This window comes from Oenanthe melanoleuca, chromosome 1 (genome assembly GCF_029582105.1).
Source record: "Oenanthe melanoleuca isolate GR-GAL-2019-014 chromosome 1, OMel1.0, whole genome shotgun sequence".
In the NCBI taxonomy this organism is placed as follows: Eukaryota; Metazoa; Chordata; class Aves; order Passeriformes; family Muscicapidae; genus Oenanthe; species Oenanthe melanoleuca.
The window spans coordinates 12964790-13541505 of NC_079333.1; the positions used below are offsets into that span (position 1 = coordinate 12964790).

General features: G+C 35.8%; 1 protein-coding gene across 1 annotated transcript; it reads left to right on the forward strand.

The window, feature by feature from the left end:
* The first annotated feature begins 3239 nt into the window (after positions 1 to 3239).
* Positions 3240 to 261527, forward strand: NCAM2 (neural cell adhesion molecule 2). The gene is made up of 18 exons (XM_056500737.1): positions 3240 to 3486; positions 133164 to 133238; positions 134194 to 134400; positions 136615 to 136758; positions 139188 to 139325; positions 143635 to 143752; positions 148659 to 148819; positions 156686 to 156831; positions 171634 to 171784; positions 184841 to 185028; positions 185707 to 185803; positions 195308 to 195481; positions 216669 to 216788; positions 218737 to 218858; positions 226213 to 226393; positions 247897 to 248101; positions 250425 to 250544; positions 255206 to 261527. Exons 1-18 carry the CDS (start codon positions 3435 to 3437, stop codon positions 255315 to 255317), a joined length of 2511 nt encoding a protein of 836 aa, XP_056356712.1. The 5' UTR covers positions 3240 to 3434; the 3' UTR covers positions 255318 to 261527.
* Positions 261528 to 576716: the final 315189 nt, after the last annotated feature.

The following is a 576716-nucleotide window of genomic DNA, read 5'->3' on the forward strand; positions in this document are numbered from 1 at the left end:
ATTCTGAGTGTGATACCCCAAAAGATCTAAGGGACCAATCAAACACGCAACATTAGGTAATACTTCCCCTTCTTTTCCCCTGAGATTTTTCTGGCAAGACTTTCCAGTCACTGGAGTTGCATTTTAATTGCTTTGAGAACCTATCAAAGTCGTCTTTCCTTTCCTTTGAAATTGCCCCAGCAAAATGATCATTATACTTATTGTTGCTGCTCCTCTTAGCAGTTCACATGGGATACAGTTCACATGTTTGTTTCTGCTCTTGATTTTAAAACTTACATAGCATGAAGACATGTTTGTTTTCTGCCAGCATAATTGTTGTACATGTGATATTATCCAGAAATCACGTTTTCTAATGCCCTACATGAAGCACAGCCACTAAACTCCATGTCAGCCTTCCCCCAGTAAACAGCACACTCTAAGGAATAATGCTACTATAAACCAAAGCACAGGAAATAATACAGGTCTGGCACTACTGGTACCAATTAATGTTTTACAAGCACTTTGAAATTCTCATCTTTTGGTTCATTTAATGTATGGTCATGAGCACCAGGAGTCATATAGATTCTGATGGCAGAAAATTTGAGCTTTATTTCTGCATGTCTCCAATCCCCGTTTGCCTGACCTCAGCATGATTTGCTGTTGTGGTTCACTGTGAAACAGTTTTTTTGCAGATCTTTATTTTCTAACTAATGAGCTGTTCCATAAGCAGCAGAAACAATGAAACCCTGCACACTCACATGCTTTGTCTTTTCCTCTCCTCCTCTCTCTGTCCACAGTGGAGGAGGAACCTAAATATACCTTAACATAACTTTTAGGTGGGATATGTGACAGAGTACATTGAGCTACATGCTTACTGATGGGCAAACCAGCTGCTGCCTCTTGCTCCAGTGAGGCCTCTGTATTTCACAGTGGTAGTACAAGAATATGATTGAGATTTATACTCATCTTTTGTTGTTTTACTCCATTGCTTCAGGGCAGTGAAAAACATGCTCCTCTTTCTCTTGGAAAGCTGGACTGAAAACAGATTTCTCCAAATACTGTACCAATGTGTAGTGGACAGCCTACATGGTGTTCTCTGGTAGTTCTGCAGACAAGTAACTAGGCAGAGCTCTCAGGACAAGGAAACCTGTTTGGAAGAGGAGCATCCTCAAGTAATTTCAAAGGAGCAAGAAATAGTCACTCAGATCCTAGACTGGAGAAATTCTCATGATATCGATAATTGAAAATAAGCAAACTTGGGATATCAGCATTCTTTTGGGTGAGAAACCTCTTCTGTGTTGTGTTGTGGTGGGGCATGTGTACATTTCATTCCTTGAACCTGTGCAGATCAAGGTGCTTCTGACCCTTAACTAAAGTAGACTATAACAGACGTTCAGGTATGTGTACAAGTTATTTGGTTTTATTTATTAGAACTCCTTTTATTTTCTATAATTATTCCATTTCTGCTGGATGGAAATGCTCCAAAACATTAAAGATAAATTTGATAAACCTGGCATCCTACCTACTTAATAGTGAGTGTTTCTTGCTTTTTGCCAAGCAAGTTTTATTTTTATTTTTAAGGTTTTTATCTAATGTTGGTTTTAATTACCTTTCAATATTAATTTATTAATGATGCCTATTTCTGTAGATGGGTACTAGAGCTAATGGAACCTTCTTACCTGGGAAAATGTCCCCAAAAATTTCCTCTGCTGTGCTTTCCTGAACCTGCACTAAAGGCTGCTGCCAAAAGTTCCTGCAATTAACCATCTCTCACGACATTAATGAGCAGAGCACCTCCTAAATATAAATTCCATTCTGACCTGTAAGGCTTTGCTGAGGCTACCATATTTTGGATTTCCAAAACTGTATGAGGAACATCAGTTCAAATCCACTTAAATATATATGAATCTGTTCCTTTTATACTATATTACAAAATCTTTAGCTGAAGAGCAGGACCATGAGGTGTGGAGCTGAGCGATATGGTTCTGATTTACATGGTATAGATCAACCAGCCAATGGCACAAAGCCCTCACATGCCCCTCTACCAGCATTTTTGTTCACATTCCATAGTGTCCTAAAGCCATCCTCTGGGGAAAGAATTTGGACTTTATCCCCTATCTTGCCCTTCCCAGAAAAATATTTCTTGTTCCTGTATTTTAGAATTTTGTAGTCTATTGTGCGGCAGGAGCCAAGCTGAAGATACTGATCATGTCATTCATATTAGTTTGCTGCAAAGGGACTTCTTGTCTCCTTCCTCCTCCCCAAATCCTCTTGAAAAGGGCAAAGGAACAGTTGGGAAAAAATATTAGGGATGTGTTAATTTGGATTAATCCTTTATTATCCACTATCACCGCTTCACATTAATATAAATCTACTTCTATCTCCTTCCATATATCATACAGGTGGTAAGGTGACAAATTTATGGAAGCTGCTTTGGAGCCTATAGCTTAATTAACCCCCTCAAAAAGAATTACCTCTTCAAAGTCAAGCTGGACAAAAACCCACCCCTTGATGCAGGTTGCGGGTTTTTTCCCCTTACAAAGCAAGATCCTCAGCCAGACAGCACCAAGGCATCCAAACGGTAAGCAATTTATTTTTTATCGGTTTTATTTCACGCAGCCCTGAATAGCAGAGCTATGTTTCCCCGCTGACTAATAACAGAAGTCCAACCAAGTGAATTCCTAGACAGCTGAATGAACATAAACCCGACGGGATTAGTTACGGACGCGCCCGTTCGCAGGCTGGCGGCGGTGCCGCTTCCCGCGGGCGGAGCGGGGGACCCGCCGAGCCCCCGCAGCCCCGGGGCAAAGAAAGAGCCCGCCAGGGCCCCGGCAGCCCCGGGGAGCATCCCCGCCCGCGGGCAGCCGCAGCGCCGCTCCCGCGCTCTCCCGGGATGCCGGGGGCTTCCCGGTGGGATTCGTGGGATTCTCCGCCAAGCCGCCGCCTCTCCGCTTCAGGCTGGGTCCCCTCCGTCAGCGGCGGGGGGCGCGGGCGGCGAGCGGGGCGAGACGCACGGGGGATAAAGGGAAGGGATGCAGGGTGGGATGCAGGGCGGGATGCAGGGCGGGATGCTCGGTGGGATGCTCGGTGGGATGCAGGGCGGGATGCAGGGCGGGATGCAGGGTGGGATGCAGGGTGGGATGCTCGGTGGGATGCTCCGGTGCTGCCGCCACCTCTGAGAGCGGCGGAGGAATCTGCGGCTGGCGCTGTGGCGGCGCGAGCGCGGCGGAGGGATCGCGGGCCGCCGAGCGCCGCCCCCTGCGCGCGGCGCGGCCCCGCCGATATAGCGCGGCGCGGGAGGCGCGGCCGGCACTCGGCGAGCGGCGCTCCGCGGGTGCGGGGCTGCGCGCACGGGCGGCGACAGCGACAGCGACAGCGGCGACAGCGGCAGGGCTTGCCTGGGCTGGCCGAGCATCCTCCAACTTGGAACTGTCCACCGGCGAGAGCTCCTGAACATGAGCCTCCTGCCTCTCTACCTGCTCGGATTGCTCCTCAGTAGCGGGCAAGGTAGGAGCGCGGCCGCCTTTTTCCTTTTTTTTTTTTTTTTTTTTTTTAATTTTTTTTTTTTTAATTTTTTAATTTTAAATATTTTTCTTACCTATGCTGTCTGCTCGCTCAAATTAACGGAAAGGAAACGGAGAAAAAAAATTGATAAGAATTAAAGCAATGCATTACCCTGGAACCAAATTAAGAAGGACCTAAAACTTGCTTCATCGCCCACCTTTTTTTTTTTTTCTTTTTTTTTTTTTTTTTTTTTTTTTTCCTTTTTAGTTTTTAAGAGGTGTCGTTTATGAGGAGAAAAAAGAAAGCTGGACAGTGCTAAGTGCACTTACCTGTTTTGCATAGGGTTTTGTCCCTTTTTTATTAATTTTTTTTTATTTGCGCCTTATATATATGTGAGAGAGATGAAGCGATTACACAAAATCTGCCGAGCACTGGTCTTTAAAATCCGCGTCTGCCCGCGGGGAAGGCAGTGCGGGCTTCGTTCTGAGGAGCAGGGAGAAGTGCTGGCGGTACAATCCGTGAGAAACCTGACCTGAAGTCTGCCTGTCGGGGTTTCTACTCTCCGGAAAACATTCCCCGCTCTGCCGGGACACCGAGCCCGGCTCGGGGGAGGCGCGGAGGGGAGGGCGCTGCCGGGGCCGCGGGGCTGCGTGCGGGTGCCTACTCCTAGTGCCAGGGAATAGCCTGGTGCCTACTCCTAGTGCCAGGGAATAGCGTGGTGCCTACTCCTAGTGCCAGGGAATAGCCTGGTGCCTACTCCTAGTGCCAGGGAATAGCGTGGTGCCTATTCCTAGTGCCAGGGAATAGCACCGCGGGGGCAGGGGTGTGCAGAACGACGGGGGGAGCCGGGCACGCTTCGTCCTTTGCATATGTATGTGCACATCTATTTATTTATTTATTTATATACATACATGCTTCGGGAAACGCGGACTCGGGGGTTGTGGTGCTGCCACGGGTTCGGTTTGTTTCTGGGGCTGACATATCAATATAGCTATTCATTTATTTGTCTGCGGATGTCCCCAGCGTGGTTACTTAAGGATTTGTGCTCCTGGAAGAGACTGTGCAGGAAGAGCCGCTGGATCAGGGATAACCTGGATGAGGGATGTTTGGAAACTCTTCGGACAAGTTCCCGGCGTCCGGCCGGGGCGCTGAGCCGCGCGGGGCTGGCCCTGCCCCCGCTGCCGCTGCCCCCTGCCCTGTGCCAGGCTTCGTTCCCCGCACCTGAGGGGCTGGGCGGCGGCCGCGGTTCCTGGGGAGGCTTTAGGGGAGGAATAAACCCCACCCAGCCCGAACGCCCCAGCGGGGCGGCAGCGGCAGCGGCGGGGGCCGGCCCCGGGCCGCGCTGCCGCCGCCGGGCACCAGGGGGCGGCCGAGATCCACGGCGGCGCGGGCAGCGCGCGGGACGGGGCGGCCTCGCCCCTCAGCTGCGGGGGCAAGGGCCGGGTGTGCGGGCCCGGTGCCCTGTGCGGGGCCGGGATGGGCCGGGCCCGGTGTCCTGTGCGGGGCCGGGATGAGCAAGGTGTGCCAGCCCCGGTCTCTGTCCTGTGAGGGGCTCGGTGTGCCAGCCCCGGTGTCCTGTGAGGGGCTGGGATGAACCGGGTGTGCCACCCTCGGTGCCCTGTGCGGGGCCGGGTGTGCCGGGCCCGGTGTCCTGTGAGGGGCTGGCAAGGGCCGGGTGTGCCACCCACGGTGTCCTGTACACGGCTGGATGTGCCACCCACGGTGTCCTGTGCAGGGTCAGCGAGATTTGTTGCGCTTAAGAAAGGAATGATGGGGTCAGTCATGATGCCTTGAGGTACCAAGAACCGCAGCTGCCAAGGGCTCCTTCCATGCATCTGTGGCTAAACCTCTCGTCATCCAGCGTTTTCTTTCGGCGACAATTAGCAAAAAGGCGCTCTGTTTCTATAGCAGAAGCTTCCCTGCTTTTGCCGCCTCGGTCTCCCGGGGAGCGGCGGTTCGGGAGCGCTCCGGGGGATTTTCGGTGCAGCCGGCGCTGGGATGGCAGAGGAGAACGGGAAATCTTCCTTCAGGCTTTGCATTGATCTACCTGGGTGTAATAATGTGCGTCGAGATGTGGAATGCGCCTCCTCCGACGGAGGAAGGGTAGAAAGCGACTTTGTGAAGTGTGATTTCTGCAGCGTAGGAGGATTGTATAGTTTAGGTATCGTACTATCACAGATGTCAGGAGATAAATAATGGAGTGAAATTACAGATACTATTAAGCCGAGTTATAAAAATTATAGGATACATATGAGAGGGGGATGGAAAGAAGAGGAGGAAAGCTGAATAAACCTAATATTGATAGCAAGTTATTTCTCTCAATTTAAAGAAACAGCTTCATTTTATTCCTTTTAATAAAGGAAGGGACTTGCATTGGTAGAGGAAGAGTAATTTTTTAAACTGAGTGTAGAAATAGCAGAAATGTGCAGCCTCAATCCACAGTAGGGCATAGTAAATGGGAATGGTAGAACATTTTTTGACACCACCTTGAAGTAATCTTGAGAATTACTTGAAATGAATCAAATAATTTGAGAGGTTATTCCAAAATGTCTGGAGATTTATCTCTTTTTCTCTCTCACCTTTTTTTTTTTTTTTTTTTTTTTTTTGGTGGGAATGCAATGGTGGGTAACATCAAATTACGTCATCAAGTTTGTGGTGCTTGTGAGGGTTGCTTTTCTGTTTTTTTTTTTTTTAAGAAAAGCATTATTATGTGAGTATTAAATGATTATGACTTTTTAGATAGTTTGGATGGCTAAGAAAAAGTCAGTAACTACATTTGGATCATTTGCTTTGGAAATGTTGCAAGTCCCAGGTTCAGGATTTCTATTTTGAAGGATATAGCTGCAGTAGATTTTATGAAGAATGACTGAAGCCTTTTCTTTGAGAAGTGCTGGTGTTTAAGATTGGAGAGAGAGGGAACTGTGCTGTATTTGTTCTGTTCCAGAAAATCCAAGCAGTTTGAGAACAAGTAGCAGACAGTCATCCCCTCCCCCAACCCCTTATGTTAAGAGCTTATGAATGTCATAATTATCTACCAGGGCCAAATATTCCCTCTCCTAATTTCATCACAAGGGAGGAGTTTAACTGGCAGTGTTATTATGCTAAAACAAAAGGATTTTTTTCTGAACCTTTCAAAGCTGTCCAGACAATTTATCCAGCTTGAATTAGCTTTGCTTTAATAAAAATCGAAAGAAAATGAAACAAAACACACACACACAGACTCCCCACCATACCACAAACCAAAAAAGAGCATACTGCACTCTGTAAATCTGCCTTTTAAGATATGTAGTTATAAAGAAGTTGGTTTTTACAGGAGTCTGAGGACACTGACTTGAAGTGGATGCAATGGACATCTTCCCAGATTGAAAAATCCTGGTTTTTTTACCACTCTGTGTAGTACACTTTTCTTTAGGTTAGCAATTTTTTTGTAGTTGCAGTAGAAAATGTTTTGCTTGTAGAATGCAGTCTATTTTGTGCTGGAGATTCATAGGAGTCAGTACATTGTGCTTCAAGTTTCTTCTTTTCACTGTTTTGATACGAAGTTTCTTTTTTTTCCTGAAGAGTTTCTCTTTACAAGTGCTTTAAAGGGACTGCTTGTTAATGAGGAACATCCGCCTAGGCAGATGCCAGCATGTGTGTCTTATTCTCCACTAGTCTAGAACACTGCTGCTTTTTGAATAGTGAACCCATGACATTTGGAATTTTTGAAATCAGTGATTTTGCTTACTGGATTAAGTGGAACTACTGTTTTATTCTGATTGTACACTGAAATCTGAAGTAGACTCTGAGACTTTAACCAGACATTGTTTTCTACTACCAGCTGATTTGTACAACTGCATTAAGGTTAAAATACAGCTATTATCTTCTAGTTTTCACCCTTCTAAAGCAAACAAAAATCTGACAAAATAATGTTTGATTTTTTTTCTATTTTAGGCTACGTTCTCCTCTTCAGGTAAATATGAGATTCAAAATATTTGCCTAAAAGTAAACCTGAACTGATGAGGAATTCTGAAACATCAATTTAAAAATAAGTAGATGAGAAATATGTAGAGAGCTTAATTTCATGCACTCCCATACAAATAGAATTAGAGATACTTTTATCATTTGTAGTAGCTCTAACTCATGAAACATATAAAGGATAAAATCATGGACATAGACTTTAAAGTCTTGTCTAAGGGGTTGAATAGCATCATTTGGACTTTTCCTCTTACAGCACAACACACTTATTTAGATAACTCATTATTTTTATCTATGGAAATGCTGCTGGATTGTTAAGATTAATTTATGTATTATTTGGCTTTCATGGCCACCTTCTTCAACAAATATTTTGAGAACAAATGCAGTATTTGTTTGCCCTTTCACTGACCTTTTCTTTGAGACACCTTTTGCAAGTGGTTCATGTTTTCTTACTGATTTTCTTTCAATTTACTCCAGTAATCCCAGAGTTACATTCAGCACATGCCATTTGAGTCCAGTACAATTGAGTCAAGTTAATATGACATTTGAGGAAGCACATGTTCTAACTTAACTGTAATTTGTGTCTGTGAGTTGAAAATCTATTATTGAAAGAGTAGGATGTGAACTTCTCCAGGTAAAGAGTCTGGATAATGGTTGGTATTCAGATTTTAAACAGTTTATATCAACTAATTCATACCATTTTGTTTGCTTGTTTGTTTGTTTGATTTTTGTGGGCATTTTGTTGTGTTTTTTTTTTGTTTTTTTTTCCTAGCATACACATTTGCCTTAAGAAATAAGAGCAGTATAACTGAGGAAGTTTATACTGAAGTTCTACAAGTCATTTGAATCTCATTTTCAATGTCTCTTTAAATTCAGAAATAGGAGAGATTGGAGGAAGGGCTTACTGATAACCTGAAGTGTTCAAATCTGGAGGCTTGTTGGAGTCTTATGGACTAGATCCAGGTCTACTGTGACTTATATATTATCATCAGATTTTACTTTGACCTAAGCAATTCATCATGACCTAATTTTGACCTAGTGTTGTGGTTTCCCCTTGGTGTATTTAAATGCTTCTAAGTTAAGGTATTTGATGAGAATATTCAATTTTTGGTAACTAGTTTAAAACTCAGAATAATTTTTAGTATTAAATAGGACATTCAGAGCACTACTTGCTGTTGCCTCAAGAATTTGAGGATGTCCAGCTTCAGTGGTGTAATTCTGAATTCTTTAACAAAATATTTTTACTGCTTTTTTAGCTCAATTCCTCTTAAAACTGTTTGAATAGATTTGTATATTTTTAAAGGATATCAGGAAGCTAAAGAGTTAACTTAAGAAAGCAAGATAGTCTTCAGATGCCTTATGTTATGCCATAGAATCTTTAATGAGGTGCCTTCGAAAATAAGGGTACCAAGGTTCTTATTTTGTTACATGCCTGAATTTTTGCATTATTTGTTATATGTTGACTGATGATATCATTAATTGGAGAAGACATTTTCTGTTGTTTTTTTTTTTATTTTTTTCCTGTAGATGAGCAGAGAATCTACCTTTTAATTTATTGAATAGAAGGAAGGAAAACAGGGAGTCATTTATCTGGTTACAGCTATTTGTGGTGACACCTTGCAATATTAAAATCCTTGCGTACAGGAAAAGAAATCCATGTAAGTGTTAATAAAAGTTGTGTGGAAAGGACACAAAGAGCACCAACACTGTTAGAAGCCCTTCACAAGACTGACAAGCCTTTGAGTGTCCTGCATTTGAGTGGCTCCATGGAAGCACTAAACCAGAGGCTCGCTCTTAGCAGGAATCCATTGATTCTAAGTGGGTTCACTGGAGTATGTGAAAGCGTCTCTTGAAATGGCAGGAGGTAACCAGCTTTTATTTTTGAAATAGCATGAGATAGGCAACACTGTCCATTTATGCTGGTGTTATGATTGAGGAAATCATGATTAACAGAACATTTCTCTCTCTGCATTTGTGCATTAGCAACTGGATTATTAATGAGTGCATGGGAGTAATCGCCTGAACTGCAAGTCTAATGATCTACTGCAGAATGAGATATTTATGGCTTAGTTCTTAGATATTGGGATTTGGGAGGCACTGGAACAGGATTCACACAGAAGTTGTGGATGCCTCATCCCTGGGATTGTTCTAGTCCAGGCTGGGTGGAGCTCTGAGCAACCTGGTCTAGTGGGAAGTGTCCCTGCCCATGACAGTGGGGTTGGAACAAGATGGTCTTTAAAATCACTTCCAATCTGAACCATTCTATGAATGTAGCCAAACTCTACTAATTCTACTCATAGGAGAATGTCCATTGAGTTGTTTGTGTTTGCACCAGAGATAAGGACCTATTCTTTAAAAGCTTTTATTTTGCTGTCTCAAGTTGATTAATCTGGGATGAAAGGAGACAGTAAAGTCTCCTTTAAGAACAATGCTAAAAAGTTGCAGCCAAACACCTGCTGAAATATTTTACCTGCTTCCTGCCTCTTCTGGAAAAGAAAAAATGAAGTTGTTTGGTTTCACCTGCTCTTTAATATGATGCATAAAGATCATTGCAAATAGGATGAAGAGAACAAGTCTTTCAGAAACCTGTTTGGCAAGCCTGGAGATCTACTAACCAAAGGTATAATTTGTTACCACTTTCCATGGCCCAAGCATAATCTTGTCTGAAATATCCAGTTTCTGGATGGATAACATCCAGATAAAATTGGGAAGCAGCATGTAGTACTACTGAGATTTTGTCAGCCTCTTTAGTAGTCCTGCCTCTCATTACTGAAATAAATTTCCTCTTAACTATACAAGTTCCTTCAAGAACTAGCTTTCCATAAAAAGCATAGATCTTTGATATGTTAATTTATGTTCATTAAAGATGTAGTGGCTCTCAGTAAAAAAAAAAAAAAAAAGAGAGAGGGAAGTACAAGTGGCTTATTTTCATTTTTTTCCGAGTTAAATTTTTCCTCCTCACAAAATTTATATTGTGACTTTAGAAGGCTGCACTGGTTTTCATTTAATGTTCTAATTACCTGAGTAGTATTGCTCAACAGCTGACAAAAGTTGATGCATTACCTCATAATTGAGCAATAGGCAGAACTGTAGCATATGAATGACTTATAAGGATACAAATGAAACATTTCTTTTCAAGATGATGTTTCCATTAGTTAATGCTAAACTGTTTGCATTGAAGTTGTAGTTTAAGGAACAATACCAGCTATGATCCAAGGTTCATGCTTGGAAATCACACAGGAGGTCCTGACCACTTTGCCCAAGAGGTGATATTTGGAGCATAGTATGAATTCAGATTAAAAACACTTATTGCCAGCAATTTTCTTGCTACTAAAAGATGATGTACTAGATTCAGTCAAGCTGCAAGTAATTTCAAACCCATTAACTTTGAAGACCTTTGTATTGCAGCTGAATTTGGCTTGCATGAACTCAGGTCCATGGTTAAAATAATACAATATTTAAAACCAGAAACACATAAAGATGTGATACAGATAGATATAAATAGGAAGGAATTGCCTCTTATTACGAAAAGTTTATTTAACTGATGATAAAGGGATTTTTTTATTGTAAAAGAAAATATGTTATCAAAGTGCAATGGTATTGTGATAATATTATGGCAGTGTTATTTTAATTAGTCAAAGCAAAATAAACTACAGATCCAGTGTAGTTAATTTATGAGGAAGAGGATAGCAAATGAGGGTATATTAAATGTACTGGAGACCAGTTGTCTGGAGTATCATAATGCAGCATTTTTTAAAGAAGTCCTTGAACATACCATTCTCATAAACTAATACACTGACTGGATCAGAAAAAGACTGATATACTCCAGTGACCTCAGAGACTCAAAGCAGGAGTCATAAAAGAGCAGGTAAGTACAGAACAGGAAGAGTGTGATTCTGTCAGTGCACCTCCAATGTTCAGGGATATGTCAGGTTATATCTGTGTGATCTTCCTTAATGATCTTGGCAGATCTTTGTTGCTTGAATTTGTTCTTAAATCTGCCAGTACTTTGATCTGCTTGGTACAGTGTGTCAACAACTTACACAAGAGAAAAAGAACTCTGAAAAAATAATGTTCAGTCCTTTAGTTGTGATGTTGTAAGTAGTGGAACTGTACCAGTTCCTTACTTGACTGTTCTGTGGCATTCATAATTGCATGTAACAGAGAAGCTGCCCATCTCTTATGTGATGGACTCAGAGCTACATGTTACATTCATTGGCTTTCCAGTAAATTACTTTTTTTTTTTTTTTTTTTTTAATTTCTTGGGAGCCAGTTCCCTAATTTTTTTAAAAGCATTTTATTTTCCTACTCTTTTGGTAGTAGTTATTTCAATTTAACAAATGGTAATGTGAGTTACTTGAATTTTAAGCTGATCTGCATCAGGCCAATTGTAAAAAAGCTTCCTTGTTTTAAGTATTTCTTTTGTACTACAATCAGTATTACAAGTTGTGCCTTACAAGGGGGTGAGGGTCTAGCAGTAATCCTGGTAAAATAAATGCTGAGAGAGATTTGATTGCTAGAAAGTTGATTCCTAGGGATGAGAATATGGAAATAGCAGAGGTACTTTAAAAGAAACCTTGATACATGAGTAAATGGATAAAAAATTGATTGAAAATTGATTGAAAAAAATAAAAAAACAAAAACAAAACAAACAAACCAAAACAAGCCCTTCAGAATGAAAATTAATTTCTGACCAAAAAAGCAGTGACTCAAGCATACAAAGAGGAGGGAAGAAGTATTGTTAGTCTTAAGTTGGTTCAGAATCCTAGAATGTCCTGAGTTAGAAGGGACTCACTGGGATCGTGGTTTCCAACTCCTGGTCCTGAGCAGGATATCCCAGGAATCCACCATGTGCTACAGAGCACTATCCAAATGCTCCTTGAGCTCTGTCAGGTTTGATGCTGTGGCCACTTCCCCAGGGAGCCTGTTCCAGTGTCCAAGCACCCTCTGGGTGAAGAACCTCTTTCTGATACCAACCTAAACATCCCCTGACACAGCTCCAGCATTTCCCTCAGGTTCTGTCACTGTCACCACAGAGCAGGGATCAGTGCCTGCCCCTCCTCTGCCCCTCACAAGGAAGTTGTAACTGCAGTGAAGTCTTCCCTCAGTCTCCTCCAGGCTGAACAGACCAAGTGACCTCAGCCACTCCTCATACAGCTTCCCCTCCAATCCCTTCACTATCCTTATTGCTCTCTATTGGATGTTGTCTAATATAATACAATTCCTATGCTGAGGTAGCCAAAAGTGCATACAGCACTTAAAGTGAGTCTGCACCAGTTATTACATAGTGCAGCCTTAAATTCTTTGCATTTATTAGTTTGGGGTTTTTTTTATTTTATTTTAGCAATAATACGGAATTGCAAAGACAACATTGCACAACATTTAAACGTGTTTTTTGCTAGTCACCTGAATGATCTGATATAAGAAATCTCTGTTTTGCAGTAGAATCTTTGGTCTTGCTGCTTTCTGTTTGATTTTTTGTTCCTGAATTCTAATTTTTTAAATCTTGTCTTATTCATCTTGGAATTTAGGATGAATTACATCCAGCTGGGCATTGCTGTCTGTAATAAATAATTCAGCAGTTCATGTATTCCTGTACTTCCTCTGTTGGGGAGCAATACCCAAAATCTGAATCAAACAAAAGCTTATGCTGACTTCTCCCAGTGGAGACTTTCTGTAGTATAATATGAATGCCACATCTCCAGACTTTTATTTTCTTTTATTTTAGGAAAATGGAGCTATGTGAGATGAGGTCTGCTAATAGAACTGTGCACACCCTGCAGCCATGGAACTCCCACTGAAGTCGTGTTTCAGGGGTTGTACTGATTGCACTTTTCAGGGTCTGATTGAAGCTCTCAGGAGTTGTATAAATTCCGTATAAGTATGTGGGAATTTTGTTTCAGTGAAGAATAGAAAAATCAAGCTCTAACTTCATGTATATTTAAGTAGTGGGCATGTATAAGTAGTGCTGAAAAAGTGTGGGGCTGATCCAAGAGCACAGAATAAAGCACAGAATAACTGGAAAATAAAGGGGTGTTCTGGTGTGCCAGGTTCTATTCAAGAGGTAAAGTGCAAGAGATGAAAACAGTGTTTTTCTCTGTGCTTTTTAAAAACAAATACAAAGATACATTGTAAATATAGTAAATTACTTGTTGCATTATCTCCCTCTGGGAACATATGCAAAAATTGCAATTAATCATCGCGGCCACTGCTGCGGCCCAGGCTACAACTGTGTTGAGCATTTTACCATTCAGTATGCAAATTCATCATTAAATTCAACACTTGGTTTTACTTGAGTTTTTGAGAGCTTTGATTTACTTGTTTGTTTTGGTCTGTGGCTTTGTGACACTGGTCAAAATTGTTCTTTAGATGTTCAGTATTCAGGTCATGCCTTCAGGTTTGTAAGTGCCACTGTCTGAGTGCTCAGATGTTCCACGGACTTGTGCCAGTTTATGGCAATTCCACACATTGGGCTCAACAACTTGTAGCATTTACTCAAAATTATCTTTTCCAGCACCTGCGCATTGCTTATCCGTGGATTAGAATTGTCTTTGGATTATACAGCCTGTGTATGTATAATTTTTATGTTGCTGGGTTTGAGAACCCTCTCAGAGGTGGTGTTTTCTATAAAGTTCTCCTAAACTTGTGGTAGACTTACTTTGATTTTACCACTCTTGGAAGAAAATTTATAGAATTGTTTTTATTGTCATGATAGTGATTTTCAATTCTGTGAGTGCATAATACAGTTCTGAGTGCACGGTTTTTGTATGTGCTGCTAATAAATAAAAATTAATTAAAAAAATAATAAAATTAATTTTAATATTATATTCAAGTTTTTTTATCATTTGCAAACATTAGTTTAAATCAAAAGATTCTTATATGTTCTAAAATCTCAGGAATTACCCATTTCACTCTGTGCAGCCCTTTGTGCCACACTGACAGCCTTTTTTTTTCTTTTCTTGTGGTCCTAGGTACATGAATGAACACTTTATCTGCTGCATAAAAGAGCAAATATGGCTGGGGAAACTAATAAATAATAAAAATAGTGATGAAAATAAATAGACTTCTCTGTGAATAATATATTTTGCATTTTTAATTACATACTATATGATTTAGGAAAAAAATAAACAAGCACAGCTAAGCAAACCCAGAAACTGTCCTTTCTAAGGGAAAAGCCCTTCTACTGTTAGATGGAGTTCTGATTTCTGTTCCTCAATGCTCATTTTAAAACAGTACAGATGACTGCAGCCAGTGAGTATACCAGAAAGTTAAAAGAAAGGCTTTGTCATCATGTAAATATTATAAAAGCTTTTCTAAAGAAACATTACTTTTTTTTTTAGTGTGATTAGTGAATGTTGCTATTGCTTTGTTGCACCTTAAATATGTTTGTGACTATTTTCCAGACTGTAAAGTTCATTGAGGAGTGTTCTCAAAGGTTTTTAGATACTCTTTAGTATTTAGACATGTAAGTCAATGCAAGGTAGCACTGCAGCCAAAACATTTATCTTCAAAACTACAGCAACTCTATTTCCTGTGACCTACAGGTATTAAATAAGAAACATCCCTATCTGTCTTCCTGCAGAAAATCCTGTAGAAAAATTTCTGCAGTGATGGTCAGTTTTTACCTATGAAAATGACTGAATTATCTAATTACTTTTATGGATGTTTGACCAAAAAAAGTGCTCTAACGGGGGAGAGGGGAAACTCAATCAGTAAGGAAAGAGGAACCCTGATTCATGTACTCCAACAAGAGATGTTTCTTGGTCAGTGGTGGGGGTTTTCTGTTGATTTGTTGTTTTGTTTGTTTGGGTTTTTTCGGTGTTGTTTTTTACTGGCTTTTTTTTGTTGTTGTTTTTGATTTTGGTTTGTTTTTTTTTTTAGGGATAGGGCTACTAAAACAGTGTTCTGTTTTCATAGTCCAGAGGTGTTTTTATAGAATCATAAGATTGTTAAGGTTGTCATGGACTATCAAATATCAACCCAGAATCACCACCACGTTCACCACTAAACAGTGTCCTCTGCCATAGTCACCCATTTTTTGAATGCTTCCAGAGATGGTGACTCCATCACTTTCCTGGAAAGTCTGTTTCAGTGCTTTGGCAACCCTTTCCATGGATATTTTTTCATAATAAAAGCCTCTCATAAAGTTTCACATAGCATTCAAAAGACTGGAAGACAATCCCTGCTCTTAAAAGTCTGTTACCTGATGTTTTTCTGAAATTCAATCCTAAAAATAGCTGCATGTGTCTATGACAAAGAATTACTAAAACAGCTTTTCTAAGCAGCTGTTAGGAAGAAAAAGAACAACTGCACAGTGAAGCAAAAGCTACTTTTCACAGTAAACATTTTATACAGAAAAAATTATATTCTCCATCTGAGTTCAATTGTTCTATAGATACCTCTGTGTAAAGTTTAATTCCTACCTGAATAAATATTTGCTTGTTTTGATTGGGTTTTGGGTTTTTCTTGGGATGATGTTTTGGAGCAGGTTTTATTTTTTTTTTTTTTTTGCCTTTACATTAAAAAATATTTTTTCTGCTGCCTTACAAGAATTAAAATATAAGTGAAGTCACGCCCCTATGTTTTTTTTTCCCTTAATTGATGTGAAATGAATCTTAAAGAAACTTGAGAAAAGTCGGAGTCCATCATGAATCCAGAATTGAGCCAGCTATTTTAATTTCATTTCAATGCTTCAACAGTCACCCTGCTTTTATTTTATGATGTGATACAGAGTCCAAACTGACATGAAAATAGGTGCTGATTGTAAATTGTTTTTACTGTTGTTCTTTGGTGCTATTCATGTTGATTCCAGGAACTCTGTCTTAAATGGGCCTAAGCTGAGGCTGGAATGTTTGGTGGGCTTGATTTGGCATTTCCTTAGAATCCTGAGTATCCTAAGAACTATGCCTCAGAAATCTTTATTTAAATCTGCAGATTAGTGAGGGGAATGCTTGGTGGTTCTTTCAGAAGTCAGGGAATCAAAATGGAAATGTGCTTTTTGGTGGGAAAATACATTGGCAGGGGGGAGGGAGTGGAATACAAACAAAAAAAAACCCAAAAAACCAAACAGCATGAAACCAAATAAACACTTTACTGTGGTTGAAAATAACCTGTAAGACATGTATATTAATGTTTATGTTCACCTTTCACTATTGACAGTGCTTCAGAAATTACTTTTCTGTGGTTTTGAAATAAGAGCTGTCTGCACGTATCTCTTTGAAGAATTACACAGAATAAACAAACCGTTTTACTTCCATGGCCAACCAGGCTGTTTTGGTGTTCTAAGCTGGTTGTGAATGCTGGACTAGTAATGCTTCAGATGCATGAAATTGGCTGAGAAAGATGTTGCCAGTATTGATATATTCAGAGCCTGATCAAGCTTTTCTCTTCTTTCCTGCCAACTCCTTTTGCTAAAATTGCCAGGCTGGATATCTGTAGTTGTGGTTTTGTATCTTTTGGGAGTGAAGGTGCACCTGTTTTTGTCTTCCTGAGTTTTGTTTCCATTTAAACACAGGTGACTTGGTGTTGATCCATACACATATTGAAATACTAATGCAAAATTAATGACTGATAATATTAGTTTAAAATATAGAAATAGCTAAATAATTCTATGTATTTGATCATGTGATAATGTTCTAAAAAAGCAATACTGTTACTCAGGCAGATGTTTTGAGTGAGTAGTTTACAAGGTAGCAAATGCTGGTGCAACTCTGTGTAGTTTCTTTAATCCCACAGTAGAAATGGGGAGGGCTCTGGAATGTAGATTGGAATGCATGTTCCCTGATCCCTTAAAGCAACTGAGAGAACAGAGTAATTAGAGGGGCAAAATTTATGTATCCCTTTCACTGTTTGTACACACAAGAGGTTATCTATTGCTGCAAATTGGATTGGCTGTATAAACAGCAGGATAATTTATTTAGAGTTAGGTCTAAAAGACTTGGAAAAGAACAGTGGAAGAACAAGAAGGGGATTGTAAGGAGAAGGGAGGTACCGAGAATGCAGCTGTACTTTCGTACAAGTAACTGATGCAATTCATATATTGACGTATTTCATTGCAGCAGAATTTGTGTTTTAACAATTGGCAACATAGAGAGCTGGGGACACAACATACCAGTAAAGGCTTTCAACCTCTATGTTAGGGCTGTTGAAAATGCATATTTTATATCTTAAACCAATCATATTTCATAAATTTGTAAAATCAATTGCCACCTCCTTCTGCTGATCTATGAATATTCATCCTTGCACTTCTTCCCCAGACAACTTGGGAAAATGACGATGTGCCTTTGAAATGGGTATATAGTTGTTTCTTCAAAGTCAATAACATAACTTCTATGTAACTATTCTGGTGCTTGGATGCTGTTCAATGTACATTCACTTAGTTACTGAAAGGGATGTCTTGGGCAGCTTCCTTGCTTGCAGCCGTGGTGATGGCATGAGAGCACACACACGTGCCCCTGAACTGCTTCTGCAGAGGTCTGGGATGCACTGCTCCCCTCCTGGTTTCTGCAGGGTTAAAATAAGACCCCTTTCTGTCTTTCTGTAGGGATTACTCAGATGAACAAAAGTATAATTTTCACTAACACAAACAAGATAAATTATGATTAAAATTGATAACATGTATCACTGGAGTAACTCATCAGAATGGCAGTGCAACTTGCTGAGAAACACAAGGATTTCTGTATGTGTGTACAGAATAGTTTAAATTTCTCTATTCAGTTGGATCTTTAGTAAATATTTTTCAGTTTCTCTTATCTTTAATAAGCATTTAAATACTTCTTGAAAATTATGTATCTTAGTAAAACATATCCCTTTTATTATTTTAATGAAAATGTGGGGGTTGTTATCGTGTTTCAATAGGCTCCTTGAGAATCCAGTAATAATTTTATTAGAGGTTAGTTCGTTGCATTTAATATGTTCCTTGATTTTTTAAATCTTGATTGTTGATTTTTACAGAGCAATTCTGTCACTTTGGTAAACAAGATGTTTTATTTAATCTCCAGTCTTTAATGCAGTCTTCTGAAAGACAGACCTTTTTGAGTGCAGAGTTCGTTCTCATGTTGCTGGTGCATGTTTCTGACCAGAATGCAAAGTAGCTTGAATCCATACATTCTTTTTTTCCTGTACTGGGATAGCTGCCAAATCTGTGTCAGCGATTAACTTCTGAATGTGTCAGCTGTAACAAATACAGTTCATTGTTTCTTGACTAGTTAACAGCTAGTTTAAAAGGCAGAAACAGCCTCAAATGAAAGGGAAGTACTGCACGTTTTGTATCTAAAATCCTCAAGCTCTTAAAACCACTGAAAAAAAAAAAAAAAAGAAAATTAAGAACCAGTTCTAGGAGGGATTTTTAGGTAGCTAAAAATATTTAACTAATTCTTAAAGTCAAAATATGCCAGATAACTGGATAGTGGAGTTATCTGACAAAATTATGGTCAGTTATAGGTAATTATCAATAGAGTTATATCATTAAATATCTGAGCTTCTGCTTCACCCATGTGTAAAACAAAACACCAAAACCCCTTTTCCTTTTTCTCTCTCCCCCACCTCCCTCCAAAAAAATCTTATCAGAAATCTCTCTTGAACTGTTAGAATAATATTTGAGATACTAGTTAGAAAAAAGATATCACAATAAAAGAAAAATAAATTAAGAAACTTTTTCAGAGAACCTGAGAGTATGGGAATTATCTAAAATGAAGTGCAAAATCAGTTTAGAGAAGTACAATAATAATATTCTTCTTCCTCACATGCATGTTCTAATTATTAATGTTTGGGATTTCTTAAGTTTACAGTCTGTTTGCACAAAGTTACAATAATGTAATATTCATGTTTATTGTTTTTGGCAAATTTTCCTCTGCAAGTGAAATGGGAATGGTTTGCTATATCTTTAACTAGTTTTTTAGTCTTCAGGTATACCTCTTCTTTTCCAAACTTTAAATCAGTCATCCCAGCAGAAATGGTTTACTATTCAAATGGCAATTTTAGTACAGCTATGACTTTTTTTTTTTCTTTCATTTTCTCTTAAAGGTGTGTTTTTTGTCTATTCTGTCTTGCTGAGCTCAGCTTGAAGATACTGGCAATAAATGAAGACAAAAAGGGTGGTTGTAACAGGTGTCGTATCCAATTCCTTGCATAAGAGGACAGATTCTTTTTTTTTTTTTTTTTTCTTACAGTGGTGGTAGGTGATAAAGCTTTGCTGAGATGTAAAATTATTTCCTTTTACTAGTTCATTTGAGCACTATCATTTTTAGATTGCAGCAAGTGAAAGGTTTGAGTGTCCTATCAGGCAGAGCAGAGAAGAGGAAGCCGTGCAATGGCATGTCAGTAATTTACCAACAGGAGGAAATCTGCACTGTTATACATCTATAAAAGCCCAGCCAAACAAAACCACTCTGGAAAGCACAAATTGGGGTCATACTGAACAGGTGGTTTGAGTAAGTGATTGGCAGCAAGCTAGACTGCTAGGTGAAGTTTTAAAAGTAAGGAAAGGTGTGGAAGGTTCTACCATTTCTTAAATTCTATAAAATAAGTTGTGTATGTTAAGAGAGTGAAGTAGGGAGGGAGATGGTCTTTGCATAGCTAGGAATTACTTTTCATATGTATTTGTGGAGTGAAATGTTACCTCTCAACACACTGCCAGTGATGCAGCCTATGCAGGGGGCATAATGTGCAGATTGTGAATCCCAGACCCTCAGCAATCCTTCCTCCTGCTCTGTGCCACCCCCACACCCATTCCCAGAGTTTCCTTCTTATGCAGGAGTGCTGCTCCCTTTCAAAGGACTTCAGGCAGTGCTTCCCCCTATGCACGAGTCAGAATGTTTTGTCTTTGTAATGCATAATTGTCTGTATCTGTACAACAGTGGTTGTGACTCACTAGCAGGATTTGTTTGTCAAATCCTCCCCTTAACTTAGTGTGCATGGTAGAAAATGGAAGTGGTATTCTGTCTCTTTCCTTCCACCCCCTCCTTTCTCTTCTCTCTTCTGGTGGGAGACCTGTAAGCCTTAGGGAAAAAAGCCAATTTCAGATGCCTAAATTAAAAAAAAAATAAAAAATCATCTACTAATTCCCATTTGATATGCAAACCATCTTTAACTCAAGTTATACACTTACAGCTCTTTCTGAAATCTCAACCACTCCCACCATAATTTCCTACTGTTGCTTTTAGTAACTCTTGCTGGTGATGTTAGAACATATTCTGAGTTCATCCTATGCATCCTTGAATCCAAGATCTTTTCAATTCACTGTCGTAGTGCCAAGTTCTGTAAGGAGGGGAAGGATGTATTAAAAAGGGCAAAGAAAAGCTGATGGCAATGGGTAATGATAGGAAGATTTTTGAATTGCAAGTGGAAGCCAAAATTAATGAGAAAGTAATTTCCATCTCATGATCTTAAATGAAACTGAAGATTCACTGGCAAATTCTTTTTTTGTGTAAAAAGTAAAAGATGTCTGGCCAGTATGGATTTGCTGCTCTTGCACAAGTAGTGTACAAGGCTGTATATGTAAATATAACCTATAGTCTCATATGTCTGAAAAATATAAGTAATTTTGTTTAGTTGCACTCTTTTCCCATATTTCAATGAAATATCTTCTTTTTATATTGTTTTAAATTCATTTTTAGGAATAAGTATTCATGCAAGATAAGAAAGGGTATCAGGACATTTGAGCAAATGGGTTTGTTTACTCCAGAGTGGAGAGGGATATATTTGGAGTCTTTAACAATTCAAGAGTGGTAAATGGAAGGAAAGAGAATTATTCTTTAGTTCAAGTATATACTTGGTGTAGGAAAAAATGAGTTTGAGCTGACTAAACATCTTTAGTCTGAAAATGTAATTAGTCTGTCCATTAGAGTGAAGAAAACTGGAATAACCTTCAAAAATATTTGTATAAAATTAAGTGATTTTAATGGGGTAAATTGATTTGAGGTTGATGTTGTAATGCTGTGCCTACAGGACACTAGGATCTTTAACTTAATAAAAAAAAAAAACAGGCAAACAGTGCTTTTGGGAATTAAGCCTTGAAATTTATACATTAAGTCTGTATTTGGTAAATTAAGAAGTACATTGAAATTAACTATTTAATATTTAAAATAATCCATTCTAAATATTAGCATTGCTCAGGAAATTTTCTAGAATTTCAGGTTTGTAAAATCTGTGCAAGGATTTATCAAGGATTATTTTTATGTGCAATGAGAATAATCTCAGTTTTCACATATTTCATGTTCTTATTATGGATTTGTGATAATTAAGTCCAAAATTTGAGATGGAAAAATAGGTAGCATTTCATAAGTTCTTTGAAATAGGACTGTAGAGTCATATTTGCTCTTGTACAGCAAAACAAATGGTTTCTTAATGCTTTGACTTCACAAAATAAGCAGTAATTCTCAAACAGTGGAAGAAAATAGGAATTATAGCCATTAGAAAAACAGAAGCATAACTTTTTTATGGAACTGACACAGACAATTCTGCATAAGTTTGAAGAAAAATCTGGTACTTAGACAAGTCATAGCCAAGTAAGTTTTGCCAAATTGTTACTGGAAACATGAAATAATCAGTATTTGTACTCTCTGCAGAGGAGACCTTAAATAGTGAGTCATCTTGAAGAGAAGAATTTTACTTGTTACTTTTGTATGTTTTTAAATAATTAATGATAAGACAAATTTATGCCTTTTTCCTATGGTTATGTCATTCATTTCTTCAATGTAGCTGTTTTTTTTCTGGCCTTTCCAGACAGCAAAGAAGGCTGGATACCCTTAGGAGAGGCAAATGTTCTCCTAAATGTGCTCTATTTATGGTTTCAATCAGTGCTGTAGAAGCAACTTGGCCTAAGAAAAAACAGAGAATCATAGTGCCAGCAAATAACTTACATTCAACGTGTCTAAGTCTAGTTCCACACATTCCTGGAAAAGAAAGGACAAATGGAAAGAGTGTGGAATGTTTCATATCCTCTCTTATGAAACAGTAGTATCCTTGGCAGGATAGACTTACAAAGTTTGTAACTTAACAGACAGTTAAGTTTTTCTTTTTTCTTTTTCTTTTATTTGTAGATACTCTGCCATGTAAATTGAAGTTGCTTAGGCCGTAGTTTAAAATTACATCACTCTGTCATTTAGGTTTTAAGTTCTACCATAAAAAAAAAAATCATAAAACATTTTTCCAATTGGATACATCTGATGAATATCAATGTAATCAATGGGGGAAAGAAATTTATGACATGACTAATGTTCAGCTCATATGATTTCAAAGGGCATCAAAATATGCATGTATATGTCAAAGTACGTAATTTATTTGTGGTTATAGTTTGTGGATGACAATGTTTTCCTGTAATTTATTTCCAATTATGTTAAATCCTGTTTACCATCTAATAATTAATAGAATGTGTTTTCTTTGATCATAAACTTTGATGCTTTTATTCCATCAGACGACATGGGTGACATTTGCAGTACACAAACTCACACAGGTTTAGAGTATGCTAGTTTCTTCCTGCTGCCATGTAACTGCTCTTGCAACTCCCTTAACATATTATTCTACTATATAATGCAGCCTGATTGTTCTGGAGTTTTTGGAAACACCTGGTTTCTATTTCTGGTCCATGTTCAAATGCTCTTCCAGTCTCACATTAAATCATTAAATGGCATCATAACTCCAATTTAATATGGCCTTAGATGATACATCTCATAAATGATTCCATATTATAATACAGTCTTTAGCTTTTTGCAAGACACTAACCACAGGATTTCCACCTGTATTCCCTAAATAGGTTTGGCTAAATGTAATTCAGTGAAAGACTTGTAATTTAGAAAATAAAGCATTGCTTTGAAAAACATCTCTGAAACAATCTTCACTTTTCTACTTTATTCTTCATTTTATGACAAATATATACCTTGTGTCAGAGAAATATAAATAAATCAACTTAAAGTACTTGTGCTATGTTTTTTCTTTGTTTGCAATGTCTTAATTCTATGTTTTTTAAAAAAAGTAATGAAGTATAATTAAAAAGACTTATCTGTCATGATATCAATATATTTTATACTTTGCTCTCCAACTAGAGAGGAAATTCTATGCCACAAATTAAATCAAAACCAAAAGAAAAGTATGGATGCTTTCGCATACATACTATGAGAAAGTAAAAGAATTTAAAGCAGGGGTTTCTAAGGCAATTACATATGAAGATAACACTATTAATTTTTTAAGTACTGAAGAACTAAACCAAATCAAAAGTTTTGTGAAGAATAGGGAAGGACATTCTAGATCTGTCAATCTATATCTACTTTACGTCTTTTGTAATAGTAAATATGTAGATCCACAGACAGACACACAAAATAAACAGGTCGTTTTGCCAGGGGAAACTATCTCCATCTTTGTTTTGAGATGCAATTTGTAGTAAAGCTAAGTTGGAGGTTTGGTTCTTGCAATTTTATTTTGACACGCAGCCAATTATGAACTTCTCCGCCAGTTTAGTTCCATGTAGTCTTCCTCATGCAGGTCTCCTCGTGTCTGCCCTTGGAAGGGAGTGAAGCTTACATGGAAGACTTGGTTTAGGAACTGCAGTGTTTTTGGCTGGAGATGGCCTGGGGGTGAAATGAGGGATGATACAGTGCCTTCCTTGTTCTCAGCCTTCTTTTCTCCATTATCTGCACCCAGCAAGGAGTTAAGGGTGAAAGAATGCTAGTTCTTCCTGTTAGACAAAGCAGGGTAGGGGTTATGAGTGGATTGCACTGCTAGTGTAGAAGATGAACAGAGCAGGATGACTCTACTACAGTGTCTAAATACTGTATTTGCTTACAACTGCTTTGTAAAGCTGTTTGTATTTCCCTTAAAGTACATATTGCATTGTGAAGAAACACAGTGCAAGTGGCATGACAGATCCAAAAGGAAATAATGTGCTGTTCCCATAATCTGTCTCTGTGAAGAGAGCAGCCGTGCATTGTCTTTGGCAATCACATTTTTACTGCTATCACTTAAAACATACATTTGTCTGGTGTCTGTTGGATGTATTCAAGAAGCAGCAGTTCTATGTAACTGATCTCCTGACCCAATTGCCTCAAAATACTTTGTCTTCTTTGTTTTTAAAAGTTATTAATGTGCACACACTGGTGAAAGAGTGTAAGGCTGCAGGATTGTATTTGAACTGGTTCTCTGGTTGGATGACTGCTGCTGAACCTTTTTAATGAATTTCTGTATGAATTTCTGAATTTTTAAAGATCAAATCTCTGAGGATTTGTCAGAATATTTTTTATCAAGTTTTGGCCTCTCTATATGTTAATGTTAGTGGTAGATGCAAAGTATATGTCCCAGTTCAGTAGTTAATTTGGAGATTTTTTTCTTCTTTTTCTTGATTGATTAATCTACAGTAACAATTTTATATTATGAAGTTCCTCCCACTGTCTCTGTACATAAACAGGTTTCTTATTAAATTATCTCCACCTGGTGGCAGCATGTCATAACTAGCAAGGGAGTAACAAGCTGAACTGCAGCATTTTTTAATTTAACAGAAACATAACATCAAAGCTAGTTAAATCAGATGAGTCATTTATTGCTTAAGAAACCCTGTAAATATGCATGAAATATCTTATAGCTGAATGTGGTGTCTCGTATGTAATTGGATCTCTGACTGATAAGTATCCCATGCCTTCAAAATGCACGTTGATTGCCATGAGTTCTGTTGGCACAATTGTATTAATGTCGGCATTGCTTCCCTTAAGAAGAACAATGCAGGTATTTTGATGGGGAATGCCAACATTCAAGAGTGTTTAGCATATCTATTCTGCTCATTCTTGTAGTTATAAAATATGGATTAGGCTGTGCAGCGTTTGCATAATATGTTTCCTTGGAGGATGTTTTTGTAGTCTGTTGCAAAGAAATGCTCTTTGCTGAAGTGCTGAATTGCCAGTTTTCCCCAGTGAAGAAAGGAAACAGTTGCAGAACAATAAGCACATTATCAACAGTATCTTATGAAAGGTCTTGAGGTAAATTCTTAAGAATAGTTTTTAATGTCACAATTGTCCAAACAAGGTTTACATATGAAGTACCCTGCAAGCCATTCCACATGATTTGGAATATGGAAGAATTTTTAAAGAAAAGCATAATTACTTGTTTATCCACAACTGAGTGGTCCTTTATGTTATACAAATAAGGTAAAAAAATTGCCTAATGTAAGGAAGCTACAGCATGCCTGGATGGTGTAAGGTGATTTGACCAGCTTAAATCTTTGTATCATTATGGCAGAATCCATGCACTGTTCTCAGATCTTTACTTGATATGTGCTTGTCTGTATGTAATGATTTTTAAAAGATAAAATACAGCTGATATAATCCTTCCAGGTGAGACTGCAGAATTTACCTTTGCTAAAGTCCTCTTAGGCTTAATGGGCCACAGAAATTTTTATCTATAGGTACTAAATGGAAAAAAAACAAGGAACATGAGGAATTATTGCATTACTTCTGTTCCTTGAGTCTTAAAACTCTTCAAAGTCTTAAAAAGCTTCTGCTCACCCTGGTTTTCTGTTTTGTGAGGTGCATAAAGTAGGAATTCAGGGAAGAAAGAGGAAGGGCAAAGAATCCCAAACAAGCAAATTATATTTACATAGCTGAACTACCAATCTCTCTTATATGCTATAAATATAGAAATATTAAAATTAGTTGTCATACTGCATTAATCTAATAAAATTGGCTGAGGCAAAGTTTCTATTGTGTTGGGGTTTTTTCTTTGTATAATTAACTTTAGTTTGGAAAAAGGTTTCATTTTTTCTTCTATCCATCAAGGAGTTTCAAGGCTGAAGAGATGTTTCTGAATTTGATAACAAATTTCTGGTTATTACTTAAGAGCGATAAAGCTCTAATTCACATAAGAAAGAGATTAGATGCTAATTTAATCTTCATTCTTGGTTTATTTTTTAGCATATTTCGCCTTGCAGCTGTTAAGCTGACCAGCTCTGATGAGATCAGGTAGTATAAACTGTAGGGTAACAAATATGAAAAACTATCATTAAAGGAAGTAGTATTTAGGCAGTGAATATTTTCTTGTTTTACTCATTGAAAAAAGCTAATAGTGATTTTTTTGTATAATTTAAAAAAATTGCAATCTTGTAATATTGATAAAATGAAAAACATTGAAGGTTTGGGGAAAGGTCTAATTTGCATTACAGAACTCTAGGTGGAAATTTGAGTCCAAACTAGGTACTAAGATGTTTTCATACTGTTTCAGAGATTTAGACCACAAGTTGCTGATATTTTCTCAGAAGATTATGCCATTTGTAGGTTTGGTGATTTTTGTTGTCCTTCTGGGAACGCTGAGAAAGCTTCTCCCATTGCTCCTTGCTCTTGTCCCTCACCTTGGGACACAGCCTGATGAAACTGCCTCCTCTCTTATTGTGCATTAGCAGGAATAAGGACCCAGGACAAGGGAAGTGTAAAACTCCTGTTGGGGAAAACAGGATGTCAAGCCCCTGTCTGATAAAAGCTGTGCCAGTTTAGATGCTCTTGGAAATTTTATCCCCATTGGCATTTCTTTAACCAGACACAAATGGTGCAGTTTAGGTGGCATTGCATGCCTTCAGTGTCTACAGCAAGCACAAATGGTTTGGTGTTTGAAATGTTTATGTGTGTGAATTCACAGTTCTGAGACATACCAAGACTTCTTTGGATTTAATTTGGCTGCTTGCAATGTTGAGGATAGAAAACCAAGGAGTTTTTGAAAGGACAGTCATCAAAATAGACTCAATAATAGACTCAGTGAGATAGTTGAAGTTTTTGGTAATGTAAGGCAAATAATTATTAGGTAAGTACTTAAAAAAAAAAATAAAAAGAAAAAGGTAGCAAATAATTACATATTCTCTAGTACTTATGGCTTATTCCTTCTTGAAAATTGACCAGACATGCGTTCTATCAGTTATTACATCTGAAATAGTTAAATAAAGAGTATTTAAATTCCTTTCTTTACTATAGGTGCAAATACTTCAAATAGTTTGCATTTGAGAGCCTGTGAAGTACTTATGAAACATGAAAAGAAAAAAAAAAAAGACCCTTCTGGAACCCACTTGGGAATTTTGTTATGTAATGCTTCAGCAGCTGTGTGCTTTAATCCTTTTGGCCACTTCTTTCTCTTTTGACTCTAATATCTGCTATAAATTGCACTGAACTCTGTGCTCTTTTCTTAGCAATTTTGTTACTGTTTAGAGTCAAAGTGACTTTTTCAAAATCTGTTTATACTGATTTGTTCTTGAAGTAGCTTATTTTTTTTTTTTCCTCTTTCAACTGTTTTAATCTGAACTAATCTGGGAAAAAGGGGCAGGTCTCTGAAAGCAAGGAATTTTTTATGGTAAGAACAAAAAGTATAATCAAACAACTGTATTGCTTGAATTGCTTCTCCTGTACAGGGAATTTGCATTCTACTGAGTTGGTAATTAAACTTTATTGTATAAACTCACTTTTAAGCCCTAAAAACACTTATTTAGAATGAACATCTAAATAAGTGTTTTTAGGGCTTAAAAGTGAGTAGTAGTAGGCTTAAAAGTAGGCTGTGAACAGATGAATACTCTTTGTAGAGGTCTATTTGGAATGAAATTTAATAAATTTCCTTTGATGTGACATGAAATTTCGTTTCTCCACATCGCCATTCATTTCAATATTGAAGAAATTCAAAGAATCCAAACAGCTGAGTGTTTATAAAGTGATATATCTTCACCTATGCACTTGCTGCTACCTGCAGAAAGAGCTGTATAATCAAATTTTGTTCAAGATATGTTAGGGTGGTCTATCTTTGGTTTAGGAGTTGTAAGATATCACTATGTCCTGTTGATATTTAAGGAATTAGTTATACTTGTACAGTAATTAAAGCTGATTCATAAGCTGGTACTAGCAAAGAAAACACAAAATATAGGTGTGGGAACCAACTCTTCTTTTTTTTTCTCTTTTATATTTCTTACCATGACATATCCTGTCTGGCAGTCTTTGTATGCATTCCAGTATTTAATAATTTCTTAGAGACCAAAATCTTTATGCATAAATGTAATGTTTTTAGAATAATTATGGTTATATAACCCAAATTAAAAATATATTGCATTGTTCATAACTTTCCCTCGCCTCTAAGTCAAAACAGGACAAAGAGTTAAAATTTTACATTTACTCTGTCAGTAAACAAATGGAAAACTAGGACTGCTGGTTTACTGCTGAGGTTGCAGGACATTTTCATCTGGGGGACAGAATCCATACTATGTCAGAAAGACAGATAAACTCTTAAATACTCAATTGCTTTTCTGGTGGCTCTCAGTCTTGGAGTTTATCCAACTGTATTTCATGGTGTGTCTCTATCTAGTGCTGGCACTTGGGTTCTTTGAGTTGGAACAAAGTTTTCTTTACTCCCTGTAGTAATACCTCTCTTAGTGTGAAGCACTAGGGGTTTTGTTTCTAATGTTATATTCTTAAAAAAGATGTATTTTCTTTTTTGGTCAGATTTAAGAATATATCCAATTTTGAAATTTAGCAGCTGCTGTATTTTAGAGAAGTAAGTATGTACCCTTAATATGACTGAAATTTCGACTGCCTAAGCCACTGTGCACTTCTGGAAAAGTCAGAAGCTGTTGCTTTTCTAACAAAAGTCACTGACATGCAAATTCTCAATTTAAATGGATATTTTGGGGATTACTCTGAATACCTAAGACTCATGTTTGTGTTCTGTATTCATTTTGAATTCCTCTCTGTATTGCTTACATATTTGAAGCTGCTGTTTGACTTTGTGCCTCTCTTGCTTCTGTGTACCAATTACTGTCATATTTGTGATGTTGTAAAACTAAGAATGGCTTAAAATTAAAGCTGCAGCTCAGTGTGCACCATTTTATCACTGAAATTCTATGTAGTCTTGTGGGGTATGGACTGTAGATTTAGAGGGTTTTGTTTGGGGTTTTTTTTTTGGCTTTTTAAGGTACATACAGGAGTTCTACATTGCAGTGATATGAAGGTGTTAGAAATGTTTGGATTCTTTATTCCAACATGAGTAATTTCAAAGTGTGATACTGGGAAGATTATGGTATGTACATATTTGATGTTTACAAGTACTTCTTTCATCATATGATCATACCTACATCCAGTAAGTAAAGCATATGCTGCTTTATACATCTGTGATCAAACTGAGGTGGTTACACTCTTGTTCACTCAGCAAAAAAGCTAAATTTCTGAGTTCCAGCTCTCTGTAAATTTTAACTACATGCAGAGAAAGAAGAATTCTTATTTTTTCTAATGGCAGGAAGTCATTTAACTTGTTTGCGTGATCAGTTTGAGGCTGAAAAATATCCATATACCCATTTCTATTTTGGAAATGGGCAGTGATCAGTTCAATATTTGAATAAGAGCTTTCTTCAATGTACTCAAAATGTTTTAATCTTCCATCAGTCACAATAATGGAAAAATAGTCAAAGCAGAAATAATGGAAAAAGGTCTGAGAGTACAAAGTATGATAGTTTGTTGTATCTGGATAGATTATAGGGCATATAGCTAAAAGATATTTCTAGAGTCAGCAGAATCCTTTTCAGCACAGACAAGTTTTTTTAGTATGTCAGAAATGTGAGGTTCAGCTGTTTAGAAAAGGAAAAACATTAAATCTCTACCTAAATGGTACTCAAATCCCCAGAGTTAAATAAATTTTCTTTTGAAATGTAACTTTTTGTTAACTTTTTCTTATGGGTTGAGTGTTTTTTTTGTTTTGTTTTTTGGTTTGGTTTGTTTGTTTTTTAATGACAAATATTTCCTTACCATCATAGAACATACCACTGATTTTTATCATAAACTGTAGTAATAATAAATTTTAAAATACTCAGTTCGAAGATTCCACATATGGATGCTACTGGTTGCATCCGTAGAAGTGTTAGGACTATGCAGTGATGGTTCTTTAATATTTTTTTCATTACATAAAATTGGGTATGTATGTGGCTAAACAAAATAATTATGAGAAGGACTGAAAAAATGCATGTATCACTGTATTGCATTTTTACAGTTCCTGTTTAATTGTAAAACATGCTTGCAGGTTTTGGATGGATGTCCATATATACAGAGGTTTACATAATTCTTAAATGTTTTTATTTAGTAAGGTGAATTCTGTAATGGTAGCCAAAATAAATGCAATTTCTGAGAGTTCAAATTTCTGATTTATCAGACTGAATTCAGCAGATCAAACAAGCCATATGTGTTTTAAGGCAAACCCATTTGATGCCACATCAAATAAATGCCAATAGGGAATTGACACAAAAGGGAACACACCTCTAAAAGATCTAGTGTGAAAAGTGAGCTGCTGAATTAAGGTGTTATAAGGAAATTATATTAATTTACCATAATTTTACTGAAAATTATGTTTTGAGTAGTAGCATGGATTATGAGTGTTTTGATTGAAGTGTCTGTAAAAGCCGATCACAGAATTCCAGAATGGTTTGGGTTGGAAGAGACCTTAAAGATCATCTCATTCCAACCCCTCTGCTGTGGGCAGGGATGGCTTCCACTTGATCAGGTTGCTCAAGAGACCCATCCAAGCTGGCCTTGAACATTTCCAGGGATGGGGCTGCCACAGCTTTTTGGGCAACCTGTGGCAGTGCCTCACCACTCACACAGTAAAGAATTTTTTTTCCTTATCTCCTAATCTAATTTAATCTAATCTAATCTAATCTAATCTAATCTAATCTAATCTAATCTAATCTAATCTAATCTAATCTCTCTGTCAGTTTGAAGCCATTCTGCCTTGTTCTGTCACTCCATGCTCTGTAAACAGTCTCTCTCCATCTTTCCTGTTGGCTCCCTTCAGGCACTGAAAGGCCACAATTAGGTCACCCCAGAGCCTTCTCTGTTCCAGGCTGAGCAATCCCAGCTCTCCAGCCTTTCCTCCCAGCAGAGCTGCTCCATCCCTCTGCTCCCCTCGGTGCCTGCTCTGGGCTGGCTCCAACAGGTCCCTGTCCTTGCTGTGCTGAGCCCAGAGCTGGATGCAGCCCTGCAGGTGGGGTCTCAGCAGAGGGGCAGAGGGGCAGAATCCCCTCCCTCAAGATGCTTATGAGACTTAATTGGGATTTTTATTTTATTTTATTTTATTTTATTTTATTTTATTTTATTTTATTCAGTGACTGAAGAAGGATCTGGAAAGGACAGAGCCTGTATGGTAGATTGTTATAGTTATGAACACTAGGCAGAACAGCAGTCTAATGAGAAGCTATGAGAAGCACTTAAATCCTAGAACTGAAAATAGTGATTTGTATAAGAAGAATGTTGCTTGTTGCTTTCTTTTAAATCTTGGGCTATAGAGTTTCCTCCAGCTATGTTTTTGTAGTGTTTAATAAAAACATGAAAAAAGTTAAATCCAAAGAGTATTGAAAACTTGCTTACACTGCTAAAATTCAAGGCTATCTTATGAAATTTGTTTACTCTTTTTTTTTTTTTTTTTTTTTTTTTAACTGATGGGATGGCCCAGAGTAGTCTTCCTTCTTTATCTTTGCATATATTTTTGTGTGCTTTGGTGGGATGGAGAAGTACCTGCCAGAGGAGCTCCCTGCCTGTGCTGCTCTAAAGGCAGCCATGCTTCCCATCCCTCCATGCAATAGGAGGCTCAAATATAGAAGTACAAGTTTACTGTCCTTTAAATTAATAAAATCTTTTAATTTTATTGTTTCTTTAGTATAATTAGTTAATAGAGCAACATCACAATGGTTTATGCTGGATAACATGTTGTAGCTGAGACAAATGTGAATAAAAATAAACTCAGGAAATTTTTAATACCTGAGGTAATTTACACACCATAAGGATGTTTCCATATCTCCAGAGCAAGTATTTAGTTCTAAAATTTATGCAGTATTTTTGTAGAACTTTTTATGATTGGAATGTTACAGCTTTTCTTTTGGATCCTGTTATCCCCACAGAGATTAAAATGTAAGAAATATAGTGTGCTCCCTTAAGGTTTCTGTTTGATGGTTTTATTTTCTTGTGTGACCAATATATTCACAGGTATGCTGAACTTTTAGTTTAGCCCTTTTCAAATTAAAAACTTTGTGATGAACTCAGCAGAAGACTTCCTTGACATTCACAGATCCATAGTAAATAATTTAATTTTTTATTGGATACTTTCTCAGCAAAAAAGTGAAGTTCCATCAAAAGATGTGATTTCAGTGACAGAAATACAGTCTTTGGATTGACTGTTCCTGAAATGTAATTTTGTGTATCAAGCAAATGTCAAAGGAAATAAAAGTTACATTCAGTCTAGACTTAACTTTTGACAGTAGTTTCAGAATAAATCTTTGAGATGAGTTACAAATTCTCACTCTACCTAATGCTGAAATCGAAGAAGCATGTTCATTAATAAATCTTTTCTTTTTTCCACATTGCTGTAGAAAATCAAATGTAATAATATGATCTTAAAATGTATGTAACAGGCTTTTCACTTCTTTTATTTTCTTCTGTGGGGAGCTGTCTCAAAATGTAAATATAGGACTTATGTAATGAAATGTCATGTTAACCTTTATGCATGATCTCAGCAGGATCAGATTTGCTGACTTACAGAATAATAAGTATATTTTTAAAATTTGTCTGATGCAGGAGAAAGTTTACTTTTGATAACCTGACTTTATGATTATTTATTGCACTCAGAAAGGATAACTATAACAAGTTTTTTTTTTAATTTCATCTAAATCCATGCACTACTGCATGTCCAGTGTTATGAAATATTTAAAATATTTTTTATAAAAAATTAAATTAAGGTCTCTAACTTGAGATTAGCCATCTGTATTTTGCCTATTGAATTTAAATTTTCATATTTATAATTAGCCCATTAAAGAATCATGCAAATGAAAATAATTACTTCTTTCTAAATAAAAATAGAAAATGCAGATGGAACAAACTGAAATTGCACAATTGGCATTATTAAAGAAGCAGACCTTGATTAGAAATGAGTATAAGGGTATGCAAAGCAGTTTGAAATGGGATATCCTAATTCTATTTGTATTCTAATTCCTAGCTACTGTCATCTTCTCTCTTTTTCCCATGATAAACTATTTGAATCTGTCATTTTTTGAATGTGATATGTCTTTAGCACTTAGCTCCATTCATTTGGAAAACTGATTAGAAAATTTTAAATATTGAAGTTCTTCACCCAGGTGTTCAGAGCTTGTAGTCACCTCAGGGTGTCCCCTGCCCATGTCAGTGACCCCCTTGTGAATAAGTATCACAGAGAAGTGGCTTTGGAAATAGATGAGCCTCAGCAATCTCTGCCATGTCAAAGATACCTCAGTCCATATTTCTGATGCATTCTGGTTTTTTTTAATGTCACAAAGATATTGTGATTGATTAAATATTTATTACAGAGATTTAAAAAAAATTGACTTTATGAAGTGTCTGTATTTTGGCTGAAATAGAGTTATTTTTTTCTTTGTAGCTGGTAGAGTGCTGTGTTTTGCATTCAGTGTGAGAATGAGGTTGATAACACACTGATTGTTTTGTTTGTTGCTAAATAGTGCTTACCTTAAGTCAAGGATTTTCAGTGTCTGATGCTCTGCTAGTATTATTTTTATGATGATAATTACTTTGTTTCAGTTATTAAACTGATTTTTTTATCAACCCTTATCTTTTAGTTTTGTTTTCCTTGTTCTCCTCCCTATTCCACTGGGATGGAGGGGCAAGTGAGTGAGTGAGTGAGTGCAGGGTATGTCATTGTTGGCTGGGGTTAAACCATAATGGTCCTTTTTGACCTCCAGCATGGGGATCAAAGGGTTGGGGTAATGCCAGATCTGAACACAGCATGTTAGAACAAATTTTTTTGTGAGCATTCTTTGTGTAGGTTTGGTAGTTGTCACAATGTTGATTTATTTGCTATCAGAGTTGTGCTTGTTCTCAGGGTTAAGGCTTGCTGTGTGTGTTCCCTGTGGTGATGTTTATCCTCCATGGGGCCTCAGCTAAGGGTTATCATTTTGTACTTTTGTAGTAGAAAAAAAGGTGATGTGAAGGGCTTATGATATGATAGCATTGTTGGGCATAAAACTATTCTGGTACATGTATTCAGTACACCAGTCACCTCAGTATATCAGGAGTCACCTACTGAGAGCTATTAATAATAACACCTTTTGCCTTTTCTCTTTGGAGAGTCAACCCATGGGGGAGATATGCCCCTTTTGGTCCCCAGGCTGACTAAAATAGCTTTTGAGAATTTTAAAGGTTTTTGAATATCTTTGAAACAAACCTAGTCCTTCTGCTAGGAGCTAGCACATTACTGCACATGGTTCAGTTTTTTTAAAGGTTAATCAGCTAATTAAGATCTGCACTGTGGCTGGATGTTTATCAGTAGCAGGATCTTTCAGATGGTATGGGGAAGTACCTAGGACAGTGGGTGCTTCCAATGTTTTGGAACTTTGCACCTGAATAAGTCCAGAATTTGGAATAACTAGCAGAATGTTTAGAAAAAAGTGAATCTGCCAATTTCATATACATGCACAAATCTCTGCAACATGCTGGGGTATAGCCCAGGCCTGCTGAGCCTTGCTCAGTGCTACTCAGTACCCTCCAAAGGGAGAGAAGATCTCTGGAGCTGTTCCAGCCCCCACGGCAGCCCCTGGAGCTGAGCCACAGAACCAGCATGTTCTGCTGTCATTGTCCCTATATACAAGTGGAAATGAGAAAAAACATCATCTTGTTTAGTAAGGGAGAACAAGGAGGGCAAAGAAGGAATGGGAGGAAGAGACAGAACAGGGGCTGAGCACCACTCCTTGACCTTGGGTGAGCTGCAGAATATAAAGATTTCAGCTATCATCCCAGTGAACGTGTTACCACCTGGCTGCTCTGATGCTCGGATGTTTGGGCTAGCAGTTTGGAATTAGAGGGTAGAGAAGACAAACAGCTGGGATCACTTTCTAGGGAAGCAGGCATTGACAAAGTAATTGGAGAAGTGACTCAAGTCCTTAACCTCTGGAGGTGGTCCTATCAATCACGAGGGAAAGGTTTCCCTCCAAGGAAGATATTACATGTTCCCCAGGAAAATGGTCTGGACAGAGAAAAGTATCCAATAACTAAGGGAATTAGCCTTCTGAGAGATGACTTATGGCCTGAAAAACACAGCCACAGATCCAGCTGAAGTCCAATCCTTGTGGCAGAAATGTGTATGGCACACCCCATGTCACACACCAACCCATGGGCTACATTAGTCTGGAGAGACAGTGCTGCAGCATCACTGGATGAACGTTCACCTGCTTGAGGAATGTGAATGTATGACAGTATTTCTTCCTCCCTCATCTCATCTGTAGAGAAGCTGTGATAAACTGTCCTGTGAGTTCCAGCAATTCAGAGGAAATATGGCCAACTCCCCACCTGTATGGGCTCACACCTCAGTGATTGACTGCAGGCATCCTTTGGCTCAGAAGATGATGCCCCAGGGTGCCCTGTGGTTTTACTTGTGGGACCACTGACAGGATGTGAGGAATGGAGATGGAAAGCCTACCTCTGGAAACCCTAGAGACACAAGTACATGAATTACATGGAAAAACAGATGGGGGATCTTTGTGGAAAGCTCCTGCTCCAGTGGGCAGTTCCTCAGGCAATGTGGAAAGATTGATTTTACTTCTGATTCTTCAGAGAGAAGTTTTAATCCACTTTTACAAGAAGTAAGTGGAGAATCCTGTGATATCAGTATTAGAGGGTCCCTGCCTGGTGGAGGAGAGGGACAGCCAGATTTACTGGACTGTGTGGATCCCATGGCCTGGAATGTTGGACCCACAGCATAAGGCTCTTGTCAGTACTGGGCACAGGGAGCCCTAATGCCATCGAGCTGTGGAGGGGCATAACCCAGCTGCATTTCTGGAGTGACAGGGAGCCCAACAGCAGACTCTGCTGGAGATTAAAATCAGCCTGACCACACATGAATGGCTGAAACACCCTGCTGTGACTGCCCAGAGACTGTGTATTCTTGGCAGAGACTGCCTCAGGAGAGGGTGCTTCAGGTCCCAAAAAGGCATAATTGATTTTTTTTTTAATTGCTGCCTTGGAGATGGAGGAAATTTAGCAGCTGTCTACCTCGCCTGGTCTCAGAGGACCCTTCTCTTGTGGGTTGTTGAGGGTTAAGAGCAGCTTGTGTCAGTCATTATCACAATGGTGCACAAGCACCAATATCAAGACTCCCTGATTCCCACCCATCTGCTGATTCCTTGACTCCTTGGGAATCAATTCCTTGGAGTGATCAGCAGTTATTTCATTTTATATTTATAAGGTTTGCTGACAGTTAGTATGAAATATATGTTTCTGGTTTATCACTGACATAGCTTCAAGCATTTTCAAAAGTTTACACATGTAACATATAAATGTAATAATAAGGAAAAAAATGTCAACCTGACTTTTGAAAATTTGGGATCACTTGTTCACATTAGGATTTGCAACTTCTTTAATTTAAATGCCAAAAATCCAGTTTCAAGGGATGTTACTCACAGTAGTGAATTTTCGTGTGCTAGTAGCTATTTTAAAAAGTAAGAATAATGTTGAAGAGATTTTGGGACTTCTCTTATAGAAGCAAAGCTGTCAACCCTTAAAAAAAGAACACACCTAACAACAAAAACCAAAAACACCACCCAAAAAATCCTCTTCTAATGAAAAAACAAACCAAGCTGAACTAAACAAAACTACCCAACAGCAATACAATGCATGTAAAATCTTAGGGAAAAAATGGAGGAAAGCATTATAGAATCACTGAGTCAGGTTGGAAGGGACCACAGTGTGTCATCTGGTCCCACTGCCCTGCTCAGACAGGGTCATCCCAGAGCACATGGCACAGGATTGTGTTCAGATGGTTCTGGAACATCTCCAGTGAGGGAGACTCCACACCCCCTCTGGGTGATCTGTTCCAGTGCTTGGTCACTGCACAGTAAAAAATTTCTTTCTCGTATTCAGGTGGAACTTCCTGTTAATTGAGGTGCCTCTTGTCTTTTTTTCTGTATTAGGGAGAAGTTCAATGAATATATATGTGTTTATCTGAAAATCTGTCTTTTTTTTTTTTTTTTTTTTTTTTTTTATCTATATATACAGTAGCAGACTTGGATTTTAATTGTGATATTTAGACTAGTTTGCAGCAGAATGCTATTATTTTAGACTGAATTATCTCATGACTGGAGTTTCCTAAAGGATAGAAAATTCATGGGAGAACTCCCCCTGTAATGAAGATGATAAATTTACTTAACTGAAAATATATTCATATTGAAGTGTCTGTCATTACAAATAGTATATAACTGATCTTAAATCTATCAAAACATCTATTTGGAAAGACACATGAACTAGATGATTCAGTATACCTAGGCATGAGTGCAAAATAAATTTGCCTTCACTTATTTAGCAGTGTTGAATTCCTTTGTCTTTTCTGATCTCTTGAAGGAACCAAACCTTATCTTTACACGTCAAATGGAGTTCTTGAGGAAATTTTCTGATTGAAGATAAACATGAATTTATTTCTTCAGTGCTTAGTGACAAGCTGAGCATTACCTTGTTTTAGGTTTTGATTACAAATACTGAATTTCATGACCTGAGCACCTACCTAGGCAGTGGTTTTACTGGCCAAGCCAGTTGGAAACTTGTGCAACTAAGATATGTTACTTGAAGGGTGGCAAAGCCAAGAAATTTACTCCTGATTTGTTTCTGGCAGAGGGAGGCTATAGAAAGTATGTATTGATTTTATTAAGAACATTCTTTGAATTTTATAATGGTATAAATATTATGAATCTAATGGATTTTGTATGGTAGCTGCTGAATTGGATGGAATGAGGGTTCATGGTCTGTCAGTTTTGCAGTCTCCCATGCAACTCTATGACACTGTAATATTTATTTTTAAGGCCAGGCAGTTGATTATCTCCTAAGAGGTCTAGTACAGCTCCTTGCCTTGTGACAATAACAAAGGGAAAATACACGTTATTATGTAAGAACTCCTCATTTCAAAGATAAAAAATGCAAATACATGAAGTTCCTGGGATGTAAGTGACCCTGATATTTCATTGATGCTGGACAAAATGACCTCCAGGGATCACTTCCAATTGAAACTAGGCTGTGATTTGCAAGGAAAAATGTGTTTAGTAACAGTAGTATACCCTCCCTCCCTCAGACCCTTAAAAAAAGATTAAAATCATGTTAATAACTAGACAAAAAAAAAAACCAAAACACCCAAGCATTTCAAAAGAATCTACTTTCTCTTCAGTGAATGCTCACATTTTAATGTATTTATCAACTTTCTGTGTTAAAGTTAATATATTGGGGTGATATTGTAGTTCTGCCTAGCAGCTGCTTCTGGTGCCTTGAGGAAATGGTCTTGCATACACTAACACATTGCTAGAGGGAGTGGAGATGTTTCATTTTTACTCTGTCGATCACTGAGTCTGGAGTACACAGGATGACATAGGAAGACAAGAAAGTTATTTTCCATTTTCCTTTCAGCTCACTAGCCTTTATTAAAAATAACAGTAGCAATAAAAAATAGTTGTCATGAAAGAAGGCATTTGTATAGAATTCCCTGAGCAAGTACTGTAATAGGTGCAATTTGATTGCACAATCCTGAGTTGAATGTGATTGACCCCGTGTATTCTCAGACCGTGGAAAGATTTAAAACCAGAACAGATAATTAGAGTCAAGTTATGATCTTTATTTAGGTTATGTTATAGCACCTTTCATTCATATAATGTATAATGTAATGTGTGCAATTCCTGAAGTCTTGAAAGTATTCAAGCCTTTGGTCTGCACTGCATCCTTGGAGACTAACAAAGGCATAAACCCCTGATGTAATGCTAAAAAGTGCAGCTGGGAAGCTGTTTGGTATTGGTGGACATAGAGGTGTTAAGAAAAGATCTCTTGCTTTTGTTCTGTTCTAGAGATGAAATTGCAAGAGGTGAGAAGGGGAGAAGCAAAAGATTAAGGGCAGCTTTTGATGCACCCGACAATACCGGCAGATGCTCTTAATGCCTCTGTCTTTTCATCTTCACAGAAACTGCAGACTTCATAGGTCAGAAACAGAAAAGAAAGAATGGGGGGGTTGATGGAAGTGAGGCTGATATCCAGTGGTTGTTATTCTGCTGTTCAGTTGGTGCTGACTCCTGTTTGCTTCACTCAAGTCAGGATGTACTGCACAATTCCTGTCCTTATAGCAAGATCTTCTGCAGGCAGAAAAACTGGCACAATAGGTATCTGTTCTGTTCCTGAAGTCTGCAATTTGCCTGGCTATAAAAGGGTCCAGTTTTCTGAAATTTCTCTTAGTTTATTTACATTCAGCAGTGCTTCTTGTTTAAGATAGAATGGCTTCAAGAGAACTTTATCACTGTGGTTTTGTTTGGACAGAGAATTTAAAATCTAATGACCAGCACATAGTATATAATAAGAGGTTAGCTAGTTCATTAATTATAAAATGAATTTAAAAATATTTATTCTTTCAACTGTATCTGTTAATCTTTTTAGCTTCTTAGGTAGCATAGCATCAATATTTATAGGGACAAGCATGTGCATAAGACACACATGCACAATATATTTACATATCCAACATTCCTTAAATTATACAGGTATTGGCATCTCTTAAACATACCCAACAGCAATTCCTGTATGAATAGTCTTGCACTAAACAATCTCTTTCCTATTTCTCTTTCCAGTAGACATTGCATTAGTTGTACCATTTATTGAAATAGCCCCAATAGAGGTATACATATTGTGTTGGTGTGCTCTAATGATATACATTTGAAAAATAAAGGTTATTTTTTAAAGAACAAAAAAAAAAAAAAAAAAATAGTTGTGGAACCAGAGTAATGGAAAGAGGCTCTCATCATCTCCCTTATTTTCCTCCATTTTGATTTGTTTTGAATTGTTTACAATCACTAAGAACAAGGTAAGAAAACCTTGTGAATAGTGTAGTATTCACAAATCCTTTATGTTATTTGAAAGAAAACACAAGCTAAATCATAAATCATCATGCATCAAATTGCAAGGAAGCACACATTTGTGATCAGCAGCATGTTTGAGAAATGAGGGCTAAAATAAGGGTAGTTTTTTCATAGATTTTTATTCACAGAGGGTAAAAATTAAACTAAATCTGTGAATAGAGGGACAACTAATAATTACAGTATTCTAAAGCATAGTATTTTGTGGAAAGAACTTCTAAATGCAGTTAAATATATGAAGATGAAGTTTGTTTTGAAAATATAGTGTGCATATTGTGAATTTAGAATAATTTGTAATATTTGGTAATATGAGTAATAAACCAAAAATGAGTCATAAGTCTGGAAATAAATGTTTTGATGGCCTTGTGGAATAGGCTGCCAAAATAAATAACGAAATGTAAAACTTTAAAATCATAAGCTAATTTGAGAGTTTTTGTATTCATTCTAAAATCTGGACTCACTAAAAAGCTGGGTTTTATTTCCAAATATTACATCATAATGAAATTTTGCATCATCTTTGCATAATAATTTTTGAAATCATAATACTAGGTTGAAAAGGTCACTCTTTTCTCAAGTCTTAGTGAATTTTTGATAATGGTAGTGATTTAAAGTAGTTCTAACTTGTAGAACTAATCTGAATGGCCACTCTAGAAACTCCCCCATGCATTGACAGCTTCCTTTTAGAATTCCTATTGGAGTGGAATAAATTACAAAATGCCTATCATCTTTTTCTTTTTTTTGAAGAAACTGACTCTCAGTTATTTTAATTTCTCTCTTGCAAATTTTTTAAAATACAGTGCAAGTATCCTAAAAAAGTTTAAAGAACTTAATTTATCAATTTTAAATTCTTTAACTGTATGTAGACTTTCAGATCCTCTAAACAAGAGCTGAGATAAGATCCACTGACTGATATAAGTAAAAATTAGGCAATCTGCTGAAAAGAGTATTTTGCTTTGGAATCATCTGATTGATGAGTCTCTAAATACTTTTTTCATATGTTAGACTGTTGCAGTCCTGTGGATCTTTCCAGTATCCCAGTAGTTATTGAAAGGTGATACTATCTCTAAGGAGAACTCCTTAACCACTTTTTGTAATTCTCCTTATTGTGAGTAATGTGATGATAAAACAGCTGCTATAAAACAAATAACTAAATAGTACTGTTTAAAAAAAAACATGTTACCACTATGGTTATCATGATTTTACTCACTATCTCTTCTGACATTTTTCCCCCATGATAATTTTATGAACACTTCTGTGGGATTATTGATAGTTTTATTGCAGTGAATAACTATTTGATATTTTGGGATTCATTAAATAATTTTTAATTAAATCACTCTCAGCAGAATAAAATCGCATGAAACTAAAGTATTCTTTATTTTCTGTGACTGACAACAGAATTTTGCAGTTAAATCCTGACTCTGAGCAAGTGCTCCTCAGCAATGACAAACACATCCCTTTGTTTCAGCACAAATCCAACACACAGCCCCCTCTAATCCAATGTGAAGGAAATTAATTCTGTCTCAGCCAGCATTGGAATATACAGATATAACCAAAATACTAACAGAAGGTGTGGGGAATATTTACGTAGTTCCTCCCTCTGTGAGGTGAAAGGTGTTGTTATTAGTGGTAACTAAGTGGTTATGAGTGTATCTTAATGAAATCTCATCACCATGAACTGTGCTTCTAAGTTGGCTCTTGTCCAAGGACCTTTTCCCAGACTCTGGGAAGAACATACTCTTTTGCTTTGCTACATATTGTGCTATTACTTCATCTAGCACATTAGGTTTGAAATTCAGTGCAATGTCAGGGTACTGTGCAATGTTATAGTTTTAAATATTTTTAAAGTATCTTTCTGATGAATTAAGTAGGGATAGTGCCAGATATTTAAAATCATATGTATGTTTAAATTATTTAGTAAGCAGTGGCATAGAGTCCTAAAAGCCAGCAGATGCCATTGGCCATTACAAGGGAGAATGAATTACTCTTTTGTATCTCATCACGCCATGTCATTTGCAAATTCTTCCAGGAATCTCTAGTGAATGCTGTCTTGTCCTCACAAATTCTCTGGGACAATTTAATGGTTGATTTCTTCAATAGCTTATTTTAAAACTTTTATTTCAGAGTCATGCAATGACATGTAGCCTGAGCAATAAGATTAATAAGATTGTAGCATAGGGATCTTCCCAGATTGTATGTATGAAACTCCTTTTTTTTTTTTTTTTTTTTTTTTTTTTTTTTTTTTTTTTTTTTTTTCCTGCTGTAGTCTCTTCTCAGTGTTCCTTTTCTGCCAAGGTTCTGCGTTCAAATTCTCTCTGTAGTCTTGACTTCTTAGCAAAAGGGATATAATTTAAACTTTTTGTCTCTTGTGCTTTCATGCTTACCTTTCTGGAAGCTTTCATTTCCCGCTTTTTTTTTCCTTTTCTGCCCTCCTGTCACCTTTCTTTTTTTCTCCCTTTTATTCCTGTTTTTCCTACTCTATGTGGACAAAACCTATGTATTTTGAGGATTTCTTACTTGGCTTCAGAAAATCTGAAGCCTATGATTCAGTCATTCTCATCCAGATCTTCATGGAAACCATGGGGGAGCAGAAAAAAATCAGTTAAAGCAACAGCTCCAGTTGCCATGTGTGGCCATAGAGTTGCATCATTTTTCACTTATTGTGTTTTTGTCATTGCTCTTTTTGAACAGTATGTGTGAAAGACTTAATTGTTTTTGGAAAGATTTGTCTTGGTAGTCATGTTCCCTTTCACTTTGCTGGTAGTTGAATTCATTTGTATTTAAAACTTGAAATAAATTCTGCCCTTTCTTCTTTTTTGGGATGGCATACATATTCACCTATGAAGCTTCTAGTGAAAATAGGTGAAAAATGACAGATTTAGACTATATCATTGCAGCATCTGCATCACTGTGTAATCACAGAATCATTTAGCTGGGGAAGATTTAAAAGGTTGAGTCCAGCATTTGACAGGTCACCACCTTGTGTAATAAACGTGTGCTAAGTTCCATGTCCAGTCATTTCTTGAACAGCTCCAGGAATGGTGATTCCACCACTGTTGGGATGCCTGTTCTAAAGTTTGACAACCCTTTCCATGAGGAAATTCTTCATGATGTCCAACCTAAATCTCCCCTGGTGCATCCTGAGGCCATATCCACTTGCCTGGGAGAAGAGGCTGATCCCCACCTGGATGTCAGGGAGTTGTAAAGATTGAGAAGGTCCCTTCTGAGCCTCTTTTTCTCCAGCTGAGCCCACCCAGCTCAGCTGCTCCTCACCAGACTTGTGCTCCAGACCCTTCCCCAGTGCTGGGCACACTTCCATGCCTTTCCTGTCACAAGAGCCCAGAACTGGATGCAGGATTTGAGCTGTGGCCTCACCATGCTCAGCACAGGAGGACAGTCACTGCCCTGGTCCTGCTGCCACACCATGGCTGATAAAAACCAGGATTCCTTTGGGTACCTTGCCCACCTGGGTTTGTGTTCAGCTGCTGCTGACCAACAGCCCTTGTGAGGTTTGAAGTAGTTTTGAGGAGAGGATGGGAGAGCAATGCTTTTATCAGTATTTGGAGGCTCTGAGTTTTCTGAGGGTTTTTTTTATGTCCTTGCATAAGGTTTAAGTAGGAGAATGTTTTGTCTAACAACTATTAGTCATATACTTCTTGCTGAGAGTGATAACAAAGTGTATATATATAATATACATGTGTTAATTTAAAACAATGGATAACTTTTACTTTATAATGTCAGAAATAGTTTTTATGTAATCAAAGCCCTCATAGTTGGGATGAGTAGTTTGAATAATTTTTGGTAAAGTTTTTATAGTTGCTATTGTTTCATATTCATCTGGAATAGCAATAATTACTTTATTCCCCAATGAAAAGCAGTTGGTGTGTGCATGGTTTTCTATTTGGTGATTGAATCTACCACAGTGTTTCTGACTGTTCTGACTTGATACTTATCCTTTAAAAAATATATTTATCTATTCTGACACTTCTATACAGTAGATTTCAAAAAAGCCCTCTTAAAATAATAATCTAAACTGTTTGCATTGGATGAGAGTTCAGAAAGCATAAAACTTAATTATCTAGTGGGATAGATTATCAGCTCTTGTTTCAGAAAAAATAGGATCATCTTGATTAAGTGGAGAACTCCAAGTAATATTTTGGGAACATGAAGAATATAAGTCATCTTTATAAGACTACAAGGGTGGGATATCTGAAGTTGTTTAAGATGCTCTGTTTGGGCAACAGAATCACACTGAGGTTAGGATGTCTGTATATGTATAAAACCTAAACAATTCTCTAACACTGTAAAAAATGGCAGTACCTATTATAAATGACCTGAGTTGGAAGGGACCTTGCAGATCATCCAGTCCCATCCAGTCCTGCCTCTCACCCACTAGCACCCCCAAATCCTTCTCCCAGGGCTGCTCTCAGCTAGAATGGGTGTGGAGAAATGGAAAAGGGGAATGTAACACTGGATTTCTACAAGTAACAGAACAGACCAAAACTGAACTGACACACAATCTATAAACATCTAAATGCAGTGACAAAGTGGTTTAACTGAATAGCAAGCACAATACAGTGTGCTTGTCTTAGATTTGAAAGTAGTGGTGTCCTTGTTAGCTGAACAAATGTGAAAATCATATTTATGTGACCTAATTTACAATGGATTGCTTGGCAAGAACATAGATTGTATTGCTGTGCACACAGTGGATTGCAGTTTGAAGGTCTGACCTTTTTCAAAGACTTTTGCAATAAGGCATAGGAGGATATTACGTACAGCTAAACCATTTTCATCCTCACTCACAAGGATGCAATAAAATTACTGTTTTCCTCATGGATTTATGACAATATAGTGCCAGAATACTTTCAAACATCTAATCTCATCTCAACACTGCACGAGAGCAGCAGGAAGACATGAAGAATGCATAAGGAATGGAAGAAAGTGTTGTGTCTTATAATGCTGAAATAGGGAGGAATCAAGTTCCTGCAATGAGTAATGAGATGGCAGCCCCTCGTTTTCTAGTTTAGAGGAATTCAGATCCTGTGAATTCCTTTACCTGTGCAAACTTGCAGGATATGATGAGTGAGGGGGAGGTAGGATGAAGAAACCCTTTGTTGCCTTTTTTCATCTTCAGGAACATTTTTTTTATTCTTTTCTTTACACTTTTAACATATTCTAGTGGTCTAATTAATTTGTTTAAAGACACATGACGGTCACCTCACCTTTTTCTATTTTTCATATTTATTCAGATGGAAATTTAAGACAGATCTGAACTGCCCTCCTACTCAAGGAATGATTACTCATGCTGATTGGAAAATAAATAAGTTAATATGAATAAGTTAATTTTGGATACACAGTACACAACATTAGGAAACCTTATACATATAAAATAGTTTTAGTCCAGACAAAGGAGAATTCACAGCACAGAGTGGTTATTTTGATTCTTACTGATAGATAAAAATTATATAGAAATAGGATCTATTTTCTATTAAATCTTTTAAAATGAGATTAGATATGATGCTAAAATGTGTATTTATACATACTCATGACTATTAATGAGTAAAAGACATTAAAAGCCTTTTATTTTTATAATTGTTAGATAAAATATCTGGTAATTTATTCACTCACGAGGAAGACATCCAGATTTTTACAGTTGCTTTTCAGGGTTAATCCTTCACTTTTATTTGACCCACAGTTTATTTTATACCAGTTAAATTGTTCTATGCAAATATGCATAGAATATTTGCAAATATGCAAACTGCTCTTTGAAAACATTTTAAACATTGATTATTTCCTTTTAATCTTGGAACATATCAAAATAAAATAATTTTACTATTAACTCTGATTTAACACTGTATTAGTTTTAGATACCTAATGTTACCATAAAATGTCATCTGTCATTTCCAAACTGTAAAATATAGTATACTTAATTTATAATCTATTTATCTATGCATAGATAAAATCTCAAAGTATATTGTCAGAGGTTTTGTGCTGTGAAAGGCTCTCATTAGTTTATTTATACTTTTTCAGTCTCCCAAGCAATAGCTTCTCTCTATACTAAATTTACAACTAAACTCAAAGATGCTTCTGTATTTCAAATTAAGACTCAAATTATCACTCAAATAAACCCTATCCAAATCTATATTTCCTCTCCTCTTTGGAAGTCTGAGTGGCAAAGATTATTTTAGATTCCTACTTTCTGCAGAAAAACTGATCATGAGGAAGAACTGAAAGCAAATGTTATTTTATAATATTTTTCATCTAACTTAACTTGGTTTTGGCATTATCTGGGATTTTTTTTTTAGGTTATTTGTAATGCTAAGCTTCTGCTGCTTGCTGTGACTAACCCTCAACATGGAATATCCATGTGATGAGTGATATTTAAGAATAATCCCAGATTTTCATGATGCTTTTTCCTTATTGAGAGATATATAATGGTGTTTAATTACACCCTAGCAGTACTCTAGTATAGATTTGATTTATATTTTCTCAGGATTACTTTTATGAAAATGTCATTCATGAGCCTTTGAAGAATTCTGTTAGGGCATTTTTCAGTGAAACACTGAAAAACACCAGAGAACTGGTGAAAATTACCAACCAGCAATAATAAAAGTATCCACATGTGTATAAATTACACAGTAGGGTTATGATCTTCTTAAAAATTCTTCCACATTTGTGTTGGGAACCTCATCTGGGGATGAGAACATTTTATGATTAGTAGTATTTGTTGCTAATTAAAGACCTCCATTTTGTGTTCCTATAAGCCACAGCATGGAAAAGCTGCACTTGGAATTATATATGAGTGTACTGTCATGTATCCTATAGTGGCATTATTCACTCTTTTAAAACATACTATCTCATGGTTATTAAATTTTTTTTTTTTTTTTTTTTTTTTGCTGTTGGGAAGACATTAAACTAGTAAATGTTTATAGTTTTAAGTGTGAACGTGTGAAGATTTTAAAGATCCTTTTTTCCTTTGTAGAACTTTCTTCTAGGTCTTCAGCTTTTATTACAGGCTTTGTTCTGTAAGGGGTATCTTGAAAAAAATAATGCTTTAAAAGAAATATTAGCTGTATGTGCAGAGTTTTTGTTTAGCTCAAAACCTTTTCAAAGGCAATTTCAAAGAGGAAAGATTTTAAAAATTAGACTTCAAGAAGATTTCTGAAGATCAAAAGTAGCATGTTATAAGAATGTGTTCAGTGTGAGTGGCAAGGTTTTGCATGCAGAATGGGCCCTGTGGGGGTACAAGAAAGTCAAATCCCCAAGTTCAATCTGCTTTTTGACACTAGTTAATGAGTAATCTCCCTGTCTTTTTCTAAACAAGCTTTTGCATTTTTTAACAGCAAAAATGTTGCCCAGAGAGGCTTTGGTTTCCATTTGGATATGTTAAAAATCTTACTGAACATGATCCTGAGCAACCTGCTCTGCCTGACCCTCATCTGAGCAGGGGTTGGACTCTGGTCCTTCCTCTCTCAGCTGGTCTCAGATTCTGTTCTGTGATGTGCACCTGTGGTCCAGCACTGGGAATGACATTTTCTGACATGCACACTAAAATTTGCATCAATATATTCTGAGTCCATCTTTTTTGCTTCATTTTTTGTGTTTTCCTTTTGTGACCAGTTTCTTTGTGCTTTGAGTGCACCCCAAGTGATTCAGCAAGACCAAATTCTGCATGAAAATTGTATAAAACTTTTCTCCATAAGACAGAAAAGGGGCAGAATGTTAGAAAGTGGGAGGGGTGACATTTCCACTCAAACTTTGGGATGCTCAGTTTTTGCTGCAGTTGCAGGATTAGGGCTTTTATGGGGGTTTTTTGGGTGTTTTTTGATTATTTGCATTTAGTTGGGGGGGTAGGAAGGGTGGTTGCTTGTTTGGGTTTTTGTTTGTTGTTTTGTGGATTTTTTTTCTTTTCCCCCACCATATAGTGCTGACTATTACAGCACACAGCTTTACATTAATCTATTATGAAGCAAGCCCATAAAAGGGTCAAGGCCTATTCATTGTGAATGGAACTTTTGCTTTCTTTATTGAGGCAGATATAAAGTAAAATTTACTTAAAGTTATGGTGTAGCATGACAATTAGATATTAAAACACCTAATCTTTCCTCTTATCTATTTTCTAATATTTTTCTGTTTATTTAACCATGTGTAGAAATTGCATCAAATGAGCATTTGGCAAGATAACAAAGTGGGAGATATTCCCAAACTCACCATTTTAACTTTTTTTTTGCTGTGCCCTCATTATTAGTTGCCTCTTTAATCAAATATGTATTCTTTGATAGCACTTAATGGTGCCTTTGGTCATTCCAGTACATGTAACTCAAAGGGAGTATCAAGTGTAAGTGTACACCTAAGTATACACATATATATATATATATATTTTTATATATATATAAATTCTAAGTCAACACAAGGACCATGACTTAAAGTAACAAAGCACAGAAAGGCTGAATCTCTTTCATTTCACCATAGAGAAAAGCTTATGTGACCTTTGTAAATCTCCAAGATGCATAGTCACTCTTCAGTTTCTTTCATGAGAATGTTATCTTAGCTTTTGGTGATAAAAACATCTTGTCAGTACTTGAACTTGCCCACTCATTGATATTCTTCAGCACTGCAGTTACCCTGGAGCAGTATCTTTTATAGAAACTTATGGTATGGTCAGGCATTAAGTATTTCAAATAATGATTTAATCTGTGAGGGGTCAAAACCATTTGGTATCTTCTGCAGGGTCTGGTTTTGTGAGAGCTCTAATCTGTCAGATGCTACATGAGAGCCCTTTTAAGAAAACTCCAAGCATCTGTAAACAAAAAGCAAATTAACTACAGGGAGTGTATTATAGATTAGATGCTTCTGTAATACCATCAGATAGAGATTTGTGACATTTAGTCTAATAAAAGGTCATGCACTGAATCATTTCCTTGTGATCATTCTTACTGCTTGCTGGTTTTTTTTTTTGTGTGTGTGTGTTTTGGGGTTTTTTGGTTTGTTTTTTGTTTTTTTTTTTTGGGGGGTGGGGGCGTTGGTTTATTTCATGTTATGTGGTTTGTTTTCCCCTTCTCAGTTCATGCTTTAGTTCTGCTTCTAAGGTGAATATGAACTTCCTTTTTCTACTGCAACGTTTTCTTCTATCCAATCTCAAGATTTCAACCCGGAGGCTAAGCAGCAGAGATTTTCTTGACCTAAGAAGTTTCATTCTTTTAAAAAGTTTAGTTCTGATTGCACATGAGGAAAAAGGAATGTACTAACGCAAAACTGAAAATCTGTGTTTTCTAGTGTGATTATTTAGTGATGCAGACATTAACAAAAAAAACCAAAAAAAACAAAAAAAAAAAAACAAAAAAAAAAAAAACAAAAAAAATGAAAGACATTGATTTGGCAAACCAAATTTACTCTTAACTCTACATATGTCTGTTGTATTTGTATTATGAATCCATTTTCCTATTTAAAATCTCTGTGAAACTTTCAAACTCACTTTTTTTGTCTTCACTCAATATTTTATTTTGTATGACTAATATTTTTTTGCCTTAATTTATCTTATGTGAGTACTCAAATATTATCTGATTGATTTGTTTTATAGCGTCTCCAACCTTCACAAAATTTGTGATACAATTGCAGCATTAGGAGGAAAAAAAATAAAAATTCATTTCTGTGTTGTGAATCAAAGAGAAGCTGTATGTCCAAGATTGATTGATTGTATCTCATGGATACACTTGGTTTGTTCTTTCCATCTTGCAGAGAAGGAAAACAGATGATGTGATGTTGACACTATCAGAGCTGGCAGTGATGTACATAAAGTAGATTCCCCACCTCACCTTCAGCTTCCAGGTGCAGACTTCTCCAAAGTCTCTTTGGGTGTGAGTGTTGCAGTGTGTCTGTCACTTGGAGCTAGTAGCTGCTACCAGGTTTTCCCTGGAGTACATCACTGAATGTATTGCCCAGCTGCTAAGTTTAGTGAGAAGCACATTCTTCTGATTTCATGTCATTATTACTTAAATCTATTTTCACTTAGGCTCTAAAACTTAAAGAAGAAATTATCTGGAGCAATCTTATACACAATAATATTATTACATATAATCCTAATACTTATTAATAATACTCATTACAAATACTTTGTTTTTAAAGTCACTCTTATGAAGACCAGGGCTTAATTAGCTAGGCATATTGTTGAGCAAGGGGGTTTGAAATCTCTCAAAGGTGCTATGGAAATCTAATTGTAGCTATGCATCTTTCACTTCTCACACAACTCCCTACTTAGAAGCCTGTTCCTTTTTCATGGTTGTTGGTCTGGTGCTGAATCTACTATGAAAACTGAAGTCAAATGCTGTTTGAAAATCTAAGCAAGCAATATTCACTGAATTTTCTTTATTTTTCATTAAGATATTGTTTTCAAAGAACTTCAGAAGATTATTTAAACATGATCTCCTCTGTCTGAATCCATACTTGCTGTCATTAATCAAACTGCATTTCACTGTGTTTTTTTTTAACCACATTGCTAAAGGTGATTTCTAAAGTTATTCTTATGTGACAAAAGTTTTGCATCCTTATGTCTTAGCAATTTCTTTTCTTTCTTTCTTTGTTTCTCTTTCCTTCTTTCCTTCTTTCCTTCTTTCCTTCTTTCCTTCTTTCCTTCTTTCCTTCTTTCTTTCCTTCTTTCCTTCTTTCTTTCCTTCTTTCTTTCCTTCTTTCCTTCTTTCCTTCCTTCTTTCCTTCCTTTCTCTCTCTTTCTCTCTCTCTGTCTTTCCTAAATATATTAATGGTGGTGAGTTCAGAGGGGTTATCTCTTTGACACATAGTCATTTTTCTGTATATCTTTAGATCATAAAGACATTTTCTTGCGTGATCACTTGTGCACAGTTACTGGCTGTACCACTGGAACACTTTTTGTCATTGAAAGGGTTCTGGATGTAAGTTGGATCAAAACATCTGTAACTGGTTCTGAACAAATGTATATAGCTCATGGACAACTCATACATCATTCTAGAGCACTTTTCTTATCCAGGGGTGAAAATGCTTCCTTTATATTCCAGTTTATTTAGCATTCATCTGTAACTCAGTAGGAGAAAAGCAAAACACCCTCAAGCCTTTGTGAGCACTACTCGAATAATTGCCAATTATTTGTATAAAAAAGTAAATATTTTTGTAAATGAGCGTTATGTAAATCCGTAATGTTCTGGTATGATTTTGGGTTATATTTTGATATCAGTTTATTTAAACTGCAAACCTATCTAGATAGTTGTATTTTCAACTTGCTTATGGGAGGCTGAGCCTAAGAAAATAATACAGTGAACAATTAATACATAAAGTATGAGATTGTAAGAGATACTTTTTTTCCTTAGTGTCTTCAGTACTTTATAGAAGAGATCTATTAGAAACAGGTGATTTGAGAGACAAAAATCTCTAGAATTAATTTTTACCATCTTACTACTTAAAATAATCAAGTATTTTAGTGCAATATATAAAGGCAATTAGTCAGAATCATTATCATCACACCATGTAGTTTCAAAATTATACTGCTGTAGGAGATAAAATATTGTTATAGATCAATACTTATTTACTTATAAACAAGGCATATACATCAACACAAAGATTAAAAATCATTATTTTCTCTTTCATCTGTACTTCTTGATTACTCACTGCAAATTGTTTTTAACCTCCAGACCTATTATTGCACCCTGCTATGGAAATTTACCCTACTTTTTTATTTTGTTACTTCTGGTTCCATTATCAAAACCTCTTCTGCCTCTTCTTTCATTAAGGCTTTCATTTGGTTTTGATTTTTTTGTCTAAGATGATATCTTCCAAAAAATAAGTTGATTTGGACTTTATCACATAGTCTTGATTTTTGTAATTTTAAAATGCAAGCTTTTTGAGCCAGTCTGTGTGTACACTTCTGTAAGGAAACTATGAGAACTCTTGCTCACTGGCATCCAGTGAAAAGTGTACACACAGGTTTCTGAGTCCTTCATTGACTGCTAAGTTCTATCCCAACAAGTCTGAAAGAAATACTGTTAAATTTTGGTTGCCCTTTTCCACAAATTCTACATTTGTTGTTGTGTCTCATTGTAATCCCATAATTATCTAGCTGTAATATTTTGTTAGGTGAGAGAATGTTCCTTTCTGAGTACCTCGTGATTTTGTCCTAGCTGGAGAGCATGCCACATTTCTGTGTGTTGACTGATCTGGGAATGAGAACAAAAGTGCCTCTTTTTCCTTGGGAATAACTTAGGCTTTCTTGTCCTGCTCTGACATCTCAGCCCTGTGTGAATGAGGAGGGTGGGAAAGGGCAGAGGCAAGTTTATTTTCTTGCTGCTTTGGAGCTCCTGGCTGGAGTGATTTCTGTACAGCAGGCTGGCACACGCATTTTTAGAGCAGATTTGGGGAAATGTGGCTCCTGAATATGGCAATATTTTCATTCTAGATCATTAAATTGCCATGGAATGTACAATAAATATCTCTTGAATGTCTTTGAAGTCTGAATTTCTTAGGAGTTTTCACTTCTTTTGTGTATTTAGGAATGTCTCTGTACTACTGTCCACTGGGGCTGTTGCATACAGCTTCCATTACTGCTGATGGCAACTCAATGCATAAATTCTCATTAATGAGCATGAGGATATATTTCTTTCCATTATTTTAGCAGGCGTCAGTGAAACTTCTTTAAGAAATGTGTTCAAGAAAATTGAGTCCTAGTAATTTAACAAATGAGCATAAGCTTTAATAAATTACATTTAAGATGTTAACATCAAAGTTAACATTCTTGCTGCAAATGTAGAGCCTTTAATTTCTTTTTTCGCCTAGTAAATTGCTGTTCAACTCAGCTTTAATTTATAATAAAAGAATAGTTTTAACTTTATAGCCTTAAGACATCCACAGAGAGAATAAATTTACCTCTCTTTTGTTCAGCACTAACTGCATTAGTTTTGTTAGTGCTTCCCCTTGGATCCAGCTGGGAGAAGGAATAAGGTGACAGTGGGTTGCACAAAGGCTTGACCTTACCCTTACAAGGTTAAACTGGGGAACATCCTCAGTCATGAAAGATGGCAATATTTGGTTTCATAGTTTTCATTCCCCTTTAGGCAAGCCTTTCTCTACTGTCTGTACAGGCAGCCTAAGAGGATTAACCATCTTATTTTCACTTCTTTGCTTTTCAAGCTGTGCTTAATCACCAGAACTTCAGGAAGAATATATAGGTGACATTAGCTGACTTTTGTATAATTTTCTCTGACATTTGAGGGAGCAAAATATGGAAATTCAGGATGTTGAATATGAAAAACAGTATTTTAAATGCTAATAAAATTAAAATGAACTGAAGGTAAAATTTTCTAGGAATATGGATTTTTAAAAGCTCTTTTACACAGTAGGAGGCATTTGCTTTGGATAGTCCATAAAGCAGAAAAATGAGCACACATCTCTCTTTTTTTTTTTTTTTTAATTTCTTCAAAATTCTTATTTCTTCAAAAATTAGATTGAAAGTATAGAAGATATATGATTTTTATATGGCTGTCTTAAGTATGTGGTAGAACAGTATTTCTGTAGAAGCTGCTTTGCATAGTACTGTGATCTCTGAAGACTTATGAGTAAGTAGTCATAGCTGTTCATTCAAATGCAGCAATTGATTATTAAATTTAAAACTATTAAAATCAGGCTCTAGTGACTATTTTTTTACCACAAATGGTATTATGTTATAAAACTCTGCTGTCAGCAAGAAATTCTTGCCATCAGGCAAAAGCAATATTTAATGAGAGAACTAGAAGTAAGTGGTAAGTATTATTATCTTCTTCATTCTAACTTATAGTCTATATGTTTTATACATGCTTTCACCAGAAATATTTTTTTTTGTGATTATACCTGCCTTTATTCAGTAAAAAGTATTTTAGTACAAAAGGAACATTGCACTTAACATCATTAAGGAACATTGGCATAATAATGTCGTCTTCTAATACTGTTGGTGTAGAGAAACAAATGAGGCTGCTGCTTTCTTTACTTTTTAAAAATACTACTGAAGTAGAAAAAGTTTCCTGAATGCTTTGAATGTTCTGAAGTGTTTTGAAAAATAATTTTTGCAAATTTTGCAAAAGGACTTTGAAAGAATGTTTGTTCATTATTAAAGAGCTGATATTACTGCATCTAATTCAGAAATAATGTATAAAATTTCTTAAGGTAGAAGTTATTTGTCTCATGAATTTGTAAATAATTGGATTTCCTTTAGTAAAACCTGTTAAGGTCAATTTTCTTATCCTCAAAGGAGGATGAGAAACAATACAATAGTAAGTTATTAAAGGTTGAGTTTGCTCACTTGTGGTCATCTAAAGTGAGCAATCTCAAAGGATTTGTTTTTCCATAACTTTACATAACTTTTTTCCATAACATTACATGCTTGTAATTTTCTGAACGTGTCTTTAAGTGTATCCAACTGAATATCCAGTAGCTGCACACACAACATTTTATGGTCTTAACTGTTTTTAGTGCTAAAACCAATGTGAGCTGTATACAGATTTTTTTTTTTTTCTTATTTGGAGTCTGAGACTGAAATTATCTAAAGGACATGAACGTGAATTATATAAAATGAGAATAGACCTTGATATTTCCTGAAACTTTAGTGGATGTGCATTTAAGTCAATCTGGTGTTTTGCATTTGTGTTGGCCTAGGAGATCTAGCCTTTTTTTTTACACTAGCTTGTGCAGATTTATATTCTAGTGATAGATCCAGACCAAGAAGGTTTTGCAACTAGAAGAGTGTTTCACGACAAAAAGGGATCTAGATAATTTGAAGATGTGTTAAGATTTGCAATTGTTTTGAAATGGGTAGCAATGCTCTAAGGAAGTGACTCTGGGCCTTAGATTTTGTTTTAAGTTCAAAAAGTAACACTAGAATATTTGTTTTTACCTCTAAGTCGTTGTAGAAGTGGGACAGTGGATGAGAGGGGAAGGACAATATCCATGCTCTGGTTACCAGGACTGAAATAAAACTTCATGAACTTCAACAAAACACTTCCTGCTCAGTGAGCATCAGTAGAAAAACAAGTGCCAAATCAGATCTACCCAAGCTTGAAGGGTTTTTAGGAGGAGATAATGGTAAAATCCAATTAAGAGGGAAATAGAAGAATCTGAAGAACTCTATGAGCTTAAACTTGTACACAGCAGATGAGAATTATGATTATGCCATATTCCCTGAACTGAAGTTTATGGAGAGAACCTTTACTGAACAGCTTCTCTTTGGCTGCTAAAGATGGTGTTTGTGTGGAAAGGGAAGATTATTGAGGTTTAGGACATTTTTACTGTGGCCTAGTTCAAAATGTCTTTGCATAAAATGCTGTCTTGTCAGGTTGTCTAACTTTATACAAGTTTTGTGACTGGAAACTGACAGAAAACAAAGGAGGGGGCATTGGACCAAGGGCTTTTCTTAGGCCACAAGTAAGAAACAGGAGTGATGATAACTGGCATAATCTCTTTATTATTATCAAGCAAACAGGTTTTTATGGTTGTCTTTAAAATTAGTATGTCCCTTTTGATTTTAGAGGTTCACAACCATTTTTCTTAAGGTTTTAATGGGTCACAGTTTTTTAGTAGAAAAGTAATGTTCATCTGGGAAATCTTTTTGATGCACTCTTCCTGTGTAACATAATGGGCATAATGAGCCAGCCTTTAATGTAAAACTTTTAAGGTATTTTACTACATAAACTGCATCTCAGGACTAAGAGCTTCATCTTCATAAAATTAATCAATAGAATAAAAGTATTTCAAATACACTTATCACCTAGTTTCATCTGAAAAACAGAAACATATTTTTAAATTAATGGAAGCTGTATGAAAAAATGACAATACTAGCATAGAAAAAAAGAACATATGGGTACTAGTTTTTCATGTGTCTGTGCACTTGCATTGCTTTTTGCTGGTTTGTGTTGTCTCTTTGTCCAATACTAATTTAATAAATTTTAGACATATTTAAAAATAACCATGTTTTGGTACTGTGAAATGATACTGAAATAAAATGGCCTGGAATACATGCAGGGATGGGTAATCCACAACTCTGAGCAGTCTGTTCCAGTGACTCACCATAGTCTGAGGAAAGCACTTCTTCCTCACTCTAATCCAAATTACTTCTCTTTTAGTTTGAAACTAACATGTCCTTGTTAGGTGAATCTAGAGAGGGTGAAACTCCTCTGCAAATTTCAGTGTCCTGACAGATCTTAATGGAGTAAATTTATCCCTCCCTCCATGATGTGGTTACAGCTATGCTGAAGCCAACTCATGGTAATTATTGGTTAATACTAGTCATTAAAATAGGATTCAGAAAACCATTTTACTTAGTAAGACCATTGAATTTCAGTTCAACTTTTGAACCATATTGTTCAAAATTTAAGATTCAACAGCCCACATATGGACTTGAATATCCTTATGACAAACATGAGGATGTGTTTCCCAGTTCTCTGTTGGTTATGGCACAGGGATTGTTTAATTATTTTGTCCACTTTTCTTTTCTTTTTTCAAATATTTTGGAGTTAAAATCAGGATGCACCCAGCTGCCATGGTGGAGAAAGGTAAGGGAGAAAACCATTACAAATACTGGACTTGTTATAATTTCTTAGATCAAGAACATCTTTAGTGTCACACAGACTGGAATTCAAGATGTATGTGGAAAGAAGTAGGGCATCACCCCACTCTCCCACCCCCTTTCCCTACCAAAAAAGGTTACTTTAATTCCTCTCTTCACCAATTCTGCATTCATATGAGACTAGAAAACCTGTGTAAAGCTGATGCTGTAGCTGAGATGTTGTATGTCATTATAACTTCATGGTCTGTGGTGGTGTACAAATCAGAGGGGAAAATCAGATTAAAGGAGTAGAGGCTAATAGAGCTCAGTAAAAACTGCAGGGCTGTAATATCCTTTCCTAAGACCTCTCCTGTCTGGATGGGCTGGATGTAGGAGAGCTATTTCTTGTGAGGATGGCCAACAGTAGAACTGGGGGACGAGCAGTGCTATTTCCATCTTCAGTGTTTTTGAAGATTTGTCCAGATAAAATCCTGAGCAATTTGGTTTGTGGTCATAATTGATCCTCCTTGAATCAGGAACCTGGAACAGAGATACCCTAAGGTCCCTTTATACCTAGATTATTCTGTTATTCACTGATCATTGTCAGTAATCATCCTCCACCCTGGAACTCAGAATAGTTTTTATTATAAGGCAGAAGTTGAATTTTAGATGTGGTTGCAAATCACATATGGGCAAAATGTCCTCCTTCACTTAAAGGTTGAATAAAGAGAAAAGCTACTTCAGAATCACTTGAATAAAAAAATGTAAAGGAACACAAACAAGAAATTTTCCTCTTGAAATGAGGCCTCTTCCAAATGTTCTGCAAAATTGCAAGCATACACCATCCAATTTGTTACCTGTATATTTCTGCTATATGTACTTAAAAGTCAGTGGAACTTTAATCCCTAAGAAAAAAAACAAATTCATAATTCTGTTTTATTCCACTAGAACAATTCTTGTTTATCTAAAGGGAATAGAATTGTTTTGTAGCATAGCTGTATTTTTAATGAGAAAACTTGATTAAAATCCTGAGTAAATTTAATACTTGAACTTACTCAGGAGTCAAAGGGAAAAAATTGTCTTTCTTTTGTCATGCACCAAACTAGGATTACAAAAAGCTGGCAGAGAAAATTTTCAGTTACACTTTCAAATTAATTCTAAATGTTAACAGAATGTTGGTTTTCTTCCAATGTGAAATGGGGTTTAACTTTTACTTACTTTAACAAAAACTAGAACAGTAACTATGGCAATACTATGGTTGATTTTCCAAAGGGAGTGATTGTAAGCACAATGTTTTTTGTGAAGCATATGAATTCCTAGATTTCAGCACAATTACTTACTTTCATGAATAAAGACAAAAGAATAAAGCAAATGTAATCCAGAAAAAAAATAATAAATATAAATAATAAAAATACCAGAAAAAATAATGTGATATCTTCAGATACGTTCTGAGGTACCCCAGAATATTTTCAAACTTCAAACTCCTTTCTTAGATATTCAGGTTTATTAACCTCTTTTTAAGAATTACTGTCTTAAAAATTACATGATCAGAGTTTTTCTAGCATTGGCAATGATTTCTGTTGATATTGTTATATTAACAGATGAAATTTATGTATTTATTTAATACATATTTGGGAAAAATAAAACCAACATTTCTTTACCAGTTGGCAGAGTTGTTAAAATTTCTCCTAAAAATAGGTTTTCCAAGTTTCCCTCATCATTCATGATTCATTTGCTTTGAAATACCTTGAGTTTCTGAGCTGTTATTTTATCTTTTTAATACCAGTATGGAAATTTTCCAGAATTAAAAGCTCTCCCCTCGCTGTTCCTCCTCTCCAATATGCATATTCTTTAATTTCTTTTTACCTGACAAGTTTTCCATGTGGTAATTATTCTGTTCTGAAACATATTTTTATAAATGAGTGCTGAAATGCCTTTCAGTAAAAAACTTAAATTAAAATCATGTTGAAAAGAGATAGACTTCTGACAATGGTTTCAGAGTTCTTTTTGGCCTGTAAAACCCGTGGCTGTGAGAAGGGCATTTGGGGGTCTGGAACATAATGTGCAAACCCTTATTCTGTAGATTTTAGGTCACTTCTTCCTCCAATAGATCTTTGTATGTCCCATGTTAGCAGCTACCAGCTACATTCAGTTTGTAATTGAGTTTTTCTGTCTAGCAGATTAAAAACTTTATGTGGATCAGTGCATATTTTTTTTCTATTTCTGTATCAGATGAAAAGCTCCTGTATTACTATTACTCTCCCTGAGTAAAATATTTCTTCTAAGGTTTTTTTAGGAATAAGTTTATAATTTTCCTCTTTAGATGCTTCTGGTCAAAAGGATTACTACCTTGACTTTGACAAATGGGCTGGTACTTTACCTCATGTGTAAGACATAGCTGACATAAAATTCTGACTAACAGAAAATTTTGCAATAATGACATCAAAGTAGCAAGCATGAAGCAATCAGAGATGCTCTGATGCTTCCCTGATATACTGGCTAGCTTTAATTATTGACTGAATTTTAATGAGGAAGCCCTTGCCATTGATCTGTGCAGTGACAAAGCCTGAAAACTCATAGGTGTAAAAGAACTAAGCATGATGATCTAATGGTTCTTGCTTACTTTGTCTGAAGACATTTATAATTCAAATTCTGAATTCCAGTACTGCATTGTTTTCTGAGCCTTAAATATACATGTCCTTGTACTCTTTCATTTTGATTAGCAAATTGTTTCTGGGAAAAGATGGTAACAAATTAATTTTTTGTTTGTAGATGAGCTTGAACCAGGTTTTAATTTCCCAAGTCCATCTTGTTCACTTTAAGCCTGAATGTGAACTCTGGCAATTGGGAAGACTGGTGGTCAAAATGGAATTCATTTGGGGTTTCATCAGTTTTTAAATCTACTGAAATCGTAATTAACTTTAAATTTTTTAACAGCTATGCCATTCAAAGATTAAATTATTAATTAATGTTTATAGACAGTAATTTAGATTGTGCTATTAAGCATCTCAGTGTCCATACTACTGTTTCTAACAAATTCCATATGTTTGCATGATCTGCTTTACTTTCTTTAAATTCACATGTACATGACTTAATTCAGGAACCTCAGGTAATTGTTCCTTAAGAATTCTCTGATGATGATTTTAGACTGCATTGCAAACTTTCAAATCACTCTTGTTATCAATCACTATTCTGCCTTCGATGCAGCTATCTCTAAACTCTGCCATGGTTCTTTGAAACCATCTAGGTTTAACCTACTATTTTCACCCCTAGTTGTGCTGAGTATCTTGTGTGATTATCAGAGATAGCCATATGAAAGAGTTTGCCTCTGACCATGTCTTCCTCTGCAGTTGTCAGTAATCTGATCAGCTGCCAGAGCGAGTCCATAATTTCTATACTTACTGTCACAGATGGATGTTTCTCAGCTTGCAATACATTTAAGGCTGACAAATCCAATACCAAGTGTGGAGATTGAGGGACACAGACCATGCTATGCAAGCAAAGCCAGTTTATTACACTTATCACCAGCATTTATAGTCCTCTAACTTCTGTACAAAATTTTCCACTCAGACCCCTTTGCCCCGTTGCCTTAGCAACACAATCTTTTTGGTTATCAAGCCCTATTAAATTTTTTTTTTTGCACCAGCAATGTTCTTGTTACATCTTCCCTCATCAGAGTGGTCACAGTGACCAGACATGATGTTTTCACTTTTGTTCTTGCCTTGAGTTCATCTCTCCCACATCTTCCACAGTACCAGGGCTGGAGATTTGTGGTGCTACCCAGCTCAGCTTCTGTAGCTCTCTGATCTTCCACCACCAAGATTTGTGTCGTGCTTAATAATAAAATTATGAAACCTTGCCAATTCATCATGTGACTCCTCAAGCACATTCCATGACTGCAGCCAGTGTCTTTAGACAGAAGCTGAACATCCACTGAAAATGATACAGTGAAAATTCGGCAGTACTATTAACTTTCCATGCTCCTTATTGGAGAAACAAACTTGTTTTCTGTCTTCTTGAATATCCTATTGTTTTCTCCAAAACAAAACCAAAGGAAAACCCAATTCTGCTTGTTATAAGTGGGTTGTTACAGCATATTTTGCCAAGTATTCACTGCAATGAACTTTTCAGAATTTCCAATATTTTCTCCAGTTCATTTTCATAATGGGAAATACAATTTTCAGCCTTTTAAAGTATGGGGAAGCTTTTTGTCTCTGGAGATGCAAAGCCTTGAAAATTTTCAGGAACATCATGAATCAACATGATGTAGCTTTGACATCAGTTTTCATCTTTGATCTCTGGCCAGCATAAGCTGTTTTGTTTGAAGGTGCTAAGGGAAATAACTATGCAATATAGGAGAGATGATTTTTCCCTGTTTTCCACTTGGAGTTTTAAAATACAATCTCTCTGCAAGAGGTGACAATAGATGCTAGGAAAGTGTTGGGTATTCTTGGGGTAAAAAAATATTCAGCATTATCTCTTTTGCTACAGGACTATTTTCTCAAGACTGTGAGTTTGCAGACATTTCTGAAAAAGTCCAATTTATTACACATCAGAGTTCTACCCAGCTTTTTAAGTACTGGAGTGGACATTTGCATCAGCTTTTATTTGAAAAGCACCTTGATACTATGAAATCACCTGTAATGAAGGGATATTGATCCACTGAAGTCCTAATAGTTGGAATTATTCCAGAACTACTTTCATATCTTTAAGCTTGTTGGGAGTAGGAAGCATTTTGGTAGCTGGGATAAAGAGTTGATGAACCATACCTCTGTGTTCTGAGGATGCACCACTGCTTTCAGAGTACCAGTGTCCTGACAAAAATGTTCATTTGTGACCAGAAGTCTACATAGTTTCACAATACCTTCAGACTCAGGGAATGGAAGGTCAGTAACTATGTTTGTTTTCCTGGGTGGCTGGCTTTGTTGGGTTCTACACCTTCAATATTAATTATTATTAATAATTTAATTTTAATAATATTTAAGAACTAATTGCTCTGTTGGATGCTGGGAAAAGAGTGGGGCAAGCTGGTAACACACTTCAAAAATGAGGCAGAGTTAAACCTAATCAGCTTTAAATTTCCCTCCGCCCCTCCTGCAGTCTGTCTGTTGGCAGAGTGGCCAATGATTCAGTTCTCTTCATCTTTCTTGGGTTTTTGCCATGATATAGTCATTAATTGAATACTGTATGACCCAACCATCATCAGAGACTCAAAAAAAAACCCCAATTTCCATCGTGGTAATCATTAACACACCTAATCATCATCAACTGACAAAACCCTGGAACTTTATACTTACTAAAAATCCACCATCAAGGTGAAGGATGTTTGTATTCAATCCCAGCAGCACTGCAAAATTTAATTCTTTCAATGCTGCTATTTCATCTTTCTGTTTCCATTCTCTACCATAACCCTATTGCTGCTGATCTGGTTTGACACCTCAGCAACAGAGATGAAAGCTGACAGTGAGCCCAAGCTACATATAAATGCTGTGACTTTGGCTATAACACTGAAAATTTGTTGCTTGTGTGAAGTGGCTACTAGCAAAAAAAATATTTTCTCTTTTTCCAGTTTTCTCATGGTGTAATTCCTCTTAAATTGAAATATTTAAGTTTATTAAACATCCAGTGGCTTGTGCTGTTTGTCTGCTAGAATGTTAAACTCCTGTGAGTGTTTGATGCAAAGTCCCTTAACTTTGCTGACCAGTAGCCTTCAGTGAGTCAGAAACCTTTGACAGATAATCCTCACACCTCTAAGAACTGAGAGTAGCTAAATTGTGAAGTTTAAAATGAAGGGAGAGTTTGCATGCACTGTAGTCTGGGATGGGGTGGCATGCTCTATAATAATCCTTTGAACTTGATGTCCTGGTGTGCACAAAACTTAATAAAATATTGGTAAATCTCATGCAGAAGTGCCTGCAGCACTGCTTTTTGTCTAGGGAGTGATGACTCCTTTAATTGCAGGGTCGTATTTCTAAGTGTCTGCTGAACTGTCAGAAGCCACCAAGCCATGAAATGTGAAAGTTCCTGTGGCTGGTTCATGGAACTGCCCTCACATCTGAGTTTAATTCTGGGTATTGTGTTCTTCAGCTTGGCACTTAGTGCTCTGCTGCTAAGAACTCTAATCTCTGTGCCAGAACTCCTGTGTATTTCCTTTCTGCAAGGAATGCTAAAGCACATGCAGTAATTATCTAAACATTTCTGGGTCATAAATCAAAGCATTTTAAAGCTACTTTAGTGATAGAGTCCTGAAAGAATTAAAACTTTGCATAGTATTATTTCACAAAACCCAGGAGGTAAAATTTCAAATGTAATAAAATATGTATTACAGCATTTATTTGCATCTTATCTCTTCCATGTGCTAAATTAAAAAAAAAAAAAAATCATTATTCTTTTCTATGCAAGATATCTGGTTTAAAGCACTTTTTTTTTGTTTTGTTTTGTTTGATTTTATCTGTCATTGTAGTTGCTACTACACTAAGGCCAAATTCTGGCCACTTAAATTGTTTCCTTTTGAGATGATATTTGAGCTGAAGAAAACGTTTGAAATCTTTTCTATATTTTGATTCTCCAATGCTTGCTATAATAACTGCCCTATTTTATGCAGAGCACTGAGGGCTCTGTATTGCCCTTGGAAGCTGTTGACAAGCAGATGAGGATTTTACAGCTAATACATAAAATCTGAATGTTACCTTCCTGGGTGGAGGTTTTAAATAGGGCTTTTCAATTCAGTTGAAAATCTTAAATGCTGCTAAATTTCTAGGTACTTGAGCTTTTGGCAGCACGTGGTGATTTCAAGTGGAACTTAATCACTATATTTCTGTAATGTGATTTACATAATATAAGTTAAAATGCAAATAGGGGCTTTGTAAGTGCTCTTGGAAAGTAATTCAGTTATTCTAACTTGTAGTGTTAAGCATGGAGAGATATTGACTTTATACAAGCCAATGTAGTGAAAGGCAGCAAAAACTGATCACCTGAAAACCCATCAAAGAATAAATGAGAGAATAAAAATTATTAAAATTATTTTTTTTCATGTATTTTTTTTCCTCTTAAAGTAAATGGAAAAGCCTCTTTCAGTCTCTTTATGGCAAAAAAAAAGTTTTTAAAGAATGAAATATGTTTGTGGGGAAAAATGTTTACTAATGAAACAAATAAAAATGAAGAACTACTAAATTTTAGTTTCAATATTTGATAATAACATTGAAAGAATTCAGAGGTCCATGCTAGTATGCTGGAAAATCAATGATCTTTTTTTTCATGGATTTTCTGCAAGAGTTTTTGACAGACAAGTATAGTATTATACCTTTAGAATTCTAATATACTTGCTAATTTTGTTTTCAAAGTATTTTCTTCTTAAAGAGCTGATAACAAGGTTTAGTTTCCAAAATAACTCATACTTGGTTTGCTTAGTATGCAAGTGTTAAATGTAGAAAACATTCACATGTTTAAATAATATTTTCATTGTTTCAATTTGTGACTTCTTTTTGTAATGTCTAATAGTGATAATTTGTTAGAAAAAAAGTGCTTTTTGCTGTTTCTTCTTTTATGATTTTTTCCTAATATAGTCACTTAAATGTATTTAACTTAATGGAATTCATGTGCAATGCAGTTTTGCAAATATATTAAATTTTCTGCTTCACTGAAAGCAGAATACAATTAAACTAACAGAAATAGCAAAGCAATAATACAGGAACAATAGAGACAAAAATAATAAAGAAACAATAGAGCAATAAAAATGTAGCATTAACCATGAGAAACATGGACCTAATGGTCTCATCAGTCTTTCTTAAAAAACACCTAAAATTCTGGAGGTAAAATTCTGTCCAGAAATCACTAATCCACTTCTCCATAAGGATGGAATGCACATGCTGAGTTTTAGTAGTGTTGTCTGGCAATAGGAATGCTGCTAGCAACCAAAAGAACTATTGGAAACAAAAATAGCCTCTAAAAATTTATAGTGCAGGTACACTTAAAATATTTGAAACAGAAATACACATGCTTTCCTTAGTTGTCAAAGTCCTCATTAAAATGAGGATAATAAATTGCACATGAAAGTTGTTTTTTACCATTTGACCATGAAGATTGAAGTTGTGGTTTACAGAAATGTAAATTGTTATTTGCATTTGCCTTTACCAAAATCACATAGAACTATATGTATAAAATATATATTCACTGTTCAGAATAATTTATGTTATGATTTAAAGCATGTATCATTCTTATGTTCTTGTCAGAATTTAAACTCACTCTTCTCATCTAATTCTCTACCTTCCCCCTGCATATTTGTTTCTGTCCAGGTTTCTTGCCCTTCCTTTGCCCCATTTTCCCACTTTTGAGACTTTTTCCTCTGATGATGTAATGTACATGATTGAGAAAGGACTCCACTTGCTTAATATGCAAATCAATTCAAAAGTTTAAGCATGTTTAAACCCATTAAATTACAACTAAAATATATGGGGTCATTGGAAATTATTTGACTTAATTATCAAATCAAATACAGGTACATGTGCTTGCCAGCAGTGGAGAGGATATATATATAAAATATTTACTGTAACTTATGTGGCCTCACCTTCAGAAGGAGAAAAGCAAAAACGAAATTATTGACCAGATGTGCATTTTTCTGTGCACAGTGCAGGGCTGGTGTAGATTTGTGTCTGAACAAGTGTCTAACACTTGCAAAGTTGCAAGTGCACATTGAATGCTTTTTAGTCAGCATTCAAAACAGAGCAGGGAGGTTAAGGAGTGTCAGCCACCAGCTGGCAAATTTTAAATTGCATCTGCTTGAAGTTATAATAACAATAGTAATAGTAATAGTAATAGTAATAATAATAATAATAATAATAATAATAATAATAATAATAATAATAATAAAATAAAATAAAGATATTTGGGGGCTTGTTTTTCATGATTCGATGTACTTGGGATGCCTGAGCCAGCACTAGGATACTGGCCTGTCTGCAGGGTCTCAGTGTAGTGTCTTCCAGAGATGCCAACTCCAGTTCAAAATAGTATATTTTTATCTATGTGTGGAAATCAAACAAAACTCCTCAATTCTTCTGAAGAACACTTTATTGATTCAGGTTCTAGAGCTCCCTTGGTCAATGCTAGTTTAAAATCAAGAAGGAAAAGCAACAAGTTATTGAAGAGACTGGCAGAGAGTTGTGGTTTTCTTAGAAGTTCTTCTTAAAAAGTGTTAAAATAAGCAAAACTATTTTTTGACACTTCATTATGAATAACAAGGCTGAAAACCTATTATAAACATAGAAATATTAGAAATAAAAGACAAGACATCATCCTTCTGAGCTGGCCATGGCTTAATTGATGGCAAATAGAAGAAAACATAAATTCATGCAGTTTAAGGGCTCTGTAGTGTCTGTGAAGGGAAAAGACACAATCTGAATTCCAATCAGTATGCCATGTTAATCAAGGTAAAAACAGGTTTTATTCACACCCAATCAGGACTGGGCTTTTTTCCTATATGGAGGAAGAAATAGGCAGGAAAAATATTTCTATTATGTACTTTAGTATTTATTATGTAAAATAGATCTTGCTTTTAGGTGGAAAGGGTCCATCTGTAATCATGAAATATAGAAGATATTTGGTTCAGCAGCACAAGTGCTCACACATGTTTGGATGGCTAAGAGGCCATTATTGGTATAGTATCATGACATTGCTTAAAAATAATCTATCTGATTTATTCCTTCTCTGTTCCTGGACTGAATACATGGTGTTCACAATTAGATTGAACATGAGAACAAGGAGGAGGGGAAGGATAACCCTGGAAATGTAGAGGAGACTGAATGGAAGCAATCACAAAAGGAATGTGTTTGTGTGGGGATTTTCTTAAGAGAAATGGTTGGCTTCTCCTATAGTTTATCTATTCAGAAAAAATACTGCCCAGAATATGAATAGATTTTATTAAAGAAAATCTGTATATAAACAAAATTGTGAGATAGACTGCTATGAAAACAATTCCCCATTTTATCTCTCACCAATTACAAAGAAACCCCAAACTGTTAAATCAGGTTGATTTGAGCTGACTGTTGGAGAAAAATCTGGTAGAGCAATCTGTCTGACTGGGGTTAGAATTAGGAACCACAAGAGAAATATTACTGGCACTTATCCTGACCATTACCTGGTCATTGCCCAATGAATGAACTGTGAAAGCAATTAAAAAGTGATTTAAACTCACAGTTCCTGTTCTTTTTTCACAGTAGCAATCTCATAACAAGCTGACTGTTCAAGGAGAACCTGGAAGCAGAATGGATTCTTAATTTCCTTTCAGATGATCAGGGTTTGACCTTTTTTTTTTCCCCCTTTTATTTTTTTTCTTTTTTTTCTTTTCTTTTTTTTTTTTTTTCCCCCAGTGGTGTCTATATTTAGTGTGGTGCTTCCAACTTTTTCCTCCTTCCTTATTCCATACACATATCCTTTTAGCCCATTGAATAACTGGGAAAATATTCTTTTTGCTGACAGATCTATAATTAAAATGTGGATCTAATAGATAAACAATTGTTTATGGAAGGCATATTGAATTCTAAAAAAAAATGTGTGAAAATACTCCCATTTGATTCAAAGTTTAATTTCTTCACCTGTTTTGAAATACTGGATAATGGTAACTTCAGGCAGAACAGTTTTATTAGCAATTTTTTTACATACTTTTAAAGTATGTTTGCAGAATTTTCAGTGAGAAAAGTGCTCATTTAATATTATTTATTTGTTCAGTGATGTCTTTTAGTGACTCCTGTTATTCTTAAGATCTCCCCACTCTTCAATGTGCTTAAGATACATTCAGTAACCAATGAAGAAAAATGTAAGTTAGGACTGAATTTTGGGGTTAATTTTGTGGATAAAGAAAAATTTTTCCTTCTAATACTAGAAGAATTTACTCATATTAAAATTAGAACCAGAAATGTGCCTTGAATTTTCTGAAATTTATCTGAAAGTTATGTTAATAGTTGAATTTCAGCAAGTAGTTTCTTTGTGCCTCAGGCCCAAATCATATGAGAAGTTATACTGAGAGTTTGCATTATATAAAAATTATTCTAAGTGTGTATATGACAGTAATGATTTCCTATAGAGGGAATGAGGGGATGTCTACATGCAAAAGTGCAGAAAGCATTTTCTGTGTATCTCCCAGATGAATAAATGGATAAAAAGTCATTTCTAGTAGGAAATTGCCACTTTAGTTATACAAATCTTTTATATTATGCAGGAGTTTTTAAAATGGAGAATCAATCTCCATAATAGAGCTAAATTATTCTTCTGTAATTCAAACACTATGCTAGTTTTAAATTTATGCTGATAACTGCATGATAATTTGTAGCTGCAGTCTCATATGAAGTCAGACTTACCTGTTTTATGAAAGATTGGGGATGAAATAAGCCCCAGAAAAGCTGCAGTTGTCACATGAATTAACCACAGCAGCCAATATTAATGCAGAGGGAGAGAAAACTGGATTTACCAGTTGTCAGCTTATATCCATAGCCATGGTGTGTCTTTAAGTATTTCCTAAACTATTCCTTCTGCCTGCCAGCATAACTCATCAATATTTTTTGCTTTAAGTTAGGTTATTTTCTTTACCCAAAGATCTCCATGTCTCTCCTTCAGTGGCCTTTCCTCCAGTATGGGAAGCATACAGCTCAAGTCACTGATATTTTTCCCACTAAAATGGGAAATTATGCTGCCTGTATACATTCTTATAGGTCACAACTTCAGTATTTCAGTATATTATCAGTCTTTCTTGGGTTCATGCACCTATGTAAAGAAACTGCAAAGAAGCATGTTTACCTGTAGAATAGCTTGTGTGAATAGTAATACAAATTGTAGAAATAGATGATGCTTAGTTCTGTGCAGGAAGATAAGCAAAATATCTTTAAGAAATGCTTGCATTTCAGTGCGTTGATGGTACTGCAAGTAGTACAGTGGGTCCATGTAGCAATGGGGAACAAAGAGACAGGGGCTCCCTTATTCATCCAAAGATCACTTTATTGCAGAAATCACCCCCTTTTTATACCTTTAATTTCAACCAGATATAACCAAAATTTCACAGAAGATGGGCACCTACTGTCAGCAGTCTGATTTTTGTGTCATAATTGTCTCCCAGCTGACTTCCAGCCATCCAGCCTGCAGCTGTGCCTTCCCACAGAGCCTTCTGGTCAGCATAAGCTTAACCACTTCAGCAAATACAACCTCATATCCCACAAGTCCATAGCTAAATATCTTATACTTCACATCATGTAGTTTTAATTATTGGTATCTGAGGCATTGAAGACAGGAAAAAGCAAAACAAATGCACATCTGTGAGGCTTTCCTGCACTTCCCCCTTGAACTCAAGTGTAAAAACAGAATGTTTAACATTCTACAAAGCTTGCAAATAGAGCCATTATTAATTGTTCCCTGTGTGTTTGGATCATCACTGATCTCAATTTGGATGAGACAGCCCCTATTGTAACTCACTCAGCTCCTTTCAGTATGATTATCTGGAGTTTTCTGCCTTAATTCTCAGACCCACCCAGATTGTTCAGTTTATGTCAAATTGGATGGAAAATTAAATTATTTTGTTCTAATTCGTGGAAGAAAGTAAATTAAGTTGGTGGAGTTTGATCACATGGTCAAATCTACTACTGTGTATTAGGGCAGTGTTTGAGAAGCAGAATTCAAATTGGCTTACCAGTAATAGGAACCCAACATAAGCTTTTTATCTTGAGGCTTTTGTGGATATCAGACTAGCTAAAACTCAAAAAAAAATCAGTACAGTCAGTGTGCTTCCCAGTGATTTTGGAATTTTTTCAGAAGTATATAATTTTTGAAGAGCTCTATTCCCTTAGATCTCTATTCTGGATTGTTTGAATCTGATCATATGAAAACCACTTTTCAAAAACATATTAAAATATATTAGTGTCTATTTTATAATCAAGTTAGCTTTTTATCTGTAACAGTTACCCCTTTCTTATGTTTATTAAAATGATAAGGTTTTTTTTGAAAATAAGTTTCTGGGATTTTACGAAAATGTCATATTAGGTCAAGAAATTTTGGAGACCAGACTTATTTGACAAAGCTTCTTCATAGCTGAGAGATTTCAGTTAGTATAGACCTTCCATGAAACCTTTATACTCTTTGAAATTAATGGACTGAGTGTAAGTTCACAGCTCTGTTCCTTGCAGAACTCTTGGAAAATTAACAACATTCATTCACCTGGAAAGCATGGTCATTTTATGTAAGTGAAACACAACATAAATTCCTAATAAAACACCAAAGAAGGTAGACTGTGATAAAACCAGTCCAATGTAGACTTGTGTTTAATGAGTTCATATAAATATTTTATAATGTTATGTCTTAAAAATACACACTTTTTCTGAACAGTGTAAAATCTGTGAGGTAAATAGGCTGTATGGAAACACACCTGCATTAAAAATACTCTTTGTGGCCTATTTCCTCATCTGTAAACTGGAGATTGTTTCTCTAGTATTTACTTGATTTCCTAAAGCTATCTAGGAATGCCTCTTACTTTTAAAACATCCTGATTTTTCTGTGGCTATAGTATAATTTGCCTACTTTAAAATATTTTATTAGAAAATTGTGTGGTTCAAAAAATCTAGTACTATTTGTAAGATTAAAATCTTACTTATTTATCAGATCTGCAGTTTTATTAGAGAAGTTGTTACCAAACACTACTGGAAAAAAATTAACTTGATGTAGCAGCAATGCTGCTATAAAACTCCCTCCAAAAACTTAAAATTGCAGAATTCTTACATAAGGATAACAGCCTTTAAATGCCTATTCATTAAATGTTTAGCTATGAGGGGGAGTAATTAATGAATTTATGAGTTTTCCTAAGTTTTTTGTTTGTTTTTTTGTTTTTTTTTTTTTTTTGTTTTTTGTTTTTTTTTTTTTGTTTTTTTTGTTTTTTTTTTTTTTGTTTTTTGTTTTGTTTTGTGTTTTTTTTGTTTTTTTGCTTTTTTTTTTTTGCTTTATCTCTCTGGAGATAGGTTTAATTTTGACTTGTAGATTTATTTGTTAGTGTGGTGAAACAATTAATTTGAGTCACTGAAAGCAATGATATGGGGAAAATAAAATATTTTTCCTGAAATTCTGGGAGTAAAAAAGACCCCAAAAACAACACCTTGGTTTAATAGGAGTTTGCTGAGTGTTAGTGACCAAATATTGTAGCCATTTTTATTTTTTTTTGTTATCTGTTCTGCCAATGATCTGGTCCAGCTGATGCCTTAGTCACTTGTTATTTATTTTTTTCTTTTCCATCTTCTTTTTTTTTATCTCTCCCTCTCCCAGCTCTTACACCTTAAGTCTTACCACAGGGTAGCTCTGTTGGATTTTATTAATTCTGTATGTGAGCCTGTTAGAGTTCTTTATGTAGTTTTTAAGTTAACATCAGTTCCATAGCATGCCATTTTTCTTGCTGCCATGCAAGTTCTTCCTATTTTCTTCCAACAGTATAAGAAAGATGTGAATTACTTTGAAGTGACCATTTTATTGTTTTTTTTCCTGACTTCTGAAGAAGGAAAATGCTTTTCCAAATTGCTCACTTCAAAGTGCAGTTTGACTTGTACAATGAATGTAACTACTATGAAAAAAATTTTCATCTGAAAGATTTTCACTTACAGAATTGTGATTTAACCAGGCTTCCAGCCAAACAGTTATTTTAGCTTTGAACATATTATATATCCATATTCTCCAAAGAGATGTCATTAAAGCCTGGTAATTTTAGTCTTTTGAAAAGAACATGTAGTTATGAATAAATGCTTCAGCATTAATTTTTGAGGAAAGGACTTAGGGACTTATTTGTGTGGATTTCATCAATGGTATTTGAACAATGAAAACTCCCTGTGCTTTACATTGTAAACAACTTTCTGAGTGACTGGAGTTTAATTTGTGGTATTGCTCCCTACCATGAGCTAGATAATGCAAAACTTGGAAGAAGATTGCTCCCTGTGGTGTGTGGTGCACACTTTGCAAAGCCAGGCACATGTTGCAATGTCACAGGTGAAGAAAATATTAGGCTGGGAGCTCGGGGATCAACCAAAAAATAAAGAAAAGTTGTGCTCTTTGGTGTTGGAACAGATGGTGCTTGCACAAATTTTGGCCATAATAGGGAAGGTCCTACTGGAACAGCTCAGCCTTGGCGTGCAGCCCTTGGTTGTTTTCCCTGGCTGGTGTATCAGGCATCCAAGGTTGTGTTCAGGAACAGCTGTTTTGCACAGATTGCAGCAAATTTGGTGTCTGTCTCTCAGTTCCAGGAGAAATGCTCTAAGTGTTGTTGAGGAGTTAGACTGCTCCAGAAGTGTCATAAGCAAAACACGCCCTGTGGTCCAGGGCACATCACTGTGAGTTAAGTGTTCTTATTAGATCATTGTTAATCCACCTTTGGCCATTTCTGTCATTTTAGGTAGAGGAGCTGATCTATTAAAATTTTCTCAGGAGTTTGGAAGTAGATAATTTAAGATTTAGTGTTTGTTCTTGATTTTAATCTCTATAGATTTATTCCTATTAAAAGGACAAAAAATAGAAAAAGCAGAAATGTCTCCTTCAGATAATTGTGCCAGTGCAGAGCATTCAAAATGATCACTGACTTTACTCATTCTTCAGTTCTTGTTTCTCATTTAATTCTGAAGTGAATGTGAGAAGAATTTTGAACATGAAATTAGTGTGTCAGGACTGTAGCAACAAGAGACACATAAATGTGTTTAAGGACATTAAATATGTGACCAACTAATTTTTACATAAAGCAGATCTATGTGGGAATCTTAACTTACAGTTCAGACTGGATATAGTATTAGTTTAAGGTCTTCTTCAGTGCTGCATGTGCATAAAAAGTGTTTTAAGTACTTATTTTAGAATAGCCATTAAATTGAATCTATTCTAGAACATATATATAAGCTTTGGAAAAAAAACAAGTAAGTAAATTATATCTACTTGTACTCGCCAATGCATTCTAATTTGCAGCTGATGGTTTTTTATACTACTTTTCACAGTTAGCTATTGACTGTCCTTACTGAGTTGCCTCACTTGAAATGTGAAACATGAACAATATTCCTTCCTCAAAGTCCCACCATCCCACACTAACACACCTATGTTAACACAAATAAATGTAAAATCTTTTCAGAAAGACCTCTCATGATGGTGGTTCTGCAGGCTCAGAACTTGGGAGATCAGTTTTTTCCAACACTCTGATCACATCAGCAAATTTTAAAAGTATCAAAGAAACAAAGGCCATGCAGTAAGAAATATTGTATCTGTTGATAACTTCTAAGAATAAATGACATTTGTTTTATAGCTTCAGCCTAAAAAAAAAGGGAAAGGAAAAAGGAAAGTGTAAACTAGAAGAACTTCCTGAAAATGGGAAATGGTTCAAGTGTACTTTCTCCTGCTCAATCTCTTAGTCATTGCTAAGCTAACATTTTGTGCCAGAAAGCATTTGTACTGCTTTTAACCTATTTTTCAGAACTCATTTGTTCTGTGGTTGGCTGCCTCCTTAATTGAGAGGAATTTGATCAACTTCCACATAAAGAGAGTCTTCCAGTTCTGGGCTTGACTTGGAAGGTTTTCTAGTTCATCTCTTGCTGGTGGTTCTGTGCCAAGACAGTTGTATGAGGTTTAATTTGCAGGGTAGCACTTTCCTAAATGTGGTTTAACCTGAATCTGGTTTGGTGAACATGGCTTATCATATTTTACTAAGAAAATTGAAGAAGTGTGTGTGTTGCCTAAACAAAATTAGATGAGTAGGAAATGGCTTGGTGGATGCACTTCTTAGTGTCATATACTGGTTTTTTATTGTCATTTTAAGGACCTGTCATATAAAATAGCATGCAAAAATCTAAACAAAATCAGAAGTTCAATATTTTGGCATGTTTTCTCAGTGATGTTTTTGCCTACTGAGCAAGTTCAATGCATAAACTAGTGGAAAAATTGTATTTTCTCTCAGTCTTGAAGGTAACCAATTAAAGTCATATACAGAAAAAAGTTAAGATTTTGCAGTGTGAAGTTTCTGACTCATAAATCAACAAAATAAACAATGCAGGATAAGTTTTATTTATAAAGACTATTCCATAATATACTAAAAATAAAAATTAAATTAATAATTAGACTTCCTATGTGGTTGGATTTATTTGGAGATTTGAAAATTTCATTCCACTTTTCCTTTGCGAATACAAGCAAATACCATACTGATATTTAATCTATTTCTGGCTGCACTGGGTTATTAGCAAGTGTACCAAAATTCATCTTCATGCAGGAAATATCACTTAGGTAGGAGCTACCAAGAGATAATTTAGTCCCTGATCTGTCTGCTGCAGTTCCTGTGTATGGGATTTCCCAGAGAGAAGGATAAATCTACTTCACCTCTGAAAGACTGTTCATTACTGACAAGAAAGAAAGAAGGAATAAAGGGAGATTCAGAGGAAAACCTAAACTAAGACACTGAAGATCCTTTAGTACTCAAAGGGTGGGTGACTTACTCAGATCAAGTTTAAAACAATGTTCTTGTCATTGCAGTGTTGTGTCTCTTTCATTGGTGCCACTGAATACAATTATCCTAAATAGTTCTATAATGCAATGGTGTTGAAAAAGCAAAACATCATCTTTGAATCACCACATTATGTTAAATTTGCAGGTGTTACAAAATTAACGTAGATTGAAATGTAGCTGACTGTTTCACTGAATGTGCTTTTCTTACTTGATTTTAAGTTAATATGTGGAGTCATTCATGGATTTTATTTCTCCCTAGGCTGGTGTTTTTCAAACCTTGCCATTTACCTAGGTAACAGTTGTGTTTTCATTTGATAGTACATGCAGTTATATGAAAACAGGCAGATGACACTACTGACCCAGAACCTGCTCTACTGCTGCTCTTCAGCATTTTCTTTCCAATTAGTCCGTCCTAACCATCTTTGTATTTCCTAAGTTGCTGTGCACAGCTGAAGTCAAGGACAAAATGGCCAAATATCTGATTGCAGATTTGATTTTTAACTGAACTAGCATTCTCAAGAAATTCCTGAGCTCTGATCTGTCCAGCATAGCCAGAGTACTTTTTGGTGTTCCATGACATCTGTACGTCATGAAGGAAAGAATGAGAAAGAAGAGAGCTTTAAAAACATGCAGAATTAAGTACTTAGAACTTTTCTGTGGCCTGTGCCATTGTTTTGCACAAACCCAAACATAACGCTGTTGGTGAAATGAAATAAATAAGAAAATGTGTTTAATTATAAATGATACATCACATTGTCATCTTAAAATCTCCTCCAACAGTTGTTTCTGCATCTCATGCAAATCAAACCATGTTTCAAAAAAATCATCAAAAAATCATCTGAATTTAAAAATTTAGCACTTCTCAGCATAATGGGAACTGACAACAGGCATTTGTGTATAGTTATCTTCTTGTCTTTGGAATAAATATGATTGGAGGAAAATACAGATCCAAAGTCTGTTATTTCTGGGTGTTTTCTGGGCAGCTGGTACTGAAAACTTATAAGCCAAAGAAAAATTCCTGTAAGCACATAAACTGGTTTGTTCTTAGTATGTGTGAGAAAATTCTCTGTCCTCCTTCTTCCAGAGACAGGTAAATATCCCAGAGAAATTATCCTAAAGTTTGCCTTGTATGTTATGAAATTTGCCATTCTTTTAGTTGGAGATTCATCTTCCTCTGTGTGTTTGGATTGCAATTAGTCTGCTTCAAACAAGGTCAAGCTCCTGTGCATGGAAAGAGGATGAGTCTGTACTTATCTGAAAATCTGCTACAAGATATTCTGCAGGTGCATATGTGCCTATTAGACACGTTTTAACTTCAAAATTTCTTATTTTATGTGTTTTGTGCACGTCCAGACTAGTTCAGACTGCTTCCTTGGGAGGCACTTGGGAGTGCTCAGCCAGCAAACAGCCAAAATGTGGCCTCTTTCCTTAGGGCACAAGTGAAGGCAGAGGTTTGAGTACCTCCCTTGTGTACAACACCTTAGAGATTGGAAGGCTTTCCAAGAAGATAAAGACAGTGGTTTCAAATCATTCTGAGGAAATGGAAATGGTATCTTCTCCCTCTCAGCAGAACTCACATGGCTCCTTAGATACACCAAGGAAAACCATGTCTACATTGATGGGATATTTGTATGTACCACGTGCATGTTTAAAGTCTTGTGATCAGTACGGATTTTGTTCTACTGCAGGAAGATCTTGACTAAATGTTGGCTGGTAGATCTAACAAAAACTGCATTTTCAATTAAAAAGAGTCATTAATGCTGGAAAAGACCTTTCAGGTCATCAAGTCCAACCTGTGATTGGTTTCCACCTTGTCAAAAAGAGCAGGGTGCTCAGTCCCATGTCCTGCTGTTTCTTGACTGCCTCCTGGAATGGTGACTCCACCACCACTCTGGGAAGCCCATTCCCATACTTGACAGTCCTTTCCACAATGAAATTCTTGGTGATGCCCAACCTGAACATCCCATGACACAGGGAGGCCATTTCCTCTTGTCCTGGGACAAGACACTGATCCCAGCTCCCTAAACCCTCCTTGCAGGTAGCTGTAGAGAGTGATAGGGTCCCACCCAGCCTCCTTTTCCCCAGGCTAAATTACTTATACAATAACAACACACTCAATAAAGGCAACTTGAGAATTTTTATTTATGTATAAAAAGTTGGTTTTTTTTTTGTTTTACGTGGGGACATTACAGCTATCAAAAACAATCACTATCTATTGTAATTAAGGTAGTCAAAAATAAGTAGGTGGCTTTAAAATACCTGCAGTTCTGAATGCTGTCATAGAGACACAAGAGACAAGTTTTAGGTTTTGGGAGATTTTTGATGGGTTTGGTTTTATTAGGTCTTCTTAATATTAAAAATATATCATATTCTTAAGGTAAAATAAAATTGCTAATCAGCTCAAGGCAATTTTTGGAAGTGTATCAAGTGTTATCATACATTTTTTTATCATTCTCTCTCTGCCTTTTGAGCTGCATGCTTACAAGGATGTTCATTATTAGACAGGCTTCCTGTTTTTCTGCTAATGCAGCTAATAAACTGAAGAGTTTTAAAAACCAGAATAAATTTATGCTTAGAATAACTGCATGTAGAAAATGTTTTGAATAGATGTGTCTAAATACAAAATTGAATTTTACAGGAAATGGTAAGATTTTATACTGACACAATTGTACATGATTTTCACTTCTTTTATCTATTTTATCCTTTCTGTGCATGTGAAAGACAGATACTGAACTTGATCAAATGTAAATAAAAGACAAAAGATGTTTCAGAAAAGAAAAGTCCTTTGTTTAATACATTTTGCTTCTTGCAAAATCATCCTGGAAATGAAACTCATACACAGGGAAACACACAAACACACTGCAAATTTGATTTTTTTTATGTTTAGTGAGATTAATCACCAAGTTTACCTCTTGTCCTAGAAACCTTCAGTGTCTAGGAGAGATACTGAAGACTGGCTTTTCTCAGGTGGGAGGGCTTTTTGGATTTTTTTTTTTTTTTTTTTTTTTTTTTTAATTAAATAATGGTAAAGGTTTAAGATGAGCAAATCTTAGCTTCCTTACTTTTATGCTTTTTTGGGACTGCCATTGAAGAATGGAAGCAGTTGCTATCAGGCAATACAGGTTGCTAACACAAAAATGGATTTGGTTTTGAACAAAGGAGTAGTGCTAGAGCTGGCACTACTTTATCAGAATTCAGAAAATAGGATTGTCAGCTTAACCAGGATCAGTGGCCAGCAGCTGTTTACCTGGGATGCACTTAACAGCATTTAAACTGTGTTTTAACAAGAGCTGTGGGACCTTGTGTTCAGTTATAAGGACAGTCATATGCTGGCTTGGTGGGTTTTTTTAGAGTAATCCTCATTAATACTCTGATTAGAATGAGAGCTATGAAGAGAAAATTAAAGCTGTATGGTGTTTTATGAATTTTTGTGTATTTATTCTTGTGTATTTTTGTGTATTTATAAAGTGAAATGCTTACAAAACACAATACCAAGAGTTGTAGCTCATTGAAATTCTGGTTTAATAAATTGTCATATAAGTATTTGATATAGTGAAAATAAAACAATCTTGTCTTTTGCTAAGGTAACTTCTAAGAGTGTAGCTCTTTACCTGTCTGAGAAATGAGAAAAATGCTGAAATGTGAGTGTAACCAAGAGTTTTACATTTCCTCCCAGCCTACTCTCTACCTACTCAAGCCAGGGCTATCCCTCACATCACTGTTTCCCCAGCTTTGGGACCCAGCAGAGGACATTGATATATTGATAGAAAACTCTTATTGAAAAGACATCTTACTTCCTTTGCCAAGTAAATCACCCAAGTTGATATATATTTAAAAAGTGATGTTATTCCAGCATTCAAGCAGTAAAACTTGCAGTTCATAATGATTTTTTGAGCTGTTAAAGGCTCATTGGTGTTTGGGTAAAAAAGATGGGAGTTACACAGGTTTGACTGTAAACCTGGCAAGGCACAGGATCTAAAGGAATACCAGGTTGTATTTTATCTGTTTCTAAACTCTGTACCTATGAGTCCAAAAAAACATCATTTGGCTCAATGGTTTATGCTTTAATCCTGAAGTACAAGTAGAACCATAGCAAATTTTTCAGTCATTATCCTTTATTGGAAGTGTTGCAAACACTTTTGTCTTGGTCATTTCTGATCAGATTATCAGAAAACTTACAGATTTCAGCACCATACCTGAACAACTTGGAGGCTTTTTTCCCCCTGTTTTGGTATTTATCTATTAATTTTTAATTTTTAAAATTTTTATTTTGTCCTGAAGTCTTTGAAAAAGCCATGCATATCCTGCCTTTCAAATTGTATTTCAGAAAGCTGCAGTTTCCTCTAAATTAAACTAGTGGATTTTAGTGTAAAGAGGGTTGACAGGTGTGGGTTAGAATCTTTATTTCACCTGGTCCAGGGAAATGAGGATTGATTTTGTTGGTGTTTATGAGGCAATGGTTAGTGCTAGGAGCTACTTATTCAATTAGAGAAGCAGTTAGTCCTGAAAACCAGGTTATTTATGTTGATGTTTAGAGGCACTTGTGTCTAGAGAAAGGAAGAGAGTTCGATGCTTTCTCTGTGTCCTTCCTTTCCCCATCTCCAATACCTAGAGATATCTAGTGATGGCTACAGGTTTTTGCAGCTGTGTCAGGCAGGAGGGAGAGGACAGTGAGTTTAAGTCTGAAGAGGAGTGGTCCCATACAGAAAAGACAAAAGACATCCTCTAAGGGGAGGCTGGGATGACACCCACATGTTCACATTCTTACTAAAATTCAGCTTCTGGAAAATCCTGCAAGAGTCAAGGCAGTCTTGAAAAAATGCACTCTGTCTGATTATCTAAAAAGACACCTAATCTAAGAAGTCTCTGAAACAAAATTAAAGCCCAAATCCTGTTAAGGGGAAGGGAGAATTCAGGATAAATTACTGGCAAACTGCTTATCCGTCATAGCATTTTATGGATACTAAAGCTCTATTCCTTACTTCATCACAAAGTTCTTTGAGCTCTTGGCAAGATATTTTTCTTTTTTGTGCCTCATTTTATGAAGTAGAATTCGAGATTCTCTTACCCTATTTCACCTTTCCTTAATCTTGTTCTAGTTATGTGTTGTTCATGTGCAGCTGTCTATATAATATGTTCTGAGTGGAGGGACTTGTATGCAATTAATGGGATGAAAATAGAAATAAAATGCCACTTGAAAATGTTAATGACTTGCTGTTCTAAACCTGTGAATCTCTTTTGTAATATTTTATGAGAAAAGAGTAATGAGAATAGGAAAAGTCAATAGGGCCCAGAGTAGTTTAATATCCTGCATGTTCCAGAGAGTATTACCTATTTAAATATTATAGTTACATTTAGATTTATGAAGAAGGCCTATTTAAAAACATCTTGATAATGTGAGTACTTGAAGACATTTCATTTTGTATCTCCTGTTCCCTGGTTACTGCTTTGAGCCCAGCCAGAGGTACACTGGCACCAGGAGGCTTCTCAGACAGTTCAAGCATGGCCATGACACAGCCAAGAGTGGAACAGGTGGACAAATAGAGTTAAATGAGAAGCAGTCTGCTTTTCTTTTGGTGGTGATTTTGTTCACTTTCAATTTTAGATGAAAAAAGCTCACATGATCCTTTGAATAAGAACAGAGACAGTTGTCTTTCCTTGGTGTCTGCTTCCCTGACTGCAGAGAAATATTTTCATCAAAACATAGAATGATTTGGGTTTGAAAAGACCCTGCAGATTATCAAGTCCAACTATTAACACTACCAACTCCACCACAAAACTTCTTTCCTAAGTGCCATGTTCATTCATTACACACCACACTAAAGGGAATAGTTTACTCATCTAGACTAAAGATTGGGAACATAGACAAGACCTTAAAGGGATGTACATGGAAGTGAATGGTGCTCCATTAATTTAAGATAGTTAAGTCGCTTCATGTGTTGAATTAGCACATAATTTTATAGTAATTTGTCTGTCTAGAGTCTCATGTATTAAACAGATACAGAAATTATTAAATTATGGGGTGACAATATTTAAACAGTAGTTCTGAGAGAGTATCTGTGTATTATGTATGATGAAATTATATTTTTAAGACACTATTATATTAAATGCTATTAAGAAAACTCCTGTTGTTCACCAAAAAAATAATTACTTTTTCTCCTAGCTGGTCCTGACTAGGTCACACTTGGAACACCGTTTGAAAATGACAAATTGGATCTTAAGTGGTAAAGAGTTCAGAAAGTAAAGCCCATAAGTGAAGAGAAGTATACAGCCATCATAAAAGAAAACAAGAGGGAGAAAGGAAATTGATAGTTTAGAAAAAAGGAAAGATTTCTAAATTGGATAAGATCCAGCTGCTGCTTCACAGTAGGAGCAGAGAAAGCAGGCAGTTAATTGAAAGTAAGAGAAAATGCTAACACAGAAATGTATGAAAATGTTAAGTCTCTAGAATGAACCAAGCATATCCTACTGTTGCTTTAGCTAGAGGAAGATGTTCTTCTGTGGCAACTGCCACCAAGGACTGAGAGAGGCAATTTTTTATTCATGTTTTCTTAATGTCTTTGATTGTTCAAGTAATGCTGCATCAAAAGCCTAGACCTCTGTTTTGTGATATCCTATCAAATATATTTTATTGCATTCAAAACGTCCTCCTGCAGTAAGAATGAGAATTTGTGTGGTTCTTAAGATATAGTTCTTCCATTGGCTATGGACTGTCATTTTCACTTGAAGGATAGTTAAAAGGTTCATGTTTAATGCTGCAGTGTCACAACTGCAGGTGCCAAAGTGGTTGTTGCTGCCAGGGAAGATTGACAATCTCTGGAAACATTTTGCAGTCACTCATTTGCACCATATTGACTTTTGAAATAGTGGTAGGTACGTGAATATGTTGACATCAACTGGTGTCAGAGTTAATGCCATTAGTTAATGCCATGCTTCTCACATTTCCTGAAAAAACGATCCATTTGGGAAGTGGCATCCTTTTCCTAGGCAATAAACTACTTTAATTTTGGCAACTTGTTAGTCTACCTAAGTGTGTGTTGAAAATCATGTGAACTGGTACATTTCATGTTCAATGTGTCCCTGAATGATGTTTTCATTCATGTTATAATGCAGATTAACTCACTTAGTGGACTTTTTTTTTTCTTTTAAGACTGAATGTAGAGGCTGACGAAGAGCGTTAAATAGAAGAAATATTTAATTTTTCCCTCTTGGTTGTGATTTTGCAAGCTGGGGAGAAGTGACTTAGAAGACTACAGACTAAGCAAAAAATGTCAAGAGACACTTCTGAGAGTTGTGGGAGTTGAATATTCAGTCTGTTCTCTGGATTAAGGTGTGCAAAGTTTAAATTGCTACAGGAGATGTGTTTTTGGTTGCTCTTCTGAAAAACTTTTATCCCTGAAAGTTGCTATTAATAAAATATTCTAGCCTTTTCTGGGAGATCAGTATTGGGTCTTAAATATTTCAGTTAGAATAGCTACAGTGTATACAGTGTTGGAAATTTGGGCTGCAAGTCCTCTTATTGCACTTTTGAATATAAAAAGATCTGGAAAGTATGTAAAAAAATGAATGCTTTAATGGCAAGTGATCTAGGTGGGAGAAAAATTTCAGAATTCAAAACCAAATTTAGAAATTTACAATCTTTTCTGTGTTTCAAGGTAAATATTAAATGTATTTCCATATCTCCCAGGCATTTTTATAGATCTACCTGAGCAGAATGCTGATTAAATCTAAATATAATTTATGCATAGTTATCTCTGTGCTTCTACAGTAATATTTTCTCCCATAATGCTTTTCTACATGAAGTTTTCAAGATCAAGATATTGCAGAGAGAAGATATTTAGTGAAAGAAATGGATATGAGGTAGATATAAAATTTATGTGAAATCTTGCATAAAGGGAAAAAGTTGTTTCTATTTTTATCTAAAAACCAATACGTTGGATTGATTCATCAGAGAGTGCAAGCAAAATGGAGATGTTCCTATTTTTGGGACTAGATTGACTTTATTATGTCCCTTCCAAATCAAACGTCATGGTTTTATGATTCCTAGTCCAGAGGAGAGTGAAAGATTTGTGTTATTAATTATAAGAGTGTCCAGGTTATGGGTTACAAACATTAAGGGTAGAATCATGTACAATGTCTATAGAAATAAGCTTTTACTTTTTTTCTTCTGCTTCAGATAGGGAAGCTGTAAATGAAGAAAAAAAAAAAAAAAAAAGTAGTTTAAGTGGAAATTGAAGATATAGAAATAGAGGTAAAATCACCTATACTCTCATCTGCATGAGGTTTGCCAAGAAGGGGAGGGGGAAAAATTAAAGGAGGAAAATAAATAATTAATATATTGTTTCCTTAATGTAATTCCACGTGCTCTACTTGATCTCATGGATATTCAAATATATACCAAGATAGATATTTGTGTTCTTGTTAAGTTACTACTCTTAAAATTGTTACTCCAAAAATTGTTTACCTTAAATTTTGTAGTCAATCTAAATACTGAAAGAATATTTATAAGCTGCATACTATGTGATAAAACTAGGGTGTATTTTGAGCTAAGATTTTTCATAGGAAATTCTGTCAGAAGATCCAGGAAATTTTCATAAAGGCAAATCAGGATGCACATATAAATTAACAGATGTGGACAAAGAGAATGATGGAAGGCTTTGGTAAGGAGAACAACAGTTCATGCAGTAGTAAAATAAAATAAAATTTAGCAATAGCCTGTAGCAAACATCTGTTAAGGAAGTGTTTGGGAGAAATGAATCACTTAGCCTGTCAGGGGTGCAGTGTCTGTGGGCAGTAGATTAAATTTCAGCCAGGATGAAATGAATGTTCCAGGCAGGAGTCTGATGCTTTCTCTGGGCTTGGGTGAGTCCAGTTCCTCCTCCAGTGTCCATGAAACTCTCAAGACCATTACTGAAAGCAGAAGGGACTAATTTGGGGTGTGTGTGTCTGTCTTTTCATGCCTACAGCAAAAAATTGCTGTGAGAAACTTTACTGGAGGGGTTGTATGTGAGTGTTTATATCTGTCCAACTGCTGGATGAGCTAAAAAAAACTTTAAACAAGTGCTAACAGCAAGGTAAACTCTTCTTGAGTTCTTTTCCCTGTTAGATTGTTCTTGAATTTTATGCTTGTTTTTTTCAATTATAAGGTTGAGGATGGAGCAGTAGTGCACAAAAAAAAATCTAATATAATTCTGTGAGAAATTCTTCTCTATACACCTATTCCAACTCTATGATTTATTGCTTTTTGAAGTACTGTATTTTTGAAACAATACTTCTTTCATAATGTGTAACCTACAGAAAAGAGTAGAGACCCAGACTGATAGATTGTGTTTGGGTGAACTAGTGATGTATGAAAGTACTATTTACTAAATGTTACTTTGGGAGGGTAGTTCTGTGATGGTTTGATGCAAAGATAAAATAGGTTTATGAATTTGGGGTTTAAGGCTAGCAAGAATTCTTTAACCCAAGATGCATTTCTCTTTTTAACTATTGGTATTTATGTTTTTGTTAATCTGCCTTTGAGGTTACTAAAGAGTTGGATGATTAATTAGAAAATATAGAAATTAATTTAATTTGTCTCATCATAACTAATATTATTAATAAGAAAAAAAATCCAGGAAACTGCTTTGGTGTGGAAGCCCAAGTTCTGGACTGTACCTTGTATTCCTGCATAGAAGAAATAAAGACTAAAATATGAGTGTTGGAGCTAAGCTTACTGAAAATAGTATTTTTTCCACGGGAAGTATTCTTGTGTTGTTTGTTGTCTTCACTGTCCTTCTTGCAAGCAGCAATTTGTGTGTTAGAGGTCTTAAATAGTAACACTTGTATCTTTTATTGTTTTAAAATATTTTATTTAAATTTATTTAAATTTTTATTTAAATTTATTTATTTATTTTAATTTATTTTTAAACATACAAATATTGTAAGAATAGTTGTAAGGATTTGGAAATGTCTTAATCACAGGTAGCTTAAACAAAAGCTTCTTTTATGGAATATTTGGTTCAAAAAAGTTGTTAGTCTTGTGCAGAGTGTAAGCATATGAATGCTTAATGTGTATGTCACTATTTGTCACATTTTTTTATTCTGTATTTGCAAATTAGAAAAAAAATCAAAGTTTTAAAAATTAAGGGCTGTTAAAGTAGAAGACATTTCCTTGAGAAATAAAGCAGTTGGCTACTCATATGCAGTAAATGAAACTGATTACTATAAATAATAATAATAATTTAAAATTTTTATTTCTCTTATTTTTCTTTATTTTTTGAATTGTATTTAAATTAACTGGGTTGGTTTGTCTTTCAATGAATTTCAATATGGTTCACAGCATCTTAATGGTTTCTACAAAGAGTTAAAATTATTCTTTCTTCTATAATATAGATAAAGTCTTGGATATGAGGAATTAATAAGTTTACAATTGAACATAATTTTTGGTCCAGTTGCTAAACAAAGCATTTTTTTTTGCTCTATTTAAAACAATCTATGTATCTTCCTTGCACACCAGACAGAAGAGGATGATCAGATCATTTCTGTTCAGATTGAAACCTTTTTTTTTTTTCATATTTTCATAAAAAATATCTACTTGGTTTCATGATAATTATTATCATCATTATCATTATCATCCTATCCTCTGCTTTCCTCTGTAATTCATTATGGACATAATGAGCTGATTTAACTTTTGGTAACATCACAGAATTAGTACATAAAATCTCCCAGATCTACTTATTTAAGAATTGATGCAATAATTTCCTCTAGTTTAGTGGCTATATTAATTTTCAAAGCAGCTTTTCTGCTGTTTCTATTTTTAAGTAAGAGCAGGATGTGGACTGCTTTGGGTTGCTGGCACCAATGAATTCACCATATAATTCAGCAATACCATCTGAATGCTATCTTTCAAAAAGAAATGCAGAGAGTTTATAAATTACTTTTGTTATTGACTGCTGCACCCTTAAAATAGTTAAATTTTCTTTCCTTATTGTGTTGGTCAGAACACAATTGATTGAAAAAGGTTTCCAGTAAATGAGATGAACTTGACTACTAAACAATGTTATCAGAATTCCTGTAATACTAAATAGTGCATCATCTTCAAATAACTTAATTTCTGATTAGACAATGTTTTTCTACTTCATTATAAAGTGAAATTATGTCCAATTCTTACTCAACAATATATTACTTAATTTTTGCTTGTTTTTCTTAATTACTGAATTAGTCCTTGTCAAAATGAATTATGATGGTGTTTATAATGTAGTAGCTGTCTGTCAAATCATCATTTTTACCTCTGAAGGACTTTTTGTGGAGTTCTGATGATAAAAAACAAGCATTTAAATGCTTTCCAAATCTAACACTCAATATTCAAGGTCCACAGCTTGAAACAAGTGTTTTTGATTAACAATTTATTAGAGCCCACAATGCACAGTGGGAAAAAACAAAAAAAAAGGAAGGAAAAAGAAAAAAAAACAAACAAAAACCCAAACTAAAAAGCACAAACCACAAAACATAGAAACAAAAAAACCCACAGAATGCCAGCCAAAAAAAAGCATACAGGAAAGCCAAAAGTATTAAGACACTTTTGAATTTCTAATCAGATACTTTGTCAAAGGAGATTGTGCCACGAAAGCTCAGGTCTCAACTGCTTTTCTAGTGAAAAGTGTTTCTATCCAAAGCATATCTTACTGTTTTTAATGCAATATACAAGGACTTTGAACAGATTTAGGCATATATAGTCAGATAAATTAGCTTGGATTTAGACATCTGTATCACAACTCATCAATAAAGGCGAGTACTTTGAGAGACCTCATTGATTTATATTCCTAAAGTGCATGTTTTTCCTAGAATGTAAGGAATTTGTCCTGATGAATTTAGTCATCACAAGGACAAGGCATTAAATTCTCACTCTTAGTGAGGGTGTTACACAGTGCTCATAGTGTTCCATACCTCTCATAGTATTACATTTAAAAACCACAGAAAATTTAAGTTTTGTGCCTTGAATTCTGTACCAGTGACTCCTACTATCAGTCCCTTCCCTGGTGTCTGTAAGGAATTTCTGTCTAAAATCCCACATCTCTGAGTTTCTGCAGCCCTTACCTGTATGTGTTGTTTTGACAATATTGTGCTATAAAATGTCACTTTCCAGGCATCAGTTTGGAAGTTAGCTTTTTATAAAGTTACTCAGAATGCAGCAATTTAAATATGCCTCTACTAGCTCAACATAGGAATTTGATTTTCACTTAATGATGCTGTTCTTCTTTCTGAAAACATGCACAATGATGGTTGTATGTGAAATAGTGAATACTGGCCACCTGCACTTAGTGTGACATTTTTAATGGTCCTTCTGTGGAATGAAGAATTTTACCATCAGGAGACAGAACCTGTTAACAGAGTAATTGCCCCTTCCAACAATGATACTGTTTGTCATAACCTGTGGACATTGGTTTTGAGTTGAGGTGAGATGAAGAATTCTTGCTGGGATTTAACAAATGTTTGTCTTAATGGAGCTATCAGGGATGAATAGTTGTTCCCGTTATAATTGTTTAAAATAAAAGATACAACCCATTCAGATTATTGACCCCTGCCTATTATTTCCATTTAGAAAAGAATTATGTCAGCTGAAGGGTAGGTTTTTCTGTTTTGGTTTTGGTTTTTTTTAGTATATAATTTGGTACACTTTAGTCTGAGATTTTTACAGGACTTTAATTGCTTCTGTCTCAGAGCCCTTCTTGCCAGTTCTTGCTTAGTAGCAAATCTATTTCTGCAGTCCTGCAGTATCAAGTATCCTCAAGATTTGTCTCATTGGATTCTGAAGTCCCCATTTTCAATCTCAGGTTCTCGTAGTTCTGTGAAACCTAGTGAGGCAGACAAAAGAGACTTGTCACTTCTTTTTGGCCAATAATTTGTCTCTGTGTAAGAAATCAATTGCTGATACCTGCCACTGTCCATCATGAGTGCCATCCCTGTATGACTGTTCCTCTAGCAAGTCTGAATGTGACAATCTGAAAACTCCAAGCCCAACCTCCCTCCCTTTTATGTGATTTAATTTTTTAGTACATGTACATATTTGGGATATTGGAAACATTTGGATGGAAAATGAGGTAAGTTTTGCCATTTTTTTTCAAATTTCATTTCTGCATGATTCATTGGTATTAAAGTTTAATGTTATTTATGTTTGCTTAGTTTTTCTGAGTATGCCAAGCAAGCTTTTATGAACTTGATTTTAATTATTTGAACTTGAAATGTGTGACTTTCCTTTTAAATGTAAAGAGTTCATTTTCCCTGCTTGCTAAAACTGTGGCAGCCTATGTAAATGACAACTCCTTAACAAGTGTTCAGTTTTGCTTTCAGATCAAAAGAAGAAATATTTTTTGTATGTCTTGGGGAGAGTTTTGTGATTAAAAAATATTACTTTCAAAAAAATAAGTTTATATATTTTCTGTGACTTAAGCTCTTCTTGAACTCACTGTGGAATTTTCTGTAATAAGAAGGAAGATAAATGCTTCTCATTTTAGATCTGAGTGCCATGGGGACAGTGACATGGCAGTTTTGCAAAACACAGATTTATTTATGCACACAATACTAGAATAGTTTATGAGAGCCTGTTCTGGAATACCTATTTTTAATTTGCAATAATTTCATTAGCAACACGGTGTTTCTAATGTCATACACCATATAACCTGAGTGGAACACTAATACCTTTCTGCTTCCAGAAATTTAATTTCACATCTAATGCAAAAACATTCATCCATCATTGTGACATTAAATCCAGATCACCTGTTTTTAAAGCTGAAGTCATGCTGTCCTTGTAATCTTTTAGAGTGCCTGTCATTTGCATCCTACTTATGAAACTTGGAGAAAGCTTGAGGGAGGGAGGGAACAGGATGCACATAGGAAATGTGAATGAGCAGCTCAGCAGCTGACAGCTTAGGAAAAAACAGATCATCTTTATCTCCTATCTCTTCTCCTGATAGAGATACCAACTCAATAATAGCAGTACCAAGGCTTATAGTGGCATAGCTATTTATACTTATATATGAGCACAGAAATATATATACATATATGTATCTGAGAATAATGATTTTTACAGTGCCTGTATTCTCTATTCCCAGAATTAACTTCTTTTAAGATGTGACTTTCAAGATGGAAAAAAAAAGAAGAGGTCTGCTAGGAACAGATTATTTTTGGACTCCAGCAATAGAGCAAATTGAGGAGGTTAAATTCTCTGTACATGCTGGCCTTTCAAACCAGAGGAAAGCTATTTATTTTTGGGAGTTGCTGCAGGACTGGCTTCCTGTGGTATAGAGTGTAGTTATAAATCTCTTCTGGCTGCTGTGTCAAGCCCTTTATAAGCTGCCACAGAAGCTGCTACATGCAGCTTGTGGCCCTTTTCCTTGAGCCCACCCAGCCAAGGTGGTCAGACAAACTCAAGAGGTCACAAGGTGCAAGGCAAACCAGAACCACCATGGTCCATCTTCTTCCCACCATGCCTTTCCTCTTCACCTTATGCTCCTTTCCCCTCCCCAAAAGGAGACAATCTCATCTATTCATATCATAATTGATATTATTGGGCCAGGTGTTCTTCTTGATTATTCTATGGGATTTATGTGTTTCCATCAGACATCTCTCCTGTTGCTCAGAGAGATTATTCTGTTGGTACCAGGCACCCTTCCCACATTCCCTGCAGGATTATTTCACATTACAAAGTGTATTTCTTGCTTTCTCTACATCCTTCATTCTTACCATACAGATTTTAGTACTTTTACATGTTTCTGTATATCCTGTTGGAGAATGTTTCAGTCTATGTGAATTAAGACATCAATCTAAATTGAGAAGGCCACAGAGATTTCTGGTGATGGAGGATCTATGCAGGAAAAAAAAAAAAACTTGACTTTAAGTTGAGAAATGTGAACAATAATAATCATACACTTTAATTTATTAAAATATTTAGTTTACTCAAAAAAGAAAAAGATTATTTCACCAAATAAACCCATAATTCTGGATCATTTACCTATTAAGATAGCAGGCAATAAATGCAGTTGTAGAATTAAGCATTGGTGCCAGTATGATTGTATCTTCTTTCCATTAACAGGGATAATTCAAGACAGAGAGCAACTGAACAGTGTAGTGTTACATTTCATGTGAAGTGTTACATTGGTGCTTTTTCACCCCAGAATACTAATATTTTGCTACTTTCTGCTAGTTTTGTAATATGTCTGAGTTGATTCTCTCTAAATGGTGATTTTCTCCACTCTAGCAAAATTAATGGGTGGACTGTTTCTTCTACATTGTATTCTCCTTTAGTATTTACTCTGTGTTTTCTTTCATGTAAACTTCATTTTTTCATCATCCAAAGTAATTCTAATAATTTGATGGTGCAGATGAATTCTCAGCTGTGTCCATGTTAAAGATATGTTCTAAGACAGATGCACTATAAAAATAAAAATGGTTTGCAAAAGTTCATATTGCCTGAAAGCCAGGATAAGAACTGCATGAAAAACTGCCAAATATTTTGAGTCAGTTGTTCTTGTACACTTTAAGATAATAGTGTAGCAAACTCCCATAATAAATTAAAATAAAATGGGTTTTCTTTTTAGAATACTCAATTCTGTTGATTTTAAATCCATTTCTTCTGTCTAGGCTACATTTATAATACATAAATTCTTGTCATGTAGAATGAGGATAAAAAATGAGGATTAGGAATTAAGTTACTTAGGAATGAATCCATGAGAGTCTCAAGGAGAATAATGACTTTGAAAGCCAATGACAGTGGGGTTTTCCTACTTATATACAAATTAATCAAGTGTGGTGGCTTAGATTTATATTCTTCTCTAGATGGTTTCAATTTCAGTTCATTTAATGGTAACTTTGCAAAATTCTCTAGGTGTGTTTTAGGTTTTCTCCTTAGGGAAAACCTTTTCCTCCCCCTCTCTAGACATTTAACAGCATCTCTTCAGGCACTGCAGTTTGTGTCTGTGCATGTGTGGGAGTTACCCATGCAAGTTTTAACCAATCTATTTAAATGCAGACCAAAATATACTAAACTATGTAAGATTATTCAACTTTTTGGTGTGGTGTAATGTTTTGTAGCTCAATTCCAAACTGTTGTAAACAGAAATTATGTGCACCTGCTGAAAAAGATGAAACTCTTATCAACACAGGAATCAATTTAATGTAAATTAAATGGCAAATACATAAAAGCATTCTATTTGCATATAGTATGTTTTATTTACACTATGCATATGTTTAAATCTGGAAGAATTGAGGAGAGATTTTGAAATATCCTTCAAATAGCACTTAAGACAAGCAAATATTTGCAATAATGATCAAATTATGCAGCTATCAAATAGAATTAGTGGGTAAGCAGAAGGTGTTGACTTTGTAATTACATGACAATTCTAAAGGAAGTTCCTCTTTAATTTGTCTCAGTAAACACCTCCAATGCAGTCAAAATTGAAATGCAGCACAGCTGTGTGCTTTGATGTGTTGGCTGTAAGACTCACTAAGCTACAGGAGGAAAGACAGGAGGAGGCAGAATTTTCTGCCTTTGGGACAGTCATACGTTGCAAAAACTTTTACCTAAGAATTATCTGGAATTTTGTCCCACTAATACTGAAGCAGCAGCTGACTCAAAATATCTCTGAAATCAGAGAGCTAAGAGTCAGAGCTAAGGGGAAAATGTATTAAAGAAAAAGAAACGTAGTAATTGCAATGTGGATCTCCAGAGGAATGTAGATAATTGTTACAGCCTGGAGGGAAATGAGTGATGAACAAAGTAGAAAAAAAAATGTTGCCCCAAAAAAGAATTGGGAATAACAGAAAATAAAAAGGTATTGCTTGCAAGCTGTGGTATTTTAAAACAAAACAAACAAACAGAAAAATAATCAAAAAGGCTATAAACTTAAGTCTGTGTTGCTCAAAGAAAAAAAAAAATCTCAGCAAGTTCTAAAATGTGAAACAAGCCTACAAGGAATAGATACACTGACAGAGTGACTGAATTTTTGGTAGTTTTTCTGCAGGAAATAGAATAATGAAATAGAGAAATAATCAAAACTGTAAGCTGGATGTAAAAGTATCTTAAATATTTCAGAAAAGATAGCTATAGGTTGCTGGGTCAATTGTAATAGAATAATTTAACAGCAGACCCTGGGGGAAAAATCTTTTAGGTCATTACAAAGAAACACTGAGCAGAATGTCAGGAATTATACTGAGACAGATGCAATGTTTGCTGTCTCTGTGTCCTTCCATATTTCTTGCTGTGAAATGAAAGACTCTTCTGTCAGCAGACAAATGTGTTCAAGACATGACTGGATGTGGCACACAGTGCTGTGGTCTGGATGACAAGGTGGTGATCAGTCAGAAGTTGGACTCTGTCTTGGAGGTCTTTTCCAACCATAATGATTCTGAAATGGAGAGCATTGCCATTTTGATAGTTGTCCAACAGGCAAATGAATTGTGCCTTGAAAATGTTATGAGTAGTATAGACGACCAGTAAATAATTTTCTTGTACACAGCATAGGCAAATTATATTGCCAGCATTTTGTATTACTTTGACTAATTTTTTGCAAAAATAAGTTACATAATTTATGCTGCTTTTGAAAATTCAGTTTATATGTCTTTCAATTTATCAGTGGTATATCATCTTGGGACTTTTTCAGATTATACACTGCCATAGCTCTGAGATATTGGTAGATGTATTGCAGCATGTACTTTTGGCCAGAAATACTGTCGTTGTTTTCTATGGAAGAAAAAATGGAAGTTTTAAAGGATATGTAATTTGTTGATTAAATGTAATTGGATAAGGCAGTCATGCATTTATTATTTTTAAATTTATTGCTATTGAAAGTGTGTCCACTACTGCTTATGTCAAATGAGAATTTTATTATTGGAATTCCATTAATCTGAAATCCAAGTCAATAAAGGTAGGCAAGAAGAATGTATAAGTTTATACAGAGAGCTGAAATTTGACTCGTGTGTGACTGGAGACTTGATTCTGCATCTTCCATGCAAAGAGCCTGGAAAAGTGCCTGTGGACGTGTGCATAACTCTGAACTCTCTTTTTACTTTCATTAATACTGTAGAGCAATTCAACCAGACAGAAAATTACTTTTTTCCCCTATTATTTGACTAGCATCAAATACATTCTGTGTTATTAAATTAAATGTTCAAGTCCAGTTGTCCAAATTAATGTAGTAGACTCAATGCATGTGTATGGCTCAAGCACATACATTTGTCTCAGAAACTACAAGTTGCTCTTACTTTCATTAATTCGGGATTGTCTAGGAAAGGTACCTAATGATTACCATTCTTCCATGTCTTATTGTGCTCCTTACAGCTGGTAGGACAGCTACAGTCCATAAGAAAATTTTAGAGATGGTTTTGGAAGCTTTTTAGTATAAATTAATCCCAGAAGTGTGGTCTAAAAGACAGTCTGAATTATAAGAGGGAGATCTTTACTGGAGATTTGAATCTTTCACTTGGTAGCATCTTAAGCCATGCATATATGTAAAAAAACAAAATATTGAGAAAGGAAGAAGGATAAGGAAAAAAGACTGTGTCAGAAAATTGATCTAAAATCAATTATCCATGCTGACATTTTTTAGCATGATTCTTGAGATAGTCTGTGATGAGGAGTGCTTGTTTCGTGATCCTTAAGTTAATTTTGACTTTACAAGGTGCACGTAATGTTAATTTTTATCCTAATGTTATGAGGGAAAATGCATTTCTCATTTGAAATAAGATGGCAGTCTTGGGTTCAGCTACAAAGAGTAAATAAAATTGCAGTTTTTTAATGCTGGTCAGGCTTCCAGAACTAGAACACATTTTGTGTATATTGGTTTCTGGTAATATAATTGAAATTGTAATTAAACTGTGTTTTCTTTTAATAAAAAGACTGGTGGGACAACCACTGCCGCAAGGATTTCCTAAATAGCAGAGAAATTGAGAAACAATCAATTTTGGAAACCTTCTTATCTTTCTTTTCTCCCTGTTAGTCTGTATATATGTTTTGGCAACAGACCAGGCAGTCAGATTTCTTCTTATTCTCAACTCAGCCATGCTATTAAAGTGGTGAATACATGAGAGTTATTGAAAATTGCCCCAAGTCTCCAAGTTGTTCTCGTTGTTCCAAGTAGCTGAATATGTGTTGAGATAACAGTTTGAAGTTGTTGAGAGCATTTTAAAAACAAAACTTTCTACTATACATAAAGTGCCCCTTTTTTCTTGTTATGGTTTGTGCTTTATCTTGTGTTTGATCCTTGTAGTGCCTCTTGTTACTGTCAGTCTAAGAGCTGTAACAGCATCCTGAAAATGGGGCACATTTTTGAACCTATGTGTAGGAAATCCAGGCTTCTCTGTAAATAAGAATACATTGCATATTTATACAATATGTATTATATATATAATACAAAAATATGTGTAATGTAGTAATCACTAGCTTCAAGTGCCTATATAGCATAATATAACCAATCAAAATTAAGTAAGAATATGTTGCATCAGCCTTATGAAAGTTTAAATTACGTTCTCCAATTGCATAAGGAATTTAGCTGGGGATTAAGTGAAGGTGAGGGGGGAGGCTTATGTTCTAATACTTTTAAAGACAATTTTGCCAAATTTTCAAGTTAATTTGCCTTGAAAATGTCTTGACATTATTACTACACTTCATTTGGGCTATGCTTCTCAGCAGAGGAGCTCTTGAAGGTTTACTGAAATGGGTATGTATTATTGTATTCACATTCCAACTATAAGGATGAACTATAGCTAGGCCCACTGAATCTGCAGAACTTGAAAATATTCAATAGCCTGGCTGTGCAGTGCACTGCTGTCCTTCTGTCAGCATTATGCATGCCACAGTTTTCTGCTTGTACCAGCAAAATGTCACTATGACTGCAGTTTTTATTCCAATTTCTCTGCGTTGTCATACCTATATTTTTCCACGTAAGTGTTCACAATTATTCACCTATGACTTTTTCTATTCCAAGAATCATCCTCACAGTGAAAATTTGTTTGAATTCTCTGACTGACATCTGCTGTAGCTCAATGCTTTTGTTTTGTACGGATCTCAATTCATTGAAGCATCTCTTTTGGGACATGTTGCCTTCCTTGCTGTTGTTTTTCCCTTTGCAGCAGAAAGATCAAAGTAGTGGCAGAAAAGGAAAAAGAGATAAAATTGGAATCAACTAATGTAACTCCTGGACCTTCACTTACTTTTTATGATTGTATATGAGTAATGTAACCTTTTCCGTGAATTAGATTTTCAGTGGTTTTTTTCTGAGTTAAGAATTTTTTTAATAGCATTTCTTTAATATCTAATTATATGTCAAAGAACAGTTATCACTTAAATATTTTAAGGACACCCTATACATGTTTAGTATTTGCATATATAATTGAGCTATTAGTGGACTTCCAAATAAGATTAGTTTTTTGTGATTTTTATTTTTTTAAGAATGCCCAATATCCACATGATTCATATTCAAACATGTTTTTGCTTACTCTGAGATATTAATAAACTCTCTTCCCTCACTACAAACTGGTTTGTAGTGCCACAGCTTTACAGCTATTCATGACTAACTAAAGTGACAAGATCAGAGAGAAATACTGACATGAACTATTTACCCAGGAGAGGAGGTTAATGAATTACTGCTTTTTCTACACAGATCATTAGTACTTGATATTTTATAATGGCTAAAGTGAAGTTCACCTGAAACTACACAGAAAAAGGTTTTGCATTCGGAATGAAGGGAATAGATTTTTAAGCACTCCCACTTTTTAATCTGTGTACATTGAAGGTTTGGGAGAATCAGCTGTGAAGGATGTACAATGACAGGCTGGCAGGCACTACAGTAATGATTGATAAGTGACTTCTGTTCTATTTTGAGGAGACTGGTTGAGAAGCTGAATTTTGAAAGAAACACTGCCTTTGAAGCAATCACTTTCCTAAATACGATCTACAGAGTGGGATTTTTTTGCATTCAGTTCCAACATTTGTTCTTTCTTTCAGAAGAGCTGATGTTGACATCAAGTAAACTTTTTGTCTTCCTGATTAACAAATTTGCTTTTAAAGCCTTTGTAAATGTTGTGTGTTTAGCTTCCAGTGTCATTACATAGATGTCAGCTATGGAGCCTTGGTGATGGTTATTGGTAATATAAACACAGATATGGGGGGATCTGGATCACAGATCTCTTTGTTTTTAAGTAGGTGTTGCTTGGTTTTTTCATTGTGATTCAGATGCTGAGATGATGAGAACTAGAAATGTTGGCCATGACCTCTCATTACAGTAGAATTATACAATAGTATCTCTCCATATAAAGATAATAAAGTAGTAGTGATGCCACATTAAGGTAATAATAAAAAAGGAATAGTAAGACATGTAGAATATTTGTAGTGTGGCAGTAATTCCTACAATCATTTAAAAACATTGCTGTTAAAGTTAAATATTAGGTTAATCCTGCCCATCTTTCCACAGTTATAAAACACATACTTGTAAATTGCCAGGAAATACAAAGAAGCTCTTTCCTATAGCCCTAGTTCTACTCTAGTTTCTTTTCAACTTCCACTCTAGTGAAATAGAGTACATAAGCATTTTCTGAGCTGAAAACATGACACTCAAAGTCAAAGGCAGAATGGAAAGAATTAGGAAAAGAAAATGGGGAGATATTTTTTCCAGTTTTATACTGGAAGTAGTATTAATCAGTGCCATGTAATGTATGAAAGAATCAGTTGGTTAATTAGTTATGAGGTTTTGTGCTTGTATTTTTGTTAAATAAAATCCAACTGGGTAAAATCCACTGTGAGTTCATGTGTAATAAGTTTCAAAATAAGTTGTTCCTGAATTCTTGCATTAAAAGACAATTTTGTGGAAACTTTTCTAGTTTATCCAGGGCTATAAACCATGATAAAATGGAGCACTTTTAGTCCTAGTTTTGAAATGAGGAAGCTAAGCAAAAATACTTCTTACACTGATTTCTTACTTTAGTCTCAAAAAACCCCTTTAATTTTTGAATATAGTATATTTTACACTGAAGGAGAGAAATTCTGAATGTCCTTATTGATGATATTGAATATCTAATACTGACTATAACATGCATGGAGATAGTGCTTCTCAGATTAGTGAACTACAAATCTAAATGGATCAGGTGAAATTTCTTGACCTTATTATTCCAAAAATGTACAGTGAACTGGTGCTGTGAATAATGTTCAAAACCAGGCAAAAATGTCATCCTGATTCTCTAACATTTCAGCTGTGTAATGCTTGCCTTTAAAGAGCTTTGAGAGAATTTGGGATTGTACTCAGAATAACCTTGCTAAGAAAAATGAAGTCTGTTTTCTCTTTGGCAATAAGAAAGAATGAGTCCTTTGTGGCAAAGTTTATAACTATAAATAGGCAATGATATTTTCTCAATTTCTGACAAAACATGTTTGATGTCTCCAAATGCCATGTGTTTCTTGATTGACTTTCTGTCTCACAAGTATGATCAATAATCTTACATCCTCATTTATTATCTTTTGTTAATTCCTGTTATACATTCATACTATGTAATCTGGCAGCCTTGCAGAAAGGTAACACTATTAAGTGTTACCATTATAATTTATCATGTTTGTTTTCACGTTGTCTCCCTAGAGAAGTATGATGAGATGTTTTGTGTCTCTGTTTTCCATTATTTCTAGTTCATGTGCACGCAGACACACTACACATGGACTCTGGTTTATATATTTTTAGGAGAATCAAGCCCAGATATGCATACCTAGATATGGAAACTAATTAAAAGTGTTTTTAGGAAGCTCCTGTTTTTTGGTCCTGATCCCAGCTTGTGAAGTCTGCCTAGTGTACAGTCCCCTGGTGATCTTGCTATCAGGATTTTTATTGCCCAGAGGAGCAAAGTTGCCAACAGCAGATTTCAACTGGAGCTTTAAGTCTATATTTTAGTTTGTAAGACTGTTTTCAAGTCAGAGAAATTTTATATGTTCTTCAGGAATCACTGAGAAACAGTCTTTAAAATGACAACACTAGAAGAGCATAATAATGACAGTTTCACATACATTTAGGGGTTTAATATGTGTGGGTTTGAGTTTGTTTTTCTAGTCAAGGCACTGTCTTGGATTAATTACCTATCATGGTGGTTTGGCCAACCACAACCAAAAATAAGAAGAAGAAGTGAAACCATGTGTTCAGCACCTGTTCCAAAGGAAACTGTCATAATATATATACATATATAATGGCCTTTTAATTTCATCTATTCAAAGTAGCAGATTGTTTGTTTTCTGAAAACAAACAAGCAAACAAAAACCCCAATTGAACAGCCCATTTTTGTTGATTGGTGGGCCAGGAGAGTAGCCATCACTGAAATGAGGGAATGGCCATACCTCAGATGTTATATCCCTCTCACAATCAGAGATGTTTTCTGACTCCACCAGAGTGTGGACGTTCTTCCATCTCTTGGTCAATTCCTTTGGTTTCCATTTGAAATTGTTCTAGTGTATATTAATATAAAATACTATTATTAATTACAAAAATTAATGTTAAAAAAGCTAAATTTCCAGCAAAGTTTCCAGTAAAATGTTTTTTCTCCTCCTATTTTTAATATTCTTAGAGCTTATTGCATTTTGGTGTTTCCTCTTGTTTGCTTTGGCAGGGAAAATTAAAAATAATGTTCAAGCATAACTGGTAATTGTACATGATACAACCTGAACACTGAGACCCAGCGCTTCCAAACCCTCAGCACTCAGACTGAAAGAAATAAATGATCAGCCTATCTCTTTGAGGCTTAAAAAGCATGAAATCATGTGGATTTCTTATCTAAACAAAATGTTTATGGTTGTGAATGTCACTATCACACATTAAAAAAGCCATTAAAAAAAATCCAAAGCCACACAACCTATGACTCAAGGAGAATATCATTATAAAAATTAAAAATAGATGAGTCTGGTATTAGTTGCCATTTAAAATGAAAAGGGAAGGAAATGAGAGCTGGCAGTAGAATGAAAATCAGTATGGGAACAGATGTGGTATCAACAAGATAGAGAAGGATCCAGAAGCTTGGAATATAAATTATTCTGATATTTGTACATATATGATTTACAGTAAGAGGCTAAGAAATTGAAATACATTTTCAGAAAATATTTACATAGCAGATCTGCTTCATAACTCCAATGATCCAATTCCACACTTTTCCTTGAAAAGGGAAACAAAATAATCAAAATATACAGTGTAAAAACCAAGGAACTTATAATGACTAGAAAATATCTAGAGCAATTAAAATGCTTTATAACAGTATTTATGGCTTTAAATAATTCATTTATGCATTAAAGGAAAAAAAATGGATGAGAAATTGTGATCTAATGAGCCTTTCTATCTGAGTGGAAGATCAAAATGAATCTTACAGTTCTTGGAGTCAAGGTTCTAGTGTTATGACAAAGGACTCAAAGGTTGGTTTGTGTGGCTTGTGATGGATTTCAGATGAAATCACATTCTACTGTTTTATGCAATTGTGTCTTAAAAGTTCTCAACTTGGAAACATGAATGATTTCCAGAATTTTGCAATTACTGATGAGCACCTGTAAAAAAACATGAACCAGTGGTAGGCAAGGACTTTGCCATGTAGATGTTTTCATTGCAGAAGAAAAATGCTTCCATTTTTATATTACAGAACTAGGAGACAATGCAGAGTTTAAATGAGGAGTGGGCATATATGTATCCTTTCCAAGCTTTCATATAGTGGTTAAAAATCTGGTACTTTATGCAATTAAAAGAATTTCCACCTAAAAAAACCCCGAAAACATTATGGACCCATCTCTGAAATTTTCCATTGTCTTTTTTAACACAATGAAATTTTTGCTTTCTAATCTAATTTCATGATGTTTTTATCATGAAAAATTTATGTTATTAGAATGTCATCATGTCATTGTATTATTGGAATAATGCCTGACCATGAGCTATCGTTATACAGTTAATTCAAAGCATACTGGAGCCTAAAAAAAAAAGAAACTTGCTTAATTATTTCCTTAGCTAATATTTTTTTTTTTCTCCTTTCTTCTCCTTTCTTGTCTGTATAAATAACTTTCTCTTTCCAACTGGCATAGACTGAAACCCGTTACTTGATGGCCTTTGTCAGGAAAAACAGGAGAAATGTTAAAGATTGCTGCTCTTGGAAACTACATCTGAAATTCAGTTGAATATTGAGCAATTAAGGAATTGCATTAAGTAGTTTTCTAAAAGTCCAGTTAATGTTCATTTTGCTGATTGCAGGGCTTTTTTGCTAGCTCTCACATTGTGGGAATCTAGTAATAAAACTTCAATTGATTGTAATGATGCAAGGATAATGCCTAAGTTGGGAAACAGTAAATGTAACTGGAAACTTGCATGCTTTTAAATGATTTTTTTTTTTTAATCCCTGCTCCAAGCTTCTTCTGAGGGCTTTTTTGATATTAGTGCTTTCTGCTTCTGTTTGTATAAATATAAATATTTCACATCCCTTTGAGTATTTTTATTGCATCTATATTTCATATTTATAGTGGTCATGTGGTTTGACCCCAGAAGCAGCTTCAACCCACAGAGCTGTTCATCCTACCCAGCAGAGTGAGGGAAGGAATTGGAAGGGCAAAAAGGAGAAAAAAAAAAAAAAAAAAGCTGCTGGATTGTGATAAAAAAGCAGTTTAATGAGTGGAGCACAGCAAAGCAAGGCACTCATTCCCTGCTCCCCACCAACAGTGTGTAGCTGCTTCCTCAGCATGTGTTGTGGTGACTTGGGAAGAGAGATGCCAACAACCCTCTTTCCTCTTCTGGCCTTGAGCTTGTCGTGCTGGGCATGGCTATGGGCTATGGAACATTTCTGTCATCAGCTGGGGGCTCTGTCCCTGCTGTGTCCCCTCCCAATCTCTGTCCCCCTCCTGCCCACCGTGGGGGGACAGAGGGAAAGCCCTGGGGCTGAGTGGGCATTTCTCAGCAGCAGCCAAAGCACAGTGAGTTATCCACAGCTGCCCAGGCTGCTGTAAAGTAAAAGCAAATATTTACCATTTGCTAATTCTATGTGGCTTTGAAAAGCCCATTAATACAGGCAATACAGAAGTTATGTGTCACAATTTCATGGTTTCCTTGTGTTCCTGGAATCCGATTTTTAAGATTTGTATAATGTTTTCTACTTTTTAGTTTGGGGGTGTCAAGAAAGAGGTATTTTGAGAAAGAGGTTATGGGTAGCAGTTATTAGTTGAGCTTTTTAATACTGAGTCTCTTCTGATCTTTCCTTGTCCTCACATTTAGGATCTTCCTTCTTGCTCACTCTCTTGATTTGTTCATAACTACTTTCACCAGTGCTTTGATTTGAGACAAACTTCTGATTTTTTAAGTTTATTTCTTTTCCTAAGTGCCCTGGTTTATTGTTAGTTTTGACCTTGCAAGATTTTTGATTCTTTCTATTTGGGGGCAGCTTCAGCTTTTAAAAATAATCTTTATTCACCCATTTGTGCTGTGCTGTTTCACTTAGTCTTTCTCAAGTCTGTCTTGTAAAGGGGAGAGAGGAGTATGAATTTGTCTTTGGAAGAGTTTGACTTGATAGTCTCCATGCTACTGCAAAAATAAAAATTCCTTGCCCATCTTTTCAGTCTCTTTTCATCACACTTGGCTATTTTTTCATTACTTTCTTTGTATTTTCAGGCAATATAGAGTCTACTGTGTAGTGCAGCATCTCATGCAACTTTTATATTTTGGTGACACTAGATATAAGAGGATAAGATATTAATTTTGTTTTAGTGGGAGAGAGAAGTCATTCATTTGGAAGAGGAGAGGAGAGCAAGAAAACTGAAAAAAAGAATTATTTGGAACAAAATTAATCCAGAAAGACACTTGTTCAGTTTTTGAAAAATAACACAGCCTTTATAGGCTCCTTGTCTAATGAAGATTTTGGGTAACTCATGTGGACCAAATTATTCAAGTGGATTGGTTATTCCTTCCTAATTTTAAAGGCAGTATGCTAGCTTCTTTTAAAAATACTGCCTAAGGGAAAGTTGTCAAAAGAATACAAAATTCTTTTTATGCTTTCTGCCACTTCCTTTGAAAATGCCTCACTGAGAAGGAGCTACTGCTTAACAATCTGCAGGTTCTGTATAAAGAAGTATTTAATCTTTTTCCTCTACTCCACATCATCCTAAAATTCTCTACTTAAAAACAAAATATTATTTCTTGAGATTTATACAAGATTCAAAAGCTAATATGGAAAAGAATTAGATTTTTTTTTTGCACTTAGATTTTTAGAAGAGCTTTCTCTATCCCTATAGAGACTAAATGCTACAGATGTTTATAGTTATTTGAAATAGCTCTGGTTTGAGCACCTGCACCTATAGAAAATTGGCCTGTTTGAACTTTTGTTCAGTGTCCTTACTCAACCAAAATTTCTGTTGACTTCCTTTTTTCTTTTCCTGAGCTGTTTCAGTACAGGATCTAGAGAGGAAGACTAAAAGAAGCATAAAATGAAAAATAGTCACTAACTGTGATTTAATGAGTTGCTCCCGAAGAGGAAAAGATTAGTGAGTACTAAATGGGACTTTTTAATGGAACTACTGCATTTTCTATTGCCCTTTTATTATACCATATTCTGAAAAAGCTAAACTGGGGGGATAAGGGGAGGAAAAATTTAAATAAATGTGAGGTATTGGTTAGACATAGAAATGTAATGTTGACCCTCTATCATTTTTATAGTAAATCACCAGCCTAAATGCCATTTTCTGAATTTCAACTGTAAGAATCCTTGAAATAAATATTTCACCTCTGTAATGTTTAAATATTTTGCTGTGATAATCATACAGTTCTTCTATTGACAATATCTTCAAAGTGTGTTGAAAATTGTTTTACAGCACTCTAAAATTTTGACAACATCATGTATTGTAACCTCCTTTTGTTTTTTATAGAAACTGAATTACAAACCATCCCTTTATTTACTGTGGGTTCCAGTACTGTGTAGATAATGACATATGAAGTTTGCTATTTTCATTCCAAGAACACTTTGCATGTATAAACCTTCCCTCTGGTGTTTGATCATATGTGCTTATTGTATGCACAGCAAAACAGAGATGTGCTTCTCTTTGTGTACATGGTTTAATGAGGAACCATGTCCAGAACAGGTGTAAAAAAGCACAGCTTCTTGGTAGGCATAGAAATGCACCAGAGGGCTGGTATGACATAAATAACCCTAAAAACAGGTTTGTTTTCCCATCACACTGACAATTTGAACCTGAGAAGCTGTAAAGCTTAATAGAGTTTTGGAATGCTTTGTTCAAAGTTATGTAAGACACTTGCTGTTCCTTTTTTCTTTTTTAAAATCACTTGATGTGTGACACGATTTCCTGTCTTTGCTGTGAACACAGAGGATGCAAAATGGGTGGATATGTAGAGCTGGTGCTGTTTGAACTGTGGCACACAGCACAGTAAGGCACAGCAGCACCACCTTCTTGATTATGGCCTCCCATTCAGCCTTTCATGTAATCTGTAAACTACTTGGGCACAACTGGATTGAGCTTCTCAGTTTTTGTCTCTTCTTTATATAAAAGAAATTATTTATAATGAATAGGTTAGAAATGAGCCAGACATCCAGGAAACCAAAGGATGTCCTGTTACTTCTGGTAATGAGGCTGGTTTGGTAGTTAACTTGCTGTTGCTTGTAGCCCATTTTTTCAGCAGAAATTTCATTTAAACAGATGGTTAAAATAATATTATTATACTTCCCAGTTTGGTATTATCATCTGTCAGAATTTAGTTTAAAAAAAAAAAAGAAGACAATAAAGAAAAATAAGTTTATGAAATGAAATTTGCTGTCTGACACAGATGCAGAGATCTGCTTATTATATTACAAAACATTTACAAGCAGAACATGATCTGTTGAACATATTGCATTTCTGAAAATTTACAAATGAACAGAGATATATTCCATGGTCTGAAATCTAATAAAAATGAGTAAAACTTATGATGGATATTTACTCAGAGCACAGAAAGGCTGTTTTGAGGTTTTCCATCTTGTGCTTAATCTACTTGATTTTTACTTCATCAAAACAGTGTTTCTGAAACTAGAAAATATGGAGTCAGCATGCAAGATGTAAAAAAAAAAAAAAAAAATTTAAAAAAAAGTGAAAAAAAAGAAAGAGGGGAATTAAATACACCAACTATATAGCAGACATAAATTATAGTCAACTTAATATGTCATGCCCATGCTAGAGAAAGATTAAAATCTGATTAAAATCCTGTTGAGGATTAATATCTGGAAATTCTTACATATATATATATATCTATATATGAAACTTACATCATTCATCCCTAGCTTTTCCTTCCAGATAGCTTTCCCACGTGGGGCAGGAAGCTGTAGGCATTTTATATTATGCTTGACATATGTTCTTTGTCTCTCACTTGAGAGAAAATTACTAGAATAATGATTTCCAAACCCTGGGACACATTGCTTTGAATTCTTAAACATAACTAGATGCCTACATGCTCCATTCACTCAAGTTCTCCCCTTTTTTCCTCAGTCCAGCACTAACAATGAGTTTGTTCTATAGTTTTTTCCTGTATGAAGAGTTGGAGGGGGATGTTCTTGTGAATAGAGTTGGGGTGACAGCTCTTGACCTACATGGGGAATCTGTGGAGCAGTGGTCAGAGAGCCAGAAGTGAGTGAAAACAGGTGAAGCCATCTCATGTTTCTGGTGATTGGCAGGGCTGAGGCTCTCTGTGACAGGCTCAATGCGTGTTTCAGTTCACGTCCCTGTTTCAGGGGAAAACCAGATTAGCTGCAATAACTCTGCTGATTGTAGGTCACTGGTATTGTGTGTGTGCAGTGGTGCATCTTCATTTTCTGAGGGAGCATTGCTCATGTTCTACGTGTATGAGAACTCATTTAACAGTTTATGAGCACCACAGTTGGGAATATTGAGAAAACATATCTGGCATAGCCCTGAAAGATGCTCCATTAGTCACAGCAGCAGCCCTGTATCAGTACAGGGTAGCCAACAGGTAGGACCACAATAGTACAAATGGCCTTTTATTCTGGTTCCCTTTCTATCACTTTTATAAGTCAAAGGCATCAAGGTGAGAGGGAAAAACTGCTTCAAACTGAAAGTGTCACCAGTGAAACACTGTAATGCAATGTTCAAAACAAGGAAGTGAGAGTGTGAATTAATGGTAAAGAAAAATGCTGCAGAAGTAAATGCACTTGAAAATATAACAGCCAGGGAAGAGAAACAGAACACTTGGAATGATGTTCTGAATTATCTTCTGATACAATAAAAAAACCTAATAATTCCAGAATGATTGAGTTGAGTAAATTTAAGTGCTAAAGTATAATGAGCAATTAATTGTTCTATAGTCCCTATTGACATATTTTAAAACAATTCATGCTCTCTTTGGGCTGAAGTTCACCAATGGGCTGAACTCTAAAAAATAATCCTGTTTTACCAGGGCTCTGAAGCCTTGTAATACATTGTTCTGACTTCTGTAGCTGTGGAGCTTCTTCTTCAGAGTAAGTGGCAGATGTTGCTGTTACAGGGAGGTTTTTAATTTGTGCCTATAGTACCAAGAGAGTATTTATCCTTTAATTAAAGGTCAAAAAAAATCTCAGTATGTGCTGTTTGTACAAAATCCTCTAAGAGAAATAGCTGTGTAATTGTGGTTATTATTCCTGTGTGTAATACACTCTTCCCTGTATGTTCCCTAACTCATATGAGTGGAAAAAATACTATTGTTGAACAGACAGAACAAATATTTATTCCAACATGAGTACAGAAATACAGAAAAAATGCTGCAGCTTCACTAATTAAAATACTAAAGGACTATGAAGGCTTCTTAGAAAACTTAGCAGTTTTATTTATTGTTCTTCCAAAAGAGTAGCATATTTTGTTCTTGTGAAGGTAGGATGCCATCAATAACAATTAATTTCAGAGGGATGAGGGTCAAAATCTGAAGTTACATAATATTATAACTTATTGCTATGACAGAAATTACTGTTCATTGGCATGGTCAGTCCTCTGAGGCTGTTCATAAAGAGCACACCTAAATCAAATTCCAGAGTAATGGTTATGGCAGCTTTCAAAATAGAAGGAATGAATAGGATTGAAGTGAATCCAGAGTTTGCCTATGGATGGAGTGGCTGTTTTCTTCATTGCTGTTATTTGGGGGAAAAAGTAAAAAGAAACAAGTTCCTAAAGGTAGCAGAAGTCATTATTCTGAAAGCAAGATTTTATTTTTTTACACAAACAAAACCAACATGGGAGACAGTTCTGGATGTTGTTGAATGCTAGGGAAACTGATGAAATTTTCAAGTAAAAGGCAAATATTCTAAATATCTGTGTATATGTAGGCACATATTATAATACATGTAGACACAGACTCTATAATATTATAATACATGTAGACACAGATCTATACACCTATGTAAGGTATATAAGAGTACTTAATACCTGCGTGCAAACCCTCTTTATAGTGTAGCCATTGAATTGAAGCAACTTTTACTGAGCTCCTGCTATCAATAAAGGAATCAGTTTTCAAAACTTTATTCCATTTATGTCAGATTCAGTGAAGTTTCTGCACAGATTCCACACTATAATATAATGAAGAGACTGAAAAAACAGAGTTCTTGACAAATCTGGCCTTGTCATAGAATCAGTTCCTTGGAAATGGGACTTGTTCCTAACCTGGTCTGGATTGCATCCATTGCTTGAAATGTTTATAGCTCCATAGCCCCTGTTTTGTTCAATAGTTATGTATTAACTCACAAAGCATTTGACTACATAAGGAAAACCTGGCTGTGAAATAAGTGCAAGTCTTAAATTTTATTTATTTTTTATATTTAAATGTATTTTTTTAATATTTGTGATGAATTCCTTGTTTCTTTCTCTATATGGAGTGCTGAGTTGGTTTTGTTGTATGAAAAGATGATGGAGGAGGCTGCTTTAGCATGTTCCTGCATGAAGGGAAAAGGAGTGACACTGCAGGTGTCAAACATTACTCTTGGAGTTGTTGCTCCTTCATATTTCAAAGGCCTGATACTGCTGTGCTGAGAACCCTGATAAGACCAGCAGTAATCCTGAAAAGTAAAGTTGGATAAGTTTGTGAGCAAACAACAAACAATGCTTTCCAATTTCTCCACTTCTCTTATTCAGTTGTATCTCTTGGGAGTTTGCAAAAAGCTCAAATATCTTGAAGTACTGCAGCAAAAATGTAGAGAGGTACTAGTCCATGAAGTTAATTTGTTTCTCAGTGGGTGATGTGGGACTAATATGCACAGTGTCAGGCTGATGAAATACTCTTGTGTACTTAATTAATCCAAAATCCTGGATACTCCTTCAGACAGCCTGTCCATAAGGCACTTATTCATAACAAATTCTAGTTGTGATATCACCTTTTAAAGCTAAGAACTTAAATAGAAATATTTTGGGTTAGGAAGGGGGAAATATGCTTAAGTTCTATACATGTGATAGAGACTTAAATGTAAAAAGAGGAAAGGTCCTGTAGAATTATTTATCACACTCGAATTAGTTATTTGCAATATAGAATTTCAAAACACATACAACAGGTGGGAAGGGGATCCCAGTGAAAATAATTAATGTTGTGGGAACATTTTTTTGCTGATTCAGTCAATTCTCTCAAGAACAGATCCCTGACCTGTTTTCATGGTTTGAATTTATCCTCAGAAAAATATAAATACTGTGCTATTTTACTGTTGTTTGCTATCAACAGCACCACGTCACAGGTCTGTGCATTAGTAAATTCACTCAGACAAGTTAAAAGACTGAAAAGACTGTTAAAAATGTGCCTCTTAATATTCAGTACCTATAGATTTGTATCAGAATATGCATATACAAACTGCTAATTTAAAAAATCTATATTTTTCATAAGCAACTGTGTGGCCAGCAGGACCAGGGCAGTGATGATCCCTCTGTAACTTGGCACTGGTGAGGCCACACTTTGAATCCTTTATCCTGTTCTGTGAACAAATTTTCTTTTGTGCAATGCCTGAGAAATTTTGAAAGATATTGTGATATTTTTTTGTTTTGTTTTGTTTTGTTTTGTTTTTAAATGAGCAGAAAATGACTTAATATAGAAGAAAATTGGTATTTCTCACCATGTTCCAGGAATATAATGACTATGGTGGGAGACAGTCCGTTTCTTTTGTGATTTCTTATTGTGCCAAAACCATTTTGGGCAGACTTCCTTTAAAAACACGTAGCAAGGTTCACATAAGTATCTGTGTATCTCTATGTTTTAGTTGAGTGTTCATTTCTGACCTAGAAACATAGAGTACCACCATACACTACCTGGAGGAAAATGAGAAACAGAATTATTTTAGGTGGCTTTCTAGAATGGAATAAATGGCCCTGAAATACACAGTTCTGGGGGGGTTCTTGACATGGATGTATTTTGTAGGCAAAAAAAAATTCACTCTGCTTATTCTGTGAGCTGTTGCAATTCATATCTGTGAGGAGAAAATGGGGGACAGATAGGAGAAGCTGCTGTTGTAGAAACTTATTTGTATTGCTCCAGCAGTGCTGGTCACAAAAAGAAAACACGATGAAAAGGCTATAATGGAATAAAAGGAATATTAAAACATGGCCTGGCTGTTCAAAGATGCTGGCAGGAAAACTAAAGCTCAGCTTAGGCTGAGAGTGAAAAGGGGCACCAATGGCAGCAGAGATTTATTTGTTACACTGACAGGAAAGGTGGGGAAGAACCTACATTGAATAGCAATCTAAACGTGGTTCAGGAGTGGAGGAAGAGGTGGATGCTGATCAGGAGAGTAAATGGATGTAAGGAAAATCTGGTTGTATTAGGCCTGAGCAGAAGGAAAGAAATTCAGATAGATTTGAAAGGAAACAGAATATAGCACTCCACACATACCTGTGCAGAATTTTTCATGCCTAAATCAAATGGCTGAAGATAATTTCTAATTTTCTTCCTCCCCTGTCTCTAATGGGAGAGAAGAGAGAATTTCTCATCAAGAGAGAATCCTGTCAGGTATTAGAACCATTAGAAACAGCTATCTTCACCTTTTTTTAATTTTTTTTATCTTAACCAAAATTTGATATTAAAGCAAGCATACTGACTATCATACAGAAATCTTGAAGGACTTAAACAATGATGCCTTGGAAGTTTGTGTGATTTTATTTTTTTTTTTTTTTTAAATTCATGTAGTGGATTTTTTTGTGTAATGGTAATTATTTACAGAATTCTGTCTTCAGAATCAAAATGAATTTAATATTACTACTTTATTTACTGAGATATTAAGGACAAAGGCGGGATTAATGGTATGTGTTTGGCAATAATCTGGCAAATGAATCTTTGTTAATACTATAGAGCCTGTTTATTGATTTTCATTTTAGAGAAAAAAAAAAAAAAAAAAGCAAGCTGAATAAATGCCAGAGGCAGCTTTTGTCTAATTTCTGTAGGGAGAGACAGCTGAGACAGTTGATTCAGTAGCTGAAAGTGCAGTAAATTTAAGAGCTGCTTGCATACAGTGAACATATTGAAAAACAGTTGATACAACTTTCCTGTTAAATCAGAGAAACTCAATAAACAATCCTTAGAAGTATTCCTCGATATAATTTTACCTTCTATAGACACAATTTAAAAGCACAGTCATTAATCACTTTTACATTTGTTACTGAAGAATATAACTGTGTTTTCATTTTACTCTAGGAAATGAAATTAAAAATATTTAATTAACAAGCAAAATCTAATATATTCTATTTTGGTTTCATCATGGATTCATGAACATGATCTAAATTAAATCTATAAAAACTATAAATGGTGTTGCACTGAGCAGCAGTAATATGAAATTAGAAAGATTAACTTGTTTAACGTGCTTTTTTTTTATCTTTAGCATTTAGATTTAGTTGTTCTTTGTTTTAGAGTTGTTTACTTGCACTTTCAGATTTATAAGTAAATGTCACCTAAGGCTGAACTCTGCTAAAGATAACCCAGAATGTGCACAGGTGTGGCTAATCTGTTTGATATCCTGCCCTTTCTTTTCCTAAATCTCTTGGAGCCGTGCGTTGTTGTCGTTATGAGACAGGTATTGAAAAACACAGTTTGGGTTTTCAAGCATGTTAGAACTTGGGTTCTGCTCCCAAAGTTGAGTCAGTGTCATATAGGAAGAGCCCCTTTAGGGGTTTTGTGTTTGCACTGAAAAGTGCAGCAACAATTAGAGAGCTGGAATGAGGGCAATGCCAACAAGAATCATCAGATTCCACTCAGTTTTCTGGAGGCATCCACTTTCTCAGAAGGGTCAGTGGAGATTTTAGCATGGTCATTCCTAAGATAAGAAAATATAATGTCAGCAAATCTCAGCCTTCTGACAGTAGTTTCTTTCTTCCTCTCTTCTGTGTACAAGCCAATTTTCTTTAAAATAACAGCTCACTACAAACAGGCTCTAAAATCTTTGTCAGCTGCTATAATATTTTGTCCCTTTCCTTCAAAGTTTTATCATGATGGACACTGTGACAGGTTTCAAATAGTGCAAGCACAGATGTCAAAAGAACCAGGAGACCAACAGGGAAAAAGAAAAGATGTCAATAATGTAACCATATAATGGAAGCACAAGAAGTTTGATGAACTGGATTCCTCCATCTGGCTTCTTCCACTAACACAAAAAACACCAACCAAAAACAAAACAAAACAAAACAAAACAAAACAAAACAAAACAAAACAAAACAAAACAAAACAAAACAAAAACTTATCTTTTGGTTTGGTTAAAGAGCCATTGCTGGCCGTAGTGGTTTTGTAATAAAAGATTGCCTTCAAATTTTTGAAGTGTCAGCCACACACTTCTATCTGTGAAAGAGCTGCAATTCTGTGCAGGACAGAATTTGAACCTGATGTCTCTGGTAATCTGTCCACTACTGATTTGCTTACTGTTATAATCTAGTTTATTGTGTCAGTGAAAATGCCCTTTGTGATGACAGCTACTTTTAGAAGAAGCTTGAAAAAGTAAAACTTTCTGGTTATTTTCCTGTATACTAAGCTCTTTCTGGATAAAGTGCACTGTAGAAATTATTTACAGCTCTCCTAAGGTGATTTGAGAATTCTGGCTGAGCTAGGAAATTAATTTATCTGTCACCTTTTTCTAAACTTGATGCATACTGAGTTTATCCTTCCTCCTCTCAGTGTCATTTAGGGAATTGGTTTTTGAGTTGTTTCTCTCATGCCTTCTTGAAATGTTGAAAAATGCTTCCAAAGCTGTTCCTTTGAAGGCTAAGAGGTTGTTGTAATCTCTATGCTGAGATTCTAATTGGATGATGTTTGTTTGCCAAATTCAGGCACTTCTCTAGAGTTTGGACTAGATGGGAGGTGCCACTAAGAAATGCATGTGACAGCTGTCAAGGTGCCACCAAGTGTTCCACAACCAGTTTAATATATCCCTTGTCATCCTCAGTCAATTCAGGAATGAAACTGGAGAGCATTTTTTCCCTTTTTTTTTTTCTTTCAGTGAAAGATTGAGAGATGACCTTCAGTGTAAATAAGTGTCTATCACTGGAATGCTGCAGAGATGCTTTTCTGCTTCCAGCTTGAATTCTTTTAAGTTGTGTAATCATTGTGTATCCCTCTTTTTCATTTTGTACCCCATCTCTCTCTCAAAGCCTTTCCAAGACCCTCTACTTCTGGAATTCTGCTGATCAGATGGGCAGAGATGTTTTTTTCAGTTAATTTTGTCTATTTTAATGAGCTGACTGTAAGTAATTAAAACAACAGAACAACTCCAGTGCTCAGTGATACACACAGCAAATGTACACATAAACTCATGAGGTTTATAAATGTGCAGAGGTTAATCAACACAGGAACCTTTTTTCATCCCTCTTTATGCCCTTTGGCAAGGAAGACCCAGAACAAGCCTTCTGATTATTCCTTCTTCACTGTTTTTGTAGTTGTGGTCTAGATTTACCTGTAGGTAATGAAGATGCAGAAATACCAGAGAGTTTCTAAGATATCACTGAAGTTTATTACTTAGGAGTCAAAGTTTCCAGTTTAAGGAGAGAGGAATACAGCCTCCCCCAACTTTTAATTGAGCAACATTTGCTTATTATGAAGCTTTCTGTCAACAACTATGTGAACTTTTTATTTAGCATTCTTCTTAAAAGAAGCTACTCTAATGACTATCTTGAGCATCCCTTGACAACATTCTTGATTTCCAGTTTTACTAAAGCATTCTGCAATGAATGTGTTAGTATGGACAAAGAAGTTATCTTCTCATTTGAAATGATCTGCTGTATAAGGCTTGCTTTTATGCAATAACTGGCACATTGGGCTTACTTAGCATTATACTTCTCTGAGTTTTCTGTGTTTTGGGGGTTTTGGTTTTTTTTTTTTGGTTTTTTTTTTTGTTTTTTTTTTTTTTTGTTTTGTTTGTTTTTTGGTTTTTTTTTTTGTTTGTTTTTTGTTTGTTTGTTTGTTTGTTTGTTTGATTTGTTTTGTCTTTTTGTAGAAAAAATATTTTAAGCAAATTGCTTTGCATGTACTCCTACAAAAGTCCAAAATGATAATCAGTTTTCAGAATCTGATAAGGCTTTTTAATTTTCTAATACTAGTGATGGCTTGCAAATCTAAACAGCATAAGCAGATTCAGTTCTTTGAACCTCCCGTCTCCAAACCAAATTTAGTCTTCATAAATACAGACTAAATATCTTCATTCTTGTAAAGAAAAAATGAATTGGCTTAATGAGATGTGTCTTCTGGCTTATGCTACTTTTTATAGAGTACTGGTGCTTTAGTAAAATGTCATAGTGAGGAAAGTACATGTGCATACTGTATTTTCTCCAAGCATGTAGTTTATGGAGAAAATAAGGGCTTTCTTTCTTGATATGATAAATATATAATGGAAATGGAATGGAAAATGAACACTTTTCAATTCAGTCACAGCCTTTTTATACAAATAACCAAGGTTGGTTAAACATTTGGGTTTTTTCAGATTTACTTACATTATTTCTTAGTCCTTATCTAGGTTTTACTAGTTTAACATGTGGCTAATTAAAATCTATGTAATCAAAAATGTACACTTGACACTAGTTCAAGTGGTGATACTATGTGAAGTCAGAAAACTATCTGTTTTATTTATTATGGATTTTTTCAGAAGATTAAATATGAAATAAAACAATACAGTCATTTCAATAAACTATTTTTTATATTGAATTAGGATTCAAGGAAATTAATTTAATTCTGGCTATATTTTATTACCATAATAATCTGGAAGAAATAATTTTATTGATCTCAAAGACCACATCTTTCCCTCATGTGACACCTTCAATTAAACTTGCTTAGACTTATTTATGTTTCTATGGTTTTGATTTCATTATGCTTAGCTCAAATAAATAATTTCAAGATGGGTTTATAATTGAACACTAAAGTATCATATATCCTGGATCAATTAATATTCAGTTTTTCATGGGGTTATTTGTGTGAAAATAGATTCTTCAAGCTGATTTTATAATACTGAAGGAATTTTCCAGTTGAATGACCTCTGTATGGTAGAGAAGAGTGTGGAAGATGCATTTTCTCCTCACAGGAGCAGCATGTGCTGTGTGATTAACTTGTGATTAACTTGTGCAGAACTCAAACTCCTCCTTGGGGTTGTTAGCCAGTCTCAGGAGGAGCAGCTTTTGGGTATTAATGGTAATTCTGTGTTCTCTGACTTAGGCTTTTTTCTACCTCTCTATCATAAGCTTTATTTCTTCTTGCTAAACATTTTTCAGGGACAGATTCCCCTTCAAGACTGTTCATGTATGTGACACAGAAACATCTTCAGGGTTTTGTACTTCTCTGTATTCCCTTCTCTTAGTCTCCCTCCCCTTAGATTCCTCACTCAGATTGTTTGTGTTTTAGCATCTGCAACCAACAATAAGCCATTCCTGAAACTAGTTTCCATTATGACTTCCTTGAATCAGTTTTATGCTGAGTCAGCAGTGAAGCTGAAATTAAACTTCCAGTCATTGCTATAAGTTACATTATTCATGGAAAATAAAACCCTTTAAAATAGTGTGTGTGTATGTATATATATATCTGTATATCTGGACATATGTATATCTGTATATCTGTACACTTATAGAGACAAGTACTTAATGTCAACAATTAGTACATAAAGTGTCCAAATTGTGGAAAGAAACATTTAGCTCACCTGTTTTTCCTCTGGCAATGAGCTGGAAAGAAAGAGATCATGGTTTATCATAATGGATTAGGTCAGCAAAGTAAAACTAGAGATCATTTGTTAATCTGTTAGTTCAGTAGGCAAAGTAAATATTCATTAAAGAATAAAGTATGCTTAAAAATTGGTGAGATTCTTTTTTATACTCAGGAAAACAGTTTTATGTTATGGTATTTAGCATTTTAGTTTTCATGAGTCATATTGGATAATCTGGCTTTATATATAAAAAGAAAATATATGAAAGAATTTCTTTTTCCTTAGACTGGATCGAATGGTGGGTTTTAATATTCCAAGTATTGGTCTCTGTTGCTTAAGCTGCTGAATCTTCCCCTTTTTGTAAACCATATGGCAGAGGAGATTTGAGGAATTCAGTACACAGTTAGATAAAAAGGTATAACTTACTATGTAGCAGAAATATTCTAGATTTTGCTGGTCCCTACCCATGAGCATGTGCCAAAAGGTAAGGATTAGGCCAAAGTAATTTTAGTAAAGAAGGCTGTATTGATGAAATGGCAAGGAAGGCAGCCAGACAACATGTAGTGTGGGGGAGATTAAAATGCCAAAGCCAGACAAACATGAATATGGGCACATATAGAAACTGTTATTCAATTCCTAATATATTCAGTAGTGAATGGAACTTAATTTTCTAATGCAACCAAGGATTTTGCATGTTTCATCAACATATACAGGAACATTTCCAAATGCTGGATATTCAACACTTCCATAAATTCCAACCTTTCAAGTTATTTCAGAAAGATACATCAAATACATGTCTATTATCAATGAATAGTGGATATATCAAATCAAATACACACACACATATATATATATGACAAATATATTAAAATAGATACCACAAATATATATGAAGTATCTTGATATAATGTTTCTAAGGAGGTATTAGCCTATTCATGTTAGGTTCCTCTTGCAACTAATTAAAAAAAACAAAAAAACAACAAAATGGAAAGGCCTGTGGAGGCTGTGAATCAGCTGGTGCATTTTAGATACTTGTTTTAGGATACAATTCATTGTCTTGAAAAGTGGTTTTTTCTCTCTGCAGTCAATATTTTGTGTGGGATACTGTCTAAAAAAAGTAATTTAAATGAGGTGGATGATACCCACAGTGTTTATAGAGCACTACAGTAAGGTATATATTAGATAATTGTGGTTTTTGGATTTTGTTTTGGTTAACTAATAGTGATCCAAATACTTTATAAAATTCAAACTATGTTTTTTTTTGTAATTCATCTATTTAACTATCTTAGGTGATAGACATTATCTAAAACATAAGTTAGATTTTGCCTGCAAATATTCCAAGTTTTGGTTTTTTGTTTGATTTTTTTTTTCTGTCTCAGTGCATGTCTCTAATTCTCCTGCATTTTTGGGAAGCTTTGTTGGCTCATCTAACCCTCGGGTCCTACAGCTGGTTTCATTGATTTTTCCCACAGCATGTGATGGGAATATGTTCGTCCTCCTCCAAGAGGGATGTGCTCAGAAAGAGTTGTTGTACAAAAACACACAGCATTGATCTCAGGGCTAATCACAGAGCAACAAAGAGTCTGGCCACTGGCCCCATAAAATAAAGTTCCATAAAAAAATTAAATAGCAAAATACTAATTACATCAGTGTAATAAATAAATTCCGTTTGTTGCAGCATGGAAATCCTTACAGAATCATATAATAAAGCTATTGCTATTTCTATTCAATAAATAAATAATTAATTCCCCTATCAAGCATCCTGCCTCACCTCATTCCTTCTCAAGAATTATATTAAAGGTGTGCTAGGATATTGATTTTAATGGAGATTTTTGTAAAATCCCTTTGTTGTATCTCTTACCTTTAACAGATGAAAATATTCAGAGTGAAAAATAAAACACTGCATTTTTCCTGAAGTTGTAAAAGGATGTCATATCATATCTGACCAAAGTAGCCATATATGTAGAGATGGATTCAGCCTACAAATTTCAGCCTGAAGCTGGGAATGGCTCTGCAGTGAGTTAAAATGCTCAGGTAAAAGAGAAAACATCTGGGCTCTAGTTCCTGTTCAGTATATGCTTAAATATTTATGCAAAGCAAATATCTTCAGGAGAGAAACTGAGAGCACTCCACCATAAGTGAGGCAGTCTTTAAAAATGAGTGGTCCAAATTCTAATCCCTTGGAGTGCTGAGACTCAAAATCTTGTTATGGGCAAAAGGGAGCATAACATATAAGTGACTAAGAATTTGTTGCTAGCCCCACTGAATTTAAACTGCCTATTAGGTCTGATGAATAGAAGGAAGCCCTAGAAGTTATTATATAAAAAAATCTTTCTGGTGTTTATCACTTTTTAATAGTTTTCTTCCTCAGTCCTATGGCTCACAAATCCTGTATTTAGAAAGGGGAGGTGAGAGTGTCTATGAAGCCACCAGCATCTCCAGGTCTTTGCCAGGAGGAATTCAATGTCTGCAGGGTGTAGGTTCATCCTACTATTTCAAAAGAAACATGGAGATGATCCTTTCTTCCTTCTCAGTCTTGAGTACTTGTTGAATTATTTTTGTTTTCTTATTCATACCCACTATGCAAGGATTCTAGACCTGGATGCAGTACTCCAGGTGGGGTCTCAGGAGGGCAGAATAGAGAATAATAAAAATAAAATAATTTAATAATAATAGTAATAATAATATTAATTAATGTATTGTTATATAAATTATTTTGACAGGTTTCTTTGACAGCATTATGTTTTTATATTTTAAGTTACTGAAAAAAACTGTTTAAATGTATTTGAACTGCATTCCATTCATTCCAACTCCCTGACATTGACAGGGACACCATTCACTAGACCAGGCTGATCAGAGCCCCATCCTGCCTGGCCTTGAATCCCAGGTCATATGAAAAATCAGAGGGAGGCAGTTGGATTTCTTGGAAATATGCTGCAGGATAGCTACCTTTCTAAAAAATCAGGGGTTTAGTTAAGGGGTGTGAGAAAAACATTGGGACAATATGTTAGTGGTTTAGCTACTGAGGAGGTGGAAGGTAATTTCTGTGAAAAATGAGCTATTCCCTTATGATTTGTCACTAACCCAGCTTTTGATTTTGATTTATTTTTCAATGAATGAGTCCTTCACATTCATAATTTTGGATGGTATAGAAAGTCCTTTAAAAATCCCATATCTAGTTTTATCCCAGATTTCCTTAGAATACCCTAGAGGGCAATTTATTCTAGATAAAAAATAATTCAGTAGAATCATAGAAGTCGAACTGACTGTGATGGAATATATAAGATAGATTAAGTTCTATTAAGGCTTGAATCAAATTTCTGTTCATGTGGAAGCAACTTGTAATGTGTAACCTAAAGTTTCATAATTAATGTAATTCAGCATTATCTATCACCAGCACTGGTTCTGCTTTGTTGTGCCCCTTTTACTGAAATAAGGTAGGGTACACAGTTTTGGGAAAGAGAAGGGACAATACTGTTGAGAGGTATAGTTAGAGATGAGTATTGGCATGAGTAATTGCAGTGCAGGAGTAAAACAAAAAATTACAGGTAGGTATTTATATTATAAAGCCATATGTAGTCTACATGATGTTATCCATATAAATGTAAATTTTAAAGTTCTATATGTGTATTTATCATCATATGACTTCTATTTTTTTATTTGGTTTCCTATAAGATGTGTCTCTTAGGAACAAAGCACCCATGAATCATTGGTTGTTTTGAAATTTAAATAATAGAATTTCATAGGTAACACATTTCCCATTGAGTTTTCTATTTAAAATATTGTATCTTACTGCATTTTCTAGTAACTTGTAAAGAAATTCTGAGAAACTAACAATATTGGGTATGAGGTTTATCCTTGGGGAGCTATAATTCAAAAAGTTCTAGAGCTGAAGATTTAGGTTTGTTTTGTGTTTTGTGTTTTGGTTTTTTTTTTAAATGTTACATCACAATATATGGGAAATTAAATGGATATTTTTGTACCATTCTATTCAGTGATCAGCACAGCATTATTCAATACAGATTGAGTTTGGAGACTTTTAGTGGAAGTAGAAATACAGTTCTTATTTCTATTCTATTAATTCTGTAAATAATTACAAGGAAATCTGTTTCTTTATAGCAGATACACATTTTGTTTATTTCTTGTCACTACAAAGTGATATTAAGTAGGGGAAAAGTCACAGTTAGCTATGAGATATCATCTTTAAAGGTGTACTTATCAACCATACCTGGGAATCTTACCTTCTAAAGTTCTGCCTGGTAGTCAGTTGGAAGGCCCTCCCTAATGAATTATAATAATTTGTCTGAGCATTGTGCTGCGGATAAAGAAAAGACTGATTGTAGAATTCTATAAAATCAGGAGATAATGAAGGAAGGGAATAAGAAATCAGTATACACATGGTTACAGTCAGAATAGGAGAGAGAATGAAGAAATGCACAGTGAAAGAATCTGGCACTGTTCAAAGACTGGACTTCCTCTCTGGACAAGTAGAATTAAATAATATTTAGCTGTTAAAGGCTGTTGATGAAGCCAGAAATCTTACAGACTTAGATGATACTGAAAATGCTGGAGCCATGCCCTTGGCTCCAAAGCAGTGTGGCCAACATTTCAAGGGAGGGGATTCTGCCCCTCTGCTGAGACCCCACCTGCAGGGCTGCATCCAGCTCTGGGCTCAGCACAGCAAGGACAGGGACCTGCTGGAGCCAGCCCAGAGCAGGCACCGAGGGGAGCAGAGGGATGGAGCAGCTCTGCTGGGAGGAAAGGCTGGAGAGCTGGGATTGCTCAGCCTGGAACAGAGAAGGCTCTGGGGTGACTGAATTGTGGTCTTCCAGTACCTGAAGGGAACCAACAGGAGAGATGGAGAGAGACTATTGACAAGGGTCTGGAATGACAGGACAAGGAGGAATAGCTTCAAGCTAACAGAGAGGAGGTTTGGATTAGATATTAGGAAGAAATTCCTCCATGTGAGGGTGGTGAGGCACCAGAACAGGTTGCCCAAAAAACTGCCCCATCCCTGGAAGTGTTCAAAGCCAGGTCAGAGGGGCTCTCAGCAGCCCGGACTGGTGGAAGGTGTCCCTTCCCATGGCAGGGGGTTGGACCAAGAGGATTTTTCAAGGTCCTTTCCAGCACAGGCCATTCCATGATTCTATGATGTTAGAGGGGATGTTAGAACTGAATGCCTCAAACAGACCTTTGGGTGCCAAAGTGCCAGCATTTGGAGTGGAAATAAAAAAAAACCAACAAAGTAGTACAAACCTGTGTGGTTTCCTTGCATTTGTCCCACTGCTGCAATATTGGTTAGTCAGACTTCTGACCTGCTGCATGGCTTTTTGTCTAAAAGTTAGCATTTACTTGTGCTTACATACAGAAAGTACTAATAATCTTTAAGCTAGCTAAAACTTGACCTGTAAAAGGTTTAATCAGGGGGATTATGGCAGCCTTAATAAATATGTATATAGTGTCATGAAAGGATTGATTTTTAAGAACTTAGGATTGTCTGGTACATTAGATTGTTTATACATTTGTCTGATTAATTTCATATTAATTGCAACCCTGTTGGTTCTCAATTAGAAGGCTTTTCAAAAGCATCCTTTGAGAGAAAATTAGTTTCCTAAATCAAGATAATTAAAGATGGGAACTTGCTAGTACCCATACAATAGCATTCAAAGATCAAAGAGTTTAAGGGTTAAAAAAAGAGATTGAAAAGTCAGTCTGATTTCCTATGATCTCTGGCAGTGTCACTTATTTATAAGCATTTCCTTGAACTTCTAATTTTTTTGAAACAGAAAGAATATTTTAACCAGAGACTTTTTTTTTTTAATCCAGACACATCTCATAAAGCTGTTCTGACTTTTTTTCCACAAGTGAAAGAGAATACTTTCACTGTATTAACAGCAATATTTTAAGGTTTTTTATAATACCTCAGTAGGCAGTTGTTCCTTTCATGTAGATTAACTAGATTTTTAAGCATTTTTTCATGATCCATAATACCTTCAATATCTAGTGATAATATTGTTAATTCTTTGCCTATTTTTGATGTTTAAGTTTTGAAGTTTCAGCTCCTTTCCACAAAAGTCACATAAAACTTTGCAAACATTTATCTCAAGTATATTTCTTCAGAGAAGATATTTGAAACAAAAGATTAAAGGTTTTCCATTGGGCTTCTATTTTTAACCAAAACTAATCTGAAAATGTAGTTGTTGAGAAGCTTGAAATTGTCTTTATTCTACATCGTCAAGGCCTATCATGTCCATGGTTTATGTAATTTCTAGCACAACTTCTGGATCTTCTGATGAAAGGTAGTGGGAACACCAAAAACTGTATTTTAATAATTGCAAGTAACATCCTCACAAGTGGGGCCACAAGTCAGCTATTTCTTAAAATGCAGAGATGATTTGCTTTATTCTGATATCTGTGTGTAGTTCAATATCTAAACTGGTATGAGTATTCTCACACAATATAATTGATGCTTTTAAAATCACTTAATCACAGGACCAGAATCAGGATGATAGCTCCAGATCATATATCAAGGCCAGGTTGGATGGGCTCTGAGCACCCTGGTCTAGTGGAAGGTGTCCCTGCCCATGGCAGGGGGTTGGGACCTGATGATCTTTATGGCACGTTTAGCACAGGCCATTCTGTGATTCTGTGGTGTTACAGCAGCTCTTTAACCATTCATCAGTTCTCAGTTTTTCTAGTGGTGTGTTAGTTGCATGGAACAAAGGCAGATCAGCAGAAAACTTGATATAGGGAAGAATTCTGCCAAATTTTACTTAGTATTGACAAGTAAACAAACTTCATGTTTAGAATCTTCTGTGAAATTTCTATTGAAAGTTCAGTTAAAATGGCAAAATGTTGCAACCAGCTTTTATGTTTCATGGTTTCTGTTTCCCAGGTAGCTGTTCTATTTTCTTAAATTAATTTTTATCATAACTAATTACTGAAAAGGCAGCACTAATGCTTCAACAGCTAAAAAAGTTGATGAAGCAATTCATTAGGCTTCTACTTTGCTTCCCAAAGTCAAATAAGGTCTACCTTACAGCAGGTCTAATGAATTTTTAAAATTTCCCTATATTCTGTATTTCAAACATACCGAATCTTTAGATAAACATTAAAATGTGATTTAGTGCAAAAAAGCATGTTTCATACCCAAACACAGTTATCTTGAATATAATTTTTGACATCTAGATCCCATTTTCCAGAGGATCCTGAGCAATAATGAATAACCATTTCCTTAGTTAGATTAAAGTAACTTTAAACTAACTGCCAAATAATTTAATTTTTAGCCTTTGAATATTACAGGAATGGATACTTAACAATAGGACTTGTATTTTCCAACTTGAAATTTCAGTGTCAGATCATACTCTTCAATCTAGTACTCCTTTCTTGATTCCATAGGTCTTGAAAGGGCACAGCATATATGGAAGAAAAAATTCATGTGTAAATTGAACCTTTCTTTGCTGTAATGGAGTACTTTATGTGTAAGAAATGTTTTTGACATTTATCCAAAGATCAAAAGCTTTATCATGTGGTTTGCACTCAAATTGCTTAGTTTTATGACAACAGGGAAACAATATAATTAGAAATTCAATCTTCTTGTTTACATTTCAAATATTTATTATGTAATTGCCAAGGAGGTTTCTCATTAATGTTAAAATACTTATTTGCATCAGCAAAAGATGTGGTCTGCTATTCACAACAGTGTCATAAGAAAAGTATCCTTCAAATGTTTTCCTCATTCTGTGCTGCCTGAGGTCAGTCAGTGAGGGTATTCTGATGGGTAGGGTTCCATCTGTTGTTTTAATTACATGATATTAGGATTGCAAGCTTGGTTCCTTTTGGCAAACTACCTTATACAGACACTACCTCTATTTATGGTACTTTAAAAACATTAGCTTTCTGTTACAGGAAGAGGAAAAACATTGTCAACTTTAAATAAAACCACTTTTTTTTTTTTTTTTTCTTAGCCATAAAATGCCTGTACACAGCAGTTGTGGCTTAGCATAAGTTGATTTGTGTATTTGGATGTGAAAGACTCTTCCTATTCTGTCAGAGATAATTCCAATTTGCTTAACTTGTTAAGTCAGTTTCTTTCTTGTTTCTGTTTCTCATGAGAGGTTTTCTCTGAGCTATTGTCTCCAGATTATTAACTAGGTTATTTGTGCCCATTCCTTACTGTAACAGGGGAAAAGTAATTTAATTTGTTTTCCTGTCCCTTAGTGTTCATGATGTTTCCTCTTAGAACCAAAAGATTATGGTATCTTGATTTGAGAGAATCTTTGGGGCTTACCTCTTCCAATTTCCTTTTTATAGTAAGACTATCATAAATATTCCACTGTATCATGGCCTTGAGCTGTCCAACAACTTTCATACTGAGAAGAGTTTGACTCTGACATCCTTTAACTCTGTTTAAATAAGCTGTAGTCAGTTTATATCTTAATACTTTGCCTTCTATTTCCCAGAATAAACAAGCCAGTCTCTGACATAATTTTTTCATGATCATTTTCTCTAAGATACTAGCCATTTGCTGGACTCTTCCAGATTCCACCAATTCCAATTAAGGGGCCCAAAATCTGACACAGAGCTATAGTTATGCCCTCCTCAGTATTGGCTAGAAGGTTGGAGAATAATTCATTCAAAGTGCCTTATCAGATGTCATAAAAAATAATAATTTTGCTTTTAAAATAAAATAGAAAATTATCTTTTTATATTTTTTTCCTAAATTACTTCTTTTTATGCCATGAATTTGCAACTAAATTAAATTGTATTCTAGCTAATGATCAAATACTTTCAGCAAGTCCTAAATCAATTGGCATAATGAAGGAAAGTTTTTAAGTCTTTAAAATTTCATCTCTAGTCATTTCAGCTTCTAATGTTCTAAATGAACTCAGATGCAAAAGAGATTTTTTTTTGTTTGACCAAGACACCTAATCTGAGTTTGGAGGTAATTTTTGCTATGAGCTGAAGGCTGGGTAATATAACGTGTAGAGGTCACCTCCATCTTAAATACTTCTATGATTCTATGTCATTTTTTCAGAGATATAAAGAAAATGTCAAATTTCATAGCTGAATTAACCCATCCCAAATTTAGCCTGGGATTTGATGTAAATGACCTGCTTTGTGCTGAATAATAATAGCTACCTGCAAGCTAATTGAATTATTTCTGTGAATAGATTATCCTTTCTTTTATATAGTTTAACATACCTATCTTTTTAATGTATTGATCTATATACTAAGGCAGCTAGAAAAGTTCTTGTAAAATTAAATACACTTTGTGCCATGCTAAGCTGTTTGCTTAAAGTGGACTAGGAGCATTCCTAATTATTGAGGTTGAATGCCTAAAAGTGTCATCTCTGCAATGGACTGTGATGTTGGCACCTGTAAACACAAACACATTCTGCACACAACAGCTCTGATATCCTCAACAGTCACTTCTGTAATAATGATGGCTAAGTCTTTTATAAACAGACATTTATTCAACCAAATTTCATATTTCTGCAGGTTTAGACCATTCAGAGTAATAGTTTGTGCTGAAAGAATATTTTTCTAAAATATTTTCATTTTTATTTAATGTTGAATATCTTCCTGTCCTTGGGCATTTTTAGCCTTGTTTATGTAACTCATGACTTCTTAAAACTTGTTTAGATGTATTTTCAGCAGGGAATATAACAGGAACAAACATATCACTGACTTAATGCTATTCTATTTTAAAACTATGAAAAATTAAAAATGTATGCAACAATAATTCTAGGTTTGTGTTGCTTAGAAATATGGTAATATTTTCATAGGGCTTTGATGAAAGATAAAATATATTTATACAACTCATTATATGCCAAAACATTTTTGAATACGATTGTCTATGTAATGCACTCTATGTTTTTTAATTGCTTTATTTGTAAATTCCAGAAGCAGAAAGTAAAGGAAAGTAAAGGCAGTAGAGAGGGCATGTATCAAAATGGGTACTTCTATGCTTACCCCTCTCTTCTAAACAATAGCTGATGTGGATAATTCTGGTTTAAGGATCACCCCAAGTTGATAATATTTTTGAGCTTGAATTAGTAATAATGGAAAACTTGAGTACTGGAGTGTGGACTCTTGCATTTCAAAATACAGGTTCAAGTTTTTCAAGGATGTGATGGAAGGAAGAGAAATAAAAACGTGGCCTAAAGTAAACTTCACTGGGTGAAAAGATGAGAAATTAATATTCCAGCCAATTTGGAGTGTCTCAAGAATTACCTGCCTTTTAAAAGGACCATGTAGATAAAGTGACTATTTCCAAAAGAAATTCTGCACATTCTTAAATCTGAATTTAGGCACTGCCTAGAAAGTCCTTATAGCTGTTTCTCCATGCCCTGATGATGTCTGTCCTCAACAGGACAGCAGAACATGAATGGGACAATTCATAGCTCTTGGAGCCACTAGTTCATTTTCTTGAGATGTGAAACAGTCATCCTTGGGTCACATTTCCACCATTTCTGTGAACTCCTACATTCAAAAATGTGGGGTTTTATGTAGTTGAAGTTGATATTCTGATTTCATTATGCACTTCCAGTGAATGGAAGGAACTGTTACACTTTTATTAAAGATGACTCCTGACAGAGACTATAATCACTTTTTGAGGGACAAATCTTTTTTTACTAGAAAAGTCTTTTCTTAGAAACAAATCATTTTTGCATAAGTCATCTTTTTTACAAGAAAAAATAAACCTCCCAGGAAGGCCAATACAGTTGTGTATTTTGAGATTCTTTCAACAGGGGTTAAAATCCTTTCTTCTTAGCTACAGAGACATTAATTAGTCAATGTGTTTTGTTCAAGATGCCATGACCTAATTACTGCTCTTTCTGCAGCTGACTTTAGCTTACACATTGTTCTGCTTTAACTTATTTGTTACTCATATGTACATTTCATAGAGACTACTGTATTTTTAACAACATTTGCCATGCAATTTCAATGGCTTCTGTACCAGGCCAACTTCTTGTTGTTCTTTTCAATTTCACCTAATAAGTCCTGAAGTCTAAGGCTAATAGTAGCCCTTTTCTAGTGAGAACTGAAGGAAAAGGATCCATTACAACTTCTGTTGCAAAGATCTATTGCTTTTAAATCAGTCAGGATGTGTTGATTCCATAATTATACATGATTTCTTGCCCTGCCTTTATTACAGTGCTATCTTTAAGCAACTACATTTTTTCCCCCCAAATCCCTTAATGTGTACATCACATTATAAAGGAATATTTCACATTTCCTTTGCACAATGTGCTTGAAGCAGACATTTTTGTGAGAATGGGTTATGTATTAAGAATGGGAAGGCTCTTGTCTTCTTCTAAGACACATGTTTATGTTGTATTACTTCTATTAGTTATTATTTATTATTATTATCTGGAGGGTTAATGCATTCAACAGAGGCTTTGCAGACAGCTTTTGGCCTGAAGTTTGAGAAGCATGTTCTTTGGATTTAGGTTATAAATGCCAAGTAGCTGGATGAATGCTGGCTCAATCCAATACCCCTCTGCAATTTGAAGGACCACTTGGGCTGCTAGCTGATTTTGAAGGAAGAATTTTAGCAGTGATTTAGCTTGGCTTTATTTTTCTTTTCTCAGTATCATGTTTTCTGCTGCTTTACCCCAGGCACCTATATGTACCTTTCAGTGAGGGTGCCCATGTTCAGTTACTGCCTTGGCACATTCTCAAACTGGTACTGACTACCAACAATGAAGAAATGCTGTTTTAAAAAATTTCTTCCTAATAAAAACCAAAATGGAATATAATGAAGAAATATGAGGCACTCTTGGCATGACTGCTTCTTTTCAGAAACATTTCTAAGGTTTGTGGCTTTACCATCAAGTTTGCAGGTTTTGACAAATGTGACCCTTAGGTACTTTTTTTTCTTCTCTGTACTGTGTCTGATTTACAGTTCTATAATGAAAGGCTGCCCAGTGGAGCAAGGAGAAGCAAGTTAAATTTTCATGTTAGAAAGATCACAGAGACATACACACAGAGCAGGGGAGGCAGGAAAACAGGAGAAAACTCCTACTCCATCTCCCTGCTCAGATTGCTTAGGGGTCAGCAACAGAATGCTCAGGGCTGTGCCCAGTCAGGTTTTTAGTATCTCCAAGGATGGAAAATCAACAGCCTCTCTAGGAAACCGGTTCCAGTGTTTGACCACTGAGTTAAAAAGTGGTTTATTATATTTAAAAAGAGATTCTTGGATTTTACTTAGCGCACATTGCTACTTATCTTTTGGAAATTATATTAAACCCATCTTAAACTAAATTAAAAAAGAAAACAAAACAAACGAGAAACAAATAGGAAAAAGCCCATTCAAACCAAAACTCCACAGAAGCATTTAGGAAAAGACCTGTAATATCATTGAGTCCAACCATTTTAAGTCATCACTGCCAAGCCCAGCACTAAGCCATGTCCCTAATCTTTGCATCTCCACATCTTTTAAATACCTCCAGGGTTGATGACTCCTCCATTTCTCTGGGCATTGTTTTCCTATGCTCAACAACGCATTCAGTGAAGACATTTTTGTTAATATCTAATCAAAACCTCCCATGGTGCAACTTGAGGCCATTGCCTCTTGTCCTGTCACCTTTTGTTAGGGAAAAGAAATTTAATATTAAAAAATAAACCCTACCCACAATCCACATACCCATCCTCCCACTTATTCTATACCTCTAAGTTGCTATTACTAACTAAAAAACTGTTATTTTGAAGATTTAGGTCTCTATTTTTCAGGTGCACTTTTATTGAGCTACTTCTTGGTTTTGAGAAGATTTACCTTGTGTGTAGGAGATATGAAATCAGGAATTCCCCAACTTAGTAATTTTCAGTTTGAGAAGCGTGTTCCTTCATATTCATAGGCCCATCAAATAATTTTTCTTTCTGTTTATTACTGCGAAAAAAAAAATCAGATTGAGCAGATTTTGTTAAGGTGATGTTCATCTTTGATAGGTAGTATTCTATAGTATTCAGGTAATCCACTTCTATACTGTTTTTTTCTCCACATATGTATCTATATGTGTGTGATTCCAATACAAGATAAAGGTTCCCCAGGGTGTTCTTCTACAGTTAATATATCTTAATATTCTGTTAATAAATGAATTTTAAGCTTCACTATTCTTCCCATGCATAATAAGAAGCTCTACTGAATTTAGTTAGAATAACTTAAAATAGTATTAAAGATATGCATTATGTCATGCCTGACACTTCATAGCTAAACTCCTCCTGTTCATCATGCCTTTCACTAACACAGATTCTAAGTGAGTAAATCATATTGATTTTTTTTTTTTTCATTTGTTGACCTATTAATCTTGATTTTTTATAAGCTTCTAAGCCATGGCTAGATATATTAAATTGCATAAACATTCTTTAGGTATTCTTTAAAATATCTAAATATTTTTCAGCTTGTTAATCTGGATATAAATGTTTACCCATTATCCCATCTATTTAAAGAACTGAGCTCCCATTATCAACCTACCTGAAAATAGAACTTACAATATTTATGTGTTTATTTCTAGACTGTAGTTTGCTTGACTTTTGGGGGAACAGTAGTGAGAAACTTCTGTTTGAGATTAGTCTTGTGAATGTAATTATAGCAAGCAGACTGGTTTATACTTGTTTACTGTCTCTGCTCAGATATTAATGGCTTATCTATTCCACTCTTTCTGCTGCAAGTGTCATAGAAAAGAATGTTTAACAGAGGATTTTCTGATTATGGTTCGGTATTTGTTGCACAAAACTGGATTGTGTTGGTGCTCTTTGATTGTGCATTTCACCCCTCTAACATCTGTTCTGGCCCAGAAGGCAATTTGAACTTTGTGTGACTTCCAGCTCCTCTCATCAGGGAAAATGACATTTCAACAGATGTAGGAAATGAATTCATGATGACACAAAGACTGTTTTGTCTAACTAAAAATAAAACTCTCTGTAATCTATAAGACAGAAATTGAAGAAGGAATCCTTAGAACTTTAAGTCAGAACTGTATTCTCTACTGACAAATCCAACTTAAGGCTAATGTGATGAAATGGAAAGTTCATTTATACTGAACTGTTTAATTAATTGTGAAACTTTCTGCCAAGCAATTGTAAATGTAACATCTCTCAGTACTGTCATATCATGGAGAAGTTATGATTTATGATTTATTAGTAGTCAGCCCACTAGAAAATTGAAAATAACCCAACTCTTTAAGGTTTAAATTTTTGTTTATTGTCTTTGCAGATGCAGTTTGTATTTTAAGTGTTTTTACAAAACTTGCAGACAAGCACTCAAGGCAATTGAATGGAAGGAGGATATCACTAGGCCATTTAATATACCTCTATTCATAAGAAAAAGTCTTGGACTACATTGCTAACAGATTACTAGGATATTAGGAAAGGACTAATAGTAAATTTTGTGTAGTTTATTAAACTGCTAAAAATGGAGTAAAAGCCCAAAAAAGTACATTTAAATAAGAAAACATTTAAATGAATTTCATTTGAATAGTCTTTTTGGAATAATTTTTCACTAAGGGTTCTCACACACATAGAAAAAAGATTATTCTTTAGTATCTCTTTGTTCCTAAAGGATTAAAAATGCATTAGGTGGTGGTAACACAGACTTTACAAACTCAACAAGAACATCATCTCATTTTCAGGATATGATGATAGGATTTTTTCCCCATACATAATTCTCTTGGAGATGTGAAGAGAGATTCACTAAGAGAGATGTCTTAGTATGTGGTAAAATCCTTATTTTTCCCCTAGGATTCATTGTTTAATGATAATAATTTTAATAACTACATCATTATCTATACTGGTCATCTCTTGTGTAGTATTTGACCACATGCTGTTCCCTCTTCAAAGGTCTAAAGTGTTGGAGTGTTTTTGTTTATGTGAAAAACAAACCAATAGTACCTTAGGTGACTTAAGGTATCTCCAAACGTGGTTTCCATTGGGTCATTCCACCTCTCAAGGGCAAACAACTTTTAACAGACTTTAATTCAGCCTTATTTTATATTGTTTTTAAAATGAGTTCTTCAGGGCAGAGGTATACTGCTCCCAGTTTTTTGATTAGTCATGGAAATGGCTTAGATCAGACTTTTGCTAGTGGCAATGTAACTTTATGGCTTGTTTAATGACTTTTTGGATTTGTATTTCTTATTTTGCTGAATTAGTAGTTGAGAAAGTTTAACCTATTCAGATTTTTAAAAAGATCTCAAGCATTTACTCTAGAATAAATTCCCTTGACCTGTCTGATACTTAAGAAGTTTGTTGTATATTTACTGATTTGTTTCCTCTTTTCAGCTTAGAGGTCTAAATGGTTCTAAAATAGAGTATTAAAGAGAACCCCACCCTGTATTTTTTCAATGGTGTTTTAAAATATATTTAAATTATAAATTATTAGAATTTTAAGGGAGAATAAATTTCTTCAAGGGTTGTGTAATTTTCATTCAAGGCCCACTCACTTTTATCTGGGCATCAGTGCACTTAAGCATAATATTCTTGGAATTCTGCATAATAAAGGGTAGAAATATTAACTGTGTGTGTTGTTACTCTGGAATTGAATTTGATACCTTTTTAAAACATACTAATTTCTTCATGCTCAAGGATAATGAAGCTTAGTTTTCTCAGCCTATATTAAATAGAAGTTAATTCTATTTACTCTTAGTTCTTTTACTGGAAAGAAAACTAAGCTTGCTCACTAAATGAAGTCAAAGAACACCAATAGCCAAGGGTGTAGTTTTTGTCAGAGAACTTAACTGAATAGAATTAGGACTTTCCCAAAGAAAACAGTCCTCTCAGCTAAATCTTGCAGCCCACTGTTCTTCCTTAGGTGCCAGTGCCAAAGCAATCCTAATGAGTGTCTGCAGCTGAAGCTGCTTTCCTTAGCTCCATGTTGGTCCCAAGTATTGCCTTGCTTTATCTTCAGAGCTGCATCCTTTCCTTTTTACTGCCTTCCCATTAACCTCTCCACTTCAGATTATTTGCAGAGCAACAGATTTAGAAAGACTCCTCCACAGCTGAGTGATGTCCAATGGTTCAAAAATAAATTCAAAAAGTTATTCAGATGAATTGATATAGCATAAAGCTGTTCAACTATGTTGAACACAATTTATATTGTGGAAACTAGAGCAGAATATAATATGTTTTATTACTGGTGTCTTTCCAATACAGACAAAAGAAAGTTTTTTCAAGTTTTATCAGTGATTTGGTAGGACTTTTTTGCTTAGGAAATGGAGTTAGCAAGAAGATGTTGGGTGGATTTATTAGTTGAAGCAGAGTTTACTCAGTATTTCATCAGTAGTATTTTTTTCAGTAGTATTTTTTTCATTTTTACTCAGCATTTTTTATTAATATATCACCCCTTTTACCTTTTAGTACCTTGTATATCTTTTATATATATATTTAAATGTGCATTTAAATAATACACATGTTGAACGTGTTTTAATATATTGCTAATGGGCAGTAGAACTGCAAGTGTGAGTGACTTCTTGCTACAATTGGCACCTCACTTCATCAGGTGATCATCTCTGCAGAGACCTATGGCAGATTTGTGATGGTAGTTCTGAAACCTGAAGGATACTGCTGCTAATGGGACTGAAATCAATTAGTCTACTAAATATTAGTCCTTATGAATGCAGTCATCTTTCTCCATATTTAACAGTACAAATGGACCTCTCATTACTGTTCTTACTTATCTTCCTTAGTGATTTTTAAACCCATTAAAGAATAATTCAGCAGAATCCTCTTAGTGTATTACTGCTGATAATAATTCCTTTATAATGACTCTGATCAAAAGGGAAGGGATTGGTTGTATCACCTAGTTCTAGTAGTGCTCTTTTATTTTGCTGTGAAATTGGACATGTACCAAGGAGTGAGGGAAGCCCCAAACGAATTCACTTTTTCCCAGAACAGCTGTACTACAGTAGCATTACACTTCCCAGACTTCTACTTTAATAGGTCTTTTACGTCTTGCCTTGTTCCATGTTTCTTTTTTTTTCTGAATAGATGGTTAGGTGGTATTATTGGAAACATGGGAAAGAAATTACTTTATCAGATCTATTAAGAAGTTACTATTTATTTCTGGGCTTAGTTTAACATAGGAGCACCTCTACTAAATTTTTGCAGTATCTCCACTGATCTGATAAAATAAGGATTTGTGTATTCAAAGAGATTCACAACAACCTGTTGCAAAGGACTAATTTTTTTATTAATCTATTAGGTAGTGTACAGTAATAATTTGAGCTGTGAGTACATTTCTGCCATTTTCATCAGAGCTTATACTATCTGTAGTTCTTGAGAAAGATTTGGAAGTATGGTGAAATTTTCAGAATGTCTTGTCTCTTTGCAATATTTTGCTTTCAGTAAGTAATATGTGAGTATTCTCCTAGTTTCATACTTGAATATTTCCCTGATTACTAAGAAGCAGAGGTTTCTAGAATAATAATTTGGGCAATATTTTTCCTTCTAGGTTGCATGAAGCAATATTTTATTTGCTTCAAGCAGAGCTAGGAAAATGGTGAGGCTGGGAAAATGGGACAGATGGTCTTATATTTTTCTATTTTGTGAATATTAAAGTACCATATGTAGAAAAAATATTTCCTTTTGGTCTCAGAGACATAGCTAGCATGTCTACGCAGAGTTTATATGGATACACTCATGGCTAAGAAATGTAATTGGATTTTAGCCCTTTGCCAAAGCTCTGTTACAATCTCAAATATCTATTTAATTTATGAAGGGAAAATATTCTCTTACTTTTTCACCTCTCATCATGCCACCTCTTACATTCTACATTACATATATAACCTAATCTATTGCATTTATATAGTTTGCCATCAGTTATTGGAATTAAGCAATTCCATTATCCTTGAAGCAACACTGTCGAAATGCTAACTATATATTTCTAAAGCAAATGTACAAGACTGCTCTTTAAAGGAATATGGTGCCAGAAAAATGGTAGCATAGGACCTAAAAAGTGACATAAAATAAACATCCAAGCTCTTTGAGTTAACTCACTGCTGTATTAGCATCTTGGTTTCTACCAGCAGTGATAGGTCTTGAGGCTGTAGTAAAGTTTACCTGACAGGTAAATAACTAAATGAGGCTTGGAGTAACCTCCTGGGTAGTTTATTATTTTGGATTTTAGCAGAGTGCCAGGATATGTTCTTTGTGGCTTTTTGTGTTTTTTATTCTTAGCTATATTCTTATGGGGACTGGGTATAAGATAAGAATACTCTTTAAAAAATAAACCTCAGTTGAGATGATCTTCTTAGGAAAGGCATTCACAATTCAGGAAATCTCATTAAGAATGTTTTGTGCTGTACACACAATATATATAAGATATTTGATGTTTGATTTTGTTTGTTAGTTTGTTGGGAATTTTTTGTGGAAAATACCCAGTTCTGTTAAATTTAGGTTGGCAGACAGATACTGAAACAATCTTCAGTTTTCTTTGCCTTTTTTGTTGTAGCTTTTGATATGTCTATTAGAACAAAAAATTCATATCTTGTCTAATTCTTGCTTATTTAGACTAATTACATGAAAGTTAATAGCAAATCTATTTAATTGTGCTTTTAATTGTAATAGTTCTCATGTTAATATTTATGGATAGTGCTTTGCTGATAGTTTTTCTGTGCTCAGCTTCTCTTGAATTTTTACTGTCAACAGAACTGAATAATTGTGGGTTTTAGCAAGTTTTGAAGTTATAAGAATGGGTAAAATTTGTCACATAAAAAAAAAGATAGAGACTTAGAAACTTAGGAAAAACACCTTTCAGGCTCTTTCCCAGACTCCAGATACCACTCCTTCCCATTCCTGGCCTTCAGTCCCCCTATCATCACCACCCATGGAGGTAACAGAGCATTCAGTGAGGTGATGGATAATGCAGGAGGATGGGGTGGTTTCTTTCTGTCATTCCCTCTTTATCTCTCTTTTCTTCCACTGCTCCTTCTGCTTAACTCATTTCCTCTGTTCTATTGTGGGTTATCCACAGTCATTTCAGGATGTGTTGGCCAGAGTCCTGGAGTGTTATCAATTGTGCCATGGAGCACCTCTTATCACTTTGGCCTTCTTGTCTCTCTCTCTCACCTCCTAAGAGGTGCTACAGACTCCTTCAGCCCTCTCAGCTGTGTCCTGCAGTGTGTCCATCATGACCCAGCTAGAGCTGCCTGTATCTGTCACAGCACAACCTCTGAACTCCCTCCCCTGCAACCAGCTCTACTAACAAAACCTGGCTTTTTATATCCCACACGCTTGAATACTGTGGGAGGGAATTCCAAAAGCCTTGATAAAGTCAGGATAATTGCCACCCACTGTTCTTCTCTTGTGCAGAGAACTAACAATTTTATCCTAGAAGATGTTGGGGTTGGCCATGCATGATTTACCCTTGGTCAGTCCGTGTGTTACAAATTACCTTTTTTCATTGAATTTCTAGTTTTATGTATATTTCTATCATATTTTCTTTTTTCTTTTCCCTTTCCTTCTTTAATTTTATCCTCAGGTTTGGGACAAAAGGCTGTCATTGTCATGTAACATCCTTATTTAGATTGTTTTCTCTATCTCTATATGTATTTTAGTTCAAAACATAGCAATGTTTAGTTGAAATTTCACACTTGTAGAACAGGTTCTGTAGATAGAATGAAAACAATACAAAATCTGACAATATAGTATTTAAATTGATAAATTCCCAAATGAATTTACAATCTGCTTTATATTTTTCAGCTTTACTTCAAGTAACAATTTCCCTTAGCAAAGTTGAGCTCAGCGTGGGTGAATCCAAGTTCTTCACATGCACAGGTATGTATTAATTTTATTTATAGACATATAATTTTTGTTAAATTTTGAACTTCTTATGTCTTGGTAACTGAAGTAGTTGTTTCACAGTATTAAATTAAATATTCACATTGTTGTATATTCACATTGACTTGTGAGAACTGTGGCAAATACTAGAATTTCAATGGTTTCACATTTCCAGTCTAGGATCTCTTAATTTCACACACTGAATCAATTTGAATTCTCTTTATCAGTACAGATAGTTTATATCCATTAGGATGCTTTTGTAGTTAAAATATTGTCACTTATTTAAACTAAGGAATTAAATCCTCTCCAACCTAATGAGACAGCCAAGGAGATTTTTTCTAGTGAGGCAGTAATCAGTCAGGAGGACAAGAATTTGCATTTTCAGCTGATTGATATGGATTCTTGATGTTGCTGAGTTGAGATCTTCCATTGACAGTGACACATGGCCTGACTACACTGACAGTGCAATTTCCTGATGACTTGACCTGTCAATCCAGTCACTGCTGGACAGCCTGTTTCTTTCCTATAAGACTTTTCTGTGGGTTTTTTTTCCCCCCTCTTGAGATCCTTGGGCTGCTGTCTCAATGATTGTATATCTGCATTCAGTTTTGTCCTGCTTGTCTTTCTTGCAACTCGCATAATTTAACAATCAGCTGACATTATAGAATCACTTAGGTGGAAAAGACCTCCAAGACTGTCAAGTCCAAGTTTTGACTGATCACCACCTTGTCAACTAGAGCATGGCACTGAGTCCCTTGAACACCTCCAGGGTGATTCCACTATCTCTCTAGGTAGCCAGTGCTTGATAACCCTTTCCATTCAGGAAGAAAAAGATATTCCAAATTTCTGCTTAAATTTCTGACCCTGCATAGACTGTGCATTGGGTAGGCATTGCACTGCATGATGTCCTATTAAACGCCTAAATCTGGGTCGGTTTTGGTTTTGTTTGCAGCCATTGGTGAGCCTGAGAACATAGACTGGTACAACCCACAGGGAGAGAAGATTGTTTCGGGCCAGAGGGTGGTGGTTCAGAAGGAAGGCGTGCGGTCCCGCCTCACCATCTACAACGCCAACGTGGAGGATGCCGGCATCTACCGGTGCCAGGCGGCAGACGCCAAGGGACACACCCAGGAGGCCACTGTGGTCCTGGAGATTTACCGTGAGTAAAACGCTACCAGTTTACAAAAACTCACTGTGTTCTAAAAGCCTAGCACTGAGGAAGTAAAGTCTCTCAAAATACCATCCCGAGCTCTGAGCTTGACCTTCCAAATTATTGCATCTCCTGCAGTTTAGTAAGTAGAGATTATGGCAAGGATTTGAATTAAATGGAGGGCCACTTAAAAGTATTGTAGATTGCTTTTCTCTTGTATTTTAGAATGCTAACTTATGAGGGTGCACTGTATGCCTCTCAAAGAAGTGAGAAAATATGAGGAAAAAATGGATCACTATAATTCATATTACAAGTGTACGTTCAGTTTAGAAATTACACAATATTACAAATATGTGCATAAAAAAAAAGTGCAATATATGATATTTAAAGAGTGAAGTTTTTACTGAATTGTTATTGTAATCTCTGTCTTTTGCTATTGGCCTTACAAAAGAGTTTTGACATAAAGCACTGAAGCTTAGTGTAATAAGTAACCAAAATGGATTTCAATAACACGCAACTACTTAAAGAGTACATTTTAAAAATAAATGAATTCTATTGTAGTATGAGATTCTTTGAGAGATTTGAGTAGTTTTTTTTCTCAGTGTTGAATACCTACGTTGCATTGCATTTTTTAGCTCAATCAAAACTCCTAAAAGCTGTACATTAAACAAGCAGAGTGAATATGTAAGGCAAGGTCTTGGTTGGTAAAAGGGTGGGACATATGCCAGCAGTCCTTCAGCTGAGTTACAATACAATTTCATTGGAGAACAGGTTTTTTAAATGTGAAGGAATTACAATGAGACAGAAAATACAGAGTGGAATGGTAAAGCACTGCTTCTGAGAGGGATGGGTAACTCAGATAACAAAAGACCTACAATTTTTAAAAAAATCTTCTGATAAAACAACCAATAAAAGGGTGGTAGCAGTTTGAAGAGATAACATGATGGCTTGAAACCTCTCAAATCAAAGGATTTCAAATTTTCAGGAATCCATTTATATGTCTAAAACTGCCAGTTACTCCACTAGCAGTGTCCTCAGGAAAGTAGAAGTCTTTAGAAGCATTTGCATATGTTAATTTTAATAATTCTGAGCTCGGGCAAATCTGAAAAGCAAGAAATGTCAAGGTCTGTGGGAATAGACGTGAAATTTCCTTATTCATGCTTGTGATGTAAGAAAAAATTAGAATCATTTATTGGTAGTTTTAGGGCCTGGTTCTTGGGACTCTCAGATATCGATGAGAGGTTTTTTCTGAATTCGTACAAAAAATATGAGAGTTTTAACAACAAAACTGTGCTCCCTCTGCTATGGGAAATGTGTGGATTATTTGAGCCTACACTCATATAAAAAAAACAGAGGTGAAGCTGCATCTCTGGCTTAAGCTCCCCGAAGTTTATTATTGGCCATCCTTGATCTGAGAGAACACAGGTTGGTTTATTTATTCTGTGTGCAGGAAAATCTTCCTTTTTTTTTTTTTTTTAAGTGTTATTCTACTGTATTAGATATTATATGAGATCATGGATTAATACCGTCAAGGGTTTCTAAAAATACTGAATTTATTCGACACATGTGGAAAATCAAATATCATTTGGTTATTTGAGCTTGGAAAAATTAAAAGCCTCAGCAGACCTAAACCAATCTTGTTAGGTCCTAAAAATAATACTATAATTTCTTATGACCTATTAGTCATAATGGACCTCATAGTATGTCACTGACTTTTTAATGTTGTATTTTACTCAGCTTCTTTTTTTTCTCAGTGAGACAAAAGTTCTACTTTTAAAGTGAGAATTTTAAAAATTTTTATGTTTTTTTATGGAAGTTGTGATGGAATGAAAAAATGAGGTTTTTATTCAGTAATGGAAAAATGAAGAATAAAACCCACAGGAGAGTAAATAAACTATCAACATGAATATAAAAACTTTTGAGACCTAGAGTTTAAAAACTGTGTTTTGGAACATTGAAAACAATGAAAATACATTTATAAACCCCACAGAATGTATACAAATAAACAAAATTTTACATAATGCAATAAGTTTATAAAGTAATTGTTACAGGCAGAGTATAAGTTCAGGACCCTTTGAGTCTTATGTGGGGAAATTGCTCTGTATTACAATGAGAAGATTTAATAGTGGTATTTATCTGATTTGTTGTTGTATATAATTTTAGTGCTGTGTAAGACTCTTACAGTATTCTGTTTTCTTTTTGTTTTTTATTTTTCCTCTTCAGAAAAGCTGACTTTCCGGGACATAGTGTCTCCACAAGAGTTCAGGCAGGGAGAGGATGCAGAAGTTGTTTGCCGCGTTACGAGTTCCCCTGCTCCCGTTGTCAGCTGGTTGTATCGGAATGAGGAAGTCACAGCTACTGCTGACAGTTAGTATTTTGGTAACTCTTGAAGTTATACATTCCAATTAATATTAAAACATTCTTGTAGGAAAAGGATTAACCACATTTTAGTGGGGGACTTTGATTCGCCCATCAGCTTAAATGTAATTTAATCAGGTTCTGTGATCTGTAGAGAACCCATTTACGGTGGTTTCTCCCATGTGTCTTTTTTTCAATTTTGGAATTTTGCCTGGTGTAACATGAGTGTTCAAGCACCCAAAAGATCACTGAGAGCTGCCTCACAGGATTTTCCTGATGTACCTTGTCTGTAGGAGTTGAACACATTTAAAACACTAAGAGATGAACTTCACTGCACACCAAGCTGTGGTGCTGAGCCTACACAGCATTGACTTTGGGATACTTGCCCAGTTGCTCAGAGAATTCCAGGTGGAGAAGCATTTTGCATTACTGTGAGAGTTTGCTTGTATAAGGGTAAATTACCCTCTGAGTTCAAGTAACTGGGATATAAGTAATCTGCTGAGGCTGGACTGATAAAGCCTGGATTAAGATAAACCTCACCTTCCCCACATGCAAGTTCTAAGTCTCTAGAGAGGCAAATAATTAGGCAAATAGAATTTTTTTAACTTACCCCTGCAAAAATTTTGACTCATTTTTTTCAGTGCTGTCTCAACAGTCATCTTTGCCAAAACAAGACTTCTTCACATTTTCTGGAAATGGAACTAACATTGTTAATTAACCAGCTTTTCTAACTTCCCATTGGCTTTTCTCTTTGCATGTAATGAAACTCAGGGTAGCAGTATGCATTTAAAATTCTTATTCTTTCAAAATTAATTGTCATTTTTATTTCAAAATGAAAATTAATTGGGGACTTTATGAAGTCAAGCAAATGTGGAACAGTTGTTAGGGAAAAAAATGCTTAGTTGATATTTCTGGGCTCAGGTTCCTCTTCATTGGAAAAGAAAGTTTTGATTAAATTCCTTTCTTATTTAGTATATTCTATTTCTTCTGTCATCTAGGCACAGAGACTAAAAAGAAATAGCAAAGTATTACGCTTAGAAAAAAATAGTTGAAATTTATTTCTATATATAAATATTTTTTCAAAAATAAGAATGCTGTTAATAAAATAAGAATTTTCCATCTAGAAAAAAGTCTTTTGAGGATGATGGGCTTTAAAAAGTAGAACTGCCTCAAAGATCATAGGTGAAACTACTAGAAGCTTCTTAAAGAAGCCAGTTCTATATCCCCTTAACACCAAAATCTTGGGGAAAAAACCAAAATACAACATGATTGTGGGAGAAAATGAGACAAAAAGTGCATTGAGATTAGGACAAGGAGAACACTCACCAGCATTAGCAAAATGGACTTGACAGAGGGGAAAATTAATTGAATTTATTGACAGTTAAATAATGTTGAATGGTGAAACACAAAGACAGAATTAAAGCAATATCTCCCCTCTCCATTTTCCAAGACTCAAATTTACTCTTTCATTGCTGACTCCTCTGCCTTGCCCACCCCAAGAAATGCAGAGAGATTGGGGAATGGAGCCTGTGGTCAGTCTGTAAGTGTTCCAGGGTGGATCCTTCCTCTGGGTTGCTGTTGCTCGGGGAGAATTTGCTGCAGCATAGATTGCAAAGGGAATATCTGATCCAGCATGCTCCTTCTTGAGGCCAACACATAAACCCAATAGACTAGTTCAGAGAGAAGGGAGAGGGAAAATTTAATTCAGGCTCAGTTTACTCCTGCAGATTATAATTTTGCTGCTGCAGGAAAGTGTGTGCATGGCTTTCAGATCCTGATTTTACAGTGTCCTTCAGCTCCTCAAAATGTCTATTGAATTTCAGTTTATACTGGCCTTTGCAGAAGATAGAGTGCTTTCTTTTTTTGTGTTATGTCTTTGTATCTATTTCTGTGAAGTGTTAGAGGATGGTGAAATATATCATTGACCAAGAGTGAATGAAGAAAGGAACAGGAGGAGGGAAGGAGGGCAAGCAAGCTGAAAATCATTAGAATTGCCTGCACAATGGGCACAAAAACAGTCCAGACAGAGAGGGAAACAGCATTTTGTTGCTTATTTTATTTAAATTGCTTAATTTAGTTTTTGAATCTTTTTTTTTTTTCCATGTAATTTTTTTTGTTCTTCTGTGTAAATGCTCATGAGTTTTCCACTCACTTTGCAATAAATTGTAATTCAACTTACACTTGATTACTGCTTGGAGTAAGTAGGAAATTTTGGATGAACATACCAGATTGAATCCTAGGAATTTCAATGTGTTTTGGAAAGAAGAAACCCCTCATCTATCAGCCTACATTTTCCTTTTAAATGTACAAATGTTCTGTCAATAAGCATTCAGATTGTACAGAGAAAGTACTTAAATATTATTAATTTAAGTTAGTATTCCTCATGTTGTCTTGATTTACCTGATTTATGCCACTTGATCTCTTATTTTCCTTTCTAGATCGATTTGCAGTATTAGCAAACAATAATCTCCAAATTCTTAACATCAATAAAAGTGATGAAGGAGTATACAGGTGTGAAGGAAGAGTGGAAGCAAGAGGAGAAATTGACTTTCGGGACATAATTGTTATTGTGAATGGTAAGGAGTAAAGTTGATTAATTGGCTTCTTGCTTTATTTGATTGTTATAGCCCATTTTAACATATATCAACTTCTAAAAAAACCTTATTAAATTGGTTAATATAATTGCCATGTCTGTTTAGTATTGGTTTCCTATAAATGCAATTGCTTAATATTGAAAAAAATCTACTATACTGAGTAAATAGAATCCATTACATTTCACAATATCAGTAAATATAAATATGCAAAACATGGATCATTATTATTCATCATTTACAGAACAATAATAATTTCAAGACTTGAATTTCAGATTATAGTAGTTCAATTCAGTCTATTTTTCAGTGTTTTGTCATTTACTCTTAAAAAACAAAAAGGCTTGATTTTTTATACTTATTCACCTTTACTGTGTTAATGAACTTTGTGAGCTCTCCCAAAAGCCACAGATATATTTTATTAAGAGTCTCAGTTACAGATTTTTTCAAATTTTATTTTTATGAGGAATAAAATATGTGAGGAGTTCCCTGAAAATTTGCATGATACATTTTATTAGTTTATAATAAACCTCTAAGAAGGAAAATCAATGAATTGAGACAAGATGGAGCATTTAACCCAATGTCTTAAACTCAGCCTTGACCTATTGAAAGATAACTATCTCTTCATATATTGCCTGGAAAGGACACTGCTCATAAAGGGCATTTTTTATCTCTGCAGTCTGTTTAATGTCAGCTTTTGAGTGAAATTCTTCCACAGTGTGTCTTAGGTTTGGAGCTTTAAATGCTTTGTCCTTGGCTGGTCCTTCTCAGCAAACCCCAGTTTGCAAAAGTCATTATGTAAGGTGAATTCACAGCTAGTTTCAGCAGGAAGAGCAGATTCTGGCACAAGTATTTCTTTAGTCCACATTGTCAGGCAGCAACATCTGAGGCAGAATTCTCTGGATAGTTGCAGGTGGTGCATTCTGATGCTGCATTACCACTACTCCTCCTTATGTACAGTTCCAACAGTGCATCTGGTAGCATTTAAAATCCCAAATAAGGTTTTCTTCTGCTGCTATTTATGCACAGGGTTATGAATCCACCTTCTGATTACCTTTCACTTCTATCTGGTATTTATATGCAGTTGAGCTGAGAGTCTGTATTTAACATTAAAAATTGGATTGCAAATCATGGTCTGACTTCACATCATTTATTGCTGAATTATAAAAACAAAATTGGTCCTTCTTATATTTATAATGACTCTAGGCAAGAATGTTAACACTCATCTCTAAACTTCAGTCTTGGGAGGAGAAGGAGCTGCCAAATAAGTGATTATGACATGCTTGGTCATGTAGAGTGACATCAATTAAGAGATATTTCCTGCTTCATTTAGAGTAATAGATAGGTTTGCCTGCATAAAGTTGAATGGAAAGAACTTGATCCAAAATAGCTTTTAGAGTAATATTAAAATTAAGGAAAAAAGAAAAATTGTAGTGGTTTTGGGTGAAATGGAAAGCCTATATATGAACTGAATTGAAAAAAAAAAAAAAAAAAAAGAAGAAAAAAACCAAAAAAAGAAAGGAAAGAAGGATCAGTCTATAGGCTGCCAAAAGCTACATGACTGTATTTTACTGCATCTCATTTTCCAAAAAAGAAATAAGAAATAATACTTATTTTGGAGGATAATCTAAGCTTGTGATAAAAAGATTATCATGAAAACATTTGTATATAAAAGTTATTCCAATTTAGAGCTTTACTGTTTATTTGCTCATCTTGTAATAGCCCCTGTAGAATCTATAGAATACACAAGATCTGTACTAACTGTGTTTCTATAATAAGAACCACTGAGTAAGATGGATTGGAAGGGACCCTCGAGGAACATCGAGTCCAATGAAAAGTTGTCCTGGTTTCAACTAAACCAGGATAGGAGTATGTGAGGTCTCCAAAGCAGGAAAAACTGTAACAAAGAAATTTATGAAAGCTGGCACACCATGTTAATTATAATAGTTGTTTTTTTAATTAAAGTTTGCATATGAACACTTTTCAAATTTGCTCAAAAAAAATTAAAAGTAAATCTTGGAACAAAGTTTGATATCAGGTTAATTTCTAATGTATGGAAATCCTCGGACAATTAAAATAGGTAAGAAATTGACAGCTGGATTATCTCTTATAAATCTTATTTTCTGTTTCTTTTCTACTTGCAACACTAAAATTTTATGTAGCATTTCTTTTCTAGTTGTATTTACAGTGAGATCTGAATGTCAGGATTTTCTGTGGTTACAAATGGTTAACATAGAAGATAATGAAAGAATTCAAGTCCTCCTGCAAACAAAAATTTCCTTTTCTTATGCTTTTGTCTCTCTTTATTTTTTCCTACTCTTTTTTTCTTTTATAAAAACTATTTTCCCTTAATGTACTACTTAGAATTATATTTTACTCCCTGAGAAGTTCCATAAATTAATTAGTCATCCTGATCTCAATGAAATTAATGGAAGAGGACTGTTTACACAGTTAAATGCAACTGAGTTTTGCCACTCTGCTTTAAGCATGAAATGTGAGAGACTTACCAGCATATCTTCATTTCTTGTTTCCTCTTTGTAGCTTGACACTATAGATCCAACCTATGTAGATACAAGCATAAAAAAGAAACACAGATTTATTCCTTGAAAAATGATGGGCAAAATAAAATTTTACTTTTGAAAAGAGAAAATAGTATTGCATTTAATTTTCATTGCAGTATCTCTTGGAAGATTGAAGCACTTAAGTAATGCACTGAAGCAGTCCTTTAATTCTTAGTGGTGAACTGTGAAGAACCTGCTACTTCTAGCAAGGAATTCTCTCCTCATATTCCCAGCTATATTTTGAGGTCTAGACATTAGAATGCACTATAAAATAATTAAAATGCATTAAAAGATTTCTAAGTAGCATTGCAGGTTTTCTTATTGGAGATGGACAAATTCCTGTTGCACAGCAGAAGGGTTTTGTATGCTGAGTAATGGCCCATGCAATTTCAGATAGGAAAGAAGTGAACTGTGAAACACTCTAAGACCATTAAAATGTGTAAAAAGTCATAACAACACACAATTACTGATCACTGATAATTATGGTATATGATTTTATATTATTTGCTATGTTTAAGATTCAGAAGTGAAAAGGCTTCTGGACTATTTGGTAGAAAGCCACAACATTGGTTTTTAAGAGTGGGTGAGAAAAATCTGGTGGAGTCCAATGGGACACTAAAAACAAATTAACTGGGGTTGCCTGTTTTATCTTTTCACTAGTGAAGAGTAAAAATAAAAAGGATAACTGAGTCACCCTGTCATCTCACAGGATGTTCTTGCAAGCTGACCTCTGTTTTGTGAAACTCTAATCTTTTCCCTTTCCTCTCACCTTATGTGAAACTCCTGGTCCTCCACATATCAACTTCCATCCAATCTGCTTGGATTGTTTTTATTTGTATATTCCATAGAATCATAGATTAGTTTGGATTGGAGGGACCTTAAAGACCATGAAGCTTCAAAGCCCTGCCATGGGCAGGGACACCTGCTAGACCCAGTTGCTCAGATCTGCATCTAATCTGGCCTTCAACACTTAATCTTTGCTTGTTAATTAATAGAAGCAGATATATAAACAGATATGTTAAATATCAGCCTGTGAGTTGTTCCATCTCAAATATTATTGCTATTTTTTCTGTCAGGTAGAAGTTCTTTGTGAAATGTTATGATTTTATAGCAGTTATGCAATTTTATTATTTTATTATTTTATTATTATTAATGTTATAAATTTAAATTTTTTATAGTAATTTCATCCCATCAAGAAAAAAAAATATTTGTCACTGTTAGAACAAAATTTAATTATTAGAAATACAAGTAGATTGCATCCACTGGATTCCATCACATTTGCCCTTTGGAAGCTGGTGATATACCTGCCCAGGAAGTATGCTGGAGCTCAGCAAAAGAGATTAAATATGAATAATCAAGACTCCTGCTGATCCCTCTTTTACAACCCCTTTCTAACATCAGTACATAGTTTTATGTCTTATGTGTATATTATCTTATACATGTTAGGTGTAACTTCAGTCATCTTAGAATATGCTGTAAGAAAATCTAAGAACTACTGAAAAAGACATTTAAAATTTACTCTATTAAAATAAAACTTATAAATGTCCTGATAAAATTAAAAATCTTGCATTTAAGAAAAGTAAAGAAATACTACTAACAATGATTCACATTGTAACTTGATTCCTAATTGTCACCCTAAATTCCCAAATTAGCAAAGGATCCTGCATTTTAAATTTCTCCAGAAACAGCTAAAATATTTTATTTTTATTCATTGCACATAATGTTTTATTTTTCAGTTCCCCCTGCAATCATTCTGCTACAGAAATCCTTCAATGCCACTGCAGATCGAGGAGAGGCAGTAACTTTGTACTGCAGGGCCACTGGATCACCTCCCCCTGAGATCAGTTGGTACAGGTGAGTTCAGTCATCAGAGCACATTGTTTTAATGTGTCCCAATTTCCTACCACAGTCCATTAAGCTGTGCAACTCTAATTTCTCTACTGAATTTTAGAAGAATTTTCTCTTCATTTCTGTTCTAACTGAGGCTGGATTAGGCATTAATGTGTGGATGGACTCACACGAATTCAATTGCACTCAGGTTGCCAGCAAGTGAGGTAAATGTAAAAAGTAACAAAAATACCATATTGTCATGATTTCTTCATGTGTGAGTGGAGAAGAATTAAGTCCATATGTCAAAAACAGTACAAGAGCAACCTAACAACAGCTTTTGCACATAAATGCACAGATACGCATTTATGCAATAAATAAGTATCCAATACAGGTCAGCAATACTAATAAAAAAAGGCAACACTTTCCACATTTGTAAAAGTAGATTCTACTCTTAACTCTCTATTTCAATGAGATTCAGAAAGAGGTATGAATTTAGATGATTGTAGGACTCAGGAGTGTTTCATTGAATAAGTTTCAGTGTAACTTAATGTAAATTTATAAGTACAAAATACTTTGAAAATGGAATTGCTTTTAAATCTCATGTGTGTTTTTTTCATTATAACAATGACATGAGTATAGTATATCTATGTCATTTGGGAACACTTACCATATAACATTTATAAAAATTTAAATATCTATTTACTCTGTGTTCTTTCAATTTCAACAAAGGTGTGCATCAATCCTGGGATATAAAGTATCTCAATATCTCATACCAGTGCACATTTCTATTTTAGACCTGAATAATTTGCATCTACTTATATCATTTCAAGTGGATTAAAAGGTCATCCCATTTGCAAAATGGGCATGGAAGCAATTTCCAGCAATTCTTCACCTCCTTTGGAGCATTTGAACAATGTTAGATTAAGTTTCTCTTCCTTTGACTGATGCCTTAATCTTATTATGCCATAGGTCAGTCGTGAAGTTGAATTTTTCTCTCATGCAATTTGAATCCCAGGAGATGTAAATAAATAGAATGCAAAGTTAATTCCTTAATATGCCTTAGAATTCAAAATGTAGTGAAGAATAGGAAAAATAAACCCAATATATGTATAGAAGAACTGATATTAAATTCAAATAATATTCTTTTTGTTTGATGTCTTAGAATTTATTTTATAAATGTTTCTGCTATCTGACCAAAATTCATAAAATTTGCCTGAAATCTGCTGTCCTAAGTGGCTTTGGTGTATGACAACAAGCATTATGATGCATATCAAGGAAGATTACACAAATTTCCACCATTTTTGGATATCTCCACTAACAGTTGTGTGGTTTTTTCAATGTTTTATGAGTATTATAGTATGTACACACTTATCTCTGTAACCACTGCTCCAAGCCACTGATATCCCTTTGGTTTGACACCCCATGAGGAGAGACATTTTTAAACCATTCATTAAATATCTTTTGTAAAGATTTCCCAGAAGTTTTTCAGGCTTGTGGACAGAATATTGAATCATATATGTGCAAACTTCTGTTCTGTTCCTCTTTCAGGAAAATAATGAGGAATATTGGCTGGCATGCTTCTCTTCCCTTTTGATTTTTTTTTTCCCTTTGATTCTATTTTAATTTCATCTGATTAGGATGTAAATTCTTGTCAGTAGAAAATATTCTTGGTTTTCTATTTGCTGACACTATGATTTTATAAACTGATACATCAAAAAGAACATAAATCCCTGGGACAGGAAATTCTTATTGATATGCAAGCAGGAAAAAAATGGGGGGAGAAAATTCCTTCTGTTTTCAAAGGAAGCAAAAATTCTAAATGGTATTCCAATCCTAAATTTCTGCATCAAATTTCTGAAATCTCTGTCCTGAAATTTTCAGGGCCATTTTCACTCATTTAGTCAATTAAAAGGATTCATAGTCAGCTGATCTCTTCTCATATCCTTGGTCTTATCTAAAAGTATATCAAGATAAAGACCTTGGTTTCCTACAATAGTTCAGAAGAGTTTTTTTTTAGAAATTAGACTGAGCATAGGAAAACCAGATAGACATAATTTGTCTTGCTTTTGAGAAAAATCTAGAAAAAATTGTCAGTGAATGTTGGGGAAGTTTATCTAAACTAATTTGTCTATTAATATGCTTGTCATCCACTGAGAATCAAATTGGATATGTCTATCAGAATTAATGGCAAATTATTCCCAATTTTGTCCTATTTAGTGTGCTTTTTGAAAATAAGTTGGTACTAACCTGAGTTTTATTGTATTTTTATTTTAATAGACAAGTGGAATTATGTCTTGAACTTGATAAAGTTTTAATAGTGATTTTAGAAGGATTATAATTATTGTTCACAGCAAGTTAAGGGAATTGTGTTCAGTTTTAAACCTAACCTCAGATTTTATCCATGTGAGTTCAGTAATTTTATTTAATTTGTCTCAGGTTAACCATTTGTAAAATGGACAGGTGTAATAAAGTGGCTTAATGGAAGCCTGGTTTCTGAATTCTCTGAATAGCTCTGTTTAGCTAATGGCCTCAGAGAGATGGTGTTGGATATTCTAACAGAAGCATTTCCTGATGTTGCATTGCAAAACTTTCTGAAGTATATTCAGTATCCTGGAGAGCTGTGGAAAAGTACTGATGAAAAGGGTGGAAATTATTTTTTTACTCCCTTCTGCTGCAGGATTTTCACTTAATGGTGTAAAAAGTATAACCATGCCTGTTAAGGTGGTTCATCAAGACTGAAGACTTGAGTTATTTTATTTCCATGTTCTTCTGTCTTTGTTGCCTTTTCTAATGGGCTCTCACACCAGTTATTTGCTCATTCAGTCTACTGAAGTTTCTTTATCAAGGCCTATAGAATCTGGATCTATGTTTTCAAAGGTAGTCTTACAGTCCACTGATATTTTAGTCAATTAAAAAGCAAATTATCTTGATTTTACCCCCTTTGTTTCTTTTTTGGTTTCCAATGAACTGATTTTAACAGATAAACTTCAGATAGTTCATGAAAGATATCTGTATTTTTAAAATCAAGTGACACTACTATTGAAGGGACTCATATCTCTGTATGTTGGCTGTAAGCTGGACAAAACAATAGTCTCAAGCTTTTTAGCTCTTTAAGACAGTAGCTAATGTGGTGAAACTTGAACTTTTTACATTGACCATTTTCATTTCCAGGTGCTGATGATATTTACATTTGATCAATTTAAAATGGATGCATCTGAGCTTATGTGGCAATTCTTTTCTAAAAGTCTTTTAGTGCACTTGTGAAAATTAGTCACTTTGAGATACCTTGTTAAGAATAATGCTGCTCTATTTAATACATGTATATATTTTGTTGATATTTTGTGGACTAAGAGAATCTAATTAATTCTCCATTGAACTGGTATCTCTGTTGAGGCTGATATTCCATTACTGTAAAGCATAACCTTCAGAGAGGCAATACACTAATGGAATTAAATTAGCCAGGACTGAAAGATAAAGATTCTAATGTAACAAAAGGTCACGAACTGGAAATCTTTACTCGTGTGAATAGTGCTACTGAAAACATTGTTTATAGCTGTGGAGATAATTTACACTGCTACAGTTGAGCTGGATCAATTTCCTGGTCTTTGCTGACAGGACTTAGAATTATCTCACAAAAGAAATAATCCACTTTAAGTATATTATTCATGTTTTCCTGTTATCCAGCATGAGCATCATTATGAATCTCTCTGTTCACTAGAGGGTCCAGGGAAATGCTCATAATCTCATTTTAGCTGAGAAACTGCTATAGATACCAATGACTGTGAAAAAGGTACCTGGAAATTACTTCTAACCTTGGATATAGCCTTTTGTCCCCCAAAGTAAATCACTAGGGGACTTTTAGTTGTTTGAGATTTGTTGTTTAATTGTTTCTTGTTTTTTAGTGGTTTTGGGTGGCTTTTTCTGTTTGTTCTGTTTTTGGTTTGGTTTTCTGTGAGACTCTCTAATATGGAAATTTAGGCCTTTACTGCTCTGTAAAACACTTTCTGTATTTATTTGGAAAGGAAATTAACAAGTACCATAACAATATCTTGAAGTTGGTAACTAAGTCAATTGGATTTATTTACAAAAAAGTGTTACTAAAGTGCAAACTATATAGATATCAGGGGACTCCTACTAACATGATTCTCCCAAGAGATAAGCAGTATCCTCCCTTTTAAGGAAAATATGATTTAGGAAAATATGAAATATATGTAGTTATCATTAAATAAGAATAAAATGGAAATCATTGTTGTCCAATTCTTGAAAAAAATTAAATGTCCTAAACTAGGCATATTGAAAAGAATAGAATGTTTGAGTAGTGCCCTGTTGAAAAAGCAGCTGTGTGTAGGCCATGGTGCTCCAATGGACCAGTCAAGCCTCACTCAGCCCTCAGAATTGCTTGCAGATTTTATTATTTCTGGACCATCTGGTCACAGCTCATTCTAACATCTGGAGACATGCCTGCTTGCTAAGTTGTGGCTAGCCAACAATAACTGAGAGGAAATAATTTGGATGGGCTCTTGATGTGCCAATAGGCTCTACGTGAATGTAATTTAATTTTTTTTACAAGTTGCTACATTGCTATTACTGTGAACTGCAGCAGTTAGACTGCTTTTTACTTTTAATAGTTTCTCATATACAATATATAACCAATTTCCTTATGCCCTTCCTTGAGTGTAAGCCATATATAAGAATCCTCTTTACAATCATTTTTCTAATATTAGGTCAATATTGGACATGTAAGAATAAAGGTATTATAATATTTTTAATCCATATACATATTTTTTAACCCGACAATTAAATTCTGATTTTTGAGGCAGTCTCTTCCATCAAATATTATTTTCAGAGCATTGATGCTTCCATAGCACATTGTTGCTGGAATGTTGTGGTTGATTTATACTTTTTTTATTTTTTTTTTTTTTTTTTGTAGGAATGGTAAACTTATTGAAGAAAATGAAAAATATGTCCTGAGAGGAAGCAATACACAACTGACAGTCAGAGATATAAAAAATATCGATGCAGGTCCTTATATCTGTAATGCTAAAAACAAAGCAGGAAATGACAAAAAACAGACATTCCTTCAAGTTTTTGGTAAGTACTACACAATATGGTCCATCTTTCCTTTTAAAACATAAACAGTGAGGAAATAGGTCTTAATTCACAATTTTCAGTGAAACAGTATTTCTGCTAGGTGCCTAGTGATGCAGCAAAATGCTTTCTGTATGATTTTACAACTTCTTTCCTCCCTGTTGTACTTAAACCTTCACATCTGAATTTCAGTTTGAAAAGGTTATCTTCAGCATTTACTTCTCTGCTGTACAATGGAATGTTAAATAGTTAATTCACTCTGGTTTTCTTTTAGAAGTTGTCTGCTTGCAAGAAAACCAAGAGGAGGAAGGGGGAAATTATGAAAGGGAGAAAACCAGTTTATTTTGACTTCTAAGTAGTGATGGTTTTTTAATAAGGCAATGTGATGCAGAGATCTTCCTGGGTTTTCTTTTTTTTTTTTTTTATTTATTCACTTTTAATTTTAAGTGCACAATTGCAGATGTAGTCACAAAAATATTGTGTGCCCAGAGTTTCAAAGGATAAAAGTAATAACCTCAAAACTCTTATTTCTCTTTCTATTCTCCACCACTCCAACTGTGTTAATGATTGCCTCCTTTACATAGTACTGATAATTTATTTGAAGTTTTGTTGATATATAACCCAGTGAGAGTGGGTATTTCTGAGAATGTAGAAAACATCTCTCAGAACCACTGTGCAAGAAAAAAAGGCTGTAACTTACTTATGAAAAATCTACAAAAAATGAATTTGTTTGGGTTTTTTGCATTAAAAATAGCTTGTATTATGGAGAAAGATAATTTCTGTTTGAACAGTTAAATGCCCTACTTAGTATGGAGGAAATTAACTTCCTGGTTTAAAAAATTAAAATTTAAATATTTAACATTTAACATTAATTCCCAACTAAAGCTAATAATAATTTATAAGAGTGAGAGAGTTCTAATGGAAGAGACTAATCTAATAATTTACATTGAAGAGGGTAAATGTTGGATTGTATAATGCTGGTATTTGGGATCTGGGAGCCTGAGGCTGAAACCATGATGTCAGGTGAACATCCCACTGCCTCCTCTTTGAGAAACTTTATAAAACTCTTTATGAAACTCCTCTTTAAGAAATTCTGTGCTGTGTTGTCTCCAGCTCTGTATTCCAGGTGGATTGCCTAACTATTGAGCTGTTGTTCTGAGGTACTTGAGAGTTATTCTCAATTTCTTTTCAAAGGAAAGAAGATGAAATAAAATCTTAAATTTTATTCCAGCCTCAAGAAGTAAAGTTGGTTTGGAAAACTGAAATATTTCATTCAACTGTATTTCCAAACTTTAAAAAAAATATAGAAGTTGAAGGAATAGAAATTACTTTCTAGTTTTTATATGAATTTAGTGAAGTCTCAGTCAGAAATAATTGTGTGTGTTATTCAAGTAATTTTAAGCCTGGAATTTAATTGGTTTTTGCCTAGAGCAAGTAAGCTTTTTAATGAAAGGGATGAGGAAAAGGAGACACCAGACTAAGAGTGTATGTATTTTTTCACCTTTAAGCAACTTTTCTGGAGACTCCATGGAAAGCTAGATCCTAATGTTTTAATGGATACAATGAGTTGGTTAAATCTATTAACTTACACATCCTTAATGTTTCCATCATATCCTAAACTCCTAAATTTCTTATGTCTTTTCTTTATTGCATGGAAAAATAATTTCTAATGTTTATGTTTCCAGAGAACTCTCTAGAGTGTCTCCCACATCTCTGTCCTGAGTGGTTATAGCTAATTTGTAGTAAAGCAGGATTTTAATTTATCCTACAATAAACTTTACCTCTGTCTCTTTTACACATATTAAACCCCTAGTCACATATACAGCCAACAACTACTTATCTTTCTTCCATTAAATGTGTTAAAAAAAGCTGCAGTCTGAAAATGGCAAGGCAGATGGCTGGTTATTATAGCTAAATAGTACACAAACAACTATTTATGTTAAATTGACCTATTAAATTGCATTTTTCTCTCCCACTTCATTACCTTATTTGTCTCATGTGTCTGCTGTCTTTAATTTTAATTTACAATGCAAACTCCTTAGGGCAACAACTACTGTTTCTGCAACATGGCTCTGGCAGTGTTGAAACTCATAATAACAGTAATATAACCATAATGCAATAAAAATAATAGTAACACTATAGAATTCAGCACTAAACTTTCTAGGATGCAGAGCTTTTGAATAGACATGCTCATCTCAGTGCCATGCAACAGCTTCATGTTTAGTTTCCATGCCTGACCTAGATTCTTTAGTTTAACTTTGGGGGGTTTTTCAGTACAAACGCTAAAAACCCTTTTTTATTCTCATATAAAATGCTTACTCTGACTGTTTTTCTAGAGCTCTGATATATGTGTGGAAACCTATAGGCACATACCCTGCCCTCCCCAGTTCATCTGTATCAGTGCTGTGTTCTAAAAAGAGAGAAAAAAATCCCTTTTCTCAGTCTTTGTTGATATGATTTGATTATCTCTGTCTGTCATCCTCTTATCTGCCATGACTTTTTTTCTGTATCATTAGCAATTACTACCTAAAAAGATCTCATCTACATTAATACTTAGAGCTTGTGCTAAGATTTTAAATTAAAATTCATTTATGTTTACTGCTGAACAGCTTGAAACCATAGGTGTTCTTTAAAAATGTTCTTTGTATGTGTCTGTATTTGATAACTATCACTTTCACTCATACTGTTCCACTTTTTCTTTTTGTTTTTTTTTAATAGTAATTAGCCATATTTATAAATATGTGTCTAGATATATCTAAATTTTCATTTTCAATTATGAAATATCACAATTTTACATCTACAGACAACCCAAAAAATTTCCAAAAACAACATACTAACAAGCACTTGATTTAAGAACAGTCAATAAATTCAATACTTTGAAACTTCCTATATCTTCTTTTACGTTTTTACTCTTTTTCACTTTCTCCAAAGTAAACATTCATTTCTTCATAATTCCTTCTCCAATGTGGTGGCAGCAGTCTTCATTTTTGTTAGAATAAAAAATATAATCAGACTAAATGAAAGAAAATTATCTTTAATTAAGGTCATATCCGTGCTTAATATGAATAGTGTTTATATTCCTAGAATTTTCATTTTGTTTGCTCTAGTTGCTTATTTCTACATCTTTATCACTCAAATGTGTGGTTATACAATTTATACAATGATATTTAGAGTTGAGGTTTTCAACAAATGCTCTCTTTTCTGTACTTAGGCCACAGAAAATTGCACCTGTATTTTTAATTATTTTCCTAGAAAGAAAAAATATTATTTTTTTAAATCAGAATTGGTAAAAAATTAAAGGGAGTTCTAGCATAATTTCATTTCAAGTTTTCTATGATATAGGTGTTTTACCTACATAGTCAGTGAGAGGGCAGTCTGAGTAATATTTTATTGTGTAAGTATCTCATCAGCATTTCGGTGGGTTCTGACAAAGGACTTCACAAAAATCAAAAGGGGGATATCTCAAAAAGCATTACAAGAGACACACTGTACTTAATGCATAGTTTAAATACTATTTTTATTTTCTATATGCATTTTTAATTATAAACTGAATGTTGATAGTGGAAAATTTTCTTCATTTGTGTTCAATGTAATTTTGATTGGTTATTGTGAAATTATATGCTATTATTAATATATTTCTGTCATCTGCCAGATAGGAGGAAATATAATGGACCTCTTCTATTTTATCCCTCTTGAGTTTATTGCAAATGCTAAAATTCAAAAACTTTTCGGTTAATTCAATCCTTCAAAATCTATTAATCTTGGAACAAAAAAGGTTCAATTGTGCCTCTGAGACTGAGGTGAGGAGTTGTCTAAATTTTTCTCTTGTTTTCAGTCTTAGTGCTGCATTCATTTAGTGCCTGGAGCATACCTTAATAATTTTCTTGTGGGCTTAGTAAGCAGATGTATGTGTGTTTTGAAATGCTTTTTGTGGTTTGCTTTGTTCGTCATGAGGTGCTGCCCTATACCTATATGGAAGCTTTTCTTTTAAATTCACTGTTACCTGGAGAAGGAGAATCCCATGGATCTCTGTATGGAGCTATCTGTGCCTGCTCCTCCCAGATATTATAAAGTTCACCAGCTGCACTTTCACAAAGTACAACTCAACACTTACAGATGTAATGTTAAAAGTTCACATGTTCTCTGCATTCCTTTTTCCTCCTTATTACTTCCTCACACTTTTGGAATATTTCTACTTTTTAAAATTAAAAAAAAAAAAATATCCAATTTGTAAAGACAGTGATGACAGAAGACTACTCTTAAAGTCTTCTGAGTGTGAAGTAGTAAAATAACATTTTAACATGTTTCAAAAATACCATCCAAAGAGAGAGACTCAGTTCAAGGAGCACTAAGTCAGGTCAGCATTTCATACTGGAGTGTGTGTGTGTGTGTGTCTTTATCATATAAGGAATCAAATTTCTGAAATCTTTTTCTTAGATATTTCCATGTTGGGCTCTAACTTCTAACTTCTGAACTTCTAAGTTCAAGGATTTGTACCAGGAGTTTTCAGGAGGATGGGGTTGCAGTTTTGCCCCCTGATTCAAATGTGTCTGTGCAGGAGAGCAGCAGGGAAGGTGTGATTCCTCCTGGGATATATTAATCAAGAGATTAATCAGGCAGCCACACAGACATACCCTAGGCCTCTCATCAGTACAACCAAGTTTGTATCAATATCAAACTGCTTAAAATAATTCTTTTGATGAGACACAAGCAGGACTTTCTCACGCTTTATACATGTGTTGCTTCCCCGGTCTGATGAAACTCTCTGTTAAAGGTATGGGTAGAATCCTGTGAATTCAATAAATTGTGTAGTTTTTCCAAGAAACTGGTTATAAGCAAAAGCCTCACACTGCTATCCATGTTTGTCAAAAGCTTTATGGGGAGGCTGTATGTGCACTGCAATGAGATAAATCCAGAACAGTCCAAGGAAGGAATCAGAGAAACTTGTTTACTGAGGAACTAATAGAAAACTTAAAACCAAGCTTCTTGGCTCAGAAAACAAACTTTCCAACCAGTAAATGTTGTCTCTTTATTTGGCATCGTCACTCTGTTCATATTTAACAATGCATGTCTAGTAACAAGAGTCCCGTAACTTAAATAATTTTAATGAAGTTTAGCTCCTTACTGTGTTCAAGCATTCTTTCATTTGAGCCAGGTCATTTAGCTTACAGATGTTTCAACTACATCACAATATCTGTATTTCAATACTTTGGACTGAAGAAAGCAGCATAACCCTGAAGGCTTCCTGAATTTGCATTCCAAGGCTCTGTATTTTTATTTGCTTCATATTTTCTAGAATAAAAAAAAAAAGCAAATTCAAATTGACAATGACCTTATCAATTTTGAAAGAACATTTAAAAAAGTGGAGGTGGGTGGGGGAGGAAATGACTTCAGTATTTGTGTCAATACTAGTCTTGGCATTTTCATAGTTTTATTTACATGTACACAAATGTATTTTAATATTTTCCAGTGTCCAAAATGTCATTGAAAAGTATTCAAACAGTGTAAAAAACTTCTAGTCAATAGTAAGTTATGACTTGTGACCTACAAAAATGAATTAATTAAATAATATCCCCCATATGAGCTCTCTTCTTTCAAGTAATAACTGTCAGCTAGATGTATTTGATGATTAATCAGTACTTATTCCTTTAAATGTCAGGTACTCTTGTCTAAAATGTCAAGCTAAAACTTTTTGTCTTGTAGTGATCCATTTGAAGAAGGTCTTAAAGGAGTTCAGAATAAATCTAAGGTTAATAATTAATAATTATTTTTGTGTTTTGGAACATGCATCATCTTGAGCAAATTACATAGTTTGTCCTGTTGTCCAGATGGGAAACTCATTTTGATGGAAATAATTTATAAATTTTGAGAATTTTTGGCATGAAACACTATGCGTGATCCTTCTTAAAAAAAAAAAAAAAAAAAAAAAAAAAAAAGGGCTTTATATTTTCTGTAGCTCTTGCCTTTTTTCCAGGGATGATGATATATCAAAGGAATGAAGGGATAGAACAGATTATTTTGTAGCCAGGTGATGTGGCTATAGAAATAGAGTATCTGAGTGCAAAGGTGAAATATTTCATAGGCATCTGAATGATCCTGAAAATGAGAGTAATAATTGAAGTTATTTTAAAGTTTATCATAATTACCTTTTATCTCTAATTCTGGTGGGTTTTCAGTCTTTCCATTGAGATCCCTTTTTGTACCACAGAGGAGTTTTATATTTTCTTGGCCAAATTGATATCCTGATGTAATGATTTGCTTGCTGCCTTCTACTGCATCCAGTAAATCTGAATACAGTGGACATTTCAAGAATTCCTGATCACTGAGGGTCTTTTCTTTCTTCACATGATCTCATTAATGATAGATTATATATTAATGAAGCAGGATATTAGTTCAGTGCTTTCTTAGGTAAAATGCTACTTGTTTCTCATCTCTGTGCAGTAAACACACAATAATTTATTCATAATAGTCAAGGGTGAACAGACAGTAGAGAAGCAGCAGAAGGAATATGGAGAAAATAAATGAGAAGTGAGACCAAGGATAGTGTGCAGGGAATGGATAAAGGTAGATGATGTGCCTACAGATAACAAGTTTAAACCTGTTTTTATTATTCTTCTTGCTGATGCTGAATGTAGCATCTGTGAGACAATGTTTATAAATGAGTCATAAAATGAAACAGGAGACTGGACATAAGGAAAAAACCTCTCACCAGGACAGCCAGGCTCTGCAACAGGCTGCTGAGAGGTTGTCTAGTCTCTGTTCTTTACATTTTTCAAGATAGTGCTCGACAGATCCCTGAGCAATCTGACCTGAGCAGGGTCTGTGGGTGCTGTGCTGATGAGGGGTTGGTCAGGAAGCCCCCCTGGTGCCCATTCCAATCTGGATGATTATCTACCCATTTTGATCCAACATAAGCCAATGTTTCTGTTCTGCATAGTACACATTTTAGTAACCCCATTAGAAAACAGATTACGTCTCTTTATTTTCTGTTTCATGAGGAGTACACTACAGTAGTGCTTCTTCAAAAGTGAAGCTCAGAAAAACTGCTTGGAAAACACCTTGCTTTCAACAATATACTTAAAGTTGATGAAGTCCATCTTAAGAGCTTAATTTTGACCCACTCATGTAAATTTTATTCACTGCTTTTGGGAGTAAATATATTGAATCATATTCTTGTTACAGGATTGCATATTGGGATGAGTAGAGAAACTTATTAATCATTATATATGACCAAAATTTTTTTAATGAGGATACTTGAATGCCATGGAAGAGAGTAATATTCTATGCTCAGTACTAATAAAGAGTTCTTGTGTGATATTGTACAGATAAATCCTCAATGGAAAAGTATTCTCATGCAACCAGAAATTGTATTGTATGTATAAATAACCTGGTAAAGTACAGTATAGATTGAAAGATGTAGCTGCTATTTAATTGAGGCTATAAAGGGGAATGATTTGAAGAATGCAAACAATACCTGGATTTTTTAAAATGTATCTTAGTAATACTTAGTAAGTAAGGATGAACACCTTCGTATCCGAAAACTCTTCAGTTCTCCATAGTGTTAATACCAGTGAAATGTGTTTGTTGCTGGGGGATTTTGTTAAATTCTGTAATTTATGTAAGCCAGTGAAAAATTGATAAAGATCAAAGTCAAAGAACAGTAATAATACCTATTTTTTTTCCTGAATTCTATGCATTTGAAGACAAACATGGGTTATTATAGAATCAAAGAATGCCTGAGATAGGAAAGCAGCTCTGGAGACCATCCAGTCCAGAGTCAGACAGAGTTGGAAAAAGGTGGTTTTAAAGATAGATTTTGATATGACATTCTTTGTGCACGATCAGTCATGCAATTTGTATTTTTAACAGTGCAGCCTCAAATAATACAACTTAAAAATGAAACCACATTTGAGAATGGGAAAGTAACCCTCATCTGTGAAGCAGAAGGAGAACCTGTCCCAGAGATTACATGGAAAAGGGCCATTGATGGAATGACTTTCTCTGAAGGTGACAAGGTAAATCTACTGCTAATGTACAAAATATCTAAATATGTATTGTCTGCCTAATCTTCTTCTTCTTATAAGCAGAAAATTAATTTAGAGACAGATTAATTCTAGATTCCTCTGGAATTAGAAACAATTGCTATTTTCTAAGGTAGTAAGAGAGACATGGAGATTCTAAATTTTAAATTAAAAAAACAAAGAAAAATTGAAAAAGCAATTAAATGCTGAAAGAAAATTCATCTTTGTAGCTTAAATTGTCATATGTAATCTTTAATGGTTTAAATTTCATCTTGAACATAATGGCTACACATAGCCTTCTTCAGAATATTTAGATTCTGTCCAATAATCCTCAAAATACAGTGGAGCTCAAAGATACTATAAATCTACAAAAAATTAAAATACTTCATAGTTCTTTCTTTCCCACTCATTTTTCTTTGTATTTTTTCCTGTCACAGAGGACAAACTGAGCCTATTTTCCCATTTTGTCTCCCCATTTTAATATTTTATTACAAAAGTAAGTTGAGTAGGTAAAGATTGAAGTATGACAATGGACAGAGTCAGTGTGGGAAAAAGAGCTGTAATTAGATGGAATGCTGAAATGAGATGGGAATGGTGCAATGCAATTCCTGACCATGCTTATAGCAAACTGTGTTTCTACAGAGTTCTTTTTCCTTTTTTAATAATAATTATTTTAGTATTTGAACAAGCATTTTCTTCTTCATTTCCTGACAGAATTTCTCTGTAGTGGTTGAAGTAAGAGATACCATCTTTCTGGATAACTAATTCAAATTTTTTTTACTCTTGATAATTATGTAGCAAAATACCTTCTTCTTGCATATTCATAGCTGTTACTTAAAAAACACACACAGGTGAAAACCTAGATAGCAATCATGCCACAAAGGAATTAGATAGTAGTAAGTCAGTTTATAGGGAATTGCTGGATATTAAGAATTATTTACTTTCATTATTTATGTTTTAAAGGAGAAGGTCTGGTCTGGTCTAGTCTCTGACTTGACCTTTCCTGGAATTGAGGCAGTTTATGTGAGACTGTCTACCATTTGCCTGTGATTTTCACTTTGGAGCAATATAGCAGTATTTATAGATTATTTTTTCTAATAGTTTTGCATTAAGATAAAACAGTTTCTTTCTTCCTTAAATATTTCAAGTTAAAGGTCATCTTTCTGACTTGCAAAGACTATGCTTTGTTCAAAGGTTACAAATGTTAGCCTCTCACTTATGTTTGAAATGTTCCCAAAATAACTTTCTATAAAGGATATTGAAAATGAGAGAAAATAGCAGAAAGAAACTTAAAAATGTTGGTGCAGTTGAAACCTGAAATTTATCCAGTGCTTGTATAAGACAGTCTTACATTCTTAATTCAGCTGCAGGTGGTTAAACTGACGTGTTGCTGGAGTATTTTCTGAACTGTGGTTCAGCTCAGTAATAGTGACAACCAAAAGGAAATCTATATTCACTTCCTACTCGTGTGCTGACAGACTCTGAGTGGAAGATAAAAAGAATAAGAATAAATACAGCTATGTGGTTTCCTTTGTTCTTGCCAAAGAAAGAACTCTGTGTATTGCTCATGGGAGAGTTTTTGCTGAATCTTGAATAAATGTTCTGAAATACTGAATATGTCCTTGACCTATAAAAAATTCTGCTACGTTTGCCCCGTGGTCCTCCTGCTCTGGGTTGCCAAAAGCTTGGCTTGTGCTTCCTACCAAATTAGGTGAATAGGGAACAAAACTGGTAGTGATTAAATTATTGAATAGCTGTTAAATAATACAGCAGTGTTTTGCATACAGAAAGAGAAATAAAAGGTGAATTGAAGAAATCGAGGGAGAGCAACATAGAACATAGACTGATATTGAAACTGTTACTTATATGTGACAACTTTTAAAGTAATATCACATCATGCAACAACATAAATTATGCATTAACATTAAAATGATTGTATTTATTCAAGGGATTAATATTTTGAATTTTTTGGGCCAGTTTTTTCTTGGTATAAACTGCATCTTATTTATAAGATTATTTATTTTCTGTTGAATTCAGAGTATCTTTAGGAGATTTTTTTTCCACAGAAGATGGAAAAACTGCTCAAGCAATAATATTAACATGATGATCACTAAAAGAACACATAAAGTGCTGTTCTTTTTTATTTAATTTGATTTTTTTTTTAACTTTAGTAGGTAGCTCCTCAATCATATGGTTATTACTTTCCTAAAATGTAAACACAGCTCGTGTGGATAAGGAAGACTGCTGAATGTGGGATCATTCTGAGCCTCCATGGATTCAGAATGTTTTCTATCCAGTGATAGATCTTTTAACTGGGACATAGGCTTTCCTGAGTTTTGAAATTATTGCATCCAAAAGAGTGGAAAATATGCACCAAAGTCATTGATCAAAGAAGTAACCCAGCTGGGCTTAAGGAGGATAATATTAATGAGTATGAGCTCTATAATTATCTCTTTGGAAAATACAGCTTTGATAAAGGATTTTCAGTACCTCAGAAGTGTGTATTCTAAAGTTGAAGCAAAGTGAGTTCAAACCAGAAGCAAAGAAGCCTTTTCCTCTCTTCTTTTATCACTGAGCTCTTAGAACAATCTACCACACAGTGTGTGGCCTCTCTTTCATTAAGAATTTGAAATAAAGGGGTCTTTCCCTTTCCTCTGACTTCCCTTGAAAGTTAAATCAAAAGTTTTCCAGGAGGTCACTTTGGATGACCTCTGTAATCCTTCTGTGGCTGTATAGCCCATAAATACATGGGAGGTGGGTAAGGCTGAATAAAGGAATGGCAGTGCGTGCTGGAAGGTGTTTGTCCCACCATTAAAGGTGCAAAAATGGAGGTGGAGGCTGAGCCCAAGGCCACAGCTTTATCTGCTGTTTCAGTGCCAAGCCAAAGCTCTCAGCTTGCTGCACCTACTCTGCCTCTGCCCTTCCAGCCCCCAGCTCCCAGCACTGTCCTTGCACTGATGTGCCAACCTGGCCGTGGCCCTTTCAGCTGGGATTTGGAATGGCACATTCCCACAGACCACTGTGCATCCAGCAGGCTGGCCCTTTGCCCAGGAAAAAGAAGAGGCAGGAGAAGGGGTGCTTTTTTTAGAACGGAAGGAAAGATGGTGATTGGAGTCGATTTGGCAAATCAGTTATGGAATGGATTTTGGACGTGCACGTACATCTCTACACGTGTCCCTGAAGGACAGCACATCCTACTCACTGACACAAAATTGTCACTGGCTCCTGTGTATGCTGCAGAAGTGTGAGGGCAGAGTTCAATGCCCCACTTTCATAGTGTCTAATTCTAGCAGAAATATGGATGCTGATCAACGTTATTTGCAATTACCATTTCAAGCCTTGATATGGAATACAAATCACAATAACAGATGGGGCTGGATGTGAGACAGTGGCTCCACTGTATGCAGAATGTGTCCAAAGAGGCATATGCTGCATACCCTGAGGAATTTATGATTTAAACACATAAAATGAATGAAAGGAGCCAATAAGAACAGATCCCAGTTGCAACTTGTATGTTGGATTTAAGACAGAATTTTATACTCTATTTATTACTGTACTTTGTACTCCATACAGATTCACTCAATGTCACTTAAATACCTTATGCTATTCTCCTTGTACCTCCAAAGAAACCCCAACCTGTGATTTTTAATTTTATAATGAACACTGCTGAAACAGTTTGAATTCTGCTTTCTTCTGCAATATTAACCTGGCTCTCCTAATGAAATTTACTGTGACATTGTTTCTAAATATTGCAGAGTTCAGACTAATAATTAAGTTATTTTATAAGTTTGAATTCCCTCGGTATTGGCATGTGAATCATAAATATTTGGAGCTTGTAGAATTTTTCATAGTTTTCATGATTGGGCAATAAGGAAAAGCAATCTTTTTCTTTGAAAGGTCAAGTCTATTTTTTTCACCTATTAGCTTCACTTCAGCTATTACAAATGTTAATGAAAAGAATCAGATTTATTTATATATTTTTTTTACTCGTTCTTTATGTTGGTTTTCCCTGCACACAAAAAAGCAGTCTTGCAGTATCAGTGAAATATGTTGACCTTTTTGAAATGTGAGCTGTGTTAAATTCTTGCTCATCAGGAATCAGGTCTTTATTTGAAATGAATCACAGAAAACAAAGATATATGTAGGGTATTTTAATTGATTTAAGGAAATATCTTAATTTTTCTGATCTATCTAAATCCTACTCTTTGTGAATAATTCTCCTTTGAATAGTTGGGAAATATACACGGCAAATCTCTTTGCTCTTTTGGAGAAAATTGTTTTAACCTGTTTCACCTACATATTGTGTGAAAAGCTCCTACTTACAATATCATAGCATGTTTTTGTTGTTGCAATATTGGCACAAGGCCTGCAATCCAGAACAATTCATGTAGCCAGCCACAGTTGTATTTGATTATGCAACTGAAATGCTCTGCAAACAATTCAATCAGGCATCAAAATTTTCTCTTCTATTTTGTTTTTAAGCCCCAAATGAATTTTAGTGGGCTTCCCATGTTAAGACTATGAAGCTAGAGAGCAAGAACATTGTGACTGGAAGAAGGTAAATAAGTGAACTTGACCAACAGAGTCATTTATATGTTAGGTAATTAGTGCTGTTGATAATATAGAGATTTATACCCAGTGACATAGGCAAATAAAGGGCCATATATGAGCACTGAATAGTAGAATTTCAGGAGTCATCTGATCCATGGAAATATGAATACATTTTGATGTTCCTTCATCTATCTCTAGTTTTGTGGGGTGTCAGTGTTTGAGCAAGAAGTTTGATTTTGCAGGAGTAGGGTTGTATCCAGTTAGAAAGAAAGAGCAATTTTCCTGGGTGACCTGAGGAAGCAGGAAAGCTGTGAGCCAATGTGGATATTTCCAGGTTCTCAATCAGTGGTCTGAGTTCCACACACTCTGTAGGTAACAGTATCTGCAGTGCTGTGTAAATGAAACCAAAAATTAAGCTAGTAATTATTTTGTGATATTTGCTGTATTGACAACTCAATATTAGCCACACGACCAAATGCTTCAGATTTGTTCCCCTTTTGGGGTAATTTACCTGTTACTCAGAGCAGACCCAAATGCCTGTACACACCCAGACAGATGAATTTGTGTTGTGTGGATGGCTGTCTGTACAGGTATTACACTAGCTCAGAATTCTCTCATTTCGGTATATTATTCCATTCAGTAAAACTTTATTGTCACTTCCTACTGGGAAAGAATTAAGTAAGAAGTGACAATGTTTTTTGATTATTTAAAGGAGATAAAAGGGCAAGAAAATGTAAAATTTATTAACTCTTCTTTATTAAAAGCTTAAACAACCTAGGGAAAGACATTAATTTAAGAATATGACTAATTTAAACAGTTCTTTAATGGATATCTAAAATTAAGTCCAAAGTTGTTATCTGTTCTGTAAATGGATATTCTTTTTCCCACCTAATTTATATTTAAATCCATTTTCCATTTAATCCATTTGGTTCTCTACTACCTATGTACCAAATAGATATTTTTTGGATACTTTCTTTAGGTTGTAGTGCTGCACTTACTGGCTGAAATAAAACCCTAAAGGCTTGGAAAAGACATTTATTTTTCCATCCAATATTAGTTTTTGCCATTTAGTTACAATTGACAATACTAGATCTGTTACACATGAAATTACCAGGGAACTTTTCATGGACTAACATTTTCTACAATACCAGCGTGTCTTGGATTAGAATATTCACTTATTTCTTCCACAACACAAACTGTTGTTTCATGAGCTTCGGCCTAAGTATCACTTGAGTACCTGTATATATTAGGAGAGTTTAAGTCTTCAGAACTTTTGGCAAAACCAGAATGAAAGCAAAGGCCTGTACTCAATTTTTCAATCCCTTGTTTGTTTTTTTTATCTAATCTCTGCGTAATAATTAGTTCTTGATAATTTATTAATGTCCATAGTATGCTTATAAAAAAAACATATTTTCCTGTCACATTCTCACTGTGCAATCTCTCCATGTGTATCTACTCACAAAAACTATTTTTCCTGCTAATACCAGTTCTCAGATTCCAAACACAGTGAAATTATGATACTTTAAGAGGACAATGATGATGTACCAGTCTTGCTAGTCAGGAAGCTTTGAAATTTCATCTAAAGCATAATGCAAAAGTCATGTTTCTGTACATTGGGAAAAGTGAAGACTCTTTGCACCATCCCTTACTGACAGCTTATAAAATTCAGCAAACAGTATTTCTTAGGACTTCATAAATGGGAAATAGGTCTGAGTTTTGATTCATGGTCAAAAGAACTTCCATCTATGCATAGGTTCAACCTGCATTATTAAAATTTTTAAGTGTTGTATGAATAACGTCATTAGCAATAAAATTATTTTTTGCCTTTCTATAAATTCCTGCTTGAGCAAATGAAGTTCTAATATTTATGACAAAATTCAATTAATTAGTAGCATGTGGAAATCATTACTGCAAGATGATCATCTAACATGCTTTAATATGTCCTATAGGTAGCCTATACATAAAAATCCTCAGGATTTTAATATATATCCTCCAAATATAACTTGGTTAAGGGGCTTTCTCACACTTTTTTACTCACTTCTCCTTTTCTTCCTTACACAGAAAATGATTACTTTCCTCCAGTCCCCAGAATTCTGGAGCTGTGACTAATATTTCAGCTGTCATTAATTTATCCACAGTCTCATCAGTTAATGTGTTGCTACAGATCTGTTTCTTCAGTTATGTACTAATACAGAACTTCTGATAATTTTAGAATATATTCAGTTTCCTACTGTGTACAGCTGAGTCAGGAATCCTACAAGCTGACTGAAAATAAGAAATGGACTTGCTTAAAGGTTTTGTTTCTCAATGAGACTTTTCCCCAGGCAAATGACATATGGGTGCTTGTGCTACCATGTTGCAATCTCTGCTTCCTAACTTATTTCAATCTCTAGTAGCATGACATTTTTCTGTAATAGCAAACATCCAATTTGGCTGATATATCTAGCATAAGCTTTTATTTATATCCATATTTATCAATACAGACATGTAAATAGAGAAACTGAGAACTGAGGACATCAATTAAATAAAATTGCTTGAAAACATATGCCCTTTCAGACATGCCCAGGTTACCTCACTTTCTCCATTTTGCTTGCTACTGCAGTAATTTCTCTCTGTTTCTTCAGATGAAAAAAGCCCTCCAGAGTTACCAGGGTATGTGAGCAAAGACTTTGTGATCTGTGAGGTTAGGATCTGTCCTGCTGACAATTCCCTTCACCTTGTGACTCAAGCTTTCTGTCCTTCCATGGCTTTCCTTCCCCTAAGGGAGCCTTGGTGCTTGCATATGCCCCTGCAGGTCTCTGTCTCAGCCCAGTTTCCTGAAAGATTTCCTATCTGCTGTCTAGCCATAATAATTGTGTAGTAATAATATTGTAGTAGTAGTAATTTTAAAGATAGTCATATATTACAGCAAAGATTGTGGGCAGGAGAGGTACACCACCTGTATATATCCAGGAATTTGTTATCAGTCCAAGTAATATCAGTTTAAACAAAATAAACCAAGTAAATATTCTTAGTTCAGTTATAATCAGTTGAACATTTTAATTCAAATTATCTAAGAATTAAAGGGGGAGAAAAATGACAGTGTAGTTAAAATTGTTATTCAAAAGGTTCCTGGTTTTCCTTTCCTTGTTTTAATCACCCAGGCACCAGAGGCAGGCTGACAGTGCTTGTTTTCCTTGAAAGAAGAAAAAAAAAAAAAAAAAAAAAAAAGAAAAGTAAAGAAGAGTAAAAAAATATTGAAAATTCAATTCATCACCCTGCCTTGGGTTAACTTCAAGTTATTTTTGTCCATTTTATAATGCAGTAAGTTGATGTGATTAGTCTTTATGTGTGTCCAACCACAGGTTTCTTTGGTTTCTTTCCTTTGTAAGTTTTTCTCACGTTTTCTCTTGGTCACTAAAATTACAGAACAAACACCTCCAGTCCCAAGTTACAATAACATTTGGTTGTCTAAACTAAGATGCAATTGTATAGTAAAACCATTATTTTTGGTGGCTGTTTTATGTGAGATTTGTATTGAATAAGAACATTGGACTTAAAGGTCTTCTCCCTGAGGATTTTGCTAGCCTGAATTAGAGTCACCTATTTTAATGGCACCACAGCAGTGTTGGAGTAGATACAGATCAGCAGAATTCTTAGGAATAAAGCCATTAAATATACTATTTGTGAGTGAAACAGGATTTCTAATTACAAAGTGCATATGCAATTATTAGAGTTGTAGTATTTCTGATATAGATAAAACATTCGTTGTGGTTACTGTTGTTCTTTATCATGGCCAATACTAATGCTTGTTCTACTCTGCAAGTTTATTCAATATGATGCTTTTTTGCCATTAAAAATCATCAACCATTTCTTTCTTGTCATTTGCATCATTAAAAAATCTAGGATTTGCATCTTTAGCAGAAGTAATCTTGAATGGATGCTCATCATTTTTCCCCTCTTAAGTACTTTTCTTACATATTCATTGCTGAGTAAAAACCAATGAAGGAAAAAAATTAAGTTTTCCATTTCATGTCTTAGAAAGTGTTGGTGTCAGAATTTCATGTGTCATGTCTTTGCATAATGACTTAAGTCTGAAAGAAATGCCAGCATGAACAATGAAATATCAGTCCATAATTTCAAAAAGTTTTATGAAGCATTCAAGAGCACATTTTTTCCTGAGACTGTACATGCTGCTAGCAACCTGCATAGAACGTGCTGCCATTTACAATCTGAATTCTATAAAAGTTACTGGTGTGTCTGCAGCTGAACAGAAAATCCAAACAACAGTATTTTTTTCTTCATCATTAGGTTTTCTTGTGACTTCCCTGGTGCTACAATATAGATCTACAAACAATAGATGCTTCGATAATTTCTTCTTTGTGGAAAAACAAATCCCTAGAAATTCATGAATTTGCAGCATGCTGACATGTATAATTAACAAGCTGAAGTTTTAAAATATCACAAGGTCTCCTATAAAAATCACTGAAGTCCAAGACACTGCTGTAGCATTATTCTGATTCACTGGACATTAAGGCATATGCACATAGCAATACTCTGGAATTTTCTGCTGTCTCCAACAGGTGCATGGATAGAATACATTTACCTGAAGAGAATGGGAAATATTGTGAATATACCATCCATAATCCAGAAGGGAGCTTCCATCAGCTTCTACACGATGATGGCTGTTGTGACTAACAGCCTTTCTCTCATCATCAAAGGTAGATTTTCAGACTAGGAATTGCTGGTCACGTACATTTAATAGACTTCTGGAGTTTTATCATCATTTAGTATCAGCATGGCAGGTTGCAGAGGTTCTTATCTTACATGCTGCTTCAAGAAATATTTTCATGGGCAATTAAGATCTGCTTAAATCTCACTTATAAGAAGCATCAGCCTGAAGTATATGACCTCAAGTTACCCCTCATGTGGATGTGAACACAACCTGAAATCATCAAACTTCCTAAAAAATTGTTATTTGTGAAACTCCAAAGATGATTCTGTTTATCAATATTTGTTTTCTCCTTGAAAATTCAATGATGTGTACTGAAAACATGACCAGGACAACATATTGAGTTGGGAATTTTAACCATTTGATCCAAAGAAGGATAAACTATGATTTTTTTTTTAATCCTTCCCCTGCAGTATGAGGATCTTCGACCATGTGCATCTGAAGCAGAACCTTTGCAGGAAATTTAAAATGCCTGCACTTTCACTCAAGTTACATGTTCCTACAGTGACTGTTCTTTAGGATATTGCTCCATGTTCTGCAAAAGAAAAAACAGTCTCAATTCTAAGCCACTACCTCTTCAGTTTTCTGTGGTTAATATATGCAGTGCACATCCAAAGTATTACTACAGTACACAAGGTATCAGAAGAAACATTTGGTAAATGTGACAGGCAAAACTGACCTGTAGCATTTCAACTATGGACACTTTGCTCACAAATAAGCTTTAAGCATTAGAAGAAAAAACAAATAAAGGTATTTCAACTTGTCTGGATTTTAAATGAAGGGATTGCTTTGCTTGCAGTCTTGCACTTGGACTTCAGGAGTTGAAGCAGTACTTTGGCAGCCAAGTGATAAACTCTAGGAGGAAAGTCAGCTGCTCTAACCATCCAAGCAATATTACTGAAATCCAGCTACAAAAGAATCACCAGTTTCTGCAACTGTTCTTACCTTCCACTCTTGTTTTCAGCCAACTAAAAATGCAAATTTTGGCAGCCCTACGACTTCATCTCATTTGGTTCTACTTTTCCTCAGTGGGAGTTGGAGCAATGGCTGATAAATCAAACTCATCCCCTAAGCACACCATCTCCTCTGCCCAAGTGCAGCTTTCTACAGTTGGCAAACGAACGACAATTTCTGAGCGTCGTAATCAGCAAACTCTCTCCACCTGAAAAATTGTACTGATTTTGCTAAAATAGCAGTGGAATTTTGGAGATTGAAAACTCCATGGTACCTGAATAATTTATTCTGTTCCAGAAGCTATCCTTGTCTCCCTGTGGATTTGTTGGCTCATCTCATCCCCAGCCTCTCCACGAGTGGAATTCCTGAAATTCAGAGTTGTCATTGTTCTGATGCTGCCTTGGGAGCTCTGGTTCTTGACTTTGGAGCTGTGCATAGACCAGCCAGGTCAGCATCAGCTGGTCAGGCTTTGGGAATATTCACATGTGGAACTGCAAACTATGCAAGATATTCTGGAAGCAAGAGCATGACAAAACTCAAGGAGTAGAATAACATGTGTAGCATGACAAGAATTTTATCAAAACCAAAAATATATATTTACTATTACAGAACCTGCAGCACTAATCTCAAATTATGCAATACTTCTCACTTTTTAATTAGCATAGGAATCATTTGTGTTTAACGACATAAGTAAGAGTATTGCAACTGCAGAACATTTTCATATTTTTAATTTTTTTCCCCAGATGGTACTTTTTATATGGTTTCATTTTGGATAATTTTACTTGCAGACCTGTATGGAAGAGTTTTCTTTAACAGCAGCAGAGAACTAAATTGCTGTCAGCATTCAAAATAAAATTCCTAATTTAGGGAATATGCGTTTTCTGTGGGTAAAATCACAAAGTGGCTTTATCTAAGTAAAACATTTTTCAAAGTCTCTACTGAAGATTTTTCACTTGTATTTTAGTTTTATGCTGGTGGTGAAATTATGGCGAAAAAAAAAAACCCCACCGCCAAAGCCTCAAAAACCCCATTTTTATTTATTATTTTTATGAAATTATCCAATGAATATTAATAATGAAAAAATATTTATTTATTAAAATTTTATTATGATTTCTAAAATGCTGTGAAAATGTAACTTCTGAAAACTTCATCATTCTGCCAGTGTAAGGGTCTGTTAACATAATTTCCAAATCTTTCCAAAGAATGTGTAAATCTGTATGGAACTGTTTGTCCTCATGTTTATGAGACTCCAATGATTGTTCATTCTCTATGGTGGGAGGAGATACTGAATAATTTAGTGAATGAGTATAAATCATCTGTGTTGGGCCACAGATACTATTCTAGGAGTTTGTTCTGTCCCTTTTGTGCTCTTTATTATTATGAAACAATAAAATAAAATAGATTCTACATGTCTCATGCTATACCATTTAAAAGAAAAAAAAAAGTCCCAATTTAGTAGACGTCTATTCTTATTTCAGGAAGGTTTGAGAGTTTCTGACATTGTTAATTTATAGAGATTATTTCTATATTTTTGTTTTGGCCCATTGGCAGCTCCAAAGCTTTCTAACTGGTGGGGATTTCTCCTAAGGATTACTGGGCAAGTGTAGTGTTCCATAGTTTGTCATATTCAACTGCACTGCTATTGTGCTTTTTTATGCCATCAGAACATGTCCTTGAATCACTTAATCAAATCTCTCTTGTCTGATTTATACCATAAAGAAATATAATACAGCCACACCAGTGTTTTTGAGGTCCTTCTGAAACTTCAGCACACTAACTCGTGTTTTGATTTGCAAGTGGTGGTCTCCCACATTTTCTGGGAATCCTCTCACAGATAGAGACACCTGCATCAAGACATTTCCTTTCATTTATTTGTTCATTTAATTAGTTACTTCTTCATTTGATAATGGAATTTTCTTGGTCTGTATTTGCACTCTGTTTCTTTCTTCAGGAATGCCTATGAGTATATTTTTAATCATGTATTGCATCATATTTGTAAAAGAAATGAATGATGGATTTGTGCAATCCAACTGCAGAATAGACTCAGGGAACAGACTCTTTAAACTGTTTATTAAGAAGTCACAGTATAATAAGCAATTAAGTATTATAAGCAAGGAAGCAGAACCTATTTTAAAAATCTTTAGTAAATGCATATTTTTTATAATTCTAGTGAAATTTTCTTGCCTACAATTGTTTTATATGTTTTATGGACTTTGAACCTAATAAATCCCTCTTACAATGTATCTTACCATATATTTGATTATAAGAATAAATGATATGTGAAAATCTCCTGTCAGTCAGAGTATTTATTCTCTTGGGTTTTGTCCTACCTATAAATCTAAGATATATTACATCATCTACATTTGAATAAGAGAATGTGAAAACATAGGAAAATTATACTGAGCACAGACTAAATTTTTTCCATCAGTGTTAGGAAATAATTAGATGAACTAAAATGAGAAATTATTGTAAAAGTTATTTAATTCAATGATCTTAGTGCTTTTTTTATTATTGTTTTGTTTTATGACATCTTTTCGTATTCATGTATGCACTTAGGGATATAGAATTACTTACAGTGAAATATGTATTAGTGAATTAAAGTATTTGGGATTAGCTTTGAACTAATGAATGACTAATAAAGTATTTACTATTGTATCTATGATTCGCTGTCACAGGTTGTTTCACTGTTTTAAATGTAACTTCTTAAGGAAATATTTGTTATCAAGGAGAAATCAGAAATTAAATTTCTGAAGTGTATATGCATTTTAGACAGGAATAATGTAGTTTGACCATGGTATTACATGCTCAATATTTAAATAAAGAAGAAAATGCTCATAACTGGTATTAAGTATGTCATAGAAAGTTCTTGCTTTACATATATATGAACAATATATATAATGCTATATAAATAAACATTTTTACATATGCTGTACATATATATAAATCTGACTTTGTATCAGAAATTAGAAATCAACTTAATGTTTTATTTTAAAGAAATTGCATTTTAATTAGCCCAGGAATTCCTTCCAAAAACTATGATGTTCTCCACAGTAACAGGTTTACTAGCAACATCATAACTTTTATTTTCTTTTTTTGACCATATTGAGGAAATAGAATTTTCAGTAATAAAATTGATAGCTAAGTGGTCTAAGTTGTTAATTTTTACCAATCCAAAGAGGTTTATGTTGGCTCCTGGGTTAGAATTTAAGAACTTTAATTTATGTACCTATGATGAGTCATTTTCACAGGAAACAAAATTCAGTCTACTTGGATTCTTACATAGGATCAGGATACTTTTCTTTCTATAGAAATCATGATAAACAGCATGCTTCATTTGTCTGCTGTACATCAAATATTTTAAGGTCTAAATTGTAGCATATTTCCTTTATTAAGTCCAGGAAGAATTGTACTGAGTTAAAAGCTCAGCCACTCAAACATCAGCTGCCACTTGGTGAGGTAGAGTGTAATATTCAGTAAACTTGAGTGTGTGTATTATAGAATTGAACATAAAAGTCTGCTTCAAGTTTAATGTCATGCAGTGATATAGTTACTGGGTTTTCTTCCCTTGTCCACCTTACTATAATGAAGGCAGGTAAATATCAATATCTTTAATCACATTTGGAGGTTTTTTTTCCCCTTAAACAGAAAAAAAAGTGAGAGGACAAAGTGCAACAAATTTCCCAAAGGTTGCCCAGAGAAGCTGTGGCTGTTCTAGTGGGAGGTGTCCCTGCCCAGGCAGGGGGGTTTGGATGAGATGAGCTTTGAAGTCCTTTCCAGCCCAAAATATTCTATGATTCTATAAGTAAAGAGCAGAAAAAAATAACTTCTTTTTCCTCAGGCATAATACTTTATGAAGTTTGAAGCATCAAGAAGAGGACTTTATTTTATTTAGTTTTACTTAATATTTATATATCTTTTGAATTCAAATAATTTTGTGGGGAGGGACAGGGAAGGAAAAGGAGAGTCATTATGGATAAGGATTTTTATAAGATTTATGTTCTAGAAAATTGAAAGGCAGCATTAATTTTTCTCCCTCTCCTTTTCCACTGAATGAAAAGGAGCTGCAATTCAGAAATTCTAGTTGCATTTACAGTTTGAGTTTTTTTAACAGTTTTGAGATTCTGGGATTTGCTCATTGTCTGAGCCATTTCTTCTATTGTTTCACAGCTGCAGTTGAAAGGACCAGAGATAATGTTGTGTGTAGTCTAAACTATAGTGTTTTATCTATGCATATTTCTTATCAGCATCATAACACAGTGAGTGAGGTCATAAAGAAGTTTTGAATATGCAGTTCACTGTGGCTGTCATAATTTGATAAGTTTTGTGGTTTCCCTTGACAATGTTCCTTTAAGCATGTACTTATTCCTTTGATTATACTGCCTAGAAAGAGAACATGTTTTTCTATATTTTTTAATTTATTTGGAAAATTTAGAAATTGCTTAGCTGTCAGTAATGACTTCACCACGGGTGAAGAGATGCTTTCAGTCATTCTTATCAGTAGTGTTTAATATATAAATTCTACATTGGTATACAGATATAAATATGTGAAACCTTCTTTTTTCCTGAATCAATATAAACAGAGCCCAGATGGCCGTATAGAAGTCAAAGGGCAGCATGGGAAGTCGTCACTGCATATTAAAGATGTGAAGTTGTCAGATTCAGGGAGATATGACTGTGAAGCGGCAAGTAGAATTGGTGGGCACCAAAAGAGCATGTACCTTGATATTGAATGTAAGTTCTAATATTTTGTTTTCTCTTTTAAATTTGTTTCAAAAGAAAAAAAAAGTACATTCTTAATGGAAGGTCATTTTTTTTCATGGTAATTCATGATTAAACTTGCATAAATGAAGAGAGCATGTCCTGTAGTTCATTACTCTGTGGAAGAATCCTGTCTTTTCTGAAGTTCTGAAAAAAACCCTTGTTGGTGTGTTGGTTTCTTCAGGATTGCTTCTGAAATTATATTCAAGTGTTGTTATCCATTAACTTAATTATTACCTTAATAACTTCAAATCTCTGGGCTAGCTGAGACTGCTGGGAATGAAAAGTATTCAGTGGGATAAAAGTAAGGACTGGTTTGAGCACCAGCTAAGTCTTGAGCTTTACCTTCTAAGATTCAACAAAGATTCTTTTCTGTTTCTGAGTCCTCTGATTTACTAATCCCTCAAAGGTCTCCAGCCACTGTTATAACCCCTCCTGGAGTTATCATGTTTGTGACAGTCTCTTTTAGGGATTGTCTTTATTCCAAGATCTTGCACTTTATCCAGGAGAAAAGGAGATTATTTTTATTATATATAAAAAAAAAATATTGGGTAATTGCTTCTTCAAATTGTTCTTCAAATTCATGAGCAAAGGTCTTAAAAAATGAAAACAAGTAAGAAATTTCTTCCTTTTTATTTCATTGTTGCTCCATTTACCTAGAAATTTCTAGATACAATTGCTTTACATCTCCAGTAGAGTTTGCATAAGCCTGTTTGAACTGGGTCTGTGAAAAGAAACTTTCCAGTGGGAAGATAAAAGCTGGAATAGGATTCTGTGGCACAGAAATAAAAGTAATGATTACAGACCATGGTGTGATTTCCTGAGGAGTTCTGAAAGTGCTTTCACAATACAGTTGTGTGTTCTTTTTTTGCCAGGGAAGCATTGAATTGTGGCATAGAATATAAATCTGAAAGAAAAATGAGGATTGATGAAAAGAATTTTTAGGTATTAGGAATGGAGAGATATGCCAAGACAGAAGACCTAAGAAATATTCTTATTTTTCTGTATTTGTTTTCTTTAAGGCATGCAATGATAACTTTTTATATGTATTTTAAGGGGGAGGGGGGGAACTAGATAAAAATGCAAATTAAGTGAATTTTCTTTAAAATCCTGCCAGCTCTCCACATAATAACATGAAATACATGGTTTGATTATAGTTTTGTTGCTGCTATGCTTTAACATTAAATAGTAATATATTTTGTATTTTGTATTTAGTAATATATTTTGTATTCAGAAGAGAGAGATATGGTGCACCATATGTTACAAAACATGGACAATTGAAATTTAAGAATTTATTAGCAGCATAGAATTCATACCAGGGGGCATAATAAAACCTCTGCATTGATACAATACATTATTGTAGACTAAGGCACCTTTCAGGGTGAAAGTTTTAGAAGAGGTGAAAAGAATTTAAAAGTTGCAGAGTCTTTTTTATGGTATGGCAGAATTAGTTTTGAATATGTGTGGGAACAATCAAATACAGTATATGAGAAAATGGAATAACTTAAAGTCTGAATTTATGCCTTGGTAGACACAGTTTTTCATACAGCATAAAATTTTTTACAGTTCTAAAATCCTCTCAGGAAGCACATTTGATAAAGAAGATAGAAATATTATTCTACCATCAGAGAAATCACACATTATAATGATTACTTTTAATGTATTACAGAAGATTTTTATTACAGTATTTCTAAAACTGAAGTTTCAAGTTTTAAATACTCAACTGATAGTGAGCTTTAACCCAAATATATTGTTTTGGTAGGACAGGTGTTGTTTAACTAACAGAAATACAACTTTCCTCAATTCCTTTAAGTCAAGTAGTTCTATTATGCAAAGCAAATTTTTCTGGGGTGATACAATATAGGCCTGTCTCATATTCTGATTAATGAGCCTGAGAAATTTTTTGCTTTCCTTTGCAAATAACTTTGCACTGGTATATGAGCTTCAAATATAACTTATTGCCCAGGAAAGAAAACACTTGTTTAATAGTAAAGAATTCTCCTGTTCTTTAAAAGAATGTCCCCAGGAGGAAGTGCCTCTTTCCAGCCCCATTTCCCATTTTATGGTCTCTGCCATAAAATTCTTTAACAGAACAGCCCCTTCAAAGAGTCTTTCAGCAGCTCCTGCCCCCATTTCCATGCAATGCTGGGTTCTCCTAAGCCCTGACAGCCCTTTCCCCAACATGTATGAAGCAGTGTCATGGATATCTGTCATTCCATAACAGTCCATGGGACTTCAGAATTTGCAGGCTAGGAAATTTCAACAAGAGATTTGGGTTCAAAAAATGACAAATATTTTGTATTTTTGTAGTGAAAATGGGGGGATTCTGGGAAGTCAGTATTGAATAGATTTGATTCTCATTGTCATATTTTCTAAGTGGCATTTCTTCAGCATACTAATTGCAGTTACCAACAGTGCTATCAGGGATTTTACTTTTTTCCCTCCAAATTGTCATTTTAAAAATTGCATTAAACCCTACAAATATTTTAATTTGTTTCTTTCATTTGTTTTGTTTTGTTCTCCTCCAGAGAAGAATTCATTCAGGTATGGCTCACTCTTGCAGTTAAGCCATGTAAAAAAATGAATTGTCTTTAATAATATTCTCATTTAAACCCTCAATAGCTATTTTAAAAATAAAATATAAATAGATAAACAGAACTTAATTCTTGATATTGTTCTCTTGTTTTTAGATAGAAGTAAACAATGTCTATGCCTTTCTGTGAGTTAACAACAAAACTACAGAATTTTTTTTAATGTTTTATTGTATTTGACAGTTTGTGTTGTCAGGAGAGGAATCCACTTCCATCAAATCCTTAAATGCCACCTCAGTCAAACAACCCTAAGGAGGGCACAGAGTGCTCTGGTGTCACTGTCCCATCCTTTTACTCACTGACCCTATCAGAGATTTAAACTGGCAGTAGGATTCCACATTATTTCTGTGCTTTATCCCTGTTCTCTGTTGGGTTGCTCCTGGTGATAAGAGCAGTTCTCTGGGACAGAAAGAGATTATCAGGTTTGATACCAGCTGGGCACAGTTAACCCTGACTTTTATCTGAAGGAAATGCTGGGCAGACATGAATTGCAGGGAACCAGGGGGCATTTTTAAGAATTTCTTCCTACAAAGTAATTTTTGTGTTTGGTTATATTTCATCTTCCTGATATATAGTATGAAAAGTAGATCAAAATTACATCAAAATAAAATGACATTCAAAAATATTATTTATTAATGGTTTAATTAACTGGAACATTTGGTTTTAAATATGAAGCCTAGTGTGTATTGGATGAGAGTAATAATGAGTAATCAATTTAAAAATTCCTACATGGTGGAATGTATTAGATATATTGGGTATTAAGGTGTATCTATAGTTATTATCTGCATATTTATCATAAAGAAATATATATTTTTTATTAAAAGTGTTAGAGAAATACATAAAAAAGATATGCTAAGATGAGGTTTTCAACACAGCCTGAGGGATTTAAATATATAAACCATAGTGAATTATAACTTGATTTTACATAACACTATCAGGTGTCTCAAAGTTAGTTCTCCTATACAAATGTTTACATATCTATGTGGGTTTTTTTGTCATTAAAAACATAATACAAAGCTGACTAAAATAAAAATTATGATGAGAGAATACATTATGTTTTGGGTTTTACAATTTTTTTCACTGCAAAATTAACACTGAAGAAAATTCTTAATTTTAACATGTCCCATGTGTGGATTATCTTTTGCCACAGTGTTTTTCTGACATTAACTTGCAGGAAGTTTTCACAGCCCTCACTTCATTTTTTCCTTCCAGGTGCACACATTTTGTAAGATGCTACTGTTTCTGACTGCTCTGCATCACCAGGTGCAAATTCCTTTGGACACTACTCCTTTTACTGGAGAAAAGGCATTGAGCTCTGTCCTTTGGAAAATTCTGTTTTCCCACACACTATCCAGGAAGCATCCTGACTAAGAGACATTTTTAGCTGGAATTACCAGTTTTCACATCACTATTTTAGCTAAAGTTCTCAAATTCAGTGCTGATACTGCAGCTATGCTGGGTAGTCCAAAAATGCCTGTTTGCTCACTGTACTCAAAGAGTAATCTTTTGAGATATAATCTTCTATGATAAATATAATAAATTGAGTAATGTTGCACATTTCTGAATGAGATCAGCCATGTGAGTAGTTAAAAATGGTTCCTTAGAAAGCAATTTCTAAAAAAATTTGAATTCCATATAGTGTCTACCAGGAATATAAAATTTTTCTTTTCACCCAAACAGGATTTTTGTAGTTATATTCCTTATTAGTTAAGTACCAGCTTTGAGTGGTAAAACCAAAAATAATCATGCAGCATGTGCAGTATAGTCTTAATCTGTAAAGAAAGCTGTTCAGTATTTGTTATACTATTGTATTGCTTATTAAGTCTTTTCCTATGTGTTTGGTTTTTTTTTTTTCTCTGCCACAATTTGAAATCAGCCTCATTACTCTTGCAATATTGAACTTGATTTTGTGAACTGATTATTCTTTTGCTTTGTTTTGTGTTAGCTGCATTGCATTTGGGGGGGAGGCTTTGGATTCATGCAATTTAATTTTATACCTTTGCAAAAAATATACAGCATTACTTAAAAGTGGATTCAACAGATTGAGCTACAAATTGTATTTACCTTCAAGGAAGAAAGGTTTTCAACTGGTGAAAATGCTGCTACTGTGTACAAGACATTACAAAGGTTATCATAGAATTATGGAATGGTTTGGTTTGGAAGTGAGTTTTAAGATCAAGCCCAGCTCCAACCCCCTGCCATGGGCAAGGACAGGTTGCACTAGACCAGTTTGCCAGAGCCCCTCCAAACTTGACCACTTCTTTGGATGGATCATCCACAACTTCTCTGGGAAACCTTGATGTTGTGATAAATGTCACAAAAGTTTTCCAGCTGCCTACTGCCATCATAAATCGTGATAAATTCAAACAGTTCATAATTTGGGTTTGGTTTCTGTTAAAATAAATCAATGCAGCAACATCCCATCACGACTCACAGAATCACAGAATGGGTGAAATTGGAAGGCATTGCCTCATTCTTGTCACTGGACACCACTAAAAAAACCTGACTTTGTCTTCTTTACACCTTCCCTTCATCCATTAGTCTTGAGGACCCAGCTCTGTTCTGTCATCACAGCCAGAAAACAACACAATAAATACACTCATATGGCCCAGGAAAGAAACAAATTACAGGAAAAACAATCAAGAGAAACAAAATATTGAAATAGTATAGAAAAAAAATCAATCTTTTTCTAATAAAATACTGTGGGCTTTAGTTACTTTTCTTCCTGTCAGATTTATAGGTTAAAACGAGAAAGCAAAGATGGAAAAGGTCAACCTTTAACATCACGAAATAAGTGTGCTAATTTTGACATATTATGAATGTCAGCTGTAATATTTACTATTTTCCTTCTTTGCACTTGTGCACTATGCCATTGCAGTGACTTCAAGAGGATAAGAAACTTGAATTCTGTGCAAAAGATGAGGTTTATCACATAAAGTCACTTTCCAAAACCATTTCACCAAACTTCCCACAGTGAAGCAGAGTTGAATGCATCCATTTTCTTTTTCTGATGTTACAATAGTGTGGCAAAATGGAGAAATTATTAATCTATATAATAAATCTACCTATTTTTTAACCCCCAGAGGCTGTAAAAATAGTTTTTAACAAAAAAAATCCAGCCTAAAAAGATTTTGCTATATGTTAATAACTTGTTAAACATAATATTAATGAGATATTATGAGAAATTTCTCAGAAATTTTTTACCAAACAGAACTCTCTACTACATGTTGTGGTTAACCTTGCAAATAATTTGTCGTCATTTAAAGTAGATTTTTAATAACATTTTAACTACTTTTCTCTTAATAAAAGAATACAATTTTGAAAGAATAGAATAATTTGGGTTTTATTTTGTTTTGCTTCTAATGATTTAGTTATTAACGGATATATATGCCTCAACTTATTTTCTTACTGTCATAATTTTTCACATACACAATTACAAAAAGTAAAGGTAGAAAAAAAAGAAAAAAACAAGGAAGAAAGGAAGAATTTTCTAATGCTTTTTTGAGCATGGTCCTACATTGCGTGTTGGTCTTACAGGCCAAAAGAATTAAATATTTACATCGATAATTAATGTGATAAATTTTAAATGATTTCATAAATGTTTTCAAACTATATAAAATGCAATTTATATTACACATATATTGCAATGAAAAAAATGTATTGTGGCCTTTTCCCTTTTTATACCTCCAAGACAGAACCAACAAAGCAGAATCAAAGCATCTGAGTACAATGAAGGAAATAATCAGGTGATACGATAACTGTGATGCTGAATTTTGAAACTTGAACAAAACAAGTTTTTAGAGATTTTATTTGTTGCCTTCTGGACAGCACTGCATGTAAAAATTAAGAGATGAAAAGGCTAAGGGTATACAGCAACTATTATGATTTAGGAATGTCTGAGAGAGAGACAGACCTTAGGGAATGGGGGGATGATATCTACTAGGAGTCATGCTGTGGAGGTAAGGGTGACAAGTAGGAAAATGTGACATGTAGGACAGGAAGAAAGATGGGGTTAGGATCTTGGTTTCAGAAAAACATTGCAGTTTTTCACTTATGCCTTTTAAGACAATTATGCAATCTAATATTTGATGGAGAAGTCAGTCTACGTCCTTTGGAAAGTTCTGGTTTTGTTCTGTTTTTTTTCTGTTCTAAATTATTCCAATAATTCTATCCTGGAATACATGTAACAATTGAAAATTTGGTACAAATTGGCACCATTTGAGAATAATGTGTTAACAATTGGCAATACCTGATAATTTTATTACTAAAATGAAAATTGCTGCTAGTGTGATAGAGCTGTAGGGGGAGTCTTCCTGCCCTAGACCTGATGGCCACTGTTGGTGATTAACAGGCATACAAAAATGATTAATAGGCATATGCAAACAGTTTACTTTATGTATCACTAGTGGCAGACTTTGCTTATTTTACCTAGCTATGTTTATTTATAATTTCTTCTACTTTAAACTAATTTAGTTGAGGCAATTTTAGAGAGATGTGTCAATTCAAAGCAGATGTTTCTATGAAATTGAAGCTTTTGTCTTTTTTCTTTTTTTTTTTTTTTCTTTTTGTTTTGTTTTTGTTTTTTTCTAAGTAAAAGCAAGTACAATTCTTTAATGTCAAGTGAAATTAAAAGAAAAATACATACATTGAATTTCTGCAACTCTGGCAGCACCAAGCACCTGTGCTGTACATGCATTCATTGCCCACCATTATTTAATGTGCAATTATCAATGTGCTTTGATCTAGCAAAAAGTATCTTATGGAAATGGAACAATTGATATGGTGTTTGAATATTAAAAATAATATCCTTGTCAGGCTTTCCAGGAACTAGTACTGCTTGACAGTAGGAGAGGGCTCTTACTCCTCATAAAGGTAGAATCAGTCAATAGTGCATCATTGAATATCAATGCCATATTGTAATGAATTTTGAGAGGAACCAAGAGAATGAGCCAGGGGAAAGGAAGTCTTACAGAAAGTGTGGTGTTTTCTGCACTTGATTTGAAAGAAACATGTACCTCTCAAAACTTTTGAAATCATGGGTTAGATTCCAGAAAAAAAGACCCCTCTGGTTATAGCTTATAATCACGGCAATTTAAAATCAATATATGATGAGGTTTTTTTGCTTTCCTGTTTGGAAACTTCCTATGTGGGTCTTGGATGTTTTTCCTTACAGCCACGTGATAATGATAGTAGCAGTAAAGTGAAAGTTAGTCCTGAATTTATCCAATTCCTGTCTTAAGAATGATTATAGATTAAAATAGAGTCACCTAACCACATTTTGGAAGTCTTTCTAATATTTCTTCTTGCAAATGAATATGTGATAGTTATTGTACTTGTCTGTGGAGGTTCTTCTATTTTTTATACAAGGAAGAACTATTCATTTTAAAATATTAACTATTGAAAAAGGTATGAGGAAGAAAATACAAGAGAAAGATAGATGGCTGTTAACTAAATTGTGGCAGAGTTACAAAAAATTGAGGCCCTTGCACAGAATGGATGGCAAGGACAGTACTAGGTTTGCCAGAGGATGTGGTTTATTAAAGTCCTTGATGATGGGAAACTTATGCCAACATTAATCATTTTAGACCTAGGCTTCCAATAATATACTGTAGGAAATGTCCCAGAGTCTCAGACCTGACAATCTGTCACATATTTTTATTGTAAGTTCCAGGGGAACAAATAGCCAAAACTTTGAAAACCTATGTTCTTAATTTAAGAAGTGCAAATCTGATTCTGCACACCAGTTTTCCATTACTGTTGTCTGGACACATGTACTGAATCAGGTAATTTGCTGTATCTAATTTTGTGTATGACACCAAACATACAGCAGAGCTGGATCTTTGTCATCCATAATTTCATTACTCTCTGGACAGGGCAGGTGATGTATTAGTCTGTTGTTGAATCACTGTTCCTGGACATTATAACTAACAAGGATATCTAAATGCTAGAGACAGCTTTCAGGTCAGAATTTCCTTCTCTCAAATAATCTTACACAGGTTTTCCAGAGCTCAGTCTAACTAGAGTGCCAACCTGTCTGTTTCTCTCTTGCTTGGGAAAATGATCAGCTTGAGTTTAACTGATGCTGGTACCATAACATTAACTACTCTAAAATGCCATTCTAAATTTATAATTCCTTACAGAATCCTATACACACAGAATAGTTTGGTTTAGTTTTATATCTTTGTGATATGATCTTTTGTTCCTTCAAGGCATCTTTTTCATTTGGGTTGCCTCACCTCTCCAAAATAATATTCTATATTTCACAGTTGACCCTGAACCTTGTTCAAGTTTAAACTTTATCACTTTTTATCAAAAGTTGAACTTTATCACATCCTGGGCTGCATCCAAGGCCCTGTGGGCAGCATGTTGACAGAAGTGGTTCTACCTGCCACCTTTTGTGAGATCCTCACCTGCAGTGCTGCATCCAGCTCTGGGACACCAAATACAAAAAGACTTGGGCTTGCTGGAGCAGCTGCAGGTGAGGCCAGGAAGGTGATCAGTGCTGGAGCAGCTCAGCCATGGAGACAGCCTGAGAGTTGGTGCTGATAAGCCTGGAGAAGAGAAGGCTCCAAGGAGACATTTGCAGCCTTTCCATGTGTAAAGGGGCCTTATAAAAAAGACTTTTTGTCTGTAGTGACAGCGTAAGGACAATGGTTTTAAACTGAAAGACAGATATTAGAAATCAGATTTTAAGAAGAATCTTTCTATTTAGCTGTGAGACCTTGGCACAGGTTGCCCAGAGAAGCTGTGGCTGCCCCATCCCTGGAAGTGTTCAAGGCCAGGTTGGATGGAGCTCTGAGCAACCTGATCCAGTGGAAGTGTCCCTGTCCATGTCAGGGGATTAGAACATGGTGATCTTTAAGGTTCTTTCTAATCTGAGCTATTCTGTGATATTTTGTACATCTATTAAATACTATTAATGGTAAATTTTGTATTTTTTTGCAGTTTTTAGGAGTCTTGTTTTGTTTTCAGTAAAGTGCTAAAAGCTCAGATATATGAAACACCATCTTTTTTTGGTTTTTGTTTTTGTTGTTGTTTTTGTTGTTGTTTTTTGTTTTGTTTTTAATAGAATGTATTCAAGCTCCTACTTCTACTTATCCATTTAGAACTCTGGCATGTCATCCTAACTGTTTACTTTATGTAGAAAAGCTTAAAAGGTACAGTTCATTTGCACCCTGCATTGAATTTTGTCAGGTGTAAATTAATTCTCAGTTACACAGAAGCAAAGCAGAACATATTATTATTTTTAATGGTTCTAATTTTGTAACTGATTTCCATTGAGTATGTTTTTTAACAATACATATATTGCATTTAAATCCTTTCATAGGAGAACTTAATTTCTGCTTGGTTTTACTTCATTTTCAGTTAATAGAACTTTTTGATAAATATTCTTGTTATTAATGTAATTTGTTTGTTATTTGTTTTATAAAACTGGTGAGATCAGGTTTTGTAGATGCATGAATAGTCAGATTTATGTTTTCAAAGGCTTGGCTTTAAGGTTTGTTATTCTTCATGATTATTTTATATTAAATATAATGTGTGTTTATGTTTGATAAATACTAATTCTGTAACCATTTAAGCATACTAAACAGCAGTTAGTGCTGAAGAGCATACAAGGAAAACAAGTTTTCTTTGTAAACAAATTATTCCCTTCCAACTGATTTTTTTTTTTTTTTGTTTCATAAGAAATATAAATTATTTTTAATTTCTACTCTTAAAAGAAAATTATTTTCAGAATTATACTATTTTTGTAAAATATAACTCCAGGCATCAAGCTATTCCTGACCAGGAAATAATAAATCATCTGTTTTATGATAAAATTTTGGAATGATGTCATTACCACAGTCTTTTTTATGTATTTTAGACCTCTTGACTGCTGAGGAAATGGCTGCAAATGCCATGCATGCAAAGGTTTTTTGAGAGAGAAATTATAAAGCTCTTTTTTGAGGGGAATGCTTTACAATTGTGAGTTGTTTATTTTGGGGTATATCTTTATTTGACCAACTTTTAGTCCTATTTGTGGTTTATTGTGTTTATGACTGTTAATACTTCTAGTCTTGTACAAATGGCAATCCAGACTTATCTATTCTTTTAAAACACCAACAAATAGATACTATGAGCATCCAAAATATACATTTAGAAGAGAGAGAAGTGTGAAATGGAAGTTCCTATTCTCTTAAATGCTTTTATCTGCAGTATAGAACTGTACACTGCTTTTTCATTTGTAAGTCTTAAAATAGGATATGAGTTTGCCATATGTATATATTGAGCATCAAACCACATAATGTTATCTAGAAGGATGATTTATCAGACTCAGAGCACCTTTTAATCTTCAACATTCATGCCAGTGTTCATAAATGGAGTGAACTTACTGTGAGAAATTGCACATTGGAAAACATAAAATTTGTGAAATAACCACATTTGGAATCTCAAGAAGACTCTAATGAGATTTCCAACCTATTTGTTGAACATGCAGAAACAAGTTCATACAGTTTTCCTACAAGTGACTTCCACTACAAACTTCATTTCTGGAGAAATAGGCTCTGAGCCTTGGTGTTCTGAGATTCTTGGCCACAGCAGACCATAAAACAAACTTTGCAGTTTGCTTTTTTCTTCATATTCTCCAGTGGTGTGAGAAGTCACACTCTGAAGACTCTTTGATAGTCTGTTCTTTGCATTAAACTGTTTAGCTGCTGAAATATGGGGCATTAAAAGGTCTGTGAAAATCAAGATCACTAGAATTACTTATTAAAACTCCTGGAGCAGAAAGATGAGCTACTGTGTCTCATAAATAAATTCATAGCCAGGCAGGCTTTACTTATTTAGATGAAAATGCTTGTTTTTCTACAAAAATAAGGGCTGAACAGTTACTAAAGGAGATGCTGCTGGCCTTGAGCAATGTATTAGCTTTGATCTGTGCTTTAAAACTTCTATTGATAACAGTTCTTTTTGCTCAAAGCCTGTATGCCTGCATGCAGCAGCATATGTCATCAAAAATTATGCTTTTTGACAAAGGCAAACAGGAAGAAGTTGAAAATGTGCACTTCATTAAAAAAAAAAAAAAAAAAAAGAAGAAGAAAACAACCAGTTCTTTTTAACCATTCCTGAAGCAAACTTTTACTTCCTACTAAAGATGCTCAGCTGTGGTCTCTGATAGATCCAAACGGAATTTTCTTGCCTAAAACTAAGCTATGTGAGAGAGAACTGGAATAGATTTTCCAGAGACACATATGGAAACATTTAGGAGCTATTTATCAAAACAAATATGTATGTGTGTAGGTATATATATATACACATTATAGATGATAGATAGATAGATAGATAGATAGATAGATAGATAGATAGATAGATAGATAGAGATATATATCTTAGATATATATCTTAGATATTAAAAGAGATACCATTGCAACAGCTGCAACTGATAATTCTGCACTAAGGGAGTTTCCTTGAATAAAGAATAATTTTTAGTACTGTTAAAAGATAATAACGATGAAATCAGGAAATAACACAAATCAATATTTGATAAAAAAAGCACTATTCACTCAAGACATAAGAAGAAAAGGGAAAAGGCTACTCCCTCATTTTATAGAGATCACTAAACTTCTTGCTCACCAGAGAAACAGTGACTAGAAGAGATAAGTCTCATTACTTAATGGCACTGTGGTCTGAAGCTCAGTTTGCAAACCAGCAATTTCCTCTGTCTCAGACTCAGTGTTTGGTATATTTTTAATTCAGCCATTTCTTACAAACCAACCAGGTTTGTAAAGACAAGCAATCATCTTTTTTCCTTGGCTGTAGCTTGATAATTTCATAAGAAAATGAATAAATATTGTCCTCACAATGTATTTTTTGCAGTAGGTAGGATACATTGTAATATTTTCCATATTCTTTTGCTTTTTTTTTTTTTTTTAAGTTTTATTTCCACAAATAAACATCTCTCTTTGGAAAAGTTTCATAAAGTATAATAAAATTGTAGTCAAAAAGGGGTGAAGCCATAGCACAAGAAAATTTGAGGAGCAAATGTAATTTCTCCCTAGCAAAAGAAGAGACTGTAAAATCAGCACATGAACAGACAATATATGTTTTTAGGTCACCTCCCTTTGTCATATAAAGATCTGGCCAAAGAGTATCATCCTCAAGAGGAAAAACTCTTTATTTCTGAGTGTGTCTTTCAAGGGTCTGTGATTATCTAATTTTAAATATATTTAACAGGTATTGTCTTTTCCAAGAAGTTCAGCTGGAACTGTCTAGGAGGGGAGAAAGTTACCAAGATAAAAAGCCAACAAACCCAAGGTTGAATACTGATACTTCCATGTTCCACAGTAAACTGACACAACAATCAATTGAAATTTCTCAGTGGACAGAAAGCTTGGATATGGATATACACCTTGTCTTACTAAACCTGTTAATAAACTTGTGCTTTACTTCCTTTTTCCAGATGCTCCAACATTTGTGTCAAATCAGACCATGTATTACTCTTGGGAAGGCAATCCCATCAATATAACCTGTGAAGTGCTAGCAAATCCATCTGCCTCAGTCCAGTGGAGAAGAGGAAAATTAGTTTTACCAGTAAAAAATACAACTCACTTGAAGACCTACAGTACAGGAAGAAAGCTGATTTTAGAGGTAAGACTTCAAATGGAAATCAGTGTGGTGGCAGAACATAATTTTGTCCTTAGTTTGGCAGCACTGCAAGTACTGTAGAGTGTATTTAAGGCTACAATTTATTAACACACCTAAAAAAGGAACAAAACAGCAAACAGCCATATATGAACTGATCTATCTACACATTTCTTATGAGTAATTAGAAAAGAAACCTTATTTGAATGGCTTATGCTCAGTTTTCCAGCTGCACCCAACAGAAATATAATTTGCATTTCTTGGAAGTAAAAGAGTCCATAAATAGATATAACACTAAACTATCAAGCTAAGACTGAAAATTAAAGTAACTGCCTGGTAGATACTTGGTATCTGCAAAAAGTTTATTAGATTTCTTTTCTTGTTTTGTTTTGGTTTTTTTTTGTTGTATGTTTAGTTTTTTTTTATTATTATTTAAAGGTGAAATTATAAAGGTGAACAATGCCACTGTTTTCCATTATCAGATTTCCTCATTTGAAGCTGAGAAGGGGAAGTCAAACATGAAAAAGTGTCTATTTAGGTCTATATTTGGAGAATATGTTAGATATATTGAAGAAAGGACACATCTGCCCATTGGTCAAGGAGAACATACTGGAATTTCTGATTTTTTTTTTTAAATTGCATTTAATTGGCAACTGGTATTTACAAAGTATATTCATTTTAAAGATTGCTCCCACATCTGACAGTGATTTTGGACGGTATAACTGTACAGCCACAAACAGAATAGGAACAAGATATCAGGAGTATACACTTGGTCAAGCTGGTAAGTTAAAATTTTGTTTCCTTTTCTTTAAATATCTTTTCCTACTTTAATCAACATTAAATTCAGACACACTATCCTCTGCTTATTTTATTCTGTGGACTGTTTGCAGATAATTTCATTGTCCAAGAGCTGAGCTGCAATATGAAGTAAAATAAACCAGTTCCCTCAGAATATGAATCTTCTTTTGATTTAGTTTTAAGGCTTTCTGAAACTTGAAAAAAAATAATCTAACCTTTTTTCCTTTGCTCTTACTATATCCTACATTTATAACAATGCATTTTTATTACTTCAGCAGAGAGACATATGGTTTGCAGGCAGTAAAAGTAAGAAGGAATTAGAAAATTCTTTTTTTCCTTTTCCCTTCATATTTTCTTGATAAAGCAACAATGACAAAAGCCTGAAATACTTTAGCAAAGAATTTCTATCTCTATTTGCACTTTTACTTATTTAAAAGTAAAATTTGACTGGAGTGTTAGATTGAAATAATTTAAACTCTGAGATATTCTACACCCTATTGTTACAGAATGTCTGAATATACTTATGTCCTTCTATTGTTGTTTAGGAAAATAGAAAAATCTGACTCTATGTTTATTCTTTGCAGAAATAACTATTAACTGAGACCAAATGAGAGTTTCTTAGCAATGCATTTAATTATATTTTGTTATGGACTAATGAATGAATGAATGGACTAATGCTATATATAAATAAATACTTTTTGCTTTTCATTAGGACACCTATTCCAAGGGATTCTGAATGCTTTAATTGCAAGTTTTGGTCTAATTCTTATTCCTTTTCTTTTCTTTCCTTTTTTTTTTTTTTTTTTTTTTTCTAATAAGAAACAAAAAAAAACCACTTTTCACTTCTACCAGGAAAATTTTAGGGGATTGCTGAAGCATGCACATCCAGTCTCAGGGAAGCTCTCCAACCTGGCCTGCTGCTATTATTTGAGTATTTTTCCTTCACAGGGCAATTATTTTCTTTTGGTGTCTCAGGAATTATGAAACCCCATTATTTATTAATAGTCTTCTTAGGCTATTTTGAAAGTTTTTCCCATCACCTCTGTAAGATACTAGTACACATTCCTACTTTAATACATCTTTTGGTTTTGAAGAACCCTGAAAAGTACTGAGCTTCCTAAAACAGGAAAATGTGGGGTTCAAATTTCTAGGACTCATGATTTTACATCATTTAGAGGATCCATACCCTTCATTTTACATTTTTTGGGGGGGTTAGCTGTGGTGTGATCTTACCTTCCTTTGACAGCTACTTTTGACTACTGAGAAAGAAATCTTTTCTTGAAGCCATGAACAAAAATAATAGGAAAGGAAGGAAAATCCCCACTTGCATCACTCTGGTGTCTTACCTCTTGGGAGAGAAGATGTTGAGAAAATGTTGTGGTTGCCATTGTGTGCTGTTTCTTCATAAATGTGAATACACTTGGGAGAGCAGTTCAACAGATATTCTCCAGAATGTTTTCTTTTTTCTCTTCGATTTGCAGAACATCTCATCGCAACTCGTGATTCCACATGATGATTATTTTAGCTATGTATATATCCTCTGCTTTTATATTTAATTAATTAATCAATTTTAATAAAGAATATTAGCATTGAAAACTTAATTGAAAAAGCACATGATATTTTGTCATTTTATTTCAGGAAATTCACACATGAGCACCCCAGAAATGCAAGGAAAAACATAACAAGCTATAATATTTTTTTTTTGCCTTTCAATACAACTATATCAGAAATGTTACTGATACCAGTTTTTTAAATAGATTAATATTCTCTACTTCAGCAATGTTTTTTTTTTAAATTTTTTTTAGGCAATTTTTCAGAAAACTCTATGACCACTTAAAAATCTGTATTGGACTTATAAAAAAGGAATGAGGATAAATAGAATTATGGGAAGGGATCATGTAAAGCATGAGCTATATGGGGATATTCTACATAATGATACTAAATGCAGAAAATAGAAAAACAAAAAAAAAAAAAAAAAGAAAAGCAGGTTTTTTTAGTAGTGATAATGAACAGAGCTGGAAAAACTGGATTTGGGGTGTCACTGTGCACTGCTATGCACTACCTGCTATGTACTATTTACAGTAGTATAACATAAAATATTCAGTATCCTGAAAATTTAATATTTTTAGCATTTGCCCCTAACTAGACCTTAGTTTTGGAATAAAACTCCAAAAGTGTAATTCACTGTTACAAGTTTTGACTTAAACTGGCATCAGCTGGAAATGGAAAATGATCAGGGATACAGAGGATAAAACCACTATAATAATTACAGGTATAAGATGTCAAAAGAAGTTTTCTCCCTATTTTTATTACCTTGGTTGCTTCACTCTGGTTGATTAGGAAGTCCTAATGATTGATATTTTCCATATTAAAGCCTATAAAATCATTTCATGCATCTCAATGCAGCCTGCTTTCCCTTCTGGCTTTGATTGTAAATACAAATGCTGGGGCATAGAAACCCTTTATAAAGGTTCTGTCAGGGAAAATTAAATACAATTGCTAACTGGGAGACAATACTAGGTATGCATCTAGGATACATTTGATCCCAAATACTGATCATTTTACTGAACAGTTTTCTCTTTAAATTCTGTAGGATATACTTGTTTCTTCATGTTTTGTTCCATTTTCTGTTTGCTGGATTTCAGCACAAACTACCTTTTTTGTTAATTTGCTACTGCTTAGAAAGTTATCATACTGTCAAAACTCCATGATCTTTATTCCTGTTGCCTTCCTTAAGAAATTAGATTTATTGATGGTTTTAAAAAGGAAGATTTCTTTCAGAATTGATATGCAATTTGCAGCCATATTTGTATGACAGAAAAACCATAATTGCATAGTTGTTCACTCAGATTATAGAGAGCTACTGAGCAGACTGAATTCCATTTAGACCTTCCAAAACAACTGAAAATCTGCAGAGTATTGGAGGTTTCATTCTGGAAGGTGTTGGCCTGCTTAGAAACTTCATAGTTTTGTTGAAAGCTTAATTAGATGTGCCCATGACCTGACTGTTGTGGTGATCAACTTTTAAAAATACCACGTGGGTGACACATTTTTCATTACCTGAGCTTTTAAAATGTTATGTGAGTAACATATAGAATGTGAAAAGAACCATAGTCACTTGTTGCCACTGCAAATTAGTTGCTTCACGTCAGCACAACAGCCACAATTTATATTTTAGAACTTTACTTACACCCTGGTTTTAATCTAAGTCAGGCTTAAATTTTGGCCAACCAGCTTGTCAGGTTGCCCCAATGACTCTCAGAGCCTGAGATGAGCACAGATAATCCTAGATTTGTCCAAATCTAGTTTATGCATAGTTTATGTGAAGTATCACTGTCCAGGGGGCCAGTATGAACTAGAAAAGCATTATTATTTTGTTGAGGTCTCAGTAGAATTATTTCAAATGTTTTCTGTATGTAGATACAAAGTCACATGGCCATCAGTTATATAGGACTATGTTACTGGAACAGGTAATTTTATATCTTAAAATGGTCAATTTTAAGGTTGTGACACAGAGCTAAACAAGAATTTTGAAGATTTCTCTTTTTTAAAAATATTAATGTAGATTTCCTGCATAGCTGGGTGTATAGCTGGGCTGAATTTAGAGCCCTAAAAACTCAACTGTGATTCACCTCTAAGGTTCTCATAGGCTTAGTCTTCTAGATTTTCCCTTCCCCTTCTTCCTTGTATTCTGGCATGGCATAAGGTTTAAAAGTTCTTCTGTGGACAGGAATATTTTACACTGGACCAGGGTGCTCAATGTCTTGCCCAACCTGGCCTTGAGCATTTCCAGTGATGGGGAATCCACACCTTCTCTGAGCAAATGAGAGATGCTACATTTGCTACAGCTATATGATTTTTCTTTTTCCTTTCTACAGGAATATTACAGGGAATTAAAAAACAAAAAGTCAATGATGGCATTAGATACTCGTAACTCTAATACCATGTAATTTAATTAGATATTCTTTAAGCATCCTGTGCTTATGTCAGTGAAGATGGGAAATAATGACAACAAAAGCAAATGAAGACGTGAGAAAGACCATAATTGAGCTTCACAGAAAATGCACCCTGTAACCTGTTTTATGGAATAAAGCCATGTTAAAATATGAAAAGGCTGATTGACAACTGACAAAGACTACAAAATCAAATTTAGAAATTAGTCTGTAGTTTGGATGCTGGCATTTTGCTGCTAGTTAATGGATGTTCCTTTTTTCATCAAGTATTTGCATTTCCATGCATGTAAAGGAAAATCAAAGTAGTAGGACTTAATTTTCCCTGAAGAACAGTATAATGAAAAAGAAAATCATATTCTACCAAAAGCCCATTTGTATTCACAAAAATATGGGTAGATCTAAAATCTAGCTTGCTGCTCTAAAACTTGCCATTCACATGATAGTAGCATCAGTTAAAGGATGTTTACTAAAAAATGAACCAAACAGTGACATATTTTGAATTAGCATAGGTATGGGTCTATCAACATGGCAGAAATGGTTTGCTTTGTGTGAATGTGTCTTATTTTATTTTTTATGTATTTATTTGCTAGCTGGGGTATTGTTACTAAGTGAATGCTTATTTTTCCAGAACTCTCAGAGATTTCTCAAAAGAAATATGTGTAGATCTAATATTGAGGGGTTTTTCCATTCTAGGATGTATTAATACTATATTTAATACAAGCACAAGCTATTTAATAGAGATTTTTTTCTCCAGAAGTCTAGTACCCAGCCTCGTCTCTTTCCTTGTCAGGTCCTATTTAGATTCAGCATTTGGACAATTATTTTCAGCCAATATATATGCCAGATGTATAGAGAGAGGAAAAGCTGGATAACTGCAGTAGGAACATAATGGCAGGAGACAGGAGACAAAAACTGACTGGAAGATCTGTCCTGGAGCCCATTATCCACTCTCACAGAACCACTGCCTTTTCTCAGTTTAAAACCAGGACTGCAAAACTCTGAAAGGGAGTTATTTTCTTCCATAAAGCTATCCAAAAAGCAGCTTGAAAAAAAAACCCCAGTGATAAAAAGTGGTCATTTATTGAACAAGTTTGGTCATAATTGTAGGAGACTTTACACATCAGTGGAGACAAATATGAGCTCATAATTCTTTGTGCACTTCTCTATCAGCTGTGATGCTGTTTCTGGAACCAAACCAATTCTACTTAGGTCATTATATCACAAAGTCCATTTGTGCAATCCAGTGTTATGGGCTGAGTACAAAATAGATGAGGTGCAATTTTACACCTATTGTTTGGGGATACTCTGATTTTATTTCATTCTGGTTGCTTTCTACTGTGGGGAACTGTGAGGAATTCTTTTAAAAATAGATGGTCTAGAATGAAATTAAGTCAACCAAGACAACATTGTACCTGAGAACCGTTTATTGGTAACAACAAACAAACAAAAAAAGGATGTCCCGATTAAGGAGGGCTAGAAAAGACAGGAGGAAGGAAAATGGAAAAGGATGGAGGGGAGGGAGGGGGAAGAGAGAGAGAGGGGAGACAGAGACACACAGCAGGCATTAGCACCAGGGATGCTGGGGAGGAGCAGAAGGATGCTGGTCAGGGACACAGAGGCAGGGCAGACAAGGGTGAGCAAGGACCAGCGAGGGCAGGAGAGCCAAAAGCCAGGCTGGGGCCAGGGCAAGAAGCAGACCTCAGCAGGCTGGACCCAAAGCAAAAATAAGACCCAAAAGTCCCCCAGACTCAAAAATCCCAAAAAACAAGACATAAAAAGCCCCAGTTACCAACCCCAAAGCCAAAAAGCCCCCAGCCAAATGACAAGTCTCAAAAAACCCCAGGACTCCTTGTGCAGTTACTTTTATACCCCCTGGCTCCTCCCAAAGTCTGCCCACTGGCAGGGGACCATTGGCTCAGTCCAACCTTCCACTGCAGTCCCTTGCTGGAGACCTTCTTTAGCATCATACATTAATATAGTCACATATTGAACAGAGAAATAGATGCTGTGGAAAGAAGAAGAAGTTGACAAAATGTCTGGTTCTTGTAGGAATTTTTTATGTCTTTAAAGGCTGAATTTGTGATGAATTATCGCTTGACAGCAGTATAATGATAAAAAAAGATAGCAGTGGAACCTCTAAGGAAATATTCTGGAATCTTTACTATCACTAAGCGATCTTTAAATCATAGAAAATAAATCCCTTCTTTTTTTTATAACTTAGTCTTTCAACTTATATCTACAATAGTATATGAATTAGTGATCACTGCCTGTAGCAAACTTCCTCTAAGATTCATTTTGTTGGTTGGTTTTGGAAGAAAAAAGAACAAGAGAAATCCACAACTCTATCCTTCCAGGCACAGATTTCAGAGTACACAACATTGCAAATTATTCTTCACTCCTGCTAAACATTGATCCAAAAGCCTTGCAGTTCTAGCATGAAAACCACAGCAATGCTCCAAGTAATTGGAGCTGACAGGGGACAGCTCAAATGCAGGAATGTTTAGCTGGATCAGGACCAGAAGGCTGTATACCTTGCATGATCAAATTCATACTCATTAGAGAACTGCAGAATTAGATTCAGTTCATTATGCTGTTATTGATCTTCTTTGGGGAAAAAAGTTATAGATCTGCCTAGCTGGAAGTAGATAGTAGGTATTTTATTATATCTTCATGTCATTGCTAGTATTTGGTTTTGGTTTTCACCAGGAATGTGTCTCCTGCCATATTTTCCTCAGGTGATTCACTCTCTTCCTTGGAACTGCTATAGTTCAACTTTGAAAACTGAATAAAACTTACCTGCAGGTGTGGATGGCTTGGAATGTGAGATGCATATTTAAAATAGCATTGTGGATGTATTTTACACTTCAGTGAGTTCTAAACATATTGCATTGTACTGTGTTTTCAAAGGAGCTTCATTTCATGTTTATTATCAACTGGAATCATGTCTTCCTCTGACAGAAATTATACTTGAATCTGCAGTAGCAAACATAAGGTTCTTCCTGAAGGACTTCATCCTCCTTGTGCCATGCTTATACTTAACTACACACAGGTATTAACACAAAAGGAAGAGAGGCCTCCTTGACATTTGGGAAGTCAAGAACTGGATATGTAAATAGCACATTTTTGTTTCATACCATAGACCAAGGAATTGTTTTAAGGCAGACAGAAGCAGCAGGGAATTGTCTTATTAATAAATATCATCCAAAAACTAGCATGAAAATAGTACGAATGAAATTAGATATTCATTCATCCCTGTTCCTGTGTGTTTTATTTTTGAGCACTTTTAACAGAAGAAAAAGAATTTTCAGAAGTTTAGAAGCTATTTTTAATACTGTAGGTATCAACAGCAGCTTTTAGGTTGCAATTGAGTACAAAGAGCATTCATCTTTAGTACTGAGTATTGATATTCATCTTCCCAAGTGATGGTATCCACATGACTCATACAGTGCCATTCTGCATAGGCATGGCTGTCCTGGATTGGTTTCCTGGGATTCCCACACTGTGTTTTTCCCACTCTTCTCAGAATTGCCATTTGAGCTCAGGAGAGGAGACATCTGTGCACAGAATGGTGTTTATGTACTTAATGACTATGTTGGGGTAAAAAATAAAATAAGCATTACTCTCAGCTCTAAGGAGAATCTGAAGAAAAGGATGGGTCACAAGTTGGTTCTAATCCTTTTGATTTGAGTTGAATACTGACTTAACAAGCAACTCATACAATTCATTCTTTTTCTCTGCAGTCACAGAAAATAACAGTCTGTATGGTTTTTGACCATAATTTCTCTGTTCTAAAGACCTCCGAACTTTTTGGTCTATTTAGAAAGAGATCCAAAAGCCAGGTCTGTGTTTTCATGGATTCAGAGCAGATTGGTTACATTTGTTCATGTTCTATCTGATCATAAATCTTCAATCTCTTTCTGAGAAACATGAAATTTTCTTGCAAAATCCCATATCTTGATAATTGTTTTCTGAAATAGGAAGAGATTTGAATCCCCCAAGCTGAGGCTTGAATTCTACAAAAATATGTAATGTCATGGATTCACATGGTTGTGTCTTTAAGTAAAAGACATTGCAACTTTCTTATCCATATAAATAAAATCTATGTTGGTTTTAACCCTATGAGCACCAAGTATTGGAGATTTCAGAAGACCTGGAATCAGAAATGCCAGCTGTAAGAGGTATGATATTTGCATTAAAGCACTCAAGTCTGATAATTCTCAGAGATGTTCTTCTGAAAAAAAAAAAATTGAGTTTCTGATAATTAAGAGGTTATACAAATCAGCCCCTTTAGACCAGATTTGGGAGTGTCCTTTTTCCTGAGAATTTGTGGCTGAATATGTTATTAAATCTGTTCTTTAATATTTTGTAGAAATTTTTGTCTCATTTTCATTCAAGTACTAATGCTGGGTGAAACTCTGATTTCTTTTTATTCACAACTGTCTGACAGCCTTTGAATACTGACAATATTTTATGTAAATGGTTCATTACCCACTAACCAAATTACAGGCTTAGGCTCAAATTCTGGCATGTTCTTACAAAAGTATCTTTTATAAGGTGGAGACAAAAGCAATGTCAAATCTGGAAGAAGGTATGTAAATCATTTTCAGATGGATTGGAAAAGAAATTTTTAATGATGTTTCAAAACCCTGGTGTTCTGTCCATAGAATTAGAATTCTTCCTATCATTTCCAATACCTCTTTTTATAATTATAACTCTTTAAAATGTAGGACAATTAGAAAAGCTAGTCTTTTGACTTCTATGTGTTTGATCACATATTGTGAAAGTAATGTAATATCTCTATTTTTAAAGATGTTTTGAATCCAATATTCTTTTTTGCTTTTGTTTCATAGGTAGCATTTCAATACTTACAAAGACCTGCTTAATTTTCACAGATCTTTTCTACTTTGAAAGTTCTACTTTTCCTTTTGATTTCAGAGAAAATGTTTCTTTCAACCTAATTTGCAAATTAGTTCTTAAGCTGAGCAGAGGATAAGAAACCTTCCATTAACATATTTTCTTAGTAGCTTGAAATCAGTCTTCAAAAAAAGAAAAAGAGATTTGTGTCTTCAGCTGTGTTTCAGAATTCCATAAAATGGCCAAATTATTTATAAGGTTCTTTGTCATAAGCTTATTTAAAAGAATTTAGGCTCTAAATGATCTAATTAGCTGCAACTGTTTGTTTTGTTAAATTTGATATAAAGTTTGTTTTTCTCTTTTCCATAATTATATAGCCAACAAACTGCTCTCTTACATTTTTCTATGATGAAATTAGCTATTAAAAAAGATCATTTTATAAAAGAAAGGCAAAAATGAAAAATGTTTTTGCAGTAATTTAGCATACAAGGAATATGGTTTTCTTACAGCTCTGTAGTAGAAAGCTAAAGTTGTTTATCTAACAAAAATATTATTGCAACATATTCAATTTTTTTTTTTTTTTCCTTGAGGACTCTAAGGAGAGCTTTATGGGTAGATTATCAGCTGCTTAGGTCTGTCTTGCTGCTGCTGATTTTCAAACTGTGTTTGTGCTTTTCCAGACGTGCCGTCCAATCCGTACGGAGTGCGAGTCGTGGAGCTGTCCCAGACCACGGCCAAGGTGTCGTTCAACAAGCCGGACTCACATGGAGGTGTGCCCATCCACCACTACCAGGTGGATGTGAAAGAGGTAGCCTCGGAAACATGGAAAATAGTTCGCTCCCATGGAGTTCAAAGTAAGTATACAAATAATAAATGGAAGTGTTTTAACTGAGAAGAATGTCCGAGGAAAATACTGTAAGTATACCTTAACTGTTTCTTTGTCTTAGTCCAATACCTGCTTCTCTGAATTACTGCAGACCTCTCTACACCAGTTAGAAATAGTCCTGGAATTTAGTAAAAGTCAACTGTTCCCTTTTATTTTAAAAAACTTTGCAATTGTTGTCCGTGTTTCATGTCCAGACAAGAGCCAGCTTGTGAAGCTATACATTTCAAAGAGAGTAGAAATTACATTGTGTTTGAGAATGTCTAAAATTAAAACTTTAAGTAAGCTGTTATATAATATTGGATCCTGGGCACTAATTACTGATTTTGAGCAACTAACTTTCTACATACCTGTTAATATTCAAGATATCTGTTTAAAAAGCATATAATGTTTGTTCAAGAAGCATTAAATGCCCTCTATTAGGGTGCTTGCTTGCATGTGTCTTAGCAGAAAAGAGCACAACAGGCAAGTTCTTTAGGGCCCTGATGAGTTGAGGAGGTCGTGGAGTGTAATGTTAACTCTTGTATCCAAATCTGCCTTTTGGTATTTTTAGTGCAAGTAAGGCAGCCTCAGCAGTCTTCTGATTAATACTTCAGGAGATAAATGCTTTTGCAGTGATCAGCAGAGTCACGGGAGACAGAAATATAGCAAATCTAATGTGTGTTCTCTCTTTCCCTTTTACATCCTGTAATCATACAAAAATTCTGCACTAAACTGAACATGTTCAAAATTGCAGAATTAGTTCAAAGAAGCATATAATGAACATGTAGTTAACATGTATTCAATTAACAGGTTTATAACTCCTTATTTTTTTCCTTAGTTCAACACATTGACTGTGTGTATAAATGTAATAATGTAAAACATAGTAACATTCATTTTATTCCAGTATAGCTTGAATTTCTTTCAATACTAGGATATCTAAAGAAGACACTGAGTTTCTTCTATTTGCAGGGCAAGCATATTAATAGATATTGCTGTATTTCTTCCTTTCTTTTCATGCCATGTTACATGTCAAGTTAGAGAATTTTATTCTCACAGCTATTTCCTTCAATGAATTTGCAATTTTTTGTTTCTGATATGAACACTAAACTGAAGTTACCAGTCTGTCTAGTAGGGTGCAAGGTATTCAAATGAGTAAAAACCCAGTGACTACAGAGTCAATCAGTCAATCACACAGATGATTAACTTAATTGTGAAGCCAGAACAGAAACCTGTCCTTTTGTTAGCTTAACAAAAAATATACACACCTTACACCCCATAAAACTTTATTTCCTGTTATTTCTGTTGATGTGAAGTTTATTAAAATATTAATTGATTACAGTAGGAAAGGTGTAATTTGATAGACCCTTGTTACTAGAGTTGACCAGAGTTGCCTTCTTAAAAAATTCAACTTCCTTTTGAAACATTCTTCCATCATTGAGTGTTTTATGTTGTTGCTCATTTTGGAGATTTCTGTGTAACATGAATTGATCTTGGAATCATTTGTGTCCAATTTGTTTGAATTCTATGTTTCTGAAATTGGAGTAGAGTGATAGGTGCAAATACCTGCAGTCCTTATGCAGATGTTACCACCACTAAGCAGATTGTGAGTATTTAAGATCTCTACTGCTATTCCTACTCATAATAGACATTTCTTTGGCAGAAAGCTGTATTACTTCCTGCATACTGTCAAAATATTTTCCCACATCCTCCTTTGTACACTTTACTCTCCTTTTTCACATGGATGATTTCAGGGGGTGTACTGTCTTTCAAGCATATGTTTTCCTCTTAATTTCATTGTCTCCTAACTGTAGGCTGAAAGGTTTTGTTGAGAAAACAAAATAGGTCACAATTTTTACAATTTTGGATGTATTAAAGATGCTTCTTAGTAGTGTATGTTAGCAAAAATTACTCCAAGTAAAGACAAAAACTAGTAAATATGAAAACAAGCTGAAAAGCCATCTTGGTCTACAAAGAGTGATGTAGTAACTGCATAAATATTAAAAGGACAGTGGGCAATATTAAAAATTAATGCTTTATTCATAATTAATTCAGTATGTTTTCTGAAATCTCTACTGATATACCTCTGTACAGAAAGATTGATACTGTATATCCTTTATTTCTCTGAATTGCTCTCTGAACTGTCTTAGAAATCAAAAACTAGTTCAGATTGTCAAATATTTACTGAAGAGAAAACATCTTGTTTTCATAAATCTTATTGATGGTATGTTATGTAGTGTTATAGGGAAATCAAAAGCAACCTGGTTACATTTATCATAAGTTCCTGTAGATATTCTATAATAACTTGGAAACTTGTTCTATTTGTGAAGTACTACAGGACTAAGCCAGAAAATCAAAACATGTTACCAAGTAAATGACATAAGAATCCAAAAGAGAAAAAGTTTTTGCAAATGGAAATGTAAAAAAAAAAAAAATAGTGTTCTTTTTTATAAATTAAATTCTGCTAAATGTAGCAGGAATCTTTCTGTAATATTGAGCCTTTATATATTTCCTGGGCATTCAGAGGGTTTCAGCAATTTTTCTAAAACATCCATTTAAACTTCTCTCCATTTATATTTTGCCCTATTTGCAATGTCATGTTAAGATAGTCTTGAGATACCCTCTCCAAAATCCCTATTTTTACTTCCTGAAAGATTTTTCAAAGAGGGTTTTATTAGTGAGAAGGCTTTTCTTTTTTTCTTTCAGCTTTTTGAGACAATTAGGATACTTTGTAGTCTATTAAAGGACAATAACAGATGCATATTTTTGAGACAGTTTCTGATTGTGCTTAAGTAACACAGAACCACTTTCCTACCATGGCTCAACATCATCTCAGCTAAGTGAGGAGGATGTTTAAAATGCAGTCAGTTTTCTCTATTACTCTTTGTAGTTGCATCATCATAATTTCCACACTCAGTCAATATTCCTTAATGGAAACAAAGCCACTTTTTCCATCTGTTCACATTTTAGGGATGGTTTATGGCTAAGATTCAGATACAAATGCTGTTTACATAGGGACAGATAACTGCTTGCACATCTCAAGTGGTAGTGCATACATAATGCATGGGCCATGATTTTTTCCCAGCAGTAAGTGACAAAATATTCTGAAATTGTACAGGCTGGTTATTTATCAGTCTGATTCAACTCAGGAGTGGCAAAACTGCAGACTTTTCTTGCCACAATGTACAAAATGTGTAAATTTCAAAAACATCTTTCAAGGGAAAGAGACAGAAAAACCTACATGCAGGAAAACGTTGTACCTGGAAGACTGTTAGAATTCCAATATATTCAAGGCTAAACTGAGTCTTCTGCTCCCTCTCTACTGTGACCTCAAGGAATAGTGTAGTTGTCTTCACACAGTAGAAAAGAACAACCATAAAGTGTAAAATCAAGGAAAAATGTTTTTTAAAATAAAAAAACCTCACAGAAATGTGGCTACAAAAGCAAGTTTATGAATAAAGCATTAAGAGGTGTTTGACAGGTGTTTCAAAAACTTTTTGAGAAGAGTTGCTCCTAATGTTAGCAAGCCATTAACTTTCACCTGGTTATGATCCAATAGCAATGTATGAAAACTTTTTCAACTAAGATTATAATTGTTTTATTTATATGAAAACCACAATAGTTGCTTATCAATATTGCTAGGTATTCTTCTCTAATCAATCCTCCAGCAAATACAAATAAGTTTAATCAGGAAGATTAAGCAGCATGAAGTGGATTCTATGCAAATCCAGTCTGCAATTCTCTTCATTTGCTGTTTTCTTCAAAGAATCCCTCTAAAGGTGACTTTTGTCTCAAACTTTACCAGTTTGAACTGTTTTCAGGTAAGGAGAAAATTCTAGTCTTGGAGCTGTAACCAGGAACACCTATTTCCCTGTTCTCTCCCCTTTGTCTTTTATAATGAAGAAGATTTCATTTGAAAGTCTGTGCTGATTGCAGCTATTGAAGCAGAACACAGAAAGTGAAGCAATCATCTGATACACCAATTTCAGTCTATTAAGGGATTTAAAATCATAATCAACACTCTCCTAGTTCAGCAAGAGATCAGGAAGCAATTGGCAGTGAGATTTTTTTTCTGTACTTTTTAGGTGCTTCTCTGAATATGGAAATAGTTTTGTTGCAGGCTACCAGCAAATCCAACTTTACCCTGGAGCTCTCTGTGGACCAGGGTCCCAAGGAGAGATGGTTGAGCAGGGAACATTCCCCTCAGAGCCCAGACATTTACGATTCTTTTCAAAAGGAAACCCACTAACCTTGAAGTAGCAGAAATGCAGTTAGCCATGACAAGATAAATTCTCCAAGGAGAGTTTGTAACTTCCACCCAGACAGGGTGTAAATCCCTGAGTGTGGGAGGTGCCCATCCACCATCAATAAGTGGATAACCACGGGGGAAGAGCATTTGCCAGGCTTTCTTCTGTAGGCACAAAGCAACCAGTGACAAGGTGTAAGACACCTGTGCTGGGAAAAATCACCTTGCCACAATCCCCTGAGCAATTTTGTTTTTAAAGAAAGGACATCAACTGATCTGTTTCTGTCTAATCCATAAAGATTTCATAAGAAAAAGGCTCCTTTATTTTTCCATTTCATGCAATACTGACTTTTCCAAGGAAGAAACAAGGTAGAATCTCTGAAATTCAGTTCTTCATATTCAATCCCTAAGAAAGCACCACTGGTATAAACTCTAATAGAGAAGCCATCAAGGTCTCATTTTGTCTTAATAGCATTATAGACACTAGTAATTGTGGTTTAGAGGAAGCAAATAATGCATTTGTAAAGAATTTGCTGTTACACAAATCTAAACCACAGCGGAAATGTGAAACCTGAAAAGTGTGCCAGTCTCTGAAAACATTTGAATGGCTTCAAGAGGAATACAAAACCCTTTATTTCTTTTATCTTAAATTTACAGGTAGACAGATGAAGTTTTGTTTTTTTGGTTTGTGTTTTTTTTTTTTTTTTTTTTTTTTTTTTTTTTTTTTGCAGAGCATTATATATTTCTGTGAGTGGAATACAAAGAAATAGATGTCTCTTTCTACTGCTACTCAGCTTGCTGGTGATAGGACAACATGGGGAATACAATAAACACAGTCCATATCCAGATTACTGTGGAAATTCACCTATGCCAAAGGTGGATGGCTGGCACTCTCTCAGAGATGAGAGATACACATTTGGGTATTTGTGGAGCCAATGCACACACCCACACACATCCACACCTTTGCTTCATCTAAACTACTTGTGTTTGGAAATTCTCAGATTTCAGATCAGGGGTCCTGTTTCTAAGTATTGATCTTGTGATTTCTTTTAATTTAAATTAATTAATTTTTAGCTCTTAAAATTCAACTATTAATGTTTTATAGAAAACATTAATAAGTTTGGAAGGCTTCTTAAAGCAAGTCTTCTCATTTATTGAGTTTAGAGACATTTGAGAAAAGTTTTGGGTTTCATGAGTTTCTAGGGAAATTGCTAATATGTTAAAGCCTAGATAATTTTAGAATTTCTTATATCAGGAACAATTTCTAGCATGAAGCGATGATCTTAAAACTCAGAAATGTCTCATCTTGCTTATTCTTCCAGAAAACAAAAACCTAAACAGAAACAACAGAAAAACTCCCAAACCAAATCAACCAACCACAGACCCCCTAAAAAATGGAAAGCAAACCAACCAACCCACCAACCCACAAACCCCACCAACTCAAAGTCTCTGATCTTCACTGACATCTCTAGGTCTAGCTGTTTTTTTCAGGAGACATTCTGTTGAGTTTCAACCCTTTTAGTGAAATTATCCCTGGAATTATATTTTAGTTCTTGTAGGATACTAACATAAAATAATTTCTACAGCAGACAAATTATATAAGCTAAAGTTATACAAACATTTCCAAACTGTGGGGTAAAAAAATAAAGGCATAGAAAATCTTAAAAATGCCACGTTACATGAGATGCTTTTAAAAATCTATTTATGTGTTTTGTATTCAAATGGTCAGGAATGTTTTCTCATTTTGATATAAGCGATTACTCTTTGGATGGCAGAAAGTAGAAACTTTACAAATAATGTGCCAAAGTATAATATTATTCAATAGCAAAAGTGCTACTTGTAAATATATTTCATTTAGAAAAATCAAAATAGACCAAAGATGATTTATCAACATATGTTTGTATTTCTTTAGTGAATATTTTGCTAAAGGAGACAATTTTTGAAGCCTTATGATAGATACTATGGGCAAGAAGAAGTGAAATATAAATGTTTTTACAGTTTTCCATTATAAGGCAAAATGAAAGGATGAAAACTATTTCTGTCTAAGAAATGTTGAAATCTTTATTCTTTCTGGAAGAAAAAAAAACCCTCAACAGGTGAACAACAAGTTTCATTATATCGTTTATCTGAAAAATAAACATAGCCTAAGGAAAAAAATCTGAGCTTGTACAGCATCTTAATTATATGAAAATTAAAAAACAAGATAAGTAATATTTCAGTTTCAGCTAGTAAGGAGTTATCCAGTTACAAGCACTAATGCAAATATTTGCTTTCAACATAACATTAGTTTTTTCTCTCTGGGTTTTAACAACTTATAGCTCAAATCTGAAATAACTAATTCTTTGTAATTTCACATTCAAATCTCAGCAGGTTCTATTTATTTCCTTTTTCATCTGAGTATACTAAATTTCATGTACTTCATGAAATTCTAGAATAATTTAGGTTCCTGAATTCCTAGAGGTCCAAAAGGGAGCCTTGTCATCATCAGCTCCAACTGCCTTGGGTTGCAGCAGGGCCAAATTCCAAGTTTTGCTAGGACTTTTTCCTGAGTTCTAAATGTCTCTATGGATGGAAATTCCATATTTTGCAGTTTGTTGTGAAATGAGTGGTTTTTTCCAAACCAGGTCCTGTCTTCACTATTTTATTCATATGCATTTACCTGGATTTTAAGGGGCATTATAGAAGATAAGTGTTTTCTGTTACTCAAGATATGTTCTTAAATTGCTGTGCTGACTGTTCTGCATGGTACTGCTGCTCCTTTTGTTGCACATGTCCTTAAAGTTAGAGGAAGTTATGTGCACACTTGTGTTGACGAGGTAATTAAAACTTGAGGTCCTCTTCCTTCTGTATTGTGCTATTTAGTGTTGAATTGCCTACACCAATTACAAGGTATCCATGATGTAGACAACTCATAATAAATTTCTTAGCAACAAAAAAAACCATAAATCTGTAAATTTAAAATACGTTCATTCAATTTGCTCTTTATATATATATATATATATGTATATATGTATGTATATGTATATGTATATGTGTGTGTGTGTATATATATATATATATATGTATACACACACACCATTCCAAACTCTGAAATGGTGTGGTGTGTTTTGGTTTCTTTCGGAGAGTGATGGGGTTTTTGTTTTTGTCTGTGCAGATCAGGTTTTTGGATAAAACTATTAAATTCATTTTCTGTCCTTAAGCAGGACATTTTGGTGGACATTCTTTCAGAAGACTTCAAAAGCTTATTGAATCATAGAATTATAGAATGGTTTGGGTTGGAAGGGACCTTAAAGCTCATCTCTTTCTAAATCCCTGCCATGGGCAGGGATACCTTCCACTAGATCAGGTTGCTCAGAGCTCCATCCCTGGAAATGCTCAAGACCAGGCTGGATGGAAAAATATATTTTTTCCTTTTCTAAAACAAAGCAATTACTATCTCTTATTGTTGAAATTGAGAGGAAATCTAATAGATGGATTAGTAAGAATTCTCTTTAATTACCTCTTAGGTTGCAGGTTTTTGTGGAGACCCAGTGTCTTTACTGCTTTTATTTTGAAGCATGAAAGTATGCACCTCACTGACTATTAAAACAGTTTCTTACTGTAATACTTCACATTAAACCAGAAGACTTTCAAATAGATTCCTGAAAGATGCAAATCCCATATAATTAAATAATTTTCTTAATGAGTTTAATGATAAAGGAGAATATATCTGTATAATTTGTAAATCAAACAGAAATAAATTGCAAATAGTTCAGTAGGCTAAGTCAGCACTCAAAATTACTTTCAGAGTTGAAAATCTTCAAGGCAGAATTCATTAATTTCTAGTGCAAGCTGCAAAAGCAGAAGGAAAAATGCATTCATCAGCCTGTCCCAGAGGGAAAATACATCTTGAGACACTTAATTCCTTGGCATGTCTGTCAGATTTGACTCTCTATGCCATGAATTGTGAGCACATTCAGACCAACAATAACAGTTACTGTTCCTGAGGAGTATTTATGCCTTTCTGGAATACTGTGTATGTACTCCACAAATCTAGAATTATCTGAAGAGTCAGAGGTTTTTGTAATTGTTAAATGATGGCATAAGCCATTCAGAAAACATTTCTGTGTCATGAATTGAGCCTTAGGATATGGTTCTTCATTTCTCAGAATGCATGTTAGGCAGTCAGTTTAAGAACAACAAAATCATGGATGAAAAACCCCTATAAAGCTAAACCCCAAAAATACATTGCTGCTTTGTACCCAACATTTTTTGTTTTCTCACATTTATTGTCACGTTGTCAGATTGACTAAAATTAGTGTTTTCATTTCAGAAATTGTCCATTTGCAGTAAGCAATGCTTGGTAATATTTTCAAAAAATGTGTGGGCCCCTCCTCATCAGTTAATATACCAATGATATTATTGATAAGCCTAAACTAATTTTTTTTCCAAAATAAACTGAGTATTTTGCTTGATTCAATATAGTTTCCTCAACTTAAAACCATCTTTGAAATTACAAGAAGGCAGGAATTGCACATATATATATATATATATACACACAAAAATTATTATGCTATAATGTAAGACCTGCTACAAATTATATGAATAAAAATGCTTATTTTTTAAAAAACCCTAATTGTCTGGATAAGATGGCATTATGCAATTTGCCAATAAAATTTTCCATGGCAAATTGTCATTTAAAAAAAAAAGTGAAAGAATGCATGCAGTTTTATAACCACTGTAGGCTACAATTAAATGTGAAGACAAAGACCACGTTTTATCCAATTTATTTTGTGTATATACCTGCTTGTAAGAAAGCTATTCAATCCTTTAATTCTGTCTCTATACTAATTTTGGCCTCCATCCAAATCTTTGCTGTAAAAGTCTTTTGTGGTTGAAAAGGTTGAAGTGTTAATAAATGTCTTAAACTAAATTACATGGATGGATTAGAGAGACTGGAAAGTGAGAAGTGTAAAGAGAAATCTATGTTAAAATATTTCAGGTTTTTATACAGACCTGAAACATCAGGAGAAAGAGATGTACTTTTCACATTTAAAGGTGAATAAAATGTCATGAGAAGTGAAGAGAATCCAGACAATTTACTGCACAGCATGAGTTCAGAACTAAAAGCAACTGAGTTATGCAGATATAGCCACTATCTGAGCTTACTCATTTTTCCCTTGTAATTCTGTGTTTGTAATTGCATTTAGTCAACCAGTCAAAGCTCAGTGCAAAATGAGATTTATGGTTTTCTCAAGACACAGACTTGAAAATCTGTAGGAACAAATGGAAGATACTTTGATTGCAAGAGTATGTAGTAAATATTTTGATAAGAAATTAAATGGAGAATCAGTCATTCCAAATGTATTTCACCTGATGCTATTGTGGTAACTCTGGTCTATTTCCTATTTAGACCTTTCAGGCTTTTCATAACTAAAATTTATGGTGAACAGCTGATCTGCTGTAAAGGTCTTGCTGACATGGCTGGTAAAGGTAAATCTTATTAAGCAAAGAGTGATGCAGTGCAGTATTGGGTATGAATAACTGATAAATGAGACACATGGTGCAGCTGCAAATTTTGCCTTTCAAGTGTGTATTGTAGTCATCCACATTTATTGTACATTGCTTGTCTACTTAGAAAAAGATAAAGTACATTTATGGAATATTTATGTGTATATAAACTTTCTCTACACTTTGTAATACAAAACAGAAAAGTGCTCCAAGATGAGAGAGTATTCTTTAAGTATTTTCAAGGTCACTGAATGACAGAGTGGTTATGAATAAAGCTCTCCTTCAGCCCCATACAAGAATGAGCAACAGAACAATTGCATGGCCTTATCTGTATTACATTTCACAGTATCTTTAAATTAATCTCTTTTTTATGACCTTTTGTCTGTCTCCCCATTTCTTTCTGCAGTGGTAAGAAATAAATTATAGCATACAGGAGTAGGATGGGGATGAGGAAGAAAGTTATGAAGGAAAATTATCTTGGCATGTAAGGAGCAAAAGAACAGCTCTTGAAATCATCATTCATGTCAGCCTTGAGGTCTTTCTGTTTACAGAGTAGAGGATGTTAGGAAGGATACATTTGGGATCATGAAAATGGCCTCTGTGGAGACAGCAGAAATCAGGAGCTGCTTTATTCTTATTTCAAGGGTGTCTGCTTAGGTTTCTGCCAGCTCCTGAACTGCGTAACAGAGCCAGTAGACTCTTTTCCTCACACTTTGCATGCTCCACTGTTGAAAAGTGCATGGCTTAGAGGGGTAAAAGACAGAACTCCAGTGTCAAAACCTGCTTCTTAGGCAGCTCCAAGGCTGCAGCAACTTAAGTGAGAAAAGTCATGCAGTTTTTACATATTCTGTTAATACTATTAGGAAGCAGAATTATTGTGAAATTGAAAATGTTGGAATTTGAAATAACAGTCTTAATTGAGAGACAAGTCTTGCTAACAGATATGAATTTACCTATGAAAAATTCTATGAGCATAGTATTTAAAACATTCATTCCCTGTGCTCTCAGGTATTCTTTTGGCTTACCATTAGGAAATTCTGAATTCTCAACATCTGTTTTGAGTCACTGTAAGAATACTGATATATATTTGTAGTAATGGGAATTTAGGTTCATCTGGTTGAGGAGGGGCACCTCTAATTTGTATATAATAACACAGTACAGTTTTGAAACACCATAAGAAAACTAGTGAATTGCATTTTGTTACACAAAAAATCTTAAATATATTGTAAAGCCTCATAGGATAAAGAAATTGTAGCTCTATAGAACTTTGTTGACAATAGGGAGAGGGTGCCTGTTGAAGAAGATGAAACAGAGGAATTATCATTATTTTCTTAGACTTTGAAGGCATTTTGGCCACAACAATTGGTGGCAGGACAGGGAAACACAGTCTTCAGCTGCAGCAGGGGAAGTTCAGACGGAATGTCAGGAAGAATTTTTTCATTGAAGGGGTTGTTAAACTTTGGAATGAACTACCCAGAACGTGGTGATGGAGTCACCATCCCTGGAGCTTGGACTTGATCTCAGAGGTCTTTTCCAACTGAAGTGATTATTATTATTTTTATTTTTTTTTTAATAAAGACAGAATATCCTTGACTCAATAATCAATGACTACTTCAGGATAAATTGCTAGTTTAGACCTGAGTTTCACCCTGATATATTAAAAGCAATCACCAGCATCTTCAGATGCCAAACTATGTGGATTTACTACCCCATGGACTAGTGTACACATTCAACAGGATGAATTCCAGGTGCACTTCATGCTTAGAAGACACAGCTTTTGTCTGCTGTGAATTCAGGGGAAGCCTACCTCACCTTCTGCTCAGGATCTTTCAGTTATAAAGAATTCATGGGTAGAGTTTAGAATGTAGGATACCATTTTCAACTCCAACTTTGTGTTGCAAATATCAAATGGGATGGAAGTCACAACAGGAACTCCACTGTCAGAACAGCAGAAAAATGGGCAGGAAAAGCTGACATACAATTCTTTCTTTCTGCCCAGCAAGAGAGAGTGAGAGATTCTGGTTTCTGCCACGTGGGATAGGATCCATTTTGATTTATACAATTGGGGAATGAAACAAAGTGATATAGCTGCAGCAAGAGTAGAAAAAAGGAAAGTATACATTCATAACTAACTCCTGCCTCCCCCCTCAAAGTATATATCCTTCTTCAATAATCCAGTTTTCAAACATTGATATAAATCAAGGAATACATGGTAGCATTGCCTACAAACTAACAACGAACATGTTTTTGTAGTCTCCTAAAAATGATCTTGTTTATTTTCTGGATTTTCTTCCAGTAACCATTATTTTCAGCCTTGAAGGGTATTCAAAAAGAGAAAAAACAACAGGACAAATGACAGTGTAAATTATCTTAATAAGGGCATTGATTGCCCTTCTGCATTGAGATTACAACAGTTAGTATTTTACTACATTTTGTAGTATTTTGTGTTCACTCAATAAAGTATTAATTACTTATATGTCTTAATGTTAGTTCAGTGGCCAATGGCCTCGAATTTTTTCTTACAGGATAATTTTAAAACTAATGTCTACAGAAATTAAATTTGATTAATGGAAATGTTTAACTTAATCAGGTTTTATATCTAGCAGTATAATTTGTATTACTAAAATTGCAGCAATTATAGTGACATAAATATTTAACAATGAACGCTGCTGAGAATATTAGTCATGTGTTAGAAAGCATTTTGAACAATACTGGCTTTTCACATCATAGGGGGAATATCTGGTAGAAGTCCAAATCCCCATTGATTTCATTGTATTCATTTATTGTTTCATTAAAAACTTTTTAGTATAGTCTTTTTCAAGTGTCTGGCTGCTGCTCCAAGTGAAATCTTTGGATTAAGAATTATACAATAGTTTTATAGCAGAGGGCAAAATGGAGTTCCAAGAACCAAGACAGTATTCTCCTTTAATTTATAGGATCAGAAAATTTGGTTGGAAGGAATATCTGGTATTTATCTGGTCCAACTTCTTGCTTGAATCAAGACTACTGCCAGTCCTAGGCCAGGTCAGATGTGGTTTTGTCTAACTCAGTCTCAGGTCCATGGGATGGAGATTACTCACCCTCTTATCTTGGTATAACCTTTTTCAGTGATGCATGTCTCTCCCAGCATATCAATATTTCTAATACCTGGTCTGAACATACCAAAAAAAAAAAAAAAAAAAAAGTGCAGTCACTTCTTCTAAGGACTGTGCCAAAGTTCACCAGTCCTCATGAGATCCAGAATTTATATTGACTAAATTATTGCTTTTAAATGCTATGATGGGAAACTGTTAGCCAGCATTGGATGTTGTTTAAATTATTGTCCAATGAGTTGCAACGCCATAAAAAACTGACAATGCTATGAAAACACACACACACACACACACATACACACACACACACACAATTATAAAAATATTTCTTAAAGGCTTGTTTCAAAACACTTATTAAATTAAAAAATTTAGGGCTAATGAATACTGAGAGGAGACCTGACCCGTTAAATGTTAGGTTCTTAAAAGAGTGGTTTTGAAATGTATTTGAATTGTGTAATTTTGAAGATGATTATGTATTTCCATTTTTACCTATTGCATTCTGTAAAGAATTTTTTTCATTCAGGATGCCTTCATTCAGTTTAATGAGATCTTCTTAAAAGGAATATCAATTGTTTGAAGGACTCTCTATCCTGAAATTTATATGTAGTGGTAGTTAAGAAGTTTTAATCATCCATTCTTTCTTTCTCCTCTCCTTTTCCTCTTCCATTTCCTTCTCTCTTTTCCCTTTTCTATTCTTTGACTTCCCTTTCCTTTAATATCTACAAGTGCCTTTTATGGAAGTTGACTGCTATTAAGCAGCTGGCTTGGTCATCATGAAGGTAGTCAAGGAAATATAACTAAAAACTTGGAGAAAGGGATATTAAAGAGTGAGTGTTTGAAATACAACTTCTGTTGTAATGGTGATGGGAAACAAAATCTATCAAAGCTGGATCCTAGTTGCAAACTGTTGCTGATAGGATGCTAATCAGTACAAGCAGCAGGATTTGTTCTTGAAGTATTCTATTTTATTGTCAGATTTGTACAACAAAAAAAATCAGCCTAAAAAAAATACATGCTTGCTTTTGTTTTTTTTAAACACTGCATAGGTGATTTATTTTATATGCAGTTCCTGCAAGTGTCTTTCTATTCTGAATAAAGTTGAGGAAGGTTTATTGATGCAATGGTATGTCTCAATAGATTGCTATTGTTCCAGGAATGTTTTCTTTCATTCTCTGTGTGCTCTGCTGTTATTCTCATTAAGTACAGGAGGTTGAACTAAGAGTATTTTTAAATAAATGAATTTCTAAAGAAAATCTATTCATACCTGAAGTTTGTTAAATGAAGAACCCCATCTTCTGGATTCATGCTGATTCCATATATAATAAATTATCAAATTTGCTCTTTTCTAGGCACTTGAATTTATACTCCTGCTTGCTTTATTTTCATTGACTTATATTACTGTGCATTTTGTAACTAGAATTTCCCCATAGATTACCTAATTTTTTTCTGACTAGATTTCTTTCAGTAGAAATAGGTATAAAAAAACAAACCTGAGCTGGGATGCTACTTTTGATTCAGTTTGCAAAGTGATATCTCTAAATCCAGCCCAATAAAATTAAAAATTAAATACATGGAAGAAAGAAGTTTAACATGGTAACTGTGTTTTAATGTATTATATATTAATAAAAATATTAAAGCCATTTTTGCCTAATGCATTTTTAATGTCAGCTACTGAAAAGTGTTTTGTAAAGAAATTACTCCTGTTAATGAACATTAGATTATATTAATTATACCTGATTTACTACACTGTATATATATTTTCATGGGCTATTATTTGTATTCACAGTTAAATAAACCACTGATAGTTTTATTCAAAAGTAATATAATAATTATACATTATAATGCTGAGAATTATGGAAATTCCAGCAACAGAACCATTTTATCTGATTATTAAAATTGTTACATTTGTTTTTGGTGTTTTAGGGAATTACTTAAAGTTAGATATTGTCTCCAATTTACCAGTGGTTTAACTGACAGTATGATTTGCTATCATTATCATTTTTTTTCATAGAATGTGCAACTTGAAATGTTTTCATTATTAAAGTTCATTTATTTGTGTTAGCTGAATTCTGACATTTATAGCCAGATGCTTGAATGAGTATTTATGAAATTAATTGCTATTTGGGCAAGGCAGACAGATGGAACTGAGACAGCCTGGCTGTTTCTGCATATGAATTAACATTTTGCCTATTGTGTAGCAAAATCCCTTTTTTATTTTTTCTGCTGTATTTCTCCCCTGTGGCAATTTCTAACTTCATTCTGTCAATATTTCTGTGAGCTAACTGTGAGTCTCAGCTAGAAAAAAAGAGGTTTTATACTCTTCCTCCTACTGTGCAAACACACAGAATAAATAAAACAATTGTTGCTCATCCCAGGCAGACAGATTTTGGGCAAAGTTCCTCATATTCTGTAACATACAAGAGTCTCAGACATCCGTACAGAATCTTATTACTTTTCCTCTTTAAGTTGCTCACTGCTGTCTTCCCATGACTTTTTCTCCTGCCCTTAAAAGAGCATGAATCATCATCACAAAGAGAAACCTGTTTAAGCTTCATAAAAATGCTATTCATATTTTTTTTTCCTCTGAAAGAGATTCAGGTATTTCCCAGGGACTCAGTTTTACCTTGAGAGTAGTAAAGTAGTGAGTAATAGGTGCAGCAAAGTGCTGTTAAATCAAAACACTCCACTTATTAATATGCACAGCAGTCAGGCTGCATTTATCCTCTGTAGTAATATAGATTCATATTAAAGGAAGGGAAGTAAAAAAAAAAAAAACCATCCTCCAATTTGTAATGCTTCTTTGACAGAAATTTCACTCTGCCACCACAATCTCAGATATATAGGAGTGAAGTATTATTTCAGCAACAATATGTCTCAGCTACTTTGTTTCAAAATAAATTTATATCCTTCTTCAGTTAGATCTGACATCCTCAAGGGATTGAATTTGGAACTGGAAAAACATTGTTCTATGCAGCAGATACCTCTCCAATGAGAGCAATGTAACAATGTGGTATTTCTGTTAATTAACCTCACATAAAATCCACTTTGGGATTAATGTAGAGGAACTGTACTGCTGGTTCCCCTACCCTTCTTTTCCTTGGTGATGGTTTATACAATATATCACAATTCTTAGAAGATTTCTGAGAGATTACTTCAGTGAAAAGACAGTTTAATATGCCAGACATTTTTTCTCTCACTCTGCTGTAATAAAGTAACATAAACAACCTAGCCTGGACCAGAGAAGCAGCTGGGGAATTTTGTTTTGGTTTTACTGACTTGGATTTATGGTACAGTTTATTTCATAGCAAATCTTGTGTTAGGTTTTGCTTTCCCATGGTTCATTTTGACAGCAGTTAAAATTCTGCAACAATAAAAAGAACTATTCTAGATTAAATTCATGCAAGCCATATTTTAAATAGTATGAAGTTCTGCTTTTTTTCCTATCTAAAAAATTTCTGTGGTTTCTTTTTTCCTGTACTGTGGTTTTTGTTTTTTTGTTTTTGTTTTGTTTTTTTTTTTTTTTTTGTATTTTTTTTTTTTTAATTCATTAGATTTGCTTGAAAATTACAAGAATCTGTATAACAAAAAGAAAGACTTTTTCTGGTTGACAAAATTTAAAAACCCAACCAAACAAGCAACAACATTCCTGGCATACTTTGTCAGAAATTATTAATAATTTTGTATTAAAGCCTTAATATATAATATACTTAATATACTAAACCAAAACCAATATACCTGGTAACTTCTTGTGCCATGATGTCTTCCAAGGGTACCTTGAGACTTAAAACTTTACTTCTTAATGGATAGCACTAAGCTCTGAGCTGTTGTGCATCATGTTAATTTATTAATTAACTGACTTAAATTAGATAATTTATTTAATTTGGAGAGTTCACAGGAGATTGTTCTGCTTTTCCCTCTTTGGAGTATTCCTTCCAAATCTACTCCTCAATCTAACCAGTCACTATGTGAATAATGTGAATAAACAAAATCAATCTACAAAATTGAATTCTCCAGCTAAACCTCACAGATACTGTGATTAGAAAGAAAATGTATACTAATAGAGCAACTAGGAAAAAATGGAAAATTTCAAATGACACTCTGAAATAAAGTGAATTCACTTTCAGTATATCTGGAACTTTATATCCATCAATAAATATGCCAATGGTATAATGTGCATATATGGTATGCAGTGGACTGGTTCTTTACACATTTATGCACTGAATGTGAAAGAAATCAAAATATCCATTGTGGCCAGGGCTATTTTCCTGTGAGAAAAAATTTTTCGTATATGGAAAGATGAATAAACTGATTTTATATTTAAATAACAGATACACACATTGTAAAAAAACTTAACTAGTTCATGAAATATTTTCTTCTCTATTTTTCTCTTTATTATGAAGTATTTTCTTCTATCTCAAACTCCTAGCAAGCAGTAAAATTTTCATTTCTCTTAGATTACTCTTCAATCCCACACTTTTGTCACACTCTGTGAGACAACTTCTTAATTACTCCAAGTATTCTTTTACAACTGGAGCATGTATTCTAATGCAGAATGGTTCTTTTCTTTGTTTTTCAGAATTCCATGGTTATAACTTTTCCTACATGTATAATATATACACATCACACCATCACTGACACTAAGTGGGTCCAGTTTTTGAGGACATACTATGTTAACACATATATCTGGGTTAATTCCACAAATGCAATTGCAAAAGTCATTGTGTCTGCAGGGGATTCTAAAATATACACTGATTCTTTAAATACTGCATATATAAGTTATTTTATTCATTTCTATAGGTCCCAGGAGTGTTTAGAAAATCACATCCTTAGGTTTCATGTAGATAACACATTACCATTTTCTTCAATGTAGACTCGTTGTTTTTATGTTGTTTGAATTTTAAAAACATTTACAGTAGCACTAATATTTGGTATGCCCTAAGGTTTATTTCCAGTGAAATTATTAATCCTTGGAAAGTAAACATGGCTGAAAGGCAAGTCAAATGCTGCTACTGCTTAGTTAGGTTTTAAATTTCATCTTAACAGAACTCCTAATTCTATTCTTATTCTTATGATGATACATTATTTTTTCATGACATGATTACACTTCAGAGTTAAATATTTTTCCATCTCATAAAATGATAAAGCTAAAACATGCTGGAAGACATACAATTCTACTGCTCTATTTACAAGAAAACAGTTATGTTTCAATGGCAAATTCATGCAAAATGCTAATTATAGAGCATGAAATGTAGAAGTTACTCTTTTTCCAAATTCATTAAATCCCTTTAGCTTCACATTTAATAGGAACTTTGTCGGACTGCTGTAGAAACTAAAGAAATAGAAATTCTAATAAATCTGGACTGAAAAGAATAACAGAGTATGGACTTAAATAATTATGCCTTCATTGAATGTATAACTTCCATAGAAGGCCTAAAGCAACTAAAAAAGTACTCCTTTATAATGAAAAAATTAGCTCCCTAAGGACTGTGAAAGATACTACTGGCTCTTTTTTAAGTTATTACATTTCTACAGCCACTTGTAAAACATTACAGCCCCTGCTTTCCTGGGCAAGACAAACGCTGCTGTGCTCCTAGTCAAGTCCACCTAATTTCCATCCATTCCTCAGTGTGAATCTGACATATGGAGAGCTCATCACAGAGCTGCCAAACAGCAAGCAGGCAATTGCTGGAGAGACAAGAAAAGGAATATTTCTTCTGAAGGCAGGGTAATGCTCCAAGAACTCTGCAAGGATCCAAATATCCTAGTGCATACTCAATATTGCTTTTTAGTAAATACTGTATTATGATATTATTTATAATGTTCCCATAAAGGTTTCCAGAGTCCAACATTTTTTTCCTGGATTTGACTTCTAGATTTACCCTTGTATTCTTAGTGCGTTTTGGCAAGCTTTATCCCTGTTTTCTGCTTCAGATGGCATCTTGGTTGTGTGAATGATCACTGTTGGGAGTGCAGTCTTGATTTCAGAACTCATGTCCTATGTTCCCACCCCTTTTCTTCCTGAAGTATTTTTTGTTGTTGTTATAATTTAATTGTTATTATTGTATTAAATTTATGTGTTTCCATACACCTCCTCTGAAATACGTACAAAGCTGCCTAATTCTCTTTCAAGTGCTCAGCAGGTAACTCAGATCTCTCACTTTGATCATCCTAGCACCTTTCATTTTAGGTCTTGAGCACATTGTTGAACTGTCAGACCAGAGCACCAGAAAGTCACCATCACTGTGCATGTAGCTGCATTTTGGAGAGTGGATGAGGGACAGTTGATACTGCTGTCCATGAAGGAAAAATAGCAAATTATGAACTGTATGAAGGTGGCTGGAACACACATGATGTGCTAGTTGCCAGCAAGAAGGATGGAAAAATTCCATGATGTTTCTGCCAGATTCATGTCTCCTATGTGTGACAGGTTGGCCATGGCTGGACACCACTTGACCACCATATCACTAACCTGACATTTTCCTTCCTTCCCAGCTTAACCTCCTCCCCCACAAGGAGAGAGGGAATGGGGATAATCCTCACAGAATCACAGAATCACTAGGTTGGAAGAAACCTTCAAGATCATCAAGTCCAACCCATGTCCTAACATCTCAACTAAACCATGGCACTCAGTGCCACATCCAATCTTTTTTTAAACACATCCAGGGATGGTGATTTCACCACCTCCCCAGGCAGGCCATTCCAGTACTTTATCACTCTTTCCATGAAAATTTTTTTTCTAATATCCAACCTAAATTTCCTTTGGCACAGCTTAAGATATTGTCCTCTCGTTCTGTTGGTTGTTGCCTGGAGAAAGAGACCACCCCCCACCTGGCTGCAACCTCCTTTCAGGGAGTTGTGGAGTGTGATAAGGTCACCCCTGAGTCTCCAATTTTTTCCACGCTAAACACCCCCAGCTCCCTCAGCCATTCCTCACAGGGTTTGTGCTCCAGGCCCCTCACCAGCCTTGCTGCCCTTCTCTGGACACACTTGAGCATCTCAATGTCCTTCCTAAACTGAGGGGCCAGAACTGGACACAGCACTCAGAGTGTGACCTCACCAGTGCTGAGTCCAGGGCAAGAATGATCTCCCTGCTGCTGCTGGCCACACTGTTCCTGATCCAGGCCAGGGGCCATTGGCCTTCTTGGCCACCTGGCACACCCTGGCTCATGTTCAGCTGCCATCCACCAGCACCCCTAGTCCATTTCTGCCTGGGCACTGTCCAGCCACACCATCCCCAACCTATAACACTGCAGGAGGCTGTAGCATCCAAAATACAGGACTCAGAACTTGGGTTTATTAAACTTCATCCCATTTGACTCTGCCCATGCACCCAACCATTCCAGGTCTCTTTGCAGAGCCTTCCTACTTCCCAACAGATTGACACGTGCTCCCATCTGCAAGTTTGCTAATGATGGACTCAATCCCCTCATCCACATCATCAGTGAAGATACTGAACAGGACTGGCCCCAGCACAGACCTCAGGGGACACCACTGGGGACTGATCCCCAGCTGGATGCAGCACCATTCACCTTCCCTCTCTGGCCACCCAGCCAGTTCTTCACCCAGCACAGAGTGCTCCTGTCCAAGCCACAGGCTGCCAGCTTTTCCAGGAGTGTGCTGTGGGAGGCAGTGCCAAAGGCCTTGCTGAAATCTTAACAGACAACATCCACAGCCTTCTCTGCATCCACCAGGCAGGTCACCTGGTCATAAAAGGAGTTCATCACATGTTGTTCCTGCTGCTGCTCAGGGAGTGGAGTCCTTCCCCTGCACTGCCTTGGGTGTCTGCAGGACAATTCCTCTCACATCCTCATCCTGCTCTTCTCTGGCCACAAGTACATCTGCACAGAATCCTTTTTCCTTCTTACATATGTTTTCACAGAAGGCTACTGTCACTGATGGGCTCAGACAGGCCAGCAGTGGGTCCATCCTGGAGCCAGCTGGGATTGGCTTTGTCAGACGTGGGAGAAGCTCTAAACACCTTCTGACAGAAGCCACCCCTGTAGCAGCCTTGCTACCAAAGCCTGGGTGTGCAAACCCACTGTGCTGACAGTCTGAACTTAGAATATTGGTCCCCATCAAGGTCCCTAATTGTTGCCTGTGGCTTCTCTAACACTGACTTCACTGTTCCTTCAGAAGCATAACTTGCTCAGTCACAATTATTTTATGCAGATGAAAAAAGGGACTACTAGAACTCAACAGAAAAAGCTAAGTTTGAAACCAATATACTGTCAGAATACAAGACTCGTTAATTTACAAGTGAAGAAAGCAAATTATGAAATTGTCTGACTTTTCTTTTTATAAATGTATTACTTCTTCAAATTTTATTCCTTTTTTGTTTTTCTTTCCTTTAGCTATGGTTGTTCTGAGCAATTTGGAACCAAATACAACATATGAAATCAAAGTAGCTGCTGTAAATGGAAAAGGACAAGGAGAGTATAGCAAAATTGAGATCTTTCAGACCTTACCTGTCCGTGAGTAATACTTCTGCTGTTAAATGAAAATTATTATTGCTATTGATTATTCTAGATTTGAATTATGATCCATTGTAGATAATGTTTAGGTTTTATAATCCACTCTTTAGTGTATTACCTCAGTCTTTACATTGTCTCTCAGAAATCGTGTTTTTTTATTCTACCCTTTCAAAAAGTATGAGTGAACTTAAATTGGAGAATTTATCCCATTATCTTACATTTTTGAGATTCAGAAAGTCTTTATTTCATATAATGGAGCAAAAAGCATGAGAGATACTCATTATGATAATAAATTGTTTTAACTATGACTATATGCAAATGTGAAAATCGATGAAACCTATTCTGTATTTGTAGTAACTACAGACCAGAGATTCAGATTAAAATATTAAAGGGAAATGAAAAATATTTTTCCTAAATTATCTTTAAATAGAAACAACAGTAAATAAATTAAATACACAGAGAGAAGCAAAGCAAAGAACTACCAGATGGCAGTGTATATAATCAAACAGACATGTTGAAATACATCAGCTGCTACTGCCAGACCAGTCTGTCATAAATCTGGTGCAACTGAACTGTTTTCTGAATAGGATATTACTCAGTGTATCTAATACTAGCCCTAAGCGAATGAACATTAAAATTAATGTAACTACAAAGAATACAAAATATTTATGTTATATTATATTGTAGTTATTATATTATATTACATTACATTATATTATATTATATTATATTATATTATATTATATTATATTATATTATATTATATTATATTATATTATATTATATTATATTATATTATATTATATTATATTATATTATATTATATTATATTATATTATATTAATGCATTTATTCTGTCCCATACATTATGTTTTATTGCATTATACATTTCTTCTGTCCCAAACAGTAACTTGGCAGCTTTCAAATTTCTTTTTCATTGAAGCACATAGATATTCTAAATATATTCCAGGATAGATAAAATAGCTTGATGGAAGAATGAAAGAAACTGAAAGAAATTTTATATATATATTTGTATGTATGTATTTTTATATATATGCTATCTGATAGAAAACTAGGTAGGATTTATGTTGTGATCTAAGTTTATCCTAACTTTAATAAGTGCTAAACACAAATAATACAATTATCTCTAAAGGAACAGTATCTCTCTGGGCAAGTGCCCATTTACAGTTATTTTGAAAATAAGACACTTCAATGTATGTTCATTTAGGATCTCTTAAAAAAAAAATCTAATAGGCATTGCATATAGAAAAGATAATCTGTGAATTTTTTACTACAGAAGGGTCTTAAAGAGGCTGTTAATCTTTTGATTGCATGTTTAAGTCTATCTTCTCATTACAGCTAAGACATCTGGTTATAGTTTTAAAAATATTATTCTTTACATTTACTCTTGATATTAACTTCTCTAAGAAGTTGTTCTAAGATAACTTTTTAATCTGATTTGACTTGGTGCATTTATTGGAGAGTAAACTACTTTAAATTTAAAAACTGTATTGCAATTTAGAAATCTCACATAAGATTAAAGGTTATGCTTAAATTATAGATGCTTACCTGTAAGAGAGTGTCTTTTAAACTTCAGTGTGAGTAGCAGGTTACCAGCCTTGCTGAATTGATGACTGAATGATTTTGGAAGGAAATTCCATTTAAGAATGTTGGAAGTCTGAAGGTCTCAAAGAAATTAATATTTCTTTCATACTTCACATAATTTTGTTTCCATGTATGAGGAATCTACATTGAAACATATTTCAAGCACAGTATTTAACATTCTTATAAAAGCTGTCTTGTAATGCTGGGAATGATCATATTCATTTTAAGATTTTGATTAATATTATTATGGATAAGTTTCTGGCTGTAATCTAAGATTTATCTCACTGCTGAATTATTATTATTAGTATTGTTATTATTGTGTACTCTTTGTTTCCTTATCTAGGGGAGCCAAGCCCCCCTTCAATTCATGGACAACCAGAGAGTGGCAAGAGTTTTAAACTTAGCATAACTAAACAAGATGATGGAGGTGCCCCCATACTGGAATATATTGTCAAGTATAGAAGTGTAAGTATTTCAGTTAATCAAAAAAAGCGAATTATGCTTGTTAATATCTGCTTTTAATGCAGGGAAAATTATTGATGTTATTTAAAATTTACCAAAGTGGTTTGCATTCCAGAAAATAATTTTAAAAACATATATAGTATGTTTTCTTTTGTAACTAGGTTGCAGCTGCCAGATTATAAAATAGAAATTAAAAAAAAAAAAAAAAAAAACAAACCAAAAAGCACTCTGCTGTTCCTAAAGGTGTGCTGAAAATTCATCTTGTCGAGAAAACTATATTTTTTTTCAGTTGTGTAGTAAAAGTGGGATGTTCATGTTCAGCTTTTAAAAACACAGTAAATCAGCAAACATTAAAATTACATGCCTAAAGGTTGTTTGAACAGCAAATTTTTAATCTATTACAAATGTATCTGTATTGATAGAAAGCTATATTGCAGTGCTCCATATTAATTGTAAATGACATTAATTAGCTGATCACATTTCATATCTTCTATCTGCCTGAATTCCAAGTCTTGTATTACAAAAGCCAAATAATTGGCACATTGTTGGGAATTTCATGAGTTTTGAGGCACATATCTGTTCTTAGGCAGCCATTGGGCAGAGTTTTTTAGCAATCTGTCATCTAGACAGGTCTGTTTTGGTTCTCTCATCAAATCTGGCAAGTTTAGAAAACAGGCTTTTCTGCAGTATATAATCTATTTAAAAATTGTGTCAGGTTTGTTTTTTTTTTTCTTTTGTTTTATTTCTATTATTAATGTAGCTAAAATACATTTCCTGATGTGCTATGTTTGTAAGTTATTGGATTGAAGAATTAGGTGCAGAGCTGGAAAAAGTGATGTCTTTAATTCCAAACTGTGCATTTTTAAAAAATTTCCTTGTGTAGTGCTTTTATCTGAGTAGACCAATTTTACTGGCATGTTACAGCAGACTTTCATGTCCATTAAGAATCTAGATATGCCTGGATATCCAGGCATATTAAATGCAAGGTAGTGAGGACTATATTTATTCACAGAAAAGAAGCAAATTTTGAGAAATTAACTATAGAACCTGTTGGAATATTACCAAAAAGGAAAAGACAGTTCCTTAACTTGTAATAGGCTTTTGTCACATTTCCTGATGTTTGCTATCATGTAACTTTTTGATTATAGTCTAGGGAATAAAAACTACTAAACCTAGAATGTAAAATTATTCTCCTATGCTAGATATAACCAAAATATGCTAAATATAACCAAAGATTAGTAGCTCCAAATTAATTGAGAAATGTTTGGTAGCACTCTTACGAGTAGTCTGAGAGAATGACCAGAAATTATTCTATTGTCACTGATCCCTAAATCTTAGTTGACCTTCTTAAATTACTTTCCATCCAGTGAATACAGTTGACATAAAAGTAATTGCAAAGGAGACAAGGGTAGTAAAATATGCAATACAAGATAAAAGTGGAGTTTTGCAGATTTGAACTTCCTAGTTAGATTACAATGCCTTTAATTATTTACCACTGAGTACAAAATAAACTGTTCAGCTATAATACATTCATGCAGCATATGGAATTTAATCTATGATTAAAATAATGTTAAATTCTTTCGGCTCTATCCCAAAATTTTTTTGGAAAACTGATTTTGATCCTGTGCTTTGACTAACATACAATATTAATAGTATAAAAGTATAGTATAGTATAGTATAGTATAGTATAGTATAGTATAGTATAGTATAGTATAGTATAGTATAGTATAGTATAGTATATTCCTTCATGTTGTTGGAAAGTAAATATTCAGTTTAAGCAGTAACTGGAAACTTAAAAGGATACTGATGAAGATAGTTTTTCCATGGACCTCAAATCCTTAGCTCCTTGATCTTCCAATTGAAAAAACAATTTGACTAAATTAAAGGCCTTTCTACAACAAAAGAAGCAGAATAATTTTTTGGTGTTTTAATCAGAAAGAATGAATGCTATTTAAAGTTCATAATTATCTGCTGACTGCTTCTCTTCTATCTTCCCTATTGGTAGTTTAATTAGCTTTCCTGTAGCTCTTGCCAGCCTCATTATTAGCACCTGAACCAATGGATGTTTGAAGAGCATATTTCATAACAGCCCATACATCAATGGCTTTTTCTTCAAAAGGTTAATTCATCCATGTGCAAGTTTTATACATATTTATTTTTTTTAACTGGGGGAAGGACAGCCTTTAAGATATTAAAGCAATATTACAGCCTGGCTAAGGACAATTGTTAAGGTTTTTTTTTCTGGAAATTGTGTATTTCATTATGTTGAATATTCCTTTCATAGCATCAATTTCTTCATATTATGGGCAGGAATTACTGACTACAGTCAGATAATAAGCAGCTTGACATTTTCTTCTGCATTCCAGAGTATTAGGTACTGCACAATTCTTATGATTAACAGCCTCAATTTTTTTCATGATGTTGCACTAAGAAAGTTGAGACAGCATGACAAAGCTTCATTGATGGAGTCTCAGGCTGATGGCACACATTGGCTTCAGAGTTACCTTAGGAAAGAATTGGAAGGGAGAAGTAAAACAAGGCAAAATTGATCCCAAATAACCAGCTGGAAAGAGCAGAGAGGGGAATTCTCTAGGGAAGCATCCTGTCTGATGTCAGAGATGACCACACTTCTCATAGTGATTCTTTAATAGTTTTTTCATGGGGGCCAACTCAAGCCTCCCTTTGGTTCTTCTGCTCATGGTGCTTCCAAAGCTGGTTGGGACACAAATGGTGATGTGCAGGTGTTTCACAACAGATGTGAAGCTTTATCCAGGTAAATTATGGAAATGTGTACTGAATTTGTAAGTGGATGTTATCTGATGGGACATTCACCACATACCTGAGTAATAAATGACAATTGAGAGGGGAAAGTTGAGGAGACAAGGAGGGCCAGGAGGAAGGAGCAGTTGGGATACAGGGGAACAGCTCTCACAGCAGCTCAGGGCAAGGCACAGACAGGCAGAGAAAGTTAGGCTACAAAGCAGCCTTTGGAAAGTGTTGACACTGCTTAAACTTACTTCATTATGCTTAACAAGAAAGTTCTGAATAGGTGTCTTAGCGTTTCTATACTGCCAGGTCACAGAATGCCAACAGTGAGCTAGGAGAAAAAAAAAAAAAAAAAAAAAAAAAGGGTGGTGAGGGGAGGAAGTTGTTTTTGTTTTTCCCTGGTGGGGAAAATTTTATTAAATATTTGGAATTAGAACAGCATAATAAAAATAACTCTCTTTTGTTATTATCAACGTTTTGATGGAAGCAAGAAAAATTTATTAAGTGACTGGTTTTTACAGGCCTAAAAGTTGTTCACTTGTTTTTGACCTGTGACAGGGTTACTATAATTTTGGCAGATAAGAGTTTGATAGTTTATGTGCTTTACTCCATTTTTTTCCTTTATGGTGAGTTCTACAACAAACTTTATAAATATAAAATATTTTAAAAGAGATTTCTCATTTGCTCCCACTCTGAGATACCTACCAGGAAACAGGTAGACGTTTTTGCATCTCTGGATTCCAGTCTACCTGCCAGATCCTCTGTTTTTCTGTGCATTTTAGCACCATGTACATTAGCAGCTGTTTTGTGCTTGGTTCAGTATTTGCCTCTGAACTTTATTACCCATATTAACCAGACCTAGAAATCCCCAACCTTGTGTAATTAATTCTTGTGAAGTCACTGCTTTAAATGATCAGATTTTCTTCTGTGAGGATTTCTTGATATTTTTTCCTACCAGCTTTCAACGCAGTGTCCACTTTTCATCACAGGGATCACCATAATAAATCTACTTGAGCTGAGCTCTTAACTCAAAGATTTAGGGAGGATGGAGAATAATGGAAGAGTTGAAGGGGGTTAATAACTTTTCCTTATTTTCTATGAGATCCCAGATAGTGTGATTTTGGATCCAGTGTAGAATGACCATTAAAGGGAGAAATGCTGTTTCCAGACTGGTGAACTGCTGCCTAAACAGTGGATTGGCTTTACTTCCACTGGTGTCATGTGTGCCCTCAGTTTTGAGCACAGTCAATTCATGGTAGACTGGAGCTTTACACTGCTTTGTTTTTGTGGGTTTGTTTGTTTTGGGGGAGTGATGGTGGTTTTGTTTTTGTTTTTTTCAGGGTATTTAGGTAGTTAGGTTACAGCTGTCTTGAAAATCTAGCTCTTAGACTCTTCTTTAATAATTTTTTTAAGAATAATGGATGATTTTATTTAAGAAAATGTCTGATGCTTATATTATGAAAAAAATATGAAGCAAAAATTATATAAACCCAATATATACACATTTAAGAAATAATGATATGAGGATTTTGCTGTTGATTTTCTTTTGTGTTAAAATAAGGCTGAACAGTAATAGAAGTGGGCAGTAAAATCCCTGTAACTGCCAGTGACCTGCTAGATTATCTGTGGCCTTTTGTAAAGGAGTATTTCTGCATAACAGGAAACAAAACAAGATGTAAATAATGGAACAGTTTAATCTCTGAGGTTGCAGATCCCATCACAGTTTCTGTAAATGTGCATTTGTTGCTTGAATGATTATTGAAGACATTTATATTAATTCACCCCCCAAACTAGACTACTGTTTGTAATTTAGAAGTTTCATTCCTTTTCTTGTAGATCACTGTGCATATGTAGAGCTTTCTATAAATTTCAAGTATTAATAACAGAACAACCTAATAAGGTACAAAGTGATCTCTCTTCTGCTCCTTAAGCTAGTATTTGAAGGGTCCTATATTAAATAGGGAGATTTGTGGGAAGATTTACCTGGCAGACCCATGATTTGTGTTCTCATCCCTCTTTTTCCATTTCTACACGTACAATAAATCAAATGTGGACACATTACTGAGCTCTGCTTAGGGGAAAGTACTTGAAAATGAGATATAGCTGAAATAACAGCTATAATGAAGGACATACAAGTTCTTTTTTTTTTTTTTTTCTTTTTAAATTTTGATTATCCTTCTTTAAGAAGCCATAGCAGACAGTACTCTGGAAGATTTCAACTGTTTGTCTTAAAAACACACCTTTCTTTCCAGATACTTTGATCCTCTTCCTCCTAACTTGTGTTTGGCACTCTTCAAAAAAATTTTTGGCCTTTGCACTCAGGGCTTGGACTTTGTTTCATTTATCTCAGTTCACCCATTCAGTTTCAGTTTCAACTAAATTATGATGTGACATACCATATGCAGGTGTTCTGTTATATTTCAGCTCATTCATTATTTTTCACCTTACCAAATTATGGAACACCTGCCTTTTCACTTGTTCTGTCTGCAGAAGTGCATCCTCATTCTATTAATCACATAGATTTTTATAGTTTGTTTTCAAAATATACTCATTTCCCTGTTTGCAATACTTTATTTTTCTGCAGGAGCTGTATTGACCTAAACCTTTAGTTTCCAATTCAGTATATTTTTTGTCTTTCTGTGTTTCTGAAACCCTTTGGAATTCTCCAGTACATTCACATGGCATCTGTGCACAATACTGAGATTATTCTGGGAACTTCTGATTTATGTTGATATTCTTAGGAATCCAGCTATATTTTTTCTAATTCCTCCCATACCTCACCAGTTTAAACAGCCATTAAAATACAGTCCTATGTAACACTGCTATTCCTAATATCACTAAGGAGTATTTTCATATCCATATTACAATCAATATTAACTCCTCCTATTTCAGCAGCTCTATGCAAAAATATACTTTGTAAAAGAAATTTAGTATAGAGACAGTGTGGGTCGATTCACTCAGGATCAAGTCAAGTGATTGCAATAGAAAATATTCATCAGGATATGGGTAAATATTGTTTAAAGAAAATACCCTTTTCACTGTATGGTGAATAAACCATTTTTTACTCCGGTGTAACTGTTTTTACTCCAGTGTGTGTAGTTTTTTCATGATTTGTAGTAGACCTACCATTCTGATGTTTTTCATTAGTGTATCACTACACCAAGTAGGAACTTTCACTTGGATGAAAATATTCCTGAAAACAGGTTTTGTTTAATTTTGGTCATTCTCAGAATTATCATGCAACAGTCCCAATGCTAATGCAGAAAAAGCAAGCAAGTTTATGAAAAGGTGAAGTCAGTATGGAAAAATTATCAACCTCAGAGCTGCTAACAAATAAATTTTTGCAGCAGTGCCCACAAGGGAGTTTAGTGTATTCCTTATTTTCTGAAGGCTGGGGACAAAAAGAAAAGTTAGCCATAAGGAAAATGGCTGGTCCCTGAACTCTCTAATTTAGATGCTCTTTTCTCTGAGACCTGTGCCAGTGAAAAGCAAGATGCTTCAGCAAAGAGCCTAAATAAAGACTGCTGAGTAGTGTGCAGCTAAAAAACTTGTACTTGCAGGTATTATAAGTTTGTTTGGCATTAAATTTTCCCATAAAGTTTATATCCACTGATTGGGTCTGTGTTGCTGTACAGGTTGGATTTGTCTGTCAAGTGATATTTTAGCCATGTTATTGTATCTCAGTGTCTCATAAGAGTAGGACTTCATGGATTCTTACCGACTGTTGTTGGTTGTGCCTTTAACAAGATGACATTTTTGGTTGACAATGTATATTGTTTTATCCTTCTATTAGTAGTTGTGTAATTTCTATTTATTTTTAAAAAAACAATTAAACGCATTGTGCACTAAAAGTAGGAATTACAAAGGTAAGAACTCCAGATTTATGAAATGCCAGAATTAAGTTTGCAACCTAAGTCCTCCTTTGTTCCCCTTGTATAGATCTCTTAATTACCTGAACTATGAGAAATTATGATAATCCTTTTTTGTCTAGAACACCATCCTAAAGATTTGCAAGTGTCCTCTCACAGGTGTAGACATAGTACTTCATGCTTTCTCAATGATGCTTATATTCTTGCATACAACCTTGTTTGTGAAATGTTCCCATGTTACTACAATTAGTGTATATATTCATTAAATAGCTAATGTAGGATACCAGCACAGCTAGACTTGTGAAAAATTCAAGACTGGGTTTAATGGCAAGTTTCTTTGAATGAATATTGATCAAAATGTAATTGAAATGTCTGTATAAAATAAAATTCTTACATAATTTATTTTTTAGTATTTTATTATATAAGTGATTAACTTGCTGTTCTATAAAATAAAAGCCAGTGTTTGAGCAAAGAATAAATTGAGGCCAAAATTTTTAAAAGGATTGACCACAAAATTCTCTAAATCCACATTGTGGAAACATGATAAGGAGTAGTCAAAATTACAAAAAGCCTAACTACTCAGAACTCCAAAATTAGATTATTTCAGTGTTCATAACCTCTGTAAAGGCAACTCCACATTTTTGTGCATTGTGTAGATACAGACTTTAGACAAATAATACAAGAGTTTGTGGGAATTAAAACAAATATTTTGATCTTTACAGAAAGATAAGGAAGACCAATGGCTAGAGAAAAAAGTACAGGGTAGTAGAGACCACATCATCTTAGAGCACCTTCAATGGACCATGGGTTATGAAGTACAAATTACAGCTGCCAACAGACTGGGTTATTCTGAACCAACATTGTATGAATTCAGCATGCCACCAAAGCCCAACATCATTACAGGTAAGTTAATTTCACTGTGTTTTCTCTCTAGGAATTATTTCCAAATCAGAGTACAGTGTGCGTAGTTGAGCATAATGTAACTGAAGTCTTGGACTGGAAAAACGTGAGACCCCAGACTTCATTATCAGCAAAAATTTGATTCAGGGCCCTTAAATGGGACCCTGTCTCCCACTTTTCTCTTAGAAAAAGAGTAATTTTTCATATAGAAGAAACATTGATTCTTCAACCCTGTTGATAAGACTTATTTTGAAATACAGTATTTAAAATACACCTGCTTTTCAAGTTGCCTTGTATTGTCTGTTGTCTGATTAAGTCAGTTATTTGCTAGAATTCTTCATTTCAGTACCATCTCTACATGTGCTTTGAGCTACACATGTAATAAAGGCATTTATTTTAGTGTCTGATGAGGTTAAGATTTCAAATAGTCTTGTGTAGATGCTGTCTGAGTGATTCACCCTAACACAGTGAACAAACCAGTCTTCTATGAGGCTGATTTACAAAATTTGAAATCTAGAGAAATTTGTTCACATTTTGAAGTGTGTAAATAGGGAGGTTTGAAATTCCATTTAAGAAAAACTGCTTTTTAGTTAAGAGTGAGTGTGTGTGTTTTAATGCTTCCCAATATAAGGCTTTATTTTGATGCAGCAATGAAAAGTCATTTAGTTAACAATAAGCCTAAAACAAGGTATTTTCTGAAGTCTTATGGGAAATTTTAATTTCTAAAAAAATGCTATGAAGAAGAGATTTCAAACTTTTAATTAAAATTATGAGCTACATCTTAAATAATTATTTCCAAATTGGATCACTATCATCATTACCACTTGAAAAATAAGGTTCTAAACATCTAACATAGTATTTTCTGTCTGCCACTTTTCAAACTCTTAGTGTATTAGAATTAACAAAAAACTTGCCAAATGAATATAATGGTGAATATATTAAAATGTAAACCATATCTATGCCTGTATTTCAATCTGAACACCTGACTAGCACTGATGCAATGCCAGTGAGCTGGAATGAGTCATGTACTAGCATGCCATCAGAAAATTTTAAAACAACTGGTTATTTTTTTTCTTGTCTATTCTGAGTTTCCTTCAAATGTATTTTCAGGAAAGTTATCTCAAGATCTCTGCAAGATTTTTTAATATTCCATAGCATTTTTTTTTAATGTTGGAAGCATCTTTATCTTTTATTTATTGAAAAGAAAACACATTTGTAATTCATTCATAGACTCAGATCCAGTTCTAGTACAAATATTTGTTTTATACACTAGAATTGAAATAAAGTTGATTTGCATCTTGATTGAAATTCAGGGTCTCAATAGGTTCTGTGTACTTGTTTTTAAACAGGCAAGGCCTTGTGATTGCCATCATTCAGAAATAAAATTTCCCATGATTGAAAAAGAAAAGAGAAAAATACATGTAAGGAAACTCATTGTCCCTATCTGTCAAGCAGAAAAATAAGTAACAACTTACTTAGGGAAGGGATAAGCCATTTTTAAATTTTGCATATTTGAAACAAAAATATTACTTATTTTGCAATGTATTCTAACTTTAGCTTTTTATAATTATGTAAACTACTCTGTACTGCTGCCACATCTACTGTAGCAGAGAAACTTAATTCTCCTCTGTAATTGATAACATAGGGGGTCTCTAGACATTCAAGTAAAGAGTAGCTGAGTTAATTCAATTTCAGGAGAAAGACAGAACATTTCTCTCTAAAAACAGTTTTATAGGTGCTTAGGGGCTTTTTCCTTTCAGTGCTCTCCCATAACCTCTAAGTACTTGTTAGAAGTCTGTTACACCATTTAACTTCAAGTCTTCTTTATATGAATCATTACTGCAATTATGACTGTGGAACTAATTAGTTTCCTTGACAACTGTTTTTTCAAAGCCTGAAAAAGAGTGTGAAATTCCCATCATAAGAGCATTCTGTAGGCAATTTTTAAAAGTATGTCAAAAGAAATTTAGAAACACTGGAACATTAATGCTCATATTCATGAGTCAGCATGATTATCTTGTTTTGAAGTGACATAATATTATAATCACAGTATAATATTATATACAGATATATATACATAAAGCTGAAAAATATGAATGTATTCTATTAAAATGTAATTGATTTTGTGTATAAAATGCTTAAGTTTGAGCAGAAATATTCCTTCTGATGTCAGTTAACTCTGATGATTCACTATTTGTTTGAGGCTTTGGTATTAATATCAATATAAATTATTAATATTTATTTATAAAACTAATTATTTGATATTAATATCAGCTAAGCGTCTACAGATTAGTTTTATAAAGGACATAGGCAACAAGAATGAAACTGGGTAGACTTTTGAATGAAATCTGCACAATTTGTCCTGTGCTCTCTTAATAGATACAGTAACCTAGGTTTTCTTTCATATTATTGATGTATTTATTAGAAAAGCCTCTAAGATTCCTGGAGGTTTTCATCTGTATTTCCCCAAATCTGTGGCACTTCAGCTGAACTGAGTGTTTATGCCTGGCTCTAAATTTAAACAGAAATAAATCTGTAGACCCTATGTATGCAATCTCATTAATATTACTTATCCCAAGAGAATTTTGCCATCCCCTAAGTATCTAACATACCCTGGTGAAGTGTGTGCAAGCTAATGCAATGAATCAGAGACCTGAAGGGAGATGGAAGCCAGGATATGTTGGTTGTCCTTCAGTGGGTGCTTAGTAGGGAAATAGGAGTTGTCACAAGAAATGAAACTTTGCTTCTAAATTCTGCAGAAGGAGCTGGTTTGTGCTTTCAAAAGCCATTGGTTATCAGGCAGAAGTAGTAATCCCTGAGGACAGGAACTGGAAGCCCAAACTCTACTTATGTGCATATACAAGTCCTGTGGGCACTGAATCCACAGCCTCTGCTTCCTGGGGAGGTGTGCAGGTACCAGCTCCTGGCTGCAAGTCAAATTCCATGATAATACAATATGATCATCTTCTCCTAATAGTCCTAGATCTGGGAAGGAGCTTGAGGCTGCAAATTGCTCTCTGGCAGCAGGGAGGTGCATAAATGAGACAGACATTGCTTTAAATTTTCACATGGCTGCCCTCAGCAGCCTCCAAATGTAGATGTTCTTTATTTCATATTGTGTCTTTCTAGGCCTGTAACACAGTATGCATTCACTGAGTCTCTAAAATTTGTGATTACTTCCTCACAATTTGTAATCCTTTAAATCCAGGAAAATTTTCTGAAATATTTATTGGCAGAAACTTACACTGACATTGAGAAATTCCCAGCAAAACTTCTTAAAACATTTTGCTTTAAATAATTATATGCATAATTTATTAACGTATGTGTATACACATACACAAACTCATACACATACATGTATATATTATTGAATATTATATCTATATATCTATATATCTATATATGCACCATTTTCCTTCCTACTTTTTTGAGCTATTTTTTTGTGGTCACAGTTCCCTATGTGTGTTTCACATTTCACTTAGGCATATGAACATGTATTTTAGACTCATGCTTGGAGAAAGAGTGACACTGTCTTAAATGTAGTGTTTTGTGTGTTCCAAAATCTCACAAGGGATGTCAGTTAGCATCACCTGCAGGCAGGTACAACTCTAACTTCAGTGTGCTTGCCTCTGAGTGAGATTTGTGATGTTTTATAAAATTCTCCTCTGGCCTATCTATACTGTTAAGCTTCTAGTCCTGTGGGATTCTCAAAGGAGCTGTGTGCTTTAGCTTTTTATCCATGTTAGGATACCCATGGCCTCTGCAGCCCTAAAAACCCCTGGGAACAGCTCCCATTGTGTCCCAGAGCCAATGTGCACGGGCTCTTTTTCTCTACAGTGAGAAAGAACACAGAGATCCTGTCTTTTACCCCACAGCTGGCACAAAAGTGTCCAAATCTGTTGTCATTCTGAACCATTACAGTTGCAACCTAAAAACACATGTAAAGGTTTATACTAAACTTCAAAAGAAGATGGAATGGAAGGTGCTATAAAGATCATTTCTGCAGGTGTTAAATGTATTTTCAGGAATTACCAACAGATTTATGAAGGTGCCATTTTCCAAAGGCTCTTATGCACTCAGTGCTGTTATTTTGAAAGGGCAGTAGATATATTAAAAATGGTTGTGAATTGTGTTTTATCACAGTTTTTTTTTTCTTCTTTACTAGAAGTTAATAACATGGTGCAATAGTGGGAAAATGAAAAAAAACAAAACAAAACAAAAAAACGTTTGGGGATAACAAAAGCCTCTTAGATCCATTTTTCTTACTTTGTTATATTGAATGTTAGAAGGTGGTTTTTTGTTTTTGTTTGTTTCCAATACTGCATGAACTCTGAGAGTAAAATTTTATTTCCATCCTGAAAATGCTTTAATCCCTTGAACATCTCATTATTTTTTTCTGTGCATGTCTATCACCACACTTTAAATCATATAGTGGGAGGCAAAAGAGGGAAAATAATATATAGTATTTTCTCTCATCACCACCAATAGCAAAGATGATAATCACCTGTCAACCAGGATTTTTATCAGTAGTTTTTACAAAAATATAATGGGAACTGCAGTTGTCTTGATATGAATAATAAAAAAAAAAGGTAGCTTTTATCCTTCCTTCAAGTATGTGTGTATATATTTGGGTTTGCATTTATGTATATAAATTTTATGGTGTATTACTCGAGCTTTTGACCTATATGGACAGCATTTTGTTAGAATAGAAGCTGGGTAAGCTTTTTCGTCCAGAAACTCAAAATTACTAATTAGAGCAAAACAGAAACAAATTTTCTTGTTTCTCAAAGTTTTTCTTCAGGGCAAGTATTTTCCTTAAATTTTGCTCTCAGTCAAGCAATTAGATGACCTTTCAGGGATGGAAATAAGTGCTGTATGATCCCATCTGTGTGGCTGGGGCAGATTTTTGTTCCTGTCACCTCTTCAATCAAAGAGCATTTTCCCTTTCTGCTCCCTGTGTCTCACACCCCTTCCACCCCAGGGCTGTGTGGGTGCCCTGGCACAGTCCCCCTTTCTCTGAAGGGTTAACTCACCCCTGACCACTAAGAGAAGCCAAAAAAACCCTTTTTCACTCATGCTTTGTTCTCCACCACAAAATTGTGTCACACTTGTTGACTGAGCATTCCTATGGGCAAACTTCCAAACTGAGCAGCTCTTGTGTCCCTTGAAACACTTTCCTAGATTTTAAATCATTTAATATCTGTTTGAAACCAGATTTTATGTGATTGCAAGCAAGCCTAAAGGTCAGTGTGTCACATGAGGGCAGGCTTGCATGGCCAAGACCTCTGCTGTCATTTCCATTAACCTTTCTTGCCTTGAGAGCACATTGCTGCCTCTTAAACTTGGTGTCCAACAGAACCCCCAGGTCCTTTTCTGCAAAGCTGCTTTCCATCTGGGTGGCCCTTAGCTGTGAACTGATAACCAGGATTGCTTTTTCCCAGGGACTGAGGTTTGTACTTGCTCTTGTTGAGCATCCTGATGTTCCTGTCAGCCCATTTCTCTGACCTCCAGGGTCCCTCTGGGAGGCAGCACAACCCTCTGGCTCCTCAGCCACTCCTCTGAGGTGTGTGCCATCAGAAAATTTCTGAATATCCTCTGTGCTTCATCACCCAAATCACTGATGATGTTGAACAGCATTGAAACCCATATGGACTCCCCATTTGGCTACTGGTACTTGTTCTCAATTCTAGGAAAAAATAATCATTAAATTAAAGTTAGGGGAATTGTGGAGACTTTTAGTCTTCTTTTGTATTCTCTTTCCATAGACAAAGCTAGAAAGGCTGCCAGTAGGTATTTGAGCCAGGACCAAATGTCATCACTTGTAGCTTGCAAATTGCCTGCTTAAATCCCTATAAAAAGACTGTAGAATTTTTCAGGATTGGCCTGATTGAAGCCTATGATTTGTGTCTACACTGCCTTTCTATGTGTGTGTGTATGTACATGCACAAACATCCATCAGTTTGTGGCTTCTGATAACTTTTGAATATAACTGACAATTTCACTAAATTTGTCAGAGAATGCCGACTTCAATATTAAAACATTCCTGTAATTTCCTAATGAAGTCTTACCTGAGAATAGAAGTAAAATTCTCTCTAGTGCAGTAGGCAAAATATTGTATTAAACCCTCACAAGCTTCTAACAATTGGAATGATTTGGAAAAGAGTTGTTGAAATTTTCTGACCCTTGATCCTACACAGACCTGGACAGCCACAGTAAATTTAAACCACAAAAGTGAAAGAATAAACATAGAAGTTTAAAAGACTTTCACAGGTAAAATTTCCTTTCCACAGATCTGAAACTTTAAGTTGATAATTAGCATCTCTTTTGTATGACTTTGTGCATTGCAGGATTTCTCAGTCTGTCTCTACAAATCTGACTAGTTAGGGTTTTTGCTAAATCTAAAATGAAGAACAAAATGCAGGAGTCAAAAAAAGAAAGCCTGTGGGATGTCAGTCTCCCTGGAGCTCTGATCATATTCCCAAGGCAAGGAAGAGCTGCAGCATTATCCTTGTGAAGTTGCCTGACTCATTTTCTCATAGACTGAAGGTTATTGTAATTCCAAAATAAGGATTTGAAAATGAAGGCTTTTGTCTGACTTTTTTTTTTCAGATAGTAATCCTGAGCTAAAAGTGTAAAGTAAATTCTTTAGCCAGTATTGCTGTGAGGGAAGAACAGTTTTGTTATTTTCTGAAGAGACTAGGGAGATGAAATGTATCTTTGAGATCTCCTGCTTCAAGAAAAGAAGTTGGTAGGGCTCACACCAATCAAATTAATTAATATCTAAAACTTCAGAAAGATAACAGCCCCCACAAAACCTATTTGGTTTTGTTTTGCAGACCAGTACTAGAATAGTGGAATAAGAGCTGCTTCTCATCAAATCCTGGAGATGATCATTGTTGAAAGTGATAGGGCATGCTCTTGCTCTAGGCTAAAACCAGCTGTTTGCTCCATTCTCTGCAAAGACTAAAGTTATTACATGAAAAGGGTTAGAAATCCCTCACTAAATTTGATAGAACTTACTTGATAAGAGTCAGAGAGACACAATAAGGCTTTCACCATCAAAGTTGTTAACAGGGAAAAAAATACACTACTTTTTAATATCATCTAATTCTTATGGTACAGCTATCACAGACATTAGCTACCACTGAATAGCAGAGGAGCAGCAATCAAAGAGCTATTCTGTATTCTCAGAATTTCTGCTTCAAGAGGAATTTAATTTTTTTCTTTAATCCTATGGATTTTAGTTTGCTTATCTTTTCGAATGCTATGAAGTAAAAAGAGAACCACTACAGATGTTTAATATTGAAGAGCAGGGCCACTGTTTACAAGTATGGTACTCTAACCCTTATTATTTGTTGCAGGTAATTGCTAGCATTATGATGCTTTCTAATTAAAATAATCCTGAGTGCCAATTAAAAGAGGAAATGCTTAGGTATATTCTCTAAAAATATTTAAAAGCTGAATTATTGAAGTAAATGTGGAAGTTTAATGTATTCAAGATTTGTGGGGGTTTTCTTCTATGAGTATATGGACCAAACAATTTAAGTCTTAAGAAAAACAAGTGGTTGTGAATTTTGAACAGGTTAATACCATACATATCATTGACAACACCACAGTGGAGATATAGGAGAGGATGGAATGTCCATAATTGTTCTTAGTTTATTTGTATTGCTGCCTATTCTACTTGATAGGTATCTACATATGATAGTTATGATGGATGTGTTTGTGCAAGAACAGGGACATCTGTGTGATAAGAAGATAATGCATTGGTTAAATATTATGCATACAGGAGTATATTTAACTTTATAGTTTTCATCTGTTTCCATTAAAATTTCTTAAATCAGTTTTAAAGTAAAGGTTTAACAAAGGTTATGCTTATACTGCATAAGGTTTTATGCGTTTTAATTTCTTTTGAAGTCTTTTTCAAAATTTTGGTTGAACCCTGATATTAGTCACTACCAATATAATTATTGTGTCACTGTAAAAATAAATCTAGTCAATGCACAATATATTGCCAAAATATGACTGTATTAGTTGCCAAAAAGTGAACCTTCAAAATAAATATTTGTAGAAAAAAATATATTCAAACTTTGTAATTGTAACCAGGCATACTGTCAAGATGTGAATGTCTAAGAAGCAGCTTTGTTCCCACCCCAGTATCAAAGTCAATGTCTAATTACCTAGCTGCATGTGCTAATTGCATGGGCCATTCATATTTTAATTGGACCTGTGTCCATATTATTGAAGCCAGTTTTCACAGTGGCCCATTGTGACTCTTGCAATAATTCAGGAGCAAGATAAAGCCATTAGCAAGGAGAAACAGATAAGTTTGTCTCTTCTTGTGTATGATTGGAACCTTTTTTTTTGTATAATTATTCACACAGTTCTAGTTTCTCCTTTGAGCCTGTGGGCTGGTGTTTCTCCTTGCTTTCAATACTCCTTGCTTTAAATAGTCAATAGTCACTATTTCTGATAGTGGCAGTTTTGTGAGTTCCAGGTACCTCCAACATAAAAGTCAAAATTTTATTTAGGTTGGGCTGAATGGTGTCAAGGGGAAGCAAGAAACATGCTTCAGGTTAAGCAATTAAATAAATTGTTTTAAAATTAGACCAAACATTTTGTTAATTTAACTGCTGTGGAGGACCCCATTACTGTGTGGAGGTGCATCTTTTCCACAGTTTTAGTGCTATATTATACAGATTTGACCAGGGTAGTTCAATGGTTGCCATTCCATCTATGCTTTGATCATAATTTGATGTTTCTGTTAGAGTAATGTCTTTCAAGTGATTGTCTTTGGCAAAATGTAAATATTAATTTTTTTTCTCTTTTTCCTTTCCCACTGTCACTTTTTTTTTTTCCTTTTGATACTTTCTTTTTCATGTTGTCTCAACTTTTCCACTTTTTTTTTCTAAAATTTACTTTTTTTCCACACTCCTGATTTCTATAACAATTCTTATACACACAGACAGATGCTGTGAAGCTACTAGACGTGAAAATGGAAGCCAGTCCCTGCAGCTGAATGCTGCTGTTTTCTCTCTCATTCTAGTCATAAGTTTCTGGTGCATGTTTTTATACTGTTGATGATAAGGCAAGCAATATGTATTCTTCCTATGTCTCTTAAATTTTTATTTGTGGCAAAATAAACACAGACCTTAGAAAATTTTGTATAGCTCTTCTAAAGTTTCCATTCCTAGTCAAGATTCTAAATAGTGTAATTACTTCATTCTGCGTGTGCAAAATTATTCACCCAGCTTTTTGGAAGCCTGGTCAGTTTTGTGACAAATTCAACAATGATGCTTGACACTCCAGTCTGACAGAACATGGAGAATCTGACTCACTGAATTTGATCAATGTGATTTGATTCTGTTTTCTTAACTAGATTTTGATTTTAAGAAATCCATGCAGAGACCTTACAATTGTCAGCTGCATGGCTTTCCAGGTACACCATTAATTCATCTTTCACAAGAGTATTTTCATTTTGTGTTAATCCTTTGCAAAGTGTTGTCCTTGTTCCTGACACATTATACTTAAAAATTTATGCTTAATAAAAACTGTTCAAGTCTGGATGGAGCTCTGAGAAACCTGGTCTAGTGGAGGGTGTCCCTGTCCACAGCAGAGAATTGGATGAACTTTAAGGTCCCTGCCAACCCAGACCGTTCCATTAGTCTGTGAATATAGACATGTTTTGTACTTTTAATGGATTTTAACAAGCATGTCTTCTCTAACTAATTATTTATTGAATGTTTTAGTTGGTAGTGTTTCATTTAAAATACTTTTTCTGTGCCTCTCCACTGCCATGCCTCAGCACATAAAATAGATCCCTGCCCACAGAAGTCACTTCTTGTGTCTGCAAAGGTGCCACATTTCATTTCATGGCATCTGTTGGACTTGAAAGCTCCAGGGGTTCAATTTTGACCAGTAGTAAAAATGTAAAAAGCATTTTTTCTTGTTCTATATATTAAAAGCACTGCTTATAAGCTCTGCAGTAGTTTGTGCAAAACTTCAGGAAAAAGATTTTATTTAATAAGAGTCCATATAGATATTTTATTGCATATATTTGATTTTAAAATTTATGTAATTGTCTAGGTTTGTGGTTCATTTCTCTGTTGCATACAGAATAACCCAAGAAAGCAATGCACTTTAAAGCTAAGGCAGAATTAAATATTTATTTTAAGGCAGTTCCCTTCAAATTGTTACTAAGTGTAAGAAACATGATAAATTAACTGTAAATGTTGATTTTTTCCTCTGTGTAGTTCATACCTTTTGGGATCTAAAAAATTATCGTACAAATGGAAATCACTTGGTAAAATTTAAGTATCTGTGTATCTTCACTCAGCTAAGGGATTTTCTTATTTCTAAGAAGTATTGATTATGATGTTTTTTGCCTGTTATGAAATATTTTTGAAGTTTTTACTTTAAGACATCATTAATAAAACTATCCTTATATAAAACAGCTAACAGTCATTTTTACTGGACTAAAAGAAAATTGGACTATGTCACAAATAAAATGTTTCCTGAATGCATGTGTCTAAGTCTAAAGACTAATTTATTGACAGATGTATTTTTTTTAAATAATTCACATATTTAGTGTCATGAAGTAGCTGGAACTGAAAAGATTGCTGTCTATAAAACATTGGTTTCTTTGTAATCTGCAGATAAGATCTCACTATAAAGTTGAGCCACTATTCCATCCATGGCTCTTCCACTATGTTCTGTCACTTCAATTTAATGTCATGACATTACTTTGAAATTAATTACATTGATGAGTGCCTGACATAGTGTGGTAAAGAAAGATATTTTCTCTTCTAATTTTGTAGGAGTTGAAACTTTGAGTTCCTTTTTCCATGCACAATCAATGTGAATATATATATTGACTTTGTGTTTTAGTTGTATAGGTGTTCTTCCAATATATACTATTTATTTTTTAAATGATTAAGTGAACCAAGAGACATAACTAATGAAGGCTACATAATATTTTTAATGAAATTTTTCATTTTAACTATATTACAGCAGATTTAGTAGAAACTAAATGTTGTCTAACATATTTTAACCTTACACACACTTGTCAGTGTTCTCAATTTTTTTTAAATAAAGACAGAACACTACTACAGGTATGCAGAAAAGCAGAAAAATGAAAATTCCCTTATCATTTTTCTACTCTGGTAAGACATTTGAAGAGCTCTTTATAAGCTATAAATTTATTATCTCAGCAAGTCATTCCAACATTGCAGATAAGTATATAAGAAGACATGATAGGAATTAGGGCGCAGAGATTGATCGACTGTGAACTCTCCAAACATACTGTGAAGGAGATAATGAAAAGCCTTGAGAAATTTTAGAAGCTAAATATACATTATGAATGGCAAGTTGGCTTTTATCCTCAGTGTCACAATGCCAGTGGGATAAAGAGACAAATTTGGATCACTTATCTTCTTTTCCAACTGATAGCAGCTTTGGCTGGGAACTACATAAATTTGCTCGGCGAAGTGAGAGAAATTTTAGGTCTGCTCCAATTTAAATTATTCTGTGCTTTGCATTTTGAGGTTATCAAGTACTTTGAATGTGATCCTTTTCTTCTGGCATTCCTCTTCCCATCAAATTCCAAAGAAAATCAGTTAAGCCAATATTATGGGGATTATGCGACTGCAGAGCCAGGCGGTTCTGGGCAGTGACCCAAAATCACTGCAATGAGAAAGACAAAGTGGAAGAGAATAATGTCCTTGGGTTTTCATATATCTCCTCAGATGAATAACTAATACAGCTTTGTTTCTAGTTTTCTTTATGAGTGTTTCCTAATTGCATCTTAAAAACAATGAGAGCCAGATTATTTCATAGTATTTTGTGCGATCTGTGGGAATATTCAGAAGATTTTGAAATCTTGGCTTCTTACAGAAAAGAATGAGGAGAAAATGAGCAGAGACATTTTCAAATTAAATTATAATTCATAAGTGTAGACTGAACAGCTTAAAATTGTAATTTAAACTCTATTAAAATGATAAATATGTCTTCACAAATTGAATTCAATATACTTCTGACATTAGTATTTAAATGTTAGATAAGTAAATTTGTTCCTTTAAACGTTGAAATTGTAAAAGGGACTTTAGGTCTTATGACTGACAGTGTAAAATGCTACAATTTTTTTAACATTGTCACATTTTTGAAATGCTAATATTAAACTGTCTGTAAAATTGAAGTCCTAAAATATTCTATACTGATCTTATGCCTTAAATCCAAATTGGTGGCACAGAAACTTGAAAAGGGTAATGATTTTTCTGTGATATAGCAGTATATCTCTAAGGAACAGTATTTTTAAAATGTTCTGATTTACAGCCTTTAGAGTCTAATGCTGCCTTCTTTCCTAATCAGATTTTTATTTGTTGTCTTTCTTCTTTCCAGAATTTTGACAAGTTCCTAACAGTTACAAATTGTTCACAAATCAAAAGTATTTACATAACGCAGCTTCAAATGCAGTCCTTTATTTACTGCTGTAGGGTTATTAGAATATAAATTGCTGTCTCTAAATAGGAAAAATATTGCCCAGAAATAGAAAAGCATATTGCATTCACTGGGAATAAAAAATAATTTCTGAGTGGTTTTGTGAGGTGTAGTAAACATACTATTACCAAATAACAAAATAGCATTCCATTTATTTTTTTGTGAAAGTGTAAGGCCAATAACTGATGTAAAATAAATGATATGCATATGAACAATTTTTATTTAAAAGATAAACAAATATGGTGATTTAATTATACATGTAGCCTTATGACCAATTCTCAGTCAGTTTTCAGGGTCTTACCACATACTCTCCTTCCATCATGGAAACCTTCATAGGCACCACTCAAATGTGTATGCAAATGTGAAGTTAACTAATTAAGCCTGAAAAAACAGTCCAAACTAGGACAGTATATAATTTGTGTTTGTGCTAATAGTTGCCAATTCTTTATCTATTGTCCAGTATGCTGATGATTTCTGATTGTTCATTTTTTCAGGAATTTTAGGAGCAAAGGAAAAAGAAAATATTACTTTTAGGATGCAAGTTGAATATTATCTAGAGAACTGTAGTTTCTGAGGTCTATAGTGGCATCACTGAAATCTTTCCTATATTTAGGGCTCATTTATGCTTATCACATTCACTTCATCCATTCATTTTCCTCAGGCATATAAGGAAAGTTCAGTTTTCCTTTGCTACATATTTATTAGACATAATGCATAAATGATGGAAAATCACCTTTTGCCTTTAATGTCAATGACATCTTAATATAAAGCTGATGGTATCAAAAACCAAGGGTAGAGATCAACCAACTTTTCCTGTCTAGAAACAGTAACTGTATGTAAGCTGTGCACTTGAGAGCTTTGCTTAGATATTTTACAACCAGAGCAAGAAACTGAGGTAGGAATATCCATTTTTGTTCATTTATTATAGGGTCTAAAGTGCCAAGAAGCTGTGGTAGTAATGCTTGCCACCATACTACCATTATGTTGCATGATATTCTTAAGTTCTGTATATTTATTTTACATTTTTAACATTTTTATAGAGACAGTTTATTTACATGAAATTTTAGTTTTAATGTGTGCATTAAGTGCCCGTAATAGAAGCAAAGTAAATTTTTCTCAGTGTATGTCTCCAACAGAATTACAAATGAAATACATACAATGTACTAAAAATTAATTCTGTGAAAAATATTGGATGCACTGCAACATCTGTAAGTTTCTGTTTTCGAAAACAGTGTGAAAGGCAAGGAAAAAAATCTAGATTTAAAGTAGCTAATTTTAATTTGTGAAACATTGCTTAATTTTATCTTGTTCATAATCCACTACCATTTTGCTCCACTGGTTTTTCATGCATGCAGCACTTCTCATCTCTGCTTTTTCCCTGAAGAATGTGTGCATGGTGTAACTGTGATGTTCCTCAGCACCTTTCCAAACACAATGTCAAGAAATGTATGTAACTTTGTGTGTCTTCCATCCGTTGTTCAAAGTTCATTTTGGTTCGTGCAACTTCTGTCTTCATTTTTTGTAATAAAGAAAACTGACTGAAAGCATTTCTATCTGTATTTTCTTTATTGCTGATAATACTCTTTTTTTCTTGTACTATCTACATGATGTATTTTGTATCTGAAAAGATTTTTTAGCATTGTATTTTTTCTACAGTGTTTTATCCAATAGTGAATATTTTAAAAACCAAATAAACAAACCAACCAAACAAACAAAAGCAGAAGTAAAAAACAAAACAAAACAAAACAAAAGAACCAAAACAACAAAAAATAAACACCAAAAAAACCCAAACCAAAACAAAACAAAAAAAAAGAAAAAGAAAAAAAAAAAAAGAAAGAAAAAACCAAAATAACAGTCCACCACAAGCATCAAAGTCAAAATTAAAATTAGAATTTGTGAGTTATAAGTTTGGTTCATATTAGGTGACTGGCATGCTACTGCACTAGTGAAAGAAGTATGTGCAATGTATAAATATGCAGCCTGAGCTTGATCCATTCTGATTTAATCTGCCTGATTGGAGTTGTATCCCCAAAGGCAGATGTTTTAATACTGGGAAAAGTTATATCTTACAAGCAGGGCTCTACTGGAAGTTGCAGTTGTAGCAGTCAAATATTTTAAAGTAAAAACATGCATCATACACTGGCAGCCTTTATAATATTAAACTGCTCTTTTATGTATCTAATGCTATAAAATAATTCTATATTTAAAATATTATTCCAAGTATTATCTCTTAAAACTGCTGTGTTTGAATTTACATACATCTTAAAGAAAATGCTGTCAAACCTGAAATATTTTCTCAGTTTAAATAGGATCCCAAGATAGTTGGACACTTTTTCAGATCTCCTGGCTACAATACTCTACTTAGAGTTGTCATCCACTATAAAGATGCAAAAATTTCTCATGTCTCTATAGTGTGTGCACAGTATGATTTTGAATTCTCCTAGATGAAGCAATTAAAATAATTTATCCTTTTATGTAATAGCAGAACTGAAACCACACATAGTGTGTGTTCTCAATACTCACATCAATCTTAATTAATCTGCAGAGGTTCTTAGAAACTCCTCCAAGAGCTCAGCTCAGTAAATCTGCTTTCAGTTGGAGTGGAGGAAATTGGGACACAGAAAGTTACTTTCCCAAATCTTGTGAAAGCCAAAACCTGGGTGCAGTGCTGATGCTGTGGACCCACAGTGCAGCCTTTGCCTCTCAAGGCACAGGAGGACTGGGATGGGACTGGGATCTCTCTGCCTGCATTTTTCTGGTGCTTCCCATGGAAGGAGACCATGCTAATAAAATAACCTTTACTGTGATGACTGAGTAAATACAAGGAAAAAGCAGCTGTAGGTGTAACTGGCTAACTCTTTAAGCACATTAGAAATGCTCTTGAAGTCTACTAAGGGATAGTTTGATTATGCAAAGAATCTCTCTTTATCAACTTTCCTTAAAAATAAATGTTAGATGACAACTCCAGAGAGAATTTTCACAACACAGTGTTCTTTTTCTAGTAAGGAAAGGGTTTTATCCTATCCTTTCCCTTTTTATCCCTCAATGGCCACAGACAAGACACTGTTGCCAAAAACACTCAAGCTGCTATTTACATTACATTTGTTTTATTTAGGTATTGCATTTATGTCCATTAAGACACCTTCCTAGGAAAAAATGTTGTAAAGGGCCATTAGAGTAAATGAGAACTTAAGTCCTATTTACTCAGTATCCTGAGAGAGTCATAATACAAGACATTTTCCTGTAAAATTTAAAGGCAAAAATGCATTTCAGAAAACTTGTTGTCAAGAGGATCTCAGCCATAACGAAGAAAAACTCCTTCACTTAGATAAGCATCAGAAAACCTTTTAGACACACTTATGTCAGTAGCTCACAGCCTTATAACTGATAGTCTCTGTGGCACCACAGGCTCCCCTGGCTCACTCCAGCTCAGACTTCATCAGAGATGGGAGACAGTGAAAATCTGTCACTTATGAGTAGAACAAAGCTGGAGGAAGCCAGTAGTACTGTCCCCTCATTTTTCAAAGTTGTGTGTCAAGTGTATCTGTCAGAACAGTCATGCAGTGCAGAGCACACATCCATGTGTTTGTCCACTGCCCTTCAGCAGGATCTGTCCTAGCAGAGAGTTATAGGAAAAAACACTGAGGAAGAAAAAACTTTACAATTAATGTCGATTATAACCTTGTTAGCATCTTTTTGTATTAAGGAATGAGATAGAAAAGAATGCTCCTCACTGTCACGCTCTCTTTTGCATCAAACAGTCCCCCAGAAAATGTTGCATAGAATCCTGATGATTTCTTTCAAGCTGATGTTGCAAATGTAGTGATTTGTTTACTTCATTTGAAGGAAGGCTTGATGCTTCTGGGCACTTACCTGGCTCAAAAGACAAGTTTTATTGATATAAATTGTTAAAAGCACATAATGCAGCTCTGGATGTGGCAGCCAAAGTATTGGAGCTTCTTTGGGTAAGGGGGAGGGATCACTGGTTCTTTACTTCTTTTGGTCATGTCCTGCCACTGTTTTACTGTTAACTGGTAGAAAATTTTATAGAGCTGTTTAATTTTTTGGTACTGAATTATGATTGTTTTGGTGCTCACCAATGGATATAAAATTTTAAGACCTATATTTTCTGTTATTTTAGAGGTTTTGAATAAGTATATGCATTTTGTAAGATTTTAAGTCTAGGAAAAGTTCCAGATCAGATATAAAATCAAAGACAATATTCAGAGGCAGAGCAGAAATAACTATCATGGTTGGGCACATTTTTAAGGGTCAATATAAAAGTGTAGTTCAACTTGATAAACAAGAATGTTGTTTTTTTTTTTTTCCTGCCATGACCTGTGCAGTATTTCAATTTCACCCTCTAGTTAGTTCACAATTTTCACATTTTTACTTTAGATTGAGAGCATGATTTACTTTATCTTCTGACTGTCTTGAAAGAAAGGAGAATCACTTATCATAAGTCTGCATGATGCTTATGTAGCAGCCAGTGTTACCTTATAAGCCAGGAAAGTATTTTCTGGCATTGTTTTATTTTCCTTAAAAACTCTAATTACTGTAGAAGAGAGATTTGGGTAATCACCTATCTTTCATCTTAACTTTGATCCATGCCTGGTAAGAAGGAGGAAATTTAATAATGCACAAGAAGTTGCTAACTTCCTTTTTTCTCCCAACAAAATTTATTATCACTGAAGGTGTGAAAGGAGTGTCTGGACATCACCTTATCCTATCCCCCCTCTCACACAGGATACTTGCTATAAAGCTTGCAATTACTATTTTATTGTAGCAGTAATTGAATATATGCAATATGATTCTGTAAGTGCACAGAGAAATTCTGTTGCTTGAAAGAACATAGGTTCATGTAACATAAGCTAAACATTGAAGTGTCTTGCTGCTATGCAGAACAAAAGCTTTATTTTTTCCCATATTTTTCCCTGGCACAGGTTGCTCAGGGAAGCTCTGGAAGCCCCAGCACTGAAGTGTTCAAGGCCAGGTTGGCTGGGGCTTGGGGCAGCCTGGGCTGGGGAGCTGTGATCAGATGAGCCTCAAGGTCCCTTCCAAGCCAAACCATTCTCTGATTCTGTACACAGGTATAGATGGAGATTCTCCCTTTTGACCTGCTTCCCTTAGAGTATCTGGTGCAGAGCCCTTAGAGGAATTTAATCTGAATTTACACTTGAGACTCCAGAAAATTTATCTTTTCTCTTAGTTTTTTTCACTGGAAAATTCTGTTTTACTTGCCAAAGCTCTTCATTCCTCTTTCTCACCAAATAGTGATTCCTGCAAAAATGTCCCATTATCTCATTAGAAATCATTAGAAACATAACTTATTCAATATGAAAGAACTTGAAAATTGCCAAAAAACTTTCAATTACATTTGTATAAACTAGCTTTGGGCTTTTTTTTTAGATTCACTTTTTAAATTTATTGAAGTTTTAAAATCTTATTTCCATAAGTATTCATTGATGAGCACTTACTTGAAAGAAGTGGATGGAAAACCTGTCTTTAAAGTTATCAGGTTTCCTTCATCATCATGGCAACATATTACGTTATTTATGCCATATTCTGTATAACAAAACCATATCCTTGTAAATTTAGCATATTTTGAAGAAATTCCAACTAAACTTATGGAACTTATACTTTCCTTTTTTTTTTTTTTTTTAAACAAGAGGCACTTTAAAATACTCTCTGCAGTTAGATAACTAATTCAGGTATACAATGAATATTTAAAAAAATTCTAGGAACTGATTTTTTTACATTAGCATCGAGTTTTTTATGACTTAAAATTTTTGTTTTCAACTAGGAAAATAAAAAGGTATATAATGCATAAATATGTTTTTATTTTAGAGCACAAAAAAACCCTACTGTTTTGAGTTTGTTTGGTACATGCTGGGAAACTGTAAAACCCCCACATGTTTAAAATAGCTTCTGTAATGTAGCTATAATAACAGTAACAAGAACAGTAGCAATAATGATAATAGTTTCATTTAATTTAATGCAACACTCTTTGATAACAAAGTTGTTTTTGAAAGCTGGTGGGAATGCTGTTTGTAGTATGACATTAATATTTCATCCAGTCACAGAATTAGAACTTAGGTTAATATCATAATATATAAAGAAAAAATTCACATTGCTTTGAAATTATATATACATTAGGATATGATTTTTTAAATGAGTGAGGGGAGGCCTTTATCTGCTTTAATAGTTATTAGGATTAGTTTTACAGCTGGCTTTTGTGGGAGCAGGTAGGCAAGTACAAAATCAATGCAACTTAAGAAAGAACAGAATTAAGCCACAGATGAACTTCTAAAAATAATTGTATATGTTTTCATCAGGATTAAAGATAAACCATAACATAGATAGATTTAAAGAACAAGGCAGTCCAGTTTCTATCTGGTTTCAGAGAGATCTTTCATAAGATCCTCAGGCTGCTCACAGCTCCTCACCCCACCATTGGATTTGGTCACTCTCTGGGGTTGGGAGATAAAGGAGAGAAATGTTGGAAAAGTGTCGACAATTTTAAAAAATCAGATTTGCAAAACAGAAACCTGCAGGAACAAAAGGGTTCCAAGTAGGGAAAAAAAAAAAAAAATTACTTGGGACTGGTAAAGCAGTAGTAAGAATGGAGAATGCTGAATGTAAGGGAAATCATCAACCACGAAGAGATGGAGAAATACGCAGCAGCCAATGCTTGTGCCTCAGATGTCTCACCCATAGGAAGAAAATAAAAATGGAAAACAAAGTGTCCCACGCAACTATGACAAATATACAAAAGAGCAACATTGCAACTGTAAACATTCCACTCACTTGCCAGTGAAGATACTGTGTAGACTTTTCTGTCACTGAGTCACTTAGAATGGGAACCTTGCCATTTCACGATGTTCCAGAGACATTGAAAGTACTGTTCATAGCAATGGATAATGTATCTTTTCATAGTAAAAACTTCTTCACTCTGCATTAAGAAAAAACTCCTAAAACTAAACCAGAAAAAAAAACCCTGAATTTATTTCAAAATTTGGATTTTTCTCCTTCACATTCTAATTGTTGGTTGAGAAGGTACAGAGATTCACTCTATCAGGTCTCTAAAAATGACTATAGAATTTCTGGTATTATAACAGTCAAAATATATGAGCTTTTTGATAAATTGAAATTAAATATCTGCTTATATCTTCCTGATAATTCATACTGGTAAACAAAAATTACTGATGGTTACAAAGGAATTCACCATATATGTGGAAAAATATAGGGAAAAAGCAAGTTTTGGAAGGTGTATCAAAAAGGATAAAAATTATTTAAGTAGGAATGCTATTGCTTAAAAAAAGGAAATAAACAAATTTATTTAAAACATTCACTTTCAACATTGCTGATGAGGCCATGCATAAATGATGTATCATTTCATTGCTGCACCATTATTTTTATAACTTATGTTGTGCTTTTGAAACTTTCTGAACAAAGGAAAATAACTTTGAAATAATATCTGTCTGTTTTTCTGCTTATCCATCCATGGAAATATATACTTTGAATTCTTGCTTGTTGTATAATAACATTGTGAAGATCATTTTGTAATAAAACAATGCATACAATAGACAATTGCTTAAGAAGTAAAATGTTCCCCTTCTTTTGAAAAAAGGTTTTTACTTTTCCATTGCAGAGTTCTAAATAAAGACTAGACAAAAGATATATAATTATTGATTCAGAATAACTTTCAGATTACATTTGAAGTGGTAAAGATATTATCATTAAAATTATTTAAGAAGAAATGTGCTGTGTTTAATCTGAAAACAATCTAGAGTGTTTAGGGGAGTTGGAAGAGCAAGAGGAGAAAGATGATATTAGCAACCCAATTAAAATATTTCTATCATGTTAGATTATGCAATGGTCTGGTGTCTGCTACAACAGGATTCAAGAAATCTGTGGCCAGGATAATCTTGCTGTTGTTTTGGCAGCAGGCAGAGCAGCAGATGGAAATGCCAGAGTGGAGCTGATCAGGCATCGCTCCAGGGCACGGAGGCGCCAGGGGAGCAAGACCCACTCCAAACACTCCCAGTTCCACTCCCCTGGGTTACTCAGCACAGTCTCTACCAGGAAATTGTCACTGGCCAATTTCTGGGCTGGTTTGGCATCTTCTTGGATTAGCTGGGTGATGAGCCTTTACTGAGGTTGCTTTTTTCCCCTACATAATGATCAGATACGAATCCTCTCCTCTTCAAGCCTCATCAGAGTTCACAGACTGCTATAGCTCACACTATTCAAAAGGGTTTGTAGCATTGCTGTCATGGGAAAATCAACCTAGGAAAAACATTAAAATAATTTTCCTGAGATTTTTAATGAAGTAAAATTAGCCAAACCTCAGCTCTCATAATTCAAACACAGAAAACAAGATCAGTGTGAAATATGTTTATTTTGAAGTGTATGATTGCATTTTCAAGGTACAAGACTAAACAAGATGAGATCCTTACCCTATAATCATTTGGTGATACATGTATTCTTCCTCGTATTAAATTATTTAAGACCACGTAAATGCAACTGCATTTAAATAGCTTTAATTATTTTTCACTCTAATTCAGAAAATTATAAGAATAAATACTGGTTTGTCAATCTCTTGAATAATTTAGTAACACTGCTTAGCACCACTGATAATTAATTGTATTTGAAATGTAGAAAAGACAACTTATATTAATGTTCATGTTGAACATTGAAAATGTTTTACTTTGGCTGCTTATTGATACTCTTAGTAATGGAATATTAATATTTGATATTATTTTCTATTATATAATGCCATTTATTTTCTGTGAACTTACTGGAATTTTGGCAATGGGAAAATATGCAGAAGAAATGTTTTTTTGTGATTTTAGTCAGGTACTATATTTGCTTAATCTTCAGGACTGTTTATTTCCAATAATTTCTGAATGGTTCATTCCTAAACATTCTTTACTCTCCTGACCAACAGCTTAGAAAATTCTATTTTAGGATTAATGTTATTAATAATTCTTGCTTTTCTTTCCTTGAAGACACTCTTTTTAATGGTCTGGGACTTGGTGCTGTCATTGGCCTGGGAGTGGCAGCCCTTTTGTTAATCCTGGTTGTGACTGATGTTAGCTGCTTCTTTGTACGACAATGTGGATTGCTCATGTGCATCACCAGGAGGATCTGTGGGAAAAAGAGTGGTTCAAGTGGAAAAAGTAAAGAGCTGGAAGAAGGAAAAGCTGCTTACTTGTGAGTACTAATCATGTATGTTGGAAACATCCTTAAAATAAAACGTGGTCTGTACAACTGACATTACCTTTATGGCCATTTTGTGGAGTCGCAAAGGGAATTAAGAAAATGCTTCTACTACTTGGAAAAGTGTTGCTCTGAAGTGTGTAGAGTTGTTTATTGCTTTTGAAAGAAAAGTTGAGACACAAAAAAGGATAAATACTGCAGCTCAGTTTAGGATGACCCCTTTGTCCAGCTTGACACAAAAGAAATCAATTGTAATTCAGTACTAGTTACAGACACAGATTTGGTTCATGAGAAGCAGGTAATGGATCATTCCAACTCCATTTTTCCGAATCCATCTTTGAGCTGCTAACACCCAAAAACTTGCCAGTAAATCCAGGAATGAAGGACATGGTATTATAGAAAATCTGTGAGAGTGTTTTTCTTCTTAGATATAGCACTTGATGGAAAATTTTGATTCTTGTCTGTAGACTTTAGGAATGAAAGGTCTTGTTGATTTTTTTTTTTTTTTTTTTTTTTTTAAGTAGAAGTGCTGAGTTGGATGTGGATTAAATGGTGGTGAGTGTTTGTTCTTCATAGCAACAGTCAATGATTGCTAAACATGAGTGGGAAATAAACAATTCTGATTCTCACAAGTACTTTTCTGTAGTGGCTACTCCATCACTCAAATGTGAATGAACTGATCATTGATGTGAAAATATAGTCTCTTAAATTATTAGAGTGGATAGTGAGATCTCTGGAAAAAACAGTTCAAGTACTGATAACATAAAATAATCACACTTTAGAGACGTGACATTTACTGAGTGTTCCATAGGTAAACTGGAAAGAAGATTACTTATGGTCCTTCATTTTAAACATTTCTCTTTTCTTTACTAGAAAAAAGCATAATTTCCTCATCCTGTTCATCTGGTAGGCAACATACACATGCACTGTAATATTTGTGAGAATGCTGCCTGTGTCTAGTTTAAATAACATTTGCTGGTCCAACTTCTATGTGCCTCTCCCAATAGTCAGGTCTTACAGTTCATTGTCCTTCAGCTCCCTGGATCCCACCCATCCTCAGATGGATGTAGAGCACAGGAGATCTTGCAGCCCCCATATTCATAGCTGAGCAGGTGTCTCCATTGCCAGTAGTGGAGGTGTAAATGTCTTTTTGGGGTTTAATTCTGGCTGTTTGGTTTCAGGCTGTGTCTTTCTTAGGTAACTTGACTTCACATCTTGGTTGGGTTCTTCTTAAAAGAGGTGTCATTTCAGAAACAACTCCACAGAGCAAAACCAGTTGTGAGAGAATTCAAGATTATTTATATCAAATAATGGTTCAAATAGAAGCAGTGACATAAAATAGCGGTTTCCTAATTCTCCATGTCTGACACTGAGAGAAAGACTATCAGTGTTTTTTCCATCATGTGCAGCCAGCCTGCCCAGATCAATAGAATCCAGATGTGAAGCTTCTGGCACTGACTCAGCTGTCCCTTCCTATTGAGCACAGCACTTCAGTTCATGCTTTAGTTTCCCATTCACGGAGTAGCCAGCTACAAATTGGTGTACAGACCCTCCTGAATGGGAAGACCTTAGGGAGATAAAGTTGGAAATGTCACTTGACAACAGTTTATACCTTGCTATCAACATTTTATAACCAAATGCCTTTCCATGCTGTCCCAAAAACAGCTGCCATTGATGCATCATAGTGACAATACTCACTACTCCATCTCCATTATAATTCATTGTCTAAGTAGCACATTATGCATTTACTTACTTGTGAGAGACTAGCAGTTATTCCTAGAATGAGTGAAATATGATGTAGAAACAGTTTTTTCCAGCAGCAAAAGCAGAAAGGCTTAGATTTTTACAACACAAGGGTTCTTTCCATCAATGGCAGCTGGGGTTGTCACAATCTCAGGAGATTAAAGCACATTTTTGTGGTGTATATACTCACATAATGGCCCTTTAATGCTGCCAGAAAAGTTCAAGTATAACTAGGCATCGAGTCCTACCATTATTATACTAGGTTAGGGAAGTTTACATCTATTCCCATGAAGAAGCTGTCACCTTATTATTAGTCATCAACAAAATGCTCTTTTGATATGCTAATTCATAATGTTTACAGAGCTAGGGGAGTAACCATGGATACAGGATGCTTTGAAGACTTCAAGGAATTGGGAACATGCTGTTAAATGTGTCTTGGTGGTGTTAGTCACTGATAATTAGTTCTGCCTTTTCTTTGCCAACTTTTGAGAGAAGGGATCTTAGTAATTCGTTATGTGCAATGTATGTAGTTAATGTGATGATAAGAGACTAAAACTCTTTTAATAATTTTTAGGAAAGATGGATCAAAAGAGCCAATAGTGGAAATGAGAACAGAGGATGAAAGAATTACCAACCATGAAGATGGAAGTCCAGTAAATGAGCCAAATGAGACAACTCCCCTCACAGAACCAGAGTAAGTAGCCTGATGTTCCCTGGAGTTTCACACAAGCCAGACAGTCCAGGACAGACTGGACTTCCCACAATTTGAGGGAGGTGCACATCACCATGAGAGTGGTCTGCCTTGGCAATGCAGTGTGTGAGTGTAGGGTTTGTTTGATTGGTTTGGTTTTTACAACAATCATTCTAAATCATGGTACTTTACTGACACTGGCTGAGCACAGCAGTACAAGGATTTTTGTTGATTGCACCTGATCTTTACCACCTACCCAGCAATTATTAACTACCCTGTGGGAACAATCTCCAAACTCTCATGAATGACCTTAAGTTGAGTCTCACAGAAATCTTCACATAATCCTGAAGATGGGGCATAGGGATATTGTGCTCTAGAAACCCAGCTCCTCACTGGAGTGTCCCCTTCCTGCTTTCATACACTTAACTGAGAACTTCAGTATTTAAGTCCACACAGTGTAATTGGATTAATCGTGCTGAAGGGCAGCCTCTGCTCCATTTTCTCATCCCCCCTTCTAGTCCCTGCAACCTTCTCTCAGTACAGAAACCACAGCAGTTTGCAGCCATGCTCACAGGCTCTGGCTGCCTTCTGAATAATGGGACCAGCCTTGTGCCCAGGGATGAAATTAATGAAGAAACCTCTAAGTTTTCTTTGCTTTGAGCCCAACACTTTCCATGTGCTGGGAAAATCTCCTACCTCATGACATCTTCAAGGCATCAAGGCTATGAAGATGATTATGTAGTAAATACAGAAATTCATCTGCTGATAATTTGATGAAATCATACTCGCTCTTTAAACGGAGAGGGTGTTCTAACAAAACAGTCTTTTTGTTTTAGGAAACTGCAAATAAATTTCTTTTTTTACCATTATGTAAGAGCCAGAACCTTTGATTTAAAAAAAAAAGATTTGCTACCACTGTCATTTTTATTTGTAGTAAATAGAGAGTTAAGTAGCTGCACATTAAGCTGTATAGTTCTTTGAAGAAGCCATGCACAAAGAGTTTGAACTTGTGTTAATGAAATAATTACTTAATCTGTAGAGTGACTACTCATATGTTTGCTCTTCATATTAGAATTTGTAATCAGGGGCACAGTGGAAAGCCCACAGTTATCTAAAGAGTCAGGGGAATGTAAACATTGCACAAGTCCAGCAAGCCTTGGATATGTTAATGGGTAAAGCACCTGGTCCACATTTGTTCCTGATTCAGGACTATTGTTATGCTAGATCTTGCAAATCAGATGTATTTTGCAGGAAACATGATAGGAGGAAAGGTCCAGTTCACTTCTTTCTGCTTATCACAATCATTAGATCAGGTGACAGGAGTGAAACATGCGAAAATTAAAAACAAAAATATTTTATCATCTTAGGGGAGGGGGAAAGAATCGTCCCCATTGTCATGAGGAAAAAGAAAAACCAAAACAAACACCAAAAAAAAGCCCCGAAAAACTAACTCATAGGAACAACTGATAAGGATTTGATTGGCATTATGTCCTTGGAAAAATAGGACTGCTGAAAGATATTAATAATGATGACAGTTTCCTTCTTGGTAGTTTTTTCCCTCATAACCAATGACAAAAGGCTTCAGCAGTCCAAGGCACAGCAGTACAGAAGTCAGCTAAAGATTTGGGACAGTGCCATTTGGGAAACTAAAGATGAAAAGAGAAAGTGCAATCGGGGGCCACTGAAGGGCCACTGGTACCAGAGGAATTTGGGGAGACCTTTGACTCAGACACTGGTCATACCAGTGAAACAGAGAAGCAATATAAAGCAGGAGTGAGATGCACAAAGGGCAGATGCAGTAGAGTAGAAGTCAGTCTCTCAGTAGGAATAAAACAAAAATACATTGCCAATAACACCCTGAAAGACACATGCTGGGCAGGGCGAGGATTGCCAGCAGTGATCTTGGAGGAGAGAGCTTAGTTTGCAGGAAAGAAAACTTCAAGGACATTTCAGACAGCCAGTGAAACAAGGTAGGATTCATTATTAGACTAATTCTGGCTGTCTTAAAGGTATACAAGATAAGCCTTGAGGTTAAATTAGATGAAATATTTTTATTAATTGAATTATGTTGAATAATAGCAAATTGCATTCAGAACTTCAAATGCAATTTAAGAAGTTGTGGGAACTAATTAGTAAAGAGATTACTTCCTCTTGCAACAATATTCTTTATTATATTGCTCAGTATATTATTTGGCAAACTGTTTTTTACCTTATCTGAGATGATCCTTGTTAAAGCTGTATTTGGAATCCATGGGTGACAGATTAGCTCAAAGCACTTTGCCTGTAAGTCAACGAGTTTTAATCATGCTGGCAGGAAATAGTTTAAGCTCTGCATTTCATATCACAGTTTTGTAATATGATTAAAATACCACCTGCAGTGTGGTACAACAATTATATTCTGACAGTTTCTAGCACTGGTTGAGTTTTTCTTAGTATTGATGCAGTTGGGTGAATTTCAGTACCAAAATGGCTAGGAGTCATTTTTCTATAAAATAAAAAAGTAACATTTTAGTTAAAGTTTTTTTATGGGTATCAGCAGACTGTTGATGTTAGGCCACATACAGTGCTAGAGGAAATCAATATTATTAATGATTTATAGCAACCATCTGATTAAAGTGAAATAACTTTTTGTTGTGTGTTTGTTGGATTATTCAAAAACCATTTTTATTATAAAATGAATAAACGCTTGAAAGGATTAGTCTGTCCAGCTGAAAGATATAAAATTCTTTCTAAAAGGTGTAGCTAAGAAAAATTTGGTGTAGAAAAATTGGTATAATTAGAACACTTAAACTTGAATTAGTTAATTGAAAGTGGAAAATTATTGAATTTACTAATAGAGATTAAATATATATTTAAAGCAAGTGGAAAAAAAAAAAAAAAGACAAAATAATAAAAATGTTGCCATAGGGAAAAAGAACAATGTCTGCTGATAACTGGACTCAAGAATGGGGCATGAACTTTGTGATGAGGACAGTTTTGATGAGTTATTTTTTTGTGTAGCTTTCATTGAGTAGTTCTCTGCTTGCATGTAAAGCAAGGCTAATTTTATCTCATTGTTTGTGTGAACATGGATTTCAATAATGTCTGGTATCCTTCAATAGGGTTCTAGCAAATCTTCCTATTTCAAATATTTTGTAACATGGACTTAATGCACTTAGACCAATTTCTTTAAATTTCCACACAGTATACTCTGTCAATTCCCCAGTTTAACTTTGACTAAATATTTACTTCTTTCCAGCACCATCTATAGAAATCATTCTGCTCTTCTTAAAACTACATTGAATTAGGTTTTGGGCTTTTTTAGTACTTTGGTGCTTTGTCTAATCAGATCTTTGGCACACATGCCTGCTTACCAAAAATGCCTGTCATGAGCTGCTCCTCCTCTGCCCCAGTGTTTTACCTTCTGTTAAAATAGGTTCATGTTGATTCTGTTGCTTCCATTCTTTCAGGCATCTTGCTGTGGGCTGAAATCTGTTTCCTTTGGGTGTGCCATGAGAAACAGACAATTAGTAGATACCTCTCTCTGTGCTCAGAGCCAGACATCTGATGATATATCCCATGTGTTTTGCTGTAGTAGAACAAGTTAATCTTTGATTTCTCTCATATACATGTTGTGCTCATTGTTTAACCTCTGGATAAACAGCATCTTTCTTAGTTCATTTCAGACAACTTAAATCTCATATGACTGGGAATTCAGGTATTGTTTTGTTTTATTTGCAGTTATTAAACACTGTCTTGTAATAAAACATTCCTAAGAGATTCCTCAGACAGGTTTTGAACAGTGTATTGCTCTTTGGGACATCAAAGCAATCAAAGCAGAAATTTACTGAAACATTTAACAGTTATTATGAATAAAAAAGTCATATATTCCCTAGTTAAAAACCAGAAAGCAAACCCAAACTGGAATCTCGATTAAGAACTATCATGCCCAGGAGACATTATTACAGGAACATCTCAGTAAACCATGCATCTTTTTGACAGCTATATTTTTCAACAGCTAATTACTGGCAGAAGGGAATCAATGATTTTCAAGACCTTTTTCAATGAGATCACATTCAAGAGGGTGGGGACTTTTTTTTGCTCAATCTTCAGAATTTTTCTAAGTCTTAAAAGAGTGTAAGCTATTAATGAAGCTATATTGTGTGATCCATGAAAATTAAGCAGTAGAACTTTCTAAATAATAACTTCCATTATCTCCTTGCACTATAAGAATTTCTTTACTTATACCTTAGCAAAATCTCCAATAGTGGCTGTGTTATTTTGTATACAATTGAATTTACATGTAGAAAAGACATTTAAAAAGAGTTTAACTGAGATTTAAAAGTGACTGTGTTTCACATTATCCTAGTCATCACATACCTCTGTACTGTCTGCAGTCAAGTAATTTGATTTTTTTTTCTTTTGTCTTATTGAAGAACTGCATTTTGAACAGCACCAATATTCTTATAATGTGATTTTTATGGCTTTACACAAATGGAAAGAGTTAATATGAATCACTTTAAAAGCAAAGAACCTCAGTGTTCATAATAAAATAGCTATGCATTATTTAAAAAAAACCTATTGTTCAACACTATGACCTATATAGACAATACATATGTTATAGACTTAAATTACAGATTGTTTTGTTTTTGTGTTACCATGATTCCTCTTTTTTTTTCTGATAGGAAGCTGCCACTAAAGGAGGAAAATGGCAAAGAAGCTTTAAATCCAGAAACCATAGAAATCAAAGTTGCTAATGACATCATCCAGTCAAAAGAAGATGATAGCAAAGCATAATAAGATAAACTACAGCTGTCTGGATAATGCATTTGGATTGAAGTAATCCTGTGACCAAAACTTTACAGCTGACCTTAATTTCTTGGGAAACTTAAGCTTGGAATAGTTAGTACATGTGTACATACAATGAAACAGCTCCTGTCTACAGTTCTTTTCTATATCTTTTTTTGTTGTTAATGGTTTTTGTATGTAGTTTTGCTGACACCAAGTCCATGCTATAAATTTGAAAAATCTGCAGAATAAGATCTATAATTTATTATATGAAAAGTGTGTCTATTTAGAAGAGAAATTCTAAAGCACCCCTGACTACAAACAGCACATCAGGCCTCTCCAGATCTTACCATGCAAGCTACATACATGAAATGCCATATGCTGATGTATTTATTTCCATTTATAACAAAAAGAAAATTTAGGTTGCCTTTAAAAAAATCCCAAACAGCTAAACCAGTCTTGGTATAATGTTCAAGATCTTAGCTCTGGCTGGCACTCAGTAGTCATTCCAGCTGTGATTATCACTTGAAGCATTAAAAAACCCACAAACTCTTCAACACAGAGCCAGGTCCCACTGCAGTTTCTTCTGGGTTCTTCAATTAAAAAACAAAAAACAAAACAAAATAAAACAAAACAAACAAACAAAAAACCTGGTATTCACAATATACCAACTCAAATAAAATTGACAAAATATTTCACAACAATCTATTGGCCTCATCCTAATGATATGAGAGTGATTCTGAAAGGCTCTAGGATTTTCAATGCTTCAGGTTTTCTGTATGAAAGTTTTGAGAGTTACATGTGAACTAAAATGCAGCCAAGGTGTGAAAAGAAATCTGGTTTTTAATCATAATTTTCACTTTAAATGAAAACTTGCAATATTTGTTCCAACATATTTTTACATACAGAGTATTCATTTTTGTCTTAGTTCAAACCCTTTAGCTAAGGGATAAAACTGTGGTTTAGTGAAGTAAATACATTTTCTCCCCAAATCAATATATAAAATATCAAACTTGGCCTTTTTTGAAGCAGGACTTTTTCCTTTGTGATTTCATATCCTTTGTCTTAACAAGTACTATTTAAGAACAGATGGAAAATGTGGGTTTTTTTAAGCAGTTAGGAATAATTTTTAATTATTAACTAATGCAATCTTATATTCAGCCAAATACTTTTTTTTTCCTTATCAAACTTTCTTTAAGATATTCCTTTTTATCATTCTGGTCATATTCCCCCACAGGAAATTTGACAGATTTATTTCATCTGAAATTCATTCATATGAATGAATCATTGATTTAATTTATTGTTCCACTAACTGGAGCAATATTGTTTGTTTCCATTCAGCATAGTGCATCCACACTAACAAACTCTTCAAAAGCCTTGCTTTGAAAAAAGTAGATAAACCATAGAAAACTCTACTGGAAAATTTTACTTGTTGGGAGTAACTGGTAGAGCAAGTTGTGAATTTTCCACATCTAAGTCATGCCTGAAGTTTAAATGTACTTTTACTCATCAAATTATGTTTTATCCATGCTATATCTGAATTTTGATCGTATTTAAATCTTTGTACTTTTGGACTTTTGTGCAGTAAAACTGAAAGTGAAATGTGAAAGGATCTCCTTAAATTTGAAGAAAATGTCTTAATAATTTTCTTGTTAATCTAAGTTTAAGTGCATTTGAAAGAGCTGAGGAGAATATGTTTATATTTAATTCTTAGATCTTTCTTATTTTTAAAAAGCAAGTTATTTTATGAGTTTTTTTACAACTTTTCCTCACTCTGGGAAATACCTAAAATGAACCAAGGAGTTGAGGACAGAGACATACTTCTGGTCTGGCTAGGACAGAGGGCCAAATCCCCACAAAAATCAGTACCAAAGTGGAGAAAATGGATAAGAGGGGATGGTGATATAGGATGAAAGTCATGGAAGATAATAATTGAAAACTGCTGTAAAGAAGTTTCTCTAAATGCTGAGACACTAATTCTGGGTGAAGGGAAGATGGAGATATTCCCTTATGAACTCTCAGTGTTGCTCCCATATGCTCAGCAGGCAGTACTACTAAATAGCTGCTTGTCTATCAGATTTCTGATAATTTCTAATCAGATTTCCTGACTCTTTGTAAGCACACAGCAAGCAGGCCTGCTCCTAACCATAATGAGGAGAACAGTTGTCTCATTTATCTATATGGATATATATTCTTTCCAGAAAGCATGTACTTGCAGCTGAGCTTTCTTCTTCTATCAAAATATAAAGAAGGGACCTGGACAACCCCAGCAGCTGAGAATAATCTTGTTGGTGTGGTTTGAACATCCTCTCACACAATATTTTGACTGGGATGAGGATGAAGATGGTAGACAATTTCCTCTTCTACCTGCTGTGACAATTTTGGATGGTGCAGTTCAATCTTCCCTAGGCAAATGGTGTTTTTTCTGAAGCCAGCCTGATTATATCCACAAGAAGGTGCCAATGTAGCAGAACTAACAGTGTCTAGGCTCAACTGCAGATGCTTTTCAAATTTTAGTACTTCTTTGCTGAACTTACAGAAAAAAAAAAATCATATCCTAACAGTTCTATATTGGTGGGTGTTTTCCTTTTTTTTTTTTTTTCCCTGACATGGCTTCTAATTACAAGGGATTAGAAGATTTAAGAGGTCTTGTCAGCACATTTATTACTAATATGCCTGTGCTACTCTTTACAAGCAAAATATATTACAGTGTTATTTCAATATTGGAAGCAAAAGCATTTCCCACTATACTGGATTACAAATCAAAAGCTGTTTCCAAGAGTATTTAGTTTCTTCTTGCTGTTATGTCTCTTGGCAGTTGAGCTGTGTGAGGGCTGAGAATAAAACTGCTCTAAATTTCTGATGGACTGTCCAAGCTCACCTTTTTTGGTCTGTGGATTAATAGGTTATCTCTTGTGCTTGAGCTCTGTGCTGCGCAGGAGAAAACCAAACTCTCACTATGAAAAAATGCTGAAAAAATACTTCAAAACAGTTCCAAATATTTCCAAATGAGAGACAGCGCATAGTAATTTGTAAGATATATGTAGAACTGGAATAACAACATTTGTTTATTTTCTTTTCCTATTCTAGATTAAAAAAAGAAAAAAAAAGCAAAAACAAAACAAACAAAAAGAGGTATCTGTATAAATGTCACTTTTACTGTCTAAAAGTAATTTTAAGTGTTAGTATGAAATGTCAGAAGAGTTGACAAAATATAACTATTTGTAAAAGTAATCTGAATTGTTACACTAACATACTCCAGGGACCAAGGTGGGAGGGAACCATTGAAATTAGTACTGAACAAAATGTGGCAGTGACAATCTCTTTTCAAAAAAAAAAAAGGAGTAAAAGTAAAATTGCTTAAAGCTCCTTGCTGTTTTTTTTTTAGTAGACTGAGTTCTAATTTACAATAATAACGAAGTTTTAATTAATATTTTACAATTTAGTAATCAAACGTACCCTGGAGAGGTTTTTTTTCTGGTTTTGTTTGTTTATTTGCCTTTTTTGACTTCTAAGATTTTTTTGTGGTTGCAGAAATATTTACTATTCTGGTGATGCTAATGCCTAATGTGACAAAGATTAATTTATTCAGGCCTCAGTCTTGCAAGAAATTTTGTGTGGTTGACCCCACCCCTTACATGGCACCACAGTGTCATTAGTGGGGTGGGTGTGAGTGGGAAGATGGATTTACTTTCACAAGAGAACTTGCAGGATTGGGGCTACTTTCTATTTCTTCATAGATATCTTCAACATAGTTACACCATGGCCATCATCTACAAAGGCTGTTTGACATCAGTCCCTGGTGCAGTAAATTCCAGCTGCTGTCTCCAGCCTCTGCATCGATGTTCATCCCAAAAAACGTGGCTTTCTTTTTATGATGGTAATTAGTTTGATTATTTATTTCAGTGCCAATCATCAAACTGTAGTATAATCATCACACCATTTTTTCTGTTTCGTAGTCCAGATAATGGAAATGTATTTGTGCCTTTTGATAGCATGCCACTCTGCTTTATTAAAGAAAAATCTTCAACAATTTGTCTACAAAGCCTGTTTAAAATAATTGAAAGCTTTACTGTCACATACTTTTCTGCTCAAATATTAATCTAAATTAAACTGAAGGTATTATTTTCAAGTCACATAAATATTTGAAACACAGAATTTGCAAAAATCTATTGAGATCATGATTCCAGTAAGGGTCAGGATGGGTGTCTTACTGCTGAAAAGTTTCAAGTAGATGGAGAACGTGATGAATGTATAGGGGTGCTTTGACCAATTTCTCAAGTTGAAGGTCAGATAGAAAGTCTCCTTAGTTCTATTTAAGTGCTTAGACCTAAAACATTAAAATCTTTCCTCAAATCTGAGAGGAGCATCTTCCCACCATTTTACCTCTGGAGTAAAACTGGAGAGAATGTTCATTTCACAGTTGTTTGCAGCCTCACCATTGCTGTGTAAGCTGTTGTAGGAAGGAACATCTTTGTAGAATAGTTGTGTCTGTTGGATGATATTCACTCCTGATAAAGGACCTCCAAAATACCATTTACTGAGAAAGTTCAAGACCTCTTTGAGCTATGGAGGGGTGCTAAGAGTGCTGCACAAAGAGTCCCAGTAGAATTCTGGCCTCTGTCCAGGCCTCCAGGGGTTAAGACACAAACTGATTCCAGCAGGACCTGGATTTCATTCATCCACCTCAGCGAGGCTCTGCCTGTCCTCAGCTGATCAAATTCCCTCTGTGAATCAGATTTCCAGCTGTAAGTGGAACTCAAACCTCCTGCCAAGCTCCTACTGACAATTTGCACAGAGGAGGTTTTTTCCATCAGGAGTGTCAGTGATCAGGAAATGGTGGTAGAATATCCAATGACAGTTTTATCCCATACATTGCTGTATGTGCAGAAATAAAACATCTCTTTAAATAACTCATTGTGATTGCAATACTTCTTTAGGTGAAGATAAAAACATTCTAAGTAAATAGTGCTCCATATGAAATCTCTTTGGTTAGCTTCAGATAATCTTTCTGATAGTTGAAAAGCTACCATGGTTAAATAAATCTTTTTTAAAAACTCCTCACCCCTTTTTCAGATTTTTTCATATGAGTTCCTGTAGTACCCTGTCCACTTGACAGCAGTTCTGTAAGTTTTGAGTGATCTTCAGTATTTCCACTGCACATGTAAATGTGTTCTTATATCAATTTACTTGGACCTGAGCCAAAATATGCCTTAAAAATTTGGCTTTGGATCAGGTTCTGAGAATTCTCAGTTTACAGGTCTGTCTTTTCTCTTAAGAGGCATTGAGAGCCTCATAATGTTTGACTTTCAAACTTGAATATTGGCCATTTTTAGCCCAGAGAAATGAAATAAGTATTTATTGCCAAATTTGTATTGGCAGCTCTTAAGTCACAGGTGAGATGGGGAGTGGGTGAGGTGAGCAGATGCAGTGCCAACAGCTCAGGAAAGCAGCTGCCAGGGAGAGCAGGTGCCAAAAGTGAGCCAGGAGAGGGCTGGGAGCATCCCCCCTCAGCACTGACAAGGGAAATGGGGAGCAGCTGAGGCAAGGGAGGCTGATGGAGGGCACTGCCAAAAGGCAGGGTGATGAGAGCTCAGAAAACCAGAGGAGAGGGGACATTAACCCTGCCACATCCTTTAGCTCTCCCAGGTAATCAGGCTACGGTTTTTCAGATGTAAAATGCAGGGTTGGAGGAAGGCAAGACAAACCCTCAGAGTCTCTGTGAGAGATCAGTGACAAATATATAAAGGAGTCAGATTCCCCCAGAAGATAATTTTATTGCTCATGGTGTAGAGCTCTCACTAAGAATTTTGATCTACTTAGACAAGGTTTTAAAAGGAGAAAAAAAACAAAAAGCTTTCCTGCTGCAATGAGCACTCGGTACATCTTTGTATGCTGTGTACAGTATGAGCTAAAGCATACCATATCTTGTTTTTGTTATTCCACAGGTTGTCAACAGCCCACTTGCGATATCTGCCACCTGAATTATGTATTAATAAGTTAGCTACCACTGGAGCTAGTTTGTTTATTGTTTCAGAATCTTATGTCCCTATGAAATGCTGTGTGTATATATATATATCTCTATACTGTAAAAAGAAGTAATATCGCAGATGCTGGTTTTGTATTTATGAAAGACATTGAAAGTATGGCTTAAAGTATATCAATTATTTGTCACTCTTCACCATTTGTATATTAATAGTAAAGATACTTTTACTTTAATGAAGTGTTGTAGTTACTTTTCTTTTTGCTAAGTGTCTTTGTCAAGATGTCTGATTCATTAGAAGTCTCATTTCCAAAAATAAACATATCCCTTATTTTACCCATGTTATAGAAGTACTGAATAATGCTCACAGAGACCTGCAATTTATTATTCTCTTTTCTGTCAAAATACATCTATTGTTAGCATCTTGAGTCTCCAGCTGAGCCTGAGGCCCATCATGACATCACCAATAGATAATGGACTGATGGATAATACTTTTTTTTCCCAAACAATGCAGGTGTGACATTTTAGAGGTATTTGGTTTATGCCAGAGAAAAATATTTTAGCAACAGAAGCCACCTTATTTTGCCAGACCTAGAACATTCCAAAAGTTTTGTAACTGTGTCAGTACCACCAGGAGCTGGTGAAAACAAATCATGCATAATCTTCAATGAAATGGGCTTTTACTGCAGTGCTGGGTTTTATTCCGCTAAGATGGCAAATGGGCAAAGCAAAGCACAGCCCAGAGAATATAGCTCAGCCACTTCCCTGAAATGGCAGAGGGATGTCTGTGGCATGCATTTTACCACCAATAAAATTCAGTAAACCCAGATTGTACATTCATGCCTAAGAATCTTTTTTCTGAGTGTATTCTGAGCTCCAAAAAATCATACCAACCTGAGAATAGAGAGGTAGCATAGTAGAAATATATTATTTCACCCAACAAAGTCTTCACAGCTGCATCTTCTTCCTTCCACAGATCCTTGAGCTCTGCCACTGCAGATGTCTTAGGCATGTGCTTCCCTAAGTGTCAGTGACAGCATTGGCAATTAGCAAAAATGTCTGTTTCTATTAAAAAATGAACATGAGGGAACTGCTTCAGTGTCATCCCAACATCAGCTTGTCACTGAAAGCTTTTCATATAATCATGTCAAACCCCAGGCATTCTCAAATGATGAACAAATTTAGTTCAGATCTCTTGAGAGCCAATCAGTTCAGTGCACTGGCCACAAGAGAGATTGTCCCTTTACTTTACAGGTGAGTATTAATAAAATTATTGCAAATTGCTGCTAACAAAAAGGTAATGTATGACATGTTCAGAAATGGATTCAACTTTTTAAAATTTAACCTTGTCAAAATACATCATGCTCTCACGTATTTCAGACATGCTACTCAAAATACAAGATAAAAATTATAGTTGGGTACCTTGAAAATGACAATTTGTTTATCTGTCATTCCTGTATTAGACACAGCTAGCACTGCACAAAGAAAACCCAAACAAAACAAAAAAAAGTGTCACACTTTGATTCTTGGCAAAAGATGACTAACTCTCTCATTTGAACCTTAGCAGATCCTGAAAAACAAGCTGTATTTGTAAGCTCATTCCCATGTGGAAAATGCTTATTTTTGGGGATATGGTTAAACTTCTTTGTTGATTTATTCAACACTTTTGAGGAAAACCCAGACTTCTAAACTGAGCATAGTGTCAGACATTAATTTCTGTAAAAATCCTTTAGTAACAAAAGGAACAAAACTGTCTTTGATTAAACAAAGCACTGAAACCCATTCACACTCAGTGCCAGTATAAAGCAATGTCAGTGGTGCTGCTGGGAAAGCAGAATGAATCACATCTGGCAGGAGAGGGATCAGGTCAGGCACAAATTTGTAGAATTCTTTCAGGTAATCTGGTAATAAAGCGAACAAAATGTTTTGAATTAAAAAGAAAACCTTTTTCTACTAAGTAAATGCTAACTTTTAGGACTAAACTGAAGAGTGAGGAATTATATCTTATTATTTTAAAATTTGAAAAAGCTTTTCATTCTCATGGACCACAACATGATGAATTTTATTTTGACACATTTTTGTCATGGTTCATGGAAATAGCACTTCATCATTAACTTCTATCTGAAGGCCAAAATAATCTTTAATCATGAGGAATATACATTTTTTGTATATGCCATACATTTTCCAATGTCATCAGAAATAAACATCAGGATTTTTTACAATAATTGTTTTCAAATTTATTTATGAATTACAGATATCTTTAAGAAAAAAACTAATTGGAAGAAAGTAGTGACACTGGCACATAGTGTACTGCAAATTTAATTGGCAAGGCACTTACACTGAAATTCAAACTACTCTGTGATAAGTAGCACAGAATAAAAGTGGTGAAGTATTTTAGAGGTTTCCTATGCAAACCTTGTAATTATAGACAAGTTTTGTAATGAGGCCATTCCCTGATGGGATGTAAGTGCCAATTGTTGCACTGAAGTACTAGTTTTGCCCTTCTTGGAATTCATGATATGACCATCTGCAGCATTTTCTTCTATCCTTCATTCTGTAAAGTATATACTTAGTAGAAAATGAAATCTTTTGAAAAATTAAAGGCAATCACTCTGCAAAATATGATTTTTTTGTTTGTTTGTTTGTTTGTTTTGTTTGCATAAAGGAAAACAGACAAAAAACACTTGTATAATATGGTGATATATCACTCAGATATTATTATCACTGCCATGCACATGGTCACTTGTGTTCTTCAAGTCAACATAAATTCCCAAATGTGAAGCATCCTACTGCTAGCTGAAAGATCTTACTCTGCAGCATCAATATTTTTTATTTCTGTTATGCTGAAGGATGGGGACCTAAACATGCACCAAAGAGTGCTGGATTGTTTTCTGAGAGTTTGATTCCAACATCAGACTGGGAATTCTGAAGATACCACTCTCTATTTTCTGGGTATGGGAATGAGAAGGAATCAATTACTGATGGATTTGCTGTTAATTCCACTGACTAAAAATATCCATAAAGCCCATGGAGCAACCAGAAGCTAGTATTAGATTTCTCTGATGTTAAAATTTCAGTGTTGTGGTGCCATGATGTCTGGCAAGCCCCTTGGCACTGGGGTGTTGGAGGACCCATCTGGGAGGCTTTGGCAGGCAGGGTCTGTCCCACCATCCTTATCCCAGGAACAAGACAGCCAGGAAAAGAGGGAGGAGTAGGTGGAGCAGCCTCAGCCCCACTGATCTCCTAGGACTGATGCAGGGCTAAAATCCAGCCTTGTGTGTGAGTGCAGCAGGGGTTGAGGTTAATTTGACTTTTGGGTTGTGGACAAGGAAGGAACACCTTGAGGCTCAGTCACGGTTCTTAGAGCCTGGAGGGTTAGAGAAATACTTCATTAAGAACTTATTCTGCTCTCAGATGGGGTTAAATGTTGAGAAGGAAAGAAGCAAAGAAAGGGTTTTGGAGTTAGGAATTGGGTAGGTGCCCATTGCCAACATGTTAAAGCAATGAGACATTGATTATTCAGTGTTTCAGGTTACACGTGATTCTCAGCTGAGGAAAATACAGTGCTACAAGTAGACTGATCATATTCTTTGTAGATTTGTTTTATTTTGTACGAGATTTTGGGAGATAAGGTCCTTGTAGTTTGTAATTTGTCTTAGGTGGGAGAGTGATGAGAAAGACTGTAGCACTAAATTAGGGGTCAGAGGGTCTGATTCCCATTTTGGCTGAGAATTTCTTGGATTGAGCAAATCAATTGACAGGAAAGTGTAATGTTTCTTTTCCTCTCTTTGGCTATTTTGTGCTAAAGATTTATGGACCCATTTATCCTACTGATTTCAGTGGGACCACTCTCAGTAAATATAAGAACAAGCATAAACTGTTTGCCAGATTTACACCTTAGATTAAAAGTGGGTTTTGCTGTGCTTTGTGAGAAATTCTTTTCCTGCTGCTTCATGGAGTGTGAGTGTGTTTGTGTTTGATCATATTGGAGCACTCAGCTCTTGCAGTACATGTGTTACTGAGCACACATTTAACAGCTGACTTGGTACCACTATCTGAGCACAAGAGCAATAGCCAAATCCTGAGAAGAGGATATGCCTTCTGTGAGATATCTAAGTGGCAAGCTAGACAAATTAGAGCTATTATCAATAATGGTGACATTGTTAACTCCACCCCAAAGAGTTATGAATTCTTTATCAAATTATGAGAAACTGAATGGCTGTGCTTAGCCTCCCAAACCTCTTCTGTATCATCATGTTACACTGCCTGTTGGGACATATTCCTCTGAAGCAGAAACTTCTGTGTAAAAGGGCAGCTATGAATTATTGTTCAGAGAATAGAGACAGTATCTTCCTGTACCACATCAACAAAATTTCCCCAGAAGTTCTTGAGCAGCTTAACAGGCAACAAAAGAAATGTGAACTTATCCTAGCTAAACTATTTTAAAATTCTTTGATATGTGTAACAATATAATTAACATTTTCTAGGAGCTTTTTTCTGTACTAGGCCTTTTGAGGGCAGCACTACAGCTCTCAAGGGGTTAAACAAATGCAAGTGTGGTGTGACAATTTTGCAGCTGGCTGGTGCATGAAACTTTGCTCTTTCCCAGAGGTAAGTACATATGTTCAGGTGTTGTTACACCTCCAGCATTCTGACCTGCATAACATCACCCATTCCTATGGTGCTGAGCACAAACCCAAACATTTTATTTTTTTCTGCTAAGAATACATTGCTTTTCTCTCTGGCTCTATTTCACTATTTTTTTTCTGAAAACTGCAAAGCAGCTAGGTGTGCTGCAAAGCCCTTCTGAGGTGGAATTTTTGCTTAGTGGATCTTTTTTTTAATGGATTTTTTTAGGGTAGCCTTATGGATGGATGAAGCTCAATGTACTAAATTGAACATTTATTCTATATAAAATTTTTTCTGTCAAGCTTGAATAAAAAAATACAAACATGAGAAGTATACTGTGTTTTCCTTGTTCACTTCTCTGTGCACAGATCTTTTCTCTGGACCGCTTACATTTGTCTCAAAATACTCCTTACTACAATAAAAAATCAGGAATCTAATATAAATGGCTAATTTGGGAACCTTTGAATTTTGTATGCTTCCTTTTGTTAAATCTCACTCATATTACTTCAGATTAGTTGCGACCAGGCTGGGATTTTATAGAAGCAAAAGGGACTGCCTTCCTGTAGACAAAAAATTGCATTTTTGTCCGTTGTATTTATTAATACTAGATACTCTAAAAATTATTTCCAACTCATGTTAAAATTGATTTCTGTCCTGTTTTTATCCTTATAGGAAAATTGATCACTGTTTATTTGCCTTTTACAAATAGTCTGTTAACAAGAGCTTGTCAATCTCTTGTCTGGGTGCTAGCATAACCATAAATGTGTTCAAACCTAGAAATTTTCCATGACAGCTGCAGTTTCTTCTCTTTACTCCCTTTGAGCCACAAACTGCCATCACACCATGCTGCATTTCAACATGCAAGGATCAATACTTGACTTTAAAAGAAATTTCAGCTTGTAAAGATATACCATATGTCTGAATTTCTTTAGTTACTTTTGTTAGGTTCAAATTATGGTAGCACTATAATTTAAGGTTTCATTTGATCTGAGTTGGGATGGATTGAGATGATTTACACACAGCCTCTACACACAGCTTCTCTTCCTGATCTTTATGCTCCACTACATTGTTACTCAGTATGAAGAGGTAGCATTTTCTCAAAGCAAAGGTTTACAGCTTTTTAGGTACAGGCAGGTCGATATGGATTATTTTCTTTGCTTTTTTTCTTAGCAGTTTAATTTCTTCAGTGAGATAAATATGTACCTGTATCTGAGTCAAGATTGATTCATCACTTGCTGCAAAATATATCAGAAATAAACATCACAATTGCTTCCTTTTCATCACAATATTATACCAGCTTGACATCTTTTGCCAGAAAACATCCTGAGACTATCCAGAACTGCCAAAACATCTGAGATAATACACATTAAATTATAGTATTATAAAGATGAACCATCTGTGCTAAGGTTTTCAGTGTTGCATGGGAATGAAAATAGGAATATGACAAATCCCAGATAGGTTGTTATAAGACCTAACATGATATAAATAAATTAAGTCAGTCCCTGGTATGGTTAAATGGCCATCACTAATTTTTACCACCTGCAATTAAACCCAAAATTAGAAAGACTGTGTCAGACATGTTGTGGAGTCCACTGAGAGCAAAAGGAAGCAAATTGACTCCACTGGAAATTTTATCAAAGCTTTGCTTTTGTGGTGGAGCCCACCTCAATCTAGAAGTAGGCTTTTTGTTATGCTTTACAGGAATAGAAAGGATAATGGACATCTTCACTATTAATAATGCAGATTTTCTCTTATCTTCCATTTAACTTCAGTAGACCTGTATTTGTACAGGTCTAACCCATTCCCAAGTACTGCAGCCTGTCTGAGCTTCCTCTTGCTCTTGGAGTAACAAAGCTGGTGCAGAAAATGAGGAGCTGGTACCCCACAGCTGGTGCTTTACATCCATCCATGGCTTATAAATAGGTCTGTCTTTCAGTGCAGCTCTTGCCTAAGACTTCTATCTACACATGCTTTGATCTAGGCCTGCTGTATTTGCTAATCTAAAATTAATTTACTAATATGCAAGAGTTAGCATGCCAATTTAAAGCCATGTGGTTTATTTATATTTTTTTTAACATTCACTAGAAGGATTTTAACCTTTTGTTAAAGATAATTAGCATCCTCTACTTGTGCAGAATCTTGGGGTGCACGGAGAGAGGAGAAGCTGAATAGAGGAAGAAGAAAAGTCTCTACTGCCTAGTTAGTTATTATCTTAATGACATTCCCGGTGGCTTAAGTAGAAATTAATTTTATACAAAATGTTATCCAGATGCAAAAGAATTTATATGCCATGTGTACTGTGTTTATGTAGGAAAATAAAGAAGTAAAAACACGGAGCAGGAAGGGAGAAGGAAAAGCTGGAGAGTGAGCTGCTGGAGAGTCCCATAAGAAGGAAGTTAATTTTAGGTGTCATTTTAGTTCTTTTTTCTTCCAGGTAGATCTTCTGTGATCCAATTTAGTGCTTGTTTACTTGGTGTGTGATTTAATATGTTAATGAAGAGAGGATGATAAGATGCCTCAGCCACTGGATTGATCTTTATTTGCATGGATAAGGGGCTCTAGATTTAGTTGGGAGCAGGATTGTCCATATCCAGCTCTCTCTGAGCTACCAGTTAATCAGAGAAATTCCTTCTCACTCCTTTCCCCAGCACTGCTGCTGCAGGGTCTCTGGGGAGTACCAGGGTGAGCTCCTTGCCTTTGCTCCCATTGCAGGAGATTGTTAATGGCTCCACACATCCTGTGAGCAGGAAAGACCCAGCCTCTGGAAAAGGCTGCTCAGAACAGCAATGCTGAAACTGGCACAGCTCTTTCCAATGTGTTGGGCATTTCAGATGATTGCTCCTCTTAACACTGGGAACATTTAAGGCTGCAGCTCAGCAAAACCAGTGCTCCAGGTGCTTGTTCTGGAGGCAAAGCTTTCCTCCATCCTGATTTGTGATGTCAGCACTTGAAAAGACACGTAGAAGTGCAGGGTAAAGAGGGTTGGTGTGTGCCTGAGCACAGAGCTGCTGCTGTGTGCTGATGTAGTCCTGCCAAAGCCAAACTAGGTCCAGCCAACTGCCTCAAAAGGGTCACACTCTGCAAGTCTTAATAGAGGCTTTCTACTCCTTGCACCCCAAATTTCATACCTAATTTAGTCCTTCTGTTTTTAGCTTGTGGGAAACATAATTGGGGTTTTTCATGCCATATGTATGAAAAACTAGGTATAATGGTAATGAAGAAAAAAAAATTCTTAATCTGGCCTTGTATCCAAAAAGGCCAGTTAATTCTGTAATTAATAAGGATTAAAATATAAAAGATGCAATTGAGAGACCATCACCAATTCACATTTTGACTCTATCATCTCAAAGTACAAGGAGGCAATAATGAAGCTCTGAATAAGCACTAGGAACTTACAGCTTTCAAGGCATTTATTTTAATACTTTTTTTTTTTTTTTTTCCACTCACTTTGCTAGCTATGACACTAGCTGTTTGGTTTCCTAATGCTTTTTCCTGGCCTGTCATATCACATCTAACAGGACTGCAACTTTGCACTGCCAGCTTTTCTGATGTCTATGTACAGAACTCAGAACAATTGTACACGGAGTTTATTTGAGCTTTTGGGATTGAGTTCAAAAAAATAAACTGAGATGTACAAAGTTACAAGTTGCTATTACAGAGAAGAAAGACTACACCACATACAGGAAAGGGAGTACCAAGAATTTATTGTTAACCTATCAAAAATGATAAGACTTAATCACAATATGGTAATTTTTGCACTGCCTGATAGTTCAGAATAATCAACTACATTTACTACATGTAGATGTGTATTCTCTGCTGAAGCAAGGTTGATTGTTGCACCAAAGTGTCAGTGTTGAAAAATTCCCACATATTATTTTGTGATAGTAACCGGCTCAGCTCAGCACTTACTAAGTTACTGTTTGTTTAATGGAGAGTTTGGGGAGATGGAAGCTCCATAAAATCACAGTAATTCTTTTCAGGACTGATCAAGTTGGGCTAAAATAATGATTGATTACTGTTAGATTTATAATTAGTCATTTTTATTTTTTTGTAATCAAGAATGTTTTATTTTGCTTGTGTACTCTTATTTAAGATTGCTATTTTTGTTTGTGTCTGTTAATGTACAAAAACTAAACACTTATTTATTATTATACTGTTTCATAATCTGTGATCTTGCTAAGATACAAGGGCTTTATTGGCATCTGCATATGAAATACAGGATTTCTTACTAATATCTTCTGATATATATCTTCTTTATACATGCAATTTTTAAAAGATTCTGAATTGGACTCTCTTGTGCTATTTTGGGCTAAGATACAGCTAATTTTCTTGATTACAACTTGAATTCTGAAATATCAGACTATTTTCTCTTTAGGTAGAGGGATCCATAAAGAGAAATCAGTGTCTTAAAACATATGGAGATGGATGGGATTTTTTAACAAAATGGTTTTGCTCTAACAGACAGAAATGGATCCTCCAAGAATACAAAAGGAGAAAACATCTATTGATATTAATTCATTGTCCATGTTGACTGGATTTAATCCTCAATTAGATTTCTAGGTTTCATAATTGTGCTGTGAACTCTTTAAAAAAAATAATTTTACAGTTGTCTTATATATAATGTTTTACTCATGTAACTCAATGTCTTTGTTTCCTTGCTTTGAAACTTTTTGTTGAATTCTGTCTTATCTGGTATTATTTGGTCTTCCTGTGTACTTGCCTGCTCCAGCAGGCAATCCATGCTGCCTTTATAACCTGATTTTGGGTCTACATTTTTTCTCTTTTTTTCCCTCAGCTGAGTAGTAGCTCATCAGGAAGAAAGAGCTGAGAAGCTCTGATTGCACATATAAACACAAGCATGTCCTCTCTGTGCATAATTATATGGTTCTTCTGTTTTCTCTCACTTAAAACTCCTGATCAGTAGTCACATCACAGAGGTCACACAGCAATATTTCAGAACATTCTAAGTGTTTACTAGATACTAAAGAACTTCTTCTATAAATTTTAATCTGCAGTATGAGGAAGATTTAATGAAAATGTATGTTTATACAGCAGTTTAATGGCAAAATTTTCCTCTCTGGGTTTGGTTTAAGATCATTCCAGGTGTTGAATGTACAGTCTGAAATTCAGTGCAAATGCTGTCTGCAGTCTAGATTTGCTCTTCCTTTTTCCAAATGGTATATTCAAATGTCATTGAAATAAAAGAATTCAGAAAGGAGCTTTTTCATGACTTGCTTTACAGCTTTTTCACCAGGATAATTTAGTCTTCCAGAAAGAAAAATACTAAAATGAAAAGTATGTTATAAGGAAAATGCAGGCATATGTATGCAATTCCAAGCCAAGTGTCTCCAACTCTGTCTTAAAGTCCTCCATCAGCTTGTTAAATACATAAACTCATGTTTTAACTTCCAGAGAAGGTTTCCAGAGAGACTTTCAGATTCAGTGCACTTCTAAAGTCACCATAAACATACAAATATCAGCCCTCTACTCTGAGAACTTAGTGGTTAATTTCTAATGAATGATTTATTTGATGAAGGTTTTACCTTTTTGCTTTTGACTTTATCAAGGGTAGAATATAAAAAATATCTATTCATTGCTCAAAAATATCAGGTTGATGGGTTTTGCTAATATACCTTGCTCTGTACTAAAATGAGTTCCAACAAATTGCATTAATTAGATGAGCTGGACTGGATAGTACAAACAGAGCATAAGATTAAAGATATGGATTGGGTTTGGTTTCTTTTTCCAAGATAAGAGCAGGTTGGTTTTGTTTGTTTGTTTGTTTTTCCTTCTGTAATTAGAAATAACAGCTTTTCAGAAAGACAACACAGATTATTTAAAATATCTCTTTACAAATGATTTCTGTATTTAAAACCAGCTTTGTTTGTTGCTTCATTTATTACTATGTAGTAAAATAGGTAGAAATACTTGTTATAATATGGTGGGATTTCTTTTAAAATGCCAAAATGCTTGTTTCAATCAGACAGTTGCTCTTAACTCCATCAAATCTTCAGGAGGTACCAAATTCCTGAATCAAGTATCATGCTTTCATCTATAAGGTACAGAGATACAGTACTTTTTCTGTCAAATGTGGATGATGTTGTTCTTTAATGGAATAGTGACAGTCTGGGCTTGTCATTTTTAACATGTATAATACAAAACTCACCTTTTTTCTCAGATATTTGCAGGTTTTTTCTGTGTTTGAAGCTGTCAGTATAAACATGTAGAATTTTAAATGGCAAAATCAACAGCATATTGGTGTGAATCCCTATTCCTCACTCAGAGCCATTCACCTGGCCTTTTTTAGAAGCTTTGCATCTTTTCATAGTTTGAGTAAAAAAAAATTAAATCAAAAAGTATGAGATATATATCATACATATACAGTTGTTTAGACCAAAGAATTATGGACACGAATATCATTGCAGTAATAAAACTCTCTGTGTTTAAGATCTAAACTTTCCATATTGACATTATGACCAGAATAACTTTTAGAAATTACTCCTAATAATGGTAGCTTAATGCATTCTGCATCCTTATAAGTAGTTTTGACTTTAATATAGCATTTAATTCATATACTGAAAGGCTTTTCTCAGTTTATACACAAGTTTTGTGTTAATCTATGCTAAAGTTTTTATTTTCAGCTCTTACTTTATCTCATTCTTTCCTCTCTCTGTTGTTTATTTCAACTAACCAGTTTCTTTCTAATTTTAAATCTAATCTAAGTCATGTTATATCCAGTTCTAACTTGTGAACAGCCAAACCCAAGTTCCAGCTGGAGCCTCTTTTGTGACTGTGTAATTAAAAGTAATATAATACTGAAAATTCTAGCACTTAGACTAAGATGACGTTATATTTTTGTCCCTGACATTCAGTATCCTTTTTCTATAATTTAATCTGCCTCTTTAATTTATATTTCATAGTGGTGTAGCAGATATACCTTTCCAAGTCTTGTTTATGTGGCACAACCCATACTCATGTTAGCTTTGAATGAAGCATTTCTTGGAAGCCTTCAATTTACTTTGCCCACAGGCAGAAATGATAGGGGTGATGAAACTGTGACACTTCAGTGTTTAGATTTCAAAACACCCAATTTGAAATCTGCCTGGAATCTGTCTTACAGCAGGCAGGCTCTGAAAAGCTGTTTGTCTTCCCATGTCAATTTGCAGTTCTACACAAGCTGAAGTGAGTTATTTGACACAGTGACCTTGAGTTACTTGTAAGATTTTATTGACAACTTCAGCTCTTTGCCAAATCTCTCTTTATTTTTACACAACTCCTGGCTGTCCTTGTTAGGATACATTAGTGTCAAACTGAGGAATGCTGATTAGGGAAGAGGAGTGGTGTGCCATGGACAGGTTTGCTATCATGATACAATTTTAGATGCCTTCTTCTCCCTTTCTTTCCTCTTCCCCCAACCTTTTCTTGGATAAACAATAATTTTTTCAACTAAAAGTAATAGTGAAGATTAAATGCCTGCCAAAGCTGAAATTCTGTATAACTGGGATGGGACTCAAAGCAGGATATCTGAGAGAAACGGATTCTTCTGGAAGTATGCAGAGACTGAACTTCAGACCTCTGTGAATCATTCTTAAATTAAATGGATTAGAAGCTTATACCTGAACAGGAAGAATATTATTTCATTAAAATTATAGGATGTCAATGTAAAATTGTAAAGGTACAAGAAACTTTCACATGGTTTTGAAAAAAATAGAGATGACATAAACATAAAAAATATTCTATACCTTTGCTGTTTAAAATTCAGAAATTTAGTGGAGATATTTTGCCATTTTTCAGAAAATTAAGTGAAAATAAGATAAAATTCCACAAACCAAATGGGAAAATGAACAGTAGTTACTTCCAAATTATTCAACTCCATTGACATCTCAGTGCTGAACTTCTCAGAATAATTCAGGCACAGCTTTTTGGCATCATCTGTGTTGATTTTTTGCAATGATGCATCTGCAGATAAAATGGAACCCTGAAGAAAACTACACTGCTGATCATGACTTTAGTCCTGCTACTGTCTACTTTGATTTAAATGGAGATGAGTAGCAAATGTGTGTATTCCCAAAGAATAAGAATTGTGTTAGATATTCTTACACATTCCTCAAAAAAAATGATTAAAAATAAATCTGCTTATTAAGAGCCCAATTTTCACAAGAAGAAATTCTGTATTTTTTTGGTGTGTCTCCATCCATTCATGGGTTTACTACTTGTGCAATTTATTGGTTAAGTATCAAAATATTAAAACATCTTCACATACTTAAAAATATGTATTATATCTCCCTCCTTGCTGATAATATTAAAACTCTAAATTGACCACTGTCTACAGGTTGAGGCATAAATTACAAAGTGACTATGAATTATATCTGTTCATTGGCATACATAAACAAAAATAAATTTGGGCTTTTCCTGACAGGATTCAGCACTTTTTTCATTAAAAACTGAGATGTAAATTAATTTAGAAGAATTCGTCCCTTACCTCTTGTGTTTAAGGTGGTAGATTCAAACTTGCTGCTTTAATTCAAGTCTTTAAAGGAGTCAAGAACAAATAACTTAACTATTGGCATTTTTCTGTGATCTATTAGGGCATGGAGGCTTGGGAATCTGTATTGCCCAGCACCATTCTGTTAGATATAGCTCACACAAGCTTCAAAAAATGATTAAAAAAAAAAAAAGTCTGCTTATTAATAGGCCACTTTTCATAAGAAGAAATTCTGCATTTTCTTGGTATATCTCCATCCATTCATTCTTATTCTTTGGGATTCATGTTAAAAAATCTATGAGCAGGATACTTTTAAAATTTTAAATGTCATATAGTTTTACAAGGAAAGGAATCTCTGCCTTCTTTTATCCTTGAGAAAGGACAGTAGTTGATACAAGTCTAGATGCTAGTGAGTTATGGCATCCCAGCAGGAATTTTATTGGACAGTGTGGTAATTCCACAGTGTTAAGTAATAGTTACAATTGCTGTCTTGTTGAATTCTGATATATATATATATATACTTAATTTGTGTTGTTACAATAAATACACATCTTGAGACCTGCCATTAAGGAGAGAGTCTATCTTTGTTGTTGCTCTTCTAATAATTTTCTTCTCAAAATTCTAGTTTGTGTAAATTCCTGCTTGAGTAACTTTGAAAAGTAGTCCTCATTTTCAATTTTATCTTCAGTCATATTTTTTGTAGGATATGAATAGGAAAAATCCCCAAACTTTGCTGCTGTAGACCATGTGCTACTCAACAGTTTTAATAAATTTAGGAAAAAACAATACGTATAAAAGGAGGTTTCATTGAACACTGTTCTCTGTCTTAACGAAGGTGCTCCAGAGACTGTTCCAGCCTTTTTTTATTTCCTTTGAAAGTGGTTACTTTGTATTCCTTAATCTCAAAGTGATAGTACCTCTAAAAAAATAAATGAACTCTCAGGTTATTGGAATCCAAATACTTATATTATGACCTGGAGGGACTGTTATCTTGTTAGGATTGTTAGACTGCTAGAGTTGTTTATTGGAGCAAGTCCTTCTGGCCTCACATCCAGTTTGGGAGATAATCTCCTTTTGGGAAACTGCTCGTGTCACTATTCAGAAAGGCATGTGAAACACAACTAAGAATAATCCTGTACCCTTTCCCTATGCTGGAATGATTCTATGTTATCTCATAAACAGATAATTAATAAATTTTATATACAAACTTATTGGACCTGGAGTTTATGAGTGGTATCAGTGATATGTTTTGTTCTGGTGTCCAGTAGCAGTTGAGCATTCATACTAACAAACAAAGCAGAAGGAAAAATTAATGCCCAGAAGCCTGTTGATAGCCCTTTTTCCCACACAGCCTCACTAAATAAAAATATTTCAATTAAGAAAAAAAATTAAAACTTTTATCATGGGGGCGATAATAAATTCTGAATGGTAATTTTTATGCCCCTATAGAAAATGCACATAATGGTAATGCACATTTTAATTAAAAAGAGGTATTTGTATAGTTCTGCAGTTCTTCAAAGTTTTGATAACTTTGAGTTGACTTTCATCTCTGTTCAAGTATGTTCATCATGGTAATAACATTTTATAGCCTTTCCAAGTTTTCATTTTCACCTGTTTTATGAACACCTGCATAACAACGTAAAGGGCTCATATTCTTTGACAAAATGCTAATCAAATAACTATTCTATTACTAATAAAAAATGTAGGATTTTTTTCCCCTTTAACTGAAGCTTCTGCATATACATATAATAGATTTCCTGGTGAAACTATCAGGAGAAAACGACAGAAGAATTTGTAAATCCTTCTCCTAACTTGTTAATGTGATATTTCAAAAAATATGAAATCCATGCATCAAAGCATGTAGAATGTGAATTTAAGCATGTGGTTGTGTTCCTTTATATTCTGAACAGTAGTAAAACAAAGAAATTTAAATTAAATATATATTTAAGAGTTTAAATAAGTGTTAAATCACTGTTCCCATTGGGGTTACTGTTTTGACAGGCAGGCTGTAATGATTAAACACCTTGCTGAATTAGAGTCTTAAGCATCTGCCTAATTTAAGCAGTAAATCCTATTGAAGCAAATGAGTCTTATCCTGATTAAGACTCTTACTGAACTGGGTGAAAGTGAGAGTTGGATAATCCTGTGTAACCTTAAAAATCTGGCAAGCAGGCACTGAAATGGGTTCAGAAAGTGAAATGTGAGTTATAGCTCCCCAGCTAGCCATGTCTAGCACAAATTCCAAATGGTGCCAGTCTCTTTATTAGCAGACAAATCATGCTGGAGAGCAGCTGGGGAAGAAATCTATTAGAGTATGTACATGGAAAGAGCAAAATCATGTTAACATGTAAGTGCTGTCAGGGCAGGAATTGGGCTGTGCTGGGCCCCAGGGGTGACTGGGCTGCCCTTGCCCAGTTTTAGTCCAGCTCTGGGAATGCCCCAGGGGAAGGGAACAGCAGCCCCAGGGATGTTGGGTGGCTGTGGAGGAGCTTTCACCTCCTCCCTGGGAGAAGGGAGCAGGTCACAGCATGCAAATGTATGCCAAGAATTCTGAACAGGATCTGACAAGGAAAGGACATCACCAGCATCCCACCTGCCCCAGAGAGAGCTGAGGACACTGATGTGTCCATGACATCCCCCAGCTCTCTGCTTGGGAAATACCCACACAGGCTTTGGGAACACAGGTGCAGGAAGGAAGGACTAGGACTGTCTTTCTTAACATCCTCATGCATAAGTATACATGCAATATTTTTAATCATTGCAAATTTCCTTTATTTGATTATTTGACCCAAATGAATGTGAAAACATTCACTAGGCTGATAATAAATTCTTGGCTCCATATATGTAGTGTGCTCACTTTTACCCAATATTGGGGTTTTGAGTGTGACATTCCCTCCCAGGAGATGTTGGTAATGCACATTTAATTTATTGGAATCATATCTGAAATGTAGCTTAATTCTGATCCACAGGAAAGTGGAGACAAACCCTTCAAATTCAGTTTAAAGAAATTAAAACTGAGAAGGTTGTGTCATTGTCTGATCTCTTATCTTATAGATTTTATTGCTTCTTTTTTTATTTGCTAAAACTACATTTCAGCTGAATTCTGTCAGGTGTCTAACTACCATCTGCAATGACATTTTCTATAGATGTTTTGTTGTTTATATGGAGTTCCTAGGAAACTTCAGATGCAATTATAAGACACGGTTTTGGCAGCTATTGCTTTTGTATTCTGTTCTCAGAATGACATTAACTGCTATAATATTGAAATTTTGCTTTTTGTGTTATTTTTGGGGGGTTGATTTTTGGTTTTTTGTTTGTCTTGGTGTAGGATTTGGGGGGTTTTCTATATTTATTTTTTTTTTTCTAGTAATGAAACCACAGATGTTTTTGAGAGTGGATAAGGTTTTGTTTGTATTTGTAAAGTATCTGTGGATGCTGTTGAGAGACCAGTCTCACTGAAATCATCTGATTTAAGAGTTTTCAACACTTTTATAACTTTTCCTTCCCTCCAGCACAGCAAACAGCATCTTCTGTTTGTGGGGATTATTTTAATCTAGATGTTTTAAAGATCTGCTCAATAGTTCAGCCCCAGAAGGAACTGGGGTATCAGGACCTTCCTATATCAAAAAACAGAAACAGCTGTGGTATTTTTTGTTTTCTTGACTGGGTGTTTATTTTTGCTTCTGTAATCTGGAGGACATGGAAGTTCCTAAAAACTTTTTTAAAGCATCCCTTAGGATTTCTTTCATTCTATCAATAGAAGCAAAGGTCTTATCATCCAAACTCATTTGCTCAGAGAGAGATCACTTTCTATCTAATTTTCCTGCCTCAGTGTGTGATGTTTAATTGAACAATCTGGAGGAACAGCATGTCCTTTCTCCCAGGTTCAGGTTGAGAACTCTTATCTTGATCCCAACAGAAAACTTGAGTTTTAAGTGTTTATATGTGTGCTGGAGTTCTCTCCCATCCCCCTGACACCTGATTGTTCCTGTGTTTTAATTAATACCATGCTTCCCATCAGGCAAATTTAAAAGAGAAGACCTTTTCCTGTTTAAAGCTCTGTATGAGTGTTAAGAGACAGAAGGGAAAAAATATTCAAACAGACAAAAAGAGCAGGAAAAAAATGTTTTCACCTTTTGAAGGAAAGTGATAGAAGTACACCCTGGTAAAAACTCATTTGCGTGTGCTATCAATTAGGTTCTTGAGTATAAAAGAATTACCACTCAAAAAATTCAGTTCTGGAAGTTTCTTTATAAACTTGTTGGGAATTTTATCATTGCTTAATGCTTTGTTTTTGTTTCTTTTTTTGTTTCTTTTTTTTTTTTTTTTTTTTTTACTTTTACATATGATACTACACTGAAGACCTGGTTTAGCTTTTTTTTTTTTTTTTTTTTTTTTTTTTTTTTTTTTTTAATTTTTTATTTTTGGAATGACAGAATGCACCTGAAAGGAGGGGAGGGTTGGAATATTTGTTCCAAATTGGAGAATGTGGGGCTCTTTTCTGTCATAATCACGTAATGAAAGAGGTTGACAGATAAATGAATTTATTTAAAATAAGATCAAAAGTACCATTAACTTCCCATGTCATATAAAGATACCAATGGTAAATATACCAATTCAAGTTTGCCTTTTTAAAAAAAAAATCATAAAATTGAGACATATTGACATGCTTTTTTCCCATTATGCAACCTGTAAAAAAAGAAACCAAAACTTTCTGAACTTAGCTCTTATTGGAGCCTTGCATTTTGTTATCTCACACTGCCCTTGTTTTCTTCTTCCATGAAATCAAGTTCCATTTCCTAATTATGACAGAAAGAGAACAGCTGAGCTATTACAGGCTTTTCTTCTTGTTGGATTTAGCAAACACAGTACTCGATGATTGCAGCAGATGTCTCTGATTTTAGCCTTTTACCTCTTTCCATGAAGCAAATGTTAGGGATGATCATAACCTGGAGACAAGCCCACAAATACCAGGAACAATGCACTAGGATGGCCAGAAGCCCTAGGAATTCAGCCATTAATCCCAACAGCTTAATTTTCTGATCAGCCAGGCTCACTGCATATTCAATTTTTTTGTTTCTATAGCATATTCTGAAATTCTCTGTCCTGGGCCTCTGCTCTTCCCTCTCCAGAATTTCATTTATGTCTGAAGACATCATTCCCTCAGTCTGAGGGGACTCTCCTCTACCTTTGTGATCTTTTTTGGGGACACAGGCAATTAGATTGAAAACTCACCCAATTTGTGAATGAGATGAAGTGGGATGATGGTTACCCTGGAGGGAAGGGATTCTATACAGCAGGATTTTAGCAGGCTTGAGAAATGGTCCCATGTGAGACTCAGGACATCCAACAAGGTCAAGGGCAATGTCCTTCACATGAACTGGGGCAATCCCTGGTATACAGCCTAGGAGAAGGATGGATGGATGGATGGATGGATGGATGGATGGATGGATGGATGGATGGATGGATGGGTGGATGGGTGGATGGATGGACGGATGGATGGATGGATGGATGGATGGATAGATGGATGGATGGATGATGGATGGATGGATGGATGGATGGATGGATGGATGGATGGATGGATGATGGATGAACAGCCCTGTGGAAAAGGAGTTGGATACCCTGGTGGAACTAGCTGGTTAATGTAGCCCCACAAGTATGTGCTGTTGGACGGGGTGGGGGTATGTTTTGTATTTCTGGAATGATTTCAGCTGCCACAAAATAATTGTACAGAGTGATCTGAAGCAGAGACACTAAAGGCTTTTTCCTCCTAATAGAACCTTCAGGAAAGGGACAATACCTATGTCTTAGTATCCACTGATTACAAATTAATACACAAAGTAAGAATTCTAAGCCCTGGAAAGGAAACTGCTGCCAGTCAAGTAGCATAAAGAGTCAGCTGCAGGGTTTTGGCATTGTTGAGAGCTCACACTGATTGCAGGCAGTTCACTGCCAACCTTCTGCTGTGACAGATCAAATAGGAGACCCAGTTACAAAAAGAGCTAAATACTGTTTTGCACTAAGCCTCCATTTGTTCATTAACGACAATTGACTGGATGAAACATACAATTTTGATCCAGGTTATTGTTCCTAAGAATATAACAGCCACTCCCCAGTTTGGTGTGGCTCCAAAGGAATGCTATATGTACCACAGAAAGCTCATGTGGAACATGCCTTTATATTAACAATATTATATAAAGGAACGTATGGTCATTTGAAGATTGTTTCCAGTTTGGAACTTTCTGGCTTTTCTTTATGAGCTGAGAAATGCTTGGGGGATTTTTGTTTGTTTTTCTTTTCCTGATCATAAGGCTTTTGGATCAACAGATTCCCCAGTTAGTATTTACTAGCTGCCTTGGAAGATTTTGTGATACATCATTTCTGTCAGGTTCATAAATTTCTGTGGCTCTTTAGAGGGTAGGTGTTAGGCAAAATCTGAGTGTATCAGTGCATCAAAGTGGAAGGGTAATGAAAACATAACTTTCTTTTTTCTTCCTGAACATTGACATGCTTTTGTATTTTTTTTTTTTTTTTTTTTAATGCTCCTTGTTGACTTAGTCTTTGGGCAGACACCTGCAGAGATCTTTCACTAGGTCAGGTTGCCCCAAGCCCCATCCATCCTGGCCTTGAACACTTCCAGGGAATAGGCATCCACAGCTTCTGGAGAAGCATTAGCTACTTGGATAGAGCATTTTTTAAAAGAATGATGTTCCAAGCAGTTGAATTTTGAGACGGAAATACTTTTTTTTCCCACTGAGGAAATCCTGAGGATAGGGTGACTTAATTAGTGCTGTGAGGTTTTCCAAGACTTTCTCTGCAGAATGGGGCAGGTGGTGCCAACCCTTAAGGCACTGAGTGGATGGAACATTGTGTGCCATCTAGAATGCTTCCCTCTTTCCTCTTGAATCAGTTAGAGCCTACTCAGAGATGGAATGGGCTGAATTAATTCAGGAGATTTTGCAGTTTGGAAAGTAATGAGGAATGTAGTTGGGATGAATAATATGTTTTACAGTAAATAACATTCTCATTATTTCGTTGACCTGTCTGATGCAGCAGTTAAAGAAGAAGTAAAATTTATGTTTGAGTGGCTCTTTGGAATGATCATCTGGGGCAAATGAGGAGGATATATAGAGCAACTCAGGGCTGTCTAGGTGAAGGAAAGCTACCGATGTTTTCTTTTCTTTGCCATGCTCATGGGTTATGCATATGTGCAAATGCTATCTTGTCTCACATGGGTGGTGGTTGAAAACTGTATCTGTAGATGCAGTTCCCATGAACATGAAAAGAGTCAACTTTAGAGCTGTCTCAGTTATCTTCTCTGAGATTTTTGAGGTTTGATACAGTTATCATCAGCTTGTAAAGTTTAAAAAATAAATAAAAAAATTGGGAACTTTATCTTTTTTTTCTTTATCTTTTTCTTCATATTCTTTTTCTTTTTTATTCTTTTCTTTTTTTTTTTTATTTATTTTTTTTTCTTTTTTTCTCTTTTCTTTTCTTGAGTGGCTGAGGGAAGCATCAATCTGAATTCATGGGAAAAGCCCTAGTTAATTTTGTAGCATACAAACTTCTTGCTTTATTGATGTTTGCTAGTTCAGAGAGCTGGATCTATATTTTGTTGATAATGATTTGAATATTGCTTATGGCATCTGTGTCATTTTGCCTAAAGAGAGGATGAGAAGAGGTCTAAAAATAATATTTTTTTAGTCTTGATAATTTCTATTGGAATCTTGAAAAAGTCTTCTTTTTTCTTTTCTATTCCAACATCATGACTTCCATTAGTTATGGGTACAATGATGAATAAGTTTAAAAAGGAATCAATTTCGTTAATCCATGACATGCAATGAAAAGAGCTTCTTGTGCTGTATGTGTAACAAAAATTGATGTTGGGAATATGATTCTCTGGAAATGATTCATTCAGGGTAAGTCGTAAAGGATAAAGATGTTCCTAGAACCTTCAAATGGAAAATTGAAGGCCAAAAAAAGTTGAAACATGGCAAAAAATGTACCATTTCTAAGAGAAAATTAATCAGGTCTCCTTTCCACTCAGGTGTATTTGAAAAGGACAAAATAGAAAGAGATACAATAATAATGGTTGATATAAAAGTGCCCAATAGTAAAACGTTACTTGCTAGTAAAACTTTTTCTTCTGAAATGACAGCTTACCATTATTTTCAGGAAAAATGAATTATAAACTCATAAATTTCAGAGGCTGAGTTTTTTTAAACTTTCAGAGCTGAAATAGAAGTGTTTATAATTCTTCTGTTTTGTGAGGAAAAATTGCAGTTTTTCAGAAACCTTCCTAACTGTGAGTTGGAACAGGTGATGCTGGCCCATCATATACTAATACAGGGAAAACTTAGCACAATAGTGATGCTTCTCTCATTTTGTCAAACCTTTGGCTGAAAAATAGAACTAAATTATAGAGAAAATATTTGTTGACAAGGACTTTTATGGGAAGAGGAGCAGATTTTAAAAAAGATGAAAATAGAAGAATAGACCTGTCTAATACTCTGTGTGTGTTTGTGTTCTCTATCTCAAAGAATAAAAAATATGCTGAGAAAAGCTGGGGATGAGGGAAGAGGTTGGCACATGAAAGAAAGAATTAGGTTTCATGACTCCCTCACTGTCTGTTAGAAATACTTCAAGAAAAGTGTGACTATCTCTAAAGGGAATTTTAGCTACTTTTAGCAGTGAAATTTTTCAAAGGAGCTTCTTATTTTCCCTATGGAACCATATCTGAATTTAATCACTCTGGTAAGCAATTGGTTTCTTTTATGGGCTTTAATTCAGTATGCTTTATGGATCCAGACCTTTCTTCCTCATGTGAGTTTTGGCTGGATGAGGCAGGAGGAATTAGGCCCTAAAATACCATGATACCCAGTTTAAGGGGATTCTAAATCATGCAATAAAAGCATTTAGAGCCTCGTGGTCTCCATGGCATGCATATTTAATTCCCATAGATATTAATGGAAATTTTTACCGGTACTTTCAAGGTCAGGTTTGTATTAAATGCTGAATTAGAACCCTCAGAGTATCTCTGAACTTCAGTGGTATCTCTAAGACTTAAGTCAGGGAGCTGCTGGTAGCTTTTTACCTGCGAAGGACAGAAAGTATAAATTAAAGGGTTGAATTAGGTTGTGTGTAGATTGTGCCCTTAGGCAGCAACCTAAGCTGTAGTCACTGCTATCTATAGCAAAGTACTTATGACCATTCCCAGGGATATTCCTCTTTTATGAAATTCTTGGTGCTTCTAGACATCCTGTCTTTATGTAAGGTAAGCTGCTCTTGTAGACATTTCTGTTAGAGGTGAATCTGCTTAATTTCTGGGGTTGAATTCAGCTCAGCTAGATGGGCAGTAAAAATGTGAAGGTTATAAGTATTCTGCTGGTGAAAATGACAAAAAAATCCAGGAGCTACTGCAGTGAAAGCATTTATCTGTGACTTTTATCATGGATGTTTTAGGAGAGAAACATGCAGAGCTGTCAAGACCAGTGCTCTCAACCAAAATCATAAAGCATTTTTTTCAGGTTTCTAGGATAACAAAGCAATGTGGGATATCTGTAAACTGTTGTTTACATTCACTCTGAAAGTATTTATGCCACATAAATACATTTCCAAAAGGTGTTGCTTACTGAAGACTGACATTACCTAGTATATCCATACAGCTGAAAACAGCTTTTATTAGATAATAAAAAACTATTGTGCATTGTGTTATTTGCCTTGGGCTCCTGAGATTAGTACCACAATTCATAATGCAATGTAGAGAATACACTTATGCAGTGAAAGTACTTTACTTAGCAGCACAGAATCAAAAATAGAGCCATTTTTTGTGACAATGCTTATATTTGACATTGAAATTTCTGGAAGGACTCATGAGTGTCTCCATTCCCTCCACCTTCCAGCAAAAAGAAATAAAAAAAACCTGAAAATTTCCTTTTATAGTTTATTTCCTATATTTTATTGCACTTCAGTAGTTTCACTAAAGAAGAAATAATCTTATTTTGGCAATAAAGTGAATGCCTCCCAGTAGCTCATTTGGCAAACTAGGCACAATGCTCTGATTAGTTGTATGTATAATTCATCCCAGTGCAGGGGCTGAAAGGTAAACCCATAGCACTGAAAACAATTTTTCAGTATCTAGTATATTTTAAAAGAAATTAAGACTCTTCAATTGCCATTGAAAAAAATGAGCAACGATGTGCAATTATGAAAAGACAGTTAGAAAAATAATAAAATATATAAACCCCATCTCTATTACCCCCCACACTCTAGAATCCTCACAGTAATTGTCAAAAGGATACTAAAGAAAAGTTCAAGCATGGGATATGATAAAGGAAAAATGTTTATCTTCTCAGGAGGTATGTAATTACATGTGCTGCTGCTGAAGAGCTTGATGCTGAAGACTGTGCAGATAGTATTACCACTGAAGTTATTGAGAAGTGTGCAAGATCAGAAGAAATCTGCATCTTTATTTTTAAATCCTGTCTGCTGGAATTAAGTCACTGCCAGCAGAGGCAACATAAAAGCAGCATACAAGAGTGTACCTTGAGGAGCAATCTTATTTCAATCTAGTTATTGGAAGTTTACAGTATTTCACACTTCAGTTCAGGTCTATAATCAAGTACTGGAGTAAGAAATGTTTGGCTTTCACTTCCCTGCTACCCACAGTAGAGCCTGACTGTGGTTCAGATTGTGTACAGAGCAGGGAGATTACTTCTGTTAGCAGAATGTGAAATGGTGGTAAGCAAGTCTAGCCCTTGCATTCCTTTACAGAATAGTTAAGCATGTTTGGAAATATCCTATCCTACCAATTTACATTCAGTGTAGGTGACACAGATAAAGTTAGTTAGTGCTGGATGAGGGCTTGAAACATTACAGATTCTGTGTGAATGTGTAGAATGTGCTTTTACATATTTATCACTTACCCTATATGTCAAAGTCAGCTGCTTGAGTAGCTTTTGTGCTGGGCACATATTTTAAAGTCTTTATTATATACAGTAAACCTAGAAATAAAATTCTTTTTGGTTCTGCCTCCATACAAGGGCTGTTGAGTCCTGACAAATCTGAGCCACCCAAACATTCTTCTGAGGAGGGTAAACACAGAGGGAGCAGGATAAATTAGATGAGACAGTGCTTTAAATGTCAGCTGAAGAAAGCCTTGCACAAACCTTTTGATTTGTAATGTTATTGTAACAGCCTGGGGAAAGTGTTTATGTACCAGATCTTTCCTGGTGTTAGGGGTTCTGAGTATGGGTGTCAGACTGCAAACTGCATTTTGACTGTGCAGTTTGTTTTCTGCCACGTCTGTCTTCTGTTTTCATACTGAGCTAAATTTGAAGGAGGTGTCAGAACAAAATCTTGTACCTGGCATAGAGCTAGCAATAGGGGATGGTCTAATTTTAACTGTCTATTCAAAAGAAATATCTTTGGAGAAAAAGATGGGTATTGCCCTTTCTAGTTCCTGCATAAGTAACATTTCAGGCCCAAACTTGAAAATCAAGCAGTTTATCACCAGGCAAGAAGCTGTGATCTCTCTTGTCTGCAGAATGTCCTGAATTTTGACTGGTCAGCTGGAAGGATTCACAACCATTTTTTAAAAGGAAAATAAGATGTGGTTAGGTGTATATGCATTCTATCTTTATGATACTTTGCATAGTGTAGGTAACTTACACTGGGCATTACTGAGAGATTTCAGCTGGTGCTAATGTTAGAATACATGGCTTTATAACTAGAGATGCTGCTGAGCACTGGTGAGTGGAATCTTGTGACACTACTTTTAATATTGACTATGTATCTGTGAGCTAATCTCTCCTTTTGGTGCTACCCTTTTAACTCTTCATTGTGGTGCCTACAAAGGCTACTTTAATTGTCTTATTAGAAGAGAGGTCCAGTGCTTTATGGAATGATTTTTGCCTGAGGTTCAGGGCTCTGACTTCCATGACTTGCACTGGATGATCGGAATTTTTACATAAACTGAGGCAGAAGAAATACATTTCTATTTTTGCAGGTCTTTTACATTAAGCTGTTTTAGGATTTGCTGCTAATTTCTGTGCTTATTTGCTTTTATTGATGCATATCTCTGAATTGTTTTGAAGAGAGATCTTTGGACAGTTATGTGCCCAAGGAGTAAAAGTGGTGTGGTTGTGGGGACATTGTGCATCTTTTAGGTGAGAGCCTGTGTCTGGGAATCAGAGACAGCAGAGAGACTGTAGCCTGGTCAGGTCTGTGCTCCTCAGTCCAAGAGAGGCTTGGAGCTCCTGGATGGGTCCAGTGGAGGTTACAGAGATGATGAAGGGCTGGAGCATCTCTCTTGTGAGGAAAGGCTGAGGGGGCTGGGGCTGTTCAGCCTCAAGGAGAGATGAGTGAGAGGGAACCTCACCAGTGTCTGTCAGTGCCTGCAGGGAGGGGCCAGAGCATGGACCAGGCTCTGCTCAGTGGTGTCAGCAATGGGACAAGAGGCAATGGGCAGGAACTGATGCACAGAAATTCCACCTGAACAGGAGGAGGAGGAACTTCTTCACTGTGCAGTGACCAAGCACTGGAACAGAGCACCCAGAGAGGGTGTGGAGTCTCCCTCACTGCAGATATCCCAGAACCATCTGGATGCAATCCTGTGCCGTGGGCTCTGGGGTGATCCTGCTTCAGCAGGGGTTGGACCAGCTGATCCACTGTGGTCCCTTCCAACCTGACCTTTGATTCTGTGAGAGTGATGAAAACTAATCACTCACAAATTTATTATCATTGTGCTCTGAAATATTTTGAAGCTTGTTCTCTTTAAATAAATATCAGTCTTAAAATGTTTACTCTCTCAATGATCAGCAAAGTCCAACAGATGTTAAAGTGAAGCTGTAGAAAGTATTTTTAAAAGAAATCACTGAATATCTTGAGCTTTCTAGTTGTAGAAATCCTGGGGGAATGGGACACTGCCATCAAATGTAATAAATTATCCAATCCTTTGCTATACGTGGAAGAAAGTAAGAATACTCTGTTTTTTTTCAGTCTGCTGTCATTGTTCCCTTTCATGATAGTGATTAGAGGAGAGTATCTGAGGCTGTTTTGTAAGAGAGTTGGGGGAGCTGCCTGTTGAATGACAGAAGCAGTCTGAGTGATTGTAAGACACCCTCCCGACTGTTGCAGAATCACCTTTGATTGCAGGCCATACATAACCTTTAAAAGGAAAAACTGGAGGCATTTTTATAAAATAACATAGCTCTAATGACATCTGCCTTTCCTGTAATTGTTGTTGCCATGCTTGTTTTAAGATATACTCACAGGGATGTGATTGTTGGCCCTCAGTATTGTTTTTCAATACTGAGATCTGTCATCTTTTATGCCACATGCTGATCCTTCACAAGCAGGCTGTGTTTGAGCTTCTAATGAGGAAACTTAGGCAGATTAGCATCTCCTGGATCACTAACAAGGCTCAGAAGGATCCAGCCAGACTTTGCTTTCCTGACTGGTGGTCCATTGCCCACTCCCCTCCCTTCCTAAGAAAGATGTTTCTTCCTTTCAGCTTCCCATTTGAAAAGCTATTTGTGGATGTAGCTAAGCAGTCACCCAATTTCTTGTGCTAATAATGTGTCTTAAAGTGTTCAAAGAGGAGCAGTGGCAGTGCACAATGGTTTCCCATTTTTCTTTTAAGACTTTTTCTTTACCTGTGCTTTTTTGCATACATTTGGGAAACTTTTAGATGCTATGATTTAGAAAAGTAGCTGAGATAGTCCTGTCTCATGTATGCAATGCTGCTTTATCTTCCATCTGAGTAGGACATGCAACTTTACTGCTGACTGATTTTAACATAAAAGGCAAATTTTGTGAATTTTGAAATGGGGAAAGAGTCTCACAGTGTTTATACCTGAGGTTGTGTCTGGCCTTTTAGGGCAGCATACCAAATGTACCCATGTGTAAGAAGCTACAGGGTCTGTTTTAAATATGTTCAAGAACTAAGAGTGCTTTATGGGTTGAAGTTGTGTCTCAGAGGCTCCTTCTGAGTTCAGTGATCCTTGGGAATGAGGCATAATTTTGTAGGGTGGGATTTCAGACCCCATCCTAAATACCCTCCTTGATTAGAGAAAGCATAAATGGCAAGTGCACATATTTCCTAGAAGCCTTAGATCCACTATTGGATCAGGAACATTGTCCAGTGAGTTATGCATGTGAGTGCTCATACTATCTGGGGGAATGGGGGAAAGCTGAGGAGACGGTTTCAAACACACTGCTAAATTCTGGAATTTGAAAGGCCAGGAAAGACCTGTTTTCCAGAACATAATATCTTTGTTCTGACTGTATGGGAGAAGTGATCAGTGGACAGGAATTCTGTTTGGGCAGAAATTCTGCCTGGAAATTAGGATTAATAAAAACACACATTATCAAAACAGAGCACTACTTTTCTAAGATTGTGTGTAAGGACATAGTATCATTTACATTTTTTTCCAGATTAGACCAATATATTGCTTCGTTCTTTCTCTACTTAATTTTTGATTGATCTTGAATACATCTCTAAAGAAAGAGAAAATTTTAACTGAAGGTGACGGATTCTGGGTTTAGATTTTCTTTAAACATGGACAAGTTATATTAGATTAATTCTGGCCAAATAGTAGAAGTAAAAAAAAAAAAAAAAAAAAAAAAAAGATATATGGGTAGTAATTTTTGTTTGGCCCTGTTTAAAGACTACTTTTTACTCTTACACCTTTAGTGTGTCCCTGGAGCTGGAAATTTGCAGGATGGGTCAGGTGGGAAGGGACCACAGTGGATCAGCTGGTCCAACCTCCCTGCCCAAGCAGGGTAATCCCAGAGCCCACAGCACAGGATTGCACCCAGATGGTTCTGGGATATCTGCAGTGAGGGAGACTCCACACCCTCTCTGGGTGATCTGTTCCAGTGCCTGGTCACTGCACAGTGAAGAAGTTCCTCCTCCTGTTCAGGTGGAATTTCTGTGCATCAGTTCCTGCCCATTGCCTCTTGTCCCATTGCTGACACCACTGAGCAGAGCCTGGTCCATGCTCTGGCCCCTCCCTGCAGGCACTGACAGACACTGGTGAGGTTCCCTCTCACTCATCTCTCCTTGAGGCTGAACAGCCCCAGCCCCCTCAGCCTTTCCTCATAAGAGAGATGCTCCAGCCCTTCATCATCCTTGTCACCCTCCACTGGACCCATCCAGGAGCTCCATGTCCCTCCTGTGCTGCATAGACCAGAATGGACACAGCACTGCAGATGTGTTTACCAGGGCGTTGAATAAATGTCAGACCTATTGTGTGTATGCTTAAGACACGCAGTAAAAATTTCTAAGTGTTGCACTGGCACAGACACTGGAATGCTTAGAGACCTCTTTCTATACACATGCATTTATTTTTGTATTGCATAAGGGTTTCCCAGTTTTCTAAGGCTTGTTCTTTCCCTGTTTTCTTGTTTGTTTGTTGTTTTGTTTTTTTTTTTCTTTTGTTTTGCATGCGTTTGGGAATTTTTTTTTTGTTGTGATTTAGTAAAGTAGCTGAGATAGTCCTGTCTCATGTATGCAATGCTGGCTACAAGTTTTGCAGCCCTGAGTAGAAGTGACTGCCTCTTTAAGTCTAGAAATGCCTGTAATGCTACAAAATGGATCAACTACTTTGCATTTAATCCACTCTTGCATTGAAACAGGGCTGCTAAGGAACAGACTTTCCAATCAGAAGAGAACAGGTGAAAATTCTCCTAGCATCCTTTGCAGCCTTACACCAAGAGCACTGTGTTTTGGGATTTTTCTGTTTGTTTGAAATGTTGGAGAGAAATGGAACTTGAAGGAAAAAAGCCCATTGCAGACTGTCTTCATGTTTTTTCGTGCTGTCTCATTGGTACCTGCCCAACATAAGTTGTTTTCACCTATAGTGAAAGAAGGGCTACTTTGTATTCCATTGGTATCACAGTCTTGAAATTTTCTGACAGAGAAAACCTGCTTTATAGACGCAGTTCAGGTAGCTGGAACTCTGGAGGTCTGGTCCTATCTTTAAATATTTGAAATTAAAAAAGAAAAAAGTTTTGTCATGAGTAATACAGACAAAGTCATCAATGACCACTCAATAACTATTGAAGGGCATGATAGGAGGAGTTTTCTGTTTTCTGTGTTCTCAAAGGGCATTAGTTTCCACACTGTCATTAGAGCTAAGGTTTTTGTTTTGGTTTGGTTTGGTTTGGTTTGGGTTTCTTTGGCCTTTTTTTTTTTTTTTTTTTTTTTTTATGAAGTGATTGCTGAATATCAAATTGTTTCAAGTATAATTTTATGATAGAGGGAATTTTTTTACTGATGAGCAGTTTCATGGTTATTTAAAATCTCAATCTGCTGCATAGATTTCACATTTCACTCTTTTAATGTATTACTTATTAGTTGGTGTTTACAGAATTTTTGATTAATTGCAAATATGGCTTTTTCTTGTGCCTAGGTTCTGGAGAAAAGAGAGGTCTTGGTTTGAGAATTTTAAAAACAAAAAAAAACCCACCCTTTTTATTATATTCATAGGAGGATATTTCCAGGATAACTTTCAAAAAGAAAAGTTCAATTGAATTACCTCCCCTTAAATGCTATTTTAAAATTTAGTTCCCTGCTAATATTAGAGGCTCTGTTTCTTCCAGATAACCTGGCTTCACCATCTGGGAGAGCTAGACATTGATTCCATGACATTCATCTTATTGATACAGAGGCATTTTTTAAATGCTAAACTGCAAATTGATGAACAATTTCAAAGCTTATACTTCTTGAACTTTTTCATAAGTAGCACACCATAAATTAAGACACAAAAAGTTCCACCTGAAAATGAGGAAGGACTGCTTTGCCCTGAGGATGACAGAGCCCTGGAACAGCTGCCCTGGGAGGGAATGGAGTTTCTGCCTCTGAAGATATTCCAAACACAGCTGGGTGTGTTCCTGTGTCACCTGCTCCAGGTGACACAGATTTGGGCAGGGCTTGGACTGGATGATCTCCAAAACCCCACTGCAAACCTATTTCCTGTGATTCTGAGATTCTCTTTTCAAATTTTAATGCAAAGGTGTCCACGACAGATCTCTGGAGACATCAATATAAATTACCTAAACTTGACAAGCTAGAGACATCAGCATCATTCCACATCAGCAACATGAAGATGTCTGTTCTATTTGGTCAATCAACAGCACACACAGGACTGGTGGAAAAGCTGAAACCTCATGTAATAGGTCCAAAAAAATAATTGACCTTAATGGGCAGGAGGAAAAGCAGTAGGTATTCATATGGGTAGGTCACAACTAGGGAGGGGTCTGGATATAAATGTGTACAAGCAAAGAAATCTCAAGCAGAAGAACACAGCTTCATGCTGAGCAGCTGTTCCAGGCAGATTCCTTAACTCAGGTATAGCCATGCTCTGGGAACCCCCCCTCAGCAGGTGTTGCCCAAGTTCCTCCCTGTTGGCCGAAAGAAGGACAGAACAGTTCTTACATTGCATTTCACTTCACTAATGAATCAAATTATAAAATGCAGGAAAATGTAGATTAAAATCATATTAGGTTAGAACTCAGCAATGGCTTTGGAGAGTATTACACATATAGAAAATATTTAATTCCTACTTATCATTGCTGTGGTTTAAACCTAGCCAGTAACTAAGTACCACACAGTTACTTGCTTCCAACACCTTCCTGATGGAATGGGGAGGAGAACTGGAAATGCAAAACCCATAGCTTGAGAATAGAACATTTTAATATTTGCATTATTATTTAATATTATTAGTTGTTGCTGTAATAATATAGTCATGGTAACATTAATAGTAATAACAAGAGCAACAATATTAATAGCAATGAAAATGGAGATATTAAATAGGAATAAAACCCAGTAAAGGCTAGTGATGCACAGCACAGTTGCTCACCACCCACTGACTGATGTCTGTCATATTCCTAGGTAGTGGCTGGACCTTTCTGGACAGCTTCTCCCAGTTTATATCCTGAGCATGGCACTCTGTGTTATGGAACATCCCTTTGGCCAGTTTGGGTCAGCAGTCCTGGCTGTGCTCCCTCCCAGCTCCTCATGCACCTTCTCCCTGGCAGAGCATGAGACCCTGAAAAGTCCTTTTGACTTAGACATGCACCACTCAGCAACAATCCACAATCAGTCTGCATCATTCCCATATCAAATCCAAACCAGCCAACTACTAGGAAGAAAATTAGTTGTATTGCCACCAAAACTAGGAAAATTATTAAAAAAAAAGAAAAAACCAAAACCCAACCCAAACAAGTAAATAAAACCAAACACATGCCCCATCCCTCCAAATCACAACGCCTCTCCCCTCAAATCCCAAAAAAACCCAAATCAAAACAACAAAAAACTTTATTGTCACCTAGGAAGAAAATAGACCTGGAATGGACTTGTAGTACATCCTTTTCAATTTATTTCCTTTCATTCCAATAGCTTCTCCATCACTGTTCAAGACTGACCTTTCAGTGACATGTAAAAGCACTAAAAGTTTAGACAGTAAACATAGTTTTTATGCAGAAACAGCATTCCTCATTTCACTGCATTTCTACCTTACACAATATTACCTCTAGCTGTCAACAGTTTTAGATTATCTGCTATCTGCAGGAAATGTTGATATCCACACTTATCCTTGAGAAATACGAGGCAGCATATTTTGTGCATTATTTCAGTGTTATTCCAAAGTAAGGTGATATACTACAATTAAAACCCAAAGCATAAATTGTTGCATATGATCAAAATGGCAGGGTTTATGTTATTTTTTATTTTATTTTCTTTCCTTCAATTTCTAAATTTTTATCTCTTCCTTTCTTTCTATTGATCTTGAAACTTGAAACTGCAATACAATCTACAAGTTTGCAAGCATCTCGCAAATTTAATAAATACAGTTAATTTTAATTTATACTACACACATGGATCCCCAAAAGCATACTCTAAGTTACTCAAAGTGGTCTATTATCATCAAAGAAGAGAAATGTTGCTGTGGAGCATTTTATGATGCATAAGACACAGATATCCTGTGGAGAGGCTAAGTAATGATAAGGAGATGTTGCTCATCCGAGTGAGATCAAATACATGTTCTCATTCCCTGTGTTAGAAGCCTTTTCTGGGAAAGAGAGCACACCTCTATATGATTATCAATCCAACTTGGATTCTGCATTCATGAGGGACATGGTTTTGTCCTGTCAGCCCAGCTCTGGACTTTGCTGTGGGGAGTTTTATCTGTTCTCCTCAAGACTGACATTTCTGATCAACATCAAAGGTTTATTTTCCTAGACATTTGATTTCATTTACTATAGCTGCTTCATCTTAAAACTATCTTGAGCACAGTCCCCACAGGACACAGAATTTTTACAATATCATTTACAATACCATATCAAAGGTTCCAAAATTCACACGTGTCTATACACAGCTCAAGCCACTCATCATCAAAAATCATCCCTCATTCAGTACTTCCATAAAGGAGATTACAATATGAAGTATTTATTAAAGCACATCTTATAGTGCCTAAGAATTTTTATTTAGTTCACATTTAATATTTCAAAGGAGACTAATTATTGTAAGGAATACTGACAGGCAGACAGTCACTCATTTGTTTTACCGGTGACTAATTTGTAAGACCACTCAGTTCATTCTTTAAAGGACCATTTACAATTACTTTGGGAAGGCTTGTATGTTATTTCAATTTTCACTTAAAATGCTCATTACTGAACACCTACTGAAAATGTTCATTTATGCATGCAGTATTCATATAGACAAAGAGCTTCACATTTAACAACTAAGACATACCAAAGAAGATAAATCTAGCTGCCTATTATTCTCAATTAAAAAACAAACATCTGTTTCAAAATATACTAGTTAGCTGACAACTTCTGCTGCTGATTTCTGAAGTTTAGTCAAAACAACTGGTTGTGATGTTAGTGAAACACCTGGGAAATATTTGTTATTAGGTTTTTGTCTCACTGATCTCTAAAATGAAGGTGTAAATATCTTCTAGACTACTGTTATTATCATTAATCAAGGGATAGTTTAGATTGTGCTAGAAGCTTTTCTCACTCTAAAATTTAAAATGTATATCACATGTTTTTTTCTATACACAGTTACTAATTACTGTTCCTCATGATGACAAGCACCAATTATATTTGACTTTTTGGAGGACACAGACTTTACAGCTATCTGATTTGGCACCGAGAATCTCTCTTCCTCCTCCATTTACTGCCCTTTGAAACACTAAAAATTATATAAAGGTGGAAAAAACAGGTGAGAATTGCCTCTTAAAATATCTCTTACCGCAGAGCCTGAAAGACATGCAGCTCTTACCTTTTCCAGAGACTGCCTGCCCCTGCATTTTGTAGCTTTTGTCCCTTTGTTACAGACCATGGAGAGAAATACAAAGCACTATCACAATGCTTGGAGCTCAGCTCTTTTGTGTACAGGATGAATTTAAAAATATTTAGCCAAAATACCAAGAACATTAGTATTTTCTGCAGCTGTGCCACTACTATGCCACTACTACTTACTCACACAGCTACAGAAACCATTTCATCTCTAAATTCACTTTTGCTAACTCATTTTTCAGTAATTCTGCACCTTGTGCTTTAATAATGTACCCTGGGAGTTTTGCCATTTCACAGACCTCAACTAGGAAATTTCTCTGGGATTAGAAACAACTAGGATTAGAATCACCAATCTCTCTCTCTGATAGACAAAAGTGGAAAAAAAAGTTCATTCCCCTTTCTAGAAAATGCAAGGGGGAAAAGTTAATTGACACAAAGCAGCAATGTATGGTTTACTCCTCATTACAAAAAAAAATATTCATAGAAACAGTAGTGAAATGCACTACTACACAGTTAGTGTTACTGATTAAAATATTTTGAATTATTCAAAAACAAAAATAATAATAGTGCAATGATTAGGTAATTTTTATCACATGCTCAAATTTCCTATAGTGATAATTAATATCAGATTCTTCCTTCAGGTACTTGATATCTATGTTGACAGTTGATGTAGTAAGAAAAAACTTATAAGAAAATAGAGCATAAATCACCACTTTATTTTAAGTTCTTTGGTGGATACCATTACTACAGCATCTGCATACTAATAGGTATACGTGTTTCTTCTTTCCTCAGAAGAATCTTCCAAAAAAGGAAAAAAATTATTGTTCCATCTTTGACACAGAAAGAACTGCAACAAGGCTCTAGCTATCAGAAAGAATTTAAGAATCTACTTAGTGCCAAAATCCAGCTGGTAGCCTGTAGATTTAAGGGTCTTCACAAAACTAGTCAGGTTAAGAGACATCTCTGGGGGTGTCCTGGTGCAGTCCTTGGCTCAGAGAGCTGGTGGACAAGGCAAGGTGCCCAGGACAGCAGCCAGTTTGTGAGAATTCTTCAGGATGCCACACAGGTGCATTGATTGCTCATGGCCTCAACCAGGATGTCACCACCATCACCCCATGCCCGTCCCACATCTTCTCATTCAAATTGCTTTTCAGCATGTCTGTCCTCAGCCTGTACTTGGGCACCAGGTTATTCCCCCTCAAGTACAGGAGTCTGAGTTTCTTGTTGCTGAACTTCACAACATCCCCTCCACCTGTTTGTCCAGCTCACCTTCTCGTGGAAGGCTGTACAACCATCTCTTTGGCCCATCAGCCCAGCCAGGTTTACCTACAAAGCTTGCTGAGGGTGCACTCTGTCCTGCCATAGGGCTCAGTACTGAGGGCATTAAGAAATCTCTCTTCATTCCCAAGTCAGTCACCTCATCACAGAAACCTCTTGGGTTCATCAGACATGATTTCCCTTGCTATTGCTCCTCAGGATCCTCAATTCCACCATCTCATGAGCAAAACTTCTCCCAGCTCCCACATCCTCAATCAGTCTTTCCTTGTTTTTAATGCCAGCTCTAGGAGGTTGTCTTGCCCCATGGGCTTCTCCATGATCAGTGTCAGGAGTGCATCCCAAAAACCTCCTTCACAGCTTGTGGTCTACCATGCTGCCTCCTTCAAAAGATATCATGGTGGTTTAAAACACAGCTTTGCAAACAGAAAAGAAAAAAAATCCATCGCCCCTGTCAGAGTGATTCGTTAATTCCAAACTGAAGCTCCTCTCCACAATTTTATCCTAGAAATTATACAGGCCATTAAATTTTTCAAAATCTCCACACACAATAATTTTAAGTTATGTGATTAGGACAATGGTGTAAAAGTCTTAGGATTTTTTGCATTCAATGTACAACACTAAGGATAAAGCAATAAACGACCAAAAAAAATTCCTAAAAAAAAATTAATGTAGTATGCAAAGTGAATTGATTGAGAGTTTAACAAGCTATATTCAACCTATTGCCTAGCAAAACATACACCAGAGGGGCTGAGTCAATGTCTATTCATTTTATGAAAACAACTTGGAATACTCTTACGATATAAATAATTATGATATGGAAATACAAAGCCTGAGCATTTTCAAAATGAATGTTTGTATATTTATATCCTCAGATGAGCACTGTGCATCTGAAATGTTTTCTATGCAACTGTTTCAAGCCAATTTGTACCAAAATCCATTTTAAAAATATGAAGCTTTTCCATATTTTGGCTTAAGTGTGCACATGTTTATATTACTGTATGTGTACATATGCTTCTATACATACATGCATAAATCCTTCAGTTCATTTATCACTTCAGCTGTATATATTTATATACAAACTATATACTAAGCATATACAATGCATAAAAATATTATTTGTGTGTATAAATCATTAAACAGAGCTATTCAACTACTTGTTAGAATGCACACTTTATTCAGAAAATTTCACATTTAAAAACTGCAGGGAATTATAATTTTAAAAGTCACAATTAATTTCCTCAGTTAAATACAATCTATTGCCTTCCCTCTCCACCCTTCAGAAATAACCCCTACATTTGCCAAGTGCAACAAAACTGTTAAAACCAGACAAGGCAGTTTTTAAATTGATGTAGTAAGGTATTTACTTGAAGGCAAAGATGAGCACAAAGTAGAAATACTCTTATTCTTTACTTTATTTGTTTTCATAGAAGCATAATTTATTATACATACTCCTAATCTAATAGGTTACATAACAAGTTTCAGTTAGAAATAATTTTTAGTAAGAAGTTGCAGGTCCCTTAAGAAGTTGATCTAATACAAAAAATGAACATTTATTTAGAGACTCTTTACCACTGCCCCACAGCTAATCAAAGTATTGTGTATTTTCCTTTCAGAATACAAAAAATTATTCTGTTAATATCCAGACTAAGACTTATGTATAATATGGTACCAAAATAGCAAGTTTTTCTTCAGACAGTAGATAATTTCAGCTATTAGAACTGACTGTTATTGCACAATGCATTTTAATTGGATTTCTTTAGTGAATGGGATAATTTATGTTCATTTTGTAATTCTGTTACCCATTTAAATGTCATCTATAGGTCTTGTCCATTGCCATTACCAGGTCTGCCCAGGAAATCCATTGCCATGCATCATTTATATCAATATTGCATTGTAAAGTCTGGAGAACTTTAGACACAATATAGATTTTCTGGCTCTGCATTCAACTTTCTTGATGAGAAAAATCAAGATACAGTGTGGTTGCTCTTGCAGAATGTATTGATTCTGAGCTCCCAAAGCTCAGGTAATCCAAGAAAACACCCGTTCATCTGCAGGTAGCCAAGGAAAAACAAAACTAGAGGTGTTTTGTCTTGCCTGGGACACAGTGACAGCTGGATGCCAGCCTGGCTGGAACAGCCTCAGGAGAGAAACATTTTTGAGGTGTCACAGAGTTCAACTCAGTGAAAACAGAAGTCATCAGTCTTTCCAGGATTCCTCAAGCTAGTAAGAGAAAGAAAGCTGGCAAATCCTAGCTGCAAGGATTCCAGTGCATCACTGTCCTTCTGTGCATCAAGGAGAGTACATCACACAAATGCCTTGCTATTTTTGGCAATATTCTGTAACCACGAAAGTCTAATGGAAAAACCTGCCATTCAATTCCCTCATGGAGCCTGGGATTGCCTAGAGCAAACAGTAGAAGCCCTAAGAGACAAAGCAAAAATTCCTTTCAGCATTCTGATTAAGCACCAGTGAACAAGAGCAACAAGCAATAAGCTCTTTCTCTTCATTCTGACCAGGCATACAGCGAGGGAAAAGCTTTCACAATGACTGACAATGCCTCCAACAAAGGCCTGAGGAAGAAAGAAAAAAAGATAAATTTCAAAGAGCTGTATTGCCAGAAGTCCCATCTTTCCCGTTTCTAACTGCATGCTCACTCTCTGATTAGCAAAGAAAAGGAGAGAAATCAGCACAAGTCATTGCTGTGGACACAAAGTCAATTTTTGCAAATGGTAAGAAGCAGCCCCAGCGGTAGATTGTCAGATCCTGCACTTCCATAACAGTGTAGTGGTCATGCCAAAAAATAAACTGTTCATGGCACATTTCTAAGGACAAAGATAAGGTTGTTTGAAGTGAGTCAAAACTGTACTAAAATATCATTCATAAAGAGATTTACTATTCACAGCTTTTAGATCAATGAGCTTAGAATTTCAATTGTATTTCCTTCATTCTAACTCTCATGTTGTACAAAATCTCTCTTTTTTTTCAGACATTGTGAGCTTGAGAGTCTTATGTGCACACAAGTTCCTTCTTTACAAAAAAATAAATATCTTACTGTACTTTTACAATGAATAACTGGACCAATTTTACATAATTAGATATTTAAATTGGTCCACATTAAATTTAAAAAGAATAAACTTTTTGTGTCTGTAATAACAACAAAAAAAAAATCCTGAATTTATGAAACCTCGCTCTCAAATAATTTTTCCTAATTATATCAAACCTTGCTTTCAGGAGAGTCTTGTCAATTAAATATCCAACAGGCCAATGCATCCAACATAAAAAGCCTGATCTTTTCAAGTTCAGTGTATTTGTAGAGTTAAGTAAGTTAAATTTTGTTACCCTTTACTCTCATGATCAAACCTGTAGCCAAATTATATTTAATGGGAACTGAAAGAACTCTAGCTTTAAATTTCAGTATACAGTTGTTTCTACCAATCCTTTCTGGTTTGAACTTATATCTGAACAGGAAAGGAGTATTTTATATAAAGGGCACCACATCAGTTATTTTACTCAATCCAGTGTTTCTTATAATCAGCAAGAGGTTCCTCACTGATGCAGCAACTGTGTTCTTCAAGAATAAATACATGGCCAGGCTATTATGCTGTCTTTCCTTGTCTCTTCTATAAGTAATTTATGTTCTTAGACCTCAAATCACAGGGATTATGGTTTTGTTGGGGTTTTTTTATCTCTTGACCAACTAGGATAAATCAGAAAAGAAAACAATGTTTTTATTCATGTCAATGTCCCTGGACAATCTCATGGCCAGAAAGCATAAAGGCCTTAATTCCAAATTGCCTGCCAAAGAAAATGTGCCAGAAGCCCCACACTCCCTGCTCTCTTCAAAATCCATCTGTTACAACAAACACTTCAGTATTAACATTCAGCCTGCATCTGTTCTTTATTGAACTTCTATTCCTTTGAGCTTTAGAGGTTACCTGTAAGTTGAAGAACTTTCCACTTTTTCCCTATCTTCCTCCACTCTAATTATTTTAAAGATCCATAGACATCACAGTGTCATGTAAATAATTATCAGAATTAAAAAAAATCTGAGTGAATATTGTGTTTACAATCTGTAATAATTGCCTTCAAATACAATTCTGCCAACCATATGAGAAGAGAGGAATGTTTTGCTTTCATTTTAGGACTTAAAATCTTTGTAAACTGCAAATACATAACTTTCGCTGTTTGTTTAAACCAGCAAATTTCAGGAATCATTTTGACTGTATTTCAGAATTTTTGACAATAAGGGCTTAATTTAGCAGTAAAGGATTTGGATACCCATACTTAAAACAGTGAACCCATTTCTTTCTGAGGCTGGTGTACTCAATGAACTCTGATGAGCTTCTGTGATAGTAAACAAACAGATTTCTGGGAAGAAATTTTGTTTTTTCCCTTCAGGTTCTAAAATTATTTCTGTCTCCACAATTCCCACTTTTAATGGCTGATACTCCTCATGGTTGTGCTGGCTTCCAGGGGCTTTGCCAGGCTGGAGAAATGGCCCAACAGGAACCTCAGGAAGTTCAAAAAGGACAAAGTGCAAAGTCCTTCCCCTGGGGAAGAGCAAGCCCAGATACCAGTGTATGGATGTTGGTAACCCAGTGGCTTTGCCTTGGAAATCCTAGTGGGCACCAAGCTGGGCATGGACCAGGAATGTGCCTGTGCAGCAAACAAGGTTAAGGATGTGCTGGGCTGCACTGGGAGGAGCGTTGACAGCAGGTCAAGGGGACATCAGGGGATGTGGTTCTTTCCCTCTACTCACCACATGTGGCCAGGCCACATCATGAACGCTGCTGGGTCAGGTTCTGGGCTGCAAGGGAGACATGGACATCCCAGAGAGAGCCTGGCATTCAGAAGACTAATGAACTAGAACGTCTCTCCTATGGAGAAAGGCTGAAAGATCTGAAATTGTTCATCCTGGAGAAATAAATGCTATGGGGAGATCTTGATGGACACAATTATCTGTAGGGAAGGTGAAAAAAATGAGAGCTTGTGGCTCTTCTCATTGGATCCCAGTGACAGGACAAGAGGCAATGGCCAAACTGAAAGAGGTTCCACCTGAACATGAGGAAAACACTTTTTTTCACTGAGACGATGACCAAACACTGGATAAAATCACTCAGGGAGGTTGTGGAGTCTCTCACCTTTGAGTTACATGAAAGATATCTGGACATGGCTGTCCTAATGGAGCAGCTGAGCTGATCTCCAGGGTGCCTTTCCACTTCAGCCATTCTGTCATTCTGTGAACTCTAATCTACAGGACTCAGCCATGCTGCTGCTTCTGAGTATCCAAACACATGCCTGTGGAAGTTACTACTCACACAGCATTTCCAACTATGCACAGTGTGATTTTTTTGTCAATAAAGTCAATAAAGAAAGATAGAAATAAAGCAGGATAAACCAACAAAAATCCTGCTTGACTACAACTACCATAGGGGACGGAAAGTATAAGTCATGCAAAGCTTTGGAATTCAGATACAAGTGCTTCTGGTATTCCAGTGTAAAAGCTTCCAAGTAGAAAGAATGATATGTCCAAAAAAACATCCAGGAAATGGTAGAAACAAACATTTTTAAATAAAGCCTTGAAATTGATGTGTCACATGTCAGATTTTGTTAGTATCTATGGGCAGTTTGAAAATATACTCCAAAGTACAAGTGTGTCACAAGAATCTGATAAAAATATTCAGTATCATCAAGGTTACATAAAAAAATGAGAACTGGTTTTCCCAAGTGAAGAGTTAGAATTACAGTTCTCTGCTTCTTTTCCAGTGTCTGACATTGACTCACCCAAAAGCAGTAGCACATTGACACTGGAAACATTCCCTCACAGAGAAAGGAGACAACTGTCTACAGGACTTCCCCAGAACTTAAGAGTTACCTGGAAAGCCATCCAAAATCTGACTAACACCTTGGAAATTACCCATTTTTTGCAGAAAAAGCTGCTCCTTAACATATGTGAGATTGTTGTCTGGGTTTCAGGTTCTGTTACAGAGTTACCTCCTTCCTGATCTGGCTGATGACAATGTCTTATTGAACACTAGTAACAAGTAAAGGAAAATAAAATTGAAAAAAACCAACAAAACTAGCAAGACCTCAATAACTAGGAAAACATCAGGGCAAGAATGAAGAAATGGGTTTAGTGAAAACTTTTTGACTTGTACAATGAATATATTTATCAAAATATTTTCCACCACAAAGCTACATACTGCATGCAGCAGAGGAAGAACAGCATGTGAAAAGAAAACCTTATAAAAACTGATATATGGTACTGCAGCATAAGACTACAGAACAGCTTCTGCAGGAGACTGATCAGGGCTTTCTTTTTATTCTTATGTGGGTGCTTCATCCTCCAGGTTACATGGGCATAAGAGAAATATTATCTTACCCAGAGCAGGACTCCCAAAACAATAATTGATGCAGGTATTACTGCAGCATTCTGCTTGCTTTATTCTGAGTCATGTAAACAATTACCTAAGTCAAATTGCACATTTTATCTGAGCAACAGGAACAATAGCTTCTGTACACGCTTGAAGAGAGTTCAACCTCGCCTATACCTTGCTTTAATTATTATGATAAAATCTTTACAGTTGTTACAATCCCACTTAAATGCTCTTTGGGATCCCACAGTGAGTTTCTCTGGGCTGCAAATCTTCATGAAAACCTCATGCCCAATTACACACCAGTGAATGCTTTTGTTTGCACTATCATTGATCCACCATGATGTTAAACAGAGAGCTTCATGCAAATCTGAATTTTCCAAGTAGTTAAAAGATATAAAACCCCATTTAATTTGCTAGATATCTTTGTTCAACAGATCACAGGTCAAATATATTGTTAGTTTAGGTTTAAATTAACAATTTATTAAAACACCTGATTTCCATGGAACATTTCTAACTTTGTCCCTAATTTCACACCCTTCTCTCCCCTCATTTTCCAGAAAAGTGCAGCAGAATAATTATTTTATTAATCAAAGGCCCATATAGTGGCTACTGTGATAAAAACATCTCCAGTAAGTATTCTCCTAGGTCTTATTAACTCATATAGTTTAAATTAGGTAGTTGAATATATGTATTCATATAACAGCTATTTGTCAACAGTTGGACTATCCCTTCACTTTATTCTCAGAAACCAACCCTTCACACTGATGATCATTTGTAGCTAATAGCAATAATTTACTTTCCTGAAATTCTTTCAACATTTGTTCTCTGGGGGACATTGAATAATAAATGTAAAGTAAATGAAAAAAATAATGTTATCAGCCTTTAAATCCTTAAAACAGGTTTTTCATATATTGCAGACAGTCTGAGGAACAGCTATCCAAGCATAATGAGACAACAAATGATTATTATATTTTACCTCAGATTTCTTATTTTACCTCAATCTTTTCTTTTTAATTCACTGATTGATTGGTTACTTATCTAGTAAACTTAACAAGAAAGAGGGTATGAATAAATGCTACCAATCAATGTGGCCCCTAGCAGGAGGCATTCAAATAATCCACTGGGTAGTCAAGAAACCTGTGGACAGTGAGGACATACTGTACTTCACAGGGGGTTTCTGTGAGTGCTCAGGACCAAACTGACACATTCTTACACAAAAAACAATTCTGTGTTTTAGCTGTGCTGCAGCAAACTCAATGCAGCAACACTGACACCATCTATTCAGGAGCTGCAGCAGACAGCAATATAGACAAGGATGCAGGCAATGATAGCAAAATTATTTTTTCTTTATTAATTTAAGCTTTTCTTTAAAGCTTTATCAGCACTTCAGCTGCTGCATAATATTCTGAAGTAAAAAATGTCAGCTTGTTAAACTGGCTTAAAGTTGTTCCTTGTTTGCAAGACATTGCAAATTTGATGTATACACTAATTTTTCCCACCATTATCCATAACACTGATGGATTTCATGTGACCTCCTGCATTTTACTGCACATCTGCTTCATTAATTTTTCCTAAATTCTCAAAAGCTTGATGCAAGATTGCACATACTCTGCTGTTTTCCAGCGTATCTCCAGCAAACTGAGATGCATTCAGGGCTTATAAGAGTGGAGGAGGGAGAGTCGTTGTTTGTGTAACAAAAGCTGTTGAACAGGGTGCCCTAAGAGGTGCTTTGTCTGTGGATGTGCTTTCAATCTGCCTGGCCCTTGTTCTGGGCACCCTGCCCCATGGCCATGTTCTCTGAGCAGAGGTCTGGACTAGGTGATACACAGATATCCATTCCATTTTTAAAATGTTGTGTGGGTTTGGATCTGTGGATGCTAGGAAGCTGTCTAATCAATAATGTACAGTGAGAACATGGCATAATAAACTGTTCAGTCAAATAAATGAAAAATACAAAGCATTTTTTCCCTGTTAACATCCATTTGAACAAGACAACAGGTGACACTTGGACAATAAGATGCATAGACACTGCATCCTTAGTTTAAACTTGCTTGTTTGCTTGGAGGGGCCACTTCTGGCTGGGACATAAAACATGGAGCAGATGTTATGAAAGCATTTACTTTTATTGATATCCCAAAGATGAATCCATAATACATTCCCATGGCCATATTTCTGTTGATGTGGAATTTATTTCCTTTCCATAGGTTCCCTGCTGCTTTGTATTATTACAGAAAGTGCTTAGGTAGAGGAATAAGGATTGCTCAGAACAAATTTCACCAGTCTGGACTTATAGCACAAAGAATTTAACTATTACACAGTGCTCTGCCAGTAAGGTTTTAAATCAATGAAATACCTTCTAAAATGAGCACCAATGTTTTTCCATCTCAGTCTGGGAAGCAGAGCATAACCTATATTCTCCTCAGCTGGTGAAGCATATAGAGAGTGGTGCCATATACCAAATAGGGATATTTTTTCTTTTAGGATCTGATTTTTCTTTCCATCTTTTTTCTTTCTTTGATACTGCTAATTTCTCAGCATATTTAGAGAGAGATTTTGAGTCATTTTTGTTCAGAGAACTGTGATGTAGACCTAGGATTAGAACTGACTTGAGCACTATGTGGCTTTAACTCTGTAACAATCTTCCCCTGTATGGTTGGAAGTCTGTACATCTAAAATACTTGTTGGAAGTCTATATGTTTAAAATACCTGTTGGAATGTAAAAGAATTAATTATACTGAGAAACAGTATAATGTTTTCAGGAATTTGAAAAAATAAATATTTTTTCATTGAAGTTCTCATGCAGGACATGTAAGCAATTCCAGGGTATTTGTTCCTACTGTTCTTATTGATATTTTAAGTGTTGGCTAAATAAAATGTCTGATGAAAATCTGTTCTGACATTAAATTAAATACTTTATTTACATTAAATAATTTTAACATTACATTGCTGAATCCTGACAACCTGATTGTTGGTCATGAAAAATGTTTCATCTGAAAAACAGGATCTTCATTAAGAGATTTGAGAAAACTTTTCAAAATTATGAAACCCTAAATATTTTAGCTGTATTTAAATGAATTCAAAATATAGAAAAAAAAAAAAAAAAAAAAGAAGAAGAGGACTACTACTGAAGAACAGGACTAAATCAGGTTTCTCAATACACAAATAAGATTATGTTAGGTATTTACTTACTAATGTATTATTTGGTCATATTTTATTTCCTTATCCTGAAATCATAGAATCATAGGATATCAAGAGTTGGAAGGGACCCACAAGAACCACTGAAGTCCAACCCCTGGCCCTGTACTGAATATCCCAAGAATCCCACCCTGTTTCTGAGAGCATTGTCCAAACTCTTCTTGAGCTCTGTCAGGCTAAACCTCCTTTGTCACAGCCTCAAATGTTCCTGAAACCTAATTTTGCTTACCTGTGTGCTAGTTTTCTTTGCACTAGGAAGGAAAATGACAGGTCTAAATAGAAACAAGTATTTGAAAAATGGGTCTTAGGATGTCTATGTAATTTCTATGTCAAAACTTTCAGTCAGGTACTGAAACTCAGTTCCCTTACATAATCTTTAATTATGGAAGACATTAAAAAGAAGTGAAAGTTTTAGAAAACTTGCATCCTGAACTTTAAAAATTTTCCCATGTGGAGCTACAGCTCAAAGTGTGAAAAGTTTTCTTCAGTTGGAGTCCCTTGTGAGATTCCATTGCCTAGCTCCATGTCCTTTTCTGCAGTAATAAGAGCTGTCAGATGCATCATTGGAGACAGCTGAATCTCTCATCTCTTGTGACAGACATTGTTTTGGCTTCATTTGTAGAATTTCCTAATGCTGGAAGAGGGTGAAAACCAGGAGACAGACACACATACAGCAGAAAAGATACATCCTTCTGTTCCCTTTATTCTATGCTTAATATGGTGGCATATTTGCTTCTTTGACAGTGGCTAAATAAAATTCTGGAGATAATAGAATCATTTAGTATAAAAATATAACATTATCGAATCTTTCATCCCATTAAGGGTTGTATTTTTATTTATTTGCAGATAATAATAATGTTATATTTAATAGTAATCATAATTATGATAGCCTTTTTTATTACGGTTTACAAGCTATTACAGGCTGCTAATTAACATTTCCCTTATGCCTTCTCTGAATGAAAAAAGGAGAAGTGATAAAAAAACACTGTGAATCAGCACACTTTAGGTATGTGGCCAGAGATGTGTTAGAATTCTGCTTACTGAAGGGCTTTAATCAGCAATTTGGCTAAATCCTACACCTTGTGGTAATAGTTTCAGAGATTCCTACTTGGTTTCCAAGGCACTATTTGAACCAAGTTTTTCACTTCAAAGATCCCATAGACATAGGCATTAACAAGAATAGTTGCTCACCTCTGTTCTTAATCTTCCTGTCCTTGATGTTGGCTCAGAAAATATTTCACAAAGGTATTGGACTGTCCTGTTGCCAGCTTGAGTTCACCTGGGTTCTATTTGCTGAAGAATGTTGTGGCTGATACTTCTCTGCAGCTTTGCAGCAGCTCTCCCTGAGACTGGGAGAGTTAAGGATGTTCAACTGGCTTAATGACACCTTATTTAGCTGGTTATGGAAGAATTTTCAAAAGCACATGGATGGTGATCTCTGTATTTTTCTCGTGCTTTTAAGTTTCTGAACTTTTCTGAAGAATTTATGCCCATAAAGAAAAACAAGAGATGAAAAAATTTAAAATACATCTGAGATTATGGATTCATGAATCTACACAGTGTACTATCTCTATTGGTGTGATGCATGTTGCATCCTGGACACTTAGCTGTTTTTACTTGTTCTTTGCTTGCTTTTGAGAGCTGATTATTCACAAGCCATAAAGAACTGGTAATCTTCATCACTGACACAAGTTTTTGTTTAATGCTGACCAAGACAATCAGTTGTGTATTGTTTGTATCACTCCTTCTAATGAAAGGAAATAAATGGCTTTCTTTATTATGAGTGATACATTTTCCAATCAGTGAAAAAAGTAAAAGCCTCTGAGAACTTGAAAGTATCAAAGAAAAGCTGATTAGCCTTAGCAGTTCAAAAGTAAAACGCCTGTGCAAGAGGAGAGGAAGCCACAGGTGAATGACTTGAAAGAAAAACATTAATCTTCACATAGATGAGTATTTACATTATAGTTGAATAGGTAATTCCACTCTAAAGAATCTTTGCTAGTATAGTTGTCACTTAAGATGTCTTTGGTAATTTAATATACAAAGAGAATTTGAAAATGTTTGTCATTGAAAGGTGTTTAAGGATGGTGTAAGTGGTTAAGAGTGGTGATAGTTACTTCTGCTATTATCAAATCCCTGATTATTCATTGACTTCTTGCCACACAGACTTGTTTTTAAGAGTACATTTAGTTTTGTTGTTTTCATCCGTATGGGACAAATGTTTTTAGGCATGACACTTAAAGAAGGAACTAAACAGAAGTCTAACAGCCTGGGCTCAGGACTAGACTGAGAGGTCTTTGACAAACATATAGGAAAAGCCTGAGAACATCAAGTATACATATCTTCAGTAAAGTGGTAGCATATGATAAAGAGAGCAATATAAACTATTAAATTTATAAAAGTATTGCCGCTGTCAAACCCCCCACCCCAAAACAACAATTAAAACAAAACCAAACAAAAAACCCTCAAACAAAAAAAAAAAAAAAGCAAACAAACAAAGAACAAAACAAAATAAAACAAAACAAAAAAAAAGCCAAAAAAACAAACTCAACTAAAACCAACCAAGCAATAATTGCCAGTTTTTTGTAGGGAAGTGGGATGTATTTGCCATCCTCAAAGGAGCACGTGTCAAAAGTTTGTCAGCTTGACACATGCCCACAAACTCTTTGAACAAACTGTATTTATTCATTTCTATGGATTGGCCTGGTTTTGTTGTAAAGCAGTTTAGGTGTTTTTTTTTTTGTTGTTGAGGACTTTTTTTTTCCTATTTTTTTCCCTTCCCATTTAGTCCCAAGAGGTAAGAATCCTATAAATCATTTGATGCTTTTTCTACTTGTCCAAGACTGCTGAATAGACATTTTAAGCAATCAAGCTACTTGGTCTTATACTTAGAAATATAAATAATTTAAAAGCTTTTTTGGGGTTTGAGTAGCAACTTAATGTTTAATGCCAGGTTTGATTACTCAAATCACTGTTCCCTTTCTAACAACAGCAGAGCCAGGCCTTTTAGAAGAAACTTGTCATTAATATCCATTAATGAATCTGTGGTACTTGAATTTGACCAAACTCCTTTTGAAGACCCTGTCAGAGCCTCATTTAGCAATCTGACAGAAGAAAGTCCCAGAAGTTCAAGGCCTGCTTTGTAAAACTTCTTAAGTCTGGTATTAAATACCATTTACTTCCTTTCTTGCAGAACTTGGTTGTAACAATTTTTCATTTTCACTCTACAGCATCTTCATGATTTTGAGAAATGATAATATCCCCTTCAGCTTCTTGGTCTTTGAAATGAAAGGTTCCAGACCTTTCTAGCTTTTCTTCATCAGGCAGCTGCTCAAGCTGCATTTTGACATCAGAACTGCCTGCAATGTGGTCTTCTGTGGTTTTGCAGAAGTGCATCCAAGTGATGCCCAAAGGGTTGCTGGCTTTTTTTGCCTGCCACTATACCCTGACCAAAAGATTTTAGGGAACTGCTGGTGGTGACTCCAGGATCCAGAGCAGTCTGCTTGTTCAGGTTTCAGTTTGCTTCAGATCATTTTTGCCTTTTGTTTACTGACTTGCACCTGTTTACCCTGAAGCTCCTCTGCCATCTGATGCTCAGCTTCCTGAGATAGTCACCACTGTTGTGGCATCTGTCTGACTGGAAAAGCTTGGTATTGTCAGCAGACTTGGAGATCTGACAGTGCACTTCCTTTTCTGTCATGAAAGGTGAATAAAATGAGTCAATCACAGCACTGATGCCTGGAGGGTCCCACCACTGACTCTTTGTCCTGAAAATGGAGCATCAAGCTCTTCCTTCTCTTTTTCTCTGCCTTAATTAACTCTTTATTTTATGAAAACATTCCCAGTCATAAGGTAGCTCAGTTTCTATGGCAATTTGTATTGAGAAACCTTGTTAAAAGTGTCTTGAAAATTCAGATATGTTATGTCTGCTGGACGTGGTTATTCATCCCTTTCAAAAAAGTCTGGCAGGCTGCTGGGCCAGGATTTTTCTTCAGAGAAAGCCAATTCCAAACAGGCTGTTTATGTTCAGGCTCAGTGACCATATGTTTTCCTGTAGAGTCTCCATCTCAATATCCATCTTGAGATGAAAATCAGACACATCAGCCAGTAGTTCCTGGAATCCCTGAAAATCTCTTTTGGTAGACAGGGGTTCCTCTGGCAAGCCTGGCAGTCTCCTGGCTCAGCAGGAGCTTACACACCTTAGTCTGTGTTCCTATAACTGCTCTGTGAGCTCCTCCAGAGCTCCTGTGTGAGTGCTGGTATCCCATTATCTAATTTATTCATCAGATTTAATAATTTATTTTCATTATGAAAGGAATAGAAATTGATCTAGTTCCTCTGCTCTGTCTTCCTCAATGAATGCTTTGGGAATCTTGAACTGGAGTAAAGCACAGCTTCTCTTTTTATGTCCTGAATATTTCTGAGCATGTCTTAGATGTTTTTGTCACATGTAGTCCTGACAGATCCCATCTCTCTGATTTTGAACTATTAAACCTCTTAACATTTCTTTTTAACTATCTTGTTGCTGTTACAGATCTCTATTAGTAGATTGTTTCATACCAAAATTTGGGGGGGAAATGTTAATGTCAATACAGCAACAGGACCTGAGGGAATGCCCTGAAGTTGCACCAGGGGAGGTTTAGATTGGATATTAGGAAAAGGTTTTTCACCCAGAGGGTGGCTGAGCACTGAACAGGCTCCCAGGGCAGTGGTCACAGCCCTGAAGCATTTGGACAAATCCCTCAGGCACAGGGTGTGACTTGGGAAGGACCAGGAAGGTGACTTTGGTGATCCATACAGTCCCTTCCAACTCAAGATACCTTCTGACCCCCAGAGTAAGGCAGGGGAGAGATCTGCAGCTCTAAGAACAGACCCTCTGGAAGCTGCTTGGTCACACCACACTCTGGATCACTGCTGTGTGCCAAGGGCAATATGAACATGCCTGGTGGCTGAAGCACCACACAGTCAACTGCAGGGAAAAGCTAGCAAGCCTGAGGCATTTTCTGGCGTTTTTCTTCCCCAAGGCAGAAGCTCTGGAAGCACTAAGTGAGCACTATAAGGCCCAATAGATAAAATAACCCCTCAGAAAATCTAGGAGAGTCAGAAAATGCAATTTCAGCCTAAGGGATGAAAGGAAGATAAGTCATTAAAACCAGTTGATGGTATAAAATCTTTGCCATATTTTGACTGATTTTCATGGACAGATTTTAACATACTTTATTTCAGGAAGCAGTTTTGGGTTTAGTTAAAAAAAAGCTTAAACTTCATGTTTTGCAGTTAGATTCTAACTTTCTTTTCCTGCTTTTTTTTGCCCCCTTTAAAAAAAAAAAAATGGATTAACTGCCATCTAAGGGTAAATATTGGAAATTCAGATCAGTCATTCTGTGAACAAACATTTGTCTTGAACATTATTTAGGATGTTTTATCTTCAAGGTCCTCCATGCAGCTTTGTGAGACAGATGTAAATTTTTACATCTTTAACAAGTGCTTGTATGCCTGAAGGAACTTAGGCAGAGACCTAATATTTTCTGGGAAATTGATGTTTCTGCTTCTGCTCCTAAATGTTACAAATAGACATTCTACATAGAATATGTGTAGAATCGCAATATGAGCTATGATCTCATATGAAACTTCACAAAAATTAAATCCAATGGATCAATATCAATTTCCCCTTATACAAGTTTTTTCTTCACTTTCTCATCTCAGCAATGAGGATAAAAATCCAGATTTTTTTTTTTTTTTTCTAAAGAGCAGCTGTTTAATTACAGTAAGACTTAAAGAGTGGAGTCTGAGAAACCTCCACAAATGCAGGAGTAGAACTGTACAACATCACTGTAGCTGTATGGAAATCCTGCATGAGACACTTGTGGAAATATATTTATCTGTGGGTTTTTTTTTTGGTGTAAGCAGGATTTCTAACTTACACTAACTCATCTGTGATACCTTTCACCTGATATTCAGAACACAGCAGGTATCTACTTCTCTGAGTCTCTCCTTGTTGGAAAATTCAGGTAAGTTATAATTCAGTTGTCTTGGATCCATGGCAAAATAAAGTTTATTTAACCTTATTTTTTTTTAAATTATCATATACTGTGTTATATTTAATTCTTTTTATATTTAAGAACCCAAAAAGGAAAGTATTTTTCCCTTTAGAAATTCTGTACAGCCAGAGAAAGGCCAGCCACACTAAATTAAGTAGTGGGTCTCCTGTGGCAGCTGCACTCTCAAGCTACAACTGCATACAAATGAACACAAGCAGAAAATGAAATTTACTGGCATGAGTTCTGATTTCTAGGAATTGCTTCTGCATTTGCTGAGCTGGCACCTGTCATGGGATAATATAGCTAAATCAAATCATGATCAAAGGAGTTTAATTAATTTAGTGATTTATTAATGATACATAATTAGCCAGCAATCAGTGAAATACACATTTGGGATCGATATGACTAATACAACTGATGAAACAGAATACTAAAGACTTCTGAAGCACTCATAATTTTTGCATATTCAAAATATCCTTTTGCAACTAATCCTTGCATTTCCAGGCACCCCTTTTCCCAAGTGGAGTGGCTTCCAAACATGAACCTTTTTCTGGGGCTGTGGGCACACAGAGTGCAGGACATGTGGGTGCTTCAACCTGCCATGCAGCTGTGCTGCTTGTCATCAGTGTCACAAGAGAAAAGAAAAAGGAAAAAAAAAAGTGATGCATGGTGTTGACACTATTAAAAGTACAGATTGGCCAGGCACCAGAACAATTCCCAGCTCTGCTCAGGATTGGGATGGATGGCTTTATAGAGGTTGTAAGGCTTCCTCTAGAATACTAAAGGCTCCAAGCTGAGCTCAGTCCTGCAACCTGAAAAGGTTATGAGGGCAAACATTACCTGTGATGTGAGACTTCTGTTTTTAAACTCCCCATTTCACAAATCTGCTTAAACAAATAGCAGAGTAATTTTCCAGAAGGCTCTGATTCTGGCATGATTCTGGCATGGCTGCTGCTATGGTTTACTACCTGTTTTTTTGGCAATTCTTCATCTCCACACAAATTTTATGACCTTGTTAGGAATCAAGAATATCTGTAAGTAGTTTCTGTAACTTAAATATGGCTCAATTGAATAGATAAACTGTAGGCCAAAAAAATAACTTTTATAGGTCAGAAATGTTTATTTTTAAGATAATTTAGATTGCATGAAGTGCAAGTCTTCAATTACAATTAATCATTGTAAGTAGAAATCTTTATCTTTATAGACACTGTGAGTTAGACAGAATTACTTCATTTTTTTAGTACCTAAAATCTCAAGAAAAAACATGAGATTGCTTAAAGTAGAGCTAGCAGTTCTGCACCTATAAAAAGTATATTGATTTTCTGTGCTGTGCTTGGTTATAACTAGCAGAGATATTTTAAATTTATTTCTACCCTTTCATCTGTGATCTCCTGTTGTTATTATAATAGCATATTAACATACATTTTCCTGCAATTACTACATTTAATTTTAAATATGCCTTCTGACATTTTCTGCCTTCAGTACAAAATAAGCTCACTTCAGCTGTTTGATTTGCTGACGTGAAGTACACAAAATATATTGGATTTTCTTATCTGAACTTTCTCATTTATTTGCACATCAAAGAAAACACCTAAAAATGTGACTGGAATAACCCTGTTTGCTGAAGTAGGCAACAAAAGCTTGAAAACATTTGATGGGAAGTGAAGAATTGCATATCAAATGTGTAATTTGAATATTTCTAATGCTGGTATTTCTGATATCCAGCTGCTTCAAAGTTATTAAATGTGCTTAACTTCAAGGCCAAGATAACAAGAGACAAAATTTGAAGCAGAATAGAGTTTTCAGCAAGCAGGAGCACAGTTTTAGATATATTTAAATAAAAAAAGAACTGAAAAGTTTCTTTGGGCCCCTCAGGTAAAATTATATGAACCCTAATTGGTTTAGGTAGGAGGGTGAGGCTCTGGAAAGGTGATACAAAAAGTCCAAATATGGATGAGCTCTGCAATCATGATGGTGCCTTGATGGCTGGAGACACATAATTTGGTAAAATTTGATACAAAATTTGGTAGTACCAAGGGCTTGTATAACCATGGATGATCCCAGCAGAGACCCTTGAGGGACAGTGCTCATGTTTTCCACTTGGACATGGAGCCATTGATTGTAACTCTGCACTTGCTCATCCTGCCAATTCCTCACACATCCATCAGTCCACCTAGAAAACCCAGATTTCTCAGATTTAGGTGTAAGAATGTTGTGAGAAGCCACTGTCATTAGAGAACTCCAGCTAGATCTGCACCTCTTCTTTTAGTGATGTAGTCACTCCAACAGAGAAGGTCACTTGGTCAGGGAAATAGTTCAGTTCTGTATTTACATTTTTGACAGTATCTTGTCAATCATAAAGAATCACTGTGAAATTGGGATTATTACCATGAAGTTAAGCATAGATCACTCTGTAAGTTTCTTGGCTGAAACATATACATACATTACTTGGAATTTTAGAAATTTGTGAATTATTAATATTTTATTGAAATAAACAAACAAAAACCACCAAACAGTTATAAGGGAGAATGAAATCCATATTCTCACTTCCCTTTTGTGTTTTTTCTTTGAGCCTGGAATCAAAGTGATAAATCTGCTCTGTATGGAATAGAGATGATTTATGATTACGAGCTTTCAGGACTTTTTTTTCCATTAAAAAAAAAATAAAAAAGAAAAAGTGCTGAATAGATACCCTGAAAACCACTGTTAATACAAAAACATTATTTTTATTGAAAATGTTTAATGCTACAATATGTTAAAAAGAAAAAAGAAAATTGACTGTTCTCCCATCTCCTGACAAAGATTTTGATGTTGAGGAATAAAGGATATAAAATATATTAAAAATAAGGAAGATTAAATGAAGCATCTTGAGTGTTACTCAGTAAATTAGATGTTAAAAATTAGCCCTCTGAAAGAAATTATGAAAAAGTATGAATAAAAGAAAAGGTGTTTTTGAAATTAGGTTTGATTACACAAAACCACTTTAAGAAGGAGTAGTGTGATAAGCTCATCTTTCAGAACTCCTAAAATATTTGGCATCCTAAAAAGTGAGAGCAATGAACTTAGAAAGAAAAGATAAATTTTATTGTTGATGTTATGACTTTGTGAGGATTGGTAGCTAGATTTTAGAAGTCTAAGCTAGATTTTACAATTTTAAAATATATACATATATGAAATAAAAAAACCAACACCCTCAGGAAGACTTGGTTCCCTGTCCTCCACTGAAAACAAGAAGAATTGCATGTCAAGACCCAAATACTCTTTACTGACCTATGTCCAGATCCAAGTAAGCAAATGACACTTCCAGAAGAACCATCTGACTATAAATAGCTGGAAAATGATTTGCTTATCTTCCTGTTTCTGCAGCCACCAACCCTTCCTCACCATCTTCATTTCCATTGTGGTGTATACAGAAAAGCACCAGTGCTTGGATAAAATATGTTGTTTTATTTGAAATATGCATAATCAAGTTTTCTACAACCAAATTTTCCAAAAGATTGATTCTGGCAGCTGTGTGGTTGGGCTAGAACTCAAAAAAAAGGGAAAATCTCTGGATTTGCTTCCCCTTTTTTACAGCTACAGGGATTCTTCCTTTTTTTTTTTCCTTCTAATTTCTGGAAAATTGTCCTTCACATCAGTTGTAAATCTGGTGGGTTAGCCCTTGATTATTTTCTGGGCATAGAGAATGAGTGTGTTCAGTGTGCTACTGCTTTTGCTCAAGAACATTCTGAAAATGGTTTTCCTCAAGTTTGCCAATATGTGTTTATGTGAGCTCTCTCAGACTCAGGAAGGATCAGAATGAATTTCTTTTTATGGTTGTATCAGAAGTCCAGCATAAATGTAAGAATACATGCAAATTGAAGTAATTTTAATTAAGCAGCCGTGTTGTAAGGGGATGAATGAATGGGCTTTAAGGCCAGCTACTCCAAGTACAAGCTGAATTATTTGAAATAAAGTTTGAGGATCAAGACTTATTTGGGGGACTCTAAATGATGATTGGATAAATTCCTTTAATTATAAATAATTTTTGAAGTACATCTGTGCCCCAGTGTACTCCTGCTTCAACATTTGGAGTTATATAGGCAAACAGTGATCTCAAAACTTTGCAAGAAATCCATTTACTCCTGACTCATATATATGGCTGTATTGCCTTAATTTACTTTCATTGACATTACTGTCACACTGCAGTACATTTCCTTTTTTAAAAAAGTTGCCTAGAAACAAGGTTGAAGGGCCTGGAGGGCTTTTAACTGAACTTACTCTTTGGTTATGAAACCTGTGAAATTAGAAATGCATTGATACATTTGGGAGGTAGAGCAGATACTCCTAAATCAGTGCCAGTGCAGGTCTTTCAGCTTCCCCAGCTGCTCTCTGAGGATGAAGATAGAAAGATACAAATATTAACTGCTTTCACATGAGGGATAATAGCAGCATTAGGAACGTGAGAGATGTTTTTTCCTGAGTATCCAGAAAGGTATGGTGATGAGCAGTTTCAGTTTATCAGCTGGGGATTTTTATTGACAATCAGTGCTCTAAGCAGTTTTAGAATTGTGACCCAAACATGCTCATTATTTTAATGTTGGTTTCACTTAGCAATAATTTCAAAAACATTAGCATTATTTATTCCAATATTTTAGTAGGAAGTTCTCAAGAAGCTGAGCTCTGGTGATTCATGACAGCGTTCATCAGTGAGCACGTAAACAACCCTGTGCAATTTGAAGACTAAAGAGATACCATAGCCATGATATAGGGAATATGCAGTTTGGAAAGCAGGAAAACAACAGAAGGGCTATAAACATAACTTCCTCATCAGCCAGAATTAGGAAAGGGTTGCAAAAACTCATGCAAATATTTATGCAGAAGCAGTACAATTTCTCTGTGGTACCTACCTAATGAGGTCTGGAATCAAGCTGTCCAAATAATAATACATGTACTCTCATCATCAGTGATTAATTGGGAGCATGTTTTCTTTCCTAAAAATGACATTGTGTCTTAGTATAGTGTTAGAGTAAAAAAATCTGTTTCCAGAAGCAGAAAATATTATCCTGAGGATTTTCCACCCATCACTCTATGAAAAGGTCATATTGGAACACTTGTTTTCCCCAGGTGGAAAAAATTATTTGGCTAACCAAATGGCAGAAAGTTAAGTGAATATTTATTTTTAATAACAGGACTATGGATAGGTATTTACCATAGAGGCTCAGATGAGGTGTCAGGAATGTCAGCCCTTGGCTGTCCAAGGTGCAGGTGGTGATGGGCAGTTCACTGTACAGACACCAAGGTCTGTGAAGAGCTGGTTTCCTGCTGGCAGAGGAAGAGTCACAAAGGATAAGTTGCACCTGTAGTGAGGTGTGGCTCCTTTACAGCCTGAAAAACAATGGAAGATCCAAACTGTGCTTGAGGTACCAGCCTTGGAAAAGAGAAATGTCAATGCTGTTACCTTGGGCTCTTCCAGTCCCTCTCTTTCAGAATATTTGGGCTGGGGCTGGGAAATGTTGCAAGCAGTTTTGATGATTGTATTGTCCTGGAGTAAAGACTTCCAAGGGGAAATTCCTGGTCCACAGCTACTGGGTGTGGGGGGGGAGGGTGGTGGGGGATTTAATCAATCCCATTTACACCAAGTTATGCACTTTGTGCAATGATTTTATCTCTGAAGTCACACAAGCTTGTTCTAACTAGCTTTAACCAGCTCTTCAGCAGTTCCTGACAACCCTACCCCCCACCCCTTGCTTAGCCTAAATGAATCCATTTAAGTGTAGAGATTTTACTTCAAAATAATTCAGAGTAATTAAATTAGATGTCTTTTAGTTGTCAGGCTGTTTTATATGTATTCAAGGAAGTATATGAATATGAAATAGGTACATTTTAGTGAAGTATGACTGTCTATTCTGGTTCCATATTTTGATCTTAATGCAGTGCTAAACAGAAACAGGTGCTTAAAAAAATGTTCCATGTTTATCGCAGCTTCTAAAAATACTGGCATTTATAGATTTTTTTTAAAGGCATTGTGTGAGTAAAGACCTTATAATCCAGTATAACAACATTTATTTTAATTCTCTTTTTAAATTTCTACTCTGTATGTAGTGACATTTCTCTTGAGAAATGTGCCCAGGAGGGTAGTCTGTCACCTGGCTCTGAGGACAGATTCTGAGAGAACAAGGGCATTGTAAAGCTTACTCTTATTCTGGTACATCACTACAAAATGTACTACTTTGGTTGTTCAGAAGTACTGTAGGAAAGGGCTAAAGCAAAGTTATGAGGTAGGAGTATCTCTGAACTACTTAAATTTCTTCACATTGCAGAATTCCTACAAAAATGGTGTTAGTCTGTAGAGAATTTGAGAAAAGGAAGTCAAATAAGAGGAATTTTAAATAAGAAATTTTTAATAGTTCTAATTTAATTGCTTTCAGGTTTTAATAATGGATAATTTAGAGCAGAGATTTCAATTTCCTTGTCAGAGTATGTGATCTCTGAGAAAGGAATGTGCAGATTCTACAGAAACTTTTTTGTGTGACTTTTTGCTTCCTTGTCTGAGTTGAGTAACAGTTTTGGAAGGATGTTGGAAAGAGAATTGTGGAAGCAGACATGTAGATACTGAGTCTGTTTAGTGTAGTGTTACTGCTTGAAGTATAGTTAGTAGTTTAAGGAATGACCAGTCTTTCTGTTAGTTATTACTGATGAGTGGAATTAAAAGTTTTTGCTGAGGATGGCACCACTGCCTGTGTAAGCACTCCCTCAGGCCCAGTCACAATCCCTGTTTCATGTTAGGGAGTGAATTTACAAATGAATAAAATCCTGGCAGTGGTCCAAGTTCTATTACATTTGGTAATTTGGGCTCCTGTGTTTCTATACTCTTCAGTAAGTCTTTTATCTGTTGTTCTATAAATGTCTTTTATATCTGCATTCTCTTGTGCCATGGAATGTTAGATTGGATATTAGGAAGAACTCCACTGAAATAATGTTTAAGCACTGGAACAGGCTGGCCAGGGAAGTGCCAGATCCCTGGAAAGGATCAAGAAATGACTTGGCATGGCCCTTAGTGCTGTGGTTTAGTTGATACAGTGATGTTGTTCAAAGAGGGGACTCAATGACCTTGGAGCTCTTTTCCAACCTTTACGAATCTATAGTTGAACCAAAAGTGAAAACTTACCTCTCTGCCTACAGTGCTGCAGTCAGAGAAGTGCAGTTGCTGTATTCATTTCTGTGGCTCTTGAGTGTGACATCCTCTTTTGCCCTACAGGGGCAGAAGACCATTTGATAACTGGTTTTCAATGATTCATAATGATTAGAATTATTCAGTCTGGCTAATTAAAATGTTGATAATTGAAAACAAGGATTCAGAGAAAGATACAGTTCACACTTTACATGGGATCTCTTAGATAGGATGGGGAAAAAGTATCCAAACTCCAATCTCTGTGCAGCTCTGTGGTCAGATTGTTAGATGTTGGCTTAGAATTTTTACTTTGTCAATATATCAGCATTCTATGGTTATATTGTATTATCAAGATCACTTTATCACAAAGAATAAACAGATGAACTAATCCTGTTCTCCAAAATACAGGAAAAGAGAATGATAATTAAAAGCAACAAAGTTTCAGGTCCTGTATTTATATGCAGAATTTCTCAGTGTCAGCTGAGAGCATTTTTTCATTTTATATCAGTGATGAGTTTCTGCTCTAATTTGTGGTCACTTTTTATCCGTGGATAAAAAGGAAAACTTCCTTATGGATATATAGAGTTAGGTACCTTTTTCCTCATCCTCTTCAGCACCCTTCAAATCCTACAAGTAATATATCACCTAAAGCCAGAAAAATATCTCTTTTAGTGTAATATAGAATCATGAGTTACTATTATTGTGGTTTAGAAACATCATAACAGTAAAGTCCTTTACAAATGCCATACACACACATAGCTATAACACTTGTATTTAGACTACTCTTGCTGTTTTCTGGCAACTATCTTATCAGTGGGGAGCAGAAGTCAGATATAAATAGCACTTTGCCCTTTTAGTTGCTGTTTCTAATGTACTTTGCTGTTCCATGAAGTATTTGGTAGCACTTTTGTGGAGGCTTAAAATCAGATCTGGCATAAAAGAGCAAGTGAACTCAGAAGTTCAGATTTGGTGCACAGGCTTCTTGGAAATGTTCAGACATCAAAAAAATGTGTCCAGCTACAAAAATGGTCACTTTCCTGACATCTGAAGCCATGCAGACTTTATTTTCATGAGTTATATACATGTAGCAAATGCAAGGCCAATAGAATTATCAACCAAGCTCTATTCCATCACTGCTCATTATCATTGGGGAAAACAAGTGTATTCTTCACACTGACTCCAGCAGGAGTCCTTTGTTTCTGCTGATAAGACAGGGTAACCTTGTTCTTGTTCAGCCACCTTGAAACTTAGATGAAGCTGTAACTTCCTCTGCAACCAGCACCACAGGTGAAGAATTTGTGGATTGTTCTGAGTTTGGGTTTGATATTTATGGTCCTGATAAAACCCTTAAATCTCCCTGAAATTTAACAAACAGAAAATTGTCAAATCAGCCTTAATTATGGCTAATCAAGTAAATCCTTGTGGGTCAGACACTATATCCAACTGGAGTTTGAAAACTCCTTATGGGGCCACTTAAGTGACATTGATTAAATTTACACTGTCAGCCATTTAATTATTTTCCAATGTTCCAATTCTGTGAAAATTGATATAGAATGATTTAGTCTTGGCAGCGAATTTAAGACTGTCTTCTTTTACATGGAAATTTGACACCTCAACTCTGGAATTAGCATGCAAAATTTGGAATAGGAGGATTTCTGTCATTTCAGTAAAACAGATACACCTGTGACTATATGTTTTTCCATTTGCAATTTATAGTGTTTAATAGAAACATTTAATTATAGTAGCTTTTTTGTAGTTGTTATCCCTTTTCCCCCCCATTTTTACTTCAGAAATCTTTAAAGAAAACTTTTGACCTATGAAAGGGTTTGGATTTTCTGGCTCATGCGTGTAGAGGCAGAATCAATAGTGTTCTCAGCCTGCTTACTCCTGATTCAATTGTCAAAGTCTCAGATTTGGCCTTTAAATTGAAGTGTTACAATGATTTCAAAATGAAAAATAATGCCTTTTGATTGATGATGGAGACTCAGTCCAAGTCTGCTTTTACTCTGGGAACTTTTGGGACTGAAGCTGCAGATTGCATTACTGGCAAGGATCCAGTTCTCTTGAACGAACTTGATAGGATTTAATGGAATTAATAATTAGGGCATCTGACCCTGCCACTTTGAGTGGTGCAAGTGGCATCTTGGGGCCAGCTCAAAATGTGGAGACAAGCCTTGTACAAGCAGGGGAGTTGTCATAGCACCAAGCTCATCTGCATAAGTCCGAGGAGAAAAGAGAGCATCTTTATATCCATATATTGCAGCTTCCCTGGTGATCAGTAACTATTTATTTGTATGTCTAAGGGTTACCCCACTTATACAAACCTTCTGGAGTTCTTCCAAACAAGCTTTTTAATCACATGCAATAGATGCTTATTTCATTATTTGCTTTGAGGCACTTGACCATCTCACACTAAAAACAGGAACAGATCTTTATAGAACTAGACAGAGGAAAATGTAAAAAAATTAATAAATAATCAGTCAAGACCCAAACTACTGATGATGCACAAGAATTCAATGGGAGTAACTCATTGAACATCGATGGTCAAATGTAATCCATATTAAAAGGTATTCACAGTGGGAATTCACCTTAAAGAAAGGGTCCTACATTTGTGATCTGCCCATAGCTATCTGCATCCCTGGCTGTGTATCAGAACTCCATCTGTTTTATTGTTAGTGCCAGCCAGTGTTTTAGTGTATATACTATTGTTGAACTGAGGTATTTATCACTGGCTTTGGAAGAACACACATGGATTTCATCATGAACTCTCTGTGTCTCGATTGCAGGGGTCTTCTCCATTTTCTAATCCTTGTTGATCAGAATTACAGGTTTCTCTTCTGTCTGTGGGTGAGGCTGTGGATAACAAACCTCTTCCATCACACTACTCCATTTCAGACAATAGACTCGTGGTGTGTAGTTTATTTAGGACATAAAGGAGACTAAGGATTAGATAAAGGTGAACATAACTACATTCACCTGCTAACAAGGAAACCTATAATTGTATTTAAAATTAGTTTGGTTTAACTGAAGGCGAGATACAGCATTTGTATCACATTAAATTAATTGGAAAATGGGAATTGGTTTATTATTTAAATTAGTGGTGGGAGTTCTTAGTGCTCCATTTTTAGTTTGTCATCAGTTAAAGACAGTCTATTTATCACTACCTTAATTCATCCTAATGAGGTTAACATAATGAGTAACCCAGCATTTCATTATATTCCATTTATTTGAATGCCAAACTTGAGTATTCCATATTTAATTGAAACAGTAATTGGGGAAATGTCGTAGGTTAGAAATGAGACTGGAAATGGAGCTTCCCTTGCATTGCATGTGTAGTTCCTATATTTGCTCATAGAAGAAAAAAAAAAAAAAGGATAAATAATTCAGATTAAATATATTCAATTTCAGTCCTAAACACAATCAAAACAAACACCCAATCCCCCAAGCCCACCAGGTAGTGGTATACCTTTACTGAAGCAGAAAATTAAATGATATGGCTGCTTTGAAAATTACTTGCTTTCAATCTTTTCAGGGAAAAAAAAGGGGGTTAATGTTCTGCAGTAGGGAGAATTGATATTTGGGAATTGCTGGAACAGCACAGACCTCAAGATCCTGCCTATTAATTTCCTTTCTTAAGACCTTGTCTCTCTCAGCTGAAAAATTGGATATACTGTGAGAAATGTAAGCACTTCTAAGCATGTAGTTTGAGATGAGGAATTTGTGTTTACTTAAGGATGCTTGCCTCCACTGCTGTCTTGCAGAAAGTTCTACATGACCACAAGGGCATCTATGCATAAAAATTATTGAGAAATTGAGATTTTACTGATCAAATTTTTTAGTAAGTGCATAATATTTCAGAGTAATTCTGTGTCATTTAATGAATTGATAGGAAGATATTTTGTGTCCATGACAGCTGAAATGACTGCCACTAAATTTCTTGTGTCACCTGTGCCTCAGAGTGACATCTGGGCTTGCCAATAATATATTTTCCCTATGGTAAATAGCAATGGTGAGCAAATACATATTCCTGATAGGTTCTTATATGCAGTAGGCTGTAAAGGAGCACAACAAAAATAAATAATATTAGCTTGTCAAACACTAATTAATTTTCACACCACCATATGAAGAACCTAATACTACAAGACTAAATTTTGCAAATTGGAGAGTGAAGAAACAAGACTTTTAAAACTAAGAATGCATCAGACCACACTGATAGCAGAGCCAGCAATAATGGCTATGGTCTACCTTTTCAGAAATAAATAGTCATTAAAATCTGTAGTGGTTCTGCTTTTTAAAATGCGTCTGCTCCACACTCTCTGGAGATTATGAAGTATCATGTCATGTAAGAAATTGAGAAAAAATATATTCATGCCGAGAACACAGATTTTCTAATTGGTTACTGTGTACTATAAATGGAAGAGCATTTTTTCTTTTCAAATTTTTAACAAGATGCTATAGTCTTTTAAAACTGTGGAAAAATAGTTCTTTTAATCACAAAACTTAAAAATGCAATGTAATCAGAGACATGGTGTTAATTTTTGATTTGTTTGTCAGTGTTCTTGATTTCTCCAGTACTGACAATAGTGACAGAGTTTTCCAGAGTAAGGAAAGGGTTCACATAGGAAGTTATGGCAGCAAAGGTGCACATAGAAAGAATTGTGGCACCAAATTAGGCAGATACACACACAAGCCTTCCAGCTTCCATTTTATTTCAGTTAATATTTTTATATAAAAATGGGTGAGAGCTGCTCTAAGTTGGTAATCATGCTCCAGATTTTTGGAAAAGAAATTTGTCAAGGGGGAAAGACAAATCCCATAAGCACTTCTGTGTAGTAAGTAGCTGAGTTTTGAAACTGAGAGACACTGAGATCCCATTCCCCATTTTAGAGGACATAATAATGAGAGTTAGGGCACTTTGGGCTAGCCTGTAGTCTTGCATATATCATCTGTAGAGGAGGACAAATAAACTAAATAATTTCAGAGCTTGTTTTTATTGCATTTTGTTTAGTCTGCCTCCTTTTCCTTTGATAAGGTAAGGCCAAGTTAAATGCCTCCAAGATGGAAGTAGTTAAGAAGGATTTATTTGCTATCTTTGAATGTGTTGTCACCCTTGGCTAGAAATTCTTTTATAAAAATCTGTAGCCAGTGTGAGGTCCAGGCATGTCCAGTCTTCAGCCTGGAAAATCAAAGATATTGTCTTCCTTCTGCTCTCTAGAATAAGTAGTGCACATCCTATAGATGACACAAACATGCTAGGTCATTTTCAAGAGCTGGTTCAGGACTATCCTTGCTTCAGAGCAGTTTTTTTACTAAATCTAGAATCCAGGCAATTTTTAGGAGGAAATAATCCCATTTTGTTGTAGGAGTAATTATTGCTACGTGTATTACAGCTGCTGTTTACATATAACAGATATAAGCTGGAGGTGTTTTGACTTACCACACTAGAGTATAACAAGTGTTTTGTGGTTACAGTTAAGTGAATAATTCATCTAATGATTTTTTGGCTGTCATTTAGCCCGTGTTTTACATTCTAAATTTGATTAAAACAGACGGTGTATGAATAAAGTGTGAAGTTCTGCACTATTGGTTACCTCAATTTGTCTCCACTCCCTTGTTTAGCAGAGTAGAAGACTAAATAAGAAGTGTTAAGATAGAAAAAAACTTAGTGAAATCTCTGATGCCTTTTATACTGTTATATACTGTGGAACTTCTGTGGGCTGTGATTTGTGATAAAATGTGATGCTTTAATATGAAATCCATAAAAGCTCATTTACTTAAAGGTTTCAGAAGGGATGCAGCAAGATGTCAGCCAGTGGAAGAATAATTCTTGAGAGAACATGAACTTAAAGATATAAGTAAGTATCTTGAGACCTTTAAGGTGATTAGTGCAGGAAAGTACCAGCTCCATCACTGCAAAAACCTGTGGTTATCAAGTGAGATTAATTTGTCTGCAGTTCCTCTCAGCACTCAGGGCCTTTGCCAGGGTTTGTAGCACACATTGGCACGTGTGCACCTTGTGCACCTTTCCTTTGGGGCAGATTTAAAAGCAGATCTCATCACAGTGGTGGGAGAGTCCTGAAGGCTCTGTGTCCTTAAAGGATGGCTGCTGGTGTTTGTTCTTTCCATCATAATTGGTCATCCTCATGTTTTATATATAAGGGCAAAGGCATGCCATTGGGTGTTATTAACCTTTCTAAAAGTCAGCCTTCTACATTTAGCTCTGGGAAACAGAGAAACTTTCTTTCTTGAAGTGTTTAAATACCCTACAGTGAGGTGTTTTACAGTCAACTTCTGCCTCTGCAGTTCCATAAAATTTACCTTAAACTTTCCATTTGCAAGATAGCACAGAAATAATTTTCCTTTAAAGCTGCATTTATTAGTTCATACTCTGAAATGTGAATACTGTAAACTTAAATGCACACTTACATCTAAGATTTGATGTAACTCTTATTCTAAATGTCTTATTCTAAATATTAATATTTCATTTATGGAAACCACATGGGATTCTACTTCTGTGAATTTGGTAATGTATCGTCTGCAGAAGAGACTGGATTAATTTGTCATTATTGTTTTAGGCCTGTACATTCCATTAGTAGCAGTTTGTCCCTTCTACTTTCATTGCATTATTGATACACAAACTGCTTATGTTTAAATTGCAATTGAAAGTTAATAGTGAATTAGATGTGGAAGACTGTTCATGGCTAAGAGCTTTTGCTTCAAACTGTAAAAAAACTCATTAAATGCCTTAGGAATTTTGAAACATGGTATTAGCCTTTTTTTATTATCCTGATTTTCTCAGTTATCACTATGGTAAACAGGAGATACAATTCCTATAATAATGGTTATTTCACTGGTTTTGTTAGTCTCAATGTGTTCTTGTGTTTCAACATCTGTAAAAGGGCAGACTTCCTTAGCTGATTATGGAGACTTTCACTAAACATAGAGGTCTATGGGACATCATTTTTGAGGACTGAGGCAAAGAAAACACTAAGTACTTATTCCTTAATCTGCCTCCAACTAAATAATTTGCCCCATATGGCAAATTTCCTTGCTCTGAAGCTGCAGATTCATTTCTTGTAGCCTTTAAAGTGCATTGTAAGTCTCAGATGCAGAAGAGTTTTAATTTTGCTAACAGGTTCTCTAACTGTCTGAGTTGCTTTCTTGAACTCCATCTGCATAATAACATTCTTTTTTATGCCATGTGTCTGTCATTAATTTCCTGCTCAAGCCTTATTGGTCTCCTAAATCATCTCCTTGTTTTCTCCAGTGTGAGGATGAACTGTTGCTTGTGCTTGGAGTTCTTCAAAGGTTAGGCAGCTTCCTTGAGATCTTTGGCTGTTTGAAGCTGCATGGATCCCATTTCCCCACTCTGAGTAAAGTGGTATCTGCTCTCTTGAAGTCGAGGTTTTGAGCTCTGCCTCCAGCTGTGAGCTGCTAAGGCACTACCAAGATTACCACAGATTGCCACATCCCCTACTAGTTTCTTGTTCAGTGAGTAGCAGATCCAGGTCTGCATCATCTTTGGCTTTTTCATCCAGGCCTTGTATCCCTGGGATAAGACATTATCCCCTGACATCCTCCTTCCTGCTTTCTTGTGTCCTGTATGTTGCATTCCCTGCAAATAGCAGGGAGGCCAAAGCTTCTCATGTGACCAAGGGTCTGCGACACAGATTTCAAGTTCTTTACAGGTTTTTCCTGCTCCCTCACCTTGATCAGGGAGTCTGTGACAGACTTTCCTCAGGATGTCACCCTTAATATCCTCTTACCTGATCCTAACCTACGAGCTCTCAACAAGAGTGTGTCCCATCCTATTGAAAAGCTCCCTGAATCTGTGCACAGAGGGCAACTCCCTTCCCATGTCTCCATAGCCTTTCTCTCCTGCAGAGCTGAGCTGTGTCCATGACAGCTTTCTAGTCATGCAAACTCTCCCAACACATCTCAGAGATTTGAAAACCAAATAGTTGCTTTGATTTATGTATATTACATATCTACTAGTGATCTTTTGAGATGTATAAATTTTATTATTTCTGACATAAAGCCCATTAAAAATTCATAAGAGGCTGAATATCAGCCAAGAATGTGTGCTGGGATCCCAGAACCCCCCACCTTCAGGGCTGCATCCAGCTCTGGGCTCAGCACAGCAAGGACAGGGACCTGCTGGAGCCAGCCCAGAGCAGGCACCGAGGGGAGCAGAGGATTTGAGCACCTCTTTCCTCTGAGGAAAGGCTGAGAGAAACAGGATGGTTCAGCCTGGAAAAGGAAAAGCTTTGGGGTGATATGGTTGCATCCTTACAGTATCTTAAAAGACCCCTGAGGAAACATGGAGAGAGACTGATTACAGGGGCCAGGAGTGACAGGATATGGGGGAAAGGGCTTCCAATTGACAGGAAAAAAGCTTGGATTAACGATTAGGACAAAGTTCTCTCCTGTGAGGCCCTGGCACAGGTTTCCCAGAGAAGCTGTGGCTGCCCCATCCCTGGAAATGTTCAAGGCCAGGTTGGATGGGGCTCTGAGCAACCTGGTCCAGTGGAAGGTGTCCCTGCCCATGTCAGGGGAGTTGGAACAAGCTGATCTTTAAGGTCCATTCAAACCAAGACCCTGATTCTGTGGTTAGTAAAAAATAGTAGAATAGTTATTCATGTTGTGTGGTGAATATATTCCCTTAATTGAAAGTATTTTTAATGACTAATAATATTTGCACTTCTCTTAAGAACCTTTACAGCCTGCAGTTGTCCCTTGCTGTTTTTCCTTGCTTCACCTCTTGCTGTTATCATGACCCTTGATTAGTGGTAGCTGCAGTAGGACTGTTGTTGTTGTTCAGATGCCACTGGCTCCAGGCAGTGTAATTGCCAGAGTCTTAGGAAATCTATGACTCTGTCTGTGGAGAAAAGTTACTGTGTTCTCTGAACAGGTGCTCTTTATTTCAGAATAGTATCTGGTTGGTCTTTCTCCACAGTGACTCAAATGTATTAAGCTGCTAAACACACAGCAGCTTTTTGTTGTGCAACAACATTTGAAGTCCAACTAAAATGGTTGAGGAGGGTAATTCCTCTAAAACATTTCCACAGGTGGAAAGATCTAGGCTTGTCACAAGGTGTGCCCTGTGTTTCTGTGTGCTGGAGAGAGGGGAAGAAGTATGTATAATTGCTCAGGTTTTCCCTGACTGGTGTTTGGGTAGGAAAACTAATCCCTAGGGAAACCAGGCACTTTTGAGTGATAAAATAAAAGCAGAACTCTTTTTTTTTTTTTTTTTTTTTTTTTTTTAAACAAAAGTCAAAACACAGTAAAAACAAACAAACATAAGCCTCAACTAACTCAAACCAGAAATAGAGAATTGAATTTTAGCAGAGTCTTTATACAACTAAACATGTAACTACATATGCAGGTCTGATTTAAATATGCAAGTAGTTTTTTTTCCTTATGTTGCAATTACTTGGATTGAAATTGAACATATGTTAATATAACTGTTAGTGGAAGAAGAGCTATTTCTTCAAAAGAGTCGCAGAATCTTTTGTAAATATCTTGCTCCAGGAATCCTTGGCTTAATGTTCTGTTTTCTTGGTTATAGCAAATAAATTGAATGTTACTGTACATAGATCTTTGTTTAGTAAAATGTGGTAATTTTCTGTGCTTCATACTGTGTTTTTTTCTAACAAATCATAAGTTGAAAACAGATGTGATTTTTATAACTGAGGAGGGCTGATCAAGGCTATGGTGAGAATTTAAAATTCTGGGAAGCAAAGTTGAATTATCTGCATTTATTATTTTCTGATCATCTAGCAAAATAAACATGAAATGGAGAATAAGAAGTCACTTCATTGTGAACAGAACTTGCTGATTGATCTTTATTACATGAATAAGGATGTGGAATGCAAATCATGAGTATTACTGAAATTGCCCTTAAAGATTACTGTAAAACTTAGAAATATTCATTTGTTCAAGATTTTATATATTTTTCTTGTTTGTTCAGTATCAGAAGCCAAACGTGGAGTTAGAGATAATATTGGATATTTAGTATCTTCATTCTTTGCCTATTGCCATGTCTACTCTGGGAACTGACCACCAATTTGGTGACTCATTGGGCTGGGATGACATAGAAGGGATTTTCCACATTCCTTCCAGCTGTAGCTGCCATGCCATGCAGCCCCTTTCACTGACCCATGAAGCTTCAAATCCTGCACTGAAAAGAAAATATGCAGTTTTCTCTGCTTTGTCTTCCTAGCCTGTTGACATGTCTTTTTTTAAGGGTTGTGCTCTTCTCATGAGTGAAAATTCTAAAAAATACTGGAAATTCCTTCTTTGAGACAGAATTATATATAGATAATTACATATAGATAATTATAGATAATTATATATAGGTAATTATATGTAGATAATTATATGCAGATAACACCAGGTTGTGCTGAAAGAATCTCAGGGAAGACCTCCAAGATCATTGAGTCCAAGCAGTGACTGATCCCCACCTTGTCTCTCAGAACACAGCACTGACACTGTCCAGTCATTCCTTGAACACCTCCAGGGATGGGGCCTCTGTGGCTTCCCTGCACAGCCTGTTCCAGTGCCTGGCAGCCAGGAAGTCATTCTTCCTGATGTCCAACCTGAATGTTCCCTGGTGCAGCCTGAGGACCTCTGGTCCTGTTGCTGGCTGCCTGGGAGAAGAGGCCAAGCATCACCTGGCTACAACCTCCCTTCAGCCAGCTATAGATTGGGATTAGGTCCCCTTGAGCCTCCTCTGCTCCAGATGTGCTACTGAGTGAGCACATAAGGCTTCTCAGGCCTATGCCTTATAGTTCTGGCCTAAAATGATCATACATTTGTGCTCATTTCTCCATATATTTCTGTCAGTGCACTTGTCTTTGACAGACTTATGCTTTGAGGTGAGTCCTCACCAGGACAGCTGTGAGATGGATGTAAGATGTGGGAAACTGAAGTTTAGGGTCAGACTTGCAAGTCACTTCATTTCTCCTTAATATTGGAATAGGGTATCAGTGTGCTATCAAAGACTAGCAGATTATGTAGGACATTTCCCTGGGATACCAGTGATGTTGTTATCATCCCTGTTGCACCTAGGCTCTTTTAGGCTTCCATTGGCATCAATTTGTTCTGATTTTATAAAATTCTGTTGAATTCTATATGTTACACTTTTTTCATTACCTGATTCCTCTTTTAAAATCCCATTGGAAAAAATTTCCCACGTGAACCTGAAACTGCAGCTGTGGCTCCAGGATAATGGATTAGTCAACCTTCCTTTGGATAAAGTTTAGTCTGTATATGTCTGTGCTCTATTCAAGTCAGAACCAATTACACAGTACAAATCAGCAGACTCCTGAAGGAATAAGGTACAAACCACTTGAAGGAAAGAGAATTGTTTATAGGTAACCAAACTAATTTTCTCTCAGTCAGCTTCTCCCAGTCAGCTTGGAGATATGCTGGTAAATCCAATGCTTGGGGTCCAGCCAATGCTAACTATTGTCCAAACCAGGGGTAGTTTCATCCTTGCAGAAAATGGTTTCAAGAGTCATGGCAAAAGCTTTGTGGGAGGAGAAAAAATCTTCTCCACCAGGGAAAAATATTTCAGCTTTTGTTCTGAGAAAAAGCAGAAGAAGAAGGACCTCTGAATGTTTACAGTCCCATGGTAATTTTCCCCTATGAAAATTTCAATCTTCTAACAAGCTATATTATCACAAGAATATGTAGTTACTGAGAACCAGACCTTTAAACATCAATTTAGAAGAACAAAAGTTGTTGAGGGAGGTTCAGCTATGAAGGTGAAAATATGAGCCTTTAGAGTCCTTAATTTGGATTCCCAAACTAATGGAGAATCCAAATGTTTCCTTCCATAAGAAAAAAAGAATCTCAAATGGTTTTTTCATAAAGAGAAAAATAAATGTTTGCCTTAACAAGAAGAAAACACACTCTCTGATTTAAGCTGAGTGACAGCAGCCCTCAAGGAAAGAGATGATTAATTACATTGATGCAGGCTTACAGGAACAACTGTTCTAACTTCGGTCAAGTTTTGAAGTTAGGGCATGTTTTCAGGAAAACAGCTCTTTTTTTTGAGGCATGCATTCAGCATAGAACTAATTTGGAAGACATAGAAGGGGGTAGAAAAGATGAGAAAGAGAGAAGGAAATATATGTCCCAGAGACCTCCAGTGGGAGGCAAAATGAAATAAAGATTATTTGAATGTTTATTTGCTCCCTGGTAATCTCACAATTGCTTAAAGGGTGTATGTTTTATTAGGAACAGATGTTTACAAGGGAATTTAAGATTAAATTAGTTTTCAGTGGTATTGGTAGCATACAGATTTTTATATCTGACTGCTGCTTCTTTTTCTCATTTGTTAAATTCAGAAAGGAACATGTGAGCTATAAGAGTCAAATATTTTATTACATGAAAATATGAAATACATATTTTATTAAAATTATATATGGATGTAAATATATATCAGACTTAAAAGTAAATTAGTGCTAAAAAGTAAATGCACAAAATAACAGGTATTTAAACATATGCTAATTTCCCTTTGGCCAAAATCAGGATTTTCAGAAAAAGAAAAGTTATTCCAGCATCCTCTGTCCACTTAAACTGTGAATGAAGATATCAGGAATCTGTCTTGAAAAAAACAAAACCAAAACAAACAAACAAACAAACAAACACCCCCAAAATGAAAAAAGTTGCTACTAGATGTTGAAAAAGACAGCAACTAAGCAATCTCTTGTTCATGCTGCCACTGTCCAAAAATTTCAGCAGGATGAAGAAAGAAATTTATGGCTTGGAGTCTGTCTGTTGTGGTGGTGATTCGAGAGGGGAGAGGTGATATTATGTGTTGAATTGTTGGGTGCAGAAGCCAGCTCAGGTTGGGTCAGTCTGCACTTAGCAGGTTCCTTATAAGGCTTGTTTTTTACTGGTTTTGCTTTTACTGGCTCTTGATGTGGTGCTGTCCAATGGAGCACAACTATGATGGAAACTCAAATCAGGCCTTATTTTTCCTCTAAGATTGGGCACCCTAGAGGTACACATCAGATTACTCCATCAGACTGAATTAGCCAGCAAATACACTTGTGTGCAATCTGTATCTCGAAGGTCTTTGCCTTTTCCCAAAGAAGGTGTAACCCACACTTTCTGATCCAATTTCCTTTATGTGCCATGGGAGCTGTAGCTCCTTCCACAGTATGCAGGGCTTTTATTTGGGCAAGAAGATCCTCTAATGTTTGCTAGACATTTGACTTCTGGCTAATGTACATCACAGTGCCTGAATGTCTCAGCACTCACTGCTTTCAGTACAATTTTTAATAATACATTGCCTTGTTCTGTCTTCCTGGTGGCTGGTGCATGACAGGGAATGTGATATTCCCAGTCAAGGAATGTGTTTCTTGGCCTAGATGCCTACAGAGTAGATTCATAGTTGGCTCATATTGTCCAATTCTGTCATTTTTGTGGTGAATTGTCATCATAAAAGTTGTTTTTTACAGTTCAAGGTATTTTGGGTGGCAATACTGGTTACAGCAGGTTTCTGAATATCCAACAGCCATCTCCAGCACAGAAAGCCTGTGGTGCTTACTTTGGCAAGTTCATGCAACTCTGATCCATGTAGTGTCAGCTGTGTGATGTGAAGAGACATCCTTCATATGATTATTCAGGGCAGTACAGATATTTGTGGTGCTAAGAAGAGCTGTGCTTCTGTAATAACTATTTCTGAGGCAACCTTAACCACTTTGTATTTTACCAGCATGTCTTTTTCATAGTTGGTGCAGTGGGATCCAGATTCTCTCTGTCCTGGCTCCAAAACTCCAGAGGCTGACCTTGGGTCTGTCCAGGTGCTCTCTATTTGCATTCTGGTCCTGTCCAGCTGATTTCGGGATGCTGAACCATCAGTTTCATGTTTGATCCCTTCAAAGGTTTTCTGCTGCTCAGGGAACTGGTTGAAACACTCCCTGTGTTACCCAATGGAGAGGACTTTCAGTCTGACTGTAACCAAGGATATGCACTGTCTAGAAACTCAGCATGCCTTTGTTTTCTTTTGGTTAGCTGGTTGGAAAATGGCTGCTACTGTATAATTCACATGTGGCAATATCTACATGAAATTTTATTTCCTAAAACTAAGTCTGTTGACCTTGCTTTGTTTGGGGCAAAATCAGCTTTAAGGGAAAATATTAATCATAGAATTATAGAAGGGCCTGGATTGGAAGAGACCTCAAAGATTATCTAGTTCCAACACTGCTGTGGACAAGGACACCTTGCACTAGACTGGGCTGCTCAGAGCTCCATCCAACCTGACCTTGAGCTCTTCCAGGGATGGCACAGCCACAGCTTCATTGGAAAATCTGTACACGTGCCTTACCACCCTCACTGAAAAGAATTTCTTCCTAACATCTAGTCTAAGCTTACTCTATGTCAGTTTGAAGCCACTCCCCCTTGTCCTTTTACTCCAGACCATTGTAAATAATCTCTCTCCATCTCTCCTGTAGGTTCCCTTCAGATGGTGTAAGGCCACAATTAGGTCACCCCAAAGGCTTCTCTTCTCCAGGCTGAACAATCCCAATTCTCCCGGCATTTTCTCACAGCAGAGCTGCTCCATCCCTCTGATCACCTTGTGGTCTCTTCTGGACTGCCTCCAAGAAATCCATGTCCTCTGTGTGCTGGGATCCCAGACCTGGATTAAGCACTGCACATGGAGTCCAAATAATGCTTTCTCAAATGTTTCCTTCATTGTGTTGTCACACATTATTTTGTCATCAGTGCTGGGAAGCTTCACCCTGTTCCACTCCAGTCTGTATCAATCCATGGCAAATGGTAAGACCCTGCTGTAAGGAACCAGCAAAGTCTGACAGTGCAGAAAATTGCTGGGAAGCACAGAAGAGCTCAGATCACACAGGAAAGGCATCCTGTCTCTTCAAAGCCTGTGAACCTTGAGAACACTAACAAACAGTCAGGCTGACAGATTTATTACAGTCCTGTAACTGGGTTGTGTGCAAAGGACTGAACAGAGATCCCCACACTAAGTGTGTAAGTGCTGTCTTAACTCTGCAGTAAACAGATTAATTTTGCTCTCAGCTTGTGAGTCTCATTTTCATAATACTGCACTGTACTTCCATTTGTGGGACAGGCAATTCCAGGTAATGGATTACCCTCTGCATGGAAGCAAACTGTGACCCCTTGTTTCCTGTTAGGGTCATTTCACCAGCTGGAACCCCCTGTCCCTCCAGAAATCCAGCTGAGCTCCTCCTCCATGGACCCTGATGGCATTAAATTGCACTGTGCACCAATGCCCATCAAAGCTTTATTCTCCCATGGGTCTGATGTGCCAGGAAAGCTGTTCCATACAGTCCAGTAAGATTAGCTGTCCCTTTTCCCTGCCTGCTGGAGACAGAGCCCTTCTGTCACTGATCAGAGCATTCATCACCTCATTCCTGTAACTGCAAACCTGTGGTTCCTTCTTCAGGGTCAGAAGTGGAAATGTCATCAGAGCTTCTGCTGCATCTGGAGGAGGAACCTTCCTGAATGTATGTTTTTTGGACACTGCTATTCCTCCCAGTGCAATTACCTCCAGCCTTGAAGCCCATACAGGTGCAAAACCCCTCTTCCTTATGCCCTCCCTGCAGAACCCCATGATTGCACCCACACATCCTTTCCTTTGCTCTGACTCCATTTCTGATAGCTGAGGCAGCAGCCTGTATAGGGGACAGGGTGACCTGTGAAACCACTGTGAAAACTGTGAGTCTGCATTAGCCAGTAGTGTAGTACAACAGGAGAGAGCTTATAACAAACCTCTTTGTGGTTAAAGACCTGAAATTTGCATACTTATGTATTTATGCATGTTTCAAGGGATTTAGCTCAGCCTGGCTCTGCCCTGGTCCTGTAAACATCAGCCTGAGATTTAGGTCGTTCTGAAGTACAATGTCAGTTTACCCTAATTCAAAAGGGATGCAATTTTGTCCTCTGAGGCTATTCTGCAATGCAAACCAAGGCCATGTGAGGGATGATAAGAGATGTTTGGTTCAAAAGTGTGTTCCCAATCTAACCCAAAACGTTAATGCACTTAGTTAAGCATGCAAACATACTCTACTGTAACTTGCAAGAGCTCTGCTGAAAATGAGCTGAACTGAATGGCATCATGCATAACTTGCTATTTTCCATATATTCCAACAGTAGATGCTTCTAATTCTGAGCATGCTGTGTTCCTATAACTCCTGTCTGGTATAATTGCTGTAAGCAGGTGTAATCCAGCTTCACAAGATGCTTTATTAAGCAACTCACAGGCTGCCTTTATGCACATGAGACTAAAATGAGATAAAAGAATGGAAAATTACATCCTTTTAAAACTGGGAGTGTTTTGGGGAGATTTTTCTCTTTCTTCCAAAGCTCTTGCTCCCAATTTTTTAATACATGAACTTAAATAGGCTTTCAAGAAGAAAAATTTAGAATGAGCAAACTGATGGTGAAATGATGTAGCAAACAAAATAACCTGTAAAGAGAAAGCAATGTCAAAGGTTTGTGTGAACCAATGCAATGGTTCACAATTCCATGGAATAGCCCTTCCTTAGAACCATACACATGCTTTCCTTCTCATAGAGTGCTACCTGGATTAAATTTAATAATTTTCAACCTTTGTGTGAGAAATTCAGACTTCCTCTTCAGCTGGGAATTCTGAGTCAAAGCTGATGAGATATAACTGCTATTCAAACAGCTTGTTAAGCAGTCTGACTCTTTCATCAAGCATAGCTGGTGTTGAACCTTACTTTTTTTTTTTTTTTTGCATAGTCAGTAACAAGAAAAATCTTCCACTCAGTAGTATTGTGAAAATATACAGATCTGAGTGAATATCTTGCAAAGGAAAAGTAGAGTACTGTATTATTGACAACAAAGCAAAGAAAACCTACTGGGGTAAAACTATGGTTTAATTTTAGAAATCAACACCAGTGGTTCTGGCAAAATATTTACACATACCTAAAAGTTTTTAAATTCATTTTCTGTGTATCCTTCAGCAGAAAAATTCTTTACCCTGTATTTTAATTTCAGATTCTCTACATGGCAAAGAGCTGGATGTAAATACATTTGCATTAAGTTCGCCTTTACTGTCAATTGAAAGAAAATGACTTTGGGAGAGATAAACCAGATAGCAGAGTAATTGTTTCACTCTTGTAATTGAAATCTCTGAAAATGCTCTTTCCTTTTCTTTCTGTCAGATTGTAGAAAGCTTTCCACATTAATTTGGATAGTGTTACCAAGACACATATGCTTATCCTTTTGTCTTTGGGAAAATCTGAAATTGCTTCCCGTGGGAGTTATTGAGGCCTGTAATTAGTGTTGTGTTGGTTCTGTGTTCTTAATGACATAACTTGTAAGTCCTGTTTGTGAAATATAAAAAAAAAATGTATTGTAGTATAATGATTTTTTTTATTACTGAATGTGTATTTTTAAGCTTTAATGAATATTTCACTGACCTTAGTCCTCATGCTTAGCTTTTAATAGGTCACTTCTTATGTTAGTGCAGAGGCAGAACTCTCCAACAAAAACTCTCCTTTTTTGTCAGGCTGTTGTGTGGCCTGAAACTGGTCCTGTACTTTACAAGAACTGCTAGGAGCTACAGAGGTGTGTCCTATGGGTTTTAACAGGCATTAGGCAGAATCTTGGAGCTGCAGTATTGCAGTGTTCTGTTGCAGATTTTTAGCATAGCACAGAATGAAGATTTTCCTCCCCAACAATATGTTCTGTCATTCAGTTAATGAGAGAAAGTCTTATGTTCTGAACTTTTTTTTTTTTTTGGTACTCTGCTTTTGGGGAAGAATACTCTTGTGTGCCTGAACTCCTTTTTAGCTCCTAAATAATTTGTTTGAGGTATTTAAGTATGATTACTAATGTCTTTTGCTCTTATAGTCTGGGATGAATGTTCTTTAAATAATAAATATATCTGGGTTTGCTTTACTGTCTGGAGTAGAATCTTTAAAACATGCTAGAAAAATAATGTAAGTTCTACTCCCTGAAGACTCTGGAAAAAAATAGGAAAGTAACACAGCTTAGAAATATGGTTCAAAACATAATAGCTGTGTAATGCTGCAGGAATATTCCCTGTATATAACACCTTACAGGCAACCAGAGCAGATAAACAGTATTCTGGTTTCTCAGTTGTATTAAGATGTGTGTTTTCATCTATTTTCAGAATAATTGTATTTGAGCATACATTGAAACTGTGTATTTCAGTCTCTGTTTCTATATTAACAGAACTTGGGCAGAAAAAATGAAATTATTTCAGAAATGTGATGCTAACAGTGCAGAGTATTAGTTGATTGGTAAAGAGAAGAGGGATTAAAAAAAATAATAATCTGCCCATGGCCATAAACACATAAGAGATAAAAAATCAGGATATTCTATGATGTCCAGCTTATTTCTAAAAAGGGTAGATGTAAATACTTTTACAGCTATTGAAATGTCTTCATTTAGACTTCTCAGGGTTCTAAAGTGGTTGTCTATCTTACTTTTATGGGCAAACACATATTCAGTTGTTTTTTCAGGCCTCTGAGCATGTCCTGTGGCACAGATGCATACCTATAACTTAACGTGGCCATTTATAATTCTGCAGCTGTGCACAGTTAAGGGGTGTGAACAGGTTTATAAAATTTCAGTTTGATAACACAGCAACGTGGAAAGTAACAGCAGTATGGAAAACAAGGTGATCTAAAGAAAAGTTCAATTTAAATTGACTCATTCTAGCAGCTTGATCATTGAAAACATGTGGATGTAGTCTCTGATGTCTTATAAATTCAAAATATATAACTAATTTAACATATAACAATTCAATGCTCTCAGGAAAAGGTTCACTTGCTTTTTTAAAAAAAGTATTACTTTAAGAGTTGCTTTGTAGAAATGAATGCTATCTGTGAAGCAAAGTGAGAGGGAATAACCTGAATATAGTTTTTCATGCTAATTAGTTCTGCACTGTCTTTTCAGAAATTACACATGATTATTTCTTGGTGTTATTTTCTAGGCTAATTGCTTAAATTTGGTACATTTAATTTGAATAATTCTGCACCACCACAATACAATATTAGTCATTCTCCTTGCTCAAATATGGTACTGTTTTGAGAGAAATGTATATTTTATGTCTCTGGCCATTTTTTTTTCTCATCAATTAAAAAAATTATTTTGCTAGTATCAGTAATAATTCCAAGCTTTTTTTGTAGGAGACAACATTCTTGGTGGTTTTGTAATTTAAGACAGATACATCTAATTTTTATGCCTTTTTTATGCCTTTCCATATTGCACTCTGAAAAAGGAAAATGCTTTTTTTTTTGTTTTTTTTTTTTTGGGGGGGGGGGTTGTGTGTGTATTATAGAACTATATAGTTAAAAGTTACATGGGAAACATCAGTTTCAGGAGAGTTCAGTCAAGATCCCAAATAACTGTCTTTTCATGGCAGGGCAGTAATGCTGTCATATTCTCCAGTCTAGTACAGGCAACATTCTGACAAAGAAAATGCAATCACCTAAATTTTTGGGGCCAGGGAATTCTTTTATATTGCTATTTTTCAGTCTGCGTGGCCTTCTAGTAGAGTGGGAAAAAAAAAAATCAAACCAATACATTGAGTAAATTCATATGTTCAATAAGCTAATTGAATTTTTGCTAGATTTTCCACTTAGAGGAATGTCTTCAGCTCTTGCATTCACATTGTACTCCTGTCCACCTGATCATGTTGATGCTTTTTCAGTTTCCATAATATTAAATATATATATTGAGTGATATGATAGCTATGTAAATAAAACCCAAATTCACAAAATACCTGAATGGGTCAGCTGGGAAGGGACCACAGTGGGTCATCTGATCCCATCTCCCTGCCCAAGCAGGGTCATCCCAGAGCCCATGGCACAGGATTGCATCCAGATGGTTCTGGAATATCTGCAGTGAGGGAGACTCCACACCCTCTCTGGGTGCTCTGTTCCAGTGCTTGGTCACTGCACAGTGAAGAAGTTCCTCCTCCTGTTCAGGTGGAATTTCTGTGCATCAGTTCCTGCCCATTGCCTCTTGTCCCATTGCTGACACCACTGAGCAGAGCCTGGTCCATGCTCTGGCCCCTCCCTGCAGGCACTGACAGACACTGGTGAGGTTCCCTCTCACTCATCTCTCCTTGAGGCTGAACAGCCCCAGCCCCCTCAGCCTTTCCTCATAAGAGAGATGCTCCAGCCCTTCATCATCCTTGTCACCCTCCACTGGACCCTCTCCAGGAGCTCCATGTCCCTCCTGCCCTGAGGAGCCCAGAATGGACACAGCACTGCAGATGTGCCTCAGCAGGGCTGAGCAGAGGGGCAGGATCAATCCCTGACCTGCTGGCAATGCCATTCCTGATGCACCCCAGAATACTACTGAAGATATATAAATAGTTCCTACTGCTTACTGTTGTGCATAAAGGTGTCATATCAGTAAAAGATATTTCTGGTAGTTGATTTCCTCTAAGGAAAAAAAAAAAGGCTTTTCAACTCAATAATTTTTCATTGGCAGTCACTTCTTTTGATTCTGAAATAACCTCACATGTGGTATAAGTGCAATTTCAGCTTCGATGGACCAATTTAGAAAAATGTTTTAGAGCTCTGAAGTTGTCTTGAAAAGATGTGAAGTCTTGAGAGAAGAGTGATAAATTTTAGAAAACGGGGTAAACAGATCTTTGATTTTCTAATAAAATGTTTCTTAGTCCCACTAGATCTCTCATTTGTCAGTTTTTGATATCTTGTTGATCTCAGGGAAAATATGTCATAGTTTATCCTACTATTTTTTATTGTCCACAGGTGCATTAGCATGCATTGCACATCTTAGTAAGTAAGCAGGAAAAGAATTCTCAATCAGGAGTTTAAGATGTGATACTACCCAACACTTTGATTGATGGTGCCAAGGGTAGCACAGACTTTGTGTTTGTTCTCATCAAGCTCAATAAATTTAGAGTAGGCAACTACAATTTAACTGAGCAGTCTCTTGCCACCAAAGTATGTCTCTTTTAAAAAATGAAGAAAAGCCAACAAACCCACACAGAAAAACAAAAAGAACATCCTGTCACTCTAGGAGAGATGTTTGCCACACTAATTCTTCCAAGGTTTTAAAACAGATAGCTCAGAACACATTACATGCTATGTCAGCAGTATACTCTTTTTTTTCTCTGGAGCGAGCTTTCCCATTGCAACCTTCAGAACCAAGATTTTCATTAATGTTCTTGGCTGTAATTTAAAATTTATCAAAATAAATTAATTAATTTATAATAATTAATTTAATTATTTAGTCCATAATGATTTTGAATTTGGCTGTATTTGGGTCAGATGCTCCTGTGTGTAATTGAAATCCCTATATGATGAACATTCTTCAAGTATGATTAGAGTTTTTAGTTCAGGAAAACAGGAAAAGTGCTTCAGAGAATAAGGAAGCTCTCTTAGCATTTGCTTTCTACAGATTTTGGATTTATTAGCATTTTTGTGGTGGATCATTTGGACTAGATTGGAGTATCCCTTTTACTACAATATTCTTAAAAATCCTATGCCATGAGTCATGCAAATAGAGGAGGAATAATTATTTGTTTTATTACTGGAAAATGAGCACCTGGAGAAATTAAAAGAAACTACATGTGCTTATGTATGGTTGCAACACAAGAGAAGTGGGTCACATAAAGGGTTAAATCTAGATATTTTTTAATTCAATGAATTTATTGGGCTATTTTCTATTAATGTATCTTATCATCATGTATTCTTCTAGTCTAGAAAGTCATAGTTTAAATCTATTGGAAAATTAAAGGTGAAATCTATTTATGCTTTTGAGTTGAATTTTGGTTTTTGCTAAAAGCTCCTGTGAGTTCTAATATTCTTTAGAAGGTATTTGCCTTGTCAGGCAAAATGTTCAGAGAAATGTGCTGTGGAGATTAAGATACTTCAGAAGATAATCACTCCAGGTTTCTTATTTTTGTATCACGTTTGGAATTGTCATATACCTTAATTTCAGCAAAATGGTCAATGAAGTTTGTATTCTTCTGAAAATATTCCCATTACTGTTTTCCAATTCAAATCAGAGACTGTAAGCTAGAACATGGCTGCTCACAATTCAAAACTGTGGCTATGCTCTAAAGTCTCTCAGAGGCAGGCAGGTCTGGGACCAGTCTTGTTGAAAAATTAGGACAAATTTAGCATATAAACTGAAGGGTGTCTAGAATGTCAAACAAACAAAACTCCCATTTGTTTAATTCTTTCACCTTAAGCCATAAAATGTCAGCTAAACTCAGAAACTCTTTTACTGTTGTCAAATATTCTTCATAGATGCAGGGCTCAATTTTGTACAGTACAGTAAGCTTTAAATATGAATTTGTTTGCTGAAATTAACTCTAAAATGCTAATGAAAAATTTGTTATATTCACAAATGATATATCACATCATTAGGGTTGCCACCCATAAATTATTCTGCATTGTTTTAATATGCTTCTGACTGGTACTTTTCAGAAATTCTTTTAGCTTAATTTATTTCTAACAATTTACAGACAAAGCCCTTGGGAATGCAAACTGAATTCCACAAATGGATTTGGGGTAGATTTTGCATACTGCTTTTTCATGCTTTTGCATGCTTCAGCATGGCATTAAATTAAAGGGATGGAGGTGTTTCTTTTGGGCTGGGCAGCCTGAGACATGCAGGTAGTCAATGCTACACAGCCTGGACATTCCTTGTCTCTTTAAATGGGAGGAATAGATGAGGTTGTGTCTATTCCTTGTCTGTAGGGGTGGTCTGGAGTACCAGCCTGGCTGGATACAGCTGCAATGTGAAAAGAAGGCTGACAAATCTCTGCTTCCCTCATGACAATTTCCTTTAGAGAAAAGAACTTGCTACTTAGCAAACATTTGGCTTTTCTAGCTCTGGAAGCTCTGATTACTCTTTGCATCTTGCATCCAGTAATGTAAAAGAAGAAAGTGGTGTGTATAGTGCAGTTATAATCATGAAATGCAGGTAGTTCCATGGATTTTATATGAATGTTAGAAAGTAAAAGACCTGCTCCCCCACCTTCACCCCAAAACTTTACCAGTGGCAAGCAGTTGGAAGATAGTTTAGATTGTAGATATCAATAGCAAATAGTTCCTTTCATGATGTCTTTCTTAAAGGCCTGGTGATGAGGTGACATTAAACTTTTGTGCTGATCTTGACTGGACTGTTTTCCACCCCTCCCCTCTGAGAAGGGATTACAGTGTACTTTAAATATGGCAAACTGCTCTATATAGATGCTAAAAATGTGTTTGACAGAAAAGTATTTCCAGACATTCCTTTGTCAGAACAGCAGTAAATACTCCTGTTCCTACCTACTATCTAGGTAATTATAGTTACCCTAGTTTGTAGATATAAACCAGTGCACAGGCAGATTTTAATCACATTTTTTTACTATAAGAACTAGTATTTAAGATATAATATTATCCATTTACTAGGCAGTAGTGGATTAAATAAATCATTATATTTAAATCTGTGTATTATATTGGCAGCTTAGGATATATTTGCAGCTCTGTATTTGCATTTGCTAAAACTTTCAGTGATAAGTCATTATTTAAAGCTAAACCCTGTTAAGATTGAGGAGCTGTTTTCTTTGTCATGACTAGCTTAGTCCTGGAATGGCTTATTGCCACAGATAATACTAATTAAATATAATCCCTCTGAGTCATCTTCTTTTCCCACTGGTTTGTTCCAGAAAAGATTTTACCTATAAAATATGCTTGCACTATCATAGTTTGTTGAAATAAACTCCAGAAGCTCCTCTGACTCAAAAGCATGAAAAGTACAGCTGTGAGAGCCAAGTAATGCCTTTTGCCAAGCACATGTATCAGGGAATGATTTATGACAGAATTATTGAATAAGAATATATCCAGACCATGGAGTTCAATTGTTGTTTTATACAACATAGTCAACTTTTATTTGCTGATATTCAAAATGCACTCTTCTTCTGTGTAGTTTTATGGCTTAATTTATTTTAAATTGAGTACTTGGGTGAAAATATTTAAAGAAACCACAAAGTAGTCTTGAATTTCTAAGTAGTCTCTGTGTTCCAAATTCCATTTAGCATTAAGTTGTAAAATTCCTAAGATATAAAATACTAAACCTGCACTGCATAATTTCTGTGAACATTAATGGTTACATTCCTTGTCCAGCAAGGTGTATCTTATGGGTGATATATTAGAATAATAAAAGCTTGAAGAGTAGCTGTTGTCATGCACGCAATAAATTTTATTTTTCATAAAGCTATATATAACCTTTATTAATCTACAAAAACCTAGTATATAATTTCAGTCTTATAAAAATGTTTGAAGAGAAGCCCTCCTTTAGGTCATTTAAGCAAATACTTAAAAGTGAAATGGACAGAAAAATATATCTTAAAACATGCAGCCAAAGCACTTGTCACTTAATAAAATTGCAAGTGGCTTGTTTACAGCATCAGCATTCTCTGATGCTGATGTATTGATTAAGCAGTAGGTGTGTAAAAGTTTTGATTGTTGAGTTGTTTTAGTAGAGCCTTATTTTTAATGTGCATGAGCAGTTACTGTATAGAGAGGGTTCTTAGATATTCCCCTTGCATAATGCAGAAGTGTGAAGTACCACACATGGGAACTGGGTCTAAGGATAAAGGCTGCAGATTCTGTTGCAAGTACATTAGCTGAAATTGCAGGCAGTATTATCATGATGACACTATCCTCTAGCTAGGTAGCAATAGTATATACAAAGCTCTTTTCATGCTTTCTGAACTCCAACAAAGTACTCTGTCAAGCTCTGGGGTCCCAGCACAGAAAGGGCATGGAAGTGCTGGAGTGAGGAGAGAAGAGACCACCAAATTGATGAGGAGGATGGAGTGCCTCTCATGTTAGGAAAGGCTGAGAGAAGTGGGATTATTCAACCTGGAAAAAAAGATTTGGACTGACCTAATTGGTACCCTCCAGTACCTGAAGGTGGCCAGTGTGAAAGATGGAGGGAAACTATTTACAAGTGCCTAGAGTGACAGGGCAAGGGGGAAAGACTTCAAACTGGTACAAACCTTCCCTACAGAGAGTTGGTCAACAGCAAAAAATAAGGTGAACAGACAGATATGTTGATGAGCTAAGGGCAGAGTTAATACTACAAGTATTATACAGATATTGAAAGACAGAAGGATTTGAGCAATATCTGAGAGAATTTTTGTGAGTTTTTGCCTTCCTATTTCGTAACAAAATGCTAGAATGCATATATATATGAGTTTTCTAAGAGTTTACTGAAGATTTGGGGAGGAGGGAAATGGGATTTTGAGATTGACTCTGCTGTCAGTGCTGTGTGATTGCTTGCTTAATTCATGGGAGTTTGTTACTAAATTAGAAAATTGGAGCTCTGTGAGAGAGAAGCAGTAATACAATGGCAACATTCATATTAAATGGTTGCTCTTTCCTGTAAGAAAATGTAATTATTCATTAAGTGTAATGAAACTGGAAGGTTATAGTAGGTGGTTGTCTCAATACAAACAGAAATTGTAACTGTGACCTCCAACAGAGCAGCTGAATTAACAATCCATTGTTTCTGAATATTAATCATTTTAATGAATTATTCCAGTTATTCTGAAATTTAAAGCTTTGACAATGGGATCTAATGATATAAGTACATTGTGAAAAGCTTTGGGTTTTAACCTACTAAGTGAAAAAATGCTCAGGGTAAAGTCTGTCCTTGTCTGTGCCTCCAAGCAAACACACTTTAAGAGTCACTGTGCAGTTTGCAAAGCTGTACTGCTGTAAATTAATTGTTGTAGTATAAATGTACTTCACCTGCCCATATTTGTCATGAATGTCATTGGTAATATATCCCAGGGATGGAACCTCATTAGTGCTGTACTAATTTGAGCCATTCTGGGAACAAGTTCATAACAGGCTGTTTGTCTGTCTCCTCCAGCCACTGTTGCAGAAGGTTCCACGTCTCACCCTGTGCTGCAGAGAATTCCAATCCAGCACCATGGGCTGTGTGTTGTGCTCAGCCTCCCAGGATTTGTATAGAAAGAGGCTAAACAGAGTCAAGTGTGGAGGTCTGGAATAAAACCTGTACTTTTTAGGAGGCATACGTAGCTTCTGGTGCTCGAGAGGAATAATGCTATGAAAGGAACAGACCTTTATAGACTGTCTGCAGACCAAAGGTTTCTGGAAAGGACAGATAGAGAAGTGTGAGTGACCATAGGATTATGAAGATAACCAGCTGTGGTACCAGGAGTATAAATCCCAAGCAGACTTTTCCAGGATTTTATGAAGAGTTCACCTCCATGGCCAATGCAGGCTAATGGGAAGGTGCAAAATGGGTTATCAGGGATATCTGGCATGGCTGCTAGACTGTGTCAGATTGGCACCAGAAGATTAATTCTAGTTCTCAGACAGAGGAGATCTGTGATACACAGTGGGTTCAGGGAACTGTGATAACTCGTTAGACACAACAGTTGTGCCTGAAGCAGGAACACCCTGTAAAAGAATGGGTGTCAGAAGTGACTCTGCAGGCAACTGATAATATAAACTCAGAGCTAACCCTTTCTTTCCACCAAAAAGGCTAATTTAAACTTGCATCTTCAAAAATTTGTTTCATCAGTGTTGACTCTGGCCAAGTGTAGTGTTCAACATTACTTAAAATGTGCTAACTCATGAGGGATCTGGTACTTCTCTGCTGCACAGTGTCACTGCTCTCTAAAAATAAATGGTTACCAAATATTGATGTCTTTCAGCAAAGCAAAGGTATAAAAACTGTCTTCAGCAGATGAGTATATCCCTCTAAGCCAAAAGGTTTGGGGATGTCACTGCTGAAATTTTATTCACTGTTTACATGTAAAAGAAATTTATCAAGAAAGGTAAAGGAGGAACAGTGAATCATCCCTTTCTTCTCCTTTGCTGATTTCTGCAATTTCAAGGTCAACATTTAGATGAGCAAATCACAGAATGGAATTAGGAACCATTCAAGTAAACAACACTTTGCTCCAAAAGCACGTCAGTAGTAAGATGATTAATGACAAAGTATTAGGCACTGCCAGGGTGTGGGAGTACAAAATGTGGCTTCTACTCATGGCTAATGGTAGAGGGAAGGCTGATGTGTTTAATGCTGTTCTTCTCTGATCTTCACTAATGAGGTTACTACTGGTGTCTGATAGAACAAATGCTGGCAGTAAGCCAACCTGAACTGCAAAAAACAAAAAGGATTTAGAAAATGTTTAGGGCGAGCTAGAGGTTTTTAAGTTAGATGAGCCTGTTGAGCATCATTCCCAGACATTTAACAACACTGTGAAACCTTAAAGGTGTAAGCACTTGTACTCAAGACTTTGCAAAGGACAAATAAAAAACAAAATGGTGGAATGAAGGAAAATATTTTTTTACACAGAGAAGAAAGGATAGAAAATACAGGATTATAAATCCTTCTCTAAATTATCCAGTAAATTGCCAGAAGAAACAATCACAAAACTGAGCTGTAGCCCAAGAACGTTGTGAGAATAACAATGATCAATGCTATCAATGTGAAAAAAAAAGATCCCATCCCCAATATATTCTACATATGTAGAGTTCAGCATGATTACTCTATTTAAAAACTCATGCAAGATGAGAAAAATACCACATACAAAATGAATTGGAAAAGCTCACTGACTCAAAGAGTATTCAAGTGAAGTTCTGTGATGGGTTTCCTTTGGTTTTTGTTTTGTCACATGTTTATTAGTGATCTGGATGATGACTAACTTAGAATGACTTACTACAGTTTCAGATGATATTGAGCAGGAGAACAGTGATGCAGCTTCTTTTCAATTTCTTTCTCATGAGAATACTTTTGGACTTAATGTACACCAAGCTGTGAGGCTTACAGGCATTACATCTCAAATCTATGTTAAGTAACAAGTATAAAATCATGGTAACATCAAATCCAGACCTTTTCCTTACTGGGGATGAAAGGGTAAAATAAATTGCTTTTGCAGAAGACATGTGAAATTACCTACTTGAAAAAGAACATTACAATAAGAGGAGCCCATCACTAAATTGATACACAACTTTCAAATTTGATCAGGCATGGTCCCACCAGTGCAAGACTATCTGGTAATGAAGGCTACTTATTGTGTGGACAGTGCATCTGAATTCCCTTCTGGCATGGAGGGATGAGAAGACAAACTGTTTTACTAATGTATTTCTTCTGAAAGTAAAATAAATCAAAGGCGGCTTTGGCTGTTCTTGGTTCAGTAGCTGGAGCCTGGGTGCAATGAAAGCTTTGTCTGCTTCATGAGATGGGGTAATGTAGCAATTGTGGTGCTGAGATTCAGCTTGTGTGTGTGTGCTCCCTTCGTCCTGTACTGAGGAGGAACAAGCTACAGTCTCGTGCTGTGTGGGAGCTTCTGAGGAAGGAAAGGTCACAGGCACAGGCCAGCTCCATAACCTTAAATCTGGTACAGAGAGTGAATTTATCCCTGCCCTGGTCTGGGCTAAGAGGTGTATACTTCCCCTCAGTCAAACCCTGCACCACTGTGGCCAGAGTCTGTGTTTGGAATACTGCTTTAAGTACAAATAATGCCCAGGAATTTCCTTTGAACACTCAAGACATAAAGCACTGTCTTACATAAATAGGAATGTCAGAAAACATAGCTTTTCTCAAAATGTACTTTTGTTATTCCAGGTGGCAAACAGCAGTAAGCCTTTATCATTATAGTGCATGTCTCCTCTGAATCTGTACTCCTAAGTTTCTACATCCTAAGTCACAACAGATCTTCCATTTTTTGCTGAGCATGATGAGCTTGAGTAACCACCCCTGTCAAATTCCATAAAAGTATGGGCAGGGCTGATATAATATTTTATATAATTGTTTTAAGTGACAAAATGGCTCTATTTTTCTCTCTTTACAAATATATCAAACAGGTGTTTCTGATGTCTGCCAGAAAAAAATAAAATACCATGAATGTTTATATTGAAGAATATTATATTTCTTCCTGCACTGTTCTGCTTTTCAGCTGAAAACAAGACAAATACTGGCCTTGATGGTCTTATTTAAAGCAATATTACAGAGAAGTTGGTCTGACTCCAATTTATGAGTTAGTTTAACCATTACTTTCCCATTCTGAATTGGGTAAGGCTGCATGTGATCATGCTTATATAAAAGTGTTCAACAAAAGTGTATCTTATTAAAGATAGTTTGTACTTTAAATATAGGGTAAATCACTTTTATACTATATTATACGCTGAGGCCTAAAAATATTTGAAAATGGAGAACTGCCACTTTGCTCTGATTTGAAAATTTAATATTATTTTGTGGATGTTAGTTCTCATCCTACTTCACTCCGCTCTCCTCATTAATTTTCAGGAAGTTAACTGTGAAATGTTAAAGGTGGTTAAGCCTACAGAGCATTATACAGGATCAGAAACAGAGAAGCTAGTGGATTAAGACATGATATTTGCAAGCAGTGTGGTTGTTCAAGTGCCAGAAGCAAAGCTTAGTATTTATGGATCCTTTTGGGTCAGCATTCATGCTGGTAAGTATTAATGGAGTGCCTTTCCTTTCTGAGTACTTAGAAATAGCTAAGTATAAATATGTTTTCTCTACTACTGTAAAAAAGCCATCTGCATAACTTTGCAGATGGCCTGACATGCTTGCTTTGTAATTATGATTCTTCTCCACCACCATTGCTTGTAAAATGAATGCTTGGTATGCAGCAAATTTAATAACTATTTTTATCATATTGCTGATCAAAGCATGCAAGGAGGATGAAATTATTTTAATAAAATCTACTGGGAGCAAAGTTTTGTTCTGCCCCCCTGGGTCAGTTCAATTTGGTTTATGGAGTACATGTTTTTCTTAATTAGATGCTTTTATGTGTTTTAATTCACAGAGTTACTTTTAAATTGCCCAAATATTTAGGAGAGGAATTAGAAATGTCATGATGTCAAATACACATGGAGTGTGCTTTGAAGCTTTGTGTGGTGGGAATGGCTACAGAAGTGACATGAGCCAGACTCTGTAGGTTTCAGATTCTCTGTCCTAGCAACATTCTTCCATGATCTCCAGCAGCCTGTGACTGCTTTAAGTTTGAGTTATGGCATGACTGGGAGGTTCTCTGGTCCAATTACAGGTGCAGATTGCCTGGACTATTCGAGTGTGATATGTGGTGACCTTTCTTGTATTTTATTTCTATTGATTTTGATCAATCAAATATGAACCTATTCTCCAATAGGTATGTTTTTCAACATGTAAGATACAAGTAACTGCACATGAAAAGAGAAAAATAGCATTTAAATAGCTATAATTCTGCAAATGAAATGCGACATGTGAGGAACTTTCCTCTTGGCTTTATCATTTAAATCTGCTCAGTTCATTAAAAATAGTGTAATGCTTGCACAGTTATAGGCCTTTGGAATTCCAAGGATTTTATTTCCATGTCCAGCTTCAGTTTTGAAGATTATCCAAATTTCCAACTTAACTTACTGCATAAGATTCTACCCAACACATATAAATACTTGCTTATAAGGTATAATTTACAAGAATACTGTTGTACAACACAAAATTAGAGGGTGACAAAGACCTGAATAATATTAATTACTGTTTTCTAACCAAGAATTAAAGAACAAAGGCACTGAAAGTATTATTTAATTGTAAAAAAAATATATATTATTTCTTAAATACTGGAAGTTTTAGGGATAAGTCTTTGGAAACAAATATCCAACAATTTTGGTAGACAGCAGATTCCTTTGTTTTTTCACTCAATGAAAAAACTGTGCTTATTGTGCATTGCTAGAATTATATGTGACACTTCCAAGGTTGTACCTCTGCAGTTTTAGTTTATTCTTTGTATATTCCTGAATTCCAATTACCAAAATTTAAAGTTTTATCCTAAAAAAAGTAGGAAAAAAAATGCTCCAATTATTTCTGGCTGCCAGTCAGCCTGTAAATCTCTCTTTTGATCATGCAGTTCATGCCAATTTTAACATCTTCATGCATGTACTTTCCTGTTTACCAGTGAAACTCAAATCTCCCCCAGTCCATTTGTATCCTGCAGACTGCTAAATAACTATTGTGAAATGGAAACAAATAATAAATCCCAAGCAAATGTGTCAGATTGTTGAAGAGAAGTAAAAAAGCAGACACCTGAAATGCTATAAATCATAAAAGCAAGATTTTTACATGCTTGTTTCCCACAGCAGGTGCTTGGGCAGATTCATTACCCAGATTGTTCCAATACAGAGTAAGTTATAGTAATATCCTGTCCTCTTCCCTCTCCTGCATTTATATAATGTTTTGGAAGGGCTGAAGACATAACAAGGGGAGTCAAAATCATGTGACAATTCTGGTTTCTCTCTGCATCCTATAACAGCAGTTAAGGAGAATCCTGAAGGAATATAGAGACAATCTAAAAAAGCATATTGAAAAGGTGTTCTTTTCTCATCCTTTCCTCTGTGTCTTGGTCTAATTTCACATCTTTACCAACACTAATGAGAAACACTTGCTTTGCTTTGAGCATGTTGATTCTGTTCGGGATTTTATTATAAATTTTATAGCCCATATGTGAATTTTGATTTTGATATTGAAGATGAAATCTGTTTTAAGTTAAGAGATAAATATTTTTGTTTATCTCTTCAACTATAAGTACATATTTTCCCCCATATCAGGGCAGAAAAGGCTGAAGTTGAGTTTTAATTTTTTTGCTAACTATTCTCTGAAGGGAAAGTAAAATTCCTGAAATAGAACTGGCTGCATCCTTAGTAGAGTTTCCCTAGAGGCAGGAAAGATATAATACTAAGGATTGTTAGCCAGAACATAATTGGATTATGACATTAAGCTTGTCAGTGCTGGGTTAATGGTTGGACTCAATGATCTTAGATGGTCCTGTTGCTCTAAACAGAAACTATATGTGTGGTGGCTTTCAGCAGAGTGAGATGCATGAGCATGTATTGCAGGATGGGAGCATCTCCACATTCCTCCAATGTTAACATTCCCAGAAGTACATTGCAAACCTCTACCCACCGTGGTAGCTGTGATGTTATGCACATGGTCAATCAGCCTGCTGGCTGCACCATTGGGAGGAATTTGCACTTCTGAGTAAATTTTTTCTATGCATTGGAGACTTTGAAGACTGGAATCACATTTATGGAATTTCATGATATTGTCTGCAGAAGGATTTCAAAGCTGTGCTTTCTCCAGCTGCTTACTCCAGAATCCCTGGTTTTGTTTGTCATTTCCATTGCAAGATTTTTCCTTGGCAAGGTATTAGTGGACAGGAGACCACACAGAGAAGTAAGTTATCACCTGAAAATATTTTAGTAGGGTGGCAGTCATCGGTCTTGAGGGTTTTTAAGAAGGCAGTTCTAGCACCACTCCTCAGAAATATTCTTCCTTTTTTTTAACTTTTTGGGCACGTCTTCTCACTTTCTTGTCTTGTTGGTGTCACTGGGATATGCATTTATTAAAGTCTGTACAGGAAGGGGCAAAGCAGGAAGGTATTGCCTTGACTTTGGTTGCTTCAACTCTACCAATGCTACGAGATATTTAAAAACAACCCTCCTCTCCAAGAACGAGAAAAAAATAATGAACTGAAGTTTATACAAAGCACATAACACACTAATAAAATATACTTTTTAAGACAGAGCTTGTATCTTTATTTCTGTGTCATCTAAACCCAGGAAAGTTTGTTAATTTTTTTGTTTCTTTTGATTTTGTAGTATTTGCATATAGAAGTCCATATTGTCACAGTTGTCTCTCATTGAATCTGTTCTTGAAGACACAAGAAACTTGTACTTTGGTCATTTCAGCTGAAGGACTGACCTCTTTAACTAATGAAGATTGCACAGAAATTAAAGTGCAGTGTTGATTAGCTAAATGCCATGGGGGTCACTGAATAATTTCAGATGGTCGAGAGAATTTTCTGTACACTTGATAGACATTGTGACCCTGTAGTATGTGAAGCAGAAGTTTGAACAAGGGATCAAAGGGCACAGATTTCCAATCCAGTCACATGAATCACTGGGAAACACAAAGGTGTGTCCTCTGGCCTGGGTAGACATTATCTTAAAGAAAAAGTTAATGCCTCCACTCTTAAATAGATTATCTAGTGTATATTTGAATATTTTTAAAATCTATTTTTCAGGTCTAGCATTCCATCAGTATAACTAGGATATGGTCTTATTAGATGTATCTACTGGTGTATCTAAAGAGGATAGGGAGGATTCTTTTATAAACATATCCACATTTTATTTTTAATTAGACTGAAGTTTGACATTGCTATAGAAGGCAGAGAATTTTCAATGTCAATTAATGTCATCGAGCTGATCCCTTATTAAATGGTCATTGTCAAATAACTAATCATTTTCTGGATGTGTAGTTTAATCTTTTGAGTTAATGAAGTACTGATCATTTTCGGGAGGAAAAAACTGTAATATCTAATATCTTCTAAAGCCCTGCACTGCTCTGAAGTGTGTGTTAAGTTGAATAAAGTCAGTAGAGCTGTCACTTCTTAAAGAAAATATTTAAAGATCATTTTCCACCTGTTACAAATATTGTATTTCATCTTTTAATATGTTTTGTACATATTTTAGACTGATTTGTGTTTTACAAGTATAAATTTCAAGTAAAGGTGAAATTTTGGAATTTTGAAATAGGTGTATAATTTCTGTGATGTTCCTAGGTCATAGACATATTGAAGGACAAACTTGAAGTGAAAGTCAACTATGATTCTTAAGTAGAGGAAAACCAGCAGGCCACCTTCTGAAAGTTATTTTGACCTCATGAGCAGGAAGGTCCTTATGGAGAACCTGACATCAGCAAAGATCCTTGAAAAGAACCAAGCTGCTGTCCAAGAAAATCCTTGAGAAGAACCAAGGAGCATTTCAAGGCCAATGATCCCTAATCATGCAGATACCAAAGGCAGCAGGATGTTCTGTGAGCACAAAATCATGTGAAAACCACTTTGTTCAGGGCTATAGGTTCTCTGTGTATAAGGCAAGAAAACTTGATTGGACCTAGGTGTGAGCATCAAGGCTAAACAGGAAGATTTGTCCTCAGGAGCACGGAGGCAGAGAATAACATATCCAGTACAACCCAGAGGGTCTTGAGGGGTTTGAGAGCAGGGCCTGGAAAGGTAAACAATTCCTAGTAACTCTTACAGTCCTGAAAATTCCATTTGTTATGGTGTGCTGCAGGAGGAAGGAAAAAGTGGAGTTTCTTTATCTCAAGCTTTTCTTGACATTGGTTTCAAAGGAAAAGTACAAATTACTCTGAATACTGCCTTCTCTTTTACTGAGAAGTAGAAAGTACTAAAACTGTTAGATTTAGATATATTTTGCCCCTCAGGATATTGTATACTTTTTCCATCTTTTTTTTTAATTTTAATTTTCCTTTATCTTTGCCATGATCTTTTTATACTAAGCTTTCTAGATCCTCTAAATAGTATATTTTGCTTTATGCACTTGTGCCTTCCATATATTTAAATGTATCAAGCAATTTGTATATTCATTGTTTTTTGTTTTTAAGGAAAAAGAGAGGAAGGTGAACTTGATACACAGAATTCCAACTTCATACATGTATAGCCAACCTGATTTAACATGTGAAAGAATAAAGCCATTGTGCATGTGTTCAGGTTAGGCTCTTTAGTGATGTGGTAATTCTTGTGAATGCCAAAATATCCATCAGGATGTTTGTGTGTTAAACTCATGTCCATTCCTTGGGGAAGGAAATAATGAAAAAATAGTTGGAACAAAATTCATAGATACCAATTTTACCTTAAATTTTTCAAATAATTTTTTCAATGTGTATTTTATATATTTGTATTGCATTGTTCTTGTAAATGGAAAATGACAGCCTGAAGTTTCTTTTCAGATAAACTCTTGCTACAACTGACATTAGAACCTACAGATTTTGAGGGATTTTTAATGAATAGTTTTGTTCATGGTTGTTTCAAAGTCAAAGTAATCAAATATAAATAGTAATAGTTTTAGTGTCTAGGAAACAAGTTGTGAGGAGTTGAAAATTTTTCCTAATTGATTTAAATATCGAAACTACATAAATGTTGAGTGGTGACAGTAGAGAGTTTTGTCATCGTTGTAAGAACACTTAAAAGAGAAGTGAGTTGCAATTTTGTTTTACTTTTACCCTTTGCATAGTCCAATTATATAACTAATTCATTTTTTCCATAGTTTGGTTTCAATAATAGTGTTGAATTGTTGAAGATTTTGATTAAGCCTATTATTAATTATTAAACCTGAAGCAAAAACAAGAGATATGAAAAAGAGAAACAGTAAAGCATTGTTTGAAAATACAGTCTACCTGTAATCTTTCCCAGTTGTTTAATAATTGTTCAATACTCTTGATGTTGTTTCTGTTGCTTGCTGTTTTCTCTGCTGTTGTTCATGCAACACATAAAAAATGAAAAAATATTAATGAAAATTTTTCATGCCTAGCAAAACTGTTGTTTTATATGAATTCTAATATCCTGCAGAACACAGAAGACATTGAAAGTAATTTCTGAATTCACAGTATATCCTCCAGGGACAGTTTGTATTCATAATCCTTTATGCAAATATTTAGAAGTTTGTGTTATATCTCTCAAAATATAGTTTCAGCTCTTACTTCTTTGCTTAGTTGCATTTTGAGTGTTGAATTTTATAGATGTGGGTAAAATTGAAAAAAAAAAAGAACAAAAATTAAGAAATATTTCATTGTTTTGATAGTATTTTGCTTGGAAGTGTTGGCCTAGATGTGTTTCTTAGAAAATAGAGCAGTTTAAATGGATTTATGCTGAATAAAGCAGTAATTAACATTTCTATGAATTCATAAGTTGCAAATATTTTAGTGTTATTTAACATAGAATTTTTAGTAGACTAATGAAGATGAGGTATCCTATTTTATTTACTGTGAAGTATTCTGCCTAGTTTCAGTAAAAAGGCAAAGTAAATAAACCAGAAATTTTGTTCTTTTTTCCTGTGAACTTTAAAGCACTTGTGCATTTCTCCTCCTCACACTTTTCTCACCTACTGGTTAATGGGCAATGGGTTAAGATAATGAAGACTGTTCTTCCAAGATCGGGATGATAATTTTAAAATTACCACAGTATTCCTTGTGTTTTGCTCTATTTCTGACAATGTTGGTTGCTTCAAATTAGGGCATATAATAATAAAAAAAAACGTGTTAAATGTATGTTTTTTATAAGGAACTCCTCAATCAGTTTATATATTGAGGTTTCTCTTTACTGTTGTTAATGCTCATACTGTCAGTATGGTGTACACAAGACTCACAAAAATTCAAATAAAATCAAGCACAGCTGAGAAATATGTACAATCAGTTTAATAAAGGGACCAGCCAAGAATAGAAATTCATCTACCCATACTCAGCTTTCAGGTGTAGGAATTCTAGTCCTTTATTTTGGATTAGTTTGTTGTTTTTTTATCTTCTCTGACCTTCACATATAATGCATTTGTGCATAAGGGGTAGTAATAATTACAAATAAAGTAAAAATCCTCTGAAAAAGGGATTTTTAGGTTGATCTGAACTCTAGAAATAGTTATTTTAAGTAACAGCCTTAAGAATATTTCACTAAGACTATATGATAAAGGCTAAGACAGTCATGTGAAGTGTAAAAGTTCTATAAGATTAGAAGATTCATCATAGTCATGAAACCTTATTGACTAGATTCTCTTGGAAGAGTTCTGGTCACAGATCCTTGTTGAATAAAGAGCTGCAGGACTTGGATAGATGAGGCAATTTTAGAGACATGTTCTGTTTCTCTCATCACCCTTTTGTCTTCTAGGATCTGTTTCCTCAGGTTTCCAGTACAAAAGGCATTTGCTCAGTCCTTGGAGGGTGTTTCCATTATGAAGTTTCAGGTCTTGCAGCCATAAATGATCTTTGCCTTCAAATGCCCACTTTTTTTTCAAGTGGACTTCTTTCCAGAGTCCTTGAAATTTTGTGAAATTATGGTGCCTAAAATCCTTTAACAACCCCTTTACATGGGTCAAAATTAATATAACATCACAGTTTTAAAAACATTTCAGTCTATACAAGCTCATTATTGCAATCAGCCAATTATTTCTTTTGCTGTGACCATTGTTCTTGTTACTTAGAGAGTAATTGAAAATGTTCTCTTCCTTAAAGCCATAAAATTCTGAGGGAATGAATATATTATGTAAGCAATTCAGGTTTATTCACCTAAATACTCCACATTTCATTCCAGTTCATCTCCTATCTTGCAGATTTTATTCTTTGTCCAGTTGCCTTTTCTTTAGTGCTCAATTATACCTCCATTATCCCAGCTATACACTGTTAGAAACAGGGTTTCTATCTATCTATACAGGTCATGTGGATATTTGTTGGTTTACCACTAAGGTTGAGAAGTGGAAAGTACTACTTGTATTCTGAAATTTTTGCAAAAAAACTCTCTCTTTTTATTTACAAATATTATTACATTAATCATTCAATTTGAAAATAACTTAAATTTCTTTCATTTTTTACCTTTCATTACAGTAGTGGTGGACCAGGACATGACTTTGCCTTCTTTCCCTTTTAAACACTGTAAGTTTATTTTGTGGCTTTTATTACTTCTACCTGTAACTGGGTGTCTTTCAGCACCCAACTTTAGTTCTAGTTTTCTTTACTGTTTTTTTCATGTGTCTTAAATGTGTTCACATTTATCCATCCCTGCAAGATGGACAAAGGCTGCAATTCTGTGGGAACCTTCCTTCACTTTGTGTTTCAGCTTTTTAACAGTGAGTAATAGAATTAATGGATACAAAAATTTACTCATTTAATCCTCATTGAGTTTTGGGTCTTTTTAAAATTAAGATACCTGCCTGTCTGATACCTTAGAGCAGCTTTTTGTGAAGGTGCTTTACCAACTGAGGTCACCGACAGCTACACGTTTGGTGGCATTAGGCTGGTTGCTAAATATTTCCAAAAGTAGTGGAATCAATAGAAGAAAGATGCCTTTAAGAAAATGAAGAAAACTCAGGATAATCCTGGTAATTTCTGAATTATTTTTAAAGTGGTTTTATATTTTATTTGGGGGAAAGAAATGGTTACATTTCCTATCGTGCTGTATAATGTGGATAAGGAGTGAATTTCTTTCTGGTTTTTTTATGGTGTTGCTCTGTATCCAGCACATCTGTGATTTAGGAAAAATCAAAGTTTCTTCTAGATGAGTTGGTACAATTTTTCTCCTGGAGAGTTAGGTAGTGCTTAAGTGTATGTAAATTATAGCAATCAAAATGTATGATTACTGAATCTTTGGAATAAACAAGTCAAACCACAGCTAAAATCCATTTTAAGAGAAAAGGTATATATAGCAGAGGGATTTCCTGTAAAATATAATTCTTCTAAGGGAAAATACTATTTTGTTTTATTATTTTTTTTTCTCTGTAGCCAACACAGTGTACAATTAATGACTCAGTGTTATGGAATATTTTCCCAGGCTTTAGATATGCAAGATGCTAAGTTCTTCATGAATACCAAACTAGCCTTGCTTGATAGATCAGAATTTCATCAGCCAGAGACTCTTCTGTTTGTTCTTCAATTTGGATAAAAGTTGTTGTACTGTTTTCTGTATCTTGGCTGTAAAGGAATGCTGATGTAAGGGCTTGGAAGAATTATTTTTTGCAGGAGCAGGATACTTCAGAGGAATGTGCCACAGGGAGCTCATAAAAGTGTATTGAACTTAATTTGAAGGTATCCATAGGAGCAGGACCAACTCTTCCTGATGGCTTGCCCCATCAAATACCCAGCATTGTTAAAACTTCATTTTAAATTTCCTAGGCATCATTTCTGGCCATTCATTTCTGTTCTCAGTAAAAGCTGTTGTGTGAAGTTCAATTTCTTCCTGCAGAGGTTGTGTTGTGTTACCTGTGTTGTTGTTTCATCTGTTTTGATTTTTAAAAACATAAACTTCATGATTTCCTGCCTGTAAGATTACTATTCTAACTATTCTTAAATGTACATCTAAGCACTCCCATCTTCTTTTTTTAACCACAGCATCTCACTATGAACTCTTTGAATTACATGTCCATTTGGACCTCCAGAGACAGGATTTCCTGGAAGATTGTCCTCATTCTGTGATTTTCCCTCATGTTCTGTTTCTGTCATATCACAACTTAGCTGTGCTTAGGCAGCCTTTATTTCAAATAGTTTCCCTGTAAAACAAACCAGCTGTTTCTTATTGCTCACAAACCTTAACAAAAGTGTTTTGCTCTTTCATTTTCTTCCAGAGCTTTGATGAAAGAGTTGTCACTGAGGGTAAAACACAATGTTTGTGATTGTGTCCTGTATTTTGCACCATGATAGACGTGCAAAGCCAGGTATTCAGATGTGTTCATGGTTTCATAGACATCATGTACTTACCTCAGGGATTAAAAACAAAAGTGTAGCCTCTCAGTTGCTGCCAGAATTACTGAGGTAGCTGAATATCCTGAGTTCTTTTGCTGATGCTTTTCCAGGACCGTGTGATGTTGTGCACATGGGACATGGGGAGATTTTACCATGGATGGGGGTTTCCTGAGGCTGCAAGCCTTCAAAGTGGTTAGTTTCCCAATTTCTTTAACATGGAAATTTGTTACTTTCTGGAGTTGTTGAATAGTTCATAAGGTCTTAACTGAATGTAAAGAAATGCTTATTTTAATGATAATTGGACTTCAGAAAAAATGATGATTGATACAAGGGCTTCAAAATCCCTGATTATGTAACCCAGATAGAGAAACGAGTAATTTTTATAACTAAAGGAGGGAAAAAAACTCAATGATCATCAAATTATTGACAGCTCCCTGCTTCATGTCCTTTGATTTCTGTTACTGCTTTAAAGCCCCTGAATATTTGAGTGATTACTGGGGTCTGGGGGGGCTGGGTTAGAGTTGATTCAAATTCATAGCCCTGTTTCCTTAGATTAAAAAAGCTGTTAAAAAAAAAACAAAACAAAACAAAACAACAAAAAAAAAAAGTTAAGATTTCTAAAACATCAGCTCTTCTGGGAATATCCAAGCATATAATGCTGAATTGAATTTGAAATTTCATCACCATTCCTACTGTGACTGGAATAAATGACAAAGGAAGTGAAGTGTTCAATACCATCCTCTTCAATGCACCAAGTCATACAAGTGGAAAACTCCCTTCTAAAGCATGGAATTGTTTACACATTAATGGATTAAATAAGGATGGGGGTGGTACTTCCTTTGTTTTAATTTTTTTTTTTAGTCATAGTTTGATACAGTTAAGTAGGCAGCTAGTGAAAGAGGGCATTAAGGAGTCATTAAATCTGCCTTTCCCTCTGTGAATATACCTGACTCTAGGCAGCTGTGACCCCTCATTGTGTTTGAAAGTACCCAGCAAACAAACAGGCTAGCTCACATTCTAAGGAATTATTTACAGAATCACACAAAAGTTTCCCACTTGCCTAAAGAGACCATAAGAACAGCAGAAATGTGATAGTATAACAGATGCACTTGAGTGAATTAAACCTGAACTATTTTATTTATATGTATTTGAGTTGTGAGCTGAGCCCTGTGTGTGCCACATTGAGTGACCAGACAGCATAAACAAACTCTGACAGCAGCAGCTCTGGTCCTGCTGTGCTTTGCCTCTTTAGCCTCACTGTTTGGCTGGGTAATCAGATATGCTCTGGTGCATCTCTGTTCCATCCTCAGATGGAAAACTATTTAAATCTCAAACTGATTCATTGTTATTGCTTAAATAAGCATTATGGCTACCAGAGTTATTTCTACCTGGCAATATTTGGGTCAGTGGAGTCCATTTGGTTCAACATAAGGGCACAGGATGAGGATAATGGCCTGTGTGTACTAAAGCAGTTGATAGGACTAGAGAAGATGGAAATGACAAAATGGTTGGGAAGTACCTGCTGACAAGCTCAGAACTAGGAATGATCTTTAGGGCCTCCCAAGTTTTACATATGTGATTCCTTGTAAGTGTGATAAAGATGTGATAAATCAGATTGATTTTCCTCCTTTCTTTCTGCTGTTCTTCTTTGCCTAGTCAGATGTATCTCATTCCCAACTAAGTCAGTGTTCCCTTTGACTGTTCTATGTCTCAATCTGTAATTTTCAATCAAATTCATTTGTGTGTAATAACAAAAGTCTCAAAATTCTGGTTTTGCAGCCATACTGGAAGTGAATATAGCAATATGAGGTGCAGGATATCACTCATTGGGTTAAAATGACCAACTTTTCAATATTAAAAAACACTAAGGTTTCTAAGCTTATAGTAGTTCCCACCTGAAATACCATGTTCAGTTCTGAATTCCATACTACAAGGAAGAGATGGCTGTGCTGGAGGGAATCCAGAAATGGGATGAGAAGATTTAGGGACTGGAGCATCTCTTATATGAGGAAAGATTGAGAGATCTGGGACTACTTAGTCTAGATAAAGCTCAGAGGGTTCCTGTTAATGTAAGGAGGGAGCTGATCCCAGTACCACTGACCAGTAAATTGTGTCTAGCTGTAACAAGGAGCTGTCCTGTGCTCAGAACCAAAGGTGATGCATTAGTTTAGTTTGCTTGTTTCCTCAGCAGGATCTGAACTATCCCTTGATTAACAGTGAACTGAATCATCAGCTGAAGTCTGACTACAGGGCACAACTGAACAGTTTTTTATTCAGCACTGCAGATCTGGGATGTGTAGAAAGGAGAAAATCCCTTTCTCGCCATAAATAAATGATGTGATGAGTAGATATGCGCAGTGTATCCTACCACTTCTGGTGGTTCCTTGTTACTGAACCATAAAGAAATCTACTTATATACCTATCTCTGATCCTCCCTGTTCTTCCAGGGAACTATGAGGCAGTAGAGGAAAATGTGTAGTGACTGCAAATACCTCACAAAAGTGGCAGAAGTGAACATGTTTTTCTGAAGACCATGTACCAGAAAGAACAGGATATGATAGGTGTTTATGCTTGCTCTGAACTAGTGGTGAATGTGATTTGTGCTTTGCTTTACAGACAGCAAAAATGAATTCCCACTGGTCCAACAGTGGTTGGGATTCTGTCCAAGTCATGGCCAGAGGGAATGTTTCCTTTTCTCAAGTTGCCAGCAAGTTATTGAGATTTCCTTGAAATTAAATGAGATGTGATGATTCAGCATGCTAAGAAAAAATTGTGAAGTTGTTTGACATCTAAAGAATCCTTGTGGTTTAAGAAATCTGTAATTCTTCTTTCAGATAAATTTTCTTTTCCTGGTTATATTTGTGAGTAATTTTTATGCCAATCTACTGTTCTTCAGTGCTCCAATTGCAGTTACTGCAACAAGAACGTTTTTGAAGTATCCTAAATTCCATTCATACTATATGTGCATTACACTTCACTAGTATTTTTTGTGGTTGTCTATTTTTGCCATGATTTTTGTTATCTTTTTGTATGTTTTATAATCTGGTAAAACTTGGTGGAGTTGTTTGTTTCCTCTGTTACTAGTAACCTTGGATTTTTGCACTCCTAGACAAACTAGTACAGGGAATACAAAGGAAACATCTGTTCTCCATGTGGGTTTGTAACTAGCAAGCAAGGCTAATTTTTTGGGTTTTTGTTTTCTGGCTTTTTTTGTTTGTTTTTGTTTTTTTGGTTTTTTTTGTTTGTTTGTTTGTTTTTTGTTGTTGTTGTTGTTTTTTTTTTTTCCTTTTAGTCTGTCTCAACGCAGATGAAATGGGTAGAATGTGTCTGTATCTCCAGCACATTCTGATGACAGCTTATACATAGCATTATTTCTGGAGACTGTCACTAGTGTTTTGCTTCTATATACCTCAGAAAACATTGTTAGAGGTAAATCCTGAAGTTAGAAGTAATGGGGGAGCTCCTGACCTGAGTGTAGGGTTACAGAATTATGAATATAAGGGATTAGTTTAAATCAAAGCTTAAACTCACACTGTCATTTAATTACATCATAGAATGGTTTGGGTTGGAAGGGGCCTCAAAGATCACCTAAATCTCAACCCCTGCCATAGGCAGGGACAACTTCCACTGTTCCAGGTTGCTCAGAGCCCCATCCAACCTGGCCTTGAACACTTCCAGGGATGGGGCAGCCACAGCTTCTCCGGGAAATCTGTGTCTCATCACCCTCACAGGAAAGAATTTCTTCCTAATATCTATACCTAACCAGCTTGAATTTAACCTCCTTCCCCCTTGTCCTGTCACTCCTGTTACTCCTTGTGAATAGTCTCTCTCCATCTTTCTTTGATGTCCCCTCAGGTACTGGAAGCTGTTAGGTCACCTCAGAGCCTTTGCTTTTCCAGGCTGAGCAATCCCAGTTCTCTAAGACTTTCCTACTAGGAGAGAAGCTTCATCCCTCTAATCAGTTTGGTGGAATTCTCTGGACCCTCTGCATATGTATTAAATGATATCTCTATTTTCACATATTAATAATTTTTCACCCCAAGCAATACATATATAAGATCCAGTACAAAATAACCCAAAATTTATTCTGCAATTGGCTCTTACTGGCTAACTAATCTCTTCTCAACAAATTCAGTTGGTGCTAAAGAAAATGACCAAGCATTACTCAAACTTTGGAGGAGAACACTAGCAAATGAAATATGTTTGCAAATTAATAATTCACATGCAAAAGCTAAAGTCATACTAGAAAAGTGAGAAATTTAGTTCAGTTGTCTACTTATGTTATAAAAATGAAATACAACTCTTGGTTGTGTGCCTTAGCCAAATTTGCTTCTTATCCACTAAAAATAAGGGAGTGTAGCTTTCAATAGAAAAAAGGTTCAGATTTTATTTAAGGATGGCTGAAAAGAGAAATGCAATTTTCAAGAATATTAAGAGAATTATAAAACTAATTATGTATGAAAATGGAAATAATTGAAAATAAATCAGAATTAATTGACAGTTGCCACTCTTCCTTATTTACTTTGTTCTGTCTAGCAATTGTAAGTACTGAAGGCAGTGGGTAAATTCCATTTAATTTCACAACACTGTCTGAGCAGACTCCCACCAGAAAAATACAGCATAGCAGTCATGAATGCCCCATGTCATCTCATTCATCATGGCACTTTCTGATTCACTGGACTTGAAATTTCTGTGATATTTTTCATTTTGAAAAAAAAAAAAAAATCATCTCTCTAAACTCTTTTCAAGTTGCTATGTCTTTGTTTTTGAGTTGCAATTCTTGCTGACCTGGAACAGAAGACAAATGTTGACGTGTTATTTGTGTCATATAATTGGTATCATTAACAATTTTCTTACCATGAGGGAAAAGCAATATCAGGTCTTGGATAGTACAGTGCTCCTGGGAAGAAAGAAATCAATGTTTAATTGAGATCACAGTACTGATTCTTTCTAGGTAGGGCCAGTCAAATTCAACCCATCTGGTTTGGAAAAAGCAGAGCCTTTTCTTTTTTAAGTGGAGGAACTGATGTGCAACTGCATCTCACAGGAACCTGAAGATAAGTCTTATTAGAAAAGACAAAACACATCTTAAACTTATCCATGGTGAAAATAGAAATGGATCAAATTTTTCTGAGGGCTACACCCTCATCTCAAGTGTCTAAGGGAAAAGCTTGTGTATGACTGCAGTTTCAAAGTCAAGTGACAGATCTTGAATGACTACCCAGCACAAAAATGTTGGGTGCTTGGGAAAGCTCTGGGCTCTGAAATGCCCCACACAAATTTGAATTAGTCTGTTTTTATAATGCCAATGTACATTTGGCTGGAGTAGGAAATAATAACCCAAGGGTATCAACTCCTATCAACTTTGAAATTATTTTGAATATTAATTTATTAATGATTTGAGGCTACTCTTACAGTGTGCATACTAATTTAAAATGACATTTAGCAAGAGATGTGCTAAACCAACTGAAGTTCACAAATTACAGAACTCTATAAAGGTCATTATTTAATGTAAGAGACAAAAGGTGTCTCAAGGACATATACCTTCAAATAAGGAAACTGGAGAGAGTTTTGAGATCTATTCTTGAAAAGTTGAATTGCATTATCAGCACTAACCAGGTCCATTTAAAACACCAATAGTTCCTGAGTAATCTGATACAGAGGAAAAACAAAGTGAGAAACTGAAAAGTGGCTTAGTTAACTTGCATGACAAATCCAGGCTTGTGTTGAGATTGAAGCTTTTTTGACCATCCTTCCTAACACAGAGTATAACTTTTGTCTAGTTCCTGCCACCATAAACAGCCACCAGAGTGTGTCAGAGATGACAGAATTGCCTCAAAGTAAATAATGGCTCAGGACTGTCAAAGATATTCTCCCTGGAACTCCAGATATGGGTAAGAAAATTTCCTTAAGCAGCCCTTAACTGGATTATTTTCTGCAATGGCTAGTATCTCTTTTCATTGAATTATGCCATCACCAGGGACCTGGGAGACCTGAGAGCAGACCCTGATGGAAATGCCTTAGGTATTGTCTCAGCCCTTCCCACCTTCTGTCTGTTGCCTGCTTCATTCAGCAACAGGTACACTAATCTCAAATTTTGTACTGATTTCTTTATCCTTCTGAATCAGATCACTGAACAAGCCAAAGTCCACCACCTGCAAAACCAGGGTCTTTATTTTGCTACTTGTCTCACTTTTATATTTTTAAACCCTATCTGTCATGGTTGTAACAGACAAGCCCACCATTGATTATTGACTGCTTCATTATTTGTGAATAGCAGATTCTGCAGACCATCTCCTCTAGTATCTGCAGCAAGAAATTGTTAAAAGATTATTAAGAGATGTTAACTTCACCCATGAGAATCAAGGACTGTAAAGTGTCTTCCAATATTTTAAAGAATGTTGTTATTCCCCTTTGTTTCCCTTTGGTTTTCTTCAAGCAACATCCACAAGCATGTCCATTCTTTTTTGGCCATCCTTTCAGCCTTAACCTAAGATTTCATCCAACCTTTTCCCTCTTGACTGTAGCTGACTATGGTGGAGAGTCATCTTCAGAGAGCATGGTCTCTGCCCTCTTTCTGGCTTTCCTGGAAAGTCTGTGCTTATCTATTGCAGTGTTCCATTCCTGTCAACAATTCCATAGTAATCCCAGAAACATTACAGCTCCAGGAAAACACAAGAACTTTTAGTTCCTCCTGTTTGCATTGTGCATTTTTTATTTGATACACATACACAGCCTCTTTGTTCCTATGAATTTATATTTCTGTTTTACTTTGAGACACAGTGACTCAATCTCAGATCTCTGTTTTTAACAGATCTTGAAAGAATGCAATGGACTGATAGGGAGAGAGATGATGGGGGAAAAAATCTTCCTACTTTCAGTAAAAATTTAAAAATTGTGCTTAAGGGAACTGAGTAGGATAAAACCACACAGAGACTGAGAAGTGTAGACTCCTCTGGAGTTTCCAGCCCTTACAGTTCTGAAAGGTGAGTGATAACACATGAACATATAAATATATGATAACCTGGAGGCATGAACAGAGATCCAGCTAATTTACCTTGCACCATTTACATCTGAGCTGCCATTTCCCCCCCCTTTATATTAATGAGCAGGAAATAAGTATTTTGTGGGTTGCAGGTAGTTTGAGTGTCTCACACACTCACAATGCCTATTTCTTGCACACTCAGGATGCATGAAGAGCCTCTACAAGCAGAGTAGCTACCTCAGATATGAGGCTTTACATATTAGAATTTAGAAAGATCCATCATCTTTCATGATTTTCATAGATGTCCAGATGAATATATCAATCAATTTCTCAAACAAATGGTAAAAGTCTTTTCCTGCTTTAAACGAATATTAAAAAAATCCTAACACAAACAAGAAGTGTGGTGCCAAAATTATAGATTTCATTCCAGTAATAAGAATTAATATAGATCTTGAAGCATTGTGCCAATGATCATACCCTATTTAGGATAATTGTTAGGTTGAATTTAAAAGTGAGTATGTTATCTACCTTTATCTTTTTCAGAGACCATTTCTCACCTTTTTTTGCCTATTGTGGGTTTTTCTTAGAGCTGTGTATTTGTAATTTGCAGTTTCTCTTTTTTCTGTCCTTTGCACTGTTAATAGTCAATAGACTTTGTGGCATAATTTTGTATACATTGATTACATGAAAAAAATATTTAAAGAGAGTAAAACCTGGAAGGTGAAAATCTGAGTCCTGTATCAGTCATATTCCATCTGACAGAATTCTGTTACAAAAGCCAAGGGCGTTTTTAACATGTATTAATACACCAAGATTTGAGTATTTGGATGATCTGAAAATTTTTAAAGATTTTAATACCAGAGTTAATTGAAGTAATTTACTATATTTTCTTTAGAAAATCCTCTTGTGGATATTTGAGAAAGTGATTAGTTCTGTTGCAGACATATATTTTCTATTTCATTTTCCAAAGGTTTTTAAAATTTTTATATTTAATATTTTGCATAGTTCATTTGATATGCAAGAGGCATTTAAATTGTTTGGGTTTTCTCTTATGTGCTTTTCTATATGGGAGAAAAAGGTATTTTTGTCTCCATCCAAATGCTGCTTGTACAAATGTCAAAGTTCAACAGCTACTGAGCTGCCAAATCAAAGAGAATTCCATGACTGGGTATGAAGAGAATCCTTTGAAATGGGAATGAAATGAAATTCTGAATATTGCATGCCACTCAATAATAACAAAAATTCCTAGTGGAAAATGTCAATGAGCAGCAAAATCTGACATTTTTTGTAGAGATACAGGCGCATATTTTCTCTAAACATCATTATCTGCTGATATTTCTAAACCAGGCTAATGAGCACTTTAGCAAGGAGTCAAACAAGTTCTTACTTTTCAAAGGTTTGCATCAAAGATCTGATAATTTGAAAAAGACAGTTCTGAGCCCTGAGTTTATATCAGAATACTGAGTCAGAATGACACTTTAAATTTGTGTGCAAAATACACATGGCATACCTTAAAATCTTCCTGGCAAAGTTCACTCCTGTTGAGCTTAGAAGAGCAGATTTGCCTCAAATTTATTTTCTGCATTTTTACAAGATGAGAAGAATTCGAGGGACATCATATTCCTCTATTAATTTATAAGAACACATCAGAAATAACCACTAAGAATGATTTTTTTTTGTTATCAAAAGAGATTAAATTTATTTGTTGAAATGAACACCATCTTTCTCTGCACAGTCACCATATTGCAGCTTTTTGATGGTTCTAGCTAATAAGATGATGATAATTCTTTCTATTACTTGTTTTTCCATTGAAAATAATTGTGATTTCAAACAAAACCCTCAGTACAGAAAGATTTTACTGCACTGAAAAATAGCTTATTTTAGTAGCTTCAAAATGAGTTATATCATTTTAGTTCTCTTTGCACTTATTTAAGCAATAAATTATTTCATTTTCTCATATTCTTCTATTATCCATGGATTGATATGGGCATAAATTAGCCAAAAGCACATTTGTAAAACTACCCCAATCTGTTCTTCTTTCTCCCTCCTAAATGCCCAGAGGATGATTGAACTGCCATGACTGAGAACAGTGTCCAGGGGATGACTTATCCTCCAGTCTGACCTTGCAGAAATATAAAAGGTTTTCACTTCGTGCATCTTTCCAGCTTGTTTCACATGCCTAGGGTGCACCAGGAGGTGGTCCCTGCACTTGCAGATTGGTGTGACTATTTGAAAGGCTTTTTAAGAAGAGCAGGTGAAAACTGAGAGCTGAGCAAAAAGACAGATGTGCAAATAGGTTGGTTGAGTTTAGTCCGTGAGTTGAATTTATAAGAACTGATGTGGGGGCTAAAGAGAAGCTGCTATTTGCATTGGAAAAACAAGGATTACATTTTATTGCTCTAACAAAACTTAATGCTATGCTAGGTATTCTTCAGCACCCTCTACTGTGGTTGTAACTATATACAAAAATCAGGCATTCATGAAGGAAACTTTAACCAAGAAAATAAGGAGAAAAGGAAGACAAAATAGTGTAGGGTTAGGTGACTTTTTCTATCCAAAGTTCAATTATAAATTAATTCAAATTTCTTCTTTTATCACCACACAGATCTCTTCCTGCACCTTTTCAATGTCTTCAAAGCTCCATTCAGATGATATAAGATGCCTTCTTGAAGAGCTTGTTTGCCCTGAATAATTTTACCAACCCCTTGCCTGGGAATGTTAAGGCAGAGTTTATTTAGGCAAAAAAGAGTTCTGCTCTACTTTGTATATTTTAAAATAATATATTTTTTTAATTTTTTTGCCTGAGAAAAGCCCCATAGCCTTTACTGTGTATGAAAAGCCAGATAATAGAATACCAATATTTCTAATGTAGCTCTAATTGTAGTGGAAATTGTTTGCTCAATTGACTCAGAAAAGAAATCCATATACAAAAAAGCACTGCTGCAAAGATTTTTAGAAAATCAGTATGCAAAGATTTTAAAGAGTTCGACGAGAAAGATTTTAGGAATTCAGAGGGCAACTGGATGAGATTCAGAGTTTTCAATGCCCCCGAGCCATGGATGTTTCCCCTTTGCATGTTTCTGCCCTTTTAGGGTAAGCAGCCATACATTGGAACACATTATAGGGAATGATAAAATATTATTTTGGCTGCAGACAGATGTGTTCACCTAACTACCAGTACATTTTAGCAGAAGAATCTCCTTGAGTTAGAGTATGATACCTTTCTAATTAAACCAACAGAAATTATGGCTGTAAAGACAGACCATTATATTTTTTATTTCTGCAAAATAAAAATGAGTAAACTGTGCCAAAAAGATAGGGAACTTTTAGTCTCTGAATGAAACCTCTGCACCTAAACATGCATTTCAAACAATAGTATTGCTATTCTGGCATTTTAGTACTTATTCAATGGGCGACACATAGTTTGAGGAGGGCTAAAATGTCTTGGAGCAATTTGTATTTTCAAGAAAAATAGAGCCAAACTCTATATTAAAAACGTCTGGGAAATCAGTCCACTTTAAAATGGGCTGATGAGACATACTACTGGAATGCTAGTATCGTGCTTATGTAAAGAGCAAATTGCTCATCATAAAGATTAAATCTTCATAGTGCTGTGGCAAGTGGCAATGAACTGGCAATCCATCTGTTCTCGCTCTCTTCAAATATTAGAATTTATTACTGCAGGAAAAAAATAGCTGCTAATTTTTGAACCAACCACCTGTAAAGAACAAGTCATTGCACAGATAAGATGAGCTCCTCCTCACCCCCAGCTGCACCTTCAGCTAACTTCATTTCCTCAGTTTGAATCAGAGCATATTTCAAGTGAAGAGCAATTATATGGCTCTGTGCCTCGTATAACCTGTTAAAAACAGTAATTTGCTGGCATAAAATTAATTCTGTGCACAGTTTACAGATCTAACTAGCTTAGAGTAAGAACATTTTTCTCTTCAAAATATAGAACCACTAAAGGCTTGCTTGGATGGGTTTACTATTTATATTGTGCTTTGGTTAAATATGGGTTTTAAAATAGATTTGTTGACAGCTGATAAGGCAATGCCATTATGTACTGACAGTGCAACATAATGCCATTTATTTTTCTATGCACTTCTTCTTGCAAGATAACTTCCTGTTTTCTAAATTGGTACAATTCCTTCCATCTGGGGAGAAACATGGATTGCAGTTATACTCTGTAAGAGAGGGAATTTGATAGAAATAATGCACTCCTTTCCTGTTTTAAGCTTTACTTAGTAGTTATTTCTTTTCTTTCTCAAGGGTACTCCACTGAGATATGTAAACACCTGGCCAATTCCCTTTGTCATCTGAAAAGCTCCCAGAGTATTTTTTTCAGCACCCCATTATTATAACTTTGTGCTGAAACTGTGGGCTTTGCATTTGTTAAGGGGCAGTGCATGTCATTCCAAGAGACTTTGTTTGAAAGAGAAGGAACTTCCAAACTTTTTTTCACATTTCATTGAAACTTCACCTTTGTATCTCCTTTCAGAAATACTGAACACCTCAATCACTTTTCTTAACAATTTTTTCATCTAGTCTGCATTGCAGGGGACATGTTTTGTTATTCAGACTTAACACTTTGAAACACACTTGGGTTTATGAATGAATCCTTCTGAAAGACATCTAAAGTTACCAAGGAATGACCTGGGTTGGAAGGGAACTTAAAGATCGACTCATTCCAGCCACCTGCCGTGGACAGGGACACCTTCCACTAGACCAGAGCTCCATCCATCCTGGCCTTGAAAACCTCCAGGGATGGGTCAGCCACAGCTCTTCTGGAAAACCTGTGCCAGGATCTTATCAGCCTCACAGGAAAGAATGTTTTCCTAAGCTCTAACCTAAACCTGCTTTTTTTCCAGTTTGAAACTATTCCCCTTGTCCTGTCACTCCATGCTTTTGTAAATAGTCTCCCCCATCTTTCATGTGGGCCCCCATCAGGCACTGGAAGGGCCCAGTCAGATCAATCCAAAACCTCTCTTTTCCAGGCTGAACAATCCCAGTTTCCCAGCCTTTCTTCATATGAGAGGTGCTCCAGCCCTTTTATCAGTTTGGTGGCCTTCTCTAGACTAACTTCAGCAGGTTGATATCCTTTCTCTCTCATCTAAATAATTTCACCTTGGGAGACAGAGAGGTTTGCTGGCAGGACAGTCATGTTATTTGCCAGCAATTTCAATAGAGCTTTTTATGATGGAAAACCATTAAAAGCAGGACATAAATGGCCACCAAGAGATTTAAGTGATGAAGTTTCTCAGGCAAGATGCCTTTATTGGAATTGAAGAGCAGTAAGGAGGGACTCTGACCTTCTGTCAAGATACTGTGAACGCTACAGAATCTAGGAAATATAGAATAAAAGAATAGATTCTTTTAGAAGGGATCTTAGAAATTATCTAGCTCTCCTCCATGCTGTGAACAGGGACACCTTTCACTATACCAGGTTGCTTAGAGCTTCATTCAATGTGACTTTTTTGGAAAGCTGCATAAATAGGGGAACTGATTATAATATATATATATATATATAATGGGCTTTTTTCTCTAGTTTCCTTGTTTTTATTAAAAAACTTCCAAGATATCATTAAATCCTTTATTGAGTTAAACTAGTATCTTTTGCACTAGCTATTGCTTTCTACTTAGAGATGTTTAAGTGTTCAGCCATTCAGATGATTGGAGCTGAAGATTGTAAGAGAAGATGTCAGACAAGGAATATGTACCTCAGAAATGGATGAAAACTGGAGATAGAGCTGAATAATACTTTATCTAAGCAAATTAAGAAACTAGTGGTATCTCATTTGATATCATACAGCAAACTGAAGAACTTGTCTAGGAATCTAAGCAATTTGTAGCTGATTACTTTTACTAGTTCTGTGTTAGAAAAATGGTGCAGTGAATCTGTTCACTTAGCTGGAGAAACATGAGAGTTGTTTACCCAAGAATGTTTATGAAGTCAGACGTTCTCTCAGAAGTAGCTTGGGATGAGCACAGATGGTAAATGTGTTACTCAAAAGTGATGAATCCCCAGGTGATATATGAAGACCGTTTTATTGTCAGGGATGTCAATGAGGAGCCACCAATTTCTTGAGGTGATCTTGTTAATTTTGTATGCAGGTTTTACGATTTATCTTCCAGGCTCTTAAGAGCAATTAAATTCACCTATGCTCATCAAAAGACTTAATGAGTATCATAAGTTTTGATGATAATGCTGTTCTTTTCTTCTTTAGGTAGCTTCATTCACTTACAGCACTATAGACTTTAAGCACATAAATGTCACAACATCAAAATGGGATGGCTTTCCTGAGGGGAGGCTTTTAATTTAAATTCTGACCTCATTTTACATTATATGCAGAATGAGTCTTCTGCAGGTATGGTAGGAATGGTCTGCTCTGGTCCACAGGCTCTTGCACTATCATAACTACTTAAAAAAAGATGGCTTTTATCTGATACTTGTTTAATAATATATCTATAACATCAATATATCTTCCATAAATGTATTTAAATGGAATAATCTTTGCTAAGATGAAGTCTTGTGGTAAGGTGTAATTCATACATATTTTCACAACAGCTGATAAAAACTCGTCTGCAACTTTTAATTGTGAGTTCTAGAATTAAAAACAGTCGGGAAAATATGCATGTAGTATATAATAATAATAATATTGTTATGTGAAAAACTATTGACATTCCTGTACTTCATAACAAACACAGCATAGACCTCTCAGTGAGTGCACATGCACCTATTTTTCCTGAAAAGCTTTTTTAATTTATTTTTTATAGTAAAAAATATTTCCATGTCAGACAATAAAAACATAAATGTGAACCGAAATAATTCACAACATGCCTAAAAATGTTGTAACTTTGTACCCAAGGTGCCCAGATCATGTTTAAATTTATGAAAATACATCCTTGTGGATGGTGGCCGCTAGATGACAAAAGCCACCAGGTAGAACACAAATAAACCAGCAAGGTTTGCTAAATAGAAAAAATTTTATGCTTGGGGAACTAAAATGAGTTATTGCTATTCGTACAACACTGTTGTATTGTTCCTTTCATATAGGTAAAGGAATAGCTCATTTTAGGATGAAAGAACAGTTTTTATACAGCACTTTTACTGAGATGTGAGTTCTCATACCTACATTTCTTTTTTATTTACTTGAAATTATATGTTGGTGTTGAAAATAGAAAAGTTCATCAGCAGTGAAAATCTACAGAAAGAGCAAACAAGCATTTTTTTTGTGAGCAGAAATTATCCCACCAAGTCTGTTTTTTCTATGGCATCAGCACAACTCACAGCAATGTGAAGATTGATGGCACAATGTCCAAAGCACCTGTAAGACACAGCACCTCTGGAAAGATTAATGTCTCACCCCCAGAGAATACATGGTATTGCCTGTTCATTACGAATGTCACTTCTTTGGTTCTTCCAAAGCTGAGGGAGGGGATTCTGCCCCTCTGCCCCTCTGCTGAGACCCCACCTGCAGGGCTGCATCCAGCTCTGGGCTCAGCACAGCAAGGACAGGGACCTGCTGGAGCCAGCCCAGAGCAGGCACCGAGGGGAGCAGAGGGATGGAGCAGCTCTGCTGGGAGGAAAGGCTGGAGAGCTGGGATTGCTCAGCCTGGAACAGAGAAGGCTCTGGGGTGACATTGCAGCATTTCAGTACCTGAAGGGAACAAACAAGAAAGATGGAGACAGAGTGTTTACAGGGGTCTGGAGTGACAGGACAAGGGGGAATGGCTTCAAAATGAAAGCAAGCAGGTTTAGATTAGAGATTAGGAAAAAGTTGTTTCCTATGAGGGTGATAGAACTACTGTGATAGCAACACAGGTTACTCAGAGAAGTTGCAGCTGACCCACCCCTGGAAGTGTTCAAGGCCAGGTTAGATGAAACTCTGAGCAACCTGGTCTAAAGGAAGGTGTCCCTGTCCATGACATAGAAGCTGGAACTAGATGATTTTTAAGTTCCTTTCCAGCCCAGGCCATTCTATGATTCTATGATCTTAGATGTGATGAAATGTGGTGAATATGATCTAAGTATCACCATGGCAACTTAGAATTTTCTCGAGTTTTTCACTGTTCTTCTGCTTGTGCATGATAAAAAAGTGTATGTATGCATGTATATATGTGTCTTAATACAGCTATACTTCTCATATAGAAAGTTATCACAGAAACTAAGACTGTTAAAGGGTTGGAATGGACCTTAAAGATCAACTAATTTCTTTTGGGCATGGACTCTTTCCACTACACCAGTTTGCTCAAAGACTTATCCAACCTTGCTTTGAACAGCTCCAGAGATGTGACATCCACAGCTTCTCTGAGCAATGTGTTCCAGGGCTTCACCACCCTCACAGCAAAAATTTTCTTCCCAATATCTAATATAGATTTACCCTTTTCAATTTGTACCCATTACTTCTTGCCCTATCACTACAATTCCAGTATTGGAAAAGACAAAGATGTTTCACATCCCCAGGAGGAACGTTGACATCAGTGCGAATCAGAATAGAATGATGGATAATGGAAAAATGTTCTTTTATGGAATTTCTTGGGTTGTGGAGGGCAAAACCTGGACAATATTTACCTTTTTAGGAAGTTTTCCCATCTTAGTTATTTGGATGAATTTCCTTTTGAAATCTTTAGTATATTTAAGTGATTGACTTCAAAATATCTATTGCAATATCTCTTGATAGTGGCTGTCTGTGACTATCTCCAAACCACTGCCATTTTCAGCTGGTTAAAATTTCCTGTCAGGAGTTTGAACTAGATACCTTTTGCCCTTTTAAGAATTCAAGAATTTTTAAGAATATTTGTTAATGTGCAGAGTGATGTGAAATAAACCTCCACTGGAGATTTGCTTAACTCTCTGTACAGGGAATTATGAGAGACTTGTGATTGTGCTGCTGAAAGCAGCTGCATGAGTTCAGTTGGGTTCTTGATCTGATAAACATTTGCATCACCAAGGAATTTATTTAATGTGTATGCTAGAGAAAGAGGAGATTATTTCCTCAGTGAGTTTGATTTTTTATAATTTATTTTATTTGAAGTGAGGGAAAGATTAAATCAGTCTAAACCCTTTACAAAATATTAAAAGGAAGTTAATTGTCAAAATTAGTCCATCCAGAAAGCAAACACTATTGATGATAAATGGATGGGATTTTTTTGGCAGAGTAGTTTATGACAAACAGTGTTTCAGGAAAGCCTCCTGCAGGAAGTCAAGTAAGTGCAGGCTTAGACACTTCACATTGAACACAGACTAAATCTATTAAGCACAGCCTTTTTTGCTTTTTCAGCTACAGTGTAGATGAGCACATGCCAGTTTTTCTGGTTTTGGGTACTATAAACAAAACCTCAGGCTTTTGCTTTAATGTAAGTTGAGTGATTTCATGATAAAACTCTTAATAGTGTCTGGTTCTCTGTACACCAGTTTTCTGGGGAACCAGAAAATTCCATTTTAATGACTGCCTCACACTTCAGCACCTTGTTTGAACTATCCTAAGAGTGTCCCCAGGAGATGATTTATGAGCCAATTTGGAAGCCAGTACTCCATAAGCCAGAAGTATGGAAGTGCCTCTCACTGACCAGAGCTTATCATGGAATACCTTGTAGGAAGGTAATGGAGCACTTCTGTGTTCTGCACCATTTCAGATGGTTTGAAATATTTTCCTCTCCCTACAGTAAAAGCAACATTTCTGTGAAAAGTATTATCACCGGGCTTGGGATGTTTTCTGAAATAAGACAATCATTTTTCAAAGAGTATAATTTTTAAAGCATTTTTATATAAAATATATATGCACATGATCATATTAAAACTGATACACTTTGTAAAAATTACCAAGTTCAGCAAATATACAGAATTACATTTTTGTTGTAGCATCCTGACTTTCAATATGGTACAAATGTAATTTTATTTTCTTGTCCATGCAGTTACATTTAGCTTCATGATGCCACACTGTGGTTTATTCTGAGTGCAAATCTGGAGCCTGAACAGGGAATATTGGATAATACTTGGGAGTTTCTTTTTTAAAGCACACATTCTGCTTGTTTTAAAGTGCATGCCTGGATGAGAATAAAATCAGGGGGATTGAGTACTTCAGTGTCAGTCTCAACATTTTAGAAGTCTTTAATTCTACTTTGTTGCAAAAACTTGTAGAAAAATGCAGAAAATGGAGGTCTAGGAAAGACTGAATTATTAAAGGTAAAAGTATTTTAGCATTGTGTATATTCGTTGAAATATAGTGGCTGCAAATTTCAAACAGGTCATCTACGTGCTTTTTCAACTGATGTAAAAGTGTTTAGAAAAAAAAAAAAAAAAAGAAAAATCAGTAATGGGTAGAATAAAAACAAAAAGAGAGTAGACAAGAGATCTTGAGTACCTAAGAAATAATAATAATCTGTGTGTGTTAATCTAGATATTCTTAAGCCTCACATTATACATGTTAATTGGATAGGAAAAAATGAGCTTAATTTCTTATATCATATGGAATTGATTTCTAGTGTAATATGGAGAGTGGGAAAAAATGAAAAATAAATTTTGTTTCTTATTGAATAGAAAAGTAGCATTATCAATTTTATTGTTCTTCTAACTGCACAAAGAAGTCAGGAAGTTACTTTGGCTTTTCCAAATATCAAGGCATAACCAGCCTATTTTTTTAAACCTGGCTTCTCATTCTGTATAAAATTATCTCTTGCCCCCCCATTTAAGCTCTTTCTCTGTAACCAGTACTCATGTAGTTCAAGACTGTCTCGAAACAGAAACACAATTCAGCATGTTTGCAATCACACCAAACTGAAAACCCACCATTATATGAAGACACATTCAAAGAATTGCAATGGTAGATTAAAGAGGCAAGATGGGCTCATAATTGTATCTTGTAACAGGGAGATTTATGGATGAATAAAATGTGTTTTAATTTATGTGCAGAATTCATAAACCATATTTTCAATCATATAAAATGCAATCCATGCTCCCCCCCATCCCCTCCCCACTCTTGGTTTTCCTTATTATGTATGTGATGGCTTCACTTGTTTCCAGCATCCACATGTGAGGATATTCTGGAACAGCAGATTTATGCATGTTGTGAGTGAGGAAAATGTCACATTTTGGCAAGGAGGGATGAACAATTTAGGAGGCATTGCTGCTCATCTACTAATAATGCCAGCTTCACTTCATTCACTGAATATTGGATATTAGATATGGCTGTGGTTCTGAAAGCTATTGGGAAGAAAATGATAGTGCATGGGTTTTATTCAAATCAAGGATAAGGGACAAAAGAATTTAATCATAAATAGTCATAATCCTTCTTCACCACACATAGCTCTGATACAGATTTTGATACTTCCAACAAGGTTAAAGCTTTCTTTTGACTGGTGAATTATCAGTATACTACAGAAAGTATAAGAGGTGTAACAGTAATAAACTAGTGAATCTTTTTCTCTCTACTGTTTCCATCTTCCTTGGTTGTCATGAAAACTTGTGATGAACAGAGGGTCTCAAGTAACTACTCCAACCTGAAGTCCTTAAACAGTGAAATTTCCAGATGTTCAAAGCAGATTGATATCAAGAAAAATATGTGGATGATTTTTTTTCCTCAGAGCACTTTGTGTCTCATAGGTAACAGGGAGAACCTGTTCAATCTGTTATCACAAGCCCCAAACTCCACTTCCCATTAACAACTATCAGAACTTCTATACTAACCTCACCTTAAAAGGGTGATGAATGACAAACCATGAGTACCTGACAGTAACCACACTGCTGTCCTTTCTTAAGAAAAATACTACATAATCCTAAAAAAAGAGACCATAGGGAAGACCAAAAATCAGGATTACACAGGTTCCTCTTAGATTGCAGTGTAGACATTGTAAATGACTGTCTGTGATGATGAAATATGAAATTTTCTGATTGGAATGATCTCTTCCCCAAGTGGCCTTTTTCATACTTCCATACCTGCATATGTGTGAATGTGTTTCCATGTGTCTGTTTGGATTTAATGGAGTCATAATGAAGTTGGATTTTGCCTAATGCAGGGAGTGTCCCAACTCACCTTGGTGCTTTTGTGAGTGACTTTTAATGTCTCACACCTTTTGTTACTATTCCCCACGTGCTTTACTACAAATGAAGCTGGAATTCTGGTGTTATGTTCACATGTCAACCAAGAAAATAAGGACAGGGGTTTGAGTTACTTGGAACTGATATTATTGCTTTATGTCTTTCTGGACAGAGACAACTTTTTTTAAAATCATCAAAGCAAGTTTCTGCTCCATTGTAAACTGGATTAAGGAATAAACTATCCTTTATTATTATCATCACATTTCTTATATTGCTTTCTGTTAATCCTTAGTACCTTGCTAAAGCACTATTATGTGGTGATTACACTGATGTATGGACACATAAAATGTTTAGATTTCATGTTTATAATTTAGCATGTTTTTAAAGTGTCTTAAAAATTTGCAAACTCCATGAGTTATAAGCATTGGAATCTTAGCAGAAAATCAGAGTAATTGATAACAATTTTAAAAATATAGTGGGTAATAAAGAGGAGATGAAACAGGTGTTTTCCCAAGCCAGAATAATTACTTATTTCTACATTAAAAATCTTTAAGTATTTTCATATATATTACTGTAGAGAATATCAAAACTATGTGTTAACAGGAGGGTACATCACCCATAGTCTCTTGTTAAAGTTGTATTTGGAGAGGCAAACACTTATGTGCTGCATAGTGAACTTTGCTAACTTTGTGTTTTATTTAATGTATTTAATGGATTTAATTACTCTTAAAACAGATATCACAAAGCTTTGTCCCTTCTATTTTAAACTTTGATAACAAGATCTGAATCTTTTCAGTTTAGAGATAAATAGAATCAGAAAGATATTCAGAATTTATGGCTAAGCATAAGACAATTTAAATCACACAGGAATTCAGTCTTTTTACATCTGGTGTTCATATTGTCTTTGCTATCAGTAGGTTTAGAGTGCTTTATCCTGACTAATTTATTCAGTTACAGTGTTTTATTCTGACTAGTTTATTCAGTTACTTTAACCTATATTCACTTATGTCTCAACTACTTTAGGTGCCCAACTCTATCCAGGCTCTCTCATTCAAAAAACCTGTTTGGGGAGCTGAGTTCAGATTGGTTTCATAGTGTTATACAGTATCTGGCATAGGAATGTGCTTGTTCTCAACAATGTGTGTGTTCTTGTACACATAAAAATGGGAAGTTGAGTGTGTGATGCTGTTTTCCTGAGCAGCAAAAGGTACATGACACATTGCAGTGAGTTTGCTTCTGTGTTCAGATTGGATCAGTTTTTTCTAAAGCTGAGAAAAAAGAAGATTCTGAGCTAAAAACATAGGTGATATATTGATTTGTTTATTAGTACTTGATACCCTTAACACTGAAGTCAACAGAAATGTATTTTTAATTTCAGAGTGAGTAGAATCTCCTTTCTGAGAAATTATCAGGAAAATTACTTTCAGGGTCAAGTCAAAGTTCTTCCAGTGTCTGTAGACTTCTCCCATCAATAACATAATTTCACTTTTACATCATGATCTGTTCTGTAGTGTATGGAGTGCAATGATAACTTTCCAGATGCGTAGACTGAGATATTGCATAATAGTAATTTTTTAGCTATAATGCATTCATTGTGACAAATATGATTTTACAATAATTATTTATGAATCTTAGAGTTATTTAAGCAAAGAATATTATTTTTCCCAAGACCCTCTGCAAAGCACCTTAATTTGGTGAAAGCAGACTACTAGACTGTTATCCATTACTCTATTGTTGTTATGAAAAGGAATGCCAGACAGCTGTGCATTTGTAATGGAGTACTGTCTGAATCACACTTCTGTATTTTGGTCCTAGGACGACTGTAAGCTGAAAGCTGATCTCTTCTTAATTCTTATTACAAGAGATTTGTTACATGACATTAAAAATATACTATGGGCCTGTCTTTCCACAGCAGCACCCTTAAAATGGGTCTTGGTCAGAGCTAAAGTGTGCAGAGGTCACAGAAGGTAATGAGCACAGCCTGCTTCTGATCCTGAGGCAGTTTGTTCTGCAGGGGTCTCTACAAGGTGAGTTTGGGTTCAGTGTGTTCACAAACATTCTCTGTCTGCAGAGCTGAGAATCAGACACTATTTCCTTGCTTCTATACTACCAGCATTTACTAACTAGGCAGGTTAGAGGTGTGAGGTTTAATGTTTCAAGTGGGTCACAAATGAGAGGGAAAAATAAATTAGAAAAGGTGAGAGAGCTGGAATTGTTCTGCCTGGACAAGGGAAGGGTTTGGGATGACCTAACTGGGGCCTTCCAGTACATGAAGGGAGCCCACAGGAAAGATGGAGAGAGAGTATGTGCAATGACCTGGAGTGATAGGACGGGGGAAATGGCTTCAAACTGAAAGAAAGTAGGTCTAGAGAAGAGATCAGGAAAAATAATTTAATGTGAGGGCAGAAAGGCACTGGTGCAGGTTTTCCAGGGAAGTTGTGGATGCCCCATCCCTGGAAGTGTTCAAGGCCAGGTTGGATGGGGCTCTGAGCAATCTGGTCTAGTGGAAGGTGTCCCTGCCCACACCACAGGGACTGGAACTAGATGATCTTTAAGCACTTTCCAACCCAGGCTATTCTCTGATTCTATAAAATGTGATACAAGCACGTGTCATTTGTGTATGTCTTGTGTGATTCAATTAAATGTGGATCAGAGATGAATGTGCTCTGCCCACTAATAGGAACATTTATATCACATTTGAAATCTGGATTACAAGTAAAATCTGACCCAAGTGTGAAGCAAACAAAGGTTTTATATTGTAAACACCAGCAGTGTTTCTCTTTGCCTTAGATCTATAGTCTGCCAGAATCACTGTGGTCACTCTGGTGAGCTGAGGTAGCATTTAACACAGACACCAGTGTCCTGGTTTAAAGGACAGGTGTCTGCCAAGGAAGGTGGAAATCTCCCTTGAAATGGAAAATGTGAAAAAAAAAGTGAAAAAAATAAGTATGGGGCTGGTGATTGTGGACTAGTTTTATTTGGGTTGTCGAAACTTTTTGCTTGCTCTGAGAAGGAGTAAGTAAATTTAGAGTGGTTGATTTTTGTCAGGACAGCTGGGGATTGTCTTCCCTAACTCTGGTCTTCAGGCATGGCTATCTAGAGCAGGTTGCTAAGGATAAACGTGGTTGTGAGTGTCTCCAAGGATAACTCACTGCACTAAAGCTTAAGATTTATGTATATTTAATTTATAGCAGGTGCATTATAGTACGAGTTTAGGAGTTAGAACTTCACATCTCCTAAATCTAAGCCCTAAATTATAGACTTGATTGAAATTGACAAATGATAATTTAGCTTCTCTATTGGAGCTGAGGTCCTCAGAAAGGATAAATCAAGAAAGAAGTCCCATGATGAGCAGTCCTCTGCTTCCTGTGTCTCTAATTCCACACACCTCAGCAGCCCTTCGGCCAAAGATAGAGCACAATCCTGCCAAACAGGAAACAAAATCTATTTCTGGTCTGTGATACTCTTCTCTCCTTTATTGTGCTTGCTGTCTAATTTTGTTAATGGATTGCTCTTGCTGCTTATTGAGAGAAATGTATGGATTATGTCCTTAGCTTAGTCTTCCTGCATCTTCCTACTATGACAGGACTGCTGAAAGGTCAAAATGAGAGATTGCAGTGAAGGAAAAACATAGGAAGTAGCTTTTTCCTTCTTCAAACTGTCTCTGTAAAGGTCAGAGGTGAAAATAATGTGTTCTTTGGCCACCTTACAAAATAAACCACCCACTTCTCCATTCCCTGAAGGTCTCTGTCTGCACCTGAATCTTGAACAGACATCGATTACTGGTTCCAGTGGATCAGAAGTGCTGGCAAATTGCACCATCAGGATGGATAGATGGATAGATACCCAAGAAAACAAAAGGAAACACTGAAGGTAAGAAATGTTCTCAACCAATTTTAGGGACCTGAATTTCCTTTGTATGTCATTTAAATACTTTAACATGCTTTACCATTAAAGAGAGAATTTGTCTCTCCCTTTTCTGTATTTAGACTGGAGGACACCTCCAAAATCTGGAAAGTATTGTCATTTTCATATATGCAGGAGTATTTTTCTTCCTTTAAGTTATTTCTTCTTACTAATAATAGCAGAAATTGGTTGAATGTATTATTTCTCCCCATTCTTGTCTGTCACTGGTTTTGAAATTAGTTAGCAATTGCTAAATGACTTCTAGTTAAATGCCTAACTTGGATGTTTGATTGGTACAGGTAACTAGACAAAAAAAAAGCTAGTAATAACTATATTTCTGCAATCCAATGGAAGTAATGGACTTTAAATGTATTAATTATTAAAACACTTTGAATCCAATTAATTCCTAATGTTGTGAGAAGTGTGTGCTAATGACAGTCTAGGAGAGACTGTGTGGTTAACTGCACACACAGCATGTATTAGGGCAGACAGTCACCAGAATTGCAGCTCTTGGGTGGCTCCTTCCTGGTGTTCTGTTGTCTGACCAGCAAGAAAGTGGTATTTCCCTACTTGTATGATTTTGGGTTTGTGTTTTTGGTTTTTTTTTGTTTGTTTGTTTTTTTTGGGTTTTTTTTTTTGTTTGTTTGTTGTTTTTTTTTTTTTTTTTTTTGTCTTTTTTTTTTTTTTTTTTTTTTTTAAGTACTAATGATCAATATGATGCTACCTAATTTGACATTCATCAAAACTTTCTGATTTTGGTATAGGAAGTTACATATGACACGGTAAAATATCCTCAAATCAAAATGAAATCCTAAGTTAAATATTGCATACATCACAAATATCTTATATTCATGTGTATATACTATATTCAGCTTTGTCTAAGGTCCTTAAGGTTAAGTACTTTAATCAATTCAAATCTCTAGAAACATGTAAGCACTTATAAAGGAATAACATAAAATCTATAGATGCATGATTATGTAATTACATGTCTCCACAAAATCTGGATTTAATTTTCAAATTCAAGCCTCAGTAGATTTTCTTCAGTTTTTAAAACTTATTATGAATGGGAAAAGTGGTTTAACTTTCATGGAAACCAGTGCTTTAGGAACACATGGGTCTGTCTTCAGAAAATACTTTTTATTTGTAAAGTGTGAGCGTTTTCTAAAGCTTGTCTCTGATTTCCACTTCTCAAATTCAATTCCCTAATGTATTTCTGTCACATTTATGTCAGCCATTAATAAATCATCCAGAAATAGAGTTATAATGAGGCATTGCTTGCTATATGTGTCCTGACTTGATACAAGTGGTAGAAATATGGGTGGAATTCTAAACCACAAAACCCTTAATGATTGAAGAAAGCAAACATTAGTTAAAAAAATCATAAAACACATACCTTCACACCACTTACAGAGTTTCAGTAAATAAAAACATTTTATACTATTATTTTATTTGTTTAGTTGGAACATGCATTTTTAATAATGTCAGTGAAAAAAGTAGAGACCCCACCCCAGTTCAAGAGCTGTTTTTTGTTTCCCCTTCCTAAAACGATGCTGCCATTGCACAATTGTCATTTTCCTCCAACTTCCTTTGAAAAATATAATGCAAATCAATTTTTTTTTCTACATTTTGAAAACTTCCTGGATAATTAATCAGCTACAGAAGACTCTTCATTATTTTGGTTTTCTATCTAAACAGGTAACAGTTCTCTTACTGTGGCTCTTCCCAATCTCTGAGCAAGCTCACCAAACTTCACAAAAGTTGCTTACTGCTATACAGCTATGGCCTGAGTTAGTAGCTGAAAATTGCTCTCTTAGGCTCTGTGCAAGCATTTAAATATGCCACATTATACCTGATAAAGAAATAGATTTGATTTTTTTTTTTGCAAATATATTTATATCCTATGACTCTGTTAACCTGTTCAGTAAATTCTGAGAGCTTTATCCTTTGAAGGAATATACTGAGGGTAAACTGTGAGTGCAGAGTCCCTTTAAAGACAAATGGAGGCTTGGTGACTTACAGCAGCTGCTGTAACAGGAGATGGGATCCTTTCATTTTGTGTGAAAATATCCATATGTTAGCCTTACTCATAAAAAAGGAATTTTCAGCATATGTACTTTAGCTATGAGTTTTCAAGTTGGTGTTATTTGCAAGTCTTCTGTATGCAGTCTTTAGTGGTCAACTGAGTGGTTCTCTTAAAAGATAATTTTAAAGTGTAAAAAAAATTACTGGAAAAAAGAACCCCTAAACCTAATCAACTCTGACCTGAAGAAGCACAGTAATGTAGTTTTTTTTCTGAAACTAAGGAAACCAAGAAAAGATTAAGAGGCAGTATCTAGGGCTCTGGGTTTCATAGATGTTGAGAGGTTTTTCTTACTCTTAGATGCACTGCTGGGCTTGTGCTCTGCACACAGGCTGAAGCTGGTGCATGTTCATTGATGCTGGTGCTTACACTCCAATGTCACTGGTGGTATTGGTGATTGAGCAGAATCGTTCTGGTGGTATGACAAGCTCAGGAAAAATTGACTTCACATACCAGTTTACAGATCAAGTAAACTCAGCATCTATCCACTTCACAAAAAGGCAGGAATTCTTAAACCTGTTATTTCTAGTCTCATTTTTGTTAAATGTTTTAATTCCTTCTAGTTTAATAACTTGGATGTCTGAACTTCAGGTGCAACATATAATCCTTTAATATTTGACTAATAATATTTCCTCTGGCACATGAAGTAGACTAGAAGACAGAGAGTGATAACTAAACAAAACCCGTGTTTTTAAAATAACTTTCTAATTTTTCCTTCAGAATAAAAAAAATCAGTAATTTGGAATAAGAGGTAACAGTATCTCACTTAAATTCTTCCTACTCCTACCACCACCTCATAATTATTATTTAAGAGTATTATTATCTTTTTCGGGAAGGAAATCTTGTAGGCTCAGGAAATTCCCGTGTGCCAAAAGGTGAGCCAGATGCACAGAGAGCTTTGGCTGGAACTCAAAAGGAAAAAATGTTAAGACCTCTGGAATAAGGGTCAGGCCACTCAGGAGCCCTGCAATGAAATCAGGAGAGTATGCAGGGAAGAGAACAATCCAAAGAGCCAAAGCTCAGTATAATTTAATTTGGCTACGGCTGTAAAATACAATAAAAAAGGCATCAGCCACAAAGGGAGGGTTAAGGAGAATCTCCATCTTGTACTGGACACAGGGGAAACAGAGTGAAGATGGATGGGAAGAGTGCTGAGATTCTCCACATCTTCTTTATCTCAGCCTTTAATAGGAAAACTTATTATCCCCTGAGTGCCCTGCCCCAGGAGCTGGAATGAGGGTATGGGGAGCAGAATGAAGCCATGAAATCCAAACAGAAAAGGTCAGTGACCTGCTACTCCACTTAGAGACACACAGCCTCAGGGGCTGGGTGGGATCCAGCCCAGGGTTCTGAGGAGCTGGCAGAAGAGCTCACTGAGCCACCTTCAGTCACCCACCAGCAGCCCTGGCTAACCAGGGAGGTCCCAGAAGACTGCAGATAGTAATTGGCAAGCCCGTCTCAGAGAGCTGGAAAGAAGTTATGGGGAGTTACAGGGCTGTCAGCCTGACCTCAGTGCTGGGGAAGGTCATGGAGCAGATCACCTTGGGTGCAATCACAGGGTGTGCAGGACAGCCAGCAGATCAGACCCAGCCAGCCCTGCCTGTGAAACCCAACCAACCCAATGCCTTTCTGCAAGAAGGTGACCTGCTCAGGAAATGAAGGAAAGGATGAGGATGTTGTCTTACCTGTAACAGAGCCTTTGACACCATTTCCCACAGCATTCTCCTGGAGAAACTGGCTGCTCATGGCTTGGACAGGTGTATTCTCCACTGAGTTAACAACTGTCTGGATGGCCAGGCCCAGGGAGTGGTGGTGAAGGGAGATAAATCCAGGTGGCTGCTGGTCACCAGTGGGGAAACCCTGTTTCATAACTTTATCAGTGATTTGGAGGAGGGAATCGAGTGCACCCCAGTCAGGCTGCACTTCAAATACTGTGATAAGCTTTGGGATAGCAAGACATTGATGTGCTGGAACCCATCCACAAAAGGGCAGTGGAGCTGGGGAAGGGTCTGGAGCATAAGTCTGAGAACAGCTGAGGGAGATGGGGGTGTTTAGTCTGGAGAAAAGGAGACTCAGGAGGGACCTTAGTGCTCTCTTACAACTCCCTGGAAGGAGGGTGTAGCCAGGTGGGGTTCACTCTCCCGTCCCTGGTTACAAATATGAAGATGAGAAAAATAATTTCTTCAGCTTGCCCCAGGGAAGATTTAGATGGGATATTATAAAGCATTTCCTCTTGGTAACTCCTCTTCACCAGAATAATTATCAGGCATTGGAACTGCCCAGGGAAGTGGTGGAGTCACCATTCTTGGAGGGATTTACAAGACATGTAAATATTGCACTTAAGAACATGTTTTAGTGGTGGACGTGGCTGTGCTGGGTTAATGGTTGGACCCCTAATGATTTTAAGGGTCTTTCCAACTGAAATTATTCTGTGATTCTATGCATCTACAATATAAAATTGAGCACAAAGGAGCTAATGAGAAATATTCAAAAGTGAGGGAAATATTAATGTTAATATTATTCTTTTTTTCTTGAAAACTGCATGGTATTTTAGAAAATTCCTAAGTAAAACCACAGGAAGGAAGTTTTAATCTAAAAATTGTGAAGCTACAGTGTTCCTTTGATAGGCTTAAAATGTAAATGTACAGGGAAGTATTTTTGAGCATTTTTTGAGCATTTCCAGTACCAATTTTGATTAGTGATGATGACTATGCCTTGTGAAGGACTGAATGCTTTCACATTCAGGTTCACTAGGCTTATAAATAATGTGTTTGGCATTATCTAAGCAGTTACTACCATAAAAATATAAGAAATCAGGACATCTTAAATTCTGTTTAAACTAGTAAAAAATAGGACCTGTAGACCTATTTTATGCAAATATGGATGAATATATTTATTTATACTTATGTTGCTTACCCAAGTTACATGACTACAAACTTCTTTAACAGTTTAGAGAAGTGAAGTTTGGATGTTTTGATTGAAATAACTAACAAATAACACAAGCAATTAAAATAATTTGAAGCATAGTGACAGAAAAAGGAATTTTGCACATCAACATGAAAGTAATTCCAGTTTCTCCACTTGGAAGAAAAAGAAAAGAAACGTGCAGTAATTATCCTGTCTGTGCAAAATGGATTTCACATGTAGAGAAACAAAAAGGGTGAAATAGTGTCTTCAGAGATTAATTTTTATTTTTCTTGTGAATATTGAAAAGAGAGTTTACAGATTTGGGTCAAATCTTCTGTTTATAAGCTCATCTTGTCCCTACATGGCACAAACTATCCCAAATTAAGACTTGAGAACTTTGTGTGGTTCTTTATGCTGTAACTGTTTAGAAAACCTCAATGTATAAGACAACATATCTGAAAAACTGTGACTGCATAACATGGTTACTGAGAGCTATCTAAATTTATTTCCCTTATCAATTATGTCCCCAAAGACAGAAGCCTGAAATTGCTATTTTCAAATGTACTCCATTCTTGGCTTATCTTCATTGCTGTCCTGAAATGAGGAGGTCCCTTGCTCTATCCTCGTTTCTGAAAGAAAATGTAAGTAGGACATCTTGCTAAAATGACAGAACTGAATTGGGTTGATATTTAGAATATATAAATAAAAAACTATTTTCTCCTCCTTTCAGGATACCACAGAACATGGTCTTCAAAATGCTGAGGTGATTTGACTGATAATTTTAAATGAATCCTATTAAATGAGACTAATTATTTCTTGCCTGGGGCATAAGCAGACCAATAAATTGCAGCGCCACTTCTGTCAGTTGGCCTTATTGCCAAAGGCCATATTCCCCCTGTGCATTTTCCTTTTGAGAATAGGCAGGCTATATTTTAGTTGATGATCTGTCGGTACTTTTACTTGCTGAGATATGGTGGCAGGCAGAATTTAAATATCTCAGGAACTGACTGAAATCTTAGCAGTGCAGAGACAAAACTGAGTTTTCCCAACCTCAGTGGTACAGAGATCAAACACCTTCCTTCTAAAAGAAGAGAGACATGGGCAGACTGAGCTGTTTCAGTGATGTGTTGGAGATTCAGGGAATGTAACAGCAGAGACCAGCACCCACCTCCTCTGCCATCAATAAACACCAGCACAGCACATCCTACACACTGCTCACAGGCAGATGGAAAGGGGGGTGTGGACATGTTTGTCTGAAATGATTCAAGAATTACTCTTAAAACTCTTATCTGGAAAAAAAAAATTAAGAATCATCTTAGTTGATGTGGAGGCAAAGGAAGGTCTGGGAACAACCATTTCAAGAAGGTCTATTACTTTCTGAATTAAATTTACATGTGTACTTTATACAGTACTCTCATCTTGTATTCTTTTTCAGGAAAACATCATCCAAATAATTGTGCTAAGTGTAGTAATCAGGTTGAAAATGTAAGTGCTGGAAATCCAAGAAATATCTGGTGAGAAACCCCCAGAACATGTGCATCTGACTGGCCAAAATTTTTTATTGTTTTACACATGTATAAATGAACAAATGCACATAGAAAACAACAATAACAAAAAGCTACCTAGCAACATCCTAAACTAAGAAAATGAAAAAGCCCTGGTAGCAAAAAGGTGTGAGATGGCATTTCATAAGCATCTTTCTGAGAGACAAGGGAAGCCTAGTTAAATTCAAACTCTAGGATTAAGCTGTGTTCTTGCCTCAAATGAAAGAACACGATTGTACTTGGGTGGGGTGAAAGAATTTTGACGCTCTTGCAATTCTTTGACATATGGCACAGTCTAGCACAACCAGCCATCATGCCAAAAATGATTATGTCCTACAGCACAAATGCCAACACTAATTTATTAATGTTGTCAGAAAGACAGACACTGACTTGAGAACATTTAACTGCTTAGAGGGTTGTGTTTTTCAGCAGGCCAGGGAAATATGTGTTTGAACACTTGCAATTTCTTTGATGATAGGAAAAGCCTTGTTGCTTGTGAATACCTAAGGATTCATTTCGACCACCATCCTTGAATGTCAGTTTTCAACCCCAAGCAATTTGTACTTGCAATGAGATCTTTCACACAAAAGATATTCAATCACAAGTAAGACAGAATTGATGAAGGGTTGTTGTTTTTTTCTTTGTTATAACTTTAGCTCTGTACATAAATTCTCTGGTTTTTAAAGAATAATAATGTTTGGTAACTATTAAAATAAAACAGCGTAAGCATTAATCAAAATACTGTAATAAAAAAATGTTAACCTCCTTTATTCCTGTAAATAATTGTCACAAAATTAATAATCCAAAGTATTGTAGGACAAGCTGTTTTAATCCCTAAATTTAAAAATTGAACAGTGACAATGGTTTTTCAGATTAGGAGCACAACAATCTTCTAATGTGGCTCATTAATGAGTAGTCATGTGAATGGTGCAGTAGTGGTCATGCAATTGTATGGTTTCTTCCTGGGGTTTTTTAGGAGTTTTCATCAAAACAAGTTCTTTTGTTTGGTTCAATGATTTTCTTCTATTCATAAAGTGGTAAAAATACAAAAACAGTCTAACTTTTGGTGTCCATCAGAAATCTATACCATTATTCTAAAAACATGTTGAATTTATTGGTATGTGACTGAATTGAATTCAAACTCTTTCTCAGTGTTTGGTGTCATAGCTTAATTAAGCCATTCCTTGATTTTTCTGCTGACCTGAGAGAAAATGTAAAACAGCATATTTATTCCTCAAAACTGATGAATCTCATTTTGAGAAGGGAATTTTACCTTTGTTTCTTTCCAAGAGGTTTCTTGGGGCAGAAGATGTTTTGGGCTGACTATTGGTTTGCATTGCTATTGCAATTCCTTGAGACAGTTTTTTCAGGGAGAAGGCACCTCTTGGTTATATGTCCTCTTTATGAACTATGAGCTTTAGGGACTTTATATGAAAAAAGGAAAAAAAAACCTGTGTGTATATATATATATATATATATATATATATATATACACACAAGCAAACAGCACCCAGGAATGTCCCACCTTCTGGGTAGGATATATGAAATTTTAAAAAAATCAAGGCTTGCATTTCCACCTAGATGTTTTAATTAGAGCTAAAGCAGTGATGACATTGTGGCAGGCACAATCCCAGCTCTTGAGTGCTTTTCCCTTAAAACATGCCATTGAAAAGTTTTATATCTTCTTCTGGCACATCAACTTTCCCTTATAAATAAATAGTCTCATAAAATATAACTAATCATAAAATATAACTTTAGTAAATGTCATTTTAAAGGAGTGTATTTAAGGTAACTGAGAAATCTTTAAAAAGTAAAATTGTCAGCTTTATTAAGTTGATCCTTTATAATATCATTGAGCATAGTCTAATATAAGAGAACATTAAAATGTTTTAATTTTAATGTATTTAAAAATTATTTTAGAAAGGCCACATTTCGGCATGCAAAATTTACAATTCAATAGCATCAAGTGGATTACTTCAGAATTTATAATATTTTAATTTCCCAAGATTATTTAATTTTTATTACTAGTAGGAACAGTTAAATATAATGCTGTTGACATGATATGTGCAGTAATGTAGTCAGTTGACAGGCTGATGTTTTTTGACTTTAGTGTATTTTTCTTTCTCCTCTCATCCTATTTCAGAGAATTAACTTATAGAAGTGTCACAGAAAAAAAAAAGAGTTTTCATCACAGATTGTTGGGAATTAGAAATTAGCTGGAAATACACCACTCATTAAAGGAAATCCTCTGGAAATGAGAGGATATGATTTTTATCCTTGAGATTTTTTGAACTCCACAAAAACATAAATTATTTATGTTGCATTCAAACCATAATGGATAAGGAACAATTTAATTTGCCTTAAACGCTTTTCCAGAATATTATTTGATATTTTAAATTAGATTATTTTTAAAAATTTTTATAGCATAGCTAGTGACCCCTCTTGGATGCAGGCAGGGCCCAAAGCCTGGAAAAGTTTTGCTTGTTTGACCAATGGTCCTCCTAAAAGAGCCGAGTTACAAGAAGAGTCTTAGCACATAAATACAGTCAATAGTGCCATAATTTTTACCTGCCATTTCTGGTTTTTTGGTGAGCAGGGAGTGCCTAAAGGGTTCATGTCCCTACAGGGGACATGCTTCCCCACCATCTCTGTCTGTGTACCCCATTTCACCGAGCAGCACATCACCACAGCAATCATCAATGACAGAGGAGCCAACACCCCCCTGCACAACTCCACCTCCTCTAGCTACTCCTCCAGTTCTTTTGTTCAAACATTAAAAGTTTGCTCTTGGTGCGGTCAACTTGGTGAAAAATCAGTGTGTGTGCTGGATTTGTCTAAATGTTAGATCTTGCATTAAGAGAGTTTAACAGCTCTAGTTAATCCGGGTGTGGGAATCCTCAGTTAAAGTGGGTTCTGTGAGGAAAGGCTGCACCCATAATGGGGATCTTGGAACACTTCTAAGGAAAAAAGTGCTGCATTTTTCTTTACTGTTGCCATGTAAATGCTGTTAGATGTTACTCCAAGTGTCACTTTATTTTATGGGGTGATAACAGCAGGAGTGTTAGAAAATGAAGTCTTCGGTACCCTGGAGTGAGCGACTCCTTCTTAGGGAGAAAATGGATGAGGTGAGGTGTTTCCTCTTTTTTTTTTTTTCTTTACTTAACTCTACTTTCTTTTTTAAATTCTACTTCAGCAGAATGGGTATTTTAAGCCCGAGTGAGCAGAGAGAACGGAGCAATATGTGATATTTAAGTCAGTGTTGGAGATTTTTTGTGAAATCTCTGCAAAGGATAGAAGTGATCTTCAGTTCTGGAAGAGCTGGAACAAAAATTGATCCAATACAGAAAGGACTGGGATCTTGGTCATTTTTGACATCAGAAGCAATATAAAGTTGAGGATCTGTCTCTTTCCTATTGAAATGGCAGTCCCTGGTCTCTTGTGGCAAAGTGGCTGTGGATAACAGAAGTCAGTGCAAAGAAGAAGTTTTATCTTTTTTGTGTATAAAATATTTCTCCTGAGAGAGCTTGAAAGGGGGGACATTCATTAGTCTGAATAGGCAGCATTAAAATCAGCATGAACAGAGAATTTCCTCCTCGCTAAGTGCCATATGCTGCCTTTTCATTGTCAAAACACTTTGCATTTTTAATCAAAAACATAGGAAATTATTTAACTAAAATGTCTTTCATTTCTGCTGTATCGGAATTCATGGCTTGGATCAGAGGGAACAATTCATCCACCAAAGCATAAAGGAAGACAATGGCTCTGAATTAAAGTGGTGAGAGGATCTTGGAGACAGATTGCTTTATAGTGAGAAAGCTTATTTTCAAACCCTAACCCTTTTAAGTTTGCTCTGTGTGTAGCATAGCACTTGCATCACTTCTGGGTAGATTTTCTTGTGCTGATACACACTGCATCTCTTCTGAATGTTAAAGTTCTGAGTGGTACCTTTCTTGTCTCCCCACCTTACATACCATCTTATGAATGATTATTTGAAATTTTTTTGAGCATCACTGTTAAGGTTTTGTAGGAGAGAAGGGGTCTAAATATAGTTTTCTTGATGCACGTGTTACTGCAGAGGATTGTGACAGATTTAATTCTCTATTGAATCAGGCACTAGAGTGATTCCAGTTAATTGCTTTCCAGAATTTGCTTTTAGGAGTATCTTTCTGAAAGAGTTTCCAAGCTGTTTTTTACCAAGTCTTACAGAAGCTTGATGGTTATCATATGTAAGCAAGATATGATTAAGCAACAGCACCTTCCTTTTTTTTTATTAAAATCTTTATCTTACTTTGTAAGAAGAAAATGTTTTACATACTTCAGTGTGCTACAGGCCCTTGAGAATGATTTTATTTATGAGTATTAGTTTTGCATCAATTGTTTTGCATATTTTATCCGAGAGCCTCTCCAACTCAATATGTCTATAAAATGAATAATGATTTTTCCTGTATGTTTCTTGCTAGTAAGCAAGAAGTCTCTTAAAATATTTTAAAAATTGTTTCTGTACTCTTCACATTTTACAATGATGAGGTAGGTTTATGCTTTAAAAAGGATTTGTGACAACTTGAATACAGAGATTGGCAACAATACATTAAAAAAGCTCAACATAGTTGCTATTAATTAATTTCCACTCTGTTAAGATAATGCAAAATTAATTAAAAAAATCCAAATATATTATCTCATTTCAATACAATAAAGCACATTATAGTCTTAAATTAACTTCCATCAATATTGCACCTGAATTACATTTTAAGAATGCTGTACAACATTGGAGAAGCTGGGCAATTACTCTTAATCCCTTAACATCCACATATCCTTTAACTCCTAAAAATTTGCAGGGGAAAAAAGGAGTGATTAGCAGTAATAGTGCTTCCAGAGACTTCCATAAAATTTTGAGTACTAACTCAACATATTGAAATCTAAATGCAGGATGGCAAGTGTAAGCAGTTAAAATGGTTTCCTGTTTGCTGTTTGTAATAAAGCAATGTTTTTAAAATAAAATACAGCTTTAATAAATTTTCTTGTCTAGGGTGTAACTGGAGTAAGTCATCTTCAAGGACAGACTCAGAAAAATAATCCATCCTCTGTTTTTTTTCCCTTCTCTAAAACTACATACCCTATTCCTCCATGCAAGCCTTAGCACAGTAAATATTCTATGTCTAAAAAAAAAAGGATGTGAAACTTCATGATGGGTTATTTGCTGCTAAGCATACATCTCAAAATGAAGTAAACCACAGATGCCAGAATGGGCGTTGGAGAATGGTCCTACCAGATATTAATATCAAAGCTTTTATTTGCAGCACAGGGATTTTTCTATATATTTTAAATTCCCATATAATTTATTTCTGGAAACTATTATTAAAACCAGGACTGAACAAGGACAATAAATGTTGAGATCCCAGAAGCTGCATTTGGAAATTCTGTGCATCTCAGTGTGTAAACCTTGATTTTTCTGTGTTTTAGAAGCTTTCCTTTTTTTTTTTTTCTTTTTTTTCAGAATGATTTGAGCTATTTTTTATTGTTGCTTGGAGGCTTTTTGTTATTGGTGTTGGAGTTTTTGGTCAGCTTTGGTTTTTGGGTTTTTTTTGTAAGGAAATACATCAGAGTCTGTGCTGCAGACCTAACTGCTTCTTTTTTTAAGCCACAGTCAGATTAAGAAATTAAAATCCTTATATGGTCTGCATTTCATCCATAAAAAGCATTAATAATTAGAAAAGGAAATGAGTTTTGAATAAATGGCTACTGTTTAAGTCAATCACGGTGTAAAATGCCTGTATATAGGTCCTTTCTTAAGGAGTAGTCCATTCAGATTCCAGAAACTGACAAAATATTCTCATGGATTAGCTTTTATGCTATTCTTACTATACCTTTTACTGGTTTAGTAGGTAACAGAATATTTTTATGAATTGATTTCTTCATTAGCAATATAAAAGAATTATCAATTGAACTAACGAACTATGCAAGTCTTGTTAAGATCAGTGTGATTCAATCCTAAAATTCTGAGCCAGTGATCATCATTGTCTGGTTTTACAGGTCTGAAATTCTGGGGATTTGATGTCAGCCAAACAAAAGGGCTCATACACCATTTTGCCAGCTGAAAGTGTTAACCAAATGATAATTTTTCTCTATTTGCAGCCATGGCTTTTGTACCCTAGGTTCATGTCAAAGCTGCTTTTCCCTTTATAAAAAAAAGCTACAAAACATAGACCCAGACACGGGAATATTAGTGGGGATAGCAGCATTAAACTGTGTAGCTCAACTTCCAAAAATGATTAAGCCTGCCCAACAATTCATGGTGATCATCTGTATAAAAAGATCTGTGTTCATTCAATATAGCAGGCAAGAGTCCTGGGGTATCAGTTGGTTAGAAGTGAAAGGATTTTACATGTTTCTAGAGTAGAAATACAGGACAGGAAAATGATTGACTGTACTTTTGCCTGTCTGTTGGAAAGTACTCTTATCCATCTCAGAAATTACTACTTGCTTTGCTCAGTACAAAGAAGTCAAATTTTGGATATTTCAGTATTCTTTTATCCCTGCAGGATAAGCTGCTGTACTGACAATAAAATGTGAGGTAATGGTAATGCAGGGTCAATGCCAGTTATTCAGTGTTATCTCACTTATTTTACAGTGGATTTCATCCAGACTCCTCTTGTTTGTTAAATTTGTGAACACCTAACAATGGTGTTTTGTAAACCTTTTTGTAAACCTTTGGTTAATTAGTGTCAGTTTGCATTTTCTCAAAGGTGAATAAATTGTATCACAATGTATCACAACAATCTTTCAACTAAAATTTAATTTATTGATTTTTTAAATTATTTTTGCCAGCAAGATCCAATGCTTTGTCATTTCAACACTGATCGATATTTCTTAATTTTTCCAAATACAAGTTTTCATTTGATTTAAATTTATTAAATATACTCTTGACATCCAAGTGAGATAAGGAAGATACATACTGAAATCAAATTTTTCTGGATAAATGGAGTCAGTGTGAGGTTCAGCAGCAGTTTGAGGTTTGGCATTGCTGAAATCAACTCTGTTTAAGATAACACACACTCTTTGACTTGCAGTTCAACTTTGCAGTGCTTTCCTTGAAGCATTTTACTGATGTTGCTGACACTCACCTGTAAACACGCATCTCTAAGGCTGCAGGATAACCTGAAGCAGTGAAATGCATTTTTTAGATTTTGGTTTTAATCTGAGCTGGAAGCCAGCACACTTGTAGGAGTGTGGGGTTCCTAGCAGGGACAAGGACAAGTGGTGGACGAGGAGTGTCAAGCTGCTTCTGTAGCTGAAGAAAAATATGGTGCTTTGTAGGCCACCACTGCTTCAGGCTCAAGAGTTCAGCATGGAATCATAGAACCATAGAGTGATCTGGGTTGGAAGGGACCTTAAAGATTACCTAGGGACACTCTTTCCACTTGACCAGGTAACTCAGAGCTCCATCCAACCTGGCCTTGAATTCACTTTGTCATGGTGCTGACGGGGACAGTACTTGATTTCATAGATTTCACAGAATATTCTGAGTTGAAAGGGATCCACAGGGATCATTAAGTCCAAGTCATAAGTGAATGGCCTATACAGGGATTGAACCCTCAGTCTTGGTGCTATTAGCAGGTGTTGGTGTTCTGACCAACTGAGCCAATGGTGGGTCTCAGCAGTTGATTTATCTCATCCTGAGAGATGTTACTTTCATGATATGAAATCTCATAAAATAGAGTGGGATGCAAAACTTTATTCCCACCAAAAAAAAGTAAGATTTTAGTGTTTTGAACCTTATAGAAGACAATCAGTCCCAAGAAACTCAGAGGAATTAGCTCATATATGTGATCACTTAAGTGATCACAGACTCAGACCAACAGGGGATGTGAATTGTTTATTCAAAGAAATGAGCTGGTTTTATGTTGGGGAAGATGTAACAGGAAAGCCTTAGTTATAAGACAATAGGATGGCCCTCTGAAAATAATCCCCTCTTGATAGAACAATGCCCTCTGCCAGAGAGCAAGTCCAAAGGTTAGAGAAGATTTTGCTAGGGTCCAAAGAGTAGTTTTTAGAGTTTAAAGTGTAACACACTATGGTAATATAAGGATTCTTATAGGCTGTATGTAAATGCTACAGAATTTGTATCTTGTATTACATTGGTTCTTGGAAATTAGAATATTCATCATAGAAGAAGATTTATTGTATTGTAAATGGGAAATCGCTCTTTACTTGCTCTCTTACTTGCCCTCTTGCTTGTTCTCTCTCTCCCTTCTTCTCTTACCCCATCACCCTTTTATCCCATTGCTCTTTCTTTAACTCCCTCTCACTCCTTGTCCTGCTCTGTGCTGCAGCCAGCAACACTCAGTAGGACTCTATGTTCTTTCACTCTTACAGTAAATGTAGCAGTAACTTTTAGCTTATACAGACTGAATGAGTTTTGTCTCTTACGACTGTCAATCCCAACACAAAGATTCCCACAGTTTTATACACCTTTCAAGGCACAGTATTTCTTTACATGGCAATTCTCACTATGTGACCCATCCCATGTTGCTACACCAGCAACACACTTCCTAAATGTCCTTCTGTGGGGTGATCACTCACTGTTCACCCATCTGTCAGCTTCCAGCAGGCTCCTCTCCTGTAGGGATCTGCCCTGTGACCCTCCTCCCCTCAATGTGCACACACAAATGTGGACACAAGCCTCTCTGTGCTGCCATGTGTGTCCCACAGCCCGCAGCTCAACTCCATCCCATCTCTTCCCACACTTAAGTTCTGAAATCTTTGAAAAATTCTCTATAAAATTAATCTTATTACTGCCAGTAGAGATGAATTTATAAAGATAGCTCATGTTAAGAAATGATCTGTTGAAACTGAACAAGGTAGTTACAGTGATTTAAAATAGTCTGTTGGAACAAAGGCTGCTAAAGGAGTCTTGGTGAATAGAAAAAACAGTGAACAGCAGAGAGAGCAAACCAGACAAACTTTGCCCTTGGACTTCACCAGCCCATTAATGTCTACCCTAGTGTGGAAATCACTTTTCATCTGTTGTATTTTCAAATGTGTGATTGGGAAGGTAAGAGATCTTTTCCTCACCTTTCTTTCTGCAGCCCTTACAGCTGAAGAGCCAGCTCTGTGAAAGATGTGCATAAATTATATATATATATGTATATGCAAATCTCCCCCTTTGGTTTCTGCCGTGAGGCTCCCACTGTGTTTGACCCTGTGCTGGAAGTAGAGTGGTAGAAAGCTTGTGAGTATCCAGATGCCTCATCTTGCAAACTCAAGTAAAGTTTTGGCTTAGGAAAGAAAGTCTGGAAAGTCTTTTGGCAAATCAGTTCACTTTATAAGTGAGTTTTCTTAATCTTACATTCCCCCTTTCACTAGAACTGCACTACTTTGCCTAATTTGTAGGGATCTGGGAATTTGTAACTCTGTCAATCTATTCCTAACAGTTAAAATACAACATGCTGAAAACACCAACCTACACAGCATGGCAATGCAACCCGATGAAATTATCAAAATACACAGATCTCTGCATCTATCTTTATAATCTGCATGCCTATATATACATAGGCATTCTGATTTACAAAAATAAAAATACAATGCAAAAATTTAATCATAAAGTTAGTTCACAATGATCTCTAAATTTAATTAAATCAGTGGTTTGTGAAAAGGCTATTTATTTTATAGTTACATTTTATCACTTTAACTGCAAGATAAACTGCGTTTTAAATTACAATGAAAAAGCTATTATTAAGTAGAATAATAACATTGATGCAATTTTTAAAACCTCATCTTCCAAATATTTATTCCTATGGTTAATAGCTTTCTGTGTGTGCTGAGTTCAGCATTAAAATTATTTAAACTAAACAAACTGAGAAGCTGTATGCAAGTACAAGAAACTAATTTAAAAATCCCCTAACTACTATGTCTTTTACTGTAGCTAAGCTATTATAATTTGCTCTTACAAATAAGAGAATAAAATGAAACTATGCAATATAGTCTATTACACAATCTTTTTTTATTTTTGATGCAGTTAAAAGTAAAAAGCACTAAATACTAGAGGTCAAATTGTAAACACATCAAAATGTATTGCTCTACTCTGTAAGATTGCATTTATTGTACCATTTTTTAAGGTTCAATATTATTCATTATTTTGGATTTTGCCTTTTTTTTTTTTTTTTTTTTTTTTTTGTAAAATATTATTTGGACAGTACAGAGATGCATTTAAACAATATGAAGTGGTTTTATGACAAATCTGCAAAGGCTGAATACATGAACTTTGACTCTGTCTTTGTGTCATGATCGCGACCAAAAAAGATGTGCCATTATTGTGACACTCAGGTGGTGGTGTGGCTTAGAGTGGGAACATAGGATTAAACCTCCATTGTGAGGAAAATTTGGAACAGGAGATGAACAAACTGGTTTAGTCTCTGTATAAGACATTTATTCAGCAGTGTATAAACTAGTGCAATGCAGCAATGATATCCCCCTGGCTTCCAAGGCAAAGGGACTGAAGCATGTCACATATCCATGCTGGAAAGTAATATTCAAGACTTCCACATTAGTTTTGGCCATTGCAGTGATATCCTGTCAAGATTTAATGTACCTGGATCACCTTCATGAAGGTTTAACAGATTGGTGCAATAACAAGACAGGTATTTTCCTGAGAGGCATGTTTGTTGGGTTGGTGCTGGTCCTCTAGCAATCTCAATAGAATTTATGAATCCCATCCCACTAGAAGGACAGATAAACTAGTACAGATTAATTATTGCAATTATGTCACATAAAATAATGTGTGTATCTTGCTAGGTAGTTGCTAAACACAGCTAGGGAAAGTCACAAATCTCTGATAGTAATAAACTTCTGATAGGTTCTCTCTTCTATTAAACTTCTAAACTTCTAATAGGTCTTCTCTTCAGTGCCAATAGGTATTTGTAATTGAGTCAAAATCCAACTCCTACCATCTTCTTTGAGTGTCTTGTGCAAGAAATCTCTTTTCATCTTGCTTTGCAATGAAAATAGTATGTTTAGAAAAAATAGAAATAGAAAATATAAAAGAATGATAGGGAAATGCTATTCAGTCTGTATTTGTTTACTCTTTGATTGACAAATATGTAATTACAGTATTAAACTCACCTAGGCTTATTTATCTGTCAGTCTACATGAACAGATTGTGAACAGAATGAGCTGCATCTTTAATAAAGGTTATTCATGTGAGTAATGTAATATCAAACTTGGTGTGCTAGACTGGCATCCTCATTGTTTCATCCTGCTTTCCCACTGTTTCCCACTTCCCAAATGTTTTTCTTAGTGAATTTCTGTACTACAGAGATGACTACTACTCCATATGTCACGACTCAGTGTGGGATACTATCATCTGCTCTTTAATTCATTAGGAGGTATGTTCCATGCTTCTTCCACACCACCCTCTGCCTGTTATTTCTCTTTTTTAAAATGTCCTAGGAAGATAGATGGGTTTTTTTCCCCCTTCACAGGGGAAGAGATTTTTCCCTAAAAATATGATCTGGGGGTTCATTTGTATTTTGTTGAAAGGGTGAGTATAGAGCATTTTTTTTCAGAATAAAACTAACATAAACTCCGTATTGGTTGGGCAGGGGCTGTAGGATGGGCAGAAAAGAGAGAGGTGAGGAAGCAGAAGGGTATAACTGGTCACCCTTGTGAATACACACAAAAGCAATCTTTGTCCATATCTGGGTCTAGTGCTCCAACTCACTAAAGTAAGATTTTCAACATTAAGGTTTTTGAATGATGCAAGAAAGCATCCTCCAGTGCTCAGATCTGATAGTAGGATGTGTCAATTTCTTGCAGTGCAATTACACTGCTTTTTTGGAGCTCCAGCAACACAACAGGGAATTTGAATTGATGTGCTCTTTTATAGGTCTGGTATTTTGTGTTTAAGCATGAAAAAAATACTTGCTCTAAACATGTTGCTTCTATATACATATCTTTATGTATACATAAATATGCATATATTTGCACATTTTTTCAATCAACAGCTAGACAATTTTCTTTAGGAATATTGGGTCAATCATGGTGTTTTCAAGACTATTTTGAAGTCATGCTTATGTTAAGCTGTGTTACTGAATGGGGAAGTTGTTTAGTTAACAGAGTATGGCAAAGGAAAAGACAAAATAATCCAGTGATGCAGTAAGAAATGGATGTAGGGACTCAGTGAAGCACTATGTGAAGACATCATCACTAGTCTTTGTTCCTACAAGTATTATCAAGCAGGAGCTTGTGATTAGCTTGTGATATTATCTTAAAAAGTGGCAATATATCATGCACAGACTCTTTGCTTCACTTACATGTACTCATACTCATGCCCATGTTGTGTACAAGGACTTTGCTCCTTGTGAGGTGATCATAGATGCAGACTACTCTGCCCCTTAATAATTAGAATATCTCCCAGTTACCTGGGTATTCTGTGATGAAACCATTAGCATATCTTTAATTTATTTTTAAAACATTAAGCGAGTACAAAATAGTCATAAACTAGCTGCACAAGCGCTCATGCTTTAGGAGAGATTTACAGGTTCAGGATGAGGTGAACCTTTTCCATGAGCAGTTTTTTTGGCTTGCTCAAACTCAATAAAGCCTGCTTGGCACTAATGCTGTCTGCCATTCACCTTAGAAAGTCACATGCAGGAACAATTCTCATTTTCTGTACCAATGAAATTAAATGGCTCCCCTCAACACCACCTTTGCTTTGAGTGGTGTGATGCATGTCTTGTTACACACAATTTCTTCTGTATCATTTTCTGTTTTAAGAGATCTAGCTACTTGGTTCTTTCATCATATAGATTTGAACATCAGACCAAAATTTAAAGCTCAAATGGGTTAATGGATAATTCAGAAATCAATGAAGATTTGTCTTTAGTTTTCATCTGGAAGAACACTAACACAGCGAGTTCACCAGTTGCACTCCAGAGCAAAAAATGTAAATAAGCTCAAATCAATTACCTGCTGAATAATACAACACAAGGAAAAGCTTTTTGAGCTAGGCACTGGAAATTGAACACTATGATTTTATACAGGATCCATGCCAAGGTCTCTGCTGAGATGGGATGAGTTTTTTGGCAACCAGTTAGGAAAAGGAGGAAAAGCTGATTATTTTATTGAATTTTACTTTTGTATTTATGTGGCTGAGAAGATTCTTCCACTCCTCTCCTTTGCTGTTGCACTGTGGTGTTAGATGTAAGCTCACATACAGGTTTTGTTTTAAAATAAATAGATATGGCTTTAGTAATTGCATACTGATGAGTTTATAAATGTCTTAAAAGGGTTTTTATATCCCATGTCAATTTGATTAAAAACCACCAGAGTCTGTGCAGAGAGTTTCAGGAAAACCAAACCTGTTACAAAATACACTTTGCAAAATGGGACTGAGTATTTAAAATAAGTTGTTTATGGGAAATATTTTGTTGTTTATTAACAATATTTGATCTCTTACAGAAGCACAAGAAGCATTTGAGAGGATGTAGGTCTGTGGTGTGGGACACCAGGAAAAGGTCACGAATTTCAACTGTTTCAAAGACTCATGTTTTCCAGATGTATGAAATGAATTCTGGAAATAATAAGAAAGAACTTGGATGTGATAAAAGTGATACTAGCAAGGACATGATCTTGTTCTATAGCATACTCAAACTTAGCATTTTTCAAAGTATTTTAAAATCAGTTGCATTTGGCTGACATGATTCATGCAGATGGACCAGCAATAGCAAAACCACTGGTGTGCATAATTGGAAGGTAATTTGGAGATCTGTTCTTGATGGCAAGCCAGGGGTTGGAAAGAGATAACACACAGATGTCGATGTAGAGGAGGCAGCACACTGACAGTGACCTCTGGTATTTGTGTGTTACAGTGGAAACACTTCACTATTCTGGCCAAATTCACTTTGCTCCTCCACCTCCTGTCCCTCACCCCCCAAATTATGGCTATGACTGACGTAATTTTCAGCTCCTGTGGGTGAAATCTTTGACCAGGATGATGTTATGCTTGATTATACTCGTATGTAAGCCTCCAGGCTATAATCTGAATACTATAAAGTGGATTTAGTTGGATTTAGCTCTGTTCAGCCTGGAGCAGAGGATCTTGAGGGGAGCCCTCACTGCACTTACAGCTTCCTCTTGAGGGGAAGAGGAGAAACAGACACTGATCTCTGCTCTGTGGTGGCCAGCGACAGGACTAAAGGGAATGACCTAAAGCTGTGTCAGTGGAAGTTTAGGCTGGATATCAGGAAAAGTTTCTTCACTTAGAGGGTGGTTCGGCACTGGAACAGGCTCCCCAGGGAAATGCTACTGGCCTCAAGTCTTCCAAAGACCACAAAGCTTTTGGACAACTCTCTTGGGAACATGGTGTAATTTTTGGGGTGATCTGTGATGGGCCTGGAGTTGGATTTCAATTATTCCTTTGGGTCTCTTCCAACTCAGGATTATTCTGTGATTTCATGCTTCTCCATGGAGCCTTCCCTTCTTCAGGTTGATCAGTCCCAACTCTCTCAACATGTTCTCACAGGAGATGTTCTCCTCTGATTATTTCTATGCCTTCTTTTGGGGTTACTCCAGCGGGTTCACATCCTTTTTATGCTGAGGACCCCAGAGCTGACACAAGCACTCCAGGTGGGTCTCACCAGAGCAGAGGGGAGAGAAAATATCCCTTCCCTACCTTGCTGCCTGCAGGGCTTTGGATGCAGCCCAGGGTAGGTTTGATTTCTAGGGCTGCCAGCAGATATAGCAGCAATGTTGATCTCCCAATCCACCACCTTTGCCAAGTCCTTCTCCTTGGGCTGCTCTCAATCCCTTCTCCATCCAGCCTGTATTTGTGCCCTGACCAGGATGCAGCACCTTGCACTTTGCCTTGTTGGACCTCATGAGTTTTGAACAAGCCCATCTCTCCAGCCTCTCCAGGTCCCTTTGGATCCATCCCTTCCCTCCAGCATAGGGCTGCTCACAGAGCTCACATCATCATCATCATCATCATCATCATCATCACCATCATCATCATCATTCATCATCATCATCACCACCATCATCATCATCACCATCATCATCATCATCACCATCATCATCATCACCATCATCAGTCATCTGCAAGCATGCTGAGGGCACACTCAGTCCCACTGCTTTTTACTGTTCTCTTTGTGTTAGAGCTTTCATGACTCACCTTGACCAGGTCACTGCTTTGAGAATTCAAGATGTGAGAGAGATTTTGTCTTGTGTTTTTGGACAAATCCTCCAATTAGGACAAATATACAGATCAAACAAGGTACAGTTCAAACAGCACCAAAAAAAACCCCTAACCAAACCCCCAAACTAAAACTGGCAGGCACTATGTCTTGAGTTAGTATGGCAAGATGAAAATTTTGGGGATTAACAATCCATGTTAAGCATTTGGAGTTAAGCAAGTACAAAGGAATGTAATCTCTGAGAACAAAAATATCTTAGAGGCATATTACAAAAATTATTTGCTGATGAAATAAAAAATGGTAGTGGTGCAGTTGTGGGAATAGTATGATATACTTCAGAAAACAAAGTATTTGCTAATTGGGTAGATAATAAAGTTATGCAACGTGGTGAATTGGGCTGTGAGTGGGTTTGTGATCAGATATATTAAATCTATTTAATCAGATATTGGTTGAGCTTTTACATGACAGGAATTTTGATTAAGTAGTTTTGAGGTGGCTTGATGTGGAAATGAGGTAGATTAATGTTTGCTTTAATAAACTGTTTCTCAGTGTAACTGCATAAATTATGTAAATGAGAAAAAAATATATGTTTAGAGTAAACTCTGGGAAGACATTACCCAAAATAGGCTATGCTATGTGTTAGTCACCTTGTTTTAACAAACCAAGGATATTCTTTAAAAAAGGCATCATGAGTTTTGGCTTTATGAAATTTTATTTTTGCCTCTAGTAAAGGATTAAATTTGTGTATTAATTTTTTCTTAAGCAAATTTGAATTTTTCTAGGATAGATTAAAACATGCCTGGCCATGTAAGATTTCAAAACATAACAGTAATTAATTGAATTTTCTCTACATCCTTTTTAATTTAATGGTCAGCATGGGAAATGTATTTTTATTGATCATAGCAATGATAGAGAGTAGCCTTTTGATGTGTCTAACCTGGTTGCTGCAAGGTGGTACATTATTGTATCCATATATCATGGTGTCCTGTATTATGGTTTTCCTTTCCAGGACAGTATCTAAAGCACTTTAATTATTAATTTAAATTTGGCAGGTTTTTTTTTTCCTAGGCACCTACTTTTATTTTTAGATAGCATGTTGTCTCCATTTGTATTTGTTGTTCATGTGTATTTGTTACAATTTGTATAATTCTTAAATATAAAAGACAAGTTTTTTGGCTGCTCTATCAATAATTCTCCATTAAAATGGTAATTTTCTAGATCATTCTACATCAGGAATTTCCTCCTTCTAGTTATGCCAAAGGGAAAACCTCCTACTGGTTAATTTATGTGTAAAAACTGCTTCAGTTTACATGTTAAGTGATGCTTTAGCACTTAAGACTAAATTAAAACTAATAATGTTTGTGCAACTATTGACAATTGTTGTGACCTCTGGTTGAATTGTTAAAGAGACACATATGTTTAATTATCAGCAGTAGATTTTATTTATCTGTAATTACCATCAAGAATAAATTACAAGCTAGTGGGAAGAAATAATAGCAAGAAAACAGAGCTAATGACATTTGCCCTCCTCCAGTGGATGGTAGGACATAGAATAAGTATTAACATTAGGTGGTGACCTGGCTGCATTTTCAAAGAAATTTAATTTTTAAAACGTGGGGAAAAAAAATCAACCCAGACACTGAAGTAAAAATTTCTCCCTTCTCAAAGCAATCAGTGAAATCCTTAGTGAACTGGGTAGAAAAATAGTTATCTAGTATAGGTCTGTGGTAATTTATATTGAAGTAAGGCTCAGTTTTGATAAGTATTTTCTAAGTGAAGATGGGAAACTGCTGTAAGTTCATATAGATGACAGAAAAAAAACCTTCTCAGAATTATAGTGAACAATCAATAAGCAAAGTAAAATTTGTTATGACAGTGGTTACTCCTGGAATACTTCCATATATCAATAAAATTCATATGAAAATTCATTAAATTTGATGTAAACCTTCCTGGAGGATCAGTATGACTACTTTTTTTTTTTTTTTTTTTCCAGAAAATTATGATTATGGTTTATGTAGAACTTTCTCCCTCAAGAAATTTTAAAATCTGTGTAAAAGTTCTTCATCCTTTCTCCCCTCAGTAACATTTTTAGCAAAAATCTGCTTCCTGATATTGCATGCCTCTCATTAAAATGCAGAAAAGGAAATCTTGAGAATCTATACACATTATAAAGACAGACATTCTTTGAGATAAAGCACAACAATCATGACTCTAACCTTCTGCTATCCATACTCCAAACTCTGGCTTAATCCCACGCTGAGGACAGGAAAATCCTCATCTAGGAGGACCCAGGCTGCCATCACTTTTGGAAAAAGCAAGCACTGTGTATGCTGTTGCCTATAATTATCCTGAGGAGCAATTCTCATTCCATCACACTTCGAATTTCTACTAGCCACTTGACCAGGTTTCCTGATTAATCCAGAAGTTTATCCACAAAAATTGTATTTTTATCACTGTAATCCAGTAATGCAGGCACTGATTTTCAAGAAGATAGATCTAATCCAGTAACAGCAAACATCTCTAAATCAAAAAAAATATGAAAATACAATGACCTTAACATCATAACCTTCATATATTTCAAATGAGCATTTTTCTTAAAACATCACCATAGTTTTAACAATTTCTTGTAAAGTCATTGATTTTATGTTGCTTCAGGGAAGGTGCAATTTATTACAGTTAATAATGCTTCTCTGATAACATGAAATGTTCCTTGTTGCCACTAATTAATTAACCTATCAGGAAGTATCCTTCCTTTTAGAATAGATGATGAGGGGTTTTTAAAAAGTCTATCTGATGTCTCTAGTTATCATGTGAAACAAGATCTGGGATGTGAACATTCTGGAAATTATTTTTGTATCATTTTCCTGTAAATATCATGCTCAACTCAGTCTCAGCACAGTCAGGTGTTGGGGAAATAACTTGCTTGTTCTTTTCAGCATCTGCTTGTAAACAGTTGGTTTAGTGGATGGGATAGTGTCATTGTTCTTGGTTAGGGGTTGAATTTTGTGACAAGTCATTGGACAAAATTCAAAGTTTTTTTTAGGCTTAAGTGGCAAGTTTATGGAGAAGGTTTTTTCTACATACCTAAGTAAGTTCCTCATGCATGCAGGGAGGAGCCCAGAGTGCTGTCACACAGAAATTGCCAAGCACTGGGACAATATTAATTTGGCAGTCAACTGTTGGTCATGGGCATGCACAGCACTCTTGCAATTCAGTGATGCTGCTGTGAGGAATCAGCTCTCTGGTGAGCCCAAGTATGAGGTTTGTTTTCTGCTGGCTCTGTGCTGGTTGCTGCAGACACCACAGGAGGGGGCACAGAGCAGTGAGGGAACAAAACCCTGGTGCTTATCATTCCTGCTGACATCCTCGAGAATTCACCTGGAAATCTTCTGTATCCATGGTTAGTATTGGAAGCATTGTTGGTCTTTCAAGATGCTGTCTGGGATAACTTTTAGGGCTTTTTGTTCTTCCAGTTGACTTCCAAAACTTTCATAGGCAGTTCTACTTTTTAAAAAAATGTTCCTAGTCTTGTCCTAATGTTCGCTTTTCTCTTCTCCCCTCATTCTTTACTTGCTTGTCTGGTGCTGCTCCACAGCTTTTGTGCTGATGCATTATGTGTCACACTAATCTTCAGCTATGTACTGAAGAGCATCTCCACACACTTAAAGGAGCTTGGAAAGAGAATAGGAAGACCTGAAGCCCAAATAATGCCCTATTGGGTTACTCCCAGGGATCCCCAGCCCATCAGGACCTGTCTGGAATTCACAGGGATGGATGGGAACACAAGCCTACTAAGAACAATGAACTTGTCCAGACTCCTGTGAGTGCTGTCTCAGCTGGGACATGAACCTCAGTATTTAGGCATAAAAACCATCACAGGGTGTCATGGGGAGCAGTTTTGGAAAACATCTTTTGTGCTGAGAGGAGTTGCTGCTCTGTGGTGGGACACGTAGGATGCAGGGGAAAAGCAGTTTGAGACCACACAGGATTTACAGGGTGTTTAGAGCAGCAATCAGTGGCAGGAAAAGGGGGATTTTCAGGTGATTTTGGGAGGAACAGGAGAGAGAAAACAAGAGAGGGATTAGAGGATTAGAAGAGATAATATGTAAATAGTTTGGCCTGTGCTCTTGTCTGTCCTTGCTCTGCAATTGATCACCTGTCTGTCCCCCTTATAAATATTTTTATCCCAGCTCTTGTCCAGGTAGGAGGTCCCTGTTCTTTGTGTGCAGGGGTGTCTGTGTGCAGCACCAAGAGTCAGAGCATGGGATTGAGTTTCCACATATGTCCACAGTGCCAGGGACTGGAATGTGTGTGAATCTGTGAGTGCATGTGTGAGCAGCAGGAACAAATGAGTTGGTGAGCAGAAATCACCCAGGACCAAGATGTTGAACAGATCTCTGTCTGACTGTGGCTGTGAAAGCATCTGGGTGGCTCTAGGGGCAAAAGCATGGAGGGGATTAGCTGTTGGGACTGGAAAGTCCTGGCCCAGCTCTGTGTGTGATGGGTGACAGTCTCTGCCAGTGATGGGTGCAGGGCTGCAGCTTCAGGGACTAATGGAATGGGATCACAGAGTGGCCTGTGTTGGAAGGGACCTTAAAAAACATCTCTTTGTTATGGGCAGGGGCACCTTTCACTAGACCAAACCCCATCCAACCTGGCCTCAGATTCCAGCATCTGCTGAGCTTGGGATCCCCCTGGAAACCTGGAAACAGTGCAGCCTGGTGTCCACCCAGCTGTGGTAAGAGTGAAGCCCACCAGATTTGGCAACTTCTAATACTATGTCTGAGTAAATATATTGAAAACATGGTCATTACAATTGGTAACTCCATTTTAATTTTAAATGTTTAGGGCAATATGTTCAGGTACTACTCATTCATCTTGCCAGACCAAAATGTTTGGTACAGAGAAAAAAATGCTGATGGATTTTAGCTTATCTTACTGTGTAAATGGCTTCTGGTTTCTTCCTTATGCTGACTGCTAAAAGGAGAATTTCTGAACAAAAGAGACTTAATTCAGGAAAACAGTACTGTAAAAATTGAGATTTGCACATTGGAAAGTATAAAATGAGGATTCCCAGAGAGATAAAAAAGTACTTAAGAATAATTTGACTAATCAGTAGCCATTGAAAGTAGAGACCTGCACTTTAGTATTCTTATGGCTTTTGTGCATATTTATGTATTTTAATTGGAAAAAATACAGATTTTTGCCACCTGGTGTTTTTACAGGCTGCTTAGCTGTGTGATATGAATAGATTGCAACTTATGAAATAATTATCTAAATAATAACATAGCTATTAATTCAGTATTATTGTGAAAAAAAGATTGACACAACTTGGATGTTTTCAGTGTATTCCTGCCTACCTTTCTTACTGAGTCGTTAATCTTCATATAAAAATGGTGTTGAATTACTGCTCAGAAATGAGGAGTCAACAGTGCAGGGCATGGTCCTTTTACTTGATAATAGTGATCTCTGTAGTCTGCCAAGCAAAGATGTAACAAGATCCAACAACTGGAAGTGTAAGTCACCAAAGTCCAAACTGGAACAACAGTGAAAACTGCTGGCAGTGAGAGCAAGCAACTGTTGAAATAGATTACTCAGATGGTAAATCTTCCACATGCTTGTTTCTGTTCTTTTTAGGAATATCACCAGATTTGTCAGATACTGAAATTATATGAACATGCTTTATATCTATTTAGTGATTAAGATTGAACTAGTTCAGGAAAAGAAACTGTAAGTGATGTCTACCTTTGCCTAAAATATCTAAGATAAATAAATTCAGGTTAAAGATCTCAGAGGGCTAGTGGGTTACAATGCCACTGCAATTGGTTGAACTAAATTCTCATAGCCTATATCATGTGAGGAGGCATACCTCTGGTCACAGAATTCAACTAGAAGAAGCATGTGACTGGTATATTTATCCATCATTACTGTCAGTTCTGCCAGAGCAGTGACTTCCATGTCATGGGTTAGATTGTGAAAGCTGCTGTGCTCACAAGAGGGGCTTGGTCTTTAGTGTACCTTGGCCAAGTTAAAGGCTTGTTCAGTTCCCATGTGGCTCAGGGGTACACAGCTGGTGTTAAATAGTCCAGCCCTTGGAGCAGAGCAGTTAATTCTCTCAGAAATGGTACAGCTTACTTACCAGGAGGATGTGATGATGGGTACCTTGCATGTGAACTATAGAGCTGTAGAACCTTCATACATAATTACAATTTTTAAAATATTTTCATATCTGTTCTGTGCCAGCACAAAAGTTTGTTACTTTTGTAAACGTTTAACATATTTCTTGAGCAACTTTCTCAGACAGAGCAAAACAAGAACAACCCATGGTGATGAAGTTCCTCTTACTACAGTTAAAAACAATGACTGTTATAAAATTAGCACAGAGCTGAGGGGTGTTTTCTTGATAAAATGAAGCACAAGAAAAGGAATAAAAGAAACTAGAGTGCTTGTCAGAAATGGATGACAGAGAAATTGTAATAGGAGGAAATAATTCAGTTAAATTACATTCTTGAAAACACATGGCTAATAGATGGGGGAGAGATACATCAGTTACATTAATGTGGATCAATAACTGATCTTTGCAAAGAGGCATAAGAGACAAGTGTGTGTCATTAATGAGAAGGAATTAAATAAAGCCAAGAAGTCAAAAGCATGCATCATCAAAAATGAAGAGTGGGACTGAGTGATGAAACAAATCAAACTTCTATTCAAGGTGAAGTTTTGTGGTCTTGTTAATAGCACTCTTTAGCTTTATTGGGAAAGAAGAATAACCTTTTGGAATAAATGAATGTGCTTTCATTCGGAAGTAGAAAACTAATAGCTCTTTAAAATTCAAAACAAATTCTTCTATCTGAACCTAAAAAGTTATTTGTTATCCAATGCTTAAATGTGTAAAGCTGATGAATAAAGAATGTAGCTAGCAAGGAATTCTGGACAGCTATAACTAATGAAGCAAAATGCAATTGCTTTGGAAGAAAAAAAAAAAAGAAAGAGGAGGTGAACTGGGAGATTTAAGACTGACAAATGAGAAAGATTTTTCTGGTATAAAATGATGAAATCTATATTTTACTAGAGTTTTTCTGTTGTTGTTGGAGACTGAAATAGCATAGAATCAAAGAAAGTCATAATCTGTATCCCTTGTGATCAATGAAAAATTGAAAACTGGATTCAATGTGTAGAATAATGACTTTTTTTACTTGGCATCTCCATGAAGGAGCTGAAGGGAGCAATCAGAAAAAAAAGGCAATTTTACACACATCAATATATTAACAAGGAAAAATTATTGATAGAGAAACAGAAAGAAAATAATTTTAATGGTCCAATGAGAAATAGAAATCATTATCTCATTTCCACACATACAATTCCAATATTGTTACTGTAAAGCATGATGTACATCAAATTTTTACAACAGGCACAGTAGTTTGTGACTTGGAGGGTCAAGCCCTTAGCAAGCTGCAGTCTCGAGTTCTTTATCAGAATTTGTCAGATTTAAACCCTTCCTGCTCCTCCTCCCTGACCTTGGCCTCTGGCCCACATGTCCAACCTTTAGTCTTACTGCTCTTGTGATGCCTCCCTCAGTTATGGGCACAGGAGTGTCTTGTTTTCAGATCAGTCCCCCTCTGGAAGAAGGATTCTTCATCTGAGAAGTCTGAAAAGTTCCAGGTTTTTTTGTTTTTTGTTTTTTTGGTTTTTTTTCCATCAGAGAATTCCCATTATGTACACACATGCTACTGGAGCCCAGAGTTTTATAGTCTGATGCTACTGAAGGTTGAAAAAGAGAGGGCTAGATCTTCCCCAAGATAAGGTTTTATGCTGATAATAAGGATGATGCTTAAAACCAGCTGGTAACTGAATGAGGCACATTTGCAGGACTAAATATTTATCGTGCCCATCATACAGCTTTTTTGTATCTTCCCATAGTTTTGCAAAGTAATTATTTAGATTGAAGGAGGGAAAAAGAATAAAAGTCAGGATTTCATTCTAAGCTCTCTCTAACTGATGAATCAAGTTCTGTATTAAATCTTTAGCTTGTCTTTTTTGCATGTTGGATGTTTTAAAAAAATATTATTCTTTGCATGATCTGGAATACACTTCCACATGTCTTTGCTCTAATAGCCCATCTAAAATTTTCTAAATTATTATTTCAAAGAATGTGCTCTCTGGAGAATATGTAACCTCCTCATATGTTTTGGGTTTTGTTTTTTTTTTTTTTTCTCCATCTGTTCAGTAATAACCATTTTGTAGAACAGAATGAAGGTCAGTAGCCACTCATCACTTGATAATCACATTATTTTCTTTTTATTTTCTTTTTTTTTTTTATTTATTTGGAGTTTGTCAGATCAGATCTCTACCTGTCTACATTTGCCTTTTGTCATGTACTGACCACAAGTTTAGTGATGAAGAGTAGATGGCATTTGGGGTGGAATGAAGGATGGGAACATCAGCCTACTCCTATCCTTCCCTTTCTCATTCTTTCTTCTTTTAGAATTCAGTGCATTTCCTATTCTGAAGTATGAAGGTCAAAGTCCTTTTACTGTGCTGTTCCTGTCTACAGCCTCAAGATATGAGAATATATAATAAATACTCCAGTAGTTAAAATGGGATTTTCATTTCAGGTATTTATGAAAATTCCTCCAATCAATAGACTCTCAAACCTAAAATTGTCATCTTCCCTTTCTCTTTCTTTTTACATTTTTCCCATCTGTTCCTGTGAGGAGCCATTATTAAAATAATCACCTGAGTACAACACAAGCACCACGTGAGAATGCTTCCTGTAGTGCATCATTAATTAACATAAACACTTCTGAGTACATCAATAACTAGTTTCACTTATAAAAGATAAATTCTATGATTTGGACACATCCCCATTAAAAGTTGGATTGAGAGCAGCAACCCTTTCGTGCCTGGAATCAGAAAAACAGAAGTTTGCAGTGATTCAGATTAAATTCCAAGATGAATTTGAGTCACTGACTGACAAATGATGGTTCTGTGATCCTGTGATTAGTGGGGAGATTTTTTTCAATAAGGCTTTAATGAAATTCTCCTGTGTCTGTATTATCATACTTGATCTCAGTTTTAGGAGATGGGATGTGAATGCAGAACACTGATCAAAAAGCAGTATTCAGAAGAATTTGAAATATATTTTCATTTTATTCTAAAGCTCTATATCCACCATATTTCACATACAGATTTCAAAATGAACCTGAAATTAAAATTTTTAATATATGTATTAGAATCAAGATCATGTTTGATAGGGAGAGGGATGGTAAACAAGAATGGAAGAACAAAGGAATTTCTAAGTACAGGGGATTCTGTGGTATCACCAATGGCATTTTGGGGTGTTTTTTCCTCTTAATGAAAACTCTATTTTCAGGGGAAAAAAAGTGTTCTACTCTTGATGGATATAATTTTTATTTTGTAAAGTAACTTTTGGTTAATATCAATACAAACCAGTAGTTCTTTTATGCTAAATAGAATCCGATTTTAAGGATTTCAGCAAAACAAGATTTTTTATAGTGACTCAGGAAGTACCTAAACTCTTAAGGATGCAAGAAGTGAATAGCAGAAAATTGAGACAGGACTAAATGACAGCAAAATCCAAATACGAGATTTTTATCATAACAATGATAAAATTTTACAAGTTATAAAAGAAAGCAAATATCCCCAAGCAACTATGTCTGAAACTTTTAAGGAATTTCAGAATAAATCTGGATATGGTAATCTGTGTCATATTTTTCTTGTGTTAACACTTTATATTTTGTTAACTGGGCTTTTTTTTTCTGAGCACACACAAATAAACTGGCAGATTTCACCTTTGAACTCTATCTATCATCTTAAAATTGCTAGTGCTTCCTGTGATTATTAACATTATTACTACCAGGAAAAAAAAAAGAATGAAGAAAGCAAACTAAGATAAATAACACTCTCACCTCCCATACTGATTAAATTTTAGAAATATGCTTCAGTTCTACGTATCAGCCACAGGCAGCATATATCTAAATGTACTGGCAGGCCATTCAAGGCAGCTGTTGGACACTGAGTGTTATAATTTATGGCTTAAACACCTTCATGAAGAAGCTTTGCCTATTAGAGCAAAACTGTAAAAAAGCTGCAGAGAAAACCACTAAAACCCTGAATGGGGCCCTCCACTACTCATCCACGATGATGAGAATGCATTCACAGAGGGATCAAATTTAGCATTTCGGAGTGGAGACTGCAGCTTCCTTCCTTCCTTCCTTCCTTCCTTCCTTCCTTCCTTCCTTCCTTCCTTCCTTCCTTCCTTCCTTCCTTCCTTCCTTCCTTCCTTCCTTCCTTCCTTCCCTCCTGTCTCTTTTAGTATTAAAAAAAATACATATAGTTGTTTCGGCACCAAAATCTAACCTCATCTGGCTTTAATATTTTTTTTTTTATGTATTTTGAACCTTTTTGGATTCAGTCAATTTTATTCACAGAGACTTAGTTTTCCTTGGTCTTATATGTTTAAACCAGTCCCTAAAATCAGCAAAAATCCTATTTAGCAAAAAATGTGTGTATACACAAAAATGTCTAATGAGCATGTAAGGTTGTACAGCACATAAGTGCATGACTGACTTTTCTGTGAGATGAGAAGTATAGCAGAGGTGGGCAGCCAAGGGACTACCCTGCTTTTTCATTCTAGGAGTACCTGAAATGAAAGCTGTTTCAGCATTTCTGCCTGTTGCTTTACACATTTTGATTGTTGCTGAAAACTGCTGGATGCTGGAGGAGCTCCCTACTGTGCACATTACAACTTCTGTGAATGCCAGAAGGAGGTTTCCCTATAAGTGTAATAGGAGAAATCTCACAGCAGACATCTCTAATTCTCTCCTTCTTTAGAAGTCAGACTGAGACAAAATATTGCTGGAGCAGAAGGGATGTGATAAGGAGAAGCTGATTATGAAGCTCAAACTATCCAATGTTCCTGATAAGCTTTCATAATTGCTGATTCATGTTTTGCCCTTGACTGTATTTTTTTTCACCACATGTGATAAGTAGGACCAGAAAATAAAGTACTTAACATTAGTGTTTGATAGGATGACTTGCATTCATTGTAAGTACTGATTTGGTTTTTTTCTTTTACCTCTATTATACACAAAGTTGAGATGCTCTATGCAGTAAATAATTGAGTGTACCTTGTCCTTGAATCTTCTTAAACCACTGTCACATTTACTATCAACTTTGTTAAATTGCTATTTTATATCAAGAAACACATTGCCACTTGTCTCTTAAAAATGAAGTGTGTCACTCCATTAGCAGCAAGAAAGTGATTTGGTGTATTGCCATGTTTTGACCAGGAACATGAATGTTGTCTACACAAAGAGAAATGTTTACTGTTAACAAGTGACCCACATATTAAGTTCATGTTGAGAACTAAAGCTTAAGCAAAATATAATTTGAGGGTTTTTTAGTTTAAATTACCATGGATTTTTAAATGTATCTTCAATTTTTTCAGGTTCTATCTTTCAGGATGAGGAATTTAGATTTTTTTTCCCATGAAATGAGAATTTCCTAAAATGATATTGTACTGCTGGATATTGTACCAAATGTGTTTTATATTGATGAATAATCATGATAATATCTACTTGTTTAAAGAAGTACAATGGGAATACTTACTGCCTTTCAATCTCTAACTTCAAATATCTGAGGACTCTTACAGTTCAAAGATAGACTAAAGAAAGTAGATAAGAACAAATACATTTTATCCTGACAAGTAATTTCGCTGCTGAAAAAAAAAAAAAAAGTTTCAACTGACTGAGAATTTAAAGGTTTTGTTCTGAGTAAGCCACAAGTGTTTTTCTACCATTGACCAGAACATTTCCCCAAGTTGTGGTTACTGCTTACCCTGGGGCATGGAGGATCCACATTTGGTTCCAAATGTGAACATGAAAACATTGAGCTGAATTTACCTATACCTGAATTTACATGTACCTGTGATGAGTAAATTTTTCCTTGCATTTGGAAGTTACTTATGGATGGCCACTGGCCTACTCTTCAAAATGGATTAAAGTGACACATTGAGAATTTCTGGTGTCTGTTGGCTTTAGTTAGCAATAACAGACTTGTATTATTCTCTTCGCAAGGGTGGTGCTAAAAAATAATTTTGTTGGGTAAAGTGAGCATTATACAAGTTCTCAGGAGGTTGCTGCTCTAGTAGGACTCTGCTGCATTGATTATTGTGTTGAAAACTTTGTTTAAACAAGATAATGATTTGAGGGATGGAGCACCTCTGCTGCAAGGAAAGGCTGAGAGAATTGGGATTGTTCAGCCTGGACAGAGAAGCTCCAGGGTGGCCAAATTGTGACATTCTAGTATCTGAAGGGAGCCCACAGGAAAGATGGAGAGAGAGTATTTACAAGGGTCTGGAGTGACAGGACAGGGGGAATGGCTTCTCACTGACAGAGAGCAGGTTTAGATTAGATGCTAAGAAGAAATTCTTCAGGGTAAGGCTGGCTCTTTTATGGATGAGCTTGTCCAGGGAAGCTGTGGCTGCCCCATTCCTGGAAGTGTTCAAGGCCAGATTGGATGGATTTCTGAGCAACCTGGTCTAGTGGAAGGTTTCAGGCAGGGGTTTGGAACAGGCTGGTCTTTAAAGTTCCTTCCAATCCAGAAAATTTTATGATTCTATAATTTATACAAGACCTATGCTGAAATCCCCTGTAGTCATATGGTTTGGGGAACATTCAGAACAAGAAAGATGTGAGATCATATTTTGTCCAAAATTGGAGATAATTAATCTGAGCTTCTAAATCTAGATGAACACCAGAAGCCCCAAGTTACTGGATAAAAACAAGCATAGTCTACCTCCCAGCTGATGCTAAAATACCATCTTATTTTTTCATTTGAAAAATATTCTTCAAACTGAAATGTCCAAAATAAAATAAAAACAAAAAAAATTCCCCCCAATATATCTATTATTTATTAAAAAAAAAAAACTTAGAACAGGTAAATCAAATTGGATATGTTTTAATTTTTTTCTTATCTCAATATGATAGTTAGACTAGTAAAAGGAAAAGTAATTTTATTGTATGGTGATAAAAGTTAGACTTTCCTTGACCTTCAAGGCATGTATTCCCTTTCTATCCGGAATAACTAATGTTTTGTCATTTTCTTCCATAGAAATAATAATAGCAATTGCAAGGGTTATAAAGTTGCAGTAGCAGCAGCAATAATTCTTTCCCTGTGGAAGACTAATACAAGGCAGATGAGAAGCCTGTAGTACTTTCTGTGTCCATAGCTAATTTGGAATAGCTGGAATCACTCCTCATTGTCCCTCTTGAGAGCCTTGGCTGGAGACTTGGCTGTGAGAGTTCTCCAAGGGCTGAGTTTAGTGATACTCTGCAAAAGGCAGGGTCTGTATCAGGCCTGGTTCCTCATCAAAGTGCTGAACTGGGAAAGAAAGAAGGAGTGCTAGAACTTTTGGCTGCTTTCTCACATCTTCATACTTGTTAACCTGGGGTCAGAGACCAACCCCACCTGGCCAGTTTCCTATTTTGAGTAGGTGTCCTCCCTAGAGCTTCCTCATGTCCAAAGTGACTTTGTAAAATGAAGAAAAATGTATTTTCTTTTCACCTTTTGCTGGAATGTGTTGCTATTTTTTTTTTTTTTTTTTGTTATGAAAATCTGATATTTATGGTTTACACACTTTCACAAAAATGAGTTGGTTTTTTGGTTAATTTTTAACATTAGTTTTTCTTTTTAAGTCTTTTGAAGTATTCTATATCCCCCTGTTCACCCTAACTTTATAATTTTGACTTATCCTTGTAACAGATGTTTTTTAATTATTAAAGATATCTTGATTTTGCTTTGTATTTTGGTTTAGCTTGATTTTCTTTAAATTTGTGAAGAAAATAGGCTTAGCTGATCCTATGCTAAACTTCTGCAAAAATACATCAAATATCTAAAAGATTTTTCAATATCATTTTATGCAGTCTATCTTGATCTTCATGAAGAAAATAGTAGATGCATTTACATCTACATAAGATTATAGAATGGTTTGAGCTGGACAATGTGTTCTATCACAGTCTGTTCCTGACATGTAATCTAAATTTACACTCAGTTCAAAACCATTACCTCTTGTTCTGTCACTACATATCCTTGTAAGAAGTCCCTCTTCATCTCTCTTATAAACCTAATTTAGGTACTGCAAGGCTCCTGTAAGGTTTTCCCTGAGCCTTCTCCTCTCCAGGCTGAACAACTCCAACTCTCAGCTTTGCATCATAGACAAGTGCTCCAGCTTTCTGATCATCATCATGGCTCTCCTCTGGAAGAGGGCCACATTCTTCTAATGTTGGGGGCCCTAGAAATGACTTTTCAGAAGCTTTTCATGAGTACTGGAAGAGTGATATCTTTCTTTGCCCAAGAATATCTTGTTGCAGTGTTTTTTTCAGTATGTCAAGATGATACCTCACTCTCTCACTTGCTTCAGCTGCTGCTTTGTTGATTGTGCCTGCAGATTTCAGCCTTCCAAAATCTATCCAATAACATTATTTAAATAAACTGGTGCTGTGAATCTTCTTTGATTGGCACCAATTTGGTTTCTAAATATAAAAATACTTGGAAAATAACTTTTGCTTTCTTCATTTCTCAAAATGTCTAATTTTGTCCAGAGTTGCTCTCAAGTATGTGTATTGGAGAATTAATGCATCAGCCACCACCAGTGACAGAGCACTGCCAGGAATTCTGTCCAGCAAAAATCCCAGCTGAAGCAGGGGTGTGAATCAAAGGAACTTCCAGACACAGCAGCAGTAATTCAGTTGAGTTGTGAACTCCATTACCAGAGTTAACTGTTTGAAACTGGAGGTTTCAAGGAGATCATCAGCTTCCTTAGGCAGTGAGTTCAAGTGAGGTGACAAATACAGTGAGCTGTGTTATCCATGAAAACAGAGCAATTTCCTCAATCATGTGAAATGGTGATGGATCGGCCACTAAACTTATTTTTTATGTCACATAAGTGTTAAAGAATCTGTAAAAAGTACTCTGCAATAATGCCAGCACTATTTTTTTCTTTAGTGTTAATGAAAGGCACACAAAAAATAGTTTTAAACAGAGGAAATATTTGTTTTATGGTATGTTCAACACAGCCTCATCATAGCCATGGGTGAACTTTAAGATGAAACATTAAAAATGAATGCCAAAAGATTTTATTAAAAGATTAATAATGGTGAGTGTTCTAAAGCATAAAAAATGGCATTTTTTTGTGAGAAATTTAAGTGGCCAAAGTACAAATATTATGTGCACAAGTATGTAGCTGCTGACAATGGCTTTTAAAACACTGATGTTTTCAGTCTACCATGATCAACTTGAAAATCTGCATAGACCTTTTCTCCATAGGAGAATACTTACATATAAAAACATATAAAAATATCAGCAAAAATGTTGGAAGCAGACAACTTCTCTCAGTCGGCCAACTAAATGCATTCTGATCTTAAATCACTTTATTTTTTGTGTTCTATGTCTACAGCTATCACCATATTTATTCCTTAACACTACATTGTACCTTTCTAAAAGAAAAAGAAAAATCCAGAGAACTGTTCCACTTGGAGATTAGAAACCCACCAATCCTCCAAAAGATGAATATGTGCATATGATGTGTGTTTTGGTTTTTTTTTTTTACCCCTGTCTTTTACATACTTGTAATTATTTTCACTCAAATAGAATTTTTCTCTGGATCAATGGCAATGTGATGTGTTGGGAATAATCTTGTTTGAATCAGGACAATTTGACTCAAAATACATTTAGATAAACAATACTCTGTAAGAAAGCTCATTGAATTCAGATGGTGACATCTATACAATTACATATGTAAGAATCCTAAAATAGGAATTAAACTGCAAAATGTGTGAAATTTGACTACGAATTGGATGTATTTAGTTTGATTGTTTGGTTTGGTTTAATTTGTAACAGAAGATAACTATATAGAACCTAGACTACAGTAAAATCTGAGGGAAAAACAACTGAAAAGTGTGTGCAAAGGTTTGCTTTGTTCACTTGGAGCAGCAAGGGGCTAAAGATTTCTTTTAGTTTCTCCTTGTTGGTTTTTTTTTTTTTTCTGTTTCAATACTGTATATTGGTTTTTAATCGGAGGGATTCTGAGAATCTTATGTCTCTTACACGCATCTGTAAATCTGTGAGTAAACAGTCAAACTGGTGAGTATGTACTTGTCAGCCTAACTAAATATTAAAGCTTGATAAATGCTTGTTAAAAAATAACTTAGGATTATTTACTTAATTTTGAAGACAGCAAATTTCCATAAGATATTTGCAATTTACTTATTTTAAAAAAATGAGAAATTCCTTTGAAAAAAGGAATTTTTCCATTACCAATTTCCATTTTCTTTTTTATCTGAAAAGTTGATACAGTGAATTATCTTCAAGTGAAAATGAGAGAAAAATCATCAGTACTCTGTAAAACTCATCTAGCAGGAGTTTAATGATTTTTATTCCATTATAGCTGCTCTGAACTTTCATGAAGTGAGGAGCACATTTACTCACTTTTGTTATTTTCATTGTGTTATTTTTTAGAGCATGATTAAAAGTACTTAGAATCTTTAATATGCATAATTTCAAGATACCTTTTATCTTCTGGGAAACAGCTCTTCAGAAAGAACTGTTGTAATTAATCCTTCTTTCATGAAAGTTCTAAAATGGGCAAAAGTCACTAACTTGTTTGCCCCTCTCATGGAGCAATGCCTTGTTCCCCTGTTTCTGAGGTACTGGTGAATCAAAAAGCCTGGGCATTCAGGAAAGAGAAAGAAAATTCACTTCTCCTACAGAATGGGATGTTTCATCTCACCCTCCAGATAAATGCAAATATTGTTCCTATCGTGAACCTGAAGGAAAAAAATACTTCTTTGAAAATATTATTACTATAGATCATGTTAATGAAATGATAATTTGGTAAAAGTGCATATCCCAAGTGACCAAAATGTGCCATGGGTGTCAAGGAAAGCCAGTGCCAGCAGGAGCCAAGGCCAAGCCCATCAGCAATGGTGGGAGCTCCTCTGGGATAACAGATTTAAGAAGGAAGGAGACCTGCTGGCACAGCAGCCAGAGAAAGAAGTGAGAATGTGTGAGAGAAACAGCCCTGCAGACAAGAGGGAGGAAAAGGGAGGAAAGATCCTCCAGGTGCTCCAGATGCCACAGCAGAGATTGCCCTGCAGCCTGTGGTAAGTTTTAATTCACTGAAAGTTTTGTAAGTGTTGCTGACAGCTCCAAATGTGCCTGGTTAAATGGAAACAGATATCTGTGAGTTACACAGTACCTTGGCAAAGAGATTGATTCAAGGGTAGCAGCAAAACTATTCCAAAAGGGAATAGCAGCTGGAATCTTGCTCATTAGATGCCTGGTTAATATTTTGTTATGGAATCATATGCCTATGTGAGCCCAACCACACCAAAATACTGCATTAGGTTTTGTGACTCAGACCAAAGTAAAAAAAATCCTGTTTCTTCTGTATGTTTTAGTTCTCAAGAAAGCCTTAAAAACAACAACAAAAAAAAGGAAAAATAATTGTATATAACTAGCACTTTAATTTTTAACCTTTGTGTAATAACCTGTTCTTATTTTCAACACTCTTATTTTTATAATTCTACAGGCTGCCCACTCTGATGTCCTTTGATTGTAAGTTGGGTTATTTTTCATTTGGTGTTAGGAGTACTTCTATTTTCCCCAAAATCATTATATTTCAGAAAGACACTATTCTGCTCTCTTTCTGCTTGTGTTACACAACATGTTTTTAAGCAAAATATTTCTGTGCCTCCTTTCTCAAATTGTTCTGTGCTGTATTTCAGTACTGAGTCAAAAGAATCACTTTCAGATATCTCAAATATATATAGATAGACATATATATTTATGTATTTGTTATTAAATTATTCTTTTAAAGACCTCTGTGATTTTTTTTTATTAGTTAAGAAGCTCTAAAACCTCCTGATTATGTGACTCTCTTGCTGAGAAAGGCTTTATAACTGTGTTATTTTCTTCTGTGGACAAGATGGCTTAAGCTAGGTGACAAATAAAGTTAGTTTCAGTACAAGGTTAAAAGAAGAAGGCACATCAGAAGACATTCAAGATTAGGAGATAGTATAACAACATGACATACTTTCTTACTTACATGTTGCTTTATTCAGATTTTTATTCCTAAATAGGGAAAATTGACTTTAAAAGAGCTATATTACAATGTAGTGGATGGTGAATAGTTTACACACTAAGGCAAATCCCCATGATCTTCCTTTACATTAATTCAGAGCTTTATTTAAGTAATTATCTTGGTTGATGAATTTGATTGAAGGCAACTGAGAACAACCAAATGTGAACTACTATTTATTGCAACTAAAATTTTCTTTCTATTCTTTACATTCTTGCCATGTAACAAATGAATACTTATCTTTATCAGAGTCTATTTTATGTTTCTAGTAATTATTTCTTGCCAAACATAGTAACACTCTGTCTCCCTTGAAAGCAGAAGACCTTGCTTTGCCAAATATTTCTCTATTCCCAGATTTTGCTTAGTGTCTTGAGTGTAAGTTATGGAAGAAGATGGTAAATACAACACAGAACTGCTGTATTTTGTGGTTGACTTCTGTGTCCCTGATTAAACATGGCATGGTGTGATGAAATTCGACTAGAAAAGGATTTCACTGTGAAAATTATTTCTGAAGGAAGGAAAGCAAAGAAGCAGAAAAGAAATAACTGCGTACGCACAAGATGCAAACAGAGAATTATTCTGGCAATAACCATTATTATTCAATATGTTCTCCCTGTATGGCTTGAGCATATTGATATTTTAAAGCCAGATGCTGATTGACTGGTATGACCACTTGATTGTTTATATGTATGTGTGTGAAGATAAATATCAGCAGGACTAGAGGTGAATAGAGGAAAAGCATTCATTTTCCAGGAACTGTGATCAGTTTGATGTGTTTATCTATCAATTTGAATGGTCTTCTACCTATTTGGAGACAGATTTCTTGAGCTATCAGCAGCAAGTCAAAAAACTTTTCTTCAGGTAAGGCTATGGAATAAGATGGAGTTGTGCAATCTCAATGTTTTGTACCTTCAGCCAGCAAAGACCATCAAGGCATACAGAGGTAACCTGGCTTTTATCAGTACATGAGCACTGTTTGGTGAGGCAGATAAAATTATTAGGATCTCAGAGCAACTTGGGGTCTTCAGCAGGTCACAGCCAGATTACAAGCAAAAAATAAATGGAGGTGACTGAGATCTTGATAATGAGAATTGAAGCCTTGACCTCAGTCCCATCTTTTACACCCATGAATCTCAGCAGGTGAGGTCAGCTGTGTTTTAACTTCTTAGAGTCCTCTGTGCTCTCCCAAAGCTGCATGTTTAGCCTTTAATCTGTTTATAATGGTTCTCCCTGATGATGGGAAGGCCATATGCTGTGATGAACATCACATTAATGGGACATTGCCCTTCCAGTTAGTACAATGAATAAGATGTCTGATGTACAGCTTCAGCAGTTGCCATTAGGCAAAAGAAGATTTGCTTTGAGCAAAAGCTGATATTCAGGCTAAACATTTTGCATTACATTTTAGTCACCAAAATAATCTATCCACTCTACCAAGGAATGAAATTGATATTAGATATTGATAACATTAAAAATCAAAACAAAACAAAACAAAACAAAACAAAACAAAAAACCAAAACAAAACAAAACAAGAAAAAACAGCTTAAAGGATTGAAGCAAATTATGATGCTCCAATCCTGCAATTGGTTTTCAACATGGTTTTCAGAAAAAATATTGATGTTGCCTATTGTGGAAATGCAAGGAAAATGGTGTAGGTGAATGCTGCAATTTCCAGTCCCTAATCTTATTAATTTAATGTATATTTTAAATTTTAAATTTAGTAACTGAATTTTCATTGGCTGAAGGAGATAAGCAAAGTCTTACCAGGCAAACTCAGCCCAACATGTGTGAGTGATGATAGTCTCTGTGAGTGACCATGACATAGACCCAGAATTGCAGGGAATCTGTATCATTTATTCAAAGAAATGAGCTGGTTTTATACACTTTTCAAGGCACAGCATTTCCTTACATGGCAATTCTCACTATGTGACCTATCCCATGTTTCCACATCAGCAACATCCATTCTAAATGTCCTTCTGTGGGGTGATCACTCACTGTTCACCCATCTGTCAGCTTCCAGCAGGTTCCTCTCCTGTAGGGATCTGCCCTGTGACCCTCCTCCCCTCAATGTGGACACACAAAGGTGGACACAAGCCTCTCTGTGCTGCCATGTGCTTCTTTGTGCTGCCATGTGCCTCTGCAGGTGTGTCCCAAAGCCTGCATCCCATCTCTTCCCACATCTCTTCATTTGAATAATAATATTTAAATTATTTGGAGCAAAGATTAGTGTAATATATTACCATTTGGTGTCAATTGATGATTTTCAGTTTTTAAATCTGATTTTTAAACCAATATATTAAAAAGTAGTTTCCCAAAGGGTTAAAATTTGTTGTTTTATTAGTATGTCTATTGCAGTAGAGTACAACATATGTTTGTTCTGCATTTAGCATATTGAAATATCAGTATTGGCCATCCAAATGCTGTTGTTTAGATGAGCAACAGTAGCTATTTATATCTGCAAGTAATTTGTTGTGAAATCATTCCACAGTGGTTTTGAAAATGAAGTATTTCTGCAACTATAGTTATCCTTTTAAGCTTTGAATTTCCATAGTGAGGGATATCATTATCCATCCAGCCAAATGGCTTGTCCCCAGCAATAGTCAGTAGGAGATTTGCCTAGAAAGGCAAAGCATACAGTGAAGCAGAGAAGCCCTTCCCCCTTCAGCTTCCAGACATAAGCTGATTAATGGCTTTATTAGCCAGCAGCTACATCAAACCACTGTATTTAGTGGCTGGGAATTGATATCTCTTGCATGAACTTATCTCATCTTCTTCTGAATTCATTTATACTTTTGGTCTCTTGTGAATTTCACTATTTAATCACATTTTGTGTGAAGAATGTAATTCCTTCTTATGACTTTGAATTGCTTACTGTGACTGTGGTAGTATCATGATTTTCCTTTTCTGTTCCATGCAAAATAAGGAATACTTGTTCATTGTTTAACTTTGTGCATATTTGTCATTATGCTGTAGGCATCTGTTGATTTTTTTTTCATGACTGCTTTTCCCCCCCCCCCTCTAAAGCTGATGGGATATATTTTGTCTACACATTTCTAAGTAAAGAGGCTATTATTTATAGAATCCTAGAATCACAGAATGGTTTGGTTTGGAAAGGACTTTAAAGATTATCCAGTTCCAACCCCCTGCCATGATGGAAAATCATGCTATGAAAAGCCAAGGTCCATAAAGGAGACAGAGGAGTCCTTTGACTTTATTTGAATAAAGGGAGAGAGTCCCCTGGGGTTTTCTCTCTCCAGATTTCAGAGGGCACAGCCTCCTTTTATCCTAAACTCTTGGCCCCATGTTGCCCCCCTCCTTTCCCCAATGGCTGAGTACTAGGAAGGTACAGCCTTCCCAAATCTCCTGTCACATATTCCTCCCTTGAACCTGCTTTTACCCCAAAGTTCAGAAGTTCAGGCTTGTGCAGACCCATTTGTCTGTTTCAGGAGCCAAGGTGTCAGGGACTCATCTCAAAGACAGCAACACCCATAACTTCACCCATCAAATTGTTAGTAAAGATATTAACACATGTTTCCTCTCAACAGGGACATCTTCCACCACACCAGGTTGCTCAGAGCTCCATCCAAACTGGTCTTGAACATTCCCAGGGATGGGGCACTGTCTCAGTTTAGAGACAAATTTAGAAGACACTCTGGAACGAGTCGCCTCCCTAAAAGTGCTCCAGGAATCCTTTTCCATCAACTGGAAATGAATACTAATGGATAAAAGCTAAAAAAAAAAATAAATAAATAAATAAATTGACAGGATGCCTGAAAGGCATGGGGAGAAAAGATAAATAAATGCTAGATATTAAACTGTCAGACCTTATCCCACACATACAGTGGAACAAAACCCCAAAATTCCAGGGAGTTTTGGCTCATGCTACATGGTAGAGGATGGAGCTGGCATTGGTCTCAGGAGAAAGATCAAACAGGAGCTTCACACAGCAGTTCAGGCAAGCAGATGAAAGCCCCTGGCACTGAGCTCCTCTCCACCAGCAGATGAAGCAGGTGGGCTTGGTTTGCTTTCTGTCCTGGCTCAGCTTTCCCGAGGTTTGGGGCTGAGTTGGAGCTGCCCCTCTCTCCTGACTGACCCCTCTCTCCTGACTGACCCCTCTCTCCTGACTGACTGACCCCTCTCTCCTGACTGACCCCTCTCTCCTGACTGACCCCTCTCTCCTGACTGACTGACCCCTCTCTCCTGACTGACCCCTCTCTCCTGACTGACCCCTCTCTCCTGACCGACCCCTCTCTCCTGACTGACCCCTCTCCCTCAGGTCCCTGATTCTCTCCCTGGTCTCAGACTAAACAAACTGTCCAGTTCACCTTGTAGAATTGCCAAAGGATTGCTGCTGCAGCTTCTCCAAGGCCAGTGAAAGGAAAAACTTCTCACCTGGGCTAACAAAACCAAGCCAGCCAGGCAAACCCCAGACTGCACCACAGCCTGACACCTGGGGAGTGAGGCTTTGAAAAAATCCCACAACGAGCCCAGGGCTCATCCCTGCCCTGGACACACCTCAAATATACAGCAACTATTTTGGGGCATAAAGCAGAGGATCAGGGAATACACTGTCATAAAGCACCTTAAGGCATCCACGGCTTCTCAGAGAAACCTGTTCCAGTGCCCAACAGGAAATATTTTTTTTCCTAATATCTAACCTAAATTTCCCCTCTTTCAATTTGAAAGAGGAGAGATTGGTCTCTCCATTTTGTTGCTCTTCCCCATGTCTTTTTTTCCCCATTTTAAACCTGGAGAGTTTGGGGACCATAACTATGTGTGATATCGATGGCATGGGGTGTTATCCTCCACGGATTTCAATTTTCACTGTCAGGATTTTTCCCTTTGTCCTCAGTTGGTGATAGCTCCTTACATCTTACTGGCCTCAAGGTCCACTGAACTCTTGCTACACTGAGCAGGATGAGAAATTTCATTTTTCCTTTTATATTGTTTAATATATAAATTGCTTCTGATACCATCAAATTTTATGGGATTTTGTTAATTATCCAGAATATGCTCATGTCAGGGCAATTCAAAGTTTAAAGGCTTCTTGCAAGTAGTACTGCATCTCTAATTCCAAAGAGAAAGATTTAAAAGAGAGAGAAGAAGAAAGTATAAATAATAATAATGAAAAAAGCAAGAAAACTCTGCAGTCAGGCAGAATTTGTCCTTGACTAGATTAACATTCAGTGATACAGGGTTAGGAAGGAGACTGCTGAAAACCAGAAATGAAGTGGGATCATTCACAAATTTGGGCAGGGGTGTGAGGCAAGAAGGTAGATGGAAGTTCATGCCTGCTGTATAGATCACTGTTATGTAAAGTAATGTTGGCAAGTAGTTTGTGTTTTTTTCCTTTGGCCTCCAGAGACCATTGGGATTTTAACATGCTTGTGTATTTCTACATAATTAATGGGAAAAGTGTGTTCATTACCACTATGAGAGGACAAAATGCTTCTTCTCCTCCATTGAATATTATATTTGAACTGAATGGCTGACTGGTCCAGCTCTGGGAGAACTGAACTCTGTTTTCAAAAGGAAAGGACAACAGATAGGAATAATAAAAGAGAAAGGCAAAGAGGATGAGAAGGAAAGGTGGAAAAGAGGATGATTCTGTAGCATCTCATTCTCCTCCCACTGTGAACCTAATGGGGTGTGCAGCTGCTACCTCTAACTGTAACTTAGAGCTCTAGAGGACTTTGAAAGAAATTGCTAGATTTTTTATTAATAACAAAAGAATAAAGTAACTTCTGATATCTGGTGTGTGTAATAGGTTTAAAATAAACAGATTAATAACAAAATTGTCCTATTACCCATTAGATACAGGGGATATTTCAATATGCCTACTCATAATCCAGCAACATTCCACAGCTGCTACAACTGTATATGGAATCCATAAATTATCAAAAATACATACAATTTTCATGGTGATTGGGACTTTTCTACATGTTGCTGCCTGTACTTCTGAGGCAGGTCCTGGTCTGTGCATGTGCTGTGGGGTCTTTACCCACAGATCCCCTTTCTGCCTTCAGCTTTCTTAAAGGAGGTTCTTGGTCTAAGACTGCTCAGTACCATCCTCCTGATTTGGGGAATAAACCTTTCCCAGCTAGGATATATAACACCTTTCTAGGAAAACAGCAACACATGGTGCACAGTGGGGAAACAAGGAAATTTTTTATTCTGATAATCACTAAGTTTGCATAAATATCCAAATGGTAATTTTGAACTTCTTGGCAGTGCATTATGCATACATATACCAATTCACATTCTGTGTTTAGAAGGCATGAGGATCAGAGAATTACAGCCTGACATCTCCAGAATGATTGTATTCCTCTGGTCCCAGTTAATTTTTTTCTTGCTGGTTTTGCTACTCTCTAGGGGTGAACAGTGTTACATTAGGACAGAAAAAAGAGGAGGAGATATTGAATAGCATTTGATATTAAGGTTAAGAGTGTAAAATGCAAGGCATTTTTTTATATATAGTGAGAGAGAAAACATAATTTTTTAATGTCCTTGCTTGTTGTGTATTGATTCTTTTTCTGAGCCTTCAACTGCAATTGAAGTTTAACAATAATGTCCTTTTCAAGGTCCTCCTATGTTTCCCTTCAGGTTTCATTTATGAAATCAGAGGATAACTTTTTCTCTATGAAAATAGCTTCAGTTAGGATGTTTCATGGGTCACTATTTTTAGAAAATAAAAAGAATGGGTGTTGCAAATCTAGGTGGAAGGCTGTTCAAGAGAAGATGAACTCTTCAGTGGTCAGGGATTTAACTTGATATAGGCATAAGAGAAGTCAGTTCAAGATCATTAATTTGGTTACAGACTCGAAAGTGTTCATGGAATCAGTGCATCCTGGAAGTGTCAGAAAAATTTCTTAGATTAAGAAACCAGAATTTGTGAAACTTCCTAAACATATACAATTCAGAAACTGGAGGAGAGGAAAGGAGGAAGGATATTAAATTGCTGGCAAATCACTTGCAGGGAAGCAATTTGGATGTATGCTATTCTTTTAAGCTGGAATCAGAATTCAGAGTTGCACCATTTTTAAACAGAATGAGTGTTGCTGAATGGCCATGTAATTGCTTTTTATTCTCACATCTTAAGTGTTGTTTTACAATGTCATTAAATGAATTACTAAGTTTTCAGAGTATATAAGTATGAAGATGTGTATGTTTAGTCAGCAGGCTGTAAAACTGCTTGGCAGAATCTTTTTTAAACACCTCAGTAGAGCACCACAAAGAAGCATCATCAGATGATAAGCATGTGACTGAGGATGAAAGGAAACAGATTTATTAATGTCTTATAAATAAAGCTAGCAGAGTGACTTGATGTGTGATAAATTTGTTTATCTCTGCAAGTACAGCTGCTGAATATCTTAATTCTTCACCTTAAAAGAAAGTGTCTGTGGTAAATTAATAAAGTCTTGATATACATGTATAATGATGAGGATTTTTTCTGCTCCTTTCTGCAGCACAGCTTCACTTTCATCTCTTCTGGAAAACAACTTACAATTTAATTATTATAGAGAGTCAAGAGGATTACTTAATGGAAGAAATAAATCAGCAATGTTATTAGAGCATGAAATCAAGTATATTGAATATAAAGCAGAACCCCTATATTATGTTTAGCTCACATGAGTAGGCTTGTTCGAGTCAATGGAAATATGTGCATAAATAATACTTTTAAGAATTAAGTCCTTGAATAGCTGATTTTAGTATGTGGACATAATACCCTTACAGAAAATTTGATGGTATTACAGTAATGTTCACTGTTCCCTTGTTTTCTTAATGTTTAACTTGGTTTATTTGAGCTGGTTAAATCTTCCTGTATAATCTTATTCAGAAAATTCCCTAAGCCTTTGCTTGAGTCTGTTTTTGGGGATTTTTCAGTGGTTTTTTTTTGTTTGTTTGTTTGTTTGTTTTGTGTCTTTCATTGTTTGTTTGTTTGTTTGTTTGTTTTTAAAATAAGCTCAATAAATGCAGAATTTATCTGCACTGGATAGATATTTTTGGACATGTTCTGATTCTTGCATCATGAGTAATGGCTGTAGAGTATAAGCAATGAAACTGTAGCAAATCAGATATGTGCAGAGTAGAATAATGTGTTTATGAAGAATGGAAGAAGTCATACATTGCATATGTGTAGCTGTATTTATGAGGAAGTATTTCACTAATTCTGTGTCTCCGATGAAACAAATTTGTACAAAGAGGAAACTTGATTTGTTAACATAGGAAATTAAATACAACAAAAAATGAACAGTTGGCTGAATAATTCTTTGTCCTAAGAAGCTGCAAATTATTTAATAAAATACAGCTGACTTGCACTGACAGCTACAATGAGTAGCTATGTTAAAACATTCCACTAATAGCCTTTTGTCAGTCTGTACACATACTTAGCTAGGACCATGCTGTTCACCATGGAAGATAAATTTCAACAATACTGTGGGAATGGATTAATTTGCAGTCTTTGTTTACTCTGTCTTGATTCCTTTGCTGTAAAAATCTATTTCCTATATGCAATAAGTCATTTCATACTAAAGAGATTTCACCAGGAGCATAATATACTATAAGCCAGAAAGAAATTTTCAGATCTGTTGTTTATTGACTTCTCCCTGACTGTAATTGGATCCCTGTACCTTCATTGAAATGATCTGGAAATAGATATATATTTAAAATTATGATATAAACAAATGTGGGATTGGAAAGCACTTTTAACTTTCACATATTTGCACCACATTTTCCCTCATTATATTTTATATCTGTTTAGCAAATTATTCACTTTTTGTAGGATTCCCTTTGTTATTTACAATATTCTTTATTGTTTATTTAGCATTTTTTTATATTTCAATGAACATTTGGGTTAAAGCATCTATGTATAAAGCTTGTCAGAGAATTGAAACTGATTAAGATTAGAAGGTTGTGATGAAAAATTAGAGTTTAGAAGATTCTTATTTTTCTCAATGTTTTAACAGTTCAGGTTTTTTTCACAGTACTGCATTTCAGATAGAAACAAACATAAATGCTACAATTTTTAAGAAACTAATAAGATTTTTAGTCAATACATGGCATAAAAGTTTCAGTGTAAACTTAAAGACAACCGAAGTAAAGATTGTTTTTTTTCTTGTAGCACATTTTACTTTATTGTGGTTGGGCATTTAAGTTGAACAGTCAACAGGAATGAAACCTACAATTGTTCTTGCTTTCCATAATTTGTAGTAATTACATCTAAAAATTAACATCAATGCTATTCTTTGCCAGTAATAAGCTAGCAGAGGTCAAGCTATTTGATTGTAGTGCCACTTTTGTATTTTCAGGTGGCTTTGATGTAATATTATTGCTTCCTTCTTGATTGTGTAATAGTGGATCATTATTCCATACCTTTCCATGTATCTTTTTAAGAGTGGCCAGAACTGTGTTTTGTTTTGTTTTATTTCATTTTGTTTTGTTTTCTACTGATATTGTGTATCTCCAGTGAAAGATTTAATCACAGTTATCATAGGCTGTTTTTATAGTCAGTGAAGAGAAATGCAGAATAATTCATCTGACCTGGTTCAGCCATTTATTCAGTTAGGTAACTTGTGCCCAGATTTACATTTTCCCTTGTTATTAAGTCAACTTAAATAACTGGCTTAACTGGAGCTGTCTGTAGTGTTCAAAATCTGCAACTCATTGAGGTGAATCCTGCCCAAGTTTTCTTCATTCTGAATATTATTATCTAAGGAAGAGCTAATATGTGGTTACAGGTCAGCACTGTGCACTGCTAAATTTTCCAATTTCCTTGTCTAGTCATCCATCTTCTTTTATATTAAAACAAGGGGACAGATCAGGGAAGTAAGGGATGGTATTTTTGGAAAAATGGATTGTGGGCCCCCAAATATTTGACTTTGAAGGGTTTAGCCCATGTAGATTAAACTCAATTGTCCACTAGACTTTTCAGAGGAAGAGGACTAGTTGTTTAAAATTCTAGACATTTGGCTAGCTGTTTCTTGCATGCCTTATAGTATTAAATTTTCACACAGGAACCTGCAGTGACTATGTTGACAAAGATTATCATCACACTTGCATGCTGCAGACTGAGGGATAAAAATGTGGCTTGGGGAATAGGGATGAAGGAGAGAATCTGGCTGAATAAACACATACTCCCCTCAATGCCCTCTGTGCTTACCTTTGAATTGGTTATTTTGCCTTTATCTGTTAAACTTGGAGAATAATTTAGGCTGAGTCTGGTTAAGAGTTTGGACATGCACCAAAGTGATGAAAGATGTGAAAGCCTGAAAAGAATTCTCAAGAATAGCAATGAAAAAGTGTGGATCCATTTTTGGAGAGCATGTAAGGGACACAGGGCATTCCTTCATAAAAGTAAACTTCTGAATATATTTACACTTACTGAAATTTATTCTGCTTAGGAAATGGCTGTCTATCACTTGTGTGTCAAAATAGCTGAAGATTGAAGGGGTGTATGTGTGTGATTTCTGGGTTTTCTGGTAAGGAAAAAGAAAACAGAATATGAAAAATCTGCTGCAGTATAAGGAGTTTGTATGAGGCAAGTATAATCAGAAATAGATAAATATTGAGGAAAAAAATATTCCTATGTCCTTCTAAGTCTTTTTTGGATAAAAACTAACAAAATGAATTGGTCAGAAGAAAAAAACCCCAAACCCAAAAATTTGTGCTGAGAAGAAGGTAATTATTTACTTAGTTAATATAATTCATTTTTCAGGTCAGCAAATAATAATGGAGTGTAGTTAATTGGAAGGAAATCAGTTCCCTTTAGAGGTTCCAAACTATTTCTGGGGCACTGCAAATAGATGATCTTTAAGGTGACTTCCAATCCAAGCCATTCTATGATTTTATGATTAAAAATATTGATGCTACATGATGTTCTTCCTCCTGTATTTTCTTGGTATTTTATGGCTTCATGTTTTTGCCATGTGCAGCAAAGAAAACAGAGATACTCAGCTGAAAAATAATTATTGGAATAAAAGTAATGAGATTGAAAGTAGCAAATCATACTAAGATGAGAATTTAAGTATTTTTAACGATTTTCTTTAAGTATCTTTAACATTTGTTTAAAAATAAGTCAACATAAATATGATCAGAATTTTTGTTATATATAATACTAGCAGTGATATAATTTCTGGAGACTTTCTGGAAGTCTCCAAAAGTTCTAGGAAATGAAAAATTAATTTCCTTATATTAACCTTTCCTGGTAGATTTCAGTTCCTGTGAAGTCATTAGGGATGTATAACAGAACACCAAAATATTTGCTCCAAACTTGGGGATGTTATTTCTAACACAAAGCACAGCATTTTCTCTTGAGAATGTCACACAGAAAACAAAAGATTAAATGCATTGATCTCAGGATTTTTAAATCCTAAATGTAGCTTGAGGTCACATTCAGATAAAGTTTTTCCATCCTCAGTTCCCATAAATCTGGGAATTGCTTCCATATATAATGGTTATGCAACTGCTAAAACAAGTTACCAGCTGAAGAAGTAGATGAATCTTTAAAAATTCCCTATGTGATATATTTAGAAATCTTTATTATGACACTTTTAATTTTATCTCTACTGAAGCAAAGAAGGATTTAGGATCTGAGGAGAAAGCAGAAGAAACAGATGGATGAAAAGGGAAGCTCACATCTGATGTTTGTCTGCAGGTTAATGCTATTGTTCAAAAGATATAAAGTTAAAGGACATTTTCCCTATGCAGCAGCCCTTTGAATTCACTTCCCAGAGTCACTCAAGCATCACCAATGTCCAGCATGTTGGAACTTGCTGCCTCCAAGTTCTCTATCTGTTGCCACCTCTCAGATTTTATGCTGAACAGTGATTCAGGGAAAAATGCAAGTGTCTATTGCCCCCTATTTGTCACTTACTTTTTCACAGAGGAGTAGTTTATCAAACCAAAAAGCTATGAATTCCATGTTATAATTTTGGGGAGACTGAACAGCAGAGTCATGCAGGCTGGTATAAATAAACATTAGCTCAGATTAACACTCTCAAATGAATTGAGAACAGGTAAGATGTGCTTGCTTACTCTGAGCACCAGCATCATCAGGCTCAATATCTGAAAGAAGAAACTTCCAGATGTGTAGGGAAACTCTGTACTGGCTGCTCCTTCAGGAGCTTCTTGGGCTGAGGTCTAATTTCAGCTGATTGAGAGAGGCAGCAACTTTTGACTTTATGTCTCCAAGTTATCCTTGCAGTAAGGTGATGAATAAAATGCAATAAAAAATTTATGTTCAGAAAATTGTCCTTTATACCTCGCATGTAGTTTTCATAAGCATGTTGAAAGAAAATTTAAATTATTCATTAAAATTACCTCACAGATCAGGAAAAGTTTTAAAATTAAAATAAAAGTTTGATTCCAAAAGTGCAAGTATTTTGGGTTTTGGTCAGAGTATTTGTGTTTCATTTGACTAGTGAGAACCTAGTGAAAATTGAGCTTCAAGTATCACTTGCCTCTGTTTTACTTTGTCCTCCAGCTACACTCATCTCTCTACTGTGATATGTTCCTCATGGAAAGCCAACCAGGACTACCATGTTCCCTTATGAAACATTAGCAGAAACAGAAATGTTAGGATTTATTTTTCCTCTTTTATAAGAGAAATTTACTTTCTTACACCTAAGGTATGACTGTCTTTTTTCTTTAAATCCTTAAGCTTTTCCCTGGTTTGCTCTGCAGAGGGGTGGAGAGGACTTGGTTGTGTGATGGGTGGGGGTAGGACTGGGCATCTCCTCCTTCCTCAGCTGAGGGTGTGAGAAGACAACTTTCACTACCTTCTCCTCCAGGAAACACAATAAAGTGAGAGGCAACCCTTTGTGGCTCTCATCTCACAATAAGAGAGCAGCCTGGCAATACAATAAATTTTTGAACTGATGATAAATCTAACAGAGGTGACAGGATTACACTGCTTTTATGTCTCTCACATGCTGTGCATGCATAACTCCTCTGCACAGCTTCACAGGAAAGGTTTTCTTTCTGAAGGATACCTGGCAGAAAGCCTAGCTCTTGGGAAGGAGAAGCAAATGGACTAAGCATTTTCCTCATGTGACCTTGATGTAGAAACATATGGAATGTATAATATCCAGTATTCACCTTGAAAATTTGTTTTGATTTCCCATATTGCAGCACTGAAGACTGCTGTCAAGTTCAATTTTACTTAACAACTATCTTTTTCTTCAGAGAAATATCTACCACCCCTAAATACGATGATGTTGGAATAAAATTAAAATTAGTAATATATCTAGCACAAGTGAGCATAAATATCCTGGTGAAAATTGATTAATACTAGTTTCCTTCAAATATGTCAGCCTGATTTTATTATTTTTTAAGGATTCATAAGTATTTGTTTTTTTCACAGTGGCTGAGGATCCAGACTTTTGCACTGGGTTGGCTCTCTACTTATGTGCTATGGATAATCCCTAGAAATTTCTATTCCAGGGATTATTTCATTGCTGGTGATCAGCCTGACAGTCCTCATGCTCCTCAAAAAACAGAGGATTGTCTGAAGGGGTTGGTTACTGAAAGGAATTTGTGAAAATGTGACTTACAGCTCTGATTCCTTGTCCATCACTTGTCCTCCCTTTGTAGTATTCCTCTTGAAGTCCTCCCTTCCAAGGGTACCTTGAGTACAATAGACAGCTTTTTGTTATCATCCTTGTCTTGTCTCCTGCCCTCCTTCTTCTTTTCTGAAACTATTTCCATAGCACTGAAGAATTTTTCCAATGATCTGAAAGTGTTTCTGAACATATTCTCGTACTAAAAGAACACGCAGATGGTTGCATAAAACATAATTTTTGCATCAAATTTTTGAATTACTTTTTTTTTTATTTCTATAGTTTGTTATTGATGCTGTTACTTAACAGTTAAATGAGTCTTTATATTTTCAATTTTCTTTTTTATATAGGAGATGTGACTGAATTATTAGATGAAAACCTGCAGCCCTTGGTCTGTTTGAAGAAGGCTGTGTGACTAGTAAAACAGAATCTTTAAGCCAGAAATGCTTTGCATGCTTTGTTCCTGGTGAACATGTCCAGGAAAACTGGACAACCAAAATAAAAAGACCCAGAAGTCCAAGAACTTGGAGATGCTGATTGAGACAAATCAAACAAAAAATTAAACTACATATTTCTAGTTTCTGATGTAATAGGTCTCTTCTTTCAGTGTTCTTTCTGATCCACCAAATATCACCATCTTTCTGGAGCAGATGGTCCCACACTGTTTTGTCTTGGTGTCTGGGAAATTTTTCCTTTCCCTCATTTCCAAGGTGTGGTTTTGCTCCTGCTACAAGAAAGCTCTTTGCTCATCTTCAGGTTAGGTTTGATTTGCAGATCCTCCAGGTTAGGTTTTCATTTGGGAATGTTGCTGCATCTGGAACACCAGCTGCCTTGAGGTCAGCAATGGCAGTCCATGAACATCTATAAGGATAGCACATTTTCAGATTAAGTGAATTCCAGGAGGGTTGGGGGTTATGTTCAGTGTGCCAGTGAAGAAGGAAATTAATAAATCACTATTTTTATGATGAGCATTCTTAAAAGAGCAATGCTGGCAATATCTTCCTGCTCTCAAAGGGTTGGATATTCAGGATCTCCAAGCACATACTGAGCCATAATAAAGCAATAAACCCCATATAATAAATAAAACTCAACAATATTTGGTGATGGGTAATGCCAGCAGGTGTTGTCAAGGTGTTCAAATGAGCTAAATAGGTAAAAAATATCAGTATCATAAGAATAATCCATTTATCAACATTATCTACGTTCACAAAATATTTTATAGCTAATTTTTCTTGGGGTTGTGAAGTTAGGCTATCCTATTCTTAAAAGGTCAGCAATAAAGAAGAAATAGTTCTTAGAAATATGTGTCAAAATATATATATGAATTAATGAGTAATAATGGATTTCAGGCATACCTCTCCCTCTATTTTCGTGTTTTAATTCATAGTTTAACACTAAATATGTTAATTTGTGATACATATATTTTTACTCTCCTGCTAAAATAAAAAGGCAAGGAAACCAGTCATTTTTTCCTGTGTATGAAAGCAATTTTGCAAGTCAGTAGCAGATTAAACCTTCTGCTATTCAGATCATTATTGCTTGAACTAAGTCCTCCGAGGAGGCCAGTATTCTGCAATCTCTGCCTGCTTCTCTCAGAGAGGATGATAGCTTCAAAACACTGCTGGCAGCACAATGAATATTCAATGAGAGGTCTTCCTGTGACACCTGCTTCTTCTGTAGAGCTTTAAGGCTGACTTTAAAAGCTGTCAGGAAAATGGTATTATGGGCCTGTAAAAGCAATGATTTTCATTTAAGGAGGTATACATTAAAGCTGTCTTAGGTGGCCTGATGGATGTAGCACCTTAGTGAATTTATTATTTCCTAAGAAGAAGAGCCAAGGAATATTTTATGTCAAAAATATGTATCAAGATTGATCCTCCTCTTGGAACTTCAGTTTTATGGCTAATATTCTGATTCTGTCAGCAAAACAGATGTTATGTCTTAGTTGGACTTTTTAATTTAAAAATCTATCCAGGTTTAAGGTTATGTGTATATTTGTCTATATCACAGAATTGTACTGTAACTAAGAAATTCATTGTGATTTCTATCAGGAATTAGTAAAGTTCAGATGTGCAGCTATAAAGATAAAAGAAAGTAGAGATACTGCCTCTGTTGGATCCATTGAAACATTATGATTCTTCAGAGACATATATATATATATATATATATATCACATATATAAGTATTGGCAATCAACTGCAGTGCTGTGCAAAGGAAAAATACATGGTATAAGAAATGAAAATATTATATGTTATGTAGCAAATGCTGCATTAGACACAGTGCCTGGAACTCCCTGCACAGCTTTCTGTGAAATGTTCATTGTGTGTATATACATTTTATATATTTATATTCTTCTTCCTAGATGAAAGATCAGATACACAACATGCACATAGACACTAACAGCTTGGTAAGTGAGAAAAAGATTAGTGAGGCAAATCATTCAAATCATTTCATCTGCTCGGGAGAGTTAGCTAAATTGCTTTAAACAAAGTGCTGTCACGGGCAGAAAGAAATCTGGGAACTGCTGGTAGCTAAAGTGTTCCACTCTTACATCCCAGTTATAGGAGCTAATAGACAGGGGACTTGCAGCCTCATGCAGTGGCACCCTAAATAGAAAAAGAGTCTGTGTTTGATGAAACCCAGTTATTTACAATGTTAACTGAGTTATTAAAGATGAGAGCTCCTGTGACTTCAGTGGAAGTCAGTGGGTTACCAAACACATGCTGTAACTAATTCAATATTATCAGTTGAAAAACTTGGAGCTGCAGCAAATTATCTTTTCTCTCAGATTCTCTTTTGCTGATTTGGTAAACTGCCTGTGTTAGTCTCTCAAGTGCAGTTGCAGAGAAACCCTCCATTTCCCTTGGAAAGCAGAAGCAGCTTAATTGAGGGAGGAGGGAGAGGGACAATTTCTGACCAGGAGAGCAGGTTAGACAGCCTGTGCCAGGTTACCTGCCAGTGGGGCTCTGTTCCTTCCTCACCCTGATCCATTGCCATCTGCCTGTGTTGGGCTGCAGAAGGAAAATGAACTTGTATTTTGAAACCCTTCTGGGTATGGTGCAGAAGAAGGTGATGAGAAATTTCCTTTGTTTTTTCAGAAGTTTCAAAAGTGTGTTCATACACTTACGGTGATGATTATGATGGTGATGATGATGATAAAGCACTAGAGATGATAATTGTGTTACCTTAGCTGTACCTATAAATACCATCATACCTGCATGGTCAGGGGGCATGCATCACTTTCAGTGTGCCCTCAGTTGCAATTCTGTGACATTAAAATTATTGATCATTGTACCTTTGAGAGCATGTTGGATTGTTGGTATGTTGTGGAGCAAGGCTTTTTGTTTTCTGTCTCTGCCCTGAATGTGTAGGGCTGGTCAGGTACTGCCAAAACCTTGTGCTCTGCACTGAAAATTGACAAACTGAGGTTTAATTTAATGTGTGAATGCATGTGGCTCATTGAGGGAGAAGGAGCTGAGTGATTTGGGGTTATGGGTGTTTTGAGTTTTTTACACTCCTGGCATAATTTGATAAGAAGCAGCAGTGAATACAGTTCTGTTTATCTTTGCAGCCTTAAATCAGATACTGGGTGCCACTTTTTAATATCCATTCAGTAGTGAGCTTCCCTTTGAATGATGAAGAAATATTTATAAAAATGAACATTTTAATATCATTTGTATCACACTTTTTTCCTTCTAGAAGAGAGATTAAAGGGACCAAATTAAGACTTCCAGTGCCAAGGTGCCTTCAATATATTTTTTGCAAAAGACTTAAGGAACACAGAGACATTTAGTGCCTGCTAGTTCAGAATGGGAGAGGTTCTTCAGAATATTTCTTACCTGTTCCCTGGAAAAATCAAGGCTCCTAGTGTTTTCTATGCACTGCAAATAAAGGAAAAACATTTAAAGGAAATGTTCACCTAGGGAATAATTTTAACTCAAAAGATTAAACACACACACAAACACACACTTGTCTCAGTGTTTGCAAGAACTGAGAATAATTTAGAAACTATTTGGAAGAGAAGGAGCTTGTGGGGTTTTGTTTTGTTTTCTCTCCAGTGTAAGACGTGCTTTCTATGTGTTTCCTTATTGCTCAAGAAAGAAAAGCCCATGAGAGAACACAAATGGCTTCCAAATTCTCCTCTCTCTAAATCCATCTTTCCTTTTACATAGTGAAATTGCTTATGGTTTTGTGCCTTAAAAGTACTTAACTACAGAGTCCAGAAAATTGAATACACATTTCAAAAATGCTGCTACAGTGCACAGAATCTAACAGTGAGTAATTGTCACTCAAAGCCTGAAAAGTATTTTATTTACTTCAGGAATTAAGAAGAAACATATCCTAGCCTTGAGAACTTTCTCAAGAAAACATTTCCATTAAAGTGGTTCAGTTAACATTTTAGTTGAACTCCTTGAACACTTTGAGTCTGTGAATGAGAATTAGGTCAGGTCACTTGATTTGTTCAATCTGGAGAAGAGGAAACCAGGGAGAGACCAGCCTGGGGTCTGCAGCTTCCTCATGGGGGGAAGAGGAGGGGCTGGAATGGATTTCTCCTCTCTGAGAGCAGTGACAGGACCCTAGAGAAGTCCTGGAGCTGTGTCTGGAGATTTTAGGCTGGTGATTAGGAAAAGTGTCTTCATCCAGAGACTGGTTGGGCATGAGGAGAGGCTGCCTAGGGCAGTGGTCACAGCACCAGACCTGGCAGAGCTCAAGAAGGATTTGGACAATGCTCTCATGCACAGGGTGTGACTTTTGGGGGGTCCTGTGAAGGGCTGGGAGATGGACTCAATAATCTTTGTGGGTCTCTTCAAACTCAGAATATTCTATGGTTCTGTGAGTTATTTTGGTATCTTTAGAATAGAGCTTAACTGCACATTGATCATACTGCCCAGGTTATACCTGTAAAGGATCAGGAATAATATTAACAGTTTTCATACCAAAAGGTCTGTCTGAGGGCTTGATGATTATGAGTGTAAAAATCTGTTTTTTTTCCTTCTGCTCCTCTTCTAAATTTTTTCAAGCATTGTCTTTACTAGTATCTATTTTATACTGCCTCATTTTTGTCACTTATTTACATAGACACTTCAGAGGGAAATGATTCAAGAAAAATGCAGTTTTATGAAGCCCATCTAATCATTGTTCAGGAATTGAAAGATGATCTCTTCTTTTCAGGAACATATGGGAAGAATGAAAAATTGCTAATGCTGAATTAGATAAACAATAGTAAATAAATTGATCATTCTGCAGGAACTTTGAATGATTATTTTATAAATTCACAAGCAATCATCAATGTCACAATTCGGTGAGTCTAGCAAAATGAAAGCTAACAAAAAACATGGTCAGAAAATGACCATGAGCTTATATGAGCTAGAAATCTTTTTGCCTCTAACTTGCCACTAAATACACTAGAAATATTTCAAGTTTCAAGAGTAAAATAATTTCATTCCATAAAAAACTTTATGAAATTACTTCTGGTGATGTATATAATGTTTCAGAAATTGTAGTGAGAAATAATGTCTAGAGAGGAGAAGCTTTGACTTTTCCTGTATGCTCTTAAGAATTTTATTGAAAGTTTAATTGGTATAATCACATTTCTTGACTGTATGTGAAGAGAAAAAAGAGAATAAAGGATATAAAATTGTATTTTTGTAAGGAGTTATCCTGTATTCTATAACCTCCTTGTTCTTGTGGCAAGATATCATGGATAGTTACACTGCCTGTGTTTGTTCTTGCAGTGAAGCATTCTAGCAGTTTCAGTGAAGTCATATTGGACATTCCCAGCTCTTACCTCCTGCCTTTCTGGAGCTGTTGTCACAGGCAGCTGCAGCAAAACTGAATGGACTCTGTATATGGTCAAGGAGGAGAATGGTCACAATGACTGCCTTGAAAGGAAGCAAACTCTTGAAAGGATTCAGTGATGTGTAACACACTTGGTGAATGTGTGGTGCAGAAGATCAAAGACAAAGTGATTTTCCAGGCAGTTCTCATCCCTTGTCCCACGGATGCTGTTTGGCACCCTGAGTCTCATGGTCTGCAGGGCAGGTTGATTTCTGAGCACCTTTTCTGTGTCACTCTGTGCTGCTGGTAATGGTGAGGGTACATCCCAACTCTACTTTAGATTTGGTGCTGGAGAAGCAGAAATCAGCCCCCAGCTAAGTAATGACAAATTTTATTGTGTTTTTTAACAACATGTGAAAGCACAGAAACTAGATATATTCACGGGAGTGCCTGAGAGCAGTGAAACCTATTCAGCCTGATAGGTTATATGAAACTGTCATCAGCATGTGAATTAATGGTGCTATTAAAAAAAAAAAAGAAATAATTATTTAGGTTAATGTACTGCTTTCCTTTTTTTCTTTTAATCAGCACTGTCCATCTTTGGACATAAAACCATATAACAATAAAACATATAACATATATAACACACACACACACACACACACACAACATATAACATATATAACATATAACATATAACATATAACATATAACATATAACATATAACAATAAAAACATAAAACATTTTAGCCTATTCTCATCATAATAATCTCTTGGTGTTTTGGCTTCCTTTATGCAGAGCTCATTACTTTTGCATTGAAATGAGAAATATAAACAGCATTAGACACTGCATGAACTGGATTTGGCTAAATTTGACATTTCTCCTGGTTTTAATAAGAACTTGAAGAATAGGTTTTGATAAGTCTGTATTCATACAGAAGAGAAATTGAAACCTGTAGTGACAGAAGGTTACATCTTTTTGATATACAAGAACCTTGACTCCTAATCCAGGAACATATTTAGATACAATTAAATATCTCAGATATGAAGACATTCATCTACTTGCAGATGTCAAATTGAATTGAATTAAGTATGTTGTGTTCAGTAGGCTGAAAAAGACTTCCAACTAATCAAAGTTTCATCTTCAAACTGGAGTTTTTAATTTATTCAGACAAGGCTCTTTCCTGGTCTTTTCCAGGTGTCTTTGTCCTCTTGGAACTGTCAGCAACTTCTTTGGGGTAACAGCAATTCTGGGAAAAATAGCTTGTTAGTCACTTATTCAGTCTTCCTTATTAACAGTGGAAAGATAACAAATGTAAAAAGCTTTCAATCTTCTCTAAGCTGTATCAAATCTCTGAATAAATGTTAAAATGGATGGGAGGGATTAAAAATTTCAAAAGTAATAAATTATAATTCTTTACCTAATATACATTTATTTTGGATAGGTTCTGAATGCTTTGGGGTTTTTTTTTACATTTTATAGTATTTGTCTTGCACCTAGTTTAGAGAGCACATAGCCACAAGTGTTAAAAATCTTTTTGAGAAATGTTGCTTTTATTTTCACAATAAGCCTAAAGTAGCAATAAAAAAATTTTTGATTATTGGAGACAAAGACAAAAATAAAATACTTTGGTTCCAGGCTCAGTTTCACTTCTTCATCCTCAACTCCTCTTCCTTGTCTCCTGCCCCAAGAAGCCAAAGGAAAGGGCTATGAGGAGTGGTATGTTGTTAGTCTGGAAGCTTTGCTGATTTTCTCTCAAACTGCCCCAATAAAAGATGCTGCCAAAGAATCAATATACCAAGAAAATGAAATATGCTTTTTTGCATCCACATAATTAGCAAGAGAGATTATGATGTTGCCTGCAGGATGTATTTCTGATGTTGAGCATTACTTTGAACAAAGAACAAACAGATAGTAGAAATGTTATGATTTTAGAGCATGATGTTTAGAAGAAGATAGATAAAACATTTTTAATTTAATGGAAATTTTCCTTACAGAGGTGCCAAAATTCAGAGAAAAATCCTGCAGCAATGGGGAATGAAGGTGTGTGTGAGGTGAGCAGGGTAGGGGAGCATGCACAGTGTGAGTCCTTTCACCTCAAACCTTCATCCTGTCTCATGGACCTGCCATGCAGACTGGGCACCTGTAAAGAGCCCAACAAAAGTGTGGCTGCTCTGTGGATGCTGCTCTGGGTTCAGCATTCCTGCCCTGGTACCTCTGTGCATCCCTGAACTGCAGAGGCTGGAGCTCAGCCAGCAGCAGGAGCCTGGCAGTTGGAAGCTGGGTTGCCATGAAGTCTTAAAACCAGAAATCATCACTTTTTAACCAATTTTAGGAAGAAAGTTGTGAGCTGCATGGGAAGCTAGCCAGGGAAATTGGGATGAAACCAGGCCAAGAGAAAGCACATATGCAGCACCAATGCTCATTTTCATGGAACAAATTAATAAAAATGGAGGTTTTTAGAGACAGCATTTGGTCTATTTAGAAGGAAAAGATAGCAATAAAGCCCCAAGATAATCCTTGTCTTAGTGTTTGAGGTTTTTTCCTTTCTTTTTAATGAACTATTATTCAGGTACTGCTAGGACCCAGCCTGAACTTCACATATAAAGATGGAAAAGTGAGGACTTCTGTAAGTCCATTGGAAGAATAAGAAATAAAACTTTAAAACCCTGAATATATCCTAAAGAACAATACTCCATGAAAAAAAATATAATAATTTTTTTTTCTTGCAGTTTTTCCTTGTGGTCATTATAAGAATACTCACACATACAACACCAGAAGAGCTTCAATGACTGCCCTCAAAATGATGAATTAAATCTGGCCTCAAGACTCCCAGAACTAGTTCACCTGTTATGACTAAATAATACAAGATCTGATTTTAAATATTACTATATTTTTCAATACATTTAAATGAGAATTAGATGGGTTAACTTTTTAGGAATAGCTGTATTCTGGACCAGGATCATCCATCCTCTTGATACGTTCAAAGCCATAATTTCAGTTTCATAGATGGGAAAACTCATACACTAATTTCTTTGGATTGCTGCTGTTGAGTTCCAAATTGTTTAAAGATCTGAGATACAATAGGCTAAAGAAGGCTTGAGAAGCTGGCTACCATGTCATGCACTGAATGATAATTAGATGGAGGAACTGAGTTTCAGGTGATGCCAAGGGTTAGCCCAGATGAGAAACAGCATTGTGGTCCAAAATCTAGTGACAGCTAAAGGGCCAAAGAAGGAGCCTTCATTTGACAGAAATCTTAGCATAAGATCACCAAAGAATATTATTTTCTTTTCTTTTTTTTTTTTTTTTTTTAATCTATAGGCATGAAATTTCACTAAATTAAGATGGTGATTACTTCTAAGGCTTGTTTTTTTTAATTCCATTTTACTATCATTTTGAAGAAGTCAAATGTGGCATCACTTCTATAGCAGTAATTGGATTGTATATTATTTAACTGCAAACATCCAGAAAAAAATGTGACTCACAGAGCCCCCCTTAGCAAATAGGCTTGGAACTTGATTGATACTTCAGTTTCATGATTCTATGTTGCCAGATGACCTCAGACTGTTCTGAAAAATGTGATGTTGAATTTAGCAGTTATTTAACCATCAGTGTGAAACTGCTTATTTTGTTGTAGTTTTTCAGTTAACTGACAGTTGTCCTAACTATACCTAACTAGGGTGTGTTGGATTATACAAAAAACAGCTCAATTGTTTTTATACCTTCTCTAAAAATGTATGTTTATGGTGTTTATTATTGTGTTAAAAAAATTCAAAATATTAACATATGCAATGAGTGATAATGTCAATAACTAGGAAATTAATTACAGATACTACACACAACATACAAAATATTGAGTACAATTATTTTGTAGAAATGAAATACCAGATATGAATTCTGCATGTGTTAGCTCATGAATAAAAATAACCTTAATATTTTTTTTAAGCTGAGGAAAAATATTGTTTTCTTTCTCTTACATCAGATGGGATACTGATGAAAATTCCTGTGCCTGCTTCTATCCTTTGTGTGGTAGTTACTCATGTTACATCCAAATCAAAATGCTTACTTCTGTAGAAAAGGACTATGATGGTTCCTATCTGTGAGATGTAAGGGATGTTTTTTGCTTTTGATTTTGAACTGCACTTTAAAGTGCTGCAGCAGTAATGGTTAGAAAGACATACTTGGAATAAATTTAAATAACTGCACAAAGTAGTGCTTTCTTCTAAGACATCTCTCATGCAACTTAAAGTGTTTATGGCCTGTGAGTCTGGCATGGGTTTGCTGCCTCTTTCATCTGGAAATGACCAGATAGGGCAATGCAAGGTGGCACACTGCTGATTGCATAGGGTCTTTTTGTAAAAAAAATAGTCATAGCACAAGATTTTCTGTCAGAGGGTGATGTTAAATAACTTGGTTGTAGCTCAAGAAGAGCCAGTTACTTTGAGAGGAAACTTCAGTGAGAGTCTCAGAATTTATTTTCATGCTCAGTGTACCCAACTGAAGGGTAGGAATCTCCTGCCAATAGAATTATTCATGGTGTTTAGGAGTTTGAAATATCAACAGTACCTTTTATTGCAAGATAGCAGTGGGTTTCAAATACCTTGTCCTGCACTAGTTTTAGTTTAGTTGTCTCCTTACAACCTAAAAAAACTTGTGAGCATAAGGATAAAGGAATTGACTAGGTTATGATAACAGATAACTAGATTAATAAAAACTGCATCATATTTTCGCATTAAATCATACTTTTCACTCATGTAAATACATTCCTTTAGTTTGTTTCTGTGATGTGGTTTGAGTTTTTTGGGTTTTTTTCCCTTTCTTAAACTGTAAAATAGGAATGAGAAAAAGATAGATTTAATAGAAAATTTGCATTCTAAATTTTGCAGGCAAGTTTGTTCAATATTCATTTGAATTGATGTTTCACAGACCTGTACATAACATTTGTGTTCATAGGAAAAGTGTGAACAACAGAGGTGGGCAACTGTGACTACATCCAGTGTCATTAAGACATGAAAAAAGGACATAAATGTATTGTATAAAACATGTGCATTCCCTGTCTTGCTATTACTCTTTTTTTTTACAAAGTGGTCTAATTTTTGGAAAAATTAATTAAATTTCCAAACCTTAGTAAGTCATTTTTTAAAGAAAAATGGAATTCTGAAACAAATCCATCAGAAGAGGGGTCTTTTATTTTCTCTAGTATTTCTCACTATTTTAATGGAAAATCTGAGCTAAACTGAGCCATTAAAACGTACAGTATGGATAATTAAGACATCTCTGAAGACAGATTATATGAAATGTTGACAAGTCTATGTTTTGAGTATATTTTTGTAATTTCATCTCTATCTAAAAATGAGTATTCAAGGAGCATGAACGAATATGCACCCAGAGGGATTTCCAGAGGGATCTCTGAGACTTTATTTTTCTATTAAATAATAACATGCTTAAGTAAGGAATGATTATTATGTAGAAGATACCAGTTTTTTAAATTTAAATCGACCTCTTTTCAGAAATCCTGTTTTTTCATACCTTGAAAACTTTGCTCAAGAGTTTAACACAGCATAAAAGTAAGTCAAATTTATGTTTCATTGATCAATAATTCATTCACCTCTATTTTTTAAGGAGTTAACAACAGAATAGATACATTTTACCATTTCTGAGGGCTTTCAAACCTTTCTGTCTCTTTCAAACCTTGATTGTGGCCCAAATGTGGTTATTGTTTGAAATACCCAGTGTTTGAAGTGAAGTGTCCTGGATATGGAATTTCAGATCTCTACTTTTGATAAAACAAACACTGCATGTCATGACATTGAAGGGTAGTGAGTGAATAAGAAGAAATATGTGTAATTAGGGTGCAGCTGAATCCAAGAGCTTTGTAAGATCACATAATAATAATATTTTTTAAAAGCTACTGATATAAGTAAGAGGCTTCACTGGAGTTACCAAGTGTAACCACTTTTGTTAAAAGCTGCAAAACCCAATGCTCTAATCTCTAATATGGACATGCTGAATGATCTAGATTATTCCAGATTGGCTACTGTAAACTTTTTTTTTTTTTCCATTGGAACAATTTTATCCTGGCTTTTAATTCAGCATTCTTCCAGTGATCATGGCTAGTTAATAGCTCAGCATGTGAAACACTGGGTTTAATGCCTCTTCCAAAAATGGTCCTAGATTTCTTGTGTGCTTTGGCAATTCCCAAGGAAGATCAATTTTCAGAATAACCAGCCATAAATTTGTTCCTACAGAACATTGTAAAGATGCATCCCACTTAAAGCTGTTTATTTCCAAGAAGGAAGTGTTAGTGTGATGCCCCAGGACAAGGAGGGTAACAAATTATTTGAAATTATTCCAGACGTCATGCTTGGTGAGTTGCATAGAATGGGTCCAAATCTAATATTATATATCTTTTTCAAGTTTTTCATTCTTCTGGAACGTTTTATCCTCTTGTCTTTTGGGCTGCTGCCCACTTGAACTTAATGAGGAGAAAAACAGGAGACATATCTTTTAATTGATGTATTCAGGTGAACATCAGGCAGAACACTGAGGGAATTTCTTCTACTGGGCTGTGAGCTGGAAACAGAAACTCACAGAGAAAATCAAACCATTAAAGGTTTAGTTTTCCCAGCTATGCTCCTTTTGGTAAGTTAATTGACGTTTCTTGACAAAGAAGCAGTTTAAAGTTAATAATGTCAGGAGCAGAAGGTCAGTGCAGGTTAATTATGTCTGTGTGTCTCCTGTACCCCTGAAGTTATAAGTCAGTAAAGAACCTCTGTGCCAAACACTTGTGTGTGTTTAAGTGATTTGTTAAGCAGATAGTAAGTGCTGAAGTAATCTGTGTAATTTTTTTACATTCTGTCTTAGAGTGGGATCCATTGCCTTGTAAAAAGTCTCATTGACATGGATTTTATGAATTATGCCAGTCCAGATCAAGACCCTTGATTGTTCATCCTGGTGTTGGGTGGGATGGGGAGGGAGCTTGCTGCAAAGCTCATGGAAAAGCTTAGAGCTGCAAAGGTGGAAAATTCCTGAAGTATTCAGCAGCAGCAACAAAGAAGGTATGACAATACACTCTGGAAGGGTGGAAACTCAAATATGATAGAAAGACATGAAACATTTCCAAGGCTTTTTTATTACTCAGAGCAGTATAGGAAGTGTTAAGGATCCTGTTTTAAATGTAGCATTGCACAGCTGTGCTGGAAAAGGTAATTTCATGATTCAGGACATGTGAATGTTGAGAAGGGTTTTCCTGCACCAGTAGACCTTACAGAAGTGCATTGCTATGAAAAAGAAAGAATTTAAGGTCTGTTATGGTACCTGTCTGCTATATTATGTCTGAGAACAGCTGTTAAGAAATGCTGCATCCATATGTGTTGTGAGGCTACTCACTTCTCCTGGAAGTTAGTAAGGGCAGATTAACTAAACTAAAGAGCACAAGGAGCTGCTGCTCCTCCCATCCAGTGATGCTCCTGAGTTGAAGGATTTTGCCTTCTAGAAAGAGGGAACTTTGGGAAATGAATACCCACAATAACCTGAAGGCTGAATTTGAAGTGACTTACTCAATGAATCAAAATTATGTACATGGCAGGTAGATGAGTGTGTGTAAAGTGCTTTTTTTGGAACATATCATCACTTTCTGCACCAAGCTAGGAGAACTTTTTCTCCCTTAACTCCTTTCAATGATTCTGTGTGCTCAGGTCACAACAATGGATGGAGACTGTGTGAGAGATCCCTTTGGAGTATATCTGGGAGTTTATTAATCAGGTGGAGAAGTTGCTTTGAGTGATGTGAAACACTCTCCACCTTTGAGCCATATGTGAATGTGCTGCCCTGAAGTGCACTTCTCTGGTCTTTGGATACACAAGCTTATAAGGGTGATTGTTTCTTTTTCTTTTTACATGGAAATGCAGATCACTTCCAATAAACTTCTGAAGTCAAATACTTCTGGAAAATACTATGTCATTTACTTCCTCTTTTCCTGAGTTTCCTCTCAGAGCAATTTTTCAGGGAATGATGTTTTTCTAGCATGTGATTCTCATGGAAGTCACTAGCTGGACCATGCTGCAATTGTCAAGAAACAGACATTTTAGGTGCTACATTTCAGATATGTCTTGGCTTGTGTGGCAGCTCATCAATGTTTTGATAATCTGAATTTTTAGGTTGGAGAGTAGCAGTTCCCCATTACATCTACATTCTTATGGATCCTTGTCCTTCCTGCAGATTCCAGGAGTGTCCCCAGTCTCTCTCAAACACTTTTTAAAGGTATCTGTCTGCATCATCAAGTGCCTAAACATGTTTTAACGTTTTGTTCTTTTAGCACAGTTCCATTCTTGTTTCAGTGAGAGACATGGTTTCTTGGAAAATCCTATTTGCTTCAAATTTCAGTGGGTTAAGTTGAAGTTTGATATAAAAATCTTTTATCAGTGAATTGCATCTCATGATGTCTGAGACTTGTATGCATGTCTAGCTAATTTTCCTTCATGGAAAACTGCACCAGCTCCAGAATTTAACTGGTGAAAGTTCATTTCTGTGATTTAAAACAAAAAAACAAACAAAAAAACAAACAAAAAAAAAACAAAAAAAAAAAAAAAAAAAAAAACAAACAAAAAAAAAACAAAAAAAAAAAAACAAAAAAAAAAAAACAAAAAAAAAACACCATGAAGCTTTATTTAATTTCTGCATGCATTTTCAACTGTGTATCTTAGATTTTTAAACAGCTAAAAATCAGGAGTGATAGGCAAGAATTGCAAAGCAGCAAGTGATATTCAAAAAGAATGAGGAACATTCCTTTGCTATTTCCAGAGCTGTGAAAAAAGCAGTTTAATACTGTAGCACTGAAAAATGCTTATGTTTTAAAGTGTGAATAGAAAACTGAAATTTATTTTGCATAAACATTTTCTAGTTTGAAGCCCAGTAAGATTTCAGCAACTTTGTATTAAAATCGTTAATTTAGTTTATTTTCATCTCAAAATTATATAGATAGTAAATTCAATTCTTTATTTAAATACACTCTATTTGTATTGTATTGTGCAAGTAATTCTGTGGAGAAATGGTATAAATTTCATATTTATATATGTCATTTTCCATTATGCAGCAGGAATACTTTTAAAAGGTCAAACCTTGTAAACCAGAGTGTAACTTTTCTCAGTGATTAAATTTAATCTTTTGGATTCAGTGCTATTTGTTTGTAATAACTCATTTTCAGAAGAGACTGATGAATAAAATGCCAGGGTTGAGAGCTTTTTTAAAAAAATGCATTCTTTCAAGATGATGCTGCCACTTTTCATTGTTTATCAGGACTGGAATTGTCATTAACAAAGCTTAATTGAAGGTATCCATCCCCTTTCTTTTTTGTTCTCAAGAGAATGGAAGTCAAATCTTTCTTACAATAGATGTTTTCACTCCAGCCTAAGGTATTCAATTTTATGGAGAGAGAGTCAAAAAAAGAGAAATAGGGAGCTCAGAAGTCATCATCATGGCAGAAAAACTTGAAAATACAAAATAACCTAAGAGACAAAGCATTTTGAAATGCACTAATTCACTTCATGCCCCTTCAGTAGAACAGGTTTTGACTGGCAGAGATAAATAAGAAACTTTCTATTTTGAAGATTAATGGTCAAAAACAGGAATTCCTCCTAAACATATTTTGTGAACAATTTTTCCTAGATTTCAGGTAGTTAAAGGACACATGATTGCATATAATAAAAGTTCATGATATAGCATAGAAACAAAGAGTATTATGGAGCAGAAGACACCTTTGTTCCAAATCTCTGCTCAAAGCAGGTCCATGTTGATCAAGTTGATCAATTTTGTCCTGCTGAACTTTGACAATCTACATGGATTGAGAGAGAATTCAGGGTCTCTGGATGAATTCTGCCATTCTCACAGGCACCTCTCCTGTGAGGACAGGCTGACAGGGCTGGGTTGCTCAGCCTGGAGAAGAGGGGGCTCCAAGGAGAGCTTAGAGCCTCCAGTACCTAAAGAGGGATGCAGGAGAGTTGGAAGAGACTTTTTATGAGGACAGGCAGTGACAAGGCAAGGAGGAATGACTTCAAACTGTGAGAGAGCAGGTTCACAATAGATATTTAGAAGAAACTCTTTAGTGTGAGAGTGTGGAGGCAATGGGAGCTGTTTCACAGAGAAGATGGGCATTCCCCACCCCTGGAAGTGTTCAAGGCTAGGTTAGATGGAGCTCTGAGCAACCTGATCTAGTGCAAGGTGTCCCTGCCCATGGCAGGGGGCTTGGACCTAGATGATTTTAAAGGTTCCTTTCAAACCAAAGCATTTTATGATTCTATATATTTTTTTTTTTAGTCATAATGAAAATGATTATTGCAGCTTGTGACTATTTTCCCCTTTTGGCTGCATATCTCTGAGAAGTGACTATGTGCTTCTTTACAACATGCTCGAGTTGTGGGGAGTTCTAGGGAGCAATAAGATCTCTCCTGAGGCCCTTCAAGATGAATAAATCAAGTTTTCTGCCTTCCTTTGTACACCATGAAATGCACTGATGACTTGTCTTGGTGCATCTGCTGAACATGCTCCACTGTGTCAGTGTCATATATTGGAAAGTTTTAAGTTCAATACAGAGAAACATAGAGGGAGAATAATTTTCCTGGGCCTCCTGGTCACACTTTTGCAAGTAAAAAGGAGGATGTGCTTGGCTTTGTTCCTTGCAAAGGGGCAGTGACAACTCCTCTTCAGTTTGCTGTCTGTTGGACCCCCATGTCTTTTCCTGGAAACCTGCTTTATAATGAGCAGGTTTGTCTATATATATGCTAAGGATCTTTTATATTCTAACTAATTTTTTTCATCATGAAGTGCAAAAGTTATTTATCTCTAGCTGTGGTTTTGATTGGCATGTCCATAATTAAACATTAAAAAATGTTTCATTACTGGGTATCTAACAACAGTTGATATGATCAACAAGGTAAAAGTCATGCTATATAATATCAATTTCCTTTCAAAAACACCCTAGCTAAGGGGCATATTGGGCTCTCCCATGTAATCTAAATATTATGCTGGCTTTAGTGGAAAGTAGTGGAATATGCAAGCTAAAAATGAAAAATCTTAAGACAAAAAAGAAGAGATTGAGAAATCATTTTAAGTTAGAACGGCTTGTATTCTATGAAACAACTTCTGTTTATGAAAAATTAATACTATGAAAGCATAGCAGCCCAGCGTGCTGGAGCTAATTTAACTGATGACTGCAGCTCAGTTCCTGACATGCTGGTTTCCAGGGTATGAAAACTGCAGTTAGCTCTGATTTTGCAGTTGATGACACACATCAAACGAGGCAGGAGAATTTTCTCTCACACTTTACAAAAATAAAAATGATAGAAGAAACAATGGCAGCTCTGTGCTGATTCTAAGCTTGAAGCTGTTAAAGTTCTGGGCATTTTGCTCTCAAGAGATTGTAATAATAAGATCTTGTTGCATAATATTAGTGACAGTGGCCATTAAACATGCACTAGGAGGACAAATAACATAAATGGCATTTGAAATAATTCAGCACATTGCAAGTTTATAGGTAAGGAAAAGATGATGATTTAACTGTCAATGAAACAAAAGATTTTCTCTCCAACAGAATTGTGCAGGGTTAAGAATAGAGAGATTAGTTGATAATCCTAAAAGATAAGGTTCAGTGTTACCTCAAGAAGTCATTGACCCTGACTCACTCCCTCAAGGCAAGGCCAAATACACACCAAACTTTTCTTATTTATTTTGTTCTTTAAAATTACCAGTAGCATGAGAATCAGAGGCACCTAAGTTGATTTTTACTTTCAGAATTCTTTTCAACTGACACTTGAAGTGAAAGTTTCCTAATGCACTTTAATTTGTTTATTACTTGTCCCATCTTGAGTGAATGTGGAGCACACATGATGTCTTCTTATTATGGAAGTTTTTAGCACATACTGGGTATAGTTTTCCTGTCTCCTCAGGCTTCAAATAAATCTCATTTTATAACCCACACATCTTTTCCTATAGACCTGCTATGCCATTACTAAGTGCTTGTCCTTGCCTGGCTGATTATTCTTACTAAAAAAAATTTTTTCTTCCCAGTACAGAATTACATTCTATATATAATTCAGGGTGTAGCTTCAATTAGTCAAGAGAATTTTAAAAATCACAACCTTCCTGGCAGCATGAAGGCACATTGTGCATCTTTCTCCTATCTCCTGTATTCATATTGACTTCAAATTCAAGGAAAGTCCTTCATTATCTAGCTCATAAATGAAAATATTGGGAAGGACTAAAGGCAGGAAAGACATTTGGCTGATTTCATTAATTATACTTTTTTGCTTTAGTTTGCTTTATTTTTACTGTCAACTTTTGATAACTACCCTGTTGCTGAGTTTCCTGCAAGATATGAACCAAATTTAAAACTGTTTAATTGACAGTGGTTTAGACAACTTGTTTCTCAGAATATCACAAAGTAAAAATCTTGCTACTGTGAAGAGATACAGGGTCAAGGTACCATTTATTTATAAGACTTAGGATGCTATAGAAAAAAGTTAATCTTGAAGCTCATTCCTATATTACCTTTTAGGTGCTGACAAAGTTATTTTGAGTAGATATTCCAGGATCCTTCTGGATGATGAAGAGCAAGAAAAAAGAAAAATGTGTTACCACTCTCACTGTTCCTTTTTGTGACTAATTTTGTGCTGCAATCATCAGCAAAGGAATTTGTAGCAAGTTAAGATTTATTTCAATTTTCAAAATATATTTAGCCATTTATCCCTGAAGTGTACAAAATTATCAGTTCAGTTAATCATCCTTGTTTCTTGGTGCATCCCTGTGCTATTGGGATAATTCTCTCTATCCAAAAATGACTTCTCAAACCCTTTCCACGTAAAACATCTGAAATAGAGTAGGCAGAACCTGGAGAGTCATATTATTAAATGTACAGTTTTAGTGTGGACTCCTGACTCTGTTTCATGAGGTCATTTTTGGCTGTGATTGTTTTCTTTTACAAATGAAAGGCCATGGAAATAAAGACAAAAAGAAAAAAAAAACCAAACCTGAACCTTAGCAGCTTCCTTTCTGTGTGTGTGTGTGTACTGACGAGATACATTTACATTATTTAGGTACTGTAATGTAATTCTTTGGCACGTCCCAAAAAAGATGTCTGCATTATTTTGCACACTCTTAAGAGTTTAAACAAATGTATTTTTTATTTTTTAGGGAAGAAATTGTAACAATGTGCAACGAAGTAGGAGATCTGTTTGTGCTGTTTCTAGCTGAACTTCTGGAGTGTGCACTGCTGAACCCCAGATGTCCTCATTGTGGCTTGTTTAGATGTCTAGATATTGAGATACCATGAGGAAAGGGAGCTGAAAATGCGAATCATTCACTCAGAAAAGAGACAGAACAACACAGAGCTCTTGTTAGGAAGATGTTCCCTATTTATTATTTAAGAGGCATTCAGACCGCACTAAATTTTTAACTGGAGTGTGCTGTAACCACTCAAACAAACCTGGGCACAGGAGAATGTGCATGACTTTTGTATATTGTACCTATTTAACCAGTTATTGGTTGGAAAGCTCTCAAATAGATTTCATATTGTGGTATTACCACTGACTGCCTTCAAATGTTGGCCTTTAACCATAAATTACTCATTCTTGAATCAGTTGTATCATTTTCTATTGTGTCTTAGGAAAACTACCTGAAGTAATTACCTAACCTTATCAAAAATTTAATGACTCCTTGACAGGAAAAAAAATACCTAAATTGAGCCATAAGCATGAGTTAAGACTCCTGTTATTACATTTGTTCTAAAAATATTCTAGGTAATCTAAAAATAATCACTTTTTTAAGGAATTAAATAATTTCCTCTCTATTATTTATTTAATCAACTCTTTTCCTCAGTAGTCTCCCCAATATCACTGCTAGAGGACTGCCTGAGAAGCTGATGGAAACTCATATAATGATTCTTTCAGAGTCAGTACAAAACTGGCAGAAATGGTATAAGTTAACTCAAGAAGACCCTCTAATCTTTTTCTTTCTACAAGTTGTCTTCAGTCTTGAATTCAGATTTAAATACTTGCTTGAGAGGCTCTTGAATTGTATGATTGTGCATATTTTAAATGACGATTTTTTAATTTTAATTTTTTTTTCTTTTTCTTTCTTTGCTGTCTTGTCCTTTTTAGCTCAGTAGAGACAAAGCTATAATGTTCCCTCTCTTGGTCTCTGCAGCTTTCAGCCATAAGATTCCATACTACTTTTTGCTACTTTTAATGTCTTACTAATGGAAATCAGTGACTGACAACAAATAATTGTTTAATTAGTTTTATATGTGTAATTTACACATTTAATAACATCTCAGCCCTACCAGAAGACCATATAAGTTGTTAGAAAATAATTGCTACAATGTCTAATCCTCTTTTACTGTAAAATACCGTTGCTATCTTTTAATCCTGTTTGACCAAACCTCAATTTTGCTGTTACTCTTCTTCATAAAACGAGTTGGCTAGCATGCAATTCTCTATAAAATAGAAAGGAAAAGGATTCCTGAACCTAGCTGAGACAGCAGCTATGCAACTATCTTTCTTTTTTTTTTTTTTTTTTTTTTTTTTTTTGTGACTGGATATTCATTAGTAAAGTCTCTATATCTCACTAGCACAGCTGAAGTTGTTTTGTTTTGTTTTCTCATCACCTTGACCAAACAAAATTATCCTTCTTAGTAGACAATGCTACTCTTAATTTAATTTGAGGGTGAGTACCAGGGAACTGCAGTGAACAAGTTACAAGTTGTCTCATGAATTGCTGGTTTGTATTCATCATAGTATTGATTTCAGGATTTGAAAAGAATTGAGTGTTAGATGTCCTGATGTGGATTAGATAAGAGAGACAAGCTTTAAATCTATATTCATGTTTTGGCAGCAAATATGCACAGAATCTATTAAAAATTAATGGTACATAAATTGTTAAAATCAAGGTGGAAAGAATGTTACTTACACTGCTATTTTCCACATTTTCACGTTTTTCACATGCTGTTTTTATCTGCACCTGTCTTTTAATGGATTCTACAACGCTGTTTTAATTTTTTGTTAAATTATGTTACTTTCTCTACCGTGTAAACACAATTCACACTAGTTTCCATTTTGATGGAATCAAAGAACTAGCAACATGAAATATTCTGCAGACATCTCCTTAACTTTCCTGATTGTAATATTTTTATGATGTACACAAACTAGTTTTTAAAATATACTCCCTTTAGTCTAAAATAGGTGGTTATGTGTATTGAGGCTTTCAGACTGAGTGTTGTCTCTGAGAAAGAGAAAGTATGTCAAAACAGGTATTTGAAGTGTTCTCTTTGCTTCACTGCAACTTTGAAAACTGGAACTGTCGATGTTTATGAGCCCTATATATTATGCATGGCACAGATCAAGTGCATTTCCATATTTAGTCTGGAAAAAGTTCAAGACAAAGGAAGAAAAATGTTGATTTTAAAAGTCAGTAGAGGAACAAAAATGACAGAGGAGAATGAAAATGCAAATTGACAAAGCCACTAGGAATCGAAAAATACAAATCTTCTGTTAGAGTTATTTGAAACTCATTTGATGACTTCTACTGCAGTGATATGACTTCTCCATATTTATATGCTCTTGGTATTAACTGTGTAAACCTACAGGACAAAGGTTACACAATGCATGAAAAAGGGTGATTTATATTGAAAGGGATTAGGAGTAAGAATTAATGAGTTTTCTTTTGTGTGCTTTGATTTCTTCCCTAATGGAGTGGGGCAGCCGGAGCAACAACACATAACAACAAAGATACTCATTTATTCATTTTCTATCTTTGTGACAGCTCTTCTGGGAATGCAAGGCTGCTGTGATGATTCTTGATATGGCTGGTGATTGGGATGCAATTGATATGCTGGTTAACAGAATGGAAGTTTGTTTTCCAACATTTAAAGTTTCTTCAGTATTGAAGTGAAGTAAATGACACAAGGTACTTCAGTGTGCAGTCAGAAGTTTGTTTTCTCACTTTGTAGTAAAATGCATGGATTTGTACCTGATAATCCTACTGTCCTGTTTTAAGGCTGCATCATTGTTAAATGTACTCCTGAATCTAAATACATTTAGTTTTAAATGTGTGTCCATGAGTGCATGAAGAAAAGATCAATGTTGTTTCCTAGTTGCAACCACAAGTCTCAGCAGAGTGGCTGTGAAGCCTGATGGATAGGAAGCTCATGAACTGTTAAAACCCCAGCACTAACAAAGCTACATTTGTGGAGTAAGCCAAGGCTTAAGAGAGTTTAGAAGGAGAAACTTGTGAAGTCTAGAGATAATAACCTTTGGAGGGAGAGGAGCAGGCAGAACAAAGATGAAACTTGCTGGTTTAAAGGAAGAACAAAAATTAACCTATGACTTTCAGTTCTTCCTCTGTCTCTTGCCAAATTGAAATGCAGAAGAAAGTCCAAACAGAATTTGAAAAATAAAGTGTATGTGTCTGTGTCAGAGACTGGAGAAGGTAAGCTGTTTGAACACATCCTGGGGGTTGCAGTGTGTGGTAGGGGGTGGGTCAGGCTGTGCTGGGGTGAGACACTGCCCTACCCCCCATACTCCCCAGCCCTGCAGTGTTGGTCAGTCAGGGCACACTGGAGGCAGCCCCAGTCTTGCCTAAACCATTCCCTCAGTGGCCAAGAGACCAGAAGTCCCTCCTGGAAGGAAGGCTCAGTGTAGACCAAAAAGAATGATCATCACCAGGCAAGCACACTGTCCTTCAACCCTGCCTTCATCTTGGAGCCTTACCTTGCTGAAACCCAGGAGCTGGTAGCTATGCCTGTTTTGCTATCTCTTTCTGTTTTTCTCACTTTCTTCTTCTTCCTCTCTCTTCTCACAGAATGTAACATCACATGGGTTTAAAGGTTTTCTATGTTCAATGGGCTGACTCTATGCTGGGATAAGTGATGTTATGTTGTATTTACTCTTTTGCAATGTTACTTAATTTCCTATAGTTTTCCAGTAAGCTTTAGTGTGTTTTCACCTCTTGAGAATATTTGGCTGGAATTTTCTCCTTTTTATCTACCCAGAAAAAGAACCTTGGTTTAGTCCTAGGTTTGAGTGATTGGAATGTAATAGTTTGAGGTGGGGGAAAGGAAGTCTCAGAGTTTTCTGCATGGAGCATAACCAAGGGCCTGGTTACTTGTCATGGAGGTTAGTGGATTGGAAGGATGTTGAAGAAAGGTTTGGGTTGTATTCCTCTGCCAGGCAACCAGTGATGGGACAAAAGGAAATGGCCTCAAGATGTGCTAAGGGAGGTTCAAGTCAGACATGAGTCAGACACTGAAGCTGTGGTCAAGCACTGGAATGGGCTGCCCAGGGAATCACCATCCCTGCAGCTGTTCAAGAAACCTCTGCATGTGGCACTTAGTGCTGTAGTTGACAAGGTGGTGATCAGTCAAAGTTGGACTTGATGACCTTGGAGCTGTTTTCCAGCCTTAATGATTCTGTAATTCTGTGAATGGTATTGGGTGCATGAGGTGATCTTCATGAAATATTGATTCTTGTGCCTGTGTGGCTCACTTACAGGAGCCCAGGAAAACAAACAAGGGTGTGTTTTCAACAAGCAGAGTTACAACACAGCACACTTCTACCTCTAAGCTGGCAGAAACACAGAAAGACCATTTGAGCAGATAGAGCATCAAGACAAAAAGGATTGTGCAAACAATGTTTGTACCAGGTAAGAGGCTTGTGGATTTATATTGAGAATACCCTGTGGGAGAGTCAGAGTTGAACTGAGAATGGTTCTGTGGTAGTGGGAGAGTTTGATTATTGGTTGTTTCTCTACATATCCTCAGGTTAATGAGGACCACATGAATCCTTCGTCTTGAATAAGATGCAGATGCCATGAACCAATGTCCCACTGAGAAAATAAGAGAGAGGAGAGAGTTGATAGTTTCTGGACACAAAGTTTAAGCTGTCAAAGAGCAGATAAGATTCCTGAGTATAGTTTCCAGAAGGAGGGAAAAAAAAAAAAAAAAAAAAAAAAAAAAGTAAGGAGAAAAAAAAAAAGAAGGTGATACATGGCATAGGAAAAAAAAAAGTTTCCTTTTAGAAAAAAATTACCACTTTTTTTTTTTTTTTTTTTTTTTTTTTTTTTAAGAGATCTCATGTAGAAAGGAGGGGCTTTTCCCAAATACAATTATATGGACAGCACTAAAATCTTGCAACTGTAAAGGCTGAAAGACAGTACAAGACAACAACTGAATACAGTTCAAAATTACTCCTACTCAACAAATAAATAGAGTGAAGATAAAAGTCCTCTTCAATTTTTCATAAATTATTTGGGAAAGTGACAAAATATTAAGTAACAAATCTTAGATAATACAAAACTATACAGTAGAGTAAAATCAAAACCCAACTTTGAGAGCCAGCAGAGTGATTTCACTGTCCAGATGTGACTGAGTAAAAAACAGCAGATGAAATTCAGGGCAGATCAAATGTAGATCAGAGAAAAACTAGTTACTGTATCATTGAGAAGCTCTGTATTCACCTCAAAAAAAAAAAAGTCCAAAAAATCCTCAGTGCTTCTAAACACAAATTCTGTGCTCAAAAAGTGTGTAGAAATTTTCTGGAACAGATAAAAGAGAAGAGAAAACTAAGAAGCACTACTGTAAGTTGGCATATATATCTTCCTGCTGTGTTTAAATCTCAGATGTTGCATGTTCTGATCCCCTCATCTCAAAGGTAATATAATAATTTGGGAAAGACAAGAAGAATGGATATAAAGATTACCCGAGGTATGGAAGAAGAGCTGCAAGAGATACTGTAAAGATTTAAAAGATACTTAGAAGTAGCTTTTTTCTTGGGTAGAGATCTGAGGGAGTATATTTAAGTAACAACATCCAAAATCATGGAAGAAATTATGAAGAATTATTATTCATGATTTATTATAAAACAAGAACTGAGCAGTAGAAAATGAAATAATGAGAGGTTTTCAGAGGAACAAAAGGAAGTGCTGCTTTAAACCACGCTTAATTAAGCTATAGAATTCCTTGCCAAAGGATGCTATGGATGCCAAAGTATAAATTGGTTTAAAAGCAATTAGAGAAATTCATGGAAGAAAAGACCTTCAATACTTATTAAACACACAGATAAGGATAAAAGCACTGACTAATGAAGTATCTAAACCACAGGATTATATTTTACTGCATCAGGGAAATACCTGAACTTAGATGGATTTTGGCCTTTAAACAGGGAAGGAGTTCAAAAACAGTGAGGTTTGAGCAATGTGTTCTCAATAAGCCTGGCCCTGCTGGCAGTGGGGCCCCATGAAATGAAGTGTTTCCATCCCTTCACAGAAATTCCATCTGGAGATTCAGGATGCAATGAAACCAATTGTTTAAGGATTTGCTGGTTGGGTGCAGGAAACTTGGCTGCTGTGCATATGATATGGTATGATCCTGAAAGTTGCCAAAAGGAGGATCAAGGTGCTGTCCTTTAGGAAAACAGATTTAGGCCTGTTCAGGATGTGCTTGGAAGGACACTGCAGGATGGGGTCCTGTAGAGAAGAAGAGGAGACTAAGAAAACTGGATGATTTTCCAAAGCCATGTGCTCCAATCCCAAGAATGGTCATCCCTGTGCAGGAAGCCAGGCAAAGATCTGAGCAGGCCTAAAGGAATGAGCTAAGAGACCCTGACAAATACAACTGGTGTTAGTGCCACAGAAATATAGACACACTGTGTTAGTGTGGAGGGACAGGGTCAAGAAAGCTTAAATACATCTGAAGTTCAATCTGGCAAGAAGGTCAACCAGGAGGATTTCCATACAGCTATTTCAACAAAAGGAAAGCCAAGGAAAATATGGACATACTGCAGGATGAAGCAGGTGCTCTGGTAACTGAGCACTTGGAAAAGGACCAAGGTACTCAATGATATCTTCATGTTGGTCTATTTTGTTAAGACTAGCCCTTAAGAGTCCCAAAAACTAGGAAAGTTGAGTGTGGAAGATTTGATTTTGATGCAGGAGGATCAGATTAGAGAATGCTGAAGCAGACTGGAGCCAGAGAGGATGTACCCACCAAATGCTGAGGGAGCTGCCCAATGTCATCACTGTGAGATTATCTGAATGCTTGTGGTGATCAGGGAAGGTTTCTGAGTACTGGACTGGAAGGAAGGAAGGGACACTTCTGTCCTAGAAACAGGAAAGGAGGAGGATTTGAGATAGTACAGTGTCTTGGTTTGAAGGACAGGTATCTGCTAGGGAAGGCAGAAGCCTCTCTTGAAATGGCAGATGTAAACCCCATCCCTCCAAATTATTATAATTTTGAAATTAAGGGGCTCTCAGGCAAAGATATGAGGATAGGTATAGCAGTTTTTTGCTGGTATGTATAAATAATAAAACTCAACCAACTACAACTTAATAGGAAAATCAAAATAAAATGCAGTAGTACAAAAACACTGACAGAGTCAGAATACAACCTGACACCCTGTCAGTCAGGGTGTTGGTAGCAGTCCCATTAAATGGTGGCTGCAGTCCTCCTGCAGTGACAGCTCTGGTTCTGTTGAAGCAATGTTCCTGGAAGGGTGCAGTTTTCCTCTCAATATCCAGTTGTGGTGTAGATAGACCTGATCTTCCTGAATGAGCTGAATGAATGGTCAGAGAGCACTCTCAGCAAGCATGCAGATGACCCTAAGGCGGGAGGAATTCTTGACAGAGCTCCTAGCTGGTTTTGCAGCCCTTCAGAGGCTGGAGAAATAGACAGAGGGGTTTGGTCCTGTACCTGGAGTGGAATAATCAGGTGAGCCATTGCAGGCTGGAGGATGATCTGCTGAAAATGCATCCCATGCTGACCAGGAGGCAACAACATCACCTCTTGGCAAAGTAAGTCATCAAACATCAGTGGGAAGCATTAGGCCTAGAATGAGCTAATTCACCAACAAAAGCCTCAAAAAGGAAAAAAAAGTCTACAGATCTCAGTTTCTCTAAAGTTTCTTCTTTCTGCAGTTTCTAAAATGCCAAGTCCAAATCTTCAGGTGTAAGTAGTTGAATTCGTGTGTACTGACTTTCATTATCCTTGAAGTCAGGGTGGGTCACTGTTAATAATATCACCCATCCTCTACATTTGCCTTGTAGCATTTGCATTTGTGTTATGAATGGTAGAGAATTCTTTATGCCCCATTTTAATACACCCCTCTTTTGAACATTTGCAAGTGCAATATCCACTGCATTAAAATTGATTTGCTTTTATGAAATTATCTTTCTCCAGGATCATACTTTTACTTGTATCCTGGAGGGTTATCTGATATTCATTAATATTTATATTCTCTTTTTATCACAATGCACTCTTAATGGCTAATTAGGTCCCATACTCCATGGCCTAAAGCACACCCTGAGCAGTTCTTCTGCTTGTTTTTTTTTTAACTTAGATTGCAAAATCACACAGTCTATATTCCATTTTCCACTTTATGCAGGATCAATATTAATCCATTGTTCCTTCCCCAGTCGGTCACCTCCACCTGGTGGGCTGTGGTGGTTAACTTCTGCTCTAGTGACAAATTCTCTTTTATCCTTCCTGGGAAGAATTCTACTTGTCCTGGCAGTGAAATCTGGAGAGGGGCCCAATCTCATTTGCTTGATTGAAAGTGTAAATCTCTATGAGTGAAAAGACATGTTTTTACTGAGAAATGGGTGGAGGATTAATTTTCAGAGTCTTTCATTGGAACATGCTTTTCAGAGACACAAGCTTGACAAACAAACAAGAACCAAATCTCAGGGAGGAGCTGAAATGATGTTTGGGGAATCAAACAAAATACAGTCATGCATCATCTGTGGTTGCTAAGGAAACCAGCTTTTGGATCCTGTCAGCGGGATTCTTCAAAATCATCAAAGGAGACACCACTGCTGTCTGCTAGCTAAGCCACCTACTGCTGTAAAGATCAATTTCTTGCTCCTACTTGCAGGGGTAGTCAATGTATTAGTTTTATGAAAGAAAGAGAAATATCATCAGAAAATCATCGCCTCTGCAAGGTGGCTGCAATGCCATATGTGTCCCAGCCAGCAGCACCTACACTCCCATCAGAGCAGCAGTGGGTGAGAAAAGCTTCCAGTTCTGAAAGTATTCAGGGTGTGTGCCTGACAGTGTAAAACCTCATGGATGCATGGTGTTAAAAAATGCCATTGCTATGGCCTCCAACTGTGTGGGTCACTGCTGATTTCCCCTGATCCCATCTGCCTCGTAACTATTTATATGAGATTATGTATTTAAACTTACATATGCTCAGTATTTTAAAAGATAATTATTTGGAAATCTTGCTTTCTTTGTTGCTAACTCTGTCTATGACGGTTTGTTGTGTTTAGAGTCTTTCTGCTATCACCTAGTCACCGATATAGATGTTGTCTCAATTTCTGTCACTCATTCAGCTCCCCACAATCCTGTCCCACTGCACTGCTCATCAAACACTCCTATTAATTTCATTTTTCCTCTCCACACTTCCCACTTTATCTCAGCTTTGCTATCTGTTCACAGCTTTTCATTTCCCAGTAATCTTCTGTTTTTCCTTTCCTTTATTTTCATCCCTCTCCTATTAACTTATCTAGTACATGTTTTGATGGAGCTCTTAGGCAAAAGTAAAGAATGGAATGAAAAGAGGATGAAGAGAAGGTGAAAAGAAGCGTGTATAACTTTTCAAGCTGGTAACTGGACTGTAGAAAGCTTAAGCAGATGTTTGGACTGCCAGAATTTGAAATCTCTTACAATTATAGGTTGGCAAAAAGCGACCTGCCAACTTGGGCTGCTTTTGGAATCACAACAGTATGATGCAAAACAAAGTGTTTATTTTTGTTCAAGCCCTTAGGTGAAATTCCTTGTGCTGATCAGACAATTAATAGCTTGAACTGAATGCCCTCCCTCTTAAGATAACTTAAAGGTGTGTGTTTAGTTATAATGGTTTAATTAATTTTTTATAAATAACTTACATAACCCGAAGATATCCTAGCATGACTTCCTAGTCTGCTGCTCAGGACAATGAGTGTACTCCTATGGGAAGATATCCCTCCTGGTGAACATTTTAATTACCTTTCCTAAGTGAAGCAGTGACAATGAGCAATTGGGATGTCTAGTCATCCCCTGACCTCTTTTTCCTGCCTTCTGTGGTAGTCCTTAAAATGCTCTCCTAAAGCAGTTCTCAAGCAAAGCAGTGATTAGCCCTGACTTTGCACTTCTGTGTGAATGTTCAAACACCTGATCTATGGAAGAACTCTGCCTCTGCTCTACCTCTGCACTTCAGGCAACTGCATGAAACTGGTCTTGAATAAACTTTTCTAGGATGCTTTGACAAATTCTCCTCCAGAACTGCAAGCTGAGTATGTAAGAAGTTTTGTTCTGAAGTTTAATGATTTCTGAAGTCCACTTTTTGGATGTGTAGGGACAAATTTGCAATTAAAGACATTTGGAAAAAAATCCCCACAAATCATGAACTGTACCTGGTGCACTCAGAACAAGAGTCACTCTTTCATTACTTAGATCTATTTCTACTGTTTATTCTTGGGAATAAAGGGATTGGAACTGGGTTTTGCCATCACTTAGTCAGCTTTTCTGCACATAGACCATATAATAGTGCTGGGAACAAAGACAGTCTGCTATAAGGAGTCTGAAGTTATGCACACTCACAGGGGGTGCCTCTCTGATCCTTCTCTTGATGCATTTTTCTAAGCAGAGGTTCAGACAGGATGGATGAGTTCTCTGAACTTGCCTATTCAGGATCTTGAGAGTTCCCCAAATGTGTCCTAATTTTAGCTCTCTGTTTCCAGTGCCTTTGTCTGAACTGTTTTTATGTTTAGGGGTGGGATTTTTTTTTTTTTTTTTTTTTTTTTTTTTTTTTTTAAGTAAAAAGTAATTGCAGCAAGAGGAATGAATTTTAATGGACTGCTCAAAGCAAGATGTCACCAGATGTGGCTCCTGGATGTGCTCTGTGGCAGGTTGAGCCTGCCCATAGCTGAAGTTTCCCCCCACTACAAGCACATCTGCATAGGTTGATGTTATTGTTATTATATAGCATCCAGACATATATATAATAACTGATCTCTCCACTGGAGAGTGGTTAGGTATAACAATCAGTGACACAGATGTTTAACTTTTAAGCAAACCTGAAGAGTGGAACCATTTTTTTTCCCAGGCTGAACAGTAATTTTCTGTAGCACCCTCTGATATAAATTGCGGAGTCTGCAAAAATAAAAATTTTCCTCAGGGAAATAAAAAATATCATGGTAGGATTCTGTTGGGAGAAAAAAACCCTTGTGAGAGTTTTTTTGAGACAGTGCATGTAGGTCTTAAAGAAAACAAGCACAAGAGTGATGACTTTGGGCAGGAATGAGGGCAAAGAAAGATCAGCAAGAAATTGAAGATGGTATTTCACAAGGCAAGGCTGAGAGCATGCCTTATTTATCAGAGCTAAAGCAAGATCAAGTTCTCTTTAAATAAGGACAGGAGACATGGCATAAGCAAAAGGCAATGATTGTTTTGGATAAATTTAAACTAAAAATGCTGTCACAGGGGATCTGGATTGGACCTGTCAGAAATATTGAAGGTGTTAAAGAAGGTGACTGCTCTGACTCAGGCTGTTATGTTAACTGTTAAAAGAAACAACATCACCAAAGATTTTCTACCCAGGGTCTCAAGCATACTCTGTTGAAAATAGAACTCCAAGGAACCACTATAGTTGAAAAAAATTAAACAAATAACAGAGTAAAATAAAATATTTTGTGCTTTGAAAAATTAGTGGTCTAAAATAACAACCTTGGAAATAAAAGTGCACCCCTCCTTTCCAATCAAATGTTTCTTGAAATTTATAGTTATCCAGAATTCTAGATTTTTTGTATATAAATACATAATTATGTATATATTAATGCTTATGTGTATCCATTTATTCCAATAACTGATGGAAACTAATATGAAGCATCAGTGTTTCCTGTGAAGCAGAAAATCCAATTTCTTCTAGATGACAACTATTGCACAGTATTTATGTGACTTGGGCATCAAAATTACCTTGAATTTACTCTCCTTTCAGATGCTAGCTATCTATAGGGATGTCTTATAGTAAATGCTGCTGATCTGTTACTTTCCAAATTTCATATAAGAACCCTGGAAAGTAGGAACTAATGACTGTTTAAATTTTCTGATTTTTTTTATCATCAAGAGCATAGCTTACTATCAATATCTGTGTATGTAAATTGTATTTAATTTTGTTGATATGGCATGACTTTCAATCATCAGTGAGAAGAGGAAAAGGAACTTTGATGATCTACAGCCTGAAGGTTTGGGTTTTGTTAAAAAGAAAACCAAGCAAAACAAGCATTGGCAAAAAAAAAACCCAAACAAAGACTTGCACAAAACAACCCTAAACAACTATTCAATCAGCCCCCTATGATATAGATAATCAGGTGCTTTAGTTTCCTTTAAAAAGTGTCCATGGGATGGTGGGACCTTCTGCAGGCTGTGTTTAACAAGTCTCCCTTATATTTTAAAGATGGATAGCTCTATCCAGAGAACTTTGTAACACACTTATCTGACTTGGTTTGTTTTTTCTCTCACCTTTGCTATGAACAAAGTTTGAGAAAAAAATTAATAAAAAATGGACTCTAGTGAGATGAAATGTTGTCCTTGTTTAATCAGTTTAGAAGAATGTACAGAAGATTTTGATATGTTTGAATGGCATTTAATATATATGCAAACATATAACCACAAAAAATAGTAAATTTGTCTTTTGGTAAAATAGAATTTAGTTATCAGCTGACATGTCTCTTGTCAATGCATAATCCTTGGTTTGTTCTTAGTCTGGTTCTCTTTTTAAGGATCCCTTAAATATCCCTTCTGATTACCCTTCCTTAATCAGGTGACTGCTAAATTAATGAGTTTCCTTAACTTTTCCTATAGGGATATCCAAAATCCATAATTTTGAATGGTCTGTATCATAATTAAAAATGTGTATGAAAATGTCATAATTCTGCATTACTCAACTTTTTTTCTGGGGAAGGAAATATCCATCAGACACTCTAGGACTTCTCTATCCTTTCTTTTATTTTCAGCAGAGGAGGCCCTATTTCAAATCTGAAACTGGAGATTATTAATTAGAATTCTCTCAGAAAAACTAATTCTTCTAAGGAAATTCCCATGCAAGTAACTTATTCTGGGTTTATCTTTCTTGAGATCCACCCTATCTGATGCAGCAGGAGAAAAATGCCCCTTTTCTTTAGTTAAACAAAGTAGTTTTTATCCATGCTCATATTTATCTTGCTCATTGAAAAATCCTCCTAGTAATGCTCTTTCTTTTTTTTTAACATAATTAACTTACTTCAATTGAATTTAAAATTCTAAGTAATCATTAATGTTATCCTCTTTTTGCTTTGTAAGAAAAATTCTTGCAATCTTCCCTGTCTGCAATTCTGGAATGTAAGCTCTGGGTTTAGCTGAGCTTCCTCTGTTTTCAGGCAGACTTTGTACTTGCTGCTGCTTGCAGTCATTGTTAACAGCACAGAAAAAATTCTGATTGACAAATGGTAGAGCCTTTGGACATAAATTAATTATTTTGGGGGCAGTGAAATGCCACCAAAATGTCAACTTGTAACAAAAATTACTGTAAAGGATGTTGAAAGTCAGATAGGCTGGAAGAGTTTAGAGGACAGGTAGATAAAGAGGTGACTGTATCTTTTCTCTCTCACTTTCCTTCCCGTGGGATACCTACAGCAGCTTCTTGCTCCAGGAGCAGCAATCAGCACTGAAAGGACAGCAAGAAAAAGGCAAGAAATTAATACAGAAACAAAGAGAATTAACCCCAATATGGGGCTACAAATATGTCTTTATATTAATTTATGACTGTCTCAAATATTGACTGCTCTCTGTTAGCACAGAAGAGTCAAATTTCTGGATAGTTATGGATCCTGAATTTCTGGATACACACCTACACAAAAGGAAAATTCAGTGCTCCTTCTGGTGTGTATTATAAACTACTTACTTCAGTAGTAGGTCATAAAAATATGTAGAGAAATATAGATCTAATAACATGGAAGAATCATTAATATCCTTTAAAAAATTTAAATAGATATTTGAGATTATTATCTAGCAAAAAATTCTAGGAGACAGAAATGAAACATTACTATAATAATTACATAATAATTATTCTTTAATTCTTACAGGAACCATTGGTCCAATTTAAAAAGGTAAAATACTTTTTCAAAGGAAGATCTCTCTCTTGAAATGCACACATATCTGTGCTCACACAAACATATCTATATTATATACTACATTTTTTGACTTTTGCTTTCAATGATCAAACCTAAAGAATCTAGGAAGATTTATAAAGATGTTCATAATTGTGGCAAAACACTGGTTGTGACATTGCTTTTTTTTTTCTTCAGGTGTTACTTTGTTGTTTGTGTTTGGTACTTACTTAAATTAAATCAAAACAAAAATGTAAATATATTAAATCACCTAATACAAGAGTCTTGCCCATCCTTTTAGCTGGAATTGTTGAGCTAGGATGCCAACTCCTTAACAGGTACTGTGAGTATAACCTTTGAAAGTACCTAACCCTGAGATGCAGCAGGTAGAAATATGTAATCACAGCCAGGGGATTGGGATGGAATTAAGTCAGGAGCTGAGCAGCCCAGCCAGAGCCATGTGCCACTGCATGGCTCACAAGCTGCACAAATGAAGTTTCAGCCCCATCACAAAGGCCTCACATTTAGCCTGCACTGTGTAACATCATCAGAGAAATTGTTTCTTGCCTGTGCTCCGGCAAAACACGTGAAACAAAACGTGTAATACATTTTGTGTTACTGCAGAAAGGAGAAAAGGAGAAGAGGCAGGTAAGTGAACTGTCAGTCAAAGGGAGGCAGCAAGATCTGGCTGGCATTACTTTATTTACTGATAGTCTTACATCTGCCATGTCACTGTGATTCTTTGTGCTCACTCAAGGGTGAGGACGCTTAAAATATTGAAAATAGGAATCTGCACTGCCTATTAAAAGCTGCATATTTATGTGCCTGTTTGTGGTTGTCTCTTCTGCCCCTTGCTGCTCTTTCTTCCTTGCAAACATTTTTCTGCATATTTTAATAGCAACTTTTGGTGAAAGCATTGACAGAGTTTATTATTGCCCTGCTTCTGAAAAGAAATTGTTATAGCTTGGAGCTAAGTAATTTTCATTGCATCCTGTTGAAAATGTTTAATTAACATAAATCAAAATAAACAGGAAAAACAAACATATGATGTTTGATCTGCTCAGATATGCACATGTGCTGTAAGTTTTTCAGCATAATAGAAGACAATCTTACTAAAATAACTATAGTACTAAAAAAGTAGAGGCACCTACTTGTGGTATGGTTATTTTTCCCTGAAAAGGATCGTATGAATAAGAAAAGCATATGATAAATTATTTCTGTCATTTGCATAATACAAGTACCAGCCTTTGTTCTTAATTTTGACCAGAAGGCTTTTATTTCAATGAAAGTGTCACAATGCTTCATTTTTAGTGCACTGTTGTGGCCAAATCTGCATTACTTTGAAAGGTGTGGGGCAGCTGGGGAGTGGAAGCAATCTACAAGTTGAAACATGGAGCTCCTGGGAGAAACTTAGTCCAGAAGAGATTTCCCACTGCCTCATCTGGGTTGCTTCTGGTAGCTTAGCTAGCCTGAGTCCAGCAGATAAGCAAACTTTAGAGAACTATGCTTTGGATTTTTTTCATTGTGAATCCACTGGACCCTGTAATTTCAGGCTATTTGATGTTTCTGTTATCACAGTTTTGTAATATTGCTGCATCATATCAAAACATGAGTGTTTTGTTCTTCTAATCTCTTGTTCATTCCTGTTTGTTCATTCCTACATGTACATCTACATGTATCTGTGGCAGGAGCTGATCTATAGTCATCAATATTGTGTAGAAACATGAAGATGTCTTTATGCTAGCACAGAAGTTCCTTACATATTTTTTTAGCTTTGCTTGTGTAATGAATGAATGAACACTCTTTATGCTGTTAAATCTTCATGCTGAATATTTATGCTGATTTATAGGTAAGCTCTGTTAGACAATTTCCTTGTGGGCTTACCTCTGTTATCAGTTGTTAGAGATGATACTCTAGATGAGGGTAAGGTGGTTGCTGGTTGTGGTTTTTCAGTAATCTGTGGTACCAGAATGGAGTCTGAGGTTGGATCAGAGTGTGCATTCCAACAGTTCTGATGGTTTCCAAACTGGGGGTGGTTGGGTGTGGTTTGGAGTGACTTGGTGCCATAGGAAGGCACTGGTGCATGGAAGAGCACTGGAATTGCTCCTGGCCTGGGAAAGTGGAGGATCCCCCCGTGCAAAGAAGTTTAGTTAATCTGCATTAAAATAACCTTTGGAGCTCCATTTCAAAATTTACTTCATCTACTCCCATTCATGCCATCCACTGCTCTGAACAATCTAGCTCATAAAAATGCAGGGCTTTTTTCCACATTGCTCTTGAAGATGCTCAACATTTCCCATGAAAGCAAAGTCTTTATGGAATCTCTTCCAGGAAGTGAAGAATTGTTCCATCTGCATAAAGCTGATTTCATGGTAGAGAAACCCTTCTATAAGCTATGCCACCTATAAAATATGTTTACTTTAACCTCTCCAAAAGAATTATCCTTTTTTAACTTTGCAAGCATAATACATAGAAAGCTATTTTACCTTTCTGTCTGTTTATTTTGGTGGTGGTGGGTTTTGTTTGGTTGGTTTTTGGTTGTTTTTTTCTTTGTTTGTTTGGGGGTTTTTTGTAGTGGTCTTTTTTGTTGTTTTTTTAATTTTGGTTTTGGTTGGTTTTTTTTTTTTTTTTTTTTTTTTTTACTTTTTGCTTGTTTATTTGTTTGGTTGTGGGTTTTTTGGGGATATTTTATCAAGAGCATATGCTCAAAATCAGCTTGAGTGTTTGGAAGAGACCTATTGAAATTAGAAAGCAAATATTCGTAATACTACTTGTGCAACCACTGAAATAAGTTACTCAGGAAATGCTTCAAGTTTTGGGTTTTTGTGAGATACATCTTCTGCTTTGCATAATATTAAAATACCATTGTGGAAAATCATTGAGTAGTTCTTTGTTCCTGGGCTCATGATAAACAAACAGTTTACTGGTGAATGGATTTGTTACTAGATTGCTATATATATTTGTTGTCCAAACACTTGGGCTACTTCATATTTGGATGTCTGATTATAAATGGAAGCTGCAGTTCAGTAGATAAATGTTAAAATACAAATGGGACTCTATTGGAAATGAAAATGGGAGGGCTAATGTTGTTGGGTTTTCAAAAACTATGCTCAGATTTTTCTCTTTTCAGTTAAGATGTATAACAAAGTCAAGGGAACAGTGTGAAGGAACCCAGAAAGCAGAAAACATTTCATCAAAATGCCTGCATAAATTCTATTGTAATTCTCTATTGTGAAGAATTGTGGAAGAAGATTGGTGTATGGCAAAAACAAGACAAATTCTAGCGTGGTGTTTAGATAGCAGCTTGTGCCAATTTAAACATAAGAGAGATTTTTTCAAAAAACTGATTTCTAGTTTGGCTTTTTTAGTTTTCTTGACATAATTTTTGCATGCAAACATTGATTTTGCGATCCTCTGAGAAGCATTGTCTGACACTTGCAGAGCCTTTCCAAGTTGCACTGGCTGCTGCTGGGGTTGAGTGGCTGCTGGTCGAGTCTGAGTCAGTTCTGCTGCACAGGGAAAACCACATGGCAGAGTTGTGATTAAGTTGCTACTTTTAAGAACCACTGATGGGGTTGTATTTACTGAAAGTGTTCTGAAAGTATGAAGCTTTTAACACAGGAACGTGTATGTGTGTGTTTAACTCTGCTTTTGGTGGTGGGGAGGTGTCAAATTTTGCTTTTCTGTTACCATTCAGTTTTGCTTTGCTGGCTGAGTGCAAGTTAAAACTGCAACTGCTATAACTGTCAGTTTTGAGAAGAAACACTGAGTGTCTGCAAAAGGTGCTAGAACAGTGGTTGGGTTAGTGTACAGTTTCCACTTAAACTACAGGTTGATCTTAGAAGTGCACTCACTTGATTTAAGGCTGTTTTATTCTATTTTATGCTGAATGTCTAAACTTTTTCTATCTCTTTGCATCTGAACAGATTTATTTTCATAGATGAAGAGACAATTGTATAAATACAATTTCAGTACATTTTTGTGAAATGCAAGAAAGCATATCCTCTCCTGCTGCACACACTTGTATTTATTTCCAACACAATCTGAAGACTAAAGCCTTGCCAGTTGTTGTTACTGACTGTTGGTTAAATTGACAGCTTGATGGCAAATACAAATGACTTCTGCTCAACCTTATGAAAATGCTGGTGGCTCAGTTTACCATGGAATATTTCCTTACCAGGAAATATTGTCTTTAGTCAGAAAGTTAGATGCATTAAAATAAAAGCAAACAAAAAAAATGCATTTTATTTTTCAATACAATGAGCTTCTGTCCAAGCCAGTGTATTCTAATGAATAGTTAGAGGGTTTCTATTTTTAAGGTGTTAAGGTGTTTTGTAGTTTGCATGGACTGAAATATTACATAACCAATTACTCTTTATTTTTTTTTTATCAGCTAGATCTGTGTGAAAGACTTTTTAGATGGAGTAAAATGTAAATATTAGCTCAGAAAAAAATGAAATTAAGTGATATGAAAAGAATAATAAAAAATGTAGCATGCAAGAAACAGAACAAGATAATTACAGTGTCATTTTTAGCCATTCAGTGTCAACAATAAGTTATTATTTAATGTTCTTTAGATATTGAATTGTGCATCATGAAGTATATAGTCACCAAAATAGAAAACAAGTGGAAAATTGAGGAAAGTATATGTACACAGACATCATCTATTCAGAATTTAATCATATTGAATTTGCTTTCTGGCATATATTTACTTAAGCTAACTTAATATTCTACCTTACTGGAAAAGAAAGAATAGTTCCAGTCAAAAGAAAATATCACTGAAATTTTTTGCTTAATAAAAATTGTCATCTTTTTGGCCAGAAAAAAGTTGCATAAATCTTTGTGTAATCATCAGTAAAAAATTCAAATATTGTTCCGGCAATCATTCCCAATTTCTTTCGGTTTCTTTTGGTTTCTTTTGGTGTTTTAACTTAATTTGTGTTTCAATACATTGTAGTTTAGATTTCTTACTTTGCTGGTGAAAGAGGTATCACACACATTTTTTTAAAACATGATGGTATAAAATTTCTGTGTCCATGTTAGAAATTTCTCTTTAGGAGGAAATGGATATATTCAAAGGTGTTGCCATGAAATGTAAGAGCAGTATATAATTTTTTATTTGCACTCTTTCCATCTGGCAGTCGTACAATTTAGATAAAAAATGGACATGACAAAATTACATTAAAAAGTAGCCTTCAAGGATTTTGGGGAATCCTTTAGAATAGGCCTGACTTCAAGAGTTTATTTTCTGACCAAAAGAATTGTCCAAGAACCAAAGAACTAGTGATGCTACAAAAGAAACATACCAGGATAAAATGGCCTTGCTAATTATTCCAACATAAATATGTATTTATGATTATACTCCAGAGATTCACATACAAGGAGTGAAGTGCAACAATGCTTTAATCCACTGCCAGGTGCAGTAGGTAAAAAATTAACTATTTTAAATATAATATGTCAAGTAAATAAAAATCAAACATTAACTTTCATGTTTCACCTCTGAAAAAGACGCAAACTGCAATATTTTTTAAAAAGTTTCTTAATAAAATATTCAAAACTTCATTTTAAATATTTTAAAAGTATTTTTTACTGAAAGAATGTATATTGTTAATTAAAAATGTGTGGACTTTTGGTTTTATCATGGACTTTTTTTTTTTTAATGAAGGCACTTCTCTCCAAAGAAAACATTTCAGAGCAGGAATTGGTAAATTTTGAACAGATGCAATTTGAAGTCTCATTTTTCACAGTAAATACATGTAGATGACATACTGCAGCAAATATTCCCAGCTGTGATACTCTTCAATATAGAGCCATGCTTTCTGCTGAATGAATTTTGGGATTGGCACGCAGAGAAAAGGAAGAGCTATGACCAGTAATGTCTTCTGTTCACTCAGTACATTATCCTCTTATTTGAAAGTCTGATGGATTTTCAGTAGTCTCATATACAGGATATTTTAAAAGATGCATTTTCCTCATTTTAACATGTTCCAAACAGCACATTCAGTTAAATTTAAGGAAATTATGCCAAAGCTGCTAATACAAAATAAAAAATTACTGAGTTAGGGTTGTTCATATTTGGGAGGTGCATGTATAAACAGTAAAATCCTATCTGCTCTCTGAATGTTCATGTGTCTTTTGTTCATCCACAGGCCACAGTGAATACTAAGCTTGAAACCAGTAATTTGTTTATTTCAAATACATTTTTCATGATTCTGCAAAGGTAAGAATTTTAAAAAAGAAAGAATAGATTTCTGACAGCTATATGTACCTCCAAGATCATGAATTCCATTACACCCACACAATGAATACAAGGGAATATATTTAAAATAATATTCAGTTTTGTATACAGATTTATTTTTGTTTTACACTGCATAAGAAGAGATTAAAAATAAATTAAGTAATATGGTAATATTTTCTTGTATCCAAGCAAAGCTAGTTTTTAGTTATTCCAAAAGTTACAAAGATCTCAGTCATTAAATTCTGACTATGTGACAATCAGTGATTTATATAGGTAGGTATTCAGAGATATTCAGGCATTTAATATTTGACAAAATGCCTTTACATGACTGGCATTTATAATTACTTATTCCCTATTTATTTGCTGTGTAAATGTGTCATGCAATATAATAATGGGGTAATTTCAGGTAATGATGAAATAATAAGCTTGGGTAATGAAGTCAGAACAGTATAGGCTTGAATGTGTGGTTTTAGAAGTAGAGGAAATATTTGTCTATTCCCAGGTGCTGCATTGTTAATATTCTTATTATTGTCTTAATATTTTAGCAGCTTGTTTAGCCAAGGTGGAGAGCTGTCCCCAGAAGATCATTGTTCTTCCTCCTGCTGCAAAGATGGCAGAGACTCTACAGGTGTGTGGGCTCTGGTGCCCCACAGAACAGGTGAGAGATGAAATCTGGATTATGCTCCTTGGCAGGGCCCATGGTTTCAGCACCAGTGGCCTGAGGTTGTGGCACCTGGTGGCAGACCAGCATTTTTCCATCCAAGCAGCTGGACATTATGGATTGCAATTTTTTTTTTTTTCCTTTTTTTTCTTTTTTTGAAGAGCTCTTCTCAAAAAATGGTTGCTTCCATGTTACAGTTTCTTGTATCGTTGTGAGTGGGCTGTTATTAGATAATAAAATGAAAGGTGAGCAGTTTGTCAGTTCACCACATGTAGGGAAAAAATATACTGATTGCAGTAAAGCAAACCCCTCTTATCACTTTCTATTACTCTAGTTTATAAACACAGTGAATTACTCAGTGAGACAACCTCCCTCTACTGCACACGTTCGAAAATTGCCAGTTGCATCTTTGAATATCAGAAGTCAATTTTTTTGCACTTAAATGGATTGAAATACATGGACAACTGTGCAGATTTTTTTGCACTTTTTTTCTTTTTTTTTTTTTTTTTAATAGTCCTGCACGGATAAATAACTTGCAGAGTAAAACACAATTCTCAATAACATTGAACTTCAGGCTTACCAATTCATTTTAGTGTCCCTGGGGAAAGTTCTAATGTCTTTCAGATTAAGTTTTTGTAATAAAGCTCTTTGTCAGCCAACATGTTGATGTCTGACTGTGCACAAATTATTGACAAGACCCTGTATTTGCTGACTCTGCTAGTTATATGAATTTTTATGCTGGGATTTAACACAGAACAGATATTGAAATAAAATGAATGTCATACTGTGGTATATGAAAGCTTAGTCGGGGACCAGGACCAAGTGCTAATGACAACTTCATGTATACAAAATCCAAATAGCCTGCAGTGCCTTTGAAGCTTATGAAAGGCACAGGAAAGGAAATAATGATGGTGGTTTGGCTTTCCAGCTCCTATTCCTGTTGACATAGCAAGAGGTACAGCATTGTAACTTTTTTGTGTAGGGAGTTCTCAGCCCAAGCTGATGAGATTTCACTTTGGGATGCCACAGTCCAGCAGTGATGAGCCCCTGGCAGGGAGGAACCATTGTCATGTTAGTGTAATATTGTCTGTTCTTCTGTCAGCTCTTGGCCACTGTCCTTACCATAGTCACACTTTCAGTTCTGGGCAGTTCTGCATCTCACCATGTTTTTCTTTCTCCCTGAAACATTATTCTTCATGAAGATAATGTCATGGCCTGCTCTTCAAAGAATCAGAACTTTAAATTCCATCTACAAAAAACACACATTGCTTACATTTATAGAATCTTGGAATATCCTGAGTTGGAAGGAGCCCACAAGGATCATGGAGCCCAACTCCTGGCCCTGCACAGAATACCCTAAAAATCCCATCATGTTCCTAAGAGTGTTTTCCAAACTCATCTTGGATTCTGCCAGGCTTAGTGTTGTGATCACTTCCCTGGGGAGCCTGTTCCAGTGCCCAATCACCCTCTGGGTGAAGAATCTTTTCCTGAGATCCAACCTAAACCATCCATTCCCTCTAGTCCTGTCTGTGTTCACCAAAGAGCAGACACAATACCTGTCCCTCCTTTTCCCTCCTGAGGAAGCTGCAGGCAATGATGAGGTCTAGCCTCAATCTCACCTTCTCCAGGCTGAACACAACAAGTGACTTCAGCCACTTCATCTAGTTGTTTTTTTTTTTTTTTCCTAGGTTTTTTTCTTTCACTATCAAATTATGTGAAAGTCCAAATATGTCTAATATCCAGTTCAAAAGCAAAGTAAGAGTAGAAATTATTTGGGTTCCCTTTGCTCAAGCCAAACTTCAAAGCAAAACCTGTTGCTTAATTTTCTACTGAGGTTCACAGCACATAGAATGTAAACCCAGAATTATTTTATCTCTATTTTCCTCCATAATACCTCTCTCCAAAATGAACTAATTTTGTGAAAGAGATTTTAAAATGTTTTTGTGACTGTTATATGTTGCTATTATTTGTTGCATAAATGGCTATACTACTTTGGCCTATAATTATTTGCTGAGAACTGGTTGCCTTCAGATGACAAATATTTTTCATCTGTTTGGTTTTCTGGTACTGGTCATAATCTTCTATTTCTGTGGTTACTAGGACCAGCAGATAATTTGATGTTAAGACTCCTACTGATAATTTGTCATCTGTTTTCTTTTCTCTTTCTTCATGCTCCCATCTCCTTTCACACCCTTTTAGTCAATTTTAAGGTATTTTATTGACTGGTTTTTGGCAGACTTCAGTGTCTTTGTTGGTCTGTTGTTTGTTTATGCAACCTAACAGTCTGTTGGATCTTGGTGGTGCTCATCCATTCTTTAAATCTGTTCTTATCTTAAAATCTGGCCTGGCCAGTGTCTCATGCTGATGGTTTTTCTACTTTCAGTCTCTCCTATGTTTCTGATACTTGTTCATCATTTCTTGGGTCACTTATTTTACAGTTCCTAATTCTAGTCTGAGATTCAACCTGGATCAGGCTCAAATCCACTAAACTTTGTGAGACAACTTGTGCCTACATTGTGTGCTAAATTGAACAATTTTAGCTCCCTCTGTAGTTGGTTGAAAGACTTACAAGTCTCTAGACCAAGTTTGTGTTTTCCTAAATGTGCTTTTCTATATGTCTTCATTGGTTATTACACAATTGAACACTTGGACAATCTATCTTTTGTGCCCTAAATATAAGTATCAAGCTGGGCACAATGTATTCTACCTTTACTATATGCTCCCACATTTTTCTATCTCCATTTGTCACCTCTGTTAACTACTGGAGTCATCTCCTCCCAAAATTTATGTTTGTCCAAATATTGTCTTTCCAGTGATTAAATCATTGCTTTGTTTAATATTTTTTTGTTGCTTGGTTTTTGGGTTTTTTTTTGCTTTGGTTTAGCTTTTTTTTGTTCCTTACTTTAGTTTCTCTTCAGTCTTCTTGAAATTACTTTGTTCCATTGCTTGTTTGTTGAAGGCTTCTGGTAATTTTGCACTGTGTTCTGAATTGCTTTCTTAAATATTATTTATCTGCTCTGCAGTTAAACCTCTGTTATCATAAAATGAAGTCTTGAATTGTTTCCCAGTCATAAACACACAGGTCTTTTTCCATATCAATACTAAATTCGGACTTTCTTGGAGTAGAGAAGAAAAAGAAACAAAGCTTTCTTTAGTTATTAATTAATTTTTTTGTATAGGGAATTTCAGCCACTGCTGCTGTTATTTCAGATTTCAGCAGTTAACTGTATATAACTTTTAGCACTACTGATGATCATGACATATTTACTCTTTTTTTCTTATTATTTCTTTGTGTGATAACTGAATCAGGCACCACTATTTCAGAAGGAGTCTCCCATAGATCTCACTCCAATTTCAGCAATCTTTTTAGACTGTTCATATAGTGCTGTTCATGCAGAAAAAGATAAAAAAAAGAGAAGGGTTTTTTTCCCCCTTCTATTTTCTAGCCTAAATAAAAAGCTGTCTCAAACACAATAGAAGTGGGGGGGAGGAAATCCCATAACCCTTCTGAGCTTATATTTAATTTATCTTGGATGAACTTTATACAAGTTTTTATGCTGCTGAATTGCACATTTTAAAATCTCATCCTTTGTACATTTTCAGCTGAATATATTGCTATTTGCTGGAAAAGATCCCAGATGAATAAAGTGAGCAAATTAAGTTGTTATTTGCTATTACCTAACTTACTTTCATTTCAAACTCTGTTAAAAGCATTTTATTACAGTTCCAAGTTAAGGTTCTAAATATTAGATCAAATCATGGGAATCGATAAATTATATCCACATGCATGGTTGAAAAATACATGAGAATTGTTGTTTTAAGCATTGAAAGCCTATTTTTGTTAAATTTTAGATATGCTAGAAATTGCAATAAAGATAAATTCTGCAGATGCACTTCTGACAGAATATTACTCAAATGTTCTCCATTCAGTCCAATTCAGAAGTAATTTCACACAAATAAGTAGCTGTGGTTACTTGTATTTCATAATAATTTTGGATGCCCAGATGTTATTGGAACAGGGAATTTTTTTGGGGGGTGGGGAAGTAAAAAAAGAGAGAGAGATTACATCAAAATAAACATTTTAAAATCATAAACAGGAATGTATTCCCTTTTCCAAATTAATTTTATTTATTCATTTAATTAAATTCTGGAAATTTGCCCACTGACAACAGATAAGATTTCACAGTTTCTCTGCTAGACACAAGAAGCAGCATTTATGTGTCTCCACTATTAATTTCACTGAGGTAATTTGCACATGCAATGTATCTGTATATATCTGACCAGATGTTTTCCCAGGCAGAGCCCCTTTCTGATGGAGTCCATTTGAAACACTATGCTATCAAACCTTCATATTTACTTTAAAAAGTCCTTAGGAAAAAAAGCAATTCATGATATAGCTATTATTTTATGATATTTCCTGTACTGTCTGAAGTAATAATGTGATTCAATTTCAAAGCATTTCATACATGAGCTGATGATTGCAGAAAATGTAATTTCTTTTTGATTCGTGAGCACAAAAGTATGCATTTTTCTTATAGTCTTTCACAGAGTTCTTTAGAGACGTGATAATTTTACTAAATTTTAGTTAACAATGCTTGGTTGGATGTGGCCCTTCCATTTTCCAAATAGCTTGGAAACATGCACATTTACAGACAGGTAATCTGCAAAGTGAATGCTGCTGCATTTTGTGAACAACAGACCCCAGGGGACAGATCACCTGTGTTCTTCCTGAAGTACATTAACATAAGTCAAACTTGTCAAGGATTACTACCATTGAATATATTCCTGCTTCGTGGGAGAGAGTCCAAAGTGCTGAAAACCATAATGAGCATTTTATTTGTTATTAGCTGATGTTTTTAAATTAAAGAAATAAGAGAGGCCATTATGGAAGCTCCATTCTGAAGTCACCAATTTAAATTTGGAACATGAGCATTTATGTCTGTATTTTTCCCATATTCAAATGGCTGTGAATACATTGGAATGGACATAAAGAGATATTGGAATGGGATACCCAGGAGATGGTGGAATCACCATCCATGAAGCAGCTCAAGGAATGACTGGAAATGACAGTGCCATGCTCTGGTTGGCAAGGTTGGACTCAATGATGCTGGAGGTCTTTTCCAACCTAAATTATGCCATGATTCTCATGTGTTATGAGAAAGTTGCACCTGTAAACTTTTATCTTCTAAGCCCTTTCTGATGAAGACACTTTAAGAGAAAGAATTTCACTAAAGCCCAAGATTTTTGACATCTTACAGTGGGGACTTACAACAGGTTCTCATAAAAGCAAATCTATGGTGTCAAATTAGTTTCATACCCTGCCCCTAACTTTGCAAAAACAATAATTATGAAATATTGCAGTGACTTCTGAGGAACTCTTGTACAAGACATAACAATTCATAATAGATATTTGAATTACTAAATTATTATATGATCAAGAGTCAATAACAGGGTAAAGTGGATGATAAATTACAGTTTAATTAGTGGAAAAACTTCTAACTCCAAGGGTTTTGGATTGAAGACTATATGAAATTATATTCAAAATAACAGAAATATACATATTATTTAGAACTTTTCTTTGCCTAATCGCTACATACATTTTATTATATATATCTATTATATATATCTATTATATAATAAATGTATAAAATTTATGTAAATTATAGAAAATTGATAAAACACATATTTATTTGGTTTAACAAGGATTAAACTGATTCAAAATTAAGGAGAAACTAATTTTGTTTTCTTGTAAAATACCTAAATTGCAGTATTAATGGCTAAACAGAGCATGGCTTCAGACACCAGATGATTCAAAAGGGTTAAAATAATCAGTAGTTGTAGGTCTCTCTGGTGGGTCTCATAGACAGCAAGATGTTTTTATTGTATCTTAATTGTCCATATCTTACTCTTGCAAATGAATCTTGCAGTGCTGAAGTGTTCAGATGCTCTTGGGCATTCAGAGAGGACACAAACTGTCTTGGCATACTGTCAGCTCTCCACCCTCTCCCTGCAGCTGGAGCTGTGGTCACTTTGGCTTCCTTTCCTCTCCTTTGGCTCTGGGGATGCAGCAGCTCCTGGGCAGCTGGCAGGGGCAGTGCTGAGCACGAATAAAGGGCAATCAGGCTCCTGGCAGCCTTTTTATCTCTTACTGTGAACACTTTTTGGTCTGTCCAGCTGCCAGTTTTCCAAAACAGTCAATAATAAAATTTTAGATGTAAGTTCTGTGGAGAGAAAACCATCCCTGAATGAATAAACCAGGATATGAAATTGATGAGTAGAAGCTCACAGCATTTTGGTTCAGAGGTATTCTTAGGTAGGAAATTCAAACGGGCTACAAGGAGGAGTCTCTTCACTCCTGAATATAAAGGAAAGTTTGCATAAAGCAAGAGTAGAAACATGAGGCTATGAAGGTGCAGGAGCTGGAGATCACTTAAAAAAGAATTATTTTCCAAATACAGCCAGGGCTGTGCAACACAGACTGCACTAATGGGAACGTTTCCATTCACAGTTTGCTGAATGAAAAAATAAGATGGAGATCTGATTTCTTTTTTTCTTTGTCTCTGTAGTACATATTTGATTGTGCATTTGTACATAGGCTGCTTTGTAAATGGTGGTTAAGGTAGGTACTTTATTGAGTAAAGGGGTATGAGCTGCCCTCCAAAACAAGACTGAATGTGCTCTACTTTCACAGGATTAGTCAGAATTTACTTCAGAGAGCCTCAGCTTGATAGAGCTTTGCTCAATACTCTGGAAGAAATTGTCTTTTGCTAATGCCTCAGTCAGATGACCTCATCACCACCAAAATGAAAATGGTGCTCCTCTTTAGCAAAACCCAATTTAAACTCATTCTTAAGACATGGCAGATGCTTATTATTGCTACTCATCCACTAAAAGAGCTATTGCATTACTTCACTTACAAACTTTTAAACAAAAAGCAAAAAAAAAAAAAAAATGCTGATTTTGCTTTATCAACTGAGGTCTTCTGCGTACATGAGCACTCAGAAACCTCAGTTGTGCCCCCTAAGCTGCCAAATCTGCACATGCTTTATATTTTCCTACAATTCCTGTTGATAATGCCTCTTGAGAATTCCCTTAGTAGTATTTTCAGGTGAAATTTCTTATTTCTGTTGCAAAAAAAAACAAAAAACAAAACAAAACAAAAAACCTGTGAAAGGGCTGGAATCAGGGACTTCTGATCAAATTAGACCATATAGCAAAAGAAACAGTCCATCACCAGGTTGGTAGCCACCTCCTTTAGTCATCTTTTACATGGATGTATTGTTTTTATGTGGCTTTCCTGGATGATGGAAGCAGTGCATTTAGAGACACGACCACTCTTTCAGCAGTGAGGATCTGAGGTTGAGAATGGGAATAAATACTGAGTTCAGAAATGAAAATCACACTGGGTTTGCCTCAAATCAGAATTTCTGGTTCCTGTCTTTGTGTGGCACAAAGAAGTGGTTTTGTGGAGGGTTGATCTGTTTTGGAGATAGCTGTCTGGAGTCATGAGAGTGTTTTCAAAGAAAAGCAGAATATCAGCTACTGCATGCAAAGGGTGTATTCCTAATCCTGCAAGAAGCTCTGAGCCAGGCTTTACAGAAGCCTCCCTTTCAGTGACATTTTGAAACATCACACACTAGAACTTTTGTTTAACCAGCTGATGGGGTAAAAATTGTATTGAACCAAAGTGATTAAGGAAACAATATTAGCTCCTTGAGGGGAAATAATTGAAACTGTTTTAAGGGGAAAGTACACACTGTGTATAGATATTTGACTGGCCAGGTGGACTTACCTCTTGTACTTTTCAGAGTGAATTGCCTTTAGCAGTATTTGCTGCAGGGTTAGCTGGCAGATACTCAAATAAAAGGAACTGAATGAATCTTGGAGGTAAGAGGTAGATAGTGCTATCACTTCTGATATTTTTCCATAGCTCTTCATTTGCAGGTTGCTGTAGTGTAAAGGACATATTGCTAAGTTATATGCTCTTACAGTCCACAGAAGTATTTTCCATGAGTAATAAAACAGGTGTTACCAAAAGTAAAAGATTTAGCAGGAGCAAAATTTTTCTAATTGTTACAAACTGGTTTAAACACAGAAGAGAAAAAAAAACCTAAGTCTCTGAATAAAATGGAGAGGAGAGGAGAGGAGAGGAGAGGAGAGGAGAGGAGAGGAGAGGAGAGGAGAGGAGAGGAGAGGAGAGGAGAGGAGAGGAGAGGAGAGGAGAGGAGAGGAGAGGAGAGGAGAGGAGAGGAGAGGAGAGGAGAGGAGAGGAGAGGAGAGGAGAGGAGAGGAGAGGAGAGGGAGGAAGGAAGGAAGGAAGGAAGGAAGGAAGGAAGGAAGGAAGGAAGGAAGGAAGGAAGGAAGGAAGGAAGGAAGGAAGGAAGGAAGGAAGGAAGGAAGGAAGGAAGGAAGGAAGGAAGGAAGGAAGGAAATAGAAATAATAGAAATAATAGAAATAATAATAGAAATAGAAATAGAAATAATACATAAAAACAGGAGGGGTGGGGGTACAGGTAGAGAGTGACAGGTTTTAGGTGGAAACATATCACCCTCCTGAGGGTTCCAATGATGTCTTGTTGCTTCCATCTCGCCGTCTTAGTGGTGAGGGTCCCTCACCACCAAAAAGTCTAGAATCCCATGGATTAATATAATTTTGGGCCAGGTGGGAGCACCAGGTGCCTCTGCTAGGGAGAGCAGGTTTGACACTGTCCCTTACAACACTGTGGATCTGGTGCATCATGTTGCAATGCTCTGGTGCAGGGTCTGGGGACCCTTTTTGGGGGCTTTGATGGGCCATGACACCCCTCAGCTGTCCTCACATGGATGCAGCTTTTCCTGGGGTGCAGGGGCCCAGAGCTGAGCTGCTCTGCACAGCAGAGGATGGGTTCATTGCCTTGGACCAGAGGCTGTTTCACCAAACACCCCAAACCTCTCCTACACCCTTTGGTGTGAGGGTCTGGCCAGCCTGGCAGCAGACAAGCCTGGGGCTGCAGTCTCTACCCTGAGGTTGCTTTTTCTTTTTCCCAGCCCAGACCTGAGTACCTTATCTCCATCAATGTGCAGTCCAGGCCCTTAGGGCATGCTAGTTTCTCTGCAGCTTTTGTGCAGTTTAGCTATAGTAGGCAAAAGTCCTTCACGAAGATGTTTAAGCCATAAATTAAAACATTTCAGTCTCTGACATGAGTATACTTCTAAAAGCTTCTATAAGTGTTTGAGAGACTATCCTAAAGGGTCATGAATACTGGGAATTGCATTAATATGAAAAAATTTACTTGGACATCTAAGTTTTTGAGAAAAACATACAACATAATTAAAGAAGATAATTTAGTCTAAACAGAAATGCTAAACTTTTCCATTCCTATCTTTGTAGTGTGTGACTCAGACAAATATTCACTTAAATTTTAATAAATATTTAGTTTTTCTTCACAGAATAAAAGTGTAACATTGCTGCTTTATCTCTCCAAATTATATTAATTTCAAATTTGCTCTGAATATATTTATTATCTATTTCTGTGTTTTGAAATTATGATAATGTCATTTAGTAAAATAATAGTTAATTCTGGAAATACAGGAGTCACTCCCTTAGAGAGGTCTAAAACACCTTGAAAAAATGCTTGTTTTTTTGTTTTGTTTTGTTTGTTTGCTTTTTTGTTTTTTTTTGTTTTGTGTTTTATTTCATTTTGTTTTGTTTGTGTTTTGGTGGGGTTTTTTTCTTCCTTTTTTTTTTTTTTTTTTTTTTTTTTTGGTTAAGGTCTTAAGTGAAGGAAAGTGCTAAAACAAGAACATATGTAAGAACAAAGTGTTTTAGTGTCTTAGAGTGTATTAAAATATACCTTTACATTAAAAAAAAAAAAAAAAGTAAGGAAAAGGCCAAGTATTCTTTTAACTGAACTTTGAACTCAGTACATAATTTGGTTCTTACTTGATAGGAAAAAAATTTCCTAATATCTTTAATGTCCTTTGCAGTTCCATTTCATACAGTCTAGAAGAATAAGATGATGGATTCAAGCCCACCATATCAAAAGCTGGGGAATCACCAGCTGGCCATTCAAAAACTGAGAAGTTTAGATCTCTTGTGTCTATAAACATTTCTCTGTCATAACTGCTTGGGTGGAAGGCCTTTTAAGAAGACTTTGCACAGATCCACATTATCCTCAAACCTGAGGAAATGTATGACATGAATGACCCATTTATCTAAACAGCTCAGACTATTTTAAAATACTTGATGTGCTGTTGTTGAGTTTGGGCCCTGCTGAGCAGACAGTCCCTGTGCCAGCCAGCACTGTGACCTCTATAGCACACCAGCAGGATAAATACAGAGTTGGTGGTGTCCTGTTATCTTCTTGGCAAAACCCAAATTCATTCTTCTACCCTGGAGAATTCACAGTGATTGGAGGGAATGGCTGAGGCAAGACTCTCTCAGGTTTGAGTTGCCATCTCCTGTGGCTTTTGTTGTACTTGAAGAGGAAAATACTCTTTTAAAATGGTTAACCAAGGCCCTAAGAAATAAGCATGGGGTTTTGTCAGCATTTTGTGTGCACTTGCAATGGAGTGTAAGCAAATAGTTACCTGAGATCTGGTGTCAGACTTCCCCTTCCTCCACAGAGCCTGTCAGGTCTCTTCAAATAATTTTACAGCATAAGATTTCAGTCAACATTTGGCTGCAGACAAGTTGTTAAAATAAAGCAATAAAGTATAGCAATCATAAACAAGAAAGCTTGATTAAAAAAAAAAAAAAAAAAAAAGAAAAAAAAAAAAAAGAAAAACCCAACCAAACAAAACAGAGTTAGGATAGCTGAGGTGCAAAATGCTTAAGTTCTAATGCAAGGGGTTTTTTTAGGGTGGTGCTTCAAATTTATCCACAGTCCCTAATTTAAATTTATTCCTCTGCTAAGTGCTCTGTTTTCCATCACTCTCCTACCACAAACCCTAACAATAAAAAGAGGGGAAAAAAGGCTGGAAAAAATAGATTGCTTTTCAGTGGAAATGTACACATCATTTTCATGCAAATGCACCTTCTCTGTGCATATTTGATGAGCTATTCCACTCACAAAAGATTTTTCCACTAATTGTTGTATCTGCCACTTATAAAATCTGTTTGCTAAATTACAAAGTCAGCCATCTCTGTGGGTGTACTGCCAGTCACTTCTTTCACAAAAGATCTTTAGTCTAATTGTTTTATCTGTTGCTTGCTAAATCTGCTTGCTAAATTATACCTTTCACTGAACTTCCACCAAGACCTTTTCAGGAAGCCATTAGTAGTTACTGACATGCAGAATAGATTATATATCTTGGATTGTGTGATGGAATCTGAAAGACAGGTGGACAAACAGGGGATCAGACACAAAGACTGCATCATAACCAGCTGTGGGATCTTATATGGAAAATGTGGTAATTGGTTGAATATTGTTTTAGGAAAATGTGCTTGGTGTTCCCTAAGAATAATATAGGACCTTACTTTGCATGAAATTGCCAGCAGGAGGTGATTCTGCCACTCTTGTCAGACCTCATGAGCCCCATGTTGGTTCAGCATCCAGCTCTGGGACCCCCAGCATAAGAAGGAATCAGGACACATTGGAGTGAGTCCAGAGCAGGGGCATGAAGATGATGAAACCTCTTTCCTATGAGAGAGCCTGAGAGAACTGGAGAAGCAAAGGCTTCAAGGAGACCCTCTAGAAGCCTTCCAGCACATGAAAGAGCCCAAAAGAAAGATGGTGAGACATGTTTACAAGGACATGTCATGACAGGACAAGGGGGAAGGTTTTAAATGAAAGAGGGTAGGTTTAGATTAGATATGAGGAAGAAATTCCTTACTGTGAGGGTTGTGAGACACTGGAAGAGGTTTCCCAGAGAAGCTGTGGATGCTCCATCTGTGGAGGTGTTCCAGGCCAGGCTGAATGCAGCTTTGAGCTACCTGGTCCAGTGGAAGGTATCTGCAGTTGCCCAGGTCCTATTCCAAGGCTGTATCTCATGTTTGAATCATCCAACCTACTCCTAAAGAATATTCAGCAGATAAATCCTGCACATCTAGGCTTTTGTCTTCCCTCTTTCTCTAAGCTGAATGCACTCATAGCAAAAAACAACTCTTAAAGAGTGCTCACTCTGCCTGCACCTCTCCCTTCATTTGCATCCTCACATCAAAGCTGGGCTGTGCATTAATATTCATTTCTGAATAGATTTTTTACAAATTAGAAAAGGCAACTCTTTAGGCTGTCAATACTGCAATAATGCTAATAAAATGTTGCAGAGGTCAGGTTTCAGAAGAGCATCCTGCAGATGAATATTAAGCTGACATTTCTGTTCCTTTCAGGGGCAGCTTTAACACATCAATGAAGAAAATATTTATATGCAAGTACATGTGTCCAGATCTATGAAGGTGCCTTACCAGACACTAGTTAGTTGATCAGACCAGCTCAAACAACTGTTAAATCTTGTTTGTCTGTTTTAATGGGAAGTGGAACATATCTTTCATGTAGTAACCATAAAATATAAAAATGTGTTGAGGAGACAGAAAGAGATGAATCATAGGACTACAATTGCTGTCAGTGGTTATAGTTAAATCATTTTTGTATGTGTTCACATTATTCATTATGGACATATCTTTTATCTTGTTGTACAAGATTCTGTCTGCAAATCTAGATTACAGAATATCTGATTCTAAAACATTTCAGCATTGAAGAATTTGTAGTGAAATTAATAATTGCTTGGGGGAGGAAATTTGTTGTTCAATTAGCCAATGGAAAGAACACAATGGATTACTTAAATAGCTAAGATTTCAGAAATGTTGCATCAGTAGAAGATTATGTTTCAGGTAAACCTAAAAATGCATTTCTTCCTGTATAAACATTGTTTTCTAAATCTACATTTATTAAAAAACCAGAACCAAAAACACATATTGCCATACACAGAGTATATCACCTACCTCGAATACTTAGAGCACCAATTTAATCTCAGGCTTGTGAATGTGATTGCACTAAATTGACCATATTCCTTTATATAAAAATCTTTTGCAGTCTTTTATTCTAGTGTTCTATTTATTTTATGGATTTGGGGTTTTTTTGCCATTTTTTGCACTCAGTTGTGTGAGAACTCTTGTGAATGGCAGAGCATTCCTTGTGTGCAAATTTTGACATTGCTTCTTTGACTTCACTTAATATTTAACTCTGATGGGATTTGACAGTGATATTTGCCAGCATTTCATGAGAACAGGGAGTATGTTTCCTTGTTCAAGGTTTATAATTATGCAGTAAAGAGGGTAGTTCAGTTCCTGAAGTTGTGACCCTGATGACAATAATGATAGCTTTATATCCAAGGGGTTAAGTTTTCAACTATAGCTACAACCCCCCCCTCCCCACCCCCAAAAAAAAGGTTTAAGAAACTCAGATTAAATTGTTTTAAATTACAAATGGTATGGTTTATGATGGGTTAATCACAGGTTTGGGATTAGGATTGTCATAGAATACTTGAGTGATTTATTTGTAGGAAAAATCTATAATGTAAGGAGATTTGCAAGTTAACAAAATATCCTGACATTCTCTTCATTCATTGTCTGCAATTGATTGCTAATGAAGCAGCTGTGGTTTTTAGACTGGGGGAGATGCAGGAGGAAGAACTAAATATAGCTCTGTTTGTGTCTTGAGTAGCTCTGCAGTACTGAAGAGGCATCATCTGTAACATAGGATTTAAGAGATCCTGGATCCTGTGCTTGCTTGGTTTTATTTACTTACACTACATGGATCAGGGCTCCCCTGCTCCAGGCACTGTAAAAGTGAAGGACTTAGATATTTCTGGGATACATGATAAATTTGATACTTTTTTATTAATTTTTTTAAGTCATGATAACATCCTGTAACTTCTGTGATAACAAGATGTTATCCTTCTGAAAAAGAGAAGATATTAGATACTGATTTTAACATTTACTAAGTAATGGATGAAATTAAATTTCATGCTTTTAATGTTTCACTATATTTAATATATCACTATTAGTAGACCACAATACTTTAAAAATGAAATAAAGTATTGAGACTAAACAAATTTGAAAAGAAATGGAAGTAAGGAGGCCTATTTGCTGCAGTCTCAAAAGACCTTTTTAGACAATTTAACATGTTTAAAGAAACAACACTGCCAAACATACATTTGAGAAGACTTTTATACAAGGATGATTTAAGAATTGAAATTTTAATTTATTTATTTAATTGTTTGTTTGTTTTCCTTCATAGACATGATATTAAATATGACTGTAAAAACACAGTGAAATTTATATACAGCTTCTTCCACGTGGTTTAATTTAATCATCCTTCCAATTACTACTTGCATGAATAATTCAAACACTGGGAGTGGAGGAAAAAAATGAGACTGTAGTGCATATATTTTCTATAACTGTAAAAAGGGATTGTTGCAATCCCATGTAGTAGTTTAAATTAAATATACAGCAATTACATTCTGTGTTAAGGATGCTCTCAAAGTGGTTGAAACCTCCCTTGACCTTGGAATCTGCCCTTGGCTTTGAGTCTGTGCTCTGACCTTGGGCAAGCTCAGAACTAGGGTGTTCATTTTCCAAGCAAAGACATGCAGCTCTCAATAGCTGAGCACAGATTTTGCCAGAAGAATTGGAAAGTTGCTTTATATTTTGTCTCTGACCTTGCCATTTGGGGATGTTCTTGTGTCTTGTTCATGGCTGAGCAGCACAATGTCTACTTTACATTTAAACCCTATTGAAAGCCATAAATTCTGACCCAAAAGTAAATCTGTTGCCTTAGGCTTGGAGAAACCCAATCTGATATCTCTGGCTAGGTACACCTATCATAACTCAACACACCTCCCCTGCAGTGGGTTTTATTACTCTTCAAAAATGTAGCTGAAGCATACAAAGACCATTTTTGCTTCAGATCATTTCCCAATGCTTTCAACACATGAGGTAACCTACCTTCATTTTCTTCTTAGCCATGTTTCACATTTTCAAAGGAGTAGGAGAATCCAGGAAATGTTCTAAAGGCTCTTTATGTCTTTTAATCTATTGTAAAGTATGTTCAAAATCTTTGGAGTGGGTGCTGAAATGCAGGCTCTCCTCCCAAAAATGTAGAGTCATATTGTCTTCTGCTTTTGTCTTAAGAAAACTGAACTAAAGATTTTTGTGGTTCTGTTGACACTGTGATTCTGCTGTAAATTCTGAAAGATTTGCTATTTTTAAAAAAGTACCAGCTGCTACAGCTGTGATTGCATCAGCTATATATAAATTTATAAACAATAAAATTTTATAAATACCATTTCTATGTAAAAAGAAAAAAATTACAGCATGTACATGAAGGCCTTCAGTTTTATCTCCTAGACTGTAGTGGTTGCACAGTAATTATCAGGGACAGACACTTGGGAAACATTCTTTAATCAAGGAGTTTTGATTAGTCTAATCACTCCTCTACAATGACTATGCAAATGCTAATTCTGGTGGTGGTGTTCAATTTGAAACCATAGGTTTCCTTATTATGTAACACAAAAAAGTTAGTAGTGTTAATAACACTGTTGTGGCTGCAGCATGAAATCTACAAAACTAAAATGAGGGGAACATAAAATAGCAAAAATACTTCCAGAATAAAAACATTATTTTAGCATTTGGCCACAGCTAAAACATGTTTTCCACTGCTAGCAGATGCCTGAACAAAGCTGTTCCTGGTTTGATTTTCCATTCTAGGGGAAATTAATCTTTTTATAGACTAATCACTTACGGTTGTTTTGGGGGAAAAAAGCATTTTCTGTGTGCAGCCATTCCAATTTAAGAAGCTTTTAATAGAAATCTGTGTCAGCAAAATTACTGTTCTTAATGATTTTTCTATTATATTTCTGCTTGAATTACTGTTGATTAGGCAAGTTTGAAGTTGTAGCTTAATCCTTAAAAGTATTTGTATAGCCATAGATGTGCATTCAGGGTTCAGAGTAAGGCCCTAAGACACATTCTTGTACCAGCAAAAATCCACTTTCCTTTTCCATAAGGCTCCTTCTGAGAGCAGAGACTTTCAGCCCCAGGGTTTTCCTTTGACATGTGAGATTTTGGGGCTGGGTTTTTTCCTCAGAGGTATTGTCACTGAAAACAGAATAAAAAGCAAATAAAACTAAAGCATCCAACTACTTCTGAGACAGACACATTCCCTCAGCATAAACAAACAATCAAAAATATAAGAGTGTAGAAAAGGGACAGGATATTCCTATGGAATATGCTTGAATCAATTAAGAATACCAGTTGTGTATCCCAGTATCAAAAGTTTGAGAGCAATCATGGTTTTATGCCAGGGTGTATTTGCAGATTTTCTTGACTTATTAAACAGGGGAAGGATGTTCCTGCACACAGTTGCCAGGATGAGGGTTGTTTTTGTAGTGTACTTATGATAAATGTTATTACCTTATTCAACTAACATGGATTATTCAAATAACATGGATGTTATATAAATCATTTATGGAAGAGATTAAATAAATGGGTTTCATTTGGGCATATCTGTCATTTGATAACGTTAATATAATATCATATTTGTCTTCTAATTTTAATAAAAAGTTGAAATGCTTTTTTGTTTTTTGTTTTGTCTTGTTTTTTAACATGTGACGTGTATACTTTTTAAAAATTATTGAAGTCTTGTGTTTGGACTTGTTGTTACAATCACGTGTTTTGTATAATGCCTTGCTGTAGCTGAAATTCAAGTGTCTTTACTCATATTTAGAGGACACACTGGAAGTGGAATCTTGCAGCTTTTTTTTCTTGCCAAATTATAACAATTGGTTCCCACTTATAACTTTCTTCTAACTTTTTTTTTTTTTTTTTTTTTTTTTTGGTATCTAAATATCTTACCAATATTTAAGCACCTAGATAATAAAAAACTGCTTTATTTTAATTTTTTCAAAGAATGAGCTTCTGGAAATCGATGAGTTCCCTGAATCTTTGAGTAATTTGTGATCTTAGTTTTTTACATGTTTTTCAAGGTGTTGGATTTTTACTTTCACAAGGCATTTTCTTTGTGAATTTAAAGATATGACTTCTGTTCCCTTCAAATTAATACTCTTCAGTGTTTGTGTGTGTCATGGTTTGACCATGACATCAAGCACACCACAATCACTCACCTGCCCCTGCCACTGTTGGCAGAGGAGAGAAAAAATGGCAAAGAATTCATGAGTTAAGGACTGGGAGAAAACACTCCAAGGGCAAAATAGGCTCAACATAGAGGACAAAGTGAATTTATTACTAAGAAAATCAGAGGAGAAAAATGAGAAAATAAAATAATCCCTAAAAAATACCTTTTCTTCCCCCAACTCCTCCCTCCTTCCCACCTACAATGCAGGAACAGAAGGGAGTGAGGGTTTGATCAGCTTATGACCCAAAATTATTTTCCACTGCTCAGGGAGATAAATCATTTCCCCTGATACACCATGGGGTCAATTCCCACAGGAGACAGTTCTCTGTGAACCTCTCCAGCGTGGCTCCAATCTTATGAGCACCAGTCCCCCCAAAACTGCTGTGCCATGGGTCACTCATCCACGGGGTGCAGTCCAACAAGGACAGGCTGCTCCAGCCTGGAAACAGGGAACCCTCTCTGCTCTGGGTGTCCCACTGGATCACAGCCTCCTCCAGCATCCACCTGCTCCAGCATGGGCACCTCCCCATGGATCCCATGGGCTGTGGGTGGATCTCTCATCCCCATGGATCCCATGGGCTGTGGGTGGATCTCTGCATCCCCATGGATCCCATGAGCTGTGGGTGGATCTCTGCATCCCCATGGATCCCATGGGCTGTGGGTGGATCTCTCCATCCCCATGGATCCCCATGGGCTGTGGGTGGATCTCTCCATCCCCATGGATCCCCATGGGCTGTGGGTGGATCTCTCCATCCCCATGGATCCCCATGGGCTGTGGGTGGATCTCTCCATCCCCATGGATCCCATGGGCTGTGGGTGGATCTCTCCATCCCCATGGATCCCATGGGCTGTGGGTGGATCACTGCATCCCCATGGATCCCATGAGCTGTGGGTGGATCTCTGCATCCCCATGGATCCCATGAGCTGTGGGTGGATCTCTGCATCCCCATGGATCCCATGGGCTGTGGGTGGATCTCTCCATCCCCATGGATCCCATGGGTTACAGGGGCACAGCTGCTTCACCATGGTCTCACCACAGCCTGCAGAGGAATCTTGGCTCTGACACCTGGAGCACCTCCTGCCCCTCCTTCTGCACTGACCTTGGTGTCTCTGTGTTGTTCCCTCACTTGTTCTCTCCTTCTCCTCTTCTCTGGCTAGAAAAAACCTGTGACTTTGTTTTGATTTTCTCCTTAAATACGTTATCACAGAAGCATTACTGTCCCTAATTGTCCCAGTTTTGGTCAGCACCACATCCATTTTCAAAGCCATCAGGGATTGTTTTTGCTGGACTTGGTGGAAGCTTCCAGAGAGCTTCTCACAGGAGACACCTCTGCGATCCTCCCACTACCAAAAGCCAGGTCATGCAAAAGCAGCACAGTGTGGCACATGGGATTTGAGGGATTCTGGGGTTATTTTTTTGGTAAGATGTAAGACAACAAGACAAAAATTGTTATACTATTTCAAGTGAAAATAATTTTTACTAAAAATATTTATGCACACAGCTGTTTTTAATTATAAGAGAAGCTACAGAGATAAGCAGTTATATTTTCACTGTCTAAAAGACTGAAATCCAGACTTCTTCAGAGTTAATGTTTGACAAAACACTCTGTGTAGTTTCAGGTATCTATATTTTGCATCCTCCCAGGAATCCAAAGACCAATGACTAAATCTTATCCTCTCTCTGCTAGTAATTGCACCATTTGTATTTTCCAGGACAATTACAGAAAGTTATTGCTTTTATAGTTTTACAGACTATGATCTGGTATCTTTCTTATGCTTTCTTGTTCTTTGAAATCACAAATAGGATATTAAGTGGCAAGATCTCACAGGGGTTGCATGACACAGATGTATCAGAGACAATGAGTGAGAGATTTGTAGGCTGGGTATAGTGGTTGTCCTGGTACAGAAATGCAGACAGCTCTCATGATCCATGGGTAGCTTATCTGGGTTGAAAATTACCAGGGCTGTGGATGCAGAGACAGGGTTGTGGTGACCCTCGAGTGAGACAAGATATATTATTAACACAACTGCAGCACCAGGCATGCATAATTACATTTCTTCCAAGAGCCACTCTTTAACCAGAACCATAAACTGATAAGCTCTGAACTAATTTCAAGTTTTCCCCAGACTAACATCATCTAAACACTTTATAAACTTACTCTCTGTACAAGTACAAATTGATAATATTAGAACAAAAAAGCATTCTCTTGTAATGATAATATGAGAACAACAGAAAAAAAAACCTCTCAAGCACTTTAAACTAAGATTTTTTTATCACCTCTGCCTCAGTAGTAGAGCTTAGGAGGATTAGGATCATGCCAGATGGCATTGCAGCCTGGAGACTTTCAAGACAGTAAGGCAAAAGCAGGGGCAAAGCTCAAGTTGTTGATTTGGCTCTGCCAGAATCTAAGTTCAAAACAGATAAAATTGGGGAACTATTGCATGGTACCAGATCCTAAAGAGCTTGAACTGGTTCAAGTAGAATTAGGACTCCTACTGACAGCACTTTTCCACACATTTGTAGTCCCCAGCACAGGAAGGACAAGAACATGTTGGAGTCCAGACAATGCCACCAAGATGATCAGAGGGGTGGAGCACCTCTTCTATGAGAAAAGTCTGAGAGAATTTGGGCTGTTTAGCCCAAAGAAGAGAAGATGCAGGGGTGACCTAATTGTGGCCTTCCAGTATCTGAAGGGACCCCACAAGAAAGATGAAGAGAAACTATTGGCAAGAGTGGGTGGGGACAGGACAAGGAGGAATGGGCTTCAAAGTTTAAAACAGTAGGTTCAGATTAAACATTAGGAAAAAATCTTTTCTGTGTGGGTGGTGAGGCACAACATAGAAGTTGTGGATGCCCAGTCCTTGGAAGTAATCAAGGAAAGGTTCTATGAATCTCAGTAGCCTGGTCTAGTGGAAAGTGTTCCTGCCCAGGTAGGGGGTTAGGACTGGATATTCTTTTTTAACCAAAACCAATCTGTATTCTGTGGTCCCTGTGTGTGCTGACCAGGGAGGCATTAGGCACAAAGTCTCTTCAACACAGAGAAGCCATCAGCAGGTGTGATAAAGCCCTATATTCTTTAGTCTGGAGTCCTCAGGAGCAGAGCAAGATGTATTTATTCAACACAGTGGGAAGGATCATCCAGAAGGGTTCATCATCTCATTCAGAGGAGCAAGTATCAAAGTGGAAAAGTCTGCAGTAAAATGGGTTTAAATAGATTCCCTTCTTACTGTTGCAAGTATCTCTGGCTTCTACATTTTGTGTAATCAGTGGTAGTTTTTGTTCCACTTGTGTGTTATACAATGCATGCAAGTAAGCTAAAAATTTACACCTGTGCAAAGGTATTCACTGCACTGAACTCAGCAGGTCCTTGAAAAACAGATGCTAAGACAATAAAGAAGCCTTAATCAAAAGAAGTCAATGACAGGACCAATACTGAAATGGATTGCTCTTTTCTTGAAAGTGGAGTTAAAGAAAGGGACAAAAGAAGTTTTCCTCTATTCTTCTCATTTGAAAGAATATTCTGCCTGAAGTAACATGTACCAGCCTCATATTTAAGAGAAATATTGAGAGGATCTGACCAGAATAAATACTATCCACCAGAACTGAATTTTGTGCTGGAGAGGTTGCTGGTAGAGCAAGTTGAAGTGTTTCTAGACCCCAGCTGAAAGTTACTGACGTGGAAATATCACAGTGGATGAGTTAAGGAAGGAATTGGTTTGTAGAAGTAAGAGTCTGATTCTGGTTTCATTTAAACTGGTGTAAATTCGGGCTGGTTTGTTTAAGCTAGTTGTTACACCAGGGTGAGTATTTAATTTAAGGGGTTCAGCCAGGTCTTTGCTCCTTTTAGTGCTGCATATTTTCAGGCTTACACTAAAGTGAATCAAGGGACCTTTGTGGAATCAGAATTAGATCTACTGTATTAAATGCTGGGAGCTTGTTTGTGGAAATTAATTTACAATATTATGCAGAAAAAACCATAAGGGGTGCATATTAATTATGACTCGTGCATGAAGATTTGGCTGAATAACTCCCATTAACAATAATAAGAGTTGCAGAATTAATTTCCTTCTAGGTCCTGCTGAAAATTCACTCAAGGACATTTTGTTCAATCTGAAATACCTTCAGATTTAGATGCCTTTTATATTAGCAAATAAAAACCTCTTTATGCAATCATTCCTGGAAAAGTCAATCCTCAATAGCAGTTTTATAAAGAATTTAAATTATTATTATTAAATTACAGCTATATTGGCAGGTTTGGTTTATTGCTTAATTATTTTTAAATTTCCGTTTGATTTTTATTGCAATAACTGTAAATTGTTTGTGGGAGTTAAGTGAGATAAACAATGAAATAATTACATATATTACCATCAAATAGATATTTATTTGTTGTTAAATAATATTAGTAGAAGATTGGAAAAAGATAAAGTTTTTAAAAATCTTAAAATTACTTTTGTAGGAAGGACAGTCGTAAGCTGGGTACTTCTGATTACAATATAATGACATTCTGATTACAATATAAATAATAAGCCTGAAAGTGCCTTTCTTTTACTTATTTTATTTGTCAAACAACATCCCACTCCCGCTTGCCTTATTCTAGCATGTTAATTCTAAAAAATAATGGTATTTTAATTCTGAGATCAGACTGCACAGGACTGCAAAACAGCTGCATTTTATAATGTTGAGTAGTGTCTTTACCTAATTTGGATCAGACAAATGGCTTTAAAGCAGCCATTATTGTGGCAAACATTTGATTTCATGATTGGCCTTTTCAGAAGATTTCTCAAACCATACCTAAAAAGAATCATGTTACAATAAAAATGCAGAGATGAAGGGGAAATTACAACTAAAAATAACAGAAATCAGGGTAGTCTGTAATGTGCAGACATCCAGTTTTTATAGATCCATAGGTGATGCTGTGTAGCACAGTTATTTACCATTTTATGCTCATCAGCTCATTCACAGATTGAAATTCAAAGGCTAACCCTCTAGGATCTTATGAATCACTTCCTAAAGCACACTGGGTTCAAAAACTTATGGGCAACTATTAAAATAAAAAGAATGCCTTCTCTGTTGAAAGATAATAATTTTCTCCAGTGTTAAACATTTTCCATATATGGAAATTGTAACAAATTTTCAAAGACCCCAGTATGCTGACATTTCAAAATAAACCATCTTTAAGCATGAGAAAGTGAAGCAGTATTAATGAAGTGAAAACTGATGCTGACATAATTTCAGTCTGGAGTAAGTTTAATGGACAGTAATTTTCTAATTAATTTATAAGGTAAAGTAATTGGAACTGCTTGTGGGAAGAATGAGATGAAATTGCATAAGGTTCCTGGTGCATATTGGGTTGAAATTAAAAAGTGAAACATTTTAGGACCAGGGAGGTATCAAGAGGAGGTTGTATCTCTGAGTAAAAATTCACCACTGATTTCACACCTGAGCACACACAAGCACACACCTACATGATGTAATGTTTGCCCTCATATGAGTTCCTGATTTATGCTCTAAAGTAGCCCTCACAAAAGCCCCATGAATTTTTCCTCCTCTGGTTATTGTTTCCTACTTTTTGAAAGTCTCTTTTTCCTCTTATGAGTTTCCACATCCCTTAGTTTTCACAAGGGGTTGAAGTAACTTCAGATTCTCTTTGCAGCTGTGGGAATTGAAGTAGGTGAGGGGATTTTGGTGACCTATACTTCTTTAGCAGTGTAAAACTATTCAACCTGTGCCAAAATAGGATTTCTGTTGAACATCAAAAGAGAAGAGAGATTTTTGAATGCACAGGGTTTTTGTTGTCCCAAGATTTCAACAGCTTTGCTTTTCTTTGGGATATTAAAAAAACATGAGCAGCCTCACTGCCTAAACTCCTCTCTAAAGTTGAATTTTCTTACATTATTTTAACCAGGTATTTCTTAAAATTTCCAAAGGTTGCTGCAACCTTTGTAGCAAGATGTTTATGGAATGTATGTATGGAATGAGACACAGGGCAGACAAATACATGTGTATATGTACTTCTTGTATCACCAAAGTTATCTACAGTGTCTTTTGCATATCTACTAAAAAAGCACAGACCTTTCAGGATGCTACTGAGAAAATTATTTTCTTTCTGTGTGTCAAAGTATCCTATTTATCCATCCTAAAGCTGAAAGAAAATTCATACATACCCTGCCAAATTCAGCTTCAGCATAAATTTATGTGAATTAGATTTACTTAAGGTATAGTGGAATCCAAAAGGTAACAGAGAAAGGTCTTAGGAAGTTTTCTTAATCTTTCAGTCTGTGTTTCAGTTTCAAATAAATAAGAAATGTGCTTAAAATGTCCAATTTACTTGCAAACTTGCTACTTCAGAAGGTGCTAGGAGACTCCTCATTGAACCAGGCACACCACAGTTACTGCACAGTTCAGTTCACATGTGATCTTAGCAATAAACAATTAAACATCATAGTACACCACCAGTGAATCTTACTTGTAAATTTCCTTACTACAATTTGACATCCATTTTGCTAAATCTTATTTAACTAAAATGACTCATGCAAGTATCTAAAATAGAGAATAAAGCTGACTAATTTTGTGAGCACAGCCCAGGTAATAAGCAAGGGGGGAAATTTAGTGAAAGTTCTATTTGTTTGGTGCAGTTTGGGAATTAAAAGAGAAGCAGAAATTAATCTTATTTAACTACTTCTCTTCATTAGCTTGGCTCTGTTTCACTGCTCAATAATATTTTAGAGCACCTCAAAGTGATTTTTCAGCAAACACTTAGAAGTTAATCCCAGTGCTACATCAGTCAGCACGCACATCGAGTTTACACAGCTGCTTGGTGAGGCCAAGAGCTCAGATCAAAGAGGTGCTTACTGCTTACAACTTTCCCCACCACTTCCTCTTTCCAAAACAGGAGGTATCTGAGTGGAACATAATTTGCTTTAAAGTTGGTGCTGAGAGTTAGTCAATACTCAAGAAGAAAAGTTATCTTTTACAATCCAAGCGTGAAAAAACATGGATAAATTTAAAGTGAAATGAGTATGAGCTTCTGTAATTAGAGTATGCTTCAAAGCATAGGATGAATATATTTGTTTAGAAGAAGTTGTTTTGATTCCTTGTGAAATTCTGTGTGTTAACTTTGTCAAAAAGTTCCTGCCAAATGTGTTTTCAACTCTAGTATTAGCAAAATTCAAAAATGACAGAAGCCCGCTAGTCTGTGATTCAGCCACACTAATTTCCAAAATGAGCATGGCAAATTGATTGGTTTTGCTGTCTCAGACCATTTGATATACTCTTTTTCTCAAAAAAAAAAAAAAAAAAAAAACAAAAACAAAAACAAAAAAAAAACCCACAAAACCTTCCCTGCTGTTTGGATGATGTTTAACTCAGAAACATAAATTCAATTTCACGGCTCCTCAATATTCAGGGGAAAGAACTCACCACTTGTCTAACTGGGGGTTAAATTCTTGTGTTGTGATTTTTCATGGTAGAAGGTATTTTAATTTCTCACCTCTTTCTTCCAAAGGACTTTTAATTTTATTATTTTTTTTTACTGGACTTCTCATTTTACTTATTTTGCTTCTTATTTGTGTCTCTCCTGTGCTATGAGGGTGTAGGCTGATGACTCAGTGCCCCCTCAACCATTTTACTGTGTTTCCTAAGAACTCATTATCTCTGGAAGACATATGGGCATCCTGACATAGAGGGCTACCATCCTATCTTTACCTAAGATAATCAGGTACAAATTACTTTATTAAACACCAGATGTGTAAATCCAGATAATTGTTTTTAAAGACCTGCAAAAAGCTCACTTGCACTGATCAGAGACCTGGTCAAAAAGCTTTGAAGAAATAACAGCTCCCCTAATTATTTTCCTGTCTTAGTTTTTTCACATCTACAGTGTATTAAACTGCAGAAAAGTTTCATCTGGAGAAATGTTTTCATTAACACTTTGTTTTTAACAATTTTATTTTTAGCATTTCTTGTGACATTGGGGCAGACCTCTCATTAAGGGTAGAAATGAGCCAAGACTCACACAACAACATGGAAAGGGTCCTGGTTTATTCTTCTTTATAGCTTAGCCATCCTGGCTCTGACTGCAGCAAGCTCCTCCTGCAGGGTCCAGCTGCAGACTGACTGCTGGCTATTTCCTGCTGGACTGTGACTGCCAGTGCTGGTTTGCAGACTCTGAACACAGCTTTCACCAGCCCAGCTGTGACTGCAGGCTCCAAACAGGCTCTGACTCCATCAGACCCAGACTGACCTCAGAGCAGAATTTTCACTGCAGCAACTCTCTTTCCTTATTTTGTTCTTTGTGTCTCTCTGGGTCGTTCCTTCCTCCTCAGGGCTCCTCTCCCTCCTCCAGGTCCTCTATCTCCAGGCCCTCTGCCTCCAAAATCTTCCTGACCAGCCAACCCACCCCTTTTATCCCACTTATCTTTATTAGTCATCCATTAAGGGCAAGGCTGTTCCTCTTCTTTGGTAATTAGTGCAACTGTGATTTATCCAGGGTGAGGCTGTCTGTAATCTCTTCTTCTACACCTACACCATGAGGATTCTGTGGAGGGATTTTTTTGTTTGCTTTGTAGCTGTTGTTTTGGAGTTTTTTTTCTCAGCTATTTGGACTTTGTGGCTATCATACCTGTGTTTCATTTCTGTTCCAATACAAACTTACTTAATATTTCTGAATTTATATTTTATTACCACTGGAATAAGTTTATGTTCTCTATTTTATAGAAAACATTTGCAAACATCAGTTTAGGGTGCACTTTTTGTTTACTCTTCTCAAGAACAGTGCAGGAAACAGCTGAGTCTATTAGACTCATCTCTGAGGTGTGAAATTGAAGGTACAAGTATAGCAAAGATGGCTTGTTTAGAAAAACTTGAATTCTGCTAAGAGAAATGTGCCCTATTGTCTCTATCAAGCAATATAATACTTCTTAACATATATTTAAATGGATCAATACATGTAAATTAATTAGATTTCATAAAACAAATTATTATTTTGGCACAATGGGTATTTCAGTAACTGTCCTCTCTTGCAGATTTCATCCTAGTGAAATATTAGGCAATAGACACAGATAGACAGCAATGAATACAGCCATTGCTACAGATAAGGCAACAAGATTTTATGCTTCTTCTTGTGCATGGGCAATCATCATTTCAGATGTGTTAGAGTGCCATGGAGTGAAAGCATCATTGGACAAGGAGAAGCAAAGTAGAAAATGGGGAGTTTGCTGTATTTGTAGCTGAATATATAAACCTATTTTCTAAACAGCTTTCCTGAAGAACACAGGGCAACAGTCGTTCTCCATTCCTATTCTCTACAGTAATTTCTTAATCCATTTTAGAAATGGATCTTAGCACTCAGAGATCCAGAGACCATGTTTTAGCTGATGTTTGTGTTCAGGCTGAGGAAATTATGGTGAGTTGAAGTCCAAACATGTCATAGTAGTTTTTCTTGTACTGAAATACAAACTAGTTGTAGTGTTTTTTTTCTAAAACATGAGTACTTCTATATGACAACTTTCTATATATGCATATATGTACAAAATTTTCCATTTGCTTTTCCAGAGAAAAAAATCACTTTGTTATTTTTTTCCAGGTAATTATTTATTAGGGATCAAGAAGTCTGTAGAAACAAAAGCATTCTGTGGTGATAGCTTTTTTCTTTTTGGATAGGAATGGGCACAGAGGGGGTTCCCATGTACGTGTTTGAGAGCATGGTGGACATAAAGGTAGAGGCAGCAAGCTCAAATGACAGGTTCAGATTCGGCTCTCTATAAATATAAATATTGATTAGGTAAAAATAGATTATCTCAGCAATGTAGATACTAGCTCAGATACTCGTATATTGGAAAACCTAAATTCAAAGTCCATAGCTAAAACTTGCTCTCTCATCTCCCTAGTGAGCTCAGCTATTTTTTGACTAAACACTTTCTCTCCCATCAAAAGTTCCATTTGTGAGCTCAGAAATCTGTTTGATAGTAGTTTAGTTGAATAGATACATTTCCTGAAAGGATTCACTTGGGTAAATTGACATTTTCCCCTATCTGTTGAACATACCAAACTAATCCACAGTATATTAAAGCAACTCTCTTTTGGAAATTAATGAAGGATTTATGTCAAGATAACTTCTTTTGCTTAGACAGCTTGAATCCTCCCAGTAAAATTCTCTCCATATTCATAATAGGTTACCATAAACTTAATTTCCTTACTTATGGGGCTTTATTAAACTGATTCTATTTTATTATTTTCAGCATTTTAACAGTAGAATATTTCTATTTACTGCATTCATGGAAGCTGGTATCTCTCCTTTTTTAATAAAGAACTAAGCCCAAAGGGATAGCTATAATAAGTTTATTTGGTTTTTTTTCAATTAATACTTATAGTATTAATTCTATTTTCATGGCTGCTAAAAGCTTTAGACATACTAACTCTCTTTTCTTCCTATGGAGAATACAGGTGTATGCAACTATTGCTCTACAACTTCAAGTAACTTTTGTATTTCTCTGGGGCTTGCCTGTATTTCCTCTCTACTTTCTCTTGTAAGTTTTATAGTGTACTTGTAACAATGCTTTTCATTTGCATTTTTAATGCTACTTGAGCCTTTTCTACTGCTCACTTTTGAAATGGTTTGCAGTTTTCACTTTAGAAGTGAACACAGAATTGGGCACCTTGAGTGGATTACTCTGAAGTATTTTCCCTAGTCTGTCTTTATGCTGCAACTAACTTGATGGTTTTGGGTTTTCTTTGTTTTCTAGTTTTGAGTCCACATTGGTCTCATAGAATTGCTCTGAGTGGCAAGCTTTTGCCAAAGTGACCAGCCATCAGCCACCTGTTAAGCTGCCCATGACTGAACAGTGAGTAATGTGGTGTATGCTGGGTAGGTGTAAAACTTTAGGTTCTGTTGCATTTTATCCAATCTCCTGTCCCTTATAGGGGATGTGGGAGGGTATTTTGGAGAGGTTACCTACTTTGACTGGAAATGGAGACAGCTGTACTTTCTGCTGAAGTCTTCTGACATCTCTTACCACATGGCTCTGTTCACTGATCCAGTCATTCTTTATCCCAATGGTTTTCAATCAGTGCAGAGCTGCTGCCAGAAACTCAGCCACTTAGGCAGCAGGTGTAGGAAGGTGGAGGTGAGAAACTCTATTTTAAAAATTACTCCTTTAAAAATCTTCCTAGATATGAATTTGCTTTTATGAGTGAAACCCAATATTGTCTTCAAGGCAACATGACAGGACCATGTCCCCAGCAAGTGGAAGTGGCTCTGCTCTTCTCCCTCTCCTGATGTCCTGCACTGTAGGACACTGTAGACTGACTGCACTCTGGTGGTGGTGGTTTTCTTTCCTCTCATAGTATCACAGAATAGTTTAGATTTGAAAAGAATTTAAAATCATCAAGCCCATCTGTTCCCCCAGCACTGCCAAATCTACCACTAAACCATGTCCCCAAGAGCCACATCTATAGAGCTTTTAAACCCTCCAGGGATGGTGACTACACCACTTCACTGGGCAGCCTGTACCAGTGTTTGACTACTTTCAGTGATGAGATTTCTCCTAATATCCAACCTAAATTCCCCCTGGTGCAACTTGAGATCATTTGCTCTCATCCTATCACTTGCTACCTGGAAGAAGAGATTGACCCTCACGTCTCAACAACCTCCTCTCAGGTAGTTTTAGAGACTGATCAGGAATAGCTTTGTCTTAATTCAAAGCATGACTTTGAAAGGATTTTCATTTATCACACAAATACCACTGAACCACATGTGTGCACGTGCTCACCTCTCTTTCTCTTAACTAATTCAGAGATAAGAATTTCTTTATAGTATGGGTGATGCTCAACAATAAATTCATTATGTGAAAAGTAAGAAAAAGGGGTTAAGTTAAAAGGAAAGACAGCTATTTGAAATTTCTTGAGAGTCTGTAGTAACCTGCTGTAGACAAAGGTGTGATGATTCACGGGCATTGATTTGAAGCTGTTTCTGGAGGAAAGGTTGGAGAAGGATTTGTATAGTCAGGATCTTAAGGAGGCTAAGTTGGGGGTAAAAGTGGAAAAAGTACTACTCCCCTAGAAAATGGTGATTTAATAGTGGCATTATCCCATAGTTATCATCACTGTATGCAGGAGGGGAGCTGTATGTTTGTTCTTTCCTCGTCCTGGCACAGTAGCTAATTTCCTCATGGGTTCTAACTCTTTGTGTTAGGCCATTTCCAACCTTCCTTAAAAATTAGCATGTTTTTCCACATTCCTTATCCCTTTACAGTAACTATTAACAAATTAATAAAGCAGAATATACTGCAACTTCCAATGTCCTCTCTTTTAAATCCTTTGTGAGAGACTGTTCACAAATGCCATTTTCCAAATTCTTTTGTAACCTTATGCCATAATATAAAGAAGCATCTAGAAATTTTGCTTTTCACTGTCTCAAAACAGGCACTTTATTACTTCTTAGTAAACAAATACTATAGTTTAGAGAATTTAATTGAATGCTATATATTCTCCAGGTTTAAATGATGACTGGAGCACTTTGTCTGAAATTCTCCTAAAGAGAATGTCAGGGGTTTTTGTTTGGTTGGTTGGTTGGTTTTGGTTGGTTGGTTGGTTTTGTTTTGGGGTTTTTTGCCTCTTTTGCCTTTTTTTTTCTTAATTTATTGATTTTACCTATTGAGATTTTAGTCATGTTGTCTGTCTTGGGCCAATGCATAATTTCTGGGAAGTGAGATTAGAGAAATATTACTTGTGGAAAAGGAAAAAGGCCTTCCTAAACCATTTTCATTTTCCAACTTCAGCATTTTAGTTCTTTAGGAAAAGGTTTTATTCAAGGAGCAAAGAAATGGGGAGTGTTGTTTTCCAGAGCAGCAGATGGCACAGACCTACAGCAATAACATAACCTGAGGATTCTGGGGGACAAGGGAGAAAGACACATCTAGTAGCAGAATAATCTCCCCACCTATTTTACAAGTTAAGGCTTTATTATCTGATTTGATTTTGATGCAGAATTTTCTTTGGAATTATACCTGTAGAAATTTGCAAGGGGACAGTTCCTAAGAAATATGAATATTATAATGATTACTTTCAGATGTCCTGCACAAAAATAAATAGCTGTGATAAATCTATGCTAATTTCATAGAATCAGGAATCAGAGATTTTGCCATGCTAAAAATCACAATGACTGAAAAATGAACTGTTACACAAAATTGTTTCCAGTAGCTTGTTTTTCTACTGAAGTGATTTTCTTGTGAAGACTGTGCAGAATATACTATACTTTTTGTCTTCTAGACACCCCCACAGATCCAGGAAAACCTTTTATGTGACTTTAAAGTGTCTTTTTGCTGTGAATAAGCCCCTTCTAAAACATCAAAGTGGAAATAAAATTACATAAACTTGTCTCCAACAAGCATAGATTCATTTATTTCAAAATGGAACAGATATTCAGAGTTTACAGTAAGGTCCTTTGGTGGCTCAAGAAGGTCATGTATTACTAAGAACTAGAAAAAGAATGATTTGATTAATCCTGTTTGAGGGAAATTCCAGTAGGTATTACTTACCCAATATTTACTTTGTCAGAAGTCACCTTTGCTTTTAATTGTGAAGTGGGACCTTACTGAAAGAAATCTATATACCTTTATGTCTAGAGTGTATGAAATATCTTACTTGGAAAATATTGTTTTGTGACTAATGAATGGATGGCTGACTTAGTGTGATAGTTTGTTGAGCATTATAAATAGGCTTTGAATGTTCTGAAATTCCTTTTAAGGATGACCTTTGTCTTCAAAGGAGTTCTCAGAAGCTGTGTCCATTGAATCCATGGCATCAGGAGAGATAAGCAACATGATGCTCTCCTGTTCTTCAGTGGGCTCCCACTGGATTATTTTGTAAATTAATTAACTGTAGGCATTAAAGTGTAGCTTCTTCAATAATCTTTCTTCTGTTTATCTGAGGCAGTGAGAGATTGATCATATGCAAATCTCTTCAGACAGGTTTGCAAGAAGAAATACCCATATTTAGAGGATATCCTGAAGATACTGAGTAGAATTTATCTTTGGATTTTAGATGTTCTGTGGGATGAATATATGCTCTGAATCTGTCTGTGCTTCTGTTAATGTATGGCTTTCTGCAGGAGCCTCTCTGAAAAGCCTTGTTTGTGTGTTGGGCATACTTAATGCCTGGCTTGTGACTGCTCTCCTCTGTGCAATATAGCAGTACAGCTGAATATGTTGGGATACAACCCAGGAAAACAGTGGTTTTGGAGGCTTTGAAGTATTCAGGGATTCATGACAGACTTTGTGCAGCCATGAGAGGGATGCAGTTGGGAGGATGCTCTCAGTCCCTGGGTGAGTAAGCAGGAGATGGGAGGAAGTCAACATCCCATTGAGGCAGAGCTGGGAGACAGAACTGGTGACAATCTAGGTGACTATTGGCTATCTGTGCCTGCTTTTGGGGGGTTTGTAGGTAGAAGGTTAAGAATATAAGAATATCATCAAATAGGACCCTTAAAGACACTGGAGTCAAAATAGACTTTGGTCTGTTCAGGGTTGAAGGAAATGCAGAGTCTCTGAGGATGAGGCTTCAAAGATGATGGGTCTTCAGATTCTGCTGTAATGTTTTTGAGGGAGATAAAGTACATTGTGGGTTCAACAACAGGGAATACTTCTCATAACAACACTGAATATGAAGAATACAAAGTAAGTGAGAATATAGGGTATTGGAAGAAATTCTATCCCTGAGGAAAACAGTTTTGTGGGTTTTGTTTGTTTTCTTTCTGTGTGTGTTTTTTGTTGTTGTTATTGTGGGGTGCTTTATTTCCTTTTCAATTTTTTTCAGTTTGGGCTTTTTTTAGTACAACAAACAAGCAAACCCCAAAACAAAAAGGATGTGTTCTTAAGGAGGAAAAAAAAAAAGTATGTAGATTTATATATGGAAAAGTTTTAAATTCACAGCAAAAGGGTAATCATTTGCTCTATTCTCACAGAAAAATGGGTTTGCTAGACAGTGGACAGGGTGTAGGGGCAGATAAATAGCTGAAGAAGTAGGCTTTAAATGTAATTTGTGACACACAGTGACTCTAATTTAAGGCAGTAATGCCAAGTAAAGTCTATTCCATTAATTTTTTATACATTGGAGGCCACTGTAAGGAGCTCTGCTAGATCTAAGATAAATATTATTGTTCCTTGCAATGAGTAATTTTGTCAAAGCATTTCATATTCCTTTATTAAAAATTCTGCAAAAAACTTGTATATTAACTTAATAAAACTGCAGGTCCAAAACTGAGGGCAAAAGCTCCCAATGATATTTTCAGGCCTTCATTAAATGTAGTGCACATCCATGTTCACACATACATATATGTGTTCAGTTTCCATCCTTCTGTAAAAAATTGCCCTACTTAGCATTTTTATTGAATATTGAAACAAAGGAAGGCTTCCAGTGTTTATGCACTGCTGCCTTGGAATCTGTTTGCATATTCCCAGTTCTGTCCAATGCTTACATTCTTTTTGAAAAATATTTTCAAGTATGTTTTAATTTGAAAATAAAAACAAGCTCAACTGTTATTGTCAAATAAAAATATTAACCTATATTTCTTCTAGCTCTGTTGCAAGTACAGCATCTACACTGATGAATTTAACTTGTCTCCTGCCATTTATCCCCCTATTGTTGAATGTTTCCAGCAATTAAAGAATCAGAGCTGCACTTATTTTTAAAAGGAGTTTTAAAAATATTTATTTCCAAAAATAATGGATGATTCTGATTAAAATTAACACAGGAAGGACAAATTATGATCTCTGTCCTTTGAACATGTGTGAACATGTGCAATCTGATGTTCTCTTTAGGATGAAAGTGATTTCTATTGCTTCTAGGTTTGGGGTTTTTTGTGGGTTTGGTTTGAGTTTGGTTGTTGTTTTTTCTTTCTTTCAGAAAAATTAAAATTTTATTCAGTTCTTATGCATGCATATTTTGAAATAGTTTGTCATGGAGTTACCCTTCATTGTAAATTTTTAGATATCTGCAAACATTGTGGAATTGTTTTATCAGACTGCAAATGAGTAGGTTGCAGGAACTTAAAAGAATCAGAAGTTAACACACACTTTTTCAGAGGAAAAATCTTATACTTGAATTTAAGAAATGGAAATTAAGGTCTTTAAAATTCTATATTCAAAACAGAAGGAACAGTAGAGGCAGAACATGGGGTGCAAGGGTGAAAGCAAATCATTGTGCAAGGGACTGTGGCAAAGGGGTGGATATACAGGAAGATTGGATATAATTAAAGGCTGGCATGAGCATTTTGGTAGGAGGATGTTGGAAATAATTTCAGTCCCATTACAGAAGCAGTAGTGGATGCAAAAGATTTGTTATTGGCTGGGAAGCAGCAGTGAACTCCTGAAGGTTTGCAGTTGATGTGGGTGTATAAAAAATTGGTTGAATAATACTAACTCAATTATGGCTATTGTGAATTTCATTTTGGTACAGCACTGAAAGAAAAAAGACCTGGGGAGAAAGAAATAGGAAGGAATAAGTGCAAAGTAGCTTGAAACAACAGCAAACCTTAGGATATTGTAAATATTTAATGTATGAAGTGAGTAGGCATGGCTGTTTATTATATATTATAATTAACAATACTGTAAAAAAGGCTGATTAATTTCTGCACAGAGAGGAATGCTCTTGTGTGTGAGCTAAGCTGAACCTTTGCTGTCTTTGTGATACATTTGTGCTGAGTGTGCAGGCTGCTCCAGGTCTTTCTCTAAGCCTTTCTCTCAGCTAGATAGATCTGAAGCCTTTAGGTGTGGTCCTGGGCATTGATGGAATTCAATACAGACCCTCAGGTGAAATTAGCAAAAGGATGCAACAGACATCTTAATTTCAGACAGGATTTCACTGTCTGTTGAAGGGCAAACCCCTCTATTTAGCTATTCCCTAAAGCTTAAATTCTGGAGGGAAAATTGTTTTGTTTCTGTTTTGACATATATTGCTGTCAGCAGTTACTCCTTGTCCATGGGGAGAGAAAAGCTTTTTCTGTCCAAAGGCTAGATATTGTAAAACTTGCTTCAGCCTCCTAGTGTCCCACAGACCTACTCAAATAAATTCTCTATCCTTGCTGTTTCTATTTCTTCCATTTGAACAAGAGACACTATCTTTTGCTACCAGAGGACAACAAAGATAACTGTGGGTTATGGATGGCAGATGTGTGCAGACCACCTAATAGTATGAACTCTTAGTATATTTTTTAATGTATTTTGCAGCCCATCTGCAAAATAGATAGATTTTGCTGTAACAGCAGATAGAGATATAACAGTCTCACAGCTGCTTTCACACTTCCTGCACCCCATGTCCCTGCTGGGAGGACAACAGGGAAAAATAAATTAAAACATATGGGTTGAGATAAGAATAGTTTTAATAATTGAAAGAAATAACAAAATTGATAATAATAACAATGATAAAAAGATTTTTAATGAAAAGGAGAAAGAGAGACAAAGTCCACAGAAGACAAGTGATGCACAGCAGAATTGCTCACCACCCACTGGTGAATGCCCAGATGGTCCCAGACTGGACTCTCCTGGCCAAGTTTCCCAGTTTATATACTGAACATGACATTTTATGGTACGGAATAGTCCTTTGGCCAGTTCAAGTCAGATGCCCTGGTTCTGTTTTCTCCCTGCTTCTTGTGGATGTCCTCATTGTCAGAACATGGGAAGCTGAAAAGTCTCAACAAGCACCACTTAGCAACAGCTACATCAGTGTGTTATTGACATTGTTCTCAAACCAGATGCAAGCCACAGCACTGTACCAGCTACTAGAAACAAAATTATTTCTATCCCAGATGAAACCAGATAAACCAGATACCAGCACTTTGTCCTAAAGCCCATTAGCAGGGCAAGAACCATTTTCAGGAGTAATTATGCCTGCTGTCCCTGGTTACAGAAATATTGAACTCTGTATTTTTTTTCTTTCAGTTGTTCTAGTCTTTAAGCAGAAATCAAAGCAAAACCCATCTACTCAATGACACTGCTTCCAGCTGCACTGCCATCAACATTGGCATCTTCATTACTAGAGCAGAATTCAGTTCATGGGTATAGATTTTTTCCTGCTTTAAGTTACAGGAACACTGCTATTTGTATCATTAGCTCTTGTTTTACCTCTGGTTTACTCCCTTTAGCACTTATAAGCTTAACATGTTGGCTATTATCTAAGGAAGCAACAAATGGAATTATAACAGAAGAAACAAATAAGAAACAAAGCTTATGACATACAGCCTGCAAGAAGAAAAATGTTGAGCTGCTTTATTGGACTGAATGTTTTGTCCTATTTCTGAAAGAGATTTTACTAATACAAGCAGTAATTTACAGAAAAAGCAATGCTTCTGGCTGCATTACTGCTCTCTAGCACTATTCTTTCTGGGTTTGAGTAGGGACTAGAGCTATATCCATAAAAAGCAAGAAATTATGCTCTGCAGTAATGATCCATCCTGCCCTACTGTCCATATGTCCTGAAACATGAGAATTTCCAGTATTAGGCCACTGCCTAGCAGCACTTAGTATCATTTCTATTCTTTTTAGTTGTCTTATCCATTCTGTGTGTGAAGAAAAGGCTTTTCTAATTGTGGCAGAAACTTTCCCAAACACATTTTAATGTTTCTATGCTGTTCCTGTCCTCACTGGAAACAGTGAGAAAAGGGAAAGTGTAAGGCATGTGAAGAGTTAGTATTATACATTCTAGAGGGGAACTATGGTTTTGCTGCAGTGAGATATGTAAACATGTGTATAACAGTAAAAACTTGACTTGTCCTTTTGATGCCTTTAATTTGCAGTTGTGGCTCTTGTCCTACCCATTTTAGGAGGTTTCAGCATACTTCAAAGACTGCTTCTTTTATGAGTTTTTTTAGTTCTCTATGAATGCCACTTGGAGGAGGAGTAAAGATATTTCAAGAGCCTCTTGTATTTTTCTGCTGTAACATTAAGCATATAAGATGCTCATAAATATGCAATTGACTATCAAGTGCATAGACTCAGCAAATGTCAACTGCTTGTACTGATCACTTTAAAAAGAACTAGAATTTTGCCTTGGTATAACACTATAACAATTCTGTTGACAGGAAGTATTTACCCATATTACACTAGCTGAAGAACAGAGGAAAATTCAGCCGTGCTGTACAAGGTGAAAGACATAGGGAGAAATGCTGTGATTATTAGAAATACTGGCACTGCATACTGAAAATAATCTTGACCCTTTGGTGCTTACAGTGTATTCCCTCAGGTTCTTGCTTACCTCCTAGCTATGTTATAATTTCTCCTAGTTTTAACTATCCCATGTTCTCGTGTGTAGCATGGTGCATCTATATTTAGTTTTCTTTTTCAGAAAGTGGAGAGCGCATTTATTTAAACAACAAATATTTTAATAGGCCCGTGCTGCTGTCTGTTAAAATTTTCAATATCTGGTAAAGCTTTGTTGAGAGCAACACTATTACATGTAAGAACATATATGTCTTTCATGGCTACATCAAATGGTTTGTGTCAGAAGGGACCTTAAGTTCCAACCCTCTTCAATGGGCAGGGTTGCCACCCAACAGATCAATTTGTTTGAAGCCCCATCCCACCTGGCCTTGAACATTTCCACAGATGAGGCATCCACAACATCTCTAGGAAACCTATCCCAGTGGCTCAAAACTCTTGTAGAAATGAATTTCTTTCTCACATATAATCTAAATATCTCCACTTTCAGACTATGGGAATGTCTTTTGCTTTAACTCCAAATGCTTTTTCTCATTGGAAAGTTGAGGAAAATGTCAATAAAGAAAAAGAAAATTAGTTCTGATGGTAACTTTTCCAAAGTTCTATTTTGATGTTTTCATTAGATCATGTAGCTTGACACTGCCATGAATGAAAACTTTAAGAAACTTCATTTTGTACAATCCTTTTGATTGACTTGATTGCTCTCATTGCTGATTGACATGTTTTTCAATATAAGTTGTAAACTTAATGAATAATTATGTCCTATGATACAAGAACTGCTGCCCCAAACTAATAGGAGTAGAGAAAAATATCTTTGTAAATCCTTTAACACACTGCCAATAGGAAAGATTGCATTGTGTCTGACCCTTTTGACTAAAGACTCACAGTCTGAACAAGGATCATAAGACAAAGTCTATTATTACACAAATTGTTTAACAAAGGTCACTATAACATGAATTTATCTTTCCATATGCATTTTAAATGCAACATCATGTTCCCCAGTGGTTGAAATTTGAAGATGTATTTCAGACAAGTTTGTGCCATTTAGATAAATTTTATTTCACTTAGATCAATACATAGTTCAGATATCAAGCTCTTTATTTCAATGGGTGTTCATGGACAATTCTCTCCAGTGCCAAGGGGTAAGTAAGAAACATTAAACCTTCTGTAATATAATTTTTAAAACATCAATATGAGACAACTCTGTGTCTTGATGCAAATATTCCAATCTCTTTTCTATGTTTGTGTAGCCTTTCTAGTGCTGGCACAAAGTGCTGACACAATGTAGAATTGATCTACTCGTCCACAATCATTTCCAGTCCAGTGAAACTCGGTGACAGTTTTCCCCTGAGATTTAAGCACTTTTCCTTTTCTCCCTTCAGCACTGCAGTTCATGTTTGTGAGCACATGTGAAAGAAACAGTGATGGGACAGAGTGCCCTGCTCAGTGGATGCTGCAGGTGAATTCTTTCCAGGACACAGAGGATGCCTGAAGTCACCCACAGGGAGCTGCTCACTTTCCAGCTGCTCACCAGAATTTCTGCTAGGTTCTTACATCAATTAGATGACCTCATAAAATTAATGAGACATGTTTTTACAACCTTCTCCCAGACAAGGTAATAGTAATTGCTGTATTTTATATGACAGAGTGTTTAAACCGTCAGCGTGATGAAAAATCATACAAATCCAGTGTAAATACTTCAAGTTGCTCAAAGTAATTACTAATCTCAAAAAAGCATCAAATATGCAGAGTTAGCTAATAAATGAAAAATGAATAATTCATTCAACATAAAAGAGAAGGAAAGAGAGGTATTAACATTTTACCCACAATTGCTCTTTGACAAGCCATTACTGAACTATTAGATTTTCGGTTTTACCACGTTTATTCAAAACCTTGCAGCAATAGAGAGACGTAATGATTTTGAAGGACTGTTGTAGATGTGCCTTTTTCTATGCATGTCTCAGATTATAAATATATAAAGACTTTTTGTACTATGTGTTGTCAATCATTCACACTGATAGCAGTTGGAGGGAGTTAGTTGGGCTGTAAATTAATACATACATACCTTAAAAAATCATGTTTATTGAACTACTAATTTTTTTCTCATCTCTAATTTCCACAACCTTTCTGCCCTGTATAAGCCCTCCATTTGTGAAATAACCAATTTAGTTTCTATTTCTAAAAAAAATTTTAACAAGTTTGAAAAGATCTATATGTATTTCCTCAAATAAAGAGTCACTTTTTGGAGCTCAGTCATCTCACTTCACAGTAAATCATGAACCCCTAGTATTACTTGTGATATAACAGGACAATTGTGAGAATGTATGCTAAGCAACCATGAATATTTATTTTTCCATAATACAGAGTTGCTAACACATATTTTAAGAGTCATGTATCATCAGAGGAAAAAAAAAAAAAAAAAGGGTTCAAATTAGATAAGATTGCTTCATAAAAATAAATTTTAGTTTCTTTGTATCTTCCTTCTAGTTTTTAGTCTTTAGCTTCAAAGTTTTCTTTATTACCCAGAAGAATAAAAAATAATTAAATCTAAAACTCTTATATTGCCATATAACCTAAGGGAACTGATCTTTTAAGAAAAATACCAATTATAATGAGTCTTGTGGTAAATCCTCTGGAAGGTACAATACATTAGATGTTTTGTGCATCTAAATTCTCAAAGAATTTTCCCTTTAATATTTGCTCCTCACTTCTTGGTATTTTTTTGATATGTTTGACACCATATCTCCCTTAGGTAGGCATTCATTGGGAAGCACACTCGTTCATTTTGAGTTCTCCTAAAGATATACTTTTTAAATCACCACTGTTTAAAAAAATTATCTCCTAGGCAGATCAATTCATTCAACAATTCTGCTTGGATTAGTGGATTTTCAGGTTAAGTTGGAAGATATGGTTGGAATCTTTATGACATAGGAAATTTTCCTTTATTCTTTGTACAGAAATAAAATGTCAGCCTTCTGAAGAATAATTGTCTTTTATCTTTGCCTCTCCCTTCAGGTAAGTTGATAGAATGCATGAGGTGATTAGAGACACAAAAAGGGTTCATCAGGTCTAGAAATGCTGAACTTTTTTAAATGGCTAGGCTAATATATGGGAGGAGAAAAGAAAAAATATAGGGAGGAACTCAGGAAAGATCATAGTTTCTTTGATCCTTTTTATTCAAGGAGGAAATCCTTGAATATTCTGGGATCAGCTTGGAGATGGCAGGAGATCTCATGCTGAAAAAGACCCCATTTACTGAAAAAGCTATTCCAATGGAAAAAAAAAGAAAAAGAAAAAGACCCAAAAGAAGGCACCCAAGTATCATCTTTTTAACTTAGCTTGATTTTAAATAAAATTAGAAAATAACATGGTGCCTTTATGCTTTATAGTCTCTATCTGCATTTTAGAAATGAAGATGTGACTTTTGTTATAACTTTTAAACATTTAGGAAAATGTTTCTGCTTTGGTTGGGTTTTTTGCTGCTTGAAGCTTTGAATTTGTTACAATATTTATTCCAGGAGAAGGACAGGAGCTTCAAGCAGAGGCTGACTGCTTTGAGATAAAATAGAATAGTGTTGGGATAATTCAAATTTGTCAGCTGTTCTGCTGATTATTTCTGAGAGAAATTTTAAAAAAGTGAGGTTAGATCTTGTTAAGGAAAATATTGTGCACTATATTTTCAGAATTAGAACATCCATAGAAAATGAGAAACCCAATGCATTATTGCAGAGCCCTCTCAATGATGTAGCTTAATGTCCTTTTTGTGTCTGAAGAATTGAAAACCTTAAAGAATTTCAAGGTCTTCAGAGCAGAAACCATCGAGGAACTTGTGCCCAACCTTCGGGTGTTACTGGGATTCTAAATACCAGTTGAAATAAAATAAGTTTTAATAAAATAAAACTTAAAATTAAATAAGCTTTATTTGAAATAAAGAGCTCAATTAGAACTTCCATTTATTCTGAAATGACATGCTTGCACAGATTAATAAACTGGGAGATTTTCCTGCTAGGGTAATGAGAGAATGTCTACAGATATTTTGGTGATATGAGCTCTACTAAAATTTTCTAAGCACAATGTAGAAAAAGCAGCAGTCACTCAAAGCATTGATTTCAACAAGAGCAAGGCATGTAAGCTATACACTTTATTTGTGTTCATGATATTGAATAATATTATATATTAATTTATATTATAGTATCAAAATATTGTTTGCATTTCTCTAAAAGCATTGTATAAACCTTTCAGGTAGATATTTCAGTTTTGATACACTTAGTAGATGCAGGAATACAGTAGTCAGAGATTACACAGCAACACATCAGCACACTTTCAGATGAATTGACAGGTTCAAAATCCTCAGGCAAAACCAGATAGCATTTAACAGCCCCATCTCTCTTCAGAGTGATATTTGTTGCTCAAATCCAGTTTGTGTTTCTCATCAGTTCTATCTACACGAGTGCTTTATCTTCTGAATGGGCTTCATGACCTGAAGCTTGTTGAAACAAGAATCTTCCATTAAAATCTGCTTTTTAGGCACTGAGAGAGATGGATTAAAAAAGATTAAAAATGCTTCCATACCTTTTACAACTGATAACTGAGCAATGATTTGGTAACCTGGGCAGAAGTGACTTACAGACCAAAAGATTGTCTTAACTGTCTCTCAATATCATCAGTAAATCCACAAGGTGCTATAGATGCTATTTAGACCAAATCCGTGCCATGTGACTACAGAATGGAATAAATAAGCACTTAAGAGTGAGAGTTGAATTAATGACAGCCTGAGTATCCCAAAATGTGATAAATTATATATTACTGCTGGCAGCAGGAGCTATTCAAACAAATATTTCTGCATTATGACAATTTCTTAAGGCTTCCATAGAATTTGCACATAATAGGAGAACTGCCTACAGGGAAGATTATTAGGAAACTCAGAAAAGGATTTTCATTTTGTGATTTGAGCAATGTCTGTAATTATCAACATAGCCTATCATTTGCTAAGTGGTTACTGGCACATATGAGACCTTTATCTTGTACTGTAATTACAGTATATAGAAACAATATACTTGTTACGGGTGACTGAGCATAAGTAGGTGGTTAAATGTCATTAAAGCTGTTTTGGAAACTATCTATTTATGAATAAATATTTTCAGCTTTCCTTTTAGCAAATATTGTTGAATGACCTTTAAAAACAGATGCCAAATAAGAAACTTCTCTATAACAGCAATATTACTTTTAAACATGTCTTGCTAAGCCCATTATAAGCTCTGTGGATGAGATTTGAAACTTGGCCAAGGATGAAACTTATTACCACTACATTTTATTTCATGTCCCTTCAAAAGCTGCTTTGTGCTCACTTAATTTTTTTATTTTTTATTACCCTCATATTTTCTTTTAGCTTGTTTGAATTTGGAAGGGTGCTTGGTTTTTTACACTAATTGCTTTTTGTCAGGAAAGCACTACAAATATTGTTCTACCATGAATGTGGACAATCACAGGACTTTAACTGCATACTTATCAATTTTATATTTTGATGTAGCAAGAACACCAAGATTGTCTTTTAGAACTAAATAAGAAAGACCTGGAAAACTGAAATGAAACTTTGATTTGATTGGGAGCTTAATTGTCAGAAAATTATGCAAGTAGGCTATATTAAAAAAAAAATAAAGTGAGCATTTAATTGTGGGCACTCTTAACCAATACCTGCTGATCCCATTTGTTGCAAACAAGGAATTAAAAATATGACAATTAATGGACTATACCATTGATCAGAGTAATTTCTGTAAATTAACATACTTGATATAAATATCTTTTACCCACATATGCAATTTTTAGCTGGTTTGTGTATTTTTCTATTGTGTTAGAGATACCACATAATTTTCTGTAATTTTACTATTTTCTTTTTACTGTTGGAGGATTTTAATGGAGAGAACTCATGGTCTGTCCCTGTTTTTTCTCCTGTGTGTCCTTTATATGTGGTATGGAAAATGGAAAAGCATCCTCCAGGCAGTGCCTCCTTTGCCCCTACCAGATTTATGCCTGGAATTGTTTATCAGCTGAAAGGACAGACCAGTTCTGTGCTGGACAGCTGCAACTAGGGTATTAATATCTCAATTATTTCATGTTGTCTCTGTTATGATAAGTGCCTGGAGTAAACTGATAAACCAAATCAATCCTTTCATTCAATGAGCTAATCATGGGGAGGTTTCTTTTTCTCAAATGAGGATTCATTTGCTTGATCTAGTGGGATACTCCAAGTTTGCTGTAGACCATGTCTGACACATGATTAATGAAATGTTCCAACAGTGATCAATGGTATGTGGAGAAATGGATTGTTGATACAAGTGAAATGGCTGAATCCAGATTTCTGTTTCCTGAATGATCTGCTAGAGGAAATAAAATTCAGTAAGACAGTAAATGGAGTTTATTAAGAATGCAAATTGAACAAAAAACAAAACCAGGAAAAATCCAAAGTTTTATCCTGCAGATTTTTTTTTTTTTTTTTTTTTTTTCTGCAGAAAGAATTTTTATTTAAACTTGGCTATCTACAGCATTTAATTTTGTTCCAATTCAGCCAGCCATTCACCAGGAGTGTCAGCTCTAGTATTTACTGACAGACTGTGAAGCACAGGGAGGGTTCATTCTCCTACCCAGCTCTCAGCATCTATCTCAGAAGTACAGATGTGTGTATTTCAGAGTCCATATATCTGTGCGTGTGGGTATGTGAATGCATAAAAATGGTGAAAGTCGATATATCTATAGAATGGAAAAAATAACAGGTGGCTATAAAATGAACAGCTGTTCTTGCCTTCCCTGCATGTCAGAACGCAATGCTGAGAGATAATTACACAAGAAGCACATCAAGAACTTTGTAAACATTTAGTGTACATAAATGTCACTTTTATTCAAGCTTTGTGTTGGCAGGCATAATCTATGACAGGAAATAACACTTGCCTTCTACTTTTTTTTAAATTATATTCATACATTTCCTAAAAGAACAATCTGGAAGAGTTCCACAGATACCACACAAAACTAGCTGTCTACCCAACTTGTATTCCTCTTAGCCAATTTTTATGGTTACTTTCTACAGGAAAATAGATTTACACCTTTTTAGCATCAGTCATATGAATAGCCAAATGGTGCATACCATGCCTGTTAGTTACATGTACTCTGGTGATATTGAAAGAATACTTTGAGACTTGTCTACAAAAGAAGAATAGGTATTGGTGGAGTCAGAAATAAATGGTGGGTGAGGGGCTGGACATGCCATGGCTGGGAGCCCAGAGCCCCCCGTGTGCTGGGCTGCAGCCAGAGCCCCGTGGGCAGCAGGGCAGGGAGGGGATTCTGCCCCTCTGCCCCTCTGCTGAGACCCCACCTGCAGGGCTGCATCCAGCTCTGGGCTCAGCACAGCAAGGACAGGGACCTGCTGGAGCCAGCCCAGAGCAGGCACCGAGGGGAGCAGAGGGATGGAGCAGCTCTGCTGGGAGGAAAGGCTGGAGAGCTGGGATTGCTCAGCCTGGAACGGAGAAGGCTCTGGGGTGACTGAATTGCAGCTTTTTAGTACTTGAAGGCACCCGACAAGAAAGGTGTAGACAGACTGTTTACAAGGAGTCTGGAATGATAGAAAAAGGGGGAATTGCTTCAAACTGACATGAAGTAGGGTTGGGCTAGATGAGAAGAAATTCTTCCTGTGAGGGTGATGAGGCACTGGAACAGGTTTCCCAGAGAAGCTGTGGATGCCCCATCCCTGCAAGTGTTCAATGCCAGGTTGAATGGGGCCCTGAGCAGTCTGCTCTAGTAGAAGGTGTCCCTTCCCACGGCAGGGGCAGTGGAATGAGATGATCTATAATTCTGTGATTCTCTGATATGCCCATGCAGTTTGAGCTTTGCTTGCTTTCTGAAAACAATTCAGTTCTGTGCACAAGCTGATAACCTCTTCTTCCTTGGCAGACAGATGAACTGCGCGTGCAGGACCTCATGGGCACAGATGTGTTCTCCTGCAGCATGGTACAGACACCTGGGGTATCTCTGCATTTTGTAGCTGCTAATATAACTACTCTGAATAACTTTATAAGATAAAAGTAAAACAGATGCTACATAATTATTTAATGGGAGGTAGCAATAATACTCTTTCTTAGAGATTTGCAGGGTAATTTAATTTTTACCCATTGGTGGCAGTAACTAAGCAATGAAAGTCTCATCTAAGTCCAGCATTTATACACAAGTTCTAACGTACTTACCTTATACAATTACCTATCTTCTACATTTTAGTGGTCTCAAGAGTTTTGAGTTTTTAATTTTAATTTTATGAAGCATATACCTAAATCAGATAACAGTACCTTAAAAAAACCCTCCCAAAATTCCAAAGAGATTATCTACAATACACTATTTTTTTAAATTGTGAGTTAAAAGTTGGGGGGAGGGGAAAGGTTATTACTATATTAAATTATCCAGCATGATTCAGGTATTTAATGAACTTTAATTTTCTTTTCTCAGAAATGAGTTTTATGAGAGCTGGCTATAGTTTTAGCTCATGCTGCTATGTAGAGTGGGAGCATCTGTTCTGAGCTGAAAACTGTCACTCCATGTCATGGTGGTGTTAAGCATGGATGAATTTGGATTGTTATGCTGAAACTGTGCTTCTTCAACAGCACTATGCTTGTCCTTGTGAGTAGCTGAAAAATGGGTAAAAAATGCAGACTCAATTCCTTGCTGCTACTAAAATGCAATTTGCCTTGAGAGAGATCCATTGTGAAGAGATATCCATTTTTTGAGAAAGTTATCAGAAGATGCCATCACTCTATATCATTTCTAGTCTTTTAATTAGTGAAGAAAAAGAGATTTAAAGAAGAATTAATTTCTATTTTGTTCTTTGTCATTTTGCAGATGAATAGCCTGTAAACAAAATGTATGGTTTTTGTACCAAAAATGCAATTCAGATATCCATTGTGAACCTGGTTGTTTCTTCCAGACAAAGAATTTTCCCCAAGATACCCAGCTACTCACAGATTTGATTGGGCTATTCACTGTGGGCTGCAGGGACAGGCAGCAGAGAACAGGATGGAAAGGACAAACTCCAAACTATCCTCATAGCGCAGGTGGTGGCCAGAGATGTGAAGCTCCACTCTAGTCTATGATGAGGGTGAGTTCCCTCTTCCCTGATCCTGCCTTTTCAGTGCCCCTCAGCTGGAGCCTAGGAAATAAGACATGGAAGGAACTGACATGTAGTCATCCTTTTCCAGATTATTTTCTCAGCTCCAGACAACCAGCTGACCAAAAAATCTCTGTAATAAAGTGGAAAAAGATTGTTACTTGTTTGTAGGTTATTTCTCAGAGGGGTGAACAATCCTAGTCTTACTTAAATAATAACAGAATTGTTTAGGTTGGAAAAGATCCAAGATCATCGAGTCTAACCTGTGAGTGATCACCATCTTGTCAACATGGACATGGCACTGAGTGGCACCTCCAAGGATGGTGGCCAACATTTCCCTGAGCAGTCTGTTCCAATGTTAAGCTATGGTGAACAAAAATAAACTATTTACTGAGGCATGCACAAGGATCACTTCCATGACATCTCCCACACCATATCCCTACCAGGCATCTTAATCACATTTTGGCTTTGGCTTACTGAGAATTTAAATACTTGAAAGCTGTAATAAAATGGGACTAAAACTGTTCTGTGCTCTGAAGTCAGAGTATGCTTTTTTTTTTTTTGGAAGACAGTGTCTTTTCAAACAAATGACAGACCTGAAACTTGGATCTCCCATATACTTGGCTTATGGATCTAGTTTATGTCCTATTACAGAAAAAGGGAAGGAATAGCCAGAGGAATCTCCTTTTGCAGTTTTGCAAAACTAGCCCTTCATTTTCTTTGTTTTTACGATAAATTTTTGAAAATAAAAATTTTATCTTTGGTGAGAAGGAGTATTATTTTGATGAACAATGGAAAAGGAACTTGAAATTTATTTTTTTATTGAAAATCAACAAAGTAGACTCAGCTATCTTTTTAAAAAAGCTTAAATAATTATTTGTTATTTAAAATTCCATAAAACCAAGAATTCTTTCTGAGCTTATGAAAATTTATGAAAATTCCTGAAAGGCATAAAACAGGACAGTGGATTTTGAAAGTTTTGACCTTTTCTCTTTCATCTTTAATATTTTGTGTCTTGGCTTGTTGGCCAGTACCTTTTTTCACACAATTTAGTGAGGCTGTAAACTGCATGGAAAGGAAAGACAGAGCAACCAACACTCAGAATATTGAAAAGGTTGAGGTAATAAAACACCTGTCACAGATTGTAAGAGATATTAAAAATCTGATACTTAATTTTAGTAACCGTGGTTTCAAAGGACAGAAGACAATGGTACAGTACAAATTTTGTCTCCTGGAAAATATTTCAGTGGAAATTGATGTGGTAAAAACTTGAACGATGCTTACTACAATTTAAAATTGGTAATTTTATGGGGTTCTGAGGAGGTTTAGTGTTATATAAAGAAAATAAGGAAAGACATATTTTTTTGGAACTAAACCCACTAAACTATATGTGGATAAGATAAGGTTCTTATAGCTTTCTTAATACATAAGGTTATATCTTAGTCTTTCCTTTCTTCCAAGAAAGAAATGACATGAAAGAAGTAGCTCACACCACCTGGGTGAAGAAAGTTTTATTACCTTTGTTGTTCCAAATTGTGTGAGCTCTGAATAAATTCTTGTCTGGGATCAAACCACTTGTATTGTCCTTTTTCTTGGAGATTGTCTGGACTCTAATAATGCTTGATCTTGTTATTCAGCACCATGCTCAGTGTGACTTCCTTGCCCTACCTGGGTTTCTTCTTTCAGAACCTTTGTAGAAACATGACAAAACTTTACCTTTCATCTAGGCTGATATTAGGCAGCAGGTTGTAAATGCTATGGTATGTACAGGCACAGAAAAGTCCTGCAGGTATCTTGCTGGAGAAGAACACAGCAGAAAGACAGAATGATGGAAACTTCAGGGAGAAGAGAATAGGGCCATAATTAGGGGAAAGGATAGAGAGGATCAAGAGTGTTTATCAAGGTAATTCTTGACTTCAACAATCTTTTGTGTGCATACACATTTTTGAATTTTCAAGTGAGTTCACACTTTTCTCTGGATGCTTTCTATCTATCTATCTATCTATCTTCATCTATCTTCTATCTATCATCTATCTATCTATCTTCTATCTATCTATCTATCTTCTATCTATCTATCTTCTTCTATTTTCATCTATCTTCTATCTATCTATCTATCTTCTATCTATCTATCTATCTTTTATCTCTCCTATGAGGAAAAAGTACAACATTCTCAGTTGCTAGAAGGACTAAGAACTTGGGTTCAATAGCAGTGTTAAGTATACAAAACAGGAAGAAGGCAGAACTAAGGAACTTGTATTCAGCTGTGAGGAAAGTTTGAGGTGACTTAGGTGAATTTAGCCTCCAGTACTTGAAGGGAGCCCATAGAAAAGATGGAAAGACCATTTACAAGGACCTGGAGTGACAGGACAAGGAGGAATGGCCTCAAACTGACAGAGAGTAGATTTAGATTGGATGTCATGAAGAAATGCTTTTCTGTGAGAATAGTGAGACACTGGCACAGGTTACCCAGAGAAGGTGTGGATGCCCCATCCCTGGAAGTGCTCAAGGCCAGGCTGGGAGCTCTGAGGAACCTGGGATGGAGGAAGGAGACCCTGTCCATGGCAGGGGGCTGGAACTGGATGGTCCTTATGATCCCTTCCAATTGAGACCATTTGATGATTCCATGATTTATTCCATGACTTTTTATTTTCTTTTTTTTTTTTTTTTCTTTTTCATGAAATGATATCATTTGGACTGAGCATACACAGAAAAAGTGCAAATAAGGGAAAACATACAGATGTAATTTACAAAGATCTATGGAAGAGATCTCAGTAGGACCATCACAAGTCTCCCAGTAAGACGTGGGGACAATGGTGACTCATAATGACACCCCCAGATTCTGACACCCAGAGTGGCTTAGGGAGTGTAGAAAAAGCATCTAATAGGAAAGAGACAAGTTGTTCTAACTTTTTTTTTCCATTAAAATTTCAAAGTAATTACTAATTATATGTTCTGGTACTCCTTTGAACCATTGCAATTCAATGATAATTATTAGTCTAGTTAAATTATATATATTGTTATGATTTTAAATAGGTCATAAAGAAACCCTTGGCCTCATGTCTTTAATGAGTTTCCTTTTTCTCTCAAAAAGACAGCAAAAGTAACTGTATGAAAATAAGATCTTGAAACCACAATCTATGATCAAGGAAAAGATATCTTTGACTTCTGGCTTTTGTGTTTCTGCATGAAGTCAGTAGCAGTGTCTCTCTTGTATACTTTTGGATTAGGAATTCAGAGGGGAGCAGAGACCTGTATACTTTCCTTCTATATATTTTTCTCCATCACTATTTATATTGAGTCATTTACTTAAAATATAACAGCTTAAAAAGAATAGATTAGTAAATGGCCTAATAGATGGGACTTTGTCTTCATACCCAAGTATCTGTCTATAAGTTATTTTGGCATCATTTCAGTCCATTTCTCCAGTTTTTAAGGAACACTGGGATAGTGGATTTTGTGCACTTAAGGATGGGTTTCCTCATTTCATGAGAAGTAGCCAAGTGATGCTAACAGCCTCAGTCTAGGAGCATTTTTGCTTGAGAAGGAGTCCCAGAAGGAGTGCAAAAATCTGTATTTGCCCTCTGTGTTGTCTTGTTCTGCTGGGCTTTAGCACTATAATTTCCTTTGGGATTGCTTTCATCTACAATCCATGAGCTTTCTCACTTGTGCATCCTGTCTGTTCTGACAGGCTTGTTAGCCCCAAGCTGTTCTCTCTCATACTGACCAACCTCTGACAACTTCTGAGCCTTCCTTCTTTTCTCTGAGTCAGTCTGGCATCTTACTGTTGAGAAGCTTTCTGATCAGCACTTTTCATCAATTCAAACTTTCTTGTTGAGCAGCAAAACTGAAAACCATTGGGATTACCAGTTTAGATGTCATAATTCTGAGCATTAATAGCTAGTACATTTACCCCCTCCTTATTTCTTTTTTTTTTTTCTTGTTTGTGTTTACTTGTTTGGTTGTGTCTTCGTGTTTGTTTGGATTCTTATCCTTTGGAGGAGGTGTTCTTTTTTAAATTTTTAGTTTTTAATTTTTAGTTTATAACAGCTTTCACTTCCATTCTGATCCTTTGCAAAGGGCAGGAAGAGGGTTCTTTTTCCTCCCTGGGTAAGTACTTGGCCAACACAGCTGTTCCCTTTAAACTGTTCTAAGAACAGTTGCATTACAAGGCAGGCTACATTTTAAAATATTTTTTTCCCTTTTTTATATTTTTGTTCTCCACTTGTTGAATCCACAAATAAGATACCTCAAAAATAATAATTGTTCAATAAATATGGAGTCAATTTCTCATTAATAAATGCCAACTGAGGACAGATTTCATGACACCTCATCCATCAGTGCACTTGTCACTGCATTCTGTTCATTATGTCATCAACTGTCCTTAAAAAGCAGTGTGGTCTGGGGGTGTGGCTTGGGGAAATGGAAGGACCAGGGCTTATCTCAGTGATGTCCTCGAATTGTATTGTGTCTGTGACCATTTATATCACTACAGTTTCCTGCCTGCTTGCAGAAATGAGGATACTGCTTCCTTCAGACCCCTCTGGTTCTCTGATAGAATGTGCAAAGTAAAATCCCAAGTCCATTAAGTTTCTATTCAAATACTTTATTTTTTGACTCAAAAATTTAAAGAAGTATTCATAACACTTCTTGTTACACACAGAGGGCTCAAAGTGCAGTATTCTCCCTGCTCCCACACAAATTTAAATCATATTGAAAAAAGGTCTTGTCTTACCTTACCAATCACTTCTTTTGTCATCCTGACAAAATGCTTTACTTGTAATCCAGACTTTTGTAGCTGGATAGGATGCTATACTGGACAGTTTCCAGGAGGCTGCTTTTACTTATGTTAACTTCTTCCTGAAGTGAACTAACATAAGTGTCAATATTCTGGTGTGAAAAAGAAACACTTTTTGTTCTTCAACTTATATTTTCCTCAGGCAAGGACAGTAACCAAGGAGCTGCAAAGCAGTATTCCAACAGTATCACGTTTTTTCCTTTGCTTAGAATTACTGCCTTATCATCTGTCTTGCTGTCTCATCCTCTTAAGGACCATTCAGTTGTAAGTAAAGTCAAAAGGAACCATTTGGAGGCCATTAAAAACCATTTACAAGTTCTCATTAAACATTGAAAATGTCAGTTTACTCATCCTCTGTTTATCCACAGCATTCATAACATAATATGCTTTATGGAGTTCTGTGTATTTTTAACCATTTTAAAAATATATGATTTGGCCATGTCACAATCATTCAGTTACTTTTGATTGTATGCATCTATCCAATTTCTAACAATTTTGCATCTTCTTTACATTTCTAATTATCTTTAATTTGCTAAATTCTCTCTTCCATAAATTTTCCTTGCTGAAATCAGGCAAGACTTCTCATCCCTAACTAGTTTCTTTCACAACATGACTACCTTCCAGTCTCAGCAATAGAAAACAATTTTTTTTCCTATCAGTTTCTGTACTTTAGAATAAAGAAGATGCTTGTTACAGAAGTTTTTATCATGATTTGACAAGCAGAGAATGAAATTAATTCAGATAAATGTTTATATTTATTAACCTGCTTCAGGATATTTTATCTCAATGAAATATTAGAGTGGCTCTTAGTGAATAATTTTAATCAAATTGTTGGTATCTGATTCACAGTTATTTGTAAAGAATATTGATTGTCAGCTTTTGTCTTCATTCTTGCTACATAAAATACCCAAAACACCCTGTAATCCAGTAACAATAAATGGTGCAGTTACACTGATTCAGAGTTCAAACTTGAATGCCCACAACTCTTTCTACAAGTAAATAGTTTTCTTTCTTATTTTCTGGGTTTATTATGAAGATTCTTTTGTACATTTTTAAGTAGTCATTCTCATTTGTTGTTAAGGGAGAGGCACGTTTAAAGTAACTGAGCTTGTATTTATTTCAAGTACTCTTCCATTCAGTGCAAATGCTGTGGAACAGCAATCATAATATCACTGGTAATTTTCTATGCTCTTATGCTTTAGCTCAACATTTACCTTTTTATAAAGTGAAAATCAAAGTTTCTCTTAACTTTATTTAAACCAGAATGTCATATTTGATGCTTGCTACAGGACCAGCCTTCAAGTCAAGACAAAAGTATATCTAGAAAAGATCAGCAAGTAAAGACATTTTAAAAATAACATTGTCCTTTGCTGATATATTTACCTGAAAAAAAAATCTATAGCATTTTGAGGATAATATTGAGGATTTTTTTTTTTTAATTTATTTTTAGAGTTGTGAGACATGGTTTTTGACATGGTGTTTTTTGATTCTTATTTTAAGAGTGTAATTTGTCGTGGAAAACACCTTAGGGAATCTCTATGAAATTATCCATTCATTATAGAATTTTATCTGGACTCATTCATTGTATTTGCCCCCATCATTTGTAGTACCTAAGAGCTTAAAAAGAAAACTGATCTTTACAAGCAGCTCAACAGAAAGCTTTGATGACTCTCTAGGTAGAAATTACACAATATTGAACATTCTCTCATTTTAGTATTCCCACATTATTTTTATGTAACCTTCTCTCACACAGATTTTCAGCTAGAAAACCTCCCACTGACTGATAGGGCAGTAATTTGCATTAAGGGGCTGCTTTTATCTGTTCTGATTAGCAGCAGCACTTCTCTAGTTGAAAATGTTGCTTGCCATGACAGTCACATGTGATGAGCAATCTTGTTTTTTTGCAAAGTCCCAGGGCATCACACCACTCCTGCATTTAAACTAGCAATTCTTCTAGCATTGTTCATGTGGAAGTCCATGTGTCTTTTGAGCACAAGTTTCTTTGTTAGCATCTCAGAGGTGGGAAAGCAAGATTGACTGTGCCTCAAGGACAGACAGAATGAAAACTGTATTTCACCACCCAGTTTGGATTACTTGGTTTGCTATAATCCCAGTAAGAAAAACCTTCAGTCTCTGAGAAGGAAAACTTTAAATGCTCTTTATTTTAGACTTCCTGGTCAGGATCACTGTACTCTCTTTCCCTTGGGCTTTGTGCAGCTCTCCTGTGTGTTCTGGCCATAGGAACAGTGTGAGATGCTCAGGAGGTACCACTGAAGGGCAAATGTGTGGATTTAAGAGGCTTTAAATTTGGAGGGACAAGTGCATCTTAAAATGCAGCTTCTATCTAGGCTTACACCACAGTATCTACCACAGTCGAAATCCTCCTTTTTTTTTTTCACAGAGTAAAGTTGCAGGAAAACAGAAGTAATCAAACTCAAATTTGTTTCAAATCATATTTCTCATTTTACAGTGCTGCTACAAACACCTGAGAACCTTCAGCATGAAATTTGGTTTCATATCAGACTTGTTGATCTTCGGTTTTACACCTAGTCCTTCCCTACTAAATTGCTATGCAAATTGAAATAGTTTGACATGCTGTGGGCTCATACCAGCAAGGGACCACATCTCAGTCCAATTCAGAGTTTTTCTCTGCAAGGACAGAAGCCAATTCTGTGTTAAAACATGACATAATCTTTTTGACATTTTCTGCATTAGGGAGCTCAGTGCTTTGGAATAGGTTTGCTGGAAAGACTCCAGCTTGCATTGCTTTGTGTTGCTGTTGAGTTTCAGCAAAGGCAGCAGCTCTGATTTGCACAGGCAGGGAGAGCACACAAGAGATATGTTCAAACAGGCCAGCTTCTTCATGGATGTCTCTTGGTTAGTGTTTTAAGATATTCAGATCTAAATCAACTCTGTTCATGCAAACTAAAATAAGACACTAAATGAACCTGGGATTAAGAATACTTGCACAGTCTTTTTAATATAGGAGAAATTCCTATCCTAGGAACTTAAGCTGTTTGCTTTATGAAAGTTTCTTGAATCACAGTTTAAGCTGCTACAATAATTCAGTTTTATAAGTATTCTAAGGAAATACTATGGAATGAGAAGACATTCTTCAATTTGAGTCTTCAGACTCTCTGCACCCCATGCTTCAGCATTATGAGATGCTTTTCAGAATGCACCAGCCTGCTCAGACAATGAGTTAAAAAAAATAAATAAAAAACAAAGAGAAATCTAAACAAAGAACTAATTGGACACATTCATCCTCTGGTATGTGTAGCTGTTTGTGGTTTGTTATTAGCCAAAGAATGATCAGGATGGTACTTGACATTTTATCTAAAATCTATACCAGCATGATGCTCCTCTAATTAGAATGTCTCTGGGTCTTCTGTACGTGCCTGGGTTGTATGGCTTGTGGTGAATAAAGCCATCACTGTGGAGCTCCTCAGTAGAAGGTCCATTCTGTCAGTTTAACATTCAAGTTTCTCTGTCTTGCTGTGTTATATATGAGAGATGATTAAATAGAGAATCATAAAATGATTTGTGTTTGAAGGGACCTTAAATATCCTTTAGTTCCAATGCCCTGCTATGGGAAGGGACACCTTTCACTGGACCAGGTTGCTCAGAGCTCCATTCATCCCAGCCTTGAACATTTCCAAGGATTAAACATCCACAGCATCTCTGGGAAACCTGTTCCACTGCCTCATCACCCTCACAGGAAGAATTTCTTCCCATTTTTAATTTAAACATGCCCCCTTTGAGTTTGAAGCCATTGCTCCTTGTTCTGTCACCCCAGACCCTTGTAAACAGCCTCTCTTCTCTCCCTTCATCTTTCTTGTGGGCTCCCTTCAGGTATTGGAAGGCCACAGTTAGGTAATTTCTAAACCTTTTCTTCTCCAGGCTGTGCAATCCCAGCTCTCCAGCCTTTCCTCCCAGCAGAGCTGCTCCATCCCTCTGCTCCCCTCGGTGCCTGCTCTGGGCTGGCTCCAGCAGGTCCCTGTCCTTGCTGTGCTGAGCCCAGAGCTGGATGCAGCCCTGCAGGTGGGGTCTCAGCAGAGGGGCAGAGGGGCAGAATCCCCTATTCTCTGCCCAGACTGTATATATAGTTTGTTTAGAGGGGCTAGAGACAATTGAGAAAGTGTCTGCATTATTAGAGCATGAAGTGCAAACTACTGTGTGTAGTGATAAGACCACATAATTTCTCATATTTTTATTTTCTTTCCACAGTACATCTTAAGTATATAACTACTTAATCTTCATTTCTTTCTCCTCTATAACATGATAACAGCTAGTTGATTCTTTCATGCATCACTAGTATAGAATAAAGATATAACCATGCTTGTTCTTTCATTTCCCCTCTAGTATCTTCTATTACAGTTGTTCAATGGTTTGTATTTCTGAATTTATTGCCATTTTCAAGTCCCAAAAATGATTTAAAAGCAACATTTTATAGTACAGTAATTAATATCATCACCTGCTCATTGTCAGTTTCAAATTTACGTCTTTAAAACAATATTAAAATATTTGAATTCAAATTCTTTTGAGTTTTCTCTTCTGAACCTACACCTGCATGTAGTCCTGTAAGATAATGGCAAACAATGAACATGGCAATGCTATGTAAAATTGTAACTCTCACTCTGGATGATGTCTTCATTACCTGCATGACTTTAGCATTCAGACTTTGGCATTCTGATCTGGTAAGATGAAAAATGTTTAAAATCCTAATTTTGCTATATTTATTCAGACAAAACTCCTATAACTTTCACTTGTGAGTGTCTGTGCTAAATTAGACTATTCAGATTTCCTGTCAGCTGCTACACAGGAGTCCCTGTCCAGGTCAGTAGACTGAGCCAATTCTGAACAGAAACCATTTGAATAACAAACTTCCAGGGTAATATCTCAGAATGTCTTAGAAGATAAAATTTATTAATGGTGATAAAAACGTGCAACCCCTTCATACTATGTGCATATGAGCCATGTCTCTTTGATCAGATTTATTTAATTTAGATAAATTTAGAAGGTAATCTTAATGAATTTTAATGAATGAGAAGTTGTTTCACAATTGGGTGCACAAATGCAAATCTACACTGTAAAAAATTATGCAGTTGCATCACATTCAGACCATATCCCTGTGACCAAGTATATAAAATAAACTGACACATGAAAGAAAAGTAGCGAGAAAAAATCAGATTTTCTCTTGTGTCTTTTAATTTTTTTTGTTGAGAGAAGCACGTGATGTAGTTAAAATAGAAAATATTTCAAGCACTTGGAAACCTTATTTATGCTCTTTCAGAAGAGTTATGCATCTCTTGAAGACATGAAATGAATCTAAATCCCTTTCAAGCAAAACCCACTGAAACAGAAGCACTGCTGTGTAGATGAAATATCCCCTCTGAATGTAAACTTGTGGCTCCAAGGATATGGTTTTGTTGTTACAGGTACAAAAACTGTTTGCTCTACAACCATCCTGTGCTGTCTCAATTAATGTTTGATTTTACTGTGTAGTAATAAAAACTTGCTGGTGATCCTTGTAAGGGAAACATGAAACTCTCCAAAACACAGTTGACAAATAATAATAGCTAAATAATAATAGGGTTTACTGTCTCATTTATTTTTCAGAGTGGTTTGAATGAACAGCATTTTTTAGATTAGTAATTTAAAGGCCTGAGTTATGGTGGCAAGGATGAGTCTGGGCTGGGAGGAAAAGACTGAGATCCCTAAAAACAGAAATTTCCTCTTACTTTCATCTGGACTCTTTTTCCCACCCCTTCTTACTGGAGAAGGTAGTGTTTTGAACTGAGAAAAATGTGATGTCCATATTGAAGTTCCTATATCAGGTGTGATACATCTTTATTCAAACTTATAGATTCATGGAAAAATAGCTAATAAGTATAGGAAGAAAAGAGGTTTAAGTAACCACATAAAAAAATTCCAGACTCAAAAGGCTTGACATTGTTGAAACAGCCATGATATTTTTTACCCACCATCCTTACAGAGGGGGAAAATATAAACTTCAGGTTATAGTATTTAATTGTTGATAATAAAGCAATTAGAAAATAATGGAGAAATTATTTCTAAGTAGTTCCCTGTTGCTTTTGCTTTAAGTCACCTTACTGGTGTCTTGTCTTGTTTTGCTCCTTGCAATAAATCTCATTCATCTAAACACTAACATTTAAGTTCAAATTCAACAAATTGCTAAAATTGCAATTCACTGCACTGAATTCAACTCAGTGAAGTTTTTTCTGTAAGTGTTATGTATCAACTGCTCTCTTTGTCCCTTTTATGTCAGAAGATGTCAAGTGAAAGTCATTACCAGGATTAAAATTTAATTGCTTTCTTCTCCTTTTAGAAAGTGGGCAAATATTGTTTCCTTTTAAAAGCTGTTTCAGTCCAAATCAGGAAAAAATTAACAGAAGTGGAATAACCTGGATGTACACTCTTTGCCAGCAATATCTGTCAACACTTTAAATGACAGATGTTATTTATAGTTTCTTTCTTCAGGACTCTTTCTTCATGCCTCCCTGAATCCACTTCTCTCTTTATTAATCAGAAGAAGGGCTTTGGATGACTTTATTATCTATAACTAGTAGGGGCAAAAAATAGCTTAATGGAGAAGAGATTTGCTTTTAAACAACAGTTAGTCCATCCTTGAGAATGAGAACAGCTATCAAATATTTATATGTAATGATACAGTGCATATATGCCAGAAGTCCTTTGTCTTTGCTTGTGTCTTTATCCCTTTAGTAAAACAGAGATAAAACTTATATTCTCATATCACAGAATCCTAAAGTAGTTGATGTTGGAAGGGACCACAGTGGGTCATCTGGTCCAACCCCTGCTCAAGCAGGATCATCCCAGAGCCCACGGCACAGGATTGCATCCAGATGGTTCTGGGATATCTGCAGTGAGGGAGACTCCACACCCTCTCTGGGTGCTCTGTTCCAGTGCTTGGTCACTGCACAGTGAAGAAGTTCCTCCTCCTGTTCAGGTGGAATTTCTGTGCATCAGTTCCTGCCCATTGCCTCTTGTCCCATTGCTGACACCACTGAGCAGAGCCTGGTCCATGCTCTGGCCCCTCCCTGCAGGCACTGACAGACACTGGTGAGGTTCCCTCTCACTCATCTCTCCTTGAGGCTGAACAGCCCCAGCCCCCTCAGCCTTTCCTCATAAGAGAGATGCTCTGGTCCCTTAATGCCGAAATTTTGAAAAATAATATAGGAATAAGAAGACTGTGTTTTAAACCACAAGAAACTGATCCAAATCGTGTATGTGTAGGAGCCTTTTTGGAAATAGTCATATTAAAGTCATGAGTATCATGTGGAAGATAACATTTTTCAACATGAGAAAAGATAACAGAACCTAGGCTGTAATGTGAGTAACAAGTTTCACAACTTCAGATAATAATATTTACATCTCAAATCATCCACTAAGCCTTCTGATAGCTTGGTAATTAACTCAAAATCAATAAAGATTCTACTTCAAGGATCTGAAAGGGAAATAAGAGTGCTAAAGCATGAGGGAATAGAGTTGTGAAAGGTGACCTATTGGAAATTACATTCTAAATGAAGAAAATATAATCTATAATTTTTAAATTTTTAAAATATGTTCAGAGTAGGCAAATTAGATAACTAATTGCATATAATTTCATAGGTAGTTATTTCATTTCTATCTCTATAACATAAAAAATATTTTCCTTGAAGCAGAAATTTAACATGAGCATTCTTTGTCTACATAACTTTGTAAAAAGTAAATCATATTTTTTGCATTTTGAGTATAAGGAGTATAAAAATACTCTAGCAAGATGTAACAGGAATGCAAAACCAGACCAAACTACAAACTACCAAGCAATAGACTTAAAATAAAAGATGATAATTTCTTCCTTAAAGGTCAAATTTGTTTATTATCCAGCCTCTGACTTTACTTGGATGCATCAATTACACATTCTATATTTGTAATAAAGGCGAGAGAAAATTGCAGCACACTGAAGGTTCCACCCATTATTCTGATTGAAATCACATTTTTAAGTTTTAAATAAAAGTTATAAAGAAAATCACACAATGTATCCCTTCTTATTCATTATAAATCCTACCTGGTAATAGTAAGTGGAAATGCTTTAATTCTAGAAAAGGAAATTTGTTCTTATCTTGTGCATTTAAAAGATATGAGTCATTGTTATTCCTTTTTCCCCTGACAAGGTCAATTTGCTTTCTCCCTTGTGAGCAAGAGTAGGCAGACTTTGTAAGAAGCAAAGCAACAAAGAAAAATACAATTACAAAACCTTAACTAGCAGTGTTACAAAACAAAATAATACTTCTGGATGTAAACTAAAACTTAACCTAAAAGCAGAATGACTGAGAGTCAAAATCAATTCATTGCCTTTATTTTTGAACATTTTGTTTTACATGACACTGTTTGTAGTTTGAATATTCTGTTCATACAAAAGAGCTGTCTGCTTGCTCATTCTTTAGCAAAATGGTTGCATATTTTTGCCTCTGTTGCTCAAAGCAAGATCTGGCACAAAAACTTGTCCTTTGTTAGTACTGATCTAACCTTAAACCCTCCCCCAAATAACATAATCTGTGTCATTTATATGAAAGTTAGATTTATATGAAAGTATTGATGAGTTAGCATCTCATTGCTCAAACTAGACTTGGATATGCTGTGTAAAAGTGCAGTAGGTAATATAACTGTGTGAGTTTCTGTGTTATAACAATTCCATGTATTTCTCTTTTTTATAAAATCCATGCTGGAAATAATCTGACTTCTTTTCCAGCTAGCTGAGAAGTCTGTGGATCTGTGGAAAGAACTGAAAAATTTAATGTATTTTACAAGTCAGGTCTTCAGTAATGTTCTGAGTTATCTGTTTGCTCCTGGAGAATCTTTATTCCTTGACAGATATATGGCATATCTGGTCTCTTCTTTCTATTGAGAATCCCTGTAATAGAGCTGATCTCTTGTGAAAAGAATTTATAAGTACTACATTTTATTTCTTTGACACACTGTTCTCTGGGTAATATTCATATTCAGAAGATAGGACATGTCCAAAACCCCAAAAAATTCGAGATCCCCAAAAAAAAAGGTAAAAATTAGGTCAACGATGTTGGTTTAAAATTGATAGTACTATTGGCCAGCAAAATTAAAAAAAAAAACCAACAACAAAAACTTGTTTCCAATGTTATGGGCTTGTATTGTGTTTTCATGAAGGAATAGTGAACACAGTGGAATAAGGAGCTGGCAGTAAATCAGGAACTGCAGTTAATTTCTGTGCCAGTAATTCATTGTGTATTTAGGGGAGAAACAGAGGCAGTCAGATTTTAAAAAGCAACTGTGAAAGGAGCTGTGAATCCCAGAAAAAGTCTGTAAAACCTTGCCATTGACTCAGCAGGAGCCTACAAGCTGGCAAACAACTAACACAAACACACCCACGCACCCCCTGTTCCCACTCCAGCTCCAAGGCCCTGAGTGTTTGTTTCCAAACCAACCTTTTCACTGCCTTCCCTTAGTGAGTCAGTGAGTGTTTAGCCAAGGCTTTGCAGCACTTTGAGTGAAGTGGGGCTGATGTGACTCATTCCCTGGCCTTTGGTCATCCTCCCCTGATGTTGAAGGAAACACTCAAGAGGTCAGGATTGCTGCTTTAGGGGCTACTGGCTCTTCTACAAGAATGCTGTAGCAGACATCTGAGTGTGATTAACTGAATAAAGGTAGAAGCCTGAGGGCAGCATCCTTTTAGGTGCCACATAGCAGAGAACTTAAATTACTACTTGTTCAGTGTTAAGAAGTTGTCCTGTGGTCAGTGCTACTTCCACACAGACAACTTAGAACACTGTCTAGGGGCAGGGGACTTCATGCTTTCCCCTTTTCTTAATTGGGATGCTAAAAAATGATTTAAAAATGATTTTTTAATTCTACTGAAATGTCATATAATGCTATTTAGTCATTACCAGAGAAGCTGAATTGCTTTTCTTACATTAAATTTTGCAGTTATAAGTGCAGAAGCATGGCAACATGATAATGGGAGTTTTTAAAACTTTGGAAAGAAATTATATGTCAGTTTAGACATTACAGCAATGATCATCACAGTAGAAATTAAAATCATGTCATTACCTATGAAAGTGAAGAGTATCATTGCAAATCTCAGCTCTTCTTCCAAAACAGATGGGCAACAAAATCGTTGATCATCCATTTCTCATGCAGTCTAGCAGAAATATTGAAGCTATGTATTTTGGAGGCCTCTCACACTTTGACATCAATGTCTTGACATTAAGACATTGACTTAAATTCAAATAATTTTTATTATCACTACTATCTAAAAGTCAGGGAAACAAGATTTCTGTTAATGGTAGAAATACTGAATAATATAAGCACACATGGTTTAAATAGAATATTTTATTCCTTGAACAGAATATTTTTTCCTTTTTTGTTTTTTTTCCTTAAAGAGTAATATCCTTTTTGTGTTATATAAACTTAAATTATAAATCTTTGCAGAGAAACATTATTGGTCTAGCAGAAAAGACAGATTTAATGGGAATTTCTCTTTCTTTCCAGGAAGCATTGGAGCTATATGGCTGCAGGTGTCTTTGTGTATGCAGAGTATTTCTAGTCTGCAGTGACTTTTAGTGCATACAACTTTGAGAGCTTTAAAAGTCTTTACAGAGTTCCTCTTCCTGAGGATGTGGAAGTGTCTGGACTATTATAAGATTTTAAAATGAAAACAGGACTTTGAAGATTTAGGCTTGCATTTTCACAGAGCAGTTGCTTGTAAGACTCACTGAAGCAGTCTCTTAAACCATAAAATCATATTAAACTAAATTTGAACAAATGCATTTTCTCTCTCCAGCTAGCAGTATGATGTCAACAGTAGTGTAATTTAAAAAATGATGACTGAGGAAATGTCTGGTTTCTGTAACACAGAAAATACATTTATCTGATATTTAAGAGTGGGTTACCTTTGGATACATGAAAACATTTATTCTCAAGTAAAGCTTATGGATGACTGCAACAGCCTAGAGAAGATACAAAATATTTCAAAATTTATTAGCTTTCTGGCACTTCAGCTATTGAAAGCTGAAAAAACAGACCTTCTTGTCTTTTTAGAAGCCATGGAAAAAAAGATTACAGGAATAAATTGAAGGGAAGATTGCTAAATTGTATGAAAAACATGCTTCCTGAGATAAATAAGTAAAGAAACATGGTTCATTCAGAAGTGGAACAATACACCCTCAATTCTATTAAAAGCTGTTTAATATATATAGGCTATTTTTTAGTATCTCTCCCCTGTTCAGGCATGTCTAAATCTGTGGAGTTTTGAAATGTAATTCTAAGTATCAACTAAGTAGAAAATTCTGCTCTAAAAGAGAAGTACCCATGCCCTTAAATTTTTGAGAAAATTCTCTTTAATTCTTTGCTGTCATTTTTTCTAATGTAATACAGCTTTGATTTTCATCTTTTATAGCAGCTTATGCAGAATGGTTTTCAAGAGAAGTAATTATAGAAATAAAGTTAGCATTGAACAATAGAAAAAAAATTGTGAGAGGTTTGAAAAGATACTGTTTTCCTCAGAGATTTCAGTTGAGATTGAGCACTGAAGAAAGGAATAGTCATTGAAAACTTTTGGATATGAAGAGCTGCAAATAAGAAGAGATTCCTGTACTACCACTACTAATTCAGTCATAGAAAATAACAAAGGAATAAGCATTTGCTGGAATGCCTTGGAAACTTAAAGGTGTAAGACCAAGGCAGAGTCTGGAACAAAACAATGTTAAAAAAACCCCAACAAAAATATGTCTAAAACCTTACCCCAACAAACCTTGTGAACAAAGCCAACAAAAATGGCTGAAGAAGACTTATTTTCTTACTTCCTTCCATTTTGAGAACTAGTTTATTTGTTGCTGTGGACTTTCTTTGTGATTTCTGCCAGTCTCAGTGGTGATTGTGTGAGAAGTTAGGGACAGCACATTTGCAGAGGGTAAACTCTCAGAGGAGAAGACAGAGCACAACATGTCAGAATTTTTTCACAGATAATGTCTTGGAAGGGTGGCCTCTTGTATCTTCTGTACATGCATGTGACAGGGTAGAAAGTATGAAAAATTAAAATCAGGAAATGCATTGAAATAATTGATGTTTCTAATGCTGAATCCTGCTTTCCTCCTCTGAAAGTGTCTAGAATCTGGCAATGTTAAGTTTCTTCTCTGACTTAGTGGAAGTCCAGCAGTCTCAAGAGAGGCTGGTCCAAGACAGGGGCGTGCTGTAAGAAAGGAGATTTGGTATAAACCTCCACTGAAACTGGGTTCTGAGGCCTTAAACCACTCCTGCTCACCATCTTCTGTCCCCTGAACATGGACAGTGTCCTTCACTGCTACTTCACTGTCATCACCATCATGTGGTGGCAAAACGGATGTATTATTTAGAACATTCAATTTCAGCTGCAGCTACAGGCACTAATTTGCTGAAATCCACTCCTTGAATATGGAACTTCACTTTTTTTGTGCTTTCTCAGAGCATGTCTGTTTGCATTTCATCAGTTCTGCCTATATCATACTGAGATGGAAAGAAGAGGATAAATTAGTTATGAGAACTATTTGTGTGATTTTTGCATTATGCAAACATTCTTACTGCAGTTACTGATAAAAAAGCTGTACTGTGGCAACACTCTTTTTAATTTTGCATTGTTATTTTATATAAGTTTACAATTTATATTACTACCAAAGTCCCTGGTTTGCATGTAGTCAGGAAAAATTAGTATTTTTCTTTTGTATTAATATTCTACTAATTAAAAAATAAACAAATTGTAAGCCATTTGCATTCTTGAAATAATATCATTACAAGAAAAGGCTCTTCAGTATGCATAGTTTTTCCTGTAATTAGTTTTAAAAATAAAAATACTGCCTTTGAAGGCAAAACAAAAGTCAGAAAAACCAGAATAATTAAGAAGAGACCTTTGTAAGATCATAGTCAAACATCCTGATCCAAGTAAGGTCAGGTATGGGATCAGGCCCGGACTCAATCTCTTGTATACAGTGGAAGAGACATTTGCCTGATCCTATGTGACCCTTGTCAGCCTTGGCAAATTATCTAAATTGAGAAGCAATAAAAAGTGAAAACAACAGGTCCTTAGAGGGGAACTCATCCATGGCCAGCTAGCTCCATGCAGAAAGCACTGTGTGCAAATTCTGGGCTGCCAGGCAGGACAGGACACCTTGCCCAGCCCAGCTGAATTTCCTCTGCACCAAAGCATGGAAGCCTTCAAGGAGGGCAGAACATGGGGACAGGGAACAAAATAGGAATTGGGAGCTCCCTGCCCTACCTATCTCAGGACCAAGGATATGAGTTGAAGGGAAAAATGTACTAAATACATTTGCAGGTAACTCAGCAGGAAGGAGGAAAACAGGATCAGTCACGGGATCAGAAGAATGAAAATGTTGCCTTGACCTCTCTAAATACCTAGGAGAACTTTCACTTAAGGAAGTGGGAAAGTTAGTGTATTTAAGTTTATTTTCTTCCACTGCTCCTCTATAAGCTGTTGTATGAACCCTCCAAATGGGGTGAGGTGGAAAAGCAGAGAAGCATAATTTTTCATGTCAAGTCTGCAATAATACAAATACTGCAATTTCTCGATCACTGCTGAAAATTTTTACTTCTAAAAGTAATGCTTGTTTATTTTCCAGGATGAGTTCACTGTGACATTCTATGGCAAGCAAAGTGCAAAGGGGCAAGGAAGCAGGTAGGCTACAACACTGAGTCATTCTGTTATAGAATTCAAATTCACACAAGAGAAAATAAACTTGTGAAATTATAGTACAGAACAATCATTTTCATCATGACAAGAATATGGAAGATTTATAAAATACTCAAAGCAAATCTAAATAGGTATATAAATAAGATACTAGATGGGGGAGTAAAATGGAGTAAAGATTGCACATTCAAATGTCTCTTAAGTATCTAAATTTCTCCAAATATCATCAAGGGGACACTTAATCTCCATGAAACTCATTTAGAACATATTTTCCTTGAAAATTTTCTCCTCCAGAAAGCTGAACATATTTCAGAAATACTGAGCATTTTTTAAGCTTAAAACAGAATATAAGGATAATAAATCCAAGGAAAATGCAAGGAATTAAATTTTAAAATATAAGAACTTCTGTAGATCTGCATCCCTTAACAGACCAGATCAGTTGAATGCATCCTTTAGGAAATGCAATAATTCATTGACAGAATCTCAGAATGCCTGGGGAATGGACCTCCACAGATCATCTGCTCCAGCCCAGCTGCACACCTACAGCAGACTGCACAGCATCACATCCAGGCAGGTTTGGAATATCTCCAGCAAAGGAGCCTACACAGCTTCTCTCTGCAGCCTGCTCCAGGCTCTGTTGTCTTCACAGTAAAGAAGCTCTTCCTCATATGTAGCAGGAACTTCTGTGTAGCAGTTTCTACCCATTGTCCCTTGTCTCATTGTCCGGCCCCATCCTCCTAACAAGCATCCTTAAATATTTGTAGGCACTGAAGAGATCTTCCCAATCTTCTCCAGACTCAACAGGCTCAGCTCCTGCATTTTTTTTCCTCATAAGAGAGATGCTCCAGACCCCTCATCACCTCCATGGCCTCTGCTGGAGCAGTAACTCCCTTTCTTTCTTGTCCTGAGGAGGCCAAGAGTGAGAACAGCATTCCATGTGTGCCTCACCAGGGCTGAGTAGAGGGGCAGGATCACGTCTCTTGCCCTGGTTGTTCATTGAACAACTGTAAATAAATGATTTATTAAATTAAAAAAAGTCATTCATGTTAACATATAATAACACAAAAATATAGTCAAGAAGGCTGAAACTCATTTAAAAATCTCTGTAATATTTAAGCAGGAAAGGCCCAGGATGTAAGCAGTGGCCGTGCTCTTCATGTGTAAAAATGGAGTAAGTGACCAAACTAACCAAAGAGAGGACACTACTGGACATAAAACTGCCAGATCACCATTATAGTTCCTGCCTATATTTGCTAACCCACTAGCAAATTGTATCCAGGAAAGCAAGAAAAATGCACTGGGTGACAGGTGTTTTATTCCATCTGTTGGATCCATCATTTGCCCTACTTGTGACTTTTGTCACTTGTATGAATGACAGGGTTAATATTTTACCATTTTCATTGAATAACTATTTCTTGATAGACTTAAGAGTTCAGCAACTAAATATTGTAAATAAAATAATGAGAAAATGGATAAAACAAATGTAGGAGACCTCTCAAACTTCATTTTCACATCTGTGGCTTCTTCACTTTTGTCTCCAGTTGCTTCATGTGTTGTATTTGAACTTTGAAATGCTGTCTTGTACTATTGTTGTAATATGAAAAGAGCACCTGTACCAATTCTGGGTTTTTTTTCTGAAATAATTGAAATGTAAACAAAAGTAGAATAGAGGTAGTCAGGGAAAATAAATAGCTAATTAAAGGCTCCAGGGGTTTAAAATATAATGAGTCTGAATTACAATGTAGATTTTGACTTTTTGTTAAGATCTAACTTGGATTTCTATCTATTAAAATATCATCAGGAGATTAGTTTGCCAGAGCCAGGGAAGAATAAAAGGTATGAGCACACAAAATTACAGCCTTGCAATTTATAGGTAATTTAAAGCCGATATATCTCAGTTTTTTTCAGAAAAGTTTTAAAAGTGTTTCATTGTGCCAAAAATGATTATAGTTTTCTTTTATGGAGACCTTGAGGTCTTGAAATTGTGTTCTCTTGTTCTCAGCATGAGCAATATAATTTCTTATTTAAAAATATAAGACCATGAAAGTATTCTGTCTGATATTCAGAGAATATTCCATTTATGCAGACATGCCTATCTATCTGTGCACAGGCACACAAAGTTTGCTGACCTTTCATTTCCTTATACTGTGTTCAACACAGGTGGTTCCCAATACATGGAGTTATCTGCAAAATTATTAGTAGCCTGATATCTATGGATGAGTAAATCTGAAAATCCTCTATGATACATATTCTGAGGCTAACACCAATTATGCAGCAAGATAATCCAACTAAGGGTTTTATAGGGCTCTAGAAAGGAAACATGAAGCACAGTTCTGTTACACATTACCCACTTTCTCTTGGCCAATCTCATGACTGATTAAGCCAATGTATCTATCAGGTAACAGTAAAATCTGACCTTTCTCACTTCATTACAGACAATGATTCCTTTTATATAAATGTACTGCAAATTCTTTTAATGTTAGACCAAGATCCTTAGAAAATTTTACACTTGGTTTTAGGGAAATAAGATTTCTCTTCTTACTGAGATAAAGAAACTCGATACCACAACTAAGCAGAAATTAAGAAAAACAAACAGTAAGCAAATATCTAAGCAGATATTAAGAACATATGTTAATGAGTTTAACATTTAAACTGGAGATGTGTGTTATTGCAATCTATTTCTATTGTCATAGCTCTTTGCATTTAGTAAGTTGGAAATGGCCTGAATATACAAACATTCTTCTGTTTACAAACTGTACTACTTGTGAACCACAGAAAGTAACTTCTGCAGTATTTCTTACTTGTTTTCATTTTTTAAAAAGTTCTTTATTTATTTGCTTGTTTGTTTTAAAGCAAAGCACATTGTCTCAGTCATTAAGTCTCTAGGCAGTGCTGACTAAATATTATGAAGCATTAGTGAGAGGTTTTAAAAAAAATAAGTTTCATTGAATTGAAAGAAATTAAGTGCACTTTAATATTTTTTCCCAAACTTCCTTAAAATGTTCCAGCTGCTGAAAGCCTCCAATTTCTTTTTTTGTCATAATTGTTGTGTTAATACATATTATTTTAAGTATTGCTAGTGAATACTTTGAAGAATTTCAGTAGAACATTAAATGGGAAATTTCCAAATTCTACTTTGTTTGCTGCCTGGCTAAATGTATGTCAATCTGTACAGGTTTTATTATACACCCACCTCTGCCTCTTAATCCTGACAAATATTTTCTTCTGTGATGAACAAAATCATCACTAATAAATGTAACATTTTGATAAAAATTGGATTTGATATCCAGGGAGAGGCAAAATGTGGGAAATAGAGTAAAGTTTCTAGGGGTAAATACAGATATTTTTTCTATAACAGTTTTCTCTTTAGGAATTAAGAGTCTAAGAAAAAATTTGTTGGTATTATCTGTCACTTATTTCCATTAAAATTACAACCTGTATTACTCAAAGTGGGTCTGGAGTCTCCCTTACTGGAAATATTCCAGAACCATCTGGACAAAGTCCTGTGCCTTGTGTTCTGGGATGACCCTGCCTGAGCAGGGAGGTTGGACCAGATGTGTTCCCTTCCAACCTGACTCATCCTTCCCATCATATGATTCTGTGTGAAATGAACATTTTGCCTGAGGCTCCTCAGGATTAGAATGCTACTAATCAGGCTGTCTTTCTCTTATTATTTGACTGCTGTAAAAGAAGCAAGAGGTAACCTGTTATGTCATGCACTGTGGAATTTATTTATTATATTCCTCTTTAAAGATAGTGTTGATTTGATCATGGAGAATCCTATGAATGGAAGAGTTATTCTCACTGAAATAGAACTGAATTAATCAGGGGAAAAATAACTTCCAGATTGCATAGTAGGAAGGCTGATGACAGGCAGAGCTGATGGGATAATGTAAAGAGAAGCAAGATTTTTGAGAGGCACAGCAAACAATGAACAAAAAAAAAAATCTAGGGATCAAAGGGGCTCTTTACAGTCTGCTGCAATTCCTAAAACCACTGAGCTAACAGAAATCAGGCCTGAAAGGAAGAGCTGTCTTGCAGAAAAGTAACATCTATAAATATTTATGCACATTTCAATAGTTTATTGTTGTCTCTAACAGCATATCTGTGATCTTTATCAGCATTATGGGTCAGAAAATCAGGAATTGGATCAGCACAGAGAGTATCAGATACAGAGCCAGAGCTTTTCTACTGTGGCCTCAGGAATTTCTGAGGAATCCCTGACAGGCTTTGGAGATGGGGCAAGGATTACTGTCATGTCTTGCTAAAGACCTGACTTTTGATTGTGATGTGTTCTGCAATACTTACTGCTGTTCTCTTCAAAGATATCTTTAGATTTTTACTGCATGATACATGTGAAGACATGAAGAAGCAGATTCATAATAGAGGTGCATCTTATAGTGAGAAGGGAAAAGGTCTATGCTTTTTCATAAATCTGAGCATTCATTGGGGCAGTTTATTAACTGATAGCATTCTTCTACAGTTTATAGTGGATGAAAATCATGAGGGGAAAATCAATTAAGGGACTGCTCCTCTCTCTATCTGCAGCTTTTATAGAAGGGAAGAAGAGAAAGATAAAAAAGGGTATTTTTGTGCAGTTTGTTGATTTGTACATAAAATATTTCCCTACCAATGGGAAAAAAAAAACAAAAACTAAAAAAAAAAAACCAAGAGCTTTTACTCATGGGCTTAGATAGCTGGCATAGTGGAAAGTCTTTATTATTCTGATTTTAGGGAATTTTAATTATTTATTCATACAGAAATAAACTGTGGAGGTCATGCCTACTGGGTGCAGGCAAAGCCTTTTGTACTATTCTGTCATTCATTATGTATAGTCTATATTTTTAGATATTCAAAGTTTAGGGAAGTTTAAAATTTCTGGGGTTTAGATGTTTTAAACCATATTTTAAAGATATTTTCTTCACTTATGTCATATGTACATGAACCTGATATATTTCAATGGTTTAAATGCTGGACCTTTTCCCTGTCCTGATTTTTTCTATATTGAATTCCATCAGGTACCATTGGTTTTATTCCCTTCTTCACTAGAGAGGATGTCCTTTAGCACTCAACTATTTTTACTTGTAGAAATCCTCAAACCTACTTAACCACTTATCAGTTTCCCTCTCTAAAATCTAAATAATTGTGAAGGGGCTTTAAAGTTATCACTGGAAAGTATTATCTACAGTCTTTTAAAGTTTTATGTCTCTTTCAACATCATCTAATTTGTTGCCTAAAGGATTTCCTGAAATTGTTGTATTCTCAGAAAAAGCAATTTTATTTTAGTGTAAATTGTTATATTTCATCTTTTTTTTTCTAACTTTTCTTTTGACAAAAATAATATGTGTTTACAACCTTTATGCTGCTGTCCAGCCTCTGCTCCCAAACAACCCTTGCTTTGGCCCTGCCACCCTGTGTTTTATTTTTAAAGAATAATTTCTCTCAGTAAGAGCAATGCATGTGGCAGGGCTGGGAGAGCAAAGGGAGCCCTGCCCCACTGTGCCTCTGGCCAGTCCCCAAATCCCCATGTTCACATCAGCTCATGGCTAGTCTTGGTCCCAGTAGGATGTGGACCACACCAACGCCTTGCCTCCAGTCCCAGCCCCATCTCCTTGTGGAATTTCTGGCTCCAGCCCATCCCCTGACAGTCTCCACGGCTGCTGGCTTGCCCTGCCATGGCTCTGCCCACCCTGCTCTGGCTGGAGAGTGAGGGCAGGACCCTGGGCCACCCTGATTTTGAGTGTTGTGTCCAGTTCTGGGCCCCTCACTTCAGGAAAGACATGGAGGTGCTGGAGCATGTCCACAGAAGAGCAACAGTGCTGGGGAAAGGTCTGGAGCTTAATAAAAGTCTATTGAGGAGCAGCTGAGGGAGTTGAGGGGACTCAGTCTGGAGAAAAGGGTGCTCAGGGGCACCTTCTCCCTCTGTACAACTCCCTGACAGCAGGATGGAGCCAGGTGGGATCGGGCTCCTCTCCCAGACAGCCAGCGACAGGACGAGAGGACACAGCCTCCAGCTGCACCATGGCAGGGTCAAGTTGGACATCCAGGAGAATTTCTTCACTAAAAGGGGTGTCAAACATTGAGTGGGGTGCCCAGGGTAGAGTCATCATACCTGGAAGTATTCAAAAAACCACTGGAAATTGCACTCAGTGACTCAGCCTTGCTTGACAAGTTGGTTTGGTCAAAGGTTGGACTCAATGACCCCAGAGGTGTTTTCCAACAAAAATTATTTTGTGATAGAATGACTTCAGCTCAACCCCATCCTGCCATGCTCCCTTACAAAGTGGCCCTTCTGTCCCTTGTTTCTAAATGTAAATTCTCTTCATTAGATCAAAACTGCACTAAGTTTATTTTGAATATTCAAAAGCTGAACACGCAAGCTCTGGTGCTTTGAAAGGCCAGCTGAGCAGGGCTGCTACCAATATGGTTTTGTTTGGGTTATAATCTGCCCCAGGCTTTAATGATGTTTCTGATCATCTGCTTAGATGCTTTCCTTTGAAAATCATTCATCAAGGGTTGTGTTTTTGTACAGGAGCTCAAAAAGCTTTGTTACTCTTACCTGATGGATGTTATAACTTCAAAAAATGAATAGATAAGCTCTACAATTTTACCAACATTTAGCTGGTATTTATACTTTGCTGTTCTAGAGACTTATGTTGGGGGTTACACAGACAGATATACCTGGTGTGTGGTATAGTAATGAGATAATGAAAAGTGCTCTTTCTTCCTGTATCTCATTGAATAACAAAGGGCCAGAAAGCTGCAAAACATAAGCCTATGGGTAGCTAAATTAGGCTACTAAGAACAAAGGGCAGAACTTTATCACAAGTTTTTGGCTGCTTGTATGTAGAGTCCCCAGGCTTATGAAGAGAAAACTATGGGGGGAAAAAATCTTATTCTCAGTACTATTGCTTTGTTAATATTTTATTATTTTGTCCTGTTTCCCCCTTTTTTAGACGTTATAGCACAGGAAAAAGAAAGAAAGAAAGTGGAGAAAAAGGAGGAAAAAACCCAAATAAGAAAAAAAACTTATAGGGTTTATAGCTGTCACCAATATAAATATCTTTCTGAATAAGGCATATTTGAGCTACAGTTAATATAAGTGGTTCACTGCCTTTTGTAATGGATGTTGTTTATTATATTGTTCTCTAAGAGAAGATATAAGCAAAGACTATTACAAAAGAACTGCTGAGTTATCAAGCCTTGTCCAGATTATAGAGTGGCAGTACTGGAATTACAGAAGTGTCTGAAATGCAAAAAGATAACTCTTGCTTTTTTCTCCCCACTCTATTAAAAGTTAAAGGTGGGATGGGAGTTTTTGTGACATTTTTTGCACCTTAAAAATAGAAATTCTGTCCCTGTAACACCTCGTGCTCATTGCCTGCAGTACAAATAAATAATGTGAATCTTGACTGATGGGAATCCTTGTGTTACCTTGACTTTTGATGATTGCAGTTCATACCTGCCCTTCACCATACATTTTCAGACTTTCTTTTACTTTTTTCGCTTTTTACTGTTTCTTTTCACTTGTTCTCTTGTTTTCATATATTTTTCTAAACCTAGGTTTTATTCTGTATTTTTTTAATTCAGGGAAATATTTGGGAGCTTTCAATTAAAAAAATCCTACAAACAACAATTCTTAAAAGAGATAAGAAGAACTTTAAACAATAATATAAAAACAAGCAAACAAAACGCCCAAAAATAAAAATGCACGCCCAAATGGCAAAAACCCCAAAGCAAAACAAAGCAAAAACCCAAAAGCAGATGATTATTTCTCTCACACTTTTTTTTTGTGCCACAGATGCTGATGAAAAGTGTTGAAAAGGAAAATTATTTGGAAAAACATATTGAGAAAACTTCATAAATTTCTGTTCCCAGCAGTAAAATTAAAAGTAACACATTTCCACCAGTTTTGCATTTCAGCCATTTCAGAGGTTGCTATAGTAATGAACTGGGTTTTATTTAACTAGGACTGATATAGAGCTATGATCTACCTTGATGGTTAGAATTCATATTATTACAGGCATACAGCTACAGTAATTCATGCAATATTTTTGTTAAATATCATGACTCAAGGCTGGCTAAGGACTAAAAATATTTCTATATTTAATAGTAGTAAAGCTCTGTATTTTGAATCATATTGTAAGTGAGGTTTTGGTTACATATTGAGAATGGAGGAAGTGGTGTTCAGAGTCTTGCTATATCACACATTTCTGGATTACAGCACAGTTAATAAGAAACTGATGCTGCACTTTAGCAGCAGTTTAGCTGTGGAAGGAAATAATCTTATGTGGATGTGGTCTATTAAAATGGGGCTTGCAAGGCACATCTAAAGGAAAAGGTAGGGGATGATTTATATGTCACAGGATGTATTCATATCCTCTATCAGCCCCACCCAGAACTGAGCCTGTAGATGTTTTCTTGTTATAGAGAACTTTATCTAATTCTTTTCCTACAGAGTATCATAAATACTGTATATATAACACTTTTATACTTAATTACAAATCAGCCTGATTGTGGAAACGAGCTCTAATCTCTACCTTTAATTGAAGTTAAATGGAACTATACACAGCAGCAACCAGACAGCTTCATTTGCCTAATGCACAGAATAAACAACCACAGAATCAAATCAGAATTCAGGTCTTGTTGTCTTATTCCCCAGAAGCTGTTTTACTGAGAAGAAATAATAACAATGATAATGATAATAATAATAGAAATAATAATAATAATGGAATAATAAATGTATTGATGTGTGGATGGAGTATAAATCAAAATTTTTTTTGTATTTCATTGAAGTATTTGCAGAAATAGCAATTAAATATTTTCAGAAAGAATACATTTTTTTAAGCATTCAGAAAAATTCACTCACAAATAACAGTCTTAAGTATGTATATGATGGCAAAGATCTCTTTTGGGAGAAAAAAATCACAAAGAAATATTCTTCAACTGCCATTTTCACTTTGGGAAGAAATCTTGTCGAAAGATTGATGTGTTGAAAACAATGTCAGTTTAGAAAAAAGTCAGGAACTCTGAGCTGAAGAATCATCATCATCATCATCATCATCATCATCATCATCATCATCATCATCAAATTTTTCCATGACTGTAAGTGAACACATGTTCCAAAGATGTGATGCAGGGGATCTGCTTTGAGATTGATGAGCAGCAAACCATATTGATCTTGTAGCTGCACAGCATGATAATTTGTGTACTTTTCCACATAATAAGCATGTTTAACTCAATGTAGAGATGTGAGGGAGACCTCTTTCTCATACTGCAGTCTGGCTAAACAAATCTTACCCTTTTCCTCCTTTTACAAACCTTTGAGGAAAATGGTCTTGATTCACCTGCCAACCTGCATATTTCCTTATCCTCAGGAAATTCGATCCCTTTTATGCTGTTGTACAAGACAAATTTTCTTCCATTTCTGTATTTATTCATGTAATATTGGTGTGAGAATAAAGCTACTAAGGCTGATATTTAGTTCTGAGATTTCCTGGAGCTGGATGGGATCACCCTCATAAACTGCTGTTACTAACATGAGATCCCTTTCTATGGAAGGTGTTGAACCACAGGAAAACTTTCAGTAGGTATGAGGTTGTTCTATTAACCTGCTTATATCTTCAAACACAACTTGTAAGATCAAGTGTCTGATATGTATGAAATAATCACTCCATAGTTGTTATCACAGTTGTGTAGTTTTCAATCATTTTCTTTATACTACAATGTTGGCTTTTAAAGGTGAATGACATATTTCAACAAGTAAATGTTTGCAAGTTGCATATTTTGCTGGCTGTAATTATTTACAAAATCTGTTGCATGCCCATGTTGCCAATAGACTTTGCTGTTACAATATTTCCTTTATTTGGATATGTTATTTACCAGTTTTTCATTCCTTTTAATTAACCCTCAATTAAATCAAAGAGCTTTTTGTAAGTATTTGAGGGATTTTAATTAGGGACATACTGACATGTCCTAAACAGTCTTTTATAGTGACAGGAGAACTGCACTGTAAAGAGTCTATCTACCAAGGAAGTTCATTCAAATTTTGAAGTCTTAAATCACAGTTCTGTTTTTTTTTTTTTTTTTTTTCCTCTGTTGATATATATGAGTGTTTCATTATTTGAAACTGCAGAAGTTAAGACCACTCATCAAATCTGCTTCCCAAACTGAGGGATACACAGGAAGTGGATACCTGCTGCTCCTACTTCCACTTATGCCACTGCACACAAAAGAAAATAAATTTAGTCCTATGGTTTTATGAACCATAAAAAATACAAAAATTCTAAATTTAGGAAAAATTTATTCAACTTCAGAATAAATGTTTACCCCGACGTTACTGGTTTTGCAGAAAAATCAGCTTTGAATAATATCTGGAAAACAGAACAACTATGTTATTATGCTGTTTTAATAGGACTTATCTCCTCCAGTTGAAGGTAAAAATCTCCAAATACTAAGTACTCTATTTTTTTCACTGAAAGGAAGACAAGGAAAAGATGTGGGCTGAAAATCTCTGTCCAAAAGTTTCCTGAAAGGCAATCTCCATTATGCTAGGCAAGGTGTCAGTGCCAGAATCTCCCTTTGAGTGTACAAATGTGAACAGAATTATTGATTTCTCTAATATCTTGTACATTATACTGGTTTTTTTCATTTTATTATAATATAATTTCTCACCCTGTAGCCTATTGGGTTATGTGCCATTACTAATATATCAAAAGACAACATAAAACAGTAATGAAAAAAGCAAATGTAAATATTTTCTTAGAATGTATATTGGATTTTTGCTCCTGAAATATCTTTTTCATTTTGGAGAAATCTTATTGTGTGGAACACACTTGTTCTGCAAATCTGCCAGAAACTGTTTTTCTGAACAAGTATTTTCAATCATAATCTGTCCTGATTAATATTTTGCAGCAGTATTTTTCAACAAACATACTGAAAAAATGTTAAAGTTACAAATTCAAGTACAGCAGGTTTAGAGAATCCAATTTCCACAGTCTGTATGCATATCATAATTCAATAAAGTGCCCACAAATTATTTTCTTTATAGTCCTGTCCTCATTCACTTGATGCAATGGCCTTTCCCTTCATTGCCTGCAAATGCCACAGATCAGCCAGGCAATTCTCCAGTCTGGAATCTGGTATCCTAAACTTGGCAGAAGTTACTTTCCAAAATCTCTCTTCTGCATCCAAGTAGGACTTTATGGACGTGTATGGATTATGGAGCTGAAGTGTAAAAATAATACTTGCTATGTTTCTTTTTTACCACCCTGTTCCAGTCCATAGGAGTTCATGCTTTGGGAGTGGATTGGTAAATTGGCCTCATCTCTTCATTCTACTCTGTGGTCAACTGACCAAACTTAAATATGAGCATATAAACACTCTAAATATCTGAAGTCATGTCTTCCCTTGATGCCTCCTAACTATGGGTGGAATGGCAATTTAACAGTTTTCTAATAAATATTTCTTTTAAAAATAAATATATATTAGTGTATTTGATAAAAAGTATTGGTGCAAAATACTAACTTTATGATAGAAAATACTATTTCACCAAAATACTTCACTTTATACAGTCTGTGGTGTGGACAGAAAAGAAGCTTCATGTATCACAGACATTGTAATGATCTATGGAATAGAAATTTTCACATTAAACCTGTATACATTCCCTAGTAACTCTTAGCATCTCTCAAACATAAATTCAAAAGTTACATATATACTTGCATGCTTTTGCACTGTTTCCTTGATATTTAAAAAAAAAAAAAAAAAAAAAAAAAGAGGAAAGAAATTCTTGTAGTGATTTCCAGAAGTGCATCGACTCTGTCTACATACACTCAATATAAATCTAGATGAACAAAGCAGGATTCAGGTACCTGAAAACCAGCTCTGCAGGTATTGTGAGGAGCCCCACTGACCAGTCTGCTCTTCTTGGATGTCTCAAATCCCCACAAACTCCTAAATGTCATCAGTTATTTACCTATTCAGAGCTGAATGTTCTCTATATAAAATAATTCAAATTCTTAAAGTTAGACATCTAGGAGCATTTAAGGTGCCCTCTTGATATCTCTCATAGATTCTCTGTCACATAAGGCAGCTCTAAGCAGGTGTTTCAGGCAGTCTATGATCAAGAATGGCTCTACATAGATGTCTATGCATTTGAATTGTTTTGCCACATTTAGAGGTCTAAATTTAGATGTCTGCAGTGTGGATATAATGAAGTATTCAGTTGTGTGCTGGAACAGCTGAAATTCATTTTGACTATTTTAGAGCTGCCTATCAGGATAGGATCAACCCAGCCTAGAAACTGTGGCCTTCTTCTGTGCTTTAGAACTAGAAATGGCCCTTTATTTTAATTAATCATTTTATCCTAAAAGTTATAACTGTACGAATTGCTGAATTGCTTATTATATTATGCATACCACATACACATATAGATATATATGCAAATACATATTTACAGCTACAACTTATTGAATTCTCTGCAGCCACTTACTGCTATAACTGACTTCAGTCTCACACTCATTCTCATACCAACCAATACATGGAGGTGTGTAATTCTGCCAAGTTATCAGGCACAGAATTGCCCTTATGTGGGCAGCGTGTTCAGAGAGGATGAGGATGAGGTGGCATCAGTTTTCAAGCCCCTCCCAACCCTCCTTGAATCCTGCTTAGGAGTCTGTTCATTTTGGCTATGTCTGGTTGGTCCCATCTCTGTTACAAGGATTTAATTGCTATCTCTCTTTTAGACCTGGTTGTCTTGAGAATTTGTGTGTGTCAGCAGCACATCCAATTTTTATAGCCCTTCTCCATGCACATGGATATGAAGATTCTTATTACAATTTTGCAAAGTCCTAGAAGATGCCTGGGCTTCTATTTTCTTATATATCATAGACAGTTCAGTATGTACTGGTAAAACCTGACATCTACCTTTTATGATATTCATAAGTTTTCTTGTCAAAAGTCTCCAAAGCTTCTGGAGTATTTCAGCAATATATTGTCTTAAACTTTCCACTTTCCATGTCTGGAATTGCAAATGAAGATTAGAATTTTCTTCTTTCCTTGCAATCATTTTTATCTTTAAATTCTAACCTAATGCACTCTTCATATGCTGTCATTTTTATTGGATTCTGATGAGCTTTATGATGTGCCTTCCCACTTTCTCATTCTCTATTATTCATCTCACATTATCCATTTTTATCCAAGACAAACTGGAAAAAGAATTTGAAAAGAAACAGAAGAGTCAGATGTCATTGCTAGGACAGACACATTCTTGCTGTGGATTGTGATCATACTTTCACTGACTGTCCTGTTGAATATTTATTAAGGGCTACCCCTCTGTCTAATCTGAACTTTACCTATTATAAGAAAAATGGCAGATCAGATCAGGTACAGATCTTCATCCAGGCTCTGCTGTGCAGCAGTTTTGTCTGTAAGCAGCAGCTGGCTCTCTCCTGAGTTTAGCAGCAAAGTTGTCAATGCCACATACTTTCTGTGAAGTTCAGTTCCAAAAACTTCTGTGGTGAGAGCATGGGGATAGTTGCAGAAAATTTGTGTTAGAATTAGGCAGAATTTTTGAGTAAGTTCATCTTAGAAAAAGGAAACTTATTTGTGGTGTTATTCCATTATAGAGCATTTTTCTAACAATGTTAAACATTGGTCCATATATTAAAAAAACCACAGGGTTTGTATTACGACTCTCACATTCTGATAGTAAAATGTGGAGGGAAAAAAAAGTAAAACAAAGAACCTGTTCAAATACTTCCTGCTTAGACCATTAAGTCTATTTGGAAAGTTGTCTCAGAACCATTAGAATAATGATAAAAATCTGTTTGTAAAAGTGTAAGAATGGAGACTCAAAAGGTCAAATCCAGAATCTTCAGGGCTCTGTATCAGGCTGTTGTCTTCTATAGCTGCCCTGACAAGACATCTAGCTCCAGATACAGCAGTTCACATGAAGGTAAAGTACAGCTGAAACATGCCCTGATAGCTCTGTGTGACCCTTGTGCACCTCTGAGTCCTGGAATAATCCCAGACACAGAGGCCAAAAGGAGGTGGAGAGGGACTGTGAGGTGATGGCAGCTTAAGAATTGGATTTGATGCTTGTGTGTCCCTTCCACCTCAATATTCTGCAGTTCTGTGATTCTAAGGATTGGGGTGTCATACTGTCTTTTTTTTTTTTTAATTCCCAAGAGAGCTCACCATGCAGAAGAAGGGGCAGAGTTGTGATATGGAGCAACAGGGGTGTAACAAGTAGGCTGCACCAGCCTTTGGAGTCTCACAGCCAGAAAATTCACAAAAGAATGTCTTAATAGCTGTGGATTCTCCCATCACTCTGGGTACAGTAAGTATACGTAGGATGGTGTGGCTTGGTGGGGATTTTGACTCAGTGGTGCTACAGAGGATGCAGTGTAAACACAGCCACAACTGGTAGCACCCACATATTTATTTGTGAATCATGTTTTGAAATAATTTATGCAGTAGGGAAACAAAAACCTTCCTCCTTGCTACTGCATGGTGGTCAAGGTGCTGATAAACTTTTCTTTCTGTGATGCAAACATCCACAACATACAAATACTGCTCCATTTTATTATTATAAGTGGCAAAATGTGCGTGGGCTTTTCAGCCAGAACTCTTTTTGATCTGCACAATGTTCAATTTGTTACAGACTAAACTGTTTGTGTTTTTAAATTCAAAAACATTGTTGGATGGATAAAATGTCTGCTCTCTGCAATAAGCTTCCTAGTAGTATATTGCAATTCTCAGCAAGGTCTGTCTCTGTCAATTCACTCAACAATCTCAGGTAGGCAGAGTGGAACGAAATGAGTATTTTGTGCAGGTGAATTAATTTCCCTTGTGGTTAGTGGGCAGGTTTGTGTGGACAATAAAAGTTATGCCTTTTTGTTCCTTCGCCCTATAAAACCATGTCTGCACTAGCACACATGCACAGAAGAAAAGTTTAGAATGTTTGCTCAGTTCAAGCTGGTATTTTGTTCTGATGAGATTTAGCATGGAATTATAGGAGCACAGAGATTTCATAAACCACCTAGGTTGGCTGTCAGACACCTGTTTATGTAATGAGAGATCTAGGAGATGAAATCATGGGTAATGGGACTTTGTAAACAAAAAACTTGAAGTGGTTAAATTCCAGCTATGTAACTTGCTATTACATTTTCAGTCCTCAAGACTTCTGACTTGCAATGATTTCTGCAAAAAAAACTTCTATAAAAATAAAAATCACAGAACAGGACTGAAACTGACTTTATATTAGACTGAATTATGTTTGTCTACCTGCCTATACACAGAAAAGCATGATGAGATTAGTCACATACATAGAACCTACAAGAGAAGTAGTGGAAAGTTATTAAATTCTGAGATTTAATCTACATGGGATTCAATGCTTGCTAAAAGTGAGCATTTTCTGCTTCTAGGATGCCAGTTTAGCTCTTTCATGGTGGGTTTTCTGACACTGTAGACAATTCCTCATGCATAAACTACTTAGGGACTGTCTGCTCTCCTTCTAGAACATGATGGAAGTATTTTATTTTACTTTAGTGCCTATTTAAAATTGGCAGGATTTGTGGGGGTTAGAAAATACAGCAGGTTGCCTACACCCATCAAGACAAGTTCTTGGCTCTACCAGTCTGTACATGGACGTCTGAACAAAGAACAGAAAACATCATCAAAGCACAGCTGGAGTGAGCTTTTAGTGACCTCATGCATAAAATCTCACAGCTTCTTGTCTTACTAATCATGACATTAATTTGAGCAATAAATATTTCTTTTTCTATTTTTTTCTTAATTATGCATTTGACATTAGCTTATTTACATTAGCTAGCTAAGGTTTTTTTTTTTTACATCAGCCTGATACAACTTTTTTACTTAGGACAGCCTGCTGATCAACACAGAAGCAACATGTAGGTGAAATTAAAACTGTGCAGAAGGAATCATAATTGAATCGACTTCTACTGAATGGAAACAGCAAAAGAGAAAGGGGATAAGAGAAGCTGGTGCAGTGTTTGGAGAGAAACAAAAGGAATGGTAAATTAGTAAAATAGTGGAAAAAAAAAAGGATTTCTGCTTATGAAGGCAACAAAAAATTCATTAGAGGGGTACAAGTGTACAGGTTTCAACGAAAGGGCAATAGATGAGGAAAATAGAAGCCATAAGGCAGTTCAGCAATCATGCTGCTAATGGGAGATATGGAAAATAATCATTAGGCAAATAATGCTCAATGAATCAGTCAGGCAATTAGCAATAAAATGCAATATCTTATGGCTCCTACTTGTTTCATTAAATTTAGGTAGAAAGAGCCTCAGGTTCTCTTCACATATTAAAATGCTGATCCTCCAGTTTATTTCTCTTTGGGAAATTAGCACTAAAGAAGGGAAGGCAGTCTAATACCTTTTCAAAGGAAGACTCATTTACAGTAAATTAAATAAACAGAACTAGATCCTAGCAGCTGGTTCAGTTTAGATGAGTTCCCCCTATGTGTAAACAGCACATTGCTGGGATTAGGATGTTGAAGCATTTGGTAGATTATGAAAAAATGGTAGAACTCATGTGGTGGTTATATTTTATAAACATTTTGTGTGCATGTGAGAGCATGTGAGAAACAGAAAAAGCTGTTTGTCTGAAAGGCTGAAGTGTCTCAGATGGATATGATTACTCACAAAAATCTGGCATTATAGCAGTGAATAAGATAGTAAGCATAAGAGTAGTTTGTACTTAGCATAAAAGGACTTTAATAACCTTTCAAAAGACTTTCTGATGTAAATATATTTCTCTTCCTCCTGAATTCATGCTAACTAGCTTGGTTTATATCTGAAATGTTTTAAAAAATGTTTTATTTAAAAATTATTAGGCGATTTATACTTATATGCAACTACCCTGTAAATAAGTATCTTAAAATTATGCTATTTTAAAATATCACAGTCAGTTATTGACTTATGTGATTTTTTTTTTCTTTTTCAGTATCACCTGTAAATGTTGTGAATTCCTAACACATACATAGAATAAATAGTATCAGAGATGCAAATTGGTAAGAGTGAAAAATCTGACTCTCCCAAGCAACTATTTCATGTAGCATGAAGCCAGATAACATTTCTGCTGTTAGTAATAATAATAATTCATTATCAATCACACAATATGTCTGTTGCAGCTGGAGTTACCTTCATAAAGTCATAAATAACAGCAGTCACTCCAAATAAAAAAAACCCAGTGCATATTTTATTTTAAAATAAGCTGTCTGTGGAAAAAAAAAAAATCAACCTTATAAGAGTTTATTGTTGACATAAAAGGTGTTCCAGGCCACAGGGTTTAGATAAAAATGGAACTGGTAATTCAGACTAGGTGTTTTAATTACAAATAGATCAAACTCCTTACATGATTATCTTTCTGGTTCTGCATGTTTCAGCTGGTAGGAAACAGCATGACTTAAAAATTAGAACAGAGCAGCAGAATGACACCAATTAGCACAACCAGGAAAGACAACTGGCCCTGGTGTACAAAAAAAATATTTAAAAAAAATTAAAAATCAGAGTTGAAGAAATGTGAGTAGCTGGCATATAATACTTATAGTCCTCAAATTAATTTTTCTTTTTTCAATTTCAAGGACAGGAATACTAACAAGGAGTTTAATAATATTTAGAGTTTCATTTTGTGCATGTGAATATATGCCTGGCATTTTTTGCACGTATTTTGTGGCAGTAAATTTTTTGTCAAAACATTAAACTCAAAGGTTTGAAGGTCACAGAGGACTTGCTTTGATTCCAAAATCCACTGCCCAACCATTTGTTTGGCTTCATAAAATCTAAGCCTTGGCACAGACATTTAAAGGCAAAATCTGTGGAGGATTTTTTCCCAAATTTCGAGCCAATTGTTCCAGTGCAACTTCAGTCCAGATTTTTGAAGCTCAGACATATTCATAATTGTAGTTGAATTTTATGAAATATGGACAAATATGATTTCTAAAGAATAAGTACTCAGTCAGGGCATGCTGCATCAGACACTTTATTAATGAAGATACAATAGAAGCTGATTAAACAGGAAACTCAGAACAGCAGCAGTGCAAGAATGTGCTGTGAAAAGCTCCTGCTTAAATTCAAAATAAATTGTGATAATCTATTGTGGCAGTGAAGGACCCTCCTTCTGATTTTTTCCAGGCATTCCATTGAGGAACTCTGAGGCACACCTTGGCAGCCCAAGACTGTGTTCTGTGGTCCTCCCACAGAGGTCCAAGCAAGCTCTGGAAAGGCTCCCTGGGTTAATTTGGAAAAGCCAAGCAATTGCAGTTAAATGGGCAGACAGTCCTGCTGATCAGTTGCCTGTCCCAGCAGAGATAATTAACATCACACTGATAAAAATTCTCTGTACTTGTCATTAGTGCATTGTTTGGCACAAGCTCAGATTTCTCAGCTGTCCACTTTGTGACACAGAACCTTCTCTTAATTTCCACAGTCTCTGGACAAAACCTGTGCCATGGTAACTAGGAGGCCAAGGAACAGAGTGGGAAGGATCACACTGAGAGGCAGCAAAGGCAAGTCACTGTGAGGGCTCTAGGGACTGCTGAGACTTGTAGGGAATTCCACATTTAAAGATTGTCCTGACAGTGGGCTTAGTATTACGTTACTTTAGACATGTTTAATTTTATGGAAATAATTTTAAAAGACCAGCACAATAATTAATGAGAGAAGCAGAAAAGGGAAGACTATTTTATTTTATTTTATTTTTTTTTTTTCTTTTGGCACAGGGAACCAGGAATAGTTTGTAACACATACAGACAATTTCTGCAATATGATAATATCTTCCTTGTGAAAGGTGGCTCTGTGGAGGTAAACAAATAAATGATGTAAGTTTTAGATCAGTTTCTTGAATAATTAAAAATTTTAATGCTTCTTAACGGGCCCTGTAACATTTGAAAACATCTATTTATCCTGAATGTCAAACTTACCATCATTCACTGATCTGTCAAAATGATCAATTTTCATTCAATATAATGTCTAAATAAAAAAGTCCATTGAAACATTTTTAAGATGGATATAAGTTTTCTGTATTTTTTAATGTGTCAGCCTTTACTTGTAAGTGCCTAATGCTATTTACAGTGTTAATTAGTCATTAACAACAGTGCTTGTTGCTAATGACTGATTTTTTCGAGTTAATGGTCAACATTATCTGATTTCCAGACCACCCTGCATTAGGAGGAGCACTGCCAGTGGAGTTGCTGGGGAGAGGCTCTGCCTTGTAGCCTTTCCTGCCTTTAGGGAACTTGTGGGTTCAGCCTCATTTCATCTTGAACGCTATTTAAGTGCATCTTTTTCAGAAAAAGATTCAATATGGATTACACCATTAAAGGACATTTAATTTGGTTGGTTTATTCATTAATATTTTGTTTGTTGATTTGGTTTTTTAATACCAAAACACTGAGAACCACTGTTTCTTCACACAGTTTTTTTACTGCATGCTCACTGTCATTACACACATGTAACAGAATTTCATAATGCAAATCAAAGATAAAGAGAACAGTTCATAAGAAAATACCAGTTGTTAATCTGCTAACATACACAAAAAATGCATTATGCATTCTACTTGTCAAAATATTGCCAGAGATTAATGTTTTAATTTTATGAAAATGTGAATCAAAACATGCAAGATTTAAAGAAAATATTTAGTATTGGTCTAATTGGAGATATGAAGCAGGGATTTTTTTGGCTTAGGCTGTTGCTAAATATTATTTCTTTGTGAAATCCTCTCCTTTTCTTTAATTGCTGTATCAACTGCTATTTAAAATCTGCAGAAAGTATAAATAGGCCAAATGAGATATGCAAGGTTTCATTTGTGGACTTATTTTTAATTGTTATGCAGTTCTGTTTTGCTATTGAACGAATAATGATAATATTTTGAAAGTCTCAAATAATGCAGTAAGAGTAGGAAAGATTTAATTAATTCTGTATCCTTTACTACAGAGTTGGAAATAGTTGTTTGGAGTTTCTTTTAGTTTAAATTGGAATAGATACTGATTAAATCTGAAGTGCTGGTTTAGGTAAAAAGTGGAAATCTCCCATTTGAATGGTGTGATTTTGATAAATTCAGGAGTTACAAAAATACATAATTTCCAGTCAATAAATATTATTACTTTGGTAAAAATGCTCCTGAGATGCTGATATTTGCAGTGTGCCATTAAAATACCTCTGTGTGTGTGTGTGGCTGTAGGGAGAGTAGTTTCTTATTTTTCCAGGGCCAAAAGGCTGGCTCTGTGCAGTGTTAGCTCAGCTGATAGAGATGAACTCAGTGACTGCAGGACATTTTATTGCATCTCCCTACATGCCCTCTGTGTCTTATGTCCTAGATGGTCACTGGATTTGTGTAACTGAGAGTGAAAGTCACCACAGCACTTAAAACAGAGTTTATTTCTAGTTTAAAGAGTTCATAATATAAATTAAAGAGAGAGTTTTTTAGTGCAGCTAAGGAGAAATTATACAGAAAAAAGCTTTGATTTGAAATATAGAATTTGGAAAGGGAATATGGTTTTTGATATTCCAGAAACTATCAAACACAAGGTGTTAGCAAGGGTCTGAGAAGGTTAAAATTAGAGGAAAATTATTGAAGTGTTAAAAGAAATAAGGAGATACTGCAATACTGAAATAAGGAGAAGCTCCACCTAGATCTGATGGTAACCTTGGACTCTTGAATAAACTTTTAATTCCTTGGCTTTACAGCAATTATTCCAGACAGTCTGAAAGCAGAGTGATGTTACTTACTTAATTATGTGTACATATACATTAGGAGTCAATGACACTCAAATATCCTGAGGCTTTCTGAAACTTGTTTTTTTTTAAGAATATTGGGAGTAAATTGCACACCAGAAATTTTTATGAAACAGATTTTTGAGGGGTTGATGCTAAATTTTGAAATTATTTTTGTACAATGTGCGTAGAGTTAACAGGTGCCTATTTTGTGGAACAAAGGTGCTTAGAGAACCACTGGTTTATAGTGGACACAAGAATGTTGGATATTTACACAGGAGAATCATGTTTGTGATCTCTCCCAAGGAGTTTAAAATCTCATTTTGGCAGCAACATGATGAAAAATATTAAATATTAGTTGAGATGAGTAGACAAAACTATTACAAGTTTACAGTTAAGAAAGAAAATAAACATGGAATTGCTAATGCAGCATCCATAGAACAAATTATGTTTGAGAGATTAAATGAGGTCACACAATAAACCCATAAATGCTCTTTGTGAGAACTTAGTTACATTTCTGCTTCTCAAACTTTTTCCTTTTTCACCTGAACATTTTATTTTCTCTGATTTCTTGAGCTTTCAGGGAACATAGTATTAAACATATAGGTTTGTTCAACATCTTATCCTAATATTATAAAACCAGAGTGTACTATATCATTAACTCCACTGGTTGCAACAGTTCTTTTTAAAAAGTCATTAGCATCTCACAGTGATCAGAACAAGAAATATCTAATTATTTCAAATGTAAAGAGCAGGGCAAATTAGTATGTTGTAATATCTTATGAAACATTCTCATGTGAATTCTTACACACATATATATGTATATATGCACGAGTTTCCATGCATTTATACATGCACATTTATTTTACAGACTAAAGAGGAGATTGCACAATTTGAAGATGGAAGACTCTAGAATTAAAGTAATTTAGATAATTGTGACTCAAATCCTTCCACTGCACAATTTAGAGACAGGAAGCAGTGTTACTTTAGCTGGCTCCTATGACAAACTTTTTTTTAAGTGCTTGCCTTTTTCTCCTCATGTACATTTATGCCCCCAAAAATGAGCTTACAGCTTTATGGAGTACCTTGATTGTTCTACCAACTAGAAGAGTTGTAAATGAACAGTAGCAAGAGATTGAATAATTAGGGAAAACTTTTGTATGAGCATAAAAGGGAACACAAGGGCAAATGGAACTTGGCCAAAGATAGAACAATTGCTGAGTTTCTTCACTAATTGTTACCTGCTGATCTGAGTGCTTATCTACTGCACTTTTGGAGAGCATATTTCAGTTCCATTTCAAATATGGTTCAAGAGGACTTTACAGAGCTATTAATTTTCCACCTCCTTTTTCTCTTGTTTCTTTGCAGAGCTAATATTTTAATAGTTCTTGATAGCAATTTTAGATCAAAATAGACAATACTTGATTATAATGTATTTGAAGAATCAACTAGTAATTTAAGTAACCAAAAATCTGTGACCAGGTGTTCTGTCTATTTTTCAAAGGTAGCATAAACCCTGGCTACAAGCTCTCCTCAAGTTATGCACATGAATATCCAGAGGATTTTGAGTTTTCCACTTAGGTACAAAGAAGGAATTTTCTCTGGCTCTTATAATCTTTTTTAAAAAAAATTAAAAATTGATGTAATTAGTTTTACTCTTTGACATCTGGGTCACACTAGGTAACTAATCTTACTCTTCATTTGTGCTCTCTTAATCTTAGGCACCTTGCACTGTTCACAGTTTAGAATTTCCAGCTTTCTGGAGATATTTGTTGGTCATCCTTCTTTGCTGCATCTTGCCAACAACCTCAGGTGTGTGTCTAGAACAATTTGTACATGAAAGAGTTCTCACGTTCACTCACACAGGCACACACAAGGATGTTACAAGGGATTCCATGGGAGAAGGTTTTGTTGGTTTTCTTCTGGAAACATTCTGCTCATCTCATCAGAAAACTACTGTAAGTCATTTTTCAATGAGTTATTTCAAAGAGAGAACTATTTTCAATATTTTCATATTAGTGAAGAGCCCTGGTTTTAAAATAATAAATACAAAATAGTACCTGTTTAACCTGCCTTTACCCAAGAAGCACTCTATATGCAGGTTTAGGAGAGGAAAAGAGAAGTTTATTTCTATTGCTGTATGTACTGTTACATAACCTCAAAGAAGTAATTTTCATTTCCCTTTAAAATATAATTTCTTATATAATTAGTTTTATTATAATTTGGAGCAGATCATTATGACCTCTGTTCAGAACAAATGTTTAGCGAGGGTAAAGCTTCAGCCCTGAGAAAATCGGGGGGTCTAGAGACAAATAAGCTCTCATCTATCAAAGGCATATCTTTACTGCAGGTTACATCCTTCTGTAAGCTTTAAACAGGTCACACCCACATAATGGAAACAAAAGATGGAACTCTATGCAAAGTAGTAAGTCTACAAGGAGGACAAGAGCTGAAGTGCCAAGGACTAGGAGTGAAAAAGAAATTCAAGACAGATATCTCAAATTTTTGTCTTTAAGAGAACTTTATGGTACTAGACTAGAGGGAACTCATACAACTAGCAAATCATATTGTTAATATTAGATTGTTACAGAGATACTTTAGCTATTTTTTTAGAAGACTAGCAATATAGGTATGTTAATATGCTGCTGCTACACTGAGCACAGCACTGAATCTTCATCTGTAACAATGGTATGTGTGTTCTATATGGTGGTACATGAGCATTGCACACCACTAACACTCAAAATAGACCAGAATAGGGTGGAAAGCCACAGTAACACTGCAGAAAGCAACCCTGCCATGTTTAGCAAAAGGAGATTGGTGTGAAATCAGAACATGCGTATTTGTATTGCTAAATTTTCAAAAGTCTTATTTGATTCCTGCTGTGGATATGCAGATACCTATATATACATGCATGCATATGTACATGAGTCCATATGCAAATCTATAACAGAGAATTTGAGGTAAAGAACAATATAATTTGCCATTGTCTGCTTTTCACCAGCACAGCAACATTTATGTGCACCAGCCAACTGATTAAGCTGATTGAATGAAGAGGTCTGGAAGTTCCCATTGGGCCATTGTGACAGATCATAGCTCGACAAATGATGAATAATGCAAAAGGTCCAACCTGTTGACATGTTACACTTTTAATGCAACCATGATACAGAAACTTCAGAAGGGAAATACAGACACATCTGAAACTGTATGATGGTTATCTAATTTCATATTGAAAAAAAGGTCAAAGACTGAATAACAATCTGAGTGTGATTTACAAATAGAATAGCACACATTGTTGAAAAGATAAGGGAAAATGGTAAAGATAAGCTTGATCCTGAATTTGATAGTGTTAACAAAAAAGCATGGAGACCATGGTGTGATTATCTCAGTGTTGTCCTCTTAATCACTCATGATCTGCTGTCAAGGACCTGGGTAAGTTGGCACACATAAGAATAAAATAATATTTAAGAATACAGCTTGGCATTAATTAAGACTGATTTTTGAGGTGACATTAATAGTTTATGAGGCAGATACATCCTGTTTCAAACCTCAAGTTCTTCATGAAGTTCCAGTATATTTCCAATGAGCATAGAATATGTTTTGCCACCTAAACTTTAGGAATTGACCTTAATACCTGCTGGGGAAGTCAGATCACACACATCTGTATTATCCATTAATATGAAGAAAGATGGTTTAATAGAATAGGCACAATCACTGTTCTTCAAAGAACAGCAGTAAATGATCACTGAAAGGAGTATAGGAATATATTTCACTGCAGGAAATAATCTCCTGCTAACCTCTCTATTCCAGTGAGTGTTTTAGTAAAGCTCCAGAATCAAGAGTAAGCTCTCCTTCATACATACAATCCTCGCTGCATTCATGGCACAAGTAAAAGAGATAATTTTTTCCCTTTAAGGGGCAAGGTTCAAGTTTGGTTTGAACTCTAGTTCAAATTATCCCACCACTTATCAAATGGTCTGTCTTGCTGATATCCATCAGTAATGACAAATGTTAATACACGTATTACATCTTGTGCTAGTTCTATATGTAAAAAATCCATTTTCATTTCAATTGAAAAATTGCAAAAGTTTACATAGCTCATTTGTAACTATTTGATTTACAAACTCTCAAAACCAATTTATTAAGTGGTTATTATATAATGCAGATCTCTGATGTTCTAAATTCTATACAAAAAACAACATTTTGAAAAGAAAAAAAATCGATTTTCACTTGAGCTCAAGCCAAGTTTCTAATATAAATCCTTTGTGTATTGTTAACTTGGATTTTAAAGTCCAGATTGTGCCAGTTTTCACTGGAAGTGTTTATGAAAGAATTGGCATTTCAGTGCCTACATGATCAGCATACTTGATAGTTTATTTCTCTGCAACACCCACATTAGATATTGTGATAATTAACTGATCATTATTCTTAGGTAAATAGGATATTATGTAGACAAAAAGAAGCCTTCAATTAGTATAGATTTGAATACATTACAATAGGTTAAAAAGAAAGTTTCAGTGGAAATAAGCAACTCAGAATTAAAACTTTTATTTTCTTTTTTTTTTTTTAATTTTTCTTTTTAACTAAAAATATAATTTGGGTGTAAAATTAAGAGCTGGAGAAATAAAGGAAGATCAAAGGTGGCAAAAAAAAAGCAAAGAGAATGTATAATAACAAGGCAGACGATTTAGAAAGACACAAGGTAATTTATGGAGTTGGGTTAATGAGAGAGAGAGAAGGTGAAAAGAAAATTAAATGGATTAAATGTCATAAAATCATTGATTTCAGGAGAGAAAGATAATATGAAGACCATGGAGAAATGAGGGGAAAGAAATATTTTGTGTAGCAAACCTGTGAACTCTCAAGGAAGGCAGCTGAGAGGAAGGTTAAAGAATCGATGCATTTTCAATGTGACAGTGTGAGTGAGGGAACACACCTGAAGAGATGTGAAAAAGCACAGCATAGGATTTTATAGGTCAAACAATTCTATATCAATGGGAATGAGTTCTTGAATATACCACTCCCAGACTACATTAACTCTTAAAAAAAATATATTATGATTTGTGTTAACTGATTGACCAAAAAAAAAATAAATAAAGTGAATAGAGTTTTCAAAATATGGTAATGAAATTATCTATGTAATACAGAAAGTGACATATTAGGCTACATTAGCATGGTGTAAGGTTTAGATTCATGGCTATTAAAATAGTAGTAACAACCACTTTTTTTAATTTTTGCACATTCAGTCTTGCCTTCACTGTCTTAAGCTCTTTACCTTTTTGATGTCTTAGGTAACCAGCTTCCCCTAAAAGCACAAGTTGATCTATGATCTCTTCTGCTTCTGGGCCTCCAACTGGTCACACCATTTACTTCCTGCTACAAAATCTGTGTTCAAGAGCTCACTGTGTGAACTTTGGCATTACCTCTGGCTGAGTGTCTCATGCACCAAGGGTGTTTTCTTCCTGATATTCATTTAGGTGGTTGCAGGGAGCAGCCACTGGGAGTGATATGGTTAACTGCAAGTGATGGATAGAGCCTCATTCCTCAAATCTTCTCCATGGTAGCTTGACCTGTCTGAAATCACACTGGTTTGTACAAGCCTTTATGGGCCACAGGAACTGAAAGTGGTTTGCTGTCTCTGTACATCCATTTCAGCAATCTCTTTTCTATGACAGAGTATGTCCACACTGTTAATTTGCTTTGCTCTATATTTCTGTCAAAACTTTTGCTGTAGACTTGCTTCTCTTGAAAATGAAAAATACCTTATAGGATAAATATGTTGAAATCTCAACATCTTTTCCATTATTGCATTCTCGAAGTAAGAGTATAAAATAAGTGGACATCATCTCATTTTAACAGAGAAGAAAATGCAAATAATCACTTAAAGGCTGTGTCCAGCTCACATTGGCATAAATGGAGTCAAGTTGTGGCTAATGATGAAAATATGTGTATTTCAATTTCAGGTCTGTGAGTATATGCAGCAAGTTTGACTACTCAAGACTGGAGTTTAAGTGCCATCATCTCACGGAGAACTGGACTCACTGTACTGTTCATTTCATGAGTTTGAAACCTGAAACAAAGAGAATAATAAAATGTATGTCTAAAAAAGTTTATTGTAATAAGAATGAATACTGAAAGTTACAGGCATAATTTAAAGATGCTTCATCCTTTGATAAAATTCCACAGCTGACTTTATTTTCTCCTTAATGTAGTGAGTGCATTAGACTTCTGATTAAGAAGATCTGATTTTGACCTTCAGGATATATCTCATTATTTTCCCTTGAAGTCAATCAGGCTTTGAGCTTGACCAAAACATTTTGCAGTTTATTGTCTAGGGACACATGTGGCATAAAAATATCCAGAAGTTTTTTTAAAAAAAATCCCCCTGCCACTATCACATGTAGTATTATAGACACAATAGCATTTTTATTACTTGGAGTAGCATAAAGAAAACAGAAGTAAAATAGCCTTTTTGTGGAGCTTTTGAACACTTTACATCACACTCATGAACATCAGCATATATAACCAATTTCATAGTAAATGTCTGTAGATAAGGTGAGACTTTCCTTGTACGCCAAAAATAGAAACTTTGAGACTGAGAAAATGCAATAAACAAGATGCAATGCATCTTCTTTGCCTTTTTCAGCCTTGTGCTCTTTGGTATTTTCTGCTTTTTTTGTGACTTTCCTGCTGGATGGAGTTACCATTATAAGCTTTACTTCCTGTTCCTCTCAGGTCTGCACACAGAGAGGCTCCCGTGATCATTTCTGATCTTTCTTACTACATTTACATTGTTTTTTATAAATAGCACATCTTGGCTGAGCTTTATGTTTTTCCATCTCCCTACTTACTGTAGGGAGCCCTCAAAATTCACCATGAAGGCACTTCCAGTTTTGCACCCATATCCCATACAGACATTTCTCTGGCAGACACGGTGGGTAAGGAATACCCAGAGATTCAGATGCAATCTATGAGTCAGCCTAAATTGACCAAAGACATCATTGCATTAAACAGAGGGACTTTGGATTATATGCAAGGGTTAATTTTACTCAGAACATCTTTTCATTCCCAGTTTCCACTAGAGGTGGTGTATCACAGGCCATGGCAAAGCAGGGTTTTTTTCCCTTACATGTGATTATTTCACACATTAGTTAATTTGAAAAACAGCATCTCTAAGCTTTGAAGTGCTGTCTTCATGTAAATATATTGAAAGGTCATGGAAATCTATGTCTTCAAAAGTGCCTTTTCTTCCCCCCAGTATTTACCTCCAAAGAACATTTCCTCAGCTGTACATGTTGTTTTCATGCCATTTGTGACAGCACAGCTGGTTTGTAAACTGCACAGATAAATTTGCCATAACAGACAGCAATTTGACCAGTCTATCTCACTCGAGAATAGAAGTAAACAGGATAATGACAGGATGGATTTGAACTCCAACAGGAGACCCCAGCCAACCCCATTCAATCATGAATGCAGTCCAGTGAGCTGGGGGGTGTTGAGAACCAGGTGTGTAAGCACAGGAGATTTGAAGCCCCTATAAAAGAGAGCACCAACAATAAACTTTGGCTGATGTCACATGAACTTCAGTGTGTTCTGCCACATGCCTGTCTCCAAAACTGTGACACCATCGAGTAGCCATGGCAGCTTGCTCCACTGGAGCACCTGCACCCAGCTGAGTAAGTGTTCCTTCCTCCCTTCCTCAAAGCTTCTGAATGTTGGAACATCAGCTTCAGGTTCATTTTTATGGGCACAAAACCAGAAGCAATGTAATCACCTCTTGTAGGTGTAGGTCTTGTTTTTATTAATGTAGTATTTTGAACACTCTTCCCAGGAATGTCTAGAGGATTATCCCTCTTTTTCAATGAACAGTAATTAGAATTACAGCAGATACATGCTGTTTTAAAGAAAATAATAGATACTTCAATTATACAGATATTGTTACAGATATTTTACTTAATCAAAATAACACTTTTTGCTTGTAAACAAATGCTTAAGAAGAATAGCTCTGACTTCTTTTTTAACTAAAAAACACAGTTGGCATTTTTATGCTAAAGAAAACAGTATTTCCACATCTTAATGTTTTATGGCTTTCTTTTTAATGTTAGAGACATTTTAGAATAACTAAGACATACTTTATTGTCTTTGTGGTAGCTCTAGGATTTGCTAGTCATAATGATGTGAAGCTAACAATTTTTGCCTTCTTTGTTTTTCCAGCCTGCCTACACTGTAACCCTTTAAGACTTTTTCCTTTAAAGTTTAAGGATGGGGAGCTCAAGCTATGCTATTGTACAAATATAATTGTCTGGTATGAACTTGTGACTTTAAAATTCCTTCTTGTCTCCTCCTAATCTCTGAACAAGGTGTAATGTAAAGATTCCTGCTGACAGAGCAGTGGTTCAATGCTATCCTGAACCTTGGAACAGGCATATTAGGCATGTGATTATAATGCACTTTTTGAACTTTTATCTTCACTATTCTGATGACTTAATAAGCTTTGCTATTCTTTTCCAAAGCTTTTCTGGTGTGCTTTTAACAAGTATGTGTTTTCTGGCTGTTCTGAAGATGATTCCAGCCCTCATCCACTGCAGTCTCCTCTCATCACACATTTTCCAAATATGTCACCTTGCATGAGAATAGTTTACAACAATATTTATTACAATTTTATTAATCTGCATGTGGTCGATGAGCATGTTCTTCTATCAAGAAATAGAAGACTACTGCAGTGAGCCTATCAAGATATTGATTGATTGATGGGTTTATGGGTGAGATTGACACCCCTGGGTAGGAAATACTGGAGGGCATAATCTGTGATGGAAATGGTGGTCATGGTGTTTCACTTTGCTAAGGATGCTGACCTTTATGTTTAGCTTCACATTACCAGAGAATCCCAGAATCACAGTCATGGAATCACAGAATGGGTCACGTTGGAAGGGTCCACAGTGGGTGCTCTGGTCCCACCTCCCTGCTGAACTAGGATCATCCCAGGGCACATGGCACAGGATTGTGTACAGATGGTTCTGGAATATCTTCAGTGAAGGAGACTCCACACTCTCTCTGGGTGATCTGTTCCAGTGCCTGGTCACTGCCCAGGAAAAAAATTTCTTCCTCATGATCAGGTGGATCCACTTCCTGTGCATCAGTTCCTGCCCATTGCCTCTTGTCCCATTGCTGACACCACTGAGCAGAGCCTGGTCCATGCTCTGGCCCCTCCCTGCAGGCACTGACAGACACTGATGATGTTCCTTCTCTGTCGTCTCTCCTTGTGGCTGAATAACCCCAGTACCTTCTTCCTGTCCTCTATTTTTTTTTTCCATATCTAATTTTGTTTCTTTTTTTGGTAGGTTTGTTTTCCCATAGGAGAAGCTACCAACTTCCATTAGCAGTGTTACAAAAAATTCACCATGGGATGTCACTAGGTAGAAAATTCAGATACCTTATTCCCATGTTCACTTCTTTCTCTTTGGTTTTCTGCAATTCTTGGTGTGTAGGAAACCCAGAATTAGTCATAGAGGATGAAAGTTAATGTATTTTGCCAGTATATTACTCTGAGTTTCCTTTCTCAAAACATCATCTTATGTTTTGTCTCACATTTTTGTACTGGAAAGCTGGAAAAACATGAGATGAACAATAATATTCTGCTTGACTGCAACCCAGTGTTAGTGTAATAACCAGCTCTGTTGGCTTTGCTTTTGCAGCTTATGGTTTCAAGCAGGTTGGTGGAAAACAGGAAAAACAATGAATGGAAATATAATGCAGCAGTCTGAGAAAAAACAAATGTGTTTTTTAAAGTAAGTCATTGCTCACAAGCTGCTTGATGGTTTATGCTGAAGTTAAAAACATGCTGATAGGAATAATACAGCAGGTTTAGGGTATTCAGCCTTCAAAAAGGTTTCCAAAAATTTTCACCAATTGCACTTATAGAAATTGTGGTCTCACAGGGTGGTTAGGAAGTTTATACATTAGTAGTCAGATTAAGAAATAGGGAGAAATTTAGGAATATGTACTTGTTTCTCTCTGATTTTTTATTTTTCCAAATTGGCAATGCTGTTTGGTGCTATTTTTATTTCTCTGAAGAGTGTTCTGGATATTTTATCAAGTCAGCTAGAGCCAAAATGCAGAAGGAGATACTCTCAGGTACAGTTCTTGCTAAAACAGGAGAGGGAGTTGCCCCTCTCATTCCTCCTGTTCCCTGAGGAAATAAGCACCAAGCCCCCATAGCAGAGGTGTTTGTTCCTTATCTCCTGGCCAGGCTAGAGCTGCCTCCTCTAAGCTGTGCTCCAGGGAAGACCCTTCCTATCCTCCTCCAAAAGGATATTGCAGCAATTACACAAAACCCACCTTCTGGATTCTCCACACAGTCTGTGTCATCAAATGTCATCTGCTGCTGATAAGCACTGCCAGTTTTTAATCTTTCTCTGCCATTTGACTATCTCGACGAGTTGTGCTGCCATTAATTAACTCTGCCACTTTTCACCTCACTGTTGCCATTTGATTAACTTTTCCTTTGCTGCCTTTTGCATTTTGGCCTGTTTTTAATTCACTGCTGCCATTTCATTAACTTGCCCTGCAATTTAATTTAAGTTTTGTCTTTTGATTTGCACATTGTTGCTAGTGGATTTACCCTCATCTTACCAAGCAGCCTGATTCCATCTTCCAGCTCCTCTCCTAGTCCCCAACTCTTCCTGTAGCCAGATATCTCCCTAGTTCCCTCACAAAGGTTTCCTCTCATCTATTTTATAATTTTTTTATCCCATTTTTCGATCTTCTATTTTCGTTAATGCATATTTCTGGGAGCATTAAATTTATCATGTTAGTGGGGTATTTCTGTTTATTTTTTCTCTTATGTTTTTGGGATTTTTTTAAGTTTTGGGGGTTTGGGGTTTTTTTTGGGGTTTTTGTAAGTTTGTTTGTTTGTTTTAATGAGTTGTATGTAAGAGATCAGGTAACAACATACATTTATACCATGAATGCCTTGGTCCTTGTTTTCCTTTGGAAATTTCTACATTGCTGCTCATACATAGTTGTATTGCTCTGGACAGGCTGCATAGGGTCACAGAAAAGTAGTCTTTGAAGCTAGAATTGTGTCTCCAAAACACCATAAACATATATGCTGCTTGTTTGGAAAGTTAATTATCTGATTTCTGTAGATCCTGGGATATATCTAACGTACTCATTCCATCCAACATGACATTACGATTTTAACAGAGAAAATTAATAAATATTTATTTATTTTATAGAACACTTTGGTAAAAGTCCCTTCTTGTTGTCTCTGAATCTGTTTTTTAAAACTGCAGACTATTTGGCTCTGTTGTCATATCTTCATACCTCTTTATATATACTCCCTGGTTTTTTTTTCTTTGCCATTTATCAGACTGTAAATAAGCAAGTCACAAATTTGTTACCTTCTGGGTCCTTTAGCTGTCCATGTGGATGACCTTTACAATCTGTCCAGAGGAAAAAAAAATACATAGGCAATGGGAAAGGAGAGAAAATTACTTTCTAAGCTATGAAAGGAGCTATGTTATGCCCTGTATTCTTCAAGAAAAAAATTATTCATTCCAGAACCTAGCATTACTTTTGAGAAGTGGAAGGATATTTGGTGACAACTATGGATGTAAGTTGATTGATTATACAATTCTTTATTAATCTTCTGTAATGATGTTTGAATCTTCTTGAGATTTCAGAGACAATGAAGAGCATGGAATATTGAAATCCTGTCAATATTTATTTACTAACTTAAACTAATTTAGCTTACCTTCCTTAAGTTTCTGTAGTTATTTCTGACAATTATTTGATATCTGATCATTATTTGAAATGACAAGAAGAAATTTTAAAAGTCTTCCACACCTCCACCTTCTTTAGTTTATTCATCACAAGAGTCTGAGGGAGAACTCTGATGAAACACTAAGGTTTCTGAACATAGGTCTCAATTCATTGTCAGAGTGCTTTTCTTTGTATGCCAGTTAGGCTGGGACAAGACTTGATTCTCTTTCTCCTCCCATTCCTTCCCAAATGTAAACAAATTTTCTTCAAGGTTTTTAACCTCCTTGTTAAACAGAATTGATATTTCTTTTTTTTGCAACATGAGAGATGAGAATTGAAAACACAGGGCATCCATCACCTTCCAATGTTTAGAACTCAGCCTGAGTTCTGAATGTCTAATCATCTAAAACCCAGCTATGAGGAATGATGCCTTTAATTTAGGAAGAGGGCTAAATGGCAATCAGATAGCCCACTTAACTCACACTGGTCCTCAGAGCTGTATTCCCACATCAGAAATTTGCATTGGTTTATGTGCTTTATTTAAAGAATAATAAGTTAAAAGAAAAAAAAATAAATAAAAGGAATGTGTTGTTGAGCTTAAAATTACTGGATCATCAATAAAACAACATGATGGTCAAATAAAAGTAAAAACTGAACCAAATATTAATGAGCCATGTAGGTAAGATTAAATCACCAGAACTTCATGCTGGTATAGGATGTGGTTTCAGGTGGGATTCCTATTGTTAAAGCTTGTAAGTATTGTTTGACTCAATTTTACACAAAGATTAAGGATAAAACTCCTTACCTCTCACTAGTGAAAACAACCTCTTTTACAATAAAAGTTGCTCCTACTGCAGGATGTGAGTCATCTGTTCTGAATTCAGTCTGACAAAGGGAGAGCACTAAGAGATTTTAGATGAAGGTGCTGTATGGCAATGAACAAGTACAGAGAACTCGGATGATTTTTTTTTTTTGCTAAAATGTCACTATTATTATACTTTTGTTTTTAAAAAACTGTTACCTTACTTTACTTTTACCCAACTCTATCCTTTTGTGTTTTGCACTTCCTCTTAAATCTTAATTAGACAGTCCCATGTCTTCCAGCATGAACTCAATATCAGCTTTTGAAAGTCTGAGATGCTTCTTAAATTGGATGGAACTCTTTTTAGATTCAGGATCTGACAAACTCCTTATGACACCATTTCAAAAGCAAATGATCCTGTATGCTGACTTACAGTGTGATGGATAATGACTCTAAAAAAAAAGCAGTAAAAGTTCCAAATGTTTTTGCAGTTCTGGGATCTCCTATTCCTGTGACCAGAGCTGAGCTGGAACAAAGTTCTGGGTCCCAGAGTTGGTCTCTTATGTGGCAATTGCTAAGACTAAAGTGATTAATGACAAGGATTGTTACTTGCTGCCTAGACAAGGAAAGCAGAGACAGCTATTTCATGTGTTACTGGGAGAGTCAAACAATGGGTTTTTCTCATGCAAGGTTTTGATCTTGATAGAGAAGTTTTACTGCTTACTCTGTTCCCAAACTTTCATAGCCTTACCTAGTGAGCAAAGATGCTAGAAACACTACTAGGTTTAACACTTAGGGCAGGCAATCCTCTATCCCTCTGAAATATTCCCTTTTGGTGTGCCTGTGGCCTGGAAACAGCCCCTGTTTTAGCTACAAATCATAGGTACTCTGCATAAAAAGCATCTGTTGTTTTCTAGCTGAAGTAAGCAGACCAGTAACCCCCTCCTGTTGCTGCCATTATAGGTATAAAAAGGTATATCTCTTTAAACCATTAATGGTTTTCTTGCTTGTGCATTGTTTCCCTAATCTACAAAAGACAAATTTGGGAAAGGTGAACCATTTTGTATATCTTCACAGTGTATTTAAAATACGTGCTATGAATTTTAAATATATATAACAGAAAAATGTCATTCCAAACCCTCACTTGATCCTACTTATATACACTTATAGATTAAATGACTGCTCAGGATCTAAGAATTTGCCATTCAGTTTTTGAGCATAGTATCTGATACCATGCTGATAACAAAACATATTAGCAATAAATCAAATACCTCTGTGAAATAAAGTGATGATAAGTCAGTTAATCATTCCATCACATTGCATAAGATGAGCATGCAGCTAACAAAGCATTGAGAGGCTCAAGACACATTTTAATACTGAATTTGTACTCATTTACAAAACCAGTGACCTAATCAAAAATATAATTTTAAGAGTTTTCCAAAAAAATGGAAAAATCTAGACATATATGGAAAGAACATAGCTGCTTCCTAGAAACACATCTACAGACATGTGAAAACAATACCTGGTTTCAGCAAGGGTAGGGTTAATTCCTTCTCAGTAGCTGTTACAGTGCTTTGTTTTGGACTAGGAATGACTATGGTGTTAATAGCACACTGATGTTTTTGTTAATTAGGAGGAGGGTTGAGCAAGCAGCTGTTTGATGCTTAATTCCCAGCTGGGCTTAAGCCACAGCAACCTGTGAGAGAACTCATGCCTTCCATGGTGATGAAATTTTATTCCTTCTAGGACACCTAATTGTTCTTACTGTGTTTGGGGATCTGTGAGAGGCAGAGCTCTCTTTTGGCTACCAAAAGATTTCTATAAAGCTGTTTGACTTTGCACAGATATTTCTAAATAAGTTAAGATTACACTTCAGGCAGCATATAATGTATTTCTTCTCCTACTGTGCTTTACATAGATATAGTTTAGAAGTGGGAGAGAGCAGGTACATAGTCAAAATTAACCTGGGGATATTTGCAAGATTTATAATATGGCTCTTGAGCAGCCAGTAAGGGACAAAAAGAGACATTCTCTATTAGCATGGTGAGTCAGAGATTTATAACTTTATATTAGCAAGTTGGATTCATCCCTGTCTTTACTGAAATGAAAAATCAGCTTTACTTGTTTTTTTTTGGGGTTTTTTTTTTTTTTTTTTTTTTTTTGTTTGTTTGTTTTTTTTTACTTCCAATTTGATAGAATTCATGAGATTCACAGGGGTTCATAAGGTATGTATTTTTCCTGAACTAACTGTTACATTTGCTCTGTAAAGAGCTAGTAATGAAATTTAATTGAGTCTAAACAGTGTAGTATCTGTAGGAGATGCATTTATTTTCTTTGTAAAATTCAAAATACCTTAAAAATAAACAGCAAATTGTTGTGGAGTTAGCAGATTTAATTTTTTCTTTAGTTGATGCATGTGGGAACAACCCAACTGTATTATGATTATATTGGAAAGTTATATTTAGATCTTGTTTGTATTTTGATGTCTGTGTAATCAGATCATAATCAAATAATTGAATTTTAACATATTTCTTATCTCCCCAGTGTACACTACCACGGGGGCAGAAAATGAGCTATGAAATCTATCATGTTAGTGAGAGGATGTTCACTGCAGAGATAACAGAGATGCTGTGTGAGCACTCAGAGAGTGTGAGGTCAAAGCTGGGGATTACAGTGAAACACAACAACGTGCTGCTGAGAGATTTGCTGCTGAAAATATGACAGCTTCTGCTCTAGAATGGGAGACAGAAGGGTTTAAAAAGTCTTAAGCAGCAGCCTCAGTGTTCCATATAAAGAGTTACAGCTACACAGGAGCTTAAATTGTGCCATTTTTAGTGAAGTCTAAGCTGAAGTCAGAGGTGTTACTATAGCCCCCAGTGGACCTGAACCTGCCACCTGCAAAAGGAGCTTTTTCAGGCACTGGTGGCAAGAGGAAAGAGGCAAATTTAAACAAGGCATTTTGTGAAACAACTTTGAAGGTATTATTAATGAGACTTTTCTGGATTAATTTGGCATGTGAATGCTAATGAAATTCAAATCAGAGTTATAGAAATTTGTGTATTCAGCAGAGTATTGAAATTTTACTTAGTCCACCAACTAATTTTTGGCTTCTCTTTACCAGTCACAACAATTTGACTCACAAAATAAGCTTTTAGCTTGTACTATATAACTATTTTATGAAGGCCATTGACAGGAAGGGTCAAGTGCCTGGGACATATTCAGCAGTGACCTGTTGAATTTGGTTGCTTTGGACTTAGAAGAGAGGTGAGGGGAGACTTGAGAACTTAGATTTTCATGGAATAGCCTGGCTTGGAAGGGACATTAAAGATCATCCAGGTCCAATCCCCTCCCACAAGACCAGGTTAGTTAAAGTCCCATCTCATGCCCTTGAACATTTCCAGGGATGGAGCATCCTCACCTTCTCTGGGCACCCTGTGCCAGTGCCCCACCACCCTCACAGTAATTCTGTTTCCTAATATCTAATCTGAAACAGCCCTTGCCCTGTCACTCCAGGCCTTTGTAAATAGAGTCTCTCCATCTCTCCTGTAGGCTCCTTTTGGGAGGCCCCTGGAAGGCACAATTAGGTTATGTCAAAGCCTTCTGCTCTCCAGGCTGAACAATTCCAATTCTTTAAATTTATCCTCATGGATGAATTCAGAATCCTTAGTTCTGCTTTCTTCCTGTTTTTATGTACTTAAGACTGCTAGTTAACCCAGGTTTTTAGTCACTCTAGGAACTGGGAATGTTGTAGCCATCACCTTGGAAACAAGTAACTTCTGAGTGCACTTTGCCCATCTCATTATGTTAATTAGCAATATTATAAGCTCTGCTGAAAATTGGCAAAGTTCAAAATATCCACTGGGAGTGATTTTTCTCATTTGTCATTGTATCTCAGCTATTATCAATATTTAAATTGTTCCAAAATAAATAAAAAGTGGAAATAAATGGTTTTTTCATGTGTTGTTATATGCAAGACAGATTTTCTTTTGAAGCTTTAATTCTTACATCTATAAAGTACATTTTAAAAATAAAATGCAGATGAGTGATTACTGTCACTAATATACCTTTGCAAAGACAATATGATCCCAAAAACAGTTATAAAATCATTTTTGCAACTACTGAAATAGCTAACCTTAATATCTTAGATGCCTGAAAACAAAAATGGCTAGTGATTAAGCATGCATTGAAGTTATGTTTGAGAATCTTGTCAAAAATAACATTTTTTCATTTCATGATATTTAGTTTCCCATTGACAAAAAAGGTTTTAGAGTTATGTCCTGAGTAGGGTCCTGGTAGTCACTGAAAAAACCTGCTGCTTACAGGCTTGAAATACCATTTTGTAATCTAACACGTTCAAGATTGTATTACATTATTCAATATTGCTCTTGACCTCATCAGTCTTCTTGTTTAAATCTAAGAGGGAACAAAATATTATCTAACTTCAGCCCACAGAATAGCAGATACCACAGAAAGGGAAAAACCCTAATTAAAGAGAATTATGAAAATGTGGTCAGAAAGATGATGGTTTCCTCTATATGGCCTCATCAAGAACATACACTCGCCAGAGAAACATCACCTGGTCAGTTTTGGGATGTAGAAACTGCATTTATACAGGTCTTGCCTTGTTCTGCTCTTCCACTTTTTGAAGTCTTGAAAGGCCATTCCCTTTCAGCACTCCTGCCTGACACTCAGCTGGCAGATGCAGAGGGTGGAGCATGTGCTGGGCTGATCTTTCCTTTGGAAGCTGTGGCTTCCAAACACATCTTTAAAGAACTGCAGAAATGTTCGTGGCCACACAAGTTCCAACCTGCAATTTTAAATATCTGTCCCTAACACACTAACCTTGTTCTAGTTTTCTAGAAACAAAAAGAATAGTTAATCCTTTCTTCACATCATAATGTGCAGACACACTTCAGCTATAGGAATATTGTCTTTCTCAAATCTTTTCTCTTTTAGAACTTCTCTATATTCTTAATATTTGTTTTCACCATATGTTTTCTTCATTATTTGCTGTACATAGTTTATTCTCATCAGTTATGCTGTTCTATTTAACATTGCTTCATTTCCCATATTAATTTTATTAATATGGAATATTATTTATGGTACTTAATTTTATTCACTGTACCCATATCTCTATTTATCCACTTAATGA

Excerpts from the sequence above, each read along its gene's own strand:
- NCAM2 (XM_056500737.1), top strand. The coding sequence starts at position 3,435 with ATGAGCCTCCTGCCTCTCTACCTGCTCGGATTGCTCCTCAGTAGCGGG. Across the intron at positions 185,804-195,307 it reads GTATACACTTGGTCAAGCTG|ACGTGCCGTCCAATCCGTAC; the intron begins GTAAGTTAAAAT and ends GTGCTTTTCCAG. Across the intron at positions 195,482-216,668 it reads TCGCTCCCATGGAGTTCAAA|CTATGGTTGTTCTGAGCAAT; the intron begins GTAAGTATACAA and ends TCTTTCCTTTAG.